The sequence below is a fragment of the Phyllopteryx taeniolatus genome, chromosome 2 (assembly GCF_024500385.1).
Source record: "Phyllopteryx taeniolatus isolate TA_2022b chromosome 2, UOR_Ptae_1.2, whole genome shotgun sequence".
Lineage (NCBI taxonomy): Eukaryota > Metazoa > Chordata > Actinopteri > Syngnathiformes > Syngnathidae > Phyllopteryx > Phyllopteryx taeniolatus.
In genome coordinates this window covers 29,698,667-30,183,666 of record NC_084503.1, presented here as the reverse complement: position 1 = coordinate 30,183,666, position 485,000 = coordinate 29,698,667, and the positions used below count along the sequence as shown (strand labels likewise).

The window sequence follows — 485,000 nt, the reverse complement described above, 5'->3', positions numbered from 1 at the left end:
TGCCACGATCTTAACTGCAGAACTCGACTGTCCAACATTTCTATTGTTATTTGGAGGATTTTACCTTTTTTTTAATATTAAATACTTTTTAAAGATGACTTTTTAAACTGAAGGAATCAAAGATAACACTGGGGGACACAATTTTTGTTGAGTTAGGTCTGACAGCTCTTTTTAACTAATTTCTGGGTGCAGAATCCAAAACTGATCTCAGTTTTTCTCTATCACGTCAAGTTTTTGAACTATAGATCCCTGCTTTCTTAAAAAAAAAGAAAAATACTGTACTTAATTCTTTAAAAAATGTGAAAAATACTGTACTTAACAGATATGTGCTTGTTTTTTAAAAAAAATTCAAATATTGACATACAATGAAATATGGAAGAAACAGGCATGACTGTTGACATGAATGTTTATTTAACACTATTATGTTTTACAAAGGGTATGGCACAAATTCTCTTAATTCCTACTATGCTAGCTTTCTGTTTGCAGATATTGATTGTACTGACCTATTGGGAGCTGCACACACCTCACCGCACTGTCTCAATTGTGACTGCACAAACAAGTTGCCACGTACCTGTAGATGAGTCCAATCGTAATCAGCTGGGAAGTCTTACTGCAGCTAATCAGTGGAATTTTGCTTATCTGGAGGGGTAAACTGTGGAGAAAAAAACTTGACGTGGTAGAAAAAAAACTGACTGCAATTTTGCAATCAGATGCTAATTTTAGTTTTTATTAGCATAAAAATCTAACTCAACTGATTTTTTTTTCTCAAATTGTTCCCCAGTGTAATAAATATATAATTAAGATGAAAGAAAACATCAAGATGAAAGTAGAAAATATTGTCATGTTTAATTTTACATTACATTTTTTATCATGTCTGTATTGATATATAATATTAATATTTTATATATACTTTTTATAGTACAATTTATATTTAAATGTTTGTTTTATTTTAATTATGTATAATGAATAATAAAATACTCTATTTATATTATTTATTATTTATACTGTTACTTGCATTTTGCAATATTTTAGACATTATTATATAACAATCTGCATGAACTATTGTATAACAAATATTTTCAGAAAATACATTAACTATTTATGAGTTAACAATTCTTTTGCTTTTATTTATTCATTTTTATATTTTAAAAACATTTGACAAATTGCTTTTGAAATGGAATGCATCATAACATATTTTTACAAACAACTATTCTATTATAAAACATCAAATGTATTTCCTTCGTTAAAAAAAATCCCAAAATTAACACACAAATGGATTTTTTTCATACCACGTTGACAATACCCTATTTTATATTTAATGTAGCCTGTCAGTTATCTTCCATAATGCATTATCTTTCATACTCATTCATATTTTTCCATTATGAAGTCCGTATTTTCTTCTCACTATACCATTCATTCATTCATTCATCTTCGCTTATCCTCACTAGGGTCGCAATGCCTAGATATAAAAGTACTTGCTCTGTGAAAAAGATCAGACGTCAAATGTTGGGGGTGACATTTATGCTTCTTATACCCATTATTCAAATGTTGCGACGCGGTAACATCCCTGAGCCTGTGAATATATTTCTGGGCAATTGTTACATAAATGAAAACTTCCTATAAAAGCGTTTTTGTCAGATCAGCACACCCTCCCTCTCACTGTCCCTGTCCACAGTGCTTTGTATGCACAGCTATGTTTCCATGATGATGGCCCAGTTTGATTCTTCTCAAAAAAAAAAAAAAAAGGGAGGCGGGGGAATCTCATCCTAGCGGAGCTTCATTTCCTTGTCAACTGTGTTTAGAAATCCACACAAAGTATTGAATGGGAGTTTAATAACATGGATCAACTCTTTGTGTTGGCTACTCTTTCCAAAAGTCCGCTAAATTGATGTGCTTATTTGGGGATTTGTCAACAGGGTGACATATCGTTTACTGCCTCTTGGCTGCAAAACTTTTGGTCCTCTACTTTACCATAAGTAGCAGATAGTTTAAACCCAAAAACAAATGTTAACAAAAACTGGAGTACTGTATCCCAGTCTCCACTTTGCCTTAGCGTTCCGTTTTCATATACCATAAGGAGGACACCACGGGTGCATGTTTGGAGCATAAAAACAGATGCTAACATTAGCTTACCCACCTTAGCTAATCCACACTGCATTAATATACTCCACAGTCTCCACCTTGCTGCCACTCTGGTTTCAGATACCCTATAGGATATCACCGCCATGTTTTTGTATCATTTGTGATACAGAGCTAGAAGTTCTAAAAACAAACACACATGCTAACGTTAGGTTACCCCATTGCTGTGCTTTATGTCTGGATACTGAATTGTTAGACTCCACACAGTCTCCACTTTGATACAGCGCTCTGTTTTCAGATACGATACAGAGGATGTTATCACCACATTATTCCACAATTTCTTTGGAGACATTATACAAATAAACACACGATAACGCCAGCTTACCCTTGTGCCTTAGCTCTTGACACAGCATTATTATACTCCACAGTCTCCACTTGGCTGCAGCACACTGTTTTCAGATTCCATATGGAAGACGTCATCACCGTATTTTTGTACATTTGAGGATACACGGCTGGAATTGATCAAATCAAACACACATAATAGCCGTAGCTCACCTGGTGCCTTATCTCTGCACACCGCGGTATCATTCTCCAGTCTCCACTTTGCTGCAACAGTCCATGTCTATGCTTCCCACATTCTCCTGATGAATAAAATGTCTCTTTTGAGAAGTACATACAGGAGACCCTTGTTCTCCTTCATTGTTTTCTGTTATTAATGCTTTCAATGTGGTGTGGTATTTGGAGTTTCCTTAGGGTCATTCAAATTTAGAGGTTCCACTGGAACTACAACTTGCTATCAAGTTTGTCCTTATTTTGGGTAATACATGGCTAGAAATCACATCTACTAATGTGACCTTACCCAGTTCCTTGGTTCTGAACACTGCATTATGATACTCCACACTCTGCACTTTACTGCAGCAGCCCTTAGTCTCCTCTTGAAAACAATTTTTCTCCTAGAAGTAGGTACAGGTGACGCTTCCTTTCCTCCATTGTTGTTGTTTGTTAGTGTGTCTTTTTCCGACCAATGCATTCAGTGCAGCGTGGTTTTTGAATTTTCCAACTGTATTTTGAAGTGGAAGACCGAAGAGTTGAGTCAATCAGAGTCGGTACTGCACAGAGAAAAGTGATGCATCTTGTTTTGAGAGTTGACTTTCATGAGTAGCATCCTTTCACCACACCCTGGTACCTGAAGTACCTGAAAGCCATTCAGCTATTCATGTTGCCACTTGCCTTCCTCCAGGGTCATAGCCGTCATTTCAGTAGGGAGGACACACTTCTCAGGGGTAAACCAACTTTTTATGAGCAAATTATCATCTCGCAACTGATATTGTTCTTAGTGGCCAAAGAACTGTCAATATGTCAAACTCTGGTTGGGTTAAAACACAATGACAGTAAAGCATTAAGGAGCCAGATAATTAAATGCCCAATGGCAACACTGAATACAAAAATGCAGCAAATCACCGATCTTGCCAGCAATCTTATTGCACACAAAATGGAGAGGAAGTGAAAAAGTTCTGAACCATTGTTATTATTATTTTAAAAGGTCAGAATGACTTTGGGTTTTCAGAAAGTCTGACTTCAGTGTGGCTGCTGATGGTCCGGCCTCATACGCAGTACAAACACTACATCATGCATATAAGTCATTATTTCAGTGTAAAGAAATTATACTGGGTGTTTTCAGCTCTTTTGAATATCTCTGTTTTTTTCGTTAAAGGTGACCCAAAGGTTATTGTTTTAATAATTTATAGGCATCCAAGATACCATAGAAAATTTATGGAGGATTTTTCAGAACTGCTGTCAGTTATTTGTACTGACTACAACTGTTTTGTCATAACGGGAGACTTTAACATTCATGTTGACAATAACATGGAAAAAAAACCTAAAGAACTCTCTGCTATACGAGACACATTTGACCTCTCTCAACATATTAAGAGTCCAATCCACACTCAAGGTCACATCTTAGACCTGGTCATCTCAAAGGATGTTGAAATTCTATCAATTGACATTAAGGATATGGCTATTTCTGACCATTTTTGTGTATTCTTTGAATTGCATATTCTTCCAAAAGTTCAGACAACCTCTATGTCTATTAAGAAAAGGTACATAAATGAGAGCACATGGAGACAGTAGGACAGTATGGAGACCATAGCTGTGCCACAAACTGTGAATGCTGAGACAGTTGATAAACCTTTGTATAATTTCACCTGGAAAATCTCAAATGTCATGAATACTGTCACTCCTATTAAAACTAAAACAATCTTGAGGCGACCGAGAACACCGTGGAGGAGCACAATGATGGTAAAGACCTCTAAAATCAAAGTGTAGGAAAGCAGAACGTAAGTTGAGAAAAACTAAACTCCAAATTGACTATGACCGCTACAGACAAAGTCTTTGTAATTTTAAGAGTTAGTCAAGAGTTAGTCAGGGCTAGACAGCAACACTTTTCTGAAATCATCAGTAAGAATTTCAACAATACTCGCACTCTGTTTGCTGTCGTTGACAAGCTCACAACCCCCCGAATCAGATAGCGCCAGAACACCTAACAGCTGATAAATGCAATGAATTTGCTTGTTATTTCAGTGAAAAAAAATACAATCTATCAGGTTAAATATCAGCACAAATCAGCAAAATGATAAAATTATACTACATCTGAAGCCATCCAGGAAAAACTCTCTGACCATGTCAGAATATTGATACAGTTGACCAAAAAACTGTAGAGAAAACGTTTCAGCAGCTGAAACCATCAACAAGCTGTCTTGACTCAATACCATCTGACTTTTTCTAAGCTATTGAGAAGTCGGTGCTAGCTGATTTGCAGGAAATAATCAATTGCTCACTTCAATCAGGCAAGTTTCCTAAACCTCTTTAAGTAGCTGCCATTAAGCCTCTGCTAAAGAAAGAGAACGCTGGACGCTTCCCTGTTAGCAAGCTATAGACCCATCTCAAATCTCCCTTTCATAGCCAAGATTGTTGAGAGAGTTATTTTTCATCAACTCACCAATTTCTTGAACTTAAATGAACTTTTTGACAAATTTCAATCAGGTTTCCGAACTCATCACACTACAGAATCTCCTCTTATCAAAGTGCTGAATGATATAAGGTTGAATACTCACTTGGGAAAGGTGTCAATTCTGGTCTTGTTTGACCTTTTGCTACGTTAAATCATAATATACTGCTGAACAGGTTGGAAATGTGGGTATTACTAAATGGAACAGTCCTTAAATGGTTCAGGTCCTACCTGGAGGAAAGGAGTTATTTTGTAACCATTGGAAGTGTTCAATCTCATCGAATGGCAAAGACCTCCTGTTTGGCCCGTATCTGCTACCCTTGGGTCAAATTCTTCAGAACTTTAATTTTGACTATCATAGCTATGCAGATGACACACAGTTATATCTAGCAGTGTCTCCAGATGACTACAGTTCAATTGAGGTGTTGTGTCACTGCCTAAAATGGATAAATAACTGGATGAACCAAAATCTTCTTCAATTAAACCACAACAAAACTGAGATAATTGTTTTTGGCAATAAATAAAAGAGGATTGCTGTTAGTAAATACCTGCGATTGGCTGGTGACCCATTCAGTGTGTACCTCGCCTCTTGCCCGGAGATAGCTGGGATAGGCTCCAGCATGCCCAAGACCCTAGTGAAGAAGAAGAATCATCTTTTATTGTCATGAACATGCATGCATGCACACAAAATTTGTTCTCTGCATTTAACCCATCACAGTGAACACATACACGTGTTAGTGGTACACACTGGAGCAGGGGGCAGCTGAAGCGCCCGGGGAGCATTTCGAGGTATCAGTGTCTTGCTCAAGGACAGTGAGGATAGGCGGTACAGAAAATGGATGGAAGTCAAAAATGTTGGTGTTCTGATAGATTCCGACCTGACTTTCAATAGTCATCAAATCAATTACTAAAACTGCCTTCTACTATTTGAAGACCATATCCAGAGTGAAGGCTTGCATGTCTCAAGCAGACCAGGAGAAGCTCATCCATGATTTTATCTCAAGTAGACTTGACTATTGTAATGGTCTTCTGACTGGACTCCCCAAAAAGAGCATTAAACAGCTGCAGCTCATTCAGAATGCTGCAGCTCGGGTTCTGACCAGAACAAAGAGGTCAGAGCATATTACTCCAATTCTAAAGTCTTTACACTGGCTTCCAGTCAGCTTTAGAATAAGAATAGATTTTAAAGTTTTGCTGCTGGTCTATAAATCACTCAACGGTTTAGGTCCTGAATACATGAAAGAAATGCTAATGGGATATAAACCGAATAGGGCTCTGAGATCGACAGACTCAGGTCAAATAGTGGCGCACAGAGTCCAAAGCAAATATGGTTAAGCAGCATTTAGCTTTTATGCTGCACGCAAATGGAATACGTTGCTAAGAGAAGTGACGTCATCCCCAAGTGTGAATGTTTTTCAAGTGTGTTCTTTTTTTCCCATGCTTTTTAGAGCATTTCCACTTTTAAATGATATTCATTGCACTGTACACTGTTTTAATTGTACTTTTATTTTTTTCTCTTTGTTAAAATGTTTATAAACTGTTTTTTTTCTTTGTTTTTAAATGCTTTAATCATGTAAAACACTTTGAGTTGCCCTGTGTATAAAATGCGCTATATAAATACATTTGCTTTGCTTTGCTGAAGTGCAAATAGCCCAAATCCTACAGAAGCCATTTTTCTATTTGGTTTATTGTAATGAATTACAATGCAAGGCCATTTTACATAATTTGGCCATTTAATGTGCCCTTAAACTAGCATGTGACATACTGTATTAATTGCACTCATTAGTTCTCATGTTTATTGGCTTGGTAGCACAGTCTGTTGCCCTCTAGGGGGTTGTTCGGCTGGGGGGGCAGGTTACAATGGATGTATGTCCCTTAGTTACAGTTCATCTTGGAATGCTTTTTTTTCTATACGGTAAGTAAAGTCAGGGCATGAATCTCAAAATACAGTATATCTTAAAGGTGCACGTTATTCAGTGAGGTTGAACGACTTATCAATGTAATGTTTGATATGTATGTTTCAGGATGCAGTTGTTTTAAAATATTGACACGTTCAAAGAGATAAAATAATATTATTCTCATTAATTAATTATTTATTCAAATTCTGTTTTAATCCTAGCATTTTATTTTATTTGTAAAGCGTCTTTGAGTACCCTTTAAAAGCGCTCCATAAAATAAATTTATTATTACTATTATAGAATATTTGGAGAAGCTGAGATATGTTTGTCACTAGGAACCAAAGTGTGACTTTTATTTGACACTGTAAAAAAAATTTTTAATAATACATTATTGTATTATATTTCAATTATTGACCCATCTCAGGACTTGGTAATATTAACAAAATACTCCTCATATTTTATAGTAAATATCTATAGTAAATAATAAACTAAATAATACTTTAATTATTCTGCGATTGGCGGCACGGTGGCCGACTGGTTAGAGCGTCAGCCTCACAGTTCAGAGGTGCGGGGTTCAATCCCCGTCCCCGCCTGTGTGGAGTTTGCATGTTCTCCCCGTGCCTGCGTGGGTTTTCTCCAGGTACTCCGGTTTCCTCCCACATCCCAAAAACATGCATTAATTGGAGACTCTAAATTGCCCGTAGGTGTGAATGTGAGTGCGAATGGTTGTTTGTTTCTATGTGCCCGGTGATTGGCTGGCAACCAGTTCAGGGTGTACCCCGCCTCCTGCCCGATGACAGCTGGGATAGGCTCCAGCACGCCCGCGACCCTAGTGAGGAGAAGCGGCTCAGAAAATGGATGGATGGATATTCTGCGATTGGCTGGAAGCCAGTTCAGGGTGTACCCCGCCTCTCGCCCGAAGATAGCTGGGATAGGCTCCAGCACACCCGCGACCCTAGTGAGGATAAGCGGTACAGAAAATGGATGGATGGATAATTTAATTATTTTAGTTTAATTTTTAAATAAAATGTTATAAACACAAACTGGCCTTTAAATGATTAAAAAAAGTATACCATAAATTATTTTTTTTCGTGGTCTAAAACCTCCAGTACAGTACAAAGTTCCATCCATCTATCCATTTTCTGAGCCGCTTATCCTCACAAGGGTCGCGGGAGTGCTGGAGCCAATCCCAGCCATCATCGGCCAACCAATTTAGAGTCTTCAAATAACATACCATGCATGTTTTTGGGATGTGGGAGGAAACCGGAGTGCCCGGAGAAAACCCACGCAGGCACGGGGAGAACATGCAAACTCCACACAGGCGGGGTCGGGGATTGAACCCCAGACCTCAGAACTGTGAGGCAGACGCTCTAACCGGTCGCCCACCGTGCCGCCCAGTACAAAGTTATTGTAAATAAATATGAAAAAAGCTTGGGCATGGTGACATTGTTGACGTACAGTACACATTATAGGAGTATCGCTTTCATGAGCAGCAAGGAATTAGTGTGCTTCCTAGTTCCAAATCTTTTGCCAAAGGCAAACGGCTTGTACAAAAAATGGCACGTTCCAGACTCCAAAGACTTATGTTTTGTAATCAGAATCATCTTTATTTTGCCATGTCCAAAAAACACAACAGACAATCAATTGACAGTTTGGATGACTATATAGCAATTGTCCGGTGCAATGACCATTGTGCAAAGGGCGCCGAGACTTCAAGGAATGTATGCAGTTTAAAGTGACGAGTCGTGCAATAAACTGGGACAATGTCGATTGTGCAAATGTTGCAGATACTCCTCAGTCAGTGTGCAAATGGTGCAGATCCTACTCTGGCATGAGTGGCCAGTATTGGTCAACAACAGATATGCAAATAGTGCAGCGTGGCAAGACTACTACAGTGAGTGCACGAGTAATGTATAATTGGCCGACAGAAATGTGAGTTCCTCAGAGTTAACACCGCAGTCATGTCACTCTCTCTCTGCTCTATGTATAATGTTCAATAGATATAATGATGTCACATGGCTGCCATGTAGGCACGGGAGGCACGTCTTTTAGAATTGGATCTAGTAATATTGTATATCTGTGACCCGGTAATACATCAATCCCATTCTCGGCCTGCATTGCGCCACACCACCAGTAAACAACAGTGGCCAATTCTGGAACTAACAGACTTTGTCAACAGCATTTTAAGTAACTATTTTGGGACACATTGTTCAGTCCCGATGGTCCCTTTTATCAGATATCTGTTATATTGGGATCCGTTTTATTGAGGTTCCACTATCTATATGAAATAGTTTTAAAAGTATTGACTATTACATATATTGAACATTGTAATTATTTTTGCAGCCGTTTTTGGTGAAGTGACTTTTGGGGCTCTATTTTCAAGACCGATGTAAATCCGGCACTGCGGGTTACGTAAATCTTTGTGGAGGCGGTTTAGGCCGGGTTTTAATAATTTCACAGATGCGTCCAAGGCGGCATATTTAAAATGGGCAGTCTGCGCCGTTGTGGGAGTGGACATAACCGACTTCATTCACCGCCAATCAAACCGGCTCCTCTCATTTCCTCTAAATGTGGCGCAATGAGTCTTGCATCAAAGCATATCTGGCGGAAGAAGACACAGCGATCCGTGCGTGTCTTGAGCATTGTCACTGCTCTTGGCCAGTGTGGCAACAGACAATGTGAGCAGGTGCCCTTATTGAATAAGGAATGAGCTGGTGATAACATACAGTATATACCTATCCCCACCCATGATCGTTTGTGTGCCCCCCATAGCTGCGTGTCAGCCAGCGGGATGATATAAAAAATGTATAATAATAGTGATGATAATAATGCATTCAATGAATTGATTTCTTCAACGACCAGAGGGTTTGACGCCCACTGTTCACATATTTATGAATGTAATACATCTGACATCAACCACACATCTCCGTGGACGTCTGAATCTGTCTGGCTGTGCCCTTGATTAAATTCACCAAAATCGGGTTAAAGCAGCTGCGGCAAAAGTCAAATGTGGTGTTGGCAGGCGTAAGTGTAGACAGAATTTTTGCCACCAAATTGTCACATGTGCCAGGCTCCTGTCAAAAAACACACCCTTGTTGGACCCAGTTTGTTGCAGACCGGTCTGCCAAATTGGCAAGAATGTGCAGCGAGCCTTACGCTTGCACGAAAATCAATATATGCCAGTTTTTTTTTCCTCTACTGCAGATCCGCTGTCTGTGGAAAAAAAAATGAAAAATCGAGAGTGAATCAAGAAAAATATTTGGACATACATGCCCTTCATGTTGGATTGATAATCAAAAGCGCAAAGTGTCTCTGGGATGGGAAACTGAGGTAACATTTGTCGCTTGACTCATGCATTGTCAAAATAAGTGGCCTGCTGCTGCGCGCCTCAGAAACTGCCAGAATAATTGTCCGACTTTGTGGGAGGTGGTGTGTGCTCACAGTATTAGGGAACCACAGACAGAAACAATTTGGCGTCGCCGTTTAATTTAGAAATCTCATTTACTTGACGGAAAAGCTCTCCGGCGAGCCGCCCGCCGCATGCGCCGCCACACAACCGTCCTAAACAGCCCTTGATAGTGAGACTTCATTTTGGAGCAGGAGAGAAAATGTTCTCATGATAAACTCACTGTGAACTTTTGGTGACAGCCACTGGCAGTATTTTTCATCCATTTTAGACGTTATTGAATTTCCCTTTCCTTCATCTACTATTGCCATATTTAGCAATGATTTGCGGCAAGAGAGGAGAAATAGGCAGTCGGATTCTTTTAATTGGCTTCACACGCTGCCAGTGTCGTTGGAATGACAGATGTGGAGCTTTTCAGATCACTCTTAAGGTATGGAGACCATTGAATTGTGTTGAGCACAGAGGTGGATGAGTGTAGTAATTCCCAAACAGTTCCCAGTGCGAAATCGTCAAGTGTACAGCAGAAACTATCAAATGTCCCTCAGTTGGTCTGAAAATTATTTACTACAAATAATACGTTTGTTTATCTATCTATGCCAGTGACATATAGCGATATGCAGAACAATGATATCCTCTTCAACTAGATGGCAGAAGGTACAAGTAATCTGTGTATCCACTGTTGCCATTCATTCAACAAAATAGCTTTGTGTCCAATGAGACAGACCCAGACACTGAGTATATAAATCTGTGAGTAAACCAGATCATTATTTCAGGTTATACAGTAGTACCTTAATTTAGGAATTTAATTCATTCCGTGACCAAGCTCGTGACTCATTTGACATTACTTTTGCATATCATTCAATATTGCCCACTGAAATTAATGGGAATTCCATTAATCCGATCGGGCCCACAAAAAAAAAAATCATTAAATATATATATATTTATTTATATATATATATAAAAAAAATATTTTTCATGGGGGGCGGGGGGGGGGGGGTTAATGTGTTTAAAAAAAGGAAAAATAGCACTGTATTTTTAAAAAATGGAATGAAAGAGAATGTAAAGAAATAAACTGGTTTTAAAGTGTAATTACTGTACATTGGGACAAAGCGAGTCACAACTTTAGTGTTGTATTTGTGACTTTAAGGGGCGTGGCCTAGCGAGTCATGACATCAAGAGCTTGGCGGGTTAGTCTGTGTGTGAGCGTCTGAGCGTGAGTTGTGGCCCACAGTTCTCCCTGTGAGTGTGTATTTGTGTGTTTGACTGTTTTTCCAGTGCAATAAAAGGTTGAACAAAGCAACAAAAAAAAACCTCGCGAAGGCTCATAACTCGGAAAACTCAGTAGGTTGGTAAGTTGAGGCACTTGTAAATCAAGGTACCACCGTATGTACTTTTTGTGTCACAATTGTATTTGATGGTGTTCCGTGAGATTTATGTAACTTTAAAATATGTGCCATGGCTCAAATAAAATTTGGGGAACACTGGTCTCGTGGTCAGCACATTTGTTTCATAGTTGAGAGGTTCTAGGTTTGAATCTCAGATCTTCCTGTATGGAGTTCGCATGTTCTCCCGGTGCTTGCGTGACTTTTCTTTGGGTGCTCCAGCTTTCACACACAAACCAAAAATAAATTTTAGAAGACTAGAAATTGCCGAAAGGTGTGAATGGGAGTGTGGGAGATTGTTATGGCATCCAGTCCAGGGTACACCCAGCTTCTCCACCAAAGTCAGCTCAGATAAGTTCCAGCTCACCCAGGACCCTAATGTGGACAAGTGCCATAGGACATGGATGTATGGATGGATGGCTGGATGGATACCTACTCAGTAGTTCTAAGCATGCTCTCAGTGTTCTCATGGAAATCATTTGCCTCTTTAGCAAGCAGTAAATACAGTACTGGTTGATTGACTGTGACATTGTTTTCACTGATTTTAAGGACTCACAGTCAGACCAGCGTTTTGTGAACAAACGTCTATGATTTGGCTCTATTGTGACTTGTGTCGTGCATTTGAGTCTTGTGTTTCTGCTGTATGACACAGAAAGCACACCGAGTAAAGATATGACAGTTACATTAGCGTCTTGCACTAGCCACTAACTAGCCAGCCACTGACTGCTGCTCACTTGTAATCAAAACGTGATGGTACGGTATGGAAAGACACCTTTGTGTTTCCACTGTTGAGTGCGTAGGTGGGATGATGATAGACCCTGGACTGGTTACCAGGCAATCACATGGCACATTTAGACAAACAACCATTCACACTGACCTTCACACCTATGGACAAGTAACTTAGTCTTCCAATGACCCTAATGTTTTCGGAATCTATGAGGAAGCTGGAGTACCCAGAGAAAACCAACACAAGCACTAGGAGAACAACAAACTTGCCACAGGTGGGCCTGTGCCAGGATTCTAACTCAGGACCCAGGAATGTGAGGCAGACATGCTGACCACTATTTGACTTTGCTGCCCACAAAACACAAATGACTTAGGCTACGTTGACACTACACGGCATGATGCCCAATCTGAATTAAAAAAATAAATAAATTAATCTGATCTTTTTATATAGTCGTTCACATTACAAAAACAAAGGAGACTACGGAATGCATCCGTGATGTCAAACGCATGCGCACAAAACAGGACGTCACAGTGCACATGCGCACAAACACGAGGTGCTGTGTTTACGGAAGTCAATACGGCCTCTCACGTAGGTCTCGTCATGACGCATTTGTGGTAATTTCAAGGATTTGTGCAACCGGAGCCAACATTTTCTTATATTTATCAATTCTAAAGCATCTTCTTTTCGCCACTGGCTGTTTTCTGCCCCTTTGTCTGCCGTTTGCTATTGTCGCGTGTCTGTTTTGTCGCGCAATTGCGACATTTGTCAGCATTTGATGACGTGCAGGTCGGATGCGCTCCCAGTGAGCATCCATATTGCACTCGCATTGGATACATAGCCGATTTATTTCCACATACGAATGAGGCCTGGGTTGGATATGAAAAAATCGGAATTGTACTGTTCACATTGACACGAAATCAGATACATGATCACATTGGGCTAAAAAAGCGGAATTGTCCTGCATAGTGAACACACTGTAGCCTGAGTGTCATCACACATTCTATATGTAAGTCCCACTCCTTTGATGTTAACTCACAGAAGTGACAATTCTCTCGGAACCATCCTAGCTAAAACTTACTACAACCAAATCATACCTCACCACAAAAGTCAGTGCCCCTATGGGAAGGGGGCAAATAGTGGTCCTGTACAGCTCAGTTCTTTTCGTGATATTGACAGCGTTTGCAAGTGGGAATCAAACAACTCTACTGCTTGATGGAACCTTGGCTTTATTCATTTGGAACAATATCTGACACCATGATAGCCGAGACCAAAGGGCACATCAGCACAATGCTCTTGCTTCAAATCTTCCCCGGTCACAATTTTCAACCACTTTTCTCCCGGATTCCAGGGATTAATGTTTTATAACAGGACAACAATCTTCGCCCCTGATGGCTAAGTTCGCTAAGGTCGCAAAGTCACATGTTGCCAGAATCATAGGGTTAGAAACAGAATTGACACAGAATTGGAGCGGGAAGTCAACTTGCCATGTTCCAGCTTCGGAGGCCATATCCACACACTATCCAAAGCGATACGGGACAGCGCCTGTGTATTAGGGTATTATGGAATTTCGTTTGATTTTAAACAGTTCCGAGGTATATTAATAACATGTCTGTGATATGCTTTTGTCAAAATACGCAAATGATCAAAACTTACAGCACACTTGCAGCATAATAATACAATTAGATAAATACATAAAAAATAATCAATACATCATTTTAATTAACCAATTTTGGGGAACAAATGGCCAAATTAATATAAATATTACAGGACTCTTGATAATGTTTATGGTTGTTGGGCTGGATTAAAGGCTGTATCTGGCTCATGGGCCATACTTTTCTCACACCTGCTTTAAACCCGGAGTGTGAAGAAAAAAGCATCAATAATATTTGCACCCGTGGAAATTAATTGCCTGTAGATGCCACAAGATGGCAGCAAAGCACTACCTTTGTCTAAAAGAAACTCCTCAAAAACTAAAATTTTTATCAGTAACTAATGATCAGTCCCCCCCAAAAATCGGTGAATGGGTGACTTTGCAAATGCCGAACCGCAACTATTTAGGGCTTCAATTTACCGTTAAGTGTCACTTGAAATGTACTTATAGACAGTAAAAACAAAAAAATCAGATATAGGCGATAAATCGGAATTGTGACTGCATGTGGCACATGGAGCAGACGCATCAGAGAACACGAATAGGCTACTCCCCCTCTGAGCAGGACAGAATTAACTTGTGCATGTTTGTTTATAAATGAAAAAAAGCTTGTTACAACACTCGTTGACCACTCATCTATTCATCCTGAATTAAGGGGATAACTAATTGCACAGCTAACGACATAGACATTTTCAACTCTTCGTACAAGGGCTCTTGAGATCTGCGTTTGTTTCAATGTTTATTCATACGCCTGATTAAAGGGCCTGTGCAACGCCGTGCACACATTGAAAGTATCAGTCATGTGGTGTCCAAGAACTGCGTCTTTGCCAGTCGCTCGGTGGCACGTCATTAGAAGCCCAGACGTAAGACTTTGATTCAAGTGCCAGAATCACGGCCCGAGGCGAAAATGAAAGGCCACATATTTCCATCCCCCGACAAGAAGAGAGCAGTTTGGATCCGGTCCACTCTGTTTCCGAGTTGGAAGGGCGACCCCCTTTTCCTCCCCTCCTTCTGCTGGATAAATTTAAACCAGCGTCCTCTGTGCTGTAAATAGAATATTAATCAGGCCAGTGAGAAGCCAGTTTTGCAAGAGACTTCCTCCCGCCCCCCTCCCCGTTCTACCGCATTACAGCATCTGGAACTTCTCCTGCCATTCTAAGCCGCGTTTTACACACCCAAGGCATTTTGTGACAAATTGAAGTCCGTTAATGCCATGCAGGTTTTCACCGACCGTGACCGGTAAATTAATACAGCATACATTGCCTTTTAACTTTAGGCTCTGCAAGTATTACTTATAATTCATTGCCCTGCTTACCTTCTCACATTTCCCTCCGCTCTACATTGGAGAGGGGGAATACATTTGAGGCCCAATCCATCATTTGTTTGGCTACATACAGTAAATTATTGAGCGAAGGCACTGTTCACATACATAATTAAGGACTTTTTTCTATTCAGATGGAAAATCAGCATTTTGTATCTCTCAATCAATCACATTCAGGAACATTTTGAGCTATTATTTATAAAGACTGCTCATGTATAAGAACCTTACGGAATGAGTAAACAGCCTACTAGTAAATATTTCAGTAAAATAGTACAACGCAGTCTTTTCTATGCTTACATGACAAAATACTATTTCCTCAAATATACTGGCCGTCCCTTACGTTGTCACAATGCACGAGACACACTCAAGACACACCTAGTAACCCCTTTACATAAATCTTTTTGGTTTTGTTTTATATCAATGGCCTAGAATAGATTTTTTTATACTAATATTAACTTCAGTTATGACTTGATTACTGCATTAGAGGAGGTGATTGATAAAATACGACACATTCCGACATACGTGCAAATGTGTGTTCGGTTGTCACTGTGGTATTCCTTGTTTCTTTAGATGACTTAGGGTCAGTGTCTTTTCTAAAAAGCGGGACAGACACCAATTGAAAGCCAAATCTAAAATAAGAAGAAGCTGTAACCGGGGCACCCTGGGCAGATATTTAGGGCAACGTGCTGCATATATTTTAGTGTGCTAAGTCATTCCAGGTCAGGCTGGATAATATCTGTGCCTGCAGTGATTCAAATTGAAGTCAGGCGTCACGGTAGAAGCAGCCTCTTGTTTTTCCCAGAGATGGAGCTCCTGTCCTCGGTCGCTGAGCCCTTCCTGAGTCAATGGAGACGCTTCACCCGGGGGCTCTAGCGTCTGCCAAGTCACCCCCCCCCCCCCCCCCCCCCCCCCCCCACCACCACCACCACATGTCAGCACTGTACTTGTTTTGGCCTTGGTCGACGGCGAGGAAGGTTAGGAGAAAGCAGGAGGGAGGGGAGAGTCAAGGTGGTTTATCATTTCCTGTGACAACTACACAGCCTGCGAAAGTAAAGTGCATGTACACTTACGATGTGCAACCTTATCCCAGCCGGCTGCCAGCCTAGCGGTCACCTCGCAGACGTCTGGCCAAACCCCATCTATTAACCTGCAGAAGCTGGCTACTCTACACACCTATCCGCCAGGCTTTTAATTGTGTTCTTCTTACGGGGTAGGGGAGATCAGGAAAGAGATTTTCCCCAATTCCATTTACATTTTGATTATTAGTGCACAGGATCATTCCTCATAAGACCCCTGGAATACAACTCGCAATCATTAAGATGGTAATACTGCTAAAACGCTGACATCAAACTCCTTTCAAAATGTGTCTGTGCTATCGTACACGTCAGCACTTCACTGGAGCTCACTTCAGTCGACATTAAAGGGTTAACTCCGTGTGTGTTTTGCTTTTTATTTGGCAAGCCTGTGAATATTCTCATTCATTCAGGTCATTTCATTCTCAGGGCACTGAATCGATCAAAGATGGACTGTTCTGTTTGTCTTAGAAGACGTTTCGCCTCTCATCCGAGCAGGCTTCATCAGTTCATGCAACAAAGACTTAGGACGCACTAGCCAGTGTTTGTGTACAAAACTCAACTATTTATGCTCCAACTTAGAGGCATGCCCCACACCACGTATGGAATCATTTTTTTGGAATGCAGAAAAAGGAGAGAGCCATTAAGGGGCCTGGCTGAGAGGCCATTGTCAGTACACCAGAGTCGTTGTGTGGAAACTCCCTATTTCATATTCCATTCAGTTGTAAAGTGGTTGTGGAGTCACCTAATGGTCAAGGAAGCCGTGCTGTTTGTTGGAGGCAGAATTATTGAGTTTCTTTGGAATGGACGAAAGAACAGCATTGTAAGTGGGAGATAGGTGATGTCATAAACCCCCTCCTCTGTTTTCCACATTTGTGTATATGGCCTCTTTCAAACCATCTGTCTTCCCTGTCCAGAATATACACATTTCTATCCTCATAAGAGCGCTGTTTCTCTTGGAGGTGCAGGTAGACAGCTGAGTCTTGACCTGAGGAGTTTGCCCTTCTGTGTTGTGCCATGCATCTGCTCAGTGATTGCTTGGTCTCCCCAATGTATGTATCCGTGCATTCCTCACTCCACTTGACCGCATACACCAGATTGCATTTCTGCGTGCGTGGTACCTGGTCTTTGGGGTGTACCACCCTGTGTCTCAGGGTTTTACCAGGTTTGAAGTGTACCCGAATATTGTGTTAGTTGAAAATTCTTAAGAGTTTCTGATACATACGGAATGACAATATTGTTGCGTCTGTCAGTCTTTTCTTTTTCATCCACCTTGGTCCTATCCCTTCTGTGCTCTTTCTCTTTGGCCTGTGGACTGGTTGGAATGTTATCAGCTGTGTTGGAGGGTACGGATAATGCCCAGTTTGTGTTCCAGAGGGTGGTGAGAGTCAAAAACTAAGTATTGGTCAGTGTGTGTGGGTTTTCTGTAAACCCCAACTTTTTATTTGTCTTTTTGCAGCACCTTATTTGAAATAATCCAGTCAGAGAAGACTATTCCCCAGACTTAGCAGGAGGAGCAGTTTTTTTTTCTAGTGTTGGCGAGTGTTTCATTGTCAGGATAGTTAGAGATAATCACCAGTCGCTGTGTTTAGCACTGTGACTGTTTTTAATTTATTTTATTTTATTTTTGTAGCCTTTTATTTCCTATGTTGGGCTTGATGGGACTGTCTTTAAGAGCCAGTATTGGCCGACGTTTTGTGAACAAAGACTTAAAGATCTTATGTGAATCTTCTGTGTCTTGCTTTTGTGTCCATCTGTTTGTGAAGCGGTACTGACTGCTACATTAGTTTCTTGCACTAGCTAGCAACTTGTTTTCAAAAGTTGTTTTATGATTCACGTGTGTTATGTTTACATTTTTTCATGACATTTAGTGGCGGAGCATCCTAGTGGTTAGCACATCTGCCTCACAGTCGAAACGTCCTGGATTTGAATCTCAGCTCAGGAGTTTGCATGTTCTCCCAGGGTTTGTGTGGGTTTTCTACGGCTTCCTCCCAGATTCCGAAAAAAATGCATTAGGTTGCTTGAAGACTCTAAATTGTCCATCAGTGTGACTGTGAGTATGAATAGTTGTTTGTCTATATGTGGCATGTGATTGGCTGGTGACCAGTCCAGGTGTACCCCACCTCTTATCCAAAGTCAGTTGGGATAGGCTCCAGCTCACTCACAATTCTCATGAGGACAATTGCTATTGGAAATGGATGGACACAAATGTTTGATCTAATGTGTTTTATTATTTTAGGATGATTAACTGATGAAAACTGCATGAGTGTGAAGAATGTCAAAATGTCATTTAAATCATTGTCTTTACAGTTAATAAAAGTTTTAAGATGGCGGCAGTTTGGATGAGATGGATTATTCCAAATATACAGTCGGTACAGAAAGTATTCAGACCCCCTTAAATGTTTCATTTTTTTCCTCAGTAATGTACACACAGCAGCCCATATTGACAGAAAAAAACGTAATTGTTGAAATTTTTGCAGATTTATTAAAAAAGAAAAACTGAAATATCACACAGCCGTAAGTATTCAGACCCTTTGCTGTGACACTCATATATTTAACTTGGGTGCTTTCCATTTTGTGTGGAGAAAACCAGGCACTGCTTATCACCTGTCCAATATAGTCCCAACAGTGAAGCATGGTGGTGGCAGCGTCATGCTGTGGGGGTGTTTTTCAGCTTCAAGGACAGGACGACTGGTTGCAATGGAAGGAAAGATTAATGCGGCCAAGTACAGGGATATCCTGGATGAAAACATTCTCCAGTGCTCGGGACCTCAGACTGGGCACAAAGACCCTCAGCACATAGTTAAAATAACAAAGGAGTGGCTTCAGAACAACTCCGTGACTGTTCTTGAATGGCCCAGCCAGAGCCTTGACTTAAACCCAATTGAGCATCTCTGGAGAGACCTGAAAATGGCTGTGCACCAACGTTCACCATCCAACATGACAGAACTGGAGAGGATCTGGAAGGAGGAATGGCAGAGGATCCCCAAATCCAGGTGTGAAAAACGTGTTGCATCATTCCCAAAAAGACACATGGCTGTATTAGATCGAAAAGGTGCTTCTACTAATACTGAGCAAAGGGTCTGAATACTTATGGCTGTGTGATATTTCAGTTTTTCTTTTTTAATAAATCTGCAAAACCTTCAACAATTCATTTTTTTTCTCTCAATATGGGGTGCTGTGTGTAAATTAATGACGAACAATAATTACCTTAAATGATTTGAGCAAATGGCTGCAATATAATAAAGAGTGAAAAATTTAAGGGGGTCTGAATACTTTACTTACCCTGTGTAACTGATTTCAATGAAAAATTTTGTTTTCAAAGCCAACCAAATGGAGGAAGTGGATGTTGTTTTTTACTTTAATAACCTTGACCCATTCAAAGTCTGACTGCTGAATGCTTTCAATGCAGCAGAATGCGTCACATCTACATAATACAACAAAAACTAATTTCCTTTCCTTTTTTCCCCCCCTCCAGTCCGGGGAAGATGGAAATAGTCACACAAGCCTTTTGTCCTGAACAACGACATAATCATCCAGGATTTATGTTGCGGGGGAGATGGAGCACTTGTATCAAATTAATTGTGCATGGAGCGAGAGGGTATCTCATCAGAATGGATGTCGTCATGTCAATCGCGCAGTTGCACAAAGTCTGCTGAATTCAGAATCGAGTGTGCTTATGTTGAGCAGTGTTTCATAGTAGCTCATTTCCAACCTTGTCAAAGAACACTGAGTTTACATTCAGGCCCACGCTTGATACCTCCACCTTACGATCATGCTCTGAGGTTTGAGCTTTTGGTAAGATCATCACTTGTTTACTCCTACACCTACCCTAATAGCATCTTTTTGCCTGTTATATACAGTGGAACCTCTGAAGTGAAACACTATCTGTTTCGGTAAGGTGGTTGACTTCCAAGTACCGGTAGTTCTAATTTCTAAACAATATTTCCCATAGGAAATCATGTCAAGTCCATTAATTTGGTCCAGAGTCCAACTGTTGCTATCATAAAACTTTAATAACTGTACACTTATTTTTGAAAATTACCTTTCTTAACTGTGATATCCAAAGAATTTAACAATGTAACTGTATCATTATTGTACCAGATTGCCATTGCATCCTCCCAAGGTATGCACGCGCCAGAAGTTTGGGAAGCCCTGCTTTCGCCTCTTACTGAGCTGAAGTCTCATGTTATAGGATGCTGTACGACTTCAGCGAAATAATATTGAACGTGGGCCAAGATGCGATGCAGCATCCTCTGAAAAGGACTTGACAGAGAGCAGCCATTGGAGAAGAGTGACCAGGTCAGGGTAGACGAATGGCTCACGTCACAATGAAAAACGAGGAGCGGTTGATAGTAAACCTTGTGTTAAGTCCATTTGAGGGTTTTTTTTTTTTTTCTCTCTCCGAACATGGAAGGTGAGCAGCACTGACAATAGCTGGAGGGTCCAGAGCACTATGGAGTAAATAGCAAAGCGGAGGAGAGCAGAAATAAATAATGTCTCGCCTAGTGGTAGGAGCAAGCCAGGTCGGCTCTGTCAGAACTTTGCTGCTGTCTGCGGATGAGATGGCACTCTCTCGATCACCCTACCCCCGATACGACAAGCCAATACGGACACTTACTGAACACATTGATGAAGATCTCATGAGAGAGGAATTTTCCTGATGATGCGGCCCTGTTATAATGGTGATTTTCCAATTTATTCTAAAACATCAAAATATAGTACAGTGGTCCCTTGACTTACTTGACACTCTCTTCTTCTCTCCTTAACTCTCTTCTGTAACTCGTAACTCAGTGTAGTCATATACTACATCACACTTCCCCATTGAAATTAATTGAAATCCCATTAATCTATTCCAGCCCAAAAAAAACTGCATTGTCCAGAACATCCATCCTCTACACTGCCTAATATAAATACATAATAAAAGTAAATGTAAAGCAAAAAACTAGTATTATAAAGTGTAAGCTCCAGCCGGTCCACTTCCTGTCGATACGCAAACTCGTCACCGTCTTTGATGAGGCCGATGTCTGTGGTGTCGTCTGCAAACTTCAGGAGTTTGAGAGCCGGGTGTGTTGAGGTGCAGTCGTTGTTGTAGAGAGAGAAGAGCAGCGGAGAGAGGAAACAACCTTGGGGCGCCACAGTGCGGGTGGTGTGTGTAGATGAGGTGGTGATATGGAAATGGCTGTAGTGAACACTTTCTTCCAGAAGAGGCAGGAACACAGGGTGACCTACAAGAGTGGCGGTAAAAGCACGCAGGTGAATTACATCTTGTGCAGACGATGTAATCTGAAGGAGGTTACTGACTGTAAGGTACTGGTAGGTGAGAGTGTTGCTAGACAGCATAAGATGGTGGTGTGTAAAATGACACTGGTGGTGGGGAGGAAGATTAAGAAGACAAAGGCAGAGCAGCGAATCATGTGGTGGAAGCTGAGAAAGGAAGAGTGTTGTGCAGCTTTTCGAGAAGAGGTGAGACAGGCCCTAGGTGGATAGGGGGCGCTTCCAGAAGACTGGACCACTACAGCCAAGGTGATCAGATGGACAGGCAGGAGAGTACTTGGTGTATCTTATGGTAGGAAAATGGACAAGGAGACTTGGTGGTGGAACTTCAAAGTACAGGAAATCATACAAGGAACGAGGTGAGCTAAGAAGAAGTGGGACATTGAGATGACTGAGCAGAGGAGAAAGGAATACATGGAGATGCGACGTAGGGCGAAGGTAGAGGTGGCAAAGGCCAAACAAGAGGCATATGATGACATGTATGCCAGGTTGGACACTAAACAAGGAGAAAAGGATCTATACAGGTTGACCAGACAGAGAGATAGCGATGGGAAGGATGTGGAGCAGGTTAGAGGGATTAAGGATGGAGAAGGAAATGTGTTTACTGGTGCCAGTAGTGTGATTGATTGATGGAATAATACTTTGAGGAGTTAATGAATGAGGAAAATGAGAGAGAAGGAAGAGTAGAAGAGGCAAGTGTGGTGGACCAGGAAGTGGCAATGATTGGTAAGAGGGAGTTAGAAAGAAAAAAATGGAAAGGGAGTTGGTCCTGATGACATACCTGTGGAGGTATGGATGCATCGAGGAGTTTTTTTGACCAGGTTGTTCAACAGAATTCTAGCGAGTGAGAAAATGCCTGAGGAATGGAGGAAAAGTGTGCTGGTGCCCATTTTCAAGAACAAGGGTGATGTGCAGAGCTCTGGGAACTATTGAGGAATAAAGTTGATGAGCCACACAATGAAGTTATGGGAAAGAGTAGTGGAGGCTAGACTCAGGACAGAAGTGAGTATTTGCGAGCAACAGTATGGTTTCATGCCTAGAAAGAGTACCACAGATGCATTATTTGCCTTGAGGATGTTGATGGAAAAGTACAGAGAAGGTCAGAAGGAGCTACATTGTGTCTTTGTAGATCAAGAGAAAGCCTATTACAGACTACCCGGAGAGGAATTGTGGTCCTGTTTGCGGAAGACTGGAGTGGCAAAGAAGTACGTTAGAATAATACAGGACATGTATGAAGGTAGCAGAACAGTGGTGAGGTGTGCTGGATGTGTGACAGAGGAGTTTAAGGTGGAGGTGGGTCTGTATCAGGGATCAGCCCTGAGCTCCTTCCTGTTTGCAATGGTGATGGATAGGCTGACAGATGAGGTTAGACTGGAATCCCCATGGACCATGATGTTCACAGATGACATTTGATCTGCAGTGAAAGCAGGGAGCAGGTGGAGGAACAGTTAGAAAGGTGGAGGCATGCACTGGAAAGCAGAGGAATGAAGATTAGACAGAACATATGTGCATGATTGAGAGGGTTGGAGGGGGAAGAGTGTGGCTACGGGGAGAAGCGATAGCGAGGGTGGACTACTTTAAATACTTGGGGTCAACAGTCCCGAGCAATGATGAGTGTGGTACGGAAGTGAAGAAACGGGTCCAAGTAGGTTGGCGGTGAACTGGAGGTGACGGAAATGAAGATGTTGAGGTTCTCTCTTGGAGTGGCCAGGTTGGATAGGATTAGAAATGAGCTCCTCAGAGGGACGGCCAAGGTTAGATGTTTTTGAGACAAAGTTAGAGAGAGCAGACTTCGATGGTTGGACACGTCCAGAGGAGAGACAGTGAGTATATCGGTAGAAGGATGATGAGGATGGAGCTGCCAGGCAAGAGAGCTCGAGGAAGACCAAAATGAAGGTTGATGGATGTCGTGAGGGAAGACATGAGGGCCGTTGGTGTTAGAGAGGAGGATGGAGCAGTTTTGACACGCAAAAATGAGAAGGATGACACGTTGTGGCGACCCCTAACGGGACAAGCCCAAAGAAAAAGAAGTTTTATGTAAATTAGCCCTACTGTTACATAACAGTGGGATAATATGAAGAGGGTATTTGTGGTATGAATTTTGAGGAGGCGTTTATTTGTCTTAAGTGGTTGACTGGAGACTAATTGAGTTGCCGTGTCTGAAGAAAAGCTTGGATGCTACTATTTTTTGGGAAAATACATGTCTTGTGTGTATGACACTTTGTTTATATTTGAGTGGGGGGAAAAAAGAGCAAGTGATTGATGCATGCTTGGCCTAAGTGAGTACGAGCAAGATGATATGAGATTGAAAAGACAGAGTGTGTTTATGTGTGTGCGTCCATGGTTGATTATTGTGGGGGTGTGCGCTCTCGCAAGAGCGAGCGGTTTGTTTGCGCGCCACCCACGTTGGATTGATTTGATGGAACGCCAGTGGTGAGGCCCTGCCGCGGTTTTTCTCTCACATCGCTCGTGACTGTCGGCGGTGTCGCTTGTCGTAAATGAAACAACATTAGTCCGCTTGTGTTTGCGCCTAATACATTAAGATGGAGATGTGTGCGCTAGAAAACTGCAAGGCTTCCTTATTACTGTTACTGTCAGTACCCAAACCGCCTAAAAGTCATTACCTTTGGACACACTCTTGATATAAGGCGTTGTCTCCCAAGGAGTATTTGGGACATACTGAAAAAAATACATTTATCTTGAGCAAACCCCCAGCATATTTGCTGTTTGGCATTCACAAATTCACCTAGTCATGGATTTTTTTTTGGGGGGGGGGGCGTTGTCCGTTAAAGTCATTTGTCTGTTAATTTGAGGCACTTCCTTTATTGGCCTAAAAATAACCTTAACCCATTAAAGTAACAAATTATTGTAAATAAATGTAGCTTGAAAATGTTTGAAAAGTTTTAGTTGACCCGTACATACCTTTAATGAGATGTGATGATCTACTACTGCCATGAAAGTGTCGTGATCGTTAATGCTTGGGGGGCGGTGATAACGGCATGCCGTTGGAAAAAGGTTCTGCCACGGTTCAAAGTCGGCGTCACTTTCACAAGCCGTAAGGTTAGCACGTTTCCTTTTCCCATCACAAAACGATTGGATGCCATAGAGAAGTGCTTGACAAAAAAAATTGTATACTGTACCAGAAACAGTGGAGCATATTCGAGAGACGTGTACACAACAAGCGCCCAAGTAAACAACAGGCATAGATATGAATAGGTACATACGACCTTTAGAGCTGCGTACCCACGGCGACACTAAGCAAATGTCCATGCATTGCCTTTGATGGGAATGTCGCCCCTGCCAACAAGGACACCACAAAGGCACGTCAGTTAGTTGGATCTAGTCTTCATGTCTATGACAACAGCAGCACAATCCTAAAATAGGGGTCGCTGTCTGGTGATTGTGCCAGTAAATAACAGCGCCCAATTCTGGAACTAACCGATTTTGCCCGTTACAAAAGGCGTTTTGAGTTCCAATCGAACACTATTTTCTGTCAGTTAATTACGAAGTCTGTTGTTTCTGGGTCCGTTAAATCGAGGTTCCACTGTACTAAACAAATTTTGGCCCCATCCTGTGGCATTTTGAAGACAAGCAACTATGTTTATTTGGTCAGGTCATAGCCTCAAATGGCGGGGGTTCACTGTATACATACATGTATACATTACAAGAGAAAAAACAATGTGCCTCATTCACTAACCATGCGTACGCACAGATTTGTGTTTAATCGTGCTTACGCATGTTTGATGTACAGACCTGTGATTTATCAATATGTTCATACTTGTTTTTGTTTGTACTCTGCAAACAAATTTAGAAGCTCCTCAGACCATGCGTACACACAAATATTCCAGGATCAGCCATTGTAAATACGTCAAACACATCTTTTACCCAAGATGCACAATGCATTGGAACAACACTCACTCATACAAACAATGATAATAACTTTTAATAACTCAAAGCAGAAATTTGCTAATAGGTCCTAAATAACAATTTTAAAAGGACACTTTTCATCACTTTTACCCTCATCCCGTTCAAGTGCTGCCTTGTACAGTAGGATATCTCCATTTACTGTATATGTGTGTCCCTCACTGGCTGTCTGTGTCCACGGCCGACGGTGACGAGGAAGTGCAATTAGACCGGCCGTATTTCCTTGTTGTTTCAAGGCTTTAGTATTGTTTCGAATCCCTACAATAATCTGATTTATATATTTTGTGATTCTGCATGTGCAGATGTGATGTAAATTGATCAATTCACAGTAAACTCACCCATAGCTGCCGGAGTGGTTGAATTGTGAGCACTCTGTTCATACCCTGAATTTTGAACAATGATGATGTAATATTCAATGAGCAGCTACTTACGTTTGTCAATGTCAACTATTCAATTTACAGTAATCAAAGTTTGTAACATGTGATTGATAAACCTTTAACAACTTGGCATAAAAACCTGACCCGAACAAAATAAATGTACGTCATTTTTTGATTCAGCGATGCAAAATTGTCCTAAACCAGTTGAAAAAACAAACAAGAATTTTTTTTGTAAAACTGTATGAGAAAGAGACAGAGACATTTGACAATGGGGCCTTTGCTGACTTTGCTCGCAAGGGAAGGAACATGCTAAAAATTTAGCCCAAATGTCGCTTTAGTCGGTAAACAATCAACCTTCAAAGAACACCATTACAATGATCAACATTGGTACAATTTTGTCGTACTAACGTGTTTACAAGTATCATAACAGACCCGTTTCAGTGAGACTAGCCTAGTAATTCAATTCTCTCTCACACCATATAAATATACTGACTGTTATATTACCCAACACTGTCCTCCCTTGCTCTCTTGCCCCGGGCTCACAGCAGAACTCTCTCAGCCCGTTATCTCCCCATCCGGCCCTTCTGTCATCAATCACAACTTAGCCCCACAGAAAAAGTTCTCTGAGGGGGGAAACAGTGGCCGACTGAGGACACGCACTTATGACTCGGCGCCGCATTTACGCGAAAACATGGATCGCATGGATTATTAATGATGCGCCTGTTAAAATGTTTCCAGGAAAAGTATAGCGGCTGCCTCTGTAAACATTGCATCATCCTTACAGAGGAAGTGATTTGTTGGCAGGCTGAGCATATCAAGAAGAATACCCAATGAGAAACAAAACTTAGTATTGTATGCACTTTTTCGAATTAACATTGTTAATTTAGAGGACCTGCGACCCGTGGCCATAACATTGCGATTGAGCCACTGTCAAGTCTACTGCAGTTTTTCCCCAACCTTGATTGAGCCAAGGCACATATTTTACATTAGAAACATCTCACAGCACACCGCCAAACAAAAGTATTGAATACTGAAATAGTAATGTTCTTTTCTCTTAAATGTAATTAGTGTGAAATACAGGCCTATTTACAGTATCGGCCCATCCATTTTCTGTCCCGCTTATCCTCACAAGGGTCGCGGGTGTGCTGGAGCCTATCCCAGCTGACTTTGGGTGAGAGGCGGAGTACACCGTGAACTGGTCACCAGCCAATCGCAGGGCACATATAAACAAACCACCATTCGCACTCACATTCACACCTACAGGCAATTTAGAGTATTCAATCAACCTACCACGCATGTTTTTGGGATGTGGGAGGAAACCGGAGTACCTGGAGAAAACCCACGCAGGCGCGGGGAGAACATGCAAACTCCACACAGGCGAGGCCAGGATTTGAAACCCGGTCCTCAGAACTGTGAGGCAGATGTGCTAACCAGTCGCCTACCGTTCCGCCTATGGGCCTATTTAGTTAAACAAAAAGCGATTATTCTGTTGTATGAAAAGAAACAAGTGGGTACACAAGTTAATTTTTCCTTCTGTCCACACCCACGAGCCCAATGAGGACAAACACTATAGAAAATAGATATATTAATGGTACACGGGTTCCTCAATTTACGACAAAGTTCCATTCCGCTCGTAACTTCAAAGCCTTCACAAACCAAGGACCCCCCGTATTCCCATCAGTATACTATAGTGGTAGGGGTGGAGCTAGACACACTGCTATTTTTGGTTGACAGAGAATCCGTACTTCTGTGGCGGAAAGCTTTCGAACCCTTACACACAGTATTTCTTCTCCTTTTGTAACATTTTATCTAAAAGATTAATATGTTCTCTATAGAACCATACATCTTCATCGATCAGGTGCTTCCATTGTATCAACTTCACCATTCATTTTGCCCCCAGTTTAACTGCCGATGATTTAGGGGCCAGAAAGTAAGGGGATGGAACAAGCGTAGATAAGGCGTCTACTATGTGGTGCTTGTTTGTCTGCGGTAATTGGACCTTTTAATGCTCATGGAGTATGAACTTCACTGTTGTGTTTGTAACAAGGTGGCCAAGCAGAATGTTTATCATGGATGGTCTTCGTAACATGTACCAATTCACAGGGTTTATTACACACTACAAATTTTGAATGACAAACAGTCCAAGATTCTTAGTTGGTCAGATTAGTGGTCTTAGAAAGAACTCCGATTGTAATGTTTGGTTTGTATGCTCTCTTTCGATGTACAACCCAAATTCCCATGAAGTTGGGACGTTGTGTTAAACATAAATAAAAACAGAATACATCCATCCATTTTCTGAGCGGCTTCTCCTCACTAGGGTCGCGGGCGTGCTGGAGCCTATTCCAGCCATCATCGGGCAGGAGGCGAGGTACACCCTGAACTGGTTGCCAGCCAATCGCAGGGCACATACAAACAAACAACCATTCGCACTCACAGTCACACCTACGGGCAATTTAGAGTCTCCAATTGAAGCATGTTTTTGGGATGTGGGAGGAAACCGGAGTGCCCGGAGAAAACCCACGCAGGCACGGGGAAAACATGCAAACTCCGCACAGGCGGGGCGGGGGATTGAACCCCGGTCCTCAGTACTGTGAGGCTGACGCTCTAACCAGTCGCCCACCGTGCCGCCAAACAGAATACAATGATTTGCAAATCATTTTCAACCTATATTTCATTGAATACACTACAAAGACAAGATATTTAATGTTCAAACTGATAAACTAGATTGTTTTTAGCAAACAATCATTAACTTTGGATTTTATGGCTGCAACACGTTCCAAAAAAGCTGGGACAGATGGCAAAAAAGACTGAGAAAGTTGAGGAATGCTCATCAAACAGCTGTTTGGAACAAGAAAAGGGGATGTAACACAGTGGTAAACATGACCCTGTCCCAGCTTTTTTGGAATGTGTTGCAGCCATACAATTCTAAGTTAATGATTGTTTGCTAAAAACAATCTAGTTTATCAGTTTGAATGTGGTGATATCCTTTACACATCGATGTCGGTTTTTGATGCAGTGCCGCCTGAGGGATCGAAGGTTCACGGGCATTCAATGTTGGTTTTCGGCCTTGCCGCTTACATGCAGTGATCTCTCCATATTCTCTGAACCGTTTGATGATGATATGGACCGTAGATGATGAATTCCCTAAATTCCTTGCAATTGTACGTTGCGCAACATTGTCCTTAGACTGTTCGACTATTTTCTCACGCACTTATTCACAAAGAGGTGAACCTCGCCCCATCTTTGCTTGTGAATGACTGAGCAATTCAGGGAAGCTCCTTTTGTACCCAATCATGGAACCCACCTGTTCCCAATTAGCCTGTTCACCTGTGGGATGTTCCAAACAGGTGTTTGATAAGCTTTCCTCAACTTTCTCAGTCTTTTTTGCCACCTTGTCCCAACTTTTTTGGAACATAAAATAAAATAATAAAATAAAATTCTAAGTTAATGATTATTTGCTAAAGACAATCAAGTTTATCAGTTTGAACATTACATATCTTGTCTTTGTAGTATATTCAATGAAATATAGGTCGAACATGATTTGCAAATCATTGTATTCTGTTTTTATTGATGTTTAACACAACGTCCCGTCATTGGAATTGGGGTTGTAGAATATGAATATAGTATTGATGTAAAACACAACATTTGATGCTTTATATACTATTTATATGGCTTGAGTCGGCACGGCGGCGCGACTTAAACCCAGAAATATATTTTCAATGTGAGGGAAACCTGTGCATTTAGCTTTACGCTGTCGCAAGGTATGTGGCAGCCTTGAGCTCTGCAGAGGGGAGCTGTTTTTTTTTTTTTTTTTACTTTAATTGCAAATGGTGATGGTTTAGAATACAAGTGTGCAATACAAGTTTAAACATTTAACTAATATGAGGGCAGCAATGTACGATGACAAACAGCAACCATTACGCGTCATAAATCCCAGAATGCTTCGCTCACGCAAAAATGGCGTACACAAACAAAAAATGTTTTAACTTAAAAAGCATAATTTCTAAATATGTAACACTGTATTTAAAAAGTAGAGATCCGTGATTGTATTTGTCATTACAATCAGTTTAGACCAGCTGACTTTGGACGAGGGGCGGTGTACACCGCACACCACACAGTTCGATGATCCTAAGATGCATATTTTTGGGGAATTTGAGAGGAAGGCGGCGAATTCAGAGAAAACTGACGCAGCTTGGCAAGAACATTCCAACTCCACACAGTGGGCTTCCAACGAATATTACAACGTGAATCTCCTGACTGTGAATCAGACGTGCGAAACCTTAAACACCATTGTACCGTAACCCAAACGTCACCCTTTTCCAGCACACAAAATACCAGGGTTTAACAATGGGGGTGAATGTGTGGTTGTTAGTCTATATGTGCCCTGTGGTTGACTGGCGACCGGTCCAGGGTGTACTCCGAAACGTGCCGAAAGTCAGCTGGTATAGGCTCCAGCTTTCCCACAACCCTGGCAATATTCATCCATCCTTTCATTTTCTTCTACTTATCCGTGGTCGGGTCCCAGAGGCAGCAGCCTGAGCAGATAATCCGAGACTTCCTTCTCCCTAGCCACGTCATCCAGCTCTTTCAAGGGGATCCCAAGATGGTCCCAGGCCAGCCAAGAGAAGTTGTCTCTTGTCTCTACGGCCGGGGGTTGTCCCCGGGGACTCCTCCTGATGGGACTTGACAGGTACACCTCACCAGGGGAGTGTCAAAGAGGCATCCAAACAAGATGCGGGAGCCCCTTCATAGGTGTTAGAAATACGAAAGTGGGAGGTAAGGACACCCTTGCAACCTTGGCAACCAACCAAGGGAATCTCTGTTCAATGCGGAGGAGCAGTGGCTTGATTTTAAGTACCTCCCGGATGACCGAGCCGCTCACCCACCCTGACAGAATACGCAAAGAAAATGTATAGAATGATTGACTTATTTTTTACTTAGTCATATTGTACGGAGCAGAGATGCATGTACTAAACAACAAACAGAAGGGATTATTTGCATCAGAGACCAAGCCAAATTTTGTGCTCATTATAACTGTGGGGAGACACAGCGAAGGTCTGGTTTTGTAAAAAAAAAAAAAATAATAATAATAATAAATAAAAAATGCAGTTCCCCTTCAGATGTTGCTTTTGTTTTTCTTTTGTACTGAGCATCCAGGACAGATACAGTATTTGTGTACCGCTTTCCCACGCCAAGCGTTGTTTCCCCACTTAACTAGGTTCTTCGACAAGAGGAATGAAAGCATCTGAGCTTTTTGGCAATTAAGTTTTACATTGTGGATTTATTTTTGCTGTAATTCCACAGCTCTTTTTAGACTACTCAACTAACAGTGCTGGGATGAGTGGGCGGTATGTATATCCAGGATGTATGTCTGTATAACTGTTCGCCTGGCAGAAATGGCGCATGATAATAACACACCTGCCCACCACTTTGGCATACTAATGGTTGTCTTTGGTTCTTTTAGAGCATTGCGGGGAACTGATTTGCTCTCTGATACAATGTTGATTACTTACTTTAGTGAGCTTGCTTATTCTTGTCGGAAGGGCTTTTTTTTTCGGAAGCGAGGTCACACCTCTGCACACACACTGCTGTGTTTCCCTGCCAACGCTGTGCACACCCTATAATCATGACACACAAACACACACCTAAACACAAATCAAGAGATTTCTCAGGAGTGAAAACGTTCTGCACAGTTGATCTAAATGGGGGAACATGCGTTTTCTGCATATTTCAGTGAATATGCAAGCAATCAATATGTTTATGAGCCTTTGAGTAACAACTCAATATGTAATTATTTAGGTGGTGATCCATGCAGATTGACTAATTGTTCCCACGTTGGGATGACTGGTGAAATCAATCCTAAAAGAGAGGCATTTATAGCGCCTCAATAGAAGAAATGTGGCTTGCTGATGATTTAATTTAATCAAAAGCTGTATTTTTAAATTGGATAAAACCTTGGTATGTTTATAAAAGGAGCTGGATATTTAGTTTTCATTTTTTTTTGCAATTATTCTTGAGGCATCAGCCATGGCCACAGTGTCTGAAGATTTGTGTATAAAAGGCGTGTACCTGACGATGTCTTTTGTTCTGCTGCTGATGTACTTGCAGAAGGGAGAATGCTGCGGCGTTAAGATAAGTCCCCTGCATCGGGACTACACGTGAGACTCTTAATTCCAATGTAAAGAGTTTGAAATGAGTGTCAGACATTCAGAGACAAAGATACAATGAGCATTGAGTGAACCCACTACACAACCTACCTCTTTCAAAGTGTTCATATTCATGACGTTCTGTATTGTGCTTCAACCAACCAAGCAATGTTTTATCCCACTTATCAGTCGTCTTGATTTATCACGGCACTTATCACCATCTAAAGGTGAATATTCCTGAGGTTGTGCAATTCGTAATTTGGCGAAAGTTGTGTTCACGTCACAAGACTTCATTCAGTGGGCATCAAATAATAAAATGTCACATATTTGGCAGTTTGGGGAAAGGCAGAAAATGTTGCTTTTTCTTGGGGTATTTATGTTTTTTCCACATCAATGGCGTGTTCTGGGAAGTGTCTGGGAAGTGGTTATTTTCTGCCTTTCAGCGGTATTTCAATTTTTATTTGTATTTTTTTTAATGATCGTTCCAGACAATTGGGAATTTCTGAATTCCAAAAGGGTTTGGCTTTTTCTTTGAGTTTGATTTACATGGAATCTTTATTGTGTGTTCCAGACAAGTGAAAAGTATGACATTTCTGTCCTTTCTGTTTTTTCTATGGCCTCTTTTTGATTGTTAGTTAGACAACTGTAAAGTCAGAAATTTCTGACCTCCGACGGCATTTTGCTGTTTTGTTTTTTTGACATCCAATTACGGAAAGTGCATTGGAAGACCACTCAGAGTCAGAATTCACAAACTTGCGGCACATCGATGGACACTGACTCCACTGAGATGAAGAAAACTGATGTCAAATGTCAATTAAGAACACCTTGATACCATGGCTGTGGTAAATATTTTCCATGGAAACGTAAGATAATCAACATATGTGGCAATATCGCCTCAGTTATTTTGTAAAGAATAAGAAGAAGGAAAAAAGGGTCTTCTGGAAACAATAGGAATATTTAAAAACAAAATGTCCCAGTGAGATTAATTATATTTGGAATCATTTCTGAAGTCATACAGCCTTTATGAACTGTAGAACGAATGTTTTAAGTAGATTTGAATATCGCGGTTTGTTGTTGACTCGTTTTCACGATGGGTGCATTGACTCCTACTGCTAAACGACACACATTGTTAAGATCTGGTACTGTATATTTGTGATAAGCCATTAGAGTCAATAGTAGCAAATGGGCCTTGTGGCTCACTGACATAAATTTTTACTGAATGACATGCATGTCACGAGCTGCCATCACCTGTATTGCGCTTCGGAGAGAACATTTTGTCAATTTTTTACTTTTTTTTTGCATGACAACATTCTTTAAGTACCTTAGTTAATTGAGTAGGATTAAATCTCCGTGCATTTTGCTTTGTCTGTTTGCGGCTGATTGGTGACATTTATTCCCAAATATGGACTTCAGTTAGGGATGATGCAAGAAGACTACATATCATGCAACACCACAGTCCAGGTGGAATCCAAAGGTGTGTTTTGCTTTTTCTTTGCCTTTTTGGCAGCACTTATTCCAAATGAAGGACCACCCTCAACAAGGGCTTTTTAGTGTAGAATGTGAGCATGTACTAGCTTCCACTCTAGTACACCCTTACGTTCTTCCTTTAAATTTAACTGACGAACATGCATATCATGGGCTAAAAACAAACATATCGTGTTACCTAGACTTACAATTTTAATTTGTTCAGTAACCAAGCTTATAACTCAATTTACTCGTACAGTAATCCCCCCTCCATCGCTGTGGTTAGGTTCTAAATCACCCCCACAATAAGGGAAATCCCTGATATAAAAATGCCATATTTAAATATACCCTAAGCAGGTTTTTATATACCGGTAATTCACGGCACTTAAATCTTTTTTCAGGTGTTTAAACACACTTTTTAAACAATACAAACACATTTAAATCCAATGTATATAGAGAGAGCAAAATCAATTGATAAAACAATATTGTAAAAACAGTATTTAAAAAAAGAGTAACAACTGTAATAAAAATGTGTGATATAGCGGGTGGGACCGCCATGCGCAAATCATGATAGTGATATAGTGGGGGGTTCCGCCTGTGTGGAGTTTGCATGTTCTCCCTGTGCCTGCGTGGGTTTTCTCCGGGCACTCCGGTTTCCTCCCACATCCCAAAAACATGTGTGGTAGGTTAATTGACGTCTCTAAATTGCCCGTAGGTGTGGATGTGAGTGCGAATGGTTGTTTGTTTGTATGTGCCCTGCGATTGGCTGGCAACCAGTTCAGGGTGTACCCCGCCTCCTGCCTGATGATAGCTGGGATAGGCTCCGGCACGCCTGCGACCCTAGTGAGGAGAAGCGGCTCAGAAAATGGATGGATGGATGGAGAAATAAACACACACCCTTTAGTACATGTGTGTGCCTTTAATGGGGCGTGGCCTAAAGAGTGATGTCATGAGCTCTGATTCCAGCTCCGGTTGGCCATTTTCCATGTCAGCTCCATGCTCCTTGCGAGTGTATCATTTTGTACTTGTGTTTGGCTGCTTGTCCTGTTCAATAAACCGCTGAAAGTGTATCTGTGAGCATTTCACTTCATTTGAGCTGTGGTGTATCCGAAGTTCGCCTGTAAGTAATATTTTGGCTCACAACACCCGGTGAAGGCTTGGAACTCGAAAAACTCCGAAGTTAGGGCACTCTTAAACCAAAGTGCAACATAGTGCATTGCACTCAAGTTGGATTTCAAGAATTGGTCTGGCAGCGAGGCGGCTATAGCCGTAGTGGACCTTATCAAAATGCAACAAATGCCTAACAAGCTTGCAAGTGCACATCTCCATTAGGGCCTCTCAGTATCATTCCCTTGGCTGGGGAGTGCTCGTTCAATACCATAATACGAGTGATGAGTATTCAGTGTGCAGCTCTCTGAGATGAGACTCTAATCACTTTATTGATAACCCTGATAGCCCGCTGTGGTTCACGGCTAACGAGCTTGCATTAGACGTTTTTTTATCGCCAAGCCCAAAATGATGACAATGTCATTGGTGGCCTATCACTGTCAAGGAGCTGCCCCTTTCTGGTAGTCTGAACCTGCGTTGCTCGCCAGTTGATTCTTCAGGTAGATTTTTGTTGCTGTTTTTACAATACAAAGTATAGGACATACTGAGACAAAGATACAAAAGAATAATGGCTGAAAGTGTATGCACAACCCAACCTACCTGTTTATACAGTATACGTGATGGTTTTCGTGCTTCAACCAACCAACGCTTTGTCGTTGAATTGTTTTTTGTTTCTTTTTAGGCAGCACTTACTGTGCACGCCGTGAAGTTGTAAATTTCTGACCTACATCACCGTTTTCCTTTTTCTTTGACTTTCCTAAATTTTGGACCTCGAACGTCACTCTCAATCAGAATTAACATACGCTGAGCACACCAACATACACTAACTCTAAAGTGGCGTCACGCTTTAATGGTGTCCATCGTGAATGTAAAAAAACCCAAAAAAAACAGGTTTGTTTCAAGATACATCACTCTAACGCCCTTGCATGAAGTTATTTTTTGGAAGAGAATAAGAAATTGATATATATCACTAACACCTTTGGATGAAGTTATTTTGTAAAAAGAAAAAAATGGCTGCCAATAATAATGTCTGTCGTCAGCGTAGTCTATTACTTCACCATATACCGAGTCCTCGGTCTATGACGGTAACACTATACAAGGTTTCAACCTGTTAAGAAGATGTAATCGGAAGATGCATTGATGGATCACCCAACAGCGGATTCTTCAGGTAGATTTTGGTTGCAGTTTTTACAAGATGCAGCGTGGGGGTGGTGGACACGAGAGCATCTATAAATAGAGGCGCTGGTGATGGAGGTAGGTACGTGCATGCGGCAGCCAGATGGTGCCTTGTGGGGGAATGTCTCCTGGTGATTTTGTTTGCAAATAGGTCTCACTGTTAAGAAAAATGCAGCCCGGCGTGTCTCCAGCTGACTCGCCTGATGTTCTAGTTTTGACTTATGAGGAGCCGGCACGGAGATGTCCAAACGGCAGCAAGGAAAGGAGTGAAAGTGACGCAGGGTGACAGGTTTTGTCACTCATTGAGGCAAGTGGTGTACAGGTTGTCATAGATACAAACAGCAGAAGCAATGACAAATTGTTTAGGGAAGGAGAAAGCGGGGAGAGTGAGCCTTGCCGAAATCCGTAGTCGAGCTCTGCAGAGGGAGGAAGACGGTAGTTTCCAGGTAACAGGTCGATCCCCCAAAAAGAAGTGGTTTTGGAAATGCTTCTTAGGGGATTGCAATGCAGGTTTTCCTCACCTAAGGCTAAACATCCAGAGTCGAGCACAATTCATTCGATGACTTGGTTTGGTAGAACTGAAGAAGCCTTTTGGATTAAACGTAAAATGTTTTCAACACACGAGTGCAGTTGCCTTGATTCAACCTTTATGGACTTCCAACAGCAAAATGTTTCGAGATTCAAAACAGTTGGTCTCATGAAACCTTTAACTGTACAGGCAATGGTTTACGTCCCATTTTGACATCATTCATTGCCGTCAAAGTTGACCGTTTTATAATGAATATGCTAGAAAAAAAAAAATCCTCTTTAAACACCCTCAAACGTTAATAAATTTGATGCACCTCAAACATCCCATTCTTTAGCTGCCAGACAAGATGAACTTGAAATCAACCAGTAATGTGGCGAAAAACAATATGCATCAAACGTTTTACCTTTTTTTCATAAGTGACAAGCATATGACAGATAGCCAGCATGGGCCAAGTAAGAACCCTTTCAATTATGCTAAGGAGTTTTAGCACTTTCACCGGAAAAAAGTGTGATGTAAAGGGTGTTTTTACTGTTCTACTGACTGACATCAGCAAGAGACGAGGATTTATTTGAGGGCTTTGTCACGAAGCATCATTGTACTGATCTTAATGAAACGTTTGACACCATTGACCATCACATTCATCTATCTGTTCTTTGGAGAGAGAAAACTGTATAACCAGAAAGTTCCATCCATCCATTTTCTGTAGCTCGTGTCCTTATTCTGGGTCGTGGGTGAGCTTGGAGCCTATCCCAGCTGATTTTGGATGAGAGGCGGGGTACACCCTGTGCTGGTCGCCAGCCAATGATACTAACAACCATTCCCTCTAACATTCACGCTCACCTCTAGACAGTTTAGATTTCAATTAACATCCCTGTTTTTTTAGAATGTGCGATGAAGCTGGTAGAAACATGATAACTCCACACTGAAGGGACTGAGATGAGATTCAAACCCAGAACCTCAAAACTGCGAGGCAGCTGTTTTAACCACCAAAACAAAGTGCACTTCCAACCATCACATTACATTACAGTAAATTAATTGAAATATTTCATTTGTATTAATGAATTTCTGAAAGTCCTGCTGGTGTCAGCACTGTGTCCCACAGCCTGCTTTCCTAGGAACAATGATTTTTACTTTACTTCTGTTTACCATGTCATTAGGAAACATTAATTTCCATTGTTGTGGCAAATTGATCAACTAATCTGTCATCCAAACGCTGATCAGGTGACCAAATAAATAGTTTTCTACTGAAAAGCGCAGACCAAAAGCCAAACATTTAGCAAAAGTGACAACAGTGTAGTACTGTACTATTAGTATTTGTGTTAGCTGGGTTGCCATTAAGGGTGGACCAATGCCACTACGCCGCTGTTTTGGGCTACCACTTACATAGAGTGGGTCTGAAATGACAGGTTGAAGGAGACCAAAGTCATAAATGTGTGCTTTGGTGCAGCAACTTTGCGAGTCTTGACAACAGCAGTAAACCATTTCTAGCTTTGGGTACACTTGTCAGAATCCAATTCTGCCTTGTATTTGATCTCTACAGATTGCGGAAGTGTGTCTAATGCAACGACAGTGAGTGCTGTTATTCGGCAGACACTGCGGGCCAGCGCCAGACGTACTTTTATTTGAAATGCCAAAACGCATCAGGACTCATCGTTGCCAAGCAGACGCGCCGCCGCTTTTGTCTTTGAGCTCGCCGATGCACCGCGTATCATTTCAAGAAATCTGTCCACATAAATCTGTGTCTCTGCCCACATCACCCGGCCTCCTCTTAATATGTGTCCCTTCATCTCCTGCCTATGCTATCCTTCATGAGGATTAACACTGCTGAAAACATCACGTGAAAACCACCAGTCAGAAGAGAAAAAACAGGGTGTCCATGAATTTAGAAATAAGAACTTAGGTTGTTTTTTTTTTTTTTAGTTGTGAGTCTATAAGAGGATTTAGACAGGTGGTGTATTCAGTTTACGGGAGTCCGAACATTTTGAGGTTCCAAATAGCACACAATGAACTACTTTGCATAGCAGCATAAAAATACGTCATCAGGCGGCACAAGAAGGCACGCTCAGTTACTGCCTTACTTACTGGGACTGTTTTTCATTGGACTGTTTTGTATTTATAGCCTAGAAGTATTTTGCATGCAAATATTTACTAAAATTATGACTTCTGCATTAGCATAGGTTAGTGATAGACTACGGCGTGGTCAGATTTACGTACAAATTTGAGTTACCGATACGTCACCACCGCAGGAACGAAACTTCATCGTAAAACAAGGAACCATTGTAGTTGTGTTAAAGTACTGTTCTACTATCTCTGAATTTTAAAATGTTCCTTTTACTGACTTTTTGTGTTAAAGTTTGACATTTAACTTGTATACAATTATACAATGCAGGAACACCAACAGATTACCAAATGACAAGAATATTAATAGGTCTTCTTTCCCTTGAACTTTCATAGCATTTGAAAATACAAACAATAAGTATGCATTTTTTTTGTAGCCACAGATTAGAATAAAAGTCTGCTCCTTTCACTTAACTTTCAATCCCCCTCATATGGACTTTCAAAATAACCTTTTTTGCTGAATAATTTCGTTTACATCTGTTCAATTTTGGCTCTAAAATATCTTTAAAAAAAATCATAATAAATACAAATTGAAAAATGTTATATCAAAGAATTAAATGTATTTACTATGCTTAATCTATGCTATGAGTATAGTATATGCTATACTATGCTAAGAGGAATGAAGATTAGCCGAAGTAAAACAGAATATATGTGCATGAATGAGAGGGGTGGTGGGGGAAGAATGAGGCTACAGGGAGAAGAGATGGCAAAGGTAGAGGACTTTAAATACTTGGGGTCAACCTTCCAGAGCAATGGTGAGTGTGGTCAGGAAGTGAAGAAACAGGTCCAAGCAGGTTGGAACGGGTGGAGGAAGGTGTCAGGTGTGTTATGTGACAGAAGAGTCTCTGCTAGGATGAAGGGCAAAGTTTATAAAACAGTGGTGAGGCCAGCCATGATGTATGGATTAGAGACAGTGGCACTGAAGAGAAAACAGGAAGCAGAGCTGGAGGTGGCGGAAATGAAGATGTTGAGGTTCGCTCTCGGAGTGACCAGGTTGGATAAAATTAGAAATGAGCTCATCAGAGGGACAGCCAAGGTTCGATGTTTTGGAGACAAAGTTAGAGAGAGCAGACTTCAATGGTTTGGACACGTCCAGAGGAGAGAGAGTGAGTATATTGGTAGAAGGATGATGAGGATGGAGCTGCCAGGCAAGAGAGCTAGAGGAAGACCAAAGAGAAGGTTGATGGATGTCGTGAGGGAAGACATGAGGGCAGTTGGTGTTCGAGAGGAGGATGCCTGAGATAGGCTCTCATGGAAAAGGATGACGCGCTGTGGCGAACCCTAACGGGACAAGCCAAAAGGAAAAGAAGAAGAAGAAGACTATGCTTAATCTGCTATCTATACTGTAATACATGTAATAACTTTTACATACACTCAAATCAGTCATGCTGTTGTCATGATTTATCAGAATCAGAATCATCTTTATTTGCCAAGTATGTCCAAAACACACAAGGAATTTGTCTCCGGTAGTTGGAGCCACTCTAGTACAACAGACAGTCAATTTACAGAACACTTTGGAGACAAAGACATTGACAAAAAACAACAACAAACAACAATTGTGCAAAAAGATGCAGAGTCCTCAGTTCGAATGGCTAATATCGCAATAGTCCGGTGCAATGACCATTGTGCAAAGGGCACTGAGACTTCAAGGAGTGTATGCGGTTTAAAGTGACGAGTAGTGCGATAATCTGGGACAATGGTTGTGCAAATGTTACAGATACTCCTCAATCAGTGTGCAAATGGAGCAGATGCTACTCTGGCATGAGTGGCCACTATATGCAAATAGTGCAGCACGGCGAGACAACTACAGTGAGTGCACGAGTAATACATAATTGGCCCCACAGAAATGTGACAACGAACTCAAGTCAAAAAATTGCCAGCTTGTTGTAATGGAATTGTAAGTTAGCTGTTTAAGAAGTTGATTGCAAGAGGGAAGAAGCTGTTGGAATGTCTACTAGTTCTAGTTTGCATTGATCGGTAGCGCCTACCTGAGGGAAGGAGCTGGAAGAGCTGGTGACCGGGGTGGGGAGGGTCCGAGAGGATTTTGCACGCCCTTGTCTTAGTTCTGGCACCGTGCAAGTCCTCAAGGGTGGGTAGGGGGGTACCGACAATCCTTTCAGCAGTTTTGATTGTCCGTTGCAGTCGGAGTTTGTCCTTTTTTGTAGCAGCACCAAACCAGACTGTGATGGAAGAACACAGGACTGATTCGATGACCGCTGTGTAGAACTGTCTCAGCAGCTCTGGTGGCAGGCCATGCTTTCTCAGAAGCCGCAGGAAGTACATCCTCTGCTGGGCCTTTTTGAGGACGGAGTTGATGTTGGTCGCCCACTTCATATGTTTCTCATCCAATGAGGTACACTATATTGCCAAAAGTATTTGCTCACCTGCCTTGACTAACAGATGATTTTAAGTCCATCCATCCATTTTCTACCGCTTAGCCAAGTCGGGTCGCGGCGGGCAGTAGCTTTAGCAGGGACGCCCAGACTTCCCTCTCCCCAGCCACTTCATCCAGCTCTTCCGGGAGGATCCCGACGTAGTCTCTCCAGCGTGTCCTGGGTCGTCCCCGGGGTCTCCTCCCGGTGGGACGTGCCCGGAACACCTCACCAGGGAGGCGTTCAGGAGGCATCCGAATCAGATGCCCCAGCCACCTCATCTGGCTCCTCTCGATGTGGAGGAGCAGCAACTCTACACTGAAATCCTCCCAGATGACCGAGCTTCTCACCCTATCTCTAAGGGAGAGCCCCGACACCCTGCGGAGGAAACTCATTTCGGCCGCTTGTATCCGATTGATTTTAAGTGATATTCTAAATCCATATGGTTTAATATGATGTCGGTCTACCCTTTTTCAGCTATAACCCGGGTTGGGCATCGAGAACCGATTGGAACCGGGACTAACATTCCAGTTCTCCCGGAATCATTCAAATTTAAAAATTTCTAGTCAATGCCTAGTCAACCGACCCAAAGAAGAAGTATCGAAAACCAACAAAGAAGAACGCGCACGAAGAGGTGCTTGTGCCCAACGGCGGCGGCAAACAAAAGTGTGTCTTAACTTTGTTCAAATTAATGACCAGTCACCTCAGTGCAACACTTGGAAGAAGATTATATTGTGCAAAGGAGGAATTCACGATGTGTAGCGTCTGACACTTGTCGACACCGTGCCGAGCTTCTATGACATCAACTCTCAGTCAACTGGGTGAGTGAAACAATAAAATATGTCTATGCCAACATTGAACAGCCAAGCTATGACAACTTCCAAATTCTTGTGGGAAAACTTTCAACAAAATTCAGGAGTGACTTTATGGGAATTTTTGCCAGTTCTTCCAGGAGTATATTTGTAAGGTCACACAGTGATGTTGGATGAGATATTGGACGAGAAGGCCTGGCACTCTGTCCATTGAATAGGTGTTCTATCAGGTTGAGGGCTGATATGGGCCTTACTTCGTGCACTGGTGCACAGACATGTTGGAACAGGAAGGGGTAAATTGTTTGACTGTCCAAAATCTCTTGGTATGCTGAAACATTCAGATTTCCTATCACTGGAGCTCAGGGGCTAATATTTTAGACATTTCCAACTTTGTGGGAACAGTTTGGACGTGGCCCCTTCCTGTTCCAACATAAATCTGTATCACTGCACAAATCAAGGTTCATGAAGACATGGATGAGAGAGTTTGATGGGAATTAACTTGACTGGCCTGCACAATCCTGAACTCAACCCTATAGAAAACCTTTGGATAAATTAGAGCGGAGACTGAGGGCCAGGCCTTCTTGTCCAACATCAGTGTGTAACCTCACAAATGTGCTTCTGAAAAATGTTCATGCATTCCCATAAACACACTCGTAAACCTTGTTAAATGCCTTTCCAGAAGAGTTTAAGATGTTATAATTGCAGAGGCTGGACCGATGTCATATTAAACCCTATGGATTAAGAATGGGATGTCACTTAAACGCATATCTGAGTTAAGGGAGGTGGGCGAATACTTTTGGCAATATAGTGACCGAAAAGCCAGCTAATGATGCTACAGTTGGACAGCAGGAAGGCAGGGCTTGAACAAAAACACGCAACTCCCAGAGAACTACGTAATACTATCTGAGTGAACAGAATTGGATATTTTAACATGCCAGCAGGGTGCTTTTCTTGCCTTACCCTTTGTTGTGTAAAGACTATTCAATCTTTTGTTGCAAAGTTTCAGACTGAACCGATGACTTGTTTTTAACAGGATTGAAAAAATGGGTGACTGTCATTATATAGAGTGTGCATAGTGTTTATGTGTGAATCAGTGCATCCGACAACACTGCAACTCTTCTTAGTGTCCATCTTTGAGATGATAGTGGTTACATGTAAAAAGGAAAATTACAGCGCTTCAAAGTCATGGTTGTGGATAAACAGTCGGTGTCAAGGAATAACATTTCAACTAGCCAATTTTGGACATAATAGGGCTTAAGCTAAACAACTTGCTTCAAGACATTTTCTAACATAGCTGGTAAAAAAAAAAATTCTTTGTTGTATAACCTTACACTTAATGGGAGCGCATGCACTCCTGAGACCGAAATATGTGTATACAAGCAATTGAAAAGTCCCGTATAAAAGTGCAGATACCCTGAGAATGATGGGCCTAATAGTAATAGTAATAGTTTCGGTCCTACATAGGGTTAAAAGTAAAAATGTTTATCTTTTGCTCAGTCGCAATATCTACAATTCATTTAAAATCAGGTATATATTTGTTTGCAAGCAATGATATATGGGTCCACACAAGAAAAGAAAATTGGAGCACACTGCCATTAAGATAAGCGCCACAGCCCAGAGGAAGCCCAGAAATGCCAGTGGCATATTGATTGCGTGGCCTGTATTAATACAAAGGGGCCAGCCGCTGCTCTCCCAGCCAGGACTTCTTATCCCAAAGTCACGGCCCAGCACCGATCCTAATGAAAACTAAGCCCACAGCAAAGAAAAAACTAAAAGAAAGTTAGAGTCAATTTTCAGTGGATTGCTGTGAAATTGTAAGTGAATGTTGCCAGGTAGCGCGGGAAGCCCACCCCGCCAAACAGGACGCCACTGAAACAGGTGCACTGATTATTTATTAACGATTACGACTGCTCAGTTATCACATCACGCCATCAATATTGGTTAATTAGCATCATCAGCTATGAGTTACTGCGAGATAGGGACCGTTAACTACTTTGGCCAACTTGCTTTTCAACCGCCTCCTGTAGTTTAAAGCCTTTTTACACATCTCAATCGGACACGCTAGATGTTGGCACCGATTGTTTCGTGACTTTGTCTATGGTAAGAATAGCTATAGTAAGAATAGAAATTCCAATAAGTTGTTCTCATTCTAAAATATACATTCCACCATCCCTTTTTGTATAGTGCCTCTGTCCCCAGTAGGATCACTGGTGAACAAGCTATCATAGCTGATTATCGTTCATCCAGAGGCTGGGTAGACACTGAACCAGTTAATTCCACAACAATGTTCACCATAGGAAATAATGTAAAGTGAATAAATTAATTCCAGGTTGTCACTCTCATAAAGCCTTTATTCAATGTAAAGGCAATGTCTTGAGTAACATTTTAGCATTCTTAACTGTCATGAAAGTATTAAAAATAACCTTGGTAAAGCTACTCACCGTTTAAAGACGCTTGACTGACACGTAAAGAGAGTGAACAGGCAGGTATTTTCAGTCATAGTAGTATTTAATAGGTATAGTGAACCCACATTTATCGCGAGGAATACGTTTCAAACCCACCCACAATAGGTGATAATCTGCGATATAGAGCCACCGTATAAAAGTGGGTATTTTTTACGATACTTAAACCGCTCCCACACTTTTTGAAAACATTATAAACATATTTGAACACACAAAACTGCAAGCATAAAATGTATAGAACATAATGTACAGTATTGATAAATGTGTGCTGTGAATACCCCTACATTCCAATAAATGCCTAAGGTGTGGAGGTCAACAGTCGGTTATTTATTTTATATACAGGTACATATTCACTATTAACTCAGTCTCTCAGGTCTCTCTATTTTTGTATGAAGACAGCTGTCCCCAAACTCAATAAATGATCACCACTGACTATTTTAATGTGAAGACGTATTTTGAAGGACCAGCAGAGAAACAAATGCAGCCATATGCCGTATTCTAAAAAGTCATGTAACAGTAATGAAACAGTGCCCTAAAGTGACATGAGACGTGAGTGTTGACTTACAACAGGGGTGTCAAACTCATTTTTGTAACGGGCCACATCGTAGTTATGACTTCCCTCGGAGGGCCGCTACGACTTTGAACCCGTGTAAATGAAAGATTACCTCATATACTGTAATTACATACAGTATATGGAACACATTGATGAATAACCAGTTTTGAAATCAGAAGCCTATAAAAACATGTTTTTCAACTATTACATTTCTTTTCAAAGGGGGATTGGTAACAAAAAAAAATGCTTGCAAATATCTCAATGGTATTACACCCAAACGAAATGAGCAATTTTGATTTGCTTTCGCGGACCACATAAAATGATGTGGTGGGCCGGATCTGGCCCCCGGGCCACCAGTTTGACACCTGTGACTGACAACTTCTATAATGAATAAAGTTACCACACAGTTGTCTGTGCATTATTGGACATATTTATTTGGCGATGAAGCTTCACTTTGTGACGCTGCCCTTGTTCCTCGCTGCCATTCTGCGGTCCCGCTGCTGCTGCTATGAATCTACAACCCCAATTCCAATGAAGTTGGGACATTGTGTTAAACATAAATTAAAACAGAATACAATGATTTGAAAATCATGTTCGACCTATATTTAATTGAATACACTACAAAGACAAGATATTTAATGTTCAAACTGACAAATTGTATTCTTTTTAGCAAATAATCATTAACTTTAACATTAAATTTTATGCCTGCAACACTTTGCAAAAAAGCTGGGACAGGGTCATGTTCACCACTGTGTTACATCACCTTTTCTTTTAACAACATTCAATAAACGTTTGGGAAATGAGGACACTAATTGTTGAAGCTTTGTAGGTGGAATTCTTTCCCATTCCTGCTTGATGTACAGCTTCAGCTGTTCGACAGTCCGGGGTATCCATTGTCGTATTTTAAGTTTCATAATGTGCCACACATTTTCAGTGGGAGACAGGTCTGGACTGCAAGCAGGCCAGTCTCATACCAGCACTCTTTTACTACAAAGCCACGCTGTTGTAACACGTGCAGAATATGGTTTGGTATTGTCTTGCTTAGATAAGCAGGGGCGTCCATGAAAAAGACGTTGCTTGGATGGCATCATATGTTTCTCCAAAACCTGTATGTACCTTTCAGCATTAATGCTGCCTTCAGAGATGTGTAAGTTACCCATGCCATTGGCACTAACACACCCCCATACCATCACAGACGCTGGCTTTTGAACTTTGCGTCCGTAACAGTCCGAATGGTTCTTTTCCCCTTTGGACCGGAAGACACGATGTCCACAATTTCCAAAAACAATTTGAAATGTGGACTCGTCGGACCACAGAACACTTTTCCACTTTCCATCAGTCCATCTTAGATGAGCTCGGGCCCAGAGAAGCCGGCGGCGTTTCTGGGTGTTGTTGATAAATGGCTTTTGCTTTGCATATTAGAGTTTCAAGTTGCACTTACGAATGTAATGCCGAACTGTATTTACTGACATTGGTTTTCTGAAGTGTTCCTGAGCCCATGTGGTGATATCCTTTCCACATTGATGTCGGTTTTTGATGCAGTGCCGCCTGAGGGATCGAAGGTCACGGGCATCCAATGTTGGTTTTTGGCCTTGCCGCTTACATGCAGTGATTTCTCCAGATTCTCTGAACCTTTTGATGATATTATGGACTGTAGATGATGAAATCCCTAAATTCCTTGCAATTGTACATTGAGGAACATTGTCCTTAAACTGTTCGACTATTTTTTCACGCACTTATTCACAAAGAGGTGAACCTCGCCCCATCTTTGCTTGTGAATGACTGAGCAATTCAGGGAAGCTCCTTTTTGTACCCAAACATGGCACCCACCTGTTCCCAATTAGCCTGTTCACCTGTGGGATGTTCCAAACAGGTGTTTAATGAGCATTCCTCAACTTTCTCAGTCTTTTTTGCCACCTGTCCCAGCTTTTTTGCAACGCGTTTCAGCCATAAAATTCTAAGTTAATGATTATTTGCTAAAAACTATCAAGTTTATCAGTTTTTCAGTTCTTTTCTTTGTAGTGTATTCAATTAAAATAGGTTGAACATGATTTGCAAATCAATGTATTCTGTTTTTATTTATGTTTAACACAACGTCGCAACTTCCATGGAATTGGGGTTATATTAAGGCTAGTAGCGACTGGGATTAGCCTAAACTTGTGGGTAACCTGATTCATGCCCCTTTCTTTTGGTCATAAAAAGTATTTTGGTCGGAAACAGAAAATGCTGTTTTGGGCCATTTCCGACAGCTGAAAATTTACAGTGACTTAGAATTTTTTTTACTGGTCCAGCCAGGCCAGCGTCAATAGGTCGGCGATGGCCAGATCCCAGGGCGTAATGTCGGCCCCTGCATAATGTATTTCTGTTTTATAATTCTATACTGTATTTTTAGTAACATAAAAATGCTGTAAAAAATGATTGCTATAAACCGCTTGTTTCCCGGCAAGTACTGTATGTTCCACAAAATAAATAAATAAATAAATGTGATGTAGCGGTGGAACACTGTATTGCCTAAATTAAAACATTTTTGTATAATAAGTGTGTTTATGATGCTTGCGGAACTGAGATCTTGTAAGGTGCGCTGATGTCTCACTTGACATTGTTCCATTTTCATGTGTTGCTTTATTCTGATGGGACAGTGCACATGAATGAACATGTTCAAAATCTACCCAAAGATCTATACAGAAAATATTTTTTAAATACGCCAGAGTTAGTTTAACGCTCGTTTCATCTGTCGTCCCCGATAAATACAGAACATAATGCATGGCGGTTCAAAGTCCAAGCTTGTGCGACTTTACAGGTGGTTTTCACCGGTTGCCACCATTGCCATTACATTTAGTCATGGTTAAATTAACAAATTGGATCAGTAGCTATTTGGAATTTGACCTCCTCTGTCCTCAACGTCTCCTTCTTCTCTTGTTATTACCCCATCAGCTCGAGGGGCATCTGTCCCGTGAGGGTTAATTGCCACATTCAGCCCTCATTCTGTCATTCATCTTTGGGAAGACAGTCTTAGAATGACAGTGTGCTGCACGGAAGTATCATGTCTACGGCCAAGAATGGACGCTAATAGAAGCCATAGCTCAAATCTGGATTAATGATTTAAAAAAAGAAAAAAGAAAGCTTCTCTATGGTAACCGTAGTCACGGATAATGCCTATAAATAGAAGTGGATTTTGGCTCTAGAGGGGCGGGCTGATGGAAATATTTAGCTGAGTTTTGCAGTTCCATTCCTCAGTCATAAAAGTTTCCGCCAATCTTGCCCTCTGCCCAGGCTGTCCACCTCCTTTGCGCTATCTGCACATAATCCTTCCCTCTGGAAGAAGAAAAAAAGTTTCTAATTAAAGCTGAGGGCACCGATGAACAGGCCGGACGGAGGAGTATGCAAGAATGCGAGTATACAGATATGGAAAGGAGTTATTGCATCATCAAACTTCTCTCCCATGCTCTGGCCACACATGATGAATAAAGTTTCGTAATTCAGTGTTACCCATCTGCTGTCGTTCAAAGTCAAACTTCGAAAACAGTTTACCGCGGGGTGTGCTATTGAGCCAATTTGAATGAAATGGAAAATTTGCTTGCATTAAGAGAATTGTCATTCAAAAAGAATTCATTAAATGAATGATTTGGAATCTTTAAGAAAAAAATAAAAGCCCAAAATTGTCTCGTGAGTTTTTAGGACAAGCACAATTCCTGAAGCAACACACGCAATGATGGAAATTTAGGGTCACGCATCTGTCTAGTGTAAATGGTGAAAATTTTATAGCAAAATCTTTTTGTCTTTGAATATGCCTGGAAGTGGCCAAAAGGACTATAAAATGACTGCCTAAAAACAAAATGGCAACCGTCCTCTGAATTTTCAAGCATGAGTTCTTGAGATATTTTCGTGGGTCTACCTATGATGCCTAACACATTTCATGTTGCAAAGTAAAACTGCCTTTGGGGGCTGATTTTATTATTAATATTATTTATGTATCGTTCCCAAGTCTATTTTCACCGGGATGAACATGCCTGTGAAATTTGGTACGTTTTTGTAAGCGAAATCCATCAAAATGACGATTTCGAAACCAAGCAGAATGGACATTTAAGTCTGTTAAAACGTCATCTTATTCTTTTTGGATATGGTCGTGGGTGTTCAAGACTAGCACAATTCCTCAAGGGCATCTTTCCTTTTTTCACTCCTTACTTTCACAACAGTCGTATCACAGCTGTGACATTTATGAGCATGCGCTTAAGTGTAACATTGGGATTAAATGACAGCCTCTCCAAAAAGAAAAAAAACAAACAAAAAAAGAATTCAACAAAATGTGTTCAAATTGTGGGTCAGCGCGCACACACGCATAGACAGACACACAAAAGACAGAATAAATGTGGCTGGTGTTATCGGTGTCTCTCTGACTGCATGGTAAACAATCAGTCACCCTCAGCAGACCTGGATGTAATGAAAGCAGCTTTACTACGCCGCTAAATCACTCGACCTTTAGTGACGACCTGGAAGCACACACACGTTATCTGGTCTCTGTCGAGTCAGCTAGCCAACCCGCACTAATGTTTCACTTCCTGGGGGCCTTCCCAAATCGAATAAATAGCTCACGCTGATACGCAAAATGGTTTCGCTGGCTCAGTCTTACATTTTGCTAGTACTGCGTCAAAGTACTTCCAGTTCCATAGGACAGTAATGGCAATGGTATTCATTTGTTCCAGGGTCAACAATGATTGGATGGCTGGAGGGATGGATGGATTGATGGATGGACGATAGGACGGGGAGGGCGAGTGGCTGGGTGGATGGATGGTATTAATTTGCCCCAAACAAACAAAAATACTGCTTGTGCCTGGAGGTGAGGCTCTTCACATGAAGACTAAACACAGCTCACTTTCCAGTCTTCATTTCATCTCTTTTGTTGTTATTGTCTACTTGGAGTCCTCTCTGCCTTGGCATTTTTCTGAATCAGTTAACCTGTTTGTGCATATGAGCCATTAGGCCAATATACTGTATGTATTAAATAGCAATGCTGGTACAGGGGGTCTTCGGTTTATGGCCCGACATCTTACATTTTGAGGTTATGAACAGCGGGTAATGAACACGTTTGCACAGGGGCGGAAGAATATGTGGATGAAGTCTGGCTCAGTTACAGCCGTACTAATGTGATTCCATTTGATATATAGCGTCTATGGCTGGTAAGTGTTTTTCATACAAATAATTTCTGTAATTACTGTACTAATGACTTTGTTACTGCGTTAGTGTATGTTAGTGATCGTGTATGTGACATTCCAGTCATGTTCAACCCTGCAGACCCCACCTCAAAAGTGACTAGACTTCTCCAAAGTAGAAACACGCTAGCACTGAGTGTTCACGCGGCAAAAGATGGAATGCTCAATTACCACGGTGCTTACTGTTTTTCGTTTGATTGTTTTATAGTTATGGCCTGCAAGTGTTTTTCATGCTGACATTTACTGTAATTAGGATTTTACTACTGCATTAGTTGAGATTAGTGATAGACCACTGCGCATTGTGATCTGCTATTTCAAATTCAGGTTGGTCAAACTGTGGCTGGTGGTGGCTCAAACTAAAGTTTTCCAACAATCCTTTTAGTTGTTCTGATCCAAAAGAGGGATTTTTTCAAATGTAGTGAGGTTTTCAGCCCAACTTCTTTCAGTTGTTGTTGTTTTGTTTTTTTGGTTTTTTTGGGGGTGGGGGGGGGGGTCTCCTCTTTAGCAGGAAAAATGCACTATAGGGTTTAGGTCTGGAGATGGAGTTAGCGTCAATGGGTTACAGCTTTGACGCAGTTGTATTGTAGCATGAGTCTGACATGACTTCTTCAGTATAAGTCTGGGCAAATTTTTATGTTTACATTCTAGGAACGTTTTTCATACAAACATCCATCCATCAATTTTCAACACCGGTTATCCTGGTTAGGGTCGCGAGGCACTGGAGCCTTTCCCAGCTGACTTCAGGTGAAAGGCGGACTACACCCTGAACTGGTCGCCAGTCAGTCGCAGGGCATCACACAAACATATACCGTAATTTTGACTTTACTACTGTATTAACATAAGTTAGAAGTAGACTACAGCACGTTCTGACTAAGGAACAGAACTCCGTCATAAACTGAGGACCCCCTATGTACGGACTTTGCATTTTTTCCCCTTCCTGAAAGATTCTTTCTAATACAGGTCAGCTACTGTATGTTCACCCAACACCGTGGTTTCAAACTCAGCTGGTTTTATTGAAAAGCATCCCGTTGTTGTCTTTTTTTCTCACAGCATGTGACTTTACAAGACTCGGGTGTAATCTCATGGCTATGTGGGGAAAGTGGCCCTGTAGCGTGACATTATCATATATTTTTTTCCCTTCCTGGACAGAAGCAATGAAGCAGAACCTCAATAAATGATCAGCTCGCTTCCAGAACACCAAACCTGTAATTGTGGTAACATGTAACCTCTGAGCATAAATGCTATTAAAATGTTGCAACTTTAATGACTCCAGAAGCCCACCTTCCCTTCCTATAAAGCCCCGAGAGGGATAAACGAGGCCCATTAAGCGGCGAGATTCCCTAATGATGCTTTTGATCAGCGACTTGTCCTCGCGGGCATCACAGCGCAGTTTAACACTTTGAGCCCAAGACGAGCTTTTTGGAGATGAAAAGGGCATCATGTGCACATCCTAATGAAGTTTAAGGCTTATAAAACACGCTTGTGACAGGATCATTAAGGCCGTCCGCACTTCAAAGAGACACCTCGTCTGCATCGCACCCATCAAGATGACCTAAATCACGTCACAGGGTTTTTAGCTAAAGCTTAAGGAGCACAACAACTGCAAGAGATTTGATTCCAGACTTCTATCGTTCCAATTCTTTAAATTAGAACCACATGTACTAAACAGACTGGCAATGCTCAATTGCAAACGTCTTGAGTTGTCGTCGTTGTGTGTGGCTGGAACATGAAAATGAAGATCACACTTGAGTAGGGCTGCACAATAGAGTATATCGTTTGAGCATTGTCATCGCAATGTACGTGTGCGCAATAGTCACATCACAGGGTACTGTACAATGTTTGTGTACCGATATGCAGTCAGTAAACTAATAGTAATAAGTGACCAGCAGAGGGATCTGGTTGAACATGCTAATAAGATTAGCTTGGATGTTACGGTAAATTATAACCCATCATACAAGACACACAGCACAGCCCTGAGTGTTCTATACTTTTTTTTTATGGTAACCATTAATGAGGAAACAAGTAATTTCTCATGTATAATGCACATTTTTTCCCCCCAAAAATTGTCAAAAGTCAATTCAGCGCATTGTACATAGGTATAGGGGGGGGAAAAGGTCTAGCCTACACATTCATTCAAATATGACAGGGGTACGTATGACTGCATATTAATTTCACTTTCATTCCAATATGCTACTGCCCCCTAGAGGTTATGAGGAAGGTGTATACTTTCATTCCAATATGCCACCGCCACCTAGTGGTTATGAAAAAGGTGTAGCCTACACTTTCATTCCAATATGACATGGGTACGTATGACGGCATATATGTACACTTGTGCTCATCAGTTTACATACCCTGGCGGAATTTGTGAAATATTGTTGTTGTTTTTTTATTATGACTGATGACTGAACAACAACCATCATGAGTTTCTTCATGGTTATGTGTTGTTTAATGATAATGCTTTTCTGAAATGCTTAACCATTTAATTTGAATCCCATTAAAATAAAATTAAATCTGTTTCGCCTGGCCCTTCATGTTTTCTTTAAAGAATTGTAACCATCTTATTAATTCTGCCTGGCTAATCAAACATATGAGCACAACTGTGTGTTTTCTCATTTACTCAATAAAAATACAGCTGTGAATTTCAAAATATGAGCAAGTAAATAAGAAAGAAAGAGGTTTTCCAGAATTTTTAGGTCAACTTTCGGGGTGCACATTATACACGAGAAATTACAGTACACGCCTGCATTTACTGTATCTCTCTTCAGAATATGATGAATGCATGTTACAACAGATTACACTTGGGGGAAGGAGGGAGAGCCAGGGCATTATTGATCATTATTGAAGGGCATTCAAATATAGAAATACAGTGGTGCTTTACATTGCCACTTGGCGTTTACTTGGAAAGTAACTTTAAAACAAAGAGAATGACATGTTTTGCATTCCTGGGTGTTTTAATAGAATGTCTGTGACATGCTTTGGTGAAAATACCCGAGGAAATTACAGCAGACTTTTCACCCTCTCTAATCAGCCAGTTTTGGGGGGACTTTTATGTATCATGCAAATGAGCCAACGTGAGTACGGCATGAACTTAGTCACTTTGCTCTTCTTTGTGTAGGTTGGTACTATGGTTAATTATTTTTAAAATAAAATGAATATAGGGGTTTTCTGACTAACCTTTGCGTCCAAAAACACTGTACCTCTGCATAGGTTTTGACTTTGACACACAGTTATAGTGGTTCTGTGGCGCTTATGGAAAAAGAAAATGGTGGATTTTTGCCCAGGTAGCAGCCAGGTCATGGTTGAAAAAACTTAATATTTTAATTATCTCTAATGTGACATCACAGTTGGACCAATATATGAATGACTTTTCTTTTTCTAACATTTTTTGGGGGGTTGGGGGGGGGGGGGGGGGAGGTATATGAAAAAAAGATGTCACGCGGCAGAAAAGCAATACTTTTGTCTGAATTAAGCTCCTCAATTAACTTCTACATAGTCCCTTGGCACCAAGATGCAATAAGATAGCGCCAAAGTAATATATTGATCGCTTTGACCTGAGCACAAAACAGCAAATCGTTTCCCCAAAAAGTCTGAGAATAGGTGACTTTGCGAACACCAAACTGTAAATATGCGGGGGTTCTCTGTATTTGTACATCACCAATTAAAAATGATTTGTTCCATGTATGTATGTATTATATGTCCCATTTAACTGATACCTAAGTCAACAAGCTTTGGGTAAGAGGGCATTATTTACTGCAAGGCTTGATTTGGTACAACAACATGGTTGCCAAGCTCAAAGGCACTAAGCAGGCAAAAGGCAATATTTGTCAGTAACATTTTAACATCCATAACTGCCATACAAGTGCAAGAAAAAAGAAAAGGTTAACCATTGCTACAATCAAAAAAACATTATTAACTGAGTATAAAAAAAACATTAATAGATGGACATGGTGACTAACACTTGGTGCAGGAGTCTCATCACATGAAGATGAGGTCTATCGTATGGTGTTAATTTGTTTTTATTTATGATTGAAGTCACATTGTACTGAGCAGCAATAGTGGTGCTGTACCTGGTAGGTACTGTTGTTTTGGTTAGCAATTGAGAAACAAAAGGACCAAACACTGAATGGAATGATTTATTCCCTTGAACGTCGTTCTCTTTTGTTTTGTTTTCTCTCCCAACAACAGAACAGAATGTAATAAGATTCAATGACATCTGACGCTCAAAAACGCTCCCAAAATGCAATTGGAAGGAAAGGTGTTCAAGAGAGTGGACTTTTGTGTTTTCTTTTTTGCAGGCCAACAAGTCTGGGATGATAAATGAGCTGTCAGGGGATGAAATAAATCACAACAGCACTATGTGAGTGCTCTATTCACATGTTAAGAATTTGAATGAGGATAAGGTTGTGTTGAGAATACAGTGGTGCGTTTAAAAAAAAGTTACTATGAAATCCTTCGAAGAACTTTTTTTTCCCCATACACAGATGCATTGGGAACGCTTCAAATTGTATTCCATATATTTTGAAAAAAGTGCTATTAGTATCAAATATAGTTTTCCTTTACAGAAAGGAAACTACTATTTGCAAATAGTGATATTTTTACAAGTGTATATGCGATCATGGTGGAGCTTAGCTGCATCCAGTGCAGGTGCAGCAAGAAATAATGACGATGAGATGTGTTCGAATGGCCCCCAACAAACGCGTTTCTCCCTGTATTTTCTTCCCTGGGAACCAAACAAAGGAGACGCTAGACACCGGATGCTTTATAATTAACAAGCAAGCACTGCAGAGCCCTGTGAAAACGACGCGTGGCGCCCGAACAGATGGCGCGGGTCCACTCGAACGCAGTAATGAAGTTCACTCCTATGGTGCATTCGTTCTTTCTTTTTTTTAAGAGGCATTCAGCGAGAGTGTTACGTTTCATTTATCCTGGCAACTCACACCTGATTTATTTACACATGTACCAGCTGTACTGCCGTCCATTTAATTCGCCAGTAAATATGCAAATATACAACACTAAGCCCTAACTTGGGAAATGTAATTCTCTCCACAAGGATTATGTCGAAGATTGTTTTTTTCATCAATGGGGGGAATACGAGCCATATGTTGACCTGGCGAACAACATATTAATATACAGCCAAACCCGCTGTGTCTGTTTAAAAGGCAAATCCAATGCACATTTCGGTTTGAGTGGAAATTTGCTTTCCTTCTGCGTACTGACTGGTTACCACATCCGCCTCACAGGTCAGAGGTTGTGTGTTCAAATCCAGGCTCTGGCCTTCCTGTGTGGACTTTGCATGTTCTCCACGTGCCTGCGTGGGTTTTCTCCGGGTACTCCGGTTTCCTCCCACATCCCAAAAACATGCATGGTAGGTTAATTGAGGACTCAAAATTTTCCATAGGTGTGAGTGTGAATGGTTGATTGTCTGTATGTGCCCTGCAATCGGCTGGCGACCAGGGTGTCGGCTGGCATAGGCTCCAGCACACCCTACAGTGAGTGTGAGTGTGGTTTATTTATTTATTTATTAATTTTCTTCAGGGCTCTCCCTACTGGTGTGAAGTTCTCAAACTCAAGACCCGTGTCCTAGACCTTTTTCTGTGGCCCGTGTACACCTGGACATGACTGACTCTACTGATTATTCACATACATACACTATGAACAATGCCGTGAAAAAGTATTGGCCCCCTTCTCAAATTCTTATATTTTTCCATAGTTTCCCCACTTTGTTTAAGATCATCAAACAAATGTAAATATCAGACAGATATAACCCAAGTGAACTTTTATTTATTAAGGAAAAAAAAAACAATGACTTGCAGATTTTCGCTTTTTGCAAGCAGGTCTTTGCCCTTATCCTCCACAAGTAGCAGGGTAGCACTATTTTAAAAATACTAGTAAAAGTAGAGGTATTGATTCAACACCTGTATTGAAGTAAAAGTAAAAAAGTACATACTCTGAAATGTACTTAAAGTGAATATAGGATCTTTCAACTTGAGTAACATAACAATACGATACAACTTTCAATAATATCCATCCATCCATCCATCCATCCGTCCATCCATTTTCTGAGCCGCTTCTCCTCACAAGGGTCGCAGGCATGCTGGAGCCTATCGCAGCTATCATCGGGCAGGAGGCGGGGTACACCCTGAACTGGTTGCCAGCCAATCGCAGGGCACATACAAACAAACAACCATTCGCACTCACATTCACACCTACGGGCAATTTAGAGTTGTCAATCAACCTACCATGCATGTTTTTGGGATGTGGGAGGAAACCGGAGTGCCTGGAGAAAACCCACGCAGGCACAGGGAGAAGATGCAAACTCCTCACAGGCGGGGTCGGGAATTGAACCCCGGTCCTCAGAACTATGAGGAAGAGGCTCTAACCAGTCGCCCACTGAGCCGCCTTTTCAATAATAATGTTTTGTTGTTGTTTCATTGCAGTGTTTTCTGGTTAGTGACGACAAATGGGGAAGTGCCCGACGCCAGAGTTTTTAGCAGTAGCCACAGTAGCACCCCCTGGCAGCGATGAATGCTGTTCAGCCATTTCAGTTTGAGCATGAGTGTGATCGGAAATGAGTAGAGTGAGGAAGTCACAAGAAATGAGGATGAAGATGACGGGTGTGAAGAAACTCCAGTTGGTCATATTCAGTGGTGTATTTGAAGCTACTGCTAAAGTGGGCTCATCAAGTTACGTGGCCAGCGCCTCCCGTCTTTCGCGTCTTTTTGCTCACCTTTTGCTTGTCACACGCGGCCGTTTAGGCTCCTTGTGAAGAAAGAATAAAAAGAAAAAATCTGGGCTGAAGTGACGAGAACACAGCAGCGGATCTTTCGGCAGCTCAACTCTTCCGACCGCATCCTCCCACCGTTTCCTCAACTTTCTCTTTTTGGGAAAGTTATGAATGCTTACCTCCTTTTTTGCATTCCGTCCTGATTGGAAATTGCATCCAAAAGCATATGTCTGGTACTGTCTGCCCTAACGTGCATATTTCAGCTCACTTCTAACTTGAGAAAACACCGTGCATTAAATTGCAGATGTTTTGTTGTAGTTTTGACTGTGCATACACACACACACAAACACACACAGCAATATCAGAATATGCACATTCACATTTACTTTGTAATTCTTTTTTTTTTTTTAATTGATGTTCATGCTGTGGTTAAGAAAACAAGAAGTTACTCACTATTTACTCAGTACTTAGAGTAATTATTTCACTGTGTACTTTTTACTCTGACTCAAGTACTTTTTTGGAAGACTACTTTTTACTTTTACTTGAGTCACATTATTGTCAAGTAACAGTACTCTTACTTGAGTACAATGTTTGGCTATTCTACCCACCTCTGGAGCGGACATCCTCTATTTTACGTTTAAGCAAATTGTTTTCTCATCAGATCAGCCAGTGTCGCATTTGTTGCACTGGTCTTTCGTATTTTCACGTTGAGGTGCTTCAGGTCGTGGCCCTTGTTGCGTTTCCAGCGGAACCGCGGAGTACATGTAATATCGGCGACAAGAGCTGATCCGCTAGTACACCTACAATTATCTAATTAGTTTATGGATGTTAATGTTAAATGTATTAAGTGAGGGAGTGATGTTAGGAATTATGTCACAACACAGAATGAACTAACTTCAAATTCAGAAATGGCCAATAAAAATTGAAAAATACTGTACTTAATATTTTCCTGGAGAATGCATTTGGGATTGGCCTTTGAAGTTGGTAATAGTGAAAAATGAAGTGAAACAGACGTTGATTTTAATCAATTATTTTCTAGAATGAGAGTGCTTAAACAGGCGGATGCTATTCATGTGGCACAGCTTGAAGCAGGCATCAGGTGCCGGTGGAGATGGGCCTGGCTCAAGTTGGAGGCCATAACAAAAAGGCAAAGAAATGAGGCAAATTAAATTTTAATATTAAATTTGTATATCAACATGTACTTGAGCGGTGTAAATAGGTTTTTCTGCGTGAAGCAATATCTTCTTCTTTTTTTTGCCTCATTGTACTCTGCAGTCTTCCGGATTGCTTAATTTATGTAAAAATAAAAAAATATATATATAGTATAGTATATTTTTGTATAGTATAGTAATTATAGTTTTTGTCACCTTTTTCATGCCTTTGGTGTTTGCATGTCTGTGCTTTGCACACGCTAAAACATGGCGGCGACAGTGTATCATATTATGTTCTCAACAAAATCTTTTTGTTTTTTAACATTTTTTTAACTTATAGGAATAAATTATAAATATATACTACTGTATTTCAGTAGTAGAGGTCAGTAGTTGTAAAATTAAATGTATTTATCATTTCAATCTAGCTCACTTTAAGTACAAAAATTTAAAAAGGAAAAAAAGATTTTTACTGTCAATTATATACAATACCCATTTTAATATCCATCCATCCATCCATTTTCTGAGCCGCTTCTCCTCACAAGGGTCGCGGGAGCGGTGGAACCTATCCCAGCTGTCATCGGGCAGGAGGCGGGGTACACCCAGAACTGGTTGCCCCATTTTAATAACTTGGCAAAATTTTAAACAATTAAGAACTTTCCCACACAAAATGGTTTCCTTCTTTTATTAACTTACATAAGAAGGGGAAAAAAATCACCTTGTGCGCCACGTGTTGTTTAAGAGGTAGTTAGCATTGGCTCAGCTGTCAAAACGTATTCCCGTAGCTTTGCTAAAGTTGTGAATTGATTAAAAAAAAAATCTCAAAACTGAAAAAATACACCTTGTGTTATTTATGTGTTTTTTTCACATTAGACAGATATTTTTTTTATGCCAGAAGCTTGTGATTTGTAGGCTGGAGAGACAACGCATTTGCCACAATCATTCTTGTAGCTGACAATTTCCTAAATAACGCCTTGAATGGGGAATATCTTGCTTCTCTGAATCTGTTGTGTCATCGTCGTTAATGCTCCTGAATCACGTTCCTCCAAGTTGCTGCTGTGTCCCTGTTTATTCCAACTTAAAAGAGAAACCAAGATCTTAATCAATAAACTTCTTAACCATAGTCGACCTCCCTCTATTTGCGTGTTTTTTACATTGTGTTGACATCTGCAGAGGTTAAAAAAAAGTAACAAGCCAATTTTGACAAAGTAAGAAATAGAAAGTACCGTACCTACAGTATATCTGTTTTCAAATGTAGGGAGTAAAAGTTAAAAGGGTGTTCCAATAAACATAATTTTGCAGTGAACAACAAAACAAATAAATGAGTGTGTGCGGCATGCATTTTCAAAGAAATTCAATGAAAAGAACGCCAACTGGAAGGCACATTTGTATAGCACACAAAAAAAGGCAGAAAGAAAATGTCTGATTTGTGAAATCAGTGATAAAAGCGATATCATTTGAATATGTTGTATCTTTCATTTTCTTTTACACAAGTCCCATTTACAGAGAATGTATAGTAGTTACTCAGATATTCATTTTTCAAATTTTCTATTCTTTGGAACACGCTGTACAAGGAACTCAACGTTTATAAGTTAAAAGATATAAGAGACAAGAGATTTCTTGGTAGATAAAAATTGCACATAATTAAATGAAATGTATTTATATGATGAACAGTGTAAACATTTACAGGGTTTCACAGTTACAATCAGCCCACTGAAGGGAACCCTATTTCGAGACCCTTTTAGACTACCTGTAAAAGGCAGCATTTTTCCAGCTTTTTTTCTGTATAAATAGCCTCGATATGGAATGGTAGTGTGAAGTCGTCTGTAAATATGCCGCTAGTATCTGAAAAATGTCATAAGAAAACAGAGCACTTAGTACCAGTGAACTATTTGAGCAACCTTTAAATATCTTCATTTCCTGTAAGTTGCTGCTGAAGTCAAATCTCTTTCCATTACAATACAATTGTATGAAGCAGGCGCGGTGAATCTCTGGGTAGCCATACACTGTACAGTCATATAATACAGTCCGCCGTGCAGTTCTAAAAAGAAATAAAACCACGTAGGAACTGTGAGGAAAACGCCCCAAAACATTAAACATATGTTGATAATGTACAGTATAATAATGAAAATGTTCATCCTAAGGGTATTCAACATGCAGTAGTACACGTGATCACATTTGCAGATGCTTAATATCCTGTGGTTTTGACACCTCAGGCAGGCTTTAACACAAGCAAAGATTTGCTTTTTCGCGGCTGCTAATAGAGCTTCGTTTGCTTTTCCATCACACCACTTTGCATCCATGAATCCTTAATGTTTTTTTGGGCGGTTTTTGAAACTCCTTAATATGTCACGTGGGCAGGTCTTTAAAAAGGTCTTCGGAAAAAGCTCTTGGAAGACAAAGTAAAGAAGCCCCCAGCGGATGAATGTTCTCTGAGTGTAGAGTGAATAAAATGAATAGTATATATAGTATATATATATATATATATATACACTACTTTGGAAGTGTAGGATGTCAAAGTATTTCACATAAACGTTAACCTCTGCTTTTGTCATCAGCATCCTTTGGATGTTTGAGAACGACAGAGCACTTCAGATGGAATCGCACCGCTTTGCCACAACACACACTTGACATTTTAGCACCTTTAATCCGCACCTTGCACGTTTGATGAAAATCCATGGGCAAATGAAAACACTCAGCATCCATATGGTCGTAAATTATGCGTCTCTGTTTTGCAATGAAGGCTATTAAAGTGTTTCATGCACAAAAAAAGTGTAACATAACCTGTTCCTTTTCAAATTTGAACAGATTAGGAGAGAAATGTATTTCTAAAATGAACTGTCAAAAGAAATGTCTACCTTTAGATCATGAGTGGCAAGCAAATCACCGCTAGCCAGTTGGAGGTTGATTAATTAGTATGGGAAGGTAACAAAGCAGTCTCGATCCTCGCACAGTGGTCCTTTTTTGTCAAACATTACAAACCAATCCAAATTAAAATCCTTTGTTCACAAACAGCTGGGTTGTGTACCTCTTCCAGGTATGAAAAACCCTGGAAACGATATCAGGAGACAGTAGACTACTGACACATCCATCCTTTCATTTTCTATACCGGTTGTCCTCATCGGGGTCGCAGGTGAGCTGGATCTCCTCCCAGCTGTATTTGGGCGAGAGGCGGGGTACACACCAGACTGCCACCAGCCACATAGACAAACAACCATTCACAACTGTGAACAATTGAAAGTCTTCAATTAACCGAACAAACATGTTTTTGAAATGTGAGAGTAAGCTAGAGAAATGTCCACATAGGAGCGCTGAGCCTAGACTCAAACCCGCAACCTCAAAACTGTGATGCAGACTTGCTCACCACTAGTGCACCAATTATTTTTTGGGAGCTTTACTTGACCTACTTATCGATCTGAATGGCCCCTAACCCAAGTGCGCTTCAGCTTGAGGTCACGAATTGATGGCCTAACATTCCCCTTCAGAATTTTCTGGTAAAGAGAAGCATTCATGGTTCCATCAGTCATAGCAAGTCGTCTAGGTCCTGAAGTAGTAAGCCAGCCCCAGACCATCACATTACCGCCACCATGTTTGACTGTTGGTATGATTAAAATGCTGTGTTACATTTATACCAGACATAACAAGACATACACCTTCCAAAAAGTTAAGCTTTCGTCTCGTCAGTCCATAGAATATTCATAAAAGTCGTGGGACTCATTCATTCTTTTTTTGGTTAGAAGTGTTTTTTGTCTTGGAACTCTGCCATGGATCCCATTTCTTCCCCAGCTCTTCCTCATTGTTGAGTTCTGAATACTGACCTTAACTGAGGCAAGGGAGACTTGTAGTTCGTCAGGTGTTGTCCTGGGTTGTTTTGTAACTTCCTGGATGAGTCGTCGCTGGGCTCTTGGGGTAATTTTTGTAGACTGGCCACCCCTGGGAAGGTCCGCCACTGTACCATGTTTTCTCCGTTTGTGGATAATGGCTTTCACTGTAGTTCACTGGAGTCCTAAAGCTTAACAAAGGGCTTTGTAACCCTTTTCAGACTGATAGATATCAATTACTTTATTTCCCATCTGTTCTTGTATTTCTTACGACTGTGACATTTTGTTGCAGTTTTTTGAAACCTTTGATTAAACAGCCCTGGAGGTAATCAGGCTTTGGTGTGGTCAGTGATAATGAACGTAGCTCCCCCCCCCCCCCCCCCCCCCAAAAAAAATACAATTTATTAGCTACAGTTAATTCATGAGAGGCCATTACTTTTTTACACAGAGCCAGTAGCTTTGAATGTTTTTTTTTTCTTAATAAATAAAATAATAAAAATAAATAAAAATCATTTATAAATTGCTTTCAATGTTTACTTGGTTTATCATTGTCTGATATATACATTTGTTTGTGGGGAAACTATGCAACAACAACAAAAAAAGAATTTGAGAAAGGGGCAAATACTTTTTCACGGCACTGTGTTTGTAGGCAGTAAGAGCATGGAAAACGATCCTCTTATCTTACCAAAGACAGCCACTCTTCTTACTACTCTATTAACTCAGGGCCTAGCATGGGGATCAAAGTGTTTGGTGTTACGAGATATAGGTCCAACTCTTTGGAGTCCTGCTGCTCCAGGTCTTGATTTATGGCTGTGAGACCTTTACATTTACTAGTTTACCACAGTCTTCTGGTAGCAAGTTCCAGAAGAAAATCCTTGGCAACTTTGTGTCAAACAATAAGTTTGTTGAGGGAGCCCAAATGGGACATTTAATGCTAGACACTATGGCTAAGTATTCCAAGAACGATCTGACTCTTGGGTGCCACTTTGATGTTAAGTGGTCAAAACCCAGACGGAGCCCTCCGAACACCTGGATGAGAGTCCTATTCAGCCAAAGTAGTAGTAGTTACAAAATAAAACCAGTAAAAGTGCAAATGATCACTTAACAGAAGCAACACTTCTGTCCAGTCTTCTGCATGACTATTGGCGATCATCTCCAGTAATCATGACTCTGACACACTTGCTAACGCTTGACAAAAACACTGGAAGAGATACCAAGGAGACAGGCTGGTATAGTATTCCCTTTTTTTTGTAATCATCTCCTGGAATTTAGGTGCATGGTCACCATGCCAAAGTGTTGCACATGCTCCTGACATGCCCTGATTTTCTCTTTGTGAAAGCAACCAGATGCTCCTTCAGCAGCATTCTTAATTTAAATACCCACAGCCATCCCCGGTAAAACAAAGGGGTACTAACGCTGGGCTGAGTGGTTAAAATGTCTCCTAAAGTCAAGACTAGACTCTTCATTCATTTTGTTTACCTCCCAATGATAAATCGGTGGCGTGCAGTTGGAGGCTGGAGTTCAGCGTATATTCCCCTGTGGACTTTATGAAGCTGTCACTCTATAAAGTTTATGAAGCATTGACAACATTTCCTGATGACTGAAGAGACTTCATTTGCAACACAGTTAAGCAATATAGCAAAAGAATGGTAGTCAATAATCTTTTATGACTTTCTTTTTTGTTGTAAATGACGTCTTTGCGGAAGGCGCTGAGAACGATGATAATATCCGTGATTGTGTGTGGGAGTTATCATTAAAATTATCTAAAGATGCAGTGGTTGCCTCGACGTTCAGAGGAACGTGAGTCCCCTTTTTGCTATTATTCTCCTCCACTGCCAGCAGTCAAGAGTCAACTGTCGTCACAACACTTGATCAAATCAGAGTCAGGTCACTCCACCGCTCAAAGAGTCGCTTTAATGGAGAGGCAGGCCAGGCAGCGTCAGCCGGGGGTTTATTACTGTACCTCGACACCTGTCAGAGATGATTGGGCTGTGTAATTGAGGGTCAGAATGAAGGAGGCCACTTGTGGCTCCCTCGTCTCTGACATGACGCCGTGACGTAGAGCAATGGTCAGTAAAAATTCTCCGGAGAGCTTCGCCTGCTCAGTTCGGGTGGTGATTTGGGAAATGGAATCCATGCGGTTCGTCATTACAAGAGTGCTTCTCTCTAATATTCAGCTCCACCTGCTATCATGATTTATTTATCACGAGTGGGAACCCGTTCCTGCTCACCACCACCCCAAGTGAGTCCTCTGTTCACGCCATTTGGAAATGTGCTGGAACATCAGAGAAGGAATAAATCATTGTGGCTTTATGTATGTAGCACACCAGATTTTTGGTGGGCTGAGCTGTGCAAAGCTGTGAAGCCATGTGGGGGGAAACACAGATTGACCACAGCGTGGGCCCGAGCACAGCGGCTACATCAACATGGATAACGATAAACAAGACATCTGACCTTATTCTAATAAATTCCTTAATTTTATAGTGGCATCTATAAAATTCCTTTCAAAATCTCAAAAAAATTCAAAAAAGTTACTGAATTTACCCTGTGCTGTGCCTTAGCTCTGGATTCTGCTGTATTATACGCCACAGTCTCCACTTGGCTACAGCGATCAGCTTTCTTGCTGCCCTCCGATAAAAGCAGGAGAGCCTTATTCTCCCTTATTGTTTGTTAGCATCCATTCTGACCGATGTGTTTAATGCAGCAAGGTTTTCGCAGTTTCTCAATGACTACTGAAGAAGTACTTTTTTGAAGTGGAAATCTGATCGCTCTGAACCAAGGCAAACAGAGCAGAGTGAAAGGAGATTTGTAGATACTGTGCTGTGAAAAATTCCTGTCCTTCTTCCATTCCTCATGCACTCCCTATTGGCCCCGCTGTCCGTTTGTCTTCTAATATGGGAATAACTAGCATTTTGAGTCACTTACCATGTAGTGGGGGGGTTTGCAAATATTCACCCATTTTGAATTTGATGCCAAAAGACAGGGAAAGTTGAAGAATTCTCCCCCTCCCAAAAAAAACCTGTTTGGAACATTCCAAAGGTGAACAGGTTAATTGGAAACGTGAGATTCATGATTAAAGGAGCATCACAAAAGACTCAGTTGTTCACAAGCAAGGATGGTGCAAGGTTCACAACTGAGCAGGTAGTCCAACAGTTTAAGAACCACATTTCTCAACGTACAATTGCAAGGAATTTAGGGATTCCATCATCTACTGTCCATAACATCATCAAAAGATTCAGAGAATCTAGAGAAATCTCTGCACGTAAGTAGTAAGGACAAAAGCCAACTTTGAATGCCCGTGACCTTCAATCCTGTACGGTCACTGACGGTATAGTGGTTTACTTGCCTTATGTGCAGGCAGTGTAGGTTCAGTTGTCACTCAGTGACAGCGTGAGCACAAATGGTTGTCTATGTACTGTATGTGCATTTTGACTGAACATCCATCCATCCATTTTCTGAGCCGCTTCTCCTCACTAGTGTCGCGGGCGTGCTGGAGCCTATCCCAGCTATCATCGGGCAGGAGGCGGGGTACACCCTGAACCGGTTGCCAGCCAATCGCAGGGCACATACAAACAAACAACCATTCGCACTCACATTCACACCTACGGGCAATTTAGAGTCTTCAATTAATCTACCATGCATGTTTTTGGGATGTGGGAGGAAACCGGAGTGCCCGGAGAAAACCCACGCAGGCACGGGGAGAACATGCAAACTCCACACAGGCGGGACCGGGGATTGAAGACCGCACCTCAGAACTGTGAGGCTGACGCTCTAACCAGTCGGTCACCGTGCCGCCTTTGACTGAACAGTGACCAGTAAAGGGTGTACACGACCTCTCCAAAGTCAGCTGAGGTAGAATCTAACGAGCATTTTGGGCAGCACAGTGGCCTTGTGGTTAATATCTCAACTCAGGCCTTCTTGTGTGGAGTTTGCGTGTTCTAGCCCTGCTTACATAGGTTTTACTAAAGCCAACTAATGCAAGTAAATTACAGATAATGAGTACAAAGTGGCAAATGTGCAAATTAATGTGACGGGTAAAGCAAGTCTTTGCTTTACCCGTCACATTAATGACTTGACTCTACTTGCAAGTAATTTCCTGGGGACTTGCTTAAAAATTTGAAGGTTAAGAATCAAACTTACTATCACCTGCACAAATGAAACGTAGTCCCACCTCTGCTATTTTTCCTTCCAGGTGGTGGGCCAGATCGATAAACTGACATCAGACTTTGACTTTGACCTGGATCCAGATGACTGGACGGTAGCAACAGCGAGCAGCACGTCCAGCAGCGAGCGTGGCCTCGGGGAAGCCTTCCGCCTCGACTTCCTCAACGCTGACGTGTTGTCCGACAGCTGGGAGTTCTGCGGCTACCTGGAGTCTGCCAGCGGGGCTTGCGCCCGGATGTCCAGCGAGCCACCGATGGGGTACTACCCTCGAGCGCCCCCAGGCCGCGGGACCATACCCACCCAGACGCCCACCCTGCCCCCTATGGCCACCGCCTCTGTCTACTCACAGATGAACGGCGGGCTGCCAATCCCCAACGGGCCGCGCATCATCACTCCGGATTCATCCAGCGAAGAGGCTAGCAGCTCCACACACAGCCACAAGACAAGGGAGAGGGTCCGATTCAGTGACAAGATCCTCTACCATGCCTTGTGCTGTGACGACGACGACGAAGAGCAGCAGGAGGACCTACCAGACGACAAGAGCGGCCGTGGCACGCCTGACAGCGACAGTGAGGCAAGCCTCCTGGCTGAGCCGCTCACCCCCAAACGTTCTTCCTCTGAGCACTCGCTCCTCCACAACTGCTTCGACCCCTCTTACGTTCCCCCGTCAGCGAGAAGCATGACGGGAGCGCACACATTACCCAGGAAAGGCCTCCTGAACCCCGGCTGCCGCAAAAAACTGCTCAGAAACAGCAGCACACAAACTGTGTCGGATAAGAGCACCCAAACTGTACTGCCCTATATTCCAAGCAAACAGAAAACAAAGGAGTACTGAGCCAGCCGGAACCTCCCTCCGTTTATCATTCAGCTCACCACAAGGACTGTGCATTATTTAATATTTAATACATAGTTCATAGATTAATACATAAATAAATCGATTACTAAATAAAGAAATGATATATGGGAAAAAAAATCATTGTGCTCCCTAAATTGATTCCAAAACTCATTTAATCTTGGTTACGGAAGTGAATTTCAGGCACTATCTCCTAAACCCTTCACCATAACTCATAACCCGTACCCTAAACCATAACCCCGAACCTTGGTTCAAACCCATAACCCTAAAATTACCTCCAACCTTAAACATGTATCCCTAAACCTAATTCTAACCCCAACCCGTCACTCTTCCCCTAACCCCTATGTTAACCCCTATGTTAAACAAAACCCTTGCCCTAACCTTAACTCTCACCCCTAGACTAACCCTTAACCCTAACTCTAATCTAACCCTGATCCCTATATCTAATCATGAACCTTATCTTTAACGGAAATCCTAGCCTTTACCTAAACCCTAACCTCACCCATAACCCCTCACCTTAACCTCAACTCTTTAACCTCTAATCCCCAAACAATAACATTTACCCTAACCCCAAAGTTAAACCCTAACCACCAACCCAACCCCTAAATCTAACCGTAACCCCAAACTATAACCTTAATCCACAACAATAATATTAACCCTAACCCCCTAACAGCATCATTGCATTATCAGAGTTTTTCCACTTCTGGCTGTGGGCGAAGGGGAGAACAAAACGCTTGCCATTGTGGTATCAAGTCAAGTTTATTTATACAGCACAAATTCACAACAGAAGCCATCTCAAGGCACTTAAAGTCTAGACAAGAACAACTGAACCCCATGTGAAGAAGCGCATAAGGAAAGTGTCGAAACCAAACCAAGAGTCAGTGTGGGGTGACCATCTGCCTCTACTGGTTGGATTAATATGGAGAAGAATTGCAAGGAAAGTGAGCAGAAGGTAAGTCCCGTTATTTCTGCAGGTTTTCACACAAAGTTAGCATTAGTCAGCTAGCTTTAGTCAGCTAGGTTGTATAGGTTGTACCATAATACTATTTGAGTCAAAATGTTTGTTCTCCATCTACTTTGTGGTTGGTGCTAATAATAATAGCTGTGACTGCCTGGCACTATGATTTTCACAACATTTCAGGATGTTTTCCTATTGGTCAGTTCACTGACTGATTCTTCTGTTTACATTAACTAATTATGGAAAATTCGACTCATCTGTTAATGTGTTAAAGAAGATAGTCCGGGCATGGCCTCTTTTTGGTATGCTTTAGCTCTTGGTCCTTGCAGTACGATACTCCTTTGGCCCACCACCACCGAGTGACATGACTCAATGCTACTGGGGTGAACGTGAAAAAAATTACAGTTGGCACTCTAGCTGCACACCAAGCAAGTGAGCACAGCACATATACTGGCACGCTGCGACTGAAAAACTGCAAACCTCCTGGGTTTTTAGGCCCTACATATGACGTACTGTATTGTATTTAATTGTTTTAATTGAACAACAAAAGCATGGCATATATATATATGTGTGTGTGTACGTGTGTATATATATATATATATATATATGTGTGTGTGTGTGTGTATATATATATACGTATGTGTGTGTGTGTGTATATATATATATATATATATATATATATGGCGAGTGCAGGGCGGCATATTTAAAAGAGGGAGGTCTGTGCCACTGTGGACGTGAACACAGACAACTTCAATCATGTCCAATGAAAGTGGCTCCTCTCTTTAAAATGTGGCGCAATCACAGTCTCACATGGAGACGTCCCTATGCGCAACGTCATGATGCGTAATCTCAGGGATTCATGCATTGTCACTGCTCTTGGCTGGTGTGGCAACAGACAATGTGAGGGGGTACCCTTGTTAAATACAGTATGAACTGGTTGTGAACTGCTGGCGGCTTAAATATGTCCGCAGACCTCACCCCCAAATGTTTGTGTGACCCCCCCCCCCCCCCCCTCAGAACTGTGGGATATGATTTCAAAAATATAATAATAGTAATATTGGGTTCAATAAATAGATTTCTACAATGATGGAGGGTTTGGTGGCCACCGTTCACATATCTTATGAATTAAATGCAAATTAAATGCGTGCACCGGGCGCAAGTCAAATGACACACCATTGTTGGGCTGCAACACCCAGCCTGTCTGCCAAATTGGCAAACGCGCATCGAGCCTTGTGCTTGCACGAAAATCTGGATACGCCAGTTTTTGTGTTCTGCTGCAGATGCGCCATCAACGAAAAAAAAAAAACAATGGAGTGCTGGATCATTCTCTGCTCTTACTTTTTTTCTGATATTTACACTAGTTTAAAAAAGGAGTAATCTTTTTTTATATCGAAAAAGTGTCAAATCATGACACTAAAGTATTGAAAAGAACAGTGAATTTTGTGTATTGTTACACACTTGTATATATATATATATATATAGAGAGAGAGAGAGAGAGAGAGAGAGAGAGAGAACTGAGACAGTCGTTCTCCTCCATTGTTGTTCATTTACGTGTCTCATTCAGACTGATGCGTTTAATGCAGTTGAACAGTTTTCCAAGACTACAGACAAGACAAATCTTAGACAACAACAATAATTCCATCACACCTCTGAATCTGCTGTCGACAGAAGCAGATGTAAAGTCCTTAAACAACGCGTGACATTTCCCATTTCCCCCCTCCTGTGCGCCCAGCGGCGGTGTCATTAAAGGCGTCAGTTCGGAGCTAAATGGTAGGGGGAAAAAAAAAAAAACACTAAGGATTTTGTCTCTCCATCGAGCGGATCAGTGGAGAATGGAAGCCGGTCGGAGAGTGTTTATTCAGAGGGCTAATGCCAATACGCATTCCCGATCGATTTGTTCGAGGGAGGGTGCTGCCGGGGGGAACAGGAAACAAAAAACTCACAGTTGGACCCATTTACTTACACTAAAAAGTACTGTGGCCCTATAGAGGTGACATTTACAAAAAAAAGAAGCATCCACGAGTGAGAGCTGAAGAGAGAATGCTACTGTTAAAAGATTGTTTTTTTCTGTCCGCGGGCAATAATCCACCCTGTGGATTGGCTTTGTACTCCCGCGAGCACCCTGGCAACATGCTAGCTTCTAACCAATTTCCTGTTGGGTTTTAAAAGGAAAAAGTAAGAAATATTGTAGACTTGGAGTCAAAAGTTTGCCGGCAACTGCGACTTTTTAACCGCAACAGTAAGGGCTCCTGACTCCTTATAGGGGAGACATTTTTCCAAAGACCCGCCCTTATAATACTACACTGGAACTTTAAACAAACGTAACGACCATCCATACCCCTAAATGCCAAAGGAATTATTTCTATTTTAACCTTTTTAACCTGAATATTCATGAGCTGTTCATTAAAAAGGAATTTAACCAAATTAAATTGAATTCAATTTAATATTTATCTGTCGTTGCTGGCTGACATGCACAGCTTTCACTCACAACATGGCTGCAAACAGAGAGTTGCTAGTTTACAAAAACGCAGTCAGTGCTAGCAACCTAACAATTTGGTCACTATATTTAGTGACTTTTCTGCCGGCTAACGCGTTTAATTCCCACTAGAAAATGGCAACATGAGCGGAATCATTTCACATTGTGTTCTGTATACAAGTCAGTCGCACTGAACATTGCAAAAAGACATGCTTACAAGGTTGTGAGAGTAATGTGATACGTCACAATCATATCAGAGTTGTTAATTGAGCCATAGTTAAGTCAGGGAGAAGTAATTGGTTTAGTGTGTTTGTTTTGTGTTTGGGCATGTCGGTCCCCATATGTAGGTATGCACTTTTTAAAATGACACAACATATCCATACATCCACCTTCTCCACTGTAAGATTGCAGGTGCGTTGGCACCTATCTCAGCTGACTTTGGGCAAGAGGCGGGGTATACCCTGAACTGGTTGCCAGCCAATCGCAGGGCACACATAAATAAACAACCATTCACAATCACATTCACACCTACGGACAATTTAGTCTTTAATTAACCTACCATGCCTGTTTTTGGGATGTTGTAGGATACCCGGAGAAAACCCACGCAGGCACGGGGAGAACATGCAAACTCCTCCACACAGGTGAGACAGGATTTGAAAACCTGTCCTCAGAACTGTGAGGAAAAATGTGCTAACCAGTCAGGCACCATGCCGCCAGACAACATATTGATTTATTGCAAATAATATTGTTTTGACCCCCAGGGGACAGTTTTAGAACCACTGCACTTTTACAATAAAACTATCATACGTATCATGTTTATTCGTGTGCGAGTGATGTCATCCAAATGTGACATTAAATTGGATGGGTTCTATGTAAATCAAATGCGCTTCTGCAGCATGAGACAGTTGTTCAATAGCCATTAGCAGCCACTGTCATTTTGATTGAATAGGGGAACAGATGACAGTGATACAATGCTGCCGCTATTTGTTTGTAATCATTCCCATTTCTGGTTATTATCGTAATCATGCCAAATCTTCCATGCTGATTCTCCCTGTTTTTTTTAATTTATTTTATTGTTACAAGAATATTTGGAAATCAGTTGAGGGATTGTTGTCATGGGCCGCTTTACTATGCTGCTAAGAGACATTTTTGCTTCCCTTTACAAAATCATACAAATAGAAATAATCTATTCCTGTTCAACGTTTGATTTGTTCATGTTAATTGTTGCCGATCGAAAATAAAGGAAATGGGAATAAAACCATTCCTGCTCAACCTTTGATTTGATGAATCTTGGAAATAATGTGTTCCTGGTCAATGTTTGACTTGTTCACGTCAAATTTTATCCATAAGAAAATAATGGAAGTACTGTAGAGTAAAAGTTCCTGTTTCTGTCAACCTTTAAATTATTCTCATTGCAAATTTCCCAATAGGAAACACTAGAAATAAAAGTAATCTATTCCTCTTCAATTTTCCAATTATCCACATTGTATTTCAGATAAATACAAAAAATCTGTTATAGTTCCTGTTCTCATTTCAAGTTTTGCCCATAAAAAATAATATAAATAGAAATAATTTGTTCCTGTTCAACTGGAAATAATCTCTTCCTTTTCAACCTGTTCTCAAAAAGATGGAAATAGAAATAATATATTTTCTGTTCTCATTTAATATTTTTCTGCTGTTGATCAGTTCCTCCTGACCTGTGAAGAAAGAAAGCGAGGCGGTATTGAAGTGAAGGCAATGGCTGCTTCCTCCCCACAGCACCGGCTGCCATTTTGCAGCGAGATTGCGGAGCAAAGAGGTCATCGCAGTCATTAGCATAAACAAACAAAGCCGGGCCGCCACACGGGTAAAGCATCAATTACAGTAAAAACAAACTAAGCCCTCATTGTGATGCCCAAACAGCCTCTAGATGCCGGCATGCCAGAGGCCTGTGTGTGCGTGTACGTGTGTGTGTGTGTGTGTGTGTGTGTGTGTGTGTGTGGTTTTTTTTTTCCCCCTGCCTGGTGAAGATTTTAAAAGTCATCTGCGCTACGACTCACAAATATAACGGGCAAATTTGAAATGTTTGGGTCTCTTTTGCAAAATGGCTCAATATTCATTTCCATTAGGTAAGGAAGCTCTGTCCTCACTTCACATCTCAGTGCGGTGAATCTGCATCGACAGTTTGCCGTTAGCAATACTGTGATGCACATACTGTAAAGTAGATGCCCCATGTTTGCTTATTTACTATTGACTTTTTTTAATACTGTATAGCTTAAGTCCACTCTCTGGGCACTTCGTTAGATACACCTGCACATCCAAATCAAAAGACATCCAGTGCTAGCTTGGGGCTTTACTAAGATAAGATAAATGGTAGTAATCATTTTGTGACAAAGAAAAAGCGTGTTTCTCCAGATTGTTTTTACAAAAACAGAACATTTTTACAAAATTCTTGACCATTTAATAACTAATCTCCAAATTTTGTGCCCAATGAAAAGCATCTACTGTATCTCCAAAATGGTGTTACAATTAAATATGATTCACTCAAATTTGTAACAAATGAAAAGCACATCCAGTATCTTCAAATTTTACATCCAATATGTAAAGCATGTATGTATCTCCGTATTTTGTCACCAATGAATTGCATGTACTGTATCTACACCTTTTTCACCAAAGAAAACCATCCATTCTATCACCAGCATTTTGTGACCAGTGGGAGCTATGTACCTCCAAATTTTGTAACCAATGAAAAGCACGTATCTACAAGTCAAATCAATAGCCTACCGTATGTCCAAATTTCTTGACCAATGAAAACCATGTAGCTCCAAATTTTGCGACCAGTAAAAACACAATTGGTATGAAATTTGTGACCAGAGAAAACCACATTTTTACACATTTTTGACCAATGAAAAGCATGTACTTTTGTGACGCAAACACCATGTTTGTCCAAATTTTGTGATCTGTGAAAATCACATATTTGACCATTTAATACTGTATTTCCATACGAACCATGAATCCGCACATTTTGACTGATGGAAAGCATGTCTCCCAATAGTTTGTGACCATGTATATTGAAACTTTGCAACCAATGAGAAGCGTATCTCAAAATGTTTCATCCAATGAAAATTGTATTGCCACACTTTTCAACCAATGAAAAGCATGCATCCCCCAATTTTATGCTCTAAAAGCATGCATCCTCAAATTTCACAACACTCATCCAGGTCATCAAAATATTAGGAAAGGCTTTCAGTGCAATTACTACGCTGCAAGAAACTACAACCACAATAAAAAGAAAAATGAGCACCAACAATTGTGTGGGTGTACGTATTATGTATGCGGCACATCCAAGGAAGGAGTTTGACCTGCTTGATTTGTCAAATAATTGTGATGTTGAGAGGCAATCATGCGGAGGGAGGCCAACATCATAAAGGTGTGACACAAAAATAGCCCCTTGCCCGCCCTTCATATATAATTACCACACCTCACTCTCATTGCCTCTCTCAATGAGCACTGCTGTGTGTACGCGTGCGTGTGCGTGTGTGTGTGTGTGTGGTAGTAGTAAAACAAATGTGTTAGCACTGCGGATTGGTGAAGCTCCGTGAAGCGGCGAGCTCAATGCGGTCCCACTAATTACTATGGATCGGCTTGCTCCTTCAGCTTGATTTGTTTCATCTTTTTGGGGCACCATTTATATCCTGCCGCTAAGAGAGCAAACAATTCCATTTGTATTCTCATGCACAACAGTCATATTCATCCTAATGTTAAGAACAAAGAGCCAATAAAGGTAGCCGATGTGGCTAAAGTAGTTACTGTTCTGACAAAGACCTGAAATTATAGAAGAAGGTAGGGAAATGATTGTGATCCTGTTAGCATAACACTATAGACTATTTTGAAAGCTAAGATGTGATTTGCTAGCGAACACACTGTTGTTGTTGTTTGGGTTTTTTTTTTCATTATAAAGTGTTTTCACTTATTTCTATTGATAACTTTCCTGTGAAGTCCTGCACCTTTGGGCCATGCTTATTGAGTGTTTGAATAGATACATTTGACAGCCAAGGTCAAAAAAATTGTGAATTACTTACTAGTCTTTCCATTGCAAGCCTAGCTTATCCTCCCGATCTAGACCTCTGCCACAGCAGACAAACAAATACCAATCAAGTGATCAAAAACCTATATTGTTCTGTTTATTTTTAACTACACACCTATAAAAACAAGGTGAAGAAAGCTTAGTTGGAACGTGATTTCTATTTCGATTCGTTTCGTTGGATAACATTGCTTCTGTTAGCAAACATTTCAGTTTTTATAACAATTTAAGTTCATGAATCGAGGGTCCACTCTTTTTCCGTCCAGCAGGACCGAAAGGTAATGATTTGGGATGCTCGATGCCACTTTTTTCCAGACCGAAACCAGGATGCAGATGTGTGGACTCGAGATACATGACTCGAGTCATGAGTCATGAATTTGTTGATTTTAGACTCGACAAAATGTCACAAGACTTGCAACTCGACTTGGACTTGGAACAGCAATGACTCGTGACTTCAGTCGGACTCGAGCCCATTGACTTAAAAAGACTTGCCACGTTTGCCAAAGTATTGAGAAACAAACACTCTGCAGCGCTCTGTCAAAAGCCTAACAAGACTATATTTAAATTATATCAGAAATTTCACAATGATGTAAGCATCAAGTTGATGTTCTCAATGTATATCACTCAGATGAAAATGGCCCACCACACTAAAGCTTTATTAGAGCTTATTTCTTTTAACAGTTAGCACTCCGTTGGGCATGTGGAGGAATTGACCAGGAGGTCACTCTTTAAGACACTACCTAAAGTAATGTTTTTTTAAAAAATGTAAAAAAATTAAAAAAAAAATTTTTTTTTTAAACTGCAACATAAATCAACAATTAATGTGAAAGTTACATATGGTCCACATTCCACGAAGTACTGGTAACACACACAGAAACGACAACGATAATGAAGTTACCAATAAGGATGTTAATTATTGCAAAAATAAATAAATAAATAAATCCACATAGCTTTGTGGGAATCGCGCGACCTGACGTCACGTAGGCTTGTTTTCGTTAGCAGTCGAAGCTAGCTTTGTGAGCGATCACACAAATAGTTACATGGCGGGCCGGCCGTGCGCTGCCTGGTTTTCCTTTTCGTTACAGTCTGGTTTAGTTAGTGTTGTGTTCTCAAGAATCAGGCTTGTATTTTTTTAAATTCACTTTATTTACCCATCAGCACGTAGCTAACATCTATTCAACATGAAACAACATTCTTCTTAGTGTCCTTTTCTTCTTCTTCACCTATTTTTGATGTAATATTTCTATGCAGTGCCCCCTAGTGTTCTGACTAAGATACCACAGTTGGATAAAATTGCGCCTTTATAACAAGATGACCAACATGTGTTCCTCTGTTTTTTTAATTAATGCCTCATGTTTTTGATACTCACAAGAAATACCAAGTTTAAACTTAAATCTTTTTATGAAATCTGTTGTTTATTTTTATTTGTGTTACAAATTGCCTCATTAGAAATGTAGGTAGACAAGAAAATGCCATTTCCTGCTATATGCACAATGTGAATTTAAAAAAAATACTGATTACTTGATTGTTCTATACGGTTTAGATTAGGGGATGTCGTCAATATTGCCAACTGTGGGCCTGTGAAGCCTTTTGAGACTCTATACAAATAAACTTGACTTGAATACTCAGTAGGCGACTCGATTACTAATTGCAGCACTACTGGATGCAAATTCTCATTTGTGACAGCTCTGTTTAATGTAACTTCAGAAATAAAGGGAGAAAAAGTAAGTCATAGCATAGCATTTTCAAAGTCAAAGAATAACTGAAAATGTACTATCAATCGGCTTTGAAGGGGCAAAAACTAAATCCACACCACCTCCCCACCCAACCACTGTCCCCACCTTGACAATCGGCTTCGAAGATGAAAACATTTTGATCAGCCCCCTACTTTTCTTAGCAAGTTTCAATGCACGTGATTATCAAATTTGTTTTGATCAATGAATATAGATTTTAAAATATATTAAATATATAAATATCATATATAAAATATATAATTATATAAGATATATATATATATATTAAAATGTATTGTTACTTTGTTGTTAAAATGACTTGAAATGAATCGAAACTCAAAGTGTAGGACTTGCTTGTCTCAACTTAGGACTTGACTCGGGACTTGAAGGTAAAGACTTGAGACTTACTTGTGATTTGGAAAGCAATGACCTGGTCCCACCTCTGCCAGTACGGTATTGGTACTTGCCCATCCCTGGTAATGATGCATCTCACACACACACACACACACACGCCCATCACGATCCATATCTTTTTTTTTTTTTTTTTTTTTTTTTTTTTTCTTGCTGCACCCACCGCTCTCCCCTTCAAGCCCAGAGCAACTCCCAGTAACTGAGGGATGGCCCGGACAAGGCCACGTCAACCATCAGTCACCATTGGATTGGGCCGGGGAGTGATTAATGAAGAGGTAAGCAGCAGCCGCAGATAAGATGAGACCTTCACTGGGTGATGAAGGACGGGCTCTGTGTGTCTGTGACTGTGGGGGTTGGTTTTTATTTCGTGGAACAAAAAACAACAAAACGTAGCACTTGGCACACTCTAAGTAAACCTACTGAGGACCATTGTCATTTTCAGGTGCTTCAAAAATGAACAGGCCAAGTAAAGAAAAGGGGGGGGCTTTTTTTATGTCAGTCCAACAAGGAGCTGGACCCCCGGAACACTCGCACAATTCATTCCTGCTCTGCCTTCCATTATTATTCCCATATTACATTTGCTCCTTGGGAAAAATTCCCGGACCCAAAAAAAAATGGAAATAGATGTTCCTGTTCAACTCATTTTGACATTTCCTTCATGAGAACCATTGGAAAAAGAAATGTTCCTATTCCCGTTCAACATTTAATTTGTTCTCATTTGAAACATTTGCCATAAGATGTAGATGTAGATTTTCCTCTTGAATTTTCACGTAAATAGGAAAATTCATATTCACGTAAACCTGTTAGATGTATATTCGTCACTGCTTTAATCTTTACTAGAGCAATAATTTATCATGCTTGAGCGACTATCGTTGCATTTTGTACTTTATCAGGGGTTGCAAATGTGTCGAGCAAGGTACCTAAGCACCTCCTGACTTGAAGTTATGCGCCCGAGATAGCAGATGGAAATACTGCACACGTTATGGGAACAGAGAGACACAGATAAAGGAAGCTAGATCCCGGAGGATGACAAGATCATTCCGGCGAGATTCTTGCTGAAAGAACTCCAGTGCACTGTCCCACTTGCTGTATGACTGCTATTTGCTTAATACAAAATTTAACGTATTTCTTGGTCTGATCATTGACTCCCTGAACAAACAAAACGGAAAAACTACAAACCTTTGATTGTTTCTAATGCTAAACAAAGAAATGTAATGTAAACCGAAACAATGTTTGTTTGATCTCTTTTCAAGACCCCCCCCCCCCCCCCCACACACACACAAAGAAAATGTCTAATCCTGTTCTAATAGCAACAATCAGTTCCTGTTCCCGTTCAACCTTCGACTTTGTCATTTCCAGTTGTCTCCATTAAAATAATGGAAATAGAAATAATCTGTTCCTGGTCCTGTTCAACTTTCAACTCATACTCATTTTTAAATTATGAGAAATTATGGATATACAAATAATCCATCTGTTTCCTTTCCTTGGATTTGTTCTCTTTCCCAAAACAATTAATCCATCCCACCCATGCATTTTCTGTACCGCTTATCCTCACTGGGGTCGAGGGCATGCTGGAGCCTATCCCAGCTATCTTCGGGGGAGAGCCAGGGTACACCCTGAACTGGTCGCCAGCCAATCACATGGCACATAACAATTCATTCAAATATAAAAAATCCTATTCTTGTTCAACGTTTAGTCTGTTCTCATTTCCAGTTTCCCCCATGACAAATCATGGACAGAGGGAATACTGGAAAATATGTTCCTGGTCCTGTTCAGCCTTTAATTTATTCTTGTTTTCCCTATAAGAAGTAATGTAAATACTGCTAACCTGTTCCTGTTCAACCTTTGATTTGTCCTCTTTTCAATTATGTTTCCACAAGACATACATTAAATGTAAATTGTCCATTCCTGTTCCTATTGGCCCCATTTTAATTTGTATTTATTTCATATTCTTTCGAACTAACATTTATGCAATAACAAACTCATGCTGAATAGAAATTGGGGGAAAAAATGAATTTAAAGTTCCTGTTCAAGTAGAAAGGATTAGTTTCTTTTCCTGCTCAATCGTTAATTAGTTCAATTTAATTAATTCAATAAATCTTGGTGCATATCTGGATAAAGGTACCGATCAAGGATTATTAAAATTTTTTTTTTTAGTAAAACAGTCCAAATGTATATATTAACCTTCATAAACCAGGGAGTAACCTACTAACTAAACAAAGAAATTCTGGGCCTGACAGGTTGGTTTTTTTTTGGGGTGTTGTTGGTAACTGCTGAGCCTTGGCTGAGGTTTTATCTCTTTTTGTGCTGTTCTAGTCTTTTGTCTCTGTGAATAACACACATTTCTTGGAAGGATGTATGTATCTACAGTAGGCGGATTCAATTTGTCGCTGCTTGTCTCTGTCATTATGCTCCACCGAGTGCCACTCCAGTTGTGTTTATGAAAGGTGTGTATTTTCCAGCACTGTCGCGGAAAACACATCTTTACAAGCAGAGCCATGTAACACGACGAGCATCATTGCAAGAGGAAATTACCACGGCAGCATAACCTCGTTGTGCTGCGCCATAAAGTGCACACAAATGCTGGCGTGTAACAATGACACGCTCGGCCAAGCGAGAAAAACTCCCAACAATAATTGAATCCACCCCAAAAGTGCACAATTACATGAAACACTCATGCAAGAAGGAAATAAAAATAATAATGCAACCAGTTCAGGGTGTACCCTGCCTCTCGCACGCAGTTAGCTGGGATATGCTCCAGCATACCCGCGACCCTAGTGAGGATAAGCGGTGTAGAAAATGGATGGATGAATATACAACAAGCAAATGTGTTGATGATAAAGAAAAGTGCAGTTCAGTTAATATGTGGTCACACTTTGGCAGCACTTTTAACATTTTATTTGTAAAGCGTGCAGAAGTGCTGACACTTAAGAAAGAGCAACACATCAGAGGAGTGAATGATAATAAGACAGCTGAGTGGCCCTTATTTCACCTTACAATGGGCTTTCCCCATCACTCATATTTATGACCTCGTCCACAGCCTTTGTGCTGCACACACGCACACACACACACACACTCTCTCTCTCTCGCTCTCTCTCTCTCTCTCTCTCTCTCTCTCTCGTTCTCTCCCCCTCAAACACTCACTGATATCAAGTCGACACTCAAGCCCACCGCAGATGTCTTCGTCAGATGATGTAATACAGTGTGCAAGGACAGGTAAGACTTGTGCTAATTATTACCCAGAAAACCCATGGAAATACAACCAAACCATTCCTGTTCCACCATCGATTTGTTTTCATTTTGTTTTCCCTGTTAAACATGGTAGAAATAATCTGTTACTGTTCAACCTTTTTACATTCCAAGTTTTCACCATAAGTAATAATCGTAAAAGAAAGAATGTTCCTTTTCAATCTTTGATGCATTCTCATTTTAAGGAATCACTATAAGAAATAATGGAAATAGAAACCCTGTTCCAGTTCAACCTTAGATACGAATTTCAATCTTAGATCTCATTTCAAATTCTTGTCTGTAAAATTGTACTAACATAGAAACGCCTGTTACTGTTCAACCTTCGATTTGTTCTCATTTAAAATTTCCCCATGAAAATGAATGGAACTATAACAGACTTGTTACTCTTCCTCTTCAACCTTTGATTTGTTTTAGTTTGAAAGTTTTCCCTTTAAGAATATATGGAAATAAAAACAATCGTGTTCATGTTCAATCTTCGATTTGTTCTGATTTATAACTTAGATGCGGTATAGTCGGCTTCTATTTCTGTTCTACCTTGAAATCGCTGTCATTTTTTTTCCCTGTAAGTATTCATTTTCCTGTGCCTGTTCAACCTTGAAGAAGTAAGAAATGAGAACAAATCAAAGGATGAACAGGAACAGATTATTTCGATGGACATTATTTAACATGGGAGAGATTCAAAATGATAATAAATGGTAGGTTTGAACAGGAACAGAGTACTTCTTTTTCCACTACATCTTAAGAGAATATTTAGGGAAAAAAAGAACAAAAGTTCATCCAGTGTTGATTATCGATGAGTGTATTACTGTGTGCAGATTGCAACAGATGTGTTTTGTCAGTCGAAGTTGGCTATAACAAGTTTCGCTCCCGCCAACCAATCAGAGGACAGAAAGATGCTGACACATTGAGGGCCAGCTGTTTGGATAATGAAATTTGATTGGTTAAAAAAACAATCCCATTGCATTCATGGAAAAAATACTGGAATTTTGCTGTAAATTTAGGTCAGTGCTTCTGATAGTGTTTTAGCCAACAGAGAAGGCCTTGCTGACCTTGACCACCACTGGGATTAGAAATGAGAGCAATTGTTTTTCACATTTTGTGTGTCTTGTTGTGGTCTGTGAATGATCTCTGATGGTTTTGTTTTCCGCTTTAGGCATCGACCGCGCCAAACTCAGCATATTGCTTCGTTGATCTAACACAGGCATTAAGGCGAGGTTAGCATTGGGATGTATTAAGGTTGGTGGCATGCCAAGTCACATCACCAGCAAGCAGCATCACCTCCTCTTCCTCATTCTGTGCAGCCAAAGGCCCCTTAATGTAGCTGGGAAAAAAGGCAATCAGCCCACACTTTGAAGTTATGGCGCCTCGGCCTCGTCCAAGTGGTCAATCAATGTTCTGTTTTTGCTTGTGTTCTCAGTGCATCAGCATTGGCCGTAAAGCCCACAAGGCTGTTAAATAGGTGCGCTCTTGTCCGACAATCTGTACTTTCTGGCAGCCGTGTCATCTCAGGACTCGAGGAACATGTCGGGGCGTAAATCTTCTGGTCGTGGCGGCAGCCACTGGTGTGTACCGAGGGTACGGGCTGATCAGCAGCACGTTTACAAGGTAGGAGGAAAAATAAGCATGATGTCATAATAGAGAGAAATTACTGCCTGCACGCTTACACAACACTACATACACTTTTGTTTAATACATCCCATTGTGTGTGTGTGTGTGTGTGTGTGTGTGTGCGCGTGTGTGTGTGTCAGGAGTGCTTTGCAGGGTTGACATGTTGGAGTCTAGCAGCTGCACCTTGTCATCATAATTACAACTGACTGACCTAAGATTTCCTTTGTTAGCTTCCAATAAACCTTTATTCACAAACTCACATCCCTGTCCTCTCTGCATCTGGGTCCTACTTGGAACCTGAATCCGGACAGCATAGTCTGGCCTGTCATGGAACCAGCGGAGACAGATCCCCTTACCGGACAGAGCAACACGACCAAGCCCACACCCTGCTGATTCAAAAGGTACGTGACTTCTCACAAGCTCTCACAAAAATAAATTTGCCTCACTCCAACCTTGTGCACAGCCGCCTGCTGCAGCATCCACCGCTCCCACTGCCCCCCTCACCCATGTAATGCGTGAACCGTATGTACCCGCACCAGCCCCTTACGACGGCAATCTAGGGTCTAGTCGCACCTTTATGGTCCAGTGTTCACTTGTGTTTAAACAGCAACCGCAGTCGTACTCCACCGACAACGCTAAAATTGCCTACCTCATCGGCTGTCTCCGGGGTACAGTGCTCTCGTGGGCCACGGCAGAATGGGAGAAACGGTCAGCCGTCTGTGTGTCATGCTCTTCTTTTTCCATGGAGATGACCACCCGGTGCGCGGGAGGGAGGCCGCTAAATGGCTGATGTCACTCCGACAGGGCTCTCGCAGTGTGGCTGAATTTTCGATCACTTTTCGGACTCTGGAAAACTTACTTACTTACTGCCAGAGTAACTTTAATGATGAGGCGCTACAGGAAGTTTTTCGGGGGGCCCTAAATGAGTCTCTTAAAGAGGAGTTGGCCTCCAGGGATGAGTCAAGCTCCCTCGATCAGCTGATTGATTTTTCTCAGACTGGATTGTCGTCTCCGTGAGCGGCGGAGGGAACACAACTCGAGGTCACAGACTTCGCCTACCCCGCTTCCTTCTCCACAGCACTCCACTCTCAAATCCCCCTTTGAGCCGCAGACTTCGTCACCAGCCCCGCTTCCCGAGATCGGTGAATCCATGCAACTTGGCCGAACTAAACTCTCAGATTTGGAGAAAACACGCAGGAGAACCTCTAATCTGTGCTTGTATTGTGGAGAGGCGGGCCACTACATCGCAAACTGTCCCAGACGTCCATTAAACTGGCAGACTCGCCAATAAAGGAGTTGGTGAGTCAGAATGAAAAGTTCCTCCTCTTCTGTACGTTTTCAGATCTCTGCTACCATCTGCTGGAATGATCTGTCTTTGCCCATTTTAGCCCTAGTAAACTCTGGAGCTGACGAGAATCTCATTGACCACCGCCTAGTTAAACAGATGAAAATTCATCTACAGGCTCTGACCACTCCCGAGAATGCCACTGCCCTTGATGGGCGGCTGATCACCCATACCCATCGCGACTTACCTGTCACCCTGGAATCCGCAGTACATTGGCCTTCCTCCGTCAATGCTTCTGGTGGCCAATCATGGAAGATGACACCCAGTCCTTTGTCTCTGCATGCACAGTATGTGCTCAAAATAAGACATCCTCTATACCAAGCTCTGGTTTACTGCGTCCGCTTCCCATTCCCAGACGCCCTTGGTCGCACATCGCCCTGGACTTTGGTTCTGGGCTTCCCCCGTCAAATGGGAACACAGTCATTCTCACTGTGGTGGACAGGTTTTCCAAAGCAGCACACTTCGTGGCACTTTCCAAGCTTCCATCTGCCAAGGAGACTGCCGACCTGTTGGTCCAGCATGTTTTCCGCCTGCATGGCATCCCATCTGATATAGTCTCTGACAGGGGCCCCCAATTCACCTTGCAGGTTTGGAGAGCATTTTGCACAGTGCTTTGTATAGGTGTTAGTCTATCCTCTGGCTATCATCCTCAGACTAACGGGCAATGTGAGCGCACCAATCAACAGCTGGAGACGGCGCTCAGTTGTATATCCCAGTCTCGTCCCGCTTCATGGAGCACCCACCTTGCCTGGGTTGAGTATGCCCATAATTTGCTGCCCAGCACCTCCTTGGCCATGTCCCCTTTTCAATGCTCCTTAGGCTACCAACCTGCACTGTTCCCATCGCAGGAGCCTGAGCTTGCAGTCCCTTCAGTGCAGGCCCACATACGCCGGTGCGCCAAGGTCTGGAAGCAGGCCCGCGCTGCCCTTCTCTGGTCCTCTCCCACGTCTCAGGTGCAAGCCAACCGTCGCCCAATCCCTGCGCCCGCTTACACAGTTGGTCAGAAAGTGTGGCTCAGTACGAAGCATCTATCACTCAAGGTTGAATCCCAAAAATCCCCCGTTTCATTGGCCCCTATGAGATTGTAGCTGTGTTAAATCCATGTGCGGTACGCCTTAAGCTCCCTGCCTCTCTCCGCATTCACTCCACCTTCCATGTTTCCCTGATAAACCCGGTTTCTTCCAGTCCTTAAACCTTTATTCACAAACTCAGCTCCCTGTCCTCTCTGCATCTGGGTCCAACTTGCAACCTGAATCCTGTCAGCTACGTCACGAAAGGAAGCAGCATTGGCCACAAAACAAGTGGACGAAAGCTTCCGCGGTCTCTTTCGTACAGACGTTGTTCTGAGCCACGTGCGGAGACCCCAGTGCTGAACCTTCACCAACCCTTATTGTTTGACTCTGTATTTTGAAATAAATTGTTAAACTCATCTGGCCTAATCATTGAAGAATCACCTCCACCAGAATAAAAGAACTGGGTAATAGAGCTTTGAACAGCCGGCGGGCTAAACCCGGGCCGCGACTTCTTTGTTCTCTTTTCAACCTCTAATAATACACTAAACTCAATGAAGTCACATCATGAAAACGTCTGTCTGTCCATTCACATACATACATACATACATACAGTGGAACCTCAATAGAACGGACCAAATGGGGCGGGGGCTCGTCCGATATAGCCGATTGTCCGTTACATTGAAGCACTTTTTTGGGGGGGGCCCATACAGTACAAAATTATTATTTTGTAGGTTGTTTTCATGGCCTAAAATTCCTAGGACAGTTATTGTAAAAAAATAATAAAAATAAATACATTTAAAAAAAGGCTTGAAAATGCTTGAAAGTTTCACATTTTATTCAAACTTACTACCCCGGTGTGCTTGGTCATCATGACATTGTTGACGGACAGTACATGTCATAGGCGAGTTGCTTTCATGAGCCGCAAGGAATTTGTGTGCTTCCTAGATCCAAATCAGTTGCCAAAGGCGAATGGCTTGACAAAAAAACTGTTACTGTACCAAAAATAGCATGTTCCAGACTCGTGTTTGTAGTCCTCAGAGTTAACGCCGCAGCCATGCCGCTCTGTCTCTGCCAGTGTGCCACACACGATAAAGAATTGATAGAACCATCATCACAGGTCACCACGTCAGTGCCCCACGTTCAACATGGCCACCACGTAGGCACAGGAGGCACGTCAGTTGGAATTGGATCTCGTCATATTGTATATCAGTGACCCGGAAATATGTCAGTACCATTCTCTGCCTGCTTTACACCACAGCACCAGTAAACGACAGCGGCCAAATCTAGCACTAACCGACTTTGTCAACAGCATTTTAAGGGACAAATGTAAACTATTCTTGGATAAAATTATAAGTTAATGATTATTTGCTAAAAACAATAAAGTTTATCAGTTTGAACATTAAATATCTTGTCTTTGTAGTGTATTCAATGAAATATAGGTTGAACATGATTTGCAAATCCTTGTATTCTGTTTTTATTTATGTTTCACACAATGTCCCAACTGCATTGGAATTGGGGTTGTAGAAAGAGCTGTCTGTCTATTCATATGCATGCTTATGTAAACAGGTTATTTATATACAAAATAATGTTTCTATTCATTCACATACGCACATAGGGGCATATTCTCCCATTTGCGCATTAGTCCCTTTTATGCGCCGGGACTTCCACACTTCTGATCCATGCGAATTCTCCCCCCCCCAGACTTCTGACATACCCACCGCAATATAAGCTCGGAATGAACGCGGAAACACCAAGCAGGCATCATTGACTGACAGTTGAAGCTGAAAAAATTATGGAAACATGAATTTTTCCCAAGTCTTGAGGAAGAAGAATGTCATTAGAATCAATGAAAACACTTTAAACACACTTTAAATTTGAAGATGCCTTGCACTTCCACTGTGTAGTCGGCCAGTCGGGATATGCAGGCTTACCTTTGAAGGAAATTCTGTATGAAATAACTCAAATAAAAGTAATTGAATCAGAAAACTGTGTTAAGACTGAAAGCCTGTTTGAAGATACATCATTAATAAAAAGGGGCGTGCCTACTGTGCTCTAGATCAGCTCTACCCGAGCTTTACTTAATCTTTAATGTTTCGTAGTCATATTTTTATGGACAACCATAGGAACAAATAAAAACTAATGATTGAATATATAACTCACTATTACAATGAATGTAGTTGTTGTTATTAGTGGGAGACTGGATTACTGCACTTGTTTTTCTTCAAGGATTCAATCCCATCTTGGACCATTGTTTTCTTAAAAAAAAAATAAAAAAAAAACTTAAAAGGCTTTTCATATAATGCCGGCCGGGAGCATGTTTCAACTGAAATAAAAAAAAAAAGTTTTTTTAAAAAAGTATGCTAATGCTGAGGCGGCACGGTGGACGACTGGTTAGAGCATCAGCCTCACAGTTCTGAGGACCCGGGTTCAATCCCCGGCCCCGCCTGTGTGGAGTTTGCATGTTCTCCCCGTGCCTGCGTGGGTTTTCTCCGGGCACTCCGGTTTCCTCCCACATCCCAAAAACATGCATTAATTGGAGACTCTAAATTGCCCTTAGGCATGACTGTGAGTGCGAATGGTTGTTTGTTTCTATGTGCCCTGCGATTGGCTGGCAACCAGTTCAGGGTGTACCCTGCATCCTGCCCGGTGACAGCTGGGATAGGCTCCAGCACGCCCGCGACCCTAGTGAGGAGAAGCGGCTCACTAAATGAAAGGCCAACGCATCAGTGTTCTGATCTATTTGTACCACTGAATTTCATTCCTCGCCTCCTTGAACCCATTAAAAGGCACGCTGGCAAAAATAAATAAATAAAAAGTACTGCAATTTGCCATTTTATCTTCAAGGGTCAGATGACACTGACACGGAGCAGATGTTTTCATTATGTGTCTATGTGAATGGACAGACACATTTCCACTATGTGCATACGAGAATGGATAGGCAGTTGCTTACATTATGTATGTGAATGGACTGACAGATGTTTACATAGTGTGTGTAGGTGAATGGACAGATATTTGTTACATTGTGTGTATGTACAAGTAAATGGATAGATTTTCACATAATGTGATGTAAATGTAAGTAATTAAGTACAGGTACAGTGGACCTGTACAGTGGACCTGTCAGAGTTTGCAGGGCTTTGTAATGTTGAGGCAAAAAAAATTGCAGACCCAAGTGCAGGGAAGCAGAGAGGCTAGGCAGGAGTACAGGAGTCCTGAAAAAGTATTTACAAAAACAAAAAAAAGGCAAACAACGATCATGGAAAAATCTAAATACTAAATGAGCAAGGTCTCGGAAAATCAAGAATCAAAGCAACAAAGAAACACAAATTAACAGAACACTCCCCACTACAGAATACATGACAAAACTAGAGATATGTGACATGTTACACAAACATCAATGAACAGACAGACTGAAAGAAACCAGGAAGCTAAATACAAGCTAACTGATGAAACAACGAGGCACACCTGGACACGACAAAACAAGACACAAGTGGCTGGAGGGAGCCGATTGGTTGATACAAGGTAGAGGGCTGACTAGAACAGGTGGAGACAAAGCCCAAACAAGCAGCCAAGACGTGACAAAAAATGAGCCAAACTAAATCTAATCAAAACCAAGTCCACAAAAACACAGCTCATGACAGGACCCCTGCTATTCACAGGGGATAGGGACAGGACCGGACTGCGAATAGCTAAAATCTGCGGGAAATTAATTATGATGGTAGTTTTTTTTTAAAGAACTGTTGGTACTGTAGGTGACTGGACTGACATACACTATATTGCCAAAAGTATCCCCTCACACCCTAACCCTTACCTTGACTTACATAAAATTTTAAGTGATATCCCATTCTAAATCCATATGGTTTAATATGATGTTGGTCTAGCCTTTGCAGCAGTAATAGAGTCAACTCTTGTGGGAAGGCTTTCAACAAGGTTTAGGAGAGAGTTTATGGGAATGTTTGCTCATTCTTCCAGAAGCATATTTGTAAGATCACACACTGATGTTGGACGAGAAGGCCTGGTTCACTGTCCACTTGAAATCAACCCAAAGATGTTGTATTGGGTTGAGGGCAAGACTCTGTGCAGGCCAGTCAAATTCATCCATACCAAATTCTCTCATCCATGCTTTTATGGAACTTGCTTTGTGCACTGGTGCACAGACATGTTGGAATAGGAATGGATAATCCCTAACCTGTTTGACTGTCCAGAATCTCTGAAACATCTCTATGCTGAAACATTCAGTGTTCCTATCACTGGAGCTCAGGGGCTAATAATTTGGACTTTTCCAACTTTGTGGGAACAGTTTGGAGATGACACCTTCCTGTTCCAACATGATGCATCAGAGCACAAATTAAGGTTCGTAAAGACAGGGATTTAGAGAGTGTGTGGGTGAATTTAACTGACCAGCACAATCCTGACCTCGACCCTATGGAACACTTTTGGATGAATTAGAGTGGAGACTGAGAGCCACGCCTTCTCGTCCAACATCCCGGATCTGACCATCCGCATGTCGAAGTGTCCTTGGGCAAGACACTGAACCCTAATTTGCTCCCTGTTGGCCTGGCAGCACCTTGCATGGCAGCAGCCGCCCATTGGTGTTTGAATGTGTGTGTGAGTCGGTTAATGTGAGGCTTTGTAAAGCGCTTTGGGCACTGTGATGGTGTAGATAAAGCGCTATATAAGTGCAGTCCATTTACCAACATCAGTGTGTAACCTCACAAATGCGCTTCTGGAAGAATGGTAAAAACAAAATCCCATAAACACTCCTAAACCTTGTGGAATGCTTTCCCAGAGGAGTTTATGCTGTTATAACTGCAGAGGGTGGACCAATATCATATTAAACCCTACAGATAAAGAGCTGGATGTGACTTAAATTCACATCTAAGTCAAGGCAGGTGAGCAAATACCTTTGGCTGTATAGTGTATGTTTACATATTGTGTTTATATGAAGTGTACATTTTATGGCTATGTGAATGGACAGACATATGTTACATTATGTGTGTATGTGACTGGACGGACTGACATTGTTTGCACTTTAAACCAGTCTGTTGGCTCCAACCTCAAATTTTGGGAATAAGGATCAGTCCATTCATGAACATTCATATTCAATTGTCCATGTTTTTCTTGTTCTCCAGCTGCATTAGTGTTATAGCAGTCCAGCCTATCACTAACACTGTGTGTGTGTGTGTGTGTGTGTGTGTGTGTGTGTGTGTGTGTGTGTGTGTGTGTGTGTGTGTGTGTGTGGGCCTCATTACGGCGAGTGGGACCTGTGCAGCGAGCACACTTGTTGTCAGCCATTGTGGCTGTCAGTGCCCGCAGCACAGTGCTTTTAATTAGCATGCCATTAGCCCTGTGGCTGTGGGTACATGTCGCAGCACAGTCGTGGCGGTGAATCATGCATTTTCTCATACACACGCGCTTATAATTGAGTCGGTCAACACTTATGCAATGTCGCAGCGTAGATTTGAAGCTTATTTTCTTTCGATTAGATTTTATTTTTTACGCCTGTGCAGTTTGCAGTGCACGATTGCAAATAATTGGACGGCCCTGCCACAATTCTTCTGGTTCCAAATTTGAAGTTGAAATACTGTTATCTAGAATAAGTTTGAAATGCGGGCGGCACGTTGAACAACTGGTTAGCACATCCGCCTCACAGTTCTGAGGACCTGGGTTCAAATCCGGCCTCGCCTGTGTGGAGTCTGCATGTTCTCCTCGTGCCTGCGTAGGTTTTCTCCGGGTACTCCGGTTTCCTCCCACATCCCAAAAACATGTATGGTAGGTTAATTGAGGACTCTAAATTGCCCGTAGGTGTGAATGTGAGTGTGAATGGTTGTTTGTTTCTATGTGCCTTGCGATTGGCTGGCGAGCAGGTCGTGGTGTACCCTGCAGTTTGGAAAATGGATGGATGGCAGTTTGAAATGCAAAAAAGAGCAGACGCAAGACCGTCAACTTTAGGTACCTTGTAGTCCTAAATAAATACAGTTCTTCTTTCTTTGTCATATAAAAATGTAAACTGCAAGTTTTAAGACTAGTAATAAAGTTATGTATGTATAACAATGGAAAGTTTTACATTGTGTGCATATGTGAATCTTAAAACAGGTGTTTTCATTGTATGTGTATTTATATGTATGTATGTTACATTATGGATCTCTATTTTTGTGACTGGCGTATATCCAGAGTGGCTCGTGGCGTAACACTGTGCAAAGGCAAATTAGATCCGGGGTTTATAATTTTGTGGGCCAGCACACCCACGCATCAGCTGTGCTGAGTTCTGTGCCATTGTGGGCGTGAACACAACCGACTTCACTCCAAGCGGTTCCTGTCATTCCATTTAAAGGAGGCACGCGAGTGCCGCACTGAAAGTCTTTGTAATGGCGGAACAAGAAACTGATTTGCTCAAGTCCGGGCGGTGAAGTATGCAAAGTATGTTTATTCGGAACTGCAAGCAGACCACAGATGATGTAAAGTTGGCTTGGGGTGAGATCACTTATCTGTGCCGTGAAGTGGGCACTTGGAGACCACCCTCCCCCCCCCGATTGTTTGTATGTCCCCCATAGCTGTGTGCTGACCAGTGGGATGATTTTAAAAATATATAAATTATGATAATAATAATAATAAAGCATTCATTTAATTCATCCATGCATCCATTTTCTGAGCCACTTATCCTCACAAGGGTCGCGGGAGTGCTGGAGCCAATCCCAGCCGTCATCGGGCAGGAGGCGGGGTACACCGTGAACTGGTTGCCAGTTGCCAATTGCAGGGCACATATAAACAAACAACCATTCACACTCACATTCACACCTACGGGCAAGTTAGAGTTGTCATTTAACCTAGCATGCATGTTTTGGGGATGTGGGAGGAAACCGGAGTGCCCGGAGAAAACCCACGCAGGCACGGGGAGAACATGCAAACCCCACACAGGCGGGGTCGGGGATTGAACCCCGGACCTCAGAACTGTGAGGCAGACGCTCTAACCAGTCGCCCGCCGTGCCATACAAATGGAATACGTCTGGCATATCCACCACGTCTGCGGAGCTTGCGTATCTGCCTATGTGGCCTTAACGAATTCACCAAAATGTAGTTAGAACAGCGGTCTACCTTGCGCCACAAGTTAGACGTTGTCTGAATAGGCGTGAGTTTAGACTGATTTTCAGCCACCAAATTGTTACATGCGCTGGGCGGATGTCAAAGGATACACCCGCCCAGCTACCAGACCGGTCTGGCATATTGGAAAACACGTGAAGCAAGCCTTGCACGAAAATCAAGATACGCCAGTTTTTGCTCTCCGCTGCAGTTGCCCCGTCTACGAAAATAGAGCCATATGAATGGATAGACATATGTTAACATAATGTGCATTTACAGTTTGTGCGTGTGTTTGTGTGCGTAGGTAAGTATGCTCACACATGTATTTTTGTGTATATGAATAGACATGTTTACATTGTGTTCATACACTATGAATGGATAGACAAACAGTTACCTGTATATTACTTGTGCATACTGTATAATTGGACAGACTAATGTTTAGTTTAAATATGTACATTATGTGAACTGACACACAAATGTTTACATTAATGTCTATGAAAGTGGACGCACTTTACAGTGTGTGTGTGCATAAGTAGACAGATGTATTGAAATTTCATATATATTTGAATGGATAGACGTTTAAATTTACTGCATATGTGTATGATTGGAAAGACTGCTTACATAATTGTATATGAAACTGGTTAGACGAATGTTTGCATTTATCGCGTATGTGAATGTACAGGCAGGTGTTTATTGTTTCCAGTCCTTTTTCTTTCCTGCTAATCAGTGTTGACAGTGTGTTATGTTTCACAGGGGAAGGTAATGCTTTTTCAAGTAGCCACCATCCACTCATAAATACTTTGACTTGTCTTTTTTTATTGCTGCAGCTGCCCATTTCCCTTCCCTCAGTCATCATCCAGCCAAGAGGAAGAAGAAGTAGTAAGTTGAGTGAAGGAGAGCGCCTTTCCTCAGGTCATTACCATCTCCACGCCGGAGGTACCCAGACAGCATCGCTTCACACTCTTTTTACACACTATAAGAAAGAAACTTTGCAGAGTAGAAGAATACATTTCTGCTTAATTAACCCCACTCCTTTCTTTCGCTATTTAAAGCCAATGGTCTGTTTAACAACTTTCAGCGACACTAAACGGGTAATTAGGCACAAGTCAGTCATTTTTTTCATACTTCTTATGGGGATGATCAGACGGGGGGTCTGACAATCGGGGAGGTGCTGGCGGGCGGGTGGGTTGGGCATCCCACTATCGGCCATATTTTAGCCACAGGTCTCACGGTTCAGGTCCTGATGACATTGTTGCCGAAGCCATCCCCAAATGACTGTTATATTGTATGCATGCCAGGCCAATAGTGGGCGATGGACACAAATGCCTACCTGCCCTTTAGGGTCTTATCTGAAAGCACCTTTTGAATCCCCTTTGTGGGTGGCCATAGATGTCAAATTGTAAATATGAAAGTAATGCGACTCCATGGTCAAGTTAATGAAAGCAACAATTATTTTGTAAATTTTCTTGTAAAATTACAACTTTGTTCTTACAAGATTTAGACTTTTGTCTCCAAATGTTTTCGATTTGATTCCGTTATTACAATTGTATTATTGGGATATTCCATTTTATTCTAATAAAATATATGTTTTAAATCATCGTAAATTTACTTTTTTTTAGTTCACTCATAGTTATTACTTTTTACTCGTAATAATTCAACTTTACTCTGTTAAAATAAATTAAGAATTAAAAGAAATTACAACTTTGTTCTAGTAATGTTTTGCCCCGAACAAACAAGTTTTTTTTCATAATACTTCAACATCAATCCTAATTTCTTTTACATTTTCTCATAAAATAATGATTTAGTCTGGGTTTATTTGAACATTGTTCTCAAAACATGATCATAATGTGGCCTTGAGTTAGTTGTAACGTGAGTTACTCTGCTATTTCCACCCCTAGTGCACATGAAGATTTTTGGATTTATGCTAATGTGCTGGGTTTGAATGTAAAAAAGACTGAATGGCAACGATGATGCGGGAAAGATGAAAACTGTCAATGTGCCCTTTGGATGAATTGATTTTATCTTAAGCCTCTGCTGCTGTTGTTGCAGGTTATTGGCAGCGCGGGATAAAATCTATCAGTTGTGACGTCACTATTTTCAACCTCATTCTTTTTAACCATACCAACCCTCCCCCACCCCCCACCCTCCCACCCCACCTCCCCGTGCAACGTGTCCTTTTCCAATGCAGAAAAAGACAGCTGCGCTTGTGAACAGCTGCGTTTATTTAGAAAAGACAGCGCATTAGTGATTTCATATTTACACCTGGCCAATGGGAGCTCTCAGCACTTCAATGATTTTCCATCACACAAGCATTTGAATAAATGTCACAAACAGGCCATTCAGCTTCAGCATTGGCCGCTTCCATACTGCTGGCAAAAGCTAAAAGTCAGTGTGCCATAATGGAGTGATCCCAGGATCCCTCCCTCGTGCTGTTTTTATTCCACATGGCACCAAAACACTTCGTTTATTCCAACACGCTGCCTCCAGGCACACGTTGATGACATTTGTAAGGAAATGATGGAACCTGTCGGATCTGTGTGGGTGGGTGGATGAGTTTAAGCACACAGATCAAGTTACCTTTTTATTAGGAACATATTAGAGTGTTTCACCTATTTTACCCTATCCTCTGTTATATGTTGAAAAACTGCTGTGTTTGTGCACTGGCCAGAGCACTGTCTAATATTAAAGAATTGTTTTTGCCCAATCCTCTCCCCCAACCTCGGTGCCAAGGAACTATGCTGAAGTGAGCTTAATTTAGACAGGCAATAGCCCTGTCTAATAGAAAAGTAGTGCTTTGCTGGCAGTGCGCGGTCCCTATCCTTCACAAATAGCAGGAGCTCACTGTATACAGTATACACCAATCGATGAAGACAGGAGAGCGCTAACTAGGAAGAAGTAAAATTTTTACAATACAATGTTTCCATTTGAGCGGCAGTTTTAGGAGGAGGAATGTTATTTTTTCATGAATAACATTGATTGCGAAACAAAGTTGCAATCTTATACATATATATATATCGTAATTGCAAGTATAGATATCAATTGGTGGCACAGTGAATGGCTGGTTAGCACATCTGGCTCGCAGTTCTGAGGACCCGGGTTCAAATCCAGCTTCGCCTATGTGGTGTTTGCATGTTCTCCCTGTGTCTGCATGGATTTCCTCCCACATCCCAAAACATGCATGGTAGGTTGATTGAAGACTCTAAATGGCCTGTAGGTGTGAATGTGAGCGTTAATGGTGGTTGTTTTTTTTTTTTTTTTTATATATGTGCCCTGCAATTGACTGGCGACCAGTTCAAGGTGTACCTCGTCTCTTGCCCAGAGTCAGCTGGGATAGGCCTAGTGAGGATAAGCGGTATGGAAAATGGATGGATAGATGGAGTCAAAATGTTGCATGGAAAAATGAAATATTACAAAGTCATTACAGGACTAAATTCTGGTTTATCCAATCATCCAACCCAGTGGTTTTTGATCTCTCTCTCAGTCTCTGTCTCTCTCTCTCTCTCTCTCTCTCTCTCTCTCTCTCTCTCTCTCTCTCTCTCGGACTTTGACTGCTGCGTAGCTTCTATCTCTCCCTGTCTCTCTCTTTATATTTATTTTTCATAAGATATCAAATAATCAAAATTTTTTAATCCATCTCAAGATTCAAATTAACCTTGCTGGTTGCATTGCTTAACCCAAGAGCATTGACGTCCGTATTATTGGGAGGCTTTTATTTTGAAGCTGGCTTTCGCCGCAAGTTGGCGACTTATTACCGTAATGCCTAGTATGAACAAAATTAGGGGCGGCTGGCTTGACCACAGTTTGTTTCCGCAGAAACTCAGCTTCGTCTTCTTGACTTGGCGAAGCTCGTTTTCCTGCTTCCTCCACTTGCGAACCATGGATTTGTTGAGCTTGAATTCTGTCGCGGCTGCTCGATTCCCACGTTCCTCCGCGTAACTGATAGCTTGCAGTTTAAACTGTGCTTCGTAAGCAGGTCTCTTCGTAGGTGCCATTTTCGGGGGTCCTTAGCCAAACTGATGCACATACTGGAACTATATACTTACTGGGGGAGTGTCTTTAGCGTCCTCTGTCACGCGCACCCTTCCCCCTTTACGTCCGCATGCTGTCCTCAGTCACGTCCTCCTCTTCTACTTTTGAGCGACTGCGACAGTTACGTTGACGTTCATCCTGCATGTCAGTTTGTCTCTTCTCTCAGCGGACTCGGTGGACAAATCCAGGGGAGCGTGACCAGCTGTGGGAAGCGGGAGAAGCCACAGATGGAGCGACCCCACAAAATGTAGGTGCACTCATTAATGTTTACACACCCCGGAGGTCTTTGCTCGGCTTCGGACTGGGAAACGAAGCAGGTGCATGCGCTGGTAACGTGGCAGATGAGTCGTGAGATTTATTACAGGGCAATGACGTACTTGAGTACAAGAATAAGGGTTAAACATAATAGTTAAACTGAAAAATTACAAGAAATTACTATGATAATTTTCAAAATCTAAGTGAACAAAGTTGTACTTTTATCAGAATAAAGTTGTCATTTTATGACAATCTTGTCAAAGTATAACAAAATAAATTAATTTCACAAGAATACAGTTGTAATTTATGAGAAAAAAGTTGTAATTGTTTCAAAATTTATTTTGTAATTGTGTTTTTTAAAAGTAAACATTTTATTTTACAAGGAAAATGTAATATTGCAATTTTTTTATTTTATGTGAGCAAAGTTAGGATATTGCAAGGATATAGTCATATTTACAATTTACAAGTCAATATTACAAAAAGCAAAACTTGTGTTGTAATTTGTGAGAAAAGAGTGATTTTTTTCTCTCATTTTTTAACTTAAAGGGCTCTATTTTTCTGACTAGCGCAAAACTTGCGTGGCGCATGGCGTAACTGTGCGAGGGGCGGGTTGTCATAATCTCACAGACGCGTGCAGCCGGCATATTTAACCAAAGGGGCTGCCTGTGCCGGTGGCGTAAACACAGCCAACTTTATTCGTCACCAATCAAAGCGGCTTATTCATTCATTTCCTTTAAGTGAGGTGCAATGACGGTCTTGCATGGGGAGTGCGATCCGTGCGACACTGGAGCATTGTCACTTGGATGGTGTGGCAAAAGACAACAAGATTAAATACAGCGAGCTGGTGATAACAACGGGCAATTTAAATAGCCATCCTTATAATCCAAGTGTCAGAATCATCTTTATTTACCAAGTATGTCCAAAAAACACACAAGGAATTTGTCTCCGGTAATTGGAGCCGCTCTAGTACGACAACAGACAGTCAATTGACAGAGGACACTTTTGAGACATAAAGACATTGACAGAAAACAGTCACTGAGAAATAAAGGGTTGCTAGATATCTGGTAATGCCGGTACATTTTTTATTTATTTATTTATTTATTTTTTACAATTGTGCAAAAGATGCAGAGTCCTCTAGCACTTCGAATGACTAATATTGCAATAGTCCGGTGCAATGACCATTGTGCAAAGGTCGCCGAGACTTCAAGCGAGTAGTAGTAGACTTCTACAGTGAGTGCACGAGTAATATATAATTGGGCCGACAGAAATGTGACAACAAACTCGACAAAAAAATTGCCAGCATGTTGTAATGGAATTGTAGGTTAGGTGTTTAAGAAGTTGATTGCAAGAGGGAAGAAGCTGTTGGAAGGTCTGCTAGTTCTAGTTTGCATTGATCGGTAGCGCCTACCTGAGGGAAGGAGCTGGAAGAGCCGGGATGTGGAGGGGCCGAGAAGATTTTGCACGCTCTTGTCTTCCTCAAGGGTGGGTAGGGGGGTACCGACAATCCTTTCAGCAGTTTTGATTTGTCCTTTTTTGTAGCAGCACCAAACCAGACTGTGATGGAAGAACACAAGACTGTTTGATGACCGCTGTGAAGAACTACCTCAGCAGCTCCTGTGGTAATGCCGGTACATTTATTTTTTTTGACAATTGTGCAAAAGATGCAGAGTCCTCTAACACTTAGAGCAGTTCGAATGACTAATATTGCAATAGTCCGGTGCAATGACTATTATGCAAAGGGCGCCGAGACTTCAAGGAGTGTATGCAGTTTAAAGTGACGAGTAGTGCGATAATCTGTGACAATGTTGATTGTGCAAATGTTGCAGATACTCCTCAATCAGTGTGCAAATGGAGCAGATGCTACTCTGGCATGAATGGCCAGTATTGGTCAACAACAGATATGCAAATAGTGCAGTGTGGCGAGACTACTACAGTGAGTGCACGAGTAATATATAATTGGCCCCACAGAAATGTGACAACAAACTCAAGTCAAAAAATTGCCAGCATGTTGTAATGGAATTGTAGGTGAGGTGTTTAAGAAGTAAGAGTGAGAAGCTGTTGGAATGTCTGCTAGTTCTAGTTTGCATTGATCGGTAGCGCCTACCTGATGGAAGAAGCTGGAAGAGCCGGTGACCGGGTTGTGGAGGGTCCGAGAATATTTTGCACGCTCTTGTCTTAGTTCTGGCAGCGTGCAAGTCCTCAAGGGTGGGTAGGGGGGTACCGATAATCTTTTCAGCAGTTTTGATTGTCCGTTGCAGTCGGAGTTTGTCCTTTTTTGTAGCAGCACCAAACCAGACTGTGATGGAAGAACGTAGGACTGATTTGATGACCGCTGTGTAGAACTGCCTCAGCAGCTCCCGTGGCAGGCCGTGCTTTCTCAGAAGCCGCAGGAAGTACATCCTCTGCTGGGCCTTTTTGAGGACGGAGTTGATGTTGATCGCCCACTTCAGGTCCTGAGAGACTGTAATTCCCAGGAACTTGAAGGTCTTGACGGTTGACACAAGGCAGCTGGACAGCGTGAGGGGCAACTGTGGTGAAGGATGCCACCTGAAGTCCACGATCATCTCTACAATCTTGAGCGTGTTCAGCTCCAGGTTGTGTCGGCCGCACCGCAGCTCCAGCTGCTCCGCTTCCTGTCGATATGCAGACTCGTCACCGTCCTTGATGAGGCCGATGACAGTGGTATCATCTGCAAACTTCAGGAGTTTGACAGCCGGGTGCGTTGAGGTGCAGTCGTTCATGTAGAGAGAGAAGAGCAGCGGAGAGAGGACACAACCTTGGGGCGCCCCAGTGCTGATGCTGCGTGTGGATGAGGTGGCCTCCCCCAGCCTCACCTGCTGTGTCCTGCCCGTCAGGAAGCTGTAAATCCACTGGCAGATGGCAGAGTATGTCGGTAAACATATCCATACCTAAATATGTCGGTAGACCTAATGAATCCATCACCACCCATGAACAATCGTTCGTGCATGTGCCCAACCTCCACACCATCCCCCATTGGTGTGTACTGGCCAGTGGTGTGATTTCAGGAACAAAAAATACTCTAATAATGATGATGCGTTTATTGAACTGCTTTCTACAATGATTCAGAGGGTTTGATGTCCGCTGTTCACATATTTATGAATGAAATATGTCTGATACAGCCCACATGTCCGCAGAGCTCCAGTTTGCGAGGAGGTGGGCTCGACCCTGTTTTGGTACTTTTATGGACGGGCATAACACCAGCACATTTAAAATGGGACGTCCGCGCTGGTGTGGGCATCACCAAAGCCGACTTCAATCCTCTCCAATCAAATTGGATTATTGCATACCCTTTAAAAGCGGTGCAAATAGTCTCGCACGGTGATGACATATATGCGGAAGAGGTCTTACCCGTACGTGACTGGAGCATTGAATGTTGGCAGTATACCCTTATTAAATACAGAGTGAGCTGGTGAAAAATCTATGGCAACTAAAATGTGTCCGGCGACTCATTGATCTACTGTATGTCCTTACGACAATCGTTCGGACTCACCCTCGCTACGCTGACACCGACCAGTTTGGCGCAGATCGGTCTGCCAGATCGGTGAGCAAGCACACCAAGCCTTGCGCTGGCACGTATATCAGTCTACGAATATAGAGCCCAAAGTCTTTATGACATTCATTCATTCATTTACCGTACTGCTTATCCTCACTAGGGTCGTACTGCCGCCTATCCCAGCTGACTCTGGGCAAGAGGCGGAGTGCACCGCCAACCAATCGCAAGGAACATATAAACAAACAACCATTCGCACTCACATTCACACCTCCACACACACGAGGCCGGATTTGAAACCGAGTCCTCAGAACTGTGAGGCCGAGGTGCTAACCAGTCGGTCACCGTGTCGCCATCTTTACAACAATAAAGTTTAAATATTCCAATATTATTTCATATTATTTTGAGGACCTGGACTGACTAATCTGTAAAGTAAGCAGATTTATTGAATGGCTATTGAGTCATTCCAATATCTACATGCAAGATTGAAATATTGTCTCTTCTTCGTATTTCATGTCTGATTTATTTTTTTATTTTTTTTTAAACACGATCTGTTTGCGTGAGCACCCAGATGCATGTATTAATCATGGATGCTTTTTTGGAAACATGTCAGAGCCCCCCAAACACCCCTCGCCCCCAGTCTCCTGTTTACTGCTGCTGCTAATCCCCTCGCATTTAATTAACATAACAATATTATTAATGTCTCATTTTTATCACCATTATCATGTCTTTAAATCCTGTTAGCAGCCGAGAAGCGTGCCTAATCACCAGGAAATGCTGCAATTGGTGCTTTTTCTTTTTTTTTTTAAACTCAACCAAGGCTGTTGTTGTTTATTAATGCCATCAAACTATAAACTTCCTCGGGTTGATGGATAAAATTCACATTTTTATATTATGTTACATATATTATTTACATTCATCAGAAAGGGACACTTTGCAATATACAGATTTTGTCCCATCTCTCGTAAACACTATTTTCTTCTACTTTTGCTTGCTTAAAAAAATAAATAAATAAAAAGTGTACTATAAAAGGAAACATCCATCCATCCATTTTCCGTACCACTTATCCTCACTCGGGTCGCGGGCGTGCTGGCCCCTATCCCAGCTGACTCTGCAGGCGAGAGGCGGGGTACACCCCAAACTGGTTGTCAGCCAATCACAGGGCACATACAAACAAACAACCATTCGCACTCACATACAGACCTACGGGCAATTTAGAGTTGTCAATTAACCTACCATGCATGTTTATTGGATGTGGGAGGAAACCGGAGTGCCGGGAGAAAACCCACGCAGGCACGGGGAGAACATGCAAACTCCACACAGGCGGGACTGGATTTGAACCCGGGGGCTCAGAACTGTGAGGCAGATGTGCTCACCGAAAGGAAACATAATACTACAAACAAGACATTTAATTGCAAAAATTAAGATATTGTAATTTTCTGTGGGGAAAAGTTTGTACTTTTTAAAGAATAATTTAAATATTTGGATAGTTAAGACATACAGGATATGAAGTCATAACTTCGACATTTTTTTTTGTTTCGTTTGGTTTTTTTGAAAAGTTTTTTGTTTTGTTTTTGTTTTTTGTAAACAGGAATAAGGTCCAAATATCATTTGTGGGGGGGGATTATGACAACATATTTTTATGTCACTAGAACAAAGGTTTTTGTTTTATTAATTTTATTAGTAAAATGTAAGTAAAATGCTGTAGTTTTCTGAGAAAAAAGGTCATGCAAATTCAAGAGCCACAAAAAAAGGCAAAATATTACTGTCTGAATTTATGAGCCATAATAGGCATAATTCTTTTGTTATATGTTTTGTTTTACAGTGAACTTCAACTGGAGTGTCAACAAACGACTTTATCCAAGCAACTCCTTGCTACTTTGGGTACGTTTGAAACGTCACTCCAAGCGCACTCAAAAAACTCAGAGCGTTGTTGGAGTGTGCCATTCATTTATTCAGAGTGCCACACTCTGGTAGTACCGGAGCGCACTCCCGCAGCTCTGACTGAAGAGACAGAGCGGCCGGCGCGTCAGGCAGGACGAGATGTTTACAGGCAGAACTGACACATTCAATATCGGAATCAGAATCGGTTATTGTATATAACGTGTTTATTTGCATGTTTTCAGAAGATAACGCTAATACAGTACATGCATCCAACAACACCGCAGCTCCACTTGGCTTTTGGCTTTAATGTGATGGTGGTTTCATCTAGCCATCCATTTTCTATGCTTTTCCTCATTAGGGTTACAGGTAACCTGGAGCCTATCCAGGCTGACGTTGGGAAATAAGCGGGTTACACCCTGGACTGGTCACCCTTCAACCGCAAGGAACATACAAACAACCATTTACACCTATGGACAATTCAGTGTGTTCAATGGACCAAACTTCTATGCTTTTGGAATGTGATAGGAAACTGGAGTTCAAGGAAAATCCTACAAAGGCAGGCCCGAGCCACGATTAGAACTCAGAACCTGAGAACTGTGAGGCAGATCTGCTAACTTCATCCTATCATGCTATGATAGTGGTTCCGTGTAGTCAAAACGAAAATGGAATATCTCTGGTTCTTCGCCATGGGTGGAGAAACTCTGTGTGTAGAGTGAGATTATTTAAATTAGCCTGACTGTGACATAACAGTATGGCCAAAATCTGAACGGCCTGCTTTAAGACACATTTCAAACACAGGCAGCTTACAAGTAATGTACTTGGTTCTTTAATTTCACACTTGATGGCAAGCACTCCGGAGAACCAAATACTGTGTGTGATACAAGTAAATAAGAAGTCAATTTTCCATAATTTGTCTCCTTTAAATGCCAAGTTTGGTGACAGTTTTGCTAAAGTACTTCACTTCCTGACAGAAGCAGATAATTTGGTTTCAAACATCAATCATCTTCAGTCATCTGTCAAACAAGATAATTTTTTAGCCGTTTACTTCAAATTCTAACTGGAATATCCGTAAACAGAATCCAGTGGTGTGCCAATTTTTGATCCAGAGTTGGCTCCTGATTGCAGGAAGACCAGGCAGAAGAATTTGAAATGGAACTGACCCCAATCAGTCTTCCAAACGTGACATTGTGCCTTAGTTTGTTGCAGTTGCCTTGGACACCCATCCATGGGAGAATGACTATGGTGGAACCATAATAAAAGCTAGAAACACAATGAAGGGACAGGAGGGTGCGAGTTGTGGTGGGATGCAAGTCTCACTGATTGGCCCTCAATTACCCTCGTGCTTTCAACAGCGTTCACACGGCACTGCGGAGCAAGCGCGCAGGGAATTTGCCGTTCAGGAGACATTGATTAATTATGCCACACACAATTAGCCCGTCAAATTGACTGTGTCCTTCTCTACGGCAGAAAGGTGATGTCAGAATTTTATGGGGCATTAAATAGTCCTCCTTGTGTTGTCTTAGAGATCCTCAGAGAGCCCGGTGGCATGTTTTTGTATGAATAGGGTGAGACCAGCCAAGGGTGAGACCAGCCAATGGATTTTTTGGGACCTGTGTTGACCACTGATAGGCATCAGTGTTTGCGCTCTCCGCAGGGTCCATAGCCTGCCCGGAATGGGAGTGTGAAAACTTGATGAGTTAGAGGACGAGAAAAAAGACACATTGGTACCTTGACCTGTAATTCAGGTCATGTGTATGTCAAATAAACTTTCCCCATTGAAATGAATAGAAATGCCATTAATCACTTCCAGCACCTCAGAAAAATCAGTGCAACCATCTGGTAACTGGCACATAAACATACTATATTGAGTTACATGCTAGCATCAGAGGTGAGGGACTCAAGTCACATGACTTGACTCTAGTCAGATCTAGCTCGCCAATTTAAGGACATGGTACTTACTTGACTAAAGCTTATAAAATATGTAATTTTTTTATTTATTTATGAGATTCAACTTGACTTGGACTTTTTTTTTGTCCTGTTCACCTGTTAGGTCAAGCAGAAAGGAGGATCTGTATCCCTTTTATGCTTAAACACTGGTACTGTGCCACAGTGGAGTTTTTAAGCTGCTACTGTGGTTCTTTGTATTCTAATGGATTTTTATTGAAAATTTCAGTCGCCCAGAACACAGTTTTGGGGAGTTTTGGGGAGTAACAGAAAAAAACAAAAGGGAGTGACAGTGAAAAGATAACAAAATAATATAGGAAGAGTAGACAACAAAAGACAGGACATTAGCTGTAAGAAAGATGAGGAAAGTAAATCATTATATGCCTAGCACAATGACATTAGATTCAAATGTTGTATGGGGCAGTAGTGCTACACCCTGTGAAGGAAGGAGAGGACAATATCGGACAGGACTGGACAGGACAAGGACAGGAGGGGAACCTTGCAGGATAGAGGTAGTGGAACCGGCTGTACAATTGCTGTGTGGTGGGAGTGGCTATGTAAATTCTAAACATCTTTAGAAACTGAGTGCAAATGAGGGGATACACAGGAAGTTTGCATAGTTTTAAGACTTATTTATCGCAATGACCGAGTGGCCCCACACCAAGCGAATAAGTCCCAGCGGTGAGTATCTGCGGACACATGCAAGTGAATTGACCTGTAATTGCTGCACCTGCAACGAGTGGCAGTCATTGGCCCTACCCCGTGCACAAGTGGCCCCCTGAGTGGTGTAATGCATTAAATTCTGGAGCGGCCCGTGAGGATTGGCGGGCTGCTGGGCACTACCGCCCCGCAGCCAAACCCTCTCACCGCCTCCCAGAAATCAGTGTATGTAGTGCATTTAAAAAAAGGGGTATGGTTTGTGTAATGCATTGAAAGACCTGGGGGGCAGGCAGGGCGGAGGAGCGAAGCGTCTCGACCGGGAACCAGCACTGACGTACTGAATCCCGGTCCAACGCCCGCATCCCCCCGATCCCACACCAGCCTCCCAGACTTGACTTGTCAAGTCTTGCCTGTTTATCATTAAAAATCTGCATTTTCAAAGTAGTGTGTAGTTTATTTTGTTTTTGAAAGAAGAGTTACTTTTTTGTAGTGCATACAAACCTGGCAATCCACTAGTAGGCTATGATACAAAGTGCAGAGCCACCTCATGAAGTACCATGGAGGGAGCTACGAAGATGATTAAATTTGGATTCAAGGATTGTGTTTTTGAACACACAAACACAGGTAAGCTACTGAATGTTAACTTTCCAGTTTAGCTTTCCGATAGCTAGTCAAACATTAACTAAGTTTCGTGTCAGATATTCATTTCATTGAAAAGAAAAGATAATACTGTCTTTTGGGACCAACTCTAAAAAAAGATGTGATTTTGAATGTGTTAGCACAGCTAACTAACAGAAGTACAGATACTGAATGCAGTGGCTGATGTACAAATATACGGTATATTGTTATGGAGCAAGATTACATGACATGACTTGCTTAACTCAATGAGACATTATATGACATTTTTGCCTTTTTGTAATAATTTTATGTATTTTCTGCATTGATCCATCCATTTTCTGTAGCAGTCATCCTCTTTAGGGTCATGCGTGAGCTGGACTCTATCCCAGCTGACTTTCGCGGGGTAAACCCCGGACTGGGCCCCGCCAATCACAGGGCACATTTGAACAATCACACACACTCACATTCACAGCTATGGACAATTCGGACTTTTCAATTAACCTAACATGCATGTTTTTGGAATGTAGGTGGAAACCGGAGAAAACCCACATGGGGCGAACATGCAAACTCCACACAGGAAGCTGAGATTCGAACCCAGAACTTCAGAATTGTGATGTAGACTTGCTAACCACAAGGCTACCGTTCATTATTACCATTTATGCACTTAAACTGTATGTCCTCGTTTGTAGACTGATGTCTACATACAGTAAAACATTAAACGTGACCTACAGTAATGGCAGTGAAAACATCGCTATCTGGTGCTAAAACTGTCTAATAACAGACGTCTGTGGTGGGTTTTTATTAAATGTTCTAAGTGTATTGTAATGGGAAAATTGTTAAATAAAACTATGATATTTTTGTAACTCGGTAATAATGCAATGGAAAATATTTAAAGCTATCCTTTGATTTTTATCACCATAACCTTTCCTTGACCTTGGGGGGAGTGGTTGAGGTGACAGCTGAGGGGAAGGTAATTGTTATAACCATGATAACCACTTTCAACAAACTAGCCAATCAGCGACATGCAGCAAAACAAAAACAAATGTGTGCTGTTGCTTTGCAAAAAATGTCCTTATGTCAAAATAGCAAAGTGCTCAAGTGGGTTGTCTTGTCAGGTTTCTAAAAATAATCTACGCTTTGCTCTTCTTGGTATTTTGGTCAACAAAGGGAAATTCCCCTTCTTGGTCTTGTATTTTGGGACGCTGTGATATGATGTTAGGCTCGAAATCAGAGAGATGCAGTATACAGTATATATATATTTTTTGTAACCAATTTAAAAATCTTCTCTTTTCTTTCATTTTTCGCAGCTGTTGCGTGCGGCTATACTTTGAACTTTGTCCACGCCTTCACAATTTCATCCATAAAAGGTCTTAACAGAACTCTTCAATATTGATCTGTCAGTGTGGATTGTATATTGTTGAAAGTATCAGATCATACAAGAACAAATCCCCAGGCAGAGTCCTTGCAGTTGTACATCATATTTATTATACCATATGAAGTTATTTTCTCGGCACGGTGGCCGACTGGTTAGAGCGTCAGCCTCACAGTTCTGAGGTGCGGGGTTCAATCCCCGGTCCCGCCTATGTGGAGTTTGCATGTTCTCCCCGTGCCTGCGTGGGTTTTCTCCGGGCACTCCGGTTTCCTCCCACATCCCAAAAACATGCATTAATTGGGGACTCTAAATCGCCCGTAGGTGTGAATGTTCTTTGTTTGTATGTGCCCTGCGATTGGCTGGCAACCAGTCCAGGGTGTACCCCGCCTCCTGCCCAATGATAGCTGGGATAGGCTCCAGCACGCCCGCGACCATAGTGAGGAGAAGCGGCTCAGAAAATGGATGGATGGATGGAAGTTATTTTCTCTGGAATTGTTCTCAGTGGTGGCTTTGCCATCCTTAATATTCTGCCACGCTGCCATTGTGCCATTCATCTACCACTTCCCCCTTTTCATATGATTGTAATCTCACTTTGGATTTTCAAGGTCGACGTAGAGTTAATTGCCGCAGGTCCCACTCTGGAAAATCATTTCCATGACAACCGTTTTCTCGGGGATGGACCGTGAATACAAAAGATACATTGGTTCTGCGTGACGGTGAGGGGGGACTAAAAAGGTCTGTTTATGGAAAACGTCATCATTGCCAGCGAGCGACACATACTGTACACACCGTTCAACTAAAGAAGGCTGATAATGTGCGCCAGTTACTCACAGTCCACTTCAACTTAACATGGTTAATTAAATTTACGCTTAACAGACGCTTCAATTGGTACACCTGCACAATCTAATTACCTCTGATACATGCACTGCATGAAAAACTGTATTCAAATTGCGGTAATACATTAATTTTATTAATTGAACAATATATTTGTTATTGTAAGCACTAGGGGTTGAACGACAAGATTTTTTTGTATCTGACACAAATGTGATCAAAGGCTAGTCAAAGTCAATTAATCATTGATATTTTTTTAGCACAGTACAGCGGTCCCCAAAGTTTTTTTACGCCACTGACCTTTTTCCGGTTGACACATATTTTGATAGACCAGCGTGGAAAACAAATGATTAAAAATACAAGTCACTATAACACTGAATCTAGTTTTGGTGCATGTTTCTCTTCAACGAGCCGGTCCTCTTGTTTGGGACATCGCCGGAAGGCTCCAAAAAATTAAGCCTTACTCTGTTTTATAGTTTCTGTTTCACTTTTGCTTTTATTTTATTTATATACAACTTTTGTGCTCAATAAAGTTCTTGTTAGCACACAGTTGTTGTCCGCACATTATTGAACATAACATTTTGGCGATGAAGTTGAGACTCACTGTCCCTTTTTGATTGCCGCCAGTCCTGTGGTCCTGCTGCCCCTGGTAAAAATATTTTATGACTAGAAGCAACTGGAATAGACTAAGATAGCGACGCTAACCGCTATTCTCATCCACCGCCATCTTATTTTCGTACCCACGGACACACACAGATACATGAAGACTGTCGTCTCGTATGTGTGTACAGTATGTATGTATGTATGTATATACAGTGGATACGGAAAGCATTCAGACCCCCTTAAATTTTTCACTCTTTGTTATATTTCAGCCATTTGCTAAAATCATTGAAGTTCATTTTTTTTCATCATTAATGGAAACACAGCACCCCATATTAACAGAAAAAAAACTGAATTGTTGACACTTTTGCAGATTTATTAAAAAAGAAAAACTAAAATATCACACAGCCGTAAGTATTATATATACTATATAAGTATAGTATATTTAACTTGGGTGCTGTCCATTTCTTCTGATCATCCTTGAAATGGTTCTCCACCTTCATTGGAGTCCAGCTGTGTTTGATTATACTCCTTGGACTCGATTAGGAAAGCCACACACCTGTCTATATAAGACCTTACAGCTCACAGTGCATGTAAGAGCAAATGAGAATCATGAGGTCAAAGGAACTGCCTGAAGAGCTCAGAGACAGAATTGTGGCAAGGTACAGATCTGGCCAATGTTACAAAATATTTCTGCTGCACTTAAGGTTCCCAAGAGAACAGTGGCCTCCATAATCCTGAAATGGAAGACGTTTGGGATTACCAGAACCCTTCCTAGAGCTGGCCATCCGGCCAAACTGAGCAATCGGGGGAGAAGAGCCTTGGTGAGAGAGGTAAAGAAGAACCCAAAGATCAGTGTGGCTGAGCTCCAGAGATGCAGTCGGGAGATGGGAGAAAGTTCTAGAAAGTCAACCATCACTGCAGCCCTCCACCACTCGGGGCTTTATGGCAGAGTGGCCCAACGGAAGCCTCTCCTCTGTGCAAGACACATGAAAGCCCGCATGGAGTTTGCTGGGGGAAAAAAAAAAAAAAAAAAACACCTGAAGGACTCCAAGATGGTGAAAAATAAGATTATCTGGTCTGATGACACCAAGATAGAACTTTTAGCCCTTAATTCTAAGTGGTATGTGTGGAGAAAATCAGGCACTGCTCATCACCTGTCCAATAGAGTCCCAACAGTGAAGCATGGTGGTGGCAGCATCATGTTTTTCAGCTGCAGGGACAGGACAACTGGTTGCAATCGAAGGAAAGATGAATGCGGCCAAGTACAGGGCTATCCTGGACGAAAACCTTCTCCAGAGTGCTCAGGACCTCAGACTGGGCCGAAGGTTCACTTTCCAACAAGACAATGACCCTAAGCACACAGCTAAAATAACAAAGGAGTGGCTTCAGAACAACTCAGTGACTGTTCTTGAATGGCCCAGCCAGAGCCCTGACTTAAACCCAATTTAGCATCTCTGGAGAGACCTGAAAATGGCCGTCCACCAACGTTCACCATCCAATCTGACAGAAATGGTGAGGATCTGCAAGGAGGAATGGCAGATGATCCGCAAATCCAGGTGTGAAACACTTGTTGCATCTTTCCCAATAAGACTCATGGCTGTATTAGCTCAAAGGGGTGCTTCTACTAAATACTGAGCAAAGGGTCTGAATACTTATGGCTGTGTGGTATTTCAGTTTTTCTTTTTTAATAAATATGCACAAATTTCAACAATTGTTTTTTTTTCTGTCACTATGGGGTGCTGTGTGCACATTAATCAGGAAAAAAAAATGAACCTAGATTATTTTAGCAAATGGCTGCAATATAACAAAGAGTGAAAAATTTAACGGGGTCTGAATACTTTACGTACCCACTGTGTGTGTGTGTGTGTGTGTATATATATATATATATATATATCCTAATCCAATCCTAATATTTTAGCTAAAAAAATTAATTATCTAAATGATCCTATTTATTAGTGTGTTGTTGGAAACATTTAACACTAATCCATGAAAGTGTGGTGTTGGTGGTGGGAGAGTTAGGGTTAATGGTTAGGTTAGGGTAAAGTAAATTTTAGGGTTGGATTAGGGTTATGTAAGGGCTCAAATGTGAAGCTGCCGCATGCACAGGTCATCCCTCTTTTTTCCCTTTCTTCTCCTTTAAACCCCACATTCTGGATATTGAAAAAAAAACATACCAACATTAAAGGAGGATAAAAACAGACGTAAAATGTTTTCTTTAAAAAACAATGGTAGATTGTGGTGGTGGAACGGTTTTATAAGTAGAGATTGATGGTCGTTGTAGTTGGAGAACGTTGAGGGTTAGAGTGAATGGTAAGGTTTGTGTTGGGATAAGGTTTAGAGATTTTCGGGTTTGAGTAGGGCTAGGTTAGTTTTAGGGTAGGATTGGGTTTGGGTTATTGGCTAGAGTAAGGTTAGGTTTAGGGTTGTGGTTAGAGTAGGGTTAGATGGTTTTGGTCAAGGTTGGATTTAGGGTTAAAGTTTAAGGCTATGGTTAGGTAAAGGGTTAGGATTAAGGTTAGTTTTAGGCTTATCACTTGCATTAAATAACATTACTGCAAGTGTACCCAATGCTGTGACGGACGTACACATCCTTTTCCATTGCCGACTATTGAAATCATTTGCTGGTATCACAAAGAACAACGTGTATTTGAAGGGTGGAGGTTACATAGATTAACAGCCTCCCATCCAATGTTGATGTCCTCACGATTTCAGCAACAGCGCGACAACACGAGACCATATCTCTTTGCTCGTATTCATTTAGCGTGGTAATGATGAGCAGGCTGCTTCTCCAGTGGCAGCTGGCTGGTCGTGATGCTCCCTATGTGCTTGTCACATTAGAGGCGGCCCGGACCCTCAAACGCCCGCCACTATTTTTAGACGCTTAATAAGAATTCAATTAAGGCAGTGCCCTCGGTCGGAAAATTATGTTCAGTCGTCGCGGGTGGTAGCGAGAAAAATGATGGATCCCCTCCGATCTGGGAACATTTTTAAACATTGATAGGACACCATGGTTCTCACTATGCGATGGTAAACCCGTAAATATTTCACGCGTCAACATGATAAGGCTCTTTTTCCTCTGTGTTGCCTCTCCATTTCAAGCATGTGATAACACGACGCTCCGCAGCCACCGACGCCGGCTGTCACATGTCGTCCCGTAGAACATATTCTGAAACATGCAACATTTATGTTAATATGCGCTAAGGCATGCAGACACGGAGCTTCAGAGAGAAAGAGAAAGGGAGAGAGTGAGAGAGTACTGCTGTAAACTGCTGTCAAGACCCAACAGTACAGAAGGTGCTTTTTGTTTCAATTGTAAGCAGAGAAGACACACTTTCAATCAAACTGACACTTATTGTGTGAACATACTGAACAGTACGCCTGCTATCTTGGCTCTACATCATAAAGTGTGAAAAAAACATGTTTCCCGAATGAATTCACCAGGAAGTGCATAGTTGTGTATTAATAGTAAAGAAAGAAAATATAATAATTTCTCCATAGGAACAAAAAATATTTCAACTGTATTTTATTATAAATACTGTGGATGTCAAAAATGATTAATTTTATATAGGTAATAATACTAATACTAATAATAATACATTTGTGTAACAAGTGATGCATGCTTAATAAGTCAAAACGGTAGCAATAATGATAACTTGTTTTCATAAAATTAGTCGTGCCCCCTTGAAAAGTTAGAAAATAATTGCCCCTGACACCAGTTTCACCAAACTACACCAAATTGTCTTCATCATAACAGGACACGTGAAAAAATATCAAGGACCCATGATAGAATTCAGCCATTTGGGTTTGAAGCAGGCGGCACGGTGGGCGGCTGGTAAGAGTGTCAGCCTCACAGTTCTGAGGACCCGGGTTCAATCCCCGGCCCCGCCTGTGTGGAGTTTGCATGTTCTCCCCGTGCCTGCGTGGGTTTTCTCCGGGCACTCCGGTTTCCTCCCACATCCCAAAAATATGCATTAATTGGAGACTCTAAATTGCCCGTAGGCATGACTGTGAGGGCGAATGGTTGTTTGTTTCTATGTGCCCTGCGATTGGCTGGCAACCAGTTCAGGGTGTACCCCGCCTCCTGCCCGATGACAGCTGGGATAGGCTCCAGCACGCCCGCGACCCTCGTGAGGAGAAGCGGCTCAGAAAAGATGGATGGGTTTGAAGCAGTCATTTTGCGCAAATTCCAGAGTCCTGCAAGAGAATTCGCTCAAATGAGCTCCAGTCAGGAGCAGGTATGAGACAGTCAATGATAAAATTGTTGTGGGCGGACCATGGCGTCAAATTTAAACAAATATTTTGAAGATCCGCCATAAAAAGGGTTTGCGAGGGCCCGTTCATTGCTGCTTCCTGGTTTAATTTAAAATAGGTTTTAATGTAATTTTTGTACACATTTTTTAATCTCATAATTAAATCTCATACTATTGTGCATAACACAAGTTTTGTGGCTCTTAAGAGTCATTGATCATTAGTTTCCACCCATCTTGTGGAAAAGAAAGTATCTGTGGAGAAAGTCTTGGAGGAGAGAAGTTTTGTAAGCGGAGTAAGCGGTTGCCATGGTGATGCAGTGGAGGAAAGGTTGAAGTGAGTCGAGCAGTGATGTCTGCAGGCCACAGGACATCAGAAAGAAAGTCAGGCCAGCGCGCCTTGATCCTTACGTCACTTACGCAATCTCAGCTGCAAAAATCTGACACAAAAAAAAACATAATAATAATAAATATGGTGCTGAAATCATATTCAGGGAGCTTCTTTTCATATGCAGATAAGCTGCATTTAATCGTGACATTGCCTGATTCCTTGCGTATGAAAGGCAAGAGGAAATGCATCCAAAGATGTGCATTCAAATGAAATATTCAAGGCCACTAATGAAATATTCTGTCAGTTTCTATGGGCAACACGACAAGCGCTGCTCTAAAAAAAAAAAGGGAGAAAGATAGCAAGAGGCTGCTTTAGTTCATCGCACCAGCAAGTCCATGAAAGTGTTTACTGGCCCTTTTTAGTGGACATTTTATTCATAGCGGTATGATGGACCAGGCCACATTCTGCTGTAACAATATGAAGTATGGTCATCAAACATGTATCAAGTCAACTAAAGTGGAGTACACACATTCCAATTTTTTACATCTTAACTGATTTTTTGAGGTTGATAGACCCCACACTTGCTGCGGAAAAAATGGGACATTGTGTTCTTACTCCTCTTGTAGTGTGGTACATTTGTGATGACTAACACAGCACAATACAAACATAACAACATCTCCGACGACAACCGCGAGTCTTCTCCCCCAAACCGGATCGTCGTAGCACCAAGACTGACCGACCTGTAAGAGGCAGCATGTGCCACAGGGCATCCAGAGAGCTTTTCCTCTAGCACATCGAGTGAGCACATCAAATCCAGCCTCACCTATGTGGCTGGGTCCCTGTCCCTGTCCCTGGGTAGGTTTTCTCCGGGTACTCTGGTTTTCTCCCACATCCCAGAAACATGCAATAATTGAAGACTCTAAATTGTCCAGAGGTGTGAATGTGAGTGTGAATGGTTGTTTGCTGATATGTGCCCTGCTATTGGCTAGCAACCAGTTCAGGGTGTACCCCGCCTCTTGCCCAAAGATAGCTGGGATAGGCTCCAGCACGCCAACGACCCCAGTAAGCATAATCGGTATGGAAAATGGATGGATGGACACTTCCTCCCCACTCTTCTCAGAAAACTGTTGGGGCTGACATTCCAAAATGTAAACCTACCTGTTCAATATTTACAAAGAAAAAACAGATCAGTTGAGCGTATGAAATCCCAACTTTTGTCACACAACATAGCAATGTCCTGAAATGTTAAATCTATTTTCATTGCTATTGATCAGTCTGTCCATCCAGTCTTCCATCTTTCTGTCTGTCCCATGTACGACTGTATACTGTCCATCCATCCACCCATCCATAGTGATGCAAGACTGGATGCAATTAATCATTGCACAACTATGCATTAGTAAACTAGCCATCCATTTTCTGTACCGCTTATTCTCACTAGGGTCGCGGGCATGCTGGAGCCTATCCTTCCATCCATCCATCCATTTTCTGAGCCGCTTCTCCCCACTAGGGTTGCGGGCGTGCTGGAGCCTATTCTTCCATCCATCCATCCATCCATTTTCTGAGCCGCTTCTCCTCACTAGGGTCGCGGGCGTGCTGCAGCCTATCCCAGCTGTCATCGGGCAGGAGGCGGGGTACACCCTGAACTGGTTGCCAGCCAATCGCAGGGCACATACAAACAAACAACCATTCGCACTCACTTTCACACCTACGGGCAATTTAGAGTCTCCAATTAATGCACGTTTTTGGGATGTGGGAGGAAACCGGAGTGTCCGGAGAAAACCCACGCAGGCACGGGGAGAACATGCAAACTCCACACAGGCGGGACCGGGGATTGAACCCGGGTCCTCAGAACTGTGAGGCTGACGCTCTAACTAGTCGTCCACCGTGCCGCCAGAGCCTATCCTAATTTGAGTAAAATATTTAGTGTTAATGAATACAGAGATCACTCATTTATCTCAGGGATTACGTTCCAGACAACCCCTGCAATAGACGATATCCACAAAGAAGCAACAAGGCATTTACAGTAATACCAAAATATATGCATGTGCAGGTATTATTTTTGTCCACTTTGGGTCCCCATCCTCACATTCTCCACTGTGGTGTGTGATACTGAATGATTGTGTGCCTTTAAAAGGCGGGCCTGGCCTGTTGCGTGATGTGGAAGTGGGCAAATGAGAATGTACAGTTGGTTGGCTGTTAAGTGGCTAAAGCGTTAGCGACTATACGTGTTGAGCGATGCATCAGTGGAGGCCATCAGCTGGTCGGCTAAGAGTGTGCTTGTGTTTACTGTGTCTTTGGTCAATAAAGAGATTAAAAGAGCCCCAGCAGCTGGGTCCATCCTAGTGACATGTTATGGATTACAATTGATGCTACCTAGTGGTAGTAGGCTATATTAAATTAGCTAACAATGTTTACTTTACCTTACTTTAGATGTGCAGTTGTGTAACTTAAGTAGCCCTTTAATGCAGTGAACACTTATTCCATATTTGTAGACTAAAAGAAACGTTTTGTTTTGACAACAAGTGAAATACAGTAGTGAGGTTAAATAAATGTGTGTAGGCTTGTTTAGTTGGAATCTATTGCTGAAATGTCTCCTTGTAGAGACACACCACCTAAGGTAAGAGATTGAGTTCCACCTATATTCACGGTATTGTCTTGGGTTGATTGCATCGCTCACCTTTGACAAACATTTTTGGAAGACGAAATAGCACAGGCATTAGCGTTTATGAAGTTTTTGTATGATCGGTGGCGTACGTCACCGCGAACTTTGATGGGCACAGCTGGCTGTCGACATGGCAAACACCTTTATTTTCATTTTATCAGGCTTGGACTTGAAAAGGATTTTGGACGGTGTTAGACAGGCGTTCGATTTTGTGACATATTAAAGGCGTTTTGTATGGTTATGGGGCTTGGCTGACCGCGACTTTTATGTGCACGGTTTGGGGACTATGATATGCAAGGCAGGACTTTGATGTGAACGGATGGTCATTTCACCGTATTGTACCATTTTATTCAAGACTGTGTGGTAAATTAGCGATTCTTTTAGCGCATAAAATTAGCGATTAAACAGTGGTATGTTTGCTTGTCCGCCGTGTTTACCATTTGAATCAGTGACAAACTAATAAATTAGATTATGCTGAAAAAGTCAGTATATTAAATTGGCGATAGAACATAATTTTGGAGTGATGTAACTGTTGTTTTTACGTCAGAGTGCAAAGCAACGGTAAGCCAATATGATTGCTTAACAAAACGGCAGGCCCAGACCATGTGTCCCCATCCTGCCTCAAAGTCTGTGCGGACCAGCTCGCGCCAGTCTTCACTCAGATCTTCAATAGATCTCTGGAACTGTGCGAAGTACCATCCTGTTTCAAACGCTCCACCATCATTCCAGCCCCCAAGAAACCTGCAATCTCGGGTCTAAATGACTACAGGCCTGTCGCCTTGACATCTGTGGTCATGAAGTCCTTTGAATGTCTCGTGCTGGACCACCTCAAGAGCGTCACAGGTCCCCTGCTGGACCCCCTGCAGTTTGCCTACCGAGCGAACAGGTCTGCGGATGATGCAGTCAACATGGGACTGCACTTCATCCTTGAACAACTCGACAGTGCAGGGACCTACGCGAGGATCCTGGTCGTGGACTTCAGCTCAGCGTTCAACACCATCATCCCTGAACTCCTTTCATCCAAGCTTCTCCAGCTCAGTGTCTCACCTGCCATTTGCCAGTGGATTTACAGCTTCCTGACGGGCAGGACACAGCAGGTGAGGCTGGGGGAGGCCACCTCATCCACATGCAGCATCAGCCGTCAAGACCTTCAAGTTCCTGGGAATTACAGTCTCTCAGGACCTGAAGTGGGCGATCAACATCAACTCCGTCCTCAAAAAGTCCCAGCAGAGGATGTACTTCCTGCGGCTTCTGAGAAAGCACGGCCTGCCACGGGAGCTGCTGAGGCAGTTCTACACAGCGGTCATCGAATCAGTCCTATGTTCTTCCATCACAGTCTGGCTTGGTGCTGCTACAAAAAAGGACAAACTCCGACTGCAACGGACAATCAAAACTGCTGAAAGGATTGTCGGTACCCCCCTACGCACCCTTGAGGACTTGCACGCTGCCAGAACTAAGACAAGGGCGTGCAAAATCCTCTCGGACCCTCCCCACCCCGGTCACCAGCTCTTCCAGGTCCTTCCCTCAGGTAGGCGCTACCGATCAATGCAAACTAGAACTAGCAGACATTCCAACAGCTTCTTCCCTCTTGCAATCAACTTCTTAAACACCTAACCTACAATTCCATTACAACATGCTGGCAATTTTTTGACTTGAGTTCGTTATCACATTTCTGTGGGGCCAATTATATATTACTCATGCACTCACTGTAGTAGTCTCGGCACACTGCACTATTTGCATATCTATTGTTGACCAATACTGGCCACTCATGCCAGAGTAGCATCTGCTCCATTTGCACACTGACTGAGGAGTATCTGCAACATTTGCACAATGAACATGCAACATTTGCACAATCAACATTGTCCCAGATTATCGCACTACTCGTCACTTTAAACTGCATACACTCCTTGAAGTCTCAGCGCCCTTTGCATAATAGTCAATTGCACCGGACTATTGCAATATTAGTCATTCAAACTGCTCTAAGTACTAGAGGACTCTGCATCTTTTGCACAATTGTCAAAAAAAAAAATGTACCGGCATTACCAGACAACTAGCAACCCTTTATTGCTCAGTGACTGTTTTGTTTTTTTGTCAATGTCTTTATGTCTCAAAAGTATTCTGTCAATTGACTGTCTGTTGTCGTACTAGAGCGGCTCCAACTACCAGAGACAAATTCCTTGTGTGTTTTTTTTGACATACTTGGCAAATAAAGATGATTCTGATAGGTTCATGAGGCTTGAAGGATTGTGTCACTTGCTGTTGTGTGCACTTTAATCATCCATCCATCCATTTTCTGAGCCGCTTCTCCTCACTAGGGTCGCGGGCGTGCTGGAGCCTATCCCAGCTGTCATCGGGCAGGAGGCGGGGTACAACTTGAACTGGTTGCCAGCCAATTGCAGGGCACGGTCATGCCTACGGGCAATTTAGAGTCTCCAATGAATGCATGTTTTTGGGATGTGGGAGGAAACCGGAGTGCCCGGAGAAAACCCACGCAGGTGGAGAACATGCAAACTCCACACAGGCGGGGCCGGGGATTGAACCCAGATCCTCAGAACTGTGAGGCTGACGCTCTAACCAGTCGTCCACCGTGCCGCCACTTTAATCATGACACACTAATAAATTAGTGATTTTTCAGCATCTTAAATTAGCGGTTGAACATAATTTTGGGGTGCTAGCTGTTGTTCATATGAGAATGCAACGATATATGACAGCAATATAAGGTATAATACCAACTGGAACAAAATGGTGTTTGGAAACTCAAGCAAGCTGTCATTTTCTTTTTCAATTTCCTGGAAAGTTGTCATTTGGGAGGTGAAGGGATTCTACCCGACAGCGACGATATATATATATATATAATATATATATATATATATATATATATATATATAGACTAGACTAGATACAGCCACTTTAGAGTATAGTACATTCCTTTTCCCACACCGGCCAATCGAAAAAGGCGTGTTCCAAAGGAATTTAGTTACTTACCAACTGCTCCAAAATGGAACGATATTATTGGAAAGGATGGCCAGTTTCATTTCCTTGAGGAAAAAATACATCAAATCAACTTCTTAGTGAAATTTGGACCATTAAGAACCCATACCTTCTTTCAGCCAGTTGTACTTTGCAATAGGTAATTTGCACTTTAGCTTCTTTTATTTGGACAGTCTGTCTTTTACGCTCTTTCTTCCTGGATCGCGCTTATTGCTACGTGAGTCTGTAGTAACAGTCAGTGTGGAAAAATAATCACTGCAAAATCCCACAATATATCGAATAATCCGCTATATAAGTACAATACAAAATTCTGCAATGCACTGTTTACGTGACCGAGATATAGCGCGTATATTCCTTTTGGGAACACAGTTCACAAACATCAAACCCTTACCCAAAAATAAGGTCTTTGTAGCATCGCACGTTCGTTTTCCCTCGGAATAAAAGCACAAGTTGGTGATTAGGATTTAGTGAACGTAACAGTTCAGGAGGGAACCTATTAAAAAGAGTTTTGTTTGCATCGGGTAATCAGAAGTTGGCTTCTCACAAACCCGCCAAGAATTATTATTCATGCTCAACAGGAAGTGTTTCGTAGGCAGCACTGATAAGAGCCTCCCCAGAGTATGCAATGCTTCTCCCAATCTGCGTCGTTTTACCTCAGGATACAATCAAGGCCGCTGTTTTTCTGACTGTCTTTATACCCTTGTGATTACATTTCAAACCTTTTAAAAAGCCTACTGGATGAACCGCAGCATTATGAAGTAATTTAACACTCCAGCTACTCTCTGCTTGCCATAATTAAAATGTCCTTAAGTTGCGACTCAACACATTTGGATATCAAAATGAGAAAAAATAAGCACTTTAATTAGCGCCCTTTTTTTGTGAAGTTAATTGTGTACCACACGCATCCTACCTCTGCAGTGTAGTGAAAGGTTTGGTGACAATAAAACACAATCTGTGCGGGACGTGATCACTTTTAAATTTTTTATTATCGCGATGGACCGTAGTGGATGACAGTTAATCTGTTAAACTGTCATTTTGGTCAATGTCATGACATCTTTGTTGCATTTTTGCTTTTCAGTAACAAACAGAAGTCCTGAAATTTCCAAAACAACCGGGTTTGCACTTTGAGCAGCTGCTGATTTAACCCCCTCAAAACCGACTGATTTCAAGAGGGCTTTAATAAGAGGGTGAAAAATGACGTGCAATTCTTGATTCCTTTTGCCCTAAGAATGTCTGGCATTTTATTAAGACACCTGGGAACTCTTTTAAATTGTGGAAAAACGTCATAATACTGGATGTCTCCTTTTAGACGTGAACTGGTTGTGGAAAGTGCAAAGTACAGGCGATGTGCTCGTTTCCATCTGGGCCAGCGACTTTGAGCGCAATGAAAGATTTGCTTTTTCATCCAGATGAGTTACTTCTGACAAGTCTGGGAATTGAAAGTGTTCTACGAAGTATTTCCGCAAGACTGTTTCTGACAGCGAGTTCTTTGAAGTGCTTTAAAGAAAATGGAGAACCATTCTATCTGGAAGCGTATCTTCCCCTCCCGTCATCACCAACGCGCTATACAGCCAAAAATTGACATTATCATTCATTTGGTGCGGCATTTCTGTCCAGCGGGTTTATTGTAGTTTATCAGCTCTGGAGGGAAATGTCTGGAAATCCTAAAGGCTGTCTTCATCACTTGGTATTGATGTACTGATGTTTTTTTTAAAAATCAATTTAAATAAGGGCCTAAAACTAAGCACCCCAAACATAACATCATTATTGGACTGGTTAGCAAATAACCACCAACATCGACAAATCCCAGCCATTCTTAGAGTATATACTCCAGTTTCAGGTATCTGAATAAAGGAGTGCAATACAGCCTATATTTCAAACAACAAATGACTCATCCATCCATCCATTTCAATTTCATATATAGCTTTTCCTTCATAGGGTAGTGGAGTTTCACCTTAAGAGAAATGCAAGTGAGTGTACAACAGAGCAATACATGCCAGCCAACTAAGTTAATGGCAATTTCAAAACCTAAATGGAAGTTTTGTGTGGAAAGAGAAGGCTTCTGGTCAGCCTAAAATTAAATGACATTACAAGGTACCTAAGAAGTGAAACACTAATGGCTAAGGTCAACAATGAGCTGTTCTGTTTTCTTTCCATTCCATTCCCATTGTTGCATAGACCACCTCTCACCCCAAGTCAGCTGGGATAGACTATAGCTCAGCTGAACAGGATAAGTAGTATAGAAATGGATGGGCAGAGGTACACCAACAGCAAGTTGCTAGAAGGCCGATTACCAGGTATTTAGTAGCCAATATTTTAGACTGTGACATAATGACCAGTGTTGCTGCATGTGACCAGCAGATCAGCCAATAATGGCATGATCGGACAATAAAGGCATAGAATTGCAACATTCTTACGACTGTGCAAGAAGGATGAACTTGGCTGAGCAGCTGGAACATTTAGACAGGAAGACAGCGCTCTTGCTCAAGACTAACTGAACAATCCATGCAGGCCCCAAATATACAGTACTGTATATATAATAAACACCTTGTTCATTCATTACCCCTGTTCATAATTGACCCAATTTCCAATTAGCTCGAAAAAGCCCCCCGCCCCCCCAAAAAAACTAAATATAACTTATTCAAAAGAATCTTTGTGCTTTCTCTCATTTCTTTTGGTTTGGAAGGTTCTTTGTATTTGTGGGTGTAGCAGCATATTGTTTGTAAGTAGCAACATGGAAGCCAATTATTCACTCATAGAAAGACATTGTATTTATAATGTGCGGTAATTAGTATGGCATGCTGAGGACCAAATGAGTTGGTTGTTTAGTGATCAAAGATGATTTATTGGGAAAATTTCAAGAGTTAATACAGAACAACAATGCATTGGAGGGACACAGGATTTTCATTACAGGAACATTTATTGCGATCAAGCAAAGACCTCTGAAAATAGTGTACATTTAAAAAGCAAAAAAAAAGAGGACCCATTAGTTTTGCCCTTAAGTATTGCTCATAAACTCTTCCTTAAAGGTATAAAAAATTAAGTGTTTTGAGGTCATTGTGTAATGCACTTTATCTTACTACTGTTGTAGCAGCTGTTCCAGTCATGATGAGAGCGAGTGCACTTCTTCTTCTTCTTTTCCTTCCAGCTTGACCCGTTAGGGGTCACCACAGCGTGTCATCCTTTTCCATGTAAACCTATCTCCTAGGAAGCCGATCTCCTGCATCCTCCTCTCTAACACCAACTGCACTCATGTCTTCCCTCACGACATCCATCAACCTTCTCTTTGGTCTTCCTCGAGCTCTCTTGCCTGGCAGCTCCATCCTCATCCCCCTTCTCATCCCCCTTCTACCAATATACTCACCGTTTCTCCTGTGGACGTGTCCAACCATCGAAGTCTGCTCTCTCTAACTTTGTCTCAAAAACATCTAACCTTGGCCATCCCTCTGATGAGCTCATTTCTAATGTTATCCAATCTGGTCACTCCAACAGCGAACCTCAACATCTCCATTTCTGCCACCTCCAGCTGTGCTTCCTGTTGTCTCTTCAGTGCCACTGTCTCTAATCCGTACGTCATGGCTGGCCTCCCCACTGTTTTATAAACTTTGCCCTTCATCCTAGCAGACATCTCTTCTGTCACATAACACACCTGACACCTTCCTCCACCCGTGTTCCAACCTGCTTGCACCCGTTTCTTCACTTCCTTACCACTATCATCATTGCTCTGGACTGTTGACCCCAAATATTTAAAGTCCTCCACCCTTGCCATCTCTTCTCCCTCCACCCCTCTCATTCATGCACATATATTCTGTATTACTTTGACTAATCTTCATTCCTTTCCTTTCCAGTGCATGCCTCCACCTTTCTAACTGTTCCTCCACCTGCTCCCTGCTTTCACTGCAGATCACAATGTCATCTGCAAACATCATGGTCCACAGGGACTCCAGTCTAACCTCATCTGTCAGCCTATCCATTACCACTGCAGACAGAAAGGGGCTCAGGGCTGATCCCTGATGCAGTCCCACCTCCACCTTAAATTCCTCTGTCATACCTACAGCACACCTCACCAATGTTTTGCTGCCCTCATGCATGTCCTGTATTATTCTAATATACCTCTCTGCCACGCCAGATCTCCGCATCCAGTACCACAGTTCCTCTCTGGGTACTGTGTCATAGTGTTTCTGTAGATCCACTAAGACACAATGTAGCTCCTTCTGACCTTCTCTGTACTTTTCCATCAACATACTCAAGCCAAATAATGCATCTGTGGTACTCTTTCTTGGCATGAACCCATATTGTTGCTTGCAAATACTCACTTCTGTCCTGAGTCTAGCCTCCACTACTCTTTCCCATAACTTCATTGTGTGGCTCATCAACTTGATTCCTCTATAGTTCCCACAGCTCTGCACATCACCCTTGACGAGAGCGAGTGCACTGTTGCCATATTAGTCGCCTCATGCTTTTTGATATTTGGCATCTCCTCTCCTGTATTCACGACCTAGCCACACATGCCTTGCCGCACTAATAGGACTGACGGTGGAGCGGAGAGAGTCTTACGTCGACGAGTGGAAGGAAAAACAATAGTCGGGGTGGTGCCTGATGCTTTTATAAACAAAATGTTGAATGTGTTCTAACGAGGACAGGTACATCATACTCAGCTAATGTGTTTGGGCAAAGTTGATTGTTAAAAGAAGCCTTTTGATTGTGAGTGTCACAACAAGAACTTGGCACAAGTTGACTGACGTGTTTATGTAGATTCTTCTGTATTTTTATATTTTTTGGGGGGCAACTAGGCTGAACTTTGTTAAGTGGTGGCTTTGCAGAAGCAGTATTCATTTGCACCCTGGACTCGGAAGGGGGGTGAGGAGTGAACATCTTCCCAGCAAAGGAGTCTCCAGAAGTCAAATACCATAAAAAGTTGTTTGATTTGTTGCGAGTCACTTTTTTTTTTTTAAGAAGTCACTAGAGGGGTTCCATGCCCTAGCGCTGCCCCCGGTTGTCATGGTAACAAAAGCAATCCTCCGCATTTGCATGAGACAGCCTTCTTATCAAACTTTTAAAAACCCTCTACGTAAAAGCATAAGCCCCTCTATTGACATACATCCTGTTTATCTAAATAGTTTAGGCAGACTTGTGTGTAAAAGATAACACCTAAAAATTAATTAGATTTGACCCTTCTCTCTGATATCATGAAAGCATTTGTTTACCACTCTGAGGCAGCCAACACAGCCCTCCCCACCCCACCCCGCCCTCTCATTCACCCTCAGCTGCTTTGCTTAGAGCATCTTAGGTGTGTTGACCTCAGTATCCCCTCAGAGCAGAACATGAAATGAAGGCTTCTACTTAACATTGATGCACCTGTTTTTCTTCTTTGCTATTGTATGCAAATTGGGCAGGATGAAGGTGGTTTGAAGTGTAAATTGTGATTTTGGGGCACCACCACTGTCTTTAAAATTATTTACCTTTCCTATGGATTGGATGAAAAATAAGAGAGAAGACTCTTGCATAAATAGAATGTGTTTCAACAATAAACCAATAAAGCTAATGCAACATTAATCACAGATACTGGTATTGTTCATGACATTTATTAAGAGTTCCATTCAGTTTAGGTATTTACAGTACAGGCAACTACATTTGTTGTTGCTTTGATTGTATCATTTAGTTGACACTGTCACGCACACTTAGCAGTTATGAGGTCAACAATTATGTGACAATTGGTTTGGTTTATCCTGTATAGTTTGACATTGTCACGCACACTTATAGCAGTTATGAGGTCATAACAATTATGTGACAATTGGTTTGGTTTGACTTATCCTATCAAATGTAAATTACTGGATAGACAATCCATGTAGAAAAATAGAAAAACTGCAGTCAGAAACAATATATACACATGAATGCAGAATATGGATTTCATGACAGAGAAAAAATTTAACTAATGTAAAGACTCAGTTCAAGATTAGATGGGTTTTTTTCAATTCAAAGTACTGTAATTCAAAATATACCGTGACAGTAAGAAAGAATGAGTAAAGAACACGTGAATGCAGAATATGGATTTCATGACAGAGAAAATATTGAACAAATGTGAAGACTCACTCTGAGATTAGATGTTTTTTCAATTGAAAGTACTGTAATTTCAAAATGTACTGTGACAGTAAATACCTAAATGTGCATTTTTTAAAATTTGATATGAGATCTATTCCAATAGAGGCAAAAGTAATTACAGTCAAGATGGAATTGTAACTAATCTAGATAGATGAACAGAATTACGACAATCAGAACTTTAAAAAGGACGGACTGTACGTCAAGAGACTGACCAAGAGAAAAGACAACAACCAACTACCCATTTGACAAAAGAATGATGGAATGAGTAACAGACAGATGCAGACCAAATGATCAACTGACAATGAATGACAGGTGAATCAACTCAGACAAAGGGGAACATGAATAGACAGATTGACCAAAGTTAACAGACAAATGGATGGACCAACTGACTGACAGATGGTCGGGCAGAACAACACATGGATGGACTGCCCTAGACTCATGGACAGACATGCAGACAACTGACTAAGATGGACGGACAGACCGTGGGACATCCCTGATGGTCTAAGGGCCCAACCATATGACAAATTGATGACACAGATGAAACTGACTGACCGACAGACAGAACAATGGACTGACCAATAGCTGAATGCATGGCTGGACAGAATAATAGCCAGGCTGACTAACAGACGTCCGTCTGAAATATATGGTTGAACGTACGTACAGATAGAAGAATGGAATGGCCAACTGAGACCAATAGACAAACTGACAGATTGACCAACAGTAAGACAGGCGTGTCAAACAAGACACATAGACGGATGGACAGACAGACCACTAGACAGATTAACCAGACAAGATCTTTGCAGAAGTCTGACAGATGGACAGACAGGGCGGAGGAAATGAACTGGTGGTCGGACTGAGCCCCACATTGACGACGGAGCAAGCAACGACGTGAAATCATTTGCAACTTTTCAATCACTTCGCTTCGTTTGTATAAAATCACTGCCCTATCTATCCATCCATCCATTTTCTGAGCCGCTTAGCCTCACAAGGGTCGCGGGAGTGCTGGAGCCGATCCGAGCTATCATCAGGCAGGAGGCAGGGTACACATAAACAAACAATTTGCACTAACATTCACACCTACAGGAAATGTAGTCTTCAATTAACCTACCACGCATGTCTTTTTTTTTGGGATGTGGGAGGAAACCGGAGTGTCATGGAGAAACCCCACGCAGGCACAGGGAGAACATGCAAAATTCACACAGACGGGGCCTGGGATTGAACTCCGGTCCTCAGAACTGTGAGGCAGTCGTCCACCGTGCCGCCCTGCCTTATCTACTTAGATCAACTTGCCACTGTGTGTTCAACTGCAACATTCCACGATGAAGAGTCTCTCTCATTTGCAAATGTATCACCAGTTGTAGTCAAACCAGGTCACCTTGCACCGCAGCCAGCAAGTCCCATGTCTGCCGTGCACTAAGCAGGTCCCAGGCATGGACTATTCATCTGCTCAGCCTCCAGTGTACCAGCACCACCAATTCTACTTGCACACAAATCAGACACATGGGCACCAAAGTGATGAAACACTACTTTCATCAAGAAATGTGTTTAGGGGATTGTTCATTTCCTGGAGGCAACGGCAGACGCCAAATAGGTTTTATTGGAGGATTAAAGGGCTAGGCAGCAACGATGGGAGGCTGCGGTGAGGCGGGAAAGATGGAAGGGCAAAGCAGAATGAAGATGAGGACACAGCTGCGCACGTTATCGGTCCATTTAATGGCTCCGTTATTAGCTATCAGATAGGCAAGAGTGCACTTACCAATGGGCTAGAGGCCACGTAACGTTTACTTTGGATTAGTGGTGATAAACCACCACTGCAGACATACTCTGCGGTGTTAGGCTGCAGACTTCCACAGCACTCATTTTGTTTTGACAGTTAACAGTAGGACAATTATTTTCGCCATCAGTCATCACTATAACCGTCCAACCTCCCAAGATTGATAATGGCAATGGTAGTCATGTTCCAGAAAGTAGAATGCTTATGAACAAAAAGATGGACAAGTGCTCCACTTGTTATGTAGGCTACAGGTTTGAGTACATTTGATCTCTCCATCCTACAGGCACACTGTTCAACTTGAGCTGCACGATCTCGTCTGAGCATCGTCATTGGGATGTTTGTATGGCGTCACATCGAAGGTCCTTGATGGAGGATGCAAATTAACTCGTGTTAACTAATTTCAAGCGTACCTGATAGGGTTGTACAGTAACCCCCTTTCTCATTTTTCCCGTACGGTGTACCGTGTCTACAAAGATGCTGTTTTTTTCGAATTTTTTTCCCAGACTGGATGTGTAGTGTTTGACAGATACCAATTCTCATTAGGCTTTACACAATCAGTAACCAATCCGATCACAACATGGAGCAATGTGTCTATTTAAATGTCTCATTTACTGTATAAACTTGTCTTACTGTATACGGAGTATTCTCTAGTCAGGTCATGTCTTCTAATCAGTCAGGTCAAACCAACATTACATGACAGAATTAATGTGTCCTAACTTACTGTAATTACTTCACACACACCGAAACTTTCCAGTACAACCGTTAGTGCTAGCACTAGCTTGGTAGGCGGCTACATTTCGTTTTGTTGCCTGCTTGCGAGCCGTATCGTATTAAAAGTACGCGAACATACCTCAAGCAAGCCTTGAATTAAAGTCCTCTCCCGAGCACCGGTGACCACGAGCACACGTTTTTCCCCGATCACAACATGGAGCAATGTGTTTATTTAAATGACTTTCTCATTTACTGTATATACTTGTCTTACTGTATACTGAGTATTCTCTATTCAGCTCATGTATTCTTATCAGCCAGGTCAAACCAACATTACAACATGACAGAAATAATGGGTGCTAACTTACTGTAATTAAATTACGTTTTTGTAATTACTTCACACACCGAAACTTTAATGATTCGACCGATACAAGATTTTATTGCAGTAGTCTGACATAGAGCAATCGTGAAAGACCAAATTTGTCTTGTAGTTTGATCCGGGCATTACGTGTCGTCTGTCCCACAACGCTGACATTAAAAAAAAAAAAACTTTATTGGCTGTCAGATATTTATAGTACTACGTCAAGACATGCGACAAGGCTAAAAATAAACCGGCTTTTGGATTCAAATATACTGTACAGGACGGCGACGCGGAGAAAATGTCTTTTGAGGATCCGAGCCGATCAATGACGATGACATTAAAGCCGATCATCATAAAATGTTAATTATCGGCCGATACCGATCATGCCGATCAGATCGATGTAAAGTCTAATTCTTATTATCTTAGTCTTCAAATAAGAGGCAAAAAGTTCTTGCTTCAAGTTTTTGTCACTCCCAGGTAAAACAAATTATTAAACAACAAATCTCTGCTAACTTAACGCTAACAAGTAGGGATGGGAATCAAAAACCAAGAATTGGTGAGAACCGGTTCTAAAGTCAACCAAGAATCGCTGAGAAACGGTTCAAAAGTTAACATTCACTGAATTTTCAAGCGATTCTACTTGGCACAATGACATCATTGCGCACACTATGCAGCACATGCAACGTGTGGACCAGCTGACATTTGTAGAAATCTAGGACCGCAAGAGGTAGTAATAAGCTCCATCACTCTAGCCGTCCAAGCGGCAGTAAACATATCAACGACTACAAACACCACTTTTAACTATAACCCTGTCCGTATAAAATGGACGCAGTCTAAACGTGACAGTAATTTTAACTGTAGCGATGCATTCTGGGAAAACAGCACATGCAAATTTTCCAGGTGTTACACTAAAATCTGCCAGCCAGAAATTACGACCGAACGTTTGCCTTGGCCTCCTAGGGGCATGGTGCTATCCATTTACTGCAAGCTAAAGAGAGTAGAAAAAAAAGTATTACCTTGTCTGCATGTGTTGCTATGGCATTTGTGTGTGAATATTGATTATTTTTAGGTCATCAATAGTTTTCCATTAAGTGTTAGAATTAAGCTGGCGATCTCTAAAATGACGTATTTAAATATAGAATGTGTGTAATTCTTTTTGTCGTGCGGGTTTCAGTAAACTCCAGCTACGGTGTGTAAAAGAGTTTCAAACATGCTCAGCAAGGGTAGAAGAACATACAGTAAGTCGCTGCAAGATACACGGTACGTTTACAACACAGGAACTTTCATACACAACTTGCGGCGTGACACATTTAACATTTTTCAGCGATTGTAACATTTTTATCGTATTGAGAAGCCTAAAAATAATATTCAGCAAGCGTTTTTTTTATTTTATTATTTTAATGTATTTCTTTACCTATTTAAAGTCCCCTGGACATTTTTTCTCGCCAGAAAAGCTGATGGAAATCAGCACCAATGTTAGGGTAATTATAAACCTCCAAACACACATGGAGCATCAGTGTTGTACTGGATGCTGTACAAGTTATATAGTACGATAACCAATAACGAGGACAAGGGAAAACAATTGCACGCCTGCATTTAATGTATCGCTCTTCTGAATGCAACGAATGCACGTCACAACAGATATCACTTCAGGGGAGGGGGCTACGGCTACACTGGGGACAAACTTAAGGTGTACACAAGACTGTTGCTTAAACTAATGGGACTCAAATATAGAAATACTGATGCATATTATGTTAAAACGTGTAAAAACAATTCATCCAAAAAAATTTGGAATGGATATATGTACTACAGAATAACTGGGCATGAAAACAAATTTTAACGTTCCCTGCTCAATACAGTAGACCCCAGCGTATTTGCAGTTCGGCGTACGCAGACTCATCTATTTGCGGATTTTTGCGAGATTTTTTTTTTTTCATCAAATTTTTTGTGGGCGGGGGACCTGCCCCCATTTTTCGCAGAAACCGCTTATTGGCGGCATTTTCCTGTTTATCCATGCTTTTTTCGAAAGACAAAATCATGGCAATTGTCATGACCTTCAATTATTCATGCATTTTCACTCTTCGGGTGGGACCACTGTACTGCAGTATATTTAAATACAGGTAGACTTCAGTATACTTATGTGCTCTAGTGAATAAGCAATTTTTTTTCTACCAAAGCTATTATAAACTGTCCAAAAAATACAGACAGGGTAATAAAAGAAATGTGTGCTAGTTTTCACGTCACGAGTATGTTGTCCTATATTTTTTCACATCGCAATATATATTGCAGCGTTAAAAAAAATTGCAATGTGAATTTTTTTTTCTTCAGTATCATGCAGCCCTTATTCAGACAGAACATTGTTTGGTACATAAGCAACATCCAACACATTATCCAAACAATGGGAGCATTTTTGTGAAACTTAATCTTAAGATTTGTTGGGTGTTACCTGTTGAATACATTGTACAGGTTACGAAGGCTCCACCACTATCCATGGGTGAGTTTGTAATTGTAACTAATGTAGAGGGATGAAGCGAAAGCACGTCCCTTCTCATCAAGCGATCATCTCCTGTTTATCCTTGTGTCAACTTGGGTCTGACCGCTCGTCGTGGGCCATGATTTCGTACACTTCAGGTGACGCAGGGCTGCCGCAGCACGGCTCGTCATCGTGCGTCTCGTTTAGTTCGGATGGGTCGAATCCAGTCCCGCCAAGAGATTGTAACATGGCCTTGTTGGAGCACACGGACATGATGTGAAAGCACGACTGCACGCTGAAAAGACAAGCCAACCTTTATTATACTGGCTGTGTGAAGTACAGTGCCCGTGAAGAAGACCTTGCCTTCTCATATTCTTACTTACATAGTTTACCCACTTTAATGTTCAAGATCATCAAATTGTAAATATCAAAAAGATAAGTCGAGTAAACACAAAATGTAGTTTTAAAATGGTGATTTTCATCCATCCATCCATTTTCTGAGCCGCTTCTCCTCACTAGGGTCGCGGGCGTGCTGGAGCCTATCCCAGCTGTCATCGGGCAGGAGGCGGGGTACACCCTGAACTGGTTGCCAGCCAATCGCAGGGCACATAGAAACTAACAACCATTCGCACTCACAGTCATGCCTACGAGCAATTTAGAGTCTCCAATTAATGCATGTTTTTGGGATGTGGGAGGAAACCGGAGTGCCCGGAGAAAACCCACGCAGGCACGGGGAGAACATGCAAACTCCACACAGGCGGGGACGGGGATTGAACCCCGCACCTCAGAACTGTGAGGCTGATGCTCTAACCAGTCGGCCACCGTGCCGCAAAATGGTGATTTTATTTATTCAAAAAAATTATTAACTATTCAAAGCTACCTTGCCCTGTGTAAATAAGTACTTGCCCCCTAACTGTTTGGGCCACCCTCAGCAGCAACAACTGAAATCAGGCGTTTTCTTTCACTGGCATCTCTGTGGATATATTTTGGCGCAATCTTTCTCACAATTTAAATTCAGCAACACCGTTGGTGTTGGGTTTTCGATCATCAACGGCCTTTTTCAGATTATGCCACAGCATTTCAATCGGATTCAAGTCCATACTTTGACTCGGCCACCTCCAAACCATTTTTTTTAAGCCATTATATTAGATTACATTTTCAGCCGTTTTGGATCGTTGTCCTGCTGCAGACCTCAAGTGCGCTTCAGCTTGAGGTCACAAACTGAAGGAAGAACATTCTGCCTCAGGATTTTCTGGTAAAGACCAGACAGAATTTATGGTTCCATCAATCACATCAGTCGTCCAGGTCCTGAAGAAGAGCGCAGCCACAAACCATCACACTACCACCACGTTTGGTATGATGTTCTTTTTCTGAAATGCTGTGTAACATTTAATGAGACACACACACCTTCCAAGAAGTTCAACTTTCATCTCTTTAGTCCATAGAATATTCTCCCAAAGATCTTGGGAATCATTATGTGTTTTTTTTTAGAACTTTGCCATGCATGCAGTCTCTTACTTATTGTTGAGTATTAAACACTGACCCTGAGGCAAAAGGGACCTGCAGTTCTTTAGATGTTTCCTGGCTTCCTTTGTGAACTCCTGGATGAATCTTTGCTGTGCTCTTGGGGTAATTTTAGTAGACCAACTGCCAACCACTGCTCCATGTTTTCTCCAATTGTGGATAATGGCGCTCATGGTGGTTCGCTGGAGTCCTAAAGCTTCAGAAATGGCTTTGTAACCCTTTCCAGACTGATGGCAGTGACTCTTTCTCATCTGTTCTTGAATGTCTTTGGATCTTGGGATTTTATTGCAGCGTTTTGCTATCTTTTGGCAACTTCATTTTGCCAGACAGGTTCTATTGGATTTCTTGATTGAACAGGTCTGGGGGTAGTCAGGCTTGGGTGTGGTCAGTGAAAATAAATTCAGCTTTCTCCAAAAATGTGATTAGCCACAGTTAATCAATAAGGGGTGCAAGTACTTTGTCCACACAGGGGCAGGTATCTTTGAATAGTTTCCATTCCCTAATAAAATAACCATTTAAAAACGGCATTTTGTATACTTAGTTATCCGTCTAATATTTTATACATTTGTTTGATGATCTTAAACATTAAAGTGGGGGAACTATGGCATACTATACAGCACTGTATATTGAAACTACTTTAGCACTCAGGCCATCCCTTACCGCATATACCTCCAGTTTTTAAGTCGCAAAACCGAATTCATCACAATATCTCCGGAGACATTTAGCTCAGTGAGCATCTTGAAGATTAACTCTACACGTGTTTGACTTTGTTTTGTGCCACCACATTAGGGTCAGTGAAACAGAATTTGGCATTTCACAACAAAAGCAGGACATGCATCTGTTCTGGTTCCTCGGTACTACAAGGCAGAAGCCACAACAATCAGACTGTAATATTGAAGGAAGAACAAAAGAAATGTACATCGCAATGCGAGCTGCTTAGTGTTCATGTGCGACTAACCCATTAGTACTTTTTAAATCTGGTATGACAGCGAAGAATTTTGGAAAACGCGACACATTAACTCAGTCGGCTTCAGCAAACCTCACTGCTCCCCAGTGGTTAGGGACTCTAGTCAAGTGAGGCAAAAGTCAGCAATTTTAGGGCTTGAGGCTTTCTTGGCTAAAATTTATGAAATACTTGACTTTGTACAGATACTGAGTGTAAAGTGGCTAATGTGCAAATACACTATATTGCCAAAAGTATTTGCTCACCTGCCTTGACTCACGTAGGATTTAAGTGATATTCCATTTTAAATCCATATGGTTTGATATGATGTTGGTCTAGACTTTGCAGCTGTCACAATTTCAACTCTTGTGGAAATGCTTTCAACAAGATTTAGGAGTCGTTTATGGGAGTTTTTGCCCATTCTTCCAGGAGCATATTTGTGAGGTCCCACACTGATGTTGGACGAGAAGGCCTGGCTCACTGTCCACTCGAAGTCAACTCAAAGGTATTCTATCAGGTTGCGTGGAGGAGTTTGTGCAGGCCAGTCAAGTTCATCCGTACCAAATTCTCTGTTTTTACGGACCTTGCTTTGTGCACTGGTGCAGAGACATGTTGGAACAAGAAGGGGTAATCTCCAAACTGTCCAAAATCTTTTGGTATGCTGAAGCAAGTTCCTACCACTGGAACTCTGAGGCTAATACTTTGGACATTTCCAATTTTGGACATTTCCAATTTTGTGGGAACTGTTTAGAGATGGCCCCTTCCTGTTCCAACATGACTGTGCATCACTGCACAAATCATGGTTCATAAAGACATGGATGATAGAATATGGTATGGACGAACTTGATTGGCCTGCACAATCCTGACTTCAACCCTATAGAACACGTTTGGATGAATTAGAGCGGCGACTGAAAGCAAGGCCTTTTCACTTCTGGAAAAATGGTCATAAATTCCCATAAACACACTCCTAAACCTTGCAGAAAGCCTTCCCAGAAGACATTATTAAACTCTATGGATTAAGAATGAGATGTCACTTAAATTCAAATCTGAGTCAACGCAGGTGAGCGAATACATTAGGCAATATATTGTATATGTTTTGACTGAGCAAGATTGTATGACTTGTGACATGCTTAAACCAAGTAATGACTTGCTTAAGACTCGACATGATTTGCTTGATTTTTGCCACAGCAATTTGGGACTTGCTTGAATTTTTCACAGAAAGATTCCCAGACTGGCGTCACAAAAATTTTAATACAAACTACAAGTTCTCCCCTATGAAGTAATCCCCCTTGAGTCTGACACACTTTTCCAGCCTTCTCTGCCACTCACTCCTTCATGCACTCCTGGAAGGATTCTTCCATAATCCTCCGCAGCTCCATCGTCACGGCATCTTGGTGTAATCCACCTCTTCAAAACGGGTCCCCCCCCATGATGACCGCCTTGAGCTTAGGAAAGAAAGAAAAAATTCCCACAGAGCCAGTTTGAGAGTAGCACAACGATGTTCTTATCGGCCAGGTAACTGTCAGCAGGGCATTGTGAGCATGCACTTTGTCATGGTCAAGCAGCCACAAGTTGTCTTGCCACAACTCTTGCCTCTTCGTGCACTGAACAAAGCAAACGGCACAAGATCTCTTTGCAGACATCTTGGTCACTGATCTGGCCCACATTGAAGGAGAACCCCGAAGTTTGTAGTTTTTGGTTTGAAATGTATCTTTTGTAAAATAATGGTTTTATGAGAGTGACAGTTTTGACTCTGGAATATAATTCCATTTCCCTTAATTCCTGTGGGAAATATACCTTCCTTAATATAAACTATGTTCAATATTGAACATCAAAAGGTTTCACTGTAGCTACTCTTGACAGAATTGATCCTACTGCTCGTGCTAAGCCACCTGCTGCGTGGAAGAAAGTGAAAATACAACAACCGAAAACACGTCCCTGTGTTAACCATTTGGAAACACTAGACAGTTTAGCAAAAGTAGTACATTTTAGAGTAAAAAAGCCCTCAAAGAAACCTATCATGGGTAATGTTGGCCAGTCAATCAGATAATACTTAATGCGATAGACTTAATGCTCAGTCCAGTTTGATCACAATTTCTCCTAAATGCAATTATTTGTTAATATTTTGACTACAGCAGTCACAGTTGTTATTTTTTATATTTGTCCACCGTATGGCAGTACCTTTTCCCCATTCAAAGTATGGAGCAACATTTCACACCTTTTAATTTTTTGTGGAGGGGTGGCTGCCATTGAAATTGTAAGTGTGTGTTGCTATTGATGTTAGATGATAGTGCTGTGTGCAAAATGAAAAAGTGCATTATGTGCTTGTCTTTTATGTCCAACTTCACAAACCATTTTTGTCTTGGAAGCCCACTTATTTTCCTTTAGGCTTGTCCCTTTAGGGCTTGCCACAGTGCGTCATCCTCCTCTCGAACACCAACTGCCCTCATGTCTTCCCTCACTACATCCAAGAACCTTCTCTTTGGTCTTCCTCAAGCTCTCTTGCCTGGCAGCTCCCTCCTCATCATCCTTCTACCAATATACTCACTATTTCTCCTCTGGATGTGTCCAAACCATCGAAGTCTGCTCTCTCTAACTGTCTCCAAAACATCGACCCTTGGCTGTCCCTCTGATAAGCTCATTTCTAATTTTATCCAACCTGGTCACTCCGAGAGCGAACCTCAACATCTTCATTTCCGCCACCTCCAGCTCTGCTTCCTGTTGTCTCTTCAGTGCCACTGTCTCTAATCCATACATCATCGCTGGCCTCACCACTGTTTTATAAACTTTGCTCTTCATCCTAGCAGAGACTAGCAGTCATATAACAGACCTGACACCTTCCTCCACCCATTCCAACCTGCTTGGACCCGTTACTTCACTTCCTGACCACACTCACCATTGCTGTGAACGGTTGACCCCAAGTATTTGAAGTCCTCCACCCTTGCTATCTCTTCTCCCTGTAGCCTCACTCTTCCCCCAGCACCCCTCTCATTCATGCACATATATTCTGTTTTACTTCGGCTAATCTTCATTCCTCTGCTTTCCAGTGCATGCCTCCATCTTTATAACTGTTCCTCCACCTCCTCCCTGCTTTCACTGCAGATCACAATGTCATCTGCAAACATCATGGTCCACGGGCATTCCAGTCTAACCTCATCTGTCAGCCTATCCATCACCACTTCAAACAGGAAGGGGCTCAGGGCTGATCCCTGATGCAGTCCCACCTCCACCTTAAATCCGTCTGTCACACCTACAGCACACCTCACCACTGTTCTTCTGCCCTCGTACATGTCCTGTAACATACTTCTCTGCCACTCCAGACTTCCGCATGCAGTACCACAGTTCCTCTCTGGGTACTCTGTCATAGGCTTTCTCTAGATCTACAAAGACACATTGAACAAGCTGGTCAAAAACCCCACAGTCACCTCTCCTAGATACTTCCATACCTCCACAGGAATGTCATCAGAACCAAGTGCCTTTCCATTTTTCATCCTCTTTAATGCCTTTCTAACTTCCACCTTACTAATCATTGACACTTCCTGGTCCACCACACTTGCCTTTTCTACTCTCCTTTCTCTCTCATTTTCCTCATTCATCCACTCCTCGAAGTATTCTTTCCATCCATCTAGCACACAACTGGCACCAGTCAACATACACACAATGTAGCTCCTACGGACCTTCTCTGTACTTTTCCATCAACATCCTCAAGGCAAATAATGCATCTGTGGTACTCTTTCTAGGCATGAAACCATACTGTTGCTCGCAAATACTCACTTCTGTCCTGAGTCTAGCCTCCACCACTTTTTCCCATAACTTCATTGTGTGGCTCATCAACTTTATTCCTCTATAGTTCCCACAGCTCTGCACATCACATTTGTTCTTAGAAATGGGCACCAGCACACTTTTCCTCCATTCCTCAGGCATCTTCTCATGCGCTAGAATTCTATTGAACAAGCTGGTCAAAAACTCCACAGCCACCTCTCCTAGATGCTTCCATACCTCCACAGGAATGTCATCAGGACCAACTGCCTTTCCATTTTTCATCCTCTTTAATGCCTTTCTAACAACCTGTATAAGTCCTTTACTCCTTTCGTGTCCAACCTGGCATACATGTCATCATATGCCTCTTGTTTGGCCTTTGCCACCTCTACCTTTGCCCTGTGTCACATCTCAATGTATTCCTTGTATGGATGTACTGTGAGGTTCCACCACCAAGTCTCCTCCTCTCCTTTTCTGCCAGAAGATACACCAAGTACTCTCCTGCCTGGCTCTCTGATCACCTTGGCTGCAGTGGTCCAGTCTTCTGGAAGCTCCTCCTGTCCACCGAAAGCCTGTCTCACCGCTTCCCGAAAAGCTGCACAACACTCGTCCTGTCTCAGCTTCCACCACATGGTTCTCTGCTCTGCCTTTGTCTTCCTAATCTTCCTCCTCACCACCAGAGTCATCTTACACACCACCATCCTATGCTGTCGAGCCACACTCTCCCCTACCACAACTTTAGTCGGTAACCTCCTTCAGATTACATCGTCTGCACAAGATGTAATCCACCTGCGTGCTTCTACCTCCGCTCTTGTAGGTCACCATATGTTCCTGCCTCTTCTGGAAAGAAATGTTCACTACAGCCATTTGCATCCTTTTTGCAAAGTCTACCACCATCTGTCCCTTTAAGTTCCTTTCATGGATGCCGTACTTTTCCATCACTTCATCACCCGTTTCCTGCACCAATCATGACTCACTCTCTCTGTCTGGGATGCTCAGAACTACTTCGTCTAGCTCCTTCCAGAATTTTTCTTTCACCTCTAGGTCACATCCTACTTGTGGGGCATAGCCACTAATCACAATATACATAACATCCTCAATTTCAAGTTTCAGCCTCATCACTCAATCTGATACTCTTTTCACCTCCAAGACATTCTTGGATGCCGGATGCCCTTCCTGACGCAACCCTCTGCCTGCATTTATCCGGGCTTGGGACCGGCCTACAGTTTGCACTGGCTTGTGCCCCCCATAGGGCTGCATTTTTGTTTTGGAAGTCCACATGCTGTGTGAATACATAATTGTGTGTTAGCATCAAGTTAGTTGATTTTCGTAAGGCATAGTTAATGTTGTTTGGTTAAATACACAATGTAAGGACAGTTGGCCTCTTTTTAAATAATTCAACACTATCTGGCAAACTGCTTGTTGTCAAGTTCACTGCTACCATCTAGCGGCTGTTACGCAACGATAGCTTGTATCTCGAGAAACTTGTTTGGGCCACTCGTAAGTCGCGGTACCGCTATCAATTATTATCGAACATCAATGGCAACAAACACTTCAATTCATTTCAATAGCAATGCACCTTAATGGATACGGGAAAAGGTGTGCCGTTTTGCTGAATACTTTGAATGGGAAAAAGTAGCACCATCTGATGGACAAATACAAAATAAAAAAATAAAAAAGTAGTATTCCAAATTTAAATGATTGCATTTGTTTATGTTAAGCTAAATGTAGGATCAAAAAAATGAGGATTTCAATGGTTTTCAATGGCACATTATTTTGCTATTTTTCTTTTGTTTGCAAGCCAAAATTTTAATGTTCCACTGAAGTAAATTGAGGAAAAAAAGGACAGTTGGTGATGCACTTTCAGCCATTTAATGTACGAGACAACCAGTGAAACACAAACAAATACAAAATAAAAATGCTCGCAAGGACATGATGCACACACAACTAACCGCGTGGTAAATGGCTAACCGGACCTGTCGTCGGAGCTCCTGACGTCACTCACGAGGCCACGCCCTTCACAAGCACACATCAACACACGGATACTCGTGTGCGCGTTCGTTCGTTTACGTGTTGTGTGCGTACGCGTGACGTTCGGCTTACACTTATAAAACCCAAAATCTTTTGCCTTCGCTTTTATTATATTTTATCGTGCTATTTTTCTTCATTAAAAACAAACAATTGTGTTGGGCTTTGCAGTGTTTTTTTTTTGGGGGGGGGGGGGGGGGCTGGATCGGATTAATGACATTTCAGTGGGAAAATGTTATCTGATCTATGAATAAACTGAGTTACAGCCGTATCATTGAAGAAATGATGACATACCGTAATTACCCATGTATAATACACACCCCCAAAGTTTACCTCAAAATTCTGTAAAACCCTTCTACACATGTGTAATGCATTTTTACAATGCAAGATTTTGCTTCTACTCATACGATCAAAACATGAATTATTATCTATATTTTGTTAAGTTTTTTGAAATAATTATTCTGAAGTTAAGCACTTTATTTGAACACGTAATATTATTTTGATTTCCTTGCTCTTATTTTGAAATTCACAGTCCTACTTTTATTTGGTAAATGAGAAAACAATTTTTTACCCAGGCAGAATATGTAAGATGGGTACAATTCATGAAGGGCCAAGCAAACCTCATAACCTCTAGGTGGCTGTGGCATCGTAAAATCAAAATGTACACCTTTCTCATGACCTTCTAGGTAGCGGTGGCATATTGGAATGAAAGTGTACAGCTTTTTCATAATCTCTAGATGGCAACATAGATTTATAAAATGTTAGAAGTTTTTTTCACTTTTCCCTTTACCTATGTATAGCACTATTGACTTTTGACAATTTTGGCGGGGAAAAAATGCACATTATACACAAGAAATTACAGTACTTCTCATGTATAACTTTTTTTTTGTTAAAAACCTCAAAAATATATTTCATATTTGATATGTATGTTTCAAGCTGAAGTAGTGTTGAAAGATTGACTCCTTTTCAATGAAAATGATATTGAATATTTTTACAACACTTGGGAAGGTGACAAACTTGGTCATGGATGGATATTTAAATTCCAAAAGGTTATAAAACTGCCTGTAGAGTTGTGGTTTTATGATTGACACAGTGTGAGCCTGGAAAGTATTTCCTATGGGATTTAAAATGAAAAAAAAGTTTTTTTAACATAACCTGGAAGTCAAATCGGGTCTTGGACTTTGGAGGTCAACAGTACTGACTTACTGTGAGCTGGTGTCATGAAGGGGCTCCAGATGGCACATGCTGCTGAAGTCGTACTCCAGCACCTGGCGAGGCGTCAACCGCTGGGCGGCATCAAGCTGCAACATTCCTTTCAGTAGCTCCACGAACTTCTGCACGTCGGCCGTCTTGGCGGCTTTGTTAGCGATGTGCCTGGTGTTCAAGATCCCCGGCTGGAACTAAATAAAGTTGCCCATGTCATATGATAACAGTGTTTTGAGTGACGATGTTTAGAGTGCTTACATGAAGAAGGCGATCAAGAGAGCGGAATTTAAAGCGTCTGGTCTCTTTGGATGCCGAGGTTGTCTCTTTCTGATACTGTTCTGGTGTCTGAGGGGACAAGCCTCAAGTTATTTTTCTTAAGGACATGTATTAATAGAGGCACGCACCTTGAGCTTCCAGCTGAAGTTGTGCTCCATCTGGAAGAAGCAGCTGGTCTGCAGTCCAGCTTCGAGAACATTATCCGGAGGTTGGCCTTGAGTTTCCACAATGTACCTGACCTGAAAATACAAGACCATGTTAAAAAAAAAGAGCTAGCAGTAAAGTTGAACCTCCAAATTGCAACACCACAAGAGTTAGTATAATTTCGATCCATCCATCCATACATCCTCTATAGCAACTCAAGGTGTCAACTCAAGGCCCGTGGGCCAGATGCGGCCCTCCACATCATTTTATGTGGCCCGCGAAAGCAAATCATGCTCGTCAACGTCCGTGATTTTTGCTAAAATATGTACCCAAATTACAAATTGTCAATAATAATAAACAATAATGTTGAGATATTGCATTTTTCTGTTACCAAACTGTTACAAATCTTTGACAGTAACTTAAACAATACTTGGAACAAACTATTATCCTTGTCTTCTGATTTCAAAACGAGTTATCCCTCAATTTGTTGTGTAATGGTCATAATATGTTTTGGTGATGATTAAACATTTATATGGTTTCACTGTTCCCTCTGAGGGAAATCATAACTACAATGCGGCCCGAGACTAAAAAAAAAAGTTTGACATATAGCATTTGTCCTCAATAGGGTCAAGAGTGAGCTGGAGCCTATCTCATCTGACTTTGGGCAATAGACAGCTTCAAGAAAGTGTTTTGCAAAAGAATATACATGAAAAATTACATTACATAAATGGAGTTAGGTCTGGGGAATATGACCTAAAATTCATGCATGGTACAGTATAAATGTAATGAGTATTTTTAAATTGGTTGTATCGCTCTGAAGCATAGATCATTTTGCAAAGTGAGTCCCAGGATGCACATGTCTGGAAACAATGAGTCCCAGCCCTGGAACAATGAGTCCCTATTGAACATTGGCAATGTAATGTAGAATGATAAATAAAATATCCATCCATCCATCCATTTTCTGAGTCGCTTCTCCTCACAAGGGTCGCGGGAGTGCCGGAGCCAATCCCAGCTATCTTCGGGCAGGAAGCAGGGTACACCCTGAACTGGTTGCCAGCCAATCACAGGGCACACATAAACAAACAACCATTCACACTCACATTCACACCTATGGGCAATTTATAGAGTCTTCAATTACCCTACCATGCATGTTTTTGGGATGTGTGAGGAAACTGGAGAGCCCGGAGAAAACCCACGCAGGCACGGGGAGAACATGCAAACTCCACACAGGCGGGGCCAGGGATTGAACCCTGGTCCTCAGAACTGTGAGGCAGATGCTCTAACCAGTCGCTCACCGTGCCGCCAAATAAAATATCTTAGATGAAAAATATTTCATAAATAAGACTCAGGCTCTGTTTGCAAAAATTGCACTTGAACAAATATTAAACATTTGGCACATATCCATCCATTTTCTGAGCCGCTTGTCCTCACTAGGGTCGCGGGAGTGCTGGAGCCTATCCCAGCTCTCATCGGGCAGAAGACGGGGTACACCCTGAACTGGTTGCCAGTCAATTGCAGGGCACATACAAACAAACAACCATTCGCACTCACATTCACACCTATGTGCAATTTAGAGTTGTCATTTAATCTATCCATCCATCCATTTTCTGAGCCGCTTCTCCTCACTAGGGTCGCGGGCGTGCTGGAGCCTATCCCAGCTATCATCGGGCAGGAGGCGTTGTACACCCTGAACTGGTTGCCAGCCAATCGCAGGGCACATACAAACAAACAACATTCGCACTCACATTTACACCTACGGGCAATTTAGAGTCCCCAATTAATGCATGTTTTTTGGGATGTGGGAGGAAACGGGAGTGCCCGGAGAAAACCCACGCAGGCATGGGGAGAACATGCAAACTCCACACAGGCAGGACTGGGGATTGAACCCCACTCCTCAGAACTGTGAGGCTGACGCTCTAACCAGTCGTCCACCGTGTCGCTTCAATTAAGCTACTATGTATGTTTTTGGGATGTGGGAGGAAACCGGCATGACATTTAGCACATGTGCGAATGAATTAAAAAAAAAAACACCATGCATGTACTTGAAAGCATTTGGCCTTTGTCACTGTTTTTAAATCAGATGCCATAGATTTTAATATCACTGTTATTTTTTAGTCTTTATTTATATTTATTGTATGAATGTTGTTATGTATAATTTCTGGTGCCTGTATAATTTCTGATGCTTCTTGGCTTTTGAAAAAGATTTTCTCTCTCGATAAGCTTTTGCCTGGTTGAATAACGGATAAATAAAATGTATAACATGGCCCGCCCTCTAGCTGCTGGACTGTGAATGGCCAAAGGAGTTTGCAGATTTCAACTACTGCCTGAATATTGATAAATGTGTGTGCAGCTGTGGTTATGGTTTATAAACAGTTGACACACACTCTGGGCTATATATACACACATATATGTGTGTGTTATGTGGAGAACACCCACTACTCCAAGCGCTGACGTTTTAATGATGTCTCAACGGTCGAGTGAGTTTTAGCTCCATCCCTTGGCTCGCTAGCTTGTTAGATCGCAGGCTAGCGAATGTAATACAACATCCATCCATCCATTTTCTACACCGCTTATCCTGGTTAGGGTCGCAGGACGCTGGAGCCTATCCCAGCTGACTTCGGGCGAAAGGCGGACTACACCCTGAACTGGTCGCCAGTCAGTCACAGGGCACATATAGACACGGACAACCATTCGCACTCACATTCACACCGTCACTGAGTGGGAACTGAACCCACGCTGCCTGCACCAAAGTCAGGCGAGTGTACCACTACACCATCAGTGACTCTGTAATACAACAGTTAACTTTCATTTTGTCCCACTTGTGTGCATCTACAGAGCAAACGCCTTTCTGCCAGCAGCTTGCTGGGTTATGAGCAGTACAGCAGGTGTTACCACAGCAATGAAAAGCTATCGAGTCCAGAAAAAAACTCTGGTGTCCATTGTATGGAACGATAACCCGCCCTACTCTGCCTGTGATTGGCTAGCACCAAGACAGGATTCATACTTTTGATTCGCTGTGTGTGAAAGCTTGTCACCAATCAACACACGCATACATAGGAGGGGTCTTAAAGCACACGTCAACGGACGCAGATTAAATATGCTCCATGTGTCCCTGTTCATTTTTGTGCGTCTCAGACGCCGGATGCACATCAAACAAGATCCCTGCTTAAGCAAAGCTAAGTTGATAAAATATATCACCAACAAAAACCAAAAATATGTACAGAAAATTTGAGAACATTCAAAATTGAAATTCAGCACTCTGTGGTGCAAACAAACACAATTCACATTGCTGGTATTATAAGCATTCAATATACCTGTATATGCATGTACTTTAGACCTTATAGGCTCCTCTGTGCTAACGTGTGCGATAACGGACCTGGTTTTCGGACGTGTGTGCTTGCTTTGCACCTTGTTATTTTCTCTCAAGGCACTTATTAAATTACCTGCTGATTTGCTTTTCATAGTTGGTTACTCTCCACTGCAGCGCGTTTCCAGCCAAATTTTGATGAAAAGCGTAATGTACCACCTAAACACTTATTCTTGTGTTTAGCTTAGCAGTTAGCATGGCTTCTCCGGCTTCTGAAAATTACTCCTCGTCTTCCTATTGAGATAACAATACTTGTCAGAAGTGTTACTTATTTTCATCAATTGAGGCGATGATTATCGACTCTGTAAGTGTGAAGTGCCAGTTCCTCGATTAGCTTTTATTTCCTCCCAGCTTCTCCTCCCTCACCATTCTCTTGCCCATCCCCCTGAAACGTCCACACAGTCACGGCAGACAATGGTACACTATAAAGTGGCCAAGCTAGCGCAAACACCCTGTACCTTGGCTGCCCCCCCCTACGGCTCTGGTAGCGTTGTAACTGCAGATAGTAGCTAGCTGGTGTGCAGCAAGACAGCATAGCACCGAGCATTCCAACAGTAGCATTCCCATGATAGTTCGCACGCAGTTGGGAAAAACGGAGGATGGATGTGGTCGCAACATTCTTATAACCATCTCGGAGCTGGTTAACACAAAACGGTCCTGGCAGCCCCCTCCAGCCTCATGGTCAGACATGCTTGAGCCGTTTCTATACTGAGTCAGATATGATAACATTCATCAACAAGCCTTGTCACGACTGGTCGGTAGAGTCCATATCAAAGTTAATCCACACTGTTATTTTTGTTGTTGTTGTTTTTTATGGGGGGTGACCTTTTACACTAGTGTGCCAATTGATGTTAAAAAATTTGATCGGTGAAGTGCATTTGTGATACAAATTTGCTTTCCTATGGCTGTACTGAGGTTTCACTCTGTTGTCGTTAAGCCAGTTTCAAAGTAGGGTAAATGTATACTTACTTCTACTTACCATGTCGTATTCACTTTTTCCAGGGTACAGCAGAGCGCCTGTGTATAAAAAAGCAGCAATGCACCCCACAGACCAGATGTCTATGGCTTCTGTGAATGGTGCACCCAACAGGATTTCTGGAGACCTAGAGATAAAGGTGATAAACCATCAGTTGTGTGTTTTTTTTAACCACCAATGGAGTATGTTTAGTTGTTTTTTTGTGTGTAAGTATGTATGTATATATATATATATATCGATCTTCTTTACCGCTTATCCTCACTGGGGTCGCAGGCTGCTGTAGCCTATCCCAGCTACCTTCGGCGGGAGGCGGGGTACACCCTGAACCAGCCAATCGCAGGGCACATCGAAACAACCAACCATTTGTACTCACATTCACACCTATGTGCAGAGTCTTCAATCTACCTGCCACACACGTTTTTGGGATGTGAGAGGAAACTGGAGTGCCCGGAGAAAACCCACCCAGACACGGGGAGAACATGTTCACTCCACACAGGCAGGGCCGGGATTAGAACCCCGGTCCTCAGAACTGTGAAGCAGATGTGCTAACCTGACGATCACCGTCCCCCCTATATATATATATATATATATATATATATATATATATATATATATATATATATATATATATATATATATATATATATATATATATATATATATATATATATATATATATATATATAAAAAACATCAAACATTGACCTCTCCCATCCTGGTGCTACATCAAGCACAGAGCCATAGTGTGTGACAAGATCATGGAGGAGATGTTCATTAAGTTTGCTAAGTAGTCAGGTATGTCAATATGTGGACCAGTGGTGTCATAGGAACAACCCCCCCCCCCCAAATCATTTGGTTGTTTGAGGTTGGGTCAACTTGTTTGTGTCCTAACCTAAAAAAGAAAACCCTAAAAAAGATCATAGTCCCACCTAAATTATATGGTTGTTTAAATTTTTATTGTTTTTTTTTCAATATTGGCAGCACAGTGAGTGTGTCTGCCTCACAGTACAAAGTTAGTGGGTGCGAAGTTCTGCTCTGGTTCGAATCCCTGCCCAGGCCTTCTGTGTGGAGTATGTATGTTTTCCCCGTGCTTTTGCAGCTTTCTCACAAATTTCAAAAACCATGCAAGTCGGGTTGACCAAAGACTAAATTGTACATAGGTGTAATTTCCGAGAGTGAAGGGTTGTTTCTCTATACGCTGCAAATGACTCGTGACCATTTGAGGATGTAACCTTCCTTTTGCCCAAAGTCAGCTAAAATATGCTCCAGCTTATTTTTGACCCCGATGAGGACAATCGCTATAGCAAATGAACTGATTTTTTTTATATGTAAAGCCACAGGCTGCATCATGATGACCACCTGCACAATGTAATTTACAAAGCAGTAGCAAACATCACGTTTCCAGTATTTTAGTTACCTCATTAGACTACATGAGACTCGGCGTATACTGATTGAATTCTGACTCACCGATAGGGGAGTGTCTGAATAAGCGAGCCCTGTTTGGCAGTGGACACCTGAGCGGCCAGGCCGAAGTCGATCACTTTAATCTTGTAGGGCTGCTGCAACTGGTTAACCAGCATCACGTTCTCTAGCTTGAGGTCTGCATGTATAATCTGACAGACCTTCAAGTGGTCCAGCATGTCCGCCAGCTGAAAGATCATTCGAACATGTCCCACATCACAAGATCAACATTCCAAAAGTATTAAAGCTATTTTTTCCCCAATGGGAGCATACCTGATGGACAATGGGCCTGATCTCCTTCAGCTGGAGAGGCCGGAAATTTCGCTCTTTTACAAAGTCATACAGACTTTTGTCCAGCAGCTCAAACTCAATGCAAACATGTCCAGAGATGCTGAAGATGCTGTACCATTGCACCAGGTGGCATTTGTCAGCGTCCATCTTTTTGATTTTTAACAGGGCCAGAATCTATAAAGACATAAGTGGTAAAGAAGATGGAGGGATTTTCTATGAGATAATTTATAGTAATTTAGTATAAACAGTGGGAATCAGCATGACTATCAACTAAATGATATAATGGACCTCTTCAAAAAAGCGACTAGTGACTATGTGGTGTTATTGGAGACTTCTGCAGACTCACTCACTCGAGAGCATGAGATGTTTACCCCTGTCTGTCAAGACTGCAAATGAATACTGCCTGCATCAAGTCACCACTGGCCAATATCCAACAACAATGAAAAAAGTTGCTAGATTTGTTGCTCATCGTTTTTTAAAATCAAGTCACTGCTGTAGAGTTGTAGGAATAGTCAAAAAAATACATATCGACAAGTCTTAGTAGGCTTGCTTCGTTGCATGGCATAGCTCCTCCGCTGGTCGTCATGGTAACAAAAGCCATACTTGGCATTTGCATGAAACAAATAATTTATTCGACACTAAATTAAAAAAGTCAATTACAATAAATATGTGTATGGGGGGAAAAAACACCCATAATCCAATGAAAAACAGTATTTATTTTTTTATTTTTACTATTATTACCCAAAAACTTACTAAGAAACAAAGAAATGAAAATGTACACATCCAATAGCTTACTCAAACACTTTACTGCCGGTTCCAAAAGTAGTAGGAAGGTCGCTACCTGCCGTCTTTGCCTGATCATGCCGTTCGCAACCTCGAAATGTCGTATGTCGGGGCAAGTAATTAGTAGGAAGTTTATTGGACGCCACCCACCTCATATATGGCCCGTTTGGCCGATGTTCCGTGGTTCTTGATGGTCTTGACCGCCACTGTCTTGTTGTCGGTGGTCTTCCGACATTTAACCACGTTCCCGTAGGCTCCGCGACCCAGGACAGACAGCACGTCGTAGCTGGACGACTTGGAGTGAATTCGCGCTCCGGGTGAAAACTGATTGTCCTCGGAGCCGGAGGAGTCCATCCTGGGGAGGACCGGGTGGTCGTCCGACTGTGCGCCCAGCTCTTCTGTCGAGGACATGGGTAGCCCCAGTCAGCTTGTCCGGAGGTGCAACAGCCGAGAAACACCCTGACCGCGGGTGTAGGTATGGAGACTCTACCTTTGACTTTGAAGTGCTTTATGCCGTCGCGGTTCATCTTGTAACGTAACATTATCGTCACGGTTATGGTAAGGAGGTGATCTTATGTGTCGGGAAGGGCCTCAAAGTCTCCACTGTGCTTCCCAACCTGTGCCGGCGTGACGCTGCACTCGTAGACGGGCTCCTTCTGTTTGTGACGACTAAGTGTACTAAAATCACACGAATGTGGGTTTTTCTTTTGGTATTTCACCGTCAAATGTACGCAAAAATGGCGTTTGTATGTATGCGTCTGGTCCACTTTTTTGAACGCCAGAGGCTGTTAATTTGAAGATGTCGTTAGTGTTTAGCATGTTGCTAACAGGCAGGAAGATGTCCTTAGTGTTTAGCATGTTGCTAACAGGCAGCTATTTTCATTCCTTTAACACTGGAAATTAGCCATTTGTGCCACTAGGGATAAGAAAATGTTCCCTTATGTGTAGGCCTATGTCTTTTTGTAGTATATGTTTTTAAATATTTAGAAGGCCATTTTATAAACAATACCTTACCCTGTAAAATGCATTTACAGATTTGTTTCTAAATACATTTTAGGTTTGAAGATTACGAAACGTATGTACGTAAACATATTAAGCATTCCCAGTGGAAAGGTGAGGAGGTGTACCCGTTTCAGCAGTCACATTTGTTTCAAGCTACTGGGATGCCATCTGACAGAAAAATAACAGCATTCTTTAAATGTGTCATGTGGGGTTGTGTCATAGGTACAGTCCATATATTGGTGTTGGTACGTTTCAAGGTCGAAATTTCATCAAAAGCTTTTTTTTAAAAATTATTTATTTATTTATTTATTTTTTTTATAAATATGAAGGAAAGCTCCTCCAGCCAACACTATGGTGGTGTGCTCCTATGTTCCTCGTCAACTGGATTTTGAGTTTCAACACCTTTCCCATGTTGGCACTATCCGTTTGCCTGGCAACCAGAAGTTACCACCTTCCCTACCCCAAACTCAGAAATGTTGTGTGTTTAGAGTGTATTGCTAAAAATGTGTCCAAAGAATGAGAACTATGTAGTAATGAAGTGTGGCAATATTGCGTTAAACTTTTTTAAATTGTTGCAGTTTTCCTGATTCTTTAGGCATGGCTTAAATGGGGCCCATTGACACATGGACCCCTGGCATGAGTCGCCCCTCCCCAGAACTTGAGCACCTTCGTTTGTATCATTACTTGGCCCATTTCTACCACGACAGCGTGCAATTATTTTGCTAGCTATTACCTCCCGAAAATGCATCTATCCTTGATGGCACAATTTATATAGAAGCTCATTGTCGTTATTTATACTGTAAGTAGGGTTGGGAATCAAGAACCGATTGGAACCAGGACTAACTTTCCGGTTCTCCCAAAATTGTTCAAATTCATAAATTTCGGTTCCCAGTTTCGATCCTACAGTCCACCGACCCCAAAGAAGCGGCTAAAACCAACGAAGAAGAACGCGCACGAAGACGTGCTTGTGCCCAATGGCGGCGGCGAACAAAAGTGTCTCTTAAATATGTTAAAATGAATGACCAGTCGCCTCAGTGCAACACTTGGAATAAGATTATATTGTGCAAAGGAGGCTTTCACGATCGCAATAGTCTGACGTGCTCCCTCCCGCTCCAAGCCTCAGCCTACACTGCATGGAGCTTCAGTGAAGTCAACTCTCAGTCAATTGGGTGAGTGAATCAATAAAATACAATGTAAACGGTTCGTTGCACTTTTGGACTGATGGTTTTTAGCGTTTATTTTAGTCTTCAAACGTAAGAGCCGATGACAGGAAAAAAAGCTTAACATTGAGCTAAAACTTCACCATAGCAACTTTACATCACAATGAATTGGGAGAAAATTCACATAAACATCTCACAGTATCACAAACAGAAACCTTGTCTCATCGGTGGGTAGTGTTGGTAGGGGAAAGGAATCAACATTTTATAGCATTTGCTTCCATTCATAAAACCAAAACAAAATCACCGGTGTCGTGTGAAGTTACTTTTTGTGCCAAAATGCTGAGTTACGGTGTGTCTCCTTAAAAATAAAAGGCTACAAGCTTAAAAATCCAGTTAAACCTTGCACATATAAACAATTTGATGTGCTAAAACAGTCCCAAATAACAATTTTAACAATGCTATATTTAACTTTTTGCTGAAACATTAATTTATGAATATTAAGTCAATTGGGTTAGTTCCACACAGATTGCCTTTTAGTTCATAGGTTTGATATTGATACTGGTTATAAAGAACCCAGAGTCAAATGTTAATTTTTGTCTATACTGCGGGCTGCTAAGAAAATGGATGTTCATAATTTGGACATCTTTATTTAAACTATGCAAACTTTATTTTTGACCCAGCCCCCTAAAAGAATCGGAATCGAGAATCGTTTGGAACCGGAATCGAAATAAGGAACCAGAATCAGGACCGGAGTCGCTCAAATTCAAACGATGCCCAACCCTATTTATAAGTTCCCAAGTCTAATGTATTTTGTGTTACTCAGGCTACTGTAATATGTTGAAACGTAAACCATTGTGGGTATATAACTAGCGGGAACTATGTGCTCAAATGTTAATGTGTTGAAACGTAAACCATTGTGGGTATATAACTAGCGGGAACTATGTGCTCAAATTTCTTGTGGTGTGAGCCACAGGCTGAATGAATTATGCCAACTCATTCACTGCCAGCCCTCCCAGTTAACATGCATATTTGACGTACATTGCTGTCAATGGCAGTGAATGAATGGTTGACTAGTCTGTCGATTAAGAGAAACCCCGGTTAGCTCACAAGCTACTGTAGCTGTAGTGTAACAAAAGAATTGCATCCATTTAACAGAGCAGTTTTTCACTGTAGTATGGTGTAGATTTTGTTCTTTCTTTTCATAAAATCAGACAAATGTGACCTTGCTTTTATGTTGCGTTAGCATGTTGTAAGAAAGCAATTGCAAGTTCATTTGGCAAACAAGCAGGCTTTACAGTGCGTGGTAAATCCATGTAATTTGTGAGTCCCCATTATCTTCTCCTAATATATCCCATTTGGATATGGCTCTGTGTAATGAAGCGTGCGCTTGGTTCAAGGCCATTTGCCCTACTATTAAGTTTTAACACTATAATGGTAGGTGTAGTGTCATTAATCGTATTTGTCAGGGCATTAAATCGATCACAAATGACCTAGATGAATGAGAGTATTCACAAGCGTAATCTTAGATTGCTATTTTGGCATCAAAATTAATGAGAAATAACATTGGTGGCTACTGCGCACCTAACTCGTTAATATACTATAATCACCTCCACTAACCAAAACAGTCACTCTCGTATGGTGTAGGTGTTTAGGCAATTTCAACTCAAGAAAAATGCAACTCAGGGATTCCTTTTTGTATGTTAAAATAGGATTTGAGACATTTTTTTTAGCCAAAACAACTGGATTGATGGATTTGAAAATGTAGAAACATCGTCGTGTTTCTTTTAAAGACAAGCATATTAACAAAATGTGAAAGCAATCAAAAACAATTTAAACCATACAGCTACTGTCACACTTGCTCATGTTCTTGTAACCCCTGGACTGATATCATTTGGGGCCTTGTTGTTTTTGTTTGATTATGTTTTCATGTTATTTCAGGGCCTTGTCACCACGGGGTGAAGTCAATACAAATACTGGCTGTGGCTGATGGTTAAGAGATGCATATCACTGTATGAAAAGAATATGTAAGTTGACTGAGTTAATATTGCATACTTTTAAATATGGTGATGAAGAGAATAAATAAATGAATAAAAGATGAAGACATTTCACTTGTGGCCAGGCCAGTGCTTTACACACTAAGTTTGTAATACCCCCTGTTGGTTTACTCGTGTATGGTTGTGTTGGACAGAAGGTACCAGGTCTAATGAGAAGTTTTGCTATGATGCATACATGCAAATGCAAACACGCCTTTTGGCGAAATTCGCTGTTTTGAACTCTAAATAGGCCGTTTACGTGAATCATATCCAATGAAGTTGGGACGTTGTGTTAAACATAAATTAAAACAGAATACAATGATTTGAAAATCATGTTCAACCTATATTATATATATAATATAATATAATATAATATATAATTGAATACACTACAAAGACAAGATATGTCATGTTCAAACTGATAAACTTTATTGTTTTTAGCAAATAATCATTAACTTGGAATTTTATGGCTGCAACACGTTCCAAAAAAGCTGGGAGAGGTGGCCAAAACGACTGAGAAAGTTGATGAATGCTCATCAAACACCTGTTTGGAACATCCCACAGGTGAACAGGCTAATTGCGAACAGGTGGGTGCCATGATTGGTTATAAAAGGAGCTTCCCTGAATTGCTCAGTCATTCACGTGCTAAGACGGGGCGAGGTTCACCTCTTTGTGAACGAGTGCGTGAGAAAATAGTCGAATAGTTTAAGGACAATGTTCCTCACCGTACAATTGCAAGGAATTTAGGGATTTCATCATCTACGGTCCATAATATCATCAAAAGGTTCAGAGAATCTGGAGAAATCACTGCATGTAAGCGGCAAGGTCGAAAACCAACATTGAATGCCGTGACCTTCGATCCCTTAGGCGGCACTGCATCAAAAAACGACATCAATGTGTAAAGGATATCATCACATGGGCTCAGCAACACTTCAGAAAACCAATGTCAGTAAATACCGTTTGGCGCTACATCCGTAAGTACAACTTGAAACTCCATTTATCAACAACACCCAGAAACGCCGCCGGCTTCTCTGGGCCCGAGCTCATCTAAGATGGACTGATACAAAGTGGAAAAGTGTTCTGTGGTCCGACGAGTCCACATTTCAAATTGTTTTTGGAACTTGTGAACGTCGTGTCCTCCGGGCCAAAGTGGAAAAGAACCATCTGGACTGTTATGGATGCAAAGTTCAAAAGCCAGCATCTGTGATGGCATGGGTAAATTCCACATCTGTCAAGGCACCATTAATGCTAAAAGGTACATATAGGTTTTGGAGAAACATATGCTGCCATCCAAACAACGTCTTTTTCATGGACGCCCCTGCTTATTTCAGCAAGACAATGCCAAACCACATTCTGCACGTGTTACAACAGCGTGGCTTTGTAGTATAAGAGTGCGGGTACTATACTGGCCTGCCTGCAGTCCATCCTGTCTTCCATTGAAAATGTGTTGCGCATTATGTAGCGTAAAATACGACAACGGAGACTGTTGAACAGCTGAAGCGGTACATCAAGCAAGAATGGGAAAGAATTCCACCTACAAAGCTTCAACAATTTGTGTACTCAGTTTCCAAACATTGAATGTTGTTAAAAGAAAAGGTGATGTAACACAGTGGTAAAGATGACCCTGTCCCAGCTTTTTTGGAATGTGTATAAGTTAATGATTATTTGCTAAAAAAATTAACATTAAATATCTTGTCTTTGTAGTGTATTCAATTAAATATAGGTTGAACATGATTTGCAAATCATTGTATTCTGTTTTTATTTATGTTTAACACGTCCCAACTTCATTGGAACTGGGGTTGTAGATTCGATGAGCATTTCCTGGGGGGGAGGGTTCGCGGTCGCTGCCTCTGCTGACGTCATTCCACACATCCACCATCCGCACACAGATGTAATTGTGAATATTACTCCGCGCCGGACTAATATATGCGAGCGCATTGGCCTGAGGTTCTGCCTTTGCGCTCGGGACCTGCTTTCGATAAGTCACAGGAGTTGACGAGACCAGAAAATACACTTCCGCTGCTGTTGTTACGGTACTTTTACTCCATTACAATGATCTAAATGTCGCTCACTACTTTTATTTATCAATTATTGGTTATCAACTATTTGGTGCGTGAGACTTCGACGTCCGCATTGGGCGCTGTTTGCGTTTAAGTCTAGTTCACCAATCAAATGACACAAGAAAGTCACATGACCTCACACAACTTCTTCCATTGGGCTTCCCGTGCATCAGTATTAACACTAGATAAGCCAACCCCGCTGATTGTCGTGCCTACGTGGCGGCTATGTTGGGAAGGTCGTCGTTACCATGAAGACAACGGCCCGCTACTCGTGTTTACATTTAGACGAACAAAAAAACAGCTTTCATGTATTGTAGTATTTATCTGGCCCTGTCTGCCCAAACGTGATAATTTCAGCTCATGTATAACTTGAGAAAATTGCAGATGTTTTTTTTTTTTTTTGTGGTTTTGACTGTGCATATACACACACACGCACATACACACACACACACACAGCAACATCATCCATCAATTTTCTTTACCGCTTATCCTCACTAGGGTCACGGGCTGCTGGAGCCTATCCCAGCTATCTTCAGGCAGGAGGCGGGGTACACCCCGAACCGGTCGCTGGCCAATCGCAGGGCACATAGAAACAAACAATCATTTGCACTCACATTCACACCTACGAGAACATGCCTACACCACACAGGCGAGGCCGGGATTTGAACCCAAGTCCTCAGAACTGTGAGGCAGACGTGCTAACCAGTCGGTCACCAATTTAAAAAAAAATCTGAAGATTCTCAGTACTTGAGTAATTATTTTACTGTACTTTTTACTCTTACTCAAGTAATTTTTTGGAGGACTACTTTTTACTTTTACTTGAGTCACATTATTGTCAAGTAACAGTATTCTTGAGTACAATGTTCTGCTACTCTACCCAGCTCTGGAGCGGACATCCTCTATTGCTACTCTTACGTTTAAGCAACATTTTTGCTCATATGATCATCCAGTGTCGTATTTGTTGCACTGTTCTTTTGTATTTTCATGTTGAGGTGCTTCGGGTCGTGGGCCTGGTTGTGGTCCCAGCAGAACCACGAATCACACGTAACATCGGTGACAAGAGTTGATCCGCTAGTACTTCTTGTATTAATCAGGATACGCGCCTACAATTATCTAATTAGTTTACGGATGTGTATGTTAAATGTATTAAGCGGCGGAGCGATGTTAGGGATTATGTCACAACACAGAATGAACTAACTTCAAATTCAGAAATGGCCAATAAAAACAGAAACATATTGTACTTAATATTTTCCTAGAGGATGCATTTGGCATTAGCCGTTGAAGTTGGTAATAGTGAAGAATGAAGTGAAACAGACAATGATTTTAGTCAATTCTTTTCCAGAATGAGACGGCTTAAAGAGAAGGATGCTATTCATGTGGCACAGCTTGAAGCGGGTATCAGGTGCAGGTGGAGATGGGCCTGGCTCAAGTTGGAGGCCATAACAAAAAAGCAAAGAAATTAGGCAAATTAAATTTAATCTTAAATTTGTACATCAACATGTAGTTTTGCGGTGTAAATAAATGTTTTTCGGCGTGAAGAAAATTTCTTTATTTTGCCTAATTGTACTCTTCAGTCTTCCAGATTGTTAATTTATGTTAAAATCAAAAATAATTATCTGCGGGGGCCCGGGGGATCCCCCCAGATACCCCACTACAATGTTTTTTTTTGGGTCACCTTTTTCATGCCTTTTGTTTTTGCATGTCTGATTATGAGAGGAATTTCGTGTTCAACAGTTGGACATTGTCAAAACAAAGTCAATGTGCCAAATTAGCACCCGAGATGGACAATGTATATTTGTGTAGTGGTTATGTGGTGCGATGGTTTGCACTCTGTACTTTGAGTCTCGAGTGTTGTTTTATTCGCGAACGTTTGAACAAATCTTTTTAGTAAACGTACTGAACTGAATCAGTTTATGAAATGATTCTTTCTTTGAGCTCAGCCGCCGGCTGGGAGCTGAAACGGAACTGCTGTCGTGTTCTGTCACTTTTGAATCTTCGGCGAATAACCAATGAGCAGCCAGTATGCAGACTGGGGCGGGACTTCACTTAACGTACCGCCATGTTATTTGTGATTCGCCAGCGTTGTCACTTTGGCAAATGACCAATGAGCAGCCAGTGTCAGGCAGCGCCGTGCAGGTTGGGGAGAGACTGAATTGAACTGAATGCACTATTGAACTGAATGTACTGATGTACTGAAAGTGAACTGAATGTACTGTCAGCCACGAGTGATTCATTCGTTGAACTTATTCGTTCGCGATCCGTTAGCCAGGAGTGATTCAAAGAACTACTTCTTTCGTGATCCGTTAGACGAGTGATTTGTTTGTTGAACTTCTTCGTTCATGATCCGTTAAGGAGCGATGTACTAGTACGTATGCAGTGATTCATGTTGAAGTTCACCGCGAACTAGTACGATGAGTGATTTGTTGGCGCAAGGAACGAATTACTACGAAGGGAACGTACTCCTGAGTGATTTTAACCACTCGTCCTGACGTCCTCGCAGAGGAGACTGAGGTGGCGGTCCCAAAAGGGGGACCGGAGGGTGTGTTCCAACTTCAGGGGGATCACACTCCTCAGCCTCCCTGGTAAGGTCTATTCTGTGGTACTGGAGAGGAGATTCAGATTCAGGAGGAGCAGTGTGGTTTTCGTCCGGGCTGTGGAAGAGTGGACCAGCTCTACACCCTCGGCAGGGTCCTCGAGGGTGCATGGGAATTCGCCCAACCAGTCTACATGTGTTTTGTGGACTTGGATAAGGCGTTCAACCGTGTCCCTCGGGGAGTCCTTGGGGGGGGTGCTTCAGGAGTATGGTGTGCCAAACCCCTTGATACGGGCTGTTCGGTCCCTGTACAACCAGTGTCAGAGTTTGGTCCGCATTGTCAGCAGCAAGTTGGACTCGTTTCCGGTGAGGGTTGGATTCTGCCAAAGCTGCGCTTTGTCACCGATTCTGTTCATAACCTTTATGGACAGAATTTCTTGGGGCAGCCGAGGCGTAGAGGAGGTCCGGTTTGGTGGCCTCAGTATTGCATCTCTGCTTTTTGCAGATGATGTGGTTCTGTTGGCTTCATCAAGCCGTGATCTCCAACTCACACTGGAGCGGTTCACAGCCAAGTTTGAAGCGGCTTGCATGAGAATCAGCATCACCAAATCTAAGACCGTGGTCCTCAGTTGGAAAAGGGTGGAGTACCCTGTCCAGGTTGGTGATGAAGTCCTGCCCCAAGTGGAGGAGTTCAAATATCTTGGGGTCTTATTCACAAGTGAGAGAAGAATGGAACGGGAGATCAATAGGCGGATCGGTGCAGCGTCTGCAGTGATGCGGACTTTGTATCAGTCCGTTGTGGTGAAGAAGGAGCTAAGCCAAAAGGCGAAGCTCTCAATTTACCGGACGATCTACGTTACTACCATCACCTATGGTCACGAACTGTGGGTCGTGACCGAAAGAACAAGCTCCCGGATACAAGTGGCAGAAATGAGTTTCCGCCCCAGGGTGTACCGGCTCTCCCTTAGAGATAGAGTGAGAAGTTCGATCATCCGGGAGGGGCTCAGTGTAGAGCCACTGCTCCTTTGCATTGAGAGGAGCCAGATGAGGTGGCTTGGGCATCTGTTTAGGATGCCTCCCGGACACCTCCCTGGTGAGGTGTTCCAGGCATGTCCCACCGGGAGGGCACCCCGGGGATGACCCAGGAGAGACTATGTCTCTCGGCTTGCCTTGGAACGCCTCTGTATCCCCTTGGAAGTCTGGGCTTCCCTGCTAAAGCGACTGCCCCCGTGACCTGACTTCGGATAAGCGGAAAAAAATGGATGGATGGATGGATTTTTTGGTCAGGATCACAAAATATATTATTGACAGTGATGTACTGTATGATAATAAAATGATAAATTATACACCCAATATACGCAGTCCATGAAACTGTTGATATGCATATTATCAGAGCAAATCCCCCTGGCCCTCTTCCTTCCACCATGCAGGAAATGAGAATGCTGCAAACATTAGGACCATTGTTGGGATTATCGCAAGTATCTTTTTTAAGAAAAAAAAAAAAAAAAAGGTTTCACTCGAGGGTTGGAAAAGTCACCAAATACAACAAAAATTTTGCAAAGTTGGCAAAATTGGAGACAGTTCTTTTTCGCTTGTACCGTGCACACACATGCACAGTGACAAACAGTAATCGTCACCAATCTGGCTACAACTTCCTTTGATTGCTCTTACCAGCTGAGCTTTGCAGTTTGGAGCCTTGTCATTGACCATTTCCACCACAGATTTTCAATTGGATTGAGATCGTGACTATTTGCAGGCCACAACATTAACATTATATGTCTTTCTTGAAGCAAGGTTTTTACTGTTTTTGCTTTATGGCAAGATGCATTATCATCTTGAAAAATTATGTCATCCCCGAACATCCTTTTAATCGGCGGAATCAAAAGGGTCCAAAATCTCTTTGTAAACGTGCATTTATTGAAGATGAAAAGACTGCCATCTCCCTTGTGCCTTTATCTGACATGCAGCCCCATATTATTAATGACTGTGGAAATTTGTAGCTTTCTTCATGCAGTCCTCTTCATAAATCTCATTGGAACGGCACCAAACAAAAGTTCCAATATCATTCACCTTGCCCAATGCACAATTCTTCACCGAATATCACTTTCATCCAGTCATCCACAGTCCATGACTGCTTTTCTTAGCCCACTGTAGCCTTGATTTTTCTATTTAGGTGTTAAGGATGGCTTTCGTTTGGCTTGTTTTGTATGTAAATCCCATTTTCTTTCAGTCAGAGGCGTTCACTCCAGTTTCTGCCCATTTTTATCTAATTTGTTTTGTTGTGCATTTTCTATTTTCAAGACGTTTTGCAAGTTTTCTATATTGAAGCTTTAAGCTCTTCCTGGGTCTACCTGGGCCCTTCCCTTTTACAACCTTCCCATTTTGTTTGTGCTTGGTCCAGATTTTAGACACTCCTGACTGGCAACAACCAACATCTGTTGCTTCATTCCATGATGTTTTACCTTCTTAAAGAAGTTTTATAATTTTCCCCTTTGTTTCAACTGATGTCTCTCATTGGAGCCATGATTCATGTCAATCCAGTTGGTGCAACAGCTCTCTAAGGTGTGAGCTCCTTTGGATCTGAATGTACAGTTGGTGTTTGTTTTACAACTGAGAAAAACAAGCTAATTCCATATTTTTTTCCTCAGAATCGAGCGCTTCCATATTTTTGTCCTCTACTTGCTCACCCAAAATTGTGACTGACTATAACAATTTTCTTTCTTGCTTTTTTGTGTTTCTTAAAGCCAAAAGTGGTATTTTGAATGAATTTTTTTTTGTTGAACATCTGTGATTTCCCTTTTTATTCCAAAATTAAACATTTAAATGATCATCCTCCAGGAGCGGTGATTCCATAATTTTTGCCAGGGGTTATAGGTCAGTGTTTGTAAGTCAGGCTGTGGCACAGGTGACCAGTCAACCTTGTTGAAATTATAAGATGAATTATTCACTGTTAGAATGATACCTTGTGTATGTGACACTGCAGTCGTTGGTTTTCTCAGGCCAGCCCAATGGAAAAGCATTGCAGACGGAAGGAGGAGAATGAAATGCACCTAGGGCTGCTTTATCTCCAAGAGGTGGGCCTTAAAGGCCGTAAAATGGATCCAAGGGTTTTTTTTCCTGAACTGCGTGTAATTGTGTAACCCTCATTTTCCTGGCACGGGGGCTCTGACAGAGGCCTCTCATCTCCCCTAAGCCTCCTCTCTCTCAGACACAATGCTGAAATGAGATCTCGTCATAGTGGCAGAATTGCTGAAAGTAATGCAACGGACACCAAGAGAACAGAATCACCTTCTTACACAAAAATCCCTCCGAACAAGAGGCTTGAGCTCCCATATCACTATTGGCCTCTGAGCTGACGCGATAAAGTGAAGAGGTCTGTCTGATGTTTACTCATGGCTGCCTCCTGCACACGAAGTGTTCATTTGATAGCTGTGATTGCTTCCATGTGATTTCCTTTTAACTGGAGACAAAGATATTACATATACTGTGGACAATCTTAACCTGTCAGTGACTTTTTTGTTAGAGACTCTCTATAATTGACTTTTTATTTATAGGGGATTCTAGGGCTATGTTCACACTGCAGTGTATGATGCCCAGTATAATAACCACGTGGCATGTAATTGTGTTACTGCTGTACTTTTCATTTGATTGTTTTATACAGTTTTGATCAATATTATTGGCACCCCTTCATTTTTTTTCATAACCTGTATAATAGCTTCAGAAATAAATGGAAATGTATCAAACTTGTCTAATCAGATAGAAAAATATAGAAAAATGTTGCTTCATTTGATTAAGTTTCTTCAGGAGATATTCCACGTTTAGCATTTAAATTTCATGGGTTGTAATAATGGTGGACAGGACTGTACTTGTGGCCTTCAAGTGCCTTTCATACAAATATTTAAAATTTATGACTTTACCACTGCATTAGTGTATATTAGTGATACACTACAGCATGTTATGACTTAAAATTTCAGATTATGTTGCGGGCGGCATATTAGACGACTGTTTAGCACATCTGCCTCACAGTTCAGAGGTCGTGGGTTCAAATCCGGGCTCCTGCTTCCCTGTGTGGTGTTTGCATGTTCTCCTGTGCCTACTTGGGCTTTCTCCAGGTACTCCGGTTTCCTCCCACATTCCAAAAACATGCGTGGTAGGTTATTGAAGACTCTGAAATGTCCGTAGGTGTGAACGTGAATGTGAATAGTTGTTTGTTGTGCCCTGCGATTGGCTGGCGACCAGTTGAAGGTGTACCCCACCTCTCGCCCAAAGTCAGCAGGGATAGGCTCCAGCACACCCTCGACCCTCGTGAGGATATGTGTTGTAGCAGCGGAACTGGAGAATCCCTAGTTGTCACTGTCGAACAAAGAACATCCATCCATCCATTTTCTGTACCGCTTATCCTCACTAGGGTCGTGGGCGTGCTGAAGCCTATCCTAGCTATCTTCGGCTGAGAGGCGGGGTACCCCCTGAACTGGTCCCCAGCCAATCGCAGGGCACATATAAACTTACGACCATTCGCACTCACATTCACACCAACGCACAATTTAGAGTCTTCAATCAACCTACCACTCATGTTTTTGGGAGGTAGTGTATATATATATATATATATATATATATATATATATATATGTTCCCCAAGTTTAAAAAAAAAAAAATCTATATATTTAAAATAATTTCATTTAAGGCGGCATGGTGGCCGACTGGTTAGCACATCTGCCACATAGTTCTGAGGACCGGGATTCAAATCCCGGCCCCGCCTGCGTGGAGTTTGCATGTTCTCCCCGTGCCTGCGTGGGTTTTTTCTTGATACTCCGGTTTCCTCCCACATCCCAAAAACATGCGTGGTAGGTTGATTGAAGACTCTAAATTTATAGAAAATATATATATTTGTTTTTATTATATGTATTTATAGTACCTTAGAACAATTATTAAGGCTGTCCGTGATGACTTGAACTAGCAAACTGAAAACTACAGAAAAGTAAGGTAATTGTTATTATTATTTATTGTTTAACTATGTCAGACTGACTGCTCTTAGGTTATTCACAAGAAAAGTAGTGCCTGTCTTTTCCACAATACTGTATTTGATCAGTAGTATCTTAGAAAGGTTAAATAGGGCAGTGTAACTTTGGTTAAGTTCACCCACCCAACCATCCAGAATCGCTCACAACAAGAATCAGCAGCATCCTCTGTCACTGCACTCTTAATAGCTCATAAATGTTTTATAGTGGCACATGATAGTGTAATGACATCTGGCTGTTCTGGCTACCTCGACTGTTCTTTCATGTGGTGCTTCGATGCTGCTGAAAAGATGTCTGTTGTCCCTTGATATCAAGACATCAATGATGCCAACTGGGTTTTTTTTCAGATGAAGAAAACTGTCATTGGTGTGTGATAGTTTAGATTACACTGGCGTGAAGTAATAACCACTCCTCGCAGAATGGGAGTATGAAACCAATATTCCATCTGTGTGTGTGCGTGTGTGTGTGCGTGTGTGTGTGTGTGTGTGTGTGTGTGTGTAAGCTTCTTTTCCTTTCGGCTTGTCCCTTTATGGGTCACCACAGCGCGTCATCCTTTTCCATGTAAGCCTATCTCCTGCATCCTCCTCTCGAACACCAACTGCCCTCATGTCTTCCCTCACTACATCCATCAACCTTCTCTTTGGTCTTCCTCGAGCTCTCTTGCCTAGCAGCTCAAACCTCATCATCCTTCTACCAATATACTCACTATTTCTCCTCTGGACGTGTCCAAACCATCGAAGTCTGCTCTCTCTAACTTTGTCTCCAAAACATCGACCCTTGGCTGTCCCTCTGATGAGCTCATTTCTAATTTTATCCAACCTGGTCACTCCGAGAGCGAACCTCAACATCTTCATTTCCGCCACCTCCTGCTCTGCTTCCTGTTGTCTCTTCAGTGCCACTGTCTCTAATCCATACATCATGGCTGGCCTCACCACTGTTTTATAAACTTTGCTCTTCATCCTAGCAGAGACTAGCAGTCACATAACACACCTGACACCTTCCTCCACCCATTCCAACCCGCTTGGACCCGTTTCTTCACTTCCTGACCACACTCACCATTGCTCTGGACGGTTGACCCCAAGTTTTTGAAGTCTTCCACCCTTGCTATCTCTTCTCCCTGTCGCCTCACTCTTCCCCCAGCACTCCTCTCATTCATGCACATATATTCTGTTTTACTTCGGCTAATCTTCATTCCTCTGCTTTCCAGTGCATGCCTCCATCTTTCTAACTGTTCTTCCACCTGCTCCCTGCTTTCACTGCAGATCACAATGTCATCTGCAAACATCATGGTCCACGGGGATTCCAGTCTAACCTCATCTGTCAGCCTATCCATCACCACTGCAAACAGGAAGGGGCTCAGGGCTGATCCCTGATGCAGTCCCACCTCCACCTTAAATCCGTCTGTCATACCTACAGCACACCTCACCACTGTTCTTCTGCCCTCGTACATGTCCTGTATTATTCTAACATACTTCTCTGCCACTCCAGACTTCCGCATGCAGTACCACAGTTCCTCTCTGGGTACTCTTGTCATAGGCTTTCTTTAGATCTACACAAGACACAATGTAGCTCCTTCTGACCTTCTCTGTACTTTTCCATCAACATCCTCAAGGCAAATAATGCATCTGTGGTACTCTTTCTAGGCATGAAACCATACTGTTGCTCGCAAATACTCACTTCTGTCCTGAGTCTAGCCTCCACTACTCTTTCCCATAACTTCATTGTGTGGCTCATCAACTTTATTCCTCTATAGTTCCCACAGCTCTGCACATCACATTTGTTCTTAAAAATGGGCACCAGCACAGTTTTCCTCCATTCCTCAGGCATCTTCTCACACGCTAGAATTCTATTGAACAAGCTGGTCAAAAACTCCACAGCCACCTCTCCTCGATGCTTCCATACCTCCACAGGAATGTCATCAGGACCAACTGCCTTTCCATTTTTCATCCTCTTTAATGCCTTTCTAACTTCCACCTTACTAATCATTGCCACTTCCTGGTCCACCACAGTTGCCTCTTCTACTCTCCTTTCGCTCTCATTTTCCTCATTCATCAACTCCTCGAAGTATTCTTTCCATCTATCTAGCACACTACTGGCACCAGTCAACATATTTCCATCTCTATCCTTAATCACCCTAACCTGCTGCACATCCTTCCCATCTCTATCCCCTCTCTGGCCAACTTGTATAGATCCTTTTGTCCTTCTTTAGTGTCCAAACTGGCACACGTCATCATATGCCTCTTGTTTGGCCTTTGCGACCTCTACCTTTGCCCTATGTCTCATCTCAATGTATTCCTTTCGCCTCTTCTCGGTCCTCTCAGTGTCCCATTTCTTCTTAGCTAACCTTTTTCCTTATATGATTTCTTGTACTGTGAGGTTCCACCACCAAGTCTCCTTCTCTCCTTTCCTGCCAGAAGATACACCGAGTACTCACCTGCCTGCCTCTCTGATCACCTTGCTGCAGTGGTCCAGTCTTCTGGAAGCTCCTCCTGTCCATCGAGAACCTGTCTCACTACTTCCCGAAAAGCTGCACAACACTCGTCCTGTCTCAGCTTCCACCACATGGTTCTCTGCTCTGCCTTTGTCTTCCTAATCTTCCTCCCCACCACCAGAGTCATTTTACACGCCACCATCCTATGCTGTCTAGCCACACTCTCCCCTACCACTACCTTACAATCGGTAACCTCGTCTGCAGAAGATGTAATCCACCTGCGTGCTTCTACCTCCGCTCTTGTAGGTCACCCTATGTTCCTGTATCTTCTGGAAAAAAGTGTTCACTACAGCCATTTGCATCCTTTTTGCATCCACACCATGGTAAAATAATTTAAACCCTTCCCCTAAACTTCTAGTCTTACTGCCTTTCCACCTGGTCTCCTGGACACACAATATATCAACCTTTCTCCTTATCATCATGTCAACCAAATCCTGAGATTTTCCTGTCATAGTCCCAAGATTCAAAGTCCCCACATTCAGTTCTAGGCTCTGTGCTTTCCTCTTCTCTTTCTGCCGAAGAACCCGCTTTCCACCTCTTTTTTTCGACTTCGACCAACAGTAGCTGAATTTCCACCGGTGCCCTGCAGGTTGACGGCGCCGGTGGCGGATGTGGTTAACCCGGGCCACGACCGATCCGGTATGGAATTCTTTGGATGTCACATTGCATAAAACGGGCGACATGGTGGGAGACTGGTTAGCACATATGCCTCACAGGTCTGAGGACCCGGGTTCAAATCCGGCCTCACCTTTGTGAAGTTTGCATGTTCTCGCCGTGCCTGCATGGGTTTTCTCCAGGTACTCCGGTTTCCTCCCACATCCCAAAAACATGCACGGTAGGTTAATTGAAGACTTTAAATTGTCCGTAAGTATGAATGTGAGTGCAAATAGTTGTTTGTTTATATGTGCACTACGAGTAGCTGGTAAACAGTTCAGGGTGTTCCCCACCACCTGGCTGCAGTCAGCTGGGATAGGCTCCAGCATACCCTAGTGAGGATAAGGAGTGTAGAAAATGGATGGATTCCATCAAAGGCATAGATAGATAAATGCTGTACCTTTAACGGCATTGATACTGCAATTTTGCGGGATCTATGTGGTCATATTGCAAGTGTTGCAGTGCACACACAACCAACCCCCCCGTCCTGATCCAGCAGACGATGGTGTTCTGAAGTTTGTAATACAGAGTAGTCAAGTTTTTTTTTTTTTTTTTTTTTAAATGTCCTAGTAATTTCCTTTGTGTTTGTGTGTGTGTGTGTGTGTCTGTCTTTAATGACTTGTGTCCCTGTCCTTTATCTGCTGTGTTGAGCAGCGCAACCCTCTGCCCCAGCTTGCCAAGGAAACAGTTGAGTGTACTGTCCTATGCAAATTTTAATTTGGGACTTAATGACACAAATCATTTTGCTCCATAAATGCAACCTGGCAACCGTGTGATGTAACCAGGAAAAATAATCCTTTATTTGTCCTGTGAAAACAATAAGACATCAAACCGATTTCATACTATTTTTGTCCTTCTGCACTAAAACAACTAAAAAGCTGTTTACAGCTGCAAATACTCTTATTTGTTAAATATTGGTGAGCCTAATTCAGCCTAATTCAGTGCTAATTTAAAGTTAACATTGACAATTAACTTCATTTTTAGTTGACCTACTGTATAAGTAGGCATAGTGATGCTGTTGGATAAAAATGTAAAATGATACAAATAATACAGTATCTGAAAATGAATAGCAAATGGGCTAAATAAGTACCCTTTGAATGAAAAAACTCACGGTGCTCACTGAAATCAGTTTGCAAAAATGCAAGGCTTCTGTCATTTGGACAGAGACAAAGTGGGAGATATTTTTTTCAAGTAGCATCAGCTCTGTATTTACAGACCCCAAAATGAAGTATACAAAGAACAAAAAAATAAAATAAAATAACTCCAGGGCTAATTACTGATGGTGTAGTGGTACATTTGCCTGACTTAAGTGCAGGCAGAGTGGATTCTGTTCCCACTCAGTGATGGTGTGAATGTGAGTCCGAATGGTTGTCCGTGTCTATATGTGCCCTGCGACTGACTGGCGAACAGTTCAGGGTGTAGTCTGCCTTTTGCCCGAAGTCAGCTGGGATAGACTACAGCACCCCAGGATACAGGATAAACGGTATTGAGAATGGATGGATGGATGGAACTCCAGGGCTGCTTTGTTCTGTCCAGCACAGGGTGGCTTGAATCTGTGCAGAGTGCAGTAGAATCTCAATACTTCAAGGCATTTTGGAGCTTAATGTGCTTCCCGGTGTCAGAAAACATTGTCATGGGTGCTCTAACAAGATATCGTAGAACAAAGCATCTGACCCTTTTGAAGAGCCCTGATCCAAAATCTATTGAAGATCACGGAAGGAGCTGAAACATGGAGTCTGGAGAGGGCACCCTACTACCCGGTACACACATAAAGACAATCGGGCTGTTTTTGTCCCGATTTGGCCCCTTTCCGACAAGGACGTCAAGCACCAGACTTTCTTATGTTTTATAAGATTATCCTGTGGTCTGCGGTGTGTTCAGAGTAGATTTGTCCAGATAGGGTCCAAACTGGGTTGGGACCAACAATCTTCAATATGAAATGTTCAAAAATCTTTGTGTGTCTGGGGGAAGACTCTGGAGTCACTAAGTCTGTGAACTGTGATGTGTAATGTAACATAGCCAATCAAAGAAGCACCCGGCAAAAAATAAAACATGAAACAAACAAAAAAACAAACATCTTACCCGATATCGTATTTTGGCAGCAGGTTCCCTAGATGGCAATAATTATTTTCTCGTTTTTTTTTTTGACGACAACACCATTTTAAAACGGCCCTGCCTCTGGTCTCCTCGGAAACACTTGGGTAAACATCAGCACATGTCCAAAAGGGTCTGCTCTTCTTCGTTTTTGAAGATCATGTGTGATCATGTATGATCACGTGAGATTGTATGTGGTGTTCATCCTAGTATGAGTATGTGGTGTTCTGTGTTGAGATTATCAGCGCACTCCACACATAATACGACCAAAACTGTTGAATCCCTGATTTTTTTTCTTCATGTGTGGGGTCTGGACCAGATTTAAATCTTTTAAGATTTGAAAAATGATTGTATATACCAGGCCTGAAACTCAGTAGGAGTTATAGAAATTAGACTTTACACCGATTTTATCGGGCTGATCGGTATCGGCCGATATTTAGCATTTTATGCTGATTGGCTTTGTCATAATCCGCCGATCCGCTCACCAAAAGACATTCATCGCCATTGTGCATAGTATATTTGAATCCAAAAGCTAGTTTATTTTTAGCCTTGTCGCGCGTCTTTTGACGTAGTGTTGGTTATATCTGACGGCCAATAAAGTTATTAAAAACAAAAAACAGACAACACGTCTGAGTCAGACAACACGTAATGCCCGGATCAGATTACAAGACAAATTTGCTCTTTCACGATTGCACTGTGTCAGACTACTGCAATAAAATCTTGTATTCCGATACCACCGCATCCCATCTTTTACAATCATTAGGCTTTATCTTGTCAACTCAAATGCGACTGCATACACTCGTTACCGTGGCGACGACAACAAGAGTGGAGCGTGCCGACTTTGTATTATAAGGACAAAATGGGGGAAAACGTGTGTTGGTGGTCACCGGTGCTCAGGACATGAGAGGACGTTCGTTTAAGGCTTGCTTGAGGTATGTTCCTTTAGTTTGAATACGATACGGCTCGCAAGCAGGCAACAAAACGTTATTTATTCTAGCAAGCTAGTGGTACCGCGAATGGTTGGACGTAAACATGCCGCCGTTTTGTCGAATCATGCTCTAAAGTTTCGGTGTGGGTGAAGTAATTTAATTCAAAATAAAGTAATTTAATTACAGTAAGTTAGCACCGATTATTGCTGTCATGTAATGTTGGTTTGACCAGACTGATTAGAATACACGATCTGACTAGAGCAGTGATTTCCAACACCTTTATTGAGCCAGGGAACATATTTTACAATTGAAAAATCTCACGGAACACCAACAAACAAAAATGTCACAAAAAGTGGATACATTAATTACTGTATGTACTTCCTGCCATCTAATAGAAGACTATTTATCATTTGTTCTGTCTGTCACTATGTTTCACTGGCATAAATAGATTAACAAAGATACATTATTTATTGTAAATATAAATTTTTTAGCAATTAAGTACACAAGTATATACAGTAAATGAACAGGTAATTTAAATAGACACATTCCTCCATCTTGTGATCGGATTGGTGATCGGTTATCGTTTTTTTCAACTCGCTGATCGGCCCCAAAAATCCTGATCGTGTAAAGCCTAATAGAATTTTTTTGATTATTGCGATTGCATAAAAAGGTTATGTGGAAAAAATAATCCTTTCGTTAATTAACACAGCTGTGTCAACAATCTTTTCCAAGTCTTCCTAGAAACCAAATTGTGTGCAAATTAGGCTATTAATGAGTTTAACGCATGCCATACCAAAGTGTCAGCTTCGAAGCTCCCACACCCTGAAGAACACAAAAAAACGAGTGTAAATCACATAATGCATTAAGATGCTTGTGTGATGTATGTGAGGTCTAAATCGCACGTGGCTTCATCTTAAAACGTGACTTCTTGATGATTGGAAGGTTTGTGGGGACCTTGAAGAACAAGCGTAGAATTAATCTTCTGTTGCTACATTTCGTCACTCTTTTACTCTGGTTGGCTGGGAGCCATTTTACAACATTTAAAGATGCTTTCTTTGCACGTAAGATTGGGAGCTCAACTGTTTTTACCTCATAGGCCTAATACACCCATTGTTTTAATTGTACTTCAACACCTATCCATCCATCCATTTTCCTTACCGCTTATCGCTGGCTGCTGGAGCCTATGCCAGCTTTCTTCGGGCGGGAGCCGGCGTACACCCTGAATCGGTCGACAGCCAATCGCAGGGCACATAGAAACAAACAACCATTTGCACCCACATTCACAATTTAGAGTCTTCAATCAACATACCACGCATGTTTTTGGGATATTGGAGGAAACCGGAGTGCTCCCCCAGGCACAGGGAGAACATGAAAACTCCACACAGGCGGTGCCGGGATTTGAATCCCGGTCCCCAGAACTGTGAGGGAGACGTGCGAACCAGTCTTCCACCGTGCTGGCGTACTTCAACACATTTTATTTATTTTCCTTTAGTTGCTCTCAGTCTTTTGAGGTAAGGCCTCTCACAATGTGACACCTCACTCCCACTGACGCTTCAGTATTCACGGCTGTTCTTTTTATATGCTATGTGATTTTAAGAGCTCGATAGTGCCATCGTATTTCTGCATGGCATTAATCTCAGAGTTTGAAACCGTTCAGAGGATGTGTTTCGTAAGCAATGAGTGATGTTCCCAAACCATATGTTTTATATCTGTATATATGTTATTCTATTATGAACTGAAGATAAAGAATAATCGGTGGCATTCACACTCATGCTATATATTATATTATACAGCCTTTACTTTGTACAGTCTTCTTCTTTTCCTTTCGGCTTGTCCCGTTAGGGGTCGCCACAGCGCGTCATCCTTTTCCATGAGAGCCTATCTCCTGCATCCTCCTCTCGAACACCAACTGCCATCATGTCTTCCCTCACGACATCCATCAACCTTCTCTTTGGTCTTCCTCAAGCTCTCTTGCCTGGCAGCTCCATCGTCATCATCCTTCTACCAATATACTCACTCTCTCTCCTCTGGACGTGTCCAAACCATTGAAGTCTGCTCTCTCTAACTTTGTCTCCAAAACATCGAACCTTGGCTGTCCCTCTGATGAGCTCATTTCTAATTTTATCCAACCTGGTCACTCCGAGAACGAACCTCAACATCTTCATTTCCGCCACCTCCAGCTCTGCTTCCTGTTTTCTCTTCAGTGCCACTGTCTCTAATCCATACATCATGGCTGGCCTCCCCACTGTTTTATAAACTTTGCCCTTCATCCTAGCAGAGACTCTTCTGTCACATAACACACCTGACACCTTCCTCCACCCGTTCCAACCTGCTTGGACCCGTTTCTTCACTTCCTGACCACACTCACCATTGCTCTGGACGGTTGACCCCAAGTATTTAAAGTCCTCTACCCTTGCCATCTCTTCTCCCTGTAGCCTCATTCTTCCCCCACCACCCCTCTCATTCATGCACATATATTCTGTTTTACTTCGGCTAATCTTCATTCCTCTTCTTTCCAGTGCATCCCTCCATCTTTCTAACTGTTCCTCCAGCTGCTCCCTGCTTTCACTGCAGATCACAATGTCATCTGCAAACATCATGGTCCACGGGGATTCCAGTCTAACCTCATCTGTCAGCCTATCCATCACCACTGCAAAAAGGAAGGGGCTCAGGGCTGATCCCTGATGCAGTCCCACGTCCACCTTAAATTCTTCTGTCACACCGACAGCACACCTCACCGCTGTTCTGCTGCCCTCGTACATGTCCTGTATTATTCTAACATACTTCTCTGCCACTCCAGACTTCCGCATGCAGTACCACAGTTCCTCTCTGGGTACTCTGTCATAGGCTTTCTCTAGATCTACAAAGACACAATGTAGCTCCTTCTGACCTTCTCTGTACTTTTCCATCAACATCCTCAAGGCAAATAATGCATCTGTGGTACTCTTTCTAGGCATGAAACCATACTGTTGCTCGCAAATACTCACTTCTGTCCTGAGTCTAGCCTCCACTACTCTTTCCCATAACTTCATTGTGTGGCTCATCAACTTTATTCCCCTATAGTTGCCACAGCTCTGCACATCACCTTTGTTCTTAAAAATGGGCACCAGTACACTTTTCCTCCATTCCTCAGGCATCTTCTCACGCACTAGAATTCTATTGAACAAGCTGGTCAAAAACTCCACAGCCACCTCTCCTAGATGCTTCCATACCTCCACAGGAATGTCATCAGGACCACTGCCTTTCCATTTTTCATTCTCTTTAATGCCTTTCTAACTTCCCCCTTACTAATCACCTTTACTTTGTACAGTATATAAGACAAAGTAATGAGATGGGTGAAGTGTATCAACCTACTCTTTGGCATTAAACCTTTGTCATTGTTGTTACTAAGATGAACAATATTTGAATTGATATTTATCTATTGCATATTTTTACACTGATTTTATGTTATAACGTTAAAGAAAATGTACCTCCACCCTTAATTTACACTAACTAGGTTGAGGTTAAGATGGCATTAGTGCTGGTGTGTGTGGCTCCCCGCCTCTTGCTCTCACCTTTGTTGGCTTTTTTTTTTTTTTTTTTTTTTTTGCCTTGAACCCTTGGCACTAAACAGACAGAGTGTTTGCTGGTGTATGATCTTTATTTTTTGTTGAGTCTTCGCCATAATGGAGAGTTGGGTGTCTTCGAGCATGGCAGACAGCAAACTTTGCCCCTTTTCCTGGCAGCGATCTCGACTCAACTCTTCCAGAAGCGTCTCCCGTCGCTGCTGTTCCTTGCCCAATTCCCGGACACAACGCTTACTTGGCCTTAGCTCTTTGTTCCACTCCTCCTACCGAACAATATTGGACTCTGTGGCTCCTTTAAAAACTGCATCCCAAAATAAAAACAGAGCCCTGGGTTAACGACACAACTCGCGCAGCTCGGCGGGGGTGCCGCAAAGCCGAGCACAGGTGGAAGAAGGACAAACTGCAGGTCCCTCACCAAATCTTAAAAACTGCTGGCGATTCTAGCAAAACACTTAAGGAGGCTAAATGAGAACACTTGTCAAACACCATCCAGTTACTGTAAATCAACACAACCCACGGGTGTTATTAAAAACTATTGACTCTGTCCTTAACCCTCCTCAGCCTGCTTGTGCAGAGCCATCCATTGAAATGTGCAATAGCTTCCTGCATTCCTTTATTGATAAAGTTGCTACTGCTAGGCCCTCATTTGCACCACTGCGTCCGACCCCTCTGATCCTGTTTGGTGTTCAGCTCTTTTTAGTGCATTAAAGCGTATTTCTTTTATGTTTTTAGAAGATCAGGTTCCATATTTGACTCTGTCCCTCCTCAATTTTTTAAAGAGGTCTTCCCAAGTATAGGGCAGTTGGTTTCAGCTATTATTAACAGCAGTCGCTGTTGTTGTCCCGCAAAATTTTAATCATGCCATTGTACAGGCACTCTTTAAGAAACCTGGCCTTGATTGCAATGTCTCCAAACTTCCTTTTATTTCAGAAATCATGGAAAATGTGAACATTCAACTAAAAGATTTTCTGTATGCGAATGATGTCCTATAAGTTTTTCAATCTGTTTTTAGAACACTGCATAGCACAGTCAGCTTTGCTAAAAGTTGTAAATGACATTCTCATGGCAAACGACTGTGGGGATTATGTGTGTCTTGTCCTGCTGGTCCCCAACTGCAGCATTTGATACAGTCGACCACAGTATTCTCGTGGCCCGGTTACAGTACTCTGTGGGCATTAGCGGTAGTGCACTGGAGCTGCTTAGATCCTATCGGGCTAACAGAATTACTCTGTGTGTGAGCCTTGGTAGTTCTGAGTCCCGCTCTGGTCCGCTAACAAATGGAGTTCCACAGGGTTCAATTTTAGGGCCACTCCTCTTCTTTTTTTTGGCTCCCCTTTGGTTCTAGCCTGAGAAAGCGTGGGTTTTCTTTTTACTGTTATGCTGACAACAGATTAATGTCCCCCTGAAAAAGAAAGATGCTTTCTCAGTAAAACCACTTCTATTATGTATCCAAGACATTAAAACCTGGATGGCCTTGAACTTTTTATATTTTAATGAAAAGAAAACCGAAGTGACAGTGTTTGGTCCATTTGGCGCTTAATCCTCACATTTTGACTTGGGTCCTTTGACACTATATGCAAAGGCAACAGTCTCGAACGTGGGTTTTCAAATGTAAAGTGCTTTTAAATTGGATCGGCAAATTGGTGCAGTAGTGAAATCCAGCTTCTTTACTGTGGGCAGCTGGCAAAGGTAAAACCTTTACTTGCACAAGAGCACTTAGAAACAGTAATCCAGGTCTTTATTACATCACAGATGGATTACTGTAATGCACTTTATTTTGGAGTTAGTTATTTATCCCTTAAATGTCTTCCGTTGGCTAAAATATACTGCTGCTTGCCTCCTAACTGGACTATGTAAAAGGGAGCACATAACTCCGGTCCTGGCCTCCCGCCACTGGCTGCCTGTGCATTTTACAACCCCAATTCCAATGAAGTTGGGAAGTTGTGTTAAACATAAATAAAAACAGAATACAATGCTGCCCTTTGTCACCGGTTCTGTTTATGGACAGAATTTCTAGGCGCAGCCGAGGCGTAGAGGGGGTCCGGTTTGGTGGCCTCAGTATTGCATCTCTGCTTTTTGCTGATGATGTGGTTCTGTTTGCTTCATCAAGCCGTGACCTCCAACTCTCACTGGAGCAGTTCGCAGCCGAGTGTGAAGTGGCTGGGATGAGAATCAGCACCTCAAATCTGAGACCATGGTCCTCAGTCGGAAAAGGGTGGCGTGCCCTCTCGAGGTTGGGGATGAGATCCTGCCCCAAGTGGAGGAGTTCAAGTATCTTGGGGTCTCGTTCAGTGAGGGAAGTATGGAACGGGAGATCGACAGGCGGATCGGTGCAGCGTCTGCAGTGATGCGGAATTTGTATTGATCCGTTGTGGTGAAGAAGGAGCTCAGCCGAAAGGCGAAGCACTCGATTTACTGGTCGATCTACGTTCCTACCCTCACCTATGGTCACAAGCTGTGGGTCGTGACCGAAAGAACAAGATCCCAGATACAAGCGGCCGAAATGAGTTTCCTCCGCAGGGTGTCCGGGCTCTCTCTTAGAGATAGGGTGAGAAGCTCGGTCATCCGGGAGGATCTCAGAGTAGAGCCGCTGCTCCTCCTCATCGAGAGGAGCCAGAGGTGGCTGGGGCATCTGATTTGGATGCCTCCCGGACGCCTCCCTGATGAGGTTTTCCGGGCACGTCCCACCGGGAGGAGATCCCGGGGACGATCCAGGACACGCTGGAGAGACTACATCCTTCGGCTGGCCCGGGAACCCCTCGGGATCCCCCCGGAAGAGCTGGATGAAGTGGCTGGGGAGAGGGAAGTCTGGGTGTCCCTGCTAAAGCTACTTCCCCCGCGACCCGATCTCGGATAAGCGGTAGAAAATGGATGGATGGATGGATTATTTGCTAAAAACAATAACATGATTTGCAAAATCATTGTGTTCTGTTTTTATTTATGTTTAACACAACGTCCCATCTTCATTGGAATTGGGGTTGTAGAATACATTAGAAGATTCTTTTATTTGTTTTTAAATCTCTAAATGATGTGGCCCCGCCTTACCTCGCTGAGCTACTCCTTCACAATGCCCCTGTCTGGAGCCTCAGGTCAGCTGATCAGCTTCTTCTTGAGGTAGCGAAGTCCAGGCTGAAGCTCAGAGGGGCTAGGGCCTTTTCTGTCGCTGGTCCCACGTTATTGAATGACCTCCCTCTGCAGAGAAACCCCTGCACTGTCCATTTTTAAAACCTGTCTTAAACCCCATTTTTATTCGCTGGCTTTCAACCTAGCTTAAGACCCAGCATCTGTTTGTGTTTTTTAATTGTTTAAAAAAAAAAAATTATTTCTTTAAGTTAGATTCTTATCTGTATAAAACACTTTGTTTGTTGTATTTAAAGTGCTGTATAAATAAAGTTGAAAGTTGAGTAATTTGTATGTGTAAGACAGCTAAAATATTACTTAAACATTGCTTTTACAGTTACTATATTAACAATTTGACCATATTATTTACATAATGTATTGTTCGAAAATAGCCATTTGATAGTAAAATGAACTTAGTCAAATGACGTTGTTGTGTCAGGGGATCTTAACATCTCGGGGTCTCTGATCAACATGTAAAATCTGCTAATGTAAAGCCGTTGAAGTGCAAACGTGTTTCCAGCTGATATAAACTCTTCTTCTTTTCCTTTCGGCTTGTCCCGTTAGGGGTCGCCACAGCGCGTCATCCTTTTCCATGAGAGCCTATCTCCTGCATCCTCCTCTCGAACACCAACTGCCATCATGTCTTCCCTCACGACATCCATCAACCTTCTCTTTGGTCTTCCTCTAGCTCTCTTGGCTGGCAGCTCCATCCTCATCATCCTTCCACCAATATACTCACTATTTCTCCTCTGGACGTGTCCAAACCATTGAAGTCTGCTCTCTCTAACTTTGTCTCCAAAACATCGAACCTTGGCTGTCCCTCTGATGAGCTCATTTCTAATTTTATCCAACCTGGTCACTCCGAGAGCGAACCTCAACATCTTCATTTCCGCCACCTCCAGCTCTGCTTCCTGTTTTCTCTTCAGTGCCACTGTCTCTAATCCGTACATCATGGCTGGCCTCACCACTGTTTTATAAACTTTGCCCTTCATCTTAGCAGAGACTCTTCTGTCATATAACACACCTGACACCTTCCTCCACCCGTTCCAACCTGCTTGGACCCATTTCTTCACTTCCTGACCACACTTACCATTGACCCCAAGTATTTAAAGTCCTCTACCCTTGCTATCTCTTCTCCCTGTAGCCTCATTCTTCCCCCACCACCCCTCTCATTCATGCACACATATTCAGTTTTACTTCGGCTAATCTTCATTCCTCTTCTTTCCAGTGCATGCCTCCATCTTTCTAACTGTTCCTCCAGCTGCTCCCTGCTTTCACTGCAGATCTGCAAACATCATGGTCCACGGGGATTCCAGTCTAACCTCATCTGTCAGCCTATCCATCACCACTGCAAAAAGGAAGGGGCTCAGGGCTGATCCCTGATGCAGTCCCACGTCCACCTTAAATTCTTCTGTCACACCGACAGCACACCTCACCGCTGTTCTGCTGCCCTCGTACATGTCCTGTATTATTCTAACATACTTCTCTGCCACTCCAGACTTCCGCATGCAGTACCACAGTTCCTCTCTGGGTACTCTGTCATAGGCTTTCTCTAGATCTACAAAGACACAATGTAGCTCCTTCTGACCTTCTCTGTACTTTTCCATCAACATCCTCAAGGCAAATAATGCATCTGTGGTACTCTTTCTAGGCATGAAACCATACTGTTGCTCGCAAATACTCACTTCTGTCCTGAGTCTAGCCTCCACTACTCTTTCCCATAACTTCATTGTGTGGCTCATCAACTTTATTCCTCTATAGTTGCCACAGCTCTGCACATCACCTTTGTTCTTAAAAATGGGCACCAGTACACTTTTCCTCCATTCCTCAGGCATCTTCTCACGCACTAGAATTCTATTGAACAAGCTGGTCAAAAACTCCACAGCCACCTCTCCTAGATGCTTCCATACCTCCACAGGAATGTCATCAGGACCAACTGCCTTTCCATTTTTCATTCTCTTTAATGCCTTTCTAACTTCCCCCTTACTAATCATTGCCACTTCCTGGTCCACCACACTTGCCTCTTCTACTCTCCCTTCTCTATCATTTTCCTCATTCATCAACTCCTCAAAGTATTCTTTCCATCTACCTAGCACACTGCTGGCACCAGTCAACATATTTCCATCTCTATCCTTAATCACCCTAACCTGCTGCACATCCTTCCCATCTCTATCCCTCTGTCTGGCCAGCCTGTATAGATCCTTTTCTCCTTCTTTAGTGTCCAACCTGCCATACATGTCATCATATGCCTCTTGTTTTGCCTTTGCCACCTCTACCTTTGCCCTGTGTCGCATCTCAATGTATTCCTTTCGCCTCTCCTCGGTCCTCTCAGTGTCCCACTTCTTCTTAGCTAACCGTTTTCCTTGTATGATTTCCTGTACTGTGAGGTTCCACCACCAAGTCTCCTTCTCTCCTTTCCTGCCAGAAGATACACCAAGTACTCTCCTGCCTGCTTCTCTGATCACCTTGGCTGCAGTGGTCCAGTCTTCTGGAAGCTCTTCCCGTCCACCGAGTGCCTGTATCACCTCTTCCCGAAAAGCTGCACAACACTCGTCCTGTCTCAGCTTCCACCACATGGTTCTCTTCTCTGCCTTTGTCTTCCTAATTTTCCTCCCCACCACCAGAGTCATCTTACACACCACCATCCTATGCTGTCTAGCCACACTCTCCCCTACCACTACCTTACAGTTGGTAACCTCCTTCAGATTACATCGTCTGCACAAGATGTAATCCACCTGTGTGCTTCTACCTCCGCTCTTGTAGGTCACCCTATGTTCGTGCCTCTTCTGGAAAAAAGTGTTCACTACAGCCATTTGCATCCTTGTTGCAAAGTCTACCACCATCTGTCCCTCCAAGTTCCTTTCCTGGATACCGTACTTACCCATCACTTCTTCATCACCCTTATTACCCTCACCAACATGTCCATTACAATCTGCACCAATTACGACTCTCTCTCTGTCTGGGATGCTCAGAACTACATCATCTTGCTCCTTCCAGAATTTCTCTTTCACCTCTAGGTCACATCCTACCTGTGGGGCATAGCCACTAATCACATTACACATAACACCCTCAATTTCAAATTTCAGCCTCATCACTCGATCTGATACTCTTTTCACCTCCAAGACATTCTTAGCCAACTCTTCTTTTAAAATAACCCCGACTCCATTTCTCTTCCCATCTACACCATGGTAAAATAATTTAAACCCTGCCCCTAAACTTCTAGCCTTAGTGCCTTTCCACCTGGTCTCCTGGACACACAATATATCAACCTTTCTCCTAATCATCATGTCAACCAACTCCCGAGATTTTCCTGTCATAGTCCCAACATTCAAAGTCCCCACATTCAGTTCTAGGCTCTGTGTTTTCCTCTTCTCTTTCTGCCGAAGAACCCGCTTTCCACCTCTTCTTCTTCTTCTTCTTTGACTTCGACTTCGACCCACAGTAGCTGAATTTCCAACAGCGCCCTGCAGGTTGACGGCGCCGGTGGCGGACGTTGTTAACCCGGGCCACGACCGATCCGGTATGGAATTCTTTGGATGAACGCTCATATTTGTTTGGCAAGGTTTTAAGCCGGATGCCCTTCCTGACGCAACCCTCTGCATTTATCCGGGCTTGGGACCGGCCTACAGTTTGCACTGACTTGTGCCCCCCCATAGGGCTGCATTTTCCAGTTGATATAAACTAAATTTCCAATTTAGAAGATTAATTCTACTCTTTTTAGACTAATTTCCAATAGTCTAACGGTTTAAGAACGTTTCTGAACATACAATTACAAGGAATTTGGGGATTTCAACATCTACGGTCCATAATATCATCAAAAGATTCAGAGAGCCTGGAGAAATCCCTGCACGTAAGCAGCAAGGCCAAAAACCAACATTTAATGCCCGTGAACTTCGATCCAGGCGGAACTGCATTAAATATCAGCAGCCCTCCACGAGGGCTCAGGAACACTTCAGAAAACCATTGTCAGTTAACACAGTTTGTCGCTACATCTACAAATGCAAGTGAAAACTCTACCATGCAAAGCAGAAGCCATATACCAACGACACCCAGCAACGCCGCCGGGCTTTCTGGGCCCAAGAAAAGTATGCTGTGGTCTGACAAGTCCACATTTCAAATAGTTTTTGGAAATCATGGACGTCATGTCCTCCGGGCCAAAGAGGTAAAGGACCATCCAGATTGTTGTCAACGCAAAGTTCAAAATCCAGCATCTGTTATGGTATGGGTGTGTCTTAGTACCCATGGCATGGGTAACTCGCACATCTGTGAAGTCACCATTAATGCTGAAAGGTGCATACAGCTTTTGGAGCAACATATGCTCCCATCCAAGCAACGTCCGAGGCGGGGTACAACCTGAACTGGTTGACAGCCAATCGCAGGGCACACATAAACAAATAGCCATTTGCACTCACAGTCACACCTACGGGCAATTTAGTCTTCAATTAACCTACCATGCATGTTTTGGGGATGTGGGAGGAAACCGGAGTGCCTGGAGAAAACCCACGCAGGCACGGGGAGAGCATGCAAACTCCACACAGGCGGGGCTGGGATTGAACCCGGTTCTCAGAACTGTGAGGCACACGCTCTAACCAGACTTCCACCGTGCCGCCACTGTAACTATCTGACAGGCAATAAAGTTCTTTTTTTTAAAAAACACGTCACAAACAACACGTGTTTGAGACAGACAACACGTAATGCCTGGATCAGACTACAAGACAAATTTGGTCTTTCACGATTGCACTATGTCGCACTACTGCAATAGAATCTCTTGGGGCTTTATCTTGTCAACTCAAATGTGACCGGATACACTCGTTACCATGGCGACGACATTGCAACGCGATAAGAACAAAATGGGGAAAAACGTGTGGTGGTGGTCACCGGTGCTTGGGAGATTACGTTCATTCAAGGATTGCTTGAGGTATGTTCACGTACTTTTAATACGATACGGCTCGCAAGCAGGCAACAAAACGTTACGTAGCCTAGCAAGCTAGTGCTAGCACTAACGGTTGTACGTAAACATGCCGGCGTTATGTCGAATCATGCTCTAAAGTTTCGGTGTGTGAAGTAATTTAATTACAATAAAGTAATTCAATTACAGTAAATTAGCACCCATTATTTCTGTCATGTTGTAATGTTGGTTTGACCTGACTGATTAGAATACATTACCTGACTAGAGGAGTGACTTCCAACCTTTATGGAGCGAAGGCACATATTTTACAATTGGAAAATTTCGTGGCACACTAACAAACCAAAATGTCACAAAAAGTAGAAACACAGTCATTACTGTATGCACTTCCTGCCTTCTAATAGAAGAGCATTTATTTATTCTGTCTGTGACTATGCCTCACTGGCATAAATCAAGGAACAAAGATAAATTTCTTGTAAATTAACAATTTTTTGAGCAGTTATGCACACCTAAATATCGCTCATGGCACACTAATGTGCCAGGGCATACTGGTTGGGAATCACTGGACTAGAGAATACTTTTGAAGATACTCAGTATACAGTACACAAGTATATACAGTAAATGTACAAGTCATTTAAATAGAGACATTGCTCCATCTTGTGATCGGATCCGTTATCGTTTTTTTTAAACTCGCCGTTCGGCTCCAAAAATCCTGGTTGTGTAAAGCCTAGTTACGATACTTGTTTCTTTTCAGGCATCTGCATTTTACGTGAATATTTCTTTTTCTGACACCTTTTTACTGTTACTCCCTTCATTTAAGAACTGATACTTTATCTGGACTTTCAACCGCCGCAGATTGCGAGCCGTTAAAAAACAAAAAGTTAAGACGGGTAAAAAGTCAGTAAAAAGAGGTTAATGTCAACCACCAAATTTCTCCTTTAATCTGACAAACAAAGAATGAAGGTACATATTTTTTTCAGTAGTTATAGTTAGCTAATTTAGCAATTTGTGTTTTGTTGTTTGGTTTTGCTCATGTAGGACCTGTTGTCAGTTCAGTCCTGAATATCCTGTCAGAATTTAGCTTAGAGCAGTTATGTTCTGTGAAGTTCTGCATTGCAAGTTAGCAAAATGGATCTGTGTGTGATTCTGATTAATTAATTATAATATATAGCCTTTACACGATCACGATTTTTGGGGCCGATAACCGATCAGTGAGTTTAAAAAAACGATAACCGATCACAAGATGGAGGAATGTGTCTATTTAAATGACCTGTTCATTTACTGTATATACTTGTGTACTTAATTGCTCAAAAAATCATATTCACAATAAATAATCCATTTCTGCCAGTGAGGCACAGTGACAGACAGAACAAATGAATCATCTTCTATTAGATGGCAGGAAGTAAATGGAGTAATTAATGTATCCACTTTTTGTGACATTTTTGTTTGTTGGTGTGCCGTGAGATTTATCAATTGTAAAATATGTTCCTTGGCTCCATAAAGGTTGGAAATCACTGCTCTCGTCAGATCATGTATTCTAATCAGTCAGGTCAAACCAACATTACATGACAGAAATAATGGGTGCTAACTTACTGTTATTAAATTACTATATTTTTAATTAAATGACTTCACCCACACCGAAACCTTAGAGCATGATTCGACAGAACGGGGGCATGTTTACGTCCAAACGTTCTTGCTACGCCTAGCTTGCTAGGCTACATAACATTTTATTGCCTGCTTGTGAGCCGTATCGTATTAAAAGTACGTGAACATACCTGAAGCAAGCCTTAAACGAACGTCCTCTCCTTGTCATGGTCTGTGTTTTGGGTTTGGGTTGTGTTTAGTTTTGTTCCATGTTTTCCTGTGTTCCATGTTTGTCGTGTGCTCATTAGGTTGTTGTGTCCACCTGTTCTCGTCTATTTTGTGTCGACCAATCAGCTCTCTCCAGCCACTCGTGTCTTGTCCAGGTGTTCCTCGTTGTCTCGTCAATTTGTTTGTATTTAGTTCCCTGGGTTCTTTCAGTCCTTGTCGGTTCATTGTCGTTGTCACATGTCTTGCCATGTCATAGTCGCCAGTTGTTTTTGTCATAGTCGCCTGTTGTTTTATCATTGTGATTAAATATTATTATTTTGAGATTCCCGCACTCCTGCCTTGCCTCCCTGCTTCCCTGCAATTGGGTCCACCATGTTCTTGCCTTGCGTTCCTCGCCGTCGCCCTAACCATGTTCATGACAGAATGAACCGACCAGAACAGGACCCAGCGGGAGGAACATGGCGTCACCCTGGACGCCACCAAACTGCCTCCCACCGTCCTCAGCCTGCCATCCATACCTACCGTCCTCCAGTAAGCCCTATCATTCAATCTTTTCTGTCCTTTTCCTCGGGTCCCCCCACTTGTCCTAGTTATTCACCATGCCCTACTATTGTACATCCACATGTTTCTTTAGATTCAGATTTTTCTGATTGTGAAGATGGCCCTGATTTAGTTAACCTCCTGTCGGATTCTGACTCTGACACAGATTTAGATTTTTCTGGTTCCTTCCCTAGTTTATCCCGTCCTCGTCAGTTTTTGTCACGTTTCCACGTTTCCAACCCCAGTGAGTCCAAATCCTTTCCCTCTGACCTTTTCTTGGGCACCCGTTTGGCCATCTACCCGGGACCGCCGCGTGGTGGCCAACGGAGGCGCCCAAGTAAAGGTCAAATTTTGCCCCCTCGTTTTTTCCCCCCTGTTCACAAATCACTTGATTTTTCACCTGTTCCCACACGTTGTTCCACGGATCCTATTAAGTCACGTCTAGTCAAACCTGCCCCCAAGCCATGTTCAGTACCAGCCATTTTTCCTAGTTCACCTTCCCGAGACCTTGTGCACTCTTCCACTCCCATACCCTCTACTCCCACACCTCAATGGCGGCAGGCTGAGGAAGCGACTGCAGCTCCCGTTCCGGCTAATCGGCAGCTGCGCCAGGCTCCCGTTCCGGCTCCTCGGCAGCTGCGCCAGGCTCCCGCACCGGCGGCGCTCGTCCAGCGGCCGCCACCCGTCCTTGCTCCGGCGGCGCTCGTCCAGCGGCCGCCACCCGTCCTTGCTCCGGCGGCGCTCGTCCAGCGGCCGCCACCCGTCCTTGCTCCGGCGGCGCTCGTCCAGCGGCCGCCACCCGTCCTTGCTCCGGCGGCACTCGTCCAGCGGCCGCCACCCGACCATGCTCCGGCGGCGCTCGTCCAGCGGCCGCCACCCGTCCTTGCTCCGGCGGCGCTCGTCCAGCGGCCGCCACCTGACCCTGCTCCGGCGGTGCTCGTCCAGCGGCCGTCACCCGTCCTTGCTCCGGCGGCGCTCGTCCAGCGGCCGCCACCTGACCCTGCTCCGGCGGCGCTCGTCCAGCGGCCGCCACCCGTCTTTGCTCCGGCGGCGCTCGTCCAGCGGCCGCCACCCGTCTTTGCTCCGGCGGCGCTCGTCCAGCGGCCGCCACCTGACCATGCTCCGGCGGCGCTCGTCCAGCGGCCGCCACCCGTCCTTGCTCCGGCGGCGCTCGTCCAGCGGCCGCCACCCGTCCTTGCTCCGGCGGCGCTCGTCCAGCGGCCGCCACCCGTCCTTGCTCCGGCGGCGCTCGTCCAGCGGCCGCCACCCGACCCTGCTCCGGCGGCGCTCGTCCAGCGGCCGCCACCCGACCCTGCTCCGGCGGCGCTCGTCCAGCGGCCGCCACCCGACCCTGCTCCGGTGGCGCGCGTCCAGCGGCCGCCACCCGACCCTGCTCCGGCTGCGCTCGTCCAGCGGCCGCCACCCGACCCTGCTCCGGCGGCGCTCGTCCAGCGGCCGCCACCCGACCCTGCTCCGGCGGCGCTCGTCCAGCGGCCGCCACCCGTCCTTGCTCCGGCGGCGCTCGTCCAGCGGCCGCCACCCGTCCATGTTCCGGCGGCGCTCGTCCAGCGGCCGCCACCCGACCCTGCTCCGGCGGCGCTCGTCCAGCGGCCGCCACCCGACCCTGCTCCGGCGGCGCTCGTCCAGCGGCCGCCACCCGTCCTTGCTCCGGCGGCGCTCGTCCAGCGGCCGCCACCCGTCCTTGCTCCGGCGGCGCTCGTCCAGCGGCCGCCACCCGACCACGCTCCGGCGGCGCTCGTCCAGCGGCCGCCACCCAACCCTATTGCCTGGCCCCTGCATTACCATTGGGTTCGGCACCGTGGCCGTCCGCCTGAATGGCCCTGTAAAGACCCTGGTGCTTGGCGTCCTGGACGACCTCCTGAACCGCTCAGCCAAGCACCTCACCTCGGGTGGCCTGGATGGCCACCAGACTGACCTGAGGGGTGGACTCTGTACCCTCCTCCAGGCCCCCTTCCGCCCACCCTGGGTTGATGACTTTTTGTTTGTTGTTTGGGGAACGTCTGGGATCCGTTCCTTTAGAGGGGGGGTACTGTCATGGTCTGTGTTTTGGGTTTGGGTTGTGTTTAGTTTTGTTCCATGTTTTCCTGTGTTCCATGTTTGTCGTGTGCTCATTAGGTTGTTGTGTCCACCTGTTCTCGTCTATTTTGTGTCGACCAATCAGCTCTCTCCAGCCACTCGTGTCTTGTCCAGGTGTTCCTCGTTGTCTCGTCAATTTGTTTGTATTTAGTTCCCTGGGTTCTTTCAGTCCTTGTCGGTTCATTGTCGTTGTCACATGTCTTGCCATGTCATAGTCGCCAGTTGTTTTTGTCATAGTCGCCTGTTGTTTTATCATTGTGATTAAATATTATTATTCCCGCACTCCTGCCTTGCCTCCCTGCTTCCCTGCAATTGGGTCCACCATGTTCTTGCCTTGCGTTCCTCGCCGTCGCCCTAACCATGTTCATGACACTCCTGTCCTGAGGACCGGTGACCACCAGCACACGTTTTCCCCCATTTTGTCCTTCTAATACTGTCGGCGCGCTCCACTCTTGTTGTCGTCGCCACGGTAACGAGTGTATCCGGTCGCATTTGATTTGACAACATAAAGCCCAATGATTGTAAAAAAATGGGATGTGGTGGTATCAGAATACAAGATTTTATTGCAGTAGTCTGACAGTGCAATCTTGAAAGAGCAAATTTGTCTTTTAGTCTGATCCGTGTTGTCTGTCTCAGACGTGCAGTCTGTTCCACACCGCCGACATGTTTTTTTTTTTTTTTTTTTTATAAATTTATTGGCCGTTAGACATTTACAGGACTATGCCAAAAGACACGCGACAAGGCTAATAATAAACTAGCTTTTGGACTCAAATATACTGTGCACGATGGCGACGCGGAGTAAATGTCTTTTGCGGAGCGGATCGGCGAATTATGACATTAAAGCCGATCAGCATAAAATGCTAATTATCGGCCAATACCGATAAGGCCGATTAAAATTGCTGTAAAGTCTATATATAATTAATTGTACTTGTTACTCTAGTATTTGAGTACATTTTGGCATCTCTAGTTTTTTACCTAGAGTTGAATCAGTAACTTTGCTGATGCTCGCACAGCTTCTGAGTGTGAGTACTCCTGCCACCTCTGCCACAATGTAATGTATCTCAATGCTACATATTACAAAGTAACACACTGCAACATAATGTACCAAAACATAACACCAATGCAGTGAAGCAACCCTACATAACATAATTGCATGCAACGTAATACGAAACAACATACCGCAAAGCAACCTAAGGAAAAGCAACCAAATGCATCAAAATGTAATGCAATGTAACATTATGCAAATCAATGTAATGGAACACCATATACTGCAACATTTTTTCACTGATTCTCAGTTGATTAATTTAGATTTAAATATTAGTGTTTTTTCATACAAATGTTTACTTTTATTGGGATTTTACTAGCTTTGCTTAATGATCGAGACAACGCGGACCTGCGTACAGATTTGTTTTACGTTGGCATTGTAGCAACGGAATGTAATCATTAACTGTGGAATTCCTGTATTGGGTGCTACTTTAAAGGTCCCATATTTTACCACTTTTTCAAGTATTTCAGATGTAATATTGGCTTTATTGTGCCCCAGTAAACATGTGAAATAGGAATTTAAATTGTCCACGCATTTCTGAGATCCAGATGTTTTTCTGCCGAGAGGCCTGAAATCAGGTCATTCGAATTTCTTGAGCTAATCTATGTTACTAGCGAAGATCGCTGCCTTCCGGTCCCGAGTCAGCGCGATGAACATAACAAACACGTGTGTTCTCACAAGTGGGTCTTCTACATAGAGGCAACCAATCAGAGAAAAGGGGGCGGTCTTAGCCAAATATGGACAAAGCCGATACAAAACTGGGTCAAGCAGAATTAACTATGACAAAACGAAGGTGTTATTTATTATTTAATTATATTTTTTTTAAATGAAATTGACACTTTTATACAAAGTCCATGTTCGAGAGTCATTCTGTGGAGGTCTTAATAGCCGAAATGTGGGACCTTTAATCCAGTACAATAATCCGTTAAAGTATATAGCTGGCTGTATTAACAACATGGCTGCCATATTCTGTCAGATAATTACAATACAGGGTGTATTGAATGCATGCACAACCCCTGTGCGGTCCCATCATGATTATAATTAGGCCTCGCCACAGGGACCCAATCACAGTGGACGTTGACTAATGGCGAGCGATGTCACCCATTGCAATGAGATCACGCCTGAAGAGAAGTGTTGGTTTCATGGCAAGTTTAAGTGTGTGTGAGGAGTCCTAATGAATTCAGCTGCTGCCTGTGCATCGGCTGATAGACTAAATATATGTATATTAATATATGTGTGTATAAATATATATGGAAGTCGGGCAAGGCTCCAGGAATGCGGCTATATGCATAATCGGCCTTCAAGCAGCTTTGTAACCTGCATATATCACAGGATTACAACCTGCCTATAAATTCACATCAGGTCTATTCATCAGGTGCTGTGATGCGTGGAGTAATTTTCAGTGTCAGCACAACGTGTACAAAACAGTAAATCAGATAGGCGAGGTGAGGGGTCTGTGTGTGTGTGTGTGTGTGTGTGTGTCGTACGTGCGTGTGTGCGTGAAAATAATGTTCATGCAGGAAAGCACTCGCTGACATTAAGTTGCAGAGATGATTATTACAATTGATTAAATGCTGCTCTTTCCAACATTGATGTGCATGTTTATGGTGTTTATTTCGACTGGATATAACGTTACAACTAGTAAAATTACTCAGAGAATGACCAAGAACCTCTGCAAAGTATCTGCATTGAGATATACAGGGTGTGCAAAGTATCGTATCGTAACTCAACGTATCGTAACTTAACGTATCGTAACACAATGTATCGTAACACAATGCAACGGAACAACGCAATGTAACACAATGTAACACAATGTAACAGAACGCAACATAACACAATGCAACATAACACACTGCATTGTAACGCAACGTAAGACAATGCAACGTAACACAAAGCAACGTAATGGAACGCAACGTAACGCAATGGAATGCAGCATAGTGTCACACATCGTACCATAACGCAATGTAGCATAACGCAATCTAGTGTAACTCAAAATAGCGTAATGTAACATAGTGTAACGCAACATAGCGTAATACAGCGTAGCATAACACCGCGTAGCGTAACGCAATGTAGCATAACGCAACGTAGCGTAAGGCAACATAGCGTAACGCAACATAGCATAACGCAACGTAACGTAACGCAGCGTAATGCAACGTAGCGTAACGCAATGTAGTTTAACGCAAGGTAGCGTAACGGGGGGCTGCTGTGGCTCAGTTGGTAGAGCGGGTTTAATTAATCAATTAATTAATCCGTTTATTTGAAAGGGAACAATGCAATTTCATAAAACACATGAAGTACACATGGTTAAAAAAGCCAGAATTAGCCAGAAGGCTAGTTTTCCTCTGTAGTCCCCTGGCCACGATGTAAAAAAGCAGTAAAATACATCTACAAGACAATATAATACAGGATACATAATCAAAGACTTACTATACTATTAAGAGAGAATAAAACCACAAATCATTTGATCATAACATGAAAACATCATAACATACTTGTCTTTTAGTGTTAGCAGCTATAGGTGTTAACAAGCCACATTTTCAGTTTCTTTGTGAAGGCCTTGTATGTTGTAAGCAGTTTAACCTCCTCAGGTACTGAGTTCCACTCACCAGCGCTCCTCACTGACCAGGCTGACTTACTGAAAGTGCTCCTGCGCAGAGGAATGAGACAGTCGCCTCAGACAGAGCCTCGAGTGACACGCTCAGAGCTGTTTCTTTGGCTGATGAACTCAGCCAGAGGAGCTGGAGCCAAATCAGGCAGTACTTTACAAATCACATTTAAATCTACAAATATGTGAAGACTGTCCCAGTTTAAAAGACTGTATTTTGTTGTCTAGTCACTGGTTCAAATCCTGGATACGACTGTCGCATGTCGAAGTGTCCTTGGGCAAGACACTGAACCCGAATTTGCTCCTAGTGGGCCTGGCAGTGCTTTGCATGGCAGCAGTCGCCCATTGGTGTATGATTGTGTGTGTGAGTGGGTGAATGTGAGGCTTTGTAAAGCGATTTGGGCACTGTGATGGTGTACGATAAAGGGCTATATAAGTGCATTCCATTTACCGTTTTTACCATTTACCAACGACTCGACTCACAAAAGTCTTGGTCTTGTCTTGGTCTCTGTGAGTTCTGGTCTGGGATAGTGTGGTCTTGAGCACAACACTAGCAGCTGTCCAGGTGGCTCGTTTCAGACGATCCCGGGGGTAAACATGCTGGGTACAAACGTCCTGTGCAGTTAGATGTTGTCTGCGGTTGTGAGGATTGTTGGATGTACTGCCAATTTGTCTGAAATGCCTTTAGAGACGGCTTATGGTAGACATTCATTGGGAACAGTGGACCTCCTTGCAGTCGGAATGCAAATTACATGCGTTCTCAAAACTGGTGACATTTGTGGCATTGTGCTGTATGATAAAACTGCACATTTTAAGAGTGGCCTTTTATTGTTGGCAGCCTATGGGACACCGGTGCAATAATTATACTGTCTAATCAGCATCTTGACATGCCACACCTGTAGGGTTGATGGACTATCTCGGCAAAGGTAATAACTCAGACAGATTTAGACAAATTAGTGAACAATGTTTGAGAGAAACAGGCCTTTTCTGCAAATAGAAATATAATGCGCACCCATGTATAATGTGCATCGCCAAAGATGATATCAAAATTCTGGAAAACCCTTCTACCTATGAAGTATTATCTCTATTCTGTTAGTTTTTCCAAAGAGTTATTCTGAAGTTGAGCACTTTATTTGAACACTTAACACTTTCTTTTTACTTGCTGTTATTTTGAGATTCACAGCCCTACTTTTATTTAGTAAATGTGAAAGCACACAGTTATGCTCATATGTTTGATTACCCAGGCAGAATTTGTAAGATGTGTACAATTCTTTAAAGAAAACATGAAGGGCCAGGCGAAACACATTTAATCTATATTACAGGCAGGTGGCGGCACGATGGGCGACTGGTTAGAGCGTCTGCCACACAGGCTGAGGACCGGACTTCAATCCCCAGCCCCGACTGTGTGGAGTTTGCATGTTCTCCCCGTGCCTGCGTGGGTTTTTTTCCGGGCACTCCGGTTTCCTCCCACATCCCAAAAAACATGCATGGTAGGTTAATTGAAGACTTTAAATTGCCCGTAGGTGTGAATGTGAGTGCGAATGGTTGTGTGTTTCTATGTGCCCTGCGATTGGCTGGCAACCAGTCCAGGTTGTACCCCGGCTCCTGCCCAATGATAGCTGGGATAGGCTCCAGCACTCCCGCGACCCTTGTGAGGATAAGCGGCTCAGAAAATGGATGGATGGATGGGATTCAAATTAAACTCTCAAGCATTTCAGAGAATCATTATCCTTAAACAAAACAATAACCATAAAGAAATTAATGATGGTTGTTGTTCAGTCATCAGTCGTATTTATAAAAAAAAAAAAAAAAAAAACATTACACAAATTCTGCCAGTGTATGTAAACGTATGAACACAACTGTACATATATGCAGTCATACGGACCCCTGTCATATTTGAATGAAAGTGTAGGATACACCTTTTTCATAACCTCTAGGTGGCGGTGACATATTAGATTGAGAGTGTACACCTTTCTCATAACCTCTAGGTGGTGATGGCATATTGGAATGAAAGTGTAAAGCTTTTTCATAACCTCTAGATGGCGGCATACATTTATAAAATGTGAAAGGTTGTATAATGCGCACTCTTGACTTTTGACAATTTTTTTGGGGGAAAAAATGTGCATTATACATGAGAAATTACGGTAAATGTTTGAGCTCAGCTCTTAAAAAATAATGCCTCATATTTAAATATTACTGCAAATGCACACCCATACTGTCAACTTTCACAGTAAAATAGCATTATACCAAGGACCTTTGCTGAATGATAGTGCCAATTAAATTATTTAGCATCTCAATAGAGTCTCCAAAAGTACATTAACAGATGGAGGCCCGCAGTGAGGCCGATAATATTCTCATACTGCAGGGTTCACTGACTTCATCTAACATTTACTCATGCACCATTGAGTGAAATTAGCCAGCGCTACACGGCCGACTCAGTGCAAGCAGGAGCTGCTTTCCAATAAGTCGATGGGAGGTATTGTATTACACGCTCTCGATGATCAGCGGTGTACGCCAAAAAGGACAAGACGGCCTGAAATGCCGCATACCTCGGAGGATTGCTCAGGAATCCGCAGTATGACACAGCGATCCGAAAAATAACAGGCCAAACCGTGTGAAGTGGAACGAGAGGATTCCGAGATCAAATGGTTATGCTACTTCCAATCTTGAAATTCTGGCCCAGCGCCTATTTGAGTTGTGCTCTGGTACTCCAGTGTACCAGCCTGGACTGCGCCGGAAGAGTGATCCATGCTGAAACTTAATTAAATCCTTAATTATTCAATTGACCCGGCAGCTGGTGATCAGTGGAAATGAAGCATGAAGAGGGTATTTTATTAAAACCTGTTATCCTAAATTATATAAGCAATGTCAACTCAAATGAACATTAGCCGGGCTTGCGCATGATGCTAATTAGAAAGGCAGCTAAGTACACATCTTATTAAAAATCACAGTTTAGTGCTCGCTCTGTGTAAACCGCATGTACCTCCTGCCGCTAAGAGAATGTGTGTGCCAAATAGTGCTAATGGAACATGACCAATGCTGGCCCGGATCCAGGACCCACTAAGGAAAACATGGCGTGCAAATACAACATTTTATCGTGCTACATGCTGGATGAAGGAACACTCTTGTCACACTCTTCAAAGCAACATAGTATAAATCTAAGGCAGTGTAACATAACACATATAAAACAACACTACATAACACAATACGACGTAACGCAATACGACGTAACTCACCACACTGTAATGTAACATAATGTAATGTGACACAGTGTAATGTAACAACATTAGGTAACGCTACAACTTAATGTAGCGTAACGTAACAATGCAGCACAACATAACATAATGTAACGCAACGTAACTCTGCACAACATAACTTGACGCAACATAACTACACAGCGAAATGCAGCACAATGTGGCTTAATGTGTGTATTAAGAGGAGACTCAGGACCAATGCAGCAAAATGGGAACAATGGAATAGAAAGCCCATTTCTCGCTGTCCTGTGTGGAAAGTATCTATGCGGTATGGTGGGTTGACAGTATGACAGGAAGACTACCAGCCGCAACCATGTGATGTTTCGTACTACTCGCAGCTCTTTATGTTGAATGCATTTGTTGCTGAACCCAACGCTAGCATTTGCCGAATTTTATCTGAAAGGGACAGGCGAATAAATATGGTTCTGCCACTAATGCACCAATTAATGGATTATTACCACAGCATTCAGAGATAAGGCACAGTAACAGGGTCAGCTAACATTAGCATGTGTAGGGGACATGCTCCTTGCAAACCGAGGTGACACAGTGACTCCCCAAAGTTTGATAAACTGCATCCTTCGAAGCCTCCCTGCTGTAAGACTCCCACAAGAAGACGCCTAGTGGACCCTAAATTAATTAGCAGGTCCCCTCGAAATCTTGGTTTACAGTCATCAAAGAGTCCTTTCTTCGTTTGAACTCACAACAGCCCAACCGATCGACAATGAAATGCAAATAACAGCAACAAACTATTTGCTTAATATTCAAATGTGCAGTCAAGGCACCACCCACTGGCGTTTGAGAGTACTGCAATATGTGAACTCTCATTTGATGTTTAACCAAGGATAAATGTCTGTTTTGATATTTCACGAACTCTGCAGAAGTATTCCAAATGTATGCCTTGATGTCTGTGTTAAGTGTGTCAACTTTACAAGCGCAATTGCAAGATTTTGAGAATTGTTTGTCTTGATTTGACTCCAAGCAGCATGAAATGTGATTTGAACCATAAGCAGTTGATTTGCCAAAACTAAAGTTTAAACTGTCACTCGATATACTTGACCTGTGAGTAAAGAGTGCAAAGTTGGTGTTATTTTATATTAATATATGATTTTAAACCCATTTTATGGGTCAAAATTGGAGTCTATATTCAAGCTGATGGGTGTGGTCTTCTCCAGGTTTCGCCGTCCCTCTGGGTATTTAACTCCTGACTCCCCCCTTCTTGGCTCTCTTGTGTTTTTTCTCTCGTTTGCTCTCTTCGTGTTCTGGCTGGCATCTAGCCAGCCACGGGCTGGCCTTGGCAACCTCTATCCTTTCTTTGTTTGGGCACTCGGCTCCCGAACCTCTGTGGACCCCCGCTGCTAAGCTTCCGGTACAGTGGCTACTGAGCTACCCAGATACGCTCCCAGCCAAACGTGAGTTTTCCGAATGTGCTAGCGGACCCCGGACCCAAGGCGGGGAGAGAGACGGTCATATTCTCCAAAGGAGGCAGTGACGTCACCAAGCGCTGTTGTTTGACTAGCAAAATTTGTCTGTTGTGATCTGGTGATCTCTGGTGAGTATGATGTATTTCTTTGTTTTTGTCATTTTATTAGATACATATTGATTCTGAACTGCTCCAGATGATGTTGTTCCACAGTAGTGTGCTGTTATAATTAGGATTAGGCATTGTCCTCAGCAGGCTTGGAACCCTGGATGACCAGGTACATGAAACAGCAGTTGGTTTTGCGAACAGAAATTAGCCATGTGAAGTGGGTAGTGAGGGTATATTTGCATGACAATATCCAAGTAAAAACGGCAAGGCTTTTTTTTCCAAGCAGTAACTTTGTCAAAATTATCTGCATTAACTTCCAGTGATGGCAATGTAGCAGAAAATCGCACGAACAGTGCTCGATGTAACTTGAACAAGCAATGATACCGTTTCTTTCACCAATCAGATTTCAAATTTGTTCTCACAAGACTAGCGAGCTGGCCCTCAGTGACGTCACCAAGTGCTGTTTTTTGACTAGCAGAATTTGTCTGTAGTGATCTGGTGAGTATCATGTAATTTCTTTGTTTTTGTCATTTTATTAGATACATATTGATTCTGAACTGCTCCAGATGATGTTGTTCCACAGTTGTGTGCTGTTATAATTAGGATTAGGCATCGTTTGAATTTGAACGATTCTCGATTCCAATTCTTTTAGGGCGCTAGGTCAAAAAGGTTTGCATGGTTTAAATAAAGGGTGTCCAAATTATGAACATCCATTTTCTTAGCAGCCTGCAGCATAGACTAAATTGAACATTTGACTTGAGGTTCTTTGTAACCAGTATCAATATCAAACCGATGAACTAAAAGGCATTGTGTGTGGAACTAACCCAATTGACTTTATATTCATTAATTAATGTTTCATCAAAAAGTTAAATATAGCATTGTTAAAATAGTTATTTGGGGCTGTTTCATCACGTCAAATGGTTTATATGTGCACGTTTTAACTTGACTTCCTCTTTTAACCAGAACTCAGCATTTTGGCACGAAAAGTAACTTCACACAGCACCAATGATTTTTAAATGGATGGAACCAAATGCTGTAAAACGCTGATTCCTTTCCCTACCCACCGATGAGGCAGAAGGTTAGTGTTTGTGATACTCTGAGACGTTTATGTGAATTTTGTCCCAATTCATTGTGATGTAAAATTGCTACGGTGAAGTTTTAGCCCAATGTTAAGCTTATTCTTTATTTTTTTGTCATCGCCGCTTACGTTGCTTTGAAAACTAACACAAACGGTAAAAGCCATCAGTGCAAAAGTGCAACCAACCGTTTACCTTGTTAGCTGTCTCAATGTTGGCAGAGATGTATTTTATTGTTTCACTCACCCAGTTGACTGGGAGTTGACTTCACTGAAGCTCCGCGCGGTGTAGGCTGAGGCTTGGATCACGTCAGACACTACACATCGTGAAAGCCTCCTTTGCACACTATAATCTTATTCCAAGTGTTCCACTGAGGCGACTGGTCATCATAAATAAATCATATAGAATCTTTGGCATCTGCCTGATTGTGATGACTGAGCCGCCCTCCTCCCCCTCATTTTTGTTGTTTATTTTTTTTATTTATTTATGGTAAAATGTGTATTGTGTTTTGTGTTGTGTAAACATTAATACTGGATGTATTTGAAGTGTCCTCCTGCGGGTAGGGTGAGCATAGGAAATGGGGAAAAATGTGTGGAAAAAATATAACAGTGGATGTACTGTTTCAGTGTGCTATTGTCAGAGGTGGGTAGTAACGCGCTACATTTACTCCGTTACATTAACTGAAGTAACATATTAGATAAATTGGGCGCTGTTGTGCCAGTCCAACATGATCACTATGGAATCAGATTTGTGCCAAAAAGATTCACACAAAACCTTTTAAATCACAAACTTTAGTTTTTGCTTGCAATGACGACTTTTGCGTTTACATTTGTTTTTTTTCAGTTACGTTTTTGTTTTTTTCGCTTACGATTCAGTTTTTTTCATTTACATTTTCAGTAGTTTTTTTTCACTGACTTTTGGCACAAACTTCTTGGGTGGGTGGGCTTTATTAGGAATGTGTCCTTATTGGCTAATTTGTTTTGAGTGACAGCTAATGCCCATGGATGTGAATTTTTTTTTTTTTTGCGCCACACTGAGCAGAGCCAACGTTAAGAATGCAAGATTAAATTTTCGATCATCTTCAGGAAGTGTAGGTATCTATTGTATATGTTATCAGTGCTGTACTTGGAAGACGTGATGTTGTCACATTATGTTAGAAGTGCACATCCACATTTTATCAGCAATTTAGCAGCTAACTACCGTTGGGTATATTGCTACCGTTAGCTACCATACTGACTTCTCCGTACTGTTTGTTGTATGGCCACTGACCACATTTCTTTATCATCTTATGATTATTACATAACTAAATAAAATTTAACACTTACATCCATCCTCCATTTTATGACTCACACAAGGGTCGCGGGAGTGCTTGAGCCTATCCCAGCTATCTTCGGGCTGGAGGCGGGGTACACCCTGAACTGGTTGCCAGCCAATCGCAGGGCACATATAAACAAACAACCATTCGCACCTAGGGGCAATCTTAGAGTCTTCAATTAACCTACCATGCATATTTTTGTGATGTGGGAGGAAACCGGAGTGCCCGAAGAAAACCTACGCAGGCATGGGGAGAACATGCAAACTCCACACAGGCGGGGCCAGGGATTGAACCCCGGTCCTCAGAACTGTGAGGCTGACGCTCTTAGCAGTCGTCCACCGTTCCGCCCGTTTTGAAGGATATAGGTATATATGTATAATGTATATGTGTGTGTATGTGTATTTTTGTAAATGATTACTATTAGAAACATTAAGAGTAGTATGCTGTGGTAAAATGGTGACCAGATAAGAAGGTATTAAAAATGGATAATTCCCAATGCATTCACTGTAGTCTCCTTCAACTTCAGTCTTGGGCTAGGTTCCAGTCCAGACTTCCTCAGTTGGCTTCTTCTGCTGTGAGAATTAGCAAACAGTCCACTATGTGTCCAAAAAAATCATAGTGAATGGTCCCGGCTTCAAGCCTCGGTTTGTTTGAACAGTTTTCATTGGTCAATTAAGACCTCCATCAATCTACTGTCAGGTAATATCACATCTCTTTGTTTTTGTGTCCCACAGTCATAATTTAGAATTTCTGCAGATGGAACAGCTGAGGATGCAGTCAATGTCCCTGGAGTGATAAAGTGGTTGACTGGACAGGAACAACAGAATGCATCTTCTAAATGGAGACAGACAATTTTTTAGGATAAACTTGGATATTTCATCCCACTTCTAACTTGAGAGAACACCTTACAGTAAGTTGCAGATGTTTCTGTTATTGTTTTGGCAGTGCATATGGCAACATTAGCCCTATCTTATGGTCACACTCACACACACGCACGCGTGCACACACACACACACTATCATCTGGTCAGCAAACAGGTTCTTCACACACACAGACACACACACACTATCATCTGGTCAGCAAACAGCTTCTTCATTCAGTTGTTTAAGTGAATAACACAAATAATGTTTTTGTAGGGCCCAATGCATGTCTTGTTGGTTTTTGGGTTAGTTAAAAATTTAAATGGTGGCAGGTGTGTGTGGACTCCCATATATTATTTATTTTATTTTATTTTATTTGACGTTCATGCTGTTTTGTTGTTGTTGTGTTTTTAAATCAGAAGTTACTGACAAGTTACTCTTTACTTGAGTAGTTTTTTCACTGAGTACTTTCTGACTCTTACTCAAGTAATATTTTTGGAGGACTACTTTTTACTTTTATTTGAGTCATATTATTCTAAAGTAACAGTACTCTTACTTGAGTACAATATTTGGCTACTCTACCCACCTCTGGCTATTGTGTTGTTTCTTGTGAAATAATCTAAAATAATGACATTTAATAATATTAAAAGATACACATTCACAGACGTGCAAAAACTGAATACGCTGTAATATGCATGCCAGGACTTTAGGTGGGGATGTCACTTCACCACTGCCTTGGCTTTGAATATATTAGTAAAATTAGTTATGTGATTAGGGTTCCCACCCATCCCGTAAAATACAGAATTGTCCCTTATTTGGCTATTAAATATTACATTCCGTGTGTGTGTGTGCGTGTGTATGTGTATATATTTACGATTTGTTACATATTTGGATTAATATCCAATAGAAATGCCCGTTACACACTAATCTGACAATAATGAGCAAAATAAAAAACAGGAAATACTCAAGGCAGCAAGATTATCATGGTGAGATATTCAGGACTCCCGCTCTGCTCTCGTGTATATGCCTGGAGAATGAAGCGGCGCTGCTCACACATGCGATTTTTAAAAATGGCCAGTGGAAGGGGGGGGGCATTTGGTGGGCATCGATCCCCGTCCCCCCTTGACGATCAATTTTTGTAGGCACAAGAGTGCAATCAGCACCCGCACTGCAAACTCCACACAGGCGAGGCCGGATTTGAACCCGGGTCCTCAGAACTGTGAGACAGATGTGCTAACCAGTCTTCCACCATGTCGCCCTGTTCAATTTACTAAGCAATTTATTCAATGGTGGATTCTCTTCTCCCTATTATCAGTGACACAAGTGTACCACAGAATCAAACATAACCTCAGCTACAACAGTGCTATCTATAGGCAGAGGCAGTAATTAAAGATGCCCCAAAAGCTGTTGTATAGTGCAACTGCTCTGTGGTAGCTCGTACTGTATCTCATTGATTATCTTAACTAACTGTCCATTTACTGAGCTGTGAGCATGTGGCACTTTCTTTTTTTTAAACTTTATTTTCCTCATTGTACGTTAAATAGGAACGCTAATTGCCTCATGCTCACCCCTTTATTGAAAACATTGACACAAATAAAAATATAATAATTCTTATGCATTACACTTATATAGCACTTTCAAGCCACTCAAGGACATATTATAATTGCACAAATTTTTCATTCACTCCACCCTCACACCCTAGTGGTGGTAAGCTACTTGTGTAGCTACAACTGCCCTGGGGCAGTCTGACAGAAGTGTCTATAGCTCCTCCGACCGGCACCAGACATCCAACCACAGTCGTTCATATGACACTGCTATGGGTGCTCGGTCCCACAGGGTTCCCGAGATGCTGTGGTGGCCGTCGCTCATTTTCATTTCTGAAAGGTGGCAACCCTATATGTAATCCACTATTTTTGTTGTGGTTGACTTACTTGGGCATCCATCTGTCCATTTTCTATGGAGCTTGCCTCAGGTGAGCTCGAGCCTATCCCACCTGACTTTGGGGCGAGCAGCTGGGTACAACATGGACTGTTGCCAGTCAATTGCAGGGCACACATAGACAAACAAACATTGACACTCACATTCACACCTATGGACAATTTGGAATCTTCAATAAACCTGACATGCATTTTGTGTGTACTGTCTGTTTAATGTAAAGGGTTGAATCTGTTTTGTGATCAAAACAGTGAATACAAAAAGGCCTCTTTAGATTGAGACATTTTCGCCTCTTCAGGGTCTCTGTGTCCCAGTCTGGTGGCTCTCTGTATTTGTCAACATACAGTGGTGGCGTGAGAGCTATACAAGTCTCTTTGTTTTCATTTTTTATTTTTTTGTTTGATTGTTCTCTATCATCTTTCAGGCAAGGCTTTCCCTGAGAAGGCATCAGCGCTGTCAAATACAATTTTTTATCTCTTAATTCTTCGGGGGACTTAAACCTTTAAGATTCCAAACGCGGTTGTAAAAATCCCCCCCAAACTCCCTGGCCCCGCTCAGCTTAGTTTATTTTATGAGTCCTCATTGGGTTTATCACAGTGTAAACAAAACTAAAACAGTGCCCTCCTGGAATTTTTGAAGCCACACTTTTACAAGTGTAGGTGGAATTTGAACACTGATTATTTCAATGATTGCAGCTATGGTCTCCTGATGGAGATGATGGTATCACAGGGACTTGAGGACTGATGAAGGCCAGATTCCTCCTTTGAATGTGGGCCATTAAGTGCCATATTTACTTGTATCATTTGCTGTAATTATCTTCCCAGTGGCATGGCAATGATGCAGTTACCTCCCCGCTACCCCTTGAAAAGTTAGAACTTATCAACAGATTGGCTTACACTTTGTGAATAAATTAAAAATTGATAATCCCCTTTTTTTGCATTGTAGATCTTCACATGCAACTAGAAATCACAAGTCCCTCTGATCATTCATGACAGTACTGAGAGATGCTGTAAACGAGCCACAAGACGCGTTGTTTCATGTTGATGCACGAGAGAGAAGGTTTCCCTGCATGCCAAACAAAGAGATGAGTTGACTCAGAGGCTTTGTACATGCCTCTACTGTACTGTACATGCCACGGGCACTCTTACAATGCGCGTAATTGGTTCCTGGCGCGACAACAACCAATGAGCGCACGACTGGATTTATCCCGTGAGCTGATTGGCTGCGCATCATCGCATCCTCACCCAGAATCTTCCCTTGTTGTCTTGCCAGTCTCGTCCAAGCTGTTGACTGTCTCGCATACTGTATCTTAGTGTTGTGTTCGTGATAACTAATCAAAAAAAGTTATCACTTAAACAAAAAAAGTTAAGCCCTTACAATGCCGCCTAAGCGCTGTGCCCTTGCGAAAGCTTCCTCCGGGGTGCCCTGGTGGTGGTGGAAATGTTCAACGGGTCCAAGCGGGTTGGAATGGGTGGAGGAAGGTGTCAGGTGTGCTATGTGACTGCTAGTCTCTGCTAGGATGAAGAGCAAAGTTTATAAAACAGTGGTGAGGCCAGCCATGATGTATGGATTAGAGACAGTGGCACTGAAGAGACAACAGGAAGCAGAGCTGGAGGTGGCGGAAATGAAGATGTTGAGGTTCGCTCTCGGAGTGACCAGGTTGCATAAAATTAGAAATGAGCTCATCAGAGGGACAGCCAAGGGTCGATGTTTTGGAGACAAAGTTAGAGAGAGCAGACTTCGATGGTTTGGACACATCCAGAGGAAAAATAGTGAGTATATTGGTAGAAGGATGATGAGGAGGGAGCTGCCAGGCAAGAGAGCTAGAGGAAGAGAAGGTTGATGGATGTAGTGAGGGAAGACATGAGGGCAGTTGGTGTTCGAGAGGAGGATGCAGGAGGTAGGCTTACATGGAAAAGGATGACGCACTGTGGCGACCCCTAAAGGGACAAGCCGAAAGGAAAAGAAGAAGATTAAAAAAGAAAAACTTAAATGTCACACAGTATTCAGACCCTTTGCTGTGACACTCATATATTTAACTGTCCATTTCTTCTGATCATCCTTAAAATGGTTCTACACCTTCATTGGAGTCCAGCTGTGTTTGATTATACTGATTGGCCTTGATTAGGAAAGCAACACCCCTGTCTATATAATACCTTACAGCTCACAGTGCATGTCAGAAAAAATGAGAATCATGTGGTCAAAGGAACTGCCTGAAGAGCTCAGAGACAGAATTGTGGCAAGGCACACATCTGGCCAAGGTTACAAAACAAATGTCTGCTGCACTTAAGGCTCCTAGAGCACAGTGGCCTCCATAATCCTGAAATCCAAGATGTTTTGGACGATCAGAACCCTTCCTAGAGCTGGCCGTCCGGCTAAACTGAGCAATTGGGGGAGAAGAGCCTTGGTGAGAGAGGTAAAGAAGAACCCAAAGATCACTGTGGCTGAGCTCCAGAGATGCAGTCGGGAGATGGGAGAAAGTTCTAGAAAGTCAACCATCACTGCAGCCTACCACCAGTCGGGGCTTTGTGGCAGAGTGGCCCGACGGAAGGCTCTTCTCAGTGCAAGACACATGAAAGCCCGCATGGACTTTGCTAAAAAAAAAAAAAAAAAAAAACACCTCAAGGACTCCAAGATTGTGAGAAATAAGATTATCTGGTCTGATGAGCCAAGATAGAAATTGTTGGCCTTAATTCTAAGTGGCATGTGTGGAGAAAACCAGGCACTGCTCATCACCTGTCCAATACAGTCCCAACAGTGAAGCATGGTGCAGCATCATGCTGTGGGGGTGTTTTTCAGCTGCAGGGACAGGACAACTGGTTGCAATCGAAGGAAAGATGTATGCGTCCAAGTACAGGGATATCCTGGATGAAAACCTTCTCCAGAGTGCTCAGAAGCTCTGACTGGGCTGAAGGTTCATCTTCAAAAAAGACAATGACCCTAAGCACACAGCTAAAATACAGAAGGAGTGGCTTCAGAACAACTCTGTGACTGTTTTTGAATGGCCCAGCCAGAACCCTGACTTAAACCCATTGAGCATCTCTGGAAAGATCTGAAAATGCCTGCCCACCCACGTTCACCATCCAACCTGACAGAACTGGAGGGGATCTGCAAAGGAAGAATGGCAGATGATCCCCAAATCCAGTGAAAAACCTGCTGCATCATTCCCCTAAAGACTCATGGCTGTATTAGCTCAAAAGGGTCCTTCTACCAAATACTGAGCAAATGGTCAGAATATTTTTCTTTTTTAATAAATCTGCAAAAGGTTTTTTTTCCCATCAATATGGGGTGCTGTGTGTACATTGAGGGAAAAAAATGAACTTAAATTATTTTAGCAAATGGCTGCAATATAAAAAAAGAGTGAAAAATTTAAGGGGGTCTGAATACTTTCCGTACCCACTGTATATCGAAATGTCTTAGCCAGTGTAAGAAAACTTTGTTTGAGGCGAAGACCATGGGTCCTCCAACAAGACAAAAACCCTAAGCACACATCTAAAAGCACACAGGAATGGTTAAAAAGGAAAGAAAACTACTGTTTTGAAAATGGCCAGCAATGAGTCCTGATATCAATCCAATTGAAAATCTTTGGGCAGAGCGGAAATCTGCCACTTGGGAAAAGAACCCTGTAAATGTTCAAGAGCTTGAACAAATTGCAAAGGAAGAGTGGGAGAAAAAAAAAAAACACTTGATAAGTGCAAACTTTTGCAGGCTGTCATCGCTCCCAAAGGGTGTGCAACCAAATATTAAGGAGGGGTGCCAATACACACACGGTACATGTTTTTTTCAGTTTTTCTATGGCGGCACGGTGGACGATTGGTTAGCACATCTGCCTCACAGTTCTGAGGACCTGGGTTCAAATCCGCCCTCACCTGTGTGGAGTTTGCATGTTTTCCCCGTGCTTGCGTGGGTTATCTCCGGGTTTCCTCCGGAGATTTCCTCCCATCCATCCATCCATCCATCCATTTTCTGAGCCGCTTATCCTCACAAGGGTCGCGGGAGTGCTGGAGCCTATCCCAGCTATCATCGGGCAGAAGGGGAGGTACACCCTGAACTGGTTGCCAGCCAAATCGCAGGGCACATAAAAACAAACAACCATTCACACTCACATTCACACCTACGGGCAATTTAGAGCCGTCAGTTAACCTACCACGCATGTCTTTGGAATGTTGGAGGAAACCGGAGTGCCCGGAGAAAACCCATGCTGGCATGGGGAGAACATGCAAACTCCACACAGGCGGGGCCAGGGATTGAACCCCAGACCTCAGAACTGTGAGGCAGACGCTCTAACCAGTCGCCCACCGTGCCGCCCGGTTTCCTCCCACATCCCAAAAAACATAATTGGTTAATTGGAGACTAAATTGCACATAGGTGTGAATGTGTGTGTGAATGGTTGTTTGTCTATATGTGCCCTGCAATTGGCCGTGACCAGTTCAGGTTGTATCACCACCTTTCGCCAGAGTCAGCTGGGATAGGCTCCAGCACACCCTCTACGCTAGTGAGGATAAGCGGTACGGAAAATGGATGGATGGATGGATGTATTTCAATATCTAAGTTGGAAAAAAAAGCAATTTACTTTGTTAAATTACTTTGGACCTCCAGTCAAAAGATCCTGATTATATTAGTTTGGTACATTTCCATTTATTTCTGAAGATATTATACAGGTTATACAAAAAAAAAAAAAAAAAAAAAAGAAAAAGGGTACCAATAATGGTAAACACAACTGCACATAAACCATTTTAATTTTTAGATGCCAATAACATCAGTGTGAATGTTTATTAATTCACATACAGATTACAGTGCCGTGAACAAGTATTGGTTCCCTTCTCAAATTCTCATATTTTTTCAGTTTCCCCACTTTGAAGTTTAACAAAGGTAAATATTAGACAACTACTGTACAACCGAAGTGAACTTAAAATGCTGTTTTTAAATGGTGATTTCATTTGTTAAGGGAAAAAAAATAGTCAAAGTTACCTGGCCCTGTGTGTAAAAGTAATTGTTAAATCATGAATTAATTGTGGCTAATCACATCTTTTGGTTAATTTTCCCTGATCACACCCAAGGCTGATTACCTCCAGACCTGTTCAGTCAAGAAATCACTTAAACAGAACCTGTCTGACAAAATCGAGTCAGATAAAAGATCTAAAAAAGCTGCAACAAAATGACACGATCCAAACAAATTCAAGAACAGTCAAGAAATGAAGTAATTTACATCTATCGGTCTCGAAAGGGTTACAAAGCAATTTCTCAAGCTTTAGGATTCCAGCAAACCATAGGGAGAGCCATGAACCTCAAATGGAGAACTTATAGAACAGTGGGGAACCTTCCCAGGAGTGGCCAGCCTACAAAGATTACCCCAAGAGAACAGCAGTGGAGACTGGTTAACACATCTGCCTCACAGTTCTGAGGACTAGGGTTCAAATCCCAGCCCCGCCTATGTGGAGTTTGCACGTTCTCCCCGTGCCTGCGTGGGTTTTCACCGGGTACTCCGGTTTCCTCCCACATCCCAAAAACATGCATGGTATGTAGATTGAAGACTCTAGATTGCTCGTAGGTGTGAATGTGAGTGCGAATGGTTGTTTGTTTATATGTACCCTGCGATTGGCTGGCGACCAGTTCAGGGTGTACACCACCTCTCGCATAAAGATAGCTGGGATAGGCTCCAGCACGCCTGCACCCCTCGTGAGGATAAGCGGTGGAGAAAACGGATGGATGGAGAACAGCAATGACACATCCAGAAGGCCACATAGGAAATCAGGACAACTTCTAAAAACTGCAGGCCTCCCTTGCCTCAGTTAAGGTCAGTGTTCATCACACAACAATAAGGAAGAGACTGGGAAAAATTAGCATCCATGGCAGAGTTCCAAGGCGAAAACAACTACTGACCAAAAAGAACATCAAGGCTCGTCTTACTTTTGCAAAAAATAAAAAATAATAAAATAAAAAAACATCTGAATTATTTCCTAGACTGAAAGAATATTATATGGACTGACAAGATGAAAGTTTATCTTTTTGGAAAGTGTGTATCTTGTTACATCTGGCGTAAATGTAGTACTGCATTTCAGAAAAAGAACATCATCCTAACAGTCAAACATGGTGGTGGTAGTGTGATCGTCTTGGGCTGCTTTCACCTTCAGGGCCTGGACAACTTGCTGTAATTGATGGAACCATGAATTCTGCTCTTTAACAGAAAATTTTGAAGGAGATTATTCCACCATCAGTTCGTGACCTCAAGCTGAAGCGCACTTGGTTCTGCAGCAGGATCTATCCATTCATTTTCTGTACCGCTTATCCTCACTAGGGTCGCTGGCGTGCTGGAGCCTAGCCACGTATCTTCAGGCGAGAGGCAGCCGGAACTGGTCGCCAGCCAATCGCAGGGCATCTGCAGCAGGATAACGACCCAAAACACACCAGCAAGTCAACTTCTGAATGGTTTAAAACATTTAACAGTTTTGGAGTGCCCTAGTCGAAGTCTGGACTTGAATCCGATTGGAATGCAGTGGCATGACCTTAAATAGGCCGTTCATGCTTGAAAAACCTCAATTTTTGCTTTCAGTTGTTGCTGCTGAGGATGGCCCAACCAGTTATTAGGTTTAGGGGGCTAATCCCTTTATTACACAAGGCCAGGTAACTTTGAATAGTATTTTTTTTCTTAATAAATGAAATCACCATTTAAAAACAGCATTTGAAGTTCACTTGGGTTATATTTGTCTGATATTTACATTTGTTTGATGATCTTAAACAATAATGTGGGGAAAATATAAGAATTTGAGAAGGGGGCACTGTATGTCCAACATATTGCATTAATTGGAACGATAATCTCTCAGCATTAACATATTCATATTGTAGATTAGAAAAAAATTATTGTCAATGCTTCTCTCTCAGCATTGATATTCAACAATTTTGTTCCACAGTCCACTTTGTGTCAATATTTGTCTCTCAGCATTCACAAAATAACAATTGTTAGTGGGAATGTGTCTCTCTGCATTTTCATCCAAATTATTTCCAATATGCAACATTACTGAGAATGGTTGTCTCTTAGCATTTACTTAAAGATATTGTTGACCTGGAAAAAAAATTTGTCAGTTATCATCTCTCAGCATTCACCTTTTTGGATGCACAATTAGATTAGTATGAATGCTATTCTGTCAGAATTCAAACTCATGCTATGAAATCTGGCACATTGCCTTGGGAAAAGCACATTATAGCATTAATATTTAAAGTCTTCCGCACTTTCTTCCAGCTCCTCATTTTTAAAGAGCCTGCAGGACATTTAAGTTAACGGTTTCTATAAAATGCTCAAACCTGCTGTCTTTGTTAAACGTCTGCAATTGCAGCTATTAATATTTACATATCCTCCATTTGCAAAAGGTCGCCAGCCTGAGAGAGCAGATGGAGGCCAGTCAGCACGGTGCGAAGCGACGGGGATGTGTGCCTGAAAGGGGAAACAGCCAAGATAGCGTTACTAAATAAGGTGAGCAAAATATTAGATAGGATAGTAGGATTCAGTGCATTTGTAACACAATAATAAACACATTTTGGTAGGTCTGTTACAGTAAATAATATCTCTATTTGGGATTCTTTGGGAAAATCCAGCCCCAAAGTAAGTTCACTTAGCAACATGAAATTTAGCAGGCGCGTCTATCATGAGAAGAAGAAGAATCAACATTTATAGTCATGAACATGTATGTACATGAAATTTGTTCTCTGCATTTAACCCATCACAGTGAACACATACACATGTTAGTGGTACACACTGGAGCAGGGGGCAGCTGAAGCACCCGGGGAGCATTTCAGTGTATCAGTGTCTTGCTCAAGGACATCACAGCCGTGAGTCCGGGGGATGTTGGCGGATGGTCCAGTCGGGGTCTTGAACCTCGGTCCCCCACGGTGGCAGGCGATGATCTTAACCATTGGGCTACGGCTGCCCAAGCAGCCTGACAAAAAAGTCTCAAGAGCCCTTGTTTGAAAAGACACAAAGTCTGCCATTTTGGTTTGAAGCAGCCATTTTAGCATAATTTGGGCTTTCAAAAACTACTACTACAACTTTCATGTGATTACCAAGACTGACAGACACACAAACTGAATTTAATCGTCCGTGACATTTATTTGAATAATTTTGCCAGAAGCGAACACGACAGAACCATTAACCAGAGTTAAACAAGGTATATTCCTTTTTGTCCATTTGTACAGTCCTCGGTCATTACTGCTTAACATACAAATTGAAGGAAGAATTTAAAGTTCTGCGCTGTATGTTTTTCTTTCCAGATTTGTCTGAGGACTTTATTTACTCCCCTGCCACAGAATACTTAGTGTTACAGTCCCGACTGTCCATTCACGGCATTCGTTTCTATTCCACTTTTTTTTTCTTTGCAAGTGATAATGGAACTTCTGCAATTGGCTGGCAACCAGTTCAGGGTGTACCCCCCCTCCTGCCCAATGATAGCTGGGATAGGCTCCAGCACTCCCGCGACCCTAGTGAGGAGAAGCGGCTCAGAAAATGGATGGATGGATGGATGGATAATGGAACTGTTCCCCCCCGACTCCAGAATATGTGGTAGGGTCCCATCATCCTGCCTCAAACTAGAAAGTAGGATGCTATCCACACAAACTATCCATCCGTTTTCTATCCTCATTAGTGTTGCAGGTGATCTGGAGTTTATCTCAGCTGACTTAGGGCAAGAGAGGTGGCACACCATGGACGATTCGCCAGCCAATTGCAGGACACATACAGAAAAACAACTATGCACATTCACATCTAAGAGACACGTTAGAGTTATTAACTAATCTAACATACACATTTTGGGAATTTGGGAGAAAGCCAGAGTAACAGGAGAAAATCCAACCCAAAAGCACAGGAAGAACATGAAAACTCCACACAGAAAGGCCAGAGACCAGAATCGAACCCCCGACCTTAGTTGATTTCACTTGTCTTTTGTATGAGGAAGTTACTCACCTCACCCAGAATGAAAAATGGGAGTTCTTTATCAGCCCATCCATAAAGTTTTCATCCTTGAACCAGTACGTGACCTGCTAACGAATAAGAAAACAACACAAATACTGCACACCATTACTCTGCAACATTATTATTATTATTTTTAATGTTCAACATGAGGTCTGTGCTCTACTTAGTGTCATTCGAGTTGTAGATGCAGCTGATTCATGTTGTGTTGTTGCATCTTCACCTTAGACCCAGATATCGGGCTGAAAGACGGCCTGGAAGCAAACACAAATGGCGCGAGCTGGCATGTGAACACAAAAGTGGAGGGCCCAGAGAAACACTTGGGTGTAATGCACAACAGCAACACTGGAGAACATTAATAACACCACTTTAACTGGGCAACTGAGAGGTGCGCACACATGCAGAGTGGCACTCTGGCAAGGAGACCCACTGCTGGTTGATGAGCTGGCAAGGAGGAGGAGGCGGAGGGACACATGCCAGGATTCCAGGTACAGACACACACACACTCATTGGCAAGCAAGGAGGAGACACTCGAGGAAACAAGTTAACACATGGAGGAAACAGTCACAGTCAGACTGTGGCCTTTTAAAACTCCGCCAAGGAGATTATGCTTGTGGTTGTGTGTGTTTCTATCTTTGGTTTGATATTTTCCATGGACAGTCGAGCATTGGTCAAGCAAGAACCCATTACAGGGGATCTTCTGTTTACAACCCCAATTCCAATGAAGTTGGGACGTTGTGTTAAACATAAATAAAAACAGAATACTATGATTTGCAAATCATGTTAAACCTATATTTAATTAATCATTAACTTCAATTTTATGGTTGCAACACGTTCCAAAAAAGCTGGTACAGGTGGAAAAAAAGACTGAGAAAGTTGAGGAATGCTCATCAAACACCTGTTTGGAACATCCCACAGGTGAACAGGCTAATTGGGAACAGGTGGGTGCCATGATTGGGTACAAAAGGAGCTTGCCTGAATTGCTCAGTCATTCACAAGCATAGATGGGGCGAGGTTCACCTCTTTGTGAACAAGTACATGAGAAAATAGTTGAACAGTTTAAGGACAATGTTCCTCAATGTACAATTGCAAGGAATTTAGGGATTTCATCATCTACGGTCCATAATATCATCAAAAGGTTCAGAGAATCTGTAGAAATCACTGCATGTAAGCGACAAGGCTTCTGTGATGGTATGGGCCTGTGTTTGTGCCAATGGCATGGGTAACTTACACATCTGTGAAGGCACCATTAATGCTGAAAGGTACATACAGGTTTTGGAGAAAAATATGCTGCCATCCAAGCAACGTCTTTTTCATGTTACGTCATTGCCGTTGGAATGAAACTTCATTCCCGTACATATTTCTGCTGGTGTCGATAATCGTCCAAACCCAGAAATGTTCGATTACCTCTTCCAAGTGCGAAGCAGGACACGGGGTTACACTGTAGTGGAACAGTATCGATGAACTCATTCACCGCCAGCCATTTCCAGAGCAGGGAACCCCTAAACTGCCAGGCATGTTTGAGCAATTTCACTGATTTTCCAAACCCCGCAGAATATTATGTACTATGACGATGTAAACACCAAAACCACCAAATGAAAGATCCGACTCTCTTCTTTCATCAGAAATGTTTGTCTCTTGCTTATACCGTTCTTTAGTTATCAGCAGTCAAATATAGAGTACTTTCAGCCAAATCTGTTTCTGGAAGAAAAAAAACAAGAAAACAGCCTTTTTGTGAAAGCAGACACATAAAGCAGAACAATGACTTTGACACCAATATTTTTTTATTTAGTGAAAATCTCAAACATCTGAACATAAAACAATACTGAGAAAGTACTTTTGACTGAAAATGTATTTATTCACAAGTATAACTATCAACCAGTTCAGGGTGTACCCCGCCTCCTACTCGATGATAGCTGGGATAGGCTCCAGCACTCCTGCGACCCTTGTGAGGATATGAGAAAATGGATGGATGGAAGTATAACTATGTACAGAATTTACATTAGACAGAAATGCATGAACAAATGGGCCTCACACACTTGTACTTTTTTCCTCCAAATTCTCCTCCTCTACCATTTGCTCAATAGTCCAGGTTTTTATTACCTTGCGCATAAAATCTAGCGAAGTTTTATCCACATCTTATTTTATTCATCTGTTGCCATTGAATGGGATCTTGTGTGGTTGTCATTCTCCTTGAAACCCGTCACTACTTCTGCTCGAAGCAGAACCTGTGCAGTTTAGAAATATAACTATTACTATAAAAATACATTGTTGAAATTGCTGTCGTGGGACGTGGAGGAAAAAAAGCTTTCAATTACCTTTTTGTGTCTGCACTGCGTACTAGAATGGGAGTTGAATGTCTGCTGGATGCATAACCTGTAAGTCTTAAAAAATACATACGATTACTAGAGAATACTTTTTATTGATGATGTGTTTTGCAAGGATAAAAAAAACAACAACATTACTTTTCTTCTTCGCAATCCTAAAAGACCCTGAACTCGTGGGTGTTGAATTCCTGCAGGATGGACAAAATGGAAAATTCAAATCAGTACTGGCAACAGATGTTACATTGTAATGTGAACTAGTGGGACTAAATTATGTTTTTATGTAACAAGGATTGAAGGGGCGTGTTTGCTCGCTAAATGTAGCTAACGCGAGCTGCAAACGAGTTACCTTCGTATTCGCCGGACTTCGTCGATCTTCATCGGAGGAAGCTCGCCAGGCTATCCAAAAGGGAGTTCACTCTCTGACGATTCCGGATCCCATTTATTCAAATCCTGTTCAGCAGACGATCAGCCAGCAAGCGGCCGAGAGCATCCCGCCATATGTATGGGCCGGCATTTTGCGCGATAGCTTTGGAACAAAGCGATCGGCTCGGAGCGTCATCCTTGATTCCCCGCATGATCTAAGGCGTCATTCCTGTCTGTCGCAGGAATAGTTTTCTTGCCTTGGTGCAATAAATATCTAGCACCGAAAGCTTTTTTTTTTTTTTAGATTTTTTTCATTTTGTCTTCTCTCTTTTCCACCGTTATGTTTCTCTTCTAATTGTCTCTTGTAGCCCACCGGCCCGTCCCCTCCTTCTTCTTCCTCTTCTTCCTCTGAGGGTGGGACATTCACCTCAGGGTATTGTTGCCCTCTACAGAGTACCAATCCTCATTGCAGTTATCCAGAGACTTGACTATCACACATAAACTGCTCAAGACCCTCCCCCACCCATCCCCGTTAAAAAAACGCCATGGACATTTTTAGAAGGCATTGGCAGGGAATAGATGGATTCTTAATAACGTCTTTGCACGGTATTGGCAGGGAATGAGTTAATTGATTGCAAGGAAGTCAGTTAATTCAAGTGGAATTTGAGTGGGAGTTGATAAAGCACTTTTCAAAATAGAGTTCACTACTTGGCTACAACCAGCAGAGAGGTTGTTAATTCAGTCTCCACTAGTTTGCTGTCTAAAGAAGCACGACGTGCTGTCAGCTAATGGAAATGGAGCTACATCCACGCTATGGCACAAATCCTCCCGGCAATATAATACTGGTAAAGGAAACAAAGGTTTAGAACATTCATAGAAGGAACATTCCTTTCCTTGAAAAACATTCTTTATCATATGGAAATGCAGTCAAATGCCTAACCCTCATCAGAACCAGTTTGCAACAGGCTTGCCTGTTTTCTGCGTACTTGGCTGATTAATCTTACGCTAGGTTAATAGGATTTATCTATTTATAACTTTCATTTTTGGTGTGACTGGTATTGGATTATCTTCATGGGGTCCCATTTACAGTGGGTATGGAAAGTATTCAGACCCCCTTAAATCTTTCACTCTTTATCTTACAGGCATTTGCTAAAATCATTTAAATTATTTTTTTTCCTCATTAATGTACACATCCCATATTGACAGAAAAAAATTGAATCGTTGACATTTTTTGCAGATTAAAAAAGAAAAACTGAAATATCATACAGCCATAAGTATTCAGACCCTTTGTTGTGACTCATATATTTAACTCCAGAATCGGTGACAAAGTGCTGTCCATTTCTTCTGATTATCCTTGAGATGGTTCGACACCTTCATTGGAGTCCAGCTGTGTTTGATTATACCGATTGGACTTGATTAGGAAAGCCACACACCTGTCTATATAAGACATTACAGCTCACAGTGCAAATGAAAATCATGAGGTCAAAGGAACTGCCTGAAGAGCTCGGCGACAGAATTGTGGCAAGGAACAGATTTGGCCAAGGTTACAAAACAAATTCCTAAGAGCACAGTGGCCTCCATAATCCTTAAATGGAAGACGTTTGGGATGACCAGAACCCTTCCTTAGAGCTGGCCCGACGGAAGCCTCTCCTCAGTACAAGACACATGAAAGCCCGCATGGAGTTTGCTAAAAAACACCTGAATGACTCCAAGATTCTGTGGTCTGATGAGACCAAGATAGAACATTTTGGCCTTAATTCAAAGCGGTATATGTGGAGAAAACCAGCCACTGGTCATCACCTGTCCAATACAGTCCCCACAGTAAAGCATGGTGGTGGCAGCATCATGCTGTGGGGGTGTTTTTGAACTGCAGGGACACGACGACTGGTTGCCATCGTAGGAAAGATGAATACGGCCAAGTACAGGGATATCCTGGACGAAAACCTTCTCCAGAGTGCTCGGACCTCAGACTGGGCCGAAGGTTCACCTTCCAACAAGACAAATGACCCTAAGCACACAGCTAAAATAACGAAGAAGTGGATTCAGAACAACTCCGTGACTGTTCTTGAATGTCCAGCCAGAGCCCTGACTTAAACCCAATTAAACATTTCTGGAGAGACCTGCAAATGGCTGTCCACCAACGTTCACCATCTAACCTGACAGAACTGGAGACTATCTGCTAGGAAGAATGGCAGAGGATTCCCAAATCCAGGTGTGAAAAACATCATTCCCAAAAAGACTCATGGCTGTATTAGCTCAAAAGGGAACTTCTACTAAATACTGAGCAAAGGGTCTGAATATTTATGACCTTGTGATATTTCAGTTTTTCTTTTTTAATAAATCTCCAAAAATGTCAACAATTCCGTTTTTTTCTGTCAATATGGGTTGCTGTGTTTACATTAATAAGGGGAAAAAATGAACTTAAATGATTTTAGCAAATGGCTGCAATATAATGAAGAGTGAAAAATTTAAGGGGGTCTGAATACTTTCCGTACCCACTGTATATTTGAGACTTTAAAGCAGTGTTTCCCAACCAATACTGTGCTGTGAGAGATAATTACGTGTGCCACAGGATATTAGCCAATTTCACTTTATCTATCTATGCAGCAATGTTTAGTGTGTGCCTACTCTATACGTATAATAATTAAATGCTCTTCCGCTATATGGCAAAATACACAGTACATAATTAACTTGTGTATCATCCTCTTTCCATTCATATAACATCATTAAGTCATGGCACACACACACACTGAGTAAGTAAATTTGTGAGTAAAATGAAACGAGATTCCATATATAAATAATTTTTCTAACATTTTTGTTTGGTGGTGTGCTGTGAGATTTTTCCAATTTAAATTACTCTATGTGCCTCAGTTCAATGAAGGTTGGGGAGCACTGATTTAGAGTACCTAATAAAACAAATTACGATAACAGTATGGTACTGTACAGTGGGTACTTTGGACAACATACAAAATAAAAAAAAGATTGAACCCACAAGCTAGCATTATTGCTAAGGTCTGCACTTGAGCTGCATCAGAGCCGGCACAGAAGATCCGGTATCTATTGGCATTTCCCTTTTACACAGAACCCAGTGAAAGTAGGATATTGGCTTGACTGTGTGCACTTCCACACTGCAACACAGAGTCCTGCAATCCGTTGATTAGATGACATCAGTTTCTGGAGTGACATATAATATAAAATACTTGTTGGAGACCAACAAGTTAGTGAGTGAGTGTGAGTGAGTGAGTGAGTGAGTGTGAATGTCAGACATTGAAACTTGGCATTGGGGAAATGCCTTACAGTGGTGTGCCGCCTCTGTTATGGCTCTGATACAATCTCGGAAAAGGGTCTTTAGAGCCCTTTAGTTGAAACTAATAAATAAATACACACATATTTACATACACACATATACTGTATATATAAAAGCGGCTCATCTCAGGCCTTTATATTTTAGATGAAAGCCACGCTGTACAGTAAATAAGAATCCAGCCCTGAGCTGAACTTTTCAGCTTGAAATGAAAGGTCGCAGGCCAGCCACACGACTTGAAGGGTTTTAGTTTGGTGGTAGTGGTCAAAGGGACAGGTGGTTGTAGGAAAAAAACTTAGTTCTTTCAAAGTAAGACATTTGTTATCAGGGATGACGAAATGACAATTTACGAAAAAAAAAACAAGAAACATACTAAGATGGATGAGATTCCCCGTCAAGGTGCAATGTATTGTTTTAATTGCTGTATGTTGGGTTGTCCGTTAGTCATAGCAGGATTATGTAAAAATTATGTATTTTTTTCTCTTTTGCTGGAAGAGTGTTTGAGTTATGATAGAATTGTTCACCCTGTCTCAGAATAAAAAAATGGTACAGTTACATCATCTTGCGTCACTGTCTAGCCTGTTAACTAACAATCTGATGAGAAAATACAATTAGGAAATTCATGCTGTTTTTTAGGAGCCGTTGTGGGTAAACTTATTGCCCCCTGGCTCGGCACCTGTACATTGGGGTTCACCCCGGTGGACGACTTTGTGGTCGTGTCATCGGACTTGCGGCCGCATGTCTTGGGTGAAGAGAGGGGCGGAGCTGTCAACTGATCACCACCTGGTGGTGTGTTGGCTCCGATCTTGGGGGAAAATGCCGGTCCGACCTGGCAGGCCCAAACGTATTGTGAGGGTCTGCTGGAAATGTCTGGCAGAATCCCCAGTCAGAAGGAGTATCAACTCCCACCTCCGGTAAAACTTCACCCACCTCTCGGGGGTTGCGGGGGACATTGAGTCAGAGTGGACCATGTTCCGAAGCGGCTGACAGGAGCTGTGGCCGTAAGGTAGTCTGTGCCTGTCGTGGCGGCAATCCCTGAGCCCGTTGGTGGACACCAGCGGTGAGGGATCCCGTCAAGCTGAAGAAGGAGTCCTATCGGGCCTTTTTGACCTGTGCAACTCCTGAGGCAGCTGGCGAAGCGGAATGCAGCTTTGGTGGTCATGAAGCAAAAACTCGGACATGGGAGGAGTTTGGCTTTGAGGAAATTCTGGTCCACCATCCGGCGTCTCAGGAGGGGGAAGCAGTGCACCATCAACATTGTGTATAGTGGGGATGGGGTGCTACTGAACTTGACTCGGGACGTTGTGAGTCGGTGGGGAGAATACTTCAAAGATCTCCTCAATTCCACCAACATGCCTACCCATGAAGAAGCAGAGTTTGGGGTCTCTCTCTCTCTTTCGCCTATCTCTGGGGCTGAGGTAACCGAGGTGGTTAAAAAGCTCCTCTGTGGCAAAATGAGATTAGCCCGGAGTTCCTAAAGGCTCTGGATGTTTTGGGGCTGTCCTCGTTGACACGCCTCTGCAACATCGCATGGACATCGGGGACAGTGCCTCTGGATTGGGAGACTGGCGTGGTGGTCCTCCTTTTTTAAAACGGGGACCGGAGAGTGTGTTCAAACTACAGGGGATCACACTCCTCATCCTCCTTGGTAAGGTCTATTCAGGGGTGCTGGAGAGGAGGGTTCGTCGGTAAGTCGAATCTCAGATTCAGGAGGAGCAGTGTGTTTTTCGTCCGGGCCGTGGAACAGTGGACCAGCTCTAGACCCTCGGCAGGGTCCTCGAGGGTGCATGGGAGTTCGCCCAACCATTCTACATGTGTTTTGTGGACTTGGAGAAGGCGTTCGACCGTATCCCTCGGGGTATCCTGTGGGGGCTGCTTCGGGAGTAGGGGGTACCGAATCCCCTGATATGGGCTGTTCGTTCCCAATACGACCAGTGTCAGAGTTTGGTCCGCATTGCCGGCAGTAAGTCGGACTCGTTTCCGGTGAGGGTTAAACTCCGCCAAGGCTGCCCTTTGTCGCCAATTCTGTTCATAACTTTTTATGGACAGAATTTCTAGGTGCAGTCGAGGAGTAGAGAGGGTCCGGTTTGGTGCCCTCAGTATTGCATCTTTGCTTCTGTTGGCTTCATCAAGCCATGATCTCCAACTCTCACTGGAGCGGTTCGCAGCCGAGTGTGAAGCGGCTGGGATGAAAATCAGCACCTCCAAATCTGAGACCTTGGTGTTCAGTCGGAAAAGGGTCAGGGATGAGATCCTGCCCCAAGTAGAGTAGTTGAATTTTCTTGGGGTCTTGTTCACGAGTGAGGGCAGAATGGAACGGGAGATCGACAGGCGGATCGGTGCAGCTTCTGCAGTGATGCGGACTTTGTATTGGTCCGTTGTGGTGAAGAAGAAGCTAAGCCGAAAGGCAAAGCTCTCAATTTACCGGTCGATCTACGTTCCTACCCTCACCTATGGTCACGAGGTGTGGGTCGTGACCGAAAGAACAAGATCCCGGAAACAAGCAGCCAAAATTAGTTACCTCCGCAGGGTGTCCGGGGACTCCCTTAGAGGTAGGGTGAGAAGCTTGGTCATCCAATTTGAGTCACAATAGGTTTCCCCTCACCTAAGACTCAAAAATGGTAATGACATTCTAGCATACAACAACACAGGCAACTGTAGATTAAACAGCCACAATGCATAAAATGACTCATAATCAGCCAGCATTGTGCAATAGTACTGCTACCAAGGGGTTCCTGGGGATTTAGACTAAGTTACCAGGCAACACACAATTGAGCTTTGCTTACTTTGTGGCGGAATTGATCTGGAGGTCATTATATCACACACAACCTAAGATCAGGTTTTCACAAAAACTTAACAACAACATAAATCAACCATAAATGTGACATTTTAATAAAGCACACATTCATCCAAGTACTGGTAACATAAAAACAAACGACATGGATTCGTGTCCTTATTACGGCAATAATTCAGCATTGCTAGGCTGGGAACCGCGTGGCTTCACCGTCATTATGCTTACACAAAGCGGGAGGGGCCCTCACTGCCAGCCCGCCGCGGACTGCGTAGAAGCGTAGTATGTTTTTTCGCGGCGCATTCACGAATTAATTCGACCTCCCACCAACTCATTTGTAACGCTACTAATATTATTCTGGTATTATTAGTTCAGTTAGTGAGTTGAGGCCAAAATATACTGTCGTGCAACTCATGAAAATGGAGCAAGCATTTGTAGAGCAGTGATTACATTAAACGTGACGTTGCTACATGACATTGCTTTTCCTGCCTCCGAAAGAACTAGCCAAATAAATTATAAAAAGAAAGAAAACATCAGACCTTCCATTAATTAATGGTGGACTGGAATGGTGGATAGCAAAACCCAAGTGAAAGAAAACAGCAGTGATAATTTTTCAACTTCAAAAAAACAAATCATTTATTATGAACACAAAGACTGCATTAAGATAATTTCCCTGTGGATGTCCATGCTAAGTAAGATTAATTATACCACCCACCCTCTCCTCTTGGGGAATAAGATCCACCATAAAGACAAAATATGTTTGTGGTTCTGAGCAGTAGGCGGATGCCATCAGAGCAATCTGATTGGTTTCTATGAGATAAAGACACGTCATTGTAATTGTCGCATCATTGCCACATTCACTTTGTGGGTAAATGGAGCCTATCCCAGCTGACTTTGGGCGAGAGGCATTGGTAGACCCTTACTTGACTGATTACCAGTCAATGGCAGGGCACATATAGACAAACAACCACATGCACACTCGCATTCACACCTACAGACAATTTAACTCTCAAATTCTCAGCTCGCGGACCACACGCTGAGAGGGACACAATTACATCTGACCCACAGAGCTATTTGATTCATATCGTGGAAGTGGCCCCCACAACAATATTTAAAGGCCATAATTATAATAATGTGTTCTTGCTATTCTCGGAGACATACTTTGTATTTGATACAAACATGCATGAGTTACCCTAGCGTCGCAAGAGACCAGAGTGTCATTAACAGCACTAACATTTTAACTCAGGCCCGGTACACACATACAGATAATCGGCCTGTTTTTGTGCCGATTTTTTCCCTTCCCGACCAAGCACGTCACACGCCAGACAATCTTAAATCTTGTAAGATCTTCTTCTATAAGATTGTCCCTACGTCTGATGTGTGTTAAGAGTGGATCGGTCCCAATTTTAGGGTCCGAAACAGATCGGGGCTGACAACCTTAAATAATGAACGTGTTCAATATTTACGACTAAAACTCTTCCCGTGTGTAGGGAACGCCGACTTCTCCCGAGTCATGACGCCGAGAATGGTGATATGAAACAAAATGTAGCCAATCAAAGAAGCACCCAGGAATGACGAACACGGAAATGACCGTAAATGAAAACAAAAATGTCTCACCTGTTGTCGTTTTACACGATGTAAAAAAGTGGGTTCCCCACACGGCAAGAAGTATTTTCCAAAGCAAGTCGGTTTTTTAAAAGATCACCATTTTACAACGCTCTAAACTCTGACAACCTTCGGGAACACTCGGGAAACATCGGTACATATCCGGAAGTGTTTCTTCTTTGGTTTTGTGACATCACGTGTGATCACGTAACACTTTGAGATCGGCGGTACAATAGAATCTTGTGTGTGGTCTGCTGTGTTGGGATTCTCTGAGCACACCCACAGTCATGACAACCAAAACTGTTGAATGCCTGATTTTTTTATTTTTATCTTTGTGTGTGGTCTGCTGTGTTGAGATTCTCGGAGCACACCACACACGATGACCAAAACTGTTGACTGCCCAATTTTTTTATCTTTATGTGTGGGGTCAGAGAAACAAATCTTTTAAAAGTGGAAAAATGTTTAGAGTGTACCAGGCCTCAATAGCAATAATTTGACTGTACATGACGAGTGAAAGTTTGAAATACTCCCTCTGTGGCGGTATAATGGAAAAGCTGTCGGACAGAACAGTGAGGAAAGAGCGAACAGAACAGAAATGAAAGAAATGACTATAACGTTACATAGGCGTTGCATTCTTATCTGTGAATTAAAGGTACATACTGTACACCCTGTGAAGAAGGGACTCAACAACTAACCAATAGGATAGGACGATAGTCTACGGAGATCCATCCATCCATCCATCCATTTTCTGAGCTGCTTATCCTCACAAGGGTCGCGGGCGTGCTGGAGCCTATCCCAGCTATCATCGGGCAGGAGGCGGGGTACACCCTGAACTGGTTGCCAGCCAATTGCAGGGCACACACAAACATACAACCATTCGCACACACATTCACACCTACGGGCAATTTAGAGTTGTCAATTAACCTACCATGCATGTTTTTGGGATGTGGGGGGAAACCGGAGTGCCCGGAGAAAACCCACGCAGGCACGGGGAGAATGTTCGTAGATATCTTGTTTGTTTTGTGTTTGTGTTTTATCCTGTAGAAACCCCTTTTTATTATTAAATTTTCTATAAAATTCACCACTTGCAGTGATTATATGCGTGTTTGGGCTCGGAACAAAACCTCTAAAAAGTCTAGAACTCAAAGTTCCTAGAAATGTAGCCACCTTCCGATAAGAGACTGATTATAAAGGTTTGTCGTCATCTCGCCTCAAGTTAAACTTGTAAAAATATGACGTGGTGCCCCTCATATCTATCAAATATCTTCATTTATAACGCTGTAATTTAAAATTACGATAACCCGGAAGTGACGCAGGCGCCGCTTCCAACTCATCGTTTTCTTCTAAATTACGCACAATTTGATGTCCCCCAATAAACGCTACAATAGTATATATATTTATTAGTGAATTAACACCATCACACATGCATGTTCGTCATCTAGTGTCCAGTGTTGCCGTGTCAGCACAATGAGGATGGGCAGACTTGGCCTCACCCATCCAAAAGAGCGACACAAGGGCCAGGGCGCCCACTCCGTTAGGAGCTGCTCGAGAGGATACCACCCACGCCCAAGGACCGTAGGCGGTCTGCCAGCACTACTGAGGCACCCCAACCGTCCCCTGAAAGAGGGAGAGGGGGACTTATTTGTTCTCTGTTTGTGCCCTGCGAATGACTTGGCGACCAGTCCAGGGTGTACCCTGTCTCCTGTCTAAAGACATCAAGCCAGCTCTCCCGCAACCCAAATGAGGACAAATGGGTTGAAAACATTTACCATAGGGGTCTCTTGGCGAGTTTGACTCGTCACGTGTTCGCCCGAGGTTCGTGTGACTCCATCCCGCAAATGGCCAGCATAATCACAGCATGAGAGCACTATTTATCACATGGTATAATTGTGCAACCCTCACATGACACTGGAACAGACTTTATCCCTCCAAGCCATCTGCACATGAGAGAGCACCATGCACCGAGTGACCATAAAAATTCCGCATTCACCCGAGCACGTAATATAAGACTGCCAACCATAGAAGGGATTATGTATTCTGGACGGAGCTTGCACGCAGAGTCCTACGCTGAGATTTAGTGCCGATCTTCAAGAGGAACCTGAGCAAATAATACACACACTCCATCAAGCCATTATCCTTGGACCACACAGTGAGGAGTAGATCCACATTTCATATTAAAGGGAAACTCAATTGTTCCCCCGCAGGAGGGTTACAGCCTCTAATAGTACTGTAGCGCCACTTTATGTCACTTATGTCACCTTCTGACTTTTTTTTTTTTTTTTTTTTTTTTTTTTTTTACATTCGCAAAACAGCCAGGTGACCTCGTGGTTAGCACATCCGCCTCACAGTTTTGGGGTCGGGGGTTTAAATCCGGGCTCTGGCCTTTCTCTATGGAGTTTGCATTTTCTCCCCATGCTTGTGTCAGTTTTTTTCAGGTACTCCAGTTTCCCCCCATATTTCCAAAACATGTATGTCAGGTTTATTGAAGAATCTTAATTGTCCTTAGATGTGAATGTGAGTGTTAATTGTTGTTTGTCTATATGTGCCGTGCGATTGATTGACGACCCATCCAGGTTGTTCATAGCCTCTCACCCAAATTCAGCTGCGATAGGCTCATGCACACCAATGACCCGGATGAGGATAAGCAGCATATAAAATAGTTGGTTGGAAAAGACGAGTGTGCCTTGCATTTATAGAGACATATATACCTATAAAAAATTATACTTTTAAAAATAAAAAATGGCACTTTTGATTGAGTAAAGCAGTAAATTACAACCCCAATGACGTTGGGACGTTGTGTTAAACAAATGAAAACAGAATACAATGATTTGCAAATCATGTTCAACCTATATTTAATTGAATACACTACAAAGACATTTAATGTTCAAACTGATACATTTGATTGTTTTTATCAAATGTGTTGGAACATGTTGCAGCCATAAAATTCCAAGTTAATGATTATTTGCTAAAAACAATCAAATATATCAGTTTGAACATTAAATATCTTGTCTTTGTAGTGTATTCTATTAAATATAGGTTGAACATGATTTGCAAATCGTTGTATTGTGTTATGTTTTTATTTATGTTTAACACAATATCCCAACTTCATTGGAATTGGGGTTGTACAATGACAGCTTTTTACACTATTTTCGTATGTACTAGTGATGGGACAAATTGTGACGAAGCTTCAAAGTGTCGAGAAATTCTGTGAGTAATTTATGAAGCATGTATCGAAGTGTGATTTGTTATAGGCGATCGACGTCACTGATGACAAATGAAGCCTCTCTGTTTCGAGAAGTGCTGCACGTGTTTGTGCGAATAATAAACAGAAAGAAAAAGATAATGTATCCTGGAAATTTTGCGTGTTAGGTGTCGTGTTTGAGCTTGGCCAATTTCCCGTGACAATTGATTTTTTTTTCTTTTTTTTTAAATTCCTGGAGTCTGCTAAAAAAAAAAAAAAAAAAGGACAAAGGTGGAAAATCACTTGATACATTTTAGTTTTCTGAATATTTAAAAAATATGACACCCGTGTCTACAATGTTTTTGCCATGGTGCATTGTAACGACTTGAATTGGCTTACTCAACCATAACCACTTAATCTACCGTAACCTAACCCCAACCAAAACCACTAATCCTTCCCTAACTATTAACCTTAACCATACACTAATCTAAACCCAAGCATCAATGTAACCTAAATACTGTGCAAACACTAACCACTTACTCAAATCTGAACCCTAACCCCACTAAACTTCTTTAAAGGAATCCTAACAAAAGCTGAAGCCCCCACGCTTACCCTACCCTCATCACTAACCTTAGCCCAGATCTAAATCTCCCATAACCTAACTACTAATAACTAATTACTAATGTTAATCACGAACCAAAACCTTTGCACGAACCCCTCTAAACCTAATCCTAAAACAATCCTCACCCGAAACCAAATCCTAATCCCTTTCTTCATTAGAATGTCAAATCAGGACATTTTAGAGTCTTGAACCAAGGAAGCATGTTTTTGAAATGTGGGATGAAGCCGTGGTACGTGGAGAAAATCCATGCAAGTATGGAGAGAAGATGCCTGATTCAAACCCAGAACCTCAGAATTGTGAGGCAGAAATACTAACCACTCGCACACAATGCTGCCTGTTAACATTGTTGATGCCACATATTTCAGGGTCAACACTTTTGCTATCATAAAACCTTTCCTCACACTACAGGCAGTGTTTAGAAACACAAGTGTGGAGGAGAAGTAAAACGACTCACCTTTGAAGACCCTCGGCGGACACATAATAGAGAGGGAACGGGAAGTTGTTGGCAGTGATATTGTCACCTAGTGGTGTTTATAGGAATTCTTGGAATTGGAGAAGTAATCCTTAGCTTTGTGGTTGCTTCCAAAATCAAAGGAAAAGGAGTAAAGGAACCTGTGAAGTTATTTCTTCAGGTCAGCGCCACGAACCGGTTCGATGCAAAGCAATATTTGAAGGACCGGCATAGAAACTAGTAAAATCTAACTAAACTAACCACTATTTCTGTTTTATTAAAATTCCAACTAACTATTATGCTGAATGTGGTTGTTATTAGTGCGCTTTTTTTGGTGTGATGGGATGTACCGACACCTGAAGCGTGTTACTTACATTCAGTCTACTCCCTATTTTAGTTTTGGTTGTTGCAGGAAATCCTGCTTCACAAAGATGGGATGTTAGAAATAAGAAATAGAAAAGCAAGGTATTTAGCCTCTTGTCACATATTAAGCAGAGTTCGTGAGAATCACCTGCTTTCCAATGATGCGTTTTTTTTGGCTTTGTTTTGTTTTTGGTAGCTTGTGGGCTTTATTTCATACCGATCGTGTGACTGACACGAGTGGTTTGACGAGGCACAGGCGGATGCACCTGATTTTTAAAATGAAACTTCAGTTCTGATGATCAATTAAATATTTGTTGTTTCGTCTCTCTGTGTGGCCAGGCACCAAATGGCCCATGGCGTAGTGGTTAATTCTTTTGATGCTTACTGAGCTGAAATCTCCTGCGTGATGATGGTTTGAAGTTTTTGGTTTGACAGAACATTGTTGTTAAACTCCAAATTGTATAACTTTTTGGACATGGACAAGGAAAGGAACAAGCAAGTCATGATCAAAAGCATACCATATCATTAGTTGTTATTGCGACACATGCCACACAATTAGACAGAGTCCTTTGCACAAATCCTCCATATGTTGTCGCCTTTATAATTGTACAAACTATTCAACGTGCGAGCTGCACTGCACTGACGAAAGGTAGGAGTCCCTAATCACAGCCTTGTGGGGGTTTGCTTGTCACCAACACTGTTTGTGTGTGTGTGTGTGTGTGTGTGTGTGCAGGCATGTGTGTGTGTTTGTTTGTGAAATACTCCCAACACAGCCTTTGTTGTAATTACGTTACAAACACCTCCCCCTCCAGCCAATATTCTGTTGGAAATTCACGGCCTTGGCTTGTTCGCCACGCCACTGGAACACCAGCGTTCGTCTCTGGCACGCCTGCAGAGAGCACACATGCTACACAACCACACTCTGTCAGCACCACCAACACCAGCGCCACAGACAACAGGTACGCTCGGAACTAAAATATGTAATACATATTTATTTAGATGAAAAAAAACAAGTGGATAAAGTTAAGGTTTTTGGGCAGGGGGTAGCTGCCATAACATGAGGCGTGTTTCATTAGCCCACTAACATCTGGAGACATCCATGCGGATGGACGTTTCCAGTTGAAGTGCTTTACTGTTTTTCTTGTAATATCCCTAGGTCATGAAAAAAATATTTTGTTGCATTATCACACCTTTGTTTTAGTCAAATTCTGTTGTAACATTCTGACTTTATTCTTGTAAAAACTATGCATTTTTTGCTCGTAATACTTTATTCCTGTAAGAACATGCATAATTTATTTTTTTCTTGCATTATGTATTTTTCTGTTGAAATATTTTGACTTCTCACAAATTCTCACAAAATTAAGATTTTCTTGTTATAATACAACTTAATACTTGGAAAAAATGGGATGGAAAAGACCATACATACATAGTTAATATTATACATGAAATTGTTTTCCTCCTAATATTACTAATGCTTGTATTTGTTTTCTCATAAAATGATGACTTTATTGTTCCACAATTGTTTTATTTTTCATCTAATATTACAACTTTATTTCTCTAAAATTTATCCCCTTCATAATCATATCACTTTAATCTCATCAAGTGTGTTTTTTTCAATTTATTCTCAAAATATAAATTATTTTTCTCCTAAATTATTTACTTTGTAATGAAATTAATACATCCTTTCAATATTACGACTATTCTTGGAATACACTTCCCAAGTTTTTTCCCCCCTCAATATTATGACCTCTTTTTTGTCATCATTTGCTCGTCAGAAAAAAAAGAAAATAGCCACTATAAGAATTGTTGTATTATTTTTAAATTTATGCAACATTTAAAGGCGATATTTGTCAACACTGGCTCTCGTATATGTATGCACATTTCCATAATGGTTTGCTCACAAGGACCTTTACATACTGTATGGAGGCCACATGCATTTCGCACATATTTTTCGATTTACGACTCCAGCAGAAACTTGCTGTCACTACTTGTACGGTTATTATGTAATCTTCCTCTGTGGATCCAATGCAGTATTTTTCTTTCTTTTTTTTTCAATGAGACTCATCGCAACAACACGGCGAGGACGCTAATGAGCAGTAGCGCGCTAATACATCCGAAGTCACTTCAGGGCACTCTTGTCATAACAACTTGTTAGTCTAAGTCACCCCATTAAAACCACCACATTAGTTTAACTTTTTTTTTCGCTAATGATGCTGTGCGACTCCTGGGCCAGAACCGAATAGAATGTGAGTGAAACGAGTGGTGGAAGTTGTCAGAATGGAACATCTTGAGATGTTCTCGTCAGCCTGATGCATCCTCTCAACCCACCCCAGCAGACATCCTGAGACGGTTATTCTTTCTCACACATGGCTCCGCGGGGTCATTTAGGCCGGGGCACCGTTAGTGGGCGGCAGCGTCCATCACGCCCGAATGTGGCCCAGGGGATTCGCTTGGGGAAAGGAGGGAGCAAAAGGGGCTCGCTAATGACGTCCTTGATTGCAGCAATTTCCTGTAAAGGTATCTGCGTTTACGGTCAAAAACACTTGCCTTAAGAAGACTAAACTTTATTCCCATTTAAAACAAAAGACAAACCAAAAAAATATAAAATAAAAATAAATAAATAAAATATATTTACATATATATTTATATTGCACCTTTATATTTGTAAAAAAAAATTCTCTTCAATATTTCAATATTTTTGAAGCTTTTTAAAAATAATATTTACAGAGTGCAGTATTCATTCTTTTATCTTGGGCAGATTTTTTTCTTGTTATATGGCTTTATTGTCACTTTTTTTCCACAAATTATCATATCTTAAATCCATCCATCCCTTTTCCAAACCGCTTTGGTACACCTATCCCAGCTGACTCTGGGCGAGAGGTGGGGTACACCCTGAACTGGTCGCCAGCAAATCGCAGGGTACATATAGACGAGCAACTATTCGCACTCACATTTACATGTAAGGCCAATTTAGAGTTGCCAATTAACCTAGCATGCAATGTGGGAGGAAACCGGAGTACCCGGAGAAAACCCATGCAGGGAGGCCAGATTTGAACAGGTAGATCTGTGAACCAGTCGGGCACCAAGCCACCCATGGTTTCCTTCTAATACTATCTTTATTCTCATAAAAGTATGACTTTATTCATCTAAAAATTTGAAAAATAAGAAATTAAGACTATTATTCTCAAGTTACTTTTTCCATCCATCCATCCATTTTCTGAGCCGCTTCTCCTCACTAGGGTCGCGGTTTGCTGGAGCCCATCCCAGCTATCATCGGGCAGGAGGCGGGCTACACCCTGAACTGGTTGCCAGCCAATCGCAAGGCACATACAAACAAACAACCATTCGCACTCACATTCACACCTATGGGCAATTTAGATATGTCAATTAACCTACCATGCATATTTTTGGGAGGAAAGCCGGAGTGCCCGGAGAAAACCCACGCAGGCACGGGGAGAACATGCAAACTCCACACAGGCGGGGCTGGGGATTGAACCCAGGTCCTCAGAACTGTGAGGCAGGTGTAGTAACCAGCGCCAATATGAAATCAAGTATTGTTAAAACAAAAAAATATATATATTTTAATCATCAAGCAACACCTCCCAGAAGAAAAAAATATCAAGTGGATATGATAAAACCAAACAGCAGGCATGTGAAACTCACAACCACAGGTAGGTCTGAATGTGAGTGCGAATGGTTATTTGTTTCCATATGCCCTGCTGGTGACCAGTTCAGGGTGTACCCCGTCTCTCGCCCTGAGTCAGCTGGGATAGGGTCCAGCACACCCGCGACCCTAGTGAGGATAAGCAGTACGGAAAATGGATGGCAGGATGATTATATATCACATACATACATATCTTATCAAATTATTAATTGGTGTTTTTGTGTTAATGTTGTTTACATGTTCAATGTAAACATGTTTACATGTTTCAATGAATCATTTGTAACTACGCTATTGATGTGCTGTACTAATCTATTATTGGTTATGGTTAAATTTCATTTTTGACGGTGAGGTGTCGCGGTACTTTTTGTGTTTGTGTTTTAGGGGTCCCTATCACGATTGCCAAACTCCCTTTGACCCAGAAATTATTAGCCCCCCCTGGCAGGAGTTTCAGCAATCGACATGAAATTGGATGGATACTGGTATGTCTATCACAACAAAACGCGTCTAAAATTCTCAATGACCGTTTCCTGTAATTTAACAGAATATTTTGGTTTTAATATTTTTTTTTGGGGGGGGGGGGGTTTGTATTGTGACAAACTCCAAATGGGGTAGCCAAGATAGATGGGCAACCCTAAATTGCCAAGCTTTTTTGCCGTCGTCATTGGATGTGAGCTGAGCATGACATCAAAGTTTGATGATTCCTCATGAGCTGTAATTCTTACTGTTGTGGCGGTCATAGGGAGTGAGCAGTTGTCCTTGAGAGAGTGTGTATAAACTCTGTTATTTGTCAAATTTTGCTCCTTTGAGGCTGATGCACCCGGACGTGTTCATTAATCATCAGCCATTATGGAGCAGGCGCTAATATGCTCACGAGCCATGCAAATAGCAATTAAGACTGAACGCAACATTTTAGCAACATTATCACACGGTTTATATTGGATATTGGTTGATATATATATATATATATATATATATATATATATATATATATATATAATCTATGTCCACGCCCATATTAGCAGGTATGCTGTACTGTTTGTATGGTTACGCAAATCACAACAATTTTTTATTATTATGATTGCATGCTTGTCCATGTGTAAATATATTGCCACAAATAACACCCCCCTGCACCTGTCACAGTGGTAGATTAATAACTTTGCTTTAATGGGCCCACAGTGAGGACTAGTCATCAAAAGTTAATGACTGTTCCCTCACAGTGTTACATTCCTTCAGTGTTATTCATTATTCAATCAAAGATTACACCGTGTGTGTGTGTGTGTGTGTCCATGTTAACTTTGGACCATCATATTTAATATTAATAATAAAGAGTTACCGTCATTGCTGTTAATCTTTAAACAGCCTCCCGTGTCGACAAAAACTGTAAAGTGGGATCTTTTTTATTAGTAGAAAAACTATTTTTGGTCATCTGTTTTTGAATGGCGGCACAGTGGCCGACTGGTTAGAGCGTCAGCCTCACAGTTCTGAGGACCCGGGTTCAATCCCCGGCACCGCCTGTGTGGAGTTTGCATGTTCTCCCCGTGCCTGCGTGGGTTTTCTCCGGGCACTCCGGTTTCCTCCCACATCCCAAAAACATGCATGAATTGGAGACTCTAAATTGCCCATAGGCATGACTGTGAGTGCGAATGGTTGTTTGTTCCTATGTGCCCTGCGATTGGCTGGCAACCAGTTCAGGGTGTACCCCGCCTCCTGCCCGATGACAGCTGGGATAGGCTCCAGCATGCCCGCGACCCTAGTGAGGAGAACCGGCTCAGAAAATGGATGGATGGATGGATGTTTTTGAATGTAATTTTATTCAAACTGTACATTCATTCATTCATTTCCCTTACTGATGATCCTCGCTAGGGTCGCAGGCGTGCTGGAGCCTATCGCAGCTGACTCTGGGCGAGAGGCGGGCTACACCCTGAACTGGTCGCCAGCCAATCACATGGCACATATAAACAAACAACCATTCACACTCGCGTTCACACCTACGGGCAATTTAGAGTCTTCAATTAACCTACCGTGCATGTTTTTGGGATGTGGGAAGAAACCGGAGTACCCGGAGAAAACCCACGCAGGCACGGGGAGAACGTGCAAACTCCACACAGGCGAGGCCAGATTTGAACCAGGGTCCTCAGAACTGTGAGGCAAATGTGGTAACCAGTCGTCCACTGTGCCGCCCCATACTTTGTTTTTATGAATTAATTTTTATTGAATTAATTGTGCTGTCAAATATTTTTGTGATTGAAAAAATATAAAATAATATAGAGGCGTCCTTTCAGCTCTCAGACTGTGTGAGCGTGTCCACTGAATGTAGGCCTGTCAGTCATATTCTTCTGTACGTCTAACATATGCCTACACATCCCTATATGTTTGAGGCGGGAAAATATATCCGCTTAAAACCTCCAGTGGCTGGAATATAGCACACACCATGACCAGCGGCATTACTAGCTACCTGCTAGCTCGGGAGCTAACAGGCTACCGGACGGTGCATATTGCTGGCAGGGTCATCCAATATGCCACCGCCACGCTTGTTGTTGTGCTCTGGTGTGTGGGTCGACATAACAGAGATTTCTTTCATGAATTCATGACCTAAAACATTTTTGTGATTTGTAGGCCAATATCAGAACTTTAAAATCTATTTTAAAGCTGACTGGGCGCCAGTGTAGAGACTTTAGAATTGGAGTCATATGTGCTGACCTCTTTGTTTTGGTCAAAACCCGAGCCGCAGCATTTTGAATGAGCTGCAACTGTGTAATGCTCTTTTGGGGAGTCCAGTCAGAAGATCATGACAGTAGTCAAGTCTGCTTTAGATGAAAGCATGGATGAGCTTCTCCTGGTCTGCTTGGCACATGCAAGCCTTCACTTGGGATATGTACTTCAGCTGGTAGTTAGTTTAGTAATTGATATGATATGACTGTTGAAAGTCAGGTCGGAATCTATCAGTACACCAACGTTTTGGACTTGGTCTTTGGTTCTTAAAGAGAGTGACTCCAGGTATTTACTAACAGCTCTTTTCTTTACTGCCAAAAATAATTATCTCGGTTTAATTGAAGGAAGTTTTGGCTCATCCAGTTATATATCTGTTTTAGAGAGTGACACGACACCTCAATTGAACTGTACTCATCTGGAGACACTGCTAGATATAACTGTGTTTCATCTGCATAGGTATGAATAAGTCAATATTAAGGTTATGAAGAATTTGAACCAAGGGGAGCATATAGAGGCTGAACAGGAGGGGTCCAAGAACTGACCCTTGAGGGACCCCATTTGATGGGATTTTCCAATGGTTACGAAATAACTCCTTTCCTCCAGGTAGGACCTGAACCATTTAAGGAATGCTCCATTTAGTACTAACCACATTTCCAACCTGTTCAGCAGGATATTATGATCCACTGTGTCAAAAGCTGCACTGAGATCCAACAAGACCAGAAGTGACACCTTTCCCGAGTCAGTATTCAACCTTATATCATTTAGCACTTAGATAAGAGCTGATTCTGTACTGTGATGAGTTCAGAAACCTGATTGAAATTTGTCAAAAAGTTTATTTAAGTTCACGAAAGTGCTGAGTTCATTAAAAATAACTTTCTCGACAATCTTGGCTACGAAGAGGTGGTTTGAGATGGGTCTATAGCTTGCTAACACGGAAGCGTCCAGGTGTTCTATTTTCTAGAAGAGGCTTTATGGCAGCAACTTTCAGAGCTTTAGGAATCTCGCCTGACTGAAATGAGAAATTGATTATTTGCTGCAAATCAGGTAGCACAAACATGGCAAAAGTTTTGAAAAAGTCAGATGGTGTTGAGTCAAGACAACTCGTTCATCGTTTTCTCGACAGTTTTTTGGTGAACTATCAATTTCTAACATGGTACTAGAGATTTTCCTGTTGGCTACAGATGTAGCATCATTTTATCATTTTGCTGATATTTAACCTGATGGATTGGATTTTTTCACTAAAATAACAAGCAAATCCATTGCATTTAGCTGCTCTGAGTTCTGGAGAAATCTGATGAGGGGAAGTTTGTGAGCTTGTCAACCACAGCAAACAGAGTGCAGATTTTGTTGAGGTTCTTAATCAGGATTTCAGAAAAGTGTTGCTGTCTAGCCCTGACTCAATCTTTGTTAAAATGTACTACTTAATACTTTGTCTGTAGAGGTCATAGTCAATTTGGAGTTAAGTTTTTCTCCACTTACGTTCTGTTTTCCAACACTTTGATTTAGAGGTCTTTACCATCATAGTGCTCCTCCACGTTAATAGAACACAATTTAAATAACGTTACTGAGCTGTTTTGTAAATTGTGGCATCAAGAGATGATGCATTTTCATGATGTAGGCACAGGTAACTAGCTAACTGCAAGCTGAAGTGGTTGAAATGGCCCAGGTAATTGTAATTAGATAGCCACTGGTGGAACAAAGGCACTCAGTTCTTATATATTGGGGCAGCGCTAACTAATGTCGGGTGCCCAAGTGCGTCACTGGCCTCTGTTTTAGCCACACTCAAAAAATCCAGAAAAATTAATGGTGCTCAAAAGTTTCACGCTATATCTCCACAATTGTGGAATACACAGTTCTCAGTCTTTACACGATTTCAGCAGTTATTTTCAAACATGGATAAGGTAGTTAGAAACGAATCTTTGAATTCACTTTACCGGGTCTCTCATTAGCAATTCAAAATTATATTTTCTCATTAAATACTTATACTATACATGTTTATTGTATTTATACACACAATGTAGACATTATGGCAATACATTAATTTTAGTAATTGGGAGTCCAAGGGTGGAATCACATGCCTCGTTGAGGCGCTTGAAATAATCAAGGTTCAGATTGGTAACAGCCAGGTAAGAGCCTATGTTCAGAGACCAAATTTATATATACAACCCCAATTCCAATGAAGTTGGGACGTTTTGTTAAACATAAATAGAAACAGGAAACAATGATTTACAAATCATGTTCAACCTATATTTAATTGAATACACTACAAAGACGAGATATTTAATGTTCAATCTGATAAACGTTATTGTTTTTAGCAAATAATCATTAACTTGGAATTTTATGGCTGCAACACGTTCCAAAAAAGCTGGGACAGGGTCATGTTTACCACTGTGTGACATCACCTTTTCTTTGAACAACATTCAATAAACGTTTGGGAACTGAGGACACTAATTGTTGAAGTTTTGTGTCAGGGCTGCTGTCAGCACGTGTGTGTGTGTGTCATGTCAACCTTTGCAGGGTTGACGTGTTGGAGTCGAGCAGCTGCACCTTGTCATCCTAATTACACCTGACTGCGCTTAAGACGCTGTGGGACTCCAACTCGTCGCCAGACTATCAATGCTCTACGTCGAGTTCGTAGCCTAGCCACCTTGCCTATCTTTTTGCTTCCTGAAGACCTAGTGATTTCCTTTGTTCCTAGTCTGCCATCTGCCCTTGCTTCTGCAAACCAGTGCTCACCTCTTGCGGCCCACCGATAACACAGACTCCTACCCTACCAGACCGGTCCTCGTTGGAACCCTGCCAATCCCGGATTTAGTTCTCTGAGTTCCTTTGTTCGCTTCCAAGCTGTAATAAACCGTTATTCACAAACTCACCTCCCTGTCCTTTCTGCCTTTGGGTCCATCTTGCAACCTGAATCCTGACACTTTGTAAGTGTAAATCTTTCCCATTCTTTCTTGATGTACAGCTTCAGCTGTTCAACAGTCCGGGGTCTCCGTTGTCGTATTTTACGCTTCATAATGCGCCACACATTTTCAGTGGGAGACAGGTCTGGACTGCAGGCAGGCCAGTCTAGTAGCCGCACTCTTTTACTACGAAGCCACGCTGTTGTAACACATGCATAATCCATGAAAAAGACGTTGCTTGGATGGCAGCATATGTTTCTCCAAAACCTGTATTTACCTTTCAGCATGAATGGTGCCTTCCCAGATGTGAGCTCGGGCCCAAAGAAGCCTGGCGACGTTTCTGGGTGTTTTTGATAAATGGCTTTAGCTTTGCATGGTAGAGTTTCAAGTTGCACTTACGGATGTAGCGCCGGACTGTATTTACTGACATTGGTTTTCTGAAGTGTTCCTCAGCCCACGTGGTGATATCATGTCGGTTTTTGATGCAGTGCCGCCTGAGGGATCGAAGGTCATGGGCATTCAATGTTGGTTTTCGGCGTTGCCGCTTACATGCAGTGATTTCTCCAGATTCTCTGAACCTTTTGATGATATTATGGACCGTTGATGATGAAATCCCTAAATTCCTTGCAATTGTACGTTGAGGAACATTGTCCTTAAACTATTCGACTATTTTCTCACGCACTTGTTCACAAAGGTGAACCTCGCCCCATCTTTGCTTGTGAATGACTGAGCATTTCAAGTTAATGATTATTTGGTAAAAAACAATAACGTTTATCAGTTTGAACATTAAATATCTTGTCTTTATAGTGTATTCAATTAAATATAGGTTGAACTTGATTTGCAAATCATTGTGTTCTGTTTTTATTTGTTTAACACAAGCTCCCAAATTCATTGGAATTGGGGTTGTATAATAGTAGTATAAGAGCAATGGTAATAATGAATAATTACAGTAATACATTTTATTAATTAAAAAACAAATTTGAATGTCAGTGTTTTCAACGGTTTTTAGCTTTTCTCTATTCACATGCATTTGTCCTTTGCTTTAATATTAAGCACAGTCCCATCTCTATTTTGTCTTGTCACGAAATAGTTTTTCACAGCCCACTTTTATGAAAAGTCACTAAAAGGTTTACATAAATACCTTTTCTTTATGAGGTGTACACTCTCTCATTATGTCCCATAAAAGAAAATATTGACATCTTCTGGGACTTTTTCATTGACTATTTCTAGTGTATCACTCTCTTCTTTTCACAGCAGACCACAGCTGTGTCCATCTCATAATCCATCCATTTTCTAAACCGCTTCTCCTCACTAGGGTCGCGGGCGTGCTGGACCCAATCCCAGCTGTCATCGGGCAGGAGGCGGGGTACACCCTGAACTGGTTGCCAGCCAATCGGAGGGCACATAGAAACAAACAACCATTTGCACTCACAGTCATGCCTACAGGCAATTTAGAGTCTCCAATTAATGCATGTTTTTGGGATGTGGGAGGAAACCGGAGTGCCCGGAGAAAACCCACGCAGGCACGGGGAGAACATGCAAACTCCACACAGGCGGGGACGGGTATTGAACCCCGCACCTCAGAACTGTGAGGCTGACGCTATAACCATTCGCCCACCGTGCCGCCCCATCTCATAATACATAGTAAAATGTATTAATAATTACACACAGCAACTCTGTAACTGGCATCTCACATCCTGTTTATGCAGTCATTGGGTAGTTACATGTCAATCATTACAGACAGAATTTCAGAAACTATGCTGGCATCCGCCGTAAAAACTGCCAAACAAATCGTACGAGTGACTCGCTGTGGCGACCCCTGACAGGGAAAAGCTGAATGCTATTTCTTTTAGTATAATATGTGCTAGCTATTAATAGCAGTACCTTCCTGTGGTGTTGCGACGTTCTAGTATTGTAGTGACTCAAAAAAATCAGTCCAGTGCATATTGCTGTTGCAAAAGCATGTGCCCTGTTGGAAATAGATGATACAATATGGATTTGCCATCATGATATTCCTCATCCCTTTACTCCATCAGAAATGGACATTTCACACGAGCATGTAGCATGATAAGCCACAAAAAAAAAAAAAAAAGACATTTTGGGTTTTTTTTATTTTTACCACTGTTGATGTATGTCTAATAAGGCAGTGAGTTTATTATCCTCATAATTTCCCCAAAGCAATAACATTGTGAAATAGTGCACTAACAGCAACACATTCCATAACATGAATTGCAACTAATTTTGCTAACTTTTTCATCACAATGACTAGTGGAAGAACACAACAACAACAACAACGTTGTGGAAGGACGTTTGACAGCCCAGAGGCAATTTGTCAGGTGGCGCTCTCCCAACATGGCTGCCACACTTCACACAGGAAATGATTTCATCTGCGTCCTGCAGCAGCAGAGAACCTCCCGAGGCGCCCAAAATTACCGATGACTTATCTGGCCAATAGGTTCTAATCAGACAGCTGCTGTTTTGCGCACTGTAAACAAAAGTAATTACAGTAGATGTGATGGATGGAGAGAATAAAACGCGTTTGTGCGTGCTCAGGAGCAGCCTGCTGCTACTCTTTGGAGCAGAACACTTTAATTAGGGACAGCAGCATTCAATGAGCCTGACCAAGCACATGTTGCTAAAATAAGACTGCCTATTCTTTACTTCACATTGCGCTGTTTTCCCTTGTGTCCCTCACCCAAAAAAACCCACTTTTTTTAATCACTTTTTCGAGGCTCACGCAGCACTTTAGCAGCTCTGTTCAGTCATTACGAGGTACAGTATCTCATTAGTTGGTCTCCATGTCGATCATTGCAGACAGCACTTCAAATATTCTCTGCTATGAAAAGCCGTTTGAGCGTTTATTCCATATCCTTTGTTTCCAGCCTAAGGTCCATGTACTAGTACACCCGTTGTCGTCACTAGCGACTAGTGACAATTCAAGAGTTGAACAACTGTGTCATATTAGCAAAGTCTTTCCTACTCTTTTAGTATGGCGAATCACGGATATTGAATCACTGCTCAAATGGCTTTGATATCTTTGATATCTAACTCAGGGGTTTGTACTACTCTGCTCTTGGACCTCACTAATAAGCCAGTTCACCATGCTAGTAGAGTGATTAGGGCGCAATACAAAAACGACTGCGTTTTACTAATAGTGCTTTTTTTCCACTACTAATGTCCCATTTGGCCTACTAGTCCTACCTTAAGCTGAATATTTCAGCATTTATTCAATATCCTTGATATCCAGCTTATTTGGCTTCACCAGTAAGAAAACCCAGTACACTAGAACTACTTAGGCACGAGTAAAACGACTCTTACTGGTACTGATAACTTTTTAACAATACTATTGCCACTTTTGAGTTACTAGTATTAGGGATGTCCCGATCCAACTTTTTCACTTCCCATCCGATATCGATATTGCAGCCTTGAATTTTGTTTGATACTGATATCGGTCCTATCTGATATTAGCAATCATCATACATACTTTACTCATTTTGTCATATGGAATGTTAGAAAAGGCTTCATCAAGTGATATTTACTCAAACAGAGAACAATAATCAACAACAGTAGGTATGAGAAAAACTGACCCATTTATTATTAACCAGTGAGTTACAAAAAGTAACTTTAATCATAAGAATGTACTACAATTGAATAATAATATATATATGAAATACTGAAAAATAACTTAATAAAACTTAACTCATTCAGTGCCAGCCCTCCCAGTTAACATGGATATTTGACTTCTAAAGCAGTCAGTGGCACTGAATGTGTTAATAAAATTATTAAATAAATAATTAATAAACTTATTAAATGAAACCAATTATAAAAAATATATATTTAAATTGCTTAACATAAACATAAGCGTAGTCTACATTTGAATAGATTAAATAAAAATAGAGGTTATGAAAAAGCTGTACACTTTCATTCTAATATGCCACCGCCACCTAGAGGTTATGAAAAAGGTGTAGCCTACATTTTCACTCCGGTATGACGGGTACGTATGAGTGCATATATGTACAGTTGTGCTCATAAGTTTACATACCCCGGCAGAATTTGTGAATTTTAAAAAAAAAATTATTATTATTTTTTTAAATACGACTGATGACTTAACAACAACCATAATTAATTTCTTGATGGTTATTTTTTGTTTAATGATAATGCTTTTCTGAAATGGTTAACAGTTTCATTTGAATCCCATTGAAAATAAAATTAAATGTGTTTCGCCTGGCCCTTCATGTTTTCTTTAAAGAATTGTACCTATCTTTCAAATTCTTCAAACATACAAGCACAACTGTGTGTTTTCTCATTTACTAAATAAAAGCAGGGCTGTGAATTTCAAAATAAGATCAAATAAATAAAAAATTCCGTGTTCAAAAAAAGTGCTTAATTTCAGATTATTTGAAAAAAACTAAAAAAATACAGATAATACTTTGTTTTGATCATCTGGGTAGAAGCAAAAGCATGCATTGTAGAAATGCATTATACATAGGTAGAAGGGTTTTCCATAAATTTGAGATCAATTTTGGGGGTGCGTATTATACATGGGTGCGCATTATACACAAGGAATTACGGTATTCGTAGTATAACTACATGTGACAGGTAAGTCAAAGCTGAGCGCTAGTTAACATCTACGCGCTACTCGTACTACTAGCTAATGTTACCTACCTAATACAATTTTATAATGTCACTAGTAGTACGAGCTGCGATTGGCTGGCAACCAGTTCACGGTGTACCCCGCCTCGTGCCCGATGATAGCTAGGATGGGCTCCAGCACTCCCGCGACCCTTGTAAGGATAAGCGGCTCAGAAATGGATGGATGGATAGTAGTAGGAGTAGCAGAAAGCTGTCAACGAGTGGAGTTTTACCTCACTAGTAACATGTAGTTGTCCAGCTGTTTTGCCAAAGTGGTCCTAATAATGGCGTGAAGAATATTGTATACTCTAAATACTCAAAAATTTACGGAAAGCCGTTTAAGCGTTTATTGGCTATCAAGGATAGATTGACAGATTATCTGGTTTCACACTCATTGTAATTTAATCATTGCCCGGTCTACAGGTCAATAATTACAGACGGCACTTTAGAAAATCTATGCAGTAATTCTCTGGTATCTTAATCACTGTTGATGCAGTCATTGGTAAACTTACAGTATGCCCAGTGGTGTGCACTGAAGGCCTTTTAAGCTTTCTTCTCTGGCGTGAACACTGTCAGAAGCACTGACCTACATTCACAATTGAATTCAATAACTAATTAATTATTAATAAAATTATATATATATATATATATATATATATATATATATATATATATATATATGTGTGTGTGTGTGTGTGTGTGTGTGTGTGTGTGTGTGTGTGTGTTTCCTAAGTCTTTTGTCTTAATTTCCTAGTATGTCTTGACTGCCCAGCTTCCAGTTGTATGAGATTGTTTTGTCCAGTCATAATTCAGCTCCAATGTGTTGCCATGTCAATGTAGTCTGCCCAGGGCCTTCAGAATCCCGAGCGCTAGCATAGGACACATAGACACTATAAACGATGGCTGTCTTTATTAACCAATTAGATTAGACCAATCAGATTCACCACTTCCAAGTCACTCTTCATCTTCGCTGTGGCGCAGAGTCACTGCTGCATTTTCCCGTCCTCTGATTGGTTGATCATAATTAGCTCTTGTCATAGGGTGTCCTGCCTCAAACACAATGGGATTCCTTGGGATTCGCACAGTTGCCTTAAAGACGGCCGAATATTGGACATGAACAAAAAATCATTTTCAAAATGTGACATTGTGCGGACAAGGTGGCTGGCTTGTTTCAACCTTTATTCGCTTCACTTCTAGAGCAGCAACAACTTGCTAGTTGTGACTGCTAGCTACAGGTAGCTCTGAGTAGCAAAGGATTATGGAGTTTGTCTCTAAATAATATGCATCTCTGGTGAGTCCGATGTATTTTATTTGACGTTTTTATGCTTTTGTCAGCCACTGAAGGCCCAGGTCTGATGTGCACCGCACGCCATTGACTATGCCAATCATTAACATTTATAGAAGACAACAACAATGACAAGTAGGCATTTGTTTTTTGGCAGTGTTGTTCTGCTGTCATAAATTAGTAGTATAAGAATCCATCCTTAACCACGTTAAAATCTTCTGGAATTTCATTACCTAGGTCATCATGTATTCATCTGTTGCCTCATGACCCACGTTTCTCTTTAAGATACGGGATCTGGCAGGAAACTGGACAAATTGTTGTCTGTTTTCTTGTGTCAGTTACAACGTGGTACGATGCCAAAACATTATGTTGATTCTCGGGATTGTAAATTCATGAAATTCAGAAATGCTCTTCATTCTCGTATATACATATCGACCCAGTTGTGATGTTTTGGTTTGAATCATGTTGGTGTTTCTGATGTGTAAATGCAGGGATTGATAGCGTACGTTGGCTAGCAAAACAAACGGACATGATGCAAACCACAGTCAACGGTTTCAAAGGACGGCCTTGACCGACATTGACCTTGTCTGTAAGTCTTGATGTAGATCGTGAACAATACATCTTTGTATTAACATTTGTTATAACAAAATGTACTAATGATATTTCAAAGTGATGCGTCTCGAAGGATTGTACAGCATTTTGTCTTAAGGTGCTTCTTTGTGGCTTTGTCTCTGCATCCTTCACTCAGGTTTGGGGGAAAAAAAGGATATTGTAGGTTTGTAACCATGTGACACACGGCGTGACATGGATATGCTGAGATTACGCTTTCCTGACATGACAAGAAAAAGCTTTTATTTCATTGAAAGGCAAACATGCAGAAATGGATAAAAGGTGTAAATTGATCCGCAGCGGTGAGTTCAGTCTTGAAATATACATGAGAGCTTGTTCCAGTGTCAGAAGTCATCAACTCAAGATCACAGTTCCGTTGTTGTTGATCTATGTAAGAGCAGGCTGGTACGGATTTAGTTTGGTGGTCATGTAGAACAATGACGAGAGAGGTATGAATGGCTAATTTACACAAGGCGATCCCTACTAGCTTAAAGTACCAAAGGGGACATGCACATTTTTCACAATTTAACACTTGCATACTTTTCTGGGCAAATCTGACCAGTTTTGACATTTGACCAATAAATTGAATACAATAAAAAAAATAAAACATTCTGTCATTCTTTCATTCTGAAATGTTATGACTTTTCCTGAGGTGACCCAAACACTGGATTAAAAATGTAATTCTTTTGTACAGGTGCTACAAAATGTGTATACACAGAGGCTCTTCCGGGTCAAATGTATCCAAGTCTCTACTAAAATGGATTTCAGATTTCCCAGTGGGTATTAAATCAAGGAAATTGCCTGTAATGGTGGGAATCTTGAAACTTTTAACCTATGCATGTGTGTATTTTTTTATGGAACAGTGGTAACAGTATTCAAGAGGGATCTTGAAACAGTCCCTGTCAGTCCCTACAAAATTCCACTGTGTTAATGTAGCAGAGTGCCGCATGACATGGTAAACACAAATATCCTGATATGTCATCAAAGGGTAACGCTGTTAGCTGTTGCTAAGCTGTGCATCCAACAAAATTCAGTGCGGTTCTGCTTATCTTTTGGCTTTGACATTGTAGTGTTTCACCCCTCCCTGCCCAAAACTGAAGGCACTTGTGTGTATCCGCCATAGGCGAATTTAACTATATCCCTTGATCACATAATGGCGAGGTGGAAGTGCAGAACAGAATCATTTTACAGACCCAACTACAGTTGTGTCTTGACTTACGAGTTGAATTCATTCCAGGACCAAGCTTGCTTGTAATTTACCTTGTAAGTCAATTTTCCCAATTGAAATGAATGAAATCCCATGAATTCTCTCTAGTCCCCAAAAAACTACCACAACCTTTTGTCACGTTTTTATAAAAAAAAAAAATTTTTTTTAAAGCAAAAATCACACACACTGTAGTATTCGTGTCTTGACGTGAGCCTTTAAAGGGTGTGGCCTAGTGAGTGTCTGACTCCAGCTTGATTTGTCCTTTTACCACCCGATTAGTTCAGCGAGCGTATTCTCTATGCTCCTCGCAAGTGTTTTCATTCTGTCTGACTGTAAAGTACACTTTCCCTCATCTGTTCCTAATAACTAATGTGAGAACTATTCTTCCCTGGTTGAAAGGTGGACTTGGTCAGGAAAATGTCGTAAAACGGACGCTTCGCTTTTGACATTGAAAGATTAAGAGTCAGGGTGAACTAACACATTTTATTGAGTCTCTCCCCCTAAAACGTTCATGTAGTCAAGGCCTACCACTGATTCTTTTTATGAGCCTTAACAGCACTTACATGGGAGCTTCTTTGGCTTTTCCAATGAGGAAACTTATTGTGAATTTCAAAGCAAATTCACAGCCTGAACGCTTTTTTCAGAGCGTCATAAAACAGCATGCTTATTAGCAAGTTCAGTCGAAAAAGTATCGCTCCGCCACAGTTGCATTGGCTGCTTTATGCGCCCCTCTATCCTCTGCATACTAACTACGCCATCAGGCCTCTTCGGGGGAAATAAAAGAAACTTTAAAACGCCGCTCCTGAAGTGGCGAACAAACCCGGGCAGATCGTAAAAATGATGCAAGCGGAGCTTCTGGCGAGCGGCTTTTTGTTTTCCTCTGCGGTGTTTACGGGCGATCTAAGTGGCCATAGCCAAACGTATTTACATGCACTTTAATGGCCTGTGATGGAGAATCCACCGTTGCCATGAATAAACTATTTGCACATTGGTATTCACGTGGCCCAGGAGCTGTTTCTCTTTATTCCCTTATTTAATTGCAATGGCTTCCTGTTAGCGATTAGCACGTCACATTGGAAGCACAGACGTGCTAATACTTGGAACCGCTTTCTGACCGCAGGTGTCTTGTTTCTCCATTCGAGAAGGGAAAGCCGCCAGTCGACATGTCCTATTACTGAGACTATCAATTATTCTGTTACGAGCATTGCAGAAGTGTGCGTGCCATTTTTTTAATTGTAGAAAAAAGAGCACACTAGGAATACACTGTGCCACCTGCCCACCCCTTGGCTCTGCCCCTGGAATGGGGCGATCCAGAATTGCCAAAAGCCTCCCAAAATACCAATCTGCTTCTTCCTTGACAGCCATGCCATGTTTTTTGGTTAAATAAAAGATAATACACTGTACGTGGAGCCTCAAATCCATGACACCGTTGCAGTTCTTCCATTGCGGCATGTCACTCCACGTGTGGTGCTCAATCGCTTGTTGTGCGGTGAACAGCCGCCAACTGTAAATATTTCGCAATGATCCACGTCGTTTGATACGGCAAATGAGAAAAAATTGTATATTTTGGGTTCGTCTGGGATCTTAGGCCCTCTAAGACCTCAGACGAACCCAAAATGTACACATTTTTGTCTGACATCTTAGGCTCTCTAAGACAAACCCAAAATATACCCATTTTTGTCATTGGCAGCATGGTAGACTAGTGGTTAGCACATCTGTCTCCCAGACAAAAAGTTAAAGGTTGGAATCTCAGCTCGCCCCTTCCTGTGTGGAGCTTGCATGTTCTTCCCATGCTTGTATGGTTGGCATTTCTACATCGCAGTTCTGAGGTTTTCTCCATGTTTGCGTGGGTTTTCTCCAGGTACTACAGGCTTCCTCCCACATTGCTAAAACGTGCATGCTAAGTTCACTGAAGATTAAATCGTCCATCGGTGTGAACGTTATTCTGAACGGTCCTTTGTGTGTACGTACCCTGCTACTGGTTGGCGAACAGTCGAGGGTGTAGCCCGCCTCTCATCCAAGGTCATTTAAGTGTAGACCTCCGAAAATGGCTGAAATGTTAACAAAATCAAACAAAAATGTTACAGCGTTGTACATTTGAGTTCACAGAGAACAAGAAACTGGTTTTCCACTAAATAGTATGCTGTGAAAAAAACATGCCACATTTAATGCATCAGTTTAAATGTGCCACGGTAACAACAACAATAGAGAAAGATTAAAGATTAGCCTGTTTTATGTGAGAGGAGGTTAAGGGCCACAAGAAAACAGAACCCCCCCTTTGGAGTATAATACTGCCTCGTCCAGAGCTAAGGCACACTTGTAGCCATGTCATTTTCAGAATGTAATACACTTATTGCACCACAAGTGGGAACTGTAAATTCGGATTCCACTCAAGGAAACTGCAAAGACCACACCGTGTTGAATGCATCCACCTGAACGAGGCATGTTAACAACAATGGAAAAGAATGAGCAAAGTAAAGACTGTGGTTTGTGTGATACTGCAGCATCCAGAGGTAAGGCTCAGCAACAGGCTAAAGCATTATTTTTGTTTGCCAGGGGAAATGAGTCAATTAGTAGAGCCGAGTTGGTAGTGCGTGTGCATGGACAAGGGTCGTAGCCAAATAACTTGCGGTGAGACTTTAATCCATTTGAGAGACTGCTCACTAGCTTTTGGTTAACATTGGGCCAAGCAGTTAATTCTTTTATGTCCGTGTGCGTATAATAATGTCCATAAACATCGCAGTTACTCCCCAATTTTGCCGGATGGCAAAAGGGAGGGCTCATTTGAGGGACGTGTTTGTATTATCCTGTATGGAATTTAGTTTGACCCAGCCTGAAGCATCACATTGTTCTATTTGCTTGAACTTCCCTGCTGAGTTTGCTCAGTTTGTCAGTTTTAGTCCCCAAAAAGTAATTGTTTGCAGTGAAAACAACATTGCTCCAAGTCAATGTGTACAATATTTGGAAGCTTGGACCCAAACAAAGTGAGCTCACACTGAGGACATCCAAACAATTAACATCCACTGTTTGTCAGCTTTGGTTCAAATACTAATTTTAATTGGAAAACCTCGTTGTGCTCACTCTTGAAAACATGTTACTATCAGGTGTTAACAGCCTCAAAATCCTTGTTGGTCTTTGAGATGAAACTGTAATTAATGCACCTACAGTATGAGGCTAAATGGATTCAAAATGTGTCCTTCACTAGAATAGTGTGCCGATCACTCAGTATAGTTCATTCACCCATCTATATTCACTAAATATGTCACTGGTATCTTGCTGGTGCCAGGCAGAGGTGGGTAGAGTAGCCAAATATTGTATTCAAGTAAGAGTACTGTTACTTTCGAATAATATGACTCAAGTAAAAGTAAAAAGTAGCCCCCCCCCCCCAAATATTTATTTGAGTGAGAGTAAGAAAGTACTCAGTCAAAACCCTACTCAAGTAAAGAGTAACTTCTGATTAAAAAAATAAATAAATCAGAGCATGAACGTTAAATAAAATTACAAAATAATAATGGAATCCATACTCACCTGCCACTATGTTAATTTTAAATTGCTCAAAAACCAACAGCACATGCATTGGGCGCTACAGAATTTGATTTTTTTTTCAAGTTAGAAGTGGGCTGAAATGTCCAAGTTTGGGCAGTCACAATTTAAGAGCTGCATGACAAAGCTGTTGTTTTTATGAGTTTGTAAACACTTGCGCAGCTGTTTTTGTCCCTAAAATGAGATACTTTAATTGGCCCATAAACGCTTTGTGCGCGGTCATGTGACTGCCTTGTTGTCTGATTGGTGAATTGAAGTCAAATGACACGAGTGATCACGTTGGATTGGCCGCAACGGCGCCCTACGCGTTAGTCGATGATAATATCTAAAAATAGATTGCACACGCACAAATGGATAAATAAAAGTAGCGAGCGGCATGTCGATCATTGTAACGGAGTAAAAGTATTGATTCTTCTTCACATAAATACTTCAGTAAAAGTAAAAAGTATGGTTCATTCATACTACTCTCACAAGTACAATGTATCCAAAATGTTACTTGAGTAAATGTAGCGCGTTACTACCCGCCTTTGGTGCCAGGTAAGCGAGTCAGTGGTGTTTGTTGCCAGTGATCTGCAAAAAAGGGTCAGAAACATTTTCAAGACTTGCCTTTCCTCCCTCTAATCCCCTACCAGCAGTCCCCGAATAAGAGCGAGAGCGGCGAGAGTGACTTTAGCCGCCTTTGGGCCCGTAGCCACTAATCTGTAATTTAATTTCCAGCGGGCATGCGGACCGTGAGGACACCCGGCAAGGTCAAGGGCTACTGTACACAGATCCTCACATGGCTTAGTTTAGGGACCAGGACATGAAAATGTGTCTGTGTGTGTGTGTGTGAGTCTTTTGCATGGGCTCGGGAGGGGCGTGCCATGCGTTTCTCAAGTTACCCAAGGCAGCTATTTCGCCTACGACGACAAACAAATCAGAGAGAATATCCATTATTCATAACGTGTTTAGGATGATTGAGGGTGTGCAAACAGCAGGATTACACCGAACATGGAAGCGTGTGAATTTGTTTAGTCAGCAGAGATCTGCATGGACATGAAATGACAATTATACTTTCAACAGATTCCACATTTTCCGTTCCGCTTGTTTTGTCAGAGTTGAACCTCTTAAATTGTAGAATTCTCAGTCAGTAACACACGGTTCAGTTCAGTGAACAACAAAGGAAAAGAATAAGAAAACCTACAGGAAGTTACTCCAGTGTAGCCACACACATCTTCACTTGTGATCAAAGTTAAAAGTAAACTGTCTTATTTTTATGATTAGCAGTACTTAACATCTTTTTACATTTAAGTGTTTAAAAAAAAATGCGAGGTGCATCTTCGAAACAAAGGTCACACTACACCTTTTGTCATTAAAGACCGGGTGTCTTAACATGAACAGTGGTTAACTTCTTTTTACACTTGTATGACTGTTTGAACAATTTCTTCCATTCATCCATCCGTTTTCTTCACCGCTTCTCCTCACCAGGGTCGCGGGCTGCTGGCGCCTATCCCAGCTATCTTCGTGCGAGAGGCGGGGTACACCCTGAACCGGTCGCCAGCCAATCGCAGGGCACATAGAAACAAACTATCATTCGCGCTCACATTCATACCTACGGGCAATTTAGAGTTTCCAATTAATGATCAATTTCTTAATCTTTTTAATTGATTTGAGACTAACATTTTTCTATGTTTTTTTAACATGGGCGGCACGGTGGACGACTGGTTAGCACATCCGCCTCACAGTTCAGTGCAGGGGAAAAAAATAAAAAGAGTTACTCATGAGTTTGGATACAGAACCACAAATGAACAAGAGTTTTTTCGCTGTGTGTCTTTAATGCAAATAGGCACGATTTCGGCATTCATACTCGAACCTTTGGCACGGAGACTCGTAAACTCTTGCACCTGTAATGCGATCCTCCATACGGCTTACGCACAAAATCAAGCATTCCACACGGTATTCATTGAAAACAATGCATTATATATGGCTGTCGGGGTGTGTCCCATGCACCATTTGCAGTTTACTGGAGCTTAGCCGGCATTCAATTACAATCACCTCTAGTTCCAGGAGATAGCAGAGGGGGGACGGGGAGCAGACGCTGACAGATAGCAGTTACCTGGGCAACAGACGCTAATTAACGAGCATGGGACTAATGACGGAGATCGGCTCGTCTCTGGCGAGGAAGGCAACTTCAAAAAGATCTGACATGTTTTAAAAAGATGAGTTCTGCAGTCTTTTGCATTGCAAGGACCCACTGTAATGCATTCACACTGGCTGGTGGTAGTCTTCCATTGATAAAAAAAAAAAGGAAAAAACCGCTGGGAGGGACACAAGTACATAAAGGCGTGTGTTGACGGACATTCAAGGGAGCTTCACACGCGAAGACAACGACGTTGATGATGATGATGATGGACTCGTCTTCCACTCGGGCAACAGTCAGCAGCTTGATGGATTCTGTTGGCTGGAGTGGGATTAGCCGGCAGACTTTTCTCAAATCTGCTGCCCGGCGACACCTCCTGAAAAAAATTGATGCAAAATTTAGAAATGACAAATGTATAAGATGCTGGCCAAGATGAGACATAAAAATAAATCATTGAAGTTTAATAGTTCACATTATGCTGACCATTTGTGTCCACCTCGCTTCAGTCATAAAACTAAAAACATTTTCTCTGTTGCTGCAAATGTAATGAAACTTTCCTAGGGGGTGGGGGGTGGGGGTCAAATTTTGTAATGTTGAATTCCAGCTCTTTAAAGATATCAAAAATATAGGTGTTTACACCAAATTATAATTTTAGCTCTATTGTGGCCACTTTTAGCCAATTGAAAGCCATGAAAACTCCTTTTTGTTTACTTGCTTGAACTATAAGATTTGGGTAAAATGGGTTTCATTTGGGCGGCACGGTGGCCGACTGGTTAGAGCGTCAGCCTCACAGTTCTGAGGACCCGGGTTCAATCCCCGGACCCACCTGTGTGGAGTTTGCATGTTCTCCCCGTGCCTGCGTGGGTTTTCTCCGGGCACTCCGGTTTCCTCCCACATCCCAAAAACATGCATTAATTGGAGACTCTAAATTGACCGTAGGCATGACTGTGAGAGCGAATGGTTGTTTGTTCCTATGTGCCCTGCAATTGGCTGGCAACCAGTTCAGGGTGTACCCCGCCTCCTGCCCGATGACAGCTGGGATAGGCTCCAGCACGCCCGCGACCCAAGTGAGGAGAAGCGGCTCAGAAAATGGATGGATGGATGAGGGTTTCATTTGATACTCAACATTTGAAAATGTTTTTTTTGTGTGTGTCTTTTCAACTACATTACATAATGTATCCATTTTTGGACAAAGGAGCAATTTGCTGTAATAATCTCGGATATTAATTTTGATTTTGATAAGTGGAGATACCATCTGTTGACCAAGGAGAAGAATTGCATTTTAATTTAAGAAGTAGAAGCTCCCTCTGCTGCCTGCAGACACATTTTACAAATAGCAATATGAGAACAATAGCTGACACTGAGAATATATGAAAATCAATTTTTTTGAGGTTGTTATACAAACTGGGCATTGTGCACACAACCTGGAATTTGAAAGGGTAAAAATAATAAATAAATATTTCGCCCATATGACAAGAGCTGCTGGTATGGCACCAAACAAGCTGAAGGTGGAGTACAAACTTTTGGGAGCTGCCTATTTCTGAAATTGTCTGTGAGCCTTTTTGCTCACTTTGACATAACAGTGGGGCAAATTTACATACAACCATCTCTACACTGACTTTGCAGCTAGGCTGTCTGAAGGTCTGCCATGTCACAGTCGAAAAGCTAAGTCGAGCTGCATGGTTGCTGGACACACAGTTTAGCCTTATCAATGTTAGCCTCTGGTTAGCAGCACATACTTTGAAGTTTGTGAATTTGATTTGATTTTGATTTTTTGGGGACGAAAGCACATCACAGACATATTGTAAAACCTGGGAAATGTTGTAAATTGTCCAAAAAAATCTATAATATGCCTCCTTTAGGGCGCAAGGAGGAGTAGTGGTGAGCATGTCTGCCTCACAGTCGAGAGGTTCTGGGTTCAAATCGTGTGTAGAGATTCCTTGTGTGGCTTTTTTCCAGGTACTCTCGCTTCCTCCCACAGTCCAAAAACATGCATTTTAGATTCAGTCAAAACTCTAATGCGATTTGCTGGCGACCAGTCAAGGGTGTACACCCCACCTCTCCCCCATATCCGCAATCCTAGAGAAAATGGATAGATGGCTCCTACAAAGTGGTTCACGGATCAGCAAGTCAATCCATTGTAGCCCATTCTTGTGGCGAGAGAGCCCATCAGACGAATTAATGTGCGCTCTTACAAGAAAGAGGCAGCAAATGGCAGCGACACAGCCTTCCAAACGAATGCCAAGTGAGAAAAAAACAGTTCCTGATCACGGTAGGATGTGTGCAATTTGCAAGTGTTCCTAACATTTATCAGTTTCTATCTGTATGCGTTTGGAGGTTTGCCATTTTGGAACTCTTAGCAATACCCTCAGGGTTTTGTATCCGCCTCACGCCAGCCTGTCCGACACATAATACTCATCTCAATTAGAAAGCGGGCATAGCTGGCGAATAGATGTATTTCTGTAGGTCCTGTAAATCTTGCTTCAAACGGGAGAAGACGTCTCCAGCTTCCCCGAGCCGGCCTAAGCCGTTCAGCGTTCCTGTATATCTAAATCAAAAGGGATCGCTGACGGGTTTAGACAAGCACAACCAAGGTCTTAATGTAGCACATCATCTTCTGAGCAATGTGGCAGAGATTATTAGCCTCCCTCGCTGCACTTAACGTTCACCGTCCCCGACCAGAAAGCAGAATGACAACATTGCTCTCCTCGCGGGCGACTGTTTTCATTTAGGAAGCCATGCATACACGTCCCGTTGACTGGCTTGAATAATGTATGTGCGAAGAGGTACCGCCGAGCTGTGCTAAATGGCATAGTTAATGCAAAGGGTTTAATGAAGCCCGGAGACCAGTTTCTTGTGTCAGGAACGAGGCGGTCAACACCAGCTGCCGGTGACAAGCCTGACATTGTACACACAAACACGAATCAGGGTAAGAATGCACATTTTCTTCACAATTATACAAACGGCATTTTAGCAACAGTCTTCACTGTTTTGGCTGGTAGACTTTAAGCCTGAGCGATGTTAGAAAATAATATTATTTGACCAAAAATGTGATATTTGGCAAAAGCAAAGCAAAATTATTTATATAGCGCATTTAATACTCAACGTAACTCAATGTGCTTTACACGATTAAAAGCAAAGCATTAAAAACAAAGAAACAAAAACAGCTTATAAATATTTAAAACAAAGAGGAACAAAAAATAAAAATACAATTAAAACAGCGTACAGTGCGAGAAATATTTAAAAGTGGAAATGCGCTAAAAAGCATGGGGGGGGGGGGGGAAAGAAGAGTTTTTAACCTGGACTTAAAAACATGCACACTTGGGGCTGACGTCACTTCTGTTGGCAACTTATTCCATTTGTGTGCAGCATAATAGCTAAATGCTGTTTCACCATGTTTGCTTTGGACTCTGTGCGCCACTATTTGACCTGAGTCTCTCGATCTCAGAGCCCTACTGCATTTATATTCCATTAGCGTTTCATTCATGTATTCAGGACCTAAACAGTTTAGCGATTTGTAGACCAGTAGCACAACTTAAAAATCTATTCTTATTCGAAAGCTGACTGGAAGCCAGGGTAAAGACTTTGGAATTGGAGTAATATGCTCTCACCTCTTTGTTCTGGTCAGAACCCAAGCTGCAGCATTCTGAATGAGTTGCAGCTGTTTAATGCTCTTTTAAGGGAGTTCAGTCAGAAGACCATTACAATCGTCAAGTCTACTCGAGATAAAAGCATGGATGAGCTTCTCCTGGTGTCATCCAATATGCCACCGCCATGCTCTGTCTGGTGTGTGGGTCGACATAACAGAGATTTCTTTCATGAATTCATGACCTAAAACATTTTTGTGATTTGTAGGCCAGTATCAGAACTTTAAAATCTATTGTAAAGCTGACTGGGCGTCAGTGTAGAGACCTTAGAATTGGAGTCATAAGTGCTGACCTCTCTGTTTTGGTCAAAACCCGAGCCGCAGCATTTTGAATGAGCTGCAGCTGTGTAATGCTCTTTTTGGGAGTCCAGTCAGAAGATCATGACAGTAGTCAAGTCTGCTTTAGATGAAAGCATGGATGAGCTTCTCCTGGTCTGCTTGGCACATGCAAGCCTTCACTTGGGATATGTTCTTCAGCTGGTAGTTAGTTTAGTAATTGATATGATATGACTGTTGAAAGTCAGGTCGGAATCTATCAGTACACCAACGTTTTGGACTTGGTCTTTGGTTCTTAAAGAGAGTGACTCCAGGTATTTACTAACAGCTCTTTTCTTTACTGCCAAAAACAATTATCTCGGTTTAATTGAAGTTTTGGCTCATCCAGTTATCTGTTTTAGAGAGTGACACAACACCTCAATTAAACTGTACTCATCTGGAGACACTGCTAGATATAACTGTGTTTCATCTGCATAGGTATGAATAAGTCAATATTAAGGTTATGAAGAATTTGAACCAAGGGGAGCATATAGAGGCTGAACAGGAGGGGTCCAAAACTGACCCTTGAGGGACCCCATTTGATGAGATTTTCCAATGGTTACGAAATAACTCCTTTCCTCCAGGTAGGACCTGAACCATTTAAGGAATGCTCCATTTAGTACTACCCACATTTCCAACCTGTTCAGCAGGATATTATGATCCACCGTGTCGAAAGCTGCACTGAGATCCAACAAGACCAGAAGTGACACCTTTCCCGAGTCTGTATTCAACCTTATATCATTTAGCACTTGGATAAGAGCTGATTCTGTACTGTGATGAGAACAGAAACCTGATTGAAATTTGTCAAAAAGTTTAAGTTCAAGAAAGTGCCGAGTTCATTAAAAATAACTTTCTCGACAATCTTGGCTATGAAGGGGTGGTGGTTTGAGATGGGTCTATAGCTTTCTAACATGGAAGCGTCCAGCATTGTATTTTTTAGCAGAGGCTTAATGGCAGCTATTTTAAGAGTTTTAGGAAACTCGCCGGGCAGCACGGTGGCCGACTGGTTAGAGCGTCAGCCTCACAGTTCGGAGGACCCGGGTTCAATCACCGGTCCCGCCTGTGTGGAGTTTGCATGTTCTCCCCGTGCCTGCGTGGGTTTTCTCCGGGCACTCCGGTTTCCTCCCACATCCCAAAAACATGCATTCATTGGAGACTCTAAATTGCCCGTAGGTGTGAATGTGAGTGCGGATGGTTGTTTGTTTGTATGTGCCCTGCGATGACAGCTGGGATAGGCTCTAGCACGCCCGCGACCCTAGTGAGGACAAGCGGCTCAGAAAATGGATGGATGGATGGAAGGAAACTCGCCTGACTGAAGTGAGCAATTGATTATTTGCTGCAAATCAGCTAGCACAGACTTTGCAGTAGCTTTGAAAAAGTCAGATGGTATAGAGTAGAGCTTGTTGTTGGCTTCAGCTGCTGAACCGTTTTCTCTAGTTTTTTGGTCAACTATATCAAATTATGACATGGTCATTGAGTTTTTCCTGGGTAGCTTCAGATGTAGTATCATCGCCTCAAGATTGTCTTAGTTTTAATAGCATCGACAGCATTCATGACATTTGAGATTTTACAGTTCAAATTATCCGAAAGACCATCAATTGTCTCAGCATTCACAGTTTGTGGCACAGCAATGGTCTCCATAAACTTAGTGGCGGTACGCTCATTTATGTACCTTTTCTTAATAGACAGAGGTTGTCTGAACTTTTGGAGGAACCTGTAATTCAAAGAATACACAAAAATGGTCAGAAATAGCCATATCCTTAATGACAATTGATAGAATTTCAACATTCTTAGAGATGACCAGGGGCCTCATGTTCAAAGACTTGCGTGGATTTCCTCCTAAAACATGGCTTACGCTCAAATCCAGAAAACGTCGTATGCACAAAAACATCCAGATGTATGAAACTCTGCGTACTCATGAATCCAAGCACATTTCCTTCGTACATTCCAATCAACGTGGCAATGAGCGCACATTTTGGAGTAGCCGACTCTCCCTGTCCACGCCCACATTTGAATATGCAAATCATATTTAAATTAACCCTGCACCTGAGATGTCCATCTCTGCATGATCAGAAAAAAAGGAAAATGAGCAAGGTAATGAAGAAAATTTTTTTTTCTGAATGTGAAGTTGCTCAATGAAGTGGAGGCGCGCAAGAAAATCCTCTTTGGCACGCTGTCCTACAGCGTTAACAACACGCGAAAGAGGAGCGAATGGGACTGCGTGTGTGCGGCGGTCGATGCTGTGGAGACAGAATAGTGCACACACGCTGAACTAAAAAAGAAGATTAAGGTGGATGTGAAGCGGAGGACAGCTGCCCACCGCCAAAGTGCGGCCAAAAAAAGCCGGAAAAAACGGCACCGAGGACCTCACCCCGTTCGAGGAGAGAATCGCTGCTCTCTCAGGGGTGATGGGAGGACGTGGCTGACTATGATCACCCCACAAGGTTAATACCATGTATTTTTTAGAACTCATAACAAATGTGTTCATACAGTAACCTACACTCAGCCCTGTGAGATAAAGGTTCATGCGTAAATGTTGTATGTGTGGTATTTGTAATAACTCTTTTGAATTCAAATAGAAGCACATCAGCATATCAAAGAGGATATCAAAAACTTTGACTCCTTTTTGATTACTCAATTTATTATTTGAAAACACAGGAGAGGACACGCACACTGACAATTTTTATTTTAGGAGTGGAGGGGTAAATGTCAATTTAAACATTTTAATCATGTGCAACCGATGTACATGTTCAAATGAAGTAAATTCAAAGGACTTTTTTTTCAGTGCATGTGCTGGAGTCACGAAGCGATTGCGAGGGCAATAGGCGGCATAAATGATCGCCTTGATCAATTAATAGGTGTCCTCACAGATATCAGTGGTTCATTAAATACACTGGTTAATAAATTAATTCTCAGTCCTCACCTTGCATTGTTGAAATCAAATGTTGCCGGGCATGAATTGTTCATCAGTGCTAATTCTGTCTCTGGTGTGCAGATTTATGAGAACAGTTTCCCAGCATCACCTCTAAGTGTCGACAAAGCACCAAAAGCTGCAGAAACGTGCGTATGCCAGCCATACAGTTGGTGTGAGGCACCGCACATTTCAAGGGTCATGTCACTCTTGATACATCTGAACTTTGCCATGAAAAAGAACGGACGCCACGGTTTTGTGCGTACGCACCTTTTGTACTTGAGGCCCCAGGTCTAAGATGTGACCTTGAGTACGAGTTGGACTCTTATGTTGAGAGAGGTCAAATGTGTAGTATAGCAGAGAGTTCTTTAGATTATTTTCCATGTTATTGTCAACATGAATGTTGACAAAATAGTTGCAGTCAGTACAAATAACTGATAGCAGTTCTGAAAAGTCCTCCATAAATTTTCTATTGTATCTTGTAGGCCTATAAATTATTTAAACAATAACCTTTGGGTCACCTTTAACTAAAAAAAAAAAAAAAAACATTCAAAAGCGCAACAATCACCCAGTATAATTTCTTTACACTGAAATAATGACTTCAAAATAACAGCAATACCACCGCCTTTTTTCCCTATTCATAAAATAAAAATTTGCTGGTGTTGCCTCATTTTAAAATGGTATTTACAGATAATTTCTGTTAACCACATTTCATTTAGTAACAAAAAAGTCCAGATCATAGATTGTAATGATGTCATTAATCAACATTGATTTATTACCCAGTGACCTGATATTGAAAAGAGCTCGTCTCACAGAGATAACTCGAGACAATGGTTTGATAGATTCACATTTTATCCTCACTAAGTTTGTAGTTCTACTTTTTTTGTGCCATAATTCTTTGAACAACATTCCGTCCCTTGTAATTACAGGGATAAAAAATGCCTGATCTCCATAGGGGTCTGACTTATTCTGGAAAAGGCCCCGCAGATGTCAGTCAGATTCGCAGATAAGGTTCTTCATGGGTGGAGGAGGAGCCCTTCGCATCTTAGTGGACGGTGGTTTCAGGCGAGGGGGGCTGGGAGGAAGATCTTGGAGTGGTGTGCGTTGGATTCCAATATTGACAATAGTCTTCATCCTGTCCGTCACATCTAGCAGAGAATTTAGGCTAGGAGAGAGTGAGTTTTGCGTTGGGCTTTGCTCCAATGGGGCCGGGAGGGAGTGTGGGAGATTCAACGTGCTGGCTCATCTCATTTGTCATTCGCTCCTCCGATTGTTTGGATGACGCTGATGAATCCGTCTGAGCCTCGTGTCGCCTTACCACCTGTTCCTCCGATTCTTTGGGAACAACTGCATCTTTTTGTCCTCCAGCCGTGTCACCAAGGCCAGTGTTTTCTTTTCGGGCCGTAAAAAATAACCAGCCAATAACTTAACCCCTTGTCTATTTAGACAGAAACCGTCTGCCTTGTAAAGATGTCTGCGCTCCCAAAAAAACGCAGAAATTGTCAATGAAACTCACTGATAGTGCAGTACACACTTCTTCGAGCCACTTATTTACTCACTTGACTGACTCTAGAGAAATGTTCATCTCCAAATCGTACAAGTGGGAGAGGTCCACTAATAAAAACCTCAGCATCCAACCATTGCACTTTTGTTAGGAGATCAATGAAATATCACTTCAGTACCTCTGATTGCTGCTTGAGAACATCCAGGGCCCGTGTGTATGGTGAGATATTTCACAGTTGGGTGCTGATTAGTGATCTCCAAGTTTTTTTTAGTAGCGATATCTGACACCATGTCATTGGTAAAACACAGTACGTTGGTGTTCTTCTCATTGCAAAAACGTTTCACATCCTTGACAGCTCCATCACCAACTATTAACGTTTGGGGTGCCATTTTTTTCTTGTATGATTTAGTTTCATACCGTTCAGTGGTGGTGGGGGATGAGCATTCTTGGCCAGGGTCGCTGGTCAATTGCAAAGCACATACAGTATAGTCAAACAACCATTCAAACTCACATTCACAATCATGGGCAAGACTTGCAAAGCAAAGCAAAGCAAACTTCAAGGCTTGCCAGCCAGTAATGTAGACCATCACCTCAATAGGATTGTGTCCAAGATCTAAAACAAGGAGGAGGCCAAATTAAACGCCAGCGTGTTAAACAGGCAGGAACAATCCTCCGCTCCCAGCACACAAGCCGCAGCGCTGATGGATGGATTCATTTGCAGCAGGTACCCCAAATTGAAGGCTGCTTTAAATGGCCTATCAGAGCTTGTTCATGTGCAAAATAAGGCCAATTCAATCTCATCGACCATTTCTTTCTCCCAGCATCCACAGCTGAAAAAAAGGACCACAGTTCATCCTCCGGAGTTTGCAACCTTCCTTCTAATTTGTATATTTGAGGAACATTACACACAAAGAACAGCGGGGCTGCCGCTTTATGACACCGCGGCGCCCGAGCACAATCAGAGGAAGCCATCAAAAGACAAACACCGGCAATGAGACCGAGAAACTAAAAAAACGTGGAGGAGAGTTGGTGCATAATGAGCAAAGACACTTAAAAGCTCGCTAAAGATCATTACCAGGGCGATCAAACGCATGTGAGACAGTTTTTCCTCACATGGACGGGTAATTATGAAGCATTGTCTATAGCTGCACAGAGACAATGTACATTTACATTCATTTGCATAGTTCCCATTACCTGCAAACTATCAGTGTGGTGGTAGATGCACCAAAAATAAGATCTCTGGGGAAGTTTTGGAATAGTTCAAGGTATGTTTACATTCTATAAAAATATAAGACAGCCTTGACATCGTATAGCATATGTGGTGTTGGTTTACAGTGTATGCATATAGAGGTTAGCAGTAACCACCCACAGTCAAAAAATCTGTTTCTATACATAGAAAGACATTGTTTAAAACCCCAGAGTAAAACATTCTAATATTGATTTTTGAAATTATTAAATGCCAGAATAACAGGTGGTGTGCTAACTCGTAACAGTATTCACCATCGGTGCAAGCATTTCATAAATAACACACAGTTTGACATAATACAATTATAGTTATTTTGTGGTGAGTGGTCGCCATCTGACGGGGCAAATATATGTTCTTAGAAGAATGATGATCATTGTTTGAATAATGATCATTTACAAAGTAAATGCAGATGTTTGCAAATGTCTTATTTTGATTAAAACCAAAGATAATCAGTCTGCTTTCATGGAGGACTACAGAAATCAGAGATATACTGTTGAGAGGCTCACATCAGAGATTAAACAATGGCTCTAAAGGATTAATCGTTTATCAAAATAGTTGTTGATTCTTTTAATAATCGATTAGTTGTTGAGTAATCAATTAATTGTTGCACAGCTACAGTTTATTTTTAAAGGGTTTGGTTTTCAGAAAAAATGCTATCAATATCGCAACATTATGCAAAGTGAAGACAATTTGCAATTTTGGTGCAGATTTTAGAAAGAAACGAAGTAGATGCACATGATTTGCTTTAGCGGGCCACATAAAACGATTTGGTGCCGGGCCTTGAGTTTGACACCAGTGTCGTATTCAGTTGGTAAAGTTTGATACTGGAATGGATGAATTTTATTTTCATTTACTTTCCATGGGGAAACTTCCTTTGAAATGGAACTAAATTCAACTTTGAGCATTCTACTGTATAAAGGTGAGCCCAAACATGCATCTTTATTTGCTGACAGTTCTGTTGAGATCAATGCATCACTAATGTACACAAAAAAACAACAACAAAAAAACAATATTGCTGCAGCTGCCAAAAGCTGCTGGGCTCGGCAGAAAGAGTGTGAACCGAGAGAGACTTACTCATTTTTATCAAAACCAATGTGCAAAAATAACAATACATATCACTATGGAAAGGGGCTTACAGGCTGGGATATTCCTTGGTTGGCAACTTTGGCATAATCAAGTTTTTGAGTTCCCACTGGTTGCTTAGCAACCTGATGGAGAAAACTAAATGCTGCGAGTAAATGTCAAAGTAAACAGTTTTAGCATTTAATGGCCAGAGACAGTTCTTTAGGGTTACTCGTACAATATATTTCTTGCACATACACTACGTGCTATCTGACCACGACAGTTCAGATGAATCCAAACCATCAATGAAGTTAAATGATTAACTCCAAAAGTATGTTTGGCAAGCATAGAACCAGAAATGGAATATGAGTGTCTGGCTGCAGGACTGCATCCGTTCCTTTGTTTTCTGTAGTGGTTCTCCTCATTTGTGTCTTTGGAAAACTATTGAGGTTCCACTGCCAACAACAGCTTTCGCTTAGGGCCTTACCAATTAGTTCCAGTAAGAACGAAGCATTTTGTTCCCCTTCCAGTTGTCCCAGTCCACATCAGTTACCTCACAAGGGGCTTTTTCTCCTTCTTGATCAAGGTATCAAACCCCAGGCACCTCTTAAAAAAAAAAAAAAAAAAAAACGCTTGTGGCCCTTGTGGTGTTAATTATAAGATTCCCACCACCCACACCCCACTACACCCCCCCCAAGGCAGGTTTGTACACGGCTGTGCATTAATCTTTACTCGTCATTTCACACTGAAAGGATGGTGGTAAGCCCTAAAGGCAAGGTGACTGGAGGAGCAGGAGGAAGGGTTGAGAGCGAGCGGAAAAATAAAAGCGGTGCTTTATCCAGCACTCGCAGCAGGACGCCGACCACCTCGATAGGCGAGTGAGTCATTTTTTGCCCCCTCAGATTTACATCCATGCTATGTTAATCGGATTGCATATTTAAAGTGACACAATATGACATTCCTGGCGACCTCCTCCTTCCACCTGCGTTGCGATTTGTTTGTTTCCCCACGTGGCGTGAAGGTGACCGTCAATATGGACGCTGCTGAAGGGCCGCAACATGCTTATTTTCGCCACTGTTATATCAAGACTCCTTAGGTAAGCGCCGAGGTCGGCAGAGTCAATTTATTCCGACACATTCAAGCTTAGTTGCTTGTATTTGAATATGATGGCTGACACAAATGACACATTGATCTACAGTGGAGCTTTGGCATTAAGATAGCAATAACTAAGATTCCAAAAGTCACACAGAACTACATTTTATTTTATTTTTTTTTAAATGGGTCGAGACGGGGCAAAAGGGGTCAACCAGTTCCTATTTCTGTGGCGATTTAAAAAAAATCCCAAAACATCTTTGTATACCCATTATCAGTAATGATACATTAGTGACAAAAAAACATTTATCTCCATTTTTATTCATTCATATTTTCCCAATGAAAGGAATTCTCGCCTCCACACCCCCATAAAAACCAACACAATTTTGAAATGTCTTTGTTAATATGGAAAATTAGATGATGCATCTCAAGTAAAGATAAATTTATGACTGTGAGCGTTGTTCTATTGTCTGTCTACATATGTTGATGCTACGTTTGTGTTCAAATATCCGTTGCTTCACTGGTTATAACATTGCAACTACTGATGCTATTTATTAGCCGGTCTGTGGCATTGTGTGTTAGCATTAAGTTAGTGGAAGACAAAGTTGTGTGGTTGTTTTAAATAAAAATTGTGTAATTCTCCGTTTTTTTTATTTAGGTTGACAGTATTATTCAACTGGGAGTGACAAACAGCTTGAAGCCTTTTTTTTTTTTTTTTTTTTGCATAATTGTTCTCCATTTGCAAAACTGCTGCTTGTTGTGAAGTGAGTTGAGTTCACTGCTGCCATAAACAGACATGCAAACACCAAAGGCATGAAAAAGGTGACCAAAAAAAAGAAAATCATTGACTGTTTCACTTCATTTTTCACTATTACCAACTTCAATGGCTAATCCAAAATGCATCATCCAGGAAAATATTAAGTACAATATTTGACTGGCGACCAGTCCAGTCCGAAGTCAGGTGGTAAAGCTTCCAGTTCCCCCATGACCCTATTGAGGAGAAGCGGTAAAGAAAATTAATGAATTAAAATGGAAACTTCTAACATTGCATGCAGTTAATTCAGGGTTAATGACGGTGCTTGACCTTTGATATTTCACTATAGTCATGCATACTTTTGATTGATTCTGTGAGGACAGTCGTTGGTTTGTTGCCTTGATCCAAAAAACTGACAAATGAATTGGCTTATTATTTTCCATATAGTACTTAGCCCACAGCAGATCACTGAACATGTGACTATCTGGTCCACATAAGGTTGCTACAGAATGAGCTACCCCAAAAAAACAACACTTTCCAGGAACAAATAATGCCCCCATGCCCCCCCCCCCCACATCTTTTATCTACAAATTCACAGCACATCGCGCCATCACAATATCCCAGCGGTCTCCATTCCACCCATGAACTTCCGTATCAACAACGCAACACCACGGAGCTCACACGCACTCTCGTCTCCATTATGCCTAATCTTTGCAAGCTAATTGAGCCCAGAGGCAGTCGGTTTCATTGGAGGCTCCTGAGCTTTTTTTCCCCTCTACTTTTTCTGGTAAAAACAGGAGAAAGCTATCTCAGGGAGAGGAGTGGTAAACAGAGCAGCACTCTCGCCGTGTTCATTAGCTGTCATTAAACAGTGATTCAGTTGATAGCACAGCAGACGTATTAACGCGGGTCACGTCATCTAAACGTGAATATGAAGATAGATAGATATGAAGATATAAATATAGCTCAGATCTTTCCTTGCAATATTCACATTTTAGGGCCCAGGTACCTGGCGATGCAAAGGCCTTCTTGGAATTGCTATTTATTATTCTTCCGATGAATGAGTCGCCTGAAAACTCACCAATTTTTGCAAGCATGTCTATCCCGGTGGGAAGCCCCCGACACCAGTTTCACCAATTCACATGGAATTGGGTGGGCATGTCTATCTTAACAAGAAGTACAAAAAGTCACCAGTATCCATGGCTGAAATTAAACAGGAATTCATCCATTTTGCTGTGAAGTAGCCATTTCAGGGATATTCCAGGACGGGAATTCACCAAAATGAGCCCCAATCAGAAGAAGGTATCTTTAACCAGTTTTACATGGTCTCCCTCTAATTGCATGCGAAGAATTACTCAATTATATAATCAAACTGTGCATAATGTTACAGTGGCTTAAACATTTTTGAATCCAGTCCAGTACATTTGTGTAGGAACAGTTTTGTTGTATTTAACTTTCAAGTTTAATATATTTGTCATTTAATCTCAGGTACAATTTTCATAAAATTTTTGTGCAATACATTGATTACTACTTTTCTACTAATTATGTTAATTAGTTTAGTATTAGTTAATGTTGGTCATTATGGTGGTACTTGGAGAGCCACATATTTTTTTAGATGCTACTAAATTGCAAAGGCGGTTTGATTTAAATGCCTCCCGGACGCCTCCCCTGTGAGCTGTTCCAGGCACGTCCCACCGGGAGGAGACCCCGGGGACGACCGAGGACACGCTGGAGAGACTATGTCTCCCAGCTGGCCTTGGAAGGGAGAGGGAAGTCTGGGCATCCCTGCTAAAGCTACTGCCCCTATGACCCGACCTCAGATAAGTGGATGAAAATGGATGGATGGGTTTGCCTATGCCTTCTAATGTAGGCGGAACATGGCGCCAAAATATGATAATTTTTAGGATTCACCATGAAAAGAGGGCTGCAAGGGCTCGTTCATCACTACTTAAATTTACTTTCTTTTAAAAATGTTTTCCAGTGGATTACAATTAATGAGATAGGTTTGGAAATTTGGAATGTGGAACAGTGGCCCAGCTCTACACCCTTGGCAGGGTCCTCGAGGGTGCATGGGAGTTCGCCGAACCAGTCTACATGTGTTTTGTGGACCTGGAGAAGGCGTTCGACGGTGTTCCTCGGAGAGTCCTGTGGGGGGGCTTTGGGAGTACGGGGTACCGAACCCCCTGATACGGGCTATTCGGTCCCTGTACGACCGGAGTCAGAGTTTGGTCCGCATATCCGGCAGTAAGTCGGACTCGTTCCCGGTGAGGGTTGGACTCCACCAAGGCTTCCCTTTGTCACCGATTCTGTTCATATCTTTTATGGACAGAATTTCAAGGCGTAGCCGAGGCGTAGAGGGGGTCCGGTTTGGTGACCTCAGTATTGCATCTCTACTTTTTGCAGATGATGTGGTTCTGTTGGCTTCAACAAGCCATGATCTCCAACTCTCACTGGAGCGGTTTGCAGCCGAGTGTGAAGCGGGTGGGATGAGAATTTAGCACCTCCAAATCTGAGACTGTGGTCCTCAGTCGGAAAAGGGTGGCGTGCCCTCTCCAGGTCGGGGAGATGAGATCCTGCCCCAAGTGGAGGAGTTCAAGTATCTTGGGGTCTTGTTCACGAGTGAGGGAAGAATGGAACGGGAAATCGACAGGCGGATCGGTGCAGCGTCTGCAGTGATGCGGACTTTATATCGGTCCGTTGTGGCAAAGAAGGAGCTAAGCCGAAAGGCGAAGCTCTCTAGTTACCAGTCGCTCTACGTTCCTACCCTCACCTATGGTGACGAGCTGTGGGTCGTGACCAAAAGAACAAGCGGCCGAAATGAGTTTCCTGCGCAGGGTGTCCGGGCTCTCCCTTAGAAATAGGGTGAGAAGCTCGGTCATCCGGGAGGATCTCAGTGTAGAGACGCTGCGCCTCCACATCGAGAAGACCTCGATAAGGTGGCTGGGGCATCTAATTCGGATGCCTCCCGGACGCCTCCCCCGTGATGTGTTCCGGGCACGTCCCACCGGGAGGAGACTCCGGGGACGACCCAGGACAGGCCGGAGAGACTACGTCTTTCGGCTGGCCTGGAAACACCTCGGATCCCCCCGGAAGAGCTGGATGAAGTGGCTGGGGAGAGGGAAGTCTGGGCGTCCCTGCTAAAGCTACTGCCCCCGCGACCCGACCTCAGATAAGCGGTAGAAAATGGATGGATGGGTTGGAAATTTCACTTTCAGGAATTGATTAGTTTTTTTTTTTTTTAAGCTCAATACAAAATGGGGAACATTTTCCAAAATGTTGATAGATTTAGAATGAATTAGCATGAAATCTAAATAATTTTTCAAATTTGTAATTTATCCTAACTAATACGAAATGGGCGGCACGGTGACCGACTGGTTAGCACATCTGCCGCACAGTTCTGAGGATCGGGGTTCAAATCCGGCCTCACCTGTGTGGAGTTTGCATGTTCTCCCCGTGCCTGCGTGGGTATTCTCCAGGTACTCCAGTTTCTTCCCACATCCCAAAAACATGCATGGTTGGTTAATTGAAGACTCAAAATTGCCTGTAGGTGTGAATATGAGTGCGAACAGTTGTTTGTTTATATGTGCCCTGAGATTGGCTGGTGACCAGTTCAAGGTGTACCCTGCCTCTCGCCCGAAGATAGCTTGGATAGGCTCCAGCATGCCCGCAACCTAAGTGAGGATAAGCGATACGGAAAATGAATGAATGAATGAATAATAGGAAATGGTAGGCAGCCATTGAACTTGTTGAGTGAGGCTGGTCCTGCGACTATCATTAAGATGTCGCTAAAAAGATTGGTTTCGCACTATAGTCGTGGCAGTCTTCTTTTTCCAAAATGGAGATTGATGTTGACTGAATTGCTATGAAATATTATGTATTTAACACAGATGTAATGAATGTATCACATCATGAGTGATTGTACCTTGTACCAAGGTAGTAGTCCTGTGCCTAGCGTAGCAAGAAATGGCTCAAAAGATCATTGTATGGATAGTCAAACTTCACGAAATAAGCATCTGCAGCCAAGACAGCACTGTCAGCTAGTAAATTCCGATGCAAAGTTTGCACCCAATGGCAGGATGACTTTCCACTTTTTCGTCAACATCCTGTAGTACTTGTTTTTTTGCCTTCTCAGTGGTTATCAGCATATTCCATCACAGTACACTTACGTTACGACGAGGCTGAGGGGGATAAAAGTGCAGTTAAGTGGCTGAGACGGCTGCATGAATAATGTAAATACTACAGCCAGTCTACCCCAATTTAAAGACATCACACACACAACCTTGGAGAGATTCCAATATTAAGTATCCTTCTGTTACTTTCTGCTGAAACTCACCTGACAAATAAGAAGGACTCAAGGAATTCCCCCTTTTCGAACCCTCGTCCTCACTTCCCCTTTCCGCTGACAACATCAGCAAAGAGTTTTATTCTCGTTCCCCTTTCGGGGCGGGGGGCTCTCCAGATAACGCTGACTGTTCAGCAAACACTAACGGAAAGGACTCTTAATCTTAACGGACTATATGCAAATACATAGGGGTGGATTAATTCGATTAGTTTTCAACTGTGCTAAAGCAGAGAGGAAATGGCCATTATGTGGCACTAATTGCTCCTTTGTGTAGAAAAGTTTAATTTGAGTTTTCATCCAGGGTCTTCGGGGCCGAACCTGGAACTACTTCTCAACCCTATATTACCATAACTTCTCATGTACAATGCGCATATAGAGTGGGGCAAAAAAGTATTGAGTCAGCCACCAATCTGCAAGTTCTCCCACTTAAAAAGATGAGAGAGGCCTGTAAATTTCATCACTGGTATACCTCACCTCAGAGACAAAATGAGAAAAAAAATCCAGAAAATCACATTGTCTGATTTTTAAAGACTTTATTCGCAAATTATAATGGGAAATAAGTATTTGGTACATAAAAAAAGTTCATGTCAATAGTTTGTTATACACCCTTTGTTGTTCTCCCGTAATCGTTCAAATTAAAAATGCCTACAGTCCAACGACCCCGAAGAAGAAGTAGCGAAAACCAACGAAGAAGAACACGCACGAAGACGTGGTTGTGCCCAACGGCAGCAGCGGACAAAAGTGTGCCTTAACTATGTTAAAGTAAATGACCAGTCATATCAGTGCAACACTTGGATTAAGATTATATTGGGCAAAGGAGGCTTTCACATTGTGTAGAAGTCTGACGTCCTCCGTCCCGCTCCGAGCCTCAGCCGACACCCCGCGGAACTTCAGTCAAGTCAATTGGGTGAGTGAAACAATAAAATAGATCTATGCCACCAATGAGGCACCTAACAAGTTGAACGGTGGGTTGCACTGATGGTTTTTAGCGTTTATTTTAGTCTTCAAACCAACGTAAGAGCTGATGACAGACACAAAAATATAAATTACTTTACCATACTGGAAAGTAAGTAGAAACAGTCGCATTACAATCTTAACATTGAGCTAAAACTTCACTAAAGGTCAAACTAGCAACTTTATGTCACAATGAATTGGGACAAAATTCACAAAAACATCTCACTGTATCACAAACACTAACCTTGTGTCTCATTGGTGGGTAGGTAAAGGAATCAACGTTTTACAGAGCATTTGGTTCCATTCATTACTCTTTTTCGTTTTAAGTCAATTGGGTTAGTTCCACACAAATTGCCTTTTATTTCATAGGTTTGATATTGATACTGGTTATATAGAACCCCGAGTCAAATATTCATTTTAGTCTATGCTGCAGGCCACTAAGAAAATCGATGTTCGTAATTTGGACACCCTTTATTTAAACCATGCCAAATTTTTTGATCCACACCCCGAAAAGAATCGGAATAAAGAATCGTTTGGAACTGGAATTGAAATGAGGAACCGGAATCAGGACCGGAATACCTCAAATTCAAACCATGCCCTAACTCTACTCAGGGACTGTTGCGAACATTCCAACAGCGTTTTGAGATTTTGACCGGTCTGTAGCAGAGCAGCGCCGGAGTAAATATCCAAACGCACTCACGAGAATCATGACGGTGTCACGGGTGGACACTATGTTGCCATCTGTTATCATATTTAGAGTCTTCGGCAGATTTAATTCTTCCACTTCATAGAGCACATCTCCAAAGTTAAAAAATGTAGAATAAAAGGTCAAGTTACGCTGCTGCCTTTAAGAACAAAGTGATCACTGTTGCTGACTCAGGAGGGAATTGTGAAGCAGCTCAGCTAAGCTAATGTGACATTATGGAGGAACTCCAAGAAAAAGCACCCACCCGGTAAGACTACTTTTAACAGTATTGCAATGAACTGGCAATGTGTTTTTATTGTTGTGTGTTGCTTTGAGCGGTGGTAGGAGCATGCTGTATTTAGTCGCTGAGCTGCTGCCCTTAGCACTGTTTTTTCTGAGCAGTTTTGAACGCATCGCACAGCTTGGTGTGTAGGAACAGGAGGGAGAGAGAGAGAGCGATAGAGACTGGCGGAGCAAGCAAGCTAACTGTCCCGTTTGGTACATTTCGTTCTGTTGTTTCTGGCATCGGCTACGGACCACACAGTAGCTCTGTTTTTTTGTGTTTCACAATAAACCCCAAGATAAACAGACTAGCGTCTTCCGTGGTCCTTGAAGACTCTACAGTCCTGTAACGAACTGTCTGTTTTTGTTGAGGGGTTGTGGCAAGCATGTCATCCTCTGTTGCGCTGAGTGGTCCTATTTACAAGTGATTTTTAAGACATCGCTCAACTCACAGGTGTGGGAACAAGAAGAGAGAGAGGGACTCTGAGAGCTAGAAACTATCAGTTGTGTTCTGTTTTTGACACAGTTGCTCTGGTGTCGGCTACGGCCCACATTAGCCGTGTTTTGTTGTTTTAAAATAAACAAAGATAAATGAACTAAAGTCTCCTGTGATCATTGATACAGTACTATTAAAATGTTATACCTATTCTTAGACATACGCATCATTGAGCATTGATTAGAATCCCATTGCCATCTTTTTTATTTGCTAATATGAAAACTTCAGTAGAAATGGTAAGGAACACGTCAGTATATGCACACAGAGCAGAATATTTATTTGAAAAACATGATAAAGTGCAGATAATACGTGATGTTTTTAGCCTGGATAGCACCAAATTCATGGTGTGTATTATGCATACAGGAGGTAGAAGGGTTTTCCTGATTTTTGGGGTCAATTTTGTGGGTGCGTATTATACTTGAGTGTATTATAAGAGAAATTACACATTTTTCCTCATCATTTGGTGGACAAAGAGCACACACACAGACAGTCTGCCTTGATTCCATTGGCCTGTTGCACCACACCTGAAAGACACTATTTCTAAATAAGTCTGGAATGCCTAATATAAAGTGGCCTTGCTGAATGGCGTCGTCAGCAAATTGAGAGAACGTCAGACAGGTTAGCAATTGTGACACAAAATTACTTAACTTCAAACATAAGTTTATTAAGTGTGATTATTTTTTTTAAAGCTTGTGGTCATAAATCAATCGTGTCATTTGTAGATGAGCAAAGTCACGCACGTGACATATCCCACCCACTCTATAGTTGCATGGAACGTCATTATAGCCTTAAGACATGGCATTGAGAATTTATTGGAACCATGACAAATGTTCCGGTTCTCCCGGAACCATCCATCCATCCATTATCTGAGCCGCTTAACCTCACAAGGGTCGCGGGAGCGGTGGAACCTATCCCAGCTATCAACGGGCAGGAGGCGGGGTACACCCTGAACTGGTTGCCAGCCAATCGCAGGGCACATATAAACAAACAACCATTCACACTCACATGCACACCTCCGGGCAATTTAGAGTCTTCAATTAAACTACCATGCATGTTTTTGGGATGTCGGAGGAAACCGGAGTGCCCGGAGAAAACCAGGAGCAGTGTGGTTTTCGACCTGGCTGTGGAACAGTGGACCAGCTCTATACCGTCGGCAGGGTCCTTGAGGGTGCATGGGAGTTCGCCCAACCAGTCTACATGTGTTTTGTGGACTTGGAGAAGGCGTTCGACCATGTCCCTCGGGGAGTCCTGTGGGGGGTGCTTCGGGAGTACGGGGTGCCGAAGCCCCTGATACGGGCTGTTCGGTCCCTGTACACCCAGTGTCAGAGTTTGGTCCGCATTGCCGCAGTAAGTCAGACTCATTTCCGGTGAGGGTTGGACTCCGCCATGGCTGCCCTATGTCACCGATTCTGTTCATAACTTTTATGGACAGAATTTCTAGGCGCAGCCTAGGTGTAGAGGGGTCCGGTTTGGCGGCCTCAGTATTGCATCTCTTTTTACAGATGATGTGGTTCTGTTGGCTTCATCAAGCCGTGATCTCCAACTTTCACTGGAGCGGTTCGCAGCAGAGTGTGAAGCGACTGGGATGAGAATCAGCACCTCCAAATCTGAGACCATGGTCCGCAGACGGAAAAGGGTGGAGTGCCCTCTCCAGGTTGGGGATGAGATCCTGCCCCAAGTGGAGGAGTTCAAATATTTTGGGGTCTTGGTCACGATTGAGGGAAGAATGGAACGGGAGATCGACAGGCAGGTCGGTGCCACGTCTGCAGTGGCATGCGGACTTTGTATCGGTCCGTTGTGGTGAAGAAGGAGCTAAGCCGAAAGGCGAAGGTCTCTATTTATCAGTCGATCTACGTTCCTACCCTCACGTATGACCCACAGCTCGTGACCGAAAGAACATGATCCTGGATACAAGCGGCCGAAATGAGTTTCCGCCGCTGGGTGTCCGGACTCTCCTTTAGAGATAGGGGGAGAAGCTCGTTCATCCGAGAGGGGCTCAGATGGATGCCTCCTGGACGCCTGCCTGGTGAGGTGTTGCGGGCACGTCCCACTGGGAGGAGACCCCGTGGACAATCCAGTACACGCTGGAGAGACTACGTCTCCCGGCTGCCCTGGGAACGCCTCGGGATCCCCTCGGAAGAGCTGGAGGAAGTGGCTGGAGAGAGGGAAGTCTGGGCTTCCCTGCTAAAGCTACTGCGCCCGCGACCCAACCTCGGATAAGCGGAAAAAAATGGATGGATGGATGACATTTGGATGCATGCTCTATTTTTAATGCATTGTCGAGGTATTGGAACGGGACTCTGTATCGACATATTCTTAAAACCAAAGACAGACTCTGGTGCAAATTTTTTTTTATCAGGAAATCCCTAAAAACCACACAAGATGTGAAGTTCTGTGAGACAGATGTAATAAACACTAAATCACCATTCTACCCAATTAAATACTGCAATCCAAACTTTTTTTTTTTTTTTTTAATAGCGCTTGTCCTAGGTTTGCGGGTGAGCTGGAGCCTTTTTCCAGCTGACTAGCTGAGAGGCAGTTTACACCATGAACTGGTCACCAATCTATTTTGTAACAGTGTTAACCATGCAGGGTGATTAAGTAATGCCAGAAAAGGTGATCTTTAAAAAACACACAGCCACAAAAAGCCCAAAACTTTTTTTAACTGCCTGTTTTAGACAATTTTGTCTGACTAACACCATACGAATGGTGGTAAGTTTACCTCATCTTCAAGAAGCAATAAACAACACATTATAGTCTCCATGAACCAACTAACGCAGAGGTTAATGATACGTGATGGTATTACAGTAAATATTTGTATGAAAAACACTTGTAGACTATAATCGTAAAAATAGCTGTAACTGAGCTGACTCACTTAGTAACCTCAAAACCTTGTATGCCAGAACCATCATAAACTGAGGACTCCCTATATTACTTACAGCTAACCGAAAAAAAAGCACTACTAGGAAACACCTTACAATTCCCCTCGCCATTTTGTGTCCTGTCATGTCTTCAAAGGATGAGCAGTTTTACTTTACTTTTGTTTTATTTGACTCTTTGGCAAGCTCATCTTAAACATATGCTACCATTCAAGATTTTGGGGTCACTTATAAATGTTCTTATTTTTTAACTAAATGAACTGTTTATTTCACTGATGAAAACTTTACGTAAAACTGATTTCTAGTCTAGATATTGTTGTGGTTTAAAAAAAAAAGCTTTCCAATAGAAGGAAATTTCTTCTTTTTTGTAGTGAGAATAACTTGCCATATTGTGTTCAACTTTGGAAGTTCCACTGTACATGTCAAAATTAAACTAGAGAGAGTACCGGGTGTGCCGTAGATAGCTATTTACAGTAGAATGTTATTTGATCTCAGTTGCTGGTAATGATGCCATAAAAGCCTCGAGCACATAAACATAAGTCACGGATGAACATGTCTCGATAAGGTAGAGGTTTATGAAAAAGTACCCCTGTACTCGCAAATAAGTTAATTAAATGCAGAGTTTTGCTTGATTAAATAAAATATGCTGCAATCCGCGTAAATGTGCAAATCGATAAAAAACATTGTCACACAAATATTAGAATAATTGATCAAGGATGATTCAGCAGTCGAGAGGTCAAAAAATTGCCGGCAGGATATTAGCGAGCAATGAGAGCAGTGGTGAAGGTCAGTGGATACTACGGTAATGACTAACGCCCTTTTTCCTTGACTCCTACGGGCCAGACTTTATTTTGGCTAGTTACAGGAAATTACTTTTGCTATTTTCCATCATCTTCAGCTCGCGTCAGCTCTCGCACGCTTCTGCTTTATAGCGATGACCAATCAGGGTGCAATAAAAACAAGCTGTAACTGGCCAAGCCTGTAATGAAAAGGATTCACGCAACTGACACCAAACCGATGGTTATTAAAGTAAGAGTTAGAGGCCCATCGGAGCACTGATACAGTGCGACTCCATACTTTATGTTAATGTGATCTGCTCTATTATTGCCTTCTGCCTCTGTGATACATGTGCGCCTACACAAAATGTCTAGAACGATAGTTCTCTAACTTTAGACGTACAGGTGCAGCAATTTATCTATTAATCGATTATCAATTTAATTGACAACTATTTTGATAATCGATTAACCGTTTAGAGACATTTCTTAAAATTGCCCAAATTCTTGGAATTTCAGCCTCTCAACACTAAATATTTTCAAATTTCTGTAGTCGTCCATGAAAGCAGACTTTGTGTTGTGATATTTGCCAACATAGGCCTGTAATGTTGTTGTTTTTTTTTAAGGCAAAGCAAAACGTGGAGGACCCATGTCCAGGGAAGAAGGGAAGCAAGGCAGGAGTGCAGGAGTCTCACAAATGATATTTAATTCCAAAAACAAAGATGACAAAGAAGGTACATGGAAAACTCGAACTAAACAAGGTCCCCAAAACTAATTATCAAAGTAACAATGAAACACTTGAACAAACCTAAAACTGGAAAGAAGACATGACTAGTGAAACTACAGGCGACGACGTGACACAGTGACAGTGACAATGAACCGACAAGGACTGAAAGAAACCAGGGAACTAAATACACAGTAATTGACGTGACAACGAGGAACACCTGGACAAGACACGAGTGGCTGGAGGGAACTGATTAGTCGGCACAAAGTAGGTTGACGAGAACAGGTGGACACAATAACTAAATGAGCACACAAGACAGGAAAAACATGGGACACAGGGAAAACATGAAACAAAACCAAACACAATCCAAACCAAAACAGACCATGACACGGCTTTTACTTTGGACAATGATGATCGACATTTTTGCCTATTTTGTGACATTTCAAAAACAATACCAGGAACTGAATCATAATCAATTTATGTTTGTGCATGTTCTGCACTGTCAATTTGAAATAGTCCTGATTTTGAATTGATTAATTAATTAATTGAAGCTTTTCTTTCATCCAATTCATTGATTAATCCAACAAATCCACAGATTCATTGATTAATAAAATAATCAGTAGTTTCAGCCCTACATGATAGTTTAGTTCAATTGCCATTAGGACAAAGTTAGGGTCCTTAAAAAAAAAATAAAAAAAAAAAAATCACCCTTGTAAAGTTTGAGAACCCCTGGTCTAGCATACAAACCACAACAAAATCAATGTTTTTTATGGCATCTTATGACCATTGTTTGTTGCATTACTGTACATGCTCCCCTGACCCCCTCCCCCAAAATAGATGGAATATTTATTTTTTTGTTGTTTTTTGGGGGGAGGGAGGGGGGGGGGGGGGGTGAGTCCATAAAGGCTTGCTTGTGGTTTGCTTGCAGAAGGAGAGAGCTTGATACCAACTGACCATGGCTGAGTGAATGCATGGCACTCACAGAGGGCTACACATTCCATCACTGCTCTGGGTCCAATCACTGTCATAAATGAATGCGTGCCTACCGCTGTATGAGTGGAGCACGAACGAGCCGGTCCAGGTCACACTGCTGCTACACTGGAGTTGATACAAATAGAGTGGAACTTCTCTAGCCGAAGACAATCCATTCTAGGACTTTGGATTTACGAATTGTACAATAGTCATACAAACGTAAAAATTAGTTAACTCTTAATAGTAAGAAAAGAAACACACTGTTGTAAGTTTATAGTTTAATGACTGGGGTTGAGCCTATCCGAAGATGTCACAGAGTGTACAGTTCCAGTACAACAGCATTAGATACTGATTCTGTCCGATCGTGTTGTATTGTCAACACCGTAAAACAACCAATCAAAATGTGGTACTTTTCATTGAGTATCTCTTTTGGCTGAACTTGCTAATTGTATTCCTTTTAATATTGTTGCATATACTTACGTATAAGTTACTCATAGTGGGATTTTGAGTGAAAACTGAGGGATTTTCATTCCTCAGTTTTTTTCTTTCAGTATATCAATTATCATACAATCGCTGTATCAAGTGAAAAGTATCGTGATAATATTGTATTGTGTGTCCCACCTCTATTAACCACTGTTAATAATCTATGTATCCATTGTCTTCTATAGCTCTTGTCCTCTTTGGGGTCGCGGTCGAGCTAGAGGCTATCCCAGTCGACTTTGGATGAGAGACGGGGTACACCTTAGAGTGGTCGCCATACAATGGCAGAGCACAAACAACCATTTGCACTTACATTTACGCCCATGGACAGTTAATGACAACAAATGACTGAACAGTAACAGCTGAATATATGGGAGGATATGGGAGGACCAGATAACTAGCAACCCTTTACTGCTCAGTGATTGTTTTTATTTTTTTTTTTCAATGTCTTTATGTCTCAAAAGTGTCAATTGACTGTCTGTTGTCGTACTAGAGCGGCTCCAACTACCGGAGACAAATTCCTTGTGTGTTTTTTGGACATACTTGGCAAATAAAGATGATTCTGATTCTGAGGAAGAGTTCCTGCAAAACAATAAGGTTCTGTTATGCACTGGCCCAAACCCTCTTGGTCAGTCTTACGCAGGGGCAATCACAGAGAGAGGTTACGCTATCAGGAATGTGACATCTTATATCTTATCCAAGAAGATGTGCATCGAGAAGGACCGGGAACATCCACGCCACCTCGGATCTACGGCACTGATGTCTGACGACGCCGTTTGGGCCGCAGCAGAACGGACGAAGTGGCGAAACGCCAAAGAGTCCTCCTCTGAGTGTACCCTTGCCAGAGGCTGCCAATGAGTCAGTCTGCGCCGAGCCAAAACAGGCCACTTCCACCTCCTGATGTGCGTGCCCCCCTTGCCTTGATGCCACATTTACTGAATTGTTTATGATGGCAATTCTAGATGATGTGGCCAGTCATGGTTTCTTTGTTGGATCCAGTTTGGCATCCTTCCATCTGTTCTAAAGTATTTGGCTTTGTTGTACTTTTATTGAAGAGGACACAATGCACAATGTCCAAAATAAATAACATTGTTTTGGTCAGTGACGGGAAGCTATATAGCGCCAGCAATACAAGTATCGATATGCTACAAGGAAGTTGTAGCGGGACATGTCGCTATCCGTGGAGGCATCTATTAGAAGTACACAATATTGTGAAGCTACCACATCAAAAACGCTAATTGTCGTTAAAGACAACATCTCAACATCACTTTTAAAACTGTGTAGGGAACTGGTTTCCAAAATAAAGTATGGCACCACACTTGAATTCATCTGACACATTGCGTCCGTAGGTGCTGCTGTTTTGATTAGCCTCTGCATTTAAAGGGTCTAAGCAGTTAATTTTATTATAGGGTTGGCCACTGGATATACGGTATTATGAAATTTAGTACATGAGTGTTTGCTGTAAACGATCCTGTGTAGGGCTGTTGCTATCAAATATTTTAATATTCAAGTATCCTACTAAAAATGTTATCGAATAATTGAGTATTCGGATGAATTAGATTTTTGATTGGTTAAAGACCAATTATGAATGCACAAGAAAAAATAAGCCATATCACTTAATGAATGACCAATTGTTTTTCTTTTTTTTTTAGATCAACTGTTTTATTTCTTAAATTCACATTGAGCGGCAAACTATTTTCTTGTCTAGAAAGAACACACATTTATAAACACATTTCAGTGTAAACGGCATTTTTTCTTCTGACATTTCTTGTAAATTAAAAAAAAAAACATAAGCGCAACTGCACTTGAGCAGCTAGCATTTTAGGATGTCACATAATAATACAGTAGGTTTGTGACTATGCGATTATCTTAGACTAACTAAACCAAAATGAAGATGAAAATGACAAATATAACCTTACATTTTTTTTCAATGAACCTAACGCGTATGTTTTTGGAATGCTGGAGGAATCCGGAGTACCTGGAGAAAAGCCACACAAGCATGGGGATGTTCCAACAAATTTGAACCAGAAAGTCCTAGCAGTGAGGCAGACGTGTGAACCACAACCACACCGTTCTGATGTATTAAATAGAAGAAAATTAAGAAGTAGAGTCTGAATCTACAGATCTACAAGGGCATTTTTGGATGTTTTGATCCTAAGCTAAACTGCTTTAAAAGAATCCGAGGGACCTTCTTGTACTTGTTTACATACACCTGCATCTACTTTGTAAGATCTCTGCAAGAATATAATACCCTCGAATTCTCAATTTTGGGAGTAATGATCAGGATTGCACCCTGAAAGGTAACAAATTAGCCATCGGCGCTCCAAACACTGCAGCAGGCAGACAAACAAATTAATGTGAATGAAACTAAACATAGTTTTCAGACAAAAACAAAGAGTGTGTGACTCATGCGTTAGAGTGTTGACAATTAATCAGAGGTATAATGCCAGCAGCCGAAGGGAAAATAGTTTTGCTTATGTATTAAGTCCAGTAAAACAGCATTGTCACATCAATCTGTGATTCTTGAAATCAAAATGTCAAGATAGTTTTTATTTCTGTCGTAGCAAATTAATGCCACCAAGGATCATTACGCCGCCACTTACCCGCAACCTCGTGAGATGCTTCCTTTAAGGGAGAGTGTGTTTGGAGAGACGCAAAAACAAATAAAGGTGATCCACATTCACTCACCCTTGTTGTCTTTCGCCTTAGCTCTTCAGGAGAGTCATGGCTGAGGAGCAGAAAACGAGACTTGTGTAAGATATACATTGTACAGCATCAAAGAAAGTTCTACCCCCCGGGTTCCCTTCCCTCACTCTTGATGCGCCATCAAGAAGCAGAGGGGACGGCGCTTTTATTTAATTAGTCACACTGGTATGGAGGCAAACGGGGGAGGCAGACTGGGCGAGTGAGATGGATAGGCGAGCTATCCCAGCATGCCTCTGCTGTGCTGTCAGAGGAGAGGAGATTACGCCACAGAAAGATGCACACATTGTATGTCACTCCTACCAGTATTGAAGCTCCCTTGACGTGTGCCGTGACTGTGGTAATAGTAAAGTGGGAAGATCAATCCATAAGCTGGTAAAGATGATGCATCGTGATTCTTAAAGCGGGAGACACACATACTGATGATCAGGCCAAATTTGAGCATTTTTTATGTTTTTTGCTTTGCAATCAAAGCCGAATTCTCGGATGCCTGTGAAAGATTATCCTGAGAGTTGTGGAGTTCGTTGAGGGAATTTTCCTCCCCGATCTGCTTGGAAAACAGTTGGGGCAGACAACCTGACAAATCCTTATGGGTGTGACCGAGCCGATTGTGATGTGAAATGTAACGCTAGCAAATCAGGAAATAATACCTCACACATGCACGATTTGGCAAATAGAGGCGCAACCGGTTGTTTTCTTGTAGCAGTATTACTGGTAGTAGTTAGTTTTACTAGAGAGTGGGAAACTTCAAACTTCCATCCATCCATTTTCCGTACCACTTATCCTCACTCGGGTCACGGATGTGCTGGAGCCTATCCCACCTGACTCTGGGTGAGAGGCGGGGTACACCCTGAACTGGTCGCCAGCCAATCGCAGGCCACATGTAAACCAACAACCATTTGCACTCAAATTCACACCTACGGACAATTTAGAGTTTTCAGTCAACCATGCATGTTTTTGGGATGTGGGAGGAAACTGGAGTACCCAGAGAAACCCCAGAACATGCAAACTCCCCACAGGCGAGGCTGGATTTGAACGTCCTCAGAACTGTGAGGTAGATGTTCTAACCAGTCGTCCACCGTGCCGCTCAAACTTCTGACATTTGTTAAATTATATAAAGCATTATCTGTACAGTTAATGACAGTGACAGTTTGATCAATTAACAGATTATTTCTATTCCAATATTTATTTTTCATTCATTTTTACTCCAAGCGCCACCTAAAGAAATATTTAGCTCTCCAAGTACCACAATATGACCAAGATTAAAATGCAGTAGCATAGTAGGCCTACTGTAAGTTTTCATCAATAAGAAAACAGAGGTTTTAGTCCCAAAAATTATATTCAATGTCAATTGCCAATGTAAATCACTAACATTACACACAGTTTGAACATGGACACTGCTTAAATATAGGGGGGAAACTGTCTCAAATAATCATTCAATGTAAATGTATTGCACATCGTTTATGAACAATTTCAACTAAATAAACAATGAAATGAAATGGATGATGAAAACAAATGATTTTTAAACCTTAATTATTACAGTAATTACAAATCTGTCAATCTTAAAAGTTAAATACAACTGAACTGTACATAGGCCATGATTATTTTATTTACCACTAGAGGGAGCCTGCTAGTGGTACACATAGTACAATATGAGAATCACTGCATTAGACAAACAACTAAATCATAATAGTTGAGTAATTGCCATTCACAGAGTGCGTACATTTATATGGGACACCCTGTAGTTGTACCGCCCGTGACAGCAGGATTCTGTCTAATTAGAAATCAATTCGATATTAAGAGGTTTATAATTCCTGTTATTTTCTGAGCAGTGTTGCCAGTCTCTCGGGTGCATCCCTGGGAGAAATACTGTACACTCGTGTGCAGGCTTTTGCCGTCAAAGCCGCGAGCGTAGTGGTTCCGTAACGTGTGTAACCGCTAAGCAACGCGGCACGAAAGGGCTCTTAATTAGCACTCTTGAAGTTATTCGGCGACCCACATCTAATAACGAAGGCAGCACCCAAGTCCTATTTACATATCTTTAGTTGGTAATGTGCGGCCGCTGGGAGAGCCCCGGTTGCTGAGAATGGGTTGCCAGTGAAAAGAAGGGCATGTCAAGTTGAGCTGCTTTCCGTGGGCCCTCTTCCTTTCAATTATGACTAGCTATGTATGCGAGGGACCCAAAGGTCTGTCAAATGAGGTTATGATATAATGATGTGGTAAGCACCAATGTAACAGTGTGTATTTGCAAGTCTATTATGTCATCATAGAAAAGGCTACTTTTTTGAATGAATACAATTTTTAAATGAATGAATTCTACCTTTCCTTAGGTAAGAATGCTTGAATGTTTGATTGGGAGAGAGGTAACAGTAAACTCCCTTAAGGTTTGACAAAGCGAAAGTGGTAGAATTTTGACTTAGACCAATATTTTCTTTCAAGATATGCATGTCTCAAAGGAAAATAATGTCCCAAGTCACAATACATGAGGTCTCAATAGACCTCATTTCAGCCTTTTGTTTGACTTCATTATATAGAATTAATGTTGTTCGACATGTATTACCACTCCCGATTATTAAAGTTAAGAGTGTTTAAAAAATGTTTTGTTTCTAACAGATTAATATTATATCAGTTCATTTCTGCTTATACTTATGTGATTTCTTTATACGTTTTTTTTTGTGGTTGCGATAAAATAACCATTTTCTAGCCTAAAACATACAAAAAAACAAATGAAAATTCATTAAAACATATTACAAGGAATAAAATGCCTGTACAGTACAGTAGAAAAGCTTAGTTGCGCTGAGCACTGACATTTACGAGTGTCTTTGAACGCATCGCTTTTCAGTGCGTGCGGGCAAGCCAAGAGAGTTTGTTGACGGTGTGCCTATCACAGTGTTGTGGACATGACACAGTGGCTCCCCATGGTTTGACAAACTGCAGCCTTCGAAGCCGCCCTGCTGTGAGACTCCCACAACAAGATGCTTTGGACGCTAAAGTAATTAGCATGTCCCCTCGAAATCTTGGTTTACAGTCATCAAAGAGTCCTTTCTTCGTTTGAACTCACAACAGCACAAAAGGGACCAATCGACGATGGAATGCAAATACAGCAACAAACTATTTGCTTAATATCCAAACATGCGCGCAAGGCGCCACCCGTAGGTCGAGAGGAACTGCAAAGTCGAACCGGGCGGAATCTCATTTGATGTTTAACCAAGGATAAATGTGTTTTGATATTTCACGAACTCTGCAAAATTTATTCCAAAATGTATGTCTTGATATCTGTGTCATTATGTCAACTTTACCAACGCAGCTATGAGATTTTGAGAATTGTTTGTCTTGATTTGACTCCAAGCAGCATGAAATGCGATTTGAATCATAAGCAGTTGATTTGACAAAACTAAAGTATGAAGATTCCATGTGCTTGACCTGTGAGTGAAGAGAGTACCGAGTTGAGGTTATTTTATATTAATATATGATTTTAAACCCATTTTATCAAATTTGTAGACAAGATTCAAGCTGATGGGTGTGGTCTTCTCCGTCCCCTCTTTGACACGCCCCTGGGGTACTTAACCCTGGCGCTCGTGCTTTTTTCTGGCTCATGTGTTTTTTCTCTCCTCTTGTCTTGCTGGCAGCTCGCCACCCGGGCTGGCCATGTACCACAACTCCCCCCAGCCCTTTTCTTTTGTTCGGGCACATGGTTCGGTAACCGCGAGCCTTGGTGAGGGAGACTCGACTTCCCAGCCTCTATATGGGCCACCGCTAAGTGCTCAGAGCAGCTACTACGAAGGTACAAGGTATGCTTCCAACCTGAAATTGCCAGCGAGGCACAAAAAAAGGTAGGAAGATAAACAGTCCTACTCTCCCTATGAGGTGTGATGACCAACCATTTTTCGTCTTCCGCCTCCTTTGTTTTGCTTTTTTTTTTCTACATCTTTTTCTTCTACCACCAAATCTGTTGCCTTGCTTCCTGAGCCACTTCCAGAGAGAGACTACCACCCACCAGCTTGCGCCTACGGCCGTGAGTAGACGCAGCCACTTTTGCCAGACTACAATATTAGTGCCCAATAATTTCGGGGAAATTACTCTTTCTCCCGTCCACCCTGGACGCAGTAAACGCTCACGTTTCCATCTTTAGTCCAACACACGATGTTCTATTTCCCTTTTCGTATGCCTATTTTCCTTCGTTTTATCACTACTACTACTTTTCTTTCTTTAGTTAGACCCCCTTGGTGTGTTTCCTTCTAGATCCCTTGTAGATGTCATTAAATGTACCATAAAATTCCACTCTTGGTTGTATTTTGTGTGTTCTGAGTTTAAGTAAACCTCTGTCATCTAGAACTCAAAATTTTATAAAGTGTAGCAATGTTCAGATTACGAGATTGATAAAAAGGTTTCTCGTAACTTTCCCTAAATTCTATCCACAGAAAAAGTGTCGTGGTGCTCCTTTAATAGGTAAAATTAGTTACATTTTTACAATTAAACTTACAATAACGGTAAACCGCAAGTAACGCAAGCGTCGCTGTGTGGAGTTTGCATGTTCTACCCGTGCTTGGGTGGGTTTTCTCCGGGCACTCCAGTTTCCTCCCACATCCCAAAAACATGCATGGTAGGTTGATTGAAGACTCTAAACTGCCCGTAGGTGTGAATGTGAGTGTGAATGATTGTTTGTCTCTATGTGCCCTGCGATTGGCTGGCGACCGGTTCAGGGTGTACCCCGCCTCCCGCCCGAAGATAGCTGCGATAGGCTCCAGCAGCCCGCGACCCTTGTGAGTAGAAGCGGTAAAAGAAAATGGATGGATGGATAATATACACAACATTAACTGTGTTTGGTTACTTTCTCAATAAATGTGAGACAAATCATATCATTGGACGACGTTAAAATACTTTGTCAAGCCCTACGATGCCGCCCAAACAAGGTACCTGCCGGCTGAAGATGATAACAGTAGCAACTATCTAGCAGTATAGACGGGATTTCTCGACTGCTGCCCTCATGGCATAAATAAATCTTCTGGTTGGTACATAATGAAGGACGGAAATAATATCAGGGTGATAGCTGTAATGCTCTTCCCAGTTGTGCAGTACATTCGGCATTAACTTCAATGTGAATACCTTTGTATGCTGTTAATATGTATGCTTAAGCATATGAAAAGTGTTTAAGAGTATAGAAAATGTTTTAGTATGGTAGAGGTTAATAAGAGTGTGAGAAAGATTAATAAATTTGGGACTGGGGAGATTGATACATCTTAAAAATATGTTTAAAAAACATGGGTGCCACATCGCACAATAAACGAGGGATCACTGTATTCCAAATAGGACTGATTAAAAAAAAAAAAAACTTTCGGTTTGGAAGATTTGGTTTGGAAAGTTGACCAGTTAGGGCAGCATAGCGCACGAGTGGTTAACGTGCCAGGCTCAGGTCTTCAACTAGTTTGCATGTTCTCCCCGCACAGCTCGCATTTTAAATGTAAATATCAGGTTAATGTAATTGTGGCAGACAAATTTTGAATTTGAAATTTGATTAATTGTGCAGCCTTACCATAGGTTTGGAAGTGCGTGTGAATGGTTGCCTGTCTATGTGCGCCCTGTGATTAGATGGCGACCATTCCATGGGGTACCCTCAGTTGGGATAGGATCCAGTTTACCCGTGACCCAAATTGATGACAAGGATTATAGAAAATGCACAGATGGAAGGTGCAGTTATACGTACAGTATGTATGCATGTTTATTATTGTGGTTTAGAGCAATATGCTATGAGTCGCGGAACAACTGAACTTTTCAAAAGGCATATTTTTTTCAATGCCTCTTGCATAGGAACTCATTATTTTGTGCAGGTGTACCTAATGTAGTACCAAGAGAATAGCAATAGAAACCAAGTAGGTGATATTGATTTTTTTCAGTGGCGCACTCTTCCCGAGAGCTATTCAGTTCAATATAATATAGTTCATGACAATTATACACAAAAAACAACTGTCGATATGTATAGAAAAAGATGCATGCATTGTGGATCAAACTCCCAGAGGCAATTAAAGACGCCAAGGAACATACAGCTTACCCTCCCTATAGAACATTGAAACGCTGGCAGTAATTCGCTGCGAGCGTAACACTGCCATTCCCCAGAGACGCATAAGGTGAACACTCTGTTCCTCTCGCATTAAGGTGTTCTATCTTTATTGCCATACGTGCCAGCGAATAACTCAATAGACGGGGACAGAGGGGGGATATAAAGAGAACAGAGGTGACTTTGACTGATACAGCCGTCTTTGTTTTGTTTCTGTCCGTCTGCTACACATACACACACAACTACCCCTAAGGCTCATTTATGCTTGGATGAAACAGATCCCTGCGATTTAAAATAATTGTGTGTAAAATGTCCTCTTAATTCAAGTCAATACTTGGCATACTTAGAGACTTTAAGGGATTTTAGTGTTTGCTGTTAATTGCTTCACAATTGCGCAATTGTGGGTTTGGTGTTCGAAATCTTGACTCAGACCTTTCTGAGTGGATTTTCTCCCAGGGGCAGAGCTTCCACAGTCCAAGACAACCCATCCATCCATTTTCCAAAGCGCTTAGCCTTATTAGGTTCATGTGCGAGCTGAAGCCAAGCCCAGCTAATTTTAGGTGAAAGGCAGCCTATATCCTGGACTGGTTGTCAGTCAATCGCAGGGCACATTTATAGACAGACTACCATTCACACTCACATTCACACCGTCACTGAGTGGAAACTGCCACGCTGCCTCCAGTCCAAAACTGTGCACCATATTTCCGGAAGAAGTAGCTGGGTGTAATTTGCCAAAGTTAAAGATATGGTAAGTCTTCAAACTTCAAACTGTTGCTTTTGTTTTTATTAGCAATAGAGTTAAAACAGACTCCACAGCAAACTAATTGATCCCTGCAGGTGAGCAACAAAAAACATAAATTGTGATAATTCTGTTCAAAAGAACTCTGGCTTCCTCCCAAATCCCAAAACCACACAAAGTGTATCTCACCTGTAGCCCATATTTCTGTGAACCCTAGATCAGCCATGTCCAAAGTCCGGCCCGGGGGCCAAATGCGGCCCGTGGTCAAATTTTATCCGGCCCGCAGCCTCAGTCATAAAATCTAATAACGTCTGGTCCGTAGCTCTGTTGACCAGCGTATAAAATATGCTGATTAAGGCTATTAACTATATCCGCTCCAAAGTGCTGTGCCACCGTCAGTTTCAAAAGTTTCTAATCGCGATCCATGCTAAATATGGAGATGTCTATCACACCGACGTGAGATGGCTCAGTCGTGGCTCTGCACTGCATCACTTCTACTCGCTTAGGCAGCAAATCGGAGAGTTCTTGTCAGAAAAGGGACAGCCTATGCGAGAACTACTTGACCCAGTTTGGCTGGCTGATTTGGGTTTGCTCGTTGACACAACAAAGCACTTGAACGTGCCGAACACTTGCCTTCGGGGACCGGATGCAGTCATAAGCCAACTATATTCACACATCAAAGCCTTTGGAACCAAGCTGCAACTTTTCAAAAGACACCTGTCACAACCCCAGCCAAATACCACACACTTCCCAGCGCTGCAAGAAATCATGACCATTTTCCCACAGAGCAATACCAGTGCGCAAACGAGGAAGTATGCAGCAGACATTCTATCTCTAACTCTAAGAGTTCCGGCAACGCTTTTGGGATTTTGCAGCTATTGAGAAGGAGATCACGCTTTTTTCCTCACCTTTCGCCGTGGAACCTGATGATGCTCCTGACCAGTTGCAGCTGGAGCTCATTGAGCTGCAGTGTGACGCCGAGAGCCGCAGTCGACACCAGCAGCTCTCTCTCGCCAACTTTTACCAACAGTTGGATAAAGGCAGGTTCCATGAGATTCGAACATTTGCTAAGAAAATGCTGAGCTTGTTTGGATTGACGTATTTGTGTGAGAAGACATTCTCGAGTATGAACTTTAACAAGAGCCATGTGGGGACACGACTAATTGATTCTCACCTGCGTGACATCTTGCGCATCAATACCACTGCCATTGAGCCAGACCTGGGGCCTCATGTACAAAGACTTGCGTGGATTTCCTACTAAAACATGGCGTACGCTCAAATCCAGAAAACGTCATAAGCACAAAAATATCCAGATGTATGAAACTCTGCGTACTCATGAATCCAAGCACATTTCCTTCGTACATTCCAATCAACGAGGGAATGAGCGCACATGTTGAAGTAGCCGACTCCTCCCTTTCCACGCCCACATTTGAATATGCAAATCACATTTAAATGAACCCTGCACCTGAGATCCTGATATATGCATGATCAGAAAAAAAGGAAAATGAGCAAGGTAATAAAGAAAAATATTTTTTCTGAATGTGAAGTTGCTCAATGAAGTGGAGGTGCGCAAGAAAATCCTCTTTGGCTCACTGTCCTCCGGCGTTAACAACATGAAAGAGGAGCGAATGGGACAGCGTGTGTCCGGCTGTCAATGCTGTGGAGACAGAATAGCGCGCACATGCTGAACTAAAAAAGAAGATTAAAGTGGATGTGAAGCGGAGGACAGCTGCCCACTGCCAAAGGGTGGCCAAAAACAGGAGGAAGAACCGGCGCGGAGGGCCTCACCCCGTTCGAGGAGAGAATCGCTGCGATCATGGGTGACGTTGCTCTCTCAGGAATGATGGGAGGACACATGGCTCACTATGATCACCCCACAAGGTTAATACCATGTATTTTTATAACTCATAACAAATGTGTTCATACAGTAACCTACACTCAGCCCTGTGAGATAAAGGTTCATGCGTAAATGTTCTATGTGTGGTATTTGTAATAAATCTTTTGAAATAAAATAGAAGCATATCAGCATATCAAAGTGGATATCAAATACTTTGACTCCTTTTTGATTAATCAATTTATAATTTTAATACACAGGAGTGGACACGCACGCTGGAAAAAAAAATCATGTTTTTTTTTAGGTGAAGAGGGGTAAATTATGTCAATTGAAACACATTTTAATCATGTGCAACCAATGTACATGTTCAAATGAAGTAAATTCAAAGGACTCTTTTTTTTTTCAGTGCATGTTAGTCACGAAGCGATTGCGAGGGATATAGGCGGCATAAATGATCGCCTTGATCAATTAATAGGTGTCCTCACAAATATCAGTGGTTCGTTAAATACACTGGTTAACAAATGAACTTTGAGTCCTTGCCTCAATTGCATTGTTGAAATCAAATGTTGCCAGGCATGAATTGTTCATCAGTGCTAATTGTGTCTCTGGTGTGCAGATTTATGAGAACAGTTTCCCAGGATCACCTCTAAGTGTCGCCAAAGCACCAAAACCTGCAGAAACGTGCGTACGCCGGCCATACAGTTGGCGTGAGGCACCGCACATTTCCACGGTCATGTCACTCTTGATACATCTGAACTTTGCCGTGAAAAAGAACGGACGCCACATTTTTGTGCGTACGCACCTTTTGTACTTGAGGCCCCTGGCCTTTGTGCTGCAATCCAGATCTCAGTATCACCCTTCACATTAATGCAGGCAAGTCGTCTGTCATTTACAATGACTAATATAAAAATCTGAGTGTATTAATTTAGTTTTATTAGGATTAAACCCACTTCTGAATAAGATGACTTATTTCCCTGTTTTGGAACTTTAAAAGTTCATTGAACATTTATTTTCAACGATATGCCATTTTTCAAATGAACCCTGCAGTGGTCAATATGATTTTTTTCCCATATTTCCCTGTTATTGAATTAAAAGGTTCAGAGAACATTTAATTGCCAGTGGTGCCATTTCATGTTTGAAATGTAATTTGCACTGGTGAATACTGTTACTTATTTCCCTGTTTTTGAACTTTAAAAGTTCAGTGAACATTTAATTGCCAATGATGTGTCATGTTTCAAATGAACCAAAATACATGTTTAAGAATCTTGAAATTTAAATAAAAAAGTCAAATATGAAAGGCAGACTGATTTGCTACAATTTTTTTTAGATTTATGGGTGTTCCATGTAAAAAAGAATGTCAGGCTAAATGGTCGACCCCCCACATTTTCACCTCACCAAATCTGTCCCTCTTTGCAAAAGGTTTGGACACCCCTGCCCTCGATGATGAGTAGCATGGAAAATGGATGTTTAACAGCAGCTAATGGACATGTTCAAGAGGAAAATCTTCTCAAAGACCTCCCTTTTCATCATTCCAACAATTCTTAGGCCATGAATAAATTGGTCACTAAATAATCCCTCTTCTAGGCCCCATGATGCCTCTGAGTCCAGGATTTAGGGAGACAGAGGGGGGCCTCGTGCAACACAAACCGAAGCCTTCCGCTGACAGGAGCAGCACTTGCATGACTGCAGCGCCCTCTAAACAGCATATCATGCTCAGATTACGGAACGCTGCAGAGAGGAGGCGGGGAGGCTGTATGTCGTACACAAAGAAGGAACACAAGTACTTGGCTGTCTATACTAGTGCTGCTTCACATGTCGAGGGGGAGGTTCACTAGTGGGCTTGCATGTGATGCAAGTTGTACAAGCATAGAAGAGTTTGTCTTTCTCCCGTATGCTGGGGTACAATTCTACTACTATTCACAAATTCACCAGGTTTTTTCTGTGATCTATCCCCAGCTGTTGACTGAAAAAAAACATTTTTGCGCGAAAGCCCTATATAAAAGGAAAGTAGTAGGTTTGAGTCAAGGAACTATGTTGAAGTGATGCATCTCGACTGAGAGACAAGCATTGTTTGTCGGGAAGGAGCTAAGTTTATAATGGGTTGCCACATGTCCATGTACACATGCACTTTTGTATCTTTCTGAAATCAAATAATCTGTAAGCAATAATTTCTTAGGGTAATATTGTAAGATACATTTGAAATGATACTGTACAATTAGATAGGGCTATGGCTTGTATAAATTAAGCTTCTCTCTTCACTTCAAGATAATGACTTGACACCAAGAAGTCACAAGATGGCGCCAAAGCAACAACTTCATATTAGATGCACTTTGGCCTGAACACAAAAAAAATGCCCGTGACCCTAGTGAGGAGAAGTGGCTCAGAAAATGGATGGATGGACAAAAAAATGCAAATAGGTGAGTTTTTCAGCAAATAACGACGACAGGTTCCCAAAACAAAATTGTGAAAGAGTAAATCTGTGAGTACTGAGAAGAGCGAATTGCAAGTATGTGGGGAAACGTACAGACAATCGGGCCCAATTTGACCATTGTTCCCATATCTTCTGATCAAAGTCAGCAAAGACCGAATTGTCTCTAAAAGATTGTGCTTAGCAATTATTTTGTGGTGTGGGATGTGTAAAGAGGGATTTTTTTTCCCCCGATCTGCTCGGAAAGTGGTCTGGAACGACAATCATGAATGTTAAACCTGTTCAACATTTCCGCTCACAAAGCCTTATGTGTGGTCAATGATGAGGAATCCATGATTGTGATGTGAAATGGAACAACAGCCAGGAAGCGATCTGAAGCTCACGGTGTTCCTGGTCACACCTACGCAACCGGATTGTGTGGAATGTTTGAATAATGTGTCTCACAAGTCATTCACCACAATATAAATGACAAGGAGAAAGAGTTTTTAACTACCACACAATTACCAAATAAGATAACTAGCTTCTATTTCTCCTTCCACTATTACTTTTTTACCTTAGTATTTTTCAGCTGTCAGAATTCCCTGTGCTGCCCTCACTGATCAGTCTTGGTACTATGACAGATATTGTCGTGTGTGATGTGCTGTGTTGGTAATTTCCAGTAATCCACACAATTCGAGAGCAGTAAGCACACACCTTATTTTTCCTTATCATGTGGGGTCTCTAACAATTAAAACATTCTCATTTCATTGTCATTTCTAGCCATGTATTTACTTGATCGATGAGTGAATTGTAGTAGGTTACATAACCTCTTTGGTATCGAACCCTGGCCGATCAGGTAATAGAAATAGTACCCCCTTTATGTGGTGACTAGAGCAATGCTGAGATACTGCACAGTGGTAAGGGTGCTTACATGTGCAAAATGAAGCCACAATTTGAGCTCTGCTGTTCAACATTATTTCCCACAGCGACAAAGGCAACAAAGGAATACCTCACCCAAGTGCAAATGAATGAGCCCTGCTTCCTAGTTATAACCGCTTATTGTTCCAATCAGGCTGCCTTTGAAAGGGGAGGCTCTGCTCTCCTTTGGGCAGCTCATGAAGATTAACACAAGTGGGCTCCCCATCGTTGCCATTAAAGTGTAGCTTGTTTTGGGTGTCTTTGTCTCGGGCAGGAACCTATGCCTTTGTCAGCACAATTGAAGCCAGATGGCAAAACAAAAGCTGCTTGTCTGGCGTGCTTATACGAGCCCATCTTAGAAGGCAAGAGCCATTAGCTCGCCTACTCCAGTGCCGCCGCCCCGCGACGTACACCTGGATTGAACCACAACCGCATGATAACGAGAGGGATCGAGGCCGAGGACGGCTTTGAGTTGTCGCTGTGATCTGGTTGCTCTTTTCGCCCGCACACCCCACAACCTTTTCGCTCATGCTGAAATATTCAGACCGGCTCGTTGTGGGATGGCTGACCCCACTCCTGGCTGCACAGATCGCTCTAAAACATTCATGAGGGAGGCAATAAAGAATAGAAAAAGTCATTGCCCCACTGCTGTCACCTCGCGGCTTATTAAAATCACATGGTATTAACTTTACTGTTGGCGGGAAAGGCTAAATAATTCAATCAGACTAAAGGAGGAGTCAAATGAATGACTCTAATGAGATTAACGCTTGAGGGAGAACTGCTAAGGATGGTGATGGGCATTTACCAAGGCTGCTCAAGTTTAGTCTACTTTTCCATAAAGTTGTTTATTGATTTGATTGGTTGTGGTAATGGAGTGATTCACATACACACATGGACAAAATTGTTGGTAACTCTCTGTTAATGCAAGAAAAACCCTCAATGGTCACTGAAACTGAAAAATTACTGAAAATTAACCAGTGAAAATCAGACATTGTTTGGGAATTGCAATTCAATGATTTCTTTAACTGTCAATGAGACTTCAGAACCTGTCAACAAGTATTTTGCCCTACTCCTTGTGAGCAACTACGTGTCTCAGGTTTGAAGTGTGCCTACTCTAGAGGGCATGTTTCAGCTCCTTCCACATATGTTCAATAGGATATAAATCAGTGCTCATAGAAGGCCACTTCAGAACATTGTTAGTATTGTTAGCATAACATTACTCTTAGCCATTCTTGGGTATTTTTAGCTGTATTTTTTAGGTTACTATCCTGTTGAAACCAAGCTTTCTGACACTACGCAGCACATCTATCTCCTGAATGCCTTAATCGTCTAGGGATATCATTGTACCCTGCACAGATTGAAGACACCAGAAGCCAGACTTAACAAAGCAGCCCCAGAACACAACCGAGTCTCCTCCATGTTTCACAGTAGGGGCAATGTTCTTTTCTTGGTATGCTTTTTGCATTCGTGAACATGGAGTTGATGTGCTTTGCCAAAAAGCTCCAGTTTTAGCTCATCTGTCTAAAGGATATTCTCCCAGAAGCTTTGTAGCTTGTCAATCTGAATTGTGACAAATTCCAGTCTAACTTACGTTGTAGCTTCATATGTAGGTTGATAGTTTTAATTATTTATTTATTTATTTATTAATTATCTGATCTACTATGTGCTGTTCCTGTTCACACTGCTGGTGTAAAAGTGGAATTTCCAATTGCGGGACAACAGCGGACCCCCGCATATTCGCGGTTCGGCACCCACGGACTCTCTCACCTATTCGCAGATTTTTTTCCCCCAATGTCTTAAATATATATATTTTTTTGGGGTGGGTGGACCAACTCCCATTTTTTATGGAAAACGCTTATTGGTGGTAGATCCCCGCTTATTCAAAAGTTGTTTTTTTCAGCTGTCAATTATTCGCTGATTTTCGCTATTTGTGATTGGGCCCAGTCACTGTCACTGCAAATAGCAGGAGTGGACTGTATTCTATTCTAAAATCAGGATGATTCTGACCAGGTGTATACATAGTCATTTGAACTTCAGATACCTCAAACATCTAAGATTGGATAGCATTCAATTGGGTTCTTGCTTTGGCAGAATAATTATATTTTTTTAAGCAGATAGGCTGTCAATTGTAACTTTGAACAATAGTAACCAGTCAAGGGTGTAGTCGGTCTTTTGCCCTAAGCTATTTGGGATAGACCCTAGAGCCTGAGAGACCCTAAACTTGATGAACATACTGAACACAAAATGGATGATTTGGATGACATGCCCTGTAACTGACGAGCGACCAATCCAGGGTATAGTCTGTCTTTCGCTTGAAGTCAGCTGGGATAGGCTCCAGCTCCCCGTGACCCTCAACAAGATAAGCAGTAGAGAAAATAGATGGATGCATGGTATTTCTGGACACATAACTAAGTAAAAATGTAGAATTTACTCCTGATTTTCTTGCCAACTACAAAGATAGAGCTTGAAGGATTGGCCTTGCTATCAACTCCTAAAAATGTCTCTTAATTTCCCTGTTGACATTACATAACGTGTCTCATCATTGTTTTCACTCATTGTACGTATCAATGAAAGTATGAAATTGATAGGCAAAACTTTAAAACACTGAGCACTTCAAGGGCCTCAACAGCTTGTTGTTGTCTCTAAATGTGTGCATCTGTTTCCATTCAACACACAAACACAAACACACACACTTGACTAAGAATGATGCCAACAGGCTGCTGGACTTGGTGCCTGGAGAAGGTCTCATTTTTTATGTGCATTCATGCTTCATCAGCATTCACTGGCACTTGAGTAAACAGTTAACATTCAGTAAGTGCTTCTGTTGGGTCGCCTTAACACCTGCCCACCTGCTCAGTATCTTTGCCTCAGTGTCCAATTGCCACACAGGCTAATTCATCTTCTTGGTTGTCTTCTACAAGCAACATTGACTATTGCATCAATTGGGCTATTTTCCACTTTTGGCGGTAGTATCAGAGTCGTAACCATTGTGGGACAATGTCTTGAGTGTAAGGAAATTTTCCAAAGCCTGGATCGGAAGCACAAAGTCTGCCTGTCAATTTTTTGCACAAGGAGGCAATATCAGAACCGTAACGTATGTGGGTTGATGCTGGTGTAGGAAGTTACGCAACTCTGGGACGAGGCGTTATTTTTCGCCTTCAGAGGTCGTCTCAAGATCTTAATCAAGGCAGGACGACATCTGTGTGTAAGGTTGCCCTGGCAATTTTCTGCCGCGGTTAGTATCATGATGACAATGTGGTAGCCCCTTTTACACTGATAATATGACCTGATGTTCACATCCTGAAGTAGTTTGAGACCCCAAACGGAGGCAGGACGACACCTTTGTAGCCCTACTTCTGCGAAAACCACCTGTGTGAAAGGCACCAACAAGAACTCCAGCTCTGTCCAACAAAAATTCAGTACGTCACACCTGACGCTGTCAGCATCTAATAATCTTGATTGTGAGATCCCTTGTTCTTTTGTGAAAGTGCACCCCTTTGTTGCAAGTTCACACTTTGCTAGGCTGTATTTAAATGGCAAAGGTGGCAATTTTTCAGGACTCCTGTGAGAAAGAGACTATCTGAGTGTAGTGTCTCACAAGACCAGGACAAAAGAATTATTACTGTGTTTATGTGTGTGTAACTGTGCATGCTTGAATGTTTTTATGTGTGTGTGTGTGTACATGTTTATTGTATACAGTTTTTTTAATTAGGTCAAACTTTAAAAAGCCGATAACGCGAAGAAAACAATTCCTGCCCAAATATTTGTTTTTATATCATCAAACATACAGTGAATATTTTAGTAATTGTGCTTTCGTTATTGTGTGTGTGTGTTCCTGCGCGCGCACACATGCGTGTGTGTGTGTGTGTGTGTGTGTGTGAACAGGTTTGAATTTGCTGACCTGTCTTTGACTCTTCTTCTTCTAGTTCCTTGGCCTCTTCAGCTGTGGGGAAAGACAAGAGGAGCTGGTATGAGTGGAATGTGGCAGGCACAATGCAGTCACTTCATCAGCAGCCCAGGGCGAGCTCAAAGGACAAGCTGTGATGAGAGCGCCTGTATGGCCATCAAGCTCAGTGCAATGGTGCCCCGTTGTGACACACACACGCGCACACACTCACATGCAATCACAGTCATAGGATACACACACACACACATGCGGACGCACGCACGCACACACACACACACACACACAAACTTACATGCAATCACAGCCATAGTCACCCCTTAACATACTATCCATCCCTCTCACCAGGAGAGCAAACACATTCGGCTTTAGCTGTTGGCTTAAGAACAATCAGTAGAGTTGGGTAACGACACCACTGTGGTGAGTGACACACTTGCACACACACATGCTAGGATGCTATGTCAAGGAATTTTTGTAGTTGTGCTTAGAGGGGACACGTTACGGACTTTTTTTTTTAAAGGCATTTTCACAAATATTTAGGTATCTAGGGTACCCATTCATCAAGTTTAAAATGAAAAAACACAATTGTTTTTTTTCCCCATTATTTCTGAAATTGGGTCATTGAGCGAGCCGTTTTTCATCAGGTGCCACTTTCAAGGGAAACTTTTATTGTTTTTACATATAGCACCTACCCCCTCAAATGGGTATTTTTTTGCAAAAGCAAGTCATGGACATGTAATTACTGTTTCAAATTTAGAAATAAAAGCATAAATTGTCTCCTTTTATACATAGTGTGATATGGGATGGCTGGCAAAATATCATTAGTTGGTTCCTATAATTAGCATGACAATATGTCCGAGGATCATCCTAACAATAAAAAGAAGTAGTGATTTGGCGATAGCTGCTGCAAAGCCACTTGCTCTACTGTCATCACATCCGCTCAGAGTGGAGGAGACATTTAAATAAAGGTCAGCCGGTGTCTGCAACAAGGCCCAGAGGTTTAAAAATAAATATGGACGTGACATAGACTCAGAGGGGGAAGAGTAAATAGCTTCATAGAACATATGGACTCAAATGAATGGAAAGAGAGAAATATAAAATGTACTGCTTCCCGTGAGCAAAGGGCTCTTGGGGTTGTGTGGCCCCTTTTGTGTTGGGCGGGAAGGAGGTGGAGGCACCGAAAGCAGGATTGAGTTCAATACGACGTCGGCTGTAACAGCTTCAACTCTTGTGGGAAGGCTGTCCACAAGGTTTAGGAGTGTGTTTATAGGAAGTTTTTACCATTCTTCCAGAAGTGCATTTGTCAGGTCACACACGCTGATATTTGATGAGAAGTCATGGCTCTCAGTCTCCGCTTTAATTCATCCCAAAGGTGTTCTATCGGGTTGAGGCCAGGACTGTGTGCAGACCAGTCAAGTTAATCCACACCAAACTCTGTCATCCACGTCTTTATGGAATTTGCTTTGCGCAATCGTGCACAATCATGTTAGAAATGGAAGAACTGTTCCCACAAAGTTGGGAGCATGGAATTGTCTAAAATATTGTCTCCTTAGTTCCAGTGAAAGGAAATCTGAAGGATTCAGCATACCAAGAACTTTTGGACAATTCATTGCTCCCCACTTTGTGGGAACAGTTTGGGGATGGCCCCTTCCTGTTTCAACATGGCTGTGGACCACTGCACAAATCAAGGTTCATAAAGACATGGATGAGAGAGTTTGGTGTGGATGAATTTAAATGGCCTGCACAGAGTCCTGACACCAACCTGATAGAACACCTTTGGGATGAATTAGAGTGCAGACTGAGTGCCAGATCTTCTCCTCCAACATCACTGTGTGATCTAACAAATGCACTTCTAGAAGAATGGTCAAAAATTCCCTACACACACTCTTGAACCTTGTGGAAAGCCTTTTCAGAAGAGTTAAAGCTGTCATAGCTGTAAAAGGAGGACCGATGTCATTTTAAACCCTATTGATTAAGAAGGGGATGTCACTTAAGATCATATCATCAAGGCAATATAATGTATACAAACTGTTGTAATTCCTACTCTGTTCACCTGATTTGGATGTAAATACCCGCTAATTAAAGTTGAAAGTCTGAAGTTATAGTACATCTTGTTTCATTTAAAATCCATTGTGGTGGTGTTACAGCCAAAAATATGAGAAATATGTCGATATCCCAATATTTATGGACCTGACTGTAATCAATGATCACTGCGTTGTGATTCTATAGTGCGGTTTCAGGTGTAGAAAACAAAGAAAGTTAAATTAAAACAGTTTATTGTGAATGAACCTTAGCTTGTTATTTTGTTAAAACAAATATTGATTTAAAGTGATGTTGTTACGTTAAATTACTATAAAGTTACTCACTAGTTACTAGATTTTTCCACTGGTACTTAGGCTGAGCTCAGACTAGACAAATATAGTCCAATTGTGACCCGAGAGACACGTCGCAAGCAAACGTTGATTGTCGTGGCCGATGAGTTGAGTTGTAAGTCTCCAATCAAACGTCGTTACCCCATGTAGTGTCACATAATCAAACACTGCCGATCTGGCGTCTTGGACGCCTTACGACCACGAAAAAAAAAATCTGGAGTGTCAGAATTTGTTTTTGTTTCACCGCTTAGTGTGATATGCCGTACGTGGCATATCACACGCATTGTTGCTAGACATTGACTAATAGTGTGATGGAGAGCCCAAATGCCCGTGACTCCTTGATCTCTGTGCTTTCTCTTTTCTTCTGAGTGCTGAGAGCGTGGACACCGGGAGTGCATGCCATACTCTCGTTCATACAGAGCCAAGCTCCGGTTAATCCCGCGGTTCCAGCACTTGTGTCCTGCGGTCCTGCATGCCCCACAAACTGTTTCCATGCTGCTTGGGCTCTTTCTTCTTGTTCCGCCTCCCCGAAGACCTGTGCTGTCAGACCGCACCCAATGATTGGGCGGGGTCTGGTCGGTGTCATACTTGTAGTGTGGCCACTCGTATGGTCCGAGACACAAAACTAATTTATGACACCATGTCTTGTAATCTGACATAGCAACCGTCATGAACGACGAGAAAGGTTGCGTCGTCAGAGCTCTGCATTACTCTTACTCAAGCAAATATCTGGAGGGCTAATTTTTACTTTTGCTTGAGTCATCCATCCATCCATCCATTTTCTGAGCCGCTTCTCCTCACTAGGGTCACGGGCGCGCTGGAGCCTATCTCAGCTATCATCGGGCAGCCAATCGCAGGGCACATACAAACAAACAACCATTCGCACTCACATTCACACCTACGGGCAATTTAGAGTCTCCAATTCATGCATGTTTTTGGGATGTAGGAGGAAACCGGAGTGCCCGGAGAAAACCCACGCAGGCACGGGGAGAACATGCAAACTCCACACAGGCGGGGCCGGGGATTGAACCCCGCTCCTCAGAACTGTGAGGCTGACGCTCTAACCAGTCGTTCACCGTGCCGCCTGCTTGAGTCATATTATTCTATATTATTATTAGTAGAAGTACTTTTCTCCATCCATTTTCCATACTGCTTATCCTCACTAGGCTTGCGGGCGTGCTGGAGCCTAACTCAGCTGACTTCGGGCAAGAGGCGGGGTACACCCTGAACTGGTTGCCAGCCAATCGCAGGGCACATATAAACAAACAACCATTTGCACTCACATTCACACCTACGAGCAATTTAGAGTTTTCAATCAACCTACTATGCATGTTTTTGGGATGTGGGAGGAAACCGGAGTACCCGGAGAAAACCCGGGGATAACAGGTAAACTCCACACACGTGAGGCCGGATTTGAACCCAGATCCTCAGAACTCTGAGCCAGATGTGCTAACCAGTCGTTCACCATGCCGCCTAAAAGTACTTTTACTTGAGTACAATTTTTGGGTACTCTACGCAACTCTGGTTATTACTTTAGACAGTCTTTCAGTTACTGCTGAGCCACATTTGAAAATATTGGCTTCCAAAATGAAAGCGTTCACATTTTGTTCAGCCTATGAGGATTACACTTTGACATCCGGCTGGTGGTACGACATCATTAGTGAGATGTGAGAATGCCCGCCAGTGTCAAATGGCCTTCTTACCTTCTCTCCTGGCCTCCTCACAGCTCTCCTTGATCTTCCTGCGGCAGACAGCGGCCAGCGCCACGAGCAGGACCAGCAGGCACACGGCGAGGCCGACGGTCACCCACAGTGCCACAGGGGGGAACGAGATGTTCTGACCTGAAGCGGCGTAGGGGGTGGGAATTCAACAGGAGGGTAGGAGGACAGTAGAGAGGGGAAAGCATCATGAGTGACTTTGACTGTGTAGTCTGTTTTAACCAAACTTTTGCTCAGTCATTTTCTCCCTGGTGCGGTTTTTCCAGGCAGGTGTGAACACAGTAATCAAACTCAAGGTAATATCCCCCTATTAGTTGATTATTAGACTTGGGTTTGGACCAAATCTGCCATTCCGGCATTGCTTGGTTTGGTGAGAAACTGATCTGACTTGGATAGAATGAAGGAATCAGCTTTGATCCTACTTGGCTTGATAGTGACGTAATGGTAAGTAGAGAATGTTGAGAGACAACTGTCTTACTGAACACAACACTTATTGTATTGGCAGGTGTGAAGGCCCTCTTGGAATCATTGTTTATTATTATTATTTTACCAATAAATGAATCCCCTTTTTATGAGCATCAACATACCTGACAACTCCATTTGTGTTTTACAAGCATGTGTATGCTGGAGAACATTTTAGTATTTTAGGCGTCTGCAACACAGCACCCCAAAAGACATACACAAGAAGAAGAAGAAGCCCACCCCCGAACACCAGAATCACTGTTTGACTTGAAATTGTATGGACATGTCTGTCATACCAGGACATACAAAAAAAGTACAGTTACAATGTTTTGACCCAAGTTGTGATCTCAAGTCTTACTAGAAATTGGATATACAAAAAATTGGGACAGTAGTTTTATCAATCGACACAATTCAGTGGCCATCATAACAGGATACGCAAAAAAGTCTCAAAGACCCATTCTGGTTTGAAGCAGCAGTTTTACATAAATTCCAGGAGCTTGCAGTTTGATGAACTCCTACTTGTGAATGCGCCTAAATAAGCCCCAATCAGAAGCAGGTATCCAAGACAGATTGGCGATTTTTTCGTACGCTGTCTATGGATGGGTGGAGGATGGCAATTAAGTTTGATGAGACTTAAAATCTGCCCAGATTTAAAAGTCTGTTCAGGTTTAATTTGTGTATGCCTTGTTCAACATAAGATAGATACAGTGTATCTTGTGGTTTGCTGTGATGCATTGAAATAAACTAAGCGAAGGAAACAGAAAAGGTTCACAAAATACAAAGGAGAAAAGGGAAAATTTATTTTTGCAGGTACTTGGTTTTACAGGTGCACATCATGCCTCTGTCAAGGCCCCCCTCTGACCTCTGTTTAACTTCTGTTCCTTATGGTTAGTATTCATGATCAGATCATTCTTACGCTGTTTTACTGTTCACTATTTTGGATATTCCCCCATTACCCTTCAAAGACCAACAGGTGGGTGTTTCTGCGAGAACGTGTAAATCTGGAGGGAACACAGGCAGTTCTCTGGACTGTTTCAAGTTCCCTCTTGACCTCCTGACCGCTGATACCATTGTCTGAGAAAACACTACACATTTATGGCATGCTCAGTTTAACAGTTTCAAGATTCCCACCATTACCATAATTTTTCTTGATTTAACACACAGTGGTACAGTATATCTACAATCCATTTTAGTAGACACGGGTCGAATTTGAACAACTAAACAAATTCTGTAGCAGCTGTAAATAATTATATTTTAAAATATTTATTTTGGTGTATTTTGGGGTCACTTTATGAAAGTTCATTAAATTTCATGGTTAAAAAAAAGACATTTAGGGTATTTTAATTGCAGTCAAATATCAAAACGGGTCAAATATGTCCCAAACAGTAAGTAAGGGTTAAGATCATGGTTATCTACACGGGATAAAATTACATTACTGATTAGCGATTAACGGTGATTTGTCACTTCTGACATCCAAAACCGTTAGAATTCTCAAAGACAACAGAAACGTAAGTCAAGCTTTTTGTCTTTGTGGTGAGAGCCACTTCAGAACTCCTTTTGAGTCATTCCGTTGAGTACAGATGGCCGATTGCGGTTGTTTCGCTCAAACAACATTGGCACAGCATTAAGCAAACTGGAGCTAACCACCGCCTTCTGCGGTTGAGGTTCTGATGAAGGGTATTTTTGGTGCATTATCTTCATTAGGGATCAGGACACAAACACGATTATGCATATTAACGCGTAAATTGTGTTTTTAATTAATGCTTTTTTGACAACGCTCTCTTGCAAAATCACATAAAAGTGAGTTATGGTGTCACAGCAAAGGGCAAACTGATGAGTGGAAGCAAAAAAAGAAAAAATGGTCAGCAGGAAAAATTATATATATATATATATATATATATATATATATATATATATATATATCAGAGACACAGACAAATTTCCCCCGAGTATTCAAACTGAACAGAGGGAGAAGAAAAGAAAACAGGCGAGCCAGTGAATGGCTATGAGCCTGGCGATAGCACAAACAGGCCTCCTTCAAAGAATACCCACTCTGGCCAGATAATAAGGGAGGGGGGAGGAGAAAAAATACAGAGAAATCGCTGGCTTCGGAAAGAGGAAATGATGAAGCATCTGCGAAGACTTGGCATGGAGTCTCAAGGCAGCCAGTCAAGGCTTTATACAGTGAAGCCAAGATGGAGGGCAAACAGAGGGGATCCTTTCTGGAGATGAGCCTCCATCAGAGGCGCGCCATATGATGACAGGAAACAATTGCTCCTGTTTGTCTCATCCATCCATCCATTTTCTGAGCCGCTTCTCCTCACTAGGGTCGCGGGGGTGCTGGAGCCTATCCCAGCTGTCATCGGGCAGGAGGCGGGGTACACCCTGAACTGGTTGCCAGCCAATCGCAGGGCACATAGGAACAAACAACCATTCGCACTCACAGTCATACCTACGGGCAATTTAGAGTCTCCAATTCATGCATGTTTTTGGGATGTGGGAGGAAACCGGAGTGCCCGGAGAAAACCCACGCAGGCACGGGGAGAACATGCAAACTCCACACAGGCGGGGACGGGGATTGAACCCCGCACCTCAGAACTGTGAGGCTGACGCTCTAACCAGTCGGCCACCGTGCCGCCTGTTTGTCTCATGCAAGAGGTAATTAAAGGGCAACATCATTGAACAGGAAGAGACTGTATCATAGAATATGATTAAATTACTTGGTACCTTTTGGTTTGAACGCCCCAAAAGTTTGGAGTTTGATGATAACTGAGGTGACAAATGCGATCAATTTGAGCCGCCACCATCCATCCATTTTCTATACCATCCATCCATCCATTTTCTGAGCCGCTTCTCCTCACTAGGGTCGCGGGCGTGCTGGAGCCTATCCCAGCTATCATTGGGCAGGAGGCGGGGTACACCCTGACTTGGTTGCCAGCCAATTGCAGCATTTTCTATACCGATTATCCCCATTAGGGTCACGGGAGAGCTTGAACCTATCCCAGTTTTGGTCAATACACCGTTGAATGTTTGCCAAACAGTCGCAGGGCATTTACAGAGTAACAACTGATCACACTCACATTCACATATATGTACAATTTAGAGTCTTCAATGAATCTAACATGCATGTTTTCGGAATGGGGTAGAATGCCAGATTACCCGGAGAAAACCCACGCAAGCACTATGCAACATCCACAGAGGAAGACCTGAGCAGAGATTCAAACCATGAACCTCAGAACTGTGAGCCAGAAGCACTATCCACCTGATCACCGGGCTGACCCAACCACCATCCTATGTCATCATTATCACATGAACCATCAGCACACCTCTGTAAACGCAAAGTGAATAATGTCAACTGACAGTTAATGGAGTAACCATTGCAGTACTTATGTCCAGTGTTTCTTTTAAATGTTATAATTTTTTACAGTGCCATGAAAAAGCATTGGCCACCTTTTCAAGTTCTTATATTTTTTTCATAGTTAGCCACCTTCAATGTTTAAGATACTCAAAAGAAAGCCGTTTCTAAAGCTTTGGGATTCCAGCGAAACACAGGGCAGTGATTTCCAACCTTAATGGAGCCAAGACATATATTTTACAATTGAAAAATCTAACAGCACACCAACAAACAAAAATGTCACAAAAAGTGGACACATTAATTACTGTATGTACTTCTTGCCATCTAATAGAAGAGCATTTATCTGTTCTGTCTGTCACTATGCCTCAATGGCATAAATAGATGAACAAAGATACATTATTTCTTGTAAATAAATAACTTTTTGAGCAATTAAGTAAAATTTGATAATTTCCCACAGCACACCTGAAGAGCGCTCACGGCACTAATGTGCCCTGGCACACTGGTTGAGAATCACTGCCATAGGGAAAGCCATTATCCTCACATGGAGAAAACATGGAACAGTGGTGAACCTTCCCAGGAGTATCCGGCCTACAAAGATTACCCCAAGAGAACAGCAATTATCTGACTTTTGGGAGACAATTATATGGACTGATGAGAAGAAAGTTGAGCTTTTTGGAAGGTGTGTGTCTCGTTACATCTGGTGTAAATGTAGCACAGCATTTCAGAAAAAGAACATTATACCAACAGTCAAACATGGTGGTGGTAGTGTGATGGTCTTAGGCCGCTTTTTTCCTTCAGGGCCTGGACGACTTGCTGTAATTGATGGAACCACGAATTCTGTTCTTTAACAGAAAATCCTGAAGGAGAATGTTCAGCCATCAGTTTGTGACCTCAAGCTGAAGTACACTTGGGTTCTGCAGCGGGATAACGATCCAAAACAAACCAGAAAGTCAACTTCTGAATAGCTTAAAAAACAAAATGAGGGTTTTGGAGTGGCCTAGTGAAAGTCCAGACTTGAATCCGATTGAAATGTGGTGGCACGAACTTAAGAAGATCCTTCATGCTCGAATACTATTTTTGCTGAATTAAAACAATTCGGCAAGGAAGAGTGGGCCAAAATATCTCCACAGAGATGTGAAAGACTCATTGCCAATTATAGAAAACGCTTGATTTCAGTTGTTGCTTCTGAAGCTGGCCCAACCAGTTATTAGGTTTAGTGGGCCATTACTTTTTCACACAGGGCCAGGTAACTATTCAATAGATCTCTGGAACTGTGCGAAGTACCAACCTGTTTCAAACGCTCCACCATCATTCCAGTCCCCAAGAAACCTACAATTTCGGGTCTAAATGACTACAGGCCTGTCGCCTTGACATTTGTGGTCATGAAGTCATTTGAACATCTCATGCTGAACCACCTCAAGAGCGTCACAGGTCCTCTGCTGGACCCCCTGCAGTTTGCCTACCGAGTGAACAGGTCTGCGGATGATGCAATCAATATGGGACTGCACTTCATCCTAGAACACCTCGACAGTGCAGGGACCTACGCGAGGATCCTGTTCGTGGACTTCAGCTCAGCGTTCAACACCATCATCCCTGAACTCCTTTTATCCAAGCTTCTCCAGCTCAGCGTCTCACCTGCCATCTGCAAGTGGATTCACAGCTTCCTGACGGGCAGGACACAGCAGGTGAGGCAGAGGGAGCACTGGGGCGCCCCAAGGCAGCCGTAGCCCAATGGTTAAGATCATCGCCTGCCAATGTGGGGGACCCAGGTTCAAGACCCCGACTGGACCATCCGCCAACATCCCCCGGACTCACGGCTCTGGTGTCCTTGAGCAAGACACTGATACCCCGAAATGCTCGAAATGCTTCAGCTGCCCTCTGCTCCAGTGTGTTCCACTAACGTGTATGTGTTCACTGAGATGGGTTAAAATGCAGAGAACAAATTTCGTGTGAATGCATGCATGAATGCTCATGACAATAAAAAAAAAAAAAAAGGTTGTGTCCTCTCTCCGCTGCTCTTCTCTCGCTACACGAACGACTGCACCTCAGCGCACCCGGCTGTCAAACTCCTGAAGTTTGCAGAAGTTTGCAGACCACTGTCATCTGCCTCATCAAGGACTGTGACGAGTCTGCATATCGACAGGAAGTGGAGCGGCTGGAGCTGTGGTGCGGCCGACACAACCTGGAGCTGAATACGCTCAAGACTGTAGAGATGATCGTGGACTTCAGAAGGCATCCTTCGCCACAGCTGCCCCTCACGTTGTCCAGCTGCCTTGTGTCAACCGTCGAGACCTTCAAGTTCCTAGGAATTACAGTCTCTCAGGACCTGAAGTGGGCGACCAACATCAACTCCGTCCTCAAAAAGGCCCAGAAGAGGCTGTACTTCATGCGGCTTCTGAGAAAGCATAGCCTGCCACAGGAGCTGCTGAGGCAGTTCTACACAGTGCTCATCGAATCAGTCCTGTGTTCTTCCATCACAGTCTGGTTTGGTGCTGCTACAAAAAAGGACAAACTCCGACTGAAACGGACAATCAAAACTTCTGAAAGGATTGTCGGTTCCCCCTACCCACCCTTGAGGACTTGCACGCTGCCAGAACTAAGACAATAGTGTGCAAAATCCTCTCAGACCCTCCACATCCCGGTCACCGGCTCTGCCAGCTCTTTCCCTCAGGTAGGCGCTACCGATCAATGCAAACTAGAACTAGCAGACATTCCAACAGCTTCTTCCCTCTTGCTATCAACTTTTTAAACTCCTAACCTACAATTCCATTACAACATGCTGCCAATTTTTTGACTTGAGTTTGTTGTCACATTTCTGTGATTATACATTACTCGTGCACTCACTGTAGTAGTCTCGCCACGCTGCAATATTTGCATATCTGTTGTTGACCAATACTGGCCACTCATGCCAGAGTAGCATCTGCTCCATTTGCACACTGATTGAGGAGTATCTGCAACATCTGCACAATCAATATTGTCCCAGATTATCGCACTACTCGCTTGAAGTCTCGGCGCCCTTTGTACAATGGTCATTGCACCGGACTATTGCAATATTAGTCTTTCGAACTGCTCTAAGTGCTAGAGGACTCTGCATCTTTTTGCACAATTGTCAAAATGTTTTTTTTTAAAATGTGCCGGGATTACCAGATAACTAGCAACCCTTTATTGCTCAGTGACTCTTTTTTGTCAATGTCTTTACGTCTCAAAAGTGTTCTCTGTCAATTGACTGTCTGTTGTCGTACTAGAGCAGGCTCCAACTACCGGAGACAAATTCCGTGTGTGTTTTTTGGACATACTTGGCAAATAAATATGATTCTGATTCTGAATTGAAGTTTTTCTTTTTTCCTTAATAAATAAAATCACAATTTAAGAACAACATTTTAAGTTCACATTGGTTATATTTTTCTGATATTTATATTTTGTTTGATGATCTTAAATATTAAAGTGGGGAAACTATGGAAAAATATAAGAATTTGAGAAGGGGGCCAATATTTTTTCACGGCACTGTATTTTGGTATTGTGCAGCTTTTTGTGGACAAATTATTTCATTGGGAATCTTCTGTGACTGGTAGCATATGAGTCTCATTTGTTTGTGCTGTTGGCAAGAAGGGTATGCAGTAAAGACGTAAACTTATACTGTAAGATAGCTTGTACTCGGTGCCGACTGGTTAACTGTCAAAATATGTGTCATTTGGAATGAAAAGGTAGTGTGATTTGTTAGCAAGTTAGGCCCGCCGCACACAAAGGGAGGCTGCCAAACGCAACTGAAGTGGATCATCGCGAAAAACTACAGTTGTCAACTAGTCACTGCGCATCAAGCAATTGAGCACTGCACATCTATAGACATGCTGCAATGGAAAAACCTGCGACCCTGTATCGGGTTTCGAGACTCCACATTGAATACACAATACAGTATTTGTTTTTTTGTTTTTTATTATCAAACTTAAAAAATGGCAACATTGTCAATGAAGAGCGGATGACTACAAAGAAGAGGAAACAGACAAGAATAAAGAGATCGTGTGGACATTTTGACTGGAGGCTCTTGCCAATAATAGATTTCCCCATTCAATGACTGAAATCAGTGGCGATTAAAATATTAAATCACAGCAAAACCCGTGACAAGTGGCCACTCATGAAAACTAATTGCCGAACATAGCGTACTGCGCGACAGTTCAGCCGATTTAGGTCGCACTGCTCGGTGTGTGGCAGGCCTTATGTTTAACATTTTACATTATATGAGTGGTTGCTTTGATTCTAGAATTAATTATTCCAAATACAATTGACCTCAGGGCTGGATGGTGGCTTGAATCTTGGCCTTATGCCTTCCTGTGTGGAGGCTGCATGTTCTCCCTGTGCTTGCGTGGGTTCACTGAAGACACTAAATTGTCCTTAGGCATGAATGTGATTGTGAATGGTTGTTTGTCTACTGTATATGTGATCTGCGATTGGCTGGCGACCAGTCCAGGGTGCCCCCCGCTCCTCGCCCGAAGTTAGTTGGGCTAGTCTACATTTCCCCACGACACTTACAAGGACAAGTGCGCTATGGAAAAAGGAAAGAATGAACAATTGACCTCAATGGGAACTTTAGTTTTGAAAGATGACCAAATCGAAGTTTGACCAACGTACAGATGTCGAATTGAATATCTTGATTTTCAAATAACAACGTGCACTTCATTATCTCTGATTATATTGTGAATTCATGGTGCACTCACACTAAAGATATTGTGACATAATTTGGAGACCATAACTAAAACAGGTACTCCCTTCCAAAAGCTGCAGTTTACACTGTATTTGTCCCTAATGTTGTTTCTGCAAAGTTAGTGAAATCTGCTCAAGTCACCGGTGTCATTTTGACGAAGTTACGTAAGCGTCAGCCAGCCGAGACTGATGACGGTGGGGCTCGCTGTCCACCGAGCCTTTCATTCTTTACTATTTAAAGGATGACCGTCTGAGAGCCTCATTGTATCGACAGAGAAATGCGTACGCAAGAGGAACGATCACAGAGTTATATATCCAAGCCGGATGAGTATGGCACACACACAAACACACACACAGATGTCTCTCTTTTTTTTTTCCAAGAGTGAAGAAGATCTTCTGCTCTTCAGATTCTGCCGTCTTTCTCATTCCCTTTTATTTTCACACTTTCCCGGCCACATTCTCCCTCAAGGCGGACTGATAAAGACAAATGCCACAGTCGGCTATCATTGCCACGCCGGGGCCCAAAGGGCTGCAGGATCATATTTTTCTTCTTCTTGTGTTTGATGATGTGATTCTGTTTTCTTCAGAAATAGATTTGTCTGTAATGACTTTGTTTACCTAGTCTCTATTCCCTTCTGTGCGAGGGAATGGATGGAGTGCCTTGGACATTACGTGCTTCTGCAGCTTTTATATGGACTTGCACCAAACAAGCTTCCCTTTATAGGTGTATATCTTTAAGTAGTTTGTATGTGTGAGTGGGGAACGTACATAAATTCCAACTTTGCCATCTGTATGTTTAATTGCATGACACATAAAATCTTGCTGGAAATTGTATCTGTGACAAAGATGTCGCCATATGGCAAAAGGTAGCAAAAGCATGTTAGCAAAGAATTAATGTCCCATGATCCCATGTTTCTGTCTGTAATTACAGTCATCATCATAAAAACGTTTCTTAACTGTACAGCCAATATTTCAGGTAACACTTTCAGCTTCTTAACTGACACGACTAATAAAACCACTGAATCGATCAATCTATTTTCTGTAGCGTTTATTCTCATTTAGACTCACGGGTGAGCTGTGGAGCCTATACCAGCTGATTTTGGGTGAGAGGCTGAGTACACCCCAGACTGGTTGCCAGCCAATCGTAGTGCACATATAGACAAACAAGCATTCACACTTATATTTACACCTGCAGACAACCCACACTGCCTGCACGGATGTCAGGAATGCAAAGATCAAAAACATAACTGACAAATGCAAAACATACTTTTGTAATTAATCTTTAGGATGCTAACTGAGCTGAGCTCTCGACATATGCATAGGTCTTGCTCTCAACATTTTGTGAATCTTTAGAGATCTTTCTTTTGTAAATAAAAAAAAAAAGTGATATTCTGAATTATACATTTCACTGAATTTTAAATCAACTGCTCTGGGACCATGCAGTTCCATCGGAATAGAGTTTACATGAAGTTGAGCCTCAAGAGGTGATCAAGCAAAGATGTGGACCATGGCAATGATAGCCTGAGAATTGTGTTTCATTCATTAAACACCATTGGATTCTCATAAGAGGCCAGACAGATCTGTTTTAATCACCTCGATCCTTGGATGTACTACGGTTGCATATCGAACAGATTCTGTCTTTCAACAGAATCTTCTCCTATTGGACGATTATTTGACAAGTTTCCAAACACTATTAGCACACCTACATCCCATTAGGGATGAATATTAATTAATATTAATATTAATTAATCTATTTCATAGGCAATTGGAATTTGGAATGAACGACCAATTCCCCAAGGAAACGACCAGTTCCCTAAGGAAATCAAAGAAATGCGTAAAATGTTTTACCCGTTGTTGAAGGATTACCACGACAAAGGCATACGAGCGTGGTTTGTTGTCAACAAGCTATATGTCGACGGCCAACTGTTTCGTTATGCCAACGTCACGCCCTGTCTCTTCTAGATAAGTACTTCTTTTGAGCTGTTGTCATTATGAATTGTCAAAAGTGTATTGTATTTAGTTTCATTCTTTCCACTTTTGCTTAGATAAACAATAACGGAATCACGCATACCACCAGCATGAATCCTCTCTGCTTTCCTGCTCTGCTTGTTTCCACACACACTAAATACATAAATCCCTCAAAACTCTTCTTGCGCACCACAAACCACACACCATATTTTCCCCTTCTCACTGTTTGTTTCCTATGTTCACTGTTTGTTCATTAACCTTCTATGTACCCTGGCTTTGCAGTACTTAAATATAGCATCTCTATCACCCTCTCTCAATAACATCTGTCAACACAATACCATAAAATCTCCCGAAAACTGTAATAAAAACAACAACAAAGAATGCATAGTAACAAATCTATTTAAAATTATGATACACACACCCATTATATGTCACACTTAACATTTGTGTCTTGGAATGTCAATGGCATACGATCACAGGCAAGGAGAATTAGGATTATGGATTATACCACTACATTTAAAACAGACCTCCTCCTATTACAAGAAACTCACCTTACAAAGACAGAAGAAAAATGCCTCATTGACTCTAATTTCACTCATGTTATCTCGGCCTTTTATAACTGTAGACAAAGAGGAATCTCAATACTTGTCCATAAAAGACTACTTTTTACAATAAATAGTACAGTAGCAGATCCAGAAGGCCGATATATAATTATAAAGGCTACAATATTTAACAAGCTTTACACAATTGTCAATGTATACGTTCCAAATAAAGATGAGCCAGCCTTTTTTCACATGCTCTTTTCACATTTGTTAAACTTGTCAGCCAATTCTACAATTATTATGGGAGGTGATTTTAACCTTGCGCTAAATCCCCTAATAGATCGCTCAAATCTCAAAAATAGAAATGAGCCAAAATGCTCCAATATACTAGAGCAGCATATGGATGACTTTGATCTCGTTGACATATGGAGGCTGAAAAACCGTACAAAAAGAGAATACACATTTTTCTCGTCAGTTCACCGCTCTTTCTCAAGAATAGATTTCTTTCTTTCAAACAATTCGGCAGCTCAAAGAATTCCTTCCAAAATACATCCAATCATCATCAGCGACCACGCACCAATTTCTCTCAATCTAACAGTTGAATCAAATTTGGGACCCCCACCAACATGGCGCGTCAACACTTCCCTATTGAAGGACCTGGATTCTTTCGTGAGGAAGGAATGGGATGAGTTTCTGAATTTCAACGACTGCCCAACCATATCCCCATCTCTTTTGTGGGAAACCGGGAAAGCTATTTTGAGAGGTCGAATCATATCATATTCTTCGTATAAGAAAAAACAATAACAAAAATTGGAAAATGGAATTGGGGAAAAAAACACCTCACAGAAGAATATGTAATTAATCCGACAGATACGCTTAGAAACCAACTTCAAAAGGCAAAACATAAATTAGACGTTATCAAAAAGAACATTTTCTACAGTAACAGTTAAGATACACTAACTTTGAATAATAATAAATAATAAATCGGGAAAATTCCTTGCGAACCAACTTCAGCGCAATAAAGAAAAGTCATTAATTACAGCCATTCAAGATTCAAACGGCAACTGTACACAGTCACCGCTAAAAATAAATGAAATTTTTTACAATTTTTATAGCAGCTTATACGCATCTTCGAACAACCCAGATCAAAAAGAAGTGTAAACTTTTATTAAGGATCTAAACATCCCTTAATTAAAAACACAAATTAAAGAAAGCCTTGATGTTCCTTTAACCATCACAGAATTAATTACATGACGCATTAAAAAATATGCAATCGGGAGGGGCGCCTGGCCCGGACGGAATCCCCGTTGAATTCATTAAACATTTTTGGCCAATACTAGCGCCTCTATTTTACAGAACAGTCAAGGAAATAAACGATAAAGGTAGAATTAGTAGCCATATGAACACAGCTTCAATTAAGTTATTACTCAAGCCAGGTAAAGACCCCACTTTCGCGGCAAATTATAGGCCCTTATCACTGACTAATCTAGATATCAAGATTATCTCGAAAGCACTCGCAGCGAGACTTGAAAAGGTACTTCCGTCGATAATCCACTATGACCAGACAGGCTTCATCAAAGGTAGAAGTTCCACAAATAATGTCAGACGTCTGTTGAATTTAATAAGCATGTCAAAGCGTAAAAATCAAAACGCAATCATCATGTCACTTGACGAAGAGAAAGCTTTCGATAATGTTAACTGGGATTTCCTGTTTGCAGTACCTCGCAAATTTGGCTTTGGAGATTCATTTATACATTGGATAGCAACGTCATACAATTCGCCGAAAGCGACAGTCACCACAAATAGGATTACTTCACAAAGTTTTACATTACAAAGAGGAACCAGACAAGGATGTCCACTCTCATTAACGCTATTTGCAATATTCATCAAACCTCTTGCTGCAGCTATACGTCAGAATGCTAATATTAAAGATATCTGCTCACTAGTGACAGAACACAAAATCAATCTATACGCTGATGATATTCTTCTGTACTTACAGGAACCCAAGTATTCTCTTCAGGCAGTCTTCAATCTCATTAAAATATTTTTATAAATATCAGACTACTCTATTAACTGGACAAAATCAACAATACTCCCAACAACAGCAAACTCATGGACTCCTGCAGATCAAATCCCAGATTACCCTATTCCTATAAGAAACATTAAGTATTTAGGTATCAATATTTCGTCAAAACTCACAGAGCTAACAAATCTAAATTACACACCAATTCTGGAAAAAATCTCATCTGATTTAAGACGCTGGAATGACTTGCCTATATCATTACTGGGAAGAATAGCTACAATAAAAATGAAAACCTTACCTCAAATAAATAATTTATTGTCAATGATTGCATTTAAGACCACATTTAAATGGTTTCAAACCTTAGATTCTGCTGTAATAAATTTTTGTTAAAAAAAAAAGAAAAATATAATCTGTCTATCCACTCTTCAGAAAAGTAAACAGGAGGGAGGCCTAAATGCTCCCAAGTTTAAACACTATTTAGCTAACTATTTAGCTAACCAATTACAATACCACATCAAATGGTTGCACCACAATGAGGAGTGTGATTCTTGGCTACTTGTCGTAAACGCCATAAATGCTTCAAGAATCCAATAATCGCATCCACCTTAACAGCTTGGTGGAAAAGTTTAGAATCTACAGGGATCAATTAGCTCCCAATATGCTCTCCCCAATCTGTCATAATCCAGATTTCGAAATTAATAATATACCCCTTCATTTTAGTACATGGGAACAACATGGAATTAACCACCTACAACAACTATTTAACAATAATGTTTTTAGGACACGTGATGAACTGTTCCAATAATTCCAAATAACACCCGGAAACTTTCTTCAATACAATAAATTAAAAGCAGCAATAAAAAAAAAAAATAGCAACACTCCAGAGCACCCTCGAACTGCCGGAGTTTGTCAAGCAAATAATGAAGCTTCTCCCGCAAAGTAAAAGAAATCTCTCAAAAGTTTATAAATCAATGTCATGTACTAAATCAATGCAGTTACCAATCACCAAATGGGAAGAAGACCTTTTCATGTCTGCTGACCGTAGCTACTGGATACAGATTTGTAACAATGCGTTTAGAATGACAAAAAACACAAATCTACAGCTTATACAATATAAAGTGCTCCATAGAACACAATTTACTCTGTAAACTATGCATAAAATGGGCTTCTCTCCATCTAATATATGCGTGCAATTCACCAAAAATACCCCATGTTCATGCTATTTGGGAATGTACACCAATTCAATGCTTTTGGTCTTCGGTTATACAAAACCTCTCGTATATTTTGAACTGCAGGATTCCACTTTCTCCAAGATTGTGCATACTTGGCGACTTAAGCATAATCGACCTACCTAATAAATATTCGCAATGATTACTTGCCGCGTTAGATACCGTTAAGAAAAAAAATCTATTAAACTGGAAAAACAAACAAGCTATTAACATCAATCAGTGGCTAAATCTCATCATAGAATATATTGCGTTAGAAAAATATCAGCAGAACGAAAAAATCAAATACATATATACGTAGATAGCTGGTCACCTTTCCCCAACATGCTAAATCTAGACTCTTGATTCCTTTGCCTGGGTGGGGTGCCAGTGTGAAAGTAAATAATGGGATTCTGTATTCTTTGTTGTTGAGGTTGTTTTTGTTTTATGATTATTCTGTTGATTTATTTTTATTATTTACTTTCACACATTTTAGATCGATTTGCAAGGTAAGAGGACACATGCATGGAGTGGGGATCTTCTCTTGTCCCTGTGTTTGCTGTTCCGGCGTCTGTGGGGGCAGGACTTTTTTTTCTCCTTCCTGATCTCGGGGCTGGGTGGGAACCACTGGGGCGACCTCCTGGGAAGTATTGGTTGTGTGATGGTGACTCACCCATTTTCCGTGGGTGCTGGGGCGGTGCCAGCTGGCGCTCGCCTGGGTCACCCGCTCTGGCTTCTGGTGGGGGGCGATGGGGCCCCCTTGTCGCTCCTCGGGCCTGCTTCCTCCTCTTCTCTCCGTTCCTTGCATCCCGCTGCCTCTTCCTCTTCCCGTGGGGGAGCTGGGCGGTCCCCTGCGGGCTGTGGCGTTTTTGTCCCTGCGTGGTTTGTGTGGGTGCTGGCGGGAATATGGGGGGGCCCCGGGGTCGGTGCTGCGGGTCTGGGTGGGGTAGCCCTCGGTGGTTGTCCGGCCTAATGGGCCCGACCTGCAGGAGCCATGCCTCTTCATCACTCACTTAGCACCCACTCACACCACTCACAGTATATATTTTTCTCACTAATCACATCTGGGCACACATACATATCAAAGGGTTTCTGGGGGACTGGTATGGGATCGGGAGGGTGTGGTTGTCGGACTGGGTTTCAGCATGTCTGTGCTGTTTCCGGGTCCGTGCGCCCTGCCCCTCCGGCCTGCCTGCACCCCTGGATTTTAAATGCATCACACACACTTCCCACGTTTTAATGCACCACATACACCCATCTCTGGGGTGTGGTGGGTCGTAGGTGGGGGGGATTTGGCTGTTAGGCGGCAGTGCCAGTCGGGGTGGCCAGTTATCGGGGCGCCTCGGTGGGGACGGCGGATCGCCCTGGGTCCCTCGGTGTGGGACGTGTCCTCTCCACCAGGCTGCTCTCGGGTGGACCACTGTGCCCGATCCCGCCCCTCGATTGATTGGGTGTGGTCCTCAGCCTCCGCAGTGTGGGCACAGCAATTACAGGACACTTCTGTCAGTCTTTGTGCATGTAAAATGGCGTCAATTCACTTGGATGTATCTGCAGGCACACACCCCTGGGACTCTTTCACTGGGTGTGGGGCCACGCACTTATTGCGACAAATAACTCATGAATATGCAAATCACTTGTGTATCCCATCACTTATACTCTCGTCCTGTAGGCTTTTATAATTTACATAATTAATCCCACCACACTTCAGTTGTACAGTCGGGTTCACGACCCTTGTCCTGCATGTTTCTTCTCCTGTCCTTGTCCTGTTCTATCTTGTCCTTCCCTCACAGGGTGTAGCACTACAGCCCCATGCAACACTCATATTTAATGTTTCATTGTTGTAGATAATGTAATGACTTACTTCTCTCATCCTGTTTACAATTAGTGCTTTGTCTTTTGTCTTTGTTTCTCTCTCCCCTCCAGAAACTTTGTTCTGTTCGACTCTGATTCTCAATAAACCTCAATTATAATACTAAGAAACCACGCTTAAAAACTCCACTGTGACACAGTAAAACTGTTCCGGCATAAAAGGGATACAGATTTTCCATTCTGCTTGACCTAACAGCCGAACAGGACAAAAAAATAATTAAATAAATAAAATAACCAGTCAGCCATCGTGCCGGCACTATAACATTCATTTTGACAATAACATGGAAAAAAAACATCTAAAGAACTCTCTGCTATACGAGACACATTTAACCTCTCTCAAGAAGAAGAAGAAGAAGATTGCATTTTTTTCACAAAAATAACAAGTCATTTCATTGCATTTATCTGTTGTTAGGAGTTCTGGCGCTATCTGATTGGGGGAGGGGGGATTGTGAGCTTGTCAACCACAGCAAACAGAGTGCGAGTATCGTTGAAGTTCTTACTGATGATTTCAGAAAAGTGTTGCTGTCTAGCCCTGACTAGCTCTTGGTTAAAATTACAAAGACTTTGTCTGTAGAGGTCATAGTCAATTTGGAGTTGTTTTTCTCCACTTACGTTCTGCTTTCCTACACACTCAACATATTAAGAGTCCAACCCACACTCAAGGTCACATCTTAGACCTGGTCATCTCTAAGGATGTTGAAATTCTATCAATTGACATTAAGGATATGGCTATTTCTTACCATTTTTGTGTATTCTTTGGATTACAGATTCTTCCAAAAGTTCAGACGACAACTATGTCTATTAAGAAAAGGTACATAAATGAGAGTACCGCCACTAAGTTTATGGAGACCGTAGCTGTGCCACAAACTGTGAATGCTGAGACAGTTGATGGACTTCTGGACAATTTCACCTGGAAAACCTCAAATGTCATGAATGCTGTCGATCCTATTAAAACTTGACATCGATCCTATTAAAACTAAGACAATCTTGTGGCGACCGAGAACACCGTGGAGAAGCACTATGATGGTAAAGACCTCTGAATCAAAGTGTAGGAAAGCAGAACATAAGCGGAGAAAAACAACTCCAAATTGACAATGACCTCTACAGACAAAGTCTTTGTAATTTTAACCAAGAGCTAGTCAGGGCTAGACAGCAACACTTTTCTGAAATCATCAGTAAGAACTTCAACAATACTCGCACTCTGCTGTGGTTGAAAAGCTCACAACCCCCCGAATCAGATAGCGCTAGAACTCCTAACAACAGATAAATGCAATGAATTGGCTTGTTATTTTTGTGAAAAAAATACAATCCATCAGGTTAAATATCAGCACAAATCAGAAAAATGATAAAATGATACTACATCTGATGCCACCCAGGAAAAACTCTATTACCATGTCAGAATTTGATACAGTTGACCAAAAAACTAGAGAAAACGGTTCAGCAGCTGAAACCATCAGCTGTCTTGACTCAATACCATCTGACTTTTTCAAAGCTATAAGTCTGTGCTCGCTGATTTGCAGCAAATATTGCTCACTTCAGTCAGGCGGATTTCCTAAAGCTCTTAAAGTAGCTACCATTAAGCCTCTTCCAAAAAATAGAACGCTGGACGCTTCCATGTTAGCAAGCTATCGACCCATCTCAAATCTCCCTTTTATAGCCAAGATTGTTGAGAAATTTATTTTTAATCAACTCAGCCATTTCTTGAACTTAAATGGACTTTTTGACAAATTTCAGTCAGGTTTCCGAACTCATCACAGTACAGAATCTGCTCTTATCAAAGTGCTAAATGATATAAGGTTGAATACTGACTCGGGAAAGGTGTCAATTCTGGTCTTGTTGGACCTCAGTGCAGCTTTTGATATGGTAGATCATAATATACTGCTGAACAGGTTGGAAACGTGAATAGAACTAAATGGAACAGTCCTTAAATGGCTCAGGTCCTATCTGAAGGAAAGGAGTTATTTTGTAACCATTGGAAGTGTTCAATTCCCATGGCCTCACCACCTGTGGGAGGGGCCATAGGGGTTGGGTGCAATGTGAGCTGGGCGGTGACCGAAGGCAGGGACCTTGGCGATCTGTTTCCCGGCTACAGAAGCTGACTATAGGGACGTGGAACGTCACCTCTCTGGCAGGGAAGGAGCCCAAGTTGCTGTGTGACGTCGAGAAGTTCCGACTAGATATAGTTGGGATCGCCTCCACGCATGGTTTGAGCTCTGGTACCAGTCCTCTAGAGGAGTTGGACTCTCTTCCACTCTGGAATCGCCCACGGTGAGAGGCGCCGAGCAGGTGTGGATATACTTATTGCCCCCCGGCTCGGCGCCTGTATGTTGGGGTTCACCCCGGTGGACGAGAGGGTAGCCTCCCTCCGCCTTCAGGTGGGGGGATGGGTCCTGACTGTTGTTTGTGCCTATGCACCAAACAGCAGTTCAGAGTACCCACCCTTTTTGGAGTCCTTGGAATGGGTGCTGGAGAGCGCTCCCACTGGGGACTCCATCATTCTGCTGGGGGACTTGAATGCTCACGTGGGCAATGGCAGTGAGACCTGGAAGGGCGTGATTGGGAGGAACGGCTTCCCCACTGGCTAAGGGGTGGCATTGGGTCCCTGCGGCCTCCTCCAGGTGGCCGGTTTTCGGGGTCCCTCGGTGGGGCCGGTGGACCACCCTGGGTCTCTCGGTGTGGGATGTGTCCCGTCCACTGGGCTGCTCTCGGGTGGACTCCTGGGCCCGACCCCGCCTCTTGATTGATTGGGTGGGGTCTTCACCCTCCACAGTGCAGGCACAGCAATTACAGGACACTTCTGTCAGTCATTGTGCATGTGAAACGGTGTCAATTCACTTGCATGTGTCCGCAGACACACACCCCTGGGACTTATTCGCTGGGTGTGGCGTCACTCACTTATTGCGACAAGTAACTTATGAATATGCGAATTGCTTGGGTATCCCCTCACTCACACTTTGGTCCTATAGACATTTAGAATTTACATAGGCACTCCCACCACACCTCAGTTGTACAGTCGGGTTCACTACCCTTGTCCTGCATGCTTCCCCCTCCTGTTCTGCCCAGTCCTGTCCTATGTTCTCCGATCCTTCCCTCACAGGGTGTAGCACTACTGCCCCATACAACACTCATATGTAATGTGTCATTGTTCTCGGTATATAATGATTTACTTTCCTCATCTTGTTTACAGTTAGTGATTTGTTTTTTGTTGTCTTCTTTTCTCTCTCCCTTCTAGAAACCTTGTTCTGTTCGACTGATTCTCAATAAATATCCATTAAAATACCAAGAAACCACAGCGGCAGCTTAAAAAGTCCACTGTGACACCGTAAAACTTTTCCAGCATAAAAGGGATACAGATCCTCCTTTCTGCTTGACCTACAAACCGAACAGGACAAAAGAAAAAAAAAAGACGTATGAGCATGTGGAAACACTAGTTCCATGCATGATGGATTTTTTTTTTTTAATGATCAAACATCACTACGTAGAGTAAACCACATAAAGTCACAAAGAAACTCTTTGGATCCAAGTATCTGCCACTAATGGTGTTGTGTGCTATGGAGAACACAACTGCAGTTTATCTTATATTGTCAGCTGGATTACAGGTGCTGCATTGCCTTTGGATGTTTTGTATTTTAAAAGGCCACAGCAGACAGCTATGTTAAAAATAGATGTTTAACAGGGCCAGGAAACTATGATAAAATACTACTTCCTTTTAGAGTCCCTAACATCACTGGTGAGACATAAGCCATAAGCTTATTCTCTGAAAAGACATAGAGGAGACTCACAAGGGGCCAGTTCAGGTATTGTTTTGGCTTCAGTAAATGTGAGCAATATGATTTCCTGGCATTTTTTTTTTACAAGTCCGAGTGTTTTCTCTTACACTTTCTTAGTGGAATAAAGTGATCCAAAAATGCCCTTGCCTGTCATCTCGGATGTGCCACGTGATGAAGGTGGGGATCAAAGCTCATTTCCTACCGACTGTTAGTCCAGTGTTACCTGCCTGGAAGAAACCTTGCCTCTTAAACTGGGACAAAAGGGGAATAATGTACCCTGACAGAGTGATGCCTTCCGGCTAAAGGAAGAGCCTAAAGGCTCATTGTAGACAAGCTGGTGGATAAGAAAGAGTCAATTAGGGTTTTGCCTTGGATGGGCATGCTGAACATCTTGTCTTCATTCAAGAAGAAACAGAGAGGGGACTGTTGTGGGGGAAAAGGTCTTGACCAGCAGATATGTTCACAGCCCTGCTAAAAGAGCTGAGGAGATAACAGTCATAGGTTGAAGTACAGTACAAACTCTAGAGTCAAACACCCTGAAAGCTCGTAACATTTAGCATTGGTACAACATTTTCAAAAACAGGACATTTCAAATTGACAATGCAGAAAATGCACAAACATAGATGAATTATGATTCAGTTACTGGTTTGGTCCATAACATGTCAGAAAATCAGCAAAAATTTTGATAATTGTTTTCCAAAGTAAAAGATGTTTGCAAATGTCTTATTTTTATGAAACACAAAGCTAATCAGTCTGCTTTATTACTATAATAAATATAATTATTAATATTTACTGTTGAAAGAATTTGGACACTTTTTCTAAATGATTACTCGATTATCAAAAATTGCACTTAAACAAATTTTAAACATTTGGTACATAGGTATGGAGTCATTAACCCACTAAAGAGGCCTATAAAATGTCTTAAATCCTGCCAAATTTGAATGAATTAAAAAAAAAAAACACCATGAATGTACTGGAAAGCATTTGGGCTTTTTAAATCTTTTGCCATACATTTTAATGTCATTGTTATTTTTTAGTCTTTATTTGTATTTACTGTATGAATGCTGTGTTATGTACTGTATAATTTATGCTGCCTCTTGGCTTTTGAAAGAGATTTTATTTTTCAATAAACCTTAACCTGGTTAAAAAAAGGATAAACAAAATGTCAAATGTGGCCCACCATCGAGCTGCTGGACAGTGATGTGAGACCTTTACCTGTCAAAGGACGCTCAAAATGAGTTTGCTGAAGTCAACTACTGCCTGAATATTGATAACGTGCCGCTGTGGTTATGGTTTATAAAAAGTTAACTTTCCTGTGTGTGTTCCCCAAATAACACACACACACAAAACTCCGGCGCTGACGTTTTAACGATGTCGCCACAGTCAAGTGAGCTTTTTAGCTCCAGCCCTTCGCTTAGTGATGAGACATTATAAGAGCATTGAAAGAGTGTTTTATTGTTTCTCATGGACTAATATTAGACTGGTTAAACGCCGCTTATACTTGTATGAAAATGAATAACGTTAAAATGTTACTTAAAACATTGACTGGACAGTAAATATATATATATATATATATATATATATATTTAATGGCCGAGATGAAGACACACATTCATTCATTCAAACAATACATTGTGAACAACATGGAACAGAAAAGTGAATACAAAACTCAGTGAGACACACCAAAAGCTCACGCTTAAATCACAAAGACCTAACTCTGGCGTTGTGATTGATGCGTACCACCTCAAAAAGTAGTGGCTTGCCAACACAGAGATTTAAACGTCTTTATCAAAGTCCTGTGTGGTAAAAAGAGCGGCAGAACAATAAGAAAATAATAAAAGCCAACAGCGTTTGTGATGGAAGGTAGCCTGAAAGAAAAAAAAAGGGATGAATACAAGGACAAATGATGTTGACTGTTCTCAGCTGTAGTTTGGTATTAACTTTAAAACTGTTCATCAAACCCAGAAAAGCCCCTTCCATTAAACCCAAGTATAGAAAGCTTTTAAGTGCACAGTGGATGTTTTTCCAATTATTCAAGGAACACCTGCATTCATTGGAGAGTATAAGACTACAAGGTGACTTGTAGATGTAAAAAACTTTGGCAAACGGAGATAGATGGCAACTGTTTTCCATCCTCATTTTTTAAATATTTTTTTTGCATTTCAACACATTTCCTCTTTAGCGAGATGCTAGTTCGCCGTCTTATTGGCATGCTGTGAAGCGGTGCACTCATGGTGAGGAGCAACCTATTTCCTAATTACTAATGTGATTTGTCTGACATTATTGCCCTTCCCTCAACGACCCTAGGCTTGTGGGAAAAATAAAACAAGTGCGCGACGAGCACACACCCACATTAAAACAGGAGTAATGGCTGTGCATTAGCAAGAATAAAGTTTCTAAAGGCGCTCTCTTTTTTCTCAGCAGCGGGGTCTTTAAAAGCCATCTGCTGGCGGTGGTAGGGGTTGGGCAGACGTTGAGATGTACGAGAGTGAACTGGCTAAGGGCATGCAGGAAAGGTACTGACGTATGAGAAATTAATAATGAATGTGTTTTGTCATTTTTAAAACATGCTAGTGGTGAACCGTACTGACAAGAATCACAAATGGGGGTTGTGGTATTGGTGCATTCTCAGCTTGTAAGCTACTGTATTTCCTCAAATAATAGACACCATGCCCAATTATTCGGTGTGCCAATCACCCACTTCAGCCAAATAAAGCCTCCCTCAGATGTTAAGAAAGGTAATTATCTCAGTCCATAGATACTATTGTTTACACGGACATTAACTCATTCAGAACCACACACTGCCATCCATTTGAGTGCATTTTGACTGATCTTTCAAGACAGGTTAGGTTTTAAGACAGAGTATTGTGTTCTATGACTATGTAAACACCGAAACTATTGAAGAGAAGTAATATCCTCAGTAGCTTTTTTACATGGTGCTTTGTAATCCTCGTCATTCACTACATGAACTCTGTTGTCTTTTCTCATGATCCCAACACACTCTTTCTACAAATTACGATGACACACAGTCTGTTTACACTATACATAAGCAATCTAAGTGTGTTGTGCCTAAATTTGCCCACCTTACACCAGCAATTTTCACCCCCATAATCTCTGATCTCCTACTCAAAAGCTGTGCTGGTCTCAAATCCAAAGTGCTGCATTGCCTCCATCTACAGGGTTCTGTTGGTGAGTACAGCTTGAAATTCAAAGACAAGCTGCGTCCTACCCGTTGAACAATTTTGTTGACGGTAATGGCAGTGAACGGTTGAATTCCATTTGACATCAATAATGCTGAATGATTTTAATAGATAACACTGAGCCCTTTTCAACTCTGCTGCTAACGGAAACAGTAGCACCAACCGAGGTATGCGAAGTCTGACACAAGATGTGTGGAGTGTTAACGCATCATGTAGACAAGTTCCTCACGCAGTATTTATGACAATTTTACATTATATGCAGGGGTGCACATAAGTGCCGCATGTGTACTAAAAATGTTAAAAGCATATCAGATTCGATTGTATCAGTGCGTATTTGCGTTCGGCAAAGCATTTTCTTTTTTTTTTTTTTCTATCTTTGGGGAGCGCAGAGGTTGACGGGGCTTGAGTAGTGCTGTCTTTCACAAACAACTCGTAAAAAAACGAACAAACCTTTTGAGTGAACGTACTACAACCCCAATTCCAATGAACTTGGGACGTTGTCCATCCATCCATTTTCTGAGCCGCTTCTCCTCACTAGGGTCGCGGGCGTGCTGGAGCCTATCCCAGAAACCATCGGACAGGAGGCTGGGTACACCCTGAACTGGTTGCCAGCCAATCGCAGGGCACATACAAACAAACAACCATTCGCACTCACAGTCACACCTACGGGCAATTTAGAGTCTCCAATTAATGAATGTTTTTGGGATGTGGGAGGAAACCGGAGTGCCCGGAGAAAACCCACGCAGGCACGGTAAGAACCCGGGTCCTCAGAACTGTGAGGCTGACGCTCTAACCAGTTGTACACCGTGGGACGTTGTGTTAAACATAAATACAAACAGAATACAATTATTTGCAAATCATCTTCAACCTATATTTAATTGAATACACTAAGAAGACAAGATATTTAATGTTCAAACTGATAAACTTTATTGTTTTTAGGAAATAATAGAATTTTATGGATGCAACACGTTCCAAAAAAGCTGGGACAGGTGGCAAAAAGACTGAGAAAGTTGAGGAATGCTCATCAAACACCTGTTTGGAACATCCCACAGGTGAACAGGCTAATCGGGAACAGGTGGGTGCCATGATTGGGTATAAAAGGAGCTTCCCTGAATTGCTCAGTCATTCACAAGCAAAGATGGGGCGAGGTTCACCTCAAGTGAACAAGTGCGTGAGAAAATAGTCGAACAGTTGAAGGACAATGTTCCTCAACGTACAATTGCAAGGAATTTAGGGATTTCATCATCTACGGTCCTTTACATCTATGTGTAAAGGTTATCACCACATGGGCTCAGGAACACTTCAGAAAACCAATGTCAGTAAATACAGTTAGGCGCTACATCCGTAAGTGTAACTTGAAACTCTACTATGCAAAGCAAAAGCCAACTATACCAACGCGAATGCATCTAGCGTTAATCCTGAAAAGATTCGGCCGAACCATTTCAAGCCAACACGTCTAAATAGGCCTAAAGAGGGATATCCTCCTTTGGATGAGGAAGATGCAGTGCCACATTCCGTCTTTTCAGCCACAAAATAAACTGCAGTTAGGCCAGCCGCCAGAACGACTGTGCCATTACGGTAACGTACCACCAACTCGCCGTGAGGTCCAACTATAAAATATAAGCCTAACAAATAATGCATGGACATCAATGCTTTGTTAGGCTTTTGTAGGGTTTTATTTAGAAGTTGGCCCTCGCGATGAATCGGCGGCGTGTTATCGTAATGCACAGTATGAACAACAGTTGTGGCGGCGGGCTTGACGAGTGTTTGACTGAAATTGCTAAGTCAAATAAATAAATCAATATGATCTGTGCAGTGTAAATGTGGCCTTCTTGTGCCAACCTTCGTCTTCATTGTGTTCTCTTTCCTCTTGATTGCGATTGTCATCAAGCTGCTCCTATGTCTTGTGTGTACTGTACAGCACCTGTATGCATATCCCTGCACAGAGGTCTGCGTAAATAGCCTTTTCATGGCAGACTATTCCTGTGTGCATGCTAAAAGTTATGTTTGTCCAAAACTGTACAAAATTTTGCTATACAGTTTGGAATTCTTTGTTGTTTGACTCCTTTTTGTTGTTTAAACAACCGTCTGTGAGGAAAGGGAAATTTGACACATGCTTGATGTCATTTCCGTGATTAGCTGCCTATGTGGACGCAGCCGTTCAATCGGAAATTTGCTGTAAAAGTGCAATAACTGAATATAGGGGTGTATTTTTCATCTTTTAGGTGCTTTTCTCTGCTAAACTAATTAATTACTACCAATCAAGCAATACATGTTAATTTGGCCCGTGTCCCTTTAACAATGATCTGCGTTCTAGTACATTTTAGTTGTTTCGTTCATATTCCTATCTATGTGATGGCCCATACAGTAGTTAAGCTGCCACATCAGTCTATAACCTCTCTCTTTCTCCTCCTTATAGTAGGAGCTCCTGCTTCCTATGCCACAGACAACAACATTGTTACTACATTTGTTGTTCCTTTTTCCCTTTCACCTGTAGGTGCCTGTGCTTCCAGAAGTGCAGCAAGGAGTGACAACACTTCTGCACATTTTCTATAATTAATGTAGTAGTAGTAATCACTCTCTCAACCCAATTGATCAAAGCCCGACAGCCACGCCACACTGAGTTTCGGATCTGCTCGAGATTTCTTCTTTCGAGGGAGTTTTTCCTTGCCTCCGTCGCCTGGTGCTTGCTCATGCAGGGTTCAGTTTGTTTCTTAATGTTGAGAGGTGCTAGACCTGCCCCATATGTAAAATGCCTTGAGATAACTTTTGTTTTGAACACCACAATATAAATAAAATTGACTTGACTGTAGCTCCATTATGTTGTGTGGGTCCATGTTTATGTTTATTTTCCATGTTCCAGGAGCAATGTAAGTTATTACAAACTTATATTCAACCAGTCTGTATTAATCTTTCTCCATAATAGTACTTTTCATTTACTATTTTAAATGACATAAATTGTAACAGGCAATTGTAATGACGCTACATCAGCAGTTAAGCAAATGAACACCCCCGGCCACAATTTGCAGAAATACGGTTCCCTTCTGACAACGCGATGGATTATTAATTATGAGATGGCTTGGTAAGGTCATCTCCCCCAGAGTCACACATAATGATCCACAGGTGAATAATTATAGTAAGGCAATGGTCAAACCCTAGAGGCTCTCATTACCATGCACTGAGACAGAGTTGGTAGAGTGATGATGGTGTAAAACAGAGATGGGCAACTTTAATGATGGAGAGGGCCACCATTTTTCATCAGCGCTACCAGGGGGCCACATAGGTGTGTTTATGTTACTCGCAGTCTGTTGAATGTGTGTCTTAATAAATTGACGGCTTACATTTATGTTGCACTTTGTTTGCATGAAAGCCTGACTGTGAGTTATGTACAATATAGGAACCTGCCGGTCAGTTCAGTTGCATGTTAAGCTAAGCTGAGCAAAGCGTCTTGGAGTCTTACCAAATATATAAGATGGTAGGAACCTTTTCCTGGTAATCACATGACAAAGCTTCCTTCCCCGAGGTAAAAGATCCTCCGTTTCTCTTGTATGATTCATCAGCATCATATGACAACCATGGCTGACAATGTGTCATTGGAAACTAGGTATATAGGCTTGCCTTTAAATTTGTTGAACATCAACTGCTTGCTATTCTTGATGATTCCTGATGGAGAAGACCCGGTGGAAGCGCTACTAAGCGATGTCTGCCATCCAGAAGTGATTGAATTGTGCTATTATAAGTTCAAACTGATCAGGTATATTAGAGGAAGCATGTTTATAACTCCAACTCCCCCCAAAAAATAAAGAAATAAAATATTGGGGGGGGGGGGCGATTTGAGGGGCCACTCAAAGTGTGGAGGCTGGCCACATGCGGCCCGTGGGCCACCAGTTGCCCATGGTGTAAAACAGTTTTGAATATTGTTGGAGTCTGATGAAACCTTGTGTGTCTATTTAAAACATTTTTTAAAACAATGAGATTCTAGAGATAAAAATGTTTTATAAAACATGTTTTAAGCCAGCGGAATGTTGAAAAGGTGGTTAGCATTCCTGCCTCACAGTTCTGAGGTTCAGAATTTGAATCTCAGCTACACAATTCCTGTCTGGGGTTTGCATGTTCGCCCACGACCCTACTGAGGAGAAGCGGCTCAGAAAATGGATGGATGGATGTATTTTTAGTATCTCCATTGCCAGAACTGTTTGTCAAACATACAATACTTCCTATTCAGACCAAGCATTCCTCCATACCCTTTGGTTTGAAAACAAAAATTTCTGAAGACGAAAACTGATTGCCCTTATTTTATCCCATTAAAATTTGGCATTTTTCCATGTTTTTAAGTGTCGCTGTTTTTCAGAACCATCAGGCCAAAGTCGACCCGGCAATATCACAGGAGTCGTAACATAGGCGGCATGCTGCCTGTTGATGCCAGGACAGGAGTAATTTGTACGACACTCCTGATGCTTTCACTTCTCTTCTAGTTGCCATGCCACTGCGTGAAAACTCAGATTACAAATTCTAATATCCAGCTTCACTTAGGTGTGAAAATAGCAAAGTCAGATACATTTGGTATTTTGCGCCAATATGATAATTTTGCAGAATCTCTGTTTTAAAGATTGTCCATGAATGTATTGTGCTTAACTTTACAGGATCTTCAATAGTTCTCTGGAACTGTGTGAAGTACCATCCTGTTTCAAACCCTCCACCATCATCCCTGCCAAACCTGCAATCTCGGGTCTGAATGACGACAGGCCTGTCGCCCTGACATCTCTGGCCATGAAATCCTTTGAACCCCTCGTGCTGGACCAACTCAAGAGCATCACTGGACCCCTGCTGGACTCCCTGCAGTTTGTCTACCAAGCAAACTGGTCTGCGGATGATGCAGTCAACATGGGACTGCACGTCATCCTAGAAGACCCAGATGGCGCGGTGACCTACGCGAGGATCCTGTTCATGGACTTCAGCTCTGCGTTCAACACCATCATCCCCACATTCCTCTCCTCCAAGCTTCTTCAGCTCAGCATCTCACCTGCCATCTGCCAGTGGATTCACATCTTCCTGCAAAATCCTCTTGGACCAACCACATCCTGGTCACCACCGCTTCCAGCTCCTTCCCTCAGGTAGGCACTATTGATCAATGCAAACTAAAACTAGCAGACATTCCAACAGCTTCTTCCCCCTTGCCATTAAATTGCCAGAGGACTCTGCATCATTTGCTCAACTGTGAATGTATCAGCATTATCACATTACTGCTGACTTTTTATTGCCAAGTGATAGCTGGGATAGGCTCCAGCACTCCCGCGACCCTTGTGAGGATAAGCGGCTCGGGAAATGGATGGATGGATGGACTTTGCGTCATGTTTTTATGTCTCAAAAGTATTTTTTGGAAAAACGGTTGTCTATTGTCAGACTAGAGTGGCTCCAACTACAGGAGACAAATACCTTGTGTGTTTTTGACATACTTGGCAAATAAAGAGGATTCTGATTCTGATGTGTTTTGGCCTGCATTAAATGTTTTGTGCTATTATTAGGATGTAGAAACAGTCCACCATGTTAATTAATTAATTCATACTTAAGTGCAAGCAAGAACTACTTGTGTCAGAGTTGTGGAACACACTTCTTCTTCATAACGTGTGACATATTTGCTCATGGTTTTTGGTCCTGTCGCTGTTCAGCTGTCCTACTCCATTTTCTTCCCTGGCATTTTTCTTGCATGCAAATGTTGCATTTGTTTTAAGCGCAAAGAGGAAAGCGTATGCTCACTGGTTAACATGCAGCGAGCTCATTCTGGCGCTGCACTTTTGACATGACATTTACTATCTATTTTTCAAAGAAACGGTGTAGTCACGTCCGCACGAGCAGACGTTCTCCCCGTGCAAAGTTTATCCTTGTTATACTGTCCAACCTCTACCTTTGGGCTATTGTTAAATGGAGTCTCCTTCTCAGCTATTACACATTCTCACCATGATCCAGTTGTGGTATAGACTGTGCTTTGCTAACAAGGCAGCCCAGCTCCAAGCTGTATATTCAGTCAATTAACCAGTCTACTGGGCTTGGGATTAGATTCACCTGTGAAGATGAGAAAATTCACTCTCAAATTGCCTCAGGCATTATGTCTGAATAAAAATTTATTTCAATGACCCTGTAGCTTAGCTGTCCTCTCTTTACACTTTATTCACAGAATTGTGCCTATTCAGTTGTGTCTTTGTTTCTAAGATACATAAGCAATACCCTGTAAAAGTCTACTGAACACATGTATACTAAATACAAACAAAATTAAAAGCTGCACGTATTTCACATACAAATACGAGAGAAAACAAAAATTGTAAACCTTACTGAGGGAAATAAACAAGTGGAAACACAAAATGGACAACCAAGATGAGGTCCAGAATGTTCTGGTAGGCTTTTCCTGACATTTTTGTAGTCACATCTTACGGCACAAAACATGGTCCGCAGAGAGCCGCCACAGCATCAGAGGTATCTTGTTCAAAGGTATCAGTCAGATGAAGGGTACAAAATAATTGACTAGGCATGTACCATGAAACACAGTGAAAACAGAGAACAGAGAAAATATGGCAGTGACTTTACCCTGAACAGAATGTCAAGATGGAAGGCTTATCTTACAAAGAAAAACATTCCAACCAGTCAACATTTTCCAAAAACACACTTGAAATCTCCTGGTCGTGTGTGACGTGGGTTAACTTTTTTTGTCCAAAAGGTTTGGTGCAAACACAACACTGCTCATCAACCATTCGCACTCACATAAACACCTACGGTCAATTTAGTCTTCAATCAACCTACCATGCATGTTTTGGGGATGTGGGAGGAAACCGGAGTGCCGGAGAAAACCCACGCTGGCACGGGGAGAACATGCAAACTCCACACAGGCGGGGCCGGGGATTGAGCCGCGGTCCTCAGACCCGTGAGGCAGATGCCCTAACCAGTCGTCCAGCGTGCCGTTTTTGGTTTTTCAGATCACCTTAATTAAGATTTCAATGAAATAACACTGCTGAATTTGCAAAACTATCTTTGAATTCTGTCTGTCTTTCTGTCTGTCTGCTGCAGCTGTCTATATGGCTCTCTCCCTCTCTCTTCATTAAACATGAGAATCAGTGAACAGCTAGACAAGGCATTGAAATCACATATTTTACTTGTTCAAAACCTTGTAAGCTAAGAGTTATCCTAGCGTGTATTTTTTGTGTGCAAGTGTTGCCTAAATCCCCCTCTCCGTACCACATTTTTTCCATGTCTTTAGGAACGTTTGGGTCAGCAGCCACATCGTGTTTTCAGCAGTGCTACAATGTTTATTAATGTGGTTAATTTTGCAGCAACCTCTATCAGGGATTGTGTAAACATTCCTACCTGTCTGTTTTGAGCCGCTCCACGAGAGACATGAAGAGGAGGAGGGGGCAAGTGTGTAAGGCGGGATCATATATATCAAAATTCAAAACACTTTGGGGGATTGATGACAGAGAGGGTAATTTTTATTATTTCAAATATTGATGAATGAATGAAGATCCGGCATGGTGAGCGACAGGTTATCACATCTGCCTCACAGTTCTAGGGACCGGCGTTCAAACCCCGGCCCCGCCTGTGTGGAGTTTGGATGTTCTCCCCGTGCCTGGGTGGGTTTTCTCCGGCCAGTCCGGTTCCCTCCCACATCCCAAAAACATGCGTGGTAGGTTAATTGAAGACTAAATTGCCCGTAGGTGTGTATGTGAGTGCGAATTTTGTTTGTTTCTATGTGCCCTGCGATTGACTGGCGACCGGTTCAGGGTGTACCCCGCCTCCCACCCGAAAATAGCTGGGATAGGCTCCAGCAGCCCGCAACCCTGGTGAGGATAAGCGATAAAGAAAATGGATGGATGAATGAAGACAAAAATGGACAGCAACAAAAAGGGCACTTTTTTCACCCAGGGCAAAACGGCAGGTGCTTGAGCACCACTTAGGGTCTATGTGTGCATGTGCCTGCCCACATCACAGGATAATCGCTCAAAATAATGCTTTAAGAAACTTCCAAAAGTCGGGTCTTTGGTGACTTTGATCGCAAGCGAGAGAAAATGCTCAAATTTGGCTCAATTGTTGATATGTGTGTACCCCACTTAACGCTGGATAAAAGTACATAGTCCTTTCTGCTAAGAATATAGAAAGTCTGCATATTTGATGGTAACTTTTAGTGGATTTATTGTTTCTTTTTCCTTACCACCATCAGAAAAATTAAAATGAAATCGCAAAACACATGCAGAGAAAAAAAACTGCAACGTAAGAATTTGCAACACGGAGGGAGATGTGACAAGTATGTATCTTCGCGACCATATGGCGCACCGTATTAAAAGGCGCAGTCTCAGTTACAGGGTCTGTTTCTGTATTTAACACATACATAAGGCGCACCGTATTATTGGGCGCAGGCATGGTAAAACATACCCAAGCTAAAACATACGCTAGCATGCAGCGTCCGGTCTCTTTACGTACATCTCACTCAGCCACTCTCTCATTTTCTCCTCGTCCATCCAGCCCTTTTGATTGCCGTTAACGATGACTTCGGCTGGAAACTTCCCATGTTCCTCCGCGTAAATGATAGCTTGCAGTTTAAACTGTGCTTGTAAGCGTGTCTCTTTGTAGGTGCCATTTTTGGGGGTTTTGCACAATGCAAATACCGGCACTATATACCTACTGGGGGCATGCCTTTAGCGTGCTCTTTCACGCACACCCTTCCTCCTTTAACGGCCGCATGCTGTCCTCAGTCATGTCCGTCTTTCCTCTATATAAGCAGCGTGTCGGCAGGAAATGCTCCCAGTCAGTCAAGCAGAACGCCCATCAAAGTCACCCAACAACATTTACAGATTTTGGAACTGCATTTGCACACATAAGGCGCGCTGCATTATAAGGCGCCCCGTCCATTTTGGAGAAAATTTAAGACTTTTAAGTGCGCCTTATGGTCGTGAAAATGCGGTAGTCTGTCTACATGATCCAACAATACAGCCCATGCATGCATTCTGCTAACATGAGGAATATACCCAAGCCAGCCACTCTCCACTCACTCAATTAAGAGCTGCTGTGATGTCCAACAACTGGCAAACGCTCCATCACTTTCACACATCCCTCCTTACTGATTGTGGCATTAAGATGTCGGAGGCAAAGTGGACAATTGATTTTCTTCAATCTTTGTTTTTCGTTCTATCTTGGCTTCTTTGTTTCTTCACTCAGCACCTTGGCAACGCGGGCAGAACTCGAGAGCAGGAGCGCCTGAATCAGTTGACAATGTTGTGTTATCAAATTTTGTAATTAGCTTTAAAACAAGGACTCCCTCCCTCTGTGCAAGGTCAGGGATGTATAAGAGATTACTACTGACAGCTATCAGTAGCCAAACAGTCCATTAGTGTGGTGGATAAAAACTGAAAGTAGTCAGACAAGGACGCAAATGATCCAGAATTCAAGATATGAATCATAACGAAGAAACAATCAGAGGGTTTTGCTTCCAGTTATTGTGTTGGTCCTAGTCTATTTTAATGAACCTCCCAGACAGTTTACTGCAAGCAGTACACAGACTGTGTTTACTGACGCACCAAGGACTGAAGGACTCTCAAATGTCAAAGGGATTTCTCTTTTCTTACATCCTTTGACGTCGCAGCCATTTCTTATTTGCATTCATTGCACAACAAGTTTCTTTTTGAAGGATTTGGTCTCATCATCATTTGAGAAACCTACTTCCACGCAGATGTAGGACCAGACTTAACATTTTGGAAGTGCACTGTGCTCACCACAAGCAGACACTGCAGCAGAAAACAAATGGCAGCCTAAATCTTCTTACAGACACCCAGGGGCACACACCTATTGCTAAAACAGCTTCTGTGTTGCATCACTGTGGAGTGAAGCGAATGAGAAATATCACACAGGAAATAAACGTTAACATGACACCCATTGAACCAGCCCCCTTGAAGTGTTTATTTTAGTCAAGAACCAATCCGGCGAAGCCACACCGGTTTCTGAAATAATCTTTCATGTTTGATTTTTGTCTTTGCCATCAAACTATAAGAGCAAAGGCTATAGGTGGCCTTTTCAATTGGAAAACTTTGCATTGGTCGTCAGTATGTCCACAGAAGCCGATTTGAATTATAAATGCAATCATTGAATCCACACACTGAACTTGGAATGTTGACCAAGGAACAAAGCAGTTCTTCAAAGAAAAAGAAAAGTACTTTACAACGCAATGCAAGTGATCAACCAAACATGAAAGGGCTATGTAGACTTCTTCAAAAGACTGCAAGCTGTTAGTATGCATCTCACATTGCAGGAGAACCTGGAGAATATGTGATGACATTTTTAAACGCATATCTCTGGATAGTTTTTGCCCGAGGCTTTCTTTATATATACTCCACATACATTACGTAAAAATATTGCCCATATTATTCTGCTACAGTCTTTGGTAGAAACGTTCAATCAAAATTCAGTAAAGCGGGGTACACACGTGAATATAATATGGAAGATATTGATTTATAATTTGTCATTATTGCAGGATTAGACATGATTTTTTTTGTGGCGGGTGTCTCAAATATTTCATTATAAAATCTCATTTGGAATAAAAATATAATTCCTTGTGGTAAAATAGCCATTCATAGAGTTTAAATCATGACTGTGTCCATGGGAAATAAGTTAACAGTAAAGGTTCATGTAAAATATCTCATAACCCCAAAATCACCACTGAGATCGATGGAAATACCATGATTTATGAATGAAATTTAATATAACATTTATGGGACATTTGGATTTCTGCTTTTTATTGTTGCTGTCATTTTACAAAAGACCATGCTTGCCAGAAGTCCCTTTAGATGAGTCGTGCCCCCAAGCTCCTCCAAAATATAAGTACAACTTCTCATGACGTATTACTTAAATATTCTTTGTCCCCCTCGAGCGTTTTTACAGTTGGAGCTCTCAGGCGGACTGAACTTTGGATGTCAGTGAGTGGGTCATACTGTAGCTAAACACAACTTGGGTGCATTTGTGTTTATTCTAAGCGGCAAAAATGAAATTAATAAGGTCACGTTATGCGGGAAGCATATTGCTAAGAACAGATAAAAAAAATTTTTAACGCACTGCAATGAAAGTGAGGCCTTGAAAGAAATAAAATGTGTGTTTCTCTACCTTCAAAACAACATTTTACCACAATAACAAAGTGCAGTGGTACTTTTTGAAGCTGGTCCTTAAAAACGTGAGCGAAATGACAAGCGACAACTGTTAAGAACATGCTGGAGGCTTTGTTGTAGGATCAATGCAACTTTTTACGACAATATATAGGATTACAACAGCAACCCTCCTATTTTACTATGCCACCTTTGTTGTGTTTCTTCCTGCCTTGACAAAAAAACATTTTCATCACTGAAGTGTACACAATTTACCTGGCTGCATTGGAACACTGAAACAAAAAAATATTCAGGGAAAATGTCACAGAATTACACAAAACAGGCATAATAACGAGTCGAAAACAGAAATATAACACTGAAGCTCCACAAACAGTGTTGATGATCTAATGACTTATTTAATGGCTGTTGGTTCACACTTACATTCAATTTGTTTGACATCCCCAAGCTAAAATTACACATTTATTTTTTAAAAGACAATTGCAAATGATTTTTAAAACATATATGACCTTACGCTAGAACATTAACTTTTTTCTCTAAAAAATATGACTTACCATGGAAAAATATGACTATTATTATAAATAACTAATTTTTTTTCCCTCATAATGTTACGACTTTTTGCTAGTAACATTCACTTTTTTCCTCCCAAAAATGTACTTTCTTTACTCGCAAACAACACAACTATTCTCATAATATTGTTTTTCCTCATAATTACGACTTTGTGGTCGTAACATTATGACTTCATTCTCAAATAAATATTACTCTCGAAATATTGTTTTTTAATGATATTACAACTTTATTGCTCGTAACCTTGTAAAGACTATTCTACTATAGACTATAAGTATTTGACCAAGACTGGCCACTCATGTACCTGAGTAGCATCTGCAACATTTGCACAATCGACATTGTCCCAGATTATCGCACTACTAGTCACTTTAAACTGAACTGCACACATTTCCTGATGTCTCTGCGCCCTTAGCACAATGGTCATTACGCCGGACTACTGTTCAATTAGTCATTTCAAACTGCTCTAATTGCTAGAGGACTCTGCATCTTTTTGCACATTGTCAAAAAAATAATAATAATTGTACCGGCATTACCACATTACTGGTAACCTTTTATTGCTCAGTGACTGTGTTTTTTTATGTCTTTATGTCTCGAAAGTGTTCTCTGTCAATTGACTATCTGTTGTCGTACTAGAGCGGCTCCAACTATCGGAGACAAATTCCTCGTGTGTTTTTTACATACTTGGTAAATAAAGATGATTCTGATTCTGATTCTCGTTTCCCACATTAATATGACTTCATGTTCTGAACATTTTGGCTTTTTCTTACCATTCTTGTAATGCGGCAAATTTGTATTCATTTTTATATGGCAACTTTATTCCAGTAACACCATGACTTTGTTCGCAAAGAAATACGACAAACATTTCCATTTTGGTTTATTCTTGTAACATTACGATGTATTTCGAGTAAATTAAACATTTTTCTATTCACTGTGGCCGCAATAATCTTTTGTGAACTCGTGAATTGAAGCAGATCGAGCCTTGTTCATAAACTAAATTAAAAAAAAGTACCAAAGGTTAAAAATCCCAAATGGATTGTTGATTTTCTGTTTAGTTTACATCTTCACTTGTATTCGTCGAGGTTCCATCCATCCACCTATTTTTTTATACTGCTTATCCTGAGTCACGGGGAGCTGGAGGTGACTTCGGGCGAAAGGCGGACAACAATCTGGACTAGTCAAGAGTGAGTCGCAGGGCTCATATAGAGAAAGACCATTTACTCATACATTCATACCCCCACTGAGTGGGGAGAGAACCCATGCTGCCAGTTCCAAAGTCAGGCAAATGTGGAGGTTACTTTTTTTTGAAATGTCCTTTTGTGTTGCTGTTTGTTCCCTTCTTCAAACAGTCTTGGAAGACCTGCCCTCTTCATCTTGTGTCTGACAGTCAGTTACCAGGCAACACTCATGTTCTGCCACCTGTGTCTCATTTTCTCGCTGGTTCAGTCAATTTACTTCCTCGGTTTCTGTCTAATCTTGTTGGCTCATTTGTTTCGTGCTTGTGTTTCACTGTTGTGGTTAGTGTGATTTAAAATGGAAAGGTTGTTCCAACTGTGGGGAATGTTTACCTCACAGTCGAGAAGTTCTAGGTTTGAATCTTGGCTCAGGCCTTCTTGCGGAGCATTTGCATGTTTTTACAATGACTGCATACTTCAGATTCCTCTCACATTTTACAACCATACTTGTTAGTTTAATTGAATACTAAATTGTCTTGGACTGCAACTAACAATTATTTTATCGATTAATCGGTCGATTATCATTTTATATTTTATAGATAAAAAAAACATTTCAACACATCCCTTTGTTCAAAATGGGACATTATTTTAAACTAGCAGTGCAGAAAAGTGCACAAACAGATTACTGGATGAACATCCTTGATCTCTTCAAGTAATAAATTATGAGTAAAAACAACTAAATGTTGAGGTCAAATAGCTTTATAATAGTCCATGGACCAACACACAAAACATACAAATGTATGCTATACTATATCTGCTAAATAAAAATGTTTTTGTCAGCCTCTGTTACTATACTGTCTGTCTCCTCAGTGTCAACTGCTACATCAAGATCTTCAGGCATGTCTGTAACCTCACCACCGTCTCTGTGAATCTAGTAACAAAAGATTCAGATTCTCACTCTTGACCTATTATGCATTCAGATCTTTCATAAGCTCTACACCCCTGGCAGGGTCCTCGAGGGTGCATGGGAGTTCGCCCAACCAGTCTACATGTGTTTTGTGGACTTGGAGAAGGCGTTAGACTGTGTCCCTCGGGGGGTCCTGTGAGGGGTGCTTCGGGAATATGGGGTACCGAACCCCCTGATACGGGCTGTTCGGTCCCTGTACGACCGGAGTCAGTGTTTGGTCCGCATATCCGGCAGTAAGTCGGACTTGTTTCCGGTGAGGGTTGGACTCCGCCAAGGCTGCCCTTTGTCACCGATTCTGTTCATAATTTTTATGGACAGAATTTCTATGCGCAGCCGAGGCGTAGAGGGGTTCCGGTTTGGTGGACTCCGTATTGCATCTCTTCTTTTTGCAGATGATGTGGTTCTGTTGGCTTCATAAAGCCGTGACCTCCAAGTCTCACTGGAGTGAGTGTGCTGAGTGTGAAGCGGCTGCGACGAGAATCAACACCTCCAAATCTGAGACCATGGTCCTCAGTCGGAAAAGGGTGGCGTGCCCTTTCCAGGTCGGGGATGAGATCCTGCCCCAAGTGGAGGAGTTCAAGTATCTTGGGGTCTTGTTCACGAGTGAGGGAAGAATGGAATGGGAGATCGACAGGCGGATCGGTGCACCGGCTGCAGTGATGCAGATTTTTTTATCGATCCGTTGTGGTAAAGAAGGAGCTAACCCGAAAGGCGAAGCTCCCGATTTACCGGTCGATCTACGTTCCTAACCTCACCTATGGTCACGATCTGTGGGTTCTTTGGACTGAAAGAACAAGATCCCGGATACAAGCGGCCGAAATGAGTTTCCTCCGCAGGGTGTCCGGGCTCTCCCATAGAGATAGGGTGAGAAGCTCCGTCATCCGGGAGGATCTCAGAGTAGAGCCGCTGCTCCTCCACATCAAGAGGAGCCAGATGAGGTGGCTGGGGCATCTGATTCGTATGCCTCCCGGACGCCTCCCCCGGTGAGGTGTTCTGGATATGTGCCACCAGGAGGAGACCCCGGGGATGACCCAGGACACACTGGAGAGACTACGTCCTTCGGCTGGCCTGGGAACGCCTCGGGATCCCCCCGGAAGAGCTGGATGAAGTGGCTGGGGAGAGGGAAGTCTGGGCATCCCTGCTAAAGCTACTGCCCCCGCGACCCGACCTCAGATAAGCGGTAGAAAATGGATGGATGGATGGATAGAGTGGGTGTGCGGGCAGTATGAAGCCAAACTCCAATCCTGTGGGACTCTTGTGCTACTCTTTACTTCCATTCTACACTCAGTCATCAATCACTGGTCTCCTGAGTTAGCTGGAGAAAAGAGGCACCTATCCCGAAAATAAACTCAATCGTTTTTTTTCCTATTAATTGGAAACACCTCACATTGCCAGACAATGCTCTTTGAATGAAGCCAGTCGCTAATTCAGACTGCAAAAACAGAGCCATTTGGTGAGGCAAACTGCAAATGTCCTTTGCAGCATAATAATTCACAGTGTTCCGGGCATGTCCCACCGGGAGGAGACCCCAGGGACGACCCAGGACACGCTGGAGAGACTACATCCTTCGGCTGGACTGGGAACGCCTCGGGATCCCCCCGGAAGAGATGGATGAAGTGGCTCGGGAGAGGGAAGTCTGGGCGTCCCTGCTAAAGCTACTGCCCCCGTGACCTGACCTCGGATAAGCGGTAGAAAATGGATGGATGGATGGATCTTTCATAAGACATTAAATTGATGAAATCATTCTAAGAGGAAAAACACACCATTTACTCAATGTTCAAGGAAGTCTTTGACTATATACACTACAAGAACATTATGTAAAACATATATAAATATATAAAAATGATAATCATGAATAAATAAACGATGACATCATACTTAACCTATGAAAAACAGACAAGATATTTTGCTTATTTATATACCGTACTGACAATAAACAGCTTTGAATATTGTCACTTGTAACACCTAAAGTATACTGAGAGCAAGTTCGTCTGGCTGGCATAGCATAAATATGTATTTTTGATAGAAAATGTGCACTTACATTTGCCTGCAATAAGGGCCGCTTTAGTCTGCCTCTGCGCACATTGAAAGCGTCAGGACTTGATTGTGATCCAGATTTAGCGTATTGATTGCTTTAGAGACGTAAATATGTCATGTCCATGACGGAAGCCTCTGGGTCCACAGCTGTGTGCAGCGTACCAACAGAGCGGGTGACTGACATAATAATCGCGTGGCACAACTTTGTTGCCAACACATTTAATTAATTAATTTTTTTTTTATGGATTTTATCGAGTCGTTGTTGCAGCCCTAAAACTGTCCATTAGTGTGAAACTAAGTGTGAATGGTTGGTTGTCTATTTGTGCTGTGCGATTGGCTAGCAACCACTCTGGGGTTTACCCAGCCTCTTGCCCAACGTGAGATGGGAATGGCCCTAGCTCACCTGCAAACCAAATGATGATAAGCATTATAGAATATGGATGGATGGATGGTGGTTTTTCAACATACATACAATTTTTCCAATGAATACAGTTAATATTAGCTCCTAAATTTGCAATTTTAGGATGGCCCTTGAGTGTACATGGAGTTGTACCAAAGAAGGAGACATTCCCTAGTGCCTTCATGACATCTGGAAATTGCAGGTATGAAATATCTGGAGCACAAAGACAGCGTAATGTCAGAATCACAACGTGTCCTGGACAAACAGGCATTCCTATGACACTCATATTCATCACAAGGCTGCAGCAGCACATATAGTGTTGCATTTTCTAAACCTTTTACCAGTTTCATCATAGAACCCCTGCAATGCCATTACATTGTGTAATGTGGCAATGAGAAGTTGTGACAAATTGAAATCCAAGGGCATTAATGTCAACCAGCCTCGTGAGTCACTCAACGGGGACAATGCAAAAATAGCCCACTCCAATTCCAATATACTGTACAGTGGATAAAAAAAAAAGTCTGCATACCCCTGTTCAAAAGCCGTGCCGCCCACATTTTATATATATATGTAAAAAAACAGGCGGCACGGTAAACCACTGGTTAGAGCGTCTGCCTCACAGTTCTGAGGACCGGGGTTCAATCCCCGGCCCCGCCTGTGTGGCGTTTGCATGTTCTCCCCGTGCCTGTGTGGGTTTTCTCCGGGCACTCCGGTTTCCTCCCACATCCCAAAAACATTCATGCTAGGTGAATTGACGACTCTAAATTGCTCGTAGGTGTGAATGTGAGTGTGAATGGTTGTTTGTTTGTATGTGGCCTGTGATTGGCTGGCAACAAGTTCAGGGTGTACCCTGCCTCCTGCCCGATGTTAGCTGGGATAGGCTCTAGTGAGGAAAAGCGGCTCAGAAAATTGATGGATGGATGGATATAAAAAAAAACACACACACATACACACATATACACATATACAACTCCAATTCCAATGAAGTTGGGACGTTGTGTTAAACATAAATAAAAACAGAATACAATGATTTGCAAATCATGTTCGACCTATATTTAATTGAATACACTACAAAGATATTTAATGTTCAAACTAATAATCGTTATTGTTTTTAACAAATAATCATGAACTTGGAATTTTATGGCTGCAACACATTCCAAAAAAGCTAGGACAGGGTCATGTTTACCACTGTGTAACATCACTTTTTATTTTAACAACATTCAATAAACGTTTGGGAACTGGGGACACTAATTGTTGAAGCTTTGTAGGTAGAATTCTTTCCCATTCTTGCTTGATGTACAGCTTCAGCTGTTCAACAGTCTTGGGTCTACGTTGCCGTATTTTACGTTTCCTAATGCGCCACACATTTTTAATGGGAGACAGGTCTGGACTGCAGGCAGGCCAGTCTAGTACCCGCACTCTTTTACTACGAAGCCACGCTGTTGTAACACGAGCAGAATGTGGTTTGGCGTTGTCTTGCTGAAATAAGCAGGGGCGTCCATGAAAAAGACGTTGCTTGGATGGCAGCATATGTTTCTCAACCTGTATGTACCTTTCAGCATGATTGGTGCCTTCCCAGATGTGTAGGTTACCCATGCCATTGGCACTAACACAGCCCCATACCATCACAGATGCTGGCTTTTGAACTTTGCGTCCATAACAGTCCGCATGGCTCTTTTCCTCTTTGGCCCGGAGGACATGACGTCCACAATTTCCAAAAACAATTTGAAATGTGCACTCGTCGGACCACAGAACACTTTTCCACTTTGCATCAGTCCATCTTAGATGAGCTCGGGCCCAGAGAAACCGGCGGCGTTTCTGGGTGTTGTTGATAAATGGCTTTTGCTTTGCATAGTCGAGTTTCTAGTTGCACTTACGGATGTAGCGGCGAACTGTATTTACTGACATTGGTTTTCTGAAATGTTCCTGAGCCCATGTGGTGATATCCTTTACACATTGATGTCGGTTTTTGATGCAGTACCGCCTCAGCGATCGAATGTCACGGGCATTCAATGTTGGTTTTTGGGCTTGCCGCTTACCTGCAGTGATTTCTCCAGATTCTCTGAACCTTTTGATGATATTATGGACTGTAGATGATGACATTGTCCTTAAACTGTTCCACTATTTTCTCACGCACTTGTTCACAAAGAGGTGAACCTCGCCCCATCATTGCTTGTGAATTACTGAGCAATTCAGGGAAGCTCCTTTTATACCCAATCATGGCACCCACCTGTTCCCAATTAGCCTGTTGACCTGTGGGATGTTCCAAACAGGTGTTTGATGAGCATTCCTCAACTTTCTCAGTCTTTTTTGCCACCTGTGCCAGCTCTTCTAGAATGTGTTGTAGCCATAAAATTTTAAGTTAATGATTATTTGCTAAAAACGATAAAGTTTATCAGTTTGAACATTAAATATCATGTCTTTGTAGTGTATTCAATTAAATATAGGCTGAACATGATTTTTCCAATTATTGTATTCTGTTTTTATTTATGTTTAACAGAACGTCCCAACTTCATTGGAATTGTACACCAATGGAATTTTTGGAGTCAACCAGAATCGACTATTCACCAAAACCATATCATAATATGGGATAATACTGTGTGCTCTCACACAAACATTATAGCTACGCTTCCGAATGACAAAGAAAACATGCATCGCTCTATTTATTTTTTAAGATATGTATAATTTTTCTTTTAGAAAATAGAGCTGTTGTAACAGTCTTGGAAACATTAATATTTTTCTCTGCAAAAGTTTTCATTTTCCCTACTTTTCCAGACCTGGAAATTTATAAAATCAAATTCCATACTTTTCCATACTTGTGCTGGCATGTGCATTTTTGATTGGCTGTTACATCTGCGATGTTGCACAGTCGTTCACCAGCAATCCAAATTTTGATTTGCAGCAAAACCAGTTGGCCAGTCATGAAAACTAGTTGCCAAACCCTGCAGACTGCACGACAGGTTAGTTGGTACCGACCAGGTTGCTTGGTGTGCAGCAGACCTTACACCCTGTACAAACTAATTCATTGCGCGCCGTTACTATCCCGAAAACGTCATGTGTCGTATACCCAGGACGCCCCGTAGTGATGAAACAAAATGTTGTAAATTGTTGAATTCACTTCCACAAACACAAATTATTGACCCTGTTCGGATAGCCCTCATACAGCCACATGAGGAAAACAAATTACCAACACATTATTCGTCAAGAGTGGGAGTGAAAGAGAGTGAGCGTTCAAAAGCCTAGACAGACACGTCATAGATATGACGGGCTCTTTCAGTGCGGGTCACCAAGCTGTCTGGGCGGTCTACGTGGCCACACTTAAGTGTGCAGACGGGACGGATGATGGCAAGTGATGACATTAAACACAGTTGACAATATTAATAAGGGAAGCGGGACTAGTGTTTCCTCGTGTCTGTTATGATGGCGGAAAAAAAGTCAACTGAGCCCGGCTGAGTCCAAACCAGCGGGGGAATATTAATGTCGTCTGAGATACATGTGAGTCATGGCGAGCTACCGTCCATTTAAACGAGTATCATTAGGCGCGCTGCCGCATCTTGACTTAATCACAACCATTGATGTTTTTTGACATTAGCTTTTAAATATGCCATGCTTCTGCAGGAGGCTACTGGGTACTACTGTATGTATTAAGTCAGACAGTGGGTGTGCGCCCCTTCTTGAGCCGTCACCTTATCGTGGTGGAGGGGTTTGTGTGTCCCAATGATCCTAGGAGCAAAGTTGTCTGGGGCTTTATGCCCCTGGCAGGGTCACCCATGACAAACAGGTCATAGGTGAGGGACCAGACAAAGCACGGCTCAAAGACCCCTTATGATGACGACAAACGATGGACTTGGTTTTCCCTTGCCCGGACGCGGGTCACCGGGGCCCCCCTCTGGAGCCAGGCCTGGTGGTGGGGCTCGAAGGCGACCACCTTGTGGCCGGGCCTGCACCCATGGGGCCCGGCCGGGCACAGCCCAGAAGGGTAACGTGGGTCCCCCTTCCCAAGGGCTCAGCATTTGTGAGAGGGGCCATTGGGGTTGGGTGCAGTACGAGCTGGGCGGTGGCCAAAGGCGGGGATCTTGGGGATTCGAACCCCGGCGACAGAAGCTGGCTCTAGGGATGTGGAATGTCACCTCTCTGACAGCGAATGAGCCCGAGCTTGTGTGTGAAGTTGAGAAGTTCCGACTAGATATAGTCGGACTCGCCTCCACACACAGCTTGGGCTCTGGTACCAGTCCTCTCGAGAGGGGTTGGACTCTCTTCCGCTCTGGAGTTGCCCATGGTGAGAGGCGCCAAGCAGGTGTGGGTATACTTATTGCCCCCCCGGGTTGGCGCCTGTACGTTGGGGTTCACCCCGGTGGACGAGAGGGTAGCCTCCCTCCGCCTTCGGGTGGGGGGACGGGTCATGACTGTTCAGCAGTTCAGAGTACCCACCCTTTTTGGAGTCCTTGGAGGGGGTGCTGGAGAGAGCTCCCGCTGCGGACTCCATCGTTCTGCTGGGGGACTTCAATGCTAACGTGGACAATGACAGTGAGACCTGGAAGGGCGTGATTGGGAGGAATGGCCCCCCCGATCAGAACCCGAGCGGTGTTCTGTTATTGGACTTCTGTGCTCATCACGGATTGTCCATAACGAACACGATGTTCAAGCATAAGGGTGTCCACATGTGGAATTGGCACCAGGACACCCTAGGTCGCAGTTTGATGATCGACTTTGTGGTCGTGTCATCGGACTTGCGGCCGCATGTCTTGGACACTCGGGTGAAGAGAGGGGCGGAGCTGTCAACTGATCACCACCTGGTGGTGAGTTGGCTCCGATGGTGGGGGAAGATGCCGGTCCAACGTGGCAGGCCCAAACATATTGTGAGGGTCTGCTGGGAACGTCTGGCAGAATCCCTTGTCAGAAGGAGTTTCAACTTTGCTCATGTTCCGGGGGAGGCGGGGGACATCAAGTCCGAGCGGACCATGTTTGAGGTCACCGAGGTGGTTAAAAAGCTCCTCGGTGACAAGGCCCCGGGGGTGGATGAGATTCGCCCGGAGTTCCTAAAGGCTCTGGATGTTGTGGGGCTGTCCTGGTTGACACGCCTCTGCAACATCGCGTGGACATCTGAGACAGTGCCGCTGGATTGGCAGACTGGGATGGTGGTCCCCCTTTTTAAGAAGGAGGGTGTGTCCAACTACAGGGGGATCACACTCCTCAGCCTCCCAGGTAAGGTCTATTCAGGGGTGCTGGAGAGGAGGGTCCGTCGGGAAGTCGAATCTCAGATTCAGGAGGAGCAGTGTGGTTTTCGTCCTGGCCGTGGAACAGTGGACCAGCTCTACACCCTCGGCAAGGTCCTCAAGGGTGCATGGGAGTTCGCCCAACCAGTCTACATGTGTTATGTGGACTTGGAGAAGGCGTTCGACCGTGTCCCTCGGGGAGTCCTGCGGAGGGTGCTTCGGGAGTATGGGGTACCGAACCCCCTGATACGGGCTGTTCGGTCCCTGTACGACCGGAGTCAGAGTTTGGTCCGCATATCCGGCAGTAAGTCGGACTCGTTCCCGGTGAGGTTTGGACTCAGCCAAGGCTGCCCTTTGTCACCGATTCTGTTCATAAGTTTTATGGACAGAATTTCAAGGCGCAGCCGAGGTGTAGAGGGGGTCCGGTTTGGTGGCCTCAGTATTTCATCTCTGCTTTTTGCAGATGATGTGGTTCTGTTGGCTTCACCAAGCCGTGACCTCCAACTCTCACTGGAGCAGTTCGCAGCCGAGTGTGAAGCGGCTGGGATGAGAATCAGCACCTCCAAATCTGAGACCATGGTCCTCAGTCGGAAAAGGGTGGCGCGCCCTCTCCATGTCGGGGATGAGATCCTGCCCCAACTGGAGAAGTTCAAGTATCTTGGGGTCTTGTTCACGAGTGAGGGGAGAATGGAACGGGAGCTCGACAGGCGGATTGGTGCAGCGTCTGGAGTGATGCGGACTTTGTATCGGTACGTTGTGGTAAAGAAGGAGCTAAGCCGAAAGGCGAAGCTCTCAATTTACCGGTCAATCTACGTTCCTACCCTCACCTATGGTCACGAGCTGTGGGTCGTGACCGAAAGAACAAGATCCCGGATACAAGCGGCCGAAATGAGTTTCCTCCGCAGGGTGTCCGGGCTCTCCCTTAGAGATAGGGTGAGAAGCTCGGTCATCCGGGAGGATCTCAGAGTAGAATTGCTGCTCCTCCGAGTACGAGAGGAGCCAGATGAGGTGGCTGGGGCATCTGATTCGGATGCCTCCCGGACGTCTCCCCGGTGAGGTGTTCCGGGCATGTGCCACCGGGAGGAGACCCCGGGGACGACCCAGGACACACTGGAGAGACTACTTCCTTCGGCTGGCCTGGGAACGCCTCGGATCCCCCCAGAAGAGCTGGATGAAGTGGCTGGGGAGAGGGAAGTCTGGGCGTCCCTGCTAAAGCTACTGCACCCGCGACCCGACCTCGGATAAGCGATAGAAAATGGATGGATGGATGGATAGAGTGGGTGTGTGGGCAGTATGAAGCCAAACTCCAATCCTGTGGGACTCTTGTGCTACTCTTTACTTCCATTCTACACTCAGTCATCAATCACTGGTCTCCTGAGTTAGCTGGAGAAAAGAGGCACCTATCCCAAAAATAAACTCAATCGTTTTTTTTCCTATTAATTGGAAACACCTCACATTGCCAGACAATGCTCTTTGAATGTAGCCAGTCGCTAATTCAGACTGCAAAAACAGAGCCATTTGGTGAGGCAAACTGCAAACGTCCTTTGCAGCATAATAATTCACGGTGTTATCAAGAGGAGAGTTTAAACATCAAATAAACGGATTGGATAATTAAATCAGCAAACTTTGAAGGTGCGCCCGGGCATTCGCTTTTGGCTGAAAGGCCCGAGACTAAAATGATTTCGTATCGCGCAGAGACGGACGCCAGACCTCCTGAAAGCGATCCCTCTTACAGGATTTAGCAGGAGAGCTGCATAAAATGTCCACTGCAGGGTCCCGGCTGTCTCCCGTGATAGTCCTTTCTGTGCGTCCAAATATTAAATGTGCACAATCAATCACAAAAGGAGGCTTTTGTGCATTTACGGCTGCCATAAATACAGCATCCCGAAAAGGTGAGCGAGGGAGGACAAAGAAGACGGGCATCCACCAGACTGTGGACGCACATAAAGAAGTGCTGTTTGTGAGAAGGTGGCACAGCGGTGTCATCTCACTGGTTGTGATTATGTTTGACCATTTACATCGTATGGCAGAAATGATCCACAGAACATAGTAGAAGTAGAAGTGGAAAAAGAAACTTCACACACTCATGGATTCTATGCAGGCCTATAGTGGTAGCATAGTTGTACACACAGCTGTCTTTCTTCAGTGACTTCCACAATTGCATTGTGATTAACTGATAACGAATACAGTGTACCCCACCTTTCAATAGAACAGCCCTTTCCCACTGGACTGTACCTACTCAGCTCTGCTTCCTCTTGGTGCTTTTCCTTTGGCAAAACCAGATGTCACTAAATACTATTTCTAGTACGAGGTAAGCCAGTGATTCTCAAAGTGTGGTACGAGTGCCACTAGTGGTACACCGGCTCCCTGTAGTGTTACTCGGAAGAGTAACCTTTAAATAACCTTTAAATTCAATACATTTGCATTCAATCTTTAAGAACTGTTTCTTTTTAAGAAATTATTTTGGTACCTTTTTAACTTTTATGTACATTTTAATTGAATCATTTTTAAGTATAGTTGTCACCTATTTTCCCATATTTAAGTGCAGTATCAATATTCAAACTGGATAATGTTACAGTGGCTTAGAAAGAAAAAAAAAACACTTTTCGGAATAAAACCTCTTGTGTTTTTGATGAACATTTGGGCCTACTACACTACTGTATTTTCATGTAGGTCATGATGGTGGTACTTGGAGAGAAGTATTCTTTTTGGTGGTACTTGGTATATAAAGTTGAAGAACCACTGAAGTAAGCCAAGGAACAGAGGCGTGCCATTGCCAGTACCATATGGGTGACGTTTACCCTATTGCTGTCCCTTAACTCAGGACTCTATCGTATCATACTCCATAATCTCCATTTTGCTGCAGCACTACATTTAAAAAGGTGGGGGGAAAAAATGCTTCATGATAGTGTAGAAGGCCGCATCATTTTGAGTAGAGGTACAACAACTAATCGATAACTAATCAATTACGAAATTAATTGACAACTGTTTTGGTCATCGATTAATCATTTAGAGACCTTGTTTTACTTACAATTGTCCAAATCCTCAGAATTTCAGTCTCTCAACAGTAAATACTTGCAGAATTATGTAGTCGTCCATGAAAGCGGACTGATTATTGTTTCATCAAAATAAGACATTACACTTTCAAAGTGAAGCAGAATGCACCAGCCTTGGATTGTTCGACCACGACTCACAAGTCTCAACCCCACAGAGGAGGGGATGAGTCATGTCGGTGAAGTAAAAGAAAGGAGGATATTTTGAAAGTGGGGTCCCATTCAATCATAACAACGTAACTGGCTCGTGGTGTTCAGCTGGTGCACAAATTTTGGTGACAGTGACCGCAGTTACATTCCATCCATCCATTTTCCATACTGCTTATCCTCACTAAGGTCGCGGGCGTGCTGGAGCCTATCCCAGTTAAAGCTAGGCGAGAGGCGGGGTACACCCTGGACTGGTTGCCAGCCAACTGCAGGGCACATATAAAACAGCCACTCTCTCACATTCACACTTATGGACAATTTAGAGTTGCATGCATGTTTTTTGGGATGTGGGAGGAAACCAGAGTACCTGGAGAAAACCCATGCGAGCACAGGGAGAACATGCAAAGTGCACACAGGGGATACCAGATTAGAAGCCGGGTCCTCAGAACTGTGAGGCAGGTGTGCTAACCAGTTGTCCACCGTGCCATGCAGTTACATTCAACATTATAAATATATTTAAGTGTCATTGTAATTGTAAAACGTCAATGTCTTTTTCAGTGGGTATGGAAAGTATTCAGGACCCCTTAATTTCTTCACTTTGTTACATTGCAGCCATTTGCTACAACCATTGTCGGTACCCCCCTACCCACCATTGAGGACTTGCACGCTGCCAGAACTAAGACAAGGGCGTGCAAAATCCTCTCGGACCCTCCGCACCCCGGTCACCAGCTCTTCCAGCTCCTTCCCTCAGGTAGGCGCTACTGATCAATGCAAACTAGAACTTGTAGACATTCCAACAGCTTCTTCCCTCTTGCGATCAACTTCTTAAACACCTAACCTATAATTCCATTACAACAAGCTGGCAATTTTTTTTGACTTGAGTTCGTTGTCACATTTCTCTGGGGCCAATTATGTACTACTCGTGCACTTACTGTCGTTGTCTCGCCATGCTGCACTATTTGCATATACTGGCCACTCATGCCAGAGTAGCATCTGCACCATTTGCACACTGATTGAGGAGTATCTGTAACATTTGCACAACCAACATTGTCCCAGATTATCGCACTACTCGTCACTTTAAACCGCATACACTGCTTGAAGTCTCAGCGCCCCTTGCACAATGGTCATTGCACCGGTCTATTGCAATATTAGTCATTCGAACTGCTCTAAGTGCTAGAGGACTCTGCATCTTTTTGCACAATTGTTTTTTGTCAATGTCTCTGTCTCCAAAGTGTTCTGTAAATTGACTGTCTGTTGTACTAGAGCGGCTCCAACTACCGGAGACAAATTCCTTGTGTGTTTTGGACATACTTGGTAAATAAAGATGAATCTGATTCTGATTTAAGTTCTTTTTTTTTCCGAATTAATGTACACACAGCACCCCATATTGACAGAAAAAATGGAATTGTTGAAATTTTACTGATTGGACTTGATTAGGAAAGCCACACCCCTGTCTACATCAGACCTGACAGCTCACAGTGCATGTAAGAGCAAATGAGAATCATGAGATCAAAGGAACAGCCTGAAGAGCTCAGAGACAGAATTGTGGCAAGGCAAAGATCTGGCCAAGGTTACAAAAAAACTTCTGCTGCACTTAAGGTTCCTAAGAGCACAGTCGCCTCCATCATCCTTAAATGGAAGACGTTTGGGACGACCAGAACCCTTCCTAGAGCTGGCCGTCGGGGGAGAAGAGGTAAAGAATAACCCAAAGATCACTGTGGCTGAACTGCAGAGATGCAGTCGGGAGATGGGAGAAAGTTCTAGAAAGTCAACCATCACTGCAGCCCTCCACCAGTCAGGGCTTTATGGGAGAGTGGCCCAATGGAAACCTCTCCTCAGTGCAAGACAAATGAAAGCCCGCATGGATTTTGCTAAATAAAACACCTGAAGGACTCCAAGATGGTGAGAAATAAGATTCTCTGGTCTGATGACACCAAGATAGAACTTTTAGGCCTTAATTTTAAGTGGTATGTGTGGAGAAAACCAGGCACTGCTCATCACCTGTCCAATACAGTCCCAAGAGTGAAGCATGGTGGTGGCAGCATCATGCTGTGGGGGTATTTTTCAGCTGCAGGGACAGGACGACTGGTTGCAATCGAAGGAAAGATGAATGCGGCCAAGTACAGGGATATCGTGGAGGAAAACATTCTCCAGAGTGCTCAGTACCTCAGACTGGGCCGAAAGTTCACATTCCAACAAGACAATGACCCTCAGCACACAGCTAAAATAACAAAGGAGTGGCTTCAGAACAACTCCGTGACTGTTCTTGAATGACCCTGCAAGAGCCCTGACTTAAACCCAATTTAGCATCTCTGGAAAGACCTGAAAATGGCTGTCCACAAACATTCTCCATCCAACCTGACAGAACTGGAGAGGATCTGCGAGGATGAATGGCAGAGGATCCCCAAATCCAGGTGTGGAAAAACTTGTTGCATCATTCCCAAAAAGACTCACGGCTGTATTACCTCAAAAGGGTCCTTCTACTAAATACTGAGCAAATGGTCTGAATACTTATGGCTGTGTGATATTTCACTTTTTCTTTTTTAATAAATCTGCAAACATTTCAATAATTCTGTTTTTTTTCTGTCAACATGGGGTGCTGTGTGTACATTAATGAGGGGGAAAAATTAACTTAAATGATTTTATCAAATGCCTGCAATATAATTGCGGCTCCAACTACCGGAGACAAATTCCTTGTGTGTTTTTTGGACATACTTGGCAAATAAAGATGATTCTGATTCTGATTTGAGAGTGAGAGATGTTAAGGAGGTCTGAATACTTTCCGTACCCACTGTATATAATGTATTCGCATGGCTTGTGGTGGCTGCCCAGCTGGCTCGATCTGCCCCGACCCGGAAAAGCACTTCATTCAGTGTGAAACCTTATTTTATGAAGCCATCCTCCACGATGTCGGCCTGAACGCAGCATAATTCTGGTTCAAAATTGCTTAGGAATTTCTTTCGGAATAAATTGAAGCCATTTACTCCTCAACTCCTCTAAGTAGGCGGCACGGTGGACGACTGGTTAGAGCGTCAGCCTCACAGTTTTGAGGACCCGGGTTCAATCCCCGGTGGAGTCCACACCCGCCTGTGTGGAGTTTGCATGTTCTCCCCGTGCCTGCGTGGGTTTTCTCCGGGCACTCCGGTTTCCTCCCACATCCCAAAAACATGCATTAATTGGAGACTCTAAATTGCCCGTAGTTGTGAATGTGAGTGTGAATGGTTGTTTGTTTTCTATGTGCCCTGCGATTGGCTGGCAACCAGTTCAGGGTGTACCCCGCCTCCTGCCCGATAACAGCTGGGATAGGCACCAGCACGCCCGCAACCCTCGTGAGGAGAAGCGCCTCAGAAAATGGATGGATGGATGGAGTGGGCTTGTAGCAACCACAAAGTGGGCAGGTAATTGAATATTAATTGGCGTAACTACGTCACACCATTGGCGATTTCAAAGCAAGCGGTTTTGGTGTTCAAAGGCTATTGCATTCAAACAGCACAGATATCAAACTTAAATCAGGTCACAGACTCGTTCTGACCTATGTTATGCATAAAAAAAGTAGAAAAAAAGTTGGATTCTGGCATGGATGGATACATGGATACAAAAATTAACAAAACATGACAACTTTAGGCGGCACGGTGGGCGACTGGTTAGAGCGTCTTCCTCACAGTTCTGAGGACTGGGGTTCAATCCCCCGCCCCGCCTGTGTGGAGTTTGCATGTTCTCCCCGTGCCTGCGTGGGTTTTCTCCGGGCACTCCGGTTTCCTCCCACATCCCAAAAACATGCATGGTAGGTTGATTGAAGACTCTAAATTGCCTGTAGGTGTGAATGTGAGTGCGAATGGTTGTTTGTTTTTGTGTGCCCTGCGATTGACTGGCAACCAGCACTCCCGTGACCCTTGTGTGGATAAGCGGCTCAGAAAATGGATGGATGACAGCTTTACACTATTGCTGTGCCTTACCTCTGAACGCTATCGTAACATACTCCATCGGCTTGGAGTTTTCGGAGACTGTAAAAGGGACAGCAACGTTTTGATAACACCGTACACGACCAGAAATTACAAAAATCATTGTGGTCTTATCACGGTATAAAATAATGAACCGTTGTGCTTAAAAATTTGTTTTGGAAGGGCTATACAAAACCACGCCGCTTCGCCAGGCTGCTGGCACGTTTCACTTCCTCATTTGAGTAGAAACGCACGGTAATATATGATTTGAAGAGGTCTTTTTCACAAAAACCTGTGGGGAAACGCATACAAACTGCTTAGGTCTATTGAGAAGAACTCAGACAGCAAGAAAAAGAGACGTTTTTTCGGTTGTCTAGCTGTACCGTGAACCTTCCTACAATACAGTGTTTTCCCATGATATCCCAATAATAATAATACCATTAGATTAATACAGTGAGAAAACCGAACCGTGAGGTATTGATATCGTTACATCCCTACTTTTTGTACAAAGCCATGATGTATCCGCTGTCCTTGCTGTAACCGCCTTGGCCTCTTAGGTGCAGTGTGGTTAGATGCATGGATGGAGCTACATATTTACAGTAAGCTAACAATAGAGTAGAAGAAGAAAGTCACGACAAAACTTTATTAAACTCGTTTTTCACAGATTAGGAACAACATATGCCTGAGAGTATTGTTATATTACCTGTCTACATGTGTTACTATGGCGTTTATGTGTGAATATTCCTTATTTGAAGGTAAATCGCTCCTGTGATCCAGTGCTAATTTTAGCTAGCCCGTCAATAGGTTTTTCCAATGACTGTTAGCATTAAACTCGTGATTTCTAAAACAGTGTGACTTGGACTTAACTATTCATTTCATTCATTTTCAACACCGCTTATTCTGGTTAGGGTCGCGGGACGCTGGAGCCTATCCCAGCTGACTTCGGGCGAAAGGCGGACTACACCCTGAACTGGTCGCCAGTCAGTCGCAGGGCACATATAGACACGGACAACCATTCGCACTCACAGTCACACCGTCACTGAGTGGGAACTGAACCCATGCTGCCTGCACCAAAGTCAGGCGAGTGTACCACTACACCATCAGTGACTTTAGACTTAAATACACGTGTGTAATTATTTTTGTTGTGGATTTAGTTTCACAGTAAGCTTCAACTGGGTTGTCAATAAACAGCTTAAAGCACGCCCAGGGAGAGCCGAATAAAATATGTCACACACATGCCGCAAGCAACACAGGGAGCATTCACGGTGCTTTTACATTGCAGGAACTTGCATACGCAACCCGCACCACTTCACATTAATCATTTTTCTTTGATTACAACGTTTTTTATGATCGTGAGAAGCCAAAAATCACAATAACATTTTGATTAATCGCCCAGGCCTACTATCTATCCATTTTTGATACCGCTTATCCTCATCGCAGGTAAAATGGAGTCTATTCCAGCTGTCTTTGGGTGAGAGGCAGGGGACACCCTGCACTAGTTGTCAGCCAATCTCACGTAGACAAACAACCATTCAAATTCACAGTTATAGGGACAATTTAGAGTCTTCAATTAACCTACTATGCACATTTTTTAAATCTGGAATGAGTTGGGAGGAAGCCCAACTGAGTAACTCGAGAAAACCCACGCAAGCAATGGGACTAAACCATAATTCTTCACTCACAGATTATCCATCTCCCTACTGCAGAGAACTTGTTTTCTTTTATTGTTGTTTATTAGTCTCTTCTTCTGACCGGCTCGAGGCAAGCAGAGCTGATCCAAACTGAATCAGTACCGTATGCTAACAGTACCAGATAAGATTCTAAACATGAAAAAAAATAAAACACTGACCAGAAACAGACTATCATTTCTTAAAAAGGAAAAAAAAAAATATTGTATCGTATCAGCTCAAAAAGCCTTGAACGGTAAAAAGAGTAGATGGCACCAAGGGCCCAATAATAAAGGGAAACTAATTCCCTATGCAAAAGAAAGGAGCACATTTTATCCGTGATCGCAGGACTGAAGAACTGCAGGGCACAGATCAGAAAGTGGATGCAGTTAAATCTAACCCAACAATCCTGCAAGCATGACAAATAACATTTCCTGGGCTGCAAATACATAGATGCAATTTCCTATACTGAAAGCTTCCAAGAGGACATTGAAAGTCAACAGTCAAAAACAGTGACAGCCGCCTGAGTTAATAATCCTGATGGCACCGCTGCCGCCTACCTGTGTTTACTCTAGATTGCCTACATTACCTCATACGTCTGTGTTGTCGTTTTCCCCGGCTGGCTCTCTGATAAGATAAAACACACTTTCAGCGGAAGAGAGGGAGAGCATGTTTGTGCACCTAACACTGATTAATTCAATGTTACATTGAGAAAGTTTGCTACGGTTCTACCGACAACAGATTTGTTTATACTGCAATTTTTTCAGCTCCACTACAGGCTCTACTAATCACATTTAGATTAGTCTAAAACAGGGGTGTCCAAACTTTTTGCAAAGAGGGCCAGATTTGGTCTGTTGAAAATGTATGGGGGCCGATCATATCGGCCGGACATTCCTCAAACCATTACCATTGAAAAATTAACATGTAAATATGTGACTATATCACTTTGCTGTCTACAGCTACGTCAATATTGCAAATGAGAATCTGTTTTCAATTGCATTACCAGGATAGTTAAAGGTTAAAATAATAATAAATTAAATACAAATTAACTATTTTATGAAAGTTAACTGAATTTTTTTAGAAATGTATTTATTCATTTTGTTTTAACAAATCACATCCCAGTGCATTTTGACAAAGAATAGTATAGTGACTATACTATTCTGTCATCTGATTTGACTACAGTATATTTGAAATTTGACAAATCTGTGGTTTGATCATCACAAAAACATCAATTCACTGAGACTCGTAGCTCGCCTTTGTAGAATTTTCAGTTGAGTCAGGGGCTCTTGTGAAAAAGCGCTGCTGTGCTATCAAAACAGCTTCCAGTGGCTTCAGTTTTTCGGCACGTTTTTTCGCCGTTAACTTGTCGTAGTTAGCATGTTTAGTCTGGTAGCGCCTCTTAATATTAAATTATTTGAAAACAGCCAGTCTCCTGGCAAATTAGGCAGACACAGTTGTTTCGTATGTCAGTGAAAAAATCCACTTGTCCTGGACACGGCGGCCCTCGTTGTCAACTTTCCTCTTTTTAGTTTCAGTTGCCATTTTAGAAATGGGCTAAAAACATACCACAGGGGTAAAATTTCACACAGGGGTCACGTGAAGAGAGTGCGGCCTCAGGTCTACTGCCACCCTCTGGTGAAATATAAAATGGCTTTTTTTGTATGCGTGTATTGTTTATTGTGGTAAACTGTGCTGGCGGGCCACACATTATTGATTTTATGACATGTTGCTTCGGGCCGGAGGAAATTTGGACACGGGCCGGATTTGGCCGGCGGGCCGGACTTTGGGCATGCCTGGTCCAAAACATTGGTGGAAAACAAAGCACCAGCATGTTCTTTGATTAAGGCTGCAGCAAACAAGTGAGGCATTATTTTTGATTAACATGATTGAAAAGATTACAGACAGACAATAATAGTAGTAGCTTTTTTTGGGGGGGGGGGGACTTCTCCACCGTTATATGTGGTTAAAACACGTCTATGCACTCTTTGTTTGGCATGCAGGGAAACCTTCTCTCGCGCGCATCAACATGAAACAACGCGTCTTTCTGCAATATGGCTGCCGATATGGCTGTATTTTATTTATTTTTTTAATTAATATTTTGGAAAAACCCGCGAAGCACTGAAGCCACAAAACGTGAAGCGCGAAGTGGCGAGGGAACACTGCATAGGCAATTGTAATCAATTTTAGGGGAGCATCAATTATTCACAAAAATTTGCTATTCATGGTCAGGCTCGGTCACAGTCTCCCACCAATAGCGGGGGTCCACTGTATTTAGGTGATTTTACCACAGTTGGGAAAAGCTACTGCACAATATTTATATTATGAAGTTTGAGGAAAGTAGTAGGGCCTTTTGACTCAAGTAAGCATGGAAGCTAGAGGTCCAATGTATGTAGGTGCTTCTACCACAATTGGGAAAAGCTAATGCACAATTTTTTTAAAAAAATCAAGTTAAAAGCAAGTAGTGGGGGCCTTCTTGATTCGAGTAAGCATGGAAGATAGCTATTGAACTGCAGCATGATACTAAACTTTTAGTATATGGCATAAACTTTTACTATATAGCAACGCCATGTAATTTATACATGAAAAATTTAAGTATGACAACTGGTTAGCACATCTGCCTCGCACATCTGCCTCATAGTTCTGGGGACTGTGGTTGAAATCCCGGCCCCGCCTGTGTGGAGTTTGCATGTTCTCCCCGTATTTGGGGGGGTTTTCTCCGGGCACTCCAGTTTCCTTCTACATCCCAAAAACATGAGTGGTAGGTTGATTGAAGACTCTAAATTGCCCGTAGGTGTTAATGTGAGTGCGAATGGTTTCTTGTGTGAATTGTTTGTTTCTATGTGCCCTGCGATTGGCTGGCGACCGGTTCAGGGTGTACCCCGCCTCCCGCCCAAAGATAGCTGGGATAGGCTCCAGCAGCCTGCGACCCTAGTGAGGATAAGTGGTGGAGAAAATGGATGGAAATTACAGTATATATGTATGCCGCAGCACCCGCAAAAAACCCACACAAGTCCAGAGAGAATATAGCAAATCTATACTGGAATGCATGGGTTTTGAGGCCCTGACCCCAGAACTGTGAGGCTAACCACCAGAACTGTGAGGCTAACCACCACCGTGCGGCAATTTTTCACCTTCTGTGGTAATATCAATGGAACAATAAACAATGAAAACACGATTTATACCATTGTATTTTCGATTGGCCGCCGGAACTTGTTATTTAAACACTTTTTCCTCTTCAGACCACCCCTCTTCTATTCACATTATTTTGAAGATGGGCAAAAACTCACAAATTGGTCAAGATCAAAGCTGACTCTCCTTACTACAGCATTTTTCTTCGTAAAAGTACGGAAATAAATTTTTTACCTATATCAGTGTTTCTACTCTACTATATGAACGGCAATGTCACAGGATCGAGGGGTCGCAGTAAGAAATCAACAAGGTGAGGGGTGTGAGTTCAACATCCGACACATATTTCTCCCACTATGTTGTGTGGAAAGCAATTGTCGCTGTCCAACAAGGATTTTATACATACTAGACGTTGGCCCTGTCATCATCCAATTATTTGATTGCAGGGTGCCATGTCGCCATTTAAAAGTTGCAGCAATATCTCACATTGCTGGCTTCTGTACAAAAGGAACAGGATAAATGCTGCATAATACTGTTATGGCTCAGATCTCTATGTAACAAAGGTGAATGTTAACCAGGCTGTGGATGCACAAAACTGGATGTATACAGACACACACAAACACCTGGCTTTGTTACTGCAAGAAAAGTCCCGCCCACTGTCCATTCTTTTCACGTGGCAAGCGTTTTCTGCTCCGGTTAGTTAGTTTTCAAAGAGAGGAGGGTGGAAGGGCAAGACGGGTAGTAGAATGGTACAGTCAATTTTCAGAAGAAAAAATGAGGGGTTCCGAGAAACTGTCATGGCTCTGATAGACTCGCACACAAGAGTTAAACGCACATTCATCCCAGCTGTCATGCTCTCAATGGGCTTCAGGGTAAATTCTAAACCGTGCCCCCCATTTTCTTTCTGCACAACTTCAACAATGCAGCAAGGCAATCAGGACCGTATAGACCCATCGGTGCACTGGGATAATACGTTTACTGTGCGAGCAGGTTTTAAGAAGATGTTTTCTTGTGTGAATGAGTTCATGCGTGTTCAGTATGTGTGTATGTAGAGATGGAAACGCTTTAGAGTGGCTAATGCTTTTGCAGACAATCTCTTAAACCAGCCTCAGTCCCCTTGCTTTGTGCTCAACAGGGCTTGGACTGGAAAGTGTTTACACTTGACCAAACGAACAGCACAAGCTGAGAAATTGCACCAGAGTACGCTTTAAATGAACCAAATTTGATAACAGTCTTAGTCAAACCAAATTAAACTTGTGGAGCAAAATGTCAGCCCAGAAAACAAGTTTGAACTTACATTTACTTGAAGAGGAACCAGACCTCGAGTCCATGTCCGTTTGGATTGGACCTCGCTCAGTACAACCTTTAGTAAATGTGTTGGCAGTTAGCAGCCACCCCCTTGGCGGCAGGCCATAAAGGCCGGAGCTCCCTTTGTTGCTCTCGTTCGACCAACTTGCCAAAGACTGGCTCAGCCAGGACGCCCCACCTCGCACCACAAGGTGACAAGGACACATCGGACCCTTCCCCGTCGCAGGGCAGCCTGCCAGGGCTCCGAGCTACCCTTTTGGGTGCTTGGGCAAACTCCGTGGGGAAGGAAGCGGGCAGCACCCCTCCGCTCCGAACAGTTACATACGGGCTCCGGTCGTCCTGCCTGGGAACCTTTTGTTTTCATGCCCCTTTCCCGCCAAATCCACCTGTTCCCCCGTGCGGACTGGACTGGCCAAACATTCGGGAGATCGACCCGCCTGCCTAAATTGTGTTCCACGCATGTATGTCCAACTTGTGGTTTACTAAAAGTACAGATTAGTGCATATTTGGGTTTAAATTAACGAGAACCGGAACCCCCAGCTTTCTGCATTGTCACTACACACTCATTCCACTCTCATATCACAAGTCAGTCTCCTTTGCCAATGTTTTGTGTTTTTCTGCATTGTTCCCTTGTAGATTCCCATGTTAGATTTCTATAAAAATTAACTACCTGTATCATTTGCGCGTGTTTGGGTTCGACAAAATACCTCTGGTTATCAAGAACTCTTATCTAATTCATGTAGCAACCTTCAAATTACGAGACTGCTGTCTCACTTTGTCGTCACTTTGTCCTGAAGCTTTATACATCTAAAAAGTGACGTCGTTCCCCTTTACAAGACAAATTAGTTTGATTTTCACGTTAAAGCGTAAATCGGACTAACCCGGAAGTGAACGCAGGCGTTTACCTTCCTTTGTATCTTTTTCCAATATAATTACATTTAATTTAACCCCCATATACACTACAGTCACTTAATTTCCAATTTATTTTTTGATAGACATTAAGGGTGTTTCCCCCCCCCCCCATCAACCCAAATGTGTCAGTAAAAACACATGTTCTTCTTTTATTGAATACAAACAGGAAGAATCGTATCCAGACTAGTCTTGTCAAATAGCGGTATTAAACACAAAATATAGAAATATTGGCTTTTGACAATAACGTCAACAATTATAAGGAAACTCTATGAGGCTTGAATACATGAGAAAATAGCCAAGTGCATTTTAAGGGCTGTCCAAACCAAATGATCCTAATTTAAGACGCTAGCCCTGTAACACACTTAATGAAAGACACACTCAGTAAGATAACTGTCTCATCTTTTTATCAAAACTTCTTGTTACATATGTGATAAGGTGTTTCTCATCACGGCCGAACCACACATTCAAACCCTTGATTTGGTCCGAGTTACTCTGTTCACCTAAGACCAAATGAACTCCACCAACAGAAAAAACGAACAAGAGATCAAGTGAAGGGTGCTAGTGTGAAAGTACCCCAAGATGGCCGAGTTGGTTTAAAACAGGACTAGATGTGAAGACACCAGTAGTTTATATCAGCTGTAACAGGAAAAATATACCAAATACCAAAAACACCAAACCCTTACGAGCAGTATTTGCTCTTGTTGCACAGCCATAAATCAACCAGCCAAAATTTTTTATCTGGCAGGAAGTCTTCGCACAAATCATCCGGTTATCTCACTCGCCCATCACCAAGTCAATTTCTTGTCAGTGTCAGGGCCAGCTCAGCAAACACTTTGGACTCCATCATGTTATGTGTCATCCACTTTTCGCCTTGACTCCCGCTTGCTGCCTCATCTCCACTCTTGCTCGCTTTCCACACTTGGCCACTAAATGCTGCGCTAGCGTAGTAATACCTGGGAAATTACGCCCCGTTTCAAATCAAGCCATCAACAAAACACTCTCTGGCAACGACAACAGCCCGGATGATTGGATACACAGCCAAATTTCCATCTTCACAGGGGGGATCAGTAGTAAATGATGAGAATGCACTCTTGACATATACAAATCCCAAACATTTTCTTTTTTTATTTTTATTTTTTTTAATAGAGACTAAAGTGGTCAGACTGGAAGGGGGATGATGAGAGTGAGAAGGCAAAACCCCGGCAGGAAAACAGGAGCTCATTTGAGGACTTGAACATGTCTCTTCCCAACTCTCCTATTCATTAATACCCACCATTCCTTAGGGTCTCCCCCACAATGGAGCCACACTGCAAAATCCATACTATTCCAGCACAACCCTCCAGAGGTAGAATGAGGGTTTAGAAAGATAACATCTCTGAGATGCTTGACACATCTAAAGCTGCTAAAGATTTTAGTACTGAATGAGTTAATCACCTAGGACAGAAAGTCAAAGCAAACGATTGAGGTATTAACATATTACAAACCGACTGCTCACACGGATCATTGCTTTTCCACTTCAAACTTGCTGACTTTCAAAACTAATCAAGAAGATATGATTAAATGTGCAGTTGTAAAAAATGCCACACAAATCATGCAAGTGACTCGCTGTGGCGACCCCTGATTGGACGACCCAAAAGTCGCTACAACTGTAGAGTGTGCAGTGAGTGGTGCACTATGTGCGTGTCTGCACAACAAGCGCTGTGTGAACTCGAGCTCGGCGCAATCCACTCGGCTACTCTGCTAGAAGAGTTCTGCTGGGTCAAAATTAATTACAGTGACTGTTAAGCACACAGCAGCTGTTGTAAACACATACATTTTCCTTTCAAACGAGCCCCCGCGCAAAATACTGTATATCTTCTGCATGTTTATGAGCAAGCGTTGTCGAGCTGTGTTGGCGTGTCCACTAAGAAATTACTGTTCTTGTTTTTTTGTTTGTTTGTTTGTTTTTTTAACTGCCCCCGTTTGTTAAAAATTACCACTGTTTGAATGAAGGATCTTCCCTTGTGTATTCCTGGATTTGCGTGTTTTACGGTTAAATACTAAATCTTCTATCTTCTATTGTGACTACGATTGCAAAGTCTTCTTTTTATTTTTAGTTCTGCTCTTGGCCAGCTTCTTCAAAATTCATTATATGACAGATTATCTAGTTCCGGAGAATGATCTGAGGAAATAAGAGACCGTGCTGCTTCAAATAAAGACCCACGAAGCAAATCATACTGATCCATATGGATCTAATTTGGAGACCTCCGATGGTCTGCAGGAAATTGAAAATGGTGTTAAAGTTCTGGACTATACCCGCTGGTACATTGTAGCTGAGAATAGAGAAAGCTGAGAAAACTATTTTTTTTTTTTAAATTATAATAACAAAAATCTGTCAATCATAAGGGTGCTGCTACATTTGTGAAGCATAGCTCCTCTCCACCTTCCAAAGCAATGTAAAGATTTACTCAAATGTTTTAATGACCTGTTTCACAGCTGCAATTTTGACACAATCAAACAGTAAATAGTAGGACAGATACAGTTGGCTTGAAGATCACAATACCTTTTACATTTTGGTGAGGGTCTGGATAAAGCTACAGAAACAGGAATGGATTCACTGTCTGCTCCCTGAACCAGGAAGTAGCTACTTACCTGATAAACAAATGACCAAACAAACTAGAAATAAGGTGTGGTGATATTTCTTTAATTTGTGTTGTCAGCAGTCTTATTATGTTTAAAATGACACTGACATTCCTATAAAAAATTATACAAACAATTATTTGATTGTTAATCTTCTCCATAGTCTATTGAGGAAATGTAGTCAAACATCCATCCTGAATTCTAATTACCATTATGGCGCTGGGCAGCATGTGCCTCACAGTTCCAAGTTTTGCTGTTCGAATATCAACTCTGGCCTGCCTGTGTGGAGTTTGCATGTTCTTTCCGTGCTTCTGTGGGGTTTCACAGGTACTCCAGCTTCCACAGTCCAAAAACATGCATGTTAGTTTAAATGAAGACTTTAAATTGTCCGAAGGTGTGAACATCCATGTGAATGGCTGTTTGCCAAGATGTCTCCTGCAATTGGCTGGCAGCCAGTCCAGGTTGTACACCGACTCTTGCACAAAGTCAGCTGGGATAGGCTCCAGCTCAGCAACGACTCTTATGATTATAAGCAGTATTAAAAAAATGGATGGATGGATTACAGCACTGCTAAAACAAAACATCTAATGATGGCCTAGGACTTTTGCACAATAGTAGTAAGTTAGTAGTAGTAGTAGTAAGTTGTCATTGAAGGAAGGTAAGGTAACATTTCATTCACAAAACGATGCAGCAGCAAAAGTATCAACAATATTAACAGAATACCGTATACCGGGTACCGTATCATCATTTAAGATATTACAACAGGACTGAAGTGGAACTTGTACAAAACTAGATTTCACCCTCAGCATGTGTTGAGTACAATACTACACGACTCCACCTGTACTGTTTAAGAGCCCATCCAAAGTGTGCTGAAGGCCAACCCCCCACTTTAGCCCGGTCTTGCCACTCAGCCTCCTGTTTCCAGAAAGTGCAGTCATTTCCCAGCCCAATGAAGCAGCACGCGGTGACCCCTGGCTGGACCTCCACCTCGCCTGGCCCAGAGTTTCAGCACCAGCTCAAGCCCAAAAAGAAGGTCCGGTCCAGCTCTGCTATAATTTATGAGCTATTTCACACAGTTGTGCTTCCATTTGAGACCCGGCCTTGGCCCACCTCACACAATCCTCCCTTTGCACTTGACAAAGAAGGGCAACTGCAGGGCAAGGGGGGATTTGGGGCGGGGGATATAGTTGAGTCCAACATATTAGCAACCTACATAATTCAGAGAATCTGTCAAACCACAATTGCAAGCGCATATGAAAATGGCAATCAAAGCAGTTACCTTCCAAGTTAGCAAAAAGTACCATTGCTCCACATGATCTCTTGCCTGCCCTTGAAGATACTTGACAAACAGAGAGTCCAAACTTCTGCCACATGCCTCAATTGCCATGCCACTATAGCGTTCTAAGCAGGATACAAGTCAAGATTACCTCATCTACAGTAATTGGAAGGGCTGTATTAATTTCTTTTAAAGATTTTTTTTCATCAGGAGACAGAGCTAGATCTAGAACAACGGGAAAACAACCACAAGATAATTGATTTGATTAAGCGACTCTAAAAAAAGCATCTTTAATGAGAACTTCTAGGCATACAAAGCCAAAATATGATTAATTTGAGCAGGTAGGATTCAGTAGAATGGAGGTGGCAGTGGAAGTTTCCACCAAATGGTAGCTGCCGTTTAATTTGGTCCACCACTATACAGTTCCGAAATACTGTTAAATTTAGCATGAGATGGTTATATAAATGGATTAATCAGTCATTGCGAATGATGTGTCGAGTGTGATAAATTGGTTGTTGTTCAGTAACGGCTTGATGCAATTGAGTGCAATAACCAACTTGGCTGCTACTGTATCAGTAGTATCATTACTACTACTAATACTGTCAGTAGTATTTTGTACTTTCCAACCTTTCTTACCATTTAGTATTTGTTCCGCGTCGTACTAAACAGTTTGCACTATTAAAGCTATTAGGCGTGATACTTTTTGGCAGACAATATCGGTGCTTGATGTTGTGTGCCTGTGAATTGCAGTCCATCACAACAGCTCTGTTAACTCTCTCCTTTATTTGTGCTTTCCACCTTTTTCACCATCCATCCATCCATTTTCTTTACCGCTTATCCTCACTAGGATCGCGGGCTGCTGGAGCCTATCCCAGCTATTTTCGGGCGGGAGGCGGGGTACACCCTGAACCGGTCGCCAGCCAATCGCAGGACACATAGAAACACCAACCATTCAGAACTCACATTCACACCTACGGGCAATTTAGAGTCATCAATCAACCTACCACGCATGCTTTTGGGATGTGGGAGGAAACCGGAGTGCACGGAGAAAACCCACCCAGACACAGGAAGAACATGCAAACCCCGGGATTTGAACCCCGGTCCCTGGAACTGTGTGGCTAACCAGTCCCTCACCGTGCCGGCTCCTTTTTTACCATTTAGTATTATTTTTTTTTCCCGTGATTTTTGTTTCGTTTTTTATGGCAAAATTGCTGCTATTGGACTTTTTTTATGACACTTACCTAGAGTTTCAACGAGCTAGGCCACTTCAAATATGGAGCCAGCTTCCCATGCTTCACCTACAATCACAAGGAACTTGGCCCCTAACAAGGAGAATCTGACATTCCCGAATAATACTTGCATCTCGGAGGACCTATGGAGAGGCAAGAGAGCCGAAAAAGTGTAGAAAAGTTATGTGAGAGAGGACACCATGAGACAGGAGATTTTAACTGCTCTTTCCATTGATCATTATGGGGAATGTCAGGTTACTCTGCAACGGATGAACTAACAGCTGTTAGAAAACTGCTGTTGTTTGTTTATAGTCAACCTTCAGTTGCTGGCACTGCAGCTAATGCCAGTGATGTCAAATTATGTTCCTCTCTCTCATCTAAACGTAACTTCACACAACATGATAAGACTGTCAAACGAGAGGGAGTAAAACTTTGGACCTCCCGTATGCCAAACGGCAATGTGAAGGGAACTCTACCCGGAGACCAGGCACGGGAAGAACAACTCCACACAGGTGGGACCGGGATTTGAACACCGGTCCTCGGAACTGTGAGGCAGATGTGCTAACCAGTCATTCACCGTGCCACCATTATTATTATTATTTGTATTCTGTTTAATATTTATAACTACACTTTGTTAGAGCTGTGATTGATCGAGATTTTTTTCATTTTTTTGAAGCGCTCGAGAAATATAGTTGAGTTCACTAGGAGTACTACAACAGCAACTTGGAAAAGTAGAACAGTACAGATTGGATATTTTGGGACTCTTTGCCAAAGAAACACAAAAAGAAGTATACTGTACCAAACCAAACTAAATCATACTTCTTGAGGTCTACCTTTTTACTACGCTGCTGTTTTGTATGAAACAATCAGGTGAGGGTGTGAAATAGTCAATTTTCTGCCTATGGTGGTAGTGTCAGAGTAGTCGTAACATAGGCAGCTCTCACTTCTTTCAACCTGTTGTGTTGAAAACAATTATCACCCTCCAACAAGTATTTTATACCGGACACTACCCTGCTTTGCTTGGTTATGTATGAAAGGATGTTCAATTTTGAGGTGACATCTGTGTAAAAACGGCTTCAACGATTCCTAAAGAGAAAGGCTGACGAAGGAGCACTCACCTGTGATGGTGACAAAGGCATTCCCCTCCTCCCCCAACAACGGGTTGATGAGTCGGCAGGTGTAAGTACTGTTGGGTTCCAGCACGACCGTCAGAACGCTGGTCAGGGAGAACAGACCCTCCTCGTTTGCCACCACTGAAGTGGTGACATTCTCGGTCAGGTTACGGCCGCCCCCGTCCTGCCACGTGACGTCTGCTTCTGGGTAGCCTCCATAAGCCATGCAAGTGAGGGCCACCTCTTCGCCTGGCCGAAGGTTGGATTCCGGTTCCAAGGTCACTATGGGCTTGGAGTAAGGCGCTGGATAAAAATGGAAGACAAGGATTTAAAGGGGCTGTAATATGGAAAATTAACTTTGTAATAGTTGGGTCTCTGGAATGCCTGCCCACATAAGTGTGAAAACAACCAAGTAAAACGTGTCTGTGAGTGAGCTGTTCTGCACCTCCGCTGTTTCTCGGCAGTCGCTCACTTGCATGAGCAGAGCTCATTTCTTCGAGATAAGAAATAGGGCGTGTATATCTGAAATTCTTGACCCTTGGGGTATTTTTACGAAAGCAAACATGATATTGAATTAAAAAAATAGAAATTACTTTAAATTGAGGAAAAATATTGTCTGGTGGGTCGAATTTGTGGCTGTGGTAGATGATTTAAAAAGCCATCAAAACATCCAGAGTTTACTTTGACTATCTCAGGAACTGGATATGATTAAGATCCCACAATCCAACACCGTATCTGTGGCACACAGGAATGCTGCATCTCAACACTCCCTGGAGTGCCAAAATGCAGAGCCCCTCCCTAAAAAAAAAAAGATAAGAAAATTAAGGTTTAGGCCAGGAGGTGAAGGTAGGCAGAAATTGGCTGTCTCTGAGATTTGGGCATGACCCAGGCTGTGTAAAAAGAGTGTAGACATGGAGGGGGTGTAATGTTAGCCGGAGCGAAAATCCCCAATCCCAATCCCTTGATCTGAAGCAAGAGTACAAAGGTGGAAGAGAAAAGAGGCTGCTCTATTCCCAAAGCCAATCATGGCACAGCAAACAATAGGGTGGAGCTAAGGCTGAGATGATTTAAGTTAGTCTGACCTGCTTGTGAGAATTGGACTTCTGACACAGAGACAAGATTTACTGTGCTTACTGCTAACTAGGGCTCTGCCATACCATCAAGTTACTTGCAAGTTTAAGGAAGTTAAATTTAAGCCTTTTTTAGGACACTTTGACCACATTTAACCAAGTCTTGGTCAAACCTTGCTGTATAGCGAGTGTAACCATAGCATGTCAGGTATTGCTACATGTCCTGAAAAACTGCAATATGTTTGGCTACATTTTGGAAATATCAAGAAAAAAAGCAATGTGGACATGTGTGAATATAGCATACTGATATGAAGTACACTGGCAGCACAACCAGTACTGTTACTCACAGTATGACCATTGTATCCTGAGTGAATTCTATCATATTGCTTCATAATTGGAGTTAATCACATCATTTGTTAAAAGGAGAGAATATAATTGAATAGTGTTTTGGGTGAAATGTATCATAATTTGCGTCAGTAGTATTGTATCATAATTGGAGTGAAACATATAGTAACTGGGGTGTATTGCGTCATAATTGGAATAAATACAAACGTAGTAATTGGAGTGAATTGTATTGGATCGGGCGGCACGGTGGACGACTGGTTAGAGCGTCAGCCTCACAGTTCTGAGGACCCCGGTTCAATCCCCGGCCCCACCTGTGTGGAGTTTGCATGTTCTCCCCGTGCCTGCGTGGGTTTTCTCCGGGCACTCCGGTTTCCTCCCACATCCCAAAAACATGCTTCAATTGGAGACTCTAAATTGCCCGTAGGCATGACTGTGAGTGCGAATGGTCGTTTGTTTGTATGTGTCCTGCGATTGGCTGGCAACCAGTTCAGGGTGTACCCCGCCTCCTGCCCGATGACAGCTGGGATAGGCTCCAGCACGCCTGCGACCCTAGTGAGGAGAAGTGGCTCAGAAAATGGATGGATGGATGTATTGGATCGTAACTGGAGTGGACTGACAAGTGCCATAGAGTAGTTAGAGTGAATCGTATACAAACCCCAATTCCATTGAAGTTGGGTTATTATTGACCGTAGATGATGAAATCCCTAAACTCCTTGCAATTATATGTTGAGAAATGTTGTTCTTAAACTGTTAAACTATTTGCACACACAGGTGTTCCCAAAGCAGTGAATCTCACCCTATCCTTGCATCCATGCTTGTGAACAACTGAGCCTTTCGGGGATACTCCTCTTATACCAAATCATGACACTGACCTTTTTCAAATGAACTTGTTCAACTGTGGAATGTTCCAAACATGTTTTTCCCAGTCTTTTGTTGCCCCTGTCTGAGCTTTTTGGGAATTTGTTGCAGACATCAAATTCAAACAGAGAGAATAATGTATTTGCAAAAAATAAATACATAAATAAAATAATAACATCAGTTTGAACATTAAATATATTATCTTTTTTAGTCTATTCAATTGAGAACAGGTTGAAAAGGATTTTCAGATTATTGTATTCTGTTTTTATTTACATTTTAAACAATGGCCCAACTTCATTGGAATTGGGGTTTGCAATAGGAGTGGATTGAATTGTGTTGCAACATAGTTGGAGTAAAGAGTATCATATCATAATAGGTGTGAATCGCATGGCATCATAATTGCAGTGAATTGTATAGTACCATAATTCCATAATTGGAGTGAATCATATCATAATTGGAGTGCATCAAATAGTGTTTCAGTCGGAGCAAATTGTATTGTAATTGAAGTAAATTGGAGTGGATCAGATAGTAGTGTTACTGGCATGACTCGTATTGTAAATAAAGTAAATTGGATCATAATTGGAGTAAATAGTAACATAGCAGGAGTGAATCATATTGTAATTGGAGCTTATGGTTTCTTATCATACAGTAATTGAAATGTATTACATCACACCTGGAGTGAATTGTATTGCATCATATTTGGAGTAGATTTTATTGTAATTGAATTGAACAGTATTTTACAGCACAGTAATTGGAGCGAATCGTATTGTCATTGTGGTGAACAGTACCGTATAGTAATTAGAGTGAATTGTATTGAAATTAGAGTGAATCATATTGTAGCGTAATTGGGGAGAATAGTATCATATAGGAATTGGAGTAAATCGTATCCTTAATAGTATCATGAATGTATTGTATCGTTAGCAAGTAAATAAATATACTGCTAACTTCCCCTACTGTCCATTTGACTGTCAGTCACATTTCAATCGAGAGCATTGGCTTCTTTGCGTTCGCAGCAGGAAGGAAATATATGACATTAACAGTGAATGCTGTTTAAAAATAGAAACATCTATAACGCTCATGCATAAAATGGAACCAATTGTCCATGTCACTGCTGGGAAACACTGTTTTCCCTCTCGCCAGCCAGGAGGGAGAGAGGAAAAAAACCATTATTCATTAACACTACCTAATGCACATCCATCCTTGGAGAATAGAGCAGCCATCTTTCAATAGATGTAAAAATGTGCCACCGCACTGTAAGTAAATAAATAGTCTCTGCTGAGAGGGTGCCCCGTGTTGCCGTGTGAACAGTAAGGATGTTAGTAAAGGCCGATTAATCGAAACAACAATCAATAATCAAAGTCAGCAGATATTGACTACAACAGAGGCCACAATCAGCGCTTATTGATCAGACGAGCAGCTGAGTGCCCCTGGGGAAACTGTTTAGTACGTTTATTTCCTGCATGCTAATGATACTTGTGTGATACATACTATTAGCGTATGAGTGTAAAAAAAATACCTGTGGATGTTGAACTCTTATCGGATTGTCTCATTACACACACACCATGACCTTGCTTACGTGCCAACATGCTACAACATAAACAGAAAGACAATCGTCTTAGCCTCCAATAATAATCAGTGTGTGAAAATTGATTGCAATGACTCTGAAAGATTCTTTCTGTCGGAGCTAGTCCAAAAATACAATATCGATGGCTGTTATCTTAACTTTGGACATGTAAAATTACAAAGAAGTACAATATGACTCCTCCAGACATTTTGCCCATTTTGACACTGTAATTGGAATTGGATTGGAACAATTATGGATGGGAATGAGCCCCTTGTATATACTTCCTCGTGAGGAGAAACATTTTATCAGAGAGGTAAACGAGGTCAGAAAGAAAACCGATGACTGCAACAAAGTGGAGACCTGTGGAGTGTAATACTGCAGTGTGCAGAGCGAGGGCACAGCAATAGTTGCATTGAGGATGAAAAGCACAAGTTTTTGTCATAATTTCTACATTTCTTAAAATGGTGTGGTATTTATAAAGCTGCTTTACCAATAAGCGACTAGAAATGCTTTTCGTAATCGTATCCCTTTGGAACGCTTAGAACATCTGCTGACCAGGAAACTGGTAGTACCTGGTTTTACCAATGGAAAAGAGTGAGCAGTTGAGTTGAGTCAAGTGGGTACCGTGGAACGGAAAAGGGGCAAAATTGTGCACGTTAGGATGAGAGCAGGCTATTTTGGTGGTTAGTGGGTTGTTGATGTTAGTCTGCTTCAGGATCTATAATCAGGATAGCTCAGCTCATACTTCTTAAATTTTAATGTATTTACATAGTTGCCTTCGTTAACATAAAATGGGGTTGAAAATGGAAATGTGCATGTGTTTTAAAGTGTGCAGTACAAAGCAAAACTCACCGGCTACCTGAAGAAGCAAAGCAGAGCTGCCGTATTCCTTTACTCTGACAAAGCAAGTGAAGCTGCCTTCGTCAGCCACTACCACCTTCCTCAGCAGCAGCGAGGCGTTGCCCAGGCCCAGCTCGTGGGGGAACAGGCCAGTGCGGTTGACAAAGCTTTCAGCCTGGTCTGCCAGCTGATGCTGTCCTTCGCTGTAGCCGTACACAATACGCTTGGTGTCAGTCAGCTGCCAGAAAACTGTCACGTCAGATGCGTTAAAGGGACCGGTGGGACTGAAAGAGCAGTTTAGCGTGACATCCCTGCCGTGTAGCGCCACCACAGGTAGGTCGGGGACGTACACCTCCATTGTAGCTACAAGAGAGGGAGAGCAGCATGTGAGTGACATCGTGCAAAGTTTGACATTTATGATGCAGTCAATAAAACTGGGAAGGATTGCATATCCCACATAGTGCTTTTGAGATACAGTACCAATCGAAATATTTGGATGCAGTTTCTCAGGCTATTCAATGACAAGGTGTGTCCAAACATTATTGGTACTTTACAACAAGATGAACATGGCCATAACATCATGAAAATGTGTGCGATCACCTTTTCTTTGCTTGAAAAGCGAACTAATCTGTTGACAACCTTGATCATTACCTTGAGCAACATGTCTTAAAGCCGATTTCCATGCAGAACATATCATGTAAAATGGAGGACTACAGGCGGACAAAGCTTAATGGAGAAAGAACACTACAATCCTGGGACAAGGGTTTGAAGTTTAATACCTGACACAGCTGCATTAAGTAAAGATACTAAGTTCATAGTTTCAGACTCTGGGCTCACAAGCAACATTTAAATAAAATTTGGAGGCAACAGCCACTGCCTAATTCCGGGGCACCTGCAACTCTAAAACCTCTAACATCATAAACGGTTACAATCTGACTAGCCTTGCCCGAGTTGGGTGTCATTTATAACTGCAATTCTGGTATTATGCCGATGCGTGGCACTCCATCAGTAACAGTTGGAAGTCTCTTCTAAAGCACTCTGCCTACCGATACAGAATGTGGGGCAAAGTTGACCCGAGCATATTCCCACTTTTGAAATAGTGTCAGAGCAGGAACAGAGGAAGGATTCCACCAGTGTGTAAGACTATTCAGCACCCATGTTGATGTTCTCTGTGTTAAAATGTAGTAGACTGATACCCTTAAAAGTCAAGCAGTATGAAATGTATGCTAGCTCTGCTTCAGAAAAAGCTAAATTGCTTTTGCAGCGTGGCAGCTGGAAGTGGGTAAAAAGCAGATTAAGGCAATGGGGAAGCAAAAATTGAGTGTAAATTTTTTCTCTAGACAATGCCGCCGCTTTTATTGAAAAAGCCGCCGATTGAGCGGCACATGCGCATTGTCTAGACAAGGGCGAGAGTGTACTTAGTCCGGCTTAGCGCCCATCTCAGGGAGCCGTTCGTAGCATCCTCGCGAGTCAGCGTTCACCATTGATCTCTGTCTGGTCGTATACAACACAGAGACACTCATCTGCATCACAGGAGAGAAGGGGGGAAAAAAACACTCTGTCCCGAGGAGTAACACACTGTTTTTTGTCTGTAATTGTTATAATCAAGGTAGCATTTTAGCCTCTTCACCTCTATTGAACTCCGCCGCCGCTATCATCAGCGTTGACTCACTTTCGTGTGGGGGAGATTCGCCCAATGCAGAGGTGCTTTAATCAACTACCCTATTAACAACAAAAGACTTTCATCTGAGCACCTTCATGTATGGACGGTGAGTCAAGGCAGGCCTGTTTTTCACATACTGTATGTTTAACATATCCCAACGCGGTATCCCATGCCACTGACACGGGAACAGTGACACCTATTGGCCAAGCGTACAACTGCTGCAAGGTAATGGTGAAGAAAAAGGATCCAATGCCGCAATAATCCCTTTCTGTTTATTGTTTTAGAACGTGCAATAATGCTTTATGGGGGACAGAGTGGATGGAGTGTCACCTTGATAACTGATTAAGTTAATGGTATAAAGCACGTTTTGTTCCCGCAGTAGTGATTGGGTTTGAATTCAAATGTTGTCCAATGAAATTTGGACTGAGAGCAGCCCTGATTGACCGCTCAAGGTTGCTGCTCCCACAAAAATATTCTCCGGCAACTATGGCGAGATAAGTAACTAAAAAAGCTTTTGTGATGCTGGGTGGATTTTCTGCCACCATATAGTATAGAACCAAAATATAAATGCCACACCTTTATTTTTGCTCACAATTTTCACAAACTGAATTCAATCTATCCATTTTCTGAGCCGCTTCTCCTCATTAGGGTCGCAAATGTCTAATATTTTTTTCAATGTACACAAAATATTTCCAGTATTTCTCTCAGATGTTGTCCGCAAATCTGTGCGCACTTCTTTGTGGAGATAATCCATCCACCTCAAAGCAGTGGCATATCAAGTTGCTGATTAGACTGCATAATTATATCACACGTGTGCCTTAGATTCCCCACAATAAAAGTCACTTCTAAAATGTGCAACTGAATACGAGGCTCTTGCTATATGGATTCTGCACCAACCAACTGGGACAAGATCTGGGGTGGACCACTTCCCTGGAGAGGTTCTTATGGAGGATTCGTCTCTGACTGACCGGCCCAAGTCCTGACGCAGAACCACTTTCCTGAAGGCATCTACCTGTGGCGCTTCACCTCTTTAAATGGACTCTTATGCCATCTTAATTAAAACTGTACAGCACCAGACAAGGTGATAAATGTTGCTCACTCGACATCCATTGTAGCATGGTCCATTCTGAAAGGAGGATGCCCCCATATGTGGTCCCTTCTCAAGGTTTTTGATTTTTCCCTCAAATGGGGTTTTGAGTTTTTCCTCGTCGGATGTCGTCGATCTTTGCCAGATGTGGGCCTGTGAAACCATTTGCAACTCTTTCAGGATTAAGGTCTATACAAATAAACGTGAAAAGTGCCACAACGAAATTATGGGTCAGCTGTTTAATGGTGAGGGGAAAGAAGCTTTTGGAGGGTCTGCTGGTTTTAATGAATCCCGAATCATAATTTTCAAAATTGAATGAAAATGAATCAAATTATTTATTTTATTCTGACAAGAGCTCCAATGTTTTTGTTTACTTCCGCCGCCATTTTGATTTTAAACTGAAGTTGATTTATAAATGTTTTATTAATTTTTATTTCTGTTTGATATTGCTTCATTGAACATATTTCTAGACAAGAGAACACAGTTTGCTGCTCAATGAAATTTAATAGTTGATGACCTAAAAAAAAAAAAAAATTGGTCATTCATTTGTAAGTGTAATGCGTACTTTTTCTTGCGTATTCATAATTTTTCCATAACCAAAAAATATATATAATCTGAATACTTATTATACATATTTTAGTAAGCTACTCGAACACTAGAATATTTGTTCCCTACAGCCCCAGTTCACTCCATGCCGCTTGACAAATTGAATAGGATAGGGCATTATTCAAGCTCATAAAGGCCGAAATTCCAAAGTGTTCGCCAAGTCAACTCTTCAACCTCACCGTGAATTTTCAAACTGCATCACTTCCCCTAAAAAACAAACTTACTTTAAATAGCGCAAATTGAACATTATTCATGAGAAGAGCAGTATGGGGAGTAGAAAAGGTCAGGTACTTTAGTAATTGTTTTTTTTTTTTGTAAATGTATTTGTTACGGAGGATTTTAGAGGCATTTGAAGTGCTAATTCGATGTTTTTTTTGAAAATTCCACCAAGATGGCAGCCACTTGTCATGTTGCTAGTGATAGTGCTCCATGATATGCATGTAGAGGGAAGAGGGGAGAGAGCGAGTGCAATTAAATTACTCTGAGAGCAGCCAGAGATGACTCAGACCACCAGGTGCATCCGGGAAGGGGGGTGGATGGGATGGGTGTTGAGCCAAATGGCATCTAGCTAAAGATAATATCTGGAATCATGGTTAAAGACAATCTCTAATTCCTCTAAACTGGACGAGTCATCGAAAGAAAGAAAATATAAACTCTCCGTATTGTGTTCAACACCTCCTCCTCCTCTCACTGGCTTTTTTTAAACCAACGACCTACGTCTCGCTCTGTAGGGCCTACACACGGCCCGTGTGTAGTCACACTGACCTGCACTTGGAAAGAGAACACAGGGAGCAATTTTGGAATTTGCATCAAGGGGAGGGAGCTGGGTTAGGAGAGGAGAATAGAGGAGAAAAGGGGAGAGCAAGCCGGCTGACGTCATGGAAAAGCGTGCATTTGATGTCCTATTTGTCAGAGGTGAAATACCATGTGAGGCATATCCCTGCATGCACTCTGTCTTTTTGTGATCTGCATGCTGTGACTCAGGGCTGCTCTAGTCTTACAAATTATGCATTCGCCCAAGAGACAAACAAGATGAAGTAGTATAATGGGAAAGTGCTAATGCCTGACTATTGCTCCTAAGATACTAGATTCAACTATTGGCTGGTTTGAGCAGACCTTTAGGGGTGGCTGTGATGTGGTGTGGGACCGGAAGAAATAAAGTGGAAGCCAACAAAGGACATAGGTTGTTTGGAAATATGTCTGTTCACTTGAGCACTCTAAACCAACAAACACAAAGCAACCCTTAATATGCTCTTGGCGCCCACGGTACGGATTGTTTGACGAGTGTGAGCACAACATACCGTGCAGAGTATACTTCTCTGGCCCCAGTTTGGAATTGTTTAGAGTTTAACTAAACTCACTGTCATGTTTTGTTTCCAAATACAATACACACATACATACATACATATACATATATATATATATATATATATATATATATATATATATATATATATATATATATATATATATATATGTGTGTGTGTGTGTGTGTATATATATATATATATATATGAGGTTAGACTGGAATCCCCTTGGACCATGATGTTTGCAGATGGCATTGTGATCTGCAGTGAAAGCAGGGAGCAGGTGGAGGAACACTTACAAAGATGGAGGCATGCACTGGAAAGCAGAGGAATGAAGATTAGCCGAAGTAAAAACAACCGAACAGCCGATTAGCCGAAGTAAACCAGAATATATGTGCATGAATGAGAGAGGTGGTGGGGGGAGAGTGAGGCTACAGGGAGAAGAGAGCAAGGACTTTAAATACTTGGGGTCAACAGTCCAGAGCAATGCTGAGTGTGGTAAGGAAGTGAAGAGACTGGTCCAAGCAGGTTGGAACAGGTGGCGGAAGGTGTCAGGTGTGTTATGTGACAGAAAAGTCTCTGCTAGGATGAAGGGGAAAGTTTATAAAACAGTGGTGAGGCCAGGCATGATGTACGGATTAGAGACCGTGGCACTGAAGAGACAACAGGAAGCAGAGCTGGAGGTGGCGGAAATGAAGATGTTGAGGTTCGCTCTCGGAGTGACCAGGTTGGATAAAATTAGGAATGAGCTTCTCAGAGGGACAGCCAAGGTTCGATGTTTTGGAGACAAAGTTAGAGAGAGCAGACTTTGATGGTTTGGACACGTCCAGAGGAGAAATAGTGAGTATATTGGTAGAAGGATGATGAGGATGGAGCTGCCAGGCAAGAGAGCTAGAGGAAGACCAAAGAGAAGATTGATGGATGTCGTGAGGGAAGACATGAGGACAGTTGGTGTTCGAGAGAAGGATGTAGGAGGTAGGCTTACATGGAAAAGGATGATGCGCTGTGGCGACCCCTAAAGGGACAAGCCGAAAGGAAAAGAAGATATGTGTGTGTGTGTGTGTATATATATATATATATATACATATATATATATATACATATACATATATATACATATACATATATATATATATATATATATATATATATATACATATATATATACATATATATATATATATGCATATATATATATATATATATATATATGTATATATATATATATATGCCAGCACGCGCCAGCACGCGCCAGCACGTGCCAGCACGCGCGCGACCCTAGTGAGGATAAGCGGAATGGAAGATGAATGAATGAATGAAAGTGCTCGTCATTCAGATTCAGAAAACCTTCTGCCCCCCCAGTGGTAATAAAAATATTTACTGTAATTATGACTTTTTACTCTGTGAGCATTCCAACTTGCTGAGGATGAACTGCTTATGAACAGAAGGAAGTGAAGGGTGTCTTCTTCTAAGAAAGTAGTTTTCCTTAGAGGAAAGGTGGGTGGGTGGTAGACCTAGTAGTGGGTCTTCCCAGAAGGAAGTGAGGATTCTCCTCTCCTGCCCTCTCAATAAAGACATGCTGAGGAGCTCATCGAGGGCAGGCTGGGAGACGTCAGACTGCCGGGATTTACACGCTGCACTTTGTGTTTATGGGCCTCAGCTCTGTTTGAGTGCCTACGTGACACAGACGGGGCACTTTCACAGCCGACATGAAATAAACTCATTTAAGCCTTTCGCAGCTGCTGGCAGCCGGCCCTGCTTAGCTGCAAGTATTGACGAGGAAAAAAAAAAAAAAAGTATTTAAATGATCTTCACACCACTCTCCACTCAAATTTCAAAACTAAACACCACTGTGACACTTTGAAACACCTTCATACAATAACAGTATAACAGTGCTTTTGTCAGGTGCTGGCAAGCTACTATTGCTATCGAGGCATATGAGGATGGGAAAGGAGGCTCAAGGCCAGTGAGCAGAACAGAGCAGTGCGAGCAGAGCATTTGACCGCAATGTGCTAATCAGCATGGAGTGCGCACCAACTGGGATGTTTTATGCACATTGTCGCCGGAGACATTTCTGACGAGTTATCTCGTAAAATGGCGAAGAAGACCTTCTTAGTGCGGTTGTCCAAAGTTGGTGTCATAAACTCTGTGTGAGACAGCTGAAAATACACACCGGCACAGATCCATAATGATGTGGTCATTCAGCATGCTGGTTCGGTTTGGTTAAAAATGTATACCTCACAAACATCATGACATGATGCTTTTATCATTGAGTTGCACCCCTTAGTTCCCCTGAATTCTTCATCCTTCATCCAAAACATTTTAGGCAAGTCTTTGCTTCTAACTTTGTGGAAACAGTTTGGGAGAGGGCCTCTTCTGTTACCAGTGTAACAAAGCAATGTCCATAAAGACATGCTTAGTTGACTTTGGTGTGGAATAACTTGAGAACCCTGAATTCTGCCGCATTAGGATGTGAAAAAGGGAGATTCAGGTTTAACATCATGTTTCTCTGAATGAACGGACACAAAAGTAACTCCAGATACACTCCAAAATCTCATAGAATGTCTCCCCAGAAGAGTGGAACCGATGCTAAGGCGGGTACAACTCCATATGTTTTCGCTTCCTGTAGGCGTAATGACCAGGTATCCGAGTACTTTTTCTCCATATGGTGTATTTACTCAACATTTGTGCTTCAACAACCTGCTGCACATTAATAAACCATGGTTATCTGTGCAGTCTTAGAATGGAGCTAATAATCGTACCTCGTAACAACTACGGAGGAATAACCATGTCTATGTTGCGTGCCCACACTTGTGCAAGAGCATCCGTAACCTGCATACTGTGCTATAAGTAAACTAATTGACTTGAAATAAGGTACAGAGTCAAAATAAATTGCATATGTGCTGAAGCCCAAATCAGTGTCAGCCAGCGTGGGACAGGGAAGGGTCAGGTTTATTGTGCCAAAGCCTGGTATGGTAGTGGTCTTTGCTTAGGGGAGAACTGGCTCAGTGTAACTATGCCCGAAGTCCACCTATTCCAACCATACAGGGGCCTTGGAAGTGTGGTGGGTTTGAGCACAGCATGAAGTGCTCACACGTGCTAAACAATTTGGACTGCAGGGGCCAAGCATGTCTGATCATAGTATGGATTCCCTAGTGTTTGTTGGCTCTTACAGTTTAGGAGCAATATCCCACTTTGCTGGGTTGTGTGTAAAAGGCAAAGTTGGAAAAATGTCAGATCTTTCGCGACGGCTCGAAGGAGTCTAGTGCAGTGATTCCCAACCCGTCTGCTACGGCACACTAGTGTTCTTTGACAGATAATCTGGTGTGCCTTGGGAAATTATCAGATTTCACTTTTAAATTGTTTAAAATATATATATATATGTATATATATATATATATTTACCAAAATAATGTATCTCTGTTCAGCTATCTCTGCCAGTGACATGTAGTGACAGCCACGAGAATGACAGAAGGTACAGTTAACTTGTGTATCTACCTATTACCATTCATACAAAAGAATAAGAATCAACTTGACAGGCCCAAATTTCACTGGACAAATTTGCGACTAAATTATGATACATTATATACATATATATATATATTATGATATCTATCCATCTATCTATCAAATACCACTAAGCGAGACTAAACAGGCCCAAATTTCACAGGACAAATTTGTGACTAAATTGAGACGAAATCATCATTATTACAGTACATTTGGAGACATTTTAAATTCGGTGGTGTGCGGTAAGATTTTTTTTAAAGTAAAATATGTGTCTTGGCTCAAATAAGGTTGGGAAACATTATTTAATTTGCCAGATCTTTGTGAAATAAGTTAATGTTCGGGAAATTAATTAATATTATATAAAATTTTGTTTAGCTACAAACAAAAATGCATCATCATCATCATGTATCAGTAGCATCTGCATGACTTCAATCAAACAACAGCTAGCCTGATACACACGCGCACACACCGGCGCACGCACGCACGCACACACACACACACACACACACACTTTCTTCCATGGCCCCAAAGGCCAGAGACCACATTGATATTCTACACCTGCATGACTACTGACAGGTCCGTAGCAGCACAGTGTGAGGAGTTGGACACAAGGAACTCTTGACACTACAATGGAGAAGCTGTAAGAGAGCTGCAGTGGAGCAAAGAGCTTCCTGTCAGCATGACTGACATCGGTCACGTTCACTAACACACGCAGCAAATAACAAATGTTCTCAGTGGCGGGCTGTGCATGCGAAGTCACACACCACAGAAAGTAAACAATTTATTTGTACAGTGAAACCCTACAAAGTTGAACACTGCAAAAATGCTGCAGTTTGGGGTTTTAACCATCATAGAACAATCATTATATTGTTGTCTTAATCTATTTTTTATAGGGACTGTCACCATTATGCTTGTGGCTGAGCTGGAGCCGATCCCTTCTGACTTTGGGCAAGAAGCAGGGGTACACCCTGGACTGATCGGTAGTCAATCGCAGGGCACATATCGACAAAAAAATCATATAGTCACATTCAGACCAATGGGCAATTAGAATTTTTAAATTCACCTAACATGCTTGTTTTGGGGATGTGTTTAGAAGATAGAGTACCGGTAACAAGAGAAAACCTATGCAAGCAGGGGGAGAACAAACTCCACACAGGAACGTCTTGACTCTAAAGGCAGACGTGCTAACCGCCAAATTCCTATGCGAAAGATTGCTTTGAAATTACAACTCATCCAGCATATTTTAAACGTTCCACTGTACAAATTAGTTTTTTTCCTACATATTTCTGTTGAGATTATTCATCTCCATAACTTCCGATTTGCTTCTATGTGTGTCCACCAAGCATACCGTATTTTCACGACCATAAGGCGCACCGTATTAAAAGGCACAGTCTCAGCTACGGGGTCGATTTCTGTATTTAACACATACATAAGGCTCACCGTATTATTGGGCGCAGGCATGGTAAAAAATACGCTCGCTTAAAACATACGAAAGCATGCATGCACGCTAAAACAATGTTTTTGATCAACCCTCATCCACAAATCCATCAAAGTCTTCATGACTTTGATGTATCCGAAATGAACAGCTGGGCAAGTTCTCCATCAAACACGCCAGGTTCCCTCTCGTCATTGTCAGAGTCAGTCTCGTTACCATGCGGCTCCTCAGAAATGATGCCAACTTTTACGAAAGCTCGAACAACAGTGCAAGCAGACACGTTAGCCCAAGCATCCACAATCCATTCACAAATTGTGGCGTAGCTCGCCCGGCGCTGCCTCCTAGTCTTAGTAAAGATGTGTTCGTGTTCTGTCATCCATGGCTCCCACGCCGCTCGCAACTTCACTTTGAACGCCCTGTTTACAACAATGTGCAGCGGTTGGGAGTTCCTTCATCAAGCTCCAAGTTATTGCACTCAGTCGAATGGTGACTGTAGAGGCGCTTCTCCCGGCTGTTCTTTGCTCATTAATCCATTGCTCGAGTTGGTCTTCCAACTCGGGCCACCTTGCCTTGTTTTCCGCGGAAACTCAGCTTCGTCTTCTTGACTTGGCGAAGCTCGTTGGTCTTCCAACTCGGGCCACCTTGCCTTGTTTTCCGCGGAAACTCAGCTTCGTCTTCTTGACTTGGCGAAGCTCGTTTTCCTGCTTCCTCCACTTGCAAACCATGGATTCGTTGATCTTAAATTCTCTCGCGGCTGCTCGATTCCCATGTTCCTCCACGTAACTGATAGCTAGCAGTTTAAACTGTGCTTCGTGAGCATGTCTCTTCGTTGGTGCCATTTTGGACTGCGGTCAAGTCAGCCTCCACTCGTAAAGTAGCAGTCAAGCCAGCCGCCCCTAATTTTGTTCATACTAGGCATTACGGTTATAGGACGCCAACTCGAGGCAAAAGCCACCTTCAAAATAAAAGCTTCCCAATAATACGGACATGAGTGCCCTTCGGTTAAGGTCAAAATAAAAGTCTCTGGAAACCGCATATTTCGCTGACATTACCCCCGACTGAAAAAATATCTATGAGATACGTCCGTATTATTGGGAGGCTTTTATTTTGAAGGTGGCTTTCGCCGCGAGTTGGCGACTCATTATCGTAATGCCGAGTATGAACAAAATTAGCGGCGGCTGGCTTGACTGCTACTTCACGCGTGGAGGCTGGCTTAACCGGAGTCATTTTCGGGGGTCCTTAGCCAAACCAATGCACGTACCGGAACTATATACTTACTGGGGGCGTGTCTTTAGCGTCCTCTGTCACGCGCACCCTTCCCCCTTTACGTCCGCATGCTGTCCTCAGTCATGTCCGCTTTCCTCTATATAAGCAGCGTGTCGGCAGGAAATGCTCCCAGTCAGTAAAGCAGAGCGCTCATCACACAGCAACATTTATAGATATTGGAACTCAGTGCACACATAATGCGCCCCGTCCATTTTGGAGAAAATTTAAGACTTTTAAGTGCGCCTTATGGTTGTGAAAATACGGTACTCTACTAACATTACAACCCAACAGGCAATACTACCTATGCAATAGGCTTGACCTTTTATACTCTATTTTCCACTACACAATTAGTGTCTGACGCTCTTCTTTTTATCAAGGTAATAACCACTGTTCAATACCTGGACAGATATATTTACACACTGATTGGAGCCTTCTGCTAATCACAATGTGCACACACGTTTAAAGGTTAATTTTCAAGGAAGCCAATGTCATAGCATTAGTATGAGTTTATGAAGGAGCAGGACTGGGCAACTGAAAATGTGAAACTATTGACACAGCAAGCTAACTGGGCTACAATGGAAGGTTTTAGACAAGTGATTGTTAACTGGTGCCTTATAGAGCCATTCCATGTGGGTCATTGGGAGTCTAGTAGACTAACATTTTAGCCATGAAGCTCTACAAGTTTGTCCTGTCTACTCCTCAGTTTGAGAACAATGTGTTTGTTAATGCACTACTACGGTCATGTGATTATATGTATGTTGAAAAGGATCACATGCGTTGCAATGCAACCAATGCATTGGTTTGTTTTCTATAAGTGTGCCACAACTCAATGACCGAGGGAAAATGAGGGTATGAGAAGCACCCGTTTTGACATCTTTGCTTGTATAATATTGCCACCTGCTGTCAACTTGTGCAATTGCATCCCGGCACATTTTCATTCTGGCCGTTCACCACGAACCTGAACATCAAACGACTGAGCTCAAAGGATCCGCGAACCCTCTCATAATGATTATTCTAACGACACAAACAAAACCTGCATAACTTCTGAAAGGGAAAAGTAAGCTTTTCATTTCAACACATGTAGATGTCCATCATCCTATTCATCGGATGGAGGGGGGGAAAAAACCATCTGGAAATCATTAAGGGAATGATGGGAGTGTGCAGAGTGTTGGGAGGGTGCATTGTAAGCATGATTCTGTCTGAAATGAAGAAGCCATAAAGGGACGTGTGACTTCAGGAGTGGTTCTCAAAATGGCCACATTGTGAAAAGAGCGAAAGTATGGATGCTATTGGTATCCATCCATTTTGTACCAATTATTCCTGTTTAGGATCAAAGGAGAGCTGGAGTATATTCCATTTGACTTTGGGCGAGAGACGGGGTACACCCTGGCCTGGTCGCTAGTAAATTGCATGGTCCATATTGACAGAAGACCATGCAGACCTACAAACAAACCAGAGTACCTGAACAAAACCAACACAGGCCCAGGGAGAGCAAATGCCACACAAAAATGTCCAAATTGAGATTCAATGTCAGAACCACCAAGATTATTATAGATTATAGATTATTATAAAATTATGTCCCCTGTGCCCTCGGGAGAGCTAATCCAGGGGAGTCTGTGGAGGGAGGAGCTGTTCTGCACACACTTAAGGGGTCACTTTCAACATCAAGGTCTGAATATAATCTGCTTCTTTCTTTCTCCAGGAAATAACAAAAGAATGCCTTCACCAAGGAGACATCCAGGTGATCGGCGAGATAAGGACTCAGACTTGCAGAGTCATAAATCAGGATGGGACGTTCTTTTGTGCTTTTTTTTTTAATCGCTCTTTCATACGCGCTCTTTCTTTCACTCTTTGTTTCGTTCTCACTTCCTTTTTTTCTTTCCTCACTGCCCACCATCGCCTTCTCTTGACTCCTTCCTTGTTACGGGCCATCTCATATCCTGTCAATAACCCGCTAATGGGCCCGGGCAGTCAGATAAGCATGAGCCTCTGGCTTACATGTCCGCAGACATCGAGAGCCTTTTGATGAGCTGCGGTTTCATAAATGGAAAAAAAGGGAAAAGGGCTAGCTGACAAGGTAGACCCAGGGTCACAGGGTCAGATATCACTTGAGGAAAGGAAACTTGAAGGATGAAGAAGAAAAAGAGCACAGCAGTAAAAGCTTCCTTGATTTCCCATCACAGGGTGTATCTGTCCATCTTTCTTACTATTCAACAGCTTCTGTTCTGGCACTGTATCATACTGAAAGGAGGTATTATGATATCTATCCATCTATCTATCAAATAAATAAAAAGCAGAATGCTACGGTTAATACCTCTAAGCAAGACTACACAGGCCCAAATTTCAATGGACAAATTTGTGACGAAATCATCATTATTACACTACATATACTTTTGGAGACATTTTCAATTTGGTGGTGTGCTGTAAAAATGTTTTAAAGTAAAATATGTAATGCTCAGCACGGTGTACGACTGGTTAGAGCGTCTGCCTCACAGTTCTGAGGACCGGGGTTCGATTCCCGGCCCCGCCTGTGTGGAGTTTTCATGTTCTCCCCATGCCTGCGTGGGTTTTCTCCGGGCACTCCCGTTTCCTCCCACATGCCAAAAGCATCCATGCTAGGTTAATTGAAGACTCTAAATTGCCCATAGGTATTAATGTGTGTACGAATGATTGTTTGTTTATGTGTGCTCTGCGATTGGCTGGCAAACAGTTCAGTGTGTACCCCGCCTCCTGCCCGAAGATAGCTGGGATAGGTTCCAGCACTCCCGCGACCCTTGTGAGGAGAAGCGGCTCAGAAAATGGATGGATGGATGGATGTAATGTTCAAAACTGAGCATTACACTAATCACGCATATTTGCGGTTCACTAGTCACGAAATAAACAATTAGTTTTTTTTTTTTCTGTGTAAACTATCCCCAGCTATTTGCTGAAAAATTACAGGTAGCTTGTTTTGTGCTCGTTATGAAACAATGATGAAAGATGTTGCCAAAGTCTTCTCAAATAGGAAAGTAATAATTGCTGTCAATAAAATATGTTAAAGTCATACATCTTGATTAGAAGACTAAGATCTTTGTATATCGTGGATGAACTAAGTGTAGCTGGGGTTGTTACTGGAAGTTACAGAGCCTCATCGCCGCATGTGTATGTATTTTTTGTTTTTGTCTTTTTTCTTAAACATACTGGGGGTGTCAATTACTCATAGTTTTCCATTATTCGCGGCAGAGCTGGGTCCCTATCCCCATGAATATCAGGGGTTTACTCTACTGTCTTTGTAATGCCCTTACTGTACATCAGCGCTGCCACATCATCCCGCCACCACCCAGGAGTGAAGGGTGTGTGTATAGTAGGTGGGGGTCTCCCCATGCGGGCTGGCTCTTCGGTAAAGTAGTTGAGTCTGTAACGCTTTCCCAGCACGGCTCAGCATCCATTCAAACTATTCATGGCAGTCCAAGATACAGTCAAGCCACACATGGCTCCAGGTCCTGCGCAACCCCTGCAGAAGTGCAATTGCTGCATATTACCTGAATAAATTTTTAAACAGTCCCACAGGGCTGCATTTTGACGACTTATTGAAATAATCATGAGGTGCTTGTTGGGTAATGCACTCTCTCAATGAACGCACAGGGGAGAAAAGAAGCAGGATGGAGGTAGTGTAAGGGCCAACGAGGCTGATGATGTACAATATTGCGTATGCACTGCGCTGAAACCAATCTTTGTTGAGAGGGCCCCTCGACAGGACCCTTCACTGGACGCAATCAAATTAGCAAAAGCATCACAGATACAGGGTAATAGCCCCAAATTGAATTTATGTGCAAGCTAAAGTGAGCCCTCTCTGCAAAATCAATCACTGTGTTGGGAAAAGAAGGAGATGGGCGATTGGGTGGGTGGGCGATTTTGGTGGGGGCATTCATAGACATTTGTGAGCGGACTATTTTCACGCCTCCGGGAGTGCTTGTGTGCGACTGCAACACCTATCTAGCCAATTACACTAATTAATTTTAATTACCCTTAGCTCAACAACAACGGATTTGCAAAATGGCCTGCTATTTGCTCTTCCATTGGCTGACCCTCACAGAGAGTCACTGATGCTGTAGAGGTGCAGTCGCCTGACTTCGGTGCAGGCAGTGTGGGTTCTGTTACCACTTAGTTATGTTGTAAATGCGAGTGTGAATGGTTGTCCAGTGTCACACTGCCCATTCGCCACCTCGCCAATGGCTAACAGAATGTAGCGAAGCAAATATTGCCCACATTAGCCACGCTGGCGAATCAAAATCGCCCGCGTCAGCCTAAGCCTACTACTACTATCCTTATTGGGGATTATTAAATAACAAGTGAATCATCTGAACACCATCCATCCATCCATTTTCTGAGCCGCTTCTCCTCACTAGGGTCGCGGGCGTGCTTGAGCCTATCCCAGGTATCATCGGGCAGGAGGCGGGGTACACCCTGAACTGGTTGCCAGCCAATCGCAGGGCACAAACAAACAAACAAACAACCATTCGCACTCACAGTCACACCTACGGGTAATTTTGAGTCTCCAATTAATGCATGTTTTTGGGATGTGGGAGGAAACCGGAGTCCCCGGAGAAAACCCACGCAGGCACGGGGAGAACATGCAAACTCCCCGTCCTCAGAACTGTGAGGCTGACGCTCTAACCAGTCGGCCATCGTGCCGCCTCATCTGAACACTTTTACTGTAATTAATAAGAACATTAATTAACATTTAATATAGTTTATCATTTCAACCGCTTTTGTAATCATGTTGCAATCTCATTTTTTCTTCATCTCTATACTCAGCTGACAGCAGTGCTACTGGCAAGAGCATCATTATACATTATTACAGTTATACAAGGCATGAAGTTAAATCAATAAATCAATTTGATGGAATGTAGTTTTTTTTTACAATTCCATAGTAAAATAAAGATTTGTTAATCATATCAATTCATCATAACATTAAGGGCTGGCCAACAGGAAAGAGTTTATTTGTTGACTGTATTCAATTTCGTGTTGGTCATACTATAGAATAACTAATTTCTTGTGTTTAATGAATCATGCTGAAGATAAACTTAACCCAAAAATTGCATGCTAAATCGAAATCGTAATATTTGCTTTAAAAAAATGAAAACAACCTCGCAATTAAGAGTATTTTCCCAATTATTCAGCCCTAGTTCTGATTGATGACTAGTAGTTTTGATTGGGCCCACATCGTTACAAGCTTATGGGGTTCCCTGTGACGAGGACTGGCTAAGTGTGGCTACAGGTTTAGCCACATAAACAAACATAATGTGGCTAAGTACACACAAGTGTGGCTAGGAGATTTTTATACGGTTTTCATGGCCCAGTGCCAAACCTGGTTGTATGTCTGTCTATATGTGCCCTGCGACTGACTGGCGACCAGTACAGGGTGTAGTCCGCCTGTTCTCCAAAATCAGGTGAGATAGGGTTCTATGCGCAATCCTAAACAGGATAGTTGGTATAGAAAAATGGATGGATGGAAGCTAAGAGAGAGCCAATTAGACAACAAACTGAAAGCCATTAAAGTACGTTGGGCCTTTCCCAAACGTTTTATGCCACTTTCCCTCTTCAACACCACAACAAAACTGAATTCTCTTGTCTATCAAATTGTACGTCAGAGCACCATTTACATCACACAACAATTATGCCATGAAGATGGTAACTGAGGAACAGAAAAACAACATATCACTGATTAAGAACCACAACTCATTTTGACAACATCAACATGGAAGTCATAAACCCCCACCACCAGTTCTTCATCCAGCCCAATCCAGGTTTGCAGATCACTGAAACTCCCACTACGAGTGTGTCTGAAAACACCACGATTTGTAACATTCAAATTATCGCTGTACCAAACGGACACAGTGACGTAGGAGTAAATAGGAGTTTGTTGTGCACTTTGCTAACAATGTTTGATTGTTTGATTGATTCTACAAACGGTAGTAAAAATACTGCAATTAAAAGTATTTAAACAAGAATCCAAACTGTCTAAAATTGCACTGCAGGTTATCGAAAACAGTTTACTATTACAGATACTGTAGGTTAGTGTGTGCAAGGAATTTGATCTTGTCAATTGCAATTAACAGTGGGGACAGGGCTTCAAAATCAGATTTGATCATCAAATCGGATTTACCGATTCTATAAACATGACCTTAATATGCACAGGGCTCTGATGGCACCGATAAGTTTAGAAGCACACAGAAATGTTAACAGTCAAGAGGCATATTGGGAAATTCCTAAGTAAGTAATCTTACAGACAAATCACGACAACTGCTGCAGACACAATATCCAAACACTGTTGGGTGAATAATAAAGAAAATAAAATAAAAAGTCAGGACAATGTTTCACAGATAACGATCTCTCACTGAACCTCTAGAGTAAGGATAGAGCTAGGAACTTCAGAGGCACGATAGGGAGTGTGCAGTTGCCTGACTGATAAGAGAGTACTCAGATGACCTATCAAGCCATGATGTAGCTGGACACATGGAAGATTACAGTAGGTAATCCCAAAGAGGGAGCTGGAGCCCTAACTTCCTTTTATGTAACTAGAAAGAGTGTTCCATTCCAGTGAAGGAAGTACTGAGAAGCAGCTTGGATAATTAGCTAATAAAAATCCATCCATCCATCCATTTTCTGAGCCGCTTCTCCTCACTAGTCGCTCGCGGCCGTGCTGGAGCCTATCCCAGCTATCATCGGGGAGGAGGCGGGGTACACCCTGAACTGGTTGCCAGCCAATCGCAGGGCACATACAAACAAACAACCATTCGCACTCACATTCACACCTACGGGAAATTTAGAGTCTCCAATTAATGCATGTTTTTGGGTGGTGGGAGGAAACCGGAGTGCCCGGAGAAAACCCACACAGGCACGGGGAGAACATGCAAACTCCACACAGGCGGGGCCGGGGATTGAACCCCCGTCCTCGGAACTGTGAGGCTGACGCTCTAACCAGTCGGCCACCGTGCCGCCACCTAATAAAAATCATGCAGGAATAAGTCTATTGATCATCTGCCTTAAAATGTTTGATCAGATCATCCGTCATCCTTTTTCTGTACAGCTTGTACTGTTGCGGGTCAGGGCAGAAGTTTAAAGCCCATCCAAGTGGATTTGAGGTGGACTGCACCATGGACTGACTGTCAGTCATTCACAGAGTGCATTGAATGTGCATTGGTGTCCGTGACCGCAAAAATTAAAAAAAATTAAAAAGTCTCAGTTTGACAGTTTATCTCTACACCAATGCAAACTACAAAAATAATTTAAAAAAAACAAACATGTTTGATTTACATTGGCTACGATCACACTTTGCAGTCCAATGGGTCTAATTTGTGAGCCATTTTTTTATTGTTGTTCGGAAACAGAACATCATATTGAGCTACTTCCGTTACCTTTGATTACTCATGAGACTTGACGATCTGCAGTGTTTTTGTATCGAGTTACATGTGCAGCAGCCAACTAATTCACTTAGTGCTCCACTTAGTGGAGAGAAACAATCATCGTATGAGCCACTCCCTTCTACTCCTTCTCCATGTGGATGCCACGCCATGAGTAATGAGCCGCCCTGTGGTCCAATTTGTGTCAGAAGATAAGAAATGTCGAATGAACAAGTGATTGTACTAAGGTCCCCTGTATCATAATGGAAACAGGCCACTGAATTTTGCCATTTCAACTCCCTATCTTACAATGTAAATAAATCTCAATCTGTCATATTTTTCATGAATTTAGTACAGCCCTTGTGGGAAGGTTGAGATAATTATGTTGTTGTTTTTTTTTTTTTTTTTTTTTTTTTTTTTTAAAAAGAAGTGAGCGAACTTTACAGGTTTGCCCAAGGATGTTGTGCCCACATTTTGACATGCTGTATCAGCCCGTATGAGATTTTAATTTACATTATGTGTCCAACATACACCAAGAGCGAAGAAAAAGAGGTAATAAAACTTTCACAGTGAAGCTCCCAATTTCTGACATGCTAGACTCCCTTCTTTATATTTACGGTGCCTCGAGACGTTATCAAGCCAGCCTGTGCCTATTTGTTCCGTTTTTTATGATGACCTAACTTCTTTGCTTGTACAGAAGTGAAACTTTCAGGTTATGAATCCTTCATTGCGACATCACCCGCCGCCCCCCCTTTGGAGCGAGGGGAAAATCTGCTCTAAAAGCAGTTTTCATTGTGGACGTTCCAAAACTCTTACTCCAATCAGTAGAGCGCAGACGTCACACCAAAATTGTATCTTCTTCATACATCCCTAACTTCTAAAGGGCCCTGGGAATATATGTCTGAAGATTTGACTATTAAAAGTTTCTCTCTCTCTCTCTCTATTTCTCTCTCTCTCTCATTCTCAAATTGTTATAGTATATTTTTGCATAGTTTCCCCACTTTAATGTTAAAGATTTTTAAAAAAGTAAATATCAGAGAAATATAACCCCAGTGAACTTAAAATGCTGTTTTTAAAATGGTCATTTAATTTACTAAGGAAAAAAAAAATCAAAGTTATCTGGCCCTGTGTGAAAAAGTAATTACCCCCCTTGTTAAAGCATAAATTAATTGCGGCTAATCACAATTTTTGGTTAATTTTCACTGATCAAACCCAAGCCTGATTACCTCCAGACCAATCAAGAACTCACTTAAAAAGAATCTGTCCCAACAAAATCAAGTCAGACAAAGGAGCTAAAAAGCTGCAACAAAATGACACGATTTAAAGAAATTCCAGAACAGTCGAGAAATATCAGTCTGGAAAGGGTTACAAAAGCCATTTCTAAATTTTTAGGATTCCAGCAAACCATAGGGAGAGCCATTATCCTCACATGGCAGAAACATGGAACAATGGTGAACCGTCCCAGGAGTGTCCGGCCGACAAAAATTACCCCAAGAGAACAGCAATGACTCATCCAGGAGGCCACAAAGAAACTCAGGACAACTTCTAAAGACCTGCAGGCCTCCCTTGACTCAGTTAAGGTCAGTGTTCATGACACAACAATAAGGAAGAGATTTGGCAAAAATGGCATCCATGGCAGAGTTCCAAGGCTAAAAACGCTGTTGACCAAAAAGAACATAAAAATTTGTCTTACTTTTCCCAAAAAAAAACTTTTGGGAGAATATTATATGGACTGACGAGCTGAAAGTTGAGCTTTTTGAAAGGTGTGTGTCTCGTCACATCTGGCGTAAATGTAGCACAGCATTTCAGAAAAAGAACATCATACCAATAATCAAACATGGTGGTGGTAGTGTGATGGTCTTGGGCTGCTTGTTCCTTCAGGACCTGGACAACTTGCTGTGATTCAAACCTGAATTCTGCTCTTAAACAGAAAATCCTGTAGGAGAATGTTCAGCCACCGGTTTGTGACCACAAGCTGAAGCGCACTTGGGTTCTGCAGCAGGATAATGATCCAAAACACACCAGCAAGTCAACTTCTGAATGGCTTAAAAAACAAATTGAAGGTTTTTGAGTGGCCAAGTCAAAGTCTAGACTTTAATCCGAATGAAATGCAGTGGCATGACCTTAAAAAGGCCGTTCATGTTCAAAAACACTAAATTCTGCAAAGAAGAGTGGGCCAAAATATCTCCACAGATATGTGAAAGACTCATTGCCAGTAATAGAAAACGTTTGATTTCAGTTGTTGCTACTGAGGATGGCCCAACCAGTTATTAGGTTTAGGGGGCCATTAACTTTTCACACAGGGCCAGGTAACTACCGTATTTTCACGACCATAAGGCGAACTTAAAAGTCTTACAATTTCCCCTTATGTGTGCACCGAGTTCCAAAATCTATAAATGTTGTTGTGTGATGAGCGCTCCGCTTGACTGATTGGGAGCATTTCCTGCCGACACGCTGCTTATATAGTTGAAAAGCGGACGTGGCTGAGGACAGCATGCGGACGTTAAAGGGGTAAGGGTGCGTGTGAAAGAGGACGGGTAAGATGGGTAAGAGCAAAGACCTGGCTCAAGACCAACACAAACTAATTCTAGCAAAACATAACGATGGCATTGGTTACAGGCGCATATCTAAGCTTCTGAACATTCCAGTGTGCATGGTTGGGGCCATAATACGCAAGTAGAAAGCCAATCATACCACCATAGATTTGCCTCGATCGGGTGCTCCTCGCAAGATTTCTGACAGAGGAGTGCAAAACATAATCAGAAGAGTTGTCCAAGAGCCAAGGACCACCTGTGAAGAGCTTCAAAAAGACCTGAAATTAGCAGGTAATGTTGTCACAAGGCAACAGTCAGCAGGATAATGATCCAAAACATACTGCCAAGGAAACTTTCAAAGGGTTTAAAAAAATAAAAATAAAGTTGCTAAAATGGCCCAGCCAATCACCTGACTTGAATCCAATCGAAAATCTATGGAAAGAACTGAAAGTCACCGTCCATAAAAGAAGCCCATGGAACCTTCAAGAATTGAAGACTGCTTGTGTGGAGGAATGGGCCAAAATCACACCAGAGCAATGTATGTGACTAGTTTATCCATACAGGAAGCATCTTGAAGCGGTCATTGCAAACAAAGACTTCGTACAAAGTATTAAATACCAGTTAGGGTGTTCTTTTTCCCAATGTCATGTCACATTATTACACACAACTTAATTTCTGATCTTATTTGTTCTACTTTCTTTGTATGTATGGATTACTTAGGTTATTCCTAACATCTGGTGAAATTTTCAGATCAATAGCACCTTTAGAAATATATTTAATGAGAAAAATGGTGACGTGTTAAATACTTATTTCAGCCGTTATAAGTGTTAAATGCTTGTGGGCATTTTATAACAGCTCCTCTTGGGGTTTATTTCTCTTTAGAAACGACCCTTCATTTAAACTACAGAACTATGAGTGTCATTTGAATCCTTTTTTGCCCTGCTAAGGGCTTTGAATTGGGAAGACTAATGGGCCTCGAGGGGCGTTTTGTTACCAAAGCTCACACGCACCGACAGCTTGGACGGCCAGCATGGCAGACAGCAGCAGGGGCAGGGACATCGTGGTGATCCCGGGGTGGATGCGTATGGCGGGAGAACCACTTCAGGCGTGACGCTGCAGGGATCAAAACACAGCAATTAGAACATCTTACTTGTCATCTTTTTGTCTGTCTTCGAGCATCGATATGTTGTGGTTTTAATGTTGGTTCCAATGGATAACCCACTTAAACAGGAGGCAGCTCGTGCCTTTAAAGGGGACATACAGTGTTAAGGAAAATTGACTTGTGTACAAATAGTTGGGTCTGTGTAGTGCCTGGCCACCTATCAATCTGTCCATTTCCTATACTGCTTATCCACATTAGGGCTGCAGGTAAGCTGGAGCCTATCAAAACTCATCTTGGACGAGATATGGGGTACACCTAGATTGGTCGTCAGCCAATCGCAGCCCTGCCAACTCATCAAGTATGAAATTGAACAACCAATAAATCTTTTGCTCTCCGCCTAGTCCAGAAAATGTGTCTGCAAACGAAACGTTCAGCACTTCTGCCCCACTGTTACACAACAGTGGTATTTGTGTTTGGTGATGTCCATGCGCCCTATACACACACTATGAACTGCTTCACCCACAAATTAAAATTATTCTATTTTAATAGAATTTAATAGCCACACTCTGGGCTCTGCTTCTGCAAGTAGAAGCAAACAGCTGGCCGCACCACACCCGCTAGAGCGAGGACAGTCTGCTGAGCGACGCAGAAGAGGGGACGACCAAACGCCGGCCATGATGCACACACTCGCTGGCTAAATCCAGCCCACTGTAATGCATACACTTGCCGTAGAGATGATAAGAGGCAGCCCTCTGTAGTCGCAAAGCTCAGTTGTCCACCCCTGGTGGTCATGGTAACGAAAGTCAGATATGCTGACCATGGCTCACTTGTTTGAGACAGGCTTTGTCCTAAAAACTTGCTGATTTCAACAAGGCAAGAAATTAGTGTGTAATGTGACATGTTACCAAGACACCTGAGAACTGTTTTAAATTGTGACGGAAAAAAATACTCTTAATATTTTTTCATTAGCCTCAATGTGTGACTTGAGCAAAGATGTGGGACAGTCTGCAGCCACATCATGACCAAAGTTTCCATAACAGAGCAGCTCGCCAATATCTCTAGATTGTCCAAGCCAACTCCACGTAGTTAGAAGGAAATAAAAACATCCCCCATTTCCCTTGCGCTGTCCTCTGGAGAGCACAATGTCTAATTGGACCAACTCCCTAAATCAAACCACAGGCTGAGCCCGCCTGGTGCTGTCCAGTCACCAGGAAGTGACTCACTGACTTCAGCATTCCCCTATGCCAACAGTATAAAGCCTTTTAACTCTCCTTCGTTAAAACGTATTATTCAACTAGGAAAGGTTCAAGACGAGTGCCGCACAATTGTGGGCCATTTATTCACAAAAGACCATTTTGAACTGAAAACTGATCAAATGGGAAGTGCCCTTTTTACAAGATTAGACCATTTTGGAGTGAAATGCAAATCTTTGAAATACGAAGTTTTGTAAAATGTTAGCATTAACGGAAATGCCAAAATTTGTCATCTGTGTTCAGTCTAGTCATACGTACAGTACATCACAGTAAATGGGTTGAATACAGCACAGTCATAGCCTTTGGCCAAATGTACCATGGGGGAAATTAAGAATACATTAATCGATAAGGAGTTTTTTTCACATTACTTTTAATAATGGTTGAAAGTGAGGCTCTCTGAATGTTCTAAACTCCTGTTTACATGAACAATGTTGTATTGTGCAGAGATATCTGCACATCTGCCTAACAGTCAGGAGGTCCGCCGTCCTGTGTGGAGTTTGGGTAAGTTTCCCCCGGCTTCCCCCAACATTCCAAAAAGGTTAATTGAAGTCCCTGTCCATAGCTGTGTCTGAATAGTTGTTTGTCAATATGTGGCCTTCGATTGACTGGTGACGAGTCAAGGGTGTACCCCACCTCTTGCCCAAAGTTACCTGGGATAGGCTCCACTCCAGCTCACCCGCAACCCTAATGAGAACAAACGCTATACGAAATGAATGAATGAACACACATTCACTCACAACAGGATGACATCACTACATTATATCGGGATGAATTCCTACTCAAGTTATCCGGATGAGGAATACAACATCCTCGACATCCCACAGAAAGTGTACCTGCCTGCTAAGCAAGCATGTGGTTAAAAAACATTTAATTTAAAAAAAACGAAAACACTGTCAAGCCAGGAAACACCCTCTTAAAACTACTTTAGACGCATCTATCGTGGAAATTTAAAATGAAGTTTAAGCATTTTTTAGGGGAATTCCCGTTTCAAACGCACTATCGGATGCAATGACTCCAGTTTGTCGACGGGTGGCGCCATATGTTTAAACAATACAAAGGCGACATTTGTAGCTTCTCCTTTGATTCGCTGGACTTTTCGTGAGACTAAAATAAGAAAATACGACTTTGATACATTAAGAAAGTGTAAAAATACCACTCTGGGTTCGTGACTTAGCTGCCTGTTGCTTTAAATAACACGCTGGAGTTGCCTTATAGTCGTAACTTTTGACGAAACATACGCTAGCTAAGTAGTGGGTGAACCGTTTTCTTACCATGTTAGGACAAAGACGAAAAAAGGTACAAAAGTGGCGGCGTTGTCTTTCCAATACAGTCGATGTTGCCTTCAGGAACTCTGTTTTGTTGTTGCTGCTCTCGTCCCGCCACGCGAGCAGATAACGGTGTGTTGTGATGGTTTAATGTCGCTTTCGGGGTTTATATCAAAGTGCACGGGTGTGTTCCATTGATTTGGGACGGGTCCCTTCTTAAACCACCCCTTGCTCCTTTGCCCGATGGTGATGTCATTTCGAGGGGGCGAGTACCGACCCCCTTCTGGTTAACTGCTTGGTGTCTACGTCGAAAACTGCAGTCTGTTAATGCCTCATTAAGCATTTTCTTCATGTAAATCTAATTTTTACGGAGCGTCGTTAAATATGACACGTGACTACAGTCTGTTATTTTAACACAATCTCTCCTAAAATAGAACCAATCAAGTACAACAAATGTGTATTTATTTATGTATAATAACTGCGACGAGCATTCGTTTGTCACGTTTGGATAACTCCTCCTGACCTAAATTAAAATAACACAACATGATTCATCTGTCTGGTATCACATTTTCCCTCGAGACATGACGCAGCGTCGGAGGACCGGGAACTACACAACGGGAAAATCGATTAAGTACATATATTATAATACCCCTTTAAAAAACAAAATAAAACATATGTAGGATTTAGATTGTATATTTAGATAATACCAGTACATCGAAGTGGATTTTTTTTTTTTATGTGATGGCTGATTTAAAAAAAAAAAAAAAAAAGAGTGCTAAATTTCCTGACGTGACCACGAACGGTGAATGCAACATACAACACGTGACTCAAATCCAGGAAGTGAATCGAGTGTCAACATTGAAACCGTGAGCGTGCACTTCTTTTATAACTGCGCTATTACTGAAGACTTCCAAAGGGTATTACATTTGTCGTCTTGCTTGTATCCAATTAAACACATCACTTTGAAATCGCTCGAAATGTACAAACGGCGTCATAATAATACCGCATAGCTTGCTGACATTTCATCACCTTTTTCCTGCACTAATATGTAATATTGCTTGCAAATGAAGCACAAAACGGTTGTTGTACGCTAAGTGATCAAGTTCTGGTTGATGTAATCATTGTTTACCTAATCCCCCCCCCCCAGATGGCTTCCTCAGACTGGCATCTGTCCCTGAAGCTGCTGGATCAGCCCAAATCTACCTTCCACTTCCCGGAGATGATGCCTGGGGACGTGGCTCCCGGAGGCTACAGAGTCGCCACCCTAAAGCAGCTTGTGGCCGCTCACCTCCCAGACTCCATACCCGACCCCGACCTCATAGGTACTACTTAGGTTACAACATAGTATATACGCTGCTTGGAGAGGTGTCTTATTTTTCCGATGTCCCCTGAACATATCGAGGCAGGTGAGAACAAGATTGATATAGATCTGCCTTTCTTTAGTTATGTGACTTGCGTATTTCTTCATATAGGGGCTAGGGTGTTTCGTTACTCAACCGTAGAGAGTACCAGGCATCTATCAGGGATGGGTAAGGCTTCTATTAGCAGGGAGGAATTTATTTTTGGAACAGATGAAGATAATTTTTTACGTACAGTGTTTTAGTGACGTATTTCCTCATAAAGTGGCTTTTGACATTTACTGATTCAACTGCAAAGTACCAGACATTCTTTAGGGTGGGGTAAGGCATTTATTTGTACAAATACATTTTACATGGATGAAGATTATCAGCCTGTCTGTGGTTTAGTGACAACCGTATTTTTTCGTACAGTGGGTGTTTATATACTCAAATGCAGATTGTACCACACGTCTGTTAGGGAGGGTTAAAGTGTTTATTTGAGTGGAGGCATTTATTTTTACAAATCCTTTTTACGTGGATGGAGACTATCTGTGGTTTAGTGACTACACTATTTCCTCTTTTCGTGGCTTGGGGTGTTTGATTACTCAACTGCAGAGAGGGGTAAGGCGCTTACTGGTGTTGAGGCATTTAGTAGATAGAACAAATGCATCCTACATGGGTTTGGGATGATCTCTTAGATATGGCTTAGTGACTACCATATTTGCTTATACAGTGGCTAGGGGCATTTATTTTCTGCAGACGGTACAAGGCATCTATTAGCAAGGGGTGAGGCATTTATTGGCGATGAGACATTTATTGGTACAAATACAATTTAGCCAAGTTTTCTTACTATATTGGCTTGGGATGGTTATTTATTAAACTCCAGAGAGTACCAGGTAATAATTACAGGTATGGTGTTTATTAGATCTGAGGCCTTTATTTGTGCAATGCATTTTTATAAAAGTATTAATAAACCTAGGTACTTAAGCCATGTCTTAAACGTCGGTTTTACAGCTGTAATGTCTGCTGTAGTAAAGACACGTACCAATATCCGTCACCCTAAAGATTATTAGACTCACTCAGTAAAAAGGAGGCATCTATTTGAGGTGTGTTTCTTCACATGAACGATGTTGCCTGGCAATTTGTTTTGGCACGGCGTCTTTTAGAGCAAAGGGGCCATTATTTGGGGAGATGAGTTTTTCTGATATGCCCCATGTCTAGTTGTTCTCCCAAAAATCTAAGTAGGTCCATATCTCGTTCCAGAGTTGGTCCATTGTGGGCGTAAGCTGAAGGACGACTTCACGCTGGATGCCTGCGGGATTCAACCGGGATCTACGTTGCACGTACTGAAAAAGACATGGCCGGAACCTGAGAGCATTGCAGGTGGGTCTATTTATACTGTGCATATGTCAAGAAGATGTTTTCATTCAAAATACGCGGCAAAGCTATAAATGTCCGTTTTTGTTTTGTTTCAGAACCTGTGAACAGGGCCACTGCGGCCAGGGAGTTCCGAATGCTCCACGCTGCCCTCCACTCGCTACACTCCACCTACAGAGACTCAGTGAGTGGAAAAAGAAAAGGAAAAAAAAACACTTTCGATACACTTTGTGCACATATTCATAGGCTATTTGGTACAAAAAAAACAATATGCACACTAAACCGCTTTCGTACAGTACGCTGACGTCTCAAGTGTCACAAAAAGCCAAACAAAAAGAAAATCTCCTGCCTGCACCCAGGTCTACAAAATGCTGACCAACAAGGAGTCTCTGGATCAGATCATCGTGGCCACACCAGGGCTCAGATCCGACCCGATAGCTCTAGGTAAGACCTGATGCTTCTTCTTCGTTGGTACGAATATGCAAACGCTAACATTCGTAATACGCTCCAGGCGTTCTGCAAGACAAAGATCTCTTCGTGCAGTTCACAGACCCCAGCATGTTGGACACGTGAGCGCTCCTTTTTATCTCATTAAAAGTACGAACGCAGACCCTGAAGTTCATATTGACTCCTCACAGACTCATCAGCTCTCACCCGGCACTGGTCAACGCCATCATCCTGGTGCTGCACTCCGTGGCAGGAAGCACGCCCACACAGTCCACCGCCACCGCCTCCTCTTCCCGCAACGTCTCAGCCAGCTCCTACAGTGACATGCCAGGTGGGCACATTTATTTCTTCTGTGTTCAGCGTGTCACATTAAACAATATTACACTCATTACACGGACGGCTGCACTGTTAAAAAGCCCTAAGTTGGCGGTGACTTGAAATTTCTCACACATGTCCATCTCAAAATATTGTGAGTCTATTGTGACTATTGTTTCACTCTTGGAAATATGTTCACACCGAACATAAATCACATTGTGTGTGACTTTTAAAGCAATCATTACAAGCTCCAAAATTAGCAGTGACTTGAAATTTCTCACACAGGTTTTATCTCAAAATATTGTTCGATACTCAAACTTAATACTATTGATATTGTATGGGTTTTTTTTTGTTTATTTTGGGTTTTTTTTTGTAAAGCAATCTTACACATTGTGGCATTATTACCAAGCACCAAAGTTCGCAGCGACTAGAAATTTCTCAAACAGTACCAGCTCAAAATATTGCATGAATGCTAACAGATGTTCACACATAACACAAATTATAGTGTGTTACTTTTAAAAGCAATCTATGTTGCTGTTAAGCTGTAACGTTAGAAAAGTCTTGAAATTTCTTACACACGTCTAGCTCAATGTGCTCTACACACTATCCTAAATTGTTCTGCTCTGGTAGGAGGCTTTATGTTCGAGGGCATGTCCGATGATGACGAAGACTTCCAGTCTGTGAGTTTTTGCCTGCGCCTCAGCATCAGACATCTTTTTGAAGCGTTTATTCTTACGAGTGTTGTTTTTCCGTGCATGTAGCAGGGCAGCCCGACGGGCCCTTCAAGCAGAGCGGGGGCCTCGACGGGGATACGGCCGCTCTCTCTGAACCACAGCGGCGCCACGGGCCCTCGACCAATCACTCAGAGCGAACTAGCCACGGCGCTAGCCCTAGCTAGCACACCCGAAAGCAGCGCAGTGACCCCAACCACAGCCAGCCAGGTAAGATGAACAGTGAAGTGGAACATGACTCTCACCTGCATATGAAACAAACTTAATTGTGTAAATGATGAATCAAACATTTACATTAATGCTCATTTAAGTCAAACATCATTATATTGGGATGTTGAGATACAAACATTTACATCTATGCTAACATATATCAGAAGAACCTCATATTATGATAGCGTGAATGCTGAGCTACAACCATTCACACTAATGCTATTGTGCATCAAGAAATGTTTTTAAATGCTGAAACAAATATTCACATTGATACTACTGAATGGAAAAAAAAATGTTAATGCTGAGAGACAAGCCTTTACACCAATGCTATTGTAAATCAGAAATGATTGTGTGAATGCTGAGAGATGAGCATGAACATTAATTCTCTTGTGCATTAAAAAATGTTTTAAATGCTGAGACAAATTGACATTACTGAATATGAAAAGAAATAGTGTAAATGCTCAGACAAGCATTTACGTCAATGCTTTTGGAAATAAAAAATGAGTGTGTGAATGCTGAGACAAGAATTAATATCAATTCCATTGCGCATCAAAAATAAGGTTGTAAATATTGAGTGACAAATATTCACTGAGTATTACTAAATATCAAAACATTGTATGAATGCTGCGACAAACATTCACACTAAATGATATCATGCATCAAAAACATGAGAGACAAGAGCATACACGCTAATAACTATTTTCAAAAGAAATGCTGAGAGACTTACAACTGATTGTCAAAAAATATTGTTTGAATATGAAGAGACAGTCATTCAGTCTCATGCCATTTCTTGGGCATCAAGAATGAATGCAGAGTGAGAGTCATCCCCGCTAATAATGACATTGTGCATCAAAATTTCATCTGAGTGCAAAGAGACCTTAAGTCGGACTAATTATGTGCATCAAAAATGGCTTGAATGCTGAGACCTGCATTCACACTAACAGCAACCAAACATAATACATGTGTGAATGCATCCAAGGGATGCTATTATATGACAATATTTTTTCATTATTACGTGAATCCTGAGAAGAGGATTCACACTCATTCTCTATTCTTATGATTGTTTTTAACTACCGTACACTTTAACTTGGGATTGCTATAATATGTCGTGATATTTTTGTGACTTGACTGTAGGCCGAGCCCTCGAGCGGGGGCGCCCCCATGCCAGCAGGGACCCCCGTCAGCAACGACCTGTTCAGCCAGGCGCTGCAACAAGCCCTCCAAGCCACCAACATGTCTGCCCTGCAGGTAACGTCCATCTACAGTGAAATGCTGAGATGTAAATAAAACAATGTGCGGGTGATGCGTTCAGGGTCGCTGGCAGTCGCAGATGCAGCAGCTCAGAGACATGGGCATCCAGGACGAGGAGTTGATGCTCCGAGCTCTGCAAGCCACCGACGGAGACATCCAGGCCGCTTTGGAGCTCATCTTCGCCGGAGGACCGGGACTCTGAACACTGACCTTCTCATGGACTTGGACTCAGAACCTCCACATAAATAACATAGGACTTTTGCTGTCACATTATGACATCTACTGTATTATAATATCCTCATACTTTCTGTCATTCACTACATTTATAATAAATACAAATATGGATGTTTTGGAAGCGCCTCTTGTTTTTGTACCCTCACCTCAGTTTTATAGAGAGAGCACTTTAAAAACAACAACAGCTGAAACAAAGTGCTGTGCATATACTGTTTAAAATTTGAACATATAACCTTAGACGACTGAACTCTACAAAGGACTGTTGCTATCACACTGAAAGTTAAAGAAAAATATGGGAAAAGAGTCTTAATTACGAATAAAGTTACAATATTGGAAAAATAGTCTTTTTTTTTTTTTTTACAAATGTAAAGTAAAAAAAATATTGGCGAATATAATACCAGATGAGTTCTGAGAAAGACATCATAATATTATTTTTTAATATTATGATGTCTTTCTCAGAACTCATTAGCAGAAAAAGGTCACAATTTAACAGGAGTATAGTTATTAAAGCTGGATTACTGATTTTGTGAGACTATGGTAATATACAGTGCCATGAAGAAGTATAGGTCCCCTTCTCAAATTCTTCTATTTTTGCAGTTTCCCCACTTTGTTTTAAGATCATCAAATAAATGTAAATATCAGACAAATAAAACCCAAGTGGCGGCACGGTGGGCACCTGGTTAGCACATCCGCCTCAGTTCTGAGGACCCGGTTTAAAGACCCGGCCTCGCCTGTGTGGAGTTTGCATGATCTCCCTGTGCCTGCGTGGTTTTCTCCAGGTACTCCAGTTTCCTCCCACATCCCAAAAACATGCATGGTAGGTTAAATGAAGACTCTAAATTGCCCGTAGTTGTGAATGTGAGTGCAAATGGTTGTCTGTTTACATGTGCCCTGGGATTGGCTGGCGACCAGCTCAGGGTGTACCCCGTCTCTTGCCCAAAGATAGCTGGGATAGGTTCCAGCACGCCCAGTACCCGAGTGAGGATAAGTGGTACAGAAAATGAATGAATATAAAAGAACTTAAAATGTTGTTTTTAAATGGTGAGTTCATTTATTAAGGAAAAAAACTATTCAAAGTTACCTGTCCCTGTGTGAAAAAGTAATGGCCCCCTAAACCTAATAAGTGGTTGGGCCATCCTCAGCAACAACAACTGAAATCCAGCGTTTTCGATTACTGGCAATGAGTCTTTCACATCTCTCTGGAGTCTTCCCGTCTAAATTTTTTAATTCAGCAACACTGGAGGGTTTTCGAGCCTGAGCAGTCTTTTTAAGGCCATGTCACTGCATTTCAATTGGATTCAAGTCTGGAATTTAGACTAGGCCACTCTAAAACCTTTATTTTGTTTTCTTAAGCCATTAAAAAGTTGACTTGCTGGTTGAGTTTTGGATCGTTATGGTGCGCTTCAGCTTGCCGTCACAAACCTTTGGCTGAACATTCTCCTTCAGGATTTTCTGTTAAAGAGCACAATTCATGGCTCCATCAATCACAGCTAGTTGTCCAGGCCCTGAAGGAACTAATCACCCCAAGACCATCACAAAACCAACCATGTTTGACTGTTGGTATGATGTTCTTTTTCTGAAATGCTGTGCTACATTTACGCCGGATGTGACGAGACGCACACCTTCCAAAAAGCTCAACTTTCCCCTTGTCAGTCCATATAATATTCTCCCAAAAGTCTTGGGAATCATTCAGGTTTTCCCGGCCCCGCCTGTTTGCATGTTCTCCCCGTGCCTGGGTGGGTTTTCTCCGGGCACTTCGGTTTCCTCCCACATCCCAAAAACATGGTAGGTTGATTGAAGACTCTAAATTGCCCGTAGGTGTGAATGTGAGTGCGAATGGATGTTTGTTTCTATGTGCCCTGAGATTGGCTGGCAACCAGTTCAGGCTGTCTCCCGCCCAAAGATAGCTGGGATAGGCTCCAGCAGCCCACAACCTGTGTGAGGATAAGCGGTAAAGAAAATGGATGGATGGATGGATAATGACTCTCCCTATGGTTCACTGGAATCCTGGCTTTGTAACCCTTTCCAGATTAATAGATGTTAATTACTTTATTTATCGACTGTTCTGGAATTATTTGGATCATGTCATTTTGTCGCAGATTTTTCCATCTTTTGTCCGACCTGATATTGTCGGGACAAGTGATTTCTTGATTGAACAAGTCTGGAGGTAATCAGGTGTGATCAGTGAAAATTAACACAAAGTTGTGATTAGCCACAATTAATTTATGATTTCCCAAGGGAAGTAATTACTTTTTCACACGGGGTCAGGAAACTTTAAATAGTTATTTTTATTTAATAAATGAAATCTAATTTAAAAACAGCATGTTAAGTTCACTTGGGTTATATTTGTCTGATATTTAAATGTGTTTGATGATCTTAAACATTAAAGGGTAAAACTGCAAAAATATAACAATTTGAGAACGGTTTAATGGCATTGTATAAGGGAGGAAAGCAATAAAATTACCATCCAAAACAAATCTTAATTTCCTGAGATAATTTTCATGAGAGTTAAGACTATCTCAAGAAAAAAAATAGTAGTTCAGCAATTGATAATATAATACGCTAAATACATTACGATGAGGATTGTTGAGAATCTCGTCAAGTTCCATTTCTTGGGATCGGGCAGAGGTACCTAATAAATTGACCAGTGAGTTTACATCTTAAACACTATTAAACGCACACAAAATTTTAATACAACCATTTTAATACAACTGAGTTGAATTGTAAACAGTGAGTCCTTGGCTGCCCCTTTGTTTGTTGAAACGATTCAGATGTTATGTACCTCATGGAGTGGCCGTAAATGCAGTTATCAAGTTTGTACAAGAGATGGCGGTAGTGTTCTATCTTACCTTGAGTGACTCCGCTATGTGTTACATACTTCCGCATTCGGCAAAACAGGTCGAAGCACTTCCTCCCTTTTCACGTGGTTCGTGCGTTCTGCAACCCATGGCTCCAGAGCCGCATGTGGTTCTTTCATCCTCCTGCTGTTGCTCTGTGCTTTTGGAAAATAAATAGTGAGCATTTGATTCAAATTTGATTTGATTTTAAAATATAATTCTGAATTTAATCGTTATTATTGAGGACCAAGAGTGTCATAATTAAATATATCATTAAATAAATAAATATATAATTAAATAGGTGGAACGGTGGCCGACTGCCTCGCAGTTCTGAGGACCGGGGTTCAAATCCGGCCTGGCCTGTGTGGAGTTTGCATGTTCTCCCCATGGCTGTGAGGGTTTTCTCCGGGTACTGCGGTTTCCTCCCACATCCCCAAAACATGCATGGTAGGTTAACCCAAGACTCTAAATTGCCTGCATGTGTGAATGTGAGTGCGAATGGTTGTTTGTTTATATGTGCCCTGCGATTGGCTGGCGACCAGTTCAGGGTGTACCCCGCCTGTCGCCCGAAGATAGCTGGGATAGGATCCAGCACGCTTGCGACCCTAGTGACAATAAGCAGTATGGAAAATGGATGGAATGGATCATTAAATAAATAGATATATGTGTCAAAAAACAACTATTTTACTATTTATTTAAAAACACATTCACTGCCATTGACGGCTTTTGAAGTCAAATATCCATGTTAACTGGGAGGGCTGGGAGTGAATGAGTTTTCATTATTTTAACATCCTTTTAATTATTTAAATATTTACTTATTTCAATTTTTATTTATTTATCTATTTTTTGTTTGTTGAATGTTAGATTTATTGATTTAAGTTTGGCACTCTTGGTTCTCCATAGGCTTCGTTCGCCAGTCAGAACCAGGGAAAAACAGCGCGTCTCCTCTCTCAACCAATTATTTGTATTTTTTTTTTAATCACAGGGGACACATTGAGGACAGTTAGGCATTGACGACCACCATTTTGGACTCAATCAGTGGTTGTTTCAGTTTTGAGAGATTCCATCACGGCTAAAATGAGAACACTACTGTAACTTGGCAATTCACAGAAGACGCGTTCAATAGTTCTTTTCCAAGCTTCTGAAATTGGTTAAATAAAGCAATCCTCTACATCAGCAGTTACTGTCAATGTCATGCATCTGTGAATATGACATTTTGTAAATATGTATAATGCTGCAACTTTAACACTAAGGTACAAGGTTCTGTACATATATATAACTGTATGCAAATAGATTTTTCTATTTTTGTGATAGACTAAATCATATAGCTACTCCAAAAGGAACTCTATGCGACAGTGTCACCATTCAATTAGCTGATTTTCTTTTCCCTTTTCCACTTCATGATTGCTACTATAAGTATGCTACACTAATAATTGTAAATCGTTGCATGCAATGCTTCTTGACAGGTATATGTGAACTTTTAGTACGATTTCTTCAGAAAAACACATTGCTGTACTAACACGACTTGTACTGCTGTAAACGATGGTCATGACTGCCGCAGATGCTCTGCCATATCCAAGGAGAGGGCAGACACAGATACCCACTTGTGTTCTAGGCACGACACGCCCTGCTTTAATATGTATGATTGGCTGCATGACACATGCCACTGCAATATGATTACTGCATCTGGTAGGACACACCCTACTTTTTTTCAGGGTGGGAAAGAAAGTTTGTGACTTCAGTGTGGCGGTGTTATTATGAAACCCACTAACCCTAACCCATCCTAACCCACCCTTACCCTAACCCTAACCCTAGCTCTAACCATAACAAATTTGATTGTTTTATTTTGTACAAATCAGGGGCATCGATAGGTTTATGATGTTTGGGCTGGCCTACGTCATTTGGTGGCAACCAACTTTTGTTTAGGGGGCTAGAGATCAGTTTTAGTGGGGGCTAGGACAATTCAACTTCGCCATAAACATCAATCCATTTTCTGAGCCGCTTCTCCTCACAAGGGTCGCGGGCGTGCTGGAGCCTATCCCAGCTATCATCGGGCAGGAGGCGGGGTACACCCTGAACTGGTTGCCAGCCAATCGCAGGGCACAAACAAACAAACAACCAGTCACACTCACATTCACGGAGATTGAACCCTGGACCTCAGAACTGTGAGGCAGACGCTCTAACCAGTCGATTACTGTGCCGCTTCGCCATAAACACATGCTACCAAATATTTTTTGGGGGGGCTTGACAAGTTTTTAGGGGGGATGAAGACCCGCTAAAATAGACCTAGCTACGCCACTGGTACAAATGTGATACATATTTGGAATGGTGATTATATTTGCGTAGCCTGCCCTTCCTGCAAAGCAGGAGCCAATCATATTGCAGCGGGGGCATCTCCTCCCTAGAACTGGGATTCAAAATAATGCGACACAGGCACCGCGGAATCTATATAAAATATGTCTATGGGATGACTTCTGCTTTGAGGAATAGTTAATCTACTTCCTGGTTTGTTAGTCTGCTAGAAGGCTACTGACTAGTTAAAGGCTACTTTCTGGTTAGTGTGTTGGTTAGGAAGTAGGATTATCGGAATTGTTTATTTGTTTGCTAGGTAGTAGGCTTCATCTTTGGTTGCTACTTGGGTAGCAGGCTACTTCCTGGTTTGTTTTTTAGTTAGCTATGTGGCTACTTCCTTGTTTGTTTGCTAGTTAGCTACCAGGCGAGCCGGTCGGTTTCTTAGGTAGTTAACAGTGTACGACCCGGTTTGGTTTTAATTAGCTACCAGGCTATTTCCTGTTTTGTTTGTCTAGCTAGCAAGTTACTTCCTGCTTTGTTTGTTTGTTAAGTAAGCAGGTAACTTCCAGGCATGTTTGTATAACTAGCAGGCTAATTCCTGGTCTTTCTGTTAATAAAGTATCGGGGTACTTCTTAGTTTGTAAATGAGTTAACTTCCTTGTTTGTTTGTTTGTTAGTTAGGTCGTAGACTACTTTCTGGTTTGTTTGTTAGTTCGGTAGAAGGCTACTTCCTCATTTGTTTAAGTAGAAGGCTACTTCCTAACTAAATTATATAACAAGCAGGCTTCTTCACCTGTTTGTTTGTTTTTTAGCTAGCAGGCTACTTCCTAGTTTGTTAATTAGTTAGCTACCAGGCTACATCCTCGTCTGTTTGTAAGTTAGCTACCAGGGTGCTCGCTGGCCAGTTTGTTAGTTAACAGTGTACTACCCGGTTTGGTCTTACTTGGCTACCAGGCTACTTTGTTAGTCTTTGGGCTACTTCTTGGTTTGTTACATTAACAGACTATTTCCAGTTTTCTTTCCATAACTATCAGGCTACTTCCTAGTTTGTCTGTTAGTTATTGGGCTACTTAGTAGGTTGTATTCTACTTCCTGTTGTTTTTTGTGCGTGTGTGTGCGCGCGTGTGTTTAGCAAGCAGGCTACTTCTTTGCTTGAAATAAAATGTAATAAAACTAAGTAATATTACACACCACATTTAGGCTCGATTGATGTGTGGGCCTGAGTGTTTTCTGGTCAAAAAGAACGTTGTGGTTATGCCAACAGCAGTCACATGATGTGTAAATGTTTTCTCTAATCAAAGCAGAGCAGGCGAGAACAATTGCCGTCCACATGGGAGCACCTAGACAAGGAAGAGGGGACGTGCCAGTGAAAGGAGGCGTCATTAGCATAATGTCTGGTACCTGAGATTGCTTTCTGTCATCAGGTTGGGTGCAGGTGGACAGCATGTCACATCTATTCCCTCAAAGCTCCAGTCGACTGCTTTCAACTCAGATTTGTTTTGTATTATATCGTCCATCTTGGTTCTTTCTTTTGTGCACAAAAGCTCCTCTGATGCATTTCATTCCTTGATGGAAGAGGTGGAGATCAGGTCTATAGAGTGCCACCATGGAACCTTGGAATAAGAAATGGATGCCTGCTTGCTTTTAAACTTAGTTCTTTAATGGATAGATAACACAATCCAAGACAGAGGTGGCAACACAGTCTTTATGAATGTGTTAAAGACCAGCCTGGAATGTTATTTAGCATTTAGTTAGGAGGGATTGCACGTGCAGCAGGCTAATTCCTGATTTGTCTGTTTCAATAGTTGGTTGGCTACTCACCTGTTGCGTTTTCTGTTTTGTTTTTAGTGTGCAGTCTACCTCCTGGGTTGTCTGTTAGTTAGCAGGCTACTTCATTTTTTTTGTATTTAGCTTGTTGTCAGTTTGCTGCTACTTAAAATTTAGCAGGTTACGTCCTGCTTCATTTATGTATTTATTTAACCTTTATTCGTCCAGATAAGGCATTTGAAAAAAGATACTCATTTGCAATGCCGACCTGGCTGCAGACAGCAGAGTAAAAGAAAGAAGGATGTATGCTCCTTCATTTTTTAAATTACGAGGCTACTTCCTGCTTTGTTTGTTTGTATGCTACCTCCTGTTTATTTTTATTTAGTCAGTCGGCTAGTTTGGTTAGTAGGCTACTTTTGCTTTGTTTGTTAGTATGCTACCATCTGTTTTTTATTTAGTTAATGAGTAGGCTACTTTCTGCTTTGTTTGTTAGTTATTTAGTAGTAGTAGTAGTAGTACAAGTAGTTTGTTTCCTTTGTTAGTTATCACGCTGCTTTCTGGGTTGAGGATAATGGCTGCCATTATTTGATTCTGACTTGTTGACATTATTTTATATATGTAGTTTTCTTATGTGGCACACGCTGCAATATCCCTTCCAGTATTTGCACCAAAAGACGACATCTACTTGATGTCATGCGTGTGTGTCTGTGAAATGAGAGAAGTGCAGTTTCACGTTACCAAGTAGATCAATATGCAATTCTCGAGGGGCTGCCAGTAGCCGTAGTCCTTGACTCAATGTAGCGGCCTCTTGCTATTTACAGAGAAGCGTCACCATGGCAACTGGCACCGTCGCCAAAATAATCACACAATAACTCGCGCTATAGTTGTAATAAACCCGACTTCTTCTTTTATTTATGTAGATGCCTCCGCGTCCCCTGTGCTTACGATACATTCAGTATATACATTTGGCCATGAGGGGTTCGCCACACATGCATACACGCACACACACACAATTTAAGACACTTTAGACAGAAGAGATACTCTTTCCATAGATAAACATTGTGTCCTCCGTGGATTGCAGTCTCTTTCCTCCAAAACTAAGGCCTCCCCTCTGGTACTATAACACCGTTCTGCAAGTCATTTAAAGCCTACGTCGACATTCATTCATATTCTCTAAATCTTCTCTCTCATAGGTCCACTTAAAGTTGTAGTAAAGCTGCAGTGAAGTTGTCCTCACCGCGACGGCACCCGGCAGGTGAGTCATTTTCATCGACCCGTGGGACATTTGGTACCATTGAAACACCAGTAGTGAGTCATCCGGTTGCATAGCACACACTTAGCGGCGATCCAGATAACGCTCTAGAGTCCGAACACTCGCTTGTTAATTCCCCTAAACTTGACCATTTGTTGTGGATTTGCTCACCAAGCAACTCCGTTAAATGCATGTTAGTGTTTCACCCATGAAATTCAAAGCAAATGATCGGAAGACCTCTTATTCTATTTTGGGGCCATTGTCGTTCACCTCAGTCGTCTATGGGATAGAAATGCTAATTAACTCAATTTGACAACATTATCAGCGTGACAGGGCATAAAACGTTCAGTTGACCCTCAAGATTTTTGGTAGATGAACAACATGGAAATTTTGGTGAAAAATATGGTCCATGGCGGTATCTTTGCGTCTGTTATCTGACGTTTTCTAATGCCAAGTCAAGTCAACAAAATTATTAGAATACATAAAAAAAAAATCTAATATAGTGCTGACACTCAGAACTCTGTAGTCGAACAACTCTGATATTTACCGCAAAGTTTTCAAACAACAATACGGTCAATGGCGGAAACGGATGTCTGTGGCAATGTTAATGCTAACTTGTAGAAATCATAAGCAAGATGACTGAACATAAATCTAGGACAATGGACCAATAGAGAAGGGTTTGGTAGTTGAACAACACAGAAATTTACCCTAAAAGGGGGAAAATATGGTCCCTGATGGTAATACGCCTCAGTTGTCTGTGAGATAGCATTATGAATGCTAGTTCAATTGGACAAAATTCACATGATGACTTGACATGAAGAATATGTTACAGTAGACCCTCGGATCCCAAAGGTGTCGGTAGTCAAATAATTTGGAAATTTACTAAAAGATTTTATAAGGGGAAATATGGCCATAGCTGTAATGTGCATCTGTGGGCTAGCACTGCTAATGCTAACTCATTAATGACATCAGCAAGATGACCTGTCATAAATCTACGACAGTGGACCAACAGGGAAGGGTTCGTTATGCTCGCCTCGTAAATTTACTTGAAGAAGTTTCTGAGAAGGAAAATATGCTGCAAAAGGCACGCAAGAATTCAGAACGGGGCTGTTTTAGGGTCTTTTTTCTTTGGCTATATTGTGCGGATACCCTTCCGTACAAAAATGTTTATGACAAAGATAGAGCTAAAAGGAAGTTAAAGGAACTTTTTTTTATACAAGCAATCAAAAAGTCAATATGTACAGTTGAAATACTTTATAATGGAAACAGTTTGATCTAGAACTTTAAAAAAATGACCCTAACAGTAAAAGTAAGTTTGTTTTTATGTGATACTATTAACAACAGTGACTTGTATGACTTATTTTTGGACACTTAAAAATGCTTACATTTTACTTTGCCCAGTTTAACTTCTGGATTATTCATTATTCCAGAAATCCAGCAAATCGAAGGTCATACAGCTTCCCGATTGCATTCAAGTTCTGAGAGTCCACTGTAGAGACATAATTTTAAGAATTGGACTAACAATACAATCATTCCTTAGTTACGCTATCGCAAAATCGAAGTGGCGCTTGGTGAGCAAAATCCAAGAATTGACTGCCATTCTTAAAGTGTTTCAAATCAGGACTTAGTGTTTTGAGTCTTTGCAATGGAGACGTGAATGCATAAAGTTCCAGTTTGAATGTTCATCAACCTGCACTGCGATTGGTCAGGAAGAATTGGGCCGAGACATGACGAGCAGACAAGAAGAGCAAAACGTAGAGCACCACAGGAGTCATCCCGGAGAATACGATCACGACAAAAAGGGCGGCTAATTAGCCCACCAATAAATTACAGTCATGGAACAATCGTTCAAAAGCAGGATTGCAGTCAGATGATCGCCGTGCATTATAAGGCTTCAACCAAACATTTGACATCACACAGCATCGTAGTAGTGACTAACACACCAAAGCAGGGCTTGAATTGTCTTTTTTTTTTTTTTAAATCCAAAATGAATGATGCGATTTTAAGGAAATTGGGAAGGAGAGAGCGAATCGATGCCGGCCGTCCCACTGTACCTATTGATCTGCAGACAGACGGCTGAATGGCATTGATTTTCTGAGGTAGACAATGCGGGCGTTGTGGCAGGGGGGAGGCGGGATAGCTCCTGGTTTAAAAGGGGGGTAGTTCCTCCATTCTGGCTTTTTGGGTGGGTTAACCCATCCATCATGCTCTCTCTGCAGCCTGTCTTGCCACTTACGCTGTCATTGGCATTATGCGCCTCCCCCTCGCTGACGGATGGCGGAGAGTATGGATGATGACGGGAAAGAGAGATCAACGCAAAAGCCAGACCCCCTCGGACATGGGCAATTTTCACTTTCCCCCTTTGCAGTGCATCTACGTGCATAGAGTATCAACTAGGGATGGGGATGTTAACAATTAGTGGCTCATTCAGTATTCTGATATAATATAGACAAAATGGAGTATAGTACTTGCTCTGAACCAGGATCAGTATCAACTAGTTGGCTGTCTAAATAAGGCAACATGTCAGCTCAGGCCTACAACAATAAAGGGACGCGACTGCCGCATGTCATTAGGGCCACAGTCTCGTTACTTTATTGTCATTCTGAGGGATGACCCAGTCCTGTTTCTACAAACCGCAATTTCAATGAAGTTGGGATGTTGTATAAAACGTAAATAAAGAGAGAATATAATGATTTGCAAATCATTTTCAACCTACATTCAATTGAATACACTACAAAGACAATATTTAATGTTCAAATGGACGAACGTTATTGTTTTTTTGCAATTATTCTCTCACTTTGAATTTGATGCCTGTAACACGTTCCAAAAAAAAACTGGGACAGGGGCAACAGACTGGGTAAATTGAGGGATGCCATCTTTTTGGAACATTCCACAGATGAAAAGGTTAATTGGAAACAGGTGAGTGTCATGATTGGGTATAAAAGGAGCGTCCCCAAAAGGGTCAGTTTTTCCCAAGCAAGCATGGGGCGAGTTTCACCCCTTTGTGAACAACTGCGTCAGCAAAGAGTCCAACAGTTTAAGAACAATGTTTCTCAATGTACAATTCCAAGGACTTTAGGGATTTCATCATCTACGGTCTATAATATCATGAAAAGATTCAGAGAATCTGGAGAAATCGCTGCACGTAAGCGGCAAGGCTGAAAACCAACGTTGAATGTCCGTGACATTTGATTATCCCTCAGGCGGCACTGCATTAAAAAACGGTATCATTGTGTAAAGGATATTGCCACGTGGGCTCAGGAACACTTCAGAAAACTATTGCCAGTTAACACAGTTTGTCGCTACATCTACCCATATATCAACAACACCCAGAAATGCCGCCAGTTTCTCTGGGACCGATCTCATCTGAGATGGACTGACGCAAAGTGGAAAATTGTGCTGTGATTTGACCAGTCCGCCTTTCAAATTGGTTTTGGAAATCATGGATGCCGTGTCCTCCAGGCCAGAGAGGAAAAGGACCATCTGGATTGTTATCAGCACAAAGTTCAAAAGCCAGCATCTGTGACTATATGGGGGTGTGTTAGTGGCATGGCATGGGTAACTTGCACATCTGTGAAGGTAGCATTAATGCTGAAAGGTACGTAAAGGTTTTGGATCAACATAAGCTGCCATCCAAGCAACGTCTTTTTCAGGGACGTCCCTGCTTATTTCAGCAAGACAATACCAGGCCACATTCTGCACGTTACAACAGTGTGGTTTCGTCGTAAAAAAGAGTGCAAGTACGATATTGGCCTGCCAGCAGTCCAGACATCTCCCATTGAAAATGCGTGGCACATTATGAAGCGCAAACAAAATATGACAACGGAGACCCCGGACTGTTGAGCAACTGAAGTAAGAATGGGAAATCAAGCAAGAATAGGAAACAATTCCACCTACAAAGCTTCAACAATTAGTGTCCTCAGTTCCCAAACGCTTATCGAGTGTTGTTAAAAGGAAAGGTGATATAACACAGTGATAAATGTGTTGCAGGCATCAAATTCAAAATCTGTGAAAATTTGCACACAAAAAAAAGAAACAACGTTTATCAGTTTATACATTACATGGCTTGTCTTTGTAGTCTATTCAATTGAATATAGGTTGAAAAGGATTTCCAAATCATTGTGTTCTGTTTTTATTTACGTTTTACACAACATCCCAACTTCATTGGAATCGGAGTTTGTAGTTTGCCTGTTTGTTAGCAGGCTATTTCTTGGTTTGTTTCTTAGTTGGTTAGCATGCTAATTCTTCACACAGTTGATTCAATCTCAACTAGTTTGCTGACTAAAAATGTAGAAACACAACTTGTCACCGAAGGCATACGAGTGACCATAAAGAAACAAGACTGTCCTTTGAAAGCAGGGCACTGACACAAAAGCCTGAAAGCCACAGTCTCGTTTCTTTATTGTCACACATCCATGGAGACCTACACGATAGCAACTTTTCCTGACACCATTAACACTCTTGATACCCCACTGGCATGGAAATGAAATCTTAGAATTTGAGGGATGATCTAATCCATGTTTAGTTTTTCTGTTTATTTGCTAGTTAGAATGCCAGTTAAGGCCTACAAGTTGTGACAATAAAGAAACGAAACTGTCGCGTGACAGTAGGGCACTACACAAAAGTCTGAAATTCACAGTGTCGTTATTTTTTTGTCACACACCCACCCACATCTTACATGCGGCGACATAACCAGGCAGCATCATTTCGATAAATACTCCACTGGCATCGAAATGGAAGTTCAGAACTTCAGGAATGCTCTGATGCCGGTTCCAATTTGTCTATTTAGTTAGCAGGCTACTTCCTGGTTTTGTTGTTATTTAGTAAGCACACTACACTAAAACAAGTGTTTTGCTAGTTATAAGCCTGTTATTGATGCAATTAGACTTTCTCGTGACAACTGCCTGAAAAAGAAGCAAATAAGCCACAGTACTGTTTCTTAATTGTCACCCATCACCCAGACCTCATCCATCGCAACCTTTTTGGAAGGAAGCTCAGAACGTTCAGTGATACTTTATGATCCTGTTAAAATTGATTTTCCAAGAAAATGTAGTCAATTGCCCATCCCTAGTATTAACCTTACAGAGAACTCAAGTTTTCCAGCTGACGAGCCTTGACAAATGTAGGTGTAGCCTCTCTGTGGGACCGCCAAAACTGGGAAGTAAATGTGTGTCGGTCATAAATAAACTAAAACATAAAAGAAGGATCTGTGGGAATCTGTCGGCCAGTGAGGTGAGTCAGAATCAGCAGTTTGGGGGATTTCCCTTTCCATAAGGGGCGTGTTGGTTTTTGTGGGGCACTATAGTGTCCTGATGGCGACAGGGTACAGCAGGGACATGTGCTCGGCTCCCTTGATGGGTAGCTTGCGACTGGAGTAGAAGTGGATGATGTCGGGCACGCTGTCGAAGGGGCAGCTGTTCTGGCCCAGGATGTACTTGTTCTCCTTGGTCCTGGACAGCTTCATGTGCATGAAGCCTTGGCTGCTCCTGAGGACACACAAAAGCACAAGACAGGACAGTTATTGAGCAACGCGATGAAGACTTGTACTTAAAGTGCAAGGCATCACGTGCCTGGCAAGGGAATGAGGCTAATGAACCCTTAGGATAAATCACTTACGCTAGAGCAGTAAAAGCAAATGAAGAGGCTCCCTGCACGCTTCCACCAGTCTCAAATCAATACCTTTTACAGTTTCTCACTAATCCTGTGTTCGCAAATAGAAAATTACCATTCTGAGTAAGACCACAGGGAACAGTCGACTTTTAATATTCCATTAATCTAGTGAGACACAAAGTACAGTATTCTGATTATTTATTGGTCTTGGAAACGAATATGGCGGCACGGTGGACGACCGGTTAGAGCGTCTGCCTCACAGTTCTGAGGAAATTGCCCATAGGTGTAAATGTGAGTGCGAATGGTTGGTTGTATAGTGTCCTGCGATTGGCTGGCAACCAGTTCAGGGTGTACCCCGCCTCCTGCCCGATGATAGCTCGGATAGGCTCCAGCCCGCCCGCAACCCTAGCGGCTCAGAAAATGGATGGATGGAAACTAATATCTCCAACTTGGTTTGGAGTTAATCCTGCTATCAGAAAATTGCCTTGGCACATCAGAGGCGGTATTCATCTGTGTCTTTTAGGAAAAATGCAGTTCAAAGATTTCATGACAGTATTTGAAGTCCCTAATTCATAACTCCTAACCTGACATCTAATGCCAACCACAAAAAAAAAAACAACCTAAACCTAACCTTAAATCCTATCCTTGAACCATAACTAACTTCTAACTCTACGTAATAATACTAATCTGTTTTGAACAATGGTGTCAGTTTCCTGCATACAACATTAAAGAAACTTGGATTGAAATTGTACAAAGCAGTGAGTTTAATTCCGGTACATATGCTTCATTTGGACAATGTGCAAATCGGGATGTGAAATTCTTTCTTTATCCAGTATTGTAACTGTAATGGGTGTCTTCACTCTTTCTCAAACAAAGACAAAGAAGTGCACAGATAACAATAGATCTTTGAAAAAAAAGTACAGGGTTCAGTCTGAGGATGTTCTAAAAATGACAATGCTGTCAACATGTGGATGACTTCCTGAAAATGTACACTTTATTGACCGACGAGGCCGCTGTGTAACATTTCTTGAATCAAGCGGAGTAAAACACCTCTGTGACTTTTCCGTTATTGAGTCTCCAGAGTGAGTTCAAACAGGAACATTGTATGCATCGCCACTTATGTTAGTCTGCGAGAGCCAGCCAGGAGACCTCTTGATAAAAATAGTACTACAAAGGGCTTTTGATGAATCATCAGTCCCTCACAGGCAGATGCTGGGTTACATAGAGACACACTGAAAATAGAACACTTCAGGGTTTGTTTTTTTAGATTCCCAGATGATTTTCCAGCAAATGTTTGAAATTGTTGATCCACAATATTGTCCTGCAGAGATAGCCACAAGGACAACAGTGCTCAACACTGTGCTGCCATTATCCGGGTGTTGGACAGTAAGCCCCTGCCGCACACAGGGAGAAGCGGTTGAATGCCACTGAACTGTTGCGCAACTCCAAACACTAACCCATAATTCCTAACCTTAGTTCCCAACTTTTACCCCAAACCTTGAACCCAAGCCCCAACTCTAACCTCCAATACTAACTTATAATTCATAATTCCTATCTCCTACCCCTAAACCCTATCTCCAACTCTAATTCTAAAACTAAACTGAACCCTAAACCTAACTCCAACACTAACTACCAACTCCTGGTTTGCAATCCTAACTTCTACTCCTAGGTCCTAACCCTAACTCCTAAATCCTAATTGAAACCCTTCCATTCATCCATCCATCCTCTTTCTATACCGCTTATCCAGGTCAAGGTTGCGGGGATTGGTCGCTAATTGTAACCTAAAAGTTTGGGCAGCATGATTATGGCCAAAATAATCAGATTGTTTTGATCATTGTTTAGTTGTGCACGGAAAAAAAAAAACTGCGAAGAACTTGACAGTTGTGATTTTGCTATATCGATTTGTTCCCAGCATTTTTTCATCGCGGTCAGGCCAGAAGAAGTCAAGGCAGCTGCTACAACGATTGTTAATAGTGTCTTAGCGTGACACCTTGCCTCTCCGCCACCTTGCTGAGGGGTCCAACTTCAAAATAAAGTTTCATATTACTACATTGGACATCAATGCCATTTTAAGCTTTTATTTTGTACTTGGCCCTGGAGCTTAATGAAACCTTAACAGCCAGGCGTTCACCCCGTGGTGGCTGGCTGACTAGGTTGCGGGCACTGCTGGAAATTAAGCAGTTTTCATATGCAGCGGTGTCTGCATTTTAAATGTAAAAAAATAAATAAAATTGCGGACGATGAGGTTCATTTCATCGCGGCAGCCAAAATCACGATCACAATTAAAATTTGATTCATTGTGCAGCGCTACCCCTAGTTCTAACCCCTCAAAAAGTATATTCCCAGAGGAATTTCCAGCAAATGTTTGGGGTTATAGATATACAACATTGTCTTGCAGAGCTACAAGGACAGCAGAGGAATAGAGCACAGGATTTGTCTAATCAAGATGAATATCTGGCACCACCCGCATTGAGCTTTACAATGCTGATTGGAATCTGGTTGTCCTTGGCGATGGCGGTTTATCTCCCTGCCTTCGACATCCGGTGATGTGCCATAAAATGACAATGTGGGTGTTGAGGGTCTCAGACGTCAAAATAAAAAAGCCAGTCTGTCAAAAGATAATGATCCTTGACAGAGGTGATAACCTTTTAAAACTTGACTAAGCGTCAAATGTTCTGTGGCTAGCCTTCATTTCACATGAGCGCCTATTGAATTACTCCAACATCATTCTGTACAACACAAAATTGCTGAACGCCACTTTTGAATACTTCCATGCCATCAGGAGTTAGCCAGTAAAATGCCAACACTCATCTGAAAGACTGTGGGTTTGGTAGTTGTTACTGTTCTGGTTTCCAAACAAGATAACAACCGAGTTGTGCTGAGAAGTTAATTCTTGAATGTATTTTATGTTTAAACAATGGGGTCTACGAACATTGGTAATTGCAGTTACCTGATCCCTAAACCCTAACCCCCAATGACTAACCTAATCCACGGTCCTTAACCCTAACTTCTGATCCCAAACCTTAACACTAAACCTAACCCTTAATACTAACTTGTCACGCGAACTCCTAACCTTAAACCATCCTGCCTCTACCCCTAACAGCTCCCCCAACCAATCTAAACCTAACTGTAACCCCATATTGTATTTACAGCCTTTTGTAGGATTAAGAGTGGATGGGGCCAGCCACGCACAGCACTTATCCTCCCATCTCACCCTGTCCAGAGACCCAGGACCAGGCCTGGGTTTCTTTGTTCCTTTATATATTGCATGCTAACACCTAATTTATACCCCCCAGCACTAACTTGGTCCCTGATCATTTTTACAGAAATGACACCACCGCCGTTAACAGTGACCTTGCGCACAGATCACTTGCACTGAAAAAGGTTGAGTTGCTTTAGATTGTTATTGGGATTTCCAACACTTCCTATACTCTTTTGTTGTTTTGTTCTTCAAGTTCTTCAAAGTACTAATAGTAGTAAATGTGATGAAACTCCATCTGTAAGACTAAAAAGTCTTGTAATAGAATAGTCTGTGAGGAGCGTGGAGGTTGTGAGGGCTGGGTAGACAGAAAACACTTACCATCAGGTCAGGGAACTGACTGGGGAAGGCTTTATCAATGCAGCTCACACACGTGCCACCACTCGGCCTCATGCATCTTTCAGCAACCTGAGACACAGACCATCCTCACCTTGGGCCTTCCGCTCAATCTCAGTGGCAGCTGGGGAGCTCGCCTCGTGTTGAGCGGAGCTGAACTCGTCGTCACCTCTGCTTCTGCGGCGTATGTCACTGCACCAATCAGTCCAAAGATTGCTTTTGAGGCCTGGCTTGCACTCGCGTTGCAACCACCAGAACCGATGTCGCCTGACGCCCTGCAGCACCAATTATTACGGAAGTAGCCTCGCGGCAGTATTTTGATGTGTCACACGTTTTTGTTTTTTTACCGCCTGCAGACACTTTCTGGGATATTTAGCACTGAATGATAAGGAGTTTTGTTCCATACATTGCCTTGGCCTTCACACGTCTGGTTAAAAATTCTGCAGCATTGACTAAGGCATGGTACACATACCGACAAATTGAAAATAGTTGCCCCCTGTCTGATCAAATTCAGCAAAGAACCGATTGTCAGATGTCTTTAAAATATTATCCAGAGTCATTATCCTGTTGTTGTGGGGTGTAATAAGAGTGAGTTTTCCTCCCTGATCTGCTGGGTGGTCTGGGTCGACAATCCTCAATGTTAAACCTGTTCAATATTTATGATTGCAAATTCTTATGTCTGGTTAAGGTGTTAGAAATCGGCTTGTGTGTACCCTGCTTAAAGGAGTGGTGCTAAGACACTATGCAGTCGTTGATTGGTTTGTTTGGAGAAACAAAAGTGGGTGACCAGTGCTATTGCTTTCGATTGACACTACCAGCACGGTATGAATTCAATAATGATTTTCCTCATAAAATTGCCAGGAGGGTTTAGTTACTCAATTACAGATGTCTATTAGGGCAAAGGCGTTCACTACAGGTGAGTCTTCTATTCGTACAAAACACATTTTTATGTGTGTGAACTAAAGTGAAAAACTATTTTAGAGTAACAAACTTATTTCGCAATATTGTGACTGGGGGTGTTTAATTACTCATGTCTATTAGATGTAAGGTGTTTATTACGTTTCTAAGAACAATATCAAAAGAATATTCTACCTCCGAGAAATATGATACCGTGAGGAGGCCAGGAGAGGGCAGTAAAGTGAGTGACTCCCTCCTTTTGACTACCAGCCTCAGTACAGTGAACCCCCAGTTTACCGTAGGGAATACGTTCCAGGCCAACCTGTAGGTCATATTCAGCGACAGAGAACCCATATAAAAAAAAACTTTTATTAATAGTTTCCCACCTCCCAGATGCTTTAAACACATTCATATAATTCCCAGGTGACATCTAATACGGCTAAGTTGTTCACTATGGATGAGGCCTTCATTCATACAAACACATTTGCGCACCACAGTGTAGTTGTTGGGAATGTGACTGTTAATTTCCCCCTCAGCCCCTTGCTCCCAATCTTTTATGGGGGTCACGCAGGTTATCCTATGCTAAAGCTTTAATATCAGTTAGCAGCAGCCGCCGCAGCTTCAAGGCCATAAATAAATTCAGGTTACAGCACTGGCTGCATATCCGCTTTAATAGCTGCTTGCTCGTTATGGAAGTCCAGCTGGACACTTTTGTGATGTGGATTAATGGCAGCTGCAGCATCCAGAAAGCCAACTCATTTCTTTTGTCCAACGTAAATGACCTCAAGCACTCATACTGTGGTCATCTGATTGTTTTAGTACAATTTTCTACTATCCCCAAAAGTCAATTGCATGATGATAGTAGTTGTGCAGCTATTGATTGATCATTTAGTGCTAAATATTGAATTTGTGCTTGTTATTGAGAGTGCATTGTTCTTTGGAGCCCTTGGGAAATTAATTTGGCCATTTTTAGCATCAACAAATCGCAGTTTGACAAATAAAAGTTTTAAAGGGGACATATTATGGAAACTTGACTTTTTAATTGATTGTATACAAATAGTTGGGTCTCTGGAATGCCTGCTTAGTTAACAAGTGTGAAAACAAAGTAACATTTTTGTTACCTGCCAATTTTGGAAAATGTGTGCGTGAGCCATTCTGCACTTCTGTGTCACTGTTATGAAACAATTTGGTGAATTTACATAATAATCTCCACACCGACTTTCTCCACCTATGATTTTGCAGCTAGACTGCGCAAGGATCCAAAGTCACTATCAACTGACGGCTGGAATAGCAGGGAAATTAGCCAGTGATGGCTTTGTGCAAGCATTATTCATCTCACGTCTGGACACAGAGGGACAAATTACGAAGATAAAAGGTAAGCAAAGCTGTATTGTGTTTTGTTGGCTGCACAGATTACGTGTTACTTTATGATAAACGCCAATTACTTAATTGCTCGGTGAAGTTGTCAACATGGTGGAGGTGCGGGCAGCTTGGTCATGGAGTGCTGCCTCCACGAGGGAAAATAAAATCTACGCTGTCTTTGCAGGGAGGAGCTTGCATGTACTTCACAGTTGACAGCCACTTTTTTCGTTTTAATACAAGGCTCTAAGTATCATAAGCATGTAAAATGCTTTTTTGTTAGTTTGGCATAGTTATAAATGATGGGGTGGTCAGGTGGGAAAGTGTAAAGAAGGAAATGTATTCTCAATTTTTTTCCCTCCCTGCCTCCAGCAAGGTGAAACTAAAGGCTAACCAGCATCTGTCTGTGTTTTAAACTTTCCTCTCCCTTCTAAAGGTCGTCATGCAATCGGAAAGACTTGAGCAAATGTCATTTGTCTGCCTTCAAATCTGAAATATTTCCATACCTCCAGCAAATAAACCGCTTCGCCATATTGTCAGAGAATATGTGGCAACGCGTTCTCACAACGTGAATGTGATGTGATTCCCCCCCCCACACACACACAGACGGAAAGTTCATCGCGGCAAAATGTCAAGACTTAACTCGGCCAATCAGACCCGCAATCTGTGGGAGGGGGGTCTGGGTTCACTGATGGAGGGCAGTGGTAGTTGCACTGTCAGCAGATTATGAGACCGGCATGGCGAGGTGAAGGATGAGGGCGATGTTGGCGGTAGGTAAAGGTGGTAAAGGTGAAGATCATTAGCATAACGGGAGAGCGCCCTCAGCACACTATTGTAGTCCAGGTGGAGCTTTACGTGCACAAAAGTATTAGAACGCCCCCATTATACCAATAGTATGTACAAATACAGTACAGAGTTGGTTACCTTGAATGAGTAATTTATTGACTAAAAACCATAGTATATTTTCTATACACAAGTGTACTCTGTCTAAATCCTAATTCGCTATTTGCATTGACAGTAACGAATGACTTTCAAATCACCATCAAATGGTTACTCCTTGTACTGTTCGGAAACCAAGACATGTCATTGTCTAACAAAAGAAAAATCCAATTTGATTAACAGAAAACTATCTATAGCCACCTGGTTACATCCTGGTCACAGTTTTTTGGGGTCGCCAATTTCGTCATCACACAAGAAAGAGTACGCTGTCACTGACGCATTTTGCCTGCCGCGTTTTGACAACCGCTTCTCGCCAAAACATTTCTTTTTAGTTTAAAATGGCTTACTTTCACCAGAATCCCTCACCACATTGTGGTTGTGGTTTGTTTTGCGCCGGTCTCCGTGTTGTAAAATACGTAAATCCACGCTGGCTGGTTGGTAACATCTGCTTAGCTCTCGTCAATCATCTGCGACGATGTGTTGAATGAATCTTGCATACCTTTATCCAATGTATTCTACCGCGGTCACAGCCTGCCATGAACGTCCGTGCAGCTCCTCTGGCACGGCCATGGGACACCTCGTTCGTGGACATTATCGTCTCGGTGGAGACTGCTATGTACAGCCATGATTTATGATCAGCTGCAGGACTTGGCAGCCACTGTACAACTGCGCATATGCGCACTAAGTCAAGTTATGTGGCTTCGCAGCATTGCAGCTCTTGTCAGAATAAAGTGCGTAGTATATTATTCTTTGATTCATTTTGATTTGAATGCGAAAATTATGATTCGGCAATCTTTTTTTATTTTATTTTAATGGCGCATCCGCGAGTCAATTTGGTTTACCACCAACTCGTTTGTAGCTCTACTACTGTATATGTAGTTGGTAAAATGTCAATTATTCTATAGTGGTTTATTCTGTAGTAACACCACAAAAGACAAAAAAGGTGAATTTTGAGGCATATTTTTCCACAGTATTTTCATTTGAACTCCAGACGGGGATCGCACCTTCTAAATTGTCTGTTAGTTGGCACATCACACTGGCACCTATTTGGTTAAATAGTTTGTGATTGGTTAAATGAGAGGAGAATGTAGTTCTTACTTAAGTGAGAGGGAGTAGTCATTTTTGCTGGTTTCGCTGTTCCGCACCAGGTAGCTCGCCTCCTTGCACAGCCGGAGTAGACATTCTGCGTCCGTCCGACTGATGGCGCCGTGGTACCAGCTGAGGAAAGCAAAACAGGGAAAGAACACCACGACTTGAAGTTTCCCTTTTCCACTACATGGTACCAACTCAGCTCTAGTTGCTATTGACACTTTTTCACTGGCCAAACAAGGTACTATTTCTAGTCTCGTGGTCACTGCTCATTGGTCAAGCGGATTCATCATTGCAACATTTATCGATCCATACATTGTTTGTTAGCTTTCTGACTGATGCGTTCAATGTGGCTTTCGCAATTTTTTCGAAGGACAAACTTTCTTCCGAATCAGTTCAACAGTAGTGATAGCAATTCCGGCTAAAAACAACTCCAAAGCAAGAGATCAGACTCACAATTGGCTTTCCAAGGCCATGCATGGATCGATGCGTTCCCCCACGGACGAGTTGGGCTGCTCCGCTGACGTCATTTTGGTGTTCACCAAGCAGCCGCTGGAGTGCCGCTGCAGCGGACGTGTTTTCCCGTCTTTGGTGGGCGACATTCGAGACTTCTCCACGTTATCAAACTGGACTGCAAGACACACACACACAAAAAAAATCTAAATGTTTGAATACCTTGGTGTTGTTGCTGATGAGTCCCATACATACACATCCTTTACATTTTGTACTTGGCAGTACAGTTTTAGTATGGTACGAAATATTTTACATTATCACTGTCAAGTGGGGTACACAATCAGGCCAATTAAAGTCAGCACAGGATGTCTCTGAAAGATTACCCTGAGCGACTATCCTGTGGGCTTCTTCTTTTCCTTTCGGCTTGTCTCGTTAGGGGTCACCACAGCATGTCATCCTATTCCATGTAAGTCTGTCTCCTGCATCCTCATCTCTAAAGGCCTCTTTATACTCCCACGCTCGCGCCGCCGACAACGCCCACATTGCATCATGTGACCGACGGATTGCACCGCGGGGCCCCGCTGCATCACTTGACACGCACACGGCAAAAATTGTTGCTGCGCGTAGAATGCCGCGGAGGTCATCTCTCGTGATTGGTCCATTTGAGTCACATGCTGTATTCAGCATATTCAGCGTTCCCCTTGGTTCTACATACCATCTACGCCACTGCCTTCTTGATCGATTTTGCAGCATAACGTATCATCTGGTCATCTAGATCCATTTGTTCTAGCAGACACTGTTCCACAGTCACCATTGTTGTTCCTTTGTTCCTTGTTACGGAAAGGAAAGTAAAAACGGAAATGGCCAAAAAATGCAGAGGAAACTCCACCCTGTGGCATCCTCGCCAATACCAGCCGTAGCGACACCCCCGATTTGGAGGATAACTGCAGTACACTTTCAAAACTCAGCGCATGGGTTGCGCTCGAGTATAAAGGCAAACTGCACGCAGGATAGCCACAGTGACGTCAGCGTGGTCGCCGCCCATGCGAGTATAAAGTAGCCTTAACACCAACTGCCCTCATGTCTTCCCTCACGACATCCATCAACCTTCTCTTTGGTCTTCCTCTAGCTCTCTTGGCTGGCAGCTCCATCCTCATCATCCTTCCACCAATATACTCACTATTTCTCCTCTGGACGTGTCCAAACCATCAAAGTCTGCTCTCTCTAACTTTGTCTCCAAAACATCGAACCTTGGCCGTCCCTCTGATGAACTAATTTCTAATTTTATCCAACCTGGTCACTCCAAGAGCGAACCTCAACATCTTCATTTCCGCCACCTCCTGCTCTGCTTCCTGTTGTCTCTTCAGTGCCACTGTCTCTAATCCATACATCATGGCTGGCCTCACCACTGTTTTATAAACTTTGCCCTTCATCCTAGCAGAGACTCTTCTGTCACATAACACACCTGACACTTTGCTCCACCCGTTCCAACCTGCTTGGATCCGTCTCTTTACTTCCTTACCACACTCACCATTGCTCTGGACTGTTGACCCCAAGTATTTAAAGTCTCCCTGTAGCCTCACTCCCCCCCCTCCACCCCTCTTATTCATGCACATATATCTTACTTTGGCTAATCTTCATTCCTCTGCTTTCCAGTGCATGCCTCCACCTTTCTAACTGTTCCTCCACCTGCTCCCTGCTTTCACTGCAGAGCACAATGTCATCTGCGAACATCATGGTCCACGGGGATTCCAGTCTAACCTCATCTGTCAGCCTATCCATCACCACTGCAAACAGGAAGGGGCTCATGGCTGATCCCTGTCGCAGTCCCACCTCCACCTTAAACTCCTCTGTCACACATACAGGACACCTCACCACTGTTCTGATGCCCTCATACATGTCCGGTATTATTCTAACATACTTCTCTGCCACTCCAGACTTCTGCATGCAGTACCACAGTTCCACTCTGGGTACTCTGTCATAGGCTTCCTCTAGATCCACGAAGAACAATGTTGCTCCTTCTGATCTTCTCTGTACTTTTCCATCAACATCCTCAAGGCAAATAATGCATCTGTGGTACTCTTTCTAGGCATGAAACCATATTGTTGCTCGCAAATACTCACTTCTGTCCTGAGTTTAGCCTCCACTACTTTTTCCGATAAATTCATTGTGTGGCTCATCAACTTTATTCCTCTATAGTTCCCACAGCTCTGCACATCACCCTTGTTCTTAAAAATGGGCCGACTTTGAGAATTCTCCACTCTTCCAGTCAAAGTCAGAAAAGGCTTGATTCTCTCTGAAAGATTATCATGAGCTTTTCTATCATCCTGTGGTGTAGGCTGTATTAAGGTTTCTTCCTCCCCCAACCCTCATCTGCTTGGAAAACAATTCAGGGCAGACAGTCATAATGTTAAACCTGGTGAATATTTACAACGGGAAATCCTTATGTGAGTTGGTCGGAGGCACGGACTCTATGGGTTTAATGTGGAATGGACAAATAGAGGAGCAACTGTTTCATCATTTCTCCTTTTACTACTACTCTCTTTTTCTTTGTATTTCCTTGCAGTCTGGATGCCTTTTGGCACCATGCTGCCTCTCACATGTCAGTCTTGGTACTATGACAGATATTGTGTGTGTGGCTTGCTATGTGAGTTATCTTAAGGACTAAACCACAATCTTTAAGAGCAATAAGAATACACAGGCATTTTTCCTCGTCATGTGTGGGACTCTCATTTCAAAAATATTAAAAATCGGTGTGTGTGTGTGTATACCCCGCTTTAGAAGATGCAATGTACAGTACATCCAAGGTATCTCAAAAAGAGTAAAATCCTCAGATGATAGATTTTGATAAATATTCTACTACATCTTTTCTTGTGATAATACTGAAGAAATTACACTTTGCTAGAATGTAAAGTAATCACTGTACAGCGTGTATAACAGTCAACGGGGCGTGGAAGAGGATTAATGTGGCAACCTGTGAAGCTCTGGTGAACTCCATGCCCAAGAAGGATAAGGCACAGAATATTGACACTTAGGGCACAGTTTGGAAATTTTTCTTGCGAGTATAATCACTTTTGTTGCCAGCGATTTAGATATTAATGGCAATGTGTCGTTATTTTGTGGGGACAGTAAATTTACAGTTAAACAAGCTTGTAGCAAAGTGTCATTTCTCCAGTGTTGACTGGAATGATATACAGTGGGTACGGAAAGTATTCAGACCCCCTTAAATCTTTCACTCTTTTTTATATTGTATCCTTTTTTTCCACATTAATGTACGCACAGCACCCCATATTGACAGAATTTTTTTTGCAGATTTATTAAAAAAGAAAAACTGAAATACCACACAGCCATAAGTATTCAGACCCTTTGCTCAGCATTTAGTAGAAGCACCCTTTGAGCTAGTACAGCCATGAGTCTTTTGGGGAATGATGCAACAAGTTTTTCACACCTGGATTTGGGGATCATCTGCCATTCCTCCTTGCAGATCCTCTCCAGTTTTGTCAGGTTGGATGGTAAACATTGGTGGGCAGCCATTTTCAGGTCTTTACAGAGATGCTCTATTGGGTTTAAGTCAGGGCTCTGGCGGGGCCATTCAAAAACAGTCACAGAGTTGTTCTGAAGCCACTCCTTCGGTATTTTAGCTGTGTGCTTAGGGTCATTGTCTTTTTTGAAGGTGAACCTTTGGCCCAGTCTGAGGTTCTGAGCACTCTGGAGAAGGTTTTTGTCCAGGATATCCCTGTACTTGGCCGCATTCATATTTTCTTTGATTGCAACCAGTCTCCCTGTCCCTGCAGCTGAAAAACACACTGGCAGCATGATGCTGCCACTAACGTGCTTCACTGTTGGGACTGTATTGGACAGGTGATGAGCAGTGTCTGGTTTTCTCCACACATGCCACTTAGAATTAAGGCCAACAATTTATATCTTGGTCTCATCATACTGGAGAATCCTATTTCTCACCATCTTGGAGTCCTTCAGGTGTTTTTTTTTTTTTTTTTTTTTTTTTTTAGCAAACTCCATATGGGCTTTCATGTGTCTTGCACTGAGGAAAGGGTTCTGTCGGGCCACTCTGCCATAAAGCCCCGACTGGTGGAGGGCTGCAGTGATGGTTGACTTTCTCCCGACTGCATCTCTGGAGCTCAGCCACAGTGATCTTTGGGTTCTTCTTTACCTCTCTCACCAAGGCTCTTCTCCCCCAATTGCTCAGTTTAGCCGGACGGCCAGCTCTAGGAAGGGTTCTGATCGTCCAAAACATCTTGGATTTCAGGATTATGGAGGCCACTGTGCTCTAGGAGCCTTAAGTGCAGCAGACATTTGTTTTGTAACCTTGGCCAGATGTGTGCCTTGCCACAATTCTGTCTCTGAGCTCTTCAGGCAGTTCCTTTGACCACATGATTCTCATTTTTTCTGACATGCACTGTGAGCTGTAAGGTATTATATAGACAGGGGTGTTGCTTTCCTAATCAAGGCCAATCAGTATAATCAAACACAGCTGGACTCCAATGAAGGTGTAAAACCATTTTAAGGATGATCAGAAGAAACGAACAGCACCCGAGTTAAATATATGAGTATCACAGCAAAGGGTCTGAATGGCTATGTGATATTTCAGTCTTTCTTTTTTAATAAATCTGCAAAAACTTCAACAATTAAGTTTTTTTTTCTGTCATTATGGGGTGCTGTGTGTACATTAATGATTTTAACAAATTGCTGAAATATAACAAAGAATGAAACATTTTAGGGGGTCTGGCTGTAATTGGTCACAGCGATAGCGTCACTTTGCGTGCAACTCCTCCAAGCAAAGGACGCAGAGGAGTCTTGCTACATCAATCCATCCTGACATACAAACATATGTGTCGTCTATAAATACATGCACGCTCACATTCCAATGTGTGTGAATGTGTCATCTGTAGGCACACAAAAACATACAAACACGAAAAAAAGTTAAACATTACACATCGTTACAAGGTTATGTGCACTCATGGCCGACTGGTAGAGGTCACCAAACTTGTTTATTGGATATTTACATAAGGCTCACATGGCCAGTCGTCTCCTTTTTGTGTGTGTTTCCCATGTGTGTGGCTTTTGGTCTTTTTCCCGCCGTCATCCATCACTATAATTGATGTCGCGGCACCCTTGGCTTTGGAAAAGACCTATTTTAGAGCCACGCTGACACGCCGGTGGTGGGACCGGCATGCGCAAGTAGCTTCCATCGCAGATGTCGGGCGGTCCGAACGCTTTGACACATCAACGGCTGTGGCTCTTGATGAAGAGAATTGATGTACAAGGCTGACAGCAGCCCTCTGTCATCAATGGAGAGTTGTGTCTAGTGTTCTATTAGCCAGAGTGACAACATGCCCATTGAGATGTGTTTAGCTTGTGGGCTAAATGTGTTTTTTGAGAGCATTTTATGTAGCCCGCCATGCAATTCTAAACACATTTCAGCGAGAAGAGGGGGGCCTATGAGTCTCTTCAGGGCAGTAACCTAATCAATCTCAAGTTGTCTGATCAAGCTCCGACCATGTGGAGTGGCGATATAATTACTTTGGAGTCATCAACATAAGCTGCTATGGTCAGCACCCATGGAATGATAAAAACTAAACATGTTCCTTACACATAGTTCAAACTTTGTTGCAATTGAACAAAATCTCTTGGACTCGTCAGTCTTTGAAGGACCCCTGGAAATGGACAAACTTACCCTAAATGGTAGACTTCTGGTGGCTTTTCAGGCATTGGTTCTTGAGACTTTTTTGTCTACCATATTTCATACTGCCATGTAAAACTGACTTTGGGGGCGGAATTAAAAACAATTCTCCTTAAATTTGGAGATGCATGCTTTTTATCGGTCAACAATGAAAACCTTGCAACTAAAAAAAACCAAAAAACAAAAAAAAAACGGGCAGTGACGAAATTTAAAATTTAAGTTAACCGCCCAACTGTCTCGTATATGTGGTTACATTTTGGTAGCAATCGGACAAAATCTCAATGACAAGTCCGTTTTTGAACCAAAATGGCAGACTTCCTGTGTCTTTTAAGGCATTGTTTTTTGCAGTTCTACCAATCGTAGACATGTCTACCAAATGTAATTGTTGCTTAACAAAACTGACTGCGGCAGCTAATTTTTGTAAATTGTCATTACATTTAGTGGCTAAAATGCTGGCTGCAAACCAAAATAGCGGACTAACTGTATCTTTTCGGATATGGGTTCTTGAGACTTTTTCATGTGTCCTGTCTCGCTAAACATGTCTACCAAATTTCAAGTTACTAGGTGAAACTAACTGGCTTCAGGGGCTGAATTTGCTTTTAATTCCAGCGGGCACTACGCAACCAAATTTTTAAAGTCATGCCCAAACCCAACCACTACCAAATTTAACTTTTCATCACGATGAACATAATTGAAACATTTGGAGAGTTTGTGTATGGGAAAGCCCTCAAAATTGTGATTTAGTTGGCCTAAGAATAGTAAAAACAAAGAAATCAAGCAATTTCAAGACAAAACCTCTGAGGTACTGCTATAAAAAGCCCTACAATGGGTCATAATATCTAATGATAATTATTTGTTCCAAAATGGGTACATTTTTATGGACAATTGTGTTGAGTAAAATGCTGTAATGTACAGTATTTCATTGATCATCAACCACGCACACAGTCTGTTGGCAAATGGCTTTTTTTTTAACTACAGTAAATCTGTACCAGTTTGGTTTTTTTGTCATTAGTTTATGCGCAGTATATGTCAATGTGATGTTAATACATGATATATTATAATGAGCTTGACACCTAATTTGGCTGTAAATGTGAATGATGGTGTCTGCTTCAATGAGACCACAGTGGTGTCATTGTAGGTTTCAACAGCAGGGGCTCTCCTTCAGCTCGACTCAATGAACAAACTCATTGACCTTGATGCAATCTACAACAAACTCATGGCAGTAATCCAAATGACTTTTGTTTTGGTTTGATTTCTGTAGTCTCAAAACTTGATGCATGATGGGAAATCAGCGGCTCCAGAAGCACTCAGGAGTCAAGACCAATGATGACGCGTGTGTGGGTGGGGTGGGGTGGGGTGTGGGGGTTACTGACGCTCCCTATGTGTCCACATTAAAGACATATTTGGTTTCGCATGATGATTGTCACTGCAGTATGAATGTAATACATTTTGTTTCCATGGCAACTGACCAATGGGGACAAAAGAGATGCAAGTTTTCGCTCCTCTTATCCATGTCGACAGATGTTTCGTTTGCAATTCAACTTCTTCCTTCACTTCCTCTTTGCCACTCTCCTTTTTCATGCCGTATTCTAACCATGCCTACCTGACAATCACACACACTCGGACACACACCACTGTTAGTCACCATTCCTACAAACTACGCCGACAAACTGTGGCTCTTTTTATAATCAGAGTGTAACAGTTACCGCGAGGAGGGCGACAAAATATCGATACAGTGATGTATCGTCATGATACATCGATAGAACAGCAGTGTTGATAATGTTGTGTGGTGGAAAAACCTAGTATGTGACTATGTCCATCTGTAATATAGAAAATGCCAAATTGTGCGATTTGAAAAAAGTCCAATAAACAGAATATAAAATGGGATAAAAAATGTTTTTGTTAAAAACAAAGTTGCTTCTTTCTTTGCAGCAACACATTAATTCAAAATGACAAAATCTCACAGTTTTCACAATGGCATCGTCCATCTGTCTAGTATATTCGTTTAATATGTGGTACCAATTGCACAAAATCAGCCCTGGAAAGTACCAAATTGACCCCGAAATGGCCACTTCAAGCCAAAATGTCAGCGTTCCTGAAGCTTTTTGAGACTTTTTTTTTTGTGAGTCTACCCGCGATAGATACGCCTACCAAATTTCATGTTGTTAAAAGTGAAACTGACTTAAGGGGCTGAATTTTAAAAATTCTCATTTTATTTACAGTGGGAGATTGTTTTAAAGGCACAGCTATTATTCTCAACACAACTGTACGTAGACCACAGGACACTGCGTGTTACATAATTCCTGCCAGTCCACCTGGGTTATTCCGATCTTTGGTTGCCCACACACTGTAGTATACAGTATGTATAGCCCTCTTGAGTCCTTTTCTCCTGTCTACATGCAATTTAAGCAAGAAAAACTGGAGAATTGCTCTGCATTGATTGGATTACATTTGCCTTTGCTTCCTTCTACTCGCGTCTAATGTACATATTTTGGCTTGAACATCAGCGAGCCGATTTTATTCCCCTTTTCTGCCACAGATTGACGAGATGATTGACCGAGAGGAGAACAAAAGCCCCACAGGCATCTTAAGAGGGATGAGGACATGCACAGCTATCTGAAGAAACACACACACACACACACAACTTGCCATGTTGTGTGTGTTGTTGCAGCTATTGTCAATGGAATCGGATGAAAGTGTCAGTCGGATGCTGATACATGGAGGGGAGACTTGCCCATTTTATGGTTTAGCCTTCTTGAGGCAGCACTCTAAAAAATTTTAATGAAAAGAAAGGCAAGATACAATATGTCTGGCTGTCAAATAGATCTCAAAATGCATTCAAACAGTTGATAGTGGAATACAGTACATTAACATTTTTGGGGGGCAAAGAAAACTCTCAAAATTTGGACATTGCCTAGTGATCACTGGCAGAGCCAGGAATTTTTCCATTGGGTGGCCAGCAGGTGGCCCGAAAATTACTGGGTTGCCACGAAATTTGTCGGCACTACTGTTTTGGTTAGCAACCAAGTAAAACCACTAGCTTTCCGCAACATAAACGTGGATGCACACAACCCAGTGGAGTAACCACATCAGTCTACTAGAACATTAACCACTGTTAAACAGACTCCCCATTTCATCTGAGAGTTTACTGTATGCGTCTCTGTTCATGCACTGTTTTGATTAACAAGAGAGTAAAAATGTCAGTTCCCTGTAACAAAGATGAATGGACACAAAACTGCACTCCTTTGTAGGTAGTTGCTGCTGTTGTGGTTAGCAACTGAGTTCAAATAGGCACAGGAGTTAACTCTCTTGTTCGTGTGTGAAGAATAGTGTGACGTAATTACACTTAGTACACATTTTAACCTTCACCGCTTGGCATGAGCGCCCATTTAGTAATTGAATTTTTGTTTGAAAAAAAACAACAACAGTAAAAACATTAACTCCCCAGAATAGAAGGCTCCAGCTCGCCCGTGACCTTTATGAGGACAAGTGCCATAGAAAAGGGAGTCACATGGTCATGGAGGGCAACCCAAAACCTCCTGCACTGGCTCAGACAGAGTGAGGATCGCTTTACAGCTGGATTCCAATCTCAAAGCCACTCACATGGCGGCTGATGAGGGGGGAACCAGAATGCTTTCCCATGGATTGGTCGACATAAATCAAGTCCTCGCCCACAGCGCACAGAGGTGTCCTTTTACACGCAGATCTCCATGGGGGGAGATCCCATTCCTTGCATTAGTTCTGCCACATGTCCTTCACTTCTATGTGTAATGACAGCAGTTGACTGTGTCCGTAGAAGGACTGCTTTTTGCGAAGATCACTTCCTTATGAGTGTCAAGAGGAGAAAATACAGTGGAAACTGTGTATTTGTTCAGTAAATGCGGCATGGCAGCAGTTACAGCTCTTGTCAGAATAAAGTAATATGTCATTCTTTGATTCATTGTGATTTGAATCTGAAAATTCTGATTCGATGTTCGTTTTCATCGGGTGACTTAAATACCAATTCGAGTTATCACCCATTCATGTATATATAGCCCAAATAGTTATGTTCATTGGGCCCACTGTTAAGCAAAAGTAGGGCATTTTCAGAAAGAGGCAGGTGAAAACATTAAAAAGTAAGTTATCCATAATACAGTGGATCCCCACATATCTGTGGTTGACACCCACAGGGTTACCTATTTGAATTTTCTTTCAAAATGTTTCTTCAATGTTATTGGTTATTTATTTATTTTTTCTGGGGCGGGGGGTCTACACAGAGGACTATTGTGATGCATCCATTGATGAATCAATATTTTTACCCACCTGTATCAATACTGCTAATCTATCCAATTCCTTATTGTTTGTTTTTTCGATTGTCATTAACGAATGAAACAATACAAATGATATATGACATAGCCATTATCATTATATCATTATGATATGATAATACAAAAGATGTTTTGGAATAGGCGGCACGGTGGTCGACAGGTTAGCACATCTGCCTCAGAGTTCTGAGGACCTGGGTTTAATCCGGCCTCGCCTGTGTGGAGTCGGCATGTGCTCCTCGTGCCTGCGTGGAGTTTCTCCGGGTACTCCAGTTTCCTCACCCATCCCAAAAACATGCATGCTAGGTTAAATGAAGACTTTAAATTGCCCATAGGTGTGAATGTGAGTGCGAATGGATGTTTGTTTATATGTGTCCTGCGATTGGCTGGCGACCAGTTCAGGGTGTACCCCACCTCTTGCCCAGAGTCAGCTGGCTCCAGCACAACCGCGACCCTTGTGCGGATAAGCGGTGTGGAAAATGGATGGATTTTTTTTGGGGTGGGGGGGACCAACCCTTGTTTTTCAGGGAAAATAATGCTTATTGGTGGAATATCCCTGCTTATTCAAGATTTTTTGTGGTTTATACAGTCGTGCTCAAAAATATTGGCACCCCCTGGTATATATATATGCATACACCCCAATTCCAATGAAGTTGGGACGTTGTGTTAAACAAATAACAAAACACAATGATTTGCAAATCATGTTAAATTTATATTTAATTGAATACACTACAAAGACAATATATTTAATGTTTGAACTGATAAACTTGATTGTTTTTAGCAAATAATTATTAACTTAGAATTTTATGGCTGCAACACGTTCCAAAACAGCTGGGACAGGTGGCAAAATAGACTGAGAAAGTTGAGGAATGCTCATCAAACACCTGTTTGGAACATCCCACAGGAGAACAGGCTAATTGGGAACAGGTGTGTGCTATGATTGGGTATAAAAGGAGCTTCCCTGAATTGCTCAGTCATTCAAAAGCAAAGATAGGGGCAAAGTTCAACTCTTTGTGAACAAGTGCGTGAGAAAATAGTCGAACAGTTTAAGGACAATGTTCCTCAATGTACAATTTCAAGGAATTTAGGGATTTCATAATCTACGGTCCATAATATCATCAAAAGGTTCAGAGAATCTGGAGAAATCACTGCATGTAAGCGGCAAGGCCGAAAACCAACATTGAATGCCTGTGACCTTCGATCCCTCAGGCGGCACTGCATCAAAAACCGACATCAATGTGGAAAGGATATCACCACATGGGCTCAGGAACACTTCAGAAAACCAATGTCAGTGAATACAGTTCGGCGCAACGTGAAACTCTACTATGCAAAGCAAAAGCCATTTATCAACAACAAACGCTGCCGGCTTCTCTGGGTCCGAGCTCATCTAAGATGGACTGATGAAAAGTGGAAAAGTGTTCTGTGGTCCGACAAGTCCACATTTCAAATTGTTTTGGGAAATTGTAGACGTCCTGTCCTCCGGGCCAAAGAGGAAAAGAACCATCCGGACTGTTATGGATACAAAGTTCACAAGCCAGCATCTGTGATGGTATGGGCTGTGTTAGTGCCAATGGCATAGGTAACTTACACATCTGTGAAGGCACCATTAATGCTGAAAGGTACATACAAAGGTTTTGGAGAAACATACGCTGCCATCCCAGCAACGTCTTTTTCATGGACGCCCCTGCTTATTTCAGCAAGACAATGCCAAACCACATTCTGCACGTGTTACAACAGCGTGGCTTCGGAGTAAAAGAGTGCGGGTACTAGACTGGCCTCCCTGCAGTCCAGACTTGTCTCCCATTGAAAATGTGTGGCGCATTATGAAGTGTAAAATACGACAACGGAGACCCCGGACTGTTGAACAGCTGAAGCTGTACATCAAGCAAGAATGGGAATGAATTCCACCGACAAAGCTTCAACAATTAGTGTCCTCAGTTCCCAAACGTTTATTGAATGTTGTTCAAAGAAAAGGTGATGTAATCATGACCCTGTCCCAGCTTTTTTGGAACGTGTTGCAGCCATAAAATTATTATTATTTGCTAAAAACAATAAAGTTTATCAGTTTGAACATTAAATATCGTCTTTGTAGTGTATTCAATTAAATATAGGTCGAACATGATTTGCAAATCATTGTATTCTGTTTTTATTTGTTTAACACAACGTCCCAACTTCATTGGAATTGTACATTTACAACACACATACATACATACATATATAATTTGTCTAAAAAATAAGAAAACTCTATTCTGGCATTTAGCAAATTGAGATAATTTTGGTAACCCTAATTGATCTAAAACAGGAACAGCATAATGTGCATTTTTTATTGTTGTGCTCAAAAATATTGGCACCCCAGGGGCCAATATTTTTTAGCACGACTGTGTGTCTGAATGTGTACAGTATGCGTGTATATTATATATGTATATACACTGTATATATATATATATGTATATACACTGTATATATATATATATATATATATATATATATATATATATATATATACACACACAGTATATATGAGAGGGATGAGGATGTGCAAGTCAAAGTCAAGTTATTAAAATTATATATTTTTGCGACTACCTGTCCCCCCCCCCCCCCCCCTCGAATAGTGGGGTCCACAGCATGTCCCCTTTATAATTAGACTAGCTAACTTCTCCTTACACTTGTGTGACAGTTACTACTGGTATGTCAAGGGCTAAAGACAAGATTCAAGACAAGATATGCGATTCTTTCACCACTACTGAAGCGGTGAGGCCGCCATTTGGGGAGCCATCTGGAAGCATGGCAAGTATGTTGACAAGAGGAAATGGGGGTCAGAGTGAGCGTTACGCAGTCAGGAGGCAGTTGGGCACCATTAAAACTAATGAGTCTTCAGCACTTAAAACTCAGCATTGGAGTGAGTGATTTTCTGCCACGTGTAATCCAGATGGAAAAAGTGTGGAGTTTACAAAAGATAGCACCCAACTCCACAATAGTTACTTTGAATCATCCCTGAACATACTACTCCTAGCTATCATACCACGTACATTAAAGGTCCCGTATTTTGCCAAACAAACTTCTTCTGGTATTTGGGATGCAACATTGGCTCTATGGTGCCTCAGTAAGCGTGAAATATGAATTAAAATCGTACACGCATTCTGAGCGACCACACGTTTTTCTGCCAAGAGGCCTGAAATAAGGTCATAAGAATTTCTCAAGCTTATCTACGTCACTAGCGAAGATGTCCGCCTTCTCTTTCCGTTGCGGAGCCAGCGCTGTCAGACGTGTGCTCTCACAAGGGTCTTCTACACGGAGGCAACCAATCAGAGTAAACGGGGCGGTCTTAGCCAAATATGGACAAAGTAGATACAAAACTGGGTCAAACAGAAGTAGCTGTCAGAGGGGCCTTTTCTGGGGGGGATTGAAAAGGTGTAAAAATCACATTGCAACAAACCACATCGACTCATATCTCATATCAGCGCTCTCGATGAGGGCTTTATGGATAAGTAATGACTTTGTCACTATGCCCTAACATGATGGCACAGTGACCAAAAACATGTGTTTTTGGCTTGACAAGGTCTAAAAATAATATTGCAACAAACCACATTAAAACACACATCATTTTAAAGCCCTGTGGCTTTCCAAAACTGTAATTATTTATCTCAGGTCACTCTTCATACTGATCACAAGTAAAACAAACAGAAGGGCGGATGAATGGAAATATGGTAAAAGAATGGATGAAATGATGGATGGGTGAACTCAGTGGGACAGACATTGGACAAGTGGAACACCAACACCCACCCTGGTGGTGCTGTTCACTGGTGGCTTGTCCAGGCGAGGGTTGACCCATCGGCGAGGGCGACTCCAGCTCCTCCACCAGGGGAGGGCTGCTGTTGAGCTGCCCCACTGGAGGGGGCCACGGAAGGTCCTTGATCACTTTAATCTCTACTGCAAGAGTCGCCCGAAGGAGGAAAGGAGGAGATGGACGACAACAAAGGGGGGGAAAAGATAAGAGGGGAAGAAGAAAACGATGTGAAACTTTTAACAAGTTGAGGTAGAGAGATTGCTGTTGTGACTCAACAGGAAGCTGGAATAGAGAAGGAAGGAAAAGAGGATGAAAAAGTTAGTTTGTGAAGACTGAAGCTAGTGTGTGTGAAAGCACACACAGTTGTGGCAATATCCTGCCTTTGGAAATAGTAAAAGAGCCATAACAGGTGGGACTCTAGCAGGGTGTAAGGTGTTCGTGTCCCTGCAAAGCAGCGGCAATATCCCACATTTGCTGTGTCAGAGACACAGGCAGATAGATGCCAGATTTTGTGTTACAGCTCTAACGTGGCCATTTTGCGAATCTGCCTGTGAAAGGGGCTACAAACTTAACAGTATCGCAAACTTTAGCCCATATTACACTGCCTATATAAATCTGCTTATTTCTGCCTTCCTACCGTATTGGTGTTCTGGATTAAGGATATCGACACAGATTGGGAGAATCTGGCAATTTTTGAACTTTGGAGGTCGTATCAAAGCTGTAACAGAGGTGGGAAAATGTCGGGACCGCAATGTGAAGTTTGAACAGCTGAAACTCACTTCTCCCACCCTTTTCAGTGGAACGACAACCGTTTAATTTATTGTGTTGACCTTGCATTTGTTCTACTGTGATAAGGTGTATTTTTAAAGGCAGGTATTAGTTTCTTGAGGGTTTTTCATTAACATGGCTGTTTGCGCCGCTGCCATTTCATTTGGCTGCGCTTAATTTACTCGGCTAATTGCAAATGAATGCATAATCAAAAACAAGACGCCCGTGTTTATGCCGCAAATTATACACACTAAGACCCCTGTTTTTGCCCCCCTCCGGTGCACGGCTTCTCAATGCTAGCATCCATCACATTATACAATTGAGCTCCATTTCAGAGCATTTGTGTGAAAGAGCGCCATTTGTATGAAAAAAAGAATGGAGACGTGATGAAAGTCGTTCGGCGGAGGCTGGCCAGCAGGAGCCTGCGAGGCGGGTAAAAACGCTTTTTGTGTGTGTGGGCCAATGTGTGCGACTGAAGATAAGAGCGGCGGCGGGACACGTTTGAAAAAAGGAGGGCCGTCTGTAAGGTTATCAGCTCGCCTTCACCGAGCAAGACGACAACCGCGTTTTGTCAGGATCCTTCCACCGCTGGACTGTAACCCTATCGATGATTTATTTGAGGACTTTCCGGATCATTAAGCCCTAGGGAAGATTCATTAAAAATACATAAAGGCAACTCGCACACACCTGTAGCAGTGTGATAAATGGTGATAATCTTTTCTCTATGTATGGCTATATTGTCACAATATCATACCAAACAACTATCCGGTATATAGTGTTTTCTACATATGCTGATGTATCGATACAGTGGAGGTAAAAACAGCGATACAATAGATATTTTCTCTACAATTTAGGGGTGTCAAACACTTTAGTTTGCGGGCCACATTCACCCCAATTAGATCTCATACAAACTTTGGTCTCAATGGTAAATGTAGTTTTGAAAATGGAGCAAATGAAAGTTTGGAAGTAGCACACGCCACCGTATAAGGGCTTATACAGATTGAAAACGCCAGCACACTTCCTCCTGCTCCCGTGCAGGCTTCCTCATTTGTTCCGCATATCATACATCATGGTCACTCCACAGCTATCCACTCATCCATCAGCGCCTCAGTCAGCAGTGGCAGCAGAAGAGGCTTTTGTTGCCACTGTGTGACTGAGGCTGCTGCTCGTGTTGAGGTCATGGCAAAAATGAGCGATTCACCAAAAGCGTAAGTCCGCACACTCTTCCAACAGCTCAAAAAGGGTGGGAATTTACATAGTTAAAAAAAAGAAAAACAAATGTGCAGTGTTATTGCACTCTCCTTGGCTGATCATTAACAAGGATAAATAGTCTGGCATTGTGGTATCAGACCCTAGTGGGAGGGCAGCAGGCGGTGCGCGACCGTTTTACGATAGCATTCACATCATATTTTTTTTTGGGGCGACACTTTCATTTTCCCATTTAATGTGACTGTATAAATTGTGAAGGTTTTTGACGTGTGCTATAACAGCCTATTAAAATTCAATTGGAGGTGAGTACATTAGTCATTGATATCCCCGCGGCCGTAACGTCCTTCACTAGCTACAAAAATACAATAGAGGACAGTTAGTGGTTCGGTAGTGGAAGAACTATTGGACTTTGAGCACTAACTGTGTCAATGAGCAAAATAATCAATTAATATAGCTATAAGAATTTTTTAGATTGCAAAAATGACAACTGTTGATAAAATGTGTGTAGATATTCAGTGTTGGGGGCAGTTATGGATTGACATCTTTGGATTTCAGAAGAAAGCACAAATATTTCATGCTGATGTAGGCAATGTGGTATTGTAACAGACGATATGACACAGTAATATTTTTTTTCCATATGCTGGTGGATCAATGCAATATTATACCAAGCTATATTACATGACAATATTAATCTTCTATCCATTTATTGGTACAGTATATTGTACCAAACAACACTACAATATCGTATCGGCCATATCGTAGTTATGGTTTCCGTAAGAGGGCCGTTACAACTGTGACTCATCATATTATATTTTATATATATATATATATATATATATATATATATATATATATATATATATATGTGTGTGTGTGTGTATATATATATATATACACACACACACACACACACACACCGTATTTTCACGACCATAAGGTGCACTTAAAAGTCTTAAACTTTCTCCAAAATGGACGGGGTGCCTTATAATGCGAGTTCCAAAATCTGTAAATGTTGTGTGAAGAGCGCTCCGCTTGACTGACTGGGAGCATTTCCTGGCCACACGCTGCTTATATAGAGGAAGATGGACGTGAGTGAGGACAGCATGCGGACGTTAAAGGGGAAGGGTGCGCGTGAAAGAGGACGCTAAAGGCACGCCCCCAGTAGGTATATAGCGCCGGTATGTGTATTGTGGAAAACAACATCAATTTGACTAAGGACCCCCGTAAATGGCACCTACGAAGAGACACGCTTATGAAGCACAGTTTAAACTGCAAGCTATCAGTTACGCGGAGGAACATGGGAATCGAGCAGCCGCGAGAGAATTCAAGATCAACGAATCCATGGTCCGCAAGTGGAGGAAGCAGAAAAACGGCGGCATCATTGATGAACAGCCCCCCGGCAACGAGACTGACTCCGACGAGTACGGGAGGGAACCCGGCATGCTAGATGGAGAACTTACCCAGCTGTTCATTTCGGATACAGAAGATGAGGACTTTGATGGATTTGTGAATGAGGATTGATCAAAAAATAACGTGAGTACATTGTTAAATGTTTCAATAAAGTACAACCAAACTCAGTTTTGCTCCTGCTGCCTTTTTAAAAACATACGCTAGCATGCATGCTAGCGTATGTTTTAGCGTACATGCATGCTACCGTATGTTTTAAGCTAGCGTATGTTTTACAATGCCTGCGCCCAATAATAGGGTGCGCCTTATGGTCGTGAAAATGCGGTATATATATATACACACACACACACACACACACACACACACACACACACACACACAACAGCAAATTGATGGATAACTATTTTTTAAAATCCGTTTTAATAGTTAGTAATTCAACTATTATTCAAGAACTATAAAAAAGGTTTTGAGCGGCACGGTGGCCGACTGGTTAGAGCGTCAGCCTCACAGTTCTGAGGTGCGGGGTTCAATCCCCGTCCCCGCCTGTGTGGAGTTTGCATGTTCTCCCCGTACCTGCGTGGGTGTTCTCCGGGCACTCCGGTTTCCTTCCACATCCCAAAAACATGGATTAATTGGAGACTCTAAATTGCCCGTAGGCATGACTGTGAGTGCGAATGGTTGTTTGTTTCTATGTGCCCTGCGATTGGCTGGCAACCAGTTGAGGGTGTACCCCGCCTCCTGCCCGATGACAGCTGGGATAGGCTCCAGCACGCCCGCGACCCTAGTGAGGAGAAGCGGCTCAGAAAATGGATGGATGGATGGAAAAAGGTTTTGGTACCAAAAAAATGCTGTCAATATCGCAACATCATTAATTATTACATATGACAATTTGAAATTTCGGTACAGATTTTTAGCAAGAATCATGGAAGTTGATGCACATGATTTGCTTTCGCGGGCCACATAAAATGATGTGGCTGGCTGGATTTGGCCCCTGGGCCTTGTTTTCGACATGTGCACTAAAGCATACGATACGCTCCGATATCGATATTTAGTCTCTCTGCGAGTGTATTGATACATTGCTATACCAAACAATGTGATCATTGATCTTTTGTCCATATGCAGCTATCAGCCAATATTGGTCTTTTGTCCATTTATTGGTTTACTGGTATATAAAATGTGTTCATATGGTCATGTATCGATACAATATTCTACTTTGCTACTGATGGTGATATTTTGTCCATGTACGAGTCAATCGCTACGGAGTTTTACCAAACACTCCAATATGTAGTGATATCGATTTTGTGTCTATCTGCTAGTGTGTTGATATACATACTGATAACAAGCTTTTGTCGATATGCTGGTGTATTGAAACCGTGTAATAACAGACAACAATATGATTGATAACCATATAAACCAGATTTCTCTGTGCTGTTGTACCAAAGAACATATTACATAGAAATATCAATCTTTTGGCCATATGTTGGCTTAGTGTAACAAAGAAAGCTACTATACATAGTGCTATCTGCTGGTGTATCAATACAGTATCGTAACAGACAATGATAAGATGCATTTAAACAACTATCTTTTGTCCACACGCTGGAACATCAATACATAGTATTGTATCAAATGACGATATGATACATAGAAATATTAATCATCCATGTATGGGTGTTTGGTACGGTATCTAAACAGAGTGATACATCACAATATCATTTTTATTCCATATCCTTTGCGATATTGATGCTTTGTCCCACCCCTCCGTTATGGTCCTGAATTAATCTCTATCTCTGACATTTTTGCTTGGCAAAAGCATTCCTCAACATTGATAAGGAATTTCTGAGGGAATCCATAGCGACGGATGGTTAAAAAGAAGCGTCTCCCAAATGGCCACTAAATCAGGATGCATCTTTTGACGGCGGATCGTAAGCTGGCTGCAGACGTCAGATCTTTTTCCACTGCACATCCCAAAAATACGAATTAAGCCATCTCAGGCCTTGATATGGAGAAAGGTTCCTTGATGTTCAGTTCTAAGCATGTTTCAATACCTGGCAGAGGACGAAGCCTCAGATTACGAGGCTTGGACTCAATTCACATCAGTTTTTATGTCCTGCATTTAGAAACATAAAGATGGATCAAGGTACTTTTAAGATGCAGCTTTCTTTTTTTTTTTAAATGACATCTTTAATGGCCTGGCTGCCACTGGCATAATAAAATAGAGACATGTAACAAGGGCTTTAAATATGAGTTGAAGTGTCAGTAAACAAATGTCAGTGAGTGCTGCTTGACGGCGACATAATGAGGGAGAGGCAGCATAACGGAGATGACTGCATCTCTTATCGAAGCAGAGATAAGAGAGTTGAATATATTCTTAAAGGCGGGCATATTATAGGAAATTAATTGGGTCTCTGGAGTGACTGCCCACCTATCAAGTTTGAAATAAAAGAAAACAAGTAAATCTTTTGTTGCGAGCGGTTCTGAATTTTCCCATACTGTGATACCATAACTATTTTAGGGATATGCGAGAACTGATACATGTGAAAGCTGCCGATACCAGCCACTGATACTTACAACAAAAAAATGTGACATCGAGTGAGTCTTTCGCTCCAGTAGTTTGACACATCGGGAAATCATCATGTGCGTCAGAAAGTTAGGTCTTTGGTCACAATTATCTGTCATTGTGTTCATTAAGATTTTATGTATCAAAAGTACTAGTGGTATCGCTGATACCACTAGTACAAGGGTGAGTACTGGTAGTGGTATCAAACATCCCTAAACTACAGTGGGTACGGAAAGTATTCAGACCCCCTTAAATTTTTCACTCTGTTATATTGCAGACATTTGCTAAAATAATTTAAGTCCATTTTTTTCCTCATTAAAGTACACACAGCACCCCATATTGTCAAATGTATGGTATGTGTGGAGAAAACTACGCACTGCTCATCACCTGTCCAATAGAGTCCCAACAGTGAAGCATGGTGGTGGCAGCATCATGTTTTTCAGCTGCAGGGACAGGACGACTGGTTGCAATCGAAGGAAAGATGAATGCGGCCAAGTACAGGGATATCCTGGACGAAAACCTTCTCTAGAGTGCTCAGGACCTCAGACTGGTCCGAAGGTTCACCTTCCAACAACACAATGACCCTAAGCACACAGCTAAAATAACAAAGGAGTGGCTTCAGAACAACTCCGTGACTGTTTTTGAATGGCCCAGCCGGAGCCCTGACTTAAACCCAATTGAGCATCTCTGGAGAGACCTGAAAATGGCTGTCCACCAAAGTTCACCATCCAACCTGACAGAACTGGAGAGGATCTGCAAGGAGGAATGGCAGAGGATCCCCAAATCCAGGTGTGAAAAACTTGTTGCAAAATTCCCCAAAAGACTCATGGCTGTATTAGCTCAAAAGGGTGCTTCTACTAAATACTGAGCAAAGGGTCTGAATACTTATGGCTGTGTGATATTTCAGTTTTTCTTTTTTAATAAAATCTGCAAAAATTCTGTTTTTTTCTGTCAATATGGGGTGCCGTGTGTACATTAATGAGGAAAAGAATGAACATAAATGATTTTCGCAGATGGCTGCAATATAAAAAGAGTGAAAAATTTAAGGGGGTCTGAATACTTTCCCTACCCACTGTATATAATAAAATTTGGCTTCGTTACATGATACTGCCCCCATGACAGAGAAGCTATGCTGGGCAAAGATCCAGAGCCACTTTCAAGCTACAGCCAGAGTCCATCTGCCAGTCTATAGAGAAGCACGATAATATCAAAGCCAAAAGCTCAGCAGAGCTTCACTGTTGTTGGATGCACAGATTAGTGTGCACTGACAGTTTACATTAGCAGCTGAAAAACATCACATACTCGAATGTCCAGCCAAGTTATTGTGGGTTTTTTGTGTTGTGAAGTGAAATTCAGCAGCATGCAGTTGTACTGTTCTACCTCACAACTGAGGTGCTGGGATCAAATCTTGGCTACAGCCTTCCAGTGTGGGGTTTGCATGTTCTTCCCCGTGATTTTGTGGGTTTTCTCCGGGTACTCCAGCTTCCTCGCGCAGTTTAAAAAAATGCATGTAATGTTCAGTGAAGACTCTAAGGCTATGTTCACACTGCAGGGCATGATGCCCAATTTGGATTTTTTGTTAAATCCGATCTTTTTATGTAGTCATTACATTAAAAAAACAAATGTGACTTCTACTGTAGACGAACGCATCCGCGACGTTACACGCATGCGCACAAAACAGGACGTCACATTGCGCATGTGCGCAAACACAAGGCGCCGTGTTGACATAAGTAACTACGGCGCCTCGCGTAGGTCTCGTCATGACACATTTGTGGCGATTCTACGGTTTTGTGCAACCAGAGCCAACATTTTCTTATATGTATCAGTTCTAAAGCATCTTCTTTTCACCACTGACTGTTTTCTGCTGCTTCGTCCACCGTTGCCGTTTTGTCGAACAATTGTGACGCCCTTTGATGACGTCCAGGTCGGATACACGTTCTTTGAGCATCCAGACTGCACTCGCGTCGCATACATATCTGATTTATAGCCACATATGAAAGAGGACTGTGTCAGCTATGAAAAAAATCGGAATTGTACTGTGCACATCGACATGAAAAAAATCAGATACATGTTCCATTGGGCCAAAAAATTGGAATCGACCTGCAGTGTGAACATAGCCTTCATCAGGGGTCACCAACATGGAAATAAAGTGTTGCATACTGCTATGTACGTTTCCTACAGTGTTAAATCATTATTCATAATTATTGTGAGAAATCATTAACATGATCAGTGTCATCACGTAGGTGACTATCATTATTACCTTTATGAAAGGTAATTTGAACAAATTTGTTATTTCCTAAGTGTGTATCAAAGAGGTAGCCCTTTGCATTAAACAGTGCCCTGGAAGTAGCTCTCAATCTCAAAACATTTGGTGACCCCTGCTCTGCATTGTCTGTATGTGTGAATGTGAGCATAAATGGTTGTTTGTCTACATGTGCCCTTTAATCATCTAGTAATCAGTCCAGAGTGTACCCACAGTCAGCTGGGATAGGCTCCACCTCAACAGTGAGCCAAATGGGGATTAGCACTACAGAAAATGAATGGATGGAAATTTTGCAGCATGAGGATGAGATTCTACCTCCATGAATAAAAATAGAAATTATGCTTTTACTCTCATTATGGGGGCCGGCTTTACTCTTCAGACCCTGGGCTGCTTGAGAACAAGTAGCGGCTCGACAAGTCACAACAAACCAGCTCGACCTACAGTACTGTCATCATGGTAAAGAAATACCACTGGGCCTGCTGTACAGGTAGCTGGGGTGAGCAGTGTCTCATTTGCAGGAGACAGAACTGACCCCGCCCCCCAAAAAGGTTAATTTCAACTGTAATGTTATGAGTGTGTTAAGTGATTGTAATTCTTCATCCTTGGTGTATTTTGTATTTTGTATCCCTGTTACATTGTCAGTGTCTTAGAGAGAGAGAGAGAGAGAGAGAGTCTATTATCTGCACGCATGCATCAAACACCCTCGCCCTGAGCCTTTTTTTTTTTTTTTTTTACAAAATCACAAAATGAAATTCATGACAATTGCAAGCACAAATGAAACAACATCAATGGCAGTAAAAAAAAACAAAAAAAAAAACGGGGGGACTGGCGATGATGAAAAGCAAGTCGATGATGTTAATGATAAAAGTAAACAGACGCTCAGATGTGACGTCTTGCAGGGACTTGCTATAGGCGAGAGGAAGAATCCAGAGGGGAAAAAAAAGATGGAAATGAGTGTATGATGATATGCTATTAAAATTGTCCATTTTAAATATTGACGGTTGGGCTGGGCAGTTAGGTTTTACCTTCAATACAGTACCGCATAGAACTAACAAAACCACACTGCACTAAACGCATTAATCAGAACAAAACAATAACAATGGAGGAGAATTAGGGTGTACTATATTTATGTCTATAAATCCAGGTACACACATACCGGTAATGAATCCAATTTGGGCCCGATCAAATTCATCAAAGGCCTGATTGTCTTCTTTTCAAGATTATCCTGAGGAATTATCCTGCCGTGTGGGGTGTGAAGAGTGATTTTTTTGTCTCCAATCTACTCAGAAAACAGTCGAGCCGACAATCGGAAATATTAAACCTTTCCAATATTTATGACTTAACGTAAATCCTTGGGTAAAATTTTTCTATAAGTCTCGTCCTCATTTGGGTTGCAGGTGAGCTGGAGCCTATCCCAAGTGACTTTTGGGTAAAAGGCAGGGTACTCCCTGGACTGGTTGCCAGCCAATCGCAGGGCACATACAGACAACAACCTATGGACAATTCAGACTTGTCAATGAACATTAGCATGATTGTTTTTGAAAAAGTGGAGGAATCCGGAGTACCCAAAGAAAAGCCTTTATAAGTACAGGGAGGACATACAAACTATCCAACTCAAACCCAGGACCAAGCTCTTGGTTGTGAGGCAGATATGGCACCCAGTAGTTCACAGTGCTGGCTGAAATTTTAAATGAATTTCACATATTGTACCGAGCAGCCGGACCCTTTACAATGTCGCAGCAAGATCCATTTCTGGTTCTATGGTTTATTGTCACACATTTCTCTTTACAAACACCGTCCTAAAACCTAAAAGCTCATAAACTAGCTGATTGTTTCAAACATACATAGGGGTCTCGGTTTCTGACGGTCCCAACAGACAAAGTTTGGAGGTTGCGAGCGGCACGCAATGAACTAGCTCATGCAACAATAAGAATACATTATCACAATGAGTTACAGCTTTACTTACTGATTTATATTTCTTTGTTTTATATTTCTGGCCTGTTTGGCATACAAATATTCACTGTGATTACAACTACACTACTCGTTAGCACATGTGATTGTAGTGATTGACTACTGCTCGTTCCGACTTAAGTACAACATGGCTTATGTTGCAACCATACGGACAAAACTCTGTCATAAACCAGGGAACCCTCACTTAAAAAAGCACCTATTATTCATGAGCAATGAAATCATCATGAGGATGCAGGGATTAAAACTTAATCACACATTCATACGTGGATGAACAATCCTGCTTTAAAGTTTTGCCTTCAAATAGGTATAATCAATAGAATATGATATGATTCTCAATAAATATGGCAATATTTTCCACACTTGTTGCCTTCGCGCTCCCGCTTCTAATGTAATTCCAGCGGCGCACACCTTCTAAGCCAGCTGATTTTCACTTCAAGAGGCCGACCTTTTCTCATCCTATTAATCAAAAGACCATAACCTGAGGGCATTTTCCCCCTGCATGAATCCCAAATTGAGCGCATGATTTATGGTTAAAACATCATATTAAAACACACGCACACACACACACGCACACATAACACACAAATACAAAGACAAAGAGGCCCAGTCGCACAGTGGTGGTACCTGTGGGGGATTTAGAAGTGCAGTCCTTTCTTCTGTGGGGAACTGATCCAGTGCCACTTACAGAGCCCTCGTAGCTAATGCAGTCATAACAAAGCAGAGCTGTTCAAGGATACAGAAAAGAACATATATATACACATATATATGTCGGGCTGATTAAATATGATATAATGTTTTTGGTGCATATTTATTTGTCTAGAACAGCCCTGTTTTGATGTTATGGCTGCCTTAGCCATCCTGGCCTTACATGCACCTGCCTATATAAACAAATACAGTATGTATATCCACGCCCTCTGTTTAAAAGGGAAAACAGCAGAAGGACGAACACCTGCGAATAAACAGGATGGCAGCTGATTAGAAAAGAGATAGGGAGTGGGTTAAAGTAGGAAGAACAGATGCTAGTGTTAGTGAAGCAACAGAGAAAATTACGTTTCCACCAAGTGGTACAGTCCAGTTCACTTTTGATGGCCGTACAAATCGATTGGTCGATTAATTGATTAAGATTTTTGTCGATTGGAATTGTTCCTCAGTTGAGGTTAGTGTATCCAGGCAAATACTTTGCTGTCTAAAGACAGACTCCATGACGTCAGCTAAGGCCCACATCCACGCTATATGGCAACTACTCTGGGAAGCATTACTCTACTCAATATGACATGGAAGCAGGAGTTCAGAACATCTTATCATCCTTTGCTGTCCTTCCATGCCAAGTTAGCACATGAGCTTACCCAAGGCTCGCGAGTTAACACATGCTAACTTTGCTAGCCTGGGTAATAAGTAAAGAAAAAGCTCATTCTTGAATTCAAACCTGAGTGATGATTCGCTGTTAACCAATCTCGCATTGTGTCTACTCTTAAAATACCATCCGTAATAGTGAGTGAGATTACAAAAAAAGTGTTTACTATTTTATGACTTTTGTCATACGAATAACCAAAAATTCATTGCTGACAATCTTGATTTTGTGAAAAAAAACATGTTAAAATTCTTTCCATACTAAGTTACAAAGTGACGTTTCTCTGTTGATGAATTAGTGGACCTCAGCCACCCTTTAGATACATAATACTGAAGAGAGAATACAAAAAACCGCCATACTGTTTTATGGCTTTTGATGATGGAAAAAAAAATCATTTTAGATTAACTTTCATCTTAAAAACGTATGTTTGAGTTCTTCTTATTCCTCTTCTTGAAGTGATGATTCGCTGTCAAGTAATCAACAAATTGCATTTCATCAAGATGGTAAAATGGTAAATGGACTGCACTTATATAGCATCACACACCATCACAGTGCCCAAAGCGCTGTACAAAGCCTCACATTCACCCACTCACACACACATTCATACACCAATGGGTGACTGCTGCCACGCATGGTGCTGCCAGGACCACTGGGATCAAATTAGGGTTCAGTGTCTTGCCCAAGGACACTTCGACATGCGGACAGTCGTAGCCAGGATTCGAACCAGTGACACGACCTGCTCTACCTACTGAGCCACATATAAGATAATACTGTGTGAGAATGCCAAAAACTTGTATCGATCCATCCATCCAGCCATCCATCTTCTACACCGCTTATCCTCACTAGCATCGCGGGTATGCTGGAGCCTAGTCCAGCTAACTGCGAGCAGGAGGCGGGCAACACCCTGAATTGGTTGCCAGCCAATCGCAGGGCACATATAAACAAACAACCATTCACGCTCACATTCATACCTACGGGCAATTTAGAGTCTTCAATTAACCTACCATGCATGTTTTTGGGTTGTGGAAGGAAACCAGAGTCCCCGGAGAAAACCCACGCGGGCACGGGGAGAGCATGCAAACTCCACATAGGCGAGGGCCTCAGAACTGTGAGGCGGATGTGCTAACCAGTCGTCCACCGTGCCGCCTGCCAAAAATTAGTATGCTATTTAAAAGAATTTGACAATGATATGCTCCCACAAGAAAAAAAAAAAAGAAAAAGAAAATAACCTCTCTCTTAAAAATGCATGTTAGAGTTCATCCCATTATGTTCCTGTTAAGTGGCGATTCTCTGTTGACCACTCAACTGACTGCATTTTGTCCATATATGCTATTTTATTTTTCACAATAAAAAAGTAAAAATATCTGGGCAGTAGCGAACTGTACTGCTTGGTGGAAAAGACAGCTTTAAGGAAGTACTATTCAATCAAGATGATTTATGCATTTAGGTATGCCACCTGACTACCTTCTGCCTTGTTTTATAGACATTTTGCAACATCACATACATCATCGTGTTGTTGGAGGCACTTTGCCAGCAACCTCAAAACATAAATCTCATCTGACATATACCTGCAAAGGCTTTGGAAATCCTTTCCTTCTTCCACTCCCAGGGCTGGTCATACTCTTCGGGCGGTCGCTCGTCGTCCTGAGGCAGTCGACTCTCTCGGGGGCAGCGAGAGCGTTCGGGGTCTGAGTCTCCGCCGTTCTCGGTGGGCTCGTACGGGGTGTCGTACAGGGGAAGTTGCTTGGTGCTGCCGTCCTTCGACCCGCGACCGCTGGATCGGATTTCTAAAGACCAGGAAAAGAAAAGAGTGGCTATTATTGTTCTTGTTCTGATATAAAACTTTATGATGTTTGGTCTGGTTTGGTTTAATATTTTTGGACTTCTCTACAGGTTCACATTTAGAGTGATATGCAAACCACTCACATGTGCCAACAAACAGTAGCAGAAGCCATGTACATTGTCTTTGAGTTATAAAAAGAACGTGCCACTGTCTATCAGCTTGTCTGTAGTGATCTTTCAATTCCAAAGAGCCTCTTTTATGTAACTAATATGGGGAGGCCTTATTTGTACAAATACATTTTGAAATAATTCTCAACAATGTTACATATGAAAGTTCATGTAAAATGAAGGTGGGTTTTAAAACAAAATAAAAAGGACTAATTAGGAAAAGGTTAATAGGAACAGCAAGCCTAGAAGCAGACGGGGTGGAAAAAATGTTGCGTAGCTTTCAGGAACAAACACAACACCATGGAGAGCCCACACTCGTCATTAAAACCTCATTAAATATCATCATCAGTAAAATAATCTCTGAAACTGCACAATTTCAAACATCTGGAAAGTATCCACATGGATTTATCTAAGAGACCGTTTATATGCTTTGGCAAGTGCTGCTGTTTTTGTTCGCAATCTATTTCAGCAGTTAACCCTTTAATGTCCGCGTGTGAATGATAGGGTCCGTGATAATTATACTTAAAAACATTTTTTTCTGTTCCCGAATTTAAAAAGGGAGGAATTTACTGTATTTGTCTTGAAAAGATTATTCATGGCATCTATTAGAATGATGGCTAATATTTTAGGAAAAATTGTATGTATCGTTACGGTTAAACTGCTGTTTTCAGCAGTTGGTGGGACAAGTTCTTGTCTGTGTGGCCATTTTCATACCACTTAACCTGTTCAGAGTCATGGAAAAGTGGTGTCCATCCAAGTTCCCACAAATATGTACAACCCCAAGTACAATGAAGTTGGGACATTGTGTTAAACATAAATAAAAACAGAATACAATGATTTGCAAATCATGTTCAACCTATATTGAATTGAATACACTACAAAGACAAGATATTTAATGTTCAAACTGATAAACTTTATTGTTTTTAGCAAATAATCATTAACTGAGAATTGTATGGCTGCCGTAGCCTTCTGTTCAGCAGAGAAGACAGTACAGAAATTAACAAAACTCAGCTGCAATCCAATCCATCTTCTTTAACCGATTGTCCTCGGCCTATCCCAGCTGACAGACACACTGGACAGATCGGCAGTCACTCACGGGGCACGTAGACAAACAAGCATTTTCACTCACATCCACACCTATTAAAAATTTAGAACAGGGGTCACAACCCTATGAGTCGCCCACGAGCCTGCTCTAAAAATAGTTCACCGGTGTGATTCCTAATTTTTTCGTGTTGCTATTCTAAAACCAAAAAAAACACCCACGTAACAGTGTGCTGACTCTAGCATTTTTGTTGCTATTCTTTTTAAACTGGTTTAAAGTTGGAAATGACAATATTATAGGACCACAAAAAAAACAACAACAAAAAACAGTCGAGTTCAAAGGTCATATTGTAGGACGTGATCAAACCACAGCGTTTGTGGAGAGAAGCTAGTAGGCACAACAACGTTGAGATGATTAACCCCCCAAATACATGTCAGACAAAAGAACGAAAACATAAATTTCACAGTGAATGGGAGGACGACTTATATTTTTACCACTGTGAAAAAATTCTGCGTCTCTCATTTGTGGAGCAAGGCCACAGTGGCACTATGTGGAGATACATTTCAGAACATGCCACACAAGCTTCCATGCTAACTACCCACTGGGTAGTGCACTACAAGCTGAAAAAGTCAGTGAGTTAAATGATGACCTGTTACTTCACACAGAAATCCGATGGCTCAGCAGGGGACACATTTTGTTCCTTTTTTTTTGTTCCACTTTTGAGAGAAATCAAAGAGTTCATGCAAGTATACTTTGCTGCTGGAGGACAATGAGTGGACATTTGACATCGCATTTTTAACAGAGACTGCAAAAATTAGAAAAACAAATCAAACAGAAAACAGACAAAATAATCTGCTGTATAGGTGGCAGGGGAAAAAATGTTGCATTTGATGCGCCAAAATTAGGTGGATCCTTCTGGTGCCATTTGAAAATGCCATGACATCTACTATATGTTGTGAATCTCCTCAACTCCACCTGACCTAAAGCAGGACGAACTCCCATCTTTTCATCCCTCTGTAAAGCGACACTCCTAATGAACCACCATGCCCTTGAGAGCTCCCATTTTCTGCGACTGCCCTCCTATTCTTCATGAAGCCGTTAGCGTCCACCATGTGAAGGGAATGAAATATTACGCCGCCACTGCTGCATAATTGCCTCTTAGCCCGGTGGGAGCTCTTGCGGACAAAAACGAGCGATGCGTTTGGGAGCCTAATGGGGCGGTGGAGGTGAAGTGAAGCTGCCTGGATCCGTGTCCATGGCATAAGTCCACATTAGGCACACTCACACTCTTTGATCTTGCTGGTAATATCCGCGGTATTACCACATCCTGAGGTCTAACCCCTTCAACAGAGGAGCAAATAGGAAGAGAGTAGCAAAGGCATCTTTTCATCCACGGGTGGGAAACCTTTTTTCTATCAGGGGTTATTTTTAGTTTTTGAAAAACCCTGGTTTTACCCTTTGGTATCGTGATAGTCCAGGGCGGATGATGAGTAGACATCCCAGTTTTTGCAATGTAATTGTCCGCACATCTGTCTCACAGTTAGAAGATTTGAGTCCGCGTGTGAATGATAGCGTCCGTGCACTGAGATAATTATACTTAAAAACAGTTTTTTCTGTTCCCAAATTTAAAAAGGGAGGAATTTACTGTATTTGTCTTGAAAATATTAAACCAAACCAGATCAGTCTGAGTTTCTGATAGAGCATCTCATTGTGGAGTTTGCCAGTTCTCCCTGTAATTTTGTGTTGTTTTTTTTTTCCCCAGGTAGTCCATCTTCCTGGGCAGCCATGGCCCAATGGTTAAGATCATCGCCTGCCACCGTGGGGGACCTAGGTTCAAGACCCCGACTGGACCATCCGCCAACATCCCCCGGACTCATGGCTGTGGTGTCCTTGAGCAAGACACTGATACCCCGAAATGCTCCCCGGGCGCTTCAGCTGCCCCCTGCTCCAGTGTGTTCCACTAACATGTGTATGTCTTCACTGTGATGGGTTAAATGCAGAGAACAAATTTCGTGTGCATGCATGCATGTTCATGACAATAAAAGATGGTTCTTCTTCTTCTTCTTCTTCTTACCACATTCCCAAATTTGAAGACTGTACATTGTCCTTAGGCCTGAATGTGAGTGTGAATGGTTGTTTTTGTCTATATGTGGCCTGCCATTGGCTGGCAACCAGTGTAGGGCGTGTCCATCCTTTTGCCAAAGTGCGAGCTGTGATACAGGGATTTCACACGACATTTGTTTTGCGTGGCATTCACCGGAGGGTAGGGCACAGGGAGGACGGCGGCCTAGCTCAAGCTTTCCATATTTGTTGCTGGTAGCCAAGCAATCAAACAAGAAATGGTGCTTCTTCCCACTTGTTTGAACAGGAAATAGGATTTATGAATATGGTTTTGTCAGCGTTACAACGAAAAGCTTTACTTTTACTGAGGAAGAGTAGGACGAGATGACGAGCGGAAGTAAGAAATAAGGAATAAGTTTATCCAAGCATTAAAGTCACAGCAGGATCTAGAAGATTTTAGGCTCATTTGTAAGTTCCAGCTATTTTGAGACTGCTTAGAGTTTTTCCCCATACTTTTTCACTATAGCCTGCTTCACCGCACTGCACAGCACTGCCGCAGCGGCCATATCCCACCCGGCACGCTGTTCCGTCGGTTTGCCTCATCACCACATAGACAATGAATAGGGTTTTCAAGCTCTGTGCAGTGTGAAAAGGCCTATAGGCTCCGGCCCACCCTCGACCCTAATGAGAAGTGGAATAAAAAAATAAAAATAAAAAAAGGAAGGATAATGGATCCAATTCCTTCCATGCTGGCTTCCTTCCGTCCTTCTGTACTAGCTCATGTTGAGGCTTGATTGTGGAGAGCTGGGTGGGGACACATCTGTCTAAGAAAATTACAGTGACTGGCATGACATAGAACGACTTGCATGTTGCAACACAGCCGTAGTGTTTGACCTCTGTGTTTAAGGTAAGTGCCCATGTGCACCCCCACCTTAATCTACCCCCCCCCCCCCCCAGCAGGAAGCCCCACTTCCTGTCCAGATGCTGCATATACTCTTCTACTTGTTCAAACCTTACTGGTTCTTTAAAAAGCAAGATGGGAGCACTGCGGCTAAATTCTGATTAGTCAGTCGGAAAGTTGTTGAGTGCTGCAAGTGTTTTAAAAGTGAAGAAATTGTGCTTCATTAGAGCTGCAGCAGCAGTGACCACAAGCATCTGTTAAATGCCACAGAAAGGAGTAGTTTGTACGAGGGGTGGAGCGGTGGGGGCAACAGCACAGCTAACTCCATTCAACCTTTAAACCATTTACACACACGATAAAAAGCAGTCACCAGAATGTGAGCAAAAAGCCAAAGCCAGTCAGATGTATCAAGGGTTTTCATTGCCTACCACAACTAGACTCCCCTCCTCCCTAAATGTTATATTATAGCTACTGTATTTATTATTGTTTCTGCCAATGTACACGGTATCATAAACAACTGGAGGAGGCCTGATAGGATACGTCACAATCGTCTACATCCATGCATTGAGGTACTCGGGTAATTTAATCATAAATAGTGGTACAATTCAATTTGATTATTGATTAGTGTAGGTAATTAAGCTTAAAGTAAGGAATATTTGAATAAGTATGCGACATCACAGTCTCCATTCCTTCATCCATCCATTTTCTATAGCACTTGCACTGAATTGGAGCCTATCCCAGATGACTTTTGGCGAGAGGCAGGGTACAACATGGACTAGTCGCCCGTCAATCGCAAAACAGAAGTGAAAACGTTATATTGCACTTAGCCCAAGATTAATACTTAAATTGTGGGCTACTAAGAATTTAAAGATAAATAATTAAAGTTAGAGTAAAAACTGAACTCATTTTAAGGCCTATGTTAAATCAGATGTCTCAAACTTCATTTTCCATTTTCACACATACACACAAAAAAGCGCAATTTTCCTTTGTAAATGTCTCTCTTTAAACTTTTGAATGTGCATTTCCAACTGTTTAATGTTTCAGAACTTTTTTGCAAATTTTGCTGCTCTCTAAGTAGGAGCTGAATGGCAAAACTCACAACTGGTGTTTGATCCAGGAATCGACAAATACATTTCCTGGTTCAGTTAGATTTGTCAGTTGGTATTTAAACAGTCCTCTTTATCATGCTGTTCACATTTTGCATTTGTGGAATGGATGGATGGGACCAAGGTGACACCTATGTTCACTTAGGAGTATATTCACTTTTGTTGCCAGTGGTTTAGACATTAATGGCTGTGTGTTGAGTTACAAATAAATAAATTATTATTACTATTATTAATACATTACAATAAATTCACACTGTTATACAAGCTACATACTGACTGCTTTACATTCTAGAAAAGTTTAATTTCTTCAGTGATGTCCCATGAAAATATGTAATAAAATACAATGTCAGTGTGTACTCACTTTAGTGAGAGACTGTGTTTCTGTTTGTACAGAAAAAAATATACTACTAATATTTCAATTGGCTTTTTAATGCTCTGATGGGTATGAAAATACACCAATTGCGTGGATGGTAACGTCGCCCTGAATTAACTGATAATACATTCAATTGCTGCCAGATGCACATTAATATCAAAGCCCTAAGTAAGTCTCCTAAAACGCTGTGTGAATGCTGACTAAAACTTTTGTAATTAAGATGTGAACACACAGTCCTACGTAGCTGAAGGGCATGTAAGTAACATCTAGTTATCAACTTGGTGTGATAGTCCAGCATAGCAGCTGAGGTGGGAGTTATATGATGGCACGTAAGGTGTTAGTCAGGCACACGGCTGACAAGGAAAGGTGCTTGCTCCCTGACCCGCGGCGGCCTTGCTGTTGACTGTCTTTCCGCTTGGTGAGTAGACCCGTGAGGCGGCGTGCACCCCCAGAATACTAACGGCTTTTCGACAGCCGTGGATGAACAGTGCTGTCAATGGACACCATGTCGAGATTTTGGCTGTGGATGAATATGGACTGATTTAGGGAGAGGGTATTCATTCAAAAAAATTGTTAACTCTTTTCCTTAAGAGCCTAAATGGCAAACCACACAGAATTTAACACATTTGTTCCTAGCAACCAATTGAAAACCATTGAAAATGTCATTTTTTAAATCTTAACGTTAAGATTTTATTTTTGCATGACTGCTTTTCAATTGTTTATTTTTAAATTTTCAACCTGGTGGTGCTATTATTTTCCCAGTCAAAGCCTGCAGAAAAATTCTACACATTTTATTTTTTGCTGCAAGGGTGCCTTGCTAATGAAATCATAAGTGGGTGTTGCTATTGATGTTTGCTAATGGTCTGTCTGTACAAAGAAAGTGTGTGTGTGTCTTTTTTTGTCTACCACATGGTCCCACTTTATCCCATTGAAAACTGTTAGCTTGAGCTAGTTGCCAGCTTGATAACTGTCGACTGGCTAGCTCAGATTCGCCTCAACACAAAGGTAAAGTGTTTTGTTGTTTTAACATTTTATATTACATTAACTCTTGAGTCACAGTCAATGTAAAAAAAAAAAAAAAAAAAAAGCTAGTCAACCGGCATAGACACCAAAATTTGAATGCCGATCACAACCGACATATACCTCAAATGTCACACACAAACCATGAACATCGACCGTCAACATTAGCTGCCGCTAGCCTAAGCCAGCTGCTAGCTTCCTAATCACTGACTGGCTAGCTCCCAATTTGTCTTGCCACTTGTTGTCCAAGGTTGTTTTTGGTCTTCCAACATTTAACTTACAGTATCCTCTTTTTACACTTGCGTGATTGTTAATGGTAACAATGGAGAAAATGGTCAATTCTCTTCAACCTTGAAGTTGTGGTTTTTGTGGGCATGTGTGTGTGAGTGTGTTTTGTTTTATACACAATTGTGTGTCAGTTTACGGTTCCCCCAGAGGGCCTTGAGGGGAGACGCTCATGAACAATTCCATTCACAAGACAACGACATGCACATAGATTCATTCCCTGACTTGTGGGGTGGAGAACAAGCCGGAGGAGACAACGGAGCACAAAGTGATGACGGAAGTGAGCCAGACAAAGTGACAGAGAAGGAGAAGAAGAAGAAGAGGAAGAAGAAGAACGTAGGCCTTGGGGATGGAAGACAAAGAAAGGCAGTCAATAGATAAAGCCAGACAGACAAGTGAGTGTTACACACAGTCGGTAGCTATAAACAACAGAAACACACTGTGACAGTGAGTCAGAAGTAATGATGTGAGGGAAGCTTCTTTGCACAACAGCCCTTGAACACAACTCTTCCATCCTCATTAGGGAAAAAGCTCTGTTTGGAAGGCTTAAGGGCTCAGTATTATGTAAACTGTTACAAATAAAACTGCGATATGAAGACAACACAGCTCATAGTAAACACTCTTATTCAAATATAAGCATCTCTATTAACTGTACAGGCTATGTTTAAGTAACATTTTAAAATTTTTAATAGTCTTGAGTAGGCCTGTCAAGATAAGAACATTTTTAGAATGACATATTTTCCCAAAAATTATCACAATAAACGATAGTATTGTTGTTGTATTGTATGCCACTGATATAATGATATTAGAGCATAATAATTTAAGTACAACCTTTTTAAGAACAATTAAGTTTTAATTCTAAAGAATATTGAACATTGGCATTGAAATGAAGACAAATAATTATCTTAGACAGCCAGACAAGCCATCCCAAATATATTTGATAGTATGTGTTTATGGTGAAGGTTTATTGTCGTAGCCTCCCTAAAACTGATCTCCAGCCCCCCTAAACAAATACTGGTCTCCACATGTATGCAATTGTTTTGAAATGTATATCAATCATATGGTTTTGGTAATGTGCAAAATTAAGTGGCTTTCCCAGGGGAAGATGGTTAAAAGCCCTCACTATAAGAGCTGGCTGTTGGCCCCTCTGAGTCAAACAAATGATCAAACAAAAGTAAAGCCTTTTTTTTTTTTCTGCCACTGCTAGTTGCAGACAAACATCTTGTTCACAGTAAAATATTTTGCAAATGTCATATCTCGGGTCACTGTGAATCTCATGCGGTTCTTCCTTAAAGAAGGGTGCGACCAAGTGTAGAGCCCAGATAGAGAGTCATTAACCACTAAAGAGGCCAGAAAAATGTCTTGTAAATTTGACACACCACAGGCAAAAGTGTTTTTAAAAGGTCTGCCAAATTTTATTGAGTTAAAAAAAAAAAAAAATCAACATGTAAAATAAGGCTCTGAAATCATGAAAAATAAGGCTCTTCCTTGATCTGCAGGACTGTGTGGGCGTGTTCACTGGAGGTGCTGGAGACAAACCCTTCACCTGTCAATCAAATATGTTCGCTGTAGTCAACTGCTGGCTGAACAATGTGTGCCACTGTGTTTATGGTTAATAAACAGTTAACTTTCCCGTGTGTGTGTATGTGTGTTATGTGGGGACTAACAAACACAACAACTCCGAGCGAGGCGCTGCTGTTTTAAACGACTTCGCCGAGGTTGAGCGAGCTGTTTAGCTCCTTCGCTCACTAGTTCCATAGCTCGTGGCTAGTAAACATAACAAGTGGTTGAATTAAGTGTCTCTGTTCTGTTGATCTACGCATGAAGCAAGGCTGTGGCGTATTGGACGGCGCCAACGCCGGTCCACAAGCCCACTAGCGGCTAATATGTACTACCCTAGCCACTATAGTAGCAGGCCACTTTGCAGTGAAGCCGTCTAACTCACAGTCAGCTCGCTGTGTGGGCCGCATGCCGGGGTACCACGACAATGAGAATTTATCGAGTCTGGAAAAAATGATCACCTCCATTTTATTTATCGAACGATAAGTCTTGTGTATAAAAAAAACAACAACAACCTTTGCACGGTTTAAATAAAAGTCATTTATTAGCAGCCCGCAGCATAGGGTAAAATGAGCATTTGTTTCTTTATAACCAGTATCAATATCAAACCTATGAACTAAAAGGCCATGTGTGTGGAACTAACCCAATTGACTTAATATTCATTCATTAATGTTTCAGCAAAAAGTTAAATATAGCATTGTTAAAATAGTTATTTGGGACCGTTTCATCACGCCAACTGGTTTATATGTGCAAGTTTTAACTTGACTTCCTGTTTTAAGCTTGTAGCCTTTTATTTTGAAGGGTACGCACGGAACTCAGCATTTTGGCACAAAAAGTAACTTCACATGGCACCGGTGATTTCTATTTATTTATTTTTAATGGATGGAACCAAATGCGATAAAACGCTGATTCCTTTCCCTACCCACCGATGAGGCACAAGGTTAGTGTTTGTGATACATTTACTATTTTGAGACAATGTTTATGTGAATTTTGTCCCAATTCATAATGATGTAAAGTTGCTACGGTGAAATTTTAGCCCAATGTTAAATTAAGCTTTTTTTTTTTTTTTTTTTTGGTCATCTGCGCTTACGTTGGTTTGAAGACTAAAATAAATGCTAAAAAAGTGCAAGCAACCGTTTACCTTGTTAGCTGTCTCAATGTTGGCATAGACGTATTTTATTGTTTCACTCACCCAATTGACTGAGAGTTGACTTCAGTGAAGCTCCCCGCAGTGTAGGCTGAGGCTCGGAGGGCGTCAGACGCTACACATCGTGAAAGCCTCCTTTGCACAATGTAATCTTATTCCAAGTGTTGCACTGATGTGACTGGTCATTAATTTTAACAAAGTTAAGACACAGTTTTGTTCGCCGCCGCCATTGGGCAGAAGCACGTCATCGTGCACAAGCACGTCTCGTGCGCGTTCTTCTTCGTTGGTTTACGCAGCTTCTTTGTTGTTTTCACCACTTCTGCTTCGCGGCTGGAGGACTAGGCATCGAAACTGGGAACTGAAATTTTTCAATTCTACACGATTCCGGGAGAACCGTAAGGTTAGTTCCAGTTGCAATCGGTTCTCAATTCTCGATGCTCAACCCTACCTATCATTCCCTAAAAACACTCCTAAATAAAGATGCGTGCTTGGGTCCTTCGACAGATGTTCTAAGGAACAAATTGTGTGTTTGCTGTCATTAAACATGATTGGGAGTGAGCGTCTGGCATGGTGTAATGACTAATTAAGCGGACTGGCTGTCAAAGTGGAGATAATACAACACTGAGGGAATTTGCTTGTGTGTGTGATTTAATCCAGCTCAGGCAATGCCTCACTCATGCAAATTCCCCACGTCCACTTTGGGCATCCATCTTGGCCGGTACGCGGGCGCAATCACAGCTCATTAAGAGCGAGGTGAAGGCTGGTTAATGGAAAAGATGAATGTGGAGATTGCTATGGAATACTGCCGGGACACACACCCACACACACCAGGGCACAGGTAACTCGCAAATCTTGGACAAATTATAAGCCGTAGATCAAAACGCACTCCACATGTGGCATTAATTTGTTAGATCAGGGATGGGCAAAGTATATGGCCAGCTCCGGTCTTTAATGCGGCCCACTGAGTAGTGTATTTGTAGCAGTAATTTCCTATTTTTACATGAGAAACCATGACAATTAGTACTCTATTATTATTTAAATGAACTATTTTAAATAGTGTAGTATTTAACTGTACTAAACTGTAAACCTAAATGATGCCACTTTTTGGGACATGAGTCGCTACTATTAATTGCACTTGTCACTGCAAACAAAAATCCTATTAGGATGCAATTCTAATACTGTAACAGGACACGCTGAAGGCACGACTTCATGTGGAGCAGTGACATGCTGAAGCCGAGCTATTTTCTGCATCTGGCTATTGTTCCTCCGGCGCAGATCAGAAGAGCCACGGATTAGACCCAGAGTGCACCCGGAGTTCAGCTCGCACTGGAGGAAGCCGACCGAGCACCGGAACGTGGGAGCGAAAGCTGGGGAATTAAAGGGAGTGAGACAAAAAGGCAAGCAAAAGTCGCCTGTGTCAGTCAACGGCATGTTTGGTGATGCGGAAAGCTGCATGTGTGGTCACGAAGGAAGGGGGCCGGGGGCAAAGGGCAGGCTCGTGACACGTGGACGTAGGACGTGAAGAATTGTCACGGAATGGCCTCTTCCCAATGGGGGTCAACAGCCCATTAGTGATGATAGGGTCACTTCAACCCTCTTACCTTGGACCATGAGCCTTAACTGTGAAGGCATGTCAAGTCTGTTTGTCTGTATCTCTCCTGTATCACCATCCATCATCTACCCAGTCCATCCACATAGTTGACCCATTCATCTATCCAGTTATCATCCATCCACACATTTATCTGCCTAATGTATGTCTATTCATCCATCCATCCAACCCTTCTCTCAATTTTTCTTAAATAAGCCTTTTTTAGATTGTCTATTCAATTTCACTTTTACTTAATAGACACGATACCCCATTTGGGTCTCAAATTGAAGGCCCCTTTTTTCCATCAGGATGAAAAACATGTACTTGCTGAGATTTTTTATCTCCCTTGCTAATCAAAACAGCAGCCCCTACCATGGCATGTTAACCATGTGAGTTAAGTGTGAAGTCTTGCTGGGTGTTGGAAACCAATTCCCTGAGCAGTATTAAAGATGATCTTTAACGACAATGAGCATTCCAGTAGAGTATGACGTGGTCGTGCCACAATGTTGTGTGCATCCATGTTTATGTCCCATTTCTTGATGTTTCTCTATATTTCTACATCGTAGTCATTTTTAAAAGTTGTTTTATTTGATTTGACATAAATTGTAATCAAACATTGTTTCAATGTTATTCATTCATAAACAGCAGCTGAAATAAGTATTTAACACATCAACATTTTTCTCACTAAACACTGTATACTGGGCGGCACGGTGGACGACTGGTTAGAACGTCTGCCTCACAGTTCTGAGGACCGGGGTTCAATCACCAGCCCCGCCTGTGTGGAGTTTGCATGTTCTCCCCGTGCTTGCGTGGGTTTTCTCCGGGTACGCCAGTTTCCTCCCACATCGCAAAAACATGCATGGTAGGTTCATTGCCAACTCTAAATTGTCTGTAGGTCTAAATGTGAGTGCGAATGGTTGTTTGTTTGTATGTGCCCTGCGATTGGCTGGCAACCAGTTCAGGGTGTACCCCGCCTCCTGCCCGATGATAGCTGGGATAGGCTCCAGCACGCCCGCGACCCTAGTGAGGAGAAGCGGCTCAGAAAATGATCAAAAGAGTTGTCCAATGGCCAAGGGCCACCTGTGGAGAGCTTCAAAAAGAACTGGAATTAGCAGGTACTGTTGTCACAAGGGGCGGCACGACTGGTTAGAGCATCTGCCTCACAGTTCTGAGGACCGGGGTTCAATCCCTGGCCTCGCCTGTGTGGAGTTTGCATGTTCTCTCCGTGCCTGCGTGGGTTTTCTCCGGGCACTCCGGTTTCCTCCCACATCCCAAAAACATGCATGGTAGGTTAATTGACAACTCTAAATTGTTGTAGTTTGTTTATGTGTGCCCTGCGATTGCCTGGCAACCAGTTCAGGGTGTACCCCGCCTCCTGCCCGATGATAGCTGGGATAGGCTCCAGCACGCCCGCGACCCTAGTGAGGAGAAGCGGCTCAGAAGATGGATGGATGGATGTTGTCACAAGGCAACAGTGAGTAATGTACGCCGCTGCCATGGCCTGTATACACACTCACCACGCAAGACCCCATTGCTGAAAAAAAAAAACATGTCAAAGCTTGTTTAAAGTGTGCTGAACAACATTTGGACTAGCCAGTTAAATACTCGGAGAATATAGTTTGGTCGGATGAGAGCAAAATGTAACTGTTTGGATGCCATAATGCACACCACGTTTGGAGGAGAAATGGCACTGCAAATCGCCCTAAAAACACCATACCAACAATGAAGTTGAGAGGTGGGAACATGATGGTGTGGGGCTGCTTTTCAGAAAATGGTACTGATATTGAAGGAAGGATGAATGGCCATATGTACCAAGACATTCTTGACAAAAATCTGCTGCCATCTACGAGGATGATGAAACGAGGGTGGACATTTCAGCAGGATAATGATCCAAAACATACTGCCAAGGAAACGCAATTGGTTTCAAAGAACAAAGATAAAGCTGCTAGAATGGCCCAGCCAATCACCTGACTTGAATCCAATCAAAAATCTATGGAAAGAACTGAAACTCTAGGTCCATAAAAGAAGCCCACGGAACCTTCAAGATTTGAAGGCTGCTTGCGTGGAAGAATGGGCCAAAATCACATCTGGAGAATGCACGCAACTAGTTTCTCCATACAGGAGGCATCTTGAAGCTTTCATTGCAAACAAACGCTTTTGTACAAAGTATTAAATAGAAACCAGTTGGCGTGTTCAATACTTTTTTCCTGTCATTTCACATTATTACACACAACTTAATTTCTGATCTTATTTCTTGTACTTTCTTTGTATGTATGGATTACTTGGGTTGTTCCCAACATCTGGTGACATTTTCATGTCAATGGCACCCCTGGAAATATTTTTAATGAGAAAAATGGTGACATATTAAATACTTATTTCAGCCGCTGTACATCTGTAAACCTGAGTGAAGGATTTTTATTTTCATAATTTTTTTTGGGAGGGGGTGGGGGGGGGGGGATTGGTAGCAGCGGCAGCAACAACAAATGATAAACATTGGAATTGCTGATATGTCCTTGAACATTTGCCCAAACCCCTAACTCTGACATCTCCTTGCTTACGTATGCACGTGTGTTCAAGTGTTAAAAACAGAGTGGTATAATTAAATTCCCCCCTGCAGGATGGGTTAAATAATCAATCTTTTTAACAAAATAATAATAATAATTTAAATAAAGTACACATTACCTCTACCGCCACCATTACTAAAGTAGAGTTAGCTGTGTTTTACTATCCTGGTTGGTTGTTTTTGAAAGGTGTTTGATATGTGGCAGAGGTGAGTTCTGCTCCAAGTCGCCTCACGGCAGCTTGGAAAAATCCAACACGGGCATCTGTTCACATTTTTCCAGGTAGAAAGTCCTTTACTCTGGAAGAACAAGGCAAAAATAAGCTCCTCAAAGGTTCATATTCACATGCACAGAAAGAACTAGATGGCCATTTGCAGGGGAAGGAACCAAAAGTGGTTTTCTCTGAAAATATGCGTCAAAAGTCAAATAAAATATGGAACATTTTAAGTGTGTTTTTCTATGACCTTGTGATTTTTGTTGCTATGATTACACTATGCAATTGTAAACATCCATCCATCCGTTTTCTATTATTTTCTTATTAAGGAGAACACGCTCTCAGAGGCAGGCTACACTCTGGACTGGTCGCTAGTCAATCGCAGGGCACATACAGTAACCATGAACTCATATTCACACCGCTAGACAATTTATAGTCTTCAATGAATCTAAGGTGTGTTTTGGGAATAAAACCCATGCAAACCGTGAGGAAGCTGTGCTAACCACTGGTCTGCCGTAATGCCCTACCTGTAAGTTTACTGTTATTAATAGCGAAAAAATTTAATTACATAAAGACCAGCTTTGTGTCAGTGATTTTAAGAGCCTGTTCTGCTATGTAATTTTGTATTACATTGTCTAAGCAATGAAATGTAAAGGCTGCCTAATTATGATTTGTCATGGGGTATCAAAACCTTAAATTCTAAATCCCTCGATGACGTTTGAATCAGTATTTGACAAGTTGCTGCTTGAGCAGATGAATATGTGTGTGTGTGTTTTTCAATTTATATGTCTGAAATGTCATTATCTTTGCATGTGGCTTAATCAAATGGATTTAACATTCATTGAGGGGAGGGAAGGAGAGGACCAACATAGCAATTCCAGGAGTGAAAAAACACAATGCGTGGAGAAAAAAAAGTATCTCAATCAGAAAGATAAGACACTTGATGGCTTGGCAGTCGCTGTGTTGACTAGTAAACTATTAAACGTAGCACTAATGCTGATTTAAGACAAGTCCTCTGAGATTGACTGGTGACCAGTCCAAGGTGTACTGTGCCTCTTGTTCAAAGTTAGGCTCCAGGACAAGCGCTATAGAAAATGGATGAATGAATGGATGGACTGAAAAGTCTTCACCCCACTTAATCCTATTGGTGAAAGAAACCATATTTCAACCTTAAAACAAACCACATTATGCAGGTTCAACCCTGAGAAAGAATCAAACAAGTATGCAATATTTAACCTACACCATGTTACCTCTATTGGTGTAAATTAGTGTTGAGAGCATTGCCTATTCCGGTAGTTTATGTACATGCGGGACAAAACTGGCTTTGTGGTTGGCTGATGGCCAGGGAATTACTGGAGATTTCATTCCTTTTTGTGGAAGCACGGTAGGATGGTGGTTAGTACTTTTGCCTCACAGTCTGGAGATCCATGTTGAATCTGCATTGAAATTTCTGTGTGGTTTTTGCATGTTCTTGCCATGCTTGCATAGGTTTTCTCCAGGTACTCTGAGATCCCAAAAACATCCTTGGACTTCAAATTTTCCATAGGTGGGAATAGGTGTTCATAAATACAGAGACCAAACGCAAAAATGTATATAGTTGCCTATATTAAAATGTTAAACTAGACATATACCACAAACTATGATGCCAAAACAGTTTCAGATAATTTGAGACTCATCTTATAAGACACTTACAAATAAATGGCTTACAAATAATCTTCTTAAAAAAAAAAAAAAAAAAAAAATGCAACTAAAGTGTGTGTGCCCATGCAAATGTAGCAAAGGCTATCCTTAACAATCCAGGCTAAACTCCATGACATACAAAATTTGTCTCTTAGTTGTGAAGTATCACTACAACAAACTTCTTTGGACCAAATACTGTGCTGGTTTCTTAACCTAGAGAGGTCTTTGGCACCATATCTTGTAGCATCCTTTGACGTCTCAGAAAGAACATGAAAACCACAAAAAGTTTTTCAAAAGCAGCTAAGGATAGGTTGTCCAGAAACAATTGCAAATAGGTGTATTCGTGAATAGTGAATTACGATTATGCTCGATTTACAATATGAGTCCCACGATTAACTGGCTCAGTGTGTACCCCACCTCTCACCCATTAACAGATGGGATAGGTTCAAGCTCACCCATTGGATAAATAATAAAGAATAGATCAGCTTTCAGTGCATGCTGGTCTAGAGGTTTTATGACGCCTCTCTGGATGGGCGCAGGGCACCAGCTCTCCATCAATTTCAACAGAAGCACTGCCATCAGTCAGCACGCCACTAAATTTAGAAGTCCTCTCTGAATCTCACTGTTTCAGGGAAGCCATAATAAACACAGCACAGGAAACTGGCACGGGAGTTGAATAGCGGTGAGGGTATAGAGGCACAATAGGGTTCAACATCAAAGACAAATGCTGACACTATGTGGCGAAACCATGCCTCATACAACCCCAATTCCAATGAAGTTGGGACATTGTGTTAAACATAAATAAAAACAGAATACAATGATTTGCAAATCATGTTCAACCTATATTTAATTGAATACACTACAAAGACAAGATATTTAATGTTCAAACTGATAAACTTTGTTTTTAGCAAATAATCATTAACTTGGAATTTTATGGCTGCAACACGTCCCAAAAAAGCTAGGACAGGTGGCAAAAAAGACTGAGAAAGCTGAGGAATGCAAACACCAGTTTGGAACATCCCACAGGTGAAGAGGCTAATTGGGAACAGGTGGGTGCCATGACTGAGTATGAAAGGAGCTTCCCTGAATTGCTCAGTCATTAACAAGCAAAGATGGGGGCGAAGTTCACCTCTTTATGAATAAGTGCGTGAAAAAAATAGTCGAACAGTTTAAGGACAATGTTCCTCAACGTTCAATTGCAAGGAATTTAGGGAATTCATCATCTACGGTCCATATTATCATCAAAAGGTTCAGAGAATCTGGAGAAATCACTGCATGTAAGCGGCAAGGCCGAAAACCAACATTGAATGCCCGTGACCTTCGATCCCTCAGGCGGCACTGCATCAAAAACCGACATCGATGTGTAAAGGATATCACCACATGGGCTCAGGAACACTTCAGAAAACCAATGTCAGTAAATACAGTTCGGCGCAACGTGAAACTCTACTATGCAAAGCAAAAGCCATTTATCAACAACACCCAGAAACGCCACCGGCTTCTCTGGGCCTGAGCTCATCTAAGATGGACTGATACAAAGTAGAAAATTGTTCTGTGGTCCGACGAGTCCACATTTCAAAATGTTTTTGGTAATTGTGGACGTTGTGTCCTCCGGGCCAGAGAGGAAAAGAACCATCCGGACTGTTATGAACGCAAAGTTCAAAAGCCAGCATCTGTGATGGTATGGGCTGTGTTAGTGCCAATGGCATGGGTAACTTACACATCTGTGAAGGCTCCATTAATGCTGAAAGGTACATACAGGTTTTGGAGAAACATATGCTGCCATCCAAGCAACGTCTTTTTCATGGACGCCCCTGCTTATTTCAGCAAGACAATGCCAAACCACATTCTGCACGTGTTACAACAGCGTGGCTTTGGAGTAAAAGAGTGCGGGTACTAGACTGGCCTGCCTGCAGTCCAGATCTGTCTCCCATTGAAAATGTGTGGCGCATTATGAAGCGTAAAATACGACAACGGAGACCCCGGACTGTTGAACAGCTGCAGCTGTACATCAAGCAAGAATAGGAAAGAATTCCACCTACAAAGCTTCAACAATTAGTGTCCTCAGTTCCCAAACGTTTATTGAATGTTGTTAAAAGAAAAGGTGATGTAACACAGTGGTAAACATGACCCTGTCACAATTTTTTGGGAATGTGTTGCAGCCATAAAATTCCAAGTTCATGATTATTTGCTAAAAAAAAATAGTTTATCAATTTGAACATTAAATATATTGTCTTTGTAATGTATTCAATTCAATATAGGTCGAACATGATTTGCAAATCATTTTATTCTGTTTTTATTTATGTTTAACCCAACGTCCCAACTTCATTGGAATTGGGGTTGTACTTTCCCCAATGCAATGACTGGCTTGTGTTATTGTGTAACAATCAACATTGACAAGGGACGCTACTACCAACTAATTTAGTATGCATTGTCATTCACAGGAGTGCAATTATCCTCCATGAAGGTTGACCTTCTGTAGGAACGGCAATGTCAGTCCCCCCCCCCAAAAAAAAACACAACGCAAAAGCAAACTCAGAACTTGGTAGATGGGTCCCCTGTTCACTGAGCATGTTCCCCTTCAGGAATGTCTACTCGTACTGTCTCCCCGCTTTACGTCACGCTGTTTGAAGGGAATGCCACCCGCACCACCCGCACTGGACTGTAATTACCCCAATGCGTAAATGTACAAAGAGAGTTTTAGTGTGCATGCTAAAAACTCCACCGTGTCATTATAGACTGGAAAGCCTTGCAAGGCTGCATGCTTGCAGTGTGCCAGTGATGACAGATTAAATAGTGCTATTCTCGTCCTCTAACTTCCTGGCCAGAACGTTATGTACTATCTTTAGGTACTATAGGTATAGGCAATACTAGAGTCATTCAAACATTTTGTGCCTTTCGTGTAGCTAAATGAGGTAAGCAAAATTTAACAAACTGCTCCCTTGGCATGATGCAGTGCAGTTGGAAACCACTACACGAACATGACAATGTTGCTTTGTAACGCAAGGTGTGGGCAACTTAGGGCCCATAGGCAAAATGATCAGGTCAACCATGAAACTTAAAAATAAATAACTGAAGAAATAACAAAATTACAAATACTCTGGGCTTGTCTGATCACTGATTAATTAACTTAATACCAACATAGAGGCAAGAACTTAAACGTCTAGCCTACGGTGAAAAAGTGGACCAACCAAGCAAAGCTAGAACTTCAAAGCTATCTAGATTGCACAGACTGGAGTGTTTTTGAAAATTCACCTGGCAGCGTGGATGAATATACGGACACTGTCACATCCTATATCAGTTTCTGTGAAGAGGTGTGTGTTCCAACTAAGTCATTTCACACGTTCAATAATAACAAACCGTGGTTCACTGCCAAACTTAAGCAACTTCGCCAAGCTAAAGAGGATGCATATCGAAGTGGGGATAGGGCCCTGTATAATTGCGCTAGAAACCAGCTGACTAAAGAAATTAACATTGCAAAGACAAACTATGCAGTAAAGTTAGAAAAACAGTTTACCGCTAACGACTCTAAATCAGTCTGGCATGCTCTTCGTGAACGATGTGTGCCTGAGCAGCATCTGCAACATTTGCACAATCGACATTGTCCCAGATTATCGCACTAATAGTCACTTTAAACCTCACACATTTCCTGAAGTCTCTGCGCTCTTTGCACAATGGTCATTACACCGGACTATTGTTCTATTAGTCATTTTAAACTGCTATCTGTATCTTTTTGCACATTGTCAAGAAAACCAAAATAAAATAAAATAAATTGTACCGGCATTACCACATTACTGGCAACCTTTTATTGCTCAGTGACTGTGTTTTTTTTATGTCTTTATTTAAAAAAAAAAAAAAAAGATTTTAAAAAGATTTTAAAAAAATCTCATTATGTTTGGAGATACATGCTTTTTACTGGAAACAATGCAAACATATTTTCATATCTGCAGTTTCTTTACTTTCAAACAACAACTACAAAAAGATCTCAAAATGATAAAATCTCCCATTTTTCACAGTTCAGAGTCACCCATATGTCAAGCATGCATGATTAAAATTTGGTAGCAATTGGACAAAATCTCTCGACTATGTTTGCTTTTAAAGGATCCCCAGAAAAAGCCAAAATCAACATAAATGGTCACATCAAAGCAAAACGGTTGACTTCCTGGGTCTTTTTGAGCATGGTATTTTGGAACTTTTTTTATGGGTCTACTCATGATAGACATGCCTCCCAAATTTCATGTTGCTAAGGGACACTGGCTTTGGGGGCTGAATTTTCAAAAAATTCCCAGGTGGATTACAAAGCCAATTTTGCGGCGTCATACACGCAATCCCTTCCAAACATAATTTTTCTGCAGGATGAGTTTTGAAGTATGGCAAAGCCATCTGTCTGCTCTCCTCACAGGGCATGCATACACTGAATCCCACAATCAGCAGTCACCATCATCTCTGGTACCTGCAGTTGCGTTTCTGATTTTTATTTTTATTTTTATTTTTGAAAGAGTGAGTGGAGATAAGGGCTTTAAAGAGCCACTATTGACTCTATTGAGTACCGAGGGTCCAGTCATGGGTGTGGAGACTTTTAGCGAGTGCGACTTCATGCACATCCTGCTTAGACATAGGAAGCCTCCGGGATCCTGTCAGGAATAGGAGGGGTCAAGTTCTTCTCCTTGCTTTCGATTCTCCAGGAATTGTCAGCCTTTTTACTCTCCAGTGTGATTCATAGCCTGTTTCTCAAGAAGTCAAGACTAATGCAGCCTAGCGTCTTATCACCATGCCGTCTATGTACTCCCCATTTTATACTCAACGCCGACTAAATGGCAGCCGACCTTTTTAGGCTGCCAGTTGAGGTAAACAACTCTCGACTAGAAATACGGACGGCTGGAGAGGCCATGAATAAAAACATGAACAGATGAGAAGATAATGTAGTGGCTGAGGATGATCTCACGGCAGGGGTGGGGGGGTATTATGTCATTTGTTGGATTCCAATAGCTGTCTGTCCACATAAGGTAGCCTCATTTTTTTAGCATTCATTAATTATTCAAGCAGAGCATAGGTAATCTCTGTCTCCAGGCTTGAGTGGAATGCAATCCAATTGGGAAAGAGGCATTTGATCACTGTTAAGGTGAAAGGATTCCTCAATGAAACAGCAATATATCACAATCAAGGTCTGAACTTTGACAATGCTAGATGACTCCTCCTGATCATTGTCAGGAAGGTGACAATTAACTAATTGTTTTACTACAATACATTCAGATAGGGAGTTACTAATGATGTAGAGTCCAGGATGTACCCCGCCTCTCGCCTAAAGCCAGCTTGGATAGGCTACAGGTCACAATGACTCTGTAGGCGTAAGCGATTTGGATAGGACAGTGAAAGATCTAAAATTGAACTGTCTTCAATTCATACAAAATGATCGTATATAATAAGCACATGAAGTCAGTCACACAACACCTCACAAATTTAATCCGCAGTCACAAGTTTTGTGATGTCTTAGTTCAGTGAACATCGAAGGATTAACTTTACGACATTTTTAGTCAGGTTGAGTCGCCCAAAATCAATAGCCTTGATAATGACCAAAATAATTTGTTATTTATCTAGAATGGGGAATATAACAGTTTGTAGAAGCTCTTTAAATTTTTTTTATGGTAAAATACTATTGTTAGCCAAGGATTTTTCCATTTGACCATTTTGCAAAAAAAATAACATGGGATTACGACATCACGTCAGTTATTTACTTAGTTTTAGTGAATAAATGTAATGAGGAAAACGGCTGAATTCAGTTTAAATTGTCATTTCTTGTTCCAAACGGTAAAACATCATGAGCTGACTGAAATAGAAAGAGTCCAAATTAAAGCACTTCATGAAGCTGGATGGTCTCTCCTAATGACAGGTGGTCTAATACAGTTGTTTGTGCTACATATCTGATGGTACGAGATGCAACAAGACCTTAGCGTGTGTCATGTTCCAAACCTGGGTGAAGCATCTTCAACATCACATCCATCCATCCATTTTCTGAGACGCTTCTCCTCACTAGGGTCGCCGGCGTGCTGGAGCCTATCCCAGCTATCATCGGGCAGGAGGCGGGGTACACCCTGAACTGGTTGCCAGCCAATCGCAGGGCACATACAAACAAACAACCATTCACTCTCACAGTCACACCTACGGGAGGAAACCGGAGTGCCCGGAGAAAACCCACGCAGGCACGGGGAGAACATGCAAACTCCACACAGGCGGGGCCAGGGATTGAAGCCAGGTCATCAGAACTGTGAGGCAGACGCTCTAACCAGTCGTCCACCGTGCTGCTCAACATCACATTATATTTGTTATTATTATATATATTTATTTAATATTAACAGCGGTTAACTTACTTTTGCAAATGTATGATACTTAAGGGCGGCACGGCACGGTTAGAGCGTCTGCCTCATAGTTCTGAGGACTGGGGTGCCCTGCGATTGGCTGACAACTAGTTCAGGGTGTACCCCGCCTCCTGCCCGATGATAGCTGGGATAGGCTCCAGCACGCCCGCAACCCTAGTGAGGAGAAGCGGCTCAGAAAATGGATTGATGATAGTTAAGCATGTTAAAATATTACCCAAAATATTGCCGATACAATGAATAGTTTTTTGTTGGTTTTATTTCTAATACAATTAATTCCTATGGGAAAAATTGTTTGGAAATCAAAACAAATTGTAGCTCAATGAGCATCCTGTAATACAGCAGATTGTGTTCAACGTTAGTGGTAGAAGTTTCAAATGTTAACAACTAACATTTTTTTAAAATGTGAAATGAAATCAAAATGGAGCTGAGGACTCATACTAGAGTACTGCACCACCAAGTGCCAAGTTGTGGAGGAATTAGCAAGGCTTGACAGCGAAAAGGTCAGGAGGGAACAGGCAAGACGCAGGAAGTGACACACAGGGGCGGCGATGCGTGGGCGGTGGCTGCTGCCAGTTGACACGCGCTCGGGCCGCTCTAAACAGTACCCAAGCACAGAGGGGAACCAGGTTATTTATCCACTTGTTTGGATAATCCACCATCTGCTGTATTTTCCAAAAGCATCCAGGTTGGAAACAAGTGCAAAACATATGTGAAGCAGCACAAGTGAAGTCCAACTTTCCCAGATAGAAAATGCAGAAAGGACCAACAAGGTTAAATCAACTCACAATATAGGGCTGCCTCAGGGGATTGTAATGGAAATGTACCGGAATTGCCTGCTAAATGTGTACAAAGGCAGTACAGTATGTCTTTCTAATTGCGGAAGCAGCATGCGGCTCAGGTTATTCTCATATGCTCTTTTTCAAATAACTGTACACAATTATTGGTTTTTGATCACAAGGCTTCTTAGGTTTAGTATGAGGAGCTTTGTTTGCACCTCTGCTTCATCGCAGATTTTATCTAGTGATCGTTTTTTTTTTTGTTTTTTTTTTAATGGGTTTTACCAGTGACTGGTTCGCATATCTGCCTCACAGTTCAGGGTTCAAATCCGGACTCGCCTGTGTGGAGTTTGCATGTTCTCCCCGTCCCTGCGTGGGTTTTCTCTGGGTACTCCGCTTTCCTCCCACATTCCAAAAATCATGCAGGGTAGGTTAAGTCAAGACTCTCAATTGCCCGAAGGTGTGAATGTGAGTGCGAATGGTTGTTCCTTTATGTGCCCTGCGATTGGCTAGCGACCAGTTCTCGCCCAGAAAAAATCTTCACGTGTGTGGGGAAAGCTGAGGACTCCCAGGTCATGACACTGAATTGTGACATGATACGGAATGTAGCCACTTAAGAAGCGACTTGACTGAGGAACAGGGAAGTGGTCGTAAATCAAAATATACATGTCCTACCCAGAAACATAAAGGCTAATAACAGCAGCCATGAGCTTAATTTGCGAACTCACCTCCAGTTCACGCAGTAGAGTATAAAGTCTGCTTTCTGCTGTCACCAGGAATTTTCCCGCAGTCTTTTCCTTTTCTTTCTTTCCCTGTAGGCTATGAGATTTTCCATGATAAAAATACTCTCAAAACCACCATCATTCCCTCCTCTTGGGTTCCCTCTTCCATGTTGTATCTTGTGTTTCCCGGTTGTTGCTACGTTTCTTTGTTTTTGTGGAATCAAGTTTGATCACATTAGATTTTTGTCTTGGAGGACTAGATTCTAGATCAGTGGTGGAACAGAATCTTTGTGTGCGGTGTGCTGTGTTGACATTATCGGAGCACACCACACACAGTAGTACCACAACTCTTAAATGTCGGATTTTTCATCTTCATGTGTGGGGTCTTTAACAGATGTTTTAAGATTGTAAAAAAATCCTTATGTGTATACTCGGCCTTACTTATTGTAAAGAACAGTAAAACTCAGCAGAAGAATAATTCTATCAGCCGAAACTCACACCCCATCAAGCCCCGTCTCTTGAAGGTACATGCATGTATCTGACACAGACACGACAATACAAACTGTATTTTCTATAATTTTTTTGCTTACATTTTTGTGGAGTTGAAATAGTGGGGGTAGGGGTTCAACTATAACGACATTTTTTTTTCTATATTCATATGATATCTCAATATAGTTTAATGTCACACTTCATGGCTTGGCAGGCCCTGGTCCATAGACCCAACTATGTTTATACAAGCCATTAAAAAGTAAAGTTTCCACAATATGTCCCCTTTAGGAAAGTTGCAGCATCATGCGAAAGGCTGTTGCCTCTGCATGACGTCTCAGTACTTCAAATGGCACTAGAATGCTAAACAAGGGAGTAGATGGCAGTAATGAAGCTATTTCATTCCAGCAGGATGAGCTGCGATAAATAAACGGCAACAACAAAAGGTAGAGTGCTTCACCAAGCCATCTGCGGAAGTACTTTTGGCAAGGAGTAGCTGCGACGGGCTGGCGGCGGGCAAGAAATGAGTGCCGCTTAAATGAAAGTTTACTTCCAGCTTCCATTGTCAACAAACAAAGGCGCAGCGTGACGGGGAGTCAAGATGAAAGGTGGATTGTCAGACTACATGACTGCTTAAGAGGTATCCTGAGGCTTACGTGTAGATGTTCAAAGTTGCTAGGATACACCGACATTGTCTCAATAGAGACAGCAAAACGGGGAAATAAAAGAAGACTTGGTCTTGACTTTAGAACAAAATCTCGATAGCGATGGATTGTATCATTAGTAGGTGTGATAGTGTATGGATACAACATCAAATAGAAAAAAAAGATTCATATCACTATGCAAAATATTGTTTGATAAGATACAATATCGATTTGATACAAAAGCAACTGGACAATATATCGATATCAAAATGTATCATATTGTTGCTTGCTGTGATACTGTATCGATACACTAGGATAAGGGTAGGAGAGCTATATCGCTACAGTATGTATTATATTCTTTGGTACGATACTGTGTTGGTACGGCAGCATATGGACAAAAGATTAATTTATGTACCGGAATTATATTTCTTTATATGATACTGGATCAATGTACCAGCATGTGGAAAAAAAACATCGACATCATGATGCATCATATTGTTGTTTGACACAATACTGTGTATCCATACAACAGCATATGGACAAAACATAGATATTGCTATGTATTGTATTGTTGTTTGGTGCAATACTAACAGAGGGATCAAACTTATTTTTGTCATGGGCCACATTGCAGTTACAGGTTCTCTCAGAGGGGTAGGGTTAGACTATGAAAGCAAATAAATGTTTAATCCCCTCATCTTATTATTATATAGACACAACAAATTGATGGATAATAGTTTGTTCAACTATTGATCAAGTAACTTTAAAAAAGGGTTTGGTGACAAAATTCTTGCAATTTCGCAATGTAATTTATTACATATGACAATTGAAATTTTTGAACAGATTTTAGAAAGAGGCAGCACGGTGGACGACTGGTTAGAGCGTCTGCCTCACAGTTCTGAGGACCAGGGTTCAATCCCTGGCCCCGCTTTTGTGGAGTTTGCATGTTCGCCCCGTGCCTGCGTGGGTTTTCTCCGGGCACTCCGGTTTCCTCCCACGTCCCAAAAACATGCATGCTAGGTTAATTGAAGTCTCTAAATTGCCCTTTGGTGTGAATATGAGTGCGAATGGTTGTTTGTTTATATGTGGCCTGCGATTGGCTGGCAACCAGTTCAGGGTGTAGCCCGCCTCCTGCCCGATGATAGCTGGGGTGGGCTCCAGCACGCCGGCGACCCTAGTGAGGAGAAGCGGCTCAGAAGATGGATGGATGGATTTTAGAAAGAATCATGGAAGTTGAAAAAACACCTCACCAGGGAGGCGTCCGGGAGGCATCCGAATCAGATCCCCCCATCCACCTCATGTGGCTTCTCTCGATGTGGAGGAGCAGCGGCTCTACTCTGAGATCCTCCCGGATGACCAAGCTTCTCACCCTATCTCTAGAGGAGAGCCCGGACACCCTCCGGAGGAAACTCATTTCGCCCGCTTGTATCTCGTTCTTTCGGTCATGACCCACAGCTCGTGACCATAGGTGAGGGTAGGAAAGTAGAGCGACCAGTAAATCGAGAGCTGTCGATCTCCCGTTCCATTCTTCCCTCACTCGTGAACAAGACCCCAACTCCTCCACTTGAGGCAGGATCTCATCCCCGACCCGGAAAGGGCACGCCACCCTTTTCCGACTCAGGACCATGGTCTAAGATTTGGAGGTGCTGATTCTCATCCCAGCCGCTTCACACTCAGCTGTGAACTGCTTCAGTGAGAGTTGGAGATCACAGGTTGATGAAGCCAACAGAACCACAACATCTGCAAAAAGCAGAGATGCAAAACTGAGGCAACCAAACCGGACCCCCTCTATGCCTTGGCTGCGCCTTGAAATTCTGTCCATAAACGTTATGAACGGAATCAGTGACAAAGGGCAGCCTTGGTGTAGTCCAACCCTCACTGGAAACGAGTCCGACTTACTGCTGGATATGGGGACCAAACTCTGACCCCGGTTGTACAGGGACCGAACAGCCCGTATCAGGGGGTTCGGTACACCATACTCCCGAAGCATCCCCCACAGGACCCCCCGAGGGACACGGTCGAATGCCTTCTCCAAGTCCACAAAACACATGTAGACTGGTTGGGCGAACTCCCATGCAACCTCGAGGATCCTGCTGAGGGTGTAGAGCTGGTCCACTGTTCCACGGCCAGGATGAAAACCACACTGCTCCTCCTGAAACTGAGATTCGACTTCCCGACGGGCACTCCTCTACAGCACCCCTGAATAGACCTTCCCAGGGAGGCTGAGGAGTGTGATCCCCCCTGTAGTTGGAACACACCCTCCCGTCCCCCTTCTTAAGAAGGTCTTAAGAAGGTCTTAAGAAGGGGGACCGCCACCCCAGTCTGCCAATCCAGAGGCACTGTCTCCAATGTCCATGCGATGTTGCAGAGGTGTGTCAACCAGGACAGCCCTACAACATCCAGAGCCTTTAGGAACTCCGGGAAAATTTCACCCACCTCCGGGGCCTTGCCACCGAGGAGCTTTTTAACCACCTCGGTGACCTCCACCCCAGAGATAGGAGAGCCCGCCTCAGAGACCCCAGACTCTGCTTCCTCATGGGAAGGCGTGTCGGTGGAATTGAAGTGGTCTTCTTTTCTCCCCACAGGCTCACAGTCGGGGTCAGCATCGCCCCATCCCTAGTATACACAGTGTTGATGGTGCACTGCTTCCCCCTCCTGATACGCCGGATGGTGGACCAGAATTACCCCGAAGCTGTCCGGAAGTCTTTCTCCATGGCCTCACCAAACTCCTCCCATGCCCAAGTTTTTGCTTCAGTGACCACCAAAGCTGCATTCCGATTGGCCAGCCGGTACCCATAGGCTGCCTCAGGAGTCCCACAGGCCAAAAAGGCCCGATAGGACTCCTTCTTCAGATTGACAGCATCCCTCACCGTTGGTGTTCACCAACGGGTTTGGGGATTTCCGCCACGACAGGCACCAAACACCTTACGGCCACAGCTCCGGTTGGCCGCCTCAGCAATGGAGGCGCAGAACATGGTCCACTCGGACTCGATGTCCCCCGCCTCAACCCAGAACATGAGCAAAGTTCTGTCAGAGGTGGGAGTTGAAACTCTTTCTGACAGGGGATTCTGCCAGGTGTTTCCAGCAGACCCTCACAACACGTTTGGGCCTGCCAGATCGGACATGGCATCTTCCCCCACCATCGGAGCCAACTCACCACCAGGTGGTGATCAGTTGACAGCTCCGCCCCTCTCTTCACCCGAGTGTCCAAGACATGCGGCCGCAAGTCCGATGACACGACCACAAAGTCAATCATCGAACTGCGACCTAGGGTGTCCTGGTGCCAAGTGCACGTATGGACACCCTTATGCTTGAACATGGTGTTCGTTACGGACAATCCGTGATGAGCACAGAAGTCCAATAACAGAACACCACTTGGGTTCTGATCGGGGGGGCCGGTCCTCCCAATCACGCCCTTCCAGCTCTCACTGTCATTGCCCACGTGAGCATTGAAGTCCCCCAGCAGAACGATGGAGTCCCCAGCGGGAGCGCTCTCCAGCACCCCCTCCAAGGACTCCAAAAAGGGTGGGTACGCTGAACTGCTGTTTGGTGCATAAGCACAAACAACAGTCAGGACCCGTCCCCCCACCCGAAGGCGGGGGGAGGCTACCCTCTCGTCCACCGGGGTGAACCCCAATGTACAGGCGCCAAGCCGGGGGGCAATAAGTATACCCACAACTACTCGGCACCTCTCTCCGTGGGCAACTCCAGAGTGGAAGAGAGTCCAACTCCTCTCGAGAGGACTGGTACCAGAGCCCAAGCTGTGTGTGGAGGCGTGTCCGACTATATCTACTCGTAACTTCTCGACCTCACAAACCAGCTCGGGCTCCTTCCCTGCCAGAGAGGTAACATTCCACGTCCCTAGAGCCAGCTTTGCTCGCCAAGGTCCCTGCCTTCGGCCACCGCCCAGGGTCGCACTGCACCCGACCCCTATGGCCCCTCCCACAGGTGGTGAGCCCATGGGAAGGGGGACCCACGTTACCCTTTCGGGCTGTGCCTGGCCGGGCCCTGGTCGGGTTGCAGGCCCGGCCACCAGGCGCTCGCCCTCGAGCCCCACCTCCAGGCCCGGCTCCAGAGGGGGCCCCCGGTGACCTGCGTCTGGGCAAGGGAAACCTAGATCCATTTAATGTATTCTTCATAGGGGTCTTGCGAGCCGTGCTTTGTCTGGTCCCTCACCTAGGACCTGTTTGCCATGGGTGACCCTACCAGGGGCATGAAGCCCCAGACAACTTAGCTCCAAGGATCATTGGGACACACAAAACCCTCCACCACGATAAGGTGACGGCTTCCAGGAGGGGTCTAGTGCTAATATTAATGCTAATGTTTTACTCCTAAATCAGCTCATTGTCATGCCAGAGTCGCAATCTGCAGACATGTAGTCATTACTTGTCCACATTCACATTTGCCTGCTATCACTTAGTTCGACCTAATTGAGTGCTTTGAAAAGCCAAGTCGATTTCTCCATTAGTAACAAAAGGCAGGCGGCTAAATGTGTCGCAGCATGAAAACTGTCAGTGTGTGTGTGCGTGCGTGCATGCATGCGTGCGTGCGCGCCATCGGACCACTGTTGATTGTCATAATGAGCCGGGACAGCTGGTCTCAGGTTTGCTATCATTTGTTTTTTCCAACACGCTGATGGAAGCTTGATAGCACAAAAAACCACATCGTAACGCTCACCGAACGAGCCACCAGAGTGACAAGTGCTGGAAATGTGCCTCGGATTCCAGATGATTTGCAATTAAAACATGCAAAACTTTAATGACCTAAAGAATCACTCGTCACGCCAATGGAGTTCCGTGCCCGCCAAGACCTATTGGAATAAGCAAAACACCTGTAGCATCCCCTTGTCGCCCAAGGCTTAATTAAACAAACATTAGCGTTTTCAACGTGATAGCCCGCTTAATGGCGGCACACAGATGGGCTTTATTTCCCAATTTATCAATTTCAAGCACGAGCAGTTGTCTGAACGCTCATTTTCCGCGTTGCTAAAACACAGCGCTTTGTCTCGCCTCCACCACACCTGCTCTCACCGTAATGACACTAACTCCCTAAATTCTGTTTTACTCCATAACATGCCGTATCAGTTATTAGTGTTTAGCAATGTGCTAATGGGCAACAGTATATAGTATGGTAATGAACTGCTGCGAAAAATACTTAGTTGTCCTTACACTGAAATTTCTTCCCTACAGTCTGGGCTCTGATTCCACTAGTTGCCCAACCCATCGTATAGAAACCATTTATACGATATCCTAGTATGCTCTGTGTAATCACTAGCAAGACAATTCATTGCACTACTAGAATGACCTTGTCTTACTAGTAATGTTTTTCTACAACCCCATTTCCAATGAAGTTGGGACGTTGTGTTAAACATAAAAACAGAATACAATGATTTACAAATCATGTTCAACCTATATTTAATTGAATACAGGGAGTCCTCGATTTACGAACGAGTTCCGTTCCTACGCTGGCGACGTAACACGATTTTCCGCGTAACTCGGATTTCACCGTTAAAGTCGAAATTTACGGCGAAATACTTCAGTTCCGGGTATTGTCCCACGTGATTGTGACAACGAGCTCAGTGTGTGTGGGCGTGTGCGTCGATGTGTGAGTGTGTACAGTAGCAAGTGTAGTGACGGCGACCGGGGAAGAGTAGCAATTAGCGGTGGACCCGTTGACGTTGAATGTGCAGAGGAGCTAATAAAGCCATTAAAGCAGCAAATCGGTGCTTCGTGCCTTTATTGTTGCCGCCACCCAGCTTAGCTGTGCAACGAGGGAAGGGAGTTAACCCCTGCGTCTCCCGACCACGGTCAGGTGACCGTAGCAGGAAACACTTCATATAGAGAAACATACATAAGAAAAATACATTAAAATAAAAAAATAAGATGCTGTACTTACCATTACTGCTGAGAGTGTGAAAAAAGGAGGGCGAAAAAGGCAAAGATACTCCCACCGCACAAACACAGACAAGCACTATGCATTAGCTAAGCAGAAACAGTATCGTGCTGGGACAAAATGGCGGACGAGGCACGGGCGGCGTACAGTCGAAACGTCGTAGGTCGAGTGCATCGTAACTCGAGGACATCCTGTACACTAGAAAGACAAGATATTTAATGTTCAAACAGATAAACTTTGTTGTTTTTAGCAAATAATCATTAACTTAGAATTTTATGGCTGCAACACGTTCCAAAAAAGCTGGGACCTGACCGCAGTCCAGACCTGTCTCCCATTGAAAATGTGTGGCGCATTATGAAGCGTAAAATACGACAATGGAGACCCCGGACTGTTGAACAGCTGAAGCTGTACATCAAGCAAGAATGGGAATGAATTCCACCAACAAAGCTTCAACAATTAGTGCCCTCAGTTCCCAAACGTTATTGAATGTTGTTAAAAGAAAAGGTGATGTAACACAGTGGTAAACATGACCCTATCCCAACTTTTTTGGAACCTGTTGCAGCCATAAAATTCTAAGTTAATGATTATTTGCTAAAAACAATAAAGTTTATCAGTTTGAACATTAAATATCTTGTCTTTGTAGTGTATTCAATTAAATATTGGTTGAACATGATTTGCAAATCAGTGTATTCTTTTTTTATTTTTATGTTTAACACAACACAACATCCCAACTTCATTGGAATTGTGGTTGTATATCTATTGCCATTTTTGGCCTACTTGTATGACCTTAAGCTGGATAGCAAGGATATCGAATAAATGCTCAAACGGCTTTCCCAATAAAAAAATAAATAAATAAAGCGGGAGGCGGGATACACTCTGGACTGGACACCAGCCAATCGCAGGGCATGTAAAGACAAACACAAACAAACATTCATACAGTCACACCTAAGAACAATTTAGTCTTTAATTAACCTAACGTAATGCAATTAACTTAATATTAGGTTAATTACATAATATGTATCCTTTAAAATAATAGAAAAACTGAGTTCAATTTAGATAAGTTTAGTTAATCGGAGTGAGCAATTTGTGTTAATAGGCTTCAAAGTCACATTTCCACCGAGCAGGACAGTTCAGTTCAGTTTGGTTGGCATTTCTTTGCAAGTTTAAATGAAATTGTTGATTAATCGTTACAATCGATAGCGGTCTTCATTTATGTAACTCAACTTCCCATTGGTTATTTCTTGTCACTAGTTTAGACAGACTGTCCATTTTGCCTCACTTGTCTTCCATTGAGAATCCCAAATTTGTGCTTAATTTAAACTATCTTAAGGGCTTATTGTTTATTAATATGATTTTCATATCTATGTCCCTGTGGGAGCATCCACTCAAGAGTTTATTAAGCACCTCATGAGGCATTAGATGTTATTTTTGTCATTGTGAATAGGCAACATTTCAGCAAGGCAGCTTCACAGGCAGCATCGCTGGTGTATTTGATTCATCACGTTATACTGTCCAGATTGGACTCTTTTAATAATTCATTGACTCCTGATCAAAGGCGATTAATAAGTAGAGCAGTCGTTTGACTCGAGCGCCGCTTAACCTTGCCTGGCCTTCACTTTTGTTGAATTAATAATCAGCCCAATTGTTTACATTGTGTCACCTGTCCATTGAATGCCTTTTCGGTTGAGTTTGTCCTCCCGTCCTGTCTGTCAATGGACAAACGATCCAGTCGGTAAACACCGCCTGTTTGTTTCCGTGCATTGGCGTGACGGGGGTTCAGTAAGGCCATTAGAAAGCTGGTCTAACAGTTTGGGGATCTTGACGCTTGCTGTGGTTGTTTCTGTAAAATGCAAAAACCTCACATGGCCTTTGTCAGCGTGATATTATTTTACATTCATACCTTTGAAGTGTTTTGCTAATGGACAAAGGGGGTAGAGGATGACGCACTCATGGGGAGGTTTAAAGTGGCTTAACAAAAACAACAGAGACCCCCCACCTGTTTGTGGTTAACCATTCACAAATTCACAGATTTAGGTATTTACATTTTTTTTCTGCGGGACGAAACTACAGTGAACAGTAGGGAGTGCTGCAGAGAATAGTGAAAAACCACAATTGACGCCCACGCTAATAATGTTTGCAACTGCCTATATTAATGGTTTAAACTGCAAATATACCACAAACTATGATCCCTAAACATTTTCATATCATTCAAACTCATCTTAGATTACCTTGAAAAATAAATGGTTTACAGATGATTTGATTGAGGAAAAAAATGCAACGGAAGTGCATGATGAGTACATGCCGTGATGACTCTCTCTAACTACCACTAAGAACCCAGGCTAAACTTAGCTCCTCACCAACATACAAAGCTCTTATCCGCTGAGTGGAAATGGATCACTTCAACATACGTCCTTAACACCAATTAGTGCTTTTGGGGCTTTGGCCATTTGTTTGGCAACTTAGACCATGATAGCACTTGAGCCCAAGAAACAAAAATCGGTGTTTATTTATTTTATTTATTTTTTGCAAATTGGATAGGATCGGTTCCACGGGGAAAAAAAAAAAACATGAATAGGTGAACTCACAAATAGCAAACCGCGACAAAGCAGGGGTTCAGTCTATGAGCAATTCTCGGAGAAACACAAATTTGCACCCACTCGCATATTTTTGTGCTCTTTCTATCATACCCTAAGATGGCGCCCAAACACCCTGCTCCTTCGAAACGTAGAGGAGTAGCGTTGGCCACCAGCTAACAGTCGATCCGCTTGACAACAAACAACAGCACCACTGAAGTTTCCAGTAGAGGTCCGAGAAGCAGGTGAGCCCCCTTGTAAACTGACACTGGAGAAAACAAGGTGGTAACCTTCTCAAGATGATCGAGAGACAGGTCCGGAACACTATTGGCAGTGAAGTAAGTCAGATCAGATGTAACAGATTGGTGATCAATGTCCGCTTTGGTTAAGTAGAGTAGGGGGGTGGAGTTGTTTGTAATTATCTATGTATCAATAAGTCAAAAACGTGATAAAATAGGAACCGTATTTTCACGACAATAAGGCGCACCGTATTAAAAGGTGCAGTCTCAGTTACGGGGTCTATTTCTGTATTTAACACATACATAAGGTGCACCGTATTATTGGGCGCAGGCATGGTAAAACATACGCTAGCTTAAAACATATGGTAGCATGTATGCACGCTAAAACAATGTATTTAAAAAGGCAGCGGGAGCAAAACTGAGTTCGGTTTAAAGTATTTAACAATATACTCATGTTATTTTTTGATCAATCCTCATCCACAAATCCAACAAAGTCCTCATGTTCTGTATCCGAAATGAACAGCTGGGCAAGTTCTCCATCAAACACGCCAGGTTCCCTCTCGTACTCGTCGGAGTCAGTCTCGTTGCTGTGCGGCTCCTCAGAAATGATGAGGAGCCGCACAGCTTACGAAAGCTCAAACAACAGTGCAAGCAGATACTTTAGCCCAAGCATCCACAATCCATTCACAAATTGTGGCGTAACTCGCCCGGCGCTGCCTCCTAGTCTTAGTAAAGCTGTGTTCGCCATCTGTCATCCATCGCTCCCACGCCGCTCACAACTTCACTTTGAACGACCTGTTTACACTGATGTCCAGCGGTTGGAGTTCCTTTGTCAAGCCTCAAGGAATGATGGCAAGCTCCGAGTTATTGATCTCAGTCGAATGGTGACTGTAGAGACGCTTCTCCCGGCTGTTCTTTGTTTATTAATCCATTGCTCGAGTTGGTCTTCCAACTCGGGCCACCTTGCCTTGTTTCCGCGGAAACTCAGCTTCGTCTTCTTGACTTGGTGAAGCTCGTTTTCCTGCTTCCTCCACGTAACAGGAAAGTAGTAAATGGTATTTTTACAGGTCGTAAAATAGCAACATGAACTGTATGCTGGAGTCCTCACACTTCTGGTGCATTTTTTGTGAATTTGTAAGGTAATGTGGTAAGGTGAGTTTGAGATGTTTTGGGATCATAGTTTGGGGTATATTTAGGGTTTTAACTATTAATATAGGCAATTATAAACATTTGGGGGGATATCAATTACTCAAGGATACTCAAGGATTTTGGCTATTCAGGTCTGGGCTTGGTCCCATAGCGGGGCTTCAGTGTCCTCGTAGTAGACAACAGTGATATTTGATTGTTTTATATTCCTATTACAAACAATTACAGGGGTTCCTCGGTTTCCCGCAAAGTTCCGTTCCTACCGCAGCTAGTCTAAATGCACAATAGTCTATCACTAACCTAAGCTATTGCAGTAACTTAGTAAAGTCATACTTACAGAAAATATAAATCAATCAAATGGAAAACAGTAAGTATGGCAGTAACAGAGTGTACCTTCTTGTGCGTTATGACCAGATATTCATACGCTGTTGTGCACACTAATTCAATAGACGCTGTTCGTATCTTCGAAGAATCATATGTACCATCCACCACCATCATAAACCAAAGAGCCCCAGGGTGCTATTTTATTTATTTTTTACTTTACTTTTACTTATCCTTGCTTTTCATGTTCCAAGAACTCGGACCAAAAAATGACATGGATTCTATTTTCAGTTAATCACGGTGTTGTGTAAACTGCCACTGAATTTTTACCCACTATATGACAACACGACATGAAGGCGAGTGGCTACACAAGCGCCGTTTAAGTGTGTGAATGGACGACGGAAGCGCCCCATGCTTCCCTCCCGGCCACACTCCTGCTCCACATCCTGACAAAGGAAAGCGACTCACTGGGTCAAGCCGGTGCCCGCCGCTCGTCAGGATAACCCCGCCTTCGTTGCATAAGCGCTGGATGTCTTCCTGGCACGCTACAGAATTGAATTGAAAGTCAGATCCAGAAGTGGGAAGTGAAACTAGTGTTCCTTTGCAGTCGTGTATTGTGTGAAAATCCTGGAAATGTGCCAGGACGACGCTTTCTTCAGGGGGAGTGAGGGAAGAAATGGGTCATGTTCTTATAAATGAAGGAGAGGAAGCCTTACATCCTGATCATTATAGTGATGCTAGATTTTTATTTCTTAGATGAGTGTATCATTTGGAAAAGCAAGGTATTAAGTAGGGGAATAACTGCAACTAAACCATCTTAATAGTGTTACACATTATTGTATCCCACTTGGGGTACATAAAATACATAGACTTTTAACTTTACTTGAGATCTCAACATGGCCAAAAAGGGGGGAAACAATCAAGTGTTACAATTTGTAATAATATAAAATATGCCATAAAAAAAAAAAAAAAAATCGAAACCATTTTCAAGTCTCGTGAGACTTCAGTTTTAGATTATCTCCACAAGTTTCTTTTGCTTGTTCTTTGTTAATTTTTTTTTTTTTTTTGTGATGCCACCCACCACAGAAGGGTGAATAGAACCTACTAATTTCAACGAGCAGGTGCAACTGCAAATATGCTATATGACATTTATTGATTTCAGCAATACCTAACACAAAAAGTGACAGTACTTACCTGTATGTGTCTTACTTTAAGCTTCAGTGTATATTTTTGAGTAAGCAGGAGCACACTTTATGGCATGAACACAAAAAAATACACCAAACTGCTATCAGTAAATTCTGTAATAAATGCTCGATTTTTAAATAATGTAATGTATGCTATAAAGTATTTACTGATATATAACATCTCAAATATTTTGTTTTCAGGAAATTGCAAAATCATTTGTCACATCAAATGTCTTTTTTTAGGAAATTAATCATTCATTGGCAACATTTGAAGAGCCCGGGAGACTTCAATGGCATTTCAAACGAGTTCAAATGTCTGATACACTGCCAAAAGAATATTGCAAACCAAGACTAGCACCAGCCAGAGGCTGAGCTGCACTGTATTTGTTTACAGAGTAGGCATGTGGCTCAAGGGCGAGGCAGTTACACTTCCTGTCCTGTCCCTTACCTAATTTTGCGTGTAGGTACCTCTGTACCGTACTGAATGATCTATATGGAAAAATCTTAAAATGAATACGTATATCTTTACTAGGCTTTACACGATCAGTGTTTTTGGGGCCGATCACCGATTTGAAAAAAACGATAATCACCGATGACAAGATGGAGGAATGTGTCTATTTAAATGACGTGTTCATTTACTGTCTAAACTTGTGTACTTAATTGCTCAAAAAATTATATTTACAATAAATAATGTATGTTTGTTCCTCTATTTATGCTAGTTAGGCATAGTGACAGACAGAACAAATGAATGGTCTTCTATTTGATGGCAGGAAGTAAATACAGTAATTAATGTATCCACTTTTTGTGACATTTTTGTTTGTTGTTGTGCCGTGAGATTTTTCAATTATAAAATATGTTCCTTGGCTCCATAAAGGTTGGAAATCACTGCTCTAGTCAGATCGTGTATTCTAATCAGTCATGTCAAACCAACATTACATGACAGAAATAATGGGTGTTAACTTACTGTCATTAGATTACTCTATTTTTAATTAAATTACTTCACCCACACCGAAACTTTAGAGCATGATTCGACAGAACGGCGGCATGTTTACGTCCAACCATTCGTGCTACTGCAAGGTTGCTAGGCTACATAACATTTTATTGCCTGCTTGTGAGCCGTATCGTATTAAAAGTACGTGAACATACCTCAAGCAAGCCTTAGGGCAGCCGTGGCCCAATGGTTAAGATCATCGCCTGCCACCGTGGGGGACCTAGGTTCAAAACCCCGACGGGACCATCCGCCAACATCCTCCGGACTCACGGCTGTGGTGTCCTTGAGCAAGACACCGATACCCCGAAATGCTCCCCGGGCGCTTCAGCTGCCCCCTGCTCCAGTGTGTTCCACTAACATGTGTATGTGTTCACTGTGATGGGTTAAATGCAGAGAACAAATTTCGTGTGCGTGCATGCATGCATGTTCATGACAATAAAAGATGATTCTTCTTCTTCTTAAACGAACGTCTGCTCCTGTCCTGAGCCCTGGTGACCACCAACACACGTTTTTCCCCATTTTGTCCTTATAATACAGTCGGCGCGCTCCAATCTTGTTGTCGTCACCACGGTAACGAGTGTATCCGGTCGCATTTGAGTTGACAAGATAAAACCCAATGATTGTAAAAAATATAATATCGGGAGCAGCCCGGTGGACGGGACACGTCCCACACTGAGGGATGCAGGGCGGTCCCCTGGCCCCACCTAGGTGCCCCGACAACTGGCCATGCGGTGGGGACCGCAGGGACCCAATGCCACCCCCCCAGCCAACTTCAGTCTGGCGAGTTTCCTAAAGCTCTTAAAGTAGCTGCCACGAAGCCTCTTCTAAAAAATAGAACGCTGGAGGAGTCCATGTTAGCAAGCTATAGACCCATCTCAAATCTCCCTTTCATAGCCAAGATAGTTGAGAAAGTTATTTTTAATCAACTCATCAATTTCTTCAACTTAAATTGACTTTTTGACAAATTTCAATCAGGTTTCCGAACTCATCACCGTACCGAATCTGCTCTTATCAAAGTGCTAAATGATATAAGGTTTCAATTCTGGTTTCGTTGGACCTCAGTGCAGCTTTTGATACGGTAGATCATAATATACTGCTGAACAAGTTGGAAACGTGGGTAGGACTAAATGGAACCTGGAGTCCTTAAATGGTTCAGGTCTTACCTGAAGGAAAGGAGTTATTTTGTAACCATTGGAAGTGTTCAATCTTATTGAATGGCAATGACATATGGGGTCCCTCAAGGGTCAGTTCTTGGAACCCTCCTGTTCAGCCTGTATATGCTACCCTTGGATCAAATTCTTCAGAACTTTGATTTTGACTATCATAGCTATGGAGATGACACACAGTTATATCTAGCAATGTCTCCAGATGACTACAGTTCAATTGAGGTGTTGTGTCACTGTCTAAAACAGATAAATAACTGGATGAGCCAAAATGTTCTTCAATTAAACCACAACAAAACTGAGATAATTGTTTTTGGCAATAAAGAAAAGAGGATTGCTGTTAGTAAATACCTGGAGTCACTCTCTTTAAAAACCAAAGTCCGAAACCTTGGTGTTCTGATAGATTCCGACCAGACTTTCAACAGTCACATCAAATTAATTACAAAAACTGCTTTCTACCATCTGAAGAACATATCCAGAGTGATGTCTTGCATGTGTCAAGCAGACCAGGAGAAGCTCATCCATGCTTTTATCTCAAGTAGACATGACTATTGTAATGGTCTTCTTACTAGACTCCCCAAAAATTGAGTCCCCAAAAAGTCTTTACACTGCCTTCCAGTCAGCTTAAGAATGGATTTTAAAGTTCTGCTACTGGTCACTGGCCACACATGGCGCCTACCAGTGTGGACGCCTAGGTTACGTGCTCTCTAGTATTCTTTTTGTGTTTTTCGTTCATATTTGGAGACACTACACGACTCACACAAGGGGAGACTTGCTAAACATCAAGGTGGCTACTCCGGACTTTCTTTCACCAACTTTCGCAAATCCGCTCAGTTTTTTCCCTGAGTTACTCACCTGAGCAACGACCGCGGTCTTTGGGGCATGGAGACGGAGGCGGCGCCACAGAGGGGAGACGGAGGCGGCGCCACAGAGGGAAGCCGGCATCCAAGTGAAGCTCCGCCAGAGCGGATACAGATTGGCGTTTCCGTCGATCCGCCTCGCGAATCTACGCTCCCTACCCAACAAAATGGATGAGCTTCATCTTCTGATAAAGACCAGTAAAGACTTCGGACGTTCCACTGCCATGTGCTTTATGGAGACTTGGCTTTGTGAGGCCGTACCTGATGGCGCTTCCCGGGTTCCATCTTCACCGGGCAGACCGCGACATGGAATCATCGGGGAAAACAAAAGGCGGCGGGATATGCTTCTATATGAACGAAAAATGGTGTACGGACGGCACGGAGCTCAGCACACACTGCAGCCCGCATTTAGAGTCGCTGTTTTTGAACTGTAAGCCATTCTACTCGTCTCATGAGTTCGCATAATTCATACTCGCCGGTGTCAGGTAGGCGCTACCGATCAATGCAAACTAGAACTAGCAGACATTCCAACAGCCTCTTCCCACTCTCCCATTTTTTTTTTCTCTTGAATTTGTTGTCACATTTCTGTCACATTACTTGTGCACTCAATGTAGCCACACTGCACTATTTGCATATCTGTTGTTGACCAATACTGGCCACTCATGCCAAAGTAGCATCTGCACCACTTGCACACTGACTGAGGAGTATCTGCAACATTTGCACAATCAACATTGTCACAGATTATCGCGCTACTAGTCACTTTAAACTCCTTGAAGTCTCGGTGCCCTTTTCACAATGGTCATTGCACCGGACTATTGCTATATTAGTCATTCAAACTGCTCTAAGTGCTAGGGGATTCTGCATCTTTCTGCACAATTGTCAAAACAAGTAACAAATAATTAAAACAATTATTGTACCGGTATTACCAGATAACTAGCAACCCTTCATTGCTCAGTGACTGTTTTTCTCAATGTCTTTTTGTCTCAAAAGTGTTCTCTGTCAATTGACTGTCTGTTGTCGTACTAGAGCGGCTCCAACTACCAGAGACAAATTCCTTGTGTGTTTTTTGGACATACTTGGCAAATAAAGATGATTTTGATTCTGATAAATGGTTTAGGTCCTGAATACATGAAATAAATGTTAATGGAATATAAATCCAGTAGGGCTTTGAGATCGACAGATTCAGGTCAAATAGTGGAGCACAGAGTCCAAAGCAAATATGGTGAAACAGCATTTAGCTATTATGCCGCACACCAATGGAATAAGTTGCCAACAGAAGTGACATCACCCCCAAGTGTGAATGTTTTTAAGTCCAGGTTAAAAACTCCTTTTTTCTCATGCTTTTTTGAGCATTTTCACTTTTAAATTGTACCTTTTCCCTCTTTGTTTTAAATGTTTATAAGATGTTTTTTTCTTTGTTTTTAAATGCTTTTAATCATGTAAAGCACATTTAGTTACCTTGTGTATGAAATGTGCTATATACGTAAATTTGCTTTGTTTTGCTTTTCGCATTTTTCCCCCCATTTGCTTCTTTTTTTTCTGTTTGAGGGGACCCAATCCCAAAAATGCTTTTTGGCAGTTTATCCACGCTTACTCAAGATTGTTTTAATTTTTATTTTTTTGGGGGGGAAAAAAAAGGGAAAAAAAATAATTATCCGATAGTTGTGTAAAACAGACAAGCTACCTTAAATCAAAGATCTCATCAAGTCTACAGCAGAGTGACTACAACGAGGGGGCTATAAAGTTGGTGGAGATGGGAAAAAAGAGTGGTGATAGCGGGGGTCTGGTTGGAAGTGTAAGGAAACAATAAATCGAGGGATGCTAACAAAACACCAAGGGAGGTCAAAACAGATGCTTAAATGAGTAATGGTTCACACACGGGCATGTCACAAGGTTCACAAAAAAATTGCTGTGCTCGCTGTGTATACGCCAACCCCCTACCCACCACCCGTCTCCCTCTGAACCCCCCACCAGGCCTCTGTCTGCATCCTCAGAATGCAGGAAATACTAGGTCATGCTAGTCGGCACTTGAGCGCTCCAATAAAGCCCCAAAGGGTCCAATTACTCAAGCTGCAGCCCCCTGTGACTGCAATATGCTGATCAGTGTTATCGGATATCAGGTCGGATGTGACAAGAAGGATTTATTGGACTAAATCCCATCATTAATAATCTATGAAAAAGCAACATCTGATGTCATAAAACATAAAATCATGGCGTGCGTAGTCAGTCCTTAAGAAGTGAAAACATTTTACAACAGATAAGACGCCGTATTGTATAGTGTGCCTGGAGGAATCAACATTAGCACTAGCAGCTTGCATGAATGTAATATTCCCAGGAATCCCCATTGACTTCGAGGTAGAACACTGTACAAATGCATTACATCCTTAAAGTAATGAGGACGGAACCTTGCGCTTAGCCTTGGGATGAAGATTGTGCACTAGTTATTTGCATAAAAGTAGAAAGTCCGACTTTGGAATCTGTTTGCACAACGATTTATCTGTCTATCCCTCCAAACATAATGCAAATCTTACTGAAGCAGCCTCCTAGGGACTGCTGAGGTGTTCACTGGTGAAGTCTGGTGGCAAGTCTGCCCAAGTTTTGTCATTATATTGCATACAATGGCATTGGAAAGTCGGAAAAAAACAACATTATAAATGACATCACAGGAGATGTTAGCAAAGACTTATCACATAGGAAAGTCGGACAAACATCAATGTCCTGGCTGCTCAGTACAATAGGGCCAAAGCGATCAAGAAGTTAAAAAGTGATAAGATGAGAAGAATGTTGCATTTAGTCTTTATATGAAGAGACACACCTTCGAGCCACATCCAGTAATCTCCCACTACAGGCTTTCACAGCATGTCATTTACGTTACCAAATATCTGGGTAAGTACACACTATTATTTTCTACTAACAGCAGCTAACATTGGGCAGCCATGGCCCAATGGTTAAGATCATCGCCTGCCACCGTGGGGGACCTAGGTTCAAGACCCCGACTGGACCATCCGCCAACATCCCCCGGACTCACGGCTTGAGCAAAATACTGATACCCTGAAATGCTCCGCGGGCAGCTTCAGCTGCCCCCTGCTCCAGTGTGTTCAACTAACATGTGTATGTGTTCATTGTGATGGGTAAAATGTAGAGAAAACAAATTTTGTGTGCATGCATGTTCATGACAATAAAAGGTGACTCTTCTACTTCTTCTTTTTCTCCTAACAAATCGAAGCTTGGAGATTTGCATTGAATATGCAACATCACATACATGTGAGGCCAATGTTTGGTGAATAAGAGAGGAGCATGTACACTGCACTGTGTAAATGATGTTGACTTAGAGACTTGACTGTGCAGCATGTAAAATTCCTTCACTTGGAACACAAACTTGTTTCCCACCTAAAATAGACTTTGTGGCAGAATCACGTCTGGCCCGAGTTTAGGAGGACACACCAATTCTCATCTGAACCGCTTTGTACTTGCCCTCAGGAGCGAGCCAGACGTAACATGTCGATAAAACCATATTTGGAATACTCAACTTTCATCTCCAGAGCATCTTTTTCAAACTTTTGGAAGGTTGAATCATTTTTTTCTTGGGTTGCAATTGTTGCGTTCTGACAGAAAGACTAGTAACGCCAACGCTTTCCTCTTTTTAACAAATGATGCGCCGGGCGCACGTCTAAGTATAGAAGCTGTAGGGTTCAAGTGTTTTGTTGTGGTGACGACTGACTCTTTCACAGAAAGTGCTGTGGCTATAATCTTGGGATCCAAACGAGAACATACGTTGTACATCAGCAAATACTTGCATGAAAATACAAACAATCTGACAGACAGTAGTAGAAACTCCTCTCATATTGCCTAAGATCAGGGCTTCCCAAACTGGGAGGTGCAAAATTGCTCTACAGGGGCATAAGAAATACAATAAATAAACTAAATGATGCCTTTATTGGACAAGAATGTGCTTTGTTTTGATTTTTGTGGGGGCTATTCAGAAAAGAGGGGGTAGGCCAATTCTGCCGGAATGTATAAAAGGGTCTGCATCTGAAAAGGTTTGGGAAAACCTGCCCTGGACAAATGCTTGAAATGAAAAGAGCAACACACCACCTGAATATATAAACACGTGCAAGGAGCATTATCTTAGTTTCACACAGAGATCCAGCAAAATTATGTCAATAGGTGTCAAACCTCCCACACCTAACCCACTTTTCTGGCATTCCAGTGTTACGGCTCTGATGCAACCTCAAAAGTCGGAAAATTGCAGCGTCTGCAGAATTTATAGAACCAAGCAAAATGTTAATTGCTGCAACTGTTTGCGGCAAGAGTGACTGTCTGGTGTGACAGTGACAACTGTTTTCAACACAACAGGGCAAGAGAAGAATGCCTTAACACCTATGTCCCACCTTTCCGTAATTCCCGAAAACAAAGGCCCCGTCTTGCCTGTTACGGCTCTGATACTAAGGCAGAGAATTGCTGCATTCGCTTTCTCTTCCCATTCCGTGTTGGGGTCGTTTCTACAGAACAGCGACATGAAAAAAAAGCATACAATTCTACAACTACAGCTTCTCATGCTGCAATTCCCAAAATATTTCTGATTTAGTACCCTAAAACAGTACAGTACACTATCCAAAACAATTAAACATTACAAAGTACAGTACGTGGATGCGTTGAATAGTCTTTCTCCTCAGGACACAGTGCACCTCAAACCTGACCTGGCATGACTGTGGGTGGCCTTGGCACCCCCGGGGAGATTCTAAAGGGCTTTACCACCTCGATGCCCTGCTAGCCTGCCAGCTGACATTGACATGTGGGCTTACTGACTGAGCACGGCGGGGGAGCCGGTACGAGTGTGGCGAAGCAATGTGGCAAGACATCTGCTGACTCCGTTGGTTAAAAGATGCTTCAGTTCCCCTGCTGGGAGCAAAGACAGGTGCAAATGGACAGGAAGATAAGGACATGATAGCGTAATTGAGTGGAGTCAGTTAATCATTCACTTGTGCCACCAACTCTCCAGTTTCTGAGAGTGGCGGACTTTGAGTATCTTCACTCTGCTGGAAAAGAAGCCACTCTGCCTGATCACAACGATGTTCAAGTGTCAACGTTACAGGCTCTGGAGAAATGTTGATGGCTTTCAACATTAACCCTACACTAATTCGAGACAGTGGTAACAATTATTGGAATTGTCAATAATCAATGGAATTGTCCAAAACAATCACTTGAATCGGCATTACAAAAAAAATAAAAGAATTTAAAAAAAATCACTGGAATGGTCATGCACAGCCATTGGACTTGTCCTTAAAAATCACTCGAAATGTACTAAACAATCACAGGAATCGTCCTATTAAAAACAAACAAAAAAACAAACCATTAAAATGGTCCTTTAAACTTGTTAATTAATTAATTAATTAATATCACAGAATATGTCCTACAACACTCACTGGATATATCTGAAACAATCACTGGAATTGTCATGAACAATTCCTATTGAGCGACTGTCAGGTTTCCTAAAGAAGCTGACTGTTTCATACAAAGTCGTCCCATTGGTACCTGAGGATTTTCTTCAAGGACTTGTTACCAAAAGGAGACCGGTCAACATCGATGGTTGCAGGTTTGCATCCAGGTCTCACAGCCATAAAAGAAGACCAGAAAAGAAGACTCTCAACACTAGGATCTTCACCTTTGAATGTAAATATCTGGAATGCCATGCTCTGGTTTCTAAATAAACTCACTGTCCTAAACATCCATCCATCCATTTTCTGAGCCACTTCTCCTCACTAGGGTCGCGGGCGTGCTGGAGCCTATCCCAGCTATCATCGGGCAGGAGGCACGTACACCCCGAACTGGTTGCCAGCCAATCGCAGGGCACATACAAACAAACAACCATTCGCACTCACATTCACACCTACGGGCAATTTAGAGTTGTCAATTAACCTACCATGCATGTTTTTGGGATGTGGGAGAAAACCGGAGTCCCCGGAGAAAAACCACACAGGCACGGGGAGAACATGCAAACTCCACGCAGGTGGGGCCGGGGATTGAACCCCGGTCCTCAGAACTGTGAGGCAGACGCTCTAACCAGTCTTACACCGTACCTCCTGTCCTAAACAATCAATGGAATTCGTTAGAATTGTCACTCACTCACTGGGGTGGTTTACACAATCATTTGAATAGTCTTAAACAATAACTGGAATTGTCCTAAACAACCACTGGAAATGTCCCAAACAATCATTGGAAATATCCAAAACAAATTACTGTAATTATCCTAAACAATGACTGGAATTGTCCTAAACAATCTATGAAATTGCCCGAAACATTCATTAGAAAACTGTGGTGATAAACAGAAATGTGTTTGTGGGGTTTCTTCAAGAAGCAGACCGTTTCACACAAAGTGATCCAATCAGTACTTGAGGATTTTCCTCAAGGAGTCGATCCGGTCTATTTGTAAGGTCGCAGGTTTGCATCCAGGTTTTAACAACCATAAAGCAAGAACTACATCAGAACTCTCAAGACGAGAGAGCTGTTTCCCAGCCTGTTTCTCCTCCGCCCTGCATGCCCCCCAAGATTTTAATGCATTACACACACTCATCCCCTCTCTTTTAATGCACTACACACAACTATCCCTGCAGGGCATCGGGTTGTGGGTGTGTGTGCGTGGGGGTATCTCAGAATCAGAATCAGAATCATCTTTATTTGCCAAGTATGTCCAAAAAACACACAAGGAATTTGTCTCCGGTAGTTGGAGCTGCTCTAGTACGACAACAGAAAGTCAATTGACAGAGAACACTTTTGAGACATAAAGACATTGACAAAAAACAGTCACTGAGAAATAAAGGGTTGCTAGTTATCTGGTAATGCCGGTACATTTTTTTTTTTGACAATTGTGCAAAAAGATGCAGAGTCCTCTAGCACTTAGAGCAGTTCGAAAGACTAATATTGGAATAGTCCGGTGCAATTACCATTGTGCAAAGGGCGCCGAGACTTCAAGCAAGTAGTGCCATAATCTGGGACAATGTTGATTGTGCAAATGTTGCAGATACTCCTAACTCAGTGTGCAAATGTGCAAATGGGGCAGATGCTACTCTGGCATGAGTGGCCAGTATTGGTCAACAACAGATATGCAAATAGTGCAGCGTGGCGAGACTACTACAGTGAGTGCACGAGTAATGTATAATTGGCCCCACAGAAATGTGACAACAAACTCAAGTCAAAAAATTGCCAGCATGTTGTAATGGAATTGTAGGTGAGGTGTTTAAGAAGTAAGAGTGAGAAGCTGTTGGAATGTCTGCTAGTTCTAGTTTGCATTGATCGGTAGCGCCTACCTGAGGGAAGGAGCTGGAAGAGTCGGTGACCGGGATGTGGAGGGTCCGAGAGGATTTTGCATGCTCTTGTCTTAGTTCTGGCAGCATGCAAGTCCTCAAGGGTGGGTAGGAGGATACCGACAATCCTTTCAGCAGTTTTGATTGTACGTTGCAGTCGGAGTTTGTCCTTTTTTGTAGCAGCACCAAACCAGACTGTGATGGAAGAACACAAGACTGATTCGATAACCGCTGTGTAGAACTGCCTCAGCAGCTCCTGTGGCAGGCTGTGCTTTCTCAGAAGCCGCAGGAAGTACATCCTCTGCTGGGCCTTTTTGAGGACGGAGTTGATGTTGGTCGCCCACTTCAGGTCCTGAGAGACTGTAATTCCCAGGAACTTGAAGGTCTCGACGGTTGACACAAGGCATCTGGACAACGTGAGGGGCAGCTGTGGCGCAGGATGCCTCCTGAAGTCCACGATCATCTCTACAGTCTTGAGCGTTTTCAGGTCCACCACAGCTCCAGCCGCTCCACTTCCTGTCGATATCCAGACTCGTCACCGTCCTTGATGAGGCTGATGACAGTGGTGTCATCTGCAAACTTCAGGAGTTTGACAGCCGGTTGCA

General features: G+C 42.3%; 5 protein-coding genes and 6 long non-coding RNA genes across 25 annotated transcripts in view; 6 read left to right on the top strand and 5 right to left on the bottom strand.

Moving 5' to 3' along the window:
* insyn1 (inhibitory synaptic factor 1) overlaps positions 1-67,804 on the top strand; it is a 105,485-nt gene extending 37,681 nt beyond the window's left edge. For all 3 annotated transcript variants that reach the window (XM_061765679.1, XM_061765681.1, XM_061765678.1), the window contains one exon: positions 65,954-67,804. In XM_061765679.1, the coding sequence (XP_061621663.1) occupies positions 65,954-66,760 (807 nt within the window). In that variant the 3' untranslated portion in view covers positions 66,761-67,804. The remainder of the gene's footprint in view (positions 1-65,953) is intronic.
* A 59,305-nt stretch (positions 67,805-127,109) lies between these two features.
* LOC133474214 (homeodomain-interacting protein kinase 1-like) lies at positions 127,110-145,295 on the bottom strand. Of its 4 annotated transcripts, XR_009787417.1 has the most exons (9): positions 144,976-145,295; positions 144,025-144,216; positions 143,758-143,939; positions 142,294-142,417; positions 137,932-138,042; positions 137,786-137,872; positions 137,528-137,721; positions 131,864-131,979; positions 128,234-128,362 (listed from the first exon to the last, which is right to left on the bottom strand). XR_009787417.1 is itself a non-coding variant. In XM_061765675.1 (8 exons), the coding sequence occupies exons 1-8, from the start codon at positions 145,234-145,236 to the stop codon at positions 128,176-128,178; spliced, it is 1,338 nt and encodes a 445-aa protein (XP_061621659.1). In that variant the 5' UTR covers positions 145,237-145,295; the 3' UTR covers positions 127,110-128,175. The 4 variants fall into 4 exon arrangements, 3 of the variants coding, with proteins under 3 accessions (XP_061621659.1, XP_061621660.1, XP_061621661.1); XM_061765675.1 differs by lacking the exon at positions 131,864-131,979 and having other exon boundaries at positions 127,110-128,362; XM_061765676.1 differs by lacking the exon at positions 128,234-128,362 and having other exon boundaries at positions 131,510-131,979.
* Positions 145,296-186,466: 41,171 nt separating this feature from the next.
* On the top strand, positions 186,467-266,534 carry LOC133474212 (uncharacterized). Of its 2 annotated transcripts, XR_009787412.1 has the most exons (8): positions 186,467-189,770; positions 190,236-190,350; positions 191,876-192,028; positions 192,398-192,573; positions 201,827-201,929; positions 203,646-203,905; positions 264,666-264,773; positions 266,404-266,534. It is a non-coding gene; the product is annotated as an uncharacterized LOC133474212 (long non-coding RNA). The 2 variants fall into 2 exon arrangements; XR_009787413.1 differs by lacking the exon at positions 191,876-192,028.
* LOC133466161 (uncharacterized) lies at positions 204,697-206,820 on the bottom strand. The gene is made up of 4 exons (XR_009784865.1): positions 206,091-206,820; positions 205,883-205,932; positions 205,736-205,801; positions 204,697-205,645 (listed from the first exon to the last, which is right to left on the bottom strand). It is a non-coding gene; the product is annotated as an uncharacterized LOC133466161 (long non-coding RNA).
* cd276 (CD276 molecule) lies at positions 240,283-383,358 on the bottom strand. 4 transcript variants are annotated; one of them, XR_009787410.1, is made up of 9 exons: positions 382,932-383,205; positions 380,316-380,418; positions 358,528-358,878; positions 353,845-354,141; positions 288,851-288,988; positions 284,773-284,814; positions 268,904-268,943; positions 246,732-246,773; positions 240,283-241,474 (listed from the first exon to the last, which is right to left on the bottom strand). XR_009787410.1 is itself a non-coding variant. In XM_061765673.1 (8 exons), exons 2-7 carry the CDS (start codon positions 380,362-380,364, stop codon positions 268,921-268,923), a joined length of 900 nt encoding a protein of 299 aa, XP_061621657.1. In that variant the 5' UTR covers positions 380,365-380,418; positions 382,932-383,199; the 3' UTR covers positions 240,727-241,474; positions 268,904-268,920. The 4 variants fall into 4 exon arrangements, 2 of the variants coding, with proteins under 2 accessions (XP_061621657.1, XP_061621658.1); XM_061765673.1 differs by lacking the exon at positions 246,732-246,773 and having other exon boundaries at positions 240,727-241,474; positions 382,932-383,199; XM_061765674.1 differs by lacking the exons at positions 240,283-241,474; positions 246,732-246,773 and adding an exon at positions 264,729-268,545.
* Positions 268,958-277,331, bottom strand: LOC133474213 (uncharacterized). 2 transcript variants are annotated; one of them, XR_009787415.1, is made up of 3 exons: positions 276,887-277,331; positions 276,621-276,729; positions 268,958-269,162 (listed from the first exon to the last, which is right to left on the bottom strand). It is a non-coding gene; the product is annotated as an uncharacterized LOC133474213 (long non-coding RNA). The 2 variants fall into 2 exon arrangements; XR_009787416.1 differs by lacking the exon at positions 268,958-269,162 and adding an exon at positions 269,222-269,315.
* A 299-nt stretch (positions 383,359-383,657) lies between the features above and the next one.
* LOC133474209 (ubiquitin-like protein 7) lies at positions 383,658-388,943 on the top strand. 3 transcript variants are annotated; one of them, XM_061765671.1, is made up of 11 exons: positions 383,658-383,791; positions 384,073-384,247; positions 385,526-385,645; positions 385,738-385,823; positions 385,999-386,083; positions 386,151-386,208; positions 386,278-386,417; positions 387,032-387,081; positions 387,163-387,342; positions 388,477-388,590; positions 388,655-388,943. In XM_061765671.1, the coding sequence occupies exons 1-11, from the start codon at positions 383,732-383,734 to the stop codon at positions 388,793-388,795; spliced, it is 1,209 nt and encodes a 402-aa protein (XP_061621655.1). In that variant the 5' UTR covers positions 383,658-383,731; the 3' UTR covers positions 388,796-388,943. The 3 variants fall into 3 exon arrangements, with proteins under 3 accessions (XP_061621655.1, XP_061621654.1, XP_061621653.1); XM_061765670.1 differs by having other exon boundaries at positions 383,710-383,842; positions 387,166-387,342; XM_061765669.1 differs by having other exon boundaries at positions 383,710-383,842.
* Positions 388,944-396,602: 7,659 nt separating this feature from the next.
* The window catches only part of LOC133474205 (SH2 domain-containing adapter protein F-like), a 167,466-nt gene continuing 79,068 nt past the window's right edge, over positions 396,603-485,000 (bottom strand). The window contains exons 3-7 of one of the 3 annotated variants that reach the window (XM_061765666.1): positions 437,804-438,022; positions 424,706-424,852; positions 410,921-411,095; positions 410,474-410,593; positions 396,603-402,461 (exon numbers count right to left, since the gene is read on the bottom strand). In XM_061765666.1, coding sequence (XP_061621650.1) covers positions 402,275-402,461; positions 410,474-410,593; positions 410,921-411,095; positions 424,706-424,852; positions 437,804-438,022 — 848 coding nt within the window. In that variant the 3' untranslated portion in view covers positions 396,603-402,274. Of the gene's footprint in view, positions 402,462-410,473; positions 410,594-410,920; positions 411,096-424,705; positions 424,853-435,508; positions 435,608-437,803; positions 438,023-485,000 lie in introns of all 3 variants that reach the window. The other 2 variants (XM_061765667.1, XM_061765668.1) reach the window with 2 other exon arrangements.
* LOC133474206 (uncharacterized) lies at positions 406,917-420,499 on the top strand. Its single transcript, XR_009787407.1, has 3 exons — positions 406,917-407,096; positions 408,320-408,452; positions 419,158-420,499. It is a non-coding gene; the product is annotated as an uncharacterized LOC133474206 (long non-coding RNA).
* Positions 424,880-441,287, top strand: LOC133474207 (uncharacterized). Its single transcript, XR_009787408.1, has 3 exons — positions 424,880-426,685; positions 437,845-438,045; positions 440,990-441,287. It is a non-coding gene; the product is annotated as an uncharacterized LOC133474207 (long non-coding RNA).
* Positions 444,432-446,942, top strand: LOC133474208 (uncharacterized). The gene is made up of 3 exons (XR_009787409.1): positions 444,432-444,673; positions 445,185-445,368; positions 446,473-446,942. It is a non-coding gene; the product is annotated as an uncharacterized LOC133474208 (long non-coding RNA).

Excerpts from the sequence above, each read along its gene's own strand:
- LOC133474214 (XM_061765675.1), bottom strand. The coding sequence starts at position 145,236 with ATGTCCTCGACAGAAGAGCTGGGCGCACAGTCGGACGACCACCCGGTC. Across the intron at positions 144,217-144,975 it reads CCAAACGGGCCATATATGAG|ATTCTGGCCCTGTTAAAAAT; the intron begins GTGGGTGGCGTC and ends ATGTCTTTATAG. Across the intron at positions 128,363-137,527 it reads CTTCATGACACCAGCTCACA|CGTGCAGTCGTGCTTTCACA; the intron begins GTAAGTCAGTAC and ends TTGTCTTTTCAG.
- cd276 (XM_061765674.1), bottom strand. The coding sequence starts at position 380,364 with ATGTCCCTGCCCCTGCTGCTGTCTGCCATGCTGGCCGTCCAAGCTGTC. Across the intron at positions 358,879-380,315 it reads GCTGGCCGTCCAAGCTGTCG|CTACAATGGAGGTGTACGTC; the intron begins GTGCGTGTGAGC and ends CCTCTCTTGTAG. Across the intron at positions 284,815-288,850 it reads TGAGGAGGCCAGGAGAGAAG|CTGAAGAGGCCAAGGAACTA; the intron begins GTAAGAAGGCCA and ends CTTTCCCCACAG.
- LOC133474209 (XM_061765669.1), top strand. The coding sequence starts at position 383,732 with ATGCAACATACAACACGTGACTCAAATCCAGGAAGTGAATCGAGTGTC. Across the intron at positions 383,843-384,072 it reads TTACTGAAGACTTCCAAAGG|ATGGCTTCCTCAGACTGGCA; the intron begins GTATTACATTTG and ends CCCCCCCCCCAG. Across the intron at positions 385,824-385,998 it reads ACTCCACCTACAGAGACTCA|GTCTACAAAATGCTGACCAA; the intron begins GTGAGTGGAAAA and ends GCCTGCACCCAG.